General features: G+C 35.8%; 16 protein-coding genes and 11 long non-coding RNA genes across 84 annotated transcripts in view; 10 read left to right on the top strand and 17 right to left on the bottom strand.

Annotated features, from left to right (window-relative positions):
* csrnp1a (cysteine-serine-rich nuclear protein 1a) overlaps positions 1-8,553 on the bottom strand; it is a 14,251-nt gene extending 5,698 nt beyond the window's left edge. The window contains exons 1-3 of the mRNA XM_683666.9: positions 8,454-8,553; positions 4,695-4,881; positions 2,761-3,023 (exon numbers count right to left, since the gene is read on the bottom strand). Coding sequence (XP_688758.3) covers positions 2,761-3,023; positions 4,695-4,881; positions 8,454-8,498 — 495 coding nt within the window. The 5' untranslated portion in view covers positions 8,499-8,553. The remainder of the gene's footprint in view (positions 1-2,760; positions 3,024-4,694; positions 4,882-8,453) is intronic.
* Positions 8,554-11,376: 2,823 nt separating this feature from the next.
* On the bottom strand, positions 11,377-26,381 carry LOC110438028 (uncharacterized). 2 transcript variants are annotated; one of them, XR_012391875.1, is made up of 5 exons: positions 26,283-26,381; positions 25,872-26,135; positions 25,435-25,510; positions 23,737-23,834; positions 21,183-21,295 (listed from the first exon to the last, which is right to left on the bottom strand). It is a non-coding gene; the product is annotated as an uncharacterized lncRNA (long non-coding RNA). The 2 variants fall into 2 exon arrangements; XR_002455919.3 differs by lacking the exons at positions 21,183-21,295; positions 26,283-26,381 and adding an exon at positions 11,377-11,517 and having other exon boundaries at positions 25,872-26,011.
* xirp1 (xin actin binding repeat containing 1) lies at positions 21,237-49,391 on the top strand. 6 transcript variants are annotated; one of them, XM_073916477.1, is made up of 9 exons: positions 21,237-21,289; positions 25,891-25,994; positions 26,091-26,145; positions 26,235-26,522; positions 29,077-29,164; positions 38,998-39,158; positions 39,337-39,393; positions 42,258-46,709; positions 47,143-49,391. In XM_073916477.1, exons 2-9 carry the CDS (start codon positions 25,891-25,893, stop codon positions 47,143-47,145), a joined length of 5,208 nt encoding a protein of 1,735 aa, XP_073772578.1. In that variant the 5' UTR covers positions 21,237-21,289; the 3' UTR covers positions 47,146-49,391. The 6 variants fall into 6 exon arrangements, with proteins under 6 accessions (XP_073772578.1, XP_021335738.1, XP_073772585.1 ...); XM_021480063.3 differs by having other exon boundaries at positions 42,258-49,391; XM_073916484.1 differs by lacking the exons at positions 21,237-21,289; positions 25,891-25,994; positions 26,091-26,145; positions 26,235-26,522; positions 29,077-29,164 and adding an exon at positions 30,661-30,770.
* A 4,761-nt stretch (positions 49,392-54,152) lies between these two features.
* Positions 54,153-68,354, bottom strand: slc22a13a (solute carrier family 22 member 13a). Of its 3 annotated transcripts, none has more exons than XR_011006568.2 (10): positions 67,939-68,354; positions 67,141-67,244; positions 65,254-65,408; positions 64,747-64,915; positions 63,139-63,259; positions 62,252-62,346; positions 61,964-62,178; positions 59,480-59,588; positions 59,187-59,389; positions 54,153-54,383 (listed from the first exon to the last, which is right to left on the bottom strand). XR_011006568.2 is itself a non-coding variant. In XM_021467236.3 (10 exons), exons 1-10 carry the CDS (start codon positions 68,311-68,313, stop codon positions 54,320-54,322), a joined length of 1,614 nt encoding a protein of 537 aa, XP_021322911.1. In that variant the 5' UTR covers positions 68,314-68,329; the 3' UTR covers positions 54,153-54,319. The 3 variants fall into 3 exon arrangements, 1 of the variants encoding a protein (XP_021322911.1); XR_012391857.1 differs by having other exon boundaries at positions 59,187-59,393; positions 61,964-62,161; positions 67,939-68,329; XM_021467236.3 differs by having other exon boundaries at positions 59,187-59,393; positions 67,939-68,329.
* Positions 68,355-78,170: 9,816 nt separating this feature from the next.
* oxsr1a (oxidative stress responsive kinase 1a) lies at positions 78,171-97,832 on the bottom strand. The gene is given in 18 exon segments (NM_001098747.1): positions 78,171-78,271; positions 81,181-81,245; positions 81,387-81,455; positions 81,586-81,638; positions 82,654-82,724; positions 82,838-82,939; positions 83,013-83,051; positions 84,730-84,852; positions 84,939-85,004; positions 85,541-85,589; positions 85,687-85,820; positions 87,471-87,572; positions 87,675-87,784; positions 91,904-91,959; positions 92,042-92,183; positions 92,308-92,416; positions 96,462-96,574; positions 97,615-97,832. Coding segments are annotated over 18 exon segments (1,548 nt in total). The 5' UTR covers positions 97,685-97,832; the 3' UTR covers positions 78,171-78,196.
* Positions 97,833-118,066: 20,234 nt separating this feature from the next.
* On the bottom strand, positions 118,067-122,289 carry LOC141378118 (uncharacterized). The gene is made up of 3 exons (XR_012391851.1): positions 122,118-122,289; positions 118,490-119,614; positions 118,067-118,142 (listed from the first exon to the last, which is right to left on the bottom strand). It is a non-coding gene; the product is annotated as an uncharacterized lncRNA (long non-coding RNA).
* A 15-nt stretch (positions 122,290-122,304) lies between these two features.
* cdyl (chromodomain protein, Y-like) lies at positions 122,305-175,694 on the top strand. The gene is made up of 7 exons (XM_691787.10): positions 122,305-122,667; positions 155,075-155,843; positions 157,400-157,662; positions 158,480-158,652; positions 166,452-166,662; positions 169,747-169,890; positions 174,878-175,694. Exons 1-7 carry the CDS (start codon positions 122,641-122,643, stop codon positions 175,034-175,036), a joined length of 1,746 nt encoding a protein of 581 aa, XP_696879.5. The 5' UTR covers positions 122,305-122,640; the 3' UTR covers positions 175,037-175,694.
* LOC141378070 (uncharacterized) lies at positions 142,360-147,803 on the top strand. 3 transcript variants are annotated; one of them, XM_073925446.1, is made up of 4 exons: positions 142,360-143,989; positions 144,246-144,311; positions 144,521-144,863; positions 144,973-147,803. In XM_073925446.1, exons 1-4 carry the CDS (start codon positions 142,448-142,450, stop codon positions 145,038-145,040), a joined length of 2,019 nt encoding a protein of 672 aa, XP_073781547.1. In that variant the 5' UTR covers positions 142,360-142,447; the 3' UTR covers positions 145,041-147,803. The 3 variants fall into 3 exon arrangements, with proteins under 3 accessions (XP_073781547.1, XP_073781528.1, XP_073781537.1); XM_073925427.1 differs by having other exon boundaries at positions 144,521-147,803; XM_073925436.1 differs by having other exon boundaries at positions 142,360-144,863.
* rpp40 (ribonuclease P/MRP 40 subunit) lies at positions 167,957-186,401 on the bottom strand. 2 transcript variants are annotated; one of them, XM_073915533.1, is made up of 9 exons: positions 186,144-186,401; positions 185,907-186,051; positions 185,359-185,427; positions 182,974-183,069; positions 182,763-182,888; positions 182,477-182,675; positions 180,518-180,652; positions 179,439-179,545; positions 167,957-171,436 (listed from the first exon to the last, which is right to left on the bottom strand). In XM_073915533.1, exons 1-9 carry the CDS (start codon positions 186,258-186,260, stop codon positions 171,408-171,410), a joined length of 1,023 nt encoding a protein of 340 aa, XP_073771634.1. In that variant the 5' UTR covers positions 186,261-186,401; the 3' UTR covers positions 167,957-171,407.
* A 2,544-nt stretch (positions 186,402-188,945) lies between these two features.
* Positions 188,946-200,555, top strand: LOC100007785 (uncharacterized). Of its 3 annotated transcripts, XM_073925498.1 has the most exons (17): positions 189,814-190,621; positions 191,166-191,474; positions 192,144-192,371; positions 193,040-193,267; positions 194,574-194,831; positions 195,646-195,740; positions 195,857-195,904; positions 196,392-196,770; positions 196,914-197,084; positions 197,178-197,266; positions 197,494-197,527; positions 197,898-197,992; positions 198,453-198,500; positions 198,635-199,013; positions 199,185-199,361; positions 199,472-199,560; positions 199,706-200,555. In XM_073925498.1, exons 1-17 carry the CDS (start codon positions 190,504-190,506, stop codon positions 199,832-199,834), a joined length of 2,874 nt encoding a protein of 957 aa, XP_073781599.1. In that variant the 5' UTR covers positions 189,814-190,503; the 3' UTR covers positions 199,835-200,555. The 3 variants fall into 3 exon arrangements, with proteins under 3 accessions (XP_021322889.3, XP_073781613.1, XP_073781599.1); XM_021467214.3 differs by lacking the exon at positions 192,144-192,371 and having other exon boundaries at positions 188,946-190,621; XM_073925512.1 differs by lacking the exon at positions 193,040-193,267 and having other exon boundaries at positions 188,946-190,621.
* LOC110438026 (uncharacterized) lies at positions 190,928-253,938 on the bottom strand. Of its 8 annotated transcripts, XR_012391809.1 has the most exons (11): positions 253,668-253,938; positions 242,125-242,299; positions 238,557-238,703; positions 225,674-225,875; positions 224,296-224,466; positions 223,400-223,570; positions 222,422-222,653; positions 210,960-211,134; positions 194,603-194,804; positions 193,069-193,239; positions 190,928-192,343 (listed from the first exon to the last, which is right to left on the bottom strand). It is a non-coding gene; the product is annotated as an uncharacterized lncRNA (long non-coding RNA). The 8 variants fall into 8 exon arrangements; XR_012391793.1 differs by lacking the exons at positions 222,422-222,653; positions 223,400-223,570; positions 224,296-224,466; ... (2 more) ...; positions 242,125-242,299; positions 253,668-253,938 and adding exons at positions 207,387-207,533; positions 216,931-217,020; positions 217,297-217,399; positions 217,480-217,568; positions 218,220-218,446; XR_012391805.1 differs by lacking the exons at positions 222,422-222,653; positions 223,400-223,570; positions 224,296-224,466; ... (2 more) ...; positions 242,125-242,299; positions 253,668-253,938 and adding exons at positions 216,931-217,020; positions 217,297-217,399; positions 217,480-217,531; positions 217,662-218,446.
* LOC561147 (uncharacterized) lies at positions 220,486-231,645 on the top strand. Of its 2 annotated transcripts, XM_073925514.1 has the most exons (17): positions 220,486-222,123; positions 222,393-222,701; positions 223,371-223,598; positions 224,267-224,494; positions 225,645-225,902; positions 226,725-226,819; positions 226,936-226,983; positions 227,468-227,846; positions 227,990-228,160; positions 228,254-228,342; positions 228,570-228,603; positions 228,981-229,075; positions 229,534-229,581; positions 229,716-230,094; positions 230,266-230,442; positions 230,553-230,641; positions 230,787-231,645. In XM_073925514.1, exons 1-17 carry the CDS (start codon positions 222,012-222,014, stop codon positions 230,913-230,915), a joined length of 2,868 nt encoding a protein of 955 aa, XP_073781615.1. In that variant the 5' UTR covers positions 220,486-222,011; the 3' UTR covers positions 230,916-231,645. The 2 variants fall into 2 exon arrangements, with proteins under 2 accessions (XP_073781615.1, XP_068070025.2); XM_068213924.2 differs by lacking the exon at positions 223,371-223,598.
* LOC103910046 (uncharacterized) lies at positions 248,551-249,652 on the bottom strand. The gene is made up of 3 exons (XR_012391847.1): positions 249,461-249,652; positions 248,721-248,772; positions 248,551-248,640 (listed from the first exon to the last, which is right to left on the bottom strand). It is a non-coding gene; the product is annotated as an uncharacterized lncRNA (long non-coding RNA).
* On the top strand, positions 252,081-262,002 carry LOC100007781 (uncharacterized). 2 transcript variants are annotated; one of them, XM_068213031.2, is made up of 16 exons: positions 252,081-253,369; positions 253,639-253,947; positions 254,617-254,844; positions 255,996-256,253; positions 257,076-257,170; positions 257,287-257,334; positions 257,819-258,197; positions 258,341-258,511; positions 258,605-258,693; positions 258,921-258,954; positions 259,332-259,426; positions 259,893-259,940; positions 260,073-260,451; positions 260,623-260,799; positions 260,910-260,998; positions 261,144-262,002. In XM_068213031.2, exons 1-16 carry the CDS (start codon positions 253,258-253,260, stop codon positions 261,270-261,272), a joined length of 2,640 nt encoding a protein of 879 aa, XP_068069132.2. In that variant the 5' UTR covers positions 252,081-253,257; the 3' UTR covers positions 261,273-262,002. The 2 variants fall into 2 exon arrangements, with proteins under 2 accessions (XP_068069132.2, XP_073781617.1); XM_073925516.1 differs by lacking the exon at positions 254,617-254,844 and having other exon boundaries at positions 253,075-253,369.
* Positions 262,003-272,394: 10,392 nt separating this feature from the next.
* LOC110438027 (uncharacterized) lies at positions 272,395-313,010 on the bottom strand. Of its 5 annotated transcripts, XR_012391770.1 has the most exons (10): positions 312,810-313,010; positions 312,058-312,109; positions 311,875-311,977; positions 306,992-307,166; positions 306,064-306,210; positions 287,162-287,363; positions 285,785-285,955; positions 284,889-285,059; positions 283,911-284,142; positions 272,395-272,569 (listed from the first exon to the last, which is right to left on the bottom strand). It is a non-coding gene; the product is annotated as an uncharacterized lncRNA (long non-coding RNA). The 5 variants fall into 5 exon arrangements; XR_012391771.1 differs by lacking the exons at positions 272,395-272,569; positions 283,911-284,142; positions 284,889-285,059; positions 285,785-285,955; positions 287,162-287,363 and adding exons at positions 293,500-295,859; positions 305,591-305,654; positions 311,512-311,601 and having other exon boundaries at positions 312,058-312,146; XR_012391776.1 differs by lacking the exons at positions 272,395-272,569; positions 283,911-284,142; positions 284,889-285,059; ... (1 more) ...; positions 287,162-287,363; positions 306,064-306,210 and adding exons at positions 293,425-295,859; positions 311,512-311,601; positions 312,240-312,297 and having other exon boundaries at positions 312,058-312,146.
* On the top strand, positions 283,352-293,203 carry LOC141378086 (uncharacterized). The gene is made up of 17 exons (XM_073925515.1): positions 283,352-283,612; positions 283,882-284,190; positions 284,860-285,087; positions 285,756-285,983; positions 287,133-287,390; positions 288,214-288,308; positions 288,425-288,472; positions 288,960-289,338; positions 289,482-289,652; positions 289,746-289,834; positions 290,062-290,095; positions 290,473-290,567; positions 291,020-291,067; positions 291,202-291,580; positions 291,752-291,928; positions 292,039-292,127; positions 292,272-293,203. The coding sequence occupies exons 1-17, from the start codon at positions 283,501-283,503 to the stop codon at positions 292,398-292,400; spliced, it is 2,868 nt and encodes a 955-aa protein (XP_073781616.1). The 5' UTR covers positions 283,352-283,500; the 3' UTR covers positions 292,401-293,203.
* A 1,500-nt stretch (positions 313,011-314,510) lies between the features above and the next one.
* LOC137487817 (uncharacterized) lies at positions 314,511-316,503 on the bottom strand. Its single transcript, XR_011006561.2, has 3 exons — positions 316,430-316,503; positions 315,784-315,831; positions 314,511-314,898 (listed from the first exon to the last, which is right to left on the bottom strand). It is a non-coding gene; the product is annotated as an uncharacterized lncRNA (long non-coding RNA).
* Positions 316,504-319,097: 2,594 nt separating this feature from the next.
* Positions 319,098-397,683, top strand: LOC561283 (uncharacterized). 9 transcript variants are annotated; one of them, XM_073925459.1, is made up of 23 exons: positions 319,188-319,482; positions 319,752-320,060; positions 320,730-320,957; positions 321,626-321,853; positions 356,881-357,189; positions 357,859-358,086; positions 358,755-358,982; positions 388,752-389,060; positions 389,539-389,766; positions 390,435-390,662; positions 392,003-392,260; positions 393,084-393,178; positions 393,295-393,342; positions 393,818-394,196; positions 394,340-394,510; positions 394,604-394,692; positions 394,921-394,954; positions 395,332-395,426; positions 395,890-395,937; positions 396,072-396,450; positions 396,622-396,798; positions 396,909-396,997; positions 397,142-397,683. In XM_073925459.1, the coding sequence occupies exons 1-23, from the start codon at positions 319,371-319,373 to the stop codon at positions 397,268-397,270; spliced, it is 4,398 nt and encodes a 1,465-aa protein (XP_073781560.1). In that variant the 5' UTR covers positions 319,188-319,370; the 3' UTR covers positions 397,271-397,683. The 9 variants fall into 9 exon arrangements, with proteins under 9 accessions (XP_068070021.2, XP_073781560.1, XP_073781574.1 ...); XM_068213920.2 differs by lacking the exons at positions 356,881-357,189; positions 357,859-358,086; positions 358,755-358,982; ... (14 more) ...; positions 396,909-396,997; positions 397,142-397,683 and adding exons at positions 323,004-323,261; positions 324,083-324,177; positions 324,294-324,341; ... (8 more) ...; positions 327,904-327,992; positions 328,138-329,179 and having other exon boundaries at positions 319,098-319,482; XM_073925462.1 differs by lacking the exons at positions 319,188-319,482; positions 319,752-320,060; positions 320,730-320,957; ... (15 more) ...; positions 396,909-396,997; positions 397,142-397,683 and adding exons at positions 355,708-356,023; positions 360,323-360,580; positions 361,404-361,498; ... (9 more) ...; positions 365,213-365,301; positions 365,448-366,306.
* On the bottom strand, positions 320,449-323,234 carry LOC141375057 (uncharacterized). The gene is made up of 3 exons (XR_011006563.2): positions 323,033-323,234; positions 321,655-321,825; positions 320,449-320,929 (listed from the first exon to the last, which is right to left on the bottom strand). It is a non-coding gene; the product is annotated as an uncharacterized lncRNA (long non-coding RNA).
* On the bottom strand, positions 334,086-349,070 carry LOC141378115 (uncharacterized). Of its 5 annotated transcripts, XR_012391842.1 has the most exons (8): positions 348,870-349,070; positions 348,305-348,362; positions 348,128-348,211; positions 347,945-348,047; positions 339,338-339,512; positions 338,410-338,556; positions 337,932-337,995; positions 334,086-334,337 (listed from the first exon to the last, which is right to left on the bottom strand). It is a non-coding gene; the product is annotated as an uncharacterized lncRNA (long non-coding RNA). The 5 variants fall into 5 exon arrangements; XR_012391839.1 differs by lacking the exon at positions 348,305-348,362; XR_012391844.1 differs by lacking the exon at positions 348,305-348,362 and having other exon boundaries at positions 348,128-348,179.
* LOC137487467 (uncharacterized) lies at positions 349,973-352,708 on the bottom strand. Its single transcript, XR_012391781.1, has 6 exons — positions 352,649-352,708; positions 352,225-352,331; positions 351,131-351,257; positions 350,872-350,965; positions 350,529-350,571; positions 349,973-350,431 (listed from the first exon to the last, which is right to left on the bottom strand). It is a non-coding gene; the product is annotated as an uncharacterized lncRNA (long non-coding RNA).
* On the bottom strand, positions 356,453-384,157 carry LOC103910049 (uncharacterized). Of its 15 annotated transcripts, XR_012391744.1 has the most exons (12): positions 383,965-384,157; positions 383,224-383,275; positions 383,041-383,143; positions 382,678-382,767; positions 377,825-377,999; positions 376,897-377,043; positions 376,420-376,483; positions 372,774-372,835; positions 360,352-360,553; positions 358,784-358,954; positions 357,888-358,058; positions 356,453-357,141 (listed from the first exon to the last, which is right to left on the bottom strand). It is a non-coding gene; the product is annotated as an uncharacterized lncRNA (long non-coding RNA). The 15 variants fall into 15 exon arrangements; XR_012391746.1 differs by lacking the exon at positions 376,420-376,483 and having other exon boundaries at positions 383,711-384,157; XR_012391760.1 differs by lacking the exons at positions 372,774-372,835; positions 376,420-376,483 and having other exon boundaries at positions 356,453-357,180; positions 383,224-383,313.
* On the bottom strand, positions 388,329-394,057 carry LOC141378114 (uncharacterized). 2 transcript variants are annotated; one of them, XR_012391832.1, is made up of 4 exons: positions 392,032-394,057; positions 390,464-390,634; positions 389,568-389,738; positions 388,329-389,012 (listed from the first exon to the last, which is right to left on the bottom strand). It is a non-coding gene; the product is annotated as an uncharacterized lncRNA (long non-coding RNA). The 2 variants fall into 2 exon arrangements; XR_012391835.1 differs by having other exon boundaries at positions 388,329-389,051; positions 392,032-393,169.
* A 10,605-nt stretch (positions 397,684-408,288) lies between the features above and the next one.
* On the top strand, positions 408,289-419,631 carry ivns1abpb (influenza virus NS1A binding protein b). 2 transcript variants are annotated; one of them, XM_073912660.1, is made up of 16 exons: positions 408,289-408,385; positions 410,028-410,212; positions 411,254-411,374; positions 411,755-411,927; positions 412,024-412,099; positions 413,131-413,304; positions 413,391-413,516; positions 413,866-413,936; positions 414,291-414,398; positions 414,667-414,784; positions 415,223-415,447; positions 416,163-416,284; positions 416,361-416,487; positions 417,966-418,097; positions 418,377-418,550; positions 418,653-419,631. In XM_073912660.1, the coding sequence occupies exons 8-16, from the start codon at positions 413,934-413,936 to the stop codon at positions 418,907-418,909; spliced, it is 1,266 nt and encodes a 421-aa protein (XP_073768761.1). In that variant the 5' UTR covers positions 408,289-408,385; positions 410,028-410,212; positions 411,254-411,374; positions 411,755-411,927; positions 412,024-412,099; positions 413,131-413,304; positions 413,391-413,516; positions 413,866-413,933; the 3' UTR covers positions 418,910-419,631.
* A 17,572-nt stretch (positions 419,632-437,203) lies between these two features.
* Positions 437,204-447,693, bottom strand: rnf2 (ring finger protein 2). The gene is made up of 7 exons (NM_131213.2): positions 447,649-447,693; positions 446,731-446,837; positions 443,440-443,600; positions 441,481-441,696; positions 440,923-441,195; positions 440,621-440,792; positions 437,204-438,248 (listed from the first exon to the last, which is right to left on the bottom strand). The coding sequence occupies exons 2-7, from the start codon at positions 446,821-446,823 to the stop codon at positions 438,147-438,149; spliced, it is 1,017 nt and encodes a 338-aa protein (NP_571288.2). The 5' UTR covers positions 446,824-446,837; positions 447,649-447,693; the 3' UTR covers positions 437,204-438,146.
* A 2,279-nt stretch (positions 447,694-449,972) lies between these two features.
* On the top strand, positions 449,973-503,408 carry niban1b (niban apoptosis regulator 1b). Of its 3 annotated transcripts, XM_684820.9 has the most exons (14): positions 449,973-450,138; positions 474,110-474,240; positions 476,369-476,497; positions 476,580-476,694; positions 479,431-479,595; positions 486,774-486,889; positions 490,533-490,637; positions 492,352-492,514; positions 495,409-495,596; positions 498,244-498,390; positions 498,699-498,809; positions 498,910-499,017; positions 500,300-500,411; positions 502,065-503,408. In XM_684820.9, exons 1-14 carry the CDS (start codon positions 450,084-450,086, stop codon positions 502,871-502,873), a joined length of 2,454 nt encoding a protein of 817 aa, XP_689912.4. In that variant the 5' UTR covers positions 449,973-450,083; the 3' UTR covers positions 502,874-503,408. The 3 variants fall into 3 exon arrangements, 1 of the variants encoding a protein (XP_689912.4); XR_012391643.1 differs by lacking the exons at positions 498,244-498,390; positions 498,699-498,809; positions 498,910-499,017; positions 500,300-500,411; positions 502,065-503,408 and adding an exon at positions 496,121-496,420 and having other exon boundaries at positions 495,409-495,931; XR_012391646.1 differs by lacking the exons at positions 498,244-498,390; positions 498,699-498,809; positions 498,910-499,017; positions 500,300-500,411; positions 502,065-503,408 and adding an exon at positions 496,135-496,420 and having other exon boundaries at positions 495,409-495,940.
* Positions 503,409-505,637: 2,229 nt separating this feature from the next.
* On the bottom strand, positions 505,638-576,269 carry kifap3b (kinesin-associated protein 3b). Of its 2 annotated transcripts, NM_001144045.1 has the most exons (20): positions 576,092-576,269; positions 572,708-572,839; positions 572,472-572,623; positions 571,760-571,821; positions 570,451-570,592; positions 567,629-567,728; positions 566,230-566,354; positions 560,661-560,759; positions 560,387-560,565; positions 557,609-557,771; positions 553,543-553,643; positions 545,281-545,389; positions 544,992-545,104; positions 544,084-544,249; positions 542,767-542,892; positions 535,831-535,929; positions 532,886-532,971; positions 524,324-524,489; positions 520,945-521,026; positions 505,638-507,021 (listed from the first exon to the last, which is right to left on the bottom strand). In NM_001144045.1, exons 1-20 carry the CDS (start codon positions 576,121-576,123, stop codon positions 506,937-506,939), a joined length of 2,319 nt encoding a protein of 772 aa, NP_001137517.1. In that variant the 5' UTR covers positions 576,124-576,269; the 3' UTR covers positions 505,638-506,936. The 2 variants fall into 2 exon arrangements, 1 of the variants encoding a protein (NP_001137517.1); XR_012388071.1 differs by lacking the exons at positions 505,638-507,021; positions 520,945-521,026; positions 524,324-524,489; ... (5 more) ...; positions 545,281-545,389; positions 553,543-553,643 and adding an exon at positions 554,699-556,742 and having other exon boundaries at positions 556,937-557,771; positions 576,092-576,236.
* Between the last annotated feature and the right edge of the window lie 447 nt (positions 576,270-576,716).

The raw sequence follows: 576,716 nt of genomic DNA, 5'->3' as shown, positions 1-576,716 counted from the left end.
ACATTTACACTTGCCCAAATGAACCGCACCAAGTGGGAAAATGAACTCTATTGCGATTCAACCAAACTAAATTAGGCAAGTATGAAAACACTTTAAGACCAAATTCTGCCATATAGATATTCAATACCATACTAAATCTATCTTAGAGTTGTCATGACAAAAATCTGAACAATGTCTTTAGCAGGGGCGTTGCTAGGGTCGAAAGGGATAAGGGGCTTAGCCCCAAAGACCACCCCCCCCCTCAAAAAAAAAAACCCCCAAAAAAACCCACTTTCATAAGTTGATCTACTCTAATCTTAATAATAGGATTAGAGATGGTTTAATGATAAATAAATGCTTTTTTGAGTTAACAGTCTATAACAATAAATTGTGAAGCTTTGTGACTTGTAACACCAAAAAGGAAAAAAAAATGATAAATTACCCACTTCTTATTTACTATTCTGTTATGAGCCATGTCATGCCCTTTGAGCCTCCTATCTCCTCTCCTGATTTGTAGTTTCTGTTTGTTTTTTGAAAATAAAAATTTCTGCATGTCTTCAAATCTGAAAATATAATTTATTTTATAGACCAAGTTGTTATCCAATGTGATACAAAGCTACACACATGTTTATTTGGAAAGAGTGATTAACTGAGGTGTAGTGTTGTCAAGATACTGGAATTTCTAAATTCGATACCTCGCAAAATATTGATATTCAATGGGCTTTTTTTTTTAATGGAACAAAAATAGTACAAAAAAATAAAGATTTAAATGCTAGAAATGTGTTTACTTCAAATTTCTTTAGAGGGAGATTTTTAGTTTTCCTCAAAATAGGTTGATGTGGGCATTGTAGCACTATGAATGCATGTAATGCCTGTTTCATTCACACTTGAGCAGAAATTCCATATATGCCTCACAAAAGTTGCAGAATATTCCAGGAAAACCCTAATAATATGGATGAAGGAATCCAGCTATTGCTGGAGTTGAATGAAAATAAGATCTGAATAAACATAAAAAAGGCTTAAACTGATCATTTACATGACTGTGACAATAAATGTAGATGAAGTCAGAATTATTTGCCCCCCTTTTAATTTTTTTTTCTATTTTAAATATTTTCAAAATGATGTTTAACAGAGCAAGGACATTTTCACAGTATGTCTGATAATAATTTTTCTTCTGGAGAAAGTCTTATTTGTTTTATTTAGGCTAGAATAAAAGCAGTTTTACATTTTTTAAAAACCATTTAAGGGTCAAAATAATTAGCCCCTTTAAGCTAATTTTTTTCCAATAATCAGCATAAACTATCGTTATACAATGACTTGCCAAATTACCCTAACCTGCCTTTAAATGTCACTTTAAGCTGTATAGAAGTTTCTTTAAAAATGTCTAGTCAAGTATTACTTACTGTCATCATGGCAAAGAGAAAATAAATCAGTTATTAGAGATGAGCTAATAAAACTATTATGTTTAGAAATGTGTTAAAAAAATAAACAGGGGGCTCCGGGGGCATTAGGTATTTTCATAAGAAAGTTGATTTATAATCCGCTGCTAACTGACATAGCATGCTACTGTAGAATATAGCCATAAAATAATATGCTAGATACATGAACTCACTATGATTTAACTATTACAGAAACAGATGTGACTGGCTATATCATATCTAGATAAAGATGTCTGGATTATATATATATATATATATATATATATATATATATATATATATATATATATATATATATATATATATATATATATTTATATATATATATATATATATCATATCTAGAAAGCAAGTACAATTTACATTTTTCTGACTAATTCGCATGTATTTACATTAATGTGCAGCACGTTTTATTGATTACCTACAGTTATGTTATTTCACCAAAACTACACACATGTTCTGCTGTAAAAACAAGCTTCATCTGTAACTTAGCTAGAACTATTCAGTTTTGCGAAACAGTTGTATTATTACCTCATCAGCTTCAGCTGCTCAAAATAATGAATGATGTGCAGTGGCGGAATATTTTTAAACCATGTGACAACAGAGCCACTCCCACCTGCCAGTAGAAACAGGTACTGCTGAATAGATTACTTTTTAAATACCCGACACAAACGCTGCTTTAGGTAGAATACGCGTGATATACACGTGTTAATTGTCAGAACTTTGATAACAAAATAAATGTTATACAACCTATTTTTATTTAAGTGCAACATATTCCAAAAGATCAGGGGCTTTTGACAATACATCAGGGGCTTAAGCCCCCAAAGCCCCCCCCCTCGCAACGCCCCTGGTCTTTAGCCCGGGACATAACAAGCTAAAGAAGTAGAAGTGACGAAAACTGACTGTGCATTCGCCTGTATCCGCTGTACAAAAATGCTGCATGTGAACACACCAAACAGATGACAGTCTACCGAAACAAGAATGTTTGCTCAGTACCAGCATGAGATAATGTAACTCTCCATACACACAGGTGACAGTATCTGTAGTCATTCCACAAAGGGAAATTGGAACTAGTGCTGCACACATAAAAACCATAATCAAAGCAGCATTAACATACCATTTTTCCAGTACTTCTCACTCATCACAGAGGGATTCACTGGAGCAAATATATCTAATAGTCCGCTAATCCATTATGTTTGTCAATTAACTTTTGTTTGCTTGTTTGTATTTGTTTTTGTTTTTGCACACTGATTCCTATTTGAACAGCAGAGTGCTCTCTTTCTACATGGTGAATTAGATGGGTGGGCTCACTGATATGTCAAGTGGAAAATTAGCAACTCACCTTCTGTCTCAAAGCCTCCAGCTTCTCCTCTTGGTGTCTCTCACGCACTCTCACTAGTCTCAAGCGCTGTTGTTCCTCTGCGTGCTCTGGCAGGGTGAACTGCTGACGAGCAGTGTGCCATCTAACCATGCCCAGTGTGCAGCCACCATGACTGGGCACACTGCTGTAACCTTGACAGCGCTGAAAAAGGAACACTGTAACCGAACCAAACCGAACACTGCCTTTGGATTGACTGCCTTTCGTCTTCTTCAGGATGGATGAAACTGAAAGTAAAAATATGTGTAAAATAACTTTTTAGCTCATTTAAAGGTTCATGATTTTGTTGATTAGTCTATGAGAATACAACTACAATACAGAATATTTCACATGCCAACTTTTACTGTATTGGAAATATGTGCAGCAGTACATTTTCCGCATTAACAGACTGACCTGCATTGAATGGCACAATTCAGTTTAACTGCTTATATTGCTAGTTTAAAGGTGAGCCAAACCAGCAAACAGGCATGTATTGTTCTGTCTCTACATTCTAGATATATTGGCACGACTACAACCAATGTTCCTGAGGCACATATTTTCTTTGGTGAGATGGACTGCTTTTGGTCTGGCCTTTGTAACACTTCAGACTGTTTACAGCACAAATAGCTACAGTATTTTCCGCAATGCAAGTCACATTTTGTCATTTGAAATGTGCTGCAACTAATATTCCAAAATACTTTATGCAGTTGACAAAACAGCACAACATGCCAAAAATATGGATTAAGATATAGCACATTTCACAAGTTTTACGGCTTTTTAAAAATTATTTTACGTTAAATAAACACATTTAGGCTTGGAATTAATAATAAATGTTGTTTACACTGTATACTTGTTTTTTTATTCCTTTAGAGTAATGAATATTAAAATATGAATGATTTATAGTAGAGTGATGGGAATTGAAATAACATTTTAAAGTATTTGCAATTTCATTCATTTTCTTTTCAGTTTAGGTCCTTTATCAATCTGTGGTCAACACAGCGGAATGAACCGCCAACCTATCCAGCTTATATTTTACGCAACGGATGCCCTTCTAGCCGCAAACCAACACTGGAAAACACCCATACACACTCATTCACACTATGGCCAATTTAGCTTATTCAATTCAACTATAGCGCATATCTTTGGACTGTATGGGAAACCGGAGCACCCGGTAAATCTTGGACATCCAATGCAACTTTATTTCTAATAAATATGATATCTTAAACTTAAGAAGATAAAAAGTCTCCTTGTCAATATTTATTGTAGCTGTAACTTTTGCAGTTGCCACTAGAGGGCAGCTGAATTAGATGCGTCCCTGAACTCAACACTAGTGAGCCCTAATGCAATGTTAACAAAAACAGTAACTTTCTTCAACAAAGCAGCATTCAGAGAAGTCTTAATCTAGGTGTCTGTTTTATTTGCAATTCCATTTTCATTCTCTGGATGTGGACAATGGCTTGAGATTGGACATTAGATGTATATGAAGACCAGCGACCTGCAGTAAATCAGCTTTATTTGCAGCACTTGCAGATTCCACTGTGAATCAACAATGATACTGTGATCCAGGCATGTCCACGCACACACACAGACTACATAATCTCATAGTACAACCTGGAGGAGGAAAACCCTTACACAACACACCCTTTCCTGGTCAGAACTGTGTAATTGATTCTATATTGATAACTGTTGTCCTCGCATTGAGCTTTGTGGGTTTAAGATGACTCAGGAGCATGACTGTGCACAATGTCTCATGATTAAGTTACAACTGTCCGTTCCTCTTCTTATCTACTAAGCTGCACAATAACACTGTGGTCAGATAACATGGCACCTCCTTGTGTGTGTTTAAGCATTCGGAGATGACAACTGTTGGTTTGAAGGATTTGAAAAATACATCAATGCAATTATCATGAGTGACTTACTTGGCATGTGATGGTTCGAAGAGAAAGAGCCAATAGGTCCGGGGTCCATGCTGTCACTTTGTGGACTGTCTTCATCAGAGTCCCATTCAGAGTGTGAAGACGGGGACGAGGAAGAGTAAACCGCATCTTCATCTGGAAAACCATATTTTCTCTTTAAACCCCCACGCTGCGATGTAGTCATTGTGATCTGCCAAATAGTAAAGCATAAGATTAGATAAGCGTCAATCGATTTAAAATAAATTACATTTATTGTACATGAGTCAATGGAAAATGTTCACGATAACAACAAGGATCTACCAGATATATTTATCTTAGGTATATTTTTAAAATTGTAGTTTTAAAAACAAAATGTTTAAAATTGTGAGCGAATTCTTAAAAGCATACATTATTCGCTCTGTTATTTTAATAAAATTATATTCAAGTTATTAAAATTATATTCAACTTATCCTAAAATCAACATATTTAATAAAAAACAGTTGTGACATATGCGGCACAGTGGCTAAGTGGTTAGAACTGTCGCCTCACAGCAAGAAGATTGCTGGTTCGATCCCCGGCTGGGTCAGTTGGCATTTCTGTGTGGAGTTTGCATGTTCTCCCCATGTTGGTGTGGGTTTCCTCCAGGTGCTCTGGTTTCCCCCACAGTCCAAAGACATGTGGTACAGGTAAACTGGTTGTAGTGTATTAGTGTGAATGAGTGTGTATGGATGTTCCTTGTACTGGGTTGCAGCTAGTAGGGCATCCGCTGTGTAAAACATATGCTGGATAAGTTGGTGGTTGTTTCCACTGCGGTGAACCTGGATGAATAAAGGGACTAAGCCGAAGGAAAATTATTGAATGAATGAAAATGTGCAAATGCTAAATATAAAGATGCGAGTATACAATTATATATATATATATATATATATATATATATATATATATATATATATATATATATATATTTATTTATTTTATTATTTTTTTTTTTTCAAATATCAAATTGATTAATATTTCTGATTGCATCACAAGACTCAGCACACAATAGGTTTTTCAGATTTTAATAATCAATACATTATTTTAAGAATAAAAAAATATTAAAGGTCATACCAAAGCACTAAAAAAAAAAGTGTTGTTGTTTTTTTGGTGAACTATTCCTCATTATGAAAGGAGGTGTATGCATAAATATTTGTATGAATATCTTATTAATGATAAATCATCATAAAAAGAGTTTTTACGGGTCACATTTTGGCTGTATATCATGTCTGAAAATAAAATTTGTAACCATTAGCACACAAATCCCAAGCAGCTGCAACTGGACACCTCTCTCTTGTTCAGGCCGGTACCAAAGATTCACATCTTCACACTAAACGAAAGCTTGTTTAGCAGGTTTCCCAGGAAAAAGAAAAAAAAAACTTGACTTGAACTACAACATCCCAAGGACAGTTTCTCCGGGAAACGATCAGAGCTACTAATCATATCATGCAAATCGTATGCAAACACACAAGTGTGCATTATGCAAGCAATAATACGTCTAAAGGGAATCAATGCTTCCTTCTATCTCCCGCTAGAGTCGTTAACATTCCTCAGATGTTTGGAGTTCTTCAAGAACAGAATGTTAAGACATTCAGCTCAGCTTAACATCCTAAACGGGCCAAACTTCATGACCACAATGTGTAACACGATACTTGTTTTTATTGCAGAATCCCACAAAATGCACATATCATTGCCAAGCTCCATTTCAAAGCTTATGAAAGCACTTACAAGTACACACTTTGTGAAAAAAAAGAAAACAAAAGAGGAAACCAAAACGCAACTTCTACTCAAGTTTTTCTGCTTGAGTGGGTGTGCAAAGGGAAAAAAGCACATGCTTACAAATGCGCACAAAGCGCTCTGTGTACCTCAAATGACAGAACAACACTACCTCACACCGCAGGATGGAGCAAACTGCATCACAGATCACCTGGTTCTTGTTCACAGTGTAACCAGTCAAGCCCAACCCACACAAATGGCTCAAATGCCAAGAACACTATGTGCCCCTGTGTGTTGTGGACTCTCTCTAACACCCCTTTTCACACAGGTCTGGCTTTCTTTGAAAAGTTTTATGTAAACACACAAACTGTACTCCCAGATGCCACAAAGTCAACTATATAAAAGCTTATAGATGTGTGAAATGAACAGAACTTTGTGTTGCACTTAATTATAGAAGTCCGTGTAAGACATTCATATTTAACTGTTGCATTGAAATTGATGCCTGTGAAGAAATGGAGCATCAACTGGTGTGGTATGGTGATAAGGGATTTTACTGCTTTCTCTAGCTGCAACAAAGTGATAACAATCTTTTAAAACAGTGTTGGAATGATTACTAGAACTTTTGGGCACAATAATAGACAAACTTAAAGCAATGCAGATTTCAATGAAAACTGAGCAGAATCAGTGATTTCTTCTTTTCCGTTTGGCCAGGCTACAATTGTGCAAATGAAGGTGTGAGTGTTAGAATGTCTCTCTACTTGTAAACAGAAGGAGGAGGAGGTGAAGTCTGCAGACTGTGAAAGGGAAATGCAGACAGCTGTCAGGTGGAAAAATAGGTTATCACTTTGGCCTACAGCATATGCAAACAGTCACACTTTTTCTCACCTTCACCACAAAGCAAACTAAAATATATTGTTGATATTTGCAAATAGAGCAAATACAATTTGGACAGTTTATGATTAATCTTAAGAAGTGCAGTTTTGAATGATAATGATAGATTATTAAGCGGTTATTATCAATCTGGTTTAGAAGAAATGAAAAAGTACCCTTCTGCATCCTTGTCTCAAAGATATAGATCACCCAACAATGTGTTCATTTACATACCCTGTGTCTGTCCAAGATCAAAGATGTTTTCATTTCAGTAAAATATTAAATAAGATTGCAGAGACCGACTGTTCTAATAAGACTTTGTAGTCTTCAGGAGCTGGATGTTCATTTTGTTTAGCCTGTATGCTTTCTACACTCAAAAAAAAAATAAAAAAAAATAAAAAATAAAAATTTGTCATTTAAACTGCTTATTTAAATTGAGCTGAAACAACACAGTTCTTGATATTTCATTGGGACAACTTAATTTTTTATGTTCAGTCCACATAAATTTGTTAAAAGTGCTAAGTTCACTAAATTTGTGGTTGTGTTCCACCCTGCATTTTTTACAGTGTATTACACAGTTTAATTGTGGTTTATTCCACAGTTTTAGCTAACATTTTAATTTTCTAATGCAGAATAAAAGCCAATTACATTTTGGATGTTCTGAAATTGAGCAAATTAACCACAATTTTTCTTATCTGGGGTCATCTTTTACGTCATGACATGCAGGTGCTTATATTTCCTGTCAAGCCAAGCATTATTCTTCGTTTATAACCCTTACTTTTGTTCAGTTACACGGCTTACAAGCATCTAATTGCAATCGTGTGTTCAATTCATAATGATTGAACATAACTGTTCCGTTTCGTGCTGAAACCTTTAAAGTTACAGCAGAGCAGCTGTCTGCAACTATCGTTATAAACCTAACTATTCTGCCGTGCACGGGCACTTTAATTCTGCAGCTGGAGAACTTCTGTAGCACTTTCTCGCGGTCACGCTTCATGTATTCAGGAACGTAAGTGACCACACCAACAAACTATGTACAGCAACAATTCGTGGTCAAACAGCTGAACACTTGTACTACTGAGATCGCCTTTGGAAGCGTATGGTAAAAAATAACGCGCTGCGAGTGAGACCTACACCACAAGAACAAAAACAAACACTCACCCAGCAATTGTGTATCTGTATTTCATGAGTGGAAGAGACCACCATAGGACGCTTGAAAACTTAAGACTCTTTCTAGTCGTCGATGCACGTAGAGTACAGTGAGATCAGCTGTTGTTGAGTTGTGCTCGTCAGTGGAAAGCTCCCCCCACACCGCCTGACGTACACAGTAATATGAGGACAAAAACAGCAGTCATGACGCTCAGCGCGTGCACAAACTCACTGACGGTCACAGAACATTCACAGAGGAGCTGGCAAAACAAAACAAATTTGACAGTGACGAAAAACTGCACTGAATGACGCCAGACACTAGATGTACTGGATGTCCTTGTGTGGAATAGTGTGATACACTCATATGATTCATCCTATGATGCTGCTGCCACGACAAGATTTTGTGAGACATCAATTCTGCAATATGAAATTGTTTATGATGCCCACGTCTGCTTTATTTCCCCCAGTGAGCACTTTAAAGTTGAGGAAGGCCATTTTCATATTCTGTAGGTTTGTCTTTTTTATAAACAGCAGTGTGCAGAAGTCTGGAGTGGGTATTTGCACAATATTGAATTTTAATGATGAGTTTAGTTTACAATCATAGCAAGGAGGGGGGGGGGGAAAGCACATGTAGTTCGGCAGTTTTTTCCACAAGAAATTATTGGCAAAAAGGCAAATCAAAGGATATAGGTTTTATTTTACTCAGCAAAAAGCTCACATCCCAAAAATAGGCTTTACACAGACTACAGTTCGTATCATTTATTAATATTTCATTATTTGTCTTGCACTTTATTAACTAAATATTTCAGTGTTGTCACAATTTAAACTATTAAAATGCAAAGCACACACAAAGGTTTCCTCCAAGCACAACTATGCAAGTCACAGAAAAATATCCATCAACATAGCACCATCTGAATAACAGTTATAGGTATACATTCCTACTGTTTGGGTCAGTTCGTACAATATCATAAAGATTTTTCTAATCAATGGTTCCCTGACGCCATATTATCTATAATATAATAAAGTATGGCATATGCGCGGTGGCGCAGTGGGTAACGATTTTGCCTCACAGCAAAAAGTACGCTGGTTCGAGCTTCAGCTAAGTCAGTAGGCATTTCTGTGTGGAGTTTGCATGTCCTCCCCGTGTTCGCGTGGGTTTCCTCCAGGAGCTCCAGTGTCCCCCGCAGTCCAAAGACATGCAGTATAGGTGAATTTCAGTAAGCTAAATTGTCCATAGTGTATAAGTGTGAATGAGAGTGTTTCCCAGTGATGGGTTGCAGCTGTAAGGGCATCCGTTGCATAAAACATTGGCTGGATATGCTAGCAGTTCATTCCACATATGAATGACATATGCAGACATAAAATATTTGTCGTCACATGTTTTACTGCAGCCACTTTTCAAGAACAACACATTATAAAGATTTATGATTAAACATGACAATTTAAAATTACATTTGAATTAGTATTTTTTACTGCACTGTGGTCTTAATAAATAGTAGTAATAATAATAATAATAATAATAATAATAATAATAATAATAATAATATTCTGGTCTTAATGTTAATAATATTGTGGCCCTAAATATAGTGTTTTATTATGTCATCAAATGAATCGTCCTTGAAATTTGCCTGACAAAATGATATTTGTTATACATTTGTTAACTATTAGTACACTAAATTACATCTTGGTGGGTGTCTTCTGTAAATTATATAGTTAAAACAAATCAGAGTCTTTTTGTTTTACTCAGATATATATATATATCAATTAGAATTATTAGCCCCTCTGAATTTTTTTCCCCCAATTTCTGTTCAACAGAGAAGATTTTTTTCTTATTCTTTTTTTCTTTTTTTAATTTTCTAAACACAATAGTTTTCATAACTCATTTCTAATAACTGATTTATTTATCTTTGCCATGATGACAGTAAATATTATTTTACTAGATATTTTTCAAGACACTTCTATACAGCTTAAAGTGACATTTAAAGGCTTAACTAGGTTAATTAGGTTAACTAGGCAGGTTAGAATAATTAGGCAAGTTATTGTACAATGATGGTTTGTTCTGTAGACTATCGGAAAAAATATAGCTTAAAGGGGCTAATAACTTTGTACGAAAAAGGGTGTTTAAATTTTTTGAAACTGCTTTTATTTTAGCCTAAATAAAACAAATAAGACTTTCTCCAGAAGAAAAAATATTATCAGACATTCTGTCAAAATTTCCTTGCTCTGTTAAGCATCTTTTGGGAAATATTTAAAAAAGAAAAAAAATCAAAGGAAGGCTAATAATTTTGACTTCAACCGTATCAATCAGCACATTCTAATGTATGGGGGGAAAAAATCTGTATCACTTTTATTGTTAAGATGCTTGAAAATACTTTGAACACAATTTGAAACATACTAATAAATGGATTTTTTTACAGAATGTAAACTTTTTTTTTTTCAAAACAAAAACAAATCCAACTTAAGCCACAAATCAAGACAACAGTCAACATATAAAATCTATTAACCAGTTTTAAATATATATATAACAACTTGCCTCAACCTAGAATTTATTTTTTAAATCCTCATATAAAACATACAGCAGCTTTAGTGAAAACACACATTTCTTTACTTTTGAAAACCTTACAGTCATTCAGATACATCTTTTGTGACATAGTGTCTTTTCTACATTCTACTTAATGCTTTCTCCAAGTGCATTTAATGGACCTCGTTCATTTTCTTTCTAATTAAGCCTCTTCCAGCTTGTGCTGGTGAAGAAAAGAAAAGCAGTGACAGGGGTCAGACAAAAGGCAGAGGAGAAAACATAACTGCGGCTCTAGCCTCTAAGCCAATCACTGAAGAAACACTGCCTGGAAACCAGAAACCTCTCCATGGCAATGACACTGAGAAACATCCATCACGGGAGACCAGCCGGGCATCATGAGGCAGATGGTAACATCTCTGTGCCTTTCTTCCACTCTCCTCCTCACACACACATACATACATACATACACAAACACACACTTAACACTGACTGTATCACCTCAATGATTTCCCATCTGCTTGGTAATGAAACCACATTTCACCTATCCTTCAGCGCCTGTGGTGAGACAGACGTACAATAGAAGCACAGATAGACACTTAAAAAGCAGGTTAAAACATGTCAACAATACACTGGGGAATGAGCTTTCAAACATAAAACACCTCCATATGCTCAGGGGTTCAATATTTTGTGTGAAGTGTTTTGAGATTTAGCAAAAAACACTTTGAAGACATTGACCACGAATGAAGGCAGGTTTTGCACAGTGTATCTCATTTAATAATTAAATGCACAGACTAAAATTTGTAGTACGCGGAGTCTTATGATAAGATTTGGCAACAGAGGGGGAGTTCCAAGTGCAGCTTCTATTCAAAGAGAGTGGTCAGCGGGCAGGGGTCAAAACAAGTGCAAAACAGTATCATAAGAGGTAATCCAATAGTTAGACAAACACAAGGGCAGGCAGCAAACAATCACAGAGACAGTCCAAGAAACAAAAAGAAGAAACACTGGCAAAGTCCACAACGGAAATGCACAATACAATATCCCACCATGAAGATGAGTGAATGTGGTGCTTAACTCATGTGTATATTCTGTAATGGTGACCTGCAGCTGTGTGAGAGAGTCCAGGTTGGTATTGTTGTCTAAATTATTAAGTTTAAATTATTAAATTATTATTATTACTAAGTTAATCAAAATTCCTGTAAAAAAAATAATAAAAATCAGATATTGCTTTTGAATTGTGGTTCACCAGAAGCATTTATACAACATTGAAGGGCACCAACATTTGTGTCCACGTCTGTAAATCTCCTAGTCCCTGCTTGAATCAGTCTGAGGCAGACAGATAGGAAGCACAAGTGAGAAAGGGAAATGACACCGACATATCTAATAGCTCATAGTTGATCATTAGCTACCTTTTTGCAATTTCTAGCATATTTATGAGTTGGTTCATCAACATTGGCTCCTGGTAAAGTGTATGTTGTTGTCCCCAAGATTACAAATCTGAATGAAGGCTCTGGCAAATGTCAGAGTTATTGAATGAGTTATTGTAACAACTAATGTTTAAGGAAAGCACATTTATTTCTATGATCAAAACTGACTGGAACTTTCTGTGAATGAAATGATTTTATTGCACACCTTCCAGCCAATCAGAATCAAGAATTTTAACAAACCATGGAATAACGATCCATAATGGCTATTTATTCAACCAAAAGGGCAGGGGTACTGTTCATTAAAACTATGCTTTAATTAGGCTGTTCAGTCGATTTCGTGTTAAACAGTCATTTATTCATATAATTGCATTTCACTTCAATCATACACTGTTAAAAAAAAATCTGGTTGCCTTCAATTTTTAAGCTGAATTAAAATTAACCTTATGAGTCCATTGAACTTATATTATGTTAAACTGACTGAAAACAGCTTGAGTAACTTATAAAATTAAGTTAGAACATGATTAACTTAGATTAATAAGTTACAATGTCCTAAAACATACTGTCATGACTGATCAAATACTTTTTTTACAGTGTAGCATCAACTAATTATATGCTCTATAATGCACTATGTATTTTTTTAATTGTTGTCAATTGACAGTATATTATACAACAGAAATACAATAGTATAGTTGATGCTCGATAAAATGCCCTTTATTTTGCAATAGTTAGATGACTACAAACTATAAACTTGCAAACCAAAATCTAAAATTAAACCATGTAATATTGTACATTTTAATATGCAATTTATTTTGCAGTATTGGTCAGCTGACTGTACATTAAACTATAAAAACCATGTATTACTGAGCATCAAACAGTAATAGTAGAATTGACATCAGTCTCCACAATGAGGCTGACACCACCAACATCTGTCTGACTTCAAAAACTAACATTATGGCAGCAGACTTGCAATTACAGACACATGCACCAATAGAGATTAGTTTACTAATAGAAATTAGGTTAGGTTTACTCATTAAAAGCATTGCATGCAGCTTGCATGAGCAAGTCTGCAGCCAGAACAATGTCATGTTGATGTCACAATATGACATCATGCTGACATCAGAAGCTAATCACAAACCAATGTCAGGGGGACATCAAAAAGCAACAACAGGTGACATCTTTTTTTTATTATTATTAGTATTATTATTGAACAGTAAATTATTACAGCATAATGAAACATTATGAACTATAGAAGGAAAATAGATAATGCCAGGGGGATAAAACTGTTTAAAAAATACAATAAGTTAAACAAGAAATAAACATAAAGTAAAGCTTAAAATAAAATACAATATTAAGAGTGTAAGTGATTTAAAATGAAGTACTGTTGTTACAGGGGAATTTTAAATAGGGCATGACAAGATAATGTTTTCCTAGCCTAGTGTTTCCTGAACGGTAAAGTGTTTCAAAGTATTGTTTCAATTTTTTTAAGAATACCTTAAAGGGGTGGTCCACTACGATATCATATTTTAAACTTTAGTTGATGTGTAATGTAGCTGTGTGAACATAAAGAACATCTTTGAATGTAAAAACTTCTAAGTTCAATGCAAAGGGAGACCTTGGTTTTTACAGAGTTAGCTTAGCCAAGCCTACAATGAACAAATTTTGGGGACTACAAAAAATACTTCCGCCCAATGTGAAATCACAAAGGTTCGTTTACTGCGCATACAAACTGCGCAGCTAAGTGCCGTGGCCAGAGGCGCTGTAAAGTTATAGCAGAGATGGAGCTAAAAATGCGTCCAAACAGTGCTGTTTCCACAGAGCTTCGTCTGTTTCTGTATTTGGGTTTCCAAAGGACACAACACAAAGACAGAAGTGCTTACAGTTCAATATTAATTATGTTCCAGAGAATTATAAAATAGATAGCAAATACATAGCTTTAGGTGTTTTTATTTGTTAAAATTGATCATGACATGCACAGTGTCTAGCGTTAACGTTATGCTGTAGCAATGATGTAAACAATGGCAAATGCTGCTTTGCAGGCAAACGATTTAGCTACAAATTCATATTTATCAGTCAAACTGCTATAAAAACACACAAACACACACACTCCACCAGCACGTTCATGTCTCTTATGTGTGTGCGCGACTTTGCATTGATTGTCTTCAGGCAGCATTTCCATGCGTTTCCCATTTCAGATAATGAAGTCGTAAAAGATATGTGGATAATTCATATTAATTACACCTGCATATTCCGGATAAATGTGAAAGCTGTCGTTTATCGCATAGAGTTAAAAAAAAAACAGCTTAGCTCACCTGACTTGTGGTAGCAGCAGAAAAATAAATAAAGGCTCACACAGGTCACATCCCACAACTTGTGCTTTATTCTTCTGTCACTATACATTACAGGAAATAACTTAATCCGAGCATCAGAGAAAAAAATAATAAACTCCCGTGCACATGTGCTTGTTACAAAAAGTTCACACATTCACTCACTCACTCACTCACATAGACGCACACACAATGGCAAACACTCTTAAAGGAGCCGCACCCCATTTTCACTCGTTACACATACTTGTCAGATTTTATTTTAGTGAGCAGGCAGGAGGTTGATTGAGGTTTACACAGGAGAAAAGCGCGGCTTTTTCATGGAGCCGTTCCGTGAATAGCAAGGGCGGTCCTTTCAGAGGAACTAGGAAATATATCAGTCGTTTTCCTGTTAGCTGAGTAGCTGTGTATAATCAAAGTGAGATATATGAAAAAATATCGTGATTTTCCTTCATGTGAAACATGAGCACACATTGCTTTGCATCTTATAAACATAACCAAGCCTTAAAATTACATTCTGGACCACCCCTTTAAAAAGTGATTTATTATTGGAGAATTTGCACTTATGGATGTGATATTTAGCAAGTAAAAGTAAAAGATTTATGAAGTAGAACGCTTTCTCTGAACTATTGTCTGTATCTATAAAGCCAAATAACACATTTTTCTAAAACAAAGAAAATTTTTAATATACAAACTCAATCACAAATTTGCAAAAGTTACTCCAAAATATTCTGGTGTAGGAACAGTACCAAAAAAAAAAAATGTACAGTTGTTTCATCTTGTAAATTGCTGAAAGCGCACATTGTGTCATTTTAAATCTTTTAAAAAAGCTACTCACTGAGTAGGATCTGTAAATGAATTTAAAGGACACTTCTCTGACTTTGTTCACAAAAAGGTAGGGTCACATGATCTGACATCAGAAAGCAATGTCTGTGTGACATCATAAATCAACATCAGATTGAAGTGATGTCAAAATGGCATCAGAAACTAACTTCAAGTTGTTGCCAAAAACCAACCTCAGTTTGACGTCAGAACCCAACATTTAATTTTATTATAGCCAGAATATATTTTTTATGAGATGTAGACTTACTTCAGTCACTTGCTTCTAAAAAAACTATAATTAATTTAATTTGTCATCATCATCATTGGAATCTTTTCACAACCATCTGTCACTAACTTATTTTTCTCCCATTTTTTTAAATTGTTAACAGATGCTGCTTTTTTTGTTGTTGTATTTTTTCAACACACAAGTGAATCTCTCACTGAGCCAATGGGCTGTTGTGTAATCTCAATAACCTAAATTCCCCCATATTCGTTCTCAGGTTGCTGCCACTAGCACTTGTGGCCCAGTTTCTGTCAAGAAGTGGCCTACATACGACAAACTTAACAAAGCTGTCGGCACAAAACACTCTGGCCTGATTTTTCACCCTCCACTGAATTCAGTCCAGCAAAGTCATGTCCCAACTCCGTTTTGGACTTGTTAACAAATAATTCAGCGTGTGTTTCTGAGTAGCACATTTCCATAGCTATTATTTGTTTATGACTTGAGGGGATGGAGAGTTAAAGAGCTCTAATCAAATGACTGATAAATACAGGTGGGATCGAGATGCAGGTTTTAATGCATGATAATGCATGCAAATCTAAGATGCAAAGTTGATGGCAGTGCCTTTGTGTTTGGACATTTCAACAGCAGCAATTTAACTTGTGCATGTCTGTCTATATGAATAGACAAGCTGAGCTCTTCAGGACTCTTTGTTTGCACTTTTCTGTGTGTTGCAATGACACACCAGGTGTGTCCTATTCACTCTGCAGCTCTACACGATACGAAAAGATTATGTAGAGCAAGCTGACATTGGATTGTGGTTGGTTGTTTTCTTTATAAAAAACCAAATAAGCCCAAAATAAAATAAAAAAAACAGGTGCATAAAAAACAGTTACTCTGTAATACCAAAATTGCTCTTTACTGGGGTGATCCTATAACTATAAAACTATAAAAATAAAAAAAACATAAAATAAATATATAAAATATATAAAGTGAATATAAAAAAAAAATTAAATTTTTAATTTTAGTTAAATATGGCCCAATTTCTGCGACATGGTGGCTCTGTGGTTAGCATGATCGCCTCACAGCAAGACTGCTGGTTCAGGCCTCGGCTGGGTCAGTTGGCATTTCTGTGTGGAGTTTGCATGTTCTTTCTATGTTAGCTTGAGTTTCCACCGGGGTGCTCTGGTTTCCCCCACAGTCATGTGGGGTGAATTGGGTAAGTTAATTCAGTAAGTTAAATTGGCCGTAGTGTATGTATGTGAATAAGCGTGTATGGGTGTTTTCCAGTACTGGGTTGCAGCTGGAAGGGCATCCGCTATGTAAAACATATGGTAGATAAGTTGGCGATTATTCTGCTTTGTCGACCCTTGATTAATAAAGGGACTAAGCTGAAAAGAAAATGAATGAATGAATGAATGATTAAATATGTCTCAATTTCATTTAATTAGAATTTTAATTTCAATAAACTTGACAAAGGAATGTACCAAAACTTCTAAAACTAATAGAAGACTGAAATAGAAAAATCAAAAATAATATAAATTAATTAAAACTAATAAAACACATTGGTATATAAGTGAAATGTAAATTTCACTGCACTGTAAACACATTTTTCTGCTTCAGGAATGTATTGTGCTAAACATTCTTTTGGGTTTCTTCTGTGTATAACTATAGCTGTCTATAAAAAGTTTGCAGTAGTGCTACAATCTGGTTTGCAAGTACAGTACACACTTCTCACTTCAGATCAGTTCACAGAGTTCTTTGTAGACACTTTGTACACTGACACTGTAAACAGATAAGACACAAAAAATAGTGTTTTAAGGTAAGTTTGCCTTTACCAACTAATAGGGAATTGGGCATGTTAAAACTGAAAGTCCATAATAAATACAATAAGACAAGACAGCTAGCTATAAAAAGACAAGACAGCTAGCTAGCTAGCAAGCTAGCTAGCAAGCTAGATAGATAGATAGATAGATAGATAGATAGATAGATAGATAGATAGATAGATAGATAGATAGATAGATAGATAGATAGATAGATAGATAGATAGATAGATAGATAGATAGATAGATAGATAGATAGATACCTATTCAAGTGCTTTATTCGAGTTTTAATAATTAATTTACTGTACTGCAAGAGTCTTGAAAGCACCAAATATAGCACATATTGCCGTTAGCTGTTTCATATTATCTTCTCCCACATCAATGATGAATGCAGCACATAAAATCACTCATGCTGACGCGGCTTTGACGTCAGCATGGGAACAGTGAGCATCAGAAGAGAAAGGATGGCTAAAAATGGCTGAATGACCACTGTAGAGTCTACAAGTAAATGATTAAATGTAGATCAGAAATTGTAGAAATGAGTTTTTGAAAATAAAACAAATAAAAGATTTGATAGAAAGAGGATAGAAAGAGCCAAAATAGGCTAGATAAATGTGCACACAGAGAATGTTGCTATTTCTAAAGAATAAAAACACAATTTTTAATAGTTTTTTAGAGTATATAGTACATTTTGCTCAATGGTACTCTTTCATGCTTCGACAGTGATTAATGTCTGATTTCATTATTTACATGGCTGACAATGTTATTTAGACACAGACAGACGGACAGACAGACAGACAAACAGACAGACAGGCAGGCAAGCAGACAGACAGACAGACAGACAGACAGACAGACAGGCAGGCAGGCAGGCAGGCAGACAAACAGTATATCAATTTCCTTGTTACACAATATATTTTTAATTCAGTAATAAACTTTTGGTAATGACATCGCCATCTAGTGGAGAAATGAACGACACTGTATAAGTGTGCCTTGTTCTCTAAAATGTAAAAGATTTATTTTATTGGATGACAACAATTTTATATCTGTCACCGTTAAAGCATTAAACCCCATGCATTAATCTTCACTAAATCTCATAAAGCATTAGACTAAGGAGAATTGTGCCGTAATGTTTTGTTTTTGGATTTTAGGAGTCTCAAGATTATTATACCTCACATTAGGGTATATATACAAACAGTGCTAGATTGCACAGAATCTAGATTAAATGATTATATGTCTCTATGATTATCAGATTCCTAAAATGTTTATATCTATATTGTTTTCAAATGATCATAAACAGACTAATTTTCATGGATTACATGATTACAGATAAATATACTGTAGTGGCAGTAAATAATTTATAATTCTAAGTTTATGTGTACATTTTCATTTCTAAAAAAATTCAGTTGATCTTTTAATATTCACAATATACAAAGGTCAGGTAAATAAATTTGTGATCCATACCTCTGAAATAGAAGACAGAAACACTTCATACCATTAAATATACAGATTATTTATTTGTTTGTTTGTTTGGAACAACTCCAGTATACTTTGGAAGTGTTTTTATTCTAATGGGTTATATGCACAGCTATTTTTTTTTCAGTCAATGATGAACTTCCGATGAAAACTTTATGTGACTATTTTTATATTCATAAGGTTCCTTTTACAGCATCGATGTTGTAATGTAATTCAAATATAATCAGTTAAATAGACTTAAGCATCCTTCTGGTTGTTAAAGCGTAAAAAGAGACTAAAGACTGTTCAAACGCAGGCACCGTCATTAGCAGCAGGCTCATGCAGAAATATTGTTGAAAATACTGGGGTAAAATAAATTTCTATTTTAATATTTTAAAGACATGGCATGGAAAAATATAATTTAATGCAGTGCTTCTTGCTTGGTCTGATACCCACTTTTTATCATATCTCAGCCAGAAAGTGAAGATCGCTGTTTATTAAAGAAATCAAATGCGGATTTTGTATTGGATGTCAATTAACCGGAAGCCCTGGGGCAGGCTGACTGAGAATAAAAGTCTGTGTGCATATACTCTATTAAATGTTTTTATGTAATTTTTATGTAATTTTAATGTAATTATTAGATTTTAACTCATAACCCTCCGCTTGTTCATTCACCCCAGTTTATCTGATGTAACTTTATGATGTTGATCCAGAAAGGAAATAATTTATTTTATTTTTATAATAATTAAATTTAAATCATGTCATGAAAATTCACCTCAAAAGTAATCTAAAGTTAATCCAAAATAATCCAGATTTCACTGACTACAATTTCATTATGTCATTTGTAATCAGTAACTGACTTCAATTTGTAGGACATTCATTTATTCATTCATTCATTTACTCACTCACTCACCCATCCATTCATAGTAAATAAATACTATGAACAGTCAAAAATAAAATAATTTTTCCTCCTGTGTAATTGTGATTGTTCTTTTTGAATTATTTGCCAAGTGATGTTTAAAGCAAATAAGATTTAAACAATTTAAAGCAATTTAAAGCATTTTAGCATTTTTCTAGTAAAGGCTTTCTTCTCTGACTTAATGATTTTTTCAAGATTCTATGGTATTCAAAGGCTTAACTAAATTAATTAAGTTAACTTAGGTAAGATACTGTTGGCTAATTATGCAGTCAATCAACAACAGTGGTTTGTTCTGTAGCTGTACAAAAAGCATAATTTCTTAAGGGGATAATAATATTGACAATAGTGTTTTTAGCATTTTTATTTATTATTATTATTTATTAATTCATTCATTCATTTATTCATTCATTTTCTTTTCGGCTTAGTTCCTTCAATAATCTGGGGTTGCGCCACAGCGGAAAGAACCTCCAACTTATCAAGAATTAGTTTTTACGCAGCGGATGCACTTCCATGCAGCTGCAAGCCATCACTGGAAAACATCCATACACACTCATTCACTATGGACAATTTAGCTTACCCAATTCACCTATAGCAGCATGTCTTTGGACTGTGGGGGAAACCGGAGCACCCGGAGGAAACCCACGCCAACACAAGGAGAACATTCAAACTCCACTCAGAAATGAAAACTGACCAAGGCTTGACCCAACAACCTTCTACCCACTGTGTCACCGCGTCACCCCATTATTATTATTATTATTATTATTATTATTATTATTATTATTATTATTATTATTATTATTATTATTATTATTATTATTAGTATTATTATTATTATTACTACTACAGCCAAACTAAAAGAAATAAAACTTTCTCCAAAAGAAATATTGTGACAAATGTCCTTGCTCTTTTAAAGATCACAGGAGATAAATATTCACAAGAGTGCAATTTTTTTTGTCTTCAACTGTAAGTGTAATAATAATAACAACAACATTGCTTGCCAAACATTCCTCAAGTGTTTTATCTTGACTAAGTTAATTAAGAAACTTAAATATGAATAAATTGGAAGGGGAAAAGTTGTTATACAATAACCATTTGCTTTTTCCTGAATGCACTACTGAGCAGAACACATCAGTATCACTAGTATCATCACTATTGTAATTGTAATGATCACCACTTCCCTTTTTATGTTCAACTCTTGTCTTGATCTGAGTTTTCCGGACACCTGAGGTCAGGCTGTAAATGAGGGACTTTGCTCTGCGTGACAGGACTGTCCCGTGAGAGATGCTTTGCTTCACACTGCACAGCGGGACAGAAGGACATGAGGAGCACAAGACCCACAGCTTAAGGTAACTCTAGATAAAGAAGAATACAGGTGACAGATGGTCAGTTTGTTTTTATTAAGCAATAGCACACATGCATGCTAAGACTAAGGCTCAGATTTCACCTTCTGATGATTTAGTCTTACAAATTGAACTGCTTTTATCAGCGTTTATGTGTAGTGATTCTGATTGATATTCTCTGCTATTTCATGTTCGCTTTTATTCGGTATACATGTATGTAATTATTTTAAAGATCTCCACTTTTATTCACATATTATGTAAAAAGTGCACATTACAGCAAAGCTTTCAATGAGTAATGCAGCAAAGCTTATGAATGATAAACATTAACTGAGTCAGATGAGAGAAGGGCTGACAGGCAGGTGAATCACATGATCAGAGTCATTTAAACACTGGTTTACTAGTGCTGTGTTGGACTGGCTAAACTATTATTTTCAGGTTTATGTATGTAGTTTATATGACGCTGCAGAAAAGTGTATTCAAACGGTCTGTTTGTATTCTTCTTTTAAGGTTAGAAATAGAAATAAATAAGTCTAATTTTTTATGCACTTCTTCCAAGTATATTCTCAGGAATATGCTTTTAATTATACTGCATACTTTTTTTTAAAAAGTCAAGTTTACATACAGTGAGATTATTAAGGACAACAGAGTGAATGTTTTGGAGTGGCCATCACAAAGCCCTGAACCCAATCTTATAGAAAATTTGTGGGCAGAGTTGAAAAAGCTTGTGCAAGCAAGACAACAAATCTGACTCAGTTACTAAATTCTGCCAGGAGGAATGGGGAAAAATTCCTTCAAACTATTGTGAGAAGCTTGTGGAAGGATACCCAAAACATTTGACCAAAGTTATTCAGTTTAAAATCAAAGCTAGAAAAAGTACCAAGGAAATGTATGTAAACTTTTGACTGTCTTGAAATTAATAAAAAATTCTTTAAAAATAAAATTATTCTGACATTTAGCAGATGTAAATCATTTAGTTAATCCTTACAGACCTAAATTAGTAAACGTTTAGTATGATTTACCATCAGACATTTAAAAAAAATGGTTATGTTCCTTTTTTAGGGTGTGTGTACACTACTGGTTTCAACTGTACGTCTCACTGTAAAAAAAAAAAAAAATGCAGGGTTCCACATTGTTCTAATACAAATTAAGTTAACTTAACAAATTTAAGTAGATTGAACACAAACAAATAAGCTGTCTCCAAAAAAATCTCAAGAATTCTGTTAAAACAAGCAGCAGAATTAATTTTTGAGTATTGAGTTGTACTTTATAATGAATATATACTTATATAATATTAAAATATGTAGTTTTCTATTTTGTCTGAGTAGCCTTTACTGTTTTTTTTTAATGTTTAAAGTGCTTTTTCTAAGAGTCAGTTAGTATTTCTGTGTGGAGTTTGCATGTTCTCTCCATTTTGGTGTGTTTCCTCTGGGTGCTCCGGTATAGGTGAATGGGGTATATGCACACAGACTTTTCATTTCATTTCATTTCATTTCAGTCAGCCAGCCCCAGGGCTTCCGGTTAATTGTCATACCACACAAAATCGCCAAGTTTCTTTAAAAAACAGTGATCTTCACTGCCTGTCTGAGATACGATATAAAATGGGTATCAAACCACACCAAGCCTTGAAAATATGGAAATTAATTTTACCCCAGTATTTTCAATGGAATTTCTGTGCTAAATTGCTGCTAATGACAGCTGCATTCAAACAGTCTTTTGTATTTTTTTACGCTTGAACAACTAAATGAATGCTTAAGTCTATTTAACTGATTGTATTGTAATTACATTACATCGATGCTGTAAAAGGAACCTTATAAAATTAAAAATAGTCACATAAAGCTTTCAGCGGAAGTTCAACATTGACTGAAAAACACTAGCTGTGAATATAACCCATTGAATAAACTTAATTGGCAGTACTGTATGTGTGGTAACAATGAATGTTTCCTAGTAGTGGGTTGCAGCTGGAAGGGCATCCTCTGTGTAAAACATATGCTGGACAAATTAGTGCTTCCTTCTGTTGTGGTGATCCCTGATTAATAAAGAGACTAAGCTGAAGGAAAATGAATCTCTCTTCTAAACACAGCAACACATCCACCTCATACAATTAGCCAAAGAGTTGTTAGATAAAATTAAAATTCTGCTTTTTCAAAACGCTGGATACTTTTTTATACCATTCCTTATTTTCTCAAAACACAGCAAATCCAATTTAAAATTGAATGTATATATCAGAATCAGAAATCAATGTGAAATCCTGTCTATACACTAAGAATTGGTGTAATATTGCAAAAAAAAAAAAAAAAACAACAACAAATCAACTCTGCATATAGTGCAATATTAGATTTCACTTATACACAAACAGTCCTTCAGGTAAAGGACACAATAAAGTACAGGGATCTTCAGAACTTGGCCACATTTTCGCTGTTTTTGCACCTTATATTGAAAGAAACACTTCACACCTGACACACCCCTCACAGTCTTCAGTCTCAGTCTCTGCAGCCTCCAATGCATCCAGGGTGGACATTTGATCATGTGGTGAATGATTATAGACTTTCACCTATCAAAGCAAAAAAATAATAATAAAATAAAATTCTCGATGGGATTGAGAAGAGTTGGAAGACATTTCTCAATTGTTAATAATTAAACTACTGTAAGTCTTATCTGCTGATGTTACAGAAACAACATAAATGTAGTGTACGTTCATTGTGTTTAAAGTTTGAAACATCAGCTTTTCTGTTCTGCCAAGCTGTGTTTAATAAAGATAAGAAAGATCCATGATTTTAGTATGGGAAACGTTTGTGTGAAAAAGACATTTGAGAAATTTAAAAATTTTCATGCCAAATTTTGACTGAATAATATGTAAAAACATGATTTGTGTGAATTATGGGAGTTGTCCTGGAGAAATAATAAAGAGTTATAGGAGATGAGTGGCTGGAGATGAGTGTGAAATACAAGAGACTCCTGGGAAAAACAGATCGTATGGTGAAAACAACATTCATTCATTCATTTATTTTCTTGTCGGCTTAGTCCCTTTATTAATCCGGGGTCGCCACAGCGGAATGAACTGCCAACTTATCCAGCAAGTTTCTTACACAGCGGATGCCCTTCCAGCCGCAACCCATCTCTGGGAAACATCCACACACATTTCACACACACACTCATACATTACGGACAATTTAGCCTACCCAATTCACCTGTACTACATGTCTTTGGACTGTGGAGGAAACCCACACGAAGGCAGGGAGAACATGTAAACTCCACACAGAAACACCAACTGAGCCGAGGTTCGAACCAGCGACCCAGCAACCTTCTTGCTGTGAGGCGACAGCACTACCTACTGCGCCACTGCCTCGGCGTGAAAACAACATGAGATGTGTTAATAGTATATGGTCACAGCATACAAATTTTGTGCTATCAGAGTTTAGAGTTTTGAAAATTGGACTATACTGTAAATTAGACCAAAGAATGTTAGCAACTGAAAAAAAAAACCTAAATACATTTTTTACACTGCCATCTTATAAACATGTTCAAGTAAGTTTAAGTCAAGTTCACTCTAAGGATCAATTCTATTTGACTGTTCCATGATCATGCTTGAAATGTTGAGATGATAGAGCTTTTAGAGCAAAAGTTTAGAGCACTTTCAAAGTTTATCTACTTTGGTTCCTTGTATGTTTGCATGTACAGTATTATGTGTTTTTATGTACAGCACTTTAGTACCCATTGTGGTTGGTTGAAAGTGCTCTAAAAATAAATTAGTCACACTTTACAATAAGGTTCATAAGTTGATGTTAATTAATGCATTTACTAACATGAACAAACAATGAACAATACATCTACTACTGTATTTGCTCATTTAAGTTAACTTTAGTTAATGAAAATACAGTTGTTCATTGTAAGTTCATGTTAACTCATGGTGCATTAACTAATGTTAACAAGCATGAACTTGGATGTTAATAATGCATAAGTAAATGTTCAATTATGATTAATAAATGCTGTGCATGTGTTGTTCATGATTAGTTCATGTTAGTAAATGCATTAACTAATAAACCTTACTGTAAAGTGTTACCAATAAATTGAGTTAAGTAGACAAAAGAATTGACAAGACATTAGACAGACAGGTAGACAAGCAATCAGACACAAAGATAGGAAATGCCCACCTGACGTGTGCGCTGGCTTTCAGTGCTGAGAATAGCAGGTTTGGAAAGCCTGCCCTGGCTCACTTTGGTCAAATTACTGATTAAACGAATTAAAATGAAATTAAAACACATCAGCACAATAAAAGATTTTTTAAGTAAAGAAAAAACAGTTTAAAGTAGACAACTGTTGTACTTATGGTTATAATAAGTGCAGATAAGAATAAGACAATATTCAAAACTAAATTCTATTTAACAGAACAGTTTGTGTTCTGGCATTTTGTTTTGGTCACTGAAGCATGCTTCATTACGCTTTTTTTAAAGGCACTTTATTTCATCTCAAGTGTTATTAGTTTTTCTTGTTTATTTTTTAGATAAATAAATGTGTTAAAGTTAAGATACAAATTATGGCAAACAAAAAACATACAGACAGAAAGACATGCATGGATGGTTTTACTTACCGATGTGTTTTCTATGTAGATGAGCTTCACCTTGAGAAGAAGTCAGTCCCTCAAGAGTCTCTCTGCGGGTCACAGTTCGTGGATTTGGGACAGAAAAACACCTGTTTCTCAGCTTGTCCAAAGGTGAACATGACCTCCACCATTATCCACAAGTTTGCATATACAGCACTGCCTCTCATCCATTGAGTTTTATGTCCTTAAACAAACTGTTTTCCCTAGGTATGAAAGCTGTGTGGATCTCACCGATGCTGGCAGAGAAGACTCCTGGTCCAAGGTAAAACACATTATCTGATCAAGTATTAGGTGGAACAGCAACACTCTCAGTCAACTTTTGTTTACACTGAGTATTTCTGAATCTCACAGCCATCAGGCCTGAGAAGATCAAACCATGAAGAGAGTAAAGTGGAAAACCTCTGGAGAAGATACGAGTCCCTCAGTGGGGCCAACGCCGCTTTATCAAGGAGCATCTCGATGGACATGCTGCCGCCGCCAGACCTGATGAGCACAAACACAGCAACGGGCATGTTTGAGTCAAAGAGCAGCCCTCGTCCCCAGCTCGCAGCGCAGACCAAAAACAGCTCCATGTGGAGGGAGAAGAGCTATTCTGGTGCCACTGCGGTCACCAGCACCAGTAAGCACAAGGCTCATCAGGTGTGTGTAACCGTCACGTCATGGTTTATTTTGGAGGACAGGCATGACTCAGGATTAGAGCATGTGTGTTTTTTTTACTGATGTAGTCACTGAATTATGTGTTGAGCGTTACTTTAAATACTGATGAATCATCCTGAGATGAGGCAGAAAATGGATGTTGAATGTCAAACAACAAATATAGTATGAGAATTAAGTCAAGAGCAACTATTAAAACCTATTAATGTTTACAATTATATAATGTATTATATTAATAATTCAATTATATATAGAAATTAGATAAATACTAGAAGTTTTTTGGCATATAGCTGAAAAATGTTAAACCATAAAAAAATTGAATGAAGTTATAGCAGAGTAAAAATGGAAAATATATTAAAAATAAGTGTACAGCATGTATGTAATATATAAAAAGAACAAAATTTTATGAAAATAAAAAGCCACTTGCTAAAATTCGGACTAATACATGAAATTAAATTGTAGAATCAAAATCAGTTTTATTGCCTAATTGCTAACACACACAAGGAATTTGTTATTTGTTTTGTCTACAGAAGCTTACAGTGTACACAAAGTGACAAGTAACAAAAAAATAAATAAAAAATACAACAAACAATAAACAGAGGAGCAATTAGTCAAAAAGCTCTGGATGTTGAATTGTATGTAAACATACAAGTTATAAGGTGCTGTGTACAAACGTGTATGAGAAAGTATTGGATTGTATATTGTGAACAGATTCTAATTCAAATTATGAATATGATTAAAAAAATTGTATTTAAAAAATAAAATAATACTGTTGTTAAAGATTTTTTTTATATGCCAAAATCATTTTTATAAGCAGTTAAAGCAATCTGAGAATAACTAGCTTTTAATGTTAAAAACGTATTAATTTTATTTTTTGTAATCATGCTTGATAAAAACAGTCTGCAGATATACATTTGATTGACATTCTCCTTTTTACATATCATCAAAGGGAGATCTCTACCTCATTAGCAAAGGGTGTTAGGGTTGTTTTTGAATCTGCCGCTATGCTGACACATAAGTATGTGTAGCTCCGCCCTCTTTTTAGAACAGCACAGTCTCATTTGAATTTAAAGCGACAGTCGCCAATACTGCACAAATTGTAATAAACCCTAAAAGGGGCGGGTTCAAAGAGTTCCAGAATATTTTTGTGTGGTATTTGAAGCTGAAACTTCACATACACACTCATCAGAGACTTTTTACATGCAAAGAGGGGCATAATAGGTTTTCTTTAACAATATCAATGTTATTGTGAAACAGCTCCTTTAATATAAATTTACAAAATTTAAATGTAAAAATTACAAAAATAGTTACAAATAATGCCTTAGTTATTATCATGTAATAAAATAATGGCTAACACTCAAGTTTAAGTAACAATTCCCAGTATTGAATACTGCCTTATTATTTGCCTATTATTAAGATTGCTGTCTTGTAAACATAATCTGTTTATTAGTACTTATAAAGCAGGGGTTCCCAAACTTTTCAGCCCCTAAATCCTAAAATAACAATGTCATTGACCCACATTTTGCTCTAAGGCGGTTATACTGTATATTTAAAAACATTGCACACAAAACTATAGGCCTATATAAACATGAGCATATTAAAAACACAAGCAACAGTCTAATAACCATATTATTTTTAATAGTCATTTATTAATTTAATATTAACATGAAATATCTTATTTTTAATGTATTAGAGTGCGATAAAGGTTGTCAGAAATTTTAACCTAGCCCAGTAAAATCAATCTATTGCCGCTGACGCTATTTCTGTGTGGTTAATCTAAACACACCAGGGGTCGCAATCCAATGGAAAAATATTTTGAAAGGCTGATGGATTTTTAATTGTATATGGTGTTATTTATGTAATGTAACTATTAACTAACTTCCGTTGGTTATGATTAAAATATGGTAATTCTAATAGTTTAATAAAACTATTCTATTCTATTCTACATATAATCATAATCCCACAATCCTAAACAATAAATAAAACCAACTACTACCTTACTACCTATTAATATGTAGCAAATTAGGAGTTTATTGAGCTTAGTTAATGGGTTTTAATAGCAAAAACCTTAAAATTCGACCAAATAAGAATATTAATAACAATTAATGATGTTTTGTTTAAAATTAATGATGTTAAACATTGTTAAAGGTCTAAACTGAATAATATTAATTATAATATTTATGAAAAAGCACAGCAATATAGAATTTTACATAAATAAAATAAACACAGGGCAACACTGTGGCGCAGTGGGTAGCTTGCTTCACAGCAAGAAGGTCGCTGGTTCAAGCCCTGGCTGCGTCAGTTGGCATTTCTGTGTGGAGTTTGAATGTTCTCTCCGTGTTCGCATGGGTTTCCTTCGGGTGCTCCATATTCCTCCATAAAAACAATACCTTAAAATTGTTAATAATATTAATAGTAGTAGTAATAAAAACTATAGTCATTTAATTTATATTACAGTACATCCTAAAAATATATATTTTTGAGATAATATTAAATGATTTAATATAATATTCAATAATATTATTCCCTTGTTAAACAGGAAAAATCCTCAGAGCCAATAAAGAGGAGGACAGTCAGTGGGGTTTCTGGATACATCAGCAGATGCAGATCCTCCACTGAACTCAATGGTAAAATGATAAAAACATGTCATTATTTTTATAACCAGTGCAAATGTGTGAGCAAAATGTCAGCTGTGATGTCAGTCAGTAACTGTAAGGTCAAAGGTCATCTGAGACAAAGCTTTGGTATCTCAAGTCCTCCAGCAGCATCTGTCTGTGTTAAAAATATTCCTCAGATAATCCTTACCGAATAGTTTTAACACACAAAATCCTGTCTGCGAACAGTGAGTCCCGTTTCACAAGTTTTCAGTGAGGGTTAAGTGCAGGACTAAATGTTGAGACTGTAAGTATGTGAGCAATGCATACATGAGACATGACAGACTGCATACACTGACTGCTATTACGACATTATTGAGCTCACATTCTTTGCCACTTCAGATTACGAAAGACAAACAGATATGAAGAGATAAATGTATTAGACTGAATCCACATCTTTTCTTACAAAAAAAACTCTGTGTTTCCAGCAATGCACTGTATAAAAAATCTGTAGTTTTACGATTTATTTCCGGCAGCTGGGTTGCGGGAAAAAATAACGGCCGTTAAATTACAGAAATATACCATAAAATAACAGTAATATAGTAACATTTAAATTTCTGATGAATTTCTGTAATTTAACGGCTGTTATTTTACTTTTTTTCCGGCACCCCAGCTGCCAGAAATAAACTGTAAAACTACAGATTTTTTTTTTTACAGTGTGCTTAAGTGATCTATTATATATTTCTCAGTTAACCCATTTTGGAAAAAAAAAATCATAAGATATCATAAGAATGTTAATAATAAACACATACAAATATAAATGTTAATTAATTCATATAAAACTCAAAATGTGAAAGCCACTTGTGTACAGTAAATGTATTTTATTCTTTCTTTTCTTACAAAAAAGTGTACACTCTAAAAATGTGGGGCTGTTTTAACCCAAACACTCAGTCAAACATAAACAAACCCAACAGTTAGGTTAAAAATGTCTTTAAACCTTTAAAAAATATATATTGAATTGTTAAAATGGGGTGTGGACTATCCCTATAAATACTATAAACAAATAGTTTACACAGGTTCTGTTTCAACATTTCAGGGGTATTAATACTCACAAGTACGTCAGTCATTATTTTGAGCTGTATTATTAACCTCAATAAACCTCATCAGACGTCACTGCACATTACGTTCTTAATAGCAGTGCTCAGTTTTAGGCTTTTAATATAAAGAGTTAAAAATAAAGATCCCACATGACACTCGTTATAATCAATCAACAAAAAATCCAACAAAAATCATCCCGGTAATTTACACTTCAGTACATTTTAAACTTCTGACCGCTTTAGGAAGTAAATGTGGGTTAATTAGTGAATTGTGGGTGACGTGCTGAAGGGGTTTCCTGAATCCCAGTCACTTCCAGAAGCGCTCATTGACTCAGGCCAGTCAAAAAATACCGCCCATACTGCTTCCAAAATAGCAGGCTGGCCTCATCCCTGCTCCGCTGTGATAAAAATCAGCTGTCACCCATTAGAGAGGGACAGAGTGAGACTGGACTACCAGCACAGACAGACCAGCACCAGCAGACGCACATCAGACTGAGGCTGCACAGACAGAAAGAGCTGCTGTCAAACCAGACATTCACTTTGTGAGTAAAGCGGTGTGGACTGAAAAGCTGCCAGTTAATGAAAGAAACTAAAACATTGTATTGTGAGCATGGGTTTGAATTAATGTGATACTACATAAATTAACTTATTGTAATTCAAACTTTGTTGTTGAATTTAAAATAGTTTTTCTAATTATCTCAACTTACACCAGTCAAACTAACTAAATATGTTAAGTTAAAATCTGTATATCTAAAAAAGTGTGTATGGTTTATGTAGCTAGTAATAGTAGCATAAAACATTTGTTGTCATAACTTTTTGGCATATTATTATACATACAGTGTACTAGAACATAGTGGTTGCTTTGTTGCTTATTTTTTAATCTATTTTTTTTTTGTGCACATTTTCCTTTAAATTTACAGACATTACCTTTAAAATGATATTAAATTACAATATAATGCAATGCATAATTAAAAAGATGTGAGCAAAGCGACTAAAAAAAGGTCATGATGAAAAATTCCTTCATATAGCATTACATTGAATTGTATTTTTACAGTCAGTGCTGTAATATTGTAAAAATTTATTACAATATAAAACATTAATTGTTGTTAACATTTTAAAGTAATGTTCCATTAATTATTATTAGTTAATCTATTTAATAACATGAACTAAGTTTAAAGAATCCTGTACAGCATTTATTAATCAGAGTTCAAGATTTACTAAAGCATTATTCAAATCCAATGCTTGTTAGTTTAATGCACTGTGAGTTAACATTAACTAACAATAAAATATCATTATATTCAATAAATGTTTTGTTCATTGTTTGTCCATGTTAGTAAATACATTAACAAACTTTAGCTAATGGAATAGTATTATTAAGTGTTACTTACTAGTTATTCCAGTTATGTCAAAGCTGCATTTTCCACATCATTCTCTGTTAGATAATCATTCTAACAGAGACATTTCTTATTATTTGTCATGTTGAATTCTATATTTTAATAATTCTTTTAAACAGGTCCAAAACAACAGCATGTAATTTTAAAAGATTTGAAGATCAATTCAGTGAATTCTTTCTTAATAAAAAGTATTGATTTCTTCAAAAACTACAAACAGTCCCAACCCCAAAGCTTTTGAATAGAAGTTTATATAACATCTGAAATCGCCTTGTTTAATGTGCAGTGACTGATATCGTGACAGGCTATCAGCTAAACATGGTTTTGTCAATACGACCCTATTTTAAGCAGCAGTTTTAAGTTGTTGTGGTTTTAACCAGACCTTTGAGTGCTCGCAGGAAACTAAGGCAGGCAGCTGAAGAGAATAAATACCAAGCGCATATCACAATAATTTGGACAGCTGTCAGCAGGACAAAAGCACTCGCATTCTGGGACGCTAATAGCTGTGACCTCCATTCCTGCTCCTGAATGGCATGAATGAGGGCCCGTCTCTGTGAAAGTCCATTCAGCCGATCGACTTTGAAATACACATCTGAGCTATATCTTGAAAAGGATCACAGATATAAATTAAGATTTGAATAATCTGAAATTGATGATTCTGTGAAGAAACTTTAACATTCATACAGTTGAAGTCAGAATTATTAGCCCCTCTGAATCATAAGCCCCCCTGTTTATTTGTTTTCCTAATTTCTGTTTGACGGACAGAAGATTTTTTCAACACATTTCTAAACATAATAGTTTTAATTACTCATTTCTAATAGCTGATTTATTTTATGTTTGGCATGATGACAGTAAATAATATTTGACTAGAAATTTTTCAAGACATTTCTATACAGCTTAAAGTGAAATTTAAAGGCTTAACTAGGTTAATTAGGTTAACTAGGCAGGTTAGGGTAATTAGGCACGCCATTATATAACGATGGTTTGTTTTATAGACTATCGAAAAAAATATATATTGCTTAAAGGAGCTAATAAATTTGACCTTAAAATGCTTTTTAAAAAAAGTAAAAACTGCTTTAATTCTAGCTAAAATAAAACAAATAAGACTTTCTCCAGAAGAAAAAAAAGTATTATCAGACACTGTAAAATTTTCCTTACTCTGTTAAACATAATTTGGGAAATATTTTTAAAAAAGAAGAAAAAAAATCAAAGGGGCAACTTCAACTGTACACTTTAAAAAATTATGTTCGCTCTTTGCACATATTTTTTTATTAAAATTAGTTGAATCAACACAATTCTTGAGTTTTTGGAAGACAACTTAATTGTTTTACGTTCAATTTCCCTTAATTTAATTCCTTCATGTTGTTGCAACACAAATTAATTGTGTGGAACCCAGCATTTTTTTACAGTGCAGAATGTTTACAAAAGATCAAGAAACCCTGTTAACAAAGAGTGCTTTTTGCTTAAATGACTATGGAATTAAATATTGCTTTTGTAATTTTTACTTTTTTTGACTTGAAGGTTCTTAGCGGAACTTTTTTTACAGTACTATAAAAAGATTTATAAACTAAATTTATGCTGTTTTCACAGCCAAAGTGATCACAGGAAATACATTTAAAAGGACAAAAATACCCATAATGACCCACAGGGCTTAAAATAAAGGTTCGGTATTAGTTTTGATGGTTTACTGAAGAATAATTAACATACTGTAGAACCCTTTCATTCAATTAGAGTTTCTTTAAAGTTGAAAAAGATTATTTAGATCATTACGTTCTTAACTCTGTAAACAAATATTTTATGTAACACTTTACAATGAAAGACACGTAATGTATTTTCTAACATGAAAAAAAAGAAAAATTCATGTGAAGCATTTACCATAGTTCAACATTTACTAATGCATTATTAGAATTAAACACCGTGCTTGTTAAATGAGTTCATGCTAATGTTAAAAACATGTAAAGAAATGTATTGCTCATTGTTTGTTCATGTTAGTAAATACATGAATTAACATCAACTACATGTCCCATAGTGTTCTTTAAAAAACTAATCACTAAAAGGTTCTTTGAGGAACTAAAAACGGTTCTTTGATGCTACACTAAAAAAATCCTTTGCTGCTTGTTCAGACTACTTATTTAAAGTGAGCTGAAACAACACAATTCTTGAGATTTTTTGGGACAACTTAATTGTTTTATGTTCAATCCACTTGAATTTGAAAAAAAAAACAATCAAGTTAACTTAATCGATTTGTGGTGGGGCAACATGAAGGAAATGTGTGGAACCCAGTGTTTTTTAATGTATGAATTTTAAACCTTATGTTTTCATGTAAATACAAGTTTTAATGTTTCTGATTAAAATAAATCATTTGTTGTTTTAATAATTTGACAAGATGATATGCAAATCAGCGAGCACCAGTATTCATGCTTGTAAACAGCTTGATGAAATCTCTCTGTGCGGCACAGTAATGTCTAGTTGGACTTCAGCATTGTGTGGGCCTGTTATTCTGTGTGCTCATCCAGCTATGCAAACGTTTTAAGCCCAGACTCGTGAGTGGCGCCACCGCTGGGCCCGTGCCTTTGTCTCATGGGAGCTTACAGTGTGAAAAACAGAGGTATGCTGGAGTATAGTCATTAGTTACAGTTGACAGACCTGTGCTGCTCATACAACTGACCTCAGAGGAAAGCCTTCTGATGTGCTCAGGCCTACAGCAGCTCTGCTGGTATTTCATATACAAAGTCTGCTTTTGCCAAATCAAAGATTTGTTACATCACATTTCATCAATAGTTATATATTAGTCCACTTTTTCAGCTGTGATTTTTTTCCCCATCAATTTTAGTTACAGGGATTTTTGAAAAGTCTTTTTTTAAAACAACCATGTGAGTTGCAACATTACAAACTTAATTTTAAATAAACAAGATTATAAAAAAACAGATCAAATGATTTATGGTTAAAGACTGTATACTCAACTCAAGAGTTTTAATGAGGTAAAGAACTACAAAAATATATGCTAATTCACAGGTTACATATTTCTTGATTCATTGGTTTTTACTGTTTAAATAACATTATGAGACCTTTAATTCTGCTCTTTCAACTTTTCTTGTTAAACGTTCAACCATGCAGTCTAACAAAGTGACTTTTATTGACATTTTAGTAGTTACAAACAATATAATAATAATAGTAATAATAGTAATAATACATTTTATTTGTAACTCGCTTTTTTAAGACCCAAAGCGCTTTAAAAAAAGTAAAAACAACAAAGCACAGTAAAACTATGAAAAATGCAATAAAAAACACAGTAAGAATAAAAGAGCTATCACAAATTAAAAACAGTCCTTAAAAGATGAGTGCACATAACATATATTGTACATAATGCTGTATATAGAGAAATAAGTCCATAAAATGACAAAACAGTACTGGCAGTTTATTGCCAGGTTCTTGTATTATACGTTACAACACCAGTCCAGGCGATATTTCACTTCAAACTATTAAAAATAAAAGTCACCTTTTCAAACTTTTCAACATCAGAAGTTGTTGGAGTAAAGATGTTCCATGAATCCATTCAGAAGCATAAATAAATAAAAAAAACTCATAAATCACCAAATATGGAAAACGTATTTAACAGATTATTTCTGTGGCATGAAGCTATGGAAAGTAATTCCTGCCAATTTTAAAAAATATCAAATAAACATTGGAAATTAAAATAAAAACCAGATTAACAATGTCATCATAAAACACTGTTTGCAAATTATCTGCCAAAATTGAAAATAAATTGAAATGACTTTTTTACTGTGACAGCACATCGTCCCTGTCAAATTAATAAATAAAATAAAGCTGCTGATTTAACATTTCATTTTCACTGCATTTCCACGTCAAGACTATAAAATATTAAAATGAAAAGCCAAACTGAAAAATAAAATACAAACACAATTTTTACAAAGCTTTTTATTAATATTCATGCTATAATAGTAAATTGTAGTAAACCACACTAAACTGAGCTAAACTGAACTTAAACTCTAAACACTGAACTGACACTGTTTCTATTTACTATAATATTCTATGTGAAGCTGCTTAGACACAATCTACATTCAGTGTTTCCTCTAGGATGTTTTCCAGCATGCCTTTTATTTTTTACATAGATATACCAACTACCTGTGGCGTTATTTCAATGACAAATGTTGTGAGTGCAGCATTAAGTCGAGATCGCATTTATGTAATAGCCTACAGGCATGCGGATCTCTTTGCTTGCGCTCATATTCCCTCTGTTCGTGCACAAAACTTTTTGCGCGCCCCTTCAAAAATATGCTGCTCAAGCGCAGATCTTCTTGTGCGCTCTCAAATAAATGCTGCTGAAGTGTGATTTAGTGCATTTAAGTAACAAGTATGTCTTCAGCATTTATTAGATTTGCTAGGACTAATTATGAATGTCTCCAATAGACCTACAGAGCGGTATTAAGTAAAGTGAAACGGCTATACGTCATGTTTGCTGGCCTCACGCATCAGATACATTCATGGAAGAATGAATGTAGCGGAAACCATAACATTGTAAAAGCGTTACAAACATAAAGGTGAATTGAATTGAAAAAATGTACATATAAGTTTTCCTATTTTTGACACTTTTATTTCAGTTTTCATGTTCAACATCCACCTGTATGCAAAGCCTATGCTAATCAGGGGGAGGGGCATATTCAAGTGACGTCTAGTGTTTTTAAAGCTTGAGAAGCACGGTTTTAATGGATGGGACAGTGTGAGTTACTGATGTATATATTATAGAAGTAAAATGGCAAAACCTGTAAACCAGCTTTTACATGACGCAGCTGCTGCATTGGTACAACAAGAGGAACAGAAGGGACAATATGTTGTCACAGTGAAAATGAAAATGAAAAATAAGTCATTTCAATTCATTTTCAATTTTTGGCCATGTTTTATAATGAAACTGTTAACCTGGTTTTCATTTTAATTTCCAATGTTTATTTGATTTATTTGAAATTGGCAGAAATTACCTTTCATATGAAGCACTGTAGTAAAATTAATGCAAACAGATTGGTTCAACAAAATCATACACAGCCAATTAACAACTTCAGAGCTGTTTTAAAAGAATTAAAAATAATGTTAAAATGTTTTTCTATGGAGACAATTAATGGAGATTTTACTCGACCTGACGGACTTAAAAGCACACTGCCTATAGTATATGCTCAAAAACAATGGACTAATTCTTCTGTTTTCAGTGCTTATTTAACACAACTAATGCTGCATTTTTAGCATCCTTTGATTACATTTAAAATGTGTGATCATGCACATTTCTTTTTTGTTTATGATAATAGTTGAATTGGTCCAAATATAGAAATTCATATTAAAATGCCTTTCATTTATATTACTGTTAGACCTGTAAAAAATAAATAAATAATAATAATAATAATAATAATAATATATCTGCTATGTTTTAAAATTTCAAATAACTAAAAATATTATTTGAATCCCCAGGAATTAATTATGTAAAAAAGGTTAAGTAGAGGATTTACATATGTATTAAAATTAATTACAACTTTGAATGTAGGGTTAATTACAGATCAAACATTGTTGTGTTAATTCAGAAAATATAAGATTTACATCAGTTTCCAACAAGCAAAACTAAAACAGAAGATGCAAATAAGAGAAGTTTTTAATAGTATAATAAGAACGATTTAACCAAAAAGCAGATTTTAGCAGTGCAGCATTTTGAATCTGATCAAATTTGCTTCCTTGTCTTGACGTATCGTAAGCATTAAAAGATGACAATTCAAAAAAACAAAACCACTAATTATGCTAGCAAATGACTAAATGCTAAAAATGGCTAAGATCAGAATCCTGACTCAGGGAAGCTTTGTCACAGGGTGTTTTGTCTTCTGAGAATGAGAAACTCAAAACAGTGTCACAATTCAGCTGACATTGCCGTTTTTTTCTTTTTGACATGTTACAATGGCACAGGTCACAGATTTTCAATAGGTTTCATGATAAGAAATACAGTCAAATTGCATAAAAAAATCTTAGAGGTAAGTTGGCTAAAGTAACTTAAAAAATGCATCTATGTTTAATATTGCACAATCATAAGCATGCACGCAGCTGAAAGTTTCCATAGGTCCTTAAGGTTTAATAATAGCCCACAGATAAAAGCATGCAAACACCAGCTCCGGTCTATATTTACAGCACTATCAGAGACACTACATGGCCAAGGAATTGGGTCGGGTTACTCTTGTCTTATTAATAGTCTACTTCTAAACTATTACCCGACATAAAAATGTGCAAAAATCTGTGGGTTTGAATACATACATTTTAAGAAAAGTATTAAAGTATGCTTATAATGTGCTACATGTTTGTTTGTTTTTGCCACTAGTTTGTCACATTTACATTGCCTACAAATCTTCCAAAACTCAGTGCATGTGTTAACAGTGAAAAAAAAAAGATGTACAAACAGTTATAACCAAAATATTGCAAGTAAACTTCACTGACATTTACACAAAGGGAGCAAGTAACACTGAATTTTGTGAAATATTTCAATATATAATATTACTTTATTGTGAAACATACCTCAAGAATTAGTTTTAGGCATTAGGGATAACCTTAAAAAACATTATTTTAAAATATGTGAGCCTTTATAATCCTAAAATTAAAATGTTTGATGTGTAATAAAGAGATACACAAAAATTCTATCACCATTTGCTCATCCTCCACTTGTTCCATAGCTGTTTGACTTTCTTTCCTCCAGTGAACACAAAAGAAGTTACTTTAAAGAATGTTGGACGCCAGTACCATTGACTTCAATAGTGTTTTTTTCCTGCTAAAGATGCCAATGGGTACTGGTTTATTCATTCTTCAAAATCTCTTTTTTTGTGTCCAACAGAATAAATAAACTCGGTAACACTTTAGTTCAAGTCACAATTCATGTTTTTAACAGATAATTAGTAGTTAATAATCTAGTAGTGTTAGGTAATGGTTTGTTAATACTGTGAATTGTGACCTAAACTAAAGTGTTACCTGAAACTCAAACAGATTTGAAACCACATGAGGATAAGTGGTGAGTAAATTGAAAATTTAGGGTGAACTATCCCTTTAATGCATACAAAAGTTAAAGATAATTTACAAAATGCAGTTAACATATGTATGCAAGTTTAAAAATGAAGATCAAATTAAATAAAGATTACAAATAAAGGTCTTACATTTTATTTTCAAAAGCAAAACTCATTCATAACGAAACATGATTGATTATAATAACCAATAATCATTTAAACTAAGCCTTAATTGATCTGTTTAAATGAATCCAACAAGTGAATCACTGCGATTTATTTAGCTCAAGAATAATTAAAGATTTTTTTGTGCAACAACCTGTGTTTCCTGTGTGAATTAGATGACAAGAGACATCTCAAGAAAGACTGGAGAGAATCTGCCTCTTATCCAGAATACAAACAGAAGTACACATCTTCTCCCATCACCAGTGTGAAAGACAGATCTGCCCTTTACCTCTTAAAGGTCGCAGCTGCAGACTCTTCAGGATCCATCGAGCAGCAAGTGAGTGTTCATGCATCTGTTAAATCACTCACAGCACAGGCATCTGTAAGTTCAAGTGCTCAGACTGGATCACACACATCCATGCAATGCTGTGAAGTCTGACACATGCTCATTTTACAGTACAAACCTGTCATTGGCTAATATTTCCCTCAGTCAAATAATTATGCATCTTCCACAGGGCAGTGTGGTCCACGAGCGATTCAACTCAAGTGGAACGACAAAAAAAGGAAGCAAGGTATGTCAACTTTAAAAGTTGAAATCATAATGTGACTCTGTTTTGTGGCTAATGACTAATACGGTGATGTATTACTAAAAAGACTCACATGTGATTCTTTTGGTTTTTAAAATTAAAGAATATAAAAACAAAGGAGCATTAGGCAATGCTTTTTAATTATATTTTTATACAAACAGGGAACGCTCTCGAAAACAAAGAGCCCACATATGTATAATAAACAATATTCCATGATTTTAGGCCTTAAATATTGGGAAAGAACAATACAAACAAATAATTCAATCAAAAGCTGTAATTATATGTACAGTTGAAGTCAGAATTATTAGCCCACCTTTGATTTTTTCTTTCTTTTTTAAACATTTTCCTAAAGATGTTTAACAGAGTGAGGACATTTTCACAGAAATTTTGACAAAATTAATGTCAAAATTATTAACCCCTTCAAGCTATATATTTTTTTCTAAAGTCTACAGAACAAACCATCATTATATAATACCTTGCATAACTACCCCAAACTGCCTAGTTAATCTAGTTAAGCCTTTAAATGTCACTATAAGCTGTCTTGAAAAATATCTAGTCAAATATTATTTACTGTCATCATGGCAAATATAAAACAAATCAGTTATTAGAAATGAGTTATTAAAACTATTATGATTAGAAATGTGTTGAAGAAATCTTCTTTCTTTTAAACAGAAAATGGGGAAACAATAAACAGGGGGCTAATAATTCAGGGGGGGGGCTAATAATTCTGACTTCAACTGTATATTCACAGTATCTACTAATTGCAAATCTAAAAAACTGATAACAACTTTGAAGTAGTCTTAATCTTTTCCAGAGCTGTATGTTAATAAGTGTTGTGCTATAGTGACTGAAAAATAGTAACTAGTTACAGTTAAGAGTTACTTCATTCAAAAAGTAACTCAATTATTTTGTAGATTACCTACAATAAAAAGTAATGCATTACTGTTAAAAGTCATTTTTGAGTTACTTTTCCAGAACATTTTTAATGCTCCGAATAATGCCCTTATAACGTCACTTCAACGCTGCATGGAGAACATACTGTTGATCAACTTCACAGTTTTAATTAATGTGCATTCTCACAACTAAAACACAAAACATATTTTTAAAAATAAGTTATTTTTAAAAATCTATTTAAGTTCAGCAGCACAAAAATAAAAATATTTCAAGGTAATAAACCAGCTGAATAATATATTCAGAAACAAGAAAAAAGCAAAAACTAAAGCTGCTTCAGCATCAAAAAAAAAGTTGATGTATTTAACCCTAAACATGTTCCTTCACAACTTGAGTGTGAAAACTAGCAACAATATACAACAAACACAAAACCTTGATGAAATAAACACATTAATGTAATCTGAATTATCATTCAGATTCAATTTAATGAAACTCAGCACCAAAAAAACCTGCTATAGACAACAATACATTTTATGCTATTTGAACAAAACAAAAACATAACAGCTGTGTCAACTAAACTAATCAATTTTGTTATACAGATAAAACATGTGTGCTTATTTTTTTGAAACAACAAGCCTAGTAGTATAATAGCCTCTTGGTCTTCCTCGCTCACATCTCCCTCTCTTTCTCTCTCTCGTGCACTCAATCTCTCGGCTTTCGCTTGACTTTTGTCCAGTCTACCGCCTCATACACAAGGGGGTAGCATTCACTATTCCCACAATGCGTTGCAGCTGAAAACAGGAAGATGTAGGCTAGACTGCAGCCAAAATTAATGAACTTACCATGTAACAGACAAACTCATCCTGTTGTAACAATAACAGATACTATATTTAAAAAGTAATGCTATACATTAATAATACAGTATTAGTTACCAGTAGCTTGTATTGCCCAACACTGGTTAATAAACAATAATATAAAAAGTCATAGTAACAGTGATGTTGTGTTATTACAAAGGATCCTTTATAACTAACAGGATTTGTGATTTGGTGAGAGTGAATTGGTTCATTTAAGTGGTAAATCACAATATCCGCCACAGTATTAAAGCCGAAACATTATTTTTAGTTTCTCAACATCCTCCTATTTCTATCAACCTAACAATTTCAAGTACTGTTATGATAATGCTGCAGTAAGTTGCCCTGGTTTTGTTTCATCTATGTACATACCCTTTGAAACCACTTTTTATAGTGTACATGCATTCCAATTTTGTAATTGTATTTAAAGATGCTGTATTTAATTGGAATGTACTAGAGCACAAGATACCATGACAAGCAAGCAGATTCTACTCAAGCTAAATAACCTATATTCATATACAGGCTTTTGGTCAAAACTTTAATAAATAGTTCTATATTAGAGACAATGTGTGCAATTTATTGTCAGTTTTGCTCATTCCTGTTGGTGTCATTAGTCTGGCAACATACCGCACCTTAAGCATTTGTGGTTGCACTGTAAACTTAAACCCTAAGAATAACTAAACCTTACCATAAATCCATTATCTAACCCCCACCCATAACTTTGCCTTTCCTCTTAAATCTAACAACAGTTTAAACTTGTTAGCACTAAATGTGTATTTTACGGAATAATGTAGCTACACATTACATATTCTTGTAGTTATAGAACAAATCAAATATTGTCCTGTTCTGTCAAGCTCCAAAAATATCTGCAAATGTGAAGCTTTTGTTGTGGTGAATGAATCTTTGAACTAATGAAGCTGAAAATCATCATAAATGAAGTCAAACCTGAATAGGTGTGCAGTGAACTAACTCAACTATCCCCAGCTAAACACGGAAAAAGGTAAAGTATTTCAGCTTAATCATACTAACATTTTAACAATGTTTCAATTTATTAAATCATTGCATTGTGGAGAGTAACGTGAGCCTTCATACTTCTTTGCCCCCAAGATGGCAGAAGTAGCCAAACAGAAAAAAGCTACAGAAGCAGTCTGTGGAGATGAGGATTTCCCTCCACCTCCACCTCCTCTTCCAAGACCTCAGGTTCTGGAGTCACTTCAAAAAGATCTAAGCCAGAACTTCCTCCCCGTACCACCTCCAAAAGAAACCTTCTCAGAGATCTACCAACAACGACAAAAAAGTGAACTGAAGCGCCTTTTTAAACACATCCACCCTGAACTGAAGATGACTGTTGATGACGTTGTAGATGACGAACTAATTGATGCAATAAATCCTCAAGCAGCAGATGCAGCATATCAGGGAGAAGTCCAATCCATGCGGTGGATCTTTGAGAACTGGACTCTTGATAATATTGGAGACCCACATGAAACTAAAAAACTACTCTGTGAGGAAAATCCTCAAGGTGGGGATGTGAAGGGCAAATCCTCTTTGTTTGAGCATTCAACATTCGACAGTCAGCATGCAGCAGGTGCCGAGAGAGCAGGTGTAGTCAGAGGAGATGTTCGCACAGCCACCTGGTTGTTTGAAACACAGCCTCTAGATTCAATCAGCAAGTCAAAGATAGAGGATGAGGAAATTGTGGAGGTCGTCTTGAAGGAACCTGTTCAGAAGGGTGATGTGACCGGCGCACGTCGTCTGTTTGAAACCAAACCACTGGATTCTTTAGGTCGCTGCTGCTCTGTCGAAGACCAACATTTCCTAACATTAAAATCAGAACTCCAAGAGAACAAAGGAGATGTGAAGAAAACAGTCAAACTTTTTCAAGCAGATCCCTGTTGTGCGCTTAGGGATAGCAATGGTAAAATCCATGAAATCAAATCAATCTGCAGAGAAGAAATCATGAGCAGTGACTTTAAAACTGCACGTTGGCTTTTTGAAACTCAACCCTTAGATCACATTAATGAAGGAGCTCATGTTCAGATAATTCGAGGGATATCTCTTGAAGAAGCTCAGAGAGGCGGTGTTGATAAGAAAAAGTGGATGTTTGAGACGCAGCCGCTTGATGCAATTCACGAAGGTGTTGTGGAAGAGCAAAAGTTTCAAGGAACAGCAGTGGAGGGTTTCTCTGGAGCAGCAGATGTTCATAACAAACTACAGCTGTTTGAAAACCAGCCCCTGTCATCCCTTAAAGGAGATTCTGAGGGTGACGTTTTAGAGAAGGAGGCAATTGTTGGAGGAAATGTTGGATCCACCCTATGGCTTTTTGAGACTCAGCCCATGGACACTCTGAAAGATAGCTACGAGGTGGGACGTCTCCAGAAGGTTATGGTATCAAGTGATGAAAAAGGAGAAGTTCAAGACAAAAGGATGCAGTTTGAGAAGTCCACTGCTGGTAAAACAGCAGGTGACAGTGGAAACAAAGTTCAAAATGATGAGAAAGGAGATGTGAAAACTTTCAAAAGCCTTTTTGAGACATTACCTCTTAATGTTTCCGAGAAAGCACAAAGTCAAATTCATGACATTACATCTGGGGATGTCAAAGGCCACTGCTCACTGTTCGAAACAACACCACTGTATGCGATTAAAGACTGTGCTGGAAAATTCCACGAAGTTACCACTGTCAGTAGAGAAGAATGCATTAAAGGCAATGTACAGAATTACAAATGGATGTTTGAGACGAGACCCTTAGACCAATTTGAAGAAGGTAGCGGAAAAGTAGAACTCATCAAGGGCATTACAAGGCAAGAAGACATGACAGATGACACGAGGACAGCCAAATGGATGTTTGAAACACAGCCTTTGGATTGCATGAGTTTAAATAGTAGGACAGATGTAGACTCGACACAGAAAGAATTTAAAAAGAGTAATGTGAAAACATGCAAATGGCTGTTTGAGACAAAACCAATGGACATGTTGTATGAAAAATCAGAAGGGAAGCAGGATGTAGAACCAGTACCGAAAGCTGATGTGAAGTCACACACTTGGCTTTTTGAAACACAACCACTGGATAACATTAAAGACAAGGAGAACCTTGGTTTGAAACTGTGCAGCACTGTGCAGGAAGACGTAAAGAGTGATGTGAATGTGAAGACAGTGAAACACCTGTTTGAAACTGAGCCTTTAGACAGAATCACAGATCAAGCCGATTCTGGCCAAAACGTAAGGTGTGTCAGCCAGGTGGATATGCAGTCTGGAGATGTTTCACGTGTCAAGGAAATCTTTGAATCTAAATCGCTAGGAACTGAGTCTTCCAAATGGTCTGAGGAGCAGAAAAATGAAATTCAGTCAGGATCTGTCCACAAATTCACTTGGTTATTTGAGAATCAGCCTATTGGTGACATTAACGAGAAAGAGGAGAGAATAGTGTCATGCGATGTTGAGGCTGGGGATGTTGGAGGCAAGAAGTTTATTTTTGAAACCCTCTCTCTGGATAAGATTAAAGACAAAGATGAACTACTTGAGCATCCGTCAATGATTATAGAGAAGCCTTTGAGCAGTAGTGTTAATGTGAAATCCAACACAATGCTTTTTGAATCCCAGCCATTGTATGCTATAAGAGACAAGGATGGGCAGTTTCATGAAGTTACCACTGTAATGAAGGAGGAAGTCATGAGAGGAGATGTCAGGGGTGCAAGATGGATGTTTGAAACCAAGCCACTGGATACTATTCAAGCAGACAAGGAAATCTACGTCATCCGTGCAGTTACGCAGGAGGACGTGCACAAAGGAGATGTGAAATCTGCGCGATGGAAGTTTGAGACTCAGCCTCTTGACTCATTTACACCTCACGAAGGGCCCTCTGTGCGTGTTGTTGAAGATATAGGCAATGAAAAGTGTGTGCAACAAAGCAGGCAGCTTTTTGAGACAGAGCAAGCATCCCAAAAGAAGTTTGTGCGAATGGTGAGCGTTACAGATGTTCAACAAGGTGATGTACGTACCTCAACCTGGCTTTTTGAGAATCAGCCTATTGATACTCTAAAAGGTGAACCAGATGAGCAGAACAACTTGACAGCTGTACATAGAGAAGATAACACTAAGGGAGATGTGAAACGCTGCACTTGGTTGTTTGAATCACAGTCCTTAGATAAAATAAAGGACAATAAGCCAACTGAAGAGTTGGTTTCATCAAGGGAAGAAATTCCCAAAGCTGATGTCAAAAGTACAACCTGGTTATTTGAGACCACACCACTTGACAAAATCACTGTTGAAAGTGTGACAGACATACTATACAGACTTTGTCATAATTCCTTCATTCATTCCAGCGGAATCATCATCCAAGCAAATGATTACAAGTATGTAAACATGGCAAAATATCAGATTATGAAGGATGAGGGGCCCAAAGTCCTAAAGGAAGAAGTTGTTGAAGGAAACATCAGGAACCTAATGTTGCAGTTACTGTTCAAACCCAATATTAAACCTATGGTTGTCCTCCTTAAAGAAGACGAACAAGGCAAGATGCACAGTACAGTACTTGAAATCCCATTTCAACAGCCAGGATCTGCAACCAACCCTGAGGCGGAATGCAAGACCCAAGAAGCAGTTAAAATTATTGAGAACTTGCTGGTTCAACAAAAGGAAATCAAGACAGGTTTGGTCATGCAAGAATCTGAAGGTGGGCAGCCAGAAATGACAGTATATTCCCTTCACTGTGAAAGCAGCTTAACTGAGTCGCAAACCATCACGCGAGGAGACGTCAAGTCCACCATTGGCAACCTCCTTGCCACAGTCCACAGCCAGCAGACTAAGCAGTCTTGCAGAATGGAAGAAATCGAGAGGGGGAATGTTAATTTGTATAAAAGCTGCATTGAAAAAGGCGACCTTAAGAGTCTACAGCGAGAACTTTCTGAAGAAGATTTGGTCACGTCTTGTAGAGACCAAATCGAAATTGTTCAAGGTGATGTAAAGGAAGCGATGCGACACCTAAGTCAACAAAGAGAACAAGTTGAAAGAACAATCTTGGATGTTGTACCAGGAGATGTGAAAAATGTCAAAAAGGTTTTCTCTGATGTCTGCACAGACCTGAGCATTGGAAACTGTGTGCCAAGAGAGGAGATAGTCCGAGGTGACATTTTGTCAGCCAAACAGCAACTTGGTGAGGCAGTTAAACAGCAAGTCATGGTCCAGAAGGAGGAAATTGTTTCTGGAGACATTAAGGCAACACTTGAATCCTTGGAGCGAGCTAAACAACAAAGCATGCAGGTGGAGCGTGAAGTCATAAAACCAGGCACCATTTATGATCTGAATGTAGAGGCAGAAGAAATGTGCTCAGAAGAAAATGAAAGTAAATTAGTTAAAGAGGAAATCATTCCTGGGGATATTAAGGCTGCCAAAAGATCCCTTGAGAGGGCAAAGAATCAAAGCATGAAGGTAGAACGAGAACCAATCACACCTGGAAAGCTATATAACCTGAATGAAACATCTCAGTGCCAAAGCAGCACAACAGTGGAGCAGTCTACAACATCCACCTACAGTAACCACCGGATTACTACAACATTTCGAAAGGTTAGTGACATAGAAAAGGATCAGGAATCCATAAAAAGATTGTGTTGTCTGAATGAAGTGGGAGGGGGAGGAAAAAATATATATATTAACACAGAAGATGCCTTAAGAATGGTAGATATTTCAGAGTCAGTACCAGATGTTGTTAAAGGTGATGTAAAGGCTACTATTCAATCTTTAAGAAGTGCTTCAACAGAGCAGAGAAGTGTAGACAGAGAAGAGATTGTTAGAGGTAATATGCAAGAGACACTCCAGTGTCTCAAAAAGTCTAGCATTAATATTTCTAGAGGAGATTACAAAGCAGCAATGTTATATAAACAATCTGGACAGCCTTACACTCAAAGCAAAATTACAAATGACTCAGGGACTAAAGATTGCAAGCAGAGTTTTGATCATATTCCTTCATCTCACACTCAATTGTCTTCTTCGGTTTCAGTGACCAGAAGTGAGCATCCAACCAGCCTGGCACTGAATTCAGAATCTGTTAGCTCCAACGCAGACAATTCAAAGAACTCTAGTGCTTTTACAGGAAAAGATGAACACCCACCACCCATCCTTCCGAAAACTGGTCATCAGGTTAAAGATCAGAAACCAGTAATTCCACCAAAGCCACTGCACATCACTACTAGCTCCCCACCACTATTTACAGAAACATCAAATATGTGTCCAAACTCAACTGTGAGCATTAATGATACACAACAGACTCCAGCAATACCTCTGAAAGTGACTCCCAGCAATAAAATGTTTACACATGAAACAGAAATTGCAAAAACTTCAAACAAAATTAAAGACAAGGAATCCAAAATTCATGAACAAGTTCAAAGGACAAACTTAACTGATCCTACGGATTTTCAGAGGATGCAGTACACTGAACAATGGGTCCAGAATTCCCACATGCAAATTACAGACACTCCATCAGTCAATAAAACAGATTCTTTTAAAAATGGTTCCTTTCCTGGTGATTCAATTGGAATGGAGAAAAATGTGGTTCAGAGAATAAATGCTGCAGAAGAGATCAGGATGTGTTATTCAAAGGATAATGATGAACTAAACAAGGGTTTTAAGGCTGTACTTCAGAATTTTGGAGAAAAGAAGACAACTACAGACACAGGCTCACCTTTCCCGAAGAAAATTAAAGTTGTGCAAAAAGAAAACATTCAGGAACAGGCTAAAACCTCCAATAAAGATGAGTTACACTTCACCAGCAGAGACACCTCTTCAACACCTAACAAACATGAAGTTCCTTCAATTCACAATAATTCTGAGAACAAGGTAGTTTTGAGAGAAAAGAAAGCAAAGAGGGAGACAGAAGATGAGCGCCGACAGAGGCTCTCCATCCACAGAGATGAGATAATGAGGGGCAACGTAAAAGCAGCCATGGAGATCTTTGAAAATCTTATGAGACGAGAAGAACTGAAGGTCATTTTGTCAAAGGTTCAAGAAATAGAGGGGGAGACTTTTGAGGTGGATGTCAGATCTCTCAAGACTTTATTTGAAAATGTGCCTGCTTGGATTACCAATCCAAAAGAAAATACCAAACGCAGACATCGTCCGAGAGTTGCCAAAGAGACGGAGGGCTTAAGAGATGATCTAGAGAGCATATCTTCAGTTGAGGCTGCATTTGAGGACCTAGAAAAAGCAAGTATGGACATTGTCAATTTGAAAGAACAGACATTAGCTAAACTCTTAGACATTGAGGAGGCCATAAAAAAGGCTCTGTACTCTGTCTCAAATTTAAAATCTGAAGCAGACATTGCAGGGTTGTCAGGCCTGTTTAGTGAATCACTGAGTCCTGACAATGTCTCTCCAAGTACTAAAAACATAAGAAAAATTAGCATTGTATCCAGCAAAACAAAGCCTGCTCAATCCAATCAGATGCAGAGTGCTGATAACAGGGCTCTGTATAAAGAAGTGCCACATGTACCTCAAGTTCAAGTGAGCAAGCAATCCTCAAACGTTCCCTCCTCACCTTCGTTTATTTCCATTCATTCTGCCGCAAGAAAACCAGCAGAGTCACCAACTGATAAACCTAAAACAAATGCAGACCAATCTAATGCAGGGAGCAGCTCTTCCCAGAATAGCTCAGCCAGCCACATTTGTAGTCCTCCAAGTCCAAGAAGGAAAGTCAGTGTTCTTGAAGTACAGCGAGTTCCTGAGGTCCCAAGTGGAATCTTTGGCACTAAAACTGTGAGTGAGAAATATGAGGAGACCGACTGCTTTGGGAATACTTACTATTCCTCCAAAAGATCTACATTTGTTACCAGGCAGTCCGAGACTGAATTGTCTTCCTCATATGATGTAGTCACCAGCCCTAGGAGGTCTGAAGGAATGACTTCACCTGTCTTGCAAAGATCTGGCCAGAGCTTCTCCTCAAATTCTCTAAGTAAAGGCAAAGACAGAAAAGTGTTTGTTACTTTTGGTCATCCCAACACTGAAAAGCATTAAGCTGGCAGCATTGTTTTTGTAACTTTTTTTGGATGATGTCTTGTTTATTTCCATATTTTTATTTAAATCAATATATGAATTATTGATCTTAATTTTAATGTGTGTACAATTGAAATGTTATCATGATGCCTTCATTAGGTGCATGTTTTTGTACTGTTGCATTTGTGTTAATGTTAAATATTTATGTTTGTTTCAAAAAACTGTATATTATCTAAAATAAAATAAAAACTTACAAAGCAGTATTTGGCATAATATTTTTTTTGTCAGACATTATATATTGTATCTTTAAAACAGCATGTTAAAACAATTCCGTAGCTATAGAAGATTCTTCATGTTGTCTTCATATTCCATGTATGTTTACATTGTCATCATAGTTCCTGTCACCTGCTAAAGAGATGTGCTCTGCCTGCCTGATGCCAGTTTACCCAATGGAGAAAATGGTGGCAGATAAGCTAATCCTACATATGAACTGTTTCTGCTGCAAATACTGTAATAAAAAGCTAAGGTGAGAGAGGTTGCAATCATCTATTTTAGATTCGAAAATAAATTTTCAAGATATTATAATACAAATCAGTAATGAAAACACTGGACGATTTTACCACACCTGTAAATCAAACCATGCTGAAAAAAAGGTTGTTGGGTTTCAATGGTTCCTAATTAAAATTAATCAACTTTTAGCAGTAATTTATTTTTATTATTTTTTTTAATAGTGATTTTGGACAAATTGAATTTGGATTTAATGGTTTAACCAGCCACCAATAGAAGGTAACAAATTACCAGAAAGAAACCTGCAGGCACCAATATCCCATTAAAACCATTACAAATTCTATGAGGTTTTGTTTTTTTCAGCAAGCTAATGACAACATAAATTAAATTGTGTTAAATTATATGATCAACTGCAACCAATAAAATCAAATAATTAATATTGACTATGAAATTGATTTGATTTGAATAAAAAATAAGAATCATTCACACTTGATTCCCTGGAATTTTAAAATATCAATACATACTTTAACATTGAATCCTCACTAGTATACTATTATCCATTACAGCATTCACAATTGCTCTGCTCTGTATGGAGAATTCTACTGCTCATCACATTACCAGCAGCTGTTTAAAAAAAAGGGCAACTATGATGAGGGCTTCGGCCACAGACAACACAAAGACCGCTGGCTTGTTAAAACAGAGGAGCCTGAACTAACTAACAAGTCCAGCTCAGCACGGAAAGTACAGCCTCCATGTGTTGATGGAGTTTTACCTTCACACCAGAGACACAGAGATGATAAATTCAGCAGTAAAGAAAACAACACCAAGCTTAGAATCAGCTGGCCACCAGAAAACAAGAAGACCAGACACAGCCCTATTTCGCAAAGTTCTTCATCAGTCTCAAAACGGACAACAGATTGGTCGAATCATGGTTTTTCTTCTGCACAAAACTCCAGAAATGCTCTTGAAAAGAAAAGGTTTAATTCTAGGCTGGATGAGGTGGATAAATCAGTTCAGATGTCAACTCGGGTTTATGAGAAGACTGATAAAATGAAAGGAGTCAAAACACTTCATAAAGAGCCTGTTTATACAAAACCAGCACATAAGGCTGCAAATATATCCGGAGTGCAAAATAAAGTTTCAAAAGAAGAGACAGTATCAAGAAGACATGATTCTTTGAAAGGACACGGATTGGCTGAAGATAGAAGTCTTAATAACCCAACAAAAATAAAGAAGGCTGTTCGGTTTGCCTCAACAGATGAGAAAAACAACACAGAGTTCAGTACAGAAGAAGCTAAAAAGTCTACTGAGGTTGTTGTTGAACCTGTCATTGTAACAACAATGTTTAATTCAGAAACAGAAATGGAAGAATCACCTGAAGAATCTTTAATAGACACAATGCAAGATTTACACAGCAGTGATTCTGTCAAACATCCTAAATCCACAGATGGACAAATTCAAGATCCTTTTCTTCAGGCTGCAGAAATGCAGGGAAGTGTCGTGTCTGTGTCTGATGACGCACATTTCAGTGAGATGAAAACAATCCCAAATCCTAATGAACTGCAGGTAAATGATTTGACAGAATTTGAATCAAGTGATGAATCATGTGCACAGGTTTCAGAAATTAAGGACAAGGTTGTTATTGAGACTAATGCCAACGTAGAATCTGCCAATAATGTAGAATCCTTAGAGATTCGACATGAATCTAAAAACCTTGATTTGTTTAATATGCCTCCAAAACCTGATGATAAAAGCAACAAAAAGGTTGCTGACAAAAAGGCCACGGATAAAGGAAATAAAGGATCTTGGTCTAAAGGTAAAAGCCCTCTTTCCAAACTCTTCCCAGTTGGTTCAAGTAAGAAAGAGAACAAAAGTGAGGCAAAAACAGAAAGTAAAAGAGCAGATGTCAAACCAAGAAATCTACTGAGCAGACTATTCTCAGCCACTGAAGCGGAGTCAGAAATTAAAAAAGCACCAGAAACCAAAACATGTGAGAAGGAGCCAAAGAAAATTGGAGGGAAAGACAATGGAAGGTCAGGATTAGAAGACCACATTTCTGTTTCTCTAGTTGAAACCACCTCGCAAAGTACACCTGAGGAATCTATAAAACCTACACAAAATGTATTAAATGATGCTCCTGAAGAATTGAATCCAATTGAGAGCTGCGAAAATCCAATTTTACTGCCTAAAGGAAGCTCTGCTGAAGAGACCGCATCATCATTCAACCTTGGTCTGACTGAACAGCTCGAGCCTGCTTCTGGTGTTCTTGGAGAGATTAATCCCTCACAGGAGAACATTCATCTAGATATTTTCTCTCAAGATAACTCTCCAACAGTTCTCCAGGAGAACCTCAACTCTTCATTGCCTAAAAATGAAGAGCAACCTGGTTTTCTTGATACACCAGATCCATTTACATCTCAAGCTACAGGCCCTAAAACAGATATCATGGCTTTTGCAGATTCAGACCCACTTGATTTTACAAACACCGGCACATTTGCAGACATAGTGAATGTTGAAACACCACCAGTTGATAAAGGGAGCTCTTTTAATCAAGCAGACCCATTTGAAGGTCAAGATGAAGATTTAACACTACAACCTTCTGAGAATGAAAATACCCTAGATATATTTGGTGCATCAGAGCCTAAATCTGAGGTAAACTCTTATGATTTTACAAACACAATGACTGAAGGCAGTAAAAAGGAACCCACTGATGATCCATTTGGTATAAACAGTGCACCAGCGCAAGCAATGGACATTTTTGGTGGAGAAAACATGCTTACAGTCTCAGATCAAACGTCGGCAAGTGATATCTTTGATATAATGACAAACAGCGAGAGTCAAAGTCAAAGCCCTTTTGAGGGAGCTACAGATGCTCAACAGGCACCCAGTGGACTTTTTGACTTGATAACTTCTGAAGGTGACCCATCAACACTTTCAGCATCTTCAAATGCCCTCGAACAGAAAAGCTCCGACCCCGGTGAGGAAAATCTCAATCAAAGTGAGGTTGCTAATGTTTTTGATAGTAAAAACAACCTGTCAGCATCAACTAAGCTTGATCAAAATCTTTCTGACCTAGGAGTAATCCAGTCGTCTCAACTGGAGGCTTTTGATTTCTTTAGCTCTGATCCAGATTCATCCACAGCCATGTTCAGTGTCGATCCATTCTCTAATGATGTCTTCACAAATGTTACCGACGCTGCAAGCACAAATGCATTCAGTGTGGAAACTGTTCAAAAAGCTGTGAACCCTTTTGATGATTTCACTGGGATTGAGGGTGTAGAGACAAAATCGAGCAGCTTGTTTCCAGATGACATATTCTCATCCATTCCTGCCTCGTCTCCAGAAGCAGCACAGGATCAAACAAACACTGCACTGCCACAAAAGCCTGAAAATGACTGGATGTCTGACTTTTTGGGGTAATGAGAAATACTGAAAACTTTCGGTTAAATTACAGGAATATTGATTCGCCTTTGTTCTACAATTCTGTGCAATTTACACATTTTATCACTGTCATTTGATTCATTAATCAATGTATATTCCAAGTTAAAGTATATATCTATAAATATCCATCTATACATTTTTTTAGATATGATTATCTAAGCTTTATTTTTCATTACTTCACAATTTTATATAAAATTCTGATTATACAAAAGATGTTCAGTTAAATCAGACTATATTTGACCCTGGAAAATAAAACCAATCTTATGTTATACGATGGCCTGACTTAAGGTACATTTTTGGAAATAGACAAAAATACATTGTATGGGTCAAAATGATATGATTTTTATTTCATGTCAAACATCATTAGAATAAAAAGTTAAGATCCTGTTTCATAAAGACATTTTGAAAAATTGCTACTGTAAATATATCACAGCTAAATTTTTAATTTGTACGGTGCATTGCTAAGCACTTCATTTAGACAACTCTAAAGGTGATTTTGTCAATATTTTCATTATTCTGAAACCTCAAATTTCAGATTTCAAATTGTTGTATCTCGAGCAAACTTTGTCCTGTCACAAAGTACGAACAAAGTGTAGGTTTATTTTTTTTAACCTGTTTTAGGTTTATGTTTATTGCTTTCATATGATGTATAAATCTTACTTTCCAAAAATTGACACTAATGACTGGTTTGGCGTTTCAGTGTCACATCAAACTAATCAAGCTTTTTATGACTAATGTGACTAGTTTTGAAAAAAAAAAATACAGATTTATCTAGATTCACCTTATAATCTACACTCAAAAATATATATTTGCTTATTGATAATGCTTATTTAAAAAAACTGAATCAACACAATTCTTGAGATTTCATTGGGACAACTTAATTTTTTTATGTTCAATCCACATAAATTTGTTAACAGTATTAACTTAATAGATTTGTGTTGGGACAACATAAATGAATTGTGTGGAACCCTGCATTTTTTTACAGCGTATGTCATTTAAATAATCATGTTAATGAAGATGCAAGAAGAAATACAAAGACAACCATGTTTATAAAAGACTAATTGTGGGTCATAATAAAGAAAACAATAATTTACATCATGTTTATTGCATATTATTTTACATATTAACAAAACACAGAATCTACTAATGTTACATGTGTTGATGAATGCAAACAAACAGCAGCACACTTCACTTTAAAGTCTTTTATGGAATGAAATACTGACAATTTTTTCGAGAAGACATTATAACTTGGTTACTTTGGTGTCTTCGCAGTCTCTTGTTGCAGGACTAGTTAGTTTCGGTTTCCTGTGGCAAAATAGAGGAGATAATGTGTTATTTTAACTTGGTAAAAAATATCAAAATGTTTGCTTTTTGAAATGGTTAACAAAAGGCATCAAGAATGATATTAGTGCACAAGATAAAGCTGAATGAAAACAGTGGTCTGGAACATTTTTTTCAACAAAGAGCCATTTTTTTATCAAATGTATTTTTTTTAAAGAGCCATCGAGGGTTTGTGTATATAACAAAACCTTTATTTATTTATTAACAAAACCTTTATTTATGATCATGCACAACTCAAAAATAAACAAAAATGATGCATCACAATGTATGAAGCAAGGACAATTTATATTTTTTTCTTTTTGCCATCACCACTCATGAATGTTGCTTGAATTTACATGCGTGAGGTTACCATAGAAAGGAACTGTAAGTTGCTTGCCCTTTACTGGTGTCGCAATTCAAGTTTAACTACATCGTCACATATGTGCATTGGTTGAAAAGTCCTTTTATTGTAAACTGAGTTCTTATTCATTTTACTGTAGAAAATACAATATAAAAGGGAATTTTAATGGTATTTTCAATAGGAAACTAATTTCTAGTCACGGTTATCATTTTTTAAATATTGTTGAAGAGAGACAAATGGAGAGCCACATATTTTTGATCAAAGTGGTATAGGTTCCCTACCTCTGCTCTCAATAATACACATGCGCATGTTGTCACTATTCACACAAAACAAGTTTTGCAGTTTAGACAGACATAATGATGAAATTTTTTTTATTTTGTTTCCTGTCCCTATAATGCTGTTGTCGTGTAAATGAACAGCCAAAGTGCATAAAAAGTTTTATTATTTTAAGTCCCTATATTAAATGTGTTTCTTTACATGATGTTCCTGTTTTACTGTTATATTTGGGTTTAATCTTTTATTTTTAGAACTTCATTTTATTGTTATGGTCTTTAATGTGAGTAGGCCTTTAAAGGTGCAGTAGGTGATTGTCTTTAGAAACATATTTTTTGCTGTGCTGGTTGAAAGTCTCTTCACATTCCAATAGTAATGATTAAAGTAAATGATCTAAATGTATTTATATGTATTTCTAAATTCTGGATAAGGCATAAAACTAAAAAATGTTCATGCAATTGAATATTGTCGGGCCAACAAATAGCTCAATTACGACAGATATCTCAACAATTACGACAGATATCTTGTCTGTCAACAAATTTAAATTTGAATTCCTGCGCAGTCTCGTGAAGCATATGGATCTACTGTTGACAGAGAGATGTCATCAGGCAAACTCGGAATCAACCTGAACTTCTGTCTGCAAGACTATTGTGGTCTTGTATGCATGAAAAGAAAGATTGTTTCTAAAAGGGCTTCTGCAAAAAAAAAAAAAAACAGAATCAAAACTTCTCTAAACCCTAAATCAATATCGGAATTACTTTTGCACGCTGGAGGGCAAAGATATTATTCAGTTCAAAACAACGATCTGACACCACGGTTAAAGTATTTTTTTAGACAGGTATGATCTTTCATTCATTCATTCATTCATTCATTCATTTTCTTTTCGGCTCAGTCCCTTTATTAATCTGGGGTCGCCACAGCAGAATGAACTGCCAACTTATCCAGCATGTTTTTATGCAGCGGGTGCCTTTCCAGCTGCAACTCATCTCTGGGAAACATACACACACACTCATACACTACGGACAATTTAGCCTACCCAATTTAACTGTACCGCATGTCTTTGGACGGTGGGGGAAAACAGAGCACCCGCAAACGCAGGGAGAACATGCAATCTCCACACAGAAACGCCAAACTGATCCAACCAAAACTCGAACCAGTGACCTTCTTGCTGTGAGGCAACAGCACTACCTACTGCGCCACTGCGTCATCCCAACAGGTATGTTTTAAAACTATTTTAGCCATGCAAAGCCGATGTAGAATGTGTTTTTGTTTATAAATGGGTTTATATGCATGGAAGTGTTGTTCAGCCACTGAAAACCTCCGGCAAAAGATTGGTTATTTTTTCAGTTCATTGAGTACCTTTTACAGCATCAATAATTCATTCATTCATTAATTTTCTTGTAGGCTTAGTCCCTTTATTAATCCAGGGTCGCCACAGCAGAACGAACCGCCAACTTATCCAGCAAGTTTTTACGCAGCGGATGCCCTTCCAGCCGCAACCCATCTCTGGGAAACATCCACACACACATTCACACACACACTCATACACTATGGACAATTTAGCCTACCCAATTCACCTGTACCGCATGTCTTTGGACTGTGGGGGAAACTGGAGCAACCGGAGGAAACCCACGCAAATGCATGGAGAACATGCAAACTCCACACAGAAACGCCAACTGAGCCGAGGCTCAAACCAGCAACCAAGCGACCTTCTTGCTGTGAGGCGAACGTGCTACCCACTCTGCCACTGCGTCGCCAGCATCAATAATATAGTCAGTTAAATAGACCTGAGCATTCGTTTAGTTGTTCAGTGAAAAATGAGCGAATGTACGGGGATCAGCGAGCACAAATGAAAATGAAAAGTCACTTGTTGTCTTGGTAACGTAAACATAAGTGTGATGTAAAAAGATGACAGGATATTTCTGTTTTTAGCGCTTCTTTTTTCTGATTTAATCTGTATTTAGCTTAATAACAAAACGTTAGTAAATGTGCTCTTCCACCTAACCCGCTTTACTGAGGTGAAGTTTAATTTATATTCACACATTTGTTCCTTTTTGAAGAGTGACAACCTGTGACACAGTTTTGAGGAAATATAATTCCTGCACCTGCTGGCCTGTCAACAACTACACTTGATAAAGTGCGTGTCTCCATAGAGTTTTCTAACTGGTGAATGACATGATCTAGTGTTATATCTAATCAGTGCGCGTTCGTGTGTTCATGACTTAAGGAGGCATGGCTTTGGACGGCAGGGGAGGATCGTAAATTTTCTAAGTTATTATGCTAATGCTAGCATTCTGGCAGATCATCTGCTGCACCTTTAACATAAAACTTATTCGAAAACGACTTAAACCCTAAAAGAATGACAAAAATCACTTTAAAGGAACACTGGATTAGCCCATTAGAATCTCATGCAAAAAAAAAAAAAAGTTTACATGATTGTCCTGTAAAAATCTTGACTGACTTCTGTACTTACATTGTTTACTTAGGCAGACAGAAAATCAAGAGTTGCTATTTTCTAGGTTGATATGGCTAAGAACTATTCTCTCATTTTGGCGTAATAATCAAGAAACTTTGCTGCCATACCATGGCTGGAACAGGTGCAATGATATTACACAGCACTGTTACCTAGTTACCTATCTGGGGACTAATCAAGGCAGGTAATGGTCTAATCTGATTCATTGATTTATGCTAAGCCAAGCTAAAAGTGAATGGACCCTTTTTACATGACTGTTATGATGCGTTTAAAAGTCATCATAACCATAAATCCTTGAAAGTTTACAATATTAAAATAAAAAATAAAAAATAAAAAAACGTATGGGCATATTTATACATTTATGAATGTATTATATCATCTTTTCATCAAATTATAAAAAACTAATTACGGAATATGTGAGGTGTTTGTAATGCAGCGTCTATGGGAATGAAAGTAAATCTGATGGTATTTTCTCCTCTGGCTGCGGTCATCAGTCTCACAGTGTTTTTATTTTTTTTTCTGAAAGTCTTGATAACACCATAATGGAGTTTCACTTTTATTATTTTAGCAAATATTGTAAAAATATATATATATATTTGTTATACTCTCTGACTCACTGCGCTCTAAGTTTACTCAACTTTAGCCCCTTTCACACATACACACCTTCCTGTCAATTTTCTGGAAAGGTCTGTGTGTGTAAACAGGCCCTTTTAAAAAAAAAACTGGTAAATTCGTTCTGGCAATTTTCCAGAAAGAGAAGTTGTACGGTAATTTGCCGGAATGCTGTGCTGTGTGAATGCAGAAGGAAGATTGCGTTCATGCTTAGAACACGCTGACATGACATGTCTACTACAGTCAATCAGAACATTCAGACGAATTCACAGCCGCGCTGTTTATGAAAATAAAAGAATTGGAATATTTTCCAGACACATTTAGCTGCTAGATGGTAGTCAGATAACGTTTCAATGTTCCTTCTTAATGCCAACTTTAAAAAAGTTATAAAATTCAAGCTCTGCTTTAGTCTTATGAACGTGAAGTGAAGGAGTGCTCAGGTGAGCACCAGCACACACACACATATTATGCACACCTCAACATGTGAAAGTGTTTTCACCAAAGTTTTTCACAATACATATCCTTCCACAGAATTTGTAATAAAATGTGGAAACATTTAGCTGCGGCTTGCGCTTCTGCCTTTGGATGTTTCTGGGGCAAAGCAGCTGCATAAATCCTAAAGCTTTAAATAAATGTAAAACCATCAACAAAAGCCTGACTCCTTCTATGTTCACAAATACAAGCACAGCCGTTTAGAGCTCATTTCTGGTTAACGATTTGCCGGAATGTTTGAGATGGATGTGTGAACGGTCTTTTTCGGAAAAATCCAGAACGTCCTTGCCTGTGTGAACAGTGCTTCTTTAAATTTACAAGTAAAGTTGTTTCGGTAATTAACCAGATATTTATCAGTATGACTGTGTGAAAGGCGCTTATGATGACATCCGTTACTGAGAAACTTGTAAACGTGAAAAGGGTTAAAACTGTTAAAACTCAACTGTTTAACTCTAGAGGACCTGTAAAATGAGGTTTCCCAAAAAGTGGAGTGTTCCTGTAATCTGAAATGTAATGTATTGAATACTGAATGTAATGTATTGTACTGAAATGTATTCAGTAAAATCAGCAGATGTACCTCTTTCCCTCTGCCTCCTCAGTGGAAGCAGGCAGTTCAGTGCGTCTGGTCTCAGGCAGCAGGAAGGCCGTTACCCCACTTGCTAATGCCAGGCTGGAGATCACCACCATTGGGATAGAGAAGTGGAAAATTTCCAACATGTTCACCACAGGAGACAGCATACTCCCGGCTCGTGCAGCGGTGGAGCCCAAACCTGTGGCTGTCTGACTGGAAACCAGCAAGAGGATTAATACAGTACTGTTGTACTGTATAATTAATTTTAAAAAGTAGAAGAAACACACATCAATGCCTACCGAATAGATGTGGGGAACAGTTCTTGAAAATAAACGTTGCAAACACTCCCTGCTGCATTCATGAGGAACCTTCCACATGTGGCAAGAACAGCGATGGCGATGGAGCTGTCTTAAAAAGAGCATCACATGGTTAAATGATGATAGGTTGTGTTTCATTCACATTTTCCTGCACATGACGACTGCATTTCAAATTATGGGCCCACATGAAAAATGCAATAGTAATTTAATAAATACTATTTTAATAATTTAATAAAAACTATAATGTTTTGAACTATACTTTAATAAAGTGTATAATATTTTTATTGTTAAGTTAAATATATTAACTGTTGTAAACTGATAAAACTGTAATAAATACTGCAGTATACTTGAATTTTTACTGCCATAAACTGTGGTGTAGTATAATATACCAAACTGTTGTAGAAAACTTAGTACAGTATGGGGGGATTTGTTTATATAGTTGTTGTATTATCATACACTACCTGACAAAAATCTTGTCTCCTATCTAAGTTTTAGGAACAACAAATAATAACTTGACTTTTAGCTGATCATTTGGTATCAGAAGTGGCTTATATGAAAGGCAAAGACCTCTAGATTACGCTTACTTGACCAAAATAAAATTTTATTATGCCTTGATTTTTAATTATTTAATTAGGACAGTAAGTTCTGACTTTGCTTAAACAAAAGTCTTGTTACTTAACAATGTGATAGTAGTGTACAGTAATAATGTACAGTATAGAATATAAAGTCATGGTGCAGTGGAAAAATAACTAATATTGTGTATGACTCACATGAGCAAGGAGGACTACATCCATACATCTCTGCAATGACTCAAATAACTTATTAATAAAGTCATCTGGAATGGTAAAGAAAGCATTCTTGCAGGACTCCCAGATTTCATCAAAATTCTTTGGATTTATCTTCAATGCCTCCTCCATCTTTCCCCGACATGCTCAATATTGTTCATATCTGGTGACTAGGATGGCCAATCCTGGAGCACACCTTGACCTTCTTTGCTTTCAGGAACTGTGATGTGGAGGCTGAAGTATGAGAAGAAGCACTATCCTGCTGAAGAATTTGCTTTCTCCTGTGGTTTGTAATGTAAAGAGCAGCACAAATGTCTTGATACCTCAGTCTGTTGATGTTGCCATCCACTCTGCAGATATCTTGCATGCCCCTATATTGAATGTAACCCCAAACCATGATTTTTTCTCACCAAACTTGATTGATATCTGTGAGAATCTTGGGTCCATGTGAGTTCCAATAGGTCTTCTGCAGTACTTGTGATGACTGGGGTGCAGTTCAACAGATGACTCATCAGAAAAATTCATTTATCCTTCTGCCACATTTCCAACTAATCAATTAGAAGTCAAGTTATTATTTTTTGATCTCACAACTGGTTTCAACAACAGACTTTTGTCAGGTAGTGTATAGCTACTGTATACCACAACAGATCAGTTAATGTCCTTTTCTATAGAATGGTTCAAAATCACTTCATTATTTACTATAATCTACTATGGTATTTTTCATGTGGGGGTTGTTCTTCTGGTTTGGGAAATTTCCATTTCAAATCTGTTTTAATGGGATTAAACTACTTATCATTTATTATATAAAGAAATTATGAGAATTATGTGTAGCTTTGAGTTTTATTTTTATCAGTCATGAGAAATAATGTAACAAATAAGAAATAGTAAATATGTAACAAATCTTCAACAAATGTTTAACAGTGTATCAGTAGATATGCAACAAATCCTCAACATTTATTTAACTTTTGATAAGTTACGTGCTACCAAATTAGGTTGTGGTGTATTACAGTGTATTAGAAGATACATGCAGACAATGAACAAAAAATCTTGGTAAATGTACTGAAAACTTGTTGAAGATTTGTTACATATCTTCTAATACACTGTAATACACTACAACCTAATTTGGTAGCACGTAACTTATCAAAAGTTTAATAAATGTTGAGGATTTGTTGCATATCTACTGATACATTGTTGAACATTTGTTGAAGATTTATTACACATTTATTACATATTTACTGATACATTGTTGAACATTTAGAACCTTAATGCTGAAGATTTGTTGCCTATCTACTGATACTTTGTTGAACATCTGTTGAAGATTTGTTACATATTTACTGATACATTGTTGTCCATCTAGAACCTATATTGATAACACAACTTACCAAAAGTTTAATAAATGTTTACATGTTGTAGACATTGTAATGATTGCCTAGAAACATTTAAAAGACAATCCACATATACTACCCAGATGAGAGTAAACAGATAAGAACTTGAAAAGTAACTTATGATCAACAGACTATCTAAAGGGGGACCATCAAAATAAAGTGTTACCGAATAGTTTTTATAAACACTTCCCCAATTGTTTACAGTTTAACAGAGGTTTCTCCTATAACTGACGCAAAGCATCATGGGACATTGGAAAAAATATGGATAGGGTGTCAGAATAAGGAAATGCTTTTACTTTGAGGAACTGCTACAGTCAGGAGACAGAGACATCCTCCCAACACGAGAGAGACGATCAGAGACGGCTTCCTCCCAACCACCTCCAGAGACCACATGCATAGGAAGTGGACGGGGATCTCAGACAAGCCAAATATCAGCTGAGTAAGAAATATATCAAGTCCAAACTTCCCCACGTTCAGAGACAGGCTGTAGTAAGCTAAATTTAAAGCACACCTGAGGATTGACAACACATTCATGTTCAAAAATAACAAATTATTTGAAATGAATTGTTTTATAGTTCGCTTACCATGCAAAGGTAATGGCTAGAAAATATTTCCTCAGCACACGGGAACCAAAGAGAATTTTAATACCTCCTTTTTCAACAGGCTTTTCTTTTAGGACCTAGGACATCACAAAAAAAATGTTATTTAGGACACATGTAATAAATAAATGTGTATATTTATGTAGTGACTAAGCTGACCCAAATTTGACCCTATTTCACCAAAGTTAATACGATGTAAAAAATATTTATCAGGCAAAAATATTAAAACTTTACATGAATACTTCACATCAAACAGTGTCTAATGTGTTTTCTGGGAAAGCTAATGGCATTTAGGAGAAATTTCAGGAACAGAAACCCAAATGTATTGTAACTGCATAGTCTTCACTGCATAATAAACCTGTGTTATGGTTTAACCTATTAGTGTTAAACTTGTGCACATTAAAATCTTACAGAAAAAAAAAATACTCTTCAAATTTGGAAAACTTCCAATAAAAATAATTTCAAATAAGATTGAACTACAAATAATTTATCTTAAAGGGGAAAACTGAGTGAGAATTATGTTTAGCTTTGAAATATAATACGTTTAAATTTGATATTTTTATTTGACACTAGTATCACATGCATGGAATTCCCACTAAATTATTCTGGCCAGTAAAAAGTGGCTAGTAACTTTGCAAACCATTAGCTACAGTGGCTGATGAACAAACAAATAAATGTCTGTTAAACCAAATAAGTGTGTGTGTGTTTTTTTTTTTTTTTTTTTTCAGTATTGTCATTTAATCCATTTCTGTTTACCACAGAGCTTCTTTCACTCAGTAATTTCAAAACCCAGCAGGGTATTAACTTTCATAAACCTAACAATCTATAGACCCACAACATAAAGGTTGGTTTAAAAAAAAACATGTCTTAACCTCCTCCACTAATGATTCAGGAACTGCACGTTTGTTGACCGCCGCTGCCTTCTGAATAAGTTTTTTCGCATCTTTAGTTCGTCCACGGTCAAGAAGCCATCTGGCAGACTCTGGTAGAAACCTGTATTGGTGTGCATATCAAATCATGTAACTCATAAAAGACAGAAAAGTAGGAACATCAATCCTAGAATTTTAAGAGCTGATTAACAAATTTAATATACCCCCAATACTCTATTTATATATTTTAAAATAAGGGCAAGCACATAAGACACCATGGGGTATGGATCTTCATACCCATCTGATTGTGAAATGAATATATAATGCTGTCTCCTATCTCTACTGTTGTCTTTCTAATATTAATATACTTTCTCAAAAGAAAGACTATGGTTATCTGATCTGTCTCTATCCTAAGCAACTATCGATTGGGAAGCTGTGTGGGATAATACATTACACACTTCCACAAACCCTTGTTTTTTCACTTTAAAACTATTCACAGGACATATTTAACTACACGTTTACAGCATATCAAAGGTTTATCTCCACATCCTTATTGTAAGTTTTATGAACCACAGCGTCCATACCTTTTTACATATGATGTGGGAATATACGAAGATGCAAAAACTTTGGGATTTTGTGCTGGACTTTTTATTTAAAGTTACAAAAATTTGTTTCCCAAAAGATCTTATATTGTTACTATTGAATGATAACTCTCAATTTCCCTTAAATGCAGAGAATCTGTAAATTTTGGTTAGCTGCTTCAACTGCTACAAAGAAATTGTTGTTACAGAGGTGGAAACCCCCTTATGATCTCTCAGTTAAGCACTGGTTGCATTCAATATGTATCTGGAACAGTCATCAGCACGGATCAACCATGCTAAACTGGACATTCTGACAGTGTAGAAAATTTATATATGTGACGTCAAAAAAATCTTGGACACTTAGCCCTCATCTGATGCTATAAATGTCAAGTAATTTATCTAATAGGTTGGTCTAAACGACAGTTATTCTGACATTCTGTGATATTCTGTGCATATAACAGGGTGTGGGGAATTGTGGATATACAGTTGAAGTCAGAATTTTTAGCCCCCCTTTGATTTTTTTTTTCTTTTTTAAATATTTCCTAAATGATGATAAACAGATCAATGAAATTTTCACAGTATGTCTGATAATATTTTTTCTTCTGGTGAAAGTCTAATTTGTTTTATTTCGGCTAGAATAAAAGCAGTTTTGATTTTTTTTACAAACATTTTAGGGACAAAATTATTAGCCCCTTTAAGCAATTTTTTTTCGATAGTCTACAGAACAAACCATCTTGATACAATAACTTGCCTAATAACTCCAACCCGCCTAGTTAACCTAATTAACCTTGTTAAGCCTTTAAATGTCACTTGAAGCTGTATAGAAGTGTCTTGAAAAAAATCTAGTAAAATATTATTTACTGTCATCATGGCAAAGACAAAAATAAATCAGTTATTAGTTTTCTATCTGATTGTGAAAATTGTACATTTTCATTTTTGGAAATAAAAACTAAATTCACTAATGAGTTCAATCGTAAAATGACAACGTTAAATGAACACATGTATAACAACAAAACATTGTCAAACATACCATATGTAGATGACCACAATTCCAATCGGACCAGCCATTATGAACTGGTCCAACCTCCAGTCCCTGACAAAATACACAACAGCAAGAAACATGACCTGTCCTAAAGCGGCCAGGACCTGACTGAGACATGCTGCATATGATCTCTGGGCGACTCCAATCCACTCGGAGGCTGCAGAGAAAATGAATGACAAAACCATAACAATAATAAAAAAAACAAAGCCATTCTGTGTGTTTTAATTTCTTATTACACTGCTGTCTTGTGCTTGATTTTGATTGGTTTGTCAGGACATTAAGTATGTTATTCTCAGGTTTATTTGAACCCTCAGATTACAGATTTCAAAAACCCTTAACAAATCATGCATCAATGGAAAGCTTATTTATTTAGCTTTATTAGATTATATTAAAAATTGACACTGATAACTGTTTCTGTGGAATTATATTTCATATTTTACAGTAATTAAGCCAATGTGAATAATAAATTTTAAAAAAGCTTTTTTTGCGTCATACCAAGGATAATACTGTTGATCCGAAATCCTCCAAGACCAACACCATTAATGAACTGGGACACGAGGTACACGTAAAAGTTCGGAGAGAGACCAGTCACCACTGTGAATATGAGCATCAGCACCATAGGAATCTGTGTGGCTCGTTTACGGCCAAACCTTTAGTTCATAGAAGAGAAGGGGGGAAATCATTTCACTGAAAGAGACTCTTGATTTTCTTTATATATATATATATATATATATATATATATATATATATATATATATATATATATATATATATATATATATATATATATATATATATATATATATATATGCATCAAATACATTGTTTGGTATATATATTACAATCTTGACTATTATTTAAAATAAATAAAATTAAATAAATAGTACATGTGTTTGTTACTTTTAAAGGAAAGTAATATAAAAGTATGTGTTATGATATTTTGCTCTTTTTAAGATTAAAATAGGCTTAATACACTGCAAACAGAAAACCAAAAATATTCTTCCTATTTACTCACCCTCAAGCAGTTATGAGATTCTTTGTTCTGTTTAACACAGAGAAGATAATTTAAAGAAAGCTGAAAACCTAAAATCCCTTTCATCCAGTAGAAAAAAACAAATACCGTGGATGTCAGTAGCTACAGGTTTTTAGTGTGTCTAGAAAGAAACTAAAACGGCTTAGGAGGATAAGTAAATTATAATTTAATTTTCAGCTTTGAGTAAACTAACCCTTAATTTATTAAATACTTAGTTATAATATGCTATAAAATAAAGTTATTAAAGTCTGTGATTGGATATTTATCATCATGATTAATAATGATGTGTAGCTTTTTATTCCCAACTAAATATTTCAGAGACGATGTATCCTATGTTCATATTCCAGGATGACAATGCAAAAATGTATCAGGGTCAAACTGTGAGAGAAAGCTTCAATTTCAAGTGACCAGGATCATCAGGGTCAGATAGTGGACTTTCTCTAATTATTAATACTTGATTTACACCAAAATGAACGCAACTTGATGGAATATATTATAGTTACATATGAAAAATATGATCAAAAATATCAATTACAGTATATAAATAATTCACTGCATAAAACCTATATTAAAATAAAAATTTGTGAAACTGTAAATGTGTCTTGATCTCATTTTACAACACAGAAGTCAATGGCAGAGAGGAGAATATATGACTTTAAACTGAAAAAATCTGGGTAACACTTATACAGTGTACTCGGTTACATGAACTTACTATAGTTAAATAACTGTACATTTAACATAGTTACAAGCAACTAACCTTAAACCAAACCTGATATTTTTTATAGTCCCATGTTCCAAATGTAAATACTTGTCACAGTAATTAACTGGGTAATAGCGTAATATAAAGCCTGAACATACCCAAAAACCTAAAGGGACAGAACAGAAAAATATTAATTCTGATAACTAACAATTTACTCACACTCAAATTATGTGCATTTCTTTTTTCTGCTGAAGATATTTTGAGTAATATGAGTAATCCAAGCAGTTTCAGGCCCCCACTGACTTCTATTGATTTTATTATTCAATATCTCTTGGTTATAAAAGTCAGCTCGCACAAGAAAATCGAACCATTTTGCCTAGTGCTTATTGGCTAATTCAAACAAAAACATAAGATTTTTAAAAGGAGACTTGCCCACAAACCCCATCGCTAAACAGCCATTGGGTGATGTGCAAATCTTGTTAAGATGTACTAAAGAGATTGTATAAATTCATACAAATTGGCTATTAAATCTGTACAAACTTCAGTGAGATTGCATTGATTATACATTACGACAACTTGAGGGTGGGTAAATGATGACAGAGTCAGTTTTTTTAAAAAGTTATCATCTGTACATATCTAAAACACTTACGATTCCGAAAAGGGCCCAAAAAGTATAGCTCCAACCAGCACTCCAGCGAAGAAAACGGTTTGAGCGCCCCGAAATATATTAACATTTTCACAAACAAGGTCAAACTGCAAAACACCGCAAAACATCAGGATTATTGTTGTTTTCCCAAATGTAAACATCAATATTATTGTCTAAATCAGTTCATGGTGAGGTAATTTGTACATTGTGGTAGTTTAAAGGTACACATTTTTTTTTGGGGGGGGGGGGGGGGGGGGGGAGAATATGCTCCTTTTACAAGTCCTCTAATCTTAAACAGTTTAGTTTTCCCATTTTTGAATCTATTCAGCCAGTCTCTGGGTCTGGCAGAAGCCATTTTAGCTTAGCTTAGCACAAATCATTGAACTGGATTAGACCATTAGCATCTCGCTCAAAAAATATTTTTTATACTTAACGCTCTTCTGTAGCTTCATCGTGTACTAAAATAAAAACTTTTTCATGCTAAGCTAAAAGTACCCCCACCAAACCCGGTGATTGGCTGAATGGATTCAAAAATGGCAAACTCAACTGTTTAGTTCTAAAATTAGCCTATTTCCAAATAATAATAATAATAATAATAATAAGAAGAAGAAGAAGAAGAAGAAGAAGAAGAAGAAGAAGAAGAATTGGACTGTTCCTTCAAATTCATTGTGGTACATATGTAGGTGACTACATTCCGGCCTGAAATGATTCGTACCCCATAGGTATGAAATTAATAATTACGGGCTTGACTGTATGTTTTTCATGATGGCTATTTCGCAGCATTGTTAGGACTGTACTTACATCAGTGACAATGGTTGCCTCATAAATAGTATCATTATGCACCCATCCATCAGTACAAGTGGTGGTTTGATTCAGCCCATATTCCTGTATAGCAGACAGATTCCAATCCACCGGCTTGTACATCTGACAGGGATTAAAAGAGCCATCCGAGAGCCTGGGCAGAGTCAGGTTGAGCTGCTCTTCTTTCGTCAGATTGGGATCAGCCTTAAGGATCCAGTCAGTGTTGCAGTGATGGTTGGTGTCTGCATGGTTGAACACAAGGCTGGATAACTGAAAAGGCAATATAAGGTTTGGAAAGCACAAGGCAAACAACAGAAGCTTCTGAAAGAGTCCAAAATCTCCAATAGCTTCTAAAATCTCCCCAAAATTGGCCATGATGGTCCAGCTAAGCAACAACCGAAGCAAACTTGAGTAGTTATACTAGAAAACAAGGTAAATGTTTAATGATTAACTGCACAATCATGTGAATATGTACCAGAATGTCATATATACGGAGAACAATGGTCATATTGTCAATGGGTCTGCATTCAAAGACGATTAGATAAAGATAACACAGATAAAGGTCAGACAGACGTATAAACAGACCCACACATAAATACACACACCAGGTCATTTTAATAGGTTGTAGGTTCAACTCCTCACTAACCCAAGTATCTGATCAGTCAATTACATTTGCGCACATAGATGTAGACAAGATGAACTGCTGAAGATCAAATCGAGTGTCAGAATGTGGAAGAAAGATGATTTAAGTCTCAATGAACCTGACATCGATGGTGTTGAACAGGCTGGTATGAGTATTGCAGAAACTGCTTCTCACAACACATCCAACATTGAAGCAGATGAGCTACAGCAGCAGCAGAAGAGCACACCGCTAGAAGATTGAAAAGAGGCTTTCCAGTCTTGATCTCTGCATTTGGATGGTAGCCTCAGAATTTGGGTAAAGGAGCATGAAAGCATGGATACTTTTTTTCCTACATCAGTTATTCAGGCTGCTGGTAATGATTTGTGTGTGTGTGTGTGTGTGTTCGGGGGGGGGGGGGGGGGGGGGTATTGTTGCTAAACGTTGATTGTTTTATGAGCATTCAGAGTCCCAGATTTCAGCAGGACAGTCATTGAGTTCAGATCATCTCAAACTGAGAAAAGCTTCTTGAACATAACAGCCTACACACAATAACAATCTCAATCTGAGCAATTTTTGGAACAGGAGATGTACATGAATCATGGATGTGCATTAGAAAAATCTGCAGCAACTGTGTGATATTATTACTGACACCATTATGTCAGTGTGGATCAAAATGTCTGAGGAATAATTCCTGCATTTGTTGAAACTATGCCACAACGATTTAAAGAAATAGTTTAGCCAAAAATTACAATTCTGTCATCGTTTGCTAATCCTTGTTCCAAACCTGTGGCTAAAAACAAGCTTCTGTAAAAAAAAATAATTTTTGTGCAAAACCGAAATATCGCATAAAAGATTTGCAAATAATGCAGTTTGCATCAAATTAGGCAAAGAGAACACAATCTTCACTTCCTGATAAACTGTCAGCGAATATCAAAAAGAAAAAATGGAATTTGCTGTGGTGAAATTTCCAAAATTCGCATAAAAATAGGTGGATAGAAACAGTCAATGACTGATACTTTCCATCATTCTCCAGTATGACTTGCTTTCTGTTCAACAGAAGAAACTCAAACAGGTTTGAAATAAGTTTAGGATGAGTAATTGATAAAAGAAGAAAGGAACTGATGAAGCAAATGCTTTTTTTTTTCAAATGCCCAGCATTTTTGGGGTATGCTAAAGGTGCAGTATGCAAGTTTGACAAGCTTGATGTAATAACATCATCTGATTAATATTTAATTATCCATGTGAGCTAAATTACATAAAATTAGTAGTAAACGGTTTGTTTAATATGAAACGAAATAACTTTATACCTTATTGTGGGCTGCTTGGCCCATTGGTTTGTCAAGAGGAATTTATTTAGTTTTACAGTTACTTAGTTAATTGATAATTTTTTAATCTGTGTAAAGAATAACTGGATGTTTACAAAAGCATTTTGGTATTGGTAAAGGCGTCTGCAACTTTAATGAAGCATCAAATCACCGTCATATTAACTGTCAAAACATGTTTATGACTGCATAAATGTATTATTGCTTTTATAAAAAAAAGTCACATATTGTGCATGTCTATTATCATAAACAAATTGTACTAAAGCGATCTAAAAAGTTCATATCAATACGTTTTCTCTTTGCACTACCAGGTGGCAGTCTTTGTACATTCATTTCGGGGGTGCAGATTGCATAACTTTTATTAATATATATATAACTTTATTTTATTAACAACTATAACTTCTATATAACTTCGAGCTACCAGAACTGTTGCTATGACAACAACTCTCGGATCAGTTTTGAAGAATGAAACAATCCTGGATCGTGTCAAATCGTCAATAACCAAATCAAGCTAACTGAGTAATTCACGTACGAAGAACGGACTCCAGATTAATGACCAACCGGAGCGAGTCCAACGGCCGAGCATAAAGGCTGATTTTAAGGGCACCTTTGGTGAAAAATCTACTTTTCAAGCTGTTTGGACAGACATATGTGTAGATATAGTGTACAGGCACACCCAGTCATTTTTTCAATTTAACAACATAAAAACAGTGGACCAATTGGAGTGGTTTTTCGACCGACCGCAACTTGACGTAGGAGTGCGGTCCCCCGCCCACCGAACTGATTGACAGCTGCAAATGAACACATATCAGTGATTCAGCATCTACATTTAATAATGTTAAAGAGGTTTAATATGTATTAATTAGATTATAAAGCTTTACATTTCGTGAGTGAGTGCATATTCTGTGCTTCTGAGTAGCTGTATTTAAATTTATGTCGTGTTTAGTCTGGTGCAAACACCCAAACTACTTATCACGGCAAATTTAGTCACGAAGCGTATTGTTTGGACACATAACAATGTAATCTGCTCACCTAATGTTTAGAGTCATAATATTTAGATTACTTGCTAATTAAAAACCTCATGTGGAATGCTGAATCTGCGTCTCATTTCGGAATCTGCTACTGTCCACCAGAGGTTGCATTTCAGTCCCGGATGCATGCTTTGAGAGCCTTTCTGAATAAATGAACCAAGGCAACTCAAGGTGCTGAAATATGATTGACAAAAGTGGCATTGAGCGGGTTAAAAGAACCAAAACATAGACAAACGTTGCAGCACACAACAGACATTTTCAAAATATGATATCTGACTTCAGTTTTGTTTTTCAGATAAACAGGAATGTTCACTTGGCATGTTTTTGAAGAATCTGCAAGCATAATATGTTCTTTTCATGCTTTGGAAGAGTCAAAAACATACATACAGCAGCTTAAAATTTACAGAACTTATGACAGAAATTCCATTTTTGAGTGAACTATCCCTTTAACACAACTCTGAAGGTAAAAAAAAGGGACCAAACCGGTACTATAGTAAATCGCATGTGGTAAATAACTTCACCAAAGAAATGTTTTCACTATAAAAACATTTTTGGTGTTTTTATATTCCATTCCATTAATGATAATGTTGATACCACTGATGACAATAAAGAACAATTATTTCAAGAGTGTATAACATATGAGCAGCATGGTGGGTAGCACAATCGCCTCACAACAAGATGGTCGCTGGTTCAAACCCCAGCTGGGTCAATTGGCATTTCTGTGTGGAGTATGCATATTCTTCCCGTGTTTGTGTGGTAGAGGTGAATTGGGTAAGCCAAATTATCCGTATATAAGTGTTTAAATGAGTGTGTATGGATGGTTCCAAGTGATGTGTTACAGCTGGAAGTGCATCCGCTGAGTTAAAAAATTAGGCTTGATAAGTTGGCGGTTCATTCTGCGGTGGCAACCCCAAATGAATAAAGTGACTAAACCGAAAAAAAACGAATGAATGGTAAAGACAACAAGACATCAATGTGAAGGCTACAAGTTATAGTCAACATTTTATCCTATACAGTAAAAATAACTACATTCACATTTTGAGGAAAACAGAGTAGCCTAGACATTCCAGCATCTGCAAGCAACTGTGCAACTCATTCATTTTCTTTTGGTTTAGTGCCTTTATTAATCTGGGGTCACCACAGCGGAATGAACCACCACCTTTTCCAACTTATGTTTTGTGCTGTGGATGCCCTGTCAGCCACATCCCAATACTGGGAAACATTCACATACTATGGCCAATTTAGTTCATCCAATTCACCTAGTGCAGGTCTTTGGACACTGGGGAACATCGGAGCACCCAGAAGAAAAATCAACCCCAACACACAAGAAGAACATGCAAACTCCACACAGAAATGCCAACTGGCCCAGCCGGGACTGGAACCAGTTACTTTCTTGCTGTGAGGTGACAATTCAAACCACTGAGCCACCGTGCCACCAACTGTGCATCTATGTCAGCTTATTCTACCAAACCTACAGCCTGCTAATGTTCTACTAATAATCATTGTCTCACTTTAAATGGTTGCATTTTATAAAGAGTAACTGGATTCTAACTAGATGTCAATGTTTTTAAAGTGGAAATTTCTGTCATATTTTTCTGTCTGTGTCTGTGTGTGTGTGTGTGTGTGTGTGTGTTGCATCCCTTTTAAATTTAGAATGATTTTCAAAAATATCTTTACTGTTACTTAATGGTTACAGTTTTCATCTCATATTATACTTTGTAGTTATAATTACATACGAAAAATTCCACAAACAACACTATTTTATTTATGCACAAACGTCAAGATCATTCTTTAAAGATCATGAAACTTGAACCGCTCTTGATCTAGAGTATAAAAACTAATAAAAAAAGTGCTGACAAAAAGTGTAATGTGTAACTCAACAATATAATAACAGAGCAATAAACTGGAGAGGTGCCACAAAGGGCTGTTAGGGATGATCAAGCACTTTAACATCATTATATAATTCAATGACACGCTTGCAGGGGAAATTTCATCGTTTCATTCTTTATTGATTATTATTAAAAATAATTGGGTACACATGCACTGAAAATCCCAAGAAGTGAAATACTATACAGTGTTCTACCATTGTCCTTCACAAATCCCATACTGAGTGCGACAGTAATACCTTCGTTGCTGTTCAATCCTTGCAGTTCATTAAAATAAAAAGACACGCATAAAAAAAACAAAAAAACTTTGAATTGAAAACCCAAAGATATTCCACAAGAATGGAGACAATCGCTCTATGAAAGATCTGCATACATGTGCTTGTGTGAAAATACAGCAGTCCTTCAGTCTGCAGACAGAACAGAAGGGTGGAATGATCTTATACAACTCACTTCAACACTATGGACGCTTGTTCCACCTGGGAATAAAAAAAAGTATCTCTCAATTAGATTGAGTTCTCAATTCTCCTTAATTCTGAGCTCAAGAAGTCAGAAGTGCAAGATATAAATGCAGAATTCTGAGGAAAAGGAACTTAAACCTTTCTGTTCTTTATTTTCCTTAAAATACTGCATTTACATCTCGCAGTTTACGTTTTGGAATTTGAACTTCCTCAGAACTGGAATGTTACATCTTGAAATTGCAAGTTTACAGGCTAGCAATTGTCTCAACTTATTAATACTCTGAATTTAAGAACAGTTTAACAAAAAAACTTGCAATTCTGACATAAAAGTCAAAATTGCAAAGCAAACTCATAAGTCTGAGGGGGTAAAAAAAGACAAAATTGCGAGAAATGGACAAAGAATTCTGAGGAAAAACTTCAAATTACAAAAAAATAATCCTAATAGCGAGATTTCTATGGGAAAAATTTTTGAATTTTTAACTTGCATCTGCAATTTAGTTTCTATTTTATTTCCCATAGGTTGGGACTTTATTGTAGTTCTGGTTTTATCCTTAGAATTCCCCTCTAATCTCAGGGGGAAAAAGTGCAGGATCATAAAAATAAGTTAACTAAATAATGACGATGAAAATATAATAATAAACTAAACTGCTTTCGGAAAAGTCTCAAATTTGCACATCAATAGTGTTTCCCAGAAACCCAGAATTTTATTTTCAGAACTGACTCAATGTTTTTTTTTATTCCAATACTGAATCAAGCTTCCATGCAACACAGAAACATCACCAGAGATAAACATGTAACAAGTTGTGATGCATCAATCTGAAGGTCTCACACAAATAAGGAATGAAGAATATTCTTTATGAAGATTTTCTGTTGAAGTACTTCCAATGATTTCCAGTAGAGGGTCAACCACTTACACAGAAGTGAAAAAAATACTTTCATATCACCAAGGTGAGAAGGAGAATGACAAGTGTTTTACAAGACATATTTGAAGACGTTTTTTGAGAATCTGGGGTCTTTTTGATGGTTAAAGAAATCTAATTCTTGTGTTTAGGCTTTGCCTTTATAGTCCACTTAAGGTATCTTAAGGGGGAAAAATCATAGTAACAATAGCAAGGTGGCATGCCACTGATATGAGCCCATTTAAGCATAAAAAAACACATAAAACAACCAACCACTTCAACAATGTCAAGAAAACGAAGACAGCAAGGCAGAAACTGAAATGTTTGAAAATAATAGCCCTCCACTGTTGACCAAGAAATAAGTACATAAAAAACTACTTTCAAGTCATGCTAATGTAATATTTTATGGGATACATTTTTAGTAATGACACCCTTTGCGGCAAGTGTTGCGTTTGACTTTTTTTTTTTTTTTTTGACTGAACAGAGAAACCAACAAACAAAAAGACGTAAGACAAAACCACCACGTCCACTCCATAGAAAGGCCAACTGTGAACCGTATGTATACTGTTTATATTCTATATAAACGACACCAACTCGATTATTTACAGAACTTTTTTTACTCATGTTTACTCGTTGAAGTATTTGTTGATGCCCGACCCACATTCATTGTTGAATTTACACAAAGTATATCTAAAATAAAGTAATCCAACAGTCATTTGCACATACACACAAGTGACAGCGCGTGAATCACTGTGTCTACAATTTATCGGTTTTAAAAACAATTTCAAATTAACAGTTGGTTGGAAGCCGAGGAGATAAAAATAACTGTAAAAAATGTTTAAAATTAAGTGAGATGGAGTGTATGCTTTGTATGATAAAGACGACAATATAGTAAAAGTCCAGCAAAACGGTTAAAAAAAAAAAATCAGTTCCTGCCAAGACAACTGGCAATATAATCACGCTATTTAATTTTGATGGAATAAAATACCAGTTGCATGTGAACACATTTTCTTCTGATATATACATGGAATCTGACATAAGTCTACAGCTGAGACAAATGATATTAAGCAAGACGAATGTGTGATGGACTTCATATATTACAAAAACAGAACTTCAATTTCAAAGGATCCTATTACCAAGATCATTGGACACCGAATAGGTCCTTAAATCACTTTTCCTGTATTTCTTGCTGGTCAGTGAGTCATTTCACTGGTCTTCACCTCATTATCAGCACTTGCAAGGTCAGCAAACTGTATTGTATCATATAAATCTACACATTTCAGCAGTTTAGCTCTTCGAATGCATGTAATTACAGGTGTAGAGTGTTTTGGTTTCATTGAAATTTCCAGATTGAGAAATGTATAAATTAGGCTGTGCCTAAAAAATAAAAATAAAAAAAAGAGGTCAATATTACTACTATACCAGTTTGTGACTGTAAATGAGCTAAAACATGGGGAAGAAGTTAGAAAAATTTAGACACACACTTAAACACAACCGAAATAATCAGATGCTCTATTTTTTAGGCTCAAATGTCGCTAAATCAAATCAAGATGGAATATCTCAGAAAATTAAGTTTAGATGCGTCTCATTTTCAAAAATGGGTCATATGAAGACATTCATTTAGGACCAATTTAGAGCCATAATTTAAAATATTACACTTAATAGAGTGCAATAGTTGGATTACAGAATAATTAACTAACCCTAAAAAGATTTGTTTATATAAAAAAAAAGTGCTAAATGTTTGAAGACAGACCGATGTTGTTAATCGATTGTATACATCACAGGTCTCAAACTCGATTCTTTAAGGGCTGCAACTCTGAAAAATTTGCTACAACCCTACACTCAAAAAATGATTTTTTTGCTACTTGCTCAAATCACTTGTTTAAACTGAGCTGAATCACCACAATTATAGCGTTCTACTGGGAATACTTAATTGTTTTAAGTCTAATCTACTAAAATTTATAAAAACAATGAAACTAACTTAATCGATTTGTGCTAAGACAACATGAAGAAATTGTGTAGAACCCAGCATTTTTTTAAAGTGCAGTCTGATCTGTTAATGGTCATTTTTGACTGGCCAATGTCTGGTTTAGGGCAGCCAGTGATTTTATAGACCCATTTTAACCAGCTACAAGCCCAGTTTCTTCCATTTTCTAAAAAGGATAAACAGCAAACACTTTTGATCCTAATCAAAGTGTTCAAGACTACTATGTAGAATATTAAGCTATATAAACTAAGCAGAGCTGAGGCCCTCTAGGAATTGAGTTTGAGACCATTGGTATACCTCAAACCAACTTATTTCTAAACAAACTATATTACCCATACTTATGTGCACAACATTCCACCAATCAGAGCAAGTCAAAAGATGGCTTTAGCTCCGCCCACTTCCAAAAAGCAATCTCCTTACACTCCAAAAATATGTATATGCACATTTTGCAATAAAATATAAAGGTTGTTTCTACAGATACAACCAACAACTTTATATGGATGGATTTATATTTACCTGCCAAATTTAATTTGTGCTATTTGTGCTTCATATAACAATATTTTTGTTTTGTTTTTTTCTTATTAATGCTGTTAAGTAGTCTTGTAACTTTGTCAGACTTTCAAATGCTCTTCAAATAATTCAAAGTTTGTAATATTGCTGTGATTCGTCCTAATAACTGGTTTGTTTGGTTCATAACTTATGACACGTTAAGACCATTTAAAAAAACTATGGGTTTTAATAGATTTGAAATTAAAGTGGTAAAACAGCTAAAATTCAACAGGAACTAATGCACTCTATAGCAGAATATAGAGAAAATGAATACTGAGAAATTTAACTGCCAAATCTGAGAATATGCAATCCCTCGCATACCAAGATCTGTAACGGGTTTGCTAGATAACATTCAAAATAATGCAAAAAATAAATAAATCCTCTATGACCACTTAATAATTGTAAAATGTAATGCTTCTGGTTAACAAACCATTCTCATGCTGGTCTGAAGACTGAAATATTTCATATTGAAACTACTTAACCAAGATCAATTTATTTGACCAGTGGTAAAGCTAACCTTTTGCTACCTCGCAAGCACTGGTAAATCCTTCAAATAAATGGTAAATCTATTTCTTGAACTATCCAAACAGCTGCCGCTACACATAATAGAATGCATGTAAATAAAACGAATGCTCAGTCCAAAGTTGCATATAACCATCTGTTTTCCAACATATTGAATTAAAACGCACGATTTCCAGAGAATTTCAGTCGTTTTCCTAAAGAACAGCATATATATCTTTAAGAAGAAAGATGTATTGGATAAATTAAATAAAATCGTTTCTTCTCCCACCTTCTGTTTTCACGAACAGTCCAATCGACAAAATGAACCGAGAGCAAAATGATCAGCATTTCTTACGTCAAAACATCATTCATGCAGTCTGGCATTAGCCCATGCAAAATGATGGGAATGTAATCCCGATAGTGAGAGAGCAGCCCAAATGTGTAACTGTGAGGTGCGTGTGACATGGCTCCTGTGTTTAATGTGGAAAACCATACGGTGTTGATGACAGCGCACATTGCAGAACAGTGCAGTGAACAGCTGACTTTATAGGCTGCCGACGACATGCACCCTTAAACGCTATTGAATGGCAATCCTGCCCTCCAGCCTCCACTGAGGTAACACAGCTGAAAACACACACAGTCGGTCACTCATTCATTTTCACAGCTACCATCTACCTACAGTTGTAAATTCAGTAGTAGTTCTATCGAAAGTAAGGCATTCTTTTGACATCTACCAGTATTAAGAGTTGGTTCAGATTGTGCAAATGTTTAAAGCAACAGAAAACGAAACATACATGAATACTGTAAACATCTGAGGTGCGCTCCTATGAAGAACTCGAATGCAGTCCTATTCAACATTTGTTAATCCTATGTGGTGTCAGGTTCCTTCTGTCTCTTTGGCAGTAGTGGTTTCTTTAGGCCAATGAAAGCATTTACAATGCACTGGTGTGCAAACAAGTCTGGGTTTTTTTCTTTTCTTTACGTTTGCTGGTAATACTAGGTTTTAACTTATACTCAGCTGAGCAAATCCCATGAGTTTAACATCGTCTGGAATTTCAGAGCTGTCCACTCCTGATGCCTGAAGGGAAGAAAGATAAATATGACGCCAATATGAAACACCTCGGTTATGAAAAAAATGGGATTGTATTCACAAAACATCTTAAAGCAAGTAGCTCCAAACTTGCAGATTTAGGAGAAAATCTTTTTAAAAATGGTTGTGAGAGTGCTAAATTATGCTGTAAAATTACTTACAAAGTGCTAAAACTAGCTTCTAAATCAGTGAAACATTATATACCAAGACCAAACCACAAACTATCCTAAAATGGCTGTTTCTGTTGTTTGGAAAGAAAACATTTAATGGGTCATGAAACACCAAAACACATTTTTTGAGTGGTTGACAATCATATACGTGTCACACGCTGCTAAAAACACTATTAGGACACATATAAATTGCACAAAAAAGTGAAAATTGGTTGTTTTAGCCTCATTTCAAGCTAATTTTTGAAGCTGCATGGTGTTGATTAGATCCTTGCGTGTATTCCAGCTTGAAGAGTGTCTGTACCTGCGAGTGCATCATGACGAGTGTGCAGCATTAATTCATGAGAAAGACTTGGTTCAAACCAATCAGCGTGCTCTATTGTGTATGAGATGCAACTTCAGTAATATGCGTGATAGCTTCGAAGACTGTTTTTACCCGTTACAGTGTTCAGACGGCAGAGAGACGCCACGTTGTGTTGCCAAAACAAGTGGAAAAACAAGAATTTGGAGACACAGGTCGTCAGTGTTGCTTTTATAAATGTGCTTTAATGAAGGTTTTGTTTTCATTTGCCGCTATGAGAGCACAGCTAGACTCTTGTGTGTACTACAGTGCACGCGACACACGACAAATACGTTTACACAAAACATTTTTTACCCAAGAACTTTTCGCATCTGGTAATGATGAAATCCAGATTTGCCGCTTGGCTTCTTTTAAAAAAGATGTGTTTCCCTTTCGTGTTGATTGTCATGTCTCTACGGATTTGGTGAGTAAGCGATCAGTGGTCTTTGTTTGTTTATTCAGAGGCAAAGTTAGTTTGTATCGTCAGCAGTACTCTTTTAGTTTCTAAAGACAATACCTTAGTCAAAATGATTTAGTTACTAAGTTTACAGTACGTTAATATCACTTCAATATTATAGACTGAAAGATCCACTGTAAAGATCCACCACTTCTCTCCAAGTGTAAACATGTAAACACTATAATAAAACTACCACCATCGTGTAGAATTTTCACTGCATTTTGTGACAGGATAGTCTATACACGCACAGCTAAAACCAACAATTTTCACTGATAAGATGCCAAATCAAAGAGTTAAGTTTTAAAAACAGACAGGGATGAAACAGATCTAATACAGAGAGGCAGAGCATTCCACAACCCAGGACCAGCTACTGCAAAGGCACGGTCACCTCTGCATTTCAGCCTTGACTTAGGGATGCATAACAGTCTCTGGTTAGACGACCGACGAGACCGACCAGGCTGATGCTCAATTAACATTTCTGACAGATAAGAATGTGCCAGGCCATTTAGAGATTTATAAACCAAGAGAAGCATTTTAAAAGTAACGAGGCAGCCAGTGCAGTGAGCGTAAAATTGAGGTAATGTGGTCATGTTTTTTGGTACCTGTTAAAAGCCTTGCAGCAGCATTTTGAACTAATAGTAACCGGGATAAGTTTTTCTGACTAATCCCAAAGTATAATGGGTAACACTTTACAATAAGGTTCATTAGTTAATGCATTTACTAACATGAAGTAATCATGAACAACACATGTACAGCATTTATTAATCATAATTGAACATTTACTAATGCATAATTAACATCCAAGTTCATGCTTGTTAACATTAGTTAATGCACCATGAGTTAACATGAACTAACAATGAACAACTGTATTTTCATTAACTAACGCTAACTAACATGAACAAATACAGTAGTAAATGTAATGTTCATTGTTTGTTCATCTTAGTAAACGCATTAATTAACATTAACTAATGAACCTTATTGTAAAGTGTGACCGTATAATGGGTTAAAATAGTTCAATCTAGTGGTAATAAAAGCATGGTTTATTTATTTTTTTTCTGGATAAAATAGATTTGACTTTTTAAAAGTCGAAGCTGAAAGAAGCAGGATTTGACCACTGCATTTATCTGTTTGTCAAAGCTCAAGCTACCATCTAGAACACCCAGATTTTTTACCCAGGACTTCATAGAAAATTTTTTCTAGATTACCTATCGACGTTCTGGAAGAGTTTGACGGGCCGAACAAAATAATTTCACACAAAACATCTCCTACCTCTGAAAGTTCTCCTAAATAGCTTTCAATGATTCCTATATGGTCAGACTTGCTAATTAATTCTATTTATATATATATATATATATATATATATATATATATATATATATATATATATATATATATATATATATATAAAAGAAATCAAATTGTCAAAAAAATTTTTTGTAAAATATGTTTTTAAATGCCAAGATTTCTTTTTAAAACCATTTTAAAATATTTTTTAAAGCATTAAAAAAAAAAAAAAAACATTTGCTCAATCAATAGAAAAAAAACATACACTGGAAAAAAACAATTCATACCACTGGAAGAAATTTTTTTTTTTGATGTGTAAAACATTGAAAGCAAGGAACACAGTTTCTCTTAATTTTGTATGTTTGGTCATTGTTTGTACTGTTCTCATTTGTTGATGGATTAAATGTTAATGAGGTCTGTGTGTTCTTATGTTCTGCAAAACTGTTCCACAAAGGACAAACCTACCCTTACTTTTGCCTTAAATCTTCTATTGATTAGAAAAGTTAGTCTCAGCAGCTTTGTGAATTGACTTTAAGAGAAAACTATCAGATAAAAACATTTAAAGCTATTAAAGGTGAACTTTCAGAGGTAGGAGAAGATGTTTTGTAAAAAACAATCCCAGGTCACCAACTTTAACCAACAAACTTACCAGCTTGAAAGTGACATTTTTGTGAGTTTGTGGATCATCAACAATTTTCTGTAAGTTGGCTGCAACTAAAGAAATGGTTTAGAGTTAATAACACTTTTGTATTTTAGTATGAAGCAGCAATTTCATTTTAAACTCAAACTACTTTATATTTAAAAGTATATATGCATTGGTATCTTAACTGGTAAATTTAATTAGCCCAAACTTACCAATGACTAGATCTCTCCCATCCACCAGTCCAGCAGACACAAGCTCCTGAGACACTCCATCTGCTGTGTCTAGATGGAGAGAGAGTAACCAAAAGAACAATTTATATCAAAAACAAAGTTTCAAAATTGTTCAATCTGTCTGAAATGAAGTCTTTAGGAAGAAGCACAGACAGTCAGACAGTACGTAAAATGCACAAACCTCTCCCTGGCATGAACTCAAATCTGATATCGTTCAGCTCTTTCTTTGTATTCCTATTAAAAAACAAAAATTCGAGATATCAGCAGTGATCTTTGAATTTTTTTATTTCCTATTTTTTTATTTATTTCCATTTTAGTCATTTTATTACTTCAATATATCAGTAAGGAGCCATAGCAGGTATGTGATCAGCCGAGGACAAAAAAGGTGGAAGACGAGACTTTAATACATCTTATAATTTGTATTTTATACAGTATTTAAATTAATAAGGAAAAAAAAAACATACACATCACAAATAACCTGCCTTTTTTTACAGCGATAAACTGAAATATGTGTTGCCATAATGAGTATCTTAACCACTAAATACTGAAATATCAAGGTTTTTTTGCATCTGAAATGTGCTGTATTTTATTTTAATCAATGCAACTATTATAAGAAAATAACATTTCTCCATTTTTTCATAAATATCTAAAATAGAGAATTAATTGTGATTAATTATTCACAATTCTGAATTGACAGCTAGTTAATTACATTTATTTTTAAAAGCTCCATTTGAATGAATGATTTTATACTACACAAAGGCTGTTTCTTGGCTAAATTAGCTTTTCTAATCTCTTGAATGGATCAATTGTTGAAAAAAATATTTATAAATGTCATCTGACAAACTGTCAAAATAAATCAGCTAAAATAAAAAGAAATCTCGGAAAAATCTCAAATTTTTGCATGATTACATCTAGATTCTGGGTCAACACGTGCTTCCATCGCTTGTTTTTTGGCCTAGAGATTGAATAGCATTACTAAAAATGTGAAACAGGCTAATCCTTTATAACAGCAATACAAGTAAGCATTAATGACCAAAAATATCATCAACGGCGTGAAGAGTTTAAAAAGCAAGCCATCAAGCAAGCAAAACGTGCACAAATAAGAGAGGAACAAGTATCTGTAAAGCACATTTCAATATCACTTTAAATACGGTTAGATTTGAGGCTCATAATTAATGCAGTTGAAACCTAATCACTCCGATTGCTTTACACTTCTGTGCCCATTCGAAAAGTTCTAAAATGCCAATACCTCAATCTAAGGACCAGGCTAATAGGGATTTTAGCTGAGTCCTGCCCCGTCGTAGTTGGTCCAGCAACAGCCTGTAGAAACAAATTTAAAGATCTAAAAAGTCCATTTATGAACTAGTTGTACTTGTTCGGTCATTCTCTGCTGACAGTGTTGCCCCTCAAATGACTGAAATGTAGATTCTGACCTGAGAGGCTGATATCGTGGCCGTGTCATCTGCAGCGTGTGGCACTTCAGGCTGACCTACAGCTGCTGGCTGCAGGAAACCAGACGATTCAGCTGGAAAAACCTGCAAAGAAGCAGAAGTTAGATTTTCTACCACATATTTTTGTGGGAAGTATGAAGAAGAAGTGAACTCTTACCTCCGCATTCGGCACCGCCTCCTCCTTTACTCTTGGTGACTAGGAATAGATCATTCAAACAATTAAAAAATTATTCATCCAAATCCATAAAACAGAATTTAGGTAACAATAACCATGTTTTCATCCAAAGACGCCAATTAAGAGTTTACGCAAAAGTGGAAAATTGCATAAAACATTAGCGAATAAAGCTCCATTTCCATGCTATAAGTCAACAACAAAATCATCCCGTCCTGATAAACTGGTAGCAAACATTAAAAAGAAAAGGGAGAATTGATGGATAGGTTTATAACTTTTCTCATGTAATAAATAACTAGCAACTCAGAAGAAGACGAATGAGTGTCCTTTAGAGGCATGGGAAGCTTTTCAGGAGCACAACAGTCTAAGAAAAATCTGGGGGTAATAATACAGAAGCAGTTTGATGAGACTGGCCGAGGCATTTTGGGATGACCAAAACATTTCAGGTGTTTCAAAATGTTGTTGGCCCACTAGTTTATCCATGAACATCATTTTTGTTATCACATGATCTCAATCCAAAAATCACATGACTTTGATTTAAGGCTAGCATATATTCAGTAAATTTTCCATCTTTATACACTTTTATCCAAAGCGACTTACACCCATGAACACACACTTGAAGCAGTGGGTTGCCCAAGGAGCAGTTGGAAGAAATCACCTAAAGCCTGGTTAATACTCAATGCATTTGCTAGTTTGCTTGAGTGTGTGCGGCGAATGTGACATCATCGCAAAGTTTGGGGAGGTTCGCTTTGGGTGCGCGTGACATGATTTCGGCCAACGGAGCGCCGCAACTGATTTGAGTTTAATATGACACTTTGAAGATATTTTGTCTGAAACAGTACGCCTGTACAGACATCTTTATGATCCATGATCATAGAGATAACCAGATGACCAATAATTCTTGGCTAGAAATTGCAACAGCCATGGGAAAGGAGGAAAGTTTTTGTTAAAAAGGTTTGGAAAAACCTGAGGGATACGTTTGTTAAAAGCAAAAGAGGCTATGACAAAAGTGGAAACCCAGGTACAGTATGTTTATGAATTGTAATAGGTAGAACTGTCCGAGATAAGAACAAAAGAAAGTGATGCATCAAAATTTGATTATAAAAAATCTTGAATGTTTATAAAAATGCTTATAATCATTAAAATAAATTATAAAAACAATATAAATAATTAGTTTAAAAATACTGAATGATATTAATGATTTGACGTAGTTCCGGAAACTTCCTACTTAGTTTATTCGTCTGATTTTACAGTCAGTATCTTTTGACCGCCCAGTGTACTTTTAAAAAATATCACAATGGCAAACACGGCAAGTATAAAAGCCTCGTCCATTTTGCTAGGTCAGCAGAGGTGCGCGATGCAGCACTAGGCGAAAGTATAAATCCAGCTTAAGCAATGCTACTGAAGTGGACATTTATTCAATCTTCCCACCCACAATCCCTGCTGGTGCTGGAACTCGAACCTGGAACTTTGGATCCCAAGTCAAACTCTCTTACCATTAGGCCATGGCTGCTCCATCATAATTTATGCAAAATCTTTCTTATTGTATAAAAAGTTTACCTTTATCAGTTGTGCTTTTTATGTTAATAATGCACATTTTCAAAACTCATGCACATCTTGCATCTTTTAAATGTGATATTCCAAAATGCGCAGATAAATGGGGTGGATGAAAACATAAGTAGTGTGGAAGTCAAGTTTCTACCCGTAAAGCAGCCACTGCTGCCTTTCCTTCCTCACTCTCCACATCCAGCTCATCATCACTCCATTCCCACTCTCCGTCCTCAGTCTTGTGGAGCCGACCGCTGGAGCCCGGGACCCTCCGCACCTTTTAAACAGAAAAATAAAACAGCATGAAGCACAGCTAATGCAATTCCTCAGTCAGACATAATATCAAGTAAATCTGTCACACACCTTCCTTGATCTCTCTCCTATTGTAGGTGCCCTCTCCAGCAGTTTTTCTTTCAAGTAATCAGTGTTCTGTAAAGTATTTATGACAATTTCAATTTTCAATTCATGGCTAGCCAGTGCACAACCAAATAATTGCATATTTATAAACAGAGAATGTGCCTAATCAATACAGACTACTTTGCATATTCTATACTTTGGGAAAAAAAAACACAAACCTAAGGTCATGTCATTCTAAAAAACGAAATATGAGAATTAGGAGAGACAGCATCCTCTGTGGGCCGTAATGCATCAATGCAGTCCCCTACAAGACTCTGTTTACAGCCACTAAGCCCATAGGAAAGACAGTCTGCTGAGGCAGCACAGCATTTGTTACAAAATGGCCTGTATCCCATGAGCAGGAAATGGCCTTTGGAAACACTAATCTGCAGTATTTGTAACAGTAAACCAAGCATACTGGACCAGTGATCTGGCAGCATTTAGGCGACAACAAATGCTGCCAAACTAAATAAAAATAGTCTCGCTAGAAGCAGCAATCAGTTTGCAGCAATATAATCTTAAATATGGGAATATCTGTCATTTTACAACTTGAGGATACAGCCTCTCACCTTGGCTTTTGTGAAGAACTTGTGTTTCAAGAGTTCAGCAGCTGTAGGCCTGTTAAAAATTAGTAGTATCAATAAGACAATATTGTTTTTATATTTTGAAGTGAAGATTTGACTCTTAACAGAACTTCAGGAAATAAATGCACTACCGTTTTTCTGGATCCTTCTGGAGGCACAAAGAGATCATCTTCCGGAAAGATTTACCATACTTTTTAACCATCTCTTTGTCTGTAACTCCAGTCTCTAAACACGGAGGGTCATTCTGCAGGGTTAACATGAGAACCTACATCCAAAAAAGACCAGAAAATGAAGACAATGAAGTAAATTAAATAAAACCAGAACTGTGGAAAAACTATCACCAGTTATTGTTGACAAAGTTTAAAAGTTAACTTAGAAGTCAGAAATACCCTGGTTCTCAGATTTAGAACAGAGTTTCTATTTTTTAAAGCCTAAAAATAAGCAATGATTAAAAGCTAATAGAAAAACCACACCACAAGCACATAACTTCAAATGTTACCACAATTGTCTTTCATATTTATATACATTTTTTTTAACTTAAAATATATTCAAAACATTAAAGAATTATGGGTTTATTCAGCTATGATAATTTTACAGAATTATTTAACTTAATATAAAAATAAACTATATTATACATTTTTCTTCTTATCCATTTATTTTCATCTATGAAACACATCACATTTTTGTATTTATAAAATACATTTGATTTTATTTAATTATTCAAGTTTTCTAGTATTCGATGTGGACATAACAGGACAATTTTCGCTAAACAAATAAGAAAGATTTAATACCAAAAATGTAAAATATTGGAAAATATAGTTTTTACACCATTTTAAAGTAATTGGGCTATTTAATTGTTTTTAAATAAAATAAACGCATAAGGCTTATGCTGAATAAAACAGGCAATTGCATTGTTTAATGCCTAAAAATTATGATAGTCAGAGACATAACTGGCATATTTAGCTTCAATTGAGCCAATTTATATCTTACACATTTTAATTAATATGAATTAATACCTTTTACAGGATTGCTACAGGTTTCATCAAGTCTTTTTAGACCTCTTTAACACCATTATGAATTAAATTACAGCCATAAACGAGCCTAATGCAAAGGATTTTTTCTAATGGCCTATTTAAAACATTTAAAAAATTAAACCATTTTGGTAAAGGTTTACCATGGTTTGGAAAAGTCAGGGTTTTAAAACCGCCACAACCGTTTCTATGATATATGTAAGCTTTTTAAAATATTTTACATGTTTTTGTTTTACAACTATTTTATTTAGTTTTTTTAGGGCAACAGTATCTCCAGCTGAAAAGGGCCATAGACATCAAAAAGCTACTGTTCCAAAATATTTTAAATGTTTCCTAAAATAAAATATATTGTGTTCAATTGGGGAAAATGCTGTTCTTTTTTTAGACATTTAAAAACAACATATTTTAGAGCAGTAATTACAACACCACAATATTTTTTTATCAAAGGTTATCATACCATCAGAAACGTATATCGGCCATGCCTAATTGGTGATAAATAAACTAAAACAATGCATAAATAAACTGGTAAAACTTTAATTGGGATGAAACATTAGTAATTGGATGAATGTTGATCCGTTTGGGTAGCTTTACATGGACATAAGAAAATTAAAAAGCTTTTAAAACAATTTAAGACCACAATATTTAAGTGATTTAAGGCCTAAAATTTTGCTTTTCAAATTTAAGACATTTTAAGACTCTGCAGATACCCTGTTTTACCAACACAAGTGCTATAAAAAACATGATTTTAACTGATCTCCATCTTTGTTTTAGGTATTTATTAAAAACCTACCGACAAAAGAACTGAAAAGTGAAAAAAAGCAGTTTCATGTTTAGTCAATTGACTCAACTGACTGACTCTCTGTTAATTGAACACAAACGCTCACCTTCATCGGAGGATATTTGTGATATGGAGCAGCTCCGGTTGCCAGCTCAATCGCCGTAATCCCAAAGCTCCATAAATCAGCTTTGAAATCATAACCCCTAACCTGCAAGTAAACAAACATTATAGCGTCTCATAACAAAGGTGTTCCGTTTCCAAATTATATGCTGCAACAGATAAAATAAGGAAAGAGTAGGACAACACAAACCTGCTCCATGACCTCAGGAGCCATCCAGCATGGAGTTCCTACAAATGTCTTCCTCACTTTGTTTCGAGTCATGTCTCCACCAGTCGCTAAAAAGGCACTAACACCAAAGTCTTCAGGAGGAAAAGAAAACAAATTTAGCAATCGCCTGAGCCATGGTCCTTGCAAGTTGTGTGAAACATAAGACAGATAATACACATTATATGCAACAGTTTTCCTTCTAAAAGAACGTTTTATGGCTTATTGACAACTAGAAGCTTGTAGATTAAAGGCAAAGATTAAATATTGTGAATTTTAAAATTATTTACTGCATTTAACTACACTGAACTGAACTTCAACTCTGAAAACTGGACTGACACAGTTTGAATTTACTAGATCTTCTATGTTGAGCTGCTTTGACACAATTTAGATTGTGAAAATGCTATAGAAATAAACATGAATTGAATTTATTTAGTTTTTTTCTGTTAAAGCATGAAATGAGCTTAAAGCAGGGGTGTCCAAACTCGGTCCTGGAGGGCCAGTGTCCTGCAGTTTAGTTACCATCCTAATCAGACACACCTAAACCAGCTAATCAAGCTCTTTCTAGGTATACTTGAAACTTTCAGGAAGGTGTGTTGAAGGAAGTTGGAGATAAACTATGCAGGACACCGGCCCTCCAGGACTGACTTTGGACATCCCTGGCTTAAAGCATACAGGTACAAAGAACAATAGCATTTGTTGCTTTAACAAAGACTAATTAAATCACATTTTGACAGTAAAGACTGCAAAGTGCCATTTCAAATAAATTTTTTTAATATTTGTCCGACTGCCATTAAAAATTACTAGACAAATATAAAATACTTTTTTCCACTAATTTTTATGTTTTTCCCCACTAAAAATCTAGTTAACGCTCAATATAATAATTTATTTAGATGCACCACACTACAAATTCATCGCAAACATTCTGAAATAGTGAATTCTTCAGAAAGAGAGTTATTCAATCCATGTGGTTAAAATAGATTTCATAATGCAATGTATATTGATGAAAAATATTGAAATGTCAATTTTTCCAATATCGAAGGAATATTTTTATTCTTGCATATGTTTTAATATAAAAAGACTTTGCTGATGTTTTAGTGTTTCTGTATTTTTACAAAAAGAATATTAGGGTGCTTTCACACCTAGACTTTTGTTTCGGAAGCTGTCTCGTTTGCCCAGTTAGCGCGGTTTGTTTGGCATATGTGAATCTATCAATCGCGCTCTGAACCGCGCCAAAACAATCGCTTTGAGATCGCTTGAATGAGGTGGTCTCGGCTCGATTGAAACGAACTCTGGAGCGGATCAGTTGTAGTGAAAAAGCGATACGATCCGAGCCCGGTTATATCACAGTGTATTATGGATATGTAATTGGCATACGGCTATATGAAAGAGAGTTATGAGTAGGGCGGGAGGTCATTCCAGACATCCCAAGTCTCCCGGAGGTTTGTGAGTCTCCTGCAAATGCACAAAGACTCCCGGATGCCTGCAAACGAGTGATAATTTCCCCGGAAATTGCGCATCTCCCTCCCGGTCCACAAATACATCACGCACCCTTCTAACCCCTCCCCACCGCAGCCGTCCTTGCTCGTTGCGCGCACCCTGTAAACACCAACAAACCACTACCACCGGGACTCTGCATAATAAACCGTGAAACTGATCAATGTGAGGAGAGTTTACTCGCACGTGACTTGTTTTAGCTCTTTTGGCCCGTTTAGAAACTTTGCCGTGTGAAAGCGGACCGCACCAAGAACAAAGAGCCACAATGTAACAATTTTAAATCCCTGTCTCAGGCCCCGTTTACACTAGTGCGTTTGTTTTAAAACGGCGTTTTAGAATGAAAACGATCCGCGTCCACACTTGCGTTTTACCTAGCGTTTCTGAACTGCTCTCCATCCACACCAAAACGCTGAAAACGCACATCACGTGACCACACACACACTCTTTGGCAAGCGCTGCAGCCCATCTACCCAGATGAGAGCTCTGCTAGTCGGACTTCATCAAGCATCTGCCGCTGGATCTAATCTCACTATATTTATTAAACGTGATATTTCATTCATCTTGTTGTCTTTATCTAACGACATATTCCCTGACTTTGGTCATTGGAATCTATTACTCGTTCTCAGGTAACGTGTTTTGGCTGAGCGTAAAGATAAGTAAACGATTAATGTAAGCACGTGTATATTGACTGATCGCTTGCCTTTATTTCCTATAATGTTTAAACTTATTGTATGTTATACTTTTATAATGGCTATTATCGATTATTAAAACTGATATTCAACAAAAGATAGGGGATGTTTCGTATTTTCACTAAAATTGAAAGGAAACAGTTGTTATAGGCTCCGTTTTGTTATAAATGTCCACACAGTGAAGATGACGCTCATATATGCAGCACGACGCCTCAACATTTCTGCTGTCTGTTTAGTTGTTAATATTAAAATGAAAATAGGCAGTTCCTTATATCATGTTTACCTTTTATTTGTTGAGAAAGTGAAACAACGTAGCCAGGGTGATGTGAATGAAGTTATAAAGTACACTGTTCCCTTTGAAGATTTACCCGTGTGTTCGGTATAGTCTGTTTTCCATATTAAACTGAGAAGAAGAGCCTTGATCAAACTTGCGAAGTCTGAACTTACACGGAGAAGATGCGGGACTGAACTGTTTGTAGGCTACTTAATATTGAGGAAAAGCCCCAATCAGAGAGGCGAATGTCAGCAGCCCCGCCTCCGTTTTCAGATGTCTCCGTTTTCCATCATCCACACTGAGACGGAGCAGCAGCTTTTCAGAATGAAAACGGCCTCTCCAGCGTTTTTGGGGCTCGAGAACTCCGGCGTAGTGTGGACGGATGGCGTAACCGTAGCAAAACTTATGCGTTTTCAAACTAAAACGCATTAGTGTAAACGGGGCCTCAGAACAACTGAATCAATTCACAGGTGTGAAAGCACTCTTAAAGGGAAAAGGTGTGGAAGGGGGTTTGTTAAATGTTGAATTGTAAAATGAGGTAAATGGCATTAAGAACAAAAAGCAATAAAAGAAAGTTACGCATCAAACAAAAGAAGAAATAATAATTTACTCGTTTGATTTTATTATGCTAAATAGATGTTTTAATTTCTTCCTTTTTTTTTTACTTCCATTGCATTTTTACTGTGTGTAATTTGCATCTTTCCTTTTTAGAATCAATAACAAGTAAAAAATAAAGAATAATACTGTGTTTATTTAATTGATTTGTTTTTTTTTATGAAAGTGATTGTAGTTGTTGATTTGCATTTCATAAAACATTAAATAAAGGGTTTTAAAAAAAAAGGAAAAAATTGACAAATTGCCACCTACATCTAAAATTACAGTGTTAAATTACAGTGTAATACAAAATTAAGTGTGAGCAAACTAAAGGCTGGATCACACTGTGCGATTGTTTTATATAATCCCGAACAACTGTAGCATGTTAGACGAACATGGCTCCCAAGAGCCGAACATGGCTCCCAAGTCACACTGTAAGGTCTCAGCTGTCACAATGTCAGACTGAACGACAATGAAGATGCACCAAACAAGGAAAAAAAACTCCACCCTTCATCATTATCCCACATTTCGAAATGATTCCTTGCAGCAGACATAAACAATCTATAGCGGCAATTTTGCACAAAGCGTGTCTTAATAATACAACCAGGAAAAAAAAAAACGTTTCGACATTTCCCCGCAGATTGATTCTTGAATTGACGCTCATCGTAGCTGTTGTAATACTGCAGGAAAGTGCCAGAATTTAATCAGAGAAAAATTCTGATCGCAACGGGCAATAAGCAGCCGTCTGTGAACATGTCAAACCCACGATCAGAGACCACAGATTTTAGCCTAGGTTTTCAGGAATCTTTTAAGATTTCCCAAATTTGTCCCAAATGACAAAATCGTGGCTGAAATCTCAGTGTGAGCAGGGCTTACCTGAAATTATTTAAGAATTATTTTAATAGTATTATTAAAAATGTAAGTGTAAAAACTGACATACACAAGCACAACTTATAAATTTCTTTCTCCTCCTAACAATGAAATTAATTAATTTTAATGATTTTTTTTTCCGGAAAATAAAATACACTCAAATAAGAACATTTATTACTTCTTTATAAAAAATTTAATAATTCCCTATATCTAAACCCTGCCATTAAGCCACGCAACTGTCAAGAACACAGCCTGCAAAAAAAAAAAATGCATTGACAGTGAAACTCTACCTGCAATCTGAACAGAGCCGTCCTCTCCTAAAAGAATATTTCCAGCCTTCACATCCCTACACAGAGACAAGGACAAATCCATGTAATGCTCAATGACTCAACAGAAAATAAAACACACAAACTTAAACATTCAGCTACCTGTGAATCTGGCCATTTTTGTGCAGATATTCGAGACCTTCGAGCACCTCTCTTAGTATGGTGGCAATGCTGGGCTCGTCCATCACGCCCGATTTATGCTCTCCTTTGGAAATGATGTACTTAATAAAATCAAGCACTGAGCCTGAAAACAGACATGAGCGGAAAAATAATGCATTATGCAGTAGTTTACTTTTTAAAAAGACATATTATTAGTTTTATGGTTGTTATTATTTATTCAGCACATGCATTAAGACAAACTAACTGACCGCCACTGAGCAACTTCATGACCAGCCAAAGCTCATCCTTGACCACAAAGGACGTGTAATAAGACACAATATTTGGGTGATGGCACTGGCTCATTGCCTGGATCTCTTTCTAAAAAGAAAAAAGACAGAAAAAATAATTAAAGGGAGGAAAGATGATGTTAGGAAGCACAACGCATGAAACGTTTAAACCTAAAGGCTGGATTATGAAAGCCAATAATGGGAAGTAATTACATAACGACAAACAAAAGATCCCATTCAGATCATCCCTGACTGCTCTACCGCAACCTTCTGGGGGTAAAATTACTTCAAGATGTGACCATTGATGAGTTTTATCCTACAGAATCCAAAGAGGGGAAAAAAGACCACAGGTATTTGCTGAACATATATACTGAAAGAGATAGTTCATATAAAAATTGCCAATTTTACCCACCAAATGATGCAAAGAATGCAAAAAATGTCGACAGCTGATGCTCAAAAAGATCATGTTTTCAGCAGTAGCATGTCAACAATTTCATATTGTTGCTTAAAAGGGTTGTTTACTACGACATCATATTTTAAACTTTAATTCATGCGTGATGTAGCTGTGTGAACACAAACATCTCTGAATGCAAGTTCAATGCAAAGGAAGACATTGGATTTTACAGAGTTAGCTTAGCAGAGCCTACAGCGAACAAAGTTTGGGGACAACAAAAATATACATCCAGGCTAGCAAGATCACAAACGATTTAGCTTGTGCACATTCACCATACACATACACCCCTACATACTTGCATACACCCCTACTTACCTGTTTCTATATTTGGGCTTCCAAAGGACACGACACAAAGACATAAGTGCTTACAATTTAATTTTAATTTTGTTCCAGAGAATTATAAATAATATATAGCTAGTATTTGACAAAGGACAGCTTTCAGAATCCCTCAGTTTAGAGCAGAATTGGGCTAAAAACTCCTTAAAGAAGGAGCAGCTCCAGCCATAACAGAAGAAGCTATGGATTGTGAGCCTCAACCTGTAAATATTTTTATTTGTTAAAATAAATTTAGCTACCATATTTATCCATCAAACCCCTGTAAAGACCCACAGTCTTCACCAGCGCTTTCCGTGCGTTTTACATCTTAATAATAAACTTGCAAAAGATATGTGAACGTTTAATGTTACTTACATATGCTTATACCGAATATATGTGAAAGACACTTGTTAGATTCTATTTTAAAGAGCAGACGAGAAGTTTAGCTAAGTACTTTTCATTTTCTGTCTGATTCAGGCTTAAACTGCTGTGGCTAACAGCTACTCTTACTGACAGTTGTTACACAGCGCAAAAGCACATGCTTGTAAGGGCGCACACGTTGCTTAGCATCTTATAAACACAACCAAGCCTTAAAAGTACACTCTGGACCACCCAAAATTATACATACACATATACATTAGAGCTGCACAATTAATCGAAAAAAGATCACAATCTTGATTCGACCCCCTAAACGTGTTTAATCCAGCATTTCTACGTTTCTGCCAATCATATTTTCAAGTTCAAAAGAGAAGCAAAGGCGGCTGCACAAGTCTTTTCATTGTTTCACATCCTTTGCTCAGTGACATGTACACCTCCAAAGGATGTTAAAAGAGTCACATACTGTATTTATAAAGTACAATTGACCTTAAAATGTCATTTTTGTCTTCATATAATGCTGTTTCACGGCCGGGAAATCACACGTGACGTGAGCTGTTGACCGTGAGCTGTTACCACAGAGAGGTGGCCGTGCGCGTTCCCTACTTAATGACAGAAGTGCGCGTCTACTTTAGTGAACAGAACCTGCATAGGCTGTGAGTAACAGGTAATAAAGTTGAAAATAATAGTCATTTTGTGGCACAGAGTGATCATTTGAGAGCCGCGTGCGATGTATGAACAGCACTTAGCACTGAAAATGAAACCGAAAGCATGCACATCATTTGAATAATCATAATGCATTTTAGAATTATGATTGCGACAAGCATTTGATGTTTTTTTCTTTCATAGGGGACACACAGTTGTGCATAAAATAAATGTTTAGTGTCTGTATAACTACTCTAGCCTATATAATGTTGATTTTACTAGTGAATAAAATGGTCTAATAATGTTGTCAATGACAGATTGCAAGCATATATCTCAAACATAATTCAACATCAGAATTATTATAAGTAGAATAGAATTATTTATAAAAAACCAGTAGACATACACATAATATTGCTGTTGTTTTACCATGTTTGAGAAAAAAAACAATAATTGCTGACTCATTTTAACCTTTATTTTACATCTACAGAATCGTGAGAAAATCGTGATCTTTATTTTAAGCAAAAAAAAATTTATCAATCCTGATTCTCATTTTAGCCTGAATATATAAAATCGGATAAAAAGCAGTAAACAGGAGAGACTAATGTGCACATTTTGACAAAGCAAATGGACATGGTCTCATGTAAACACTCCAATAAGAATTTAATAGTTATGATAAAATAAGTGCACACGTTAATGTGTTATTTTTACCATGCTTTGATAAAATTTTGTGCATTTGGAAAGATGATAAAAATGGAGAGTATTTAGACAAGGCATTTAATGTAACCGGCTATGCATTCAATTTACATACAATTGCATGTAAATCTTGCGGTCGAACCAGTGCAACCTCTAAAAAAATTTGTTGCACCAACAAAAACATTATGACAAAATGCAACTATTTGACTGCAGTCAGGAGGCCTGCTATTATAGTCAATGGTTACCGGTTACCAGAATTCTTTGAAGTATCTTACTTTGTGCTTAAAATGATTAAAAACCTTGAAAATTTGGAATTTGAGTAAATGCGGAGTAGTTTTTCTACTTCTACGTAAACTAGCCCTTTTACTACAAGCATATAACAAAATAAACTGACGTTAACTAATTCTACATTATTTAAACACAGATTTAGCTGTATAAGTGGAACTGCAGTTAGCTAATGTTGTCTCATAGGACAGTTTAATCACAAACCCGAAAAGTCTTTCCTTGAGTCTGTGCCAGTTTAATCCTCTGCTGATTGACAGACATGTGGCTGCCTTGCACATGACCCGAATTACATCATGACCCTGCCGTTTGACGAAAAGATCATTAACTGAGGTGAACTGGACAGACCCAGAATCAGACATGCAGTGCTTAACTTCATTTCTGAAACTGAAATGTTGTCAGCTAGTCTGTAGTGCTTACAGACAACTTAAAATAGCTGTGGTTGCTTTGTTAAGTTCACCTCAACCTCTGCAGTTTTCACGAATGCCTGCAGAATGTGATCAATTACTGAAATCCGAAGGGATTCAACCAATCTGTTTTTGTCAAAAGAACATTTACATAATGTACAGTACACGTTCTAGGGAGTCAGGGGAATTTTAATTAGTAAATGAATATAATGTATGACAACATTTTCTTCAATTTTAAGATAACAATATTGTCATTTACAACTTTTAAAAAATAGCAAAAAGATGCCATGTTTTCAGACACATTTACATAAATAAATTAAAAATAAATCTTTTTTTCTCTTTTTTACTTAAGGAGAGTTTGGACGGGTGGAATAACCCTGATTTTCAATCACAAAAAATTAAAACATCTGTTTTTTTCAGACTTACTTAAAGGTAATATCTGAGTGTGTTTTATTGAATTACAATCATTTTTACCATGATTTATTTTAAGAATCATGGCAAGAATATGTACACAGCAGTATCCTTCTCTCATTTAAAACATCCTTTGTTAAAAAAGTATGTAAAAAGAGCCAGACAACTAAATTAATCTTCATTAATATCCAGTTTAAGCAAGCAGGTCTCCATTCTAATTATAATAGAGGTAAAGTTGGTTTTATATCCGGAGTATATATTATAAAGTATAAAGTATATAAAGTATTATATATAAGCAAATTTTAAACAGGCAAACATATTAGCAGCAAATGACTATCAAAGCACAACATTGTTCACAGTGATTTAGATAGTGTTGATGTTGTTCAGAAGTCATACTTGCATGCTAATTCCGATCGAATATTCAAAGTAACATGGTAAACAATATAGAGACCTTTAAATGAACGAATGTGCAAATATAAAACCAACTTTACCTCTATCTAATTTAATACCTTCAGGTGGTGTATCTTATGTTATAAACAGTTAGTAGACATTACCAGGAGCTCATCCATGCTGGTCTGGCATTTCTCAAGATTGATGCGTTTAATGGCCACCTTCTCCTTCCTGGGTTTGCAATACGCTGCCTGGACCACAGCTGTGGCTCCACTCCCTAGAAAAGTGCAGAAGGATAAAAAAATATATATGTTTTAAAAGAAAAACTGTACATGTGTGCATGTATGACTATAACAATGGATATAAAAAAATAATAGGAAGAAAACATATGGTGTTGCAGAGGACCATGCTGTCCATCATGCTGTAAGTGTTCTGTATCACTGAGAGATAACGTTAATTACATTTCTTAACATTAAGATTGAAGAGAATGTTTATTTTTTGTTGTAGTTACAGTTCCAATGACATTGTCTTGTCATTTTTTTGTTAAAAAGTATTGCATTTATAATTTGATTTACATTTGTTTAGTTTTTTTTATTTTTTAGAATCAAGCAGAACAGTTATTATTTATGATAAGCTAAATGAAAAACAACACATCTCTGAGGCAACTAGTTCGCATAAACTAAGCTGTAAGAACCATGATGCCTATATGAAAGCTATTTAATGCAATGCAGTTGTCAACATAGCTGTAATCAAGATGGCTGGTTTACAAACTGACTTATAGCTCAATATACATTTAGTGCAGGTTATTCTGGTCAAATCATACACTTCCTTTATGTTTCTCTTTCTTTCAACCCAGTGACAACTTCCTTTGACAACGGGAGTTGAAAGACCAACACAAATATTCCAGGACACAGCAAACAGCTCTCATTTCAAGTTAAGCAGTCAGAGTTCTAATTATACACCAAACTTTTATCCAAATAACAGCCTGTTTAGCGTTACATTAACGATTCATGAAGCAACATCGTCTTTTTATCAGCAGTAACAATACCGTACGTGTCATATACAGCAGGCTAAAATCGCCAAATTGAGCAGTAAATCAGCCATTGACCGCAAGAATTACACTCTGCTGGCATGTCGTCAGGCTAGTTAGCATGGCTAACATATCTGAACATCTTCCAGGCGCGATGACTCAATCACTGATGGAGATCTGAACGAACACAGATCATCAGGGCCACACCGATATAAACACCTCCGCATTACTCTCCGTTTTCTGTCACTCGTGTGATTGAGATGCTGATGTGTGGTGGATTAGCTCACCGATCACCTCCTGTAGCTCATAGTCATCCTTGTCGATGGACCAAGGTTGAGAGCTCGGGTCCTCGGACATGACTGCGGTCAGATCACGACAGCCGGACGCCCCACTGCACGCTTACACGGCGGCGAGCGCTGGAAAACGACCGATCTGTATTTATACTCGATTTACTTGTGCTGATCTCACCGACCGCTCTCAGTCCCAACAGCCAAACTTTGCCAACAGGGATGGTGACCCCGCCTTGGGCGGAAAACGTTCTTCCTCGTGTCAAAAAATCTTGGAGGCGACCAAAATTATGCCACGTCACGCCACCTACCGGTAGTCTCAGTCCAGAACTGAGGAAAAATGATTCCTCCTCAGCCACTTTGTCTACACTAGAGAAAACAAAAAGTTAACTAACGTTAGTTAAGTTAGTGTAATTAGACAAGTCATTGTATAACAATGACAACTGAAAAGTGTAAAGCTCTGTAAAGACAACTGAAAAAAATATTGCTTGATGGGGATAATAATATTAACCTTAAAATGTTTTTTTAAGCTGCTTTTATTCATTTATTTATTTTCCTTTAGCTTAGTCCCTTTATTCATGAGGGGTCACCACAGCGGAATGAACCGCCAACTTAGCATATGTTTGACACAGAGAACGCCCCTCCAGCTGCAACCCAGTACTGGGAAAAAATTTTAAGACAATACAAAGATCAAATATTTTCCTAGCTTATATTTTACTGATTTTTGAATATCTGTAAATATTATTTTACACATTTTGTCGTTGTTTGTAGGCTATGTCTACGGTGGCTGAGAGAGAGCTTAACATGCTTCAATTTGAGAAAACGCATGCAATTACAAATACGGCAGTAAGGAAAGATTTGTATTTTTTTGACAGCACACGTGCTGCAATCTGCACAAAGCAAATACTTTTTTAAAAAAACGGGCTGCATTTTCTCACATCACAAACAAATAGTAAATAAAATGCTTTTGAACCATAATAAAGTGTATCGTGCTGTATTGTTAGCATTTACAACATTTTATTAAATAGAACACTTTAGTATACAGATAACTGATCAATTGTAACACTGTAGTTTACGTTTTTCACTGCAGTAAACTGTGATGTGTTGTATTATAACATACCCTGTAGTTGTACACTACAGTATTTTCTTTATTTGTTTGTATTATTTTAGTTGTTTTAGGGGTGACACGGTTTCGGCGGTATGATAACCTTGTTTAAAAACATCATGTTTTCACAGTATTATGATTGCTGCTTTAAATATATTATTTGTAAATGTCTGGGTAAAAAAAAAAAAAAACTTTTCACCCATTGAACACAATATATTTCATTTTGAGAAACGTCTAATATATTTTGGAGCAGTAAACATGTCAGGCTAAATCGTTGACTTTATCCATCTTCATAGTTTCAAAAACACAGATTACTTTACCATTTAAAATGGCATCTTTGGAGATCATGTAGATATTGTTGTCCTAAAAAAAAAAAACTCTTACATATACCTTAGGAACGGTACAACAGAAAATCTTGGCAGTTTCAAAATCTTGACCTTTCCAAACCGCAAAAAGGTCACTGGTTCGAGTCCCGGCTGGGTCAGCTGACTCTGTGTAGAGTTTGCATGTTCAGCCGTGTTCGCATGGAGTCCAAAGGTCCCCGAAGTCCAAAGTCTAAATTGGCCATAGTGTATCAGTGAGTGTGTATGGGTGTTTCCCATTATTGGGTTGCAGCTGGAAGGGTATCCTCAGTGTTAAACATATGCTGCATAAGTTGGCGATTTATTCGGCTGTGGTGACCCCTCATGAATTTACTATATTATGTTTACTACACTCTCAGAAATAAAGGTGCAGGAGCTGTCACTGGGGTGGTACCTTTTAAAAAGGTACACATTTGTACTTTAATGGTTCATATTTGTACCTCAAAATTATTTTTTAGTACCTAAAAATTTTAAAAGGAACGCTTTGTATTTTTTTATATACTAATATGTACCCTTGATGTATTAATATGCACCTTTTTTGTACAAATTTGTTCCTTTTCAAAAGGTTATTTCTTAGAGTGCATTTAGTAAAAAAAAATCAATATTTACTTTAAATTACTATTCTATACTGTTTTACTTTACATAAATCATGAGTTTAATTTGAGATAAAGTTCAGTATATTACATTAGTTAGTTATAGATATTATATTAGTATATGCTTTTATAGGCGAGGCAGTGGCACAGTAGGTAGTGTTGTTGCCTCACAGCAAGAAGGTCGCTAGGTCGCTGGTTCGAACCTCGGGTCAGTTGGCGTTTCTGTGTGGAGTTTGCATGTTCTCCCTGCCTTCGCGTGGGTTTCCTCTGGGTGCTCCGGTTTCCGCCACAGTCCAAAGACATGCGGTACAGGTGAATTGGGTAGGCTAAATTGTCTGTAGTGTATGAGTGTGTGTGTGTGGATGTTTCCCAGAGATGGGTTGCGGCTGGAAGGGCATCCGCTGTGTAAAAACTTGCTGGATAAGTTGGTGGTTCATTCCGCTTTGGTGACCCCAGATTAATAAAGTGACTAAGCTGACAAGAAAATGAATGAATGAATAAATGTGAATAAATGCTTATATGTTATAAGATTATTGGAAGGGTCAGGGGTCTCATGTATTAACGTGGCGTACGCACAAAAACTTTGCGTACGTCAGGTTTCAAGCTCAGAATCGCACACGTTTGGATTTACTAACGATGAACTGAACGTGGGAATGTGCGCAGCTCACGCCAGCTTTATGGCTGGCTTACGCACATTTTTTTGTGCGTGTCTGTTTTATTTCCGTTGGCGACTACTAGAGGCAGTTGTGTTAAATTGCACTCTACAAAACTCTACATTGCCTTGCAATGGCAGCTGTATGAGACGGGTTCATCTAGCAGGTATATAAGGTTTCCATACCATACAGTTGACCAGCCAAACATTAAAGCGCAATTTGCAGCTGTCGCCGGTTTCCCCAATGTAATGGGAGCGATTTACTGCACACACATTGGTATAAAGACACTATCTGAAGATTAATTTGCATGCGTGAATCAGAACCATTTCCATTCAATAAATGTGCAAATAAAATATGATGCACAAAATTATTAATGATTCCTACTTGTCTTCCTCATGATAAATAGTTGGCAAAATCTGATATGTAGCGGGGGGGGGAAAAAGATGAATGAGTTCATCAGACGCTGGATTCGAACGGAGTTCATGAACGTGTCAAAACATTCTGACATGCGTTTTATGAGCTGCGCCACTCAGACTGTTAAGGGTACTACAACATTTTACACCTATAAAGCACACTATTTCTTTTGTAATTCACTCAGTGCGATGTTCAGACCCAACTGTGTTAACCGCATCAGCTAAACTCTCCCACTCTATTTTTTTTTTCTTTTGTTGTTAATTCCGGAGGACAAACTTGCAAATAACACAGTTTTTCTCCGGTCTACCTCCGAAAGCAGCACCTCCAATTCACATTCTGTTCAAAGTTTCTCTTTTTGCTTGCTTTTGCCATTGCTTTTTCGTTTGGTTTTGCCAAAGTAGAGTCATTAGCATATTCATACGGGGAAGGAGGCAGGGAGGGGTTTTGCGCTCGTGCATGTTGCGCTCAGTTTCACGTTCATTCGGATGTACAAAGAATATGCGTGAGACTCGGTGTACGCAGCGTTTCATACATCTGAATTTTTTTCTGCGTACGCACATTTACAGATTGTGCGTAAGCAATGTTTTAGTATGATTTCCACGCAAGTCTTCGTACATGAGGCCCCAGATGTTTGGTCTGTTAGTCCAAAAGTAATTTCTACCAATTCTGTTATCTCAGTCAATTCTGTTGTGTAAAGTGTAAACTTTAAGAACATTCATTCATTTATTCATTTTCCTTTGGCTATTTCAGGGGTCACCACAGTGGAATGAAATGCCATCTATTCCAGCACATGTTTTACACAGCAGAACTCCTTCCAGTCTCAACAGAGTATTGAGAAACATCCATACACTCACATTCACACACACACACACACACACACACACACACACACACACACACACACACACACACACACACACACACACACACACACACACACACACACACACACACACACACACACACACAAAAATACACACACTATGTGTGCCAATTTAGCTACCCAATTCAGCTATAGTGCATGTCTTTGAACTGTAAGGGAAACCAGAGCACCAGGAGGAAACCCACACGAACAAGGGGAGAACATGCAAACACCACACAGAAATGCCAACTGGTCCAGTCTGTATTTGAACCAAAGAGCTTTTTTCTGTGAGGCAACAGTGCTAACCACTCAGCCACATGCCACCCCCTTTATGAACAATTATGAAAAAAACTGTTTAAATCATAAAAGCTTCATTGATTTTTTTATTCCTGAAGTGGATTATTCTGTGAAGATGCAGTTGCTTTGTTATGCACTTTGAAATGTCACATTAGTTTCAAGTGTTGGTATATGTCAGTGCTCAGTTTTTTTCTGCTATGATTTATTGTTATTTCTACACATTTACTAATCTCATCTTAATATATACATATTATCTTAAGTTTCTAAAATGCTAAATTTTTCTCCAATTGTTAAATTACCGGGCGACACAGTGGCGCAGTAGGTACTGTTGTTGCCTCACAGCAAGAAGGTCGCTGGGTCACTGGTTCGAACCTCGGCTCAGTTGGCGTTTCTCTGTGGAGTTTGCATGTTCTCCTTGCGTTAAAGTGGGTTTCCTCCGGTTTCCCCCGGTTTCCCCCACAGTCCAAAGACATGCAGTATAGGCGAATTGGGTAGGCTAAATTGTCCATAGAGTGTGTGTGTGTGGGTGTTTCCCAGATATGAGTTGCAGCTGGAAGGGCATCCGCTGCGTAAAACGTGCTGGATAAGTTGGCGGGTAATTCCGCTGTGGCGAACCAGGATTAATAAAGGGACTAAACCGACGAGAAAATGAATGTTAAATTACCCACACAACTGGACAGTATTTTAGCTATGAATAGAATCTACATTTAATTTGTAAAACATGCCCACAATGCCATGGGCAGTGAACTCTGCTAACCTATTTGGACTGAAACACAATTACACTGCCATCCAATAGACATTCAAATATTGAAATTACTTAATCAACAATATAATTTATTTTAATTAATTTAAACCATCTACATGTGATTGTGTACATTCTGATGTTTTATATCAGCTGATCTCATGGCAGCAACTCAATGCATTTATGTAGATGTGGCAAAGAAGTTAAAACATAGAAGAATAAAACATATTAACAATGAGTTACTTTAACCATGCATGGTTGTTAATGCCAGACACACTGTAAAAAATATCTGTTAATGAACAGTTTCAGTATTTTGTGATTTCCGTATTAACTATGGCTGTGAATTGCAGTATAGAATCTTGATCTCTACTCTGTCAAATTTTGATGTTGAAAGTTTCGGTCACATTTTATTTTGATGGTCCATTTGTTGAATTTAAATTACATTGCATCTACATGCCATTGACCACCCCCCACTGACCATCAACAGCTTGTGAACAGAGTCGGCACCTAAATACCAATACCGTGTCACTCTCCAAGAAGGAATAAAAACGTCTATACCAGGGGTGACCAACCCTGTTCCTGGAGAATTCAGCTCCAACTCTGATCAAACACACCTGAACCAACTAATTAAGACCTGAAGCAGTACTTAATAAATACAGACAGGTGTGTTTGGTCAGCTTTGGTCAGAAATGCAACTGAAATCTGCAGGAAGGTAGCTCTTCAGGAACAGGGTTGGTGACCCCTGGTCTATACTTTCGCCATTGGCTGAAAATGGCAAGTCTTCCTCCACCCATCCCAGACTGATCTCATGAGGAAACTTAAGTATTTTACATTTTGTCAGTTTAGTGGCTAATTCGTACGAATTCTTACGAGTTCAGTTGTACAAAAATGTACGATTTTAAAAAAGAGACCTGACACCTAACCCCACCCCTAACCCCAACCGTCATTGGGTGATGAGCAAATCGTAAATAGTACGAATTAGATCGTATGAATTCATATGACTTTGCCACTAAATCAAAAAGTTACAAATTCTGCAGGGGAACCATTGAGAGTGTGATGACCAGCTGCATCACTGTCTTGTATGGTAACTGTAGTTCTGCTGACCACAAAACCCTCCAGCGAACAGTGAACACAGATGAGAAGACCATCTGTGCCCCTCTCCCCTCCATTCAGGACCCTTTCCTTTCACTGTGTTCCAGCAAAGCTATCAGTATTGCGAAAGACTTCCATCCCTTCCACAGTTTCTTCCAGCTTTTGATATCAGGAAGAATGTTGAGTATTCCAATCATCTTACCCCCCGCTGAAATCTTATACACAAATCCAGGTCTCAAAACCAGTAACTCCTCTCCTCCCTACCACACCACAAAGAAACCTCAAAGCATTATGCAATTCTGAGTGTGCTACAGGTGAGTGGGCATGACAAACCACATGTAGAAAACACACTCTTTTATCTAACTATGCACCAGACACTTATTTACAATCACTCCATGCAGTATCTGTAGAAAATCAAGGGAGTGGGCTTAACAAACCACCAGTAGAAACGTTCTTCTCTCTATATGCACCGAACACTTTTCTTAAACTCCATCTTAAAAGGACTCAATATTATGAACAATGCTAACTTATGAATGTACCAAACATTTTCCCCGTACTGTGTAAAACAAATGCTGGAATAGTTGGCAGTTCATTACACTGTGGCAACCTATGATAAATAAGGGACTAAGCTGAAGGAAAATAATGAACACATTCTCTCATTGACTGTGTGATTCATTGTGACCAATTTTAATTCAGCAATTAATTTTTTTAAAGCTAATTTATTTTTTTTTAATTAAAAAAAGTAACTTAAATATCACTACTTAATTTTTACAAGTAATAGGTTACTTTACTCATTACTTAGAAAAGTTATATTATTATGTAACTAGCACTCCTATCACTCCTAAATTCGTAATTTTACCACCTACCATTTGATCCAATAGCAGTTGATGTCAGTTGATGTAAAACTCTTTAAATTAATCTGAAATCTGCTTATTTTCACTGTATATTCCAGTTGTTTGACTAGATTTTGGTTGGTAGCTTATTCATTCATTCATTTTCCTTCTACTAAGTCCTTTTATTTAATAGAGGATGCCATAGCGGAATAAACCGCCAACTTATCCAGCATATGTTTTACGCAGCGGATTCCCTTTCAGCTGCAACCCAGTACTGCGAAACACCCATACTCTTAAATTCACACACACACTACGGCCAATTAAGTTTATTCAATTGACCTGTACCGCATGTCTATGGACTGACCAGAGGACCTCAAGGAAGCAAAGAACATACAATAGGGAGAACATGCAAACTCCACACAGAAATGCCAACTGACCCAGATGGGACTTGAATCTGCAACCTTCTTGCAGTGAAGTGACGGTGCTAACCACTGCACCACCGTGCCTCCCTTGGTTTGCAGTTTCTTTAGTTTATTTATTCATTCATGTTTACTTTATCCACCGTGTGTCATCCTTTAATGAACTGTTGTATGAGGTCAGCTATTGTTGTGAATCATTCATTCATTCTCTTTTCAGCTTAGTCCCTTTATTAATCAGGGGTCGCCACAGCGGAATGAACCACCAACTTATCCAGCATATGTTTTACGCAGCGGATGCCCTTCCAGCCGCAACCTAACACTAGGAAACACCCATACACAATCTTTCACACACACATACACTATGGCCGATTTAGTATATTCAATTCACATATACCACATTGGACATGTGGGGGAAACCGGAGCACCTAGCACAGGTGTCAAACTCAGTTCCAAAAGGGCCGCCGCTCTGCAAAGTTTAGTTCCAACCCTAATTAAACACAAACCAAAATTGAGTTTGACACCCCTGACCTAGAGGAAACCCACGCAAACAATGGAAGAACATGCAAACTCCACACAAAAAATGTCAACTGACCCAGCTGGAGCTCCAACAAGTGACCTTCTTGCTGTGAGGCAATCTTGCTACCCACTGCGTCACCATGACACCTGTTGTGAATCAAATTGCTCTTTTGGGACAATAAAAATATTCAACCCAATCTAATCCAGAGCAGGGTTGAAAACCTTTGACCTTGAAGCGTCACACTAAACAGTAAAATGAAAGTTCAAACACATCATGAAAGTTCTGTTATAAATTCCACACACCCTTCACCTGTCTCAAGCCTGTGTCTTTCTTTCTTCCGTTAAATACAAAATGATATATTTTGAAGCGGGAAACCTGTAACCATAGACTTCCATAGTATTTAATTTTCTTATATCAAAGTAATTAAACCAATTCCTGATGTCCTGAATAAATGTGTTAAACACAAAGTATTTAACAGCATCCTCATGCTACTATTAGCAGCAAAGTGCTTCATAGTGCAAACTTCCTTGAAATGTTTGCAGAGTTTGACACTTTGGCTGCGCTAAATTGAAATGTAAAACAGGAAGTAGGTTTTACAACATTTGGCTGTTTCAAAACTCTCACAAAGAAAAAGTAAAAAAGCTCCACTGGGACAAACCCTTTCAAAAGCTATTATTATTTGTACTTTTGTACACAATTCAGGTACTATTAGGTACCTTTAGGTTACTAAAGGGTATTATTTACATGTTTCTCTCACTGTCTATCAACTGTGCATGTGTTTCTTCTAAAAATATCAACAATTAAACACTATACATTACTGACACATGTTCTCCCTGCGTTCGCGTGGGTTTCCTCCGGGTGCTCCGGTTTCCCCCACAGTCCAAAGACATGTGGTACAGGTGAATTGGGTAGGCTAAATTGTCTGTAGTGTATGAGTTTGTGTGTGTGAATGTGTGTGTGTGTGGATGTTTCCCAGAGATGGGTTGCAGCAGGAAGGGCATCCGCTGCGTAAAAAACTTGCTGGATAAGTTGGCGGTTCATTCCGCTGTGGCGACCCCAGATTAATAAAGGGACTAAGCCGACAAGAAAATGAATGAATGAATGAATGAATATTACTGACATGGACCAACATTAATCTAATCTAAATCAACAATCTAAAACAAACACTGACACAAGAACCGATAAAAGAACAATGACAGATATGACACCCAGAAGAGAGAACAATGATAAATATCCTGTCCTGCCTATAGACTCTACATTACAAAGTATAACTTTATAAATCAACATAATTGTTTAAACAATCTAAATATAAAAATTTGTAAGAATTTAAAATGGGGCAGCACGGTGGCGCAGTGGATAGCACAATCGCCTCACAGCAAGAAGGTCGCTGGTTCGAGCTCCAGCTGGGTCAGTTGACATTTCTGTGTGGAGTTTGCATGTTCTCCTCGTGTTCGTTTGGGTTTCCTACGGTTTCCCCCACAAGTCCAAAAAACATGTGGTATACAGTAGGTGAATTGGGTAAGCTAAATTGTCTGTAGTGTGAATGAGTGTGTGAATGAGTGTGTATGGGTGTTTCCCAGTTAAGGGTTGCATCTGGAATGGCATCCCTGCGTAAAACATATGCTGGATAATATGAAATGCATCATAAAATGCGTCACTACCCTCTTGTGAATTTTTATATTGTTTTAGTTATAAACAAACTGAATTGTATGTTGTAGCAGTGGTCTAATTTTATCTTTTGGACAAATATTTCTATTTGTATTTTGTAGCACTCATGCTCATTATTGGTGAACAATTATTTAACACTGTTTTGCATTTATGGCTGATTATTGGAAATATAACACTGTTCAAAAAATTTTAATGTTGTAGATTTTATCTAAATTTCCACAACATTTATGTGCAGTTTATTAAATATTATAAGCTCAAGATAATACTGAAATTCTACAGTAAAATTACAGTGAAAATGTACTTTTGAATTACAAAAAAAATTCAGTAATTTAACATTTGGTATTTTACAGTACATTTCTGTAATTTAATCGCCATTATATTTTAAGGGTTTTTCACAGCACACTAGCTCCAGAAAATAAACCCCGTAAAATAACAGACTTTTTTTTACAGTGCACATGAGAAAATACCATAGTACCCTTTAGGATTTACTGTAATAAAATGTACTAAATTGTAGCATCTTATTGCAGTATAGTATTAGCTATAATGAACTGATAAACTGTAGTAAATTCCTTAGTATACTACAGTAAACTAATGGACTGTAGAATATTGCATCATTATAATGTTTAGTTTATTAGAGTGTTTGCACATTTTTTACTGTATATGCCATACTAATGAATTCTAATGAACTGGCACAATATTTTAAAAGAGTTGTTGGTCACACTTTAAAATAAGGTTCATTAGTTAATGTTAAGTAATGCATTTACTAACATGAACAAACCATGAACAATACATTTACTACAGTATTTATTCATTCAATTCAATTCAGTTCAGCTTTATTTGTATAGCGCTTTTACAATGTAGATTGTGTCAAAGCAGCTTCACATAAATGGTCATAGTAACTGGATCAGGGTAGTTCAGTTTTTAGTGTTTAAGTTCAGTTCAGTTTAGCTCAGTTCAGTGTGGTTTGAAGTCATTACTGAGAGTCCAAACACTGAAGAGCAAATTCATCGATGAGTAGCTTTTCAGATCCTGAACCATGCAAGCCAGTGGCGACAGCGGAGAGGGAAAAAAAACTTCACCAATAGGAGAGTGAAAAATTTATATATATTTATATATATATTTATATACAGTATATATATGCAGTATATATACACACACACACACACACACATATATTAATTTATTAATATTTATAAACATTAGTTAATGAAAATACAGTTGTTCATTGTTAGTTCATGTTAACTCATGGTGCATTAACTAATGTTAAAAAGCATGGACATGAATGTTAATAATGCATTAGTAAATGTTCAATTATGATTAATAAATGCTGTACATGTGTTGTTCATGATTAGTTCATGTTAGTAAATGCATTAACTAATGAACCTTATTGTAAAGTGTTACCGAGTTGTTATATGGAAAACATAGTTGCTATAGACTGTTTTTTTCAGTATGCATTATAATGTGATAAAAGGATTTACAACCATTAATCTTTTTAGTTAACACTCAAATGTGGTTGGCAGTCTTTGATTGCCTTCAAAACGAAATGTCAAATACACCATAACATGCTTTAAATCCTGAAAACCAAGAAAAAGATGCCATCACTCATACATAACTGTATGTTATATAACTGTAGACAGCGTAATAGTAATAAATGTTGTAAATTTGTTTATTTTTATGGTAGTTACTTTAACCGGGGTGCCACAGTGGGTAGCACACACAAGAAGGTCACGGGTTTTAGCCCCAGCTAGGTTAGTTGGCATTTCTGTGTGGAGTTTGTATGTTCTCCCCGTGTTCGGGTGGGTTTCTTCCGGGTGCTCCGGTTTCCCCCACTGTTCAAAGACATGCGCTATGGGTGAATTGGGTAAGCTAAATTGTCCGTAGTGTATGATCCGGTCCACCCGGTTGGGAATTGAGAGCTGAGCTAACGACCCATCTTTTGAAAAATTTGATGAAACACCAACATGGTGCGACTAAATATCAGCTTTGATATAAACGGAGTAAGTTGCTTTAACCAGTGACCACAACCGATTACCACATTAGTGCAATTTACCTTTATATAGTTTCAAAAACCCTACAGTGTTTACAACAAAGAATTTACATAAATATTGTAAATTCAAAAACTGAATGCATTGGCTTCCCATCACTTCACAAATGAATACTAACTTTAGAATCAGCGTTACTGTGTCAGAGTTGTTCAGCAGGCCGTCCATATTGCTTAGCTGCACTCTCAAGCAAGTCATGCCACATTAACAATGATGAACACTAATCATAGATCAACCACACCCTGTCTATGGCCTGCTTATTGAAATGCCACAGAGGTGAAACACAGGACCGCACATACAGTTTTGGAAATTACTGATGGTCTGATGACTCAAGTAGACCACTGTTAAGCATTTCTTATTAGAAATCATCAGAGTGAAAGATAGGACATTCCACATTGGTGTCCATGTCAGTTTACACTAATTTACAGAAGAGACTTGCAAATAAAAAAATATATATAATGAGAAAAAGTCTACTTTAAAGGGGACCTATTATGCCTTTTCTTACAAGGTCTGGAGTGTGTACTTGAAGTTTCAGCTCAAAATACCCCACAAAAAAAGGTTTTATAACTCTTTGAAACAGGCCCTTTTAGGCTTTGATACTAATTGTGCCATTTTGGTAACTGTCGCTTTAAATTTAAATGAGATTGTGCTCTTTTCAAAAGAGGGCAAGGCTACAAATGCCTTTGTGTCAGAAAGTGGCAAATTCAAAAACAAAACTAATGTCCTATGCTAATGAGAGATCATCACTAATGGGCGAGGCTTTCCCCCTCTGATGACATGTACAAACAGAGAATGTCAGTCAAAGTGTTTCTGCAGTGTGATTACAAAAACTTGAATGGATACATTTTTTCCCATTAGAAGCTGGTTGTATACACACTATTGCCACTCAACTGTTTTTATGCCCTTTAAAAGTGATAAGGCACACTGTATATAAAAGGCATATTTTGCATAGTAGGTCCCCTTTAATGTTTCAAATAACTTTTTTGAACATAAAATGTCAAAATAAGGAAGAAACACACGTTCAGTGGAATGGTCTGAAGTTTTTTTTTTTACTATAACTCTCTTATATAAACTAATAAGTTTTCAAAAATGACTACTGAAGACACAATTATTAGTCCTGTGAAAATGTTATTCTTTGTTAAATATTATTAAGTGATAAATGATGTTTAACAGAGCAAGAACTTTTTCACAGTACTTCATATTATGTTTCATCTGGAGAAAGTCTTATTTGTTTTAGTTTGGTAGGAATATTTTTTTTTAAATATTTAAACTGCTACAGTCAGTATTACTCACTGTAAAAAAAAAAAAGTAAACCTGTTGTAACTTGGTACTGTTGATTCAACTTATTTTTACAATTATGCAGTCATCTAATTGCTTTTTACAGTGTACCCCACAATTTTCTCCCATAATGACAAACTGTTGTCCAATGACTTGCCTAATTAACCTAAATTGCGTTAAAAATTACGATTATTTAAGGAAATCTCTACCAAAAAACCCATCAGGATACCATCATTTTTGTTGGCAAACAGAGAGTGTGCAAGTAAGCAGTCATTTTTTGCATAAAGTAACAATATAATAATGGAGAAGTATCAGAAAATATAAATGAAATGCTTATTATTTTTTTTTTACATCTGCTACTGCTGTCATTTACTCAGAATGATTACAATTAATTATTAGTTATAGTTGAATATTAGACTAATATTAAAAGCATTGCAATACTAATTTTCTCTTCCTTGTTTCAGCATAACAAATTATTGTCATTCAGCAAATAGATATATTTGTGCAAAAGTGAAACAACATACTTATTCTGACAAGTAGATATTAAACAAATATAATAATAGCATCAAAATGTGGTACCAGGAATTAACACACCATGTTAGCCTCACCTGCTGCCTTCTTCCCAGTAAGGGAATCGATGCAAGTCGACTTTACCCGGCTCACCAAGGAGGAACAAGTTAACTGCCTGGTGGAAAATCCTGTCTATAATGTTGAAACTTTGGTCACTTCATTCCCTAAAACTAGTAAAACTAGTATTCAGCCCCACTTCTTCATTGTTCTATGTCAACTCAGGTTCATATGGGAATTTCATCTCTCAAGAATGTCTAGGTAAACTTGACTCATCAAGGACAAACAAGAATATGACTCTCTGTCCAAATGATTCAACCATGATGATCAGCAACTTGGACGCAGGTAGGTAAAGTTCTGTGCTCCTGTCATGACTTTGAGAGTTGATTTGTTCCACCAACAAAATATTCAGTTTCTGGCACTGTAGAATTTCAACATCAGTATTATCCTGGAACGCCCCTGGCTGTCACAACATGCTCCTGAGTTTCGATGGACACCGTGACATTATTTGCTGGAACATGAATTACAGTCTTACCCATAACTTACCCATCCACTCTCATTATCTGTTTCAGGACCTTCCAAGCTCATCAAAAGTCTAGAGACACAGGAACAGTTTGATATTCACCAGGAATACAGGGTATTCCAGGATGTATTCAGTGAGCAGGCAGCCACCAAACTCCCACCTTATAAGTACCGTCTACTTGGGACCAAACAACCTAAACGACCTAGTTTACCCTTTGTCTATTCTTGAACGCAAGGCCATGGAGGCATATTAGTAGGAAGCACTACAACAAGGATTATCTTCCTCAACAACTAATCTGAGCTTCTTCTTTGTGGGCAAGAAGGTTGAGGTCTTTGGCCATGCATCGATTAAACTGTATTAACCTCGCAAATTTTTCAGCTTCCTTATCCACTTCCTCTGGTTCTAACAGCTTTGGGAAAAACTCAGAGGGGCTTGCAATTTTTTTCCAAGCTAAACCTGCGGACTGCGTACAACCTCATTTGCATAAATATGAAAGGAAGAAGTAGTGACTTTTCATCTCCCCAGCCTTTTTCCAAACCTTCATGAATAAGATGTTGTGGAAGTTCATTAACCACTTTGTCATTGGTTACATTGATGAGATACTGATATACTCTTTACTATCAAGGTTGATGCTTCCACCACCGAGATAAGGGTCGTGCCATCTCAGCAGACCAGTGATCCCTGCCCTTACTTCTCCAGTAAACCGTCTATGGTGGAACAGAACTTTGACATTGGTGATCAAGAACTTCTGGCCATCAAATTAGCTCTGGAAGAGTGACTGCATTGGAGTGCGCTAACATCCTTTCATGGTTATTAACAATTATAAGACCCTGCAGTACCTGCTCAAAGCCAAGCATCTGATTTCTTGGCACATCTGATTGGCATTGTTCTTCATCTATTTCAACTACCTAATTTTTTACTACCATGGTTGTTTGACTGGCAAAAATGTCCTGTCAAGAATTCACTCTTCAGACAATCTCTCCTGTTCCACCATGTATTCTGCAAATATGGTCTCTCTGAGGAAATCATGACCGGGTCGCCAGTTCACCTCTCATGTCTGAAAAGCATTGTTCAAATGCCATGGAGTGTCTGTTAATCTGCCTTCTGGTTATCACCTGCAGACAAATGGCCAGACAGAGCAGGTGATCCAAGAACTTGGATGGTACCTCTGTTCATACTGCCAAGAGGACCAGGACAGCTGGAACCGTTTCCTCCCGTGGGCCTAGTATGAACGAAACTCCTCCTGCCAAGATACCCCTGGCCTAACACATTGCAACTATTCTCCTAAACATTGCATCAGAATAACTATTATTTGTTATCAATAAACCTAATACATATTTTTTTGTTGCTGTGTAATTTATTTGTTAAACCATGTCAGGCAGATGAATCAGTTTATAAAAGAAACACACCATCAAGCTGTGGTTTACAGTGGTTACAAAATATAAAAATTGGTTGGTGTTTTGCCTATACAACACTCAATAACTATAGGTTTACAGTCAAAATTAGCTTCTCTATTGGAGGTTTAGTATGTCGGTATCCAACCATTCAAATCCATCTTATTTTAGTGTTGTGAAAACAATGCTTTATATAAAGCATATTTAGTACTATAGTGAAGTATTGTTCTGGTTCTTTCAAGGATTTAGTAAAATATTGTTAATTCATATCTGATATATTTTAGAAAAAAAATTTACTTCAACTAAGTGAAAAATCTGACAACTCACTTTATTCATTGTAATAACACTGTCCTGCAAGATCAAATAAGACAAAGAACACAATACAATTAGTAAACATTTCATTCAAATCCCAAACATTTCTAAATCTGTAACACACTCGTTACCCCTTAAAACGAAGAGACCCAAGGAGTGTTATTAAAATCCATTTATAGTGTTTTACCATATCACCAGACTGTCCCTCAAGGACAGAACATTCTGAGGCATATCTTGTACAAGATAGAGGGTTCCCACTCTAAGTACTCCAACTATATAAATCCCTGACTAAAACGTTGAAGGACTTATATGACTTATATTACTTATAATGAACAGAAAACAGGCTGCTGTTGTGCTTTGCATCATTTTAAAATGTTTTTTTATAGCTTGAATAGCATTTTGCAGGACTTGTGCAATAGCATATTGTGAATAGCATTTTGCAGGACTTGTAGTCAATGAAAAATTCACTTCAGATCTAAAAAATATATAAAATAAGCTACTGTTTGCATGGCTGTGAAGTGTTCCCTCTCAAAGATTTAATAGATTGACAGAAGTTTTACAAAGTTTTTTTTAAACTTTTCTGTCATCTACTTTTAACACCTCTTTGAAGTGGTCAGTTTGAAGCCAAAGTTCCTAAAATTGATATTATCCTGACATGTTAGCCTTAATTAAAGGATACAGCCTGGTGGCTGCATTTGACTAAGTGATTTCCAGCTGATGAGCATGAAAGTAATAAAATCGAGCTGGAAAAAAAAATAGCCATAACAACAGGCGTGAAACAGAGACAGATACACTTTGATAAATGGAAGCCAAAATTGAATGCTACAAACAAAAATTTCAATATTCTATTACTGAAAAAAAAAATCCCTGACTTTCAATGTTTAGAAAAATAGTAATAACTAGATATTCCACAGATTTCATGACCTGTGGGAACCCTAAAGATATTAAAATACATGCATTTGTACATATACTAAGATTCAATTCATTTATTAAAGTTTTACAATTCAGTAATTAATTCTTCCTCATAAATATTTAACAAATAAGAATGGTACCTCGACTTCTGAATCTGAATAAAAACGGCTAATCTAATCCATACGTTATTATAAAAAAAATGACGCATGAAAGTAAGAAATTTTTATTGTTGATAATTATTTCACAGAACAAGCAAAAGATGTCACACTACAGAGAAGAGATAAAAGCCATTCTGGTTATGACTAGGACTCCCATTCTAGGACTTTTAACTCCCATAATTTCAAAACAAACAAGACTCACACTGTAAAAATATGTTAATTTATGATGGACCCTTTTCTTAAGACTGTTATAATGCGTCATCATGTTCATATTAACAGTCATCATATTCTTCAATCCTTGAAAGTTTTTAATATTTAGATTTTTTAAAAACATAAGAAGCATTTATATGCATTTGTGAATGTATTATCTTTGCGTCAAATTACAAAAACAAATTACCACTTATATGCGAAGCGTTTTTAATGCAGCGTCTATAGGCCTGAGAGTAAATCTGTAATTATTCACTCCTCTGGCTACAGTTATCAGTCTCACACAATTTTCTTCCTATTTTAAAAGTGTTGTTAACACCATCATGGAGTTTTTCTTTTATTATTTCAGCAAATAGGGTTGTACAAAATATTTGTTGTACTCTCCCAGTCACTGCGCTCTAAGTTTACCTAACCGTGACGCCTTCCTCTACTGAGTAAAGGGTCTATTGTCTTTACGTACATAAAATAATACTATTTCTAGATAATTCTAAAGTTGCCATGGTAACACAACAACTGCAGTAAGTTTACTACAACTAGACGATGTATTATATAGTACAACACACCAAAGTTTATTGTAGTAAAAAGTATACTACTGTCACAGTCACTAATTTGAGGGCACTCTACACATCACACCTGCCATTGAACTGAACTACATACAGCATCATGCCGTGCTGTCACACACCACATCTCTTGATACACACACAGCTGAAGCTCGTCATGACTAATTACATGAACTACTATAGTAAGTTTATCAACTAAGTATGGTTATCAAGATTAAGATTGGGACACACTGGGTTAAAAGCAACACTTGCATTGATAAGTCTACATGAAGACGGGAAATGCGATGTATGTGGAGTAACTGAAAATGTGAATCATGTACTTTTTATATGTAGCAAATATAACAAACATTGTGATATGTTATTTAGTCAGTGTGGGGAATACAAAATAATATATAAAACTATTTTAGGAAAAGGTATAATGGATTAGCAAGTATATAGAGTGTTTATTAGGTATATAGAAGATTCAGGTTTAGGTTCTAGATTATAATATTTATAAATGAGAGTATTGTCAATCATGGACATAAAGACCCTATATGTTAGAGGAGTTGAATACGCAGTGCTGACATGAATATGTTTTCTGAATGTCAAGATTAAAGAATCTAAAATGAAGAATCTGAAAAAAAGTTTTTTTTTTTTTCTGTGTCCCTTTCCCTCTCTCGCTTCTCGTTTCTTTCTCCTGGCCTTTTCCAATATTCATCACTCGAGTTACATCCAGTACAGTAGGTGGCAATAATGCTTTTAATTAGTTAGTCACCGTAAAACAAGAGGAACATCTTTGCTGAGTCTTGTTATCCTGTAGTGAGCATTACAAAGTGTTTTCCTGTATAGTCTAGTCGTGTTCTGACCATTTTTGTTTTGTTTATGTTTGTTTTGTCACCTGCTCTGATCTTTCAACTGTTAAGCCGCAATCACACTAGAGTTTAACCATGCAATATTCTCGTCTCATTTCATATTCTCTTGCGAAAGTCGCATGGCGCTGTAAATAGGAGCGGGATTAAACATGATGATTAGACATTAAAAAAGTGATTAATTGCTCCATATTTTAAATTTCTATACAGAGATGTCATGTTTTGATCTTTGATTGGTCTTACGCAATTAGGTAATGTGATTTCGCAGGTCAGAGTTTATCAAGCTTGAACTTTCAAAGGCAGCAAATGCGAAACTCGTTACACAAGCTTGCATTGCATGCGTATGAATGGAAGTCTATGGGGCGAAAAGAGCAGCGTGACCGAGGCTTTACACCGACTGCTCTCTTTGTATTATCTACATGCAACGGTCTGACCTTGTTTGAACCTTACCAGCCATGCCACTCTAAATAAAGCTGTATTTGGATCAAATCTTTGTTCTACCCAAATCATTACAACTAGAGTATTTTTTAACAGTTTATCAGTTTACTACATTCATTCATTTTCTTTTCAGCTTAGTCCCTTTATTAATCTATGGTCGCCACAGCGGAATGAACCGCCAACTTATCCAGCAAGTTTTTTTTACACAGCGGATGCCCTTCCAGCTGCAACCCATCTCTGGAAAACATCCACACACACACTACGGACAATTTAGCCAATCCAATTTACCTGTACCGCATGTCTTTGGACTGTGGGGGAAACCGGAGCATCCAGAGGAAACCCACGCGAACGCAAGGAGAACATGCAAACTCCACACAGAAACGCCAACTGAGCCAAGGCTCGAATCAGCGACCTTCTTGCTGTGAGGCAACAACACTACCTACTGCGCCACTGCTTTGCCCGGTTCACTACAGTTAATACTAATAAAATATAAATTTCTATATAGTGTAACACTGTACCATAGTACGGTTCAAAAACACTATAAATGACACTAGATTTTTTCTCATCTGTAGTTTTCCATTCATTTACCAATGTTCTGAAAACATTTAATGTTAACTGAAATTGTAACTGTGTGTGTGTGTGCGTGTGTGTGTGCAAAATTGTAGAAAACAGACGGCTCATTATCTGTTTTATACTGTCATTTAATGTTTTAAGAAACATATCAGGACTCACCTGTTTACCGTTGCTTTTAAATAAGATTTTTTTGGTCAATTTCATCATTTAATTTTATTGTTTATATTTCATTGTCTTATTGTGGTGTTTTTACTGTTTTTGTATTTTTCTGCTTTGTTACCGTTTGCCTTGTAGTGCTTTGGTTCTGAGAAAAGCGCGCTATAATTAAAATTGATAACTATTGTTATTACTTACAAGACAAACACAGAATCCATGGCACTAGAATTGTAAATAAAAGCTAAATTGTAAACTTCTATCATTCATTTTCTTGTCGGCTTTGTCCCTTTATTAATCCGGGGTCGCCTCAGCGGAATGAACCACTAACTTATCCAGCAAGTTTTTTTTACGCAGCGGATGCCCTTCCAGCCACAACCCATCTCTGGGAAACATCCACACACACACTCATACACTACGAACAATTTAGCCAACCCAATTTACCTGTACCGCAAGTCTTTGGACTTTGGGGGAAACCGGAGCACCCGGAGGAAACCCACGCAAACGCATGCATGCAAACTCCACACACTCCACAGAAACGCCAACAAGGCTCGAACCAGCGACCCAGCGACCTTCTTGCTGTGAGGCGACAGCACTACCTACTGCACCACTGCTTTGCCTCAAATTGTAAACTTTACATTATCAAAGGTTGTTGGGGGCAGAGATCAATGTCCAATAATGCAATTTAAAGCGGAAATGCAGAGAAAACACCCACAAAACACAAATATGAAAATTTATTTATTAACCAAATTTTTATTATTTACAGTTCAATCCTATTTGAGGAATCACGACAGAAATAACGTTATCTATTAAATGCATGTTCTTCATCTGAACCACTTCAGCACCAGCACACATTAGTAAAGATTGTGTAATATGCAAGGGGACTATTAAGAAGTTGCTGTGACATTTCTGCTCTGCTCTTTCACCTACTTCCTTCTTCTGTTCTGGCATCTGCTGAGCTATCACTGGAATATACCACTTATTTTTTCGCCATTAACTCCCACATCTTTAAAGAAACATAAGAATAACAGGTTTGTGAACGTATGCGCAGAAGTAAGCAGTAGTTAACACTTGAAGTGAATCAAAAAGAATGAAAAAGAAAGTTTTCAAAAACTACAGAACAACACCCATTCTTGTCTTGGGAAAATTTTTAAAGACTCTTTGATCCACTTTTAATGTTGGTTAATATTCCTTTTTTTTCATAGTCAAGTCAATTTGTAGTGAAGTTCATTCATAAACTAATTTCGAGAGGATCACGTGCTTATGATTGACACGGCTGGCCCCGAGTCAAGCTAATGTACGAACCACCAATCAGACTACTCCTAACCAAGTATAAATAACCAAACACCTTACCTTTAGTCATCTTCGTCTTGAAGAATCCCCTCTTCCACCCCTTCGCCTCCTCCTTTGTCTACAGAGCAGCACGGCGGCCCAGTGGCTAGCACTGCAGCCTCACAGCAAAATGCCTCCGCTTCGGGCATCTACCCAAACGGTCAGCATTTTCGTGTGGAGTTCATGTTCTCCCCGTGCTTGCGTGGGTTTTCCCCGGGTCCTCCGGTTTCCTCCCACACTCCCAAAAACATGACACTTAAGTAAATTGACTAATCCAAATTAGCACCAAATTTGATTCAATTCTGTCAGCAACGCATCACCTTAGCAATCCTCACGCAGCAGGAGGGAGGGGGGTTCTCGAGATCTACCCGAGCTCAAACTCCCCTCTCGCCCTGCAACGGGAGGGAGCCCCGGGCTCGAGGCTCTCATGAGCTCAGGGCTCTCTCCCGGGACAGCATGCCAAACTAGCTTATTACCAATCATCAGCTAAGTGTGAACTCTTGAAAGCACATTTAAAAACACTGCCAATACCAAACACTACCAACACTGTACCGAAGTACTGTAGCAGACCTATAATAAGATTGTAATGTAGTGTAATGTGTGTATTTATATAGCGCAATTATTGTGTATGGCCATACACTCAAAGTGCTTCACAATATTGAGGGGGAAGGGTCTCACCACACCAGTGTGCAGCATCCACTTGAATGATGTGACGGCAGCCACAGGACTACAGCACCAGTTATAGGTAGAGTGGAGAGACAGTGATAGAGTCAATTCAGTAGATGAGAATGACTGGGAGGCCATGATGGGTTAGGGCCAATGGAGGGACTGTGGCCAGGACACCGGGTTAGACCCCAACTCTTTATGGGAAGTGGCATGGGATTTTTTTATTACCACAGGGACCTTGATTTACTGTTTCTTCCGAAAGATGGCGCTCACTGATAGTATGGTGTCCCCTTCACTTTTACTTCGGTATTTGGACTCGCACAGACCACAGATTGAGCACCCCCTGCTGGCCTCACTAACTTCACTTCCAACAGCTACCTAGTTTTCCCATGTGATCTCACATCCAGGTACTGTCCAGGCTCAGCCCTCTTTAGCTTCAGTGAGTAACCAGTCTTGGGCTGCAGGGTGATATGACTGTGGCTGAAAAGAGAAGAAACTTAATCTAAGTGTAAAACTACATAATTTTCCATTTTTCTTTGAAAGAACTCAACATGTCTGTTAAAGTAACTATTAGGCTAGCAATCTTCATGTGTTCATTTCTTTCAGTCTGATTCATCATACCATGTGCTTGTGTAAATCCTGCTATCATATAAAGACTTTGATGTTCATCTGATTAAACTGTTTGCTTTTTATGTTAACTTGTTTTCTGGTTATCAACTGTGACAATTATCCATCAGATATCTCTTCTTAATAAGCTGTTTCACCGCAAAACAAAGATTTTCTTTGAATTAACTCTCCCTCTGGGCATCCAAGATGTAGGTGACTTAATTTTTCAGTTGAAAATGAAAGATTTTTATTGACCCCGTGAGCCTTGTTGCTTGACAAAATGCACGTCAACAGCTACAAGCAAATAAAAAATAAACAAATAAAAACAGAGAAATCTAAATCAATCTGTTGCTCATGATAAAAAAAACTTGTGATCAGAAAAATAATAATAATCTAAAAAAATAACCAGAAACTGAACATTCTTAAAACATTATTGTCTTAGGGAAGATTAAGCACATTTTAATACATAGTCGTATGTCTGGCAAGTGTCCTGTAGGCTCGCCTAGGAAGCGTGTCTTGGAGGAGTTTACAAGAGTTAGGGCTGTTTATGGCCATCCGAATCTCTAATTACAGACACAAAAGCTTGCTTTGACAATTTTTAATTCCTATTCAGTTACTCAACTCAGTTTTGCGTAACCTACCCTTTAGTAATAATAAAATAAGTTTACTTCACCCTTAAAAAAGCTTCCAGAACCTGAACTTGATCAAAACTATTACTTTTATTTCAAAATTTTTAAGGCTCTTATATTCTAATCTTAAATCATACTGGGTTGCTTTGCTGAAATTGTTGAGTGTAGCCCAGTCCAAACTAGAAATGTTTTCATGATGTTGCATGATGCACTGACCGCAACCAATGTAAACCTATAAAGGTCAGCTCTCATTTAAGTATGTTCCCATGGGCTGTGTCTCCTACTGTGATTCTATCGTAGAACCATTACCACAATTGGTCTCTTCTTGCTATGATCAACTTAGCTTTTAGCTGAGAAATGCAACCAGGGACTGTTTGCAGAGTGCCATAAAAGTGCCATTGCAAGTGTCTTCATTCTTTCATTCATTCATACAATTTCCTTTAGCTTAATCCTTTTATTCATCAGGGGTCGCCACAGCCAAATGAACCACCAACTAATCCAGCATATTTTTACACAACGGATGCCCTTTCAGCTGCAACCCAGTACTGGGAAACATCCATACACACTCATTCACACACATACACTACGGCCAATTAAGTTTATTCAATTCCCCTATAACACATGTTTTTGGACTGTGGAGAAAACCGGAGGAAACCCATGCGAACACAGGGAGAACGTGCAACCTCCACACAGAAATGCCAACTGACCCTGCCAAGACTCGAACCAGTGCTAACCACTGAGCCACCATGTCACCCCCTATCAGTAGGTCTTGACTTTTTTTATGAAATAAATAAACACATTTGTTTGTTCACCAAAAACAAAAATAACTCACCAGTTACTTACCCTCAAGTGGTTCCAATTTTCTAGAACTTTCTTCTGTTGAACACTAAAGAAGACATGTAGAAGAAAGCCAAACCAGCAACTCTTGACGTCCATAGGAAAAACAAATACTAAGGAAGTCAATGGTTACAGGTTTCCAACATCCTTCAAAATATCTCCTTTTTTGTTCAACAGATGAAGAAAAGACAAAGAACAAGTGAAGGGTGAGTAATTTATGACAGTATTTTCATTTTTGGGTGATCTAGCTCTTTAAATTAAGCTGTGTTTCAATAAAAATAATAAAAATTTAAATAATTACTGATTAACTAACAATTTCCACCAATGGTTATTTGCAAGAAGTCATTTTATAAGATGAATAATGAAGTCATACTTGACATCATCTAAAGTACAACAATTTAACATCTCGGTTTTGTTTATTTTTATTAAAAATAAGTGGAAAAATAATATTAAGGGAAAAAAAACAGATTTTGTACTGCTTTTCATTTTTGGGTCAACTATTCCTATAAATTGTGTTTATAAAGTAAACACAATTAAAATGTAATTATGGTTCAACAATTTCAACTATCAATTTATAAGCTGGGTAACACAGTTGTGCTAATCAACTTTGCCTTGCTTATTCCAAAAAACAATGCATTATGTTTAGGGTTTACATCAGATATTTTGAAGCTTTCAACGTTTAACTTGACATCTAAATTACAATTAATTAACATCTTGGTTTTGTTTATTTTTATTAAAAATACGAGCAGAAAATAAAATATATTATAGGATATTTATGGTGAAAATAAAAAGAACTGATTTTCTACCTCTGTGCTTGTAAAAGTAGCAGATTGTGAGAAACCTTCACACCACATGGAGAACAGCATTCATTGAAATGTTTTGGTCTGAGTCAAGTCATGGGCTAAACTCACCTGACAAAGAACGCCGTAATATTGTTTGAACTATTACCGGTTTACGTCGATTACGTTAAGAACCTATCGTTAAACTTAAAATCAACACGGAGAAAGATTTGCAAAACGCAGATGACCGTCGTCCACGACTCTATCTCAAGGGTTGCAGGCAGTGCAAACTCATCTCGACTCTAATCTGCGTTCGATTGAGACTTCCTGTGTGGCAGAACTGAGAGCAGGCGAGCGCGTAATCAGCACTGCCTACAGACTAGTTCGCGGTAACACTCTCCAAAATTGACGCCTGGACCGACAAAAGTGCTCGTTTGGACTTCGTCGGGAATGAAACGCTTCATTCTAGCTATAATGTTGTTGGATAGACGCTGAGTGCGAGAATTACACAGCAAAGCGATCCTCGGTGCGGGTCAAGCACATCTCAACCCGACCAACTGAAAAAGGAGGAGAGGCCAAAAAAGACAACTGCAACTGGAGGAAAAAAGTGTCTACAATCTTCACGGATTGCCACAACGTCGAAGATTATCGTGACATGATGGCCACGGAGGAACTGTATGAGGTAAACGTCGGCGATTTTACCGTTTGCGTCCGTTTAGACGCAGTTAATCGATTATTTGTGTGTAGTTGCACATATACGACGCGTCCCAAGGCTCGTGCGGACTAGTCTTAACAACTGACTTACCCGTTCTAGTACTAGTTAAAACTACACCGGCAGGGTTCCGTGCTAGCAAAACAAACTAGTAATGTTAGCTTGGGGAAGTGTGGAGTGTGTAGTTGTTAGTTTGTGGAGTTTAGTGTGGAGAGATGCTGGTGGAGGCAGTGGATGAGGCGGGGGAGGGAAGGAAGGGCACTTTGGAGAGTGATATTTAATCAAGCTAGTTGCTAACCATGAGGTCTGTGGGGTGTCTGATGGACACAACAGGACAGCTGAGAGTCAACCGGGTGCTGTACGTTGTGTTCGGCTCTGCGAGAACTTTGTTTTGTCTTCTTTCAAGCAGTATCCCCGGATTTAGCTTCGTTTTGCGAGGTTTCAACCTGTCTGCCTGAGCTAGTCATCAAGGGGTGTTGTGGGTAGTGTTGTTTTGATATGGTCGCCTTTGGTTGCTTTCTTTTTAAGTTTTGGGACTGATTAGTTGGAGTAAATCAACTGAGCATGGCGTATCACTGAGCATAAAGTCAATCCATTGTCACTTGTTGACTTATTTGGTGGATTGACATTGAATTTTGGTCGTTTTGTGGTTATTTAGATGTTAGCAGAGTTATGCAGTGTGAATGTTGTAGTAGAAGTAGTTCACTACTGTAATCATGAGTCTTCTGAATTTTGTCAACCCATTGTATTGTGTGAATTGGTCTGGTGAATGTTTAGCTGATTGTTTGACTAAATTCTTCAGTTTGATCAAAGGCTTCACGAAGGTGTGAGGAAGATATAGTAGAATGTGATGAAGAAAACATGTATATCAAAACATGTTTGACAAGTTTTTAATGACCTGTATAAATATAATCACTTTTTCTAACACCTTGGCGATACAGTCAGTTTAGCTGACTAAGCCACAATTCTTAGTCATCAGGATCCATTGCCATGTTTTGTTTGAATAACTGCTTTTTGTTAAGGGTTTGGGTCCGTGTAGAAAAATGCGTTTTCACCCCAAATGACTACTACCGTAACTTAAATTCAAAGGGGATTGAGCTGGATTTTATTTGATAGATATCCATTCTGCCCACTCTTCTGTTTTATCTTCTTTCAAAATGATGAGTAACAAGGACGTTTTTCTTTTACCAAGCTATATTACCAACAAGATGAGAAAAATCTAAATGAAAATGGCTTTTTTTAAAGCCTCTCTATTAAGTGAATGTTCTAGGTTAATCAAAAGTGTGTATATAAAGTATGGCTGTGCGATTAATCAAAATAGAATTGCCATCGTAGTTTGAAACATTGCATTTAGCTAATCGCAAGAGGTTGCGATATGAAATGTGTATTTTTTAAATTCGTCTCTACCCAGAGCAAATGCATGACTGTCGTCTGTGTGTGACAGTCTTACTAGCCAATTGAGTGAGCACACTTTCGTTCTACCCAATCAGAATTGTGCAACCAAACTATGCAGAACGCCTATAATAAAAACAAACAAACAGGAAAGCGCAGACGTGTAGGATGATGGCATCTGTTGCTTCAGAAGAATTAACAGATATATTAATATTTAAAAAAAACTGCACGTTGGTAATATGGGAAAATATGGGGGGTGTTTGGGTCAATTATGCTGAAAAATAGTTTGTGACAGAACTTCACTCAAAAGTCTATATTCTTTCTGTCATTAATTACTAACACTCCCATCATTTCAACCTTCAGAAAACAAATTTATTTTATAATATGGAGAAGGAATAAATTATGAAAATTGTGAAATCAAAGAAGATCTGAAGAGCGAGGAGGGATCCGGGGGTGAGAATGGTGTGCGACTTATTTGAGGACTGGGAGGGAAACGCGTGATTTCCGGGTGTTGGGAGATTATCACTTGTTTGCGGGCATTATAAGTCCCGCAAATGCATAGAGACTCCGGAACTTTCAGGAGGCTTGGGAAGTCTGAATAGCACGTTTAACAACTATAGTGAGACGCGATCCAGCGCTACATCCTTTATAAACTCTCTGACGTGCACTGCTCTCTGCCTGGAGCGCATTACTGTGTGTGTGTGTGTGTGGTCACGTGATGTGCGTTTTCAGCGGACGGAGGGCTGTTCAGAAATCCTAGGTAAAACGGTGTGGATGTGAATCATTTTCGTTCTAAAATGCCATTTTAACACTAAGACGTACTATTGTAAACAGAGCCTGAGTGTGTATTTTTCACAAGCGGGTTTGCGACGGGAGCAGGGTGATGGATCGCGATGCCGGCTCAGCATCGTGTTGTCTATTTGCCATCGGCGATGGACGATGGCATCGTCTATCGGCCCAACCCTACTGGATATTTGAAGTGTTTGCCTATTTAACACGTATATTTTTGAAACAAACCCTAAAAATAGCTTGGTTCACCTCTCTCATTCAGCATGAATCCAAAATTTTCCCAGATTGGCGATGTAACATTTGGTTCTCCAACGAGGTTTATGGCTGAACTTGAACTTGCTGAATCGTGCCTAATGTTATATTCTAACAGAAATGTAATACTTGGCAACATAACGCAAATTTGTGTTTTAGAGTGCGTGATGTCACATACTACCGGTGACATGAACAACCATAAGAAAAATCATCACAAAGGCACCAGGAGATAACATAATTCACGATCTCGCTAACATCACAGTGCCTTTTAATGCAGTTACTAAAGAGGGATTTAAAAATCCCATCCAAATGCTGGATAGGAGATATACACTTCTGTCTCACACATTTTTGCAGTACCACAACAGTACGCTGAATGTTGTGATATTTTGTTTAGCGTCTGTGATAATTATTTTGTTTTTAGACAACATAAGCTACAGTACGGCTCTTATCAGCCATGTTTGTTTGCTGAGTGCTCTGTATTTTTATAATTCTGATTTTCTTTGTTACTATCTCCCTAATTTAAGTTGAACTCAAGGCCACTTTATTTGTTCTTACTGTTTGCTCTAGAGGAAAAAAAATATGTTTAATTTCTGAATATTTAAAGACAAATTTGAATGAATGTTGGAGTAAGTTCATATCTTTTCAGTTCCTTTATAACAAACACTCACTGCAATTTAACAACAGATAAGAAACAGATACAGAGTTATGAGGTGAATCTTAATTACAAAATTAAATCACAAATCGAACCAAAAAATGCAATATCTGTCAAAAAGTTTTTTTTTTATATTTGTCCCCAAATCGCACAGCCGTAATATATTGCATAAAGGTTCTGGAAGTAAATGTCTTAATTTTCTCTTATAGCAATGTTAATCTTTCTTGACCAATCTGACAGTATTTTGGGAAATGTTAATGTTAAAAAGTGTCTAATTTGGTGGGATTTCACCTTTTTTAATTTTGGGGTGGGATTTCACAATTTTAAAGAGTTAAAATACACAATTGGCCATAATTTGATGCATATTAGAACTTTGTTGCTAAATTCGAACTACATATATGTAAATATTTTGTAATGTACAAATAAATATATGATAGCCTGTTTAATATCTAATGACACTGTGTCAAGAGTCTTGATGCGTCAATATTTCCTTGTTTGATTATTCCATCAGTATTTAAAATTCCTAATCCTAATGGAGATAATGAAAAGGCCAGAACATAAACATCATCTGAAGCATCTTGATTACCACTAAAAGTTACTTTAAGTTCCTCTTGAGTTTGAAGACTTTGCCTTTTTGCTGCAATCTATAAGAACATGCATGTTTCTCAAAGACTGTTTGATGATGAATTATTTATGTTGTTCAATAAAACGTAAATTAGATGGGATTTTGAAACTTGAACATAAATTTTGTGGTGTTCTGAGTTGCTATTATAATGAAAGCATTATCTGATGAACACATTAATGACAAATCACAAACATGTTCACTGTGCTGCTAAAGGGAACAAGAGGAACAGGAACGAGAGCTTACAGAGTTCATTTACAACATGAATTACTGTCTGGTGAATAAGATATGCTGAATTAGAACACATGAATCTGTAAACACTTATTCCCAACTCTTCGAAACTTGTTTTTCAATCACAAAGTTCTGCAGTAAGACATTAAATATGCACTTCGTTTCAAGTTTGTAATATGCGTTCTCAGTAGCAGGCCATGCACTTATCTAAATAAATATAAAATCTTTATTTTGGGTACTTTTTAAACTGATGCAATACACTATAAAGCTGGGAGAATATAGAAATGTGAATGTATAATGGCTGAAACAATGTTGGGCTCAGGATGATGAAGGACATTAAGGCCCCGTCTACACTAGTGTTGTAGAATGAAAACGATCCGCGTCCACATTCGCGTTTTACCCAGCGTTTCTGAACTGCTCTCCGTCCACACCAAAACGCTGAAAACGCACATCACGTGACCACACACACACTCTCGGGCAAGCGCTCCAGCATTTCTACCCAGATGAGAGCTCTGCCTGTCGGACTGCTCATCAAGCATCTCCCGCTGGATCTGATCTCGCTATATTTGCTAAACGTGATATTTCATTCATGTTGTTGTCTTTATCTAACGACATAGGCCATTTCCCTGACTTTGGTCATTGGAATCTATTAAGTTACTTGTTCACGGGTAACATGTTTTGGTTAAGCGCAAAGATAAGTTAATGATTAATCCAGGTACATTGACTGATCGCTTGCCTTTATTTCCTACAATGTATAAACTTATTGTATGTTATACTTTTATAATTATCGATTATTAAAACTGATATTCAGCAAAAGAGAGGGTGCGTTTCGTATTTTCACTGAAATTGAAAGGAGGCAGTTGTTATCGGCTCCGTTTTGTTATAAATATCCACACAGTGAAGATGACGCTCATAAATGCAGCACAACGCCTCAACATTTCTGCTGTCTGTTAAGTTGCTAATATTAAAATGAAAATAGGCAGTTCCTTAAATCATGTTTACATTTTATTGTTGAGAAAGTGAAACAACGTAGCCAAGGTGATGTGAATGAAGTTATAAAGTACACTGTTCCCTTTAAAGATTTACCCGTGTCCTCGGTATGTTTTCCATATCAAACTGAAAAGGGGGAGACTGCAGCCTTGATCAAACTTGCGAAGTCTGAACTTACAAGAAGAGGATGCCAGACTGAACTGTGTGTGGGCTACTTAATATTGAGGAAAAGCCCCAATCAGATAGGCGAACGTTTGCAGCCCCGCCTCCGTTTTCAGATGTCTCCGTCTTTCCCCATCCACACTGAGACGGAGCAGCAACGTTTTAGAATGAAAACGGCCTCTCCAGCGTTTTCAAAAAGCTCCGTTTTCGGCGCTCGAGAACTCCGGCGTAGTGTGGACGGATGGCGTAACCGTAGCAAAACTTATGCGTTTTCAAACTAAAACGCACTAGTGTAAACGGGGCCTAAGAGTGAAAGCCCTGCAGCAGTTTCTGTCATTACGCTGAATTTCTTAAGGCAGCTTGTATCTTTGGGGAATAGGACTCTTAGCTGTGACAGCGCTCCATAGTGTCACATTTTTACATCTAATACTATTACAAATGGTAATAGCCCCCAGTGTAAAGTCATATTGTAGCATGCTAAAAACGGGGACACTGTAAAAAAATTATGTAAATGTTTTGGGTTAGTTCACCTTAAAATGAAAGTTCTGTTATCAATTACTCACCTTTATGTCGTTCCGATTAGAGCTGTGAACCTACACTGGTCTCACGGTTCGGTTCGGTTACGATTATCATGCCATCGATTCGGTTTAATACGATATTTCGGTGCATCACGGTGCATTGACGATGCTTTCCGTATACAGTTTTATATTTTCTTCACAGCAACAGTTCTTGTATTAAAATGTATGAATATATTTATATATTATTTGTAATACAATTTTGTCATTTATTACAAACAGTCAGATATATAAACTGTAACTTTAAACAAAACGAGCATTTAACAAATAATATAAACAAATATAAATACCCAGCTTAATGTCTGATCCTTGTCTAGTTCTCTTACACCTCTTTGATTGGTCACACCCTCAACAAAAACAGTCGCGATTGGCTCTTGCACGCTGCGCTCATCAGATGAGTGACACTGATAAGCGGCAGGCGGCAGCGGCGGTCTCACAGTTGATGTATGATAGATACAGTGGATAAAACTGCAGACACGCGCTCGTTTCTTTATCCAGAAGTAACGCTGTATAACACTGACCATGCCAGCAGGTCAAATGGGCCACTGTGTGTGTGTGTGTGTGTGTGTGTGTGTGTGTGTGCGTGTGTGTGTGTGTGTGTGTGTGTGTGTGTGTGTGTGAGAGAGAGAAAGAGAGAGAGCGAGAGAAAGAGAGAGAGAAAGAAATGGAGTAGGCTACTTTCATTCTCTTGATCTCAGTGAAATAGGGACTATTGTTGTATATGTCAGTGAAAGACTGATCCAGCAAACACACACAGTGAAATTGTGCAGTTTATGAGTTTTGAGTAGTTAGAGCGTTGTAAATACTCGCGATCGCCTCCCTCGCGACAGAGCGCATATGAGTTAAATGACGTCAGTAATAACCGGTTATGATTATTACTGAGCCGATACTGAATTGTCCGTGTCTGCATCGCAGTGCACCGAAGAAACTATTAATTTTGACACCCCTAGTTCCAATACTCTGAGACCTTTGTTCATCTTCAGAAGGCAAATTAGGATATTTTAGGATATAAAAATCATTGAGTTGTCAATATCCATTGACGGTAATATTCAAATTCTAATCAAAACATTGTCAAAACATTCCATGTAACTTCAGTGATTCAACTGTAAACATAAGAAGCTCCAAGAACAATTTTTTGTGCCAAGAAAATTACTTACCACCATTTCACTGGACCAAATGGTGAAGGTTGCACATATAGATGGTGTGAGGGAAAACAGTTCATCTCTCTCCATTGAAAATGGATAGCTGGAACCCAGAGTTCAACTGAAAATTGTGCTATTTTTCAGCAAAAATGACACCCCTGCCAGATTAAGTGTCCTTTCCTTGAAATGGCTACCTGATTGTATAATCCAAATCAAGATTCCTTCAAATAATAACCCTATCACACAATAATCCAACTAGTGAATGAGTTGAGGCATAATCCGATAGTAGGGGTGTAACGATACACTCAGCTCACGATACGATGTGTATCACGATATAATGTTCACGATTCGATATGTATCACGATATTTGGAATAAAAATTGAAAATTAAACTGAAATGCAAATTTTACCAAGTAAACTATTTTTTATGAATTCCTTTGTTTCAACTTGTTAAACTGAACCTTCTTTAAGAAAATAAATTAAACAGGCCTGTCTCTGGAAAATAAAACAATGTAAAAACTTCTTTAAAAATATTATTGAAATGAAAGGGACAAAATTAAGGAACAATTTAAGTAAAGGTGCAAAAAAAAGCTTTCTATTCAATTGAATTTAACAGTAAGAGCTTAAGGCTTCGCTTGGTCACTTGCGTTTTTTGTGTGTGCAAAAAAAATCCACATTTCCAGGTAATCAGCAGTTCTATAAGATAATCCTGAACTGATGTGTATCTGTCTGAGAGGTTTTTATGGATGGCTGTCTTCATGTTGGGCATGATGAGTGACAGGGTGGCCGTCTTTTCATTACACAGGACAGTCGTGGCTCTTTTCAGCAGTTTAGGGAGGTTTACTATTTCTTCGGCGTCGCTGATGTCGGCGCTATCAAGTGTATCATGTTGACGTGCGTTTTTGTGTACCTCTGTACTCAAAAGGGTTAATGCTCGTCGTAATCATAACTCTAAAATGCGATATGATTGTTTAAACAATGTGAACGTTTTCGGTTTCATTTCCACTGCTAAGTGCTGTTCATACTTCCCACGCGGCTCCTGAAAGATCACTCTGTTCCACAAACTGAATGTTGTTTACTACTTTATTAGTCACAACCTGCAGGTTCTGTTCACTGAAGCAGACGCGCGTATGGCAAGCCATTTTAGCATTTGAACCTTTGTTCTGACTATCCATAAATATATTTAATTTATATTTAATTAAATTCATTTAGAGATATCTCTAATTACAATTGTGACTAGTCAAAACTCATTTTGAGATATCTGCAAATATTTTTCAATGGAAGTCAATGGAGGAATATGACTAGTCATAATATATTTGCAGATATCTCCTATCTGATTTCGTACTAGTACAATTGTAATTGCAGATATCTCTAATTGTCATTCTGACTAGTCGAATTATAATTATGACTAGTCAAAATATAATTAGAGATATCTCTAAATATATTTATGGATAGTCAGAACAAAGGTTTAAATGCTAAAACGGCTTGCCATAAGCGGGCGTCTATCAGTCTGCCCTCTGTAGTGACAGCTCACGGTCAGCTCACGTCATGTGTGATTTTGCGGCCGCCAATACATCATTATATGAAGACAGAATGATATTTTAGGGTGAATTGTACCTTAAAAATACAGTATGTGACTCTTTTAACAGCATTAGAAGGTATCCATTTCGCTGTGCAAAGTATGTAAATCACTGTGAAGACTTTATAACTTAGGATGTTTGACCCAGTATGCGTGTCAAAAAGCGGACGAGTCTAAAGCAATGACTGTACAACCGAAATGTTGCCAGACGACTCATCTTGGTCTGCTAACATTACTGCTGCTGCAATCTGAACTCACGTGCGGCAGCAGGTGGAACGTAGCTCACGTGCAAACAGCTCAACTAATAAGAGAAAACGGACGTCGTATCGTAATGAAATCGTTATGACGCCACGATGCATATTGTGACATTTTTGCATCTCAATAAATCGTACAACGATAAATCGTTACACCCCTATCCAATAGAGAAGCATTTTTTTGGCAGTACTCTTGACTTCTTGCGTGACCATCACCAATCAAACTAAATTTCAGGTTTGTGTGACAATGTGGTTACCAACACTAAACCAACCGGTAACTTAATACAATATATTTGTGTTCTGCCTGTTAAATCCTATATATGTTTTTAGGACCCTTCCAAAAAACACAATTACATCACATTGCAATATAATGTCATATAAATTCAGGGAATCACCTTCTCCACATTTTAGACAGCTGCCTGTCAAGTAGGTTAAACAAACAACACCATAAAATAATGTGCAAGAACGCATGCACATTTTCTTAATACAGCAATTAAACCAAAAGACTGGTTGACACAGGTGTCAAAATCAGTTCCAGGAGGGACTTAGCTCTGCAGTTTAGTACCTACCCTAATTAAACACACCTGATTTAACTAATTAGGTTTTTTATGCTTGTTTGAACTACAGGTAAGTGTGTTGAAACAGGATTGACACTAAACTGTGAACTGCAGCCCTCCAGGAACTAAGTTTCCCACCCCTGCTCGCCAGCTATCTTTGAAACGTCTCCCGGGCAGTTTGCTCAGGCATTCTATCCGAATGGGGAAACATCAAATTCTCCAAAACAGTTTGCCAAGCTTACGATTACATAACAAATTTGAATCACAAATGAAGCAAAACTGTCTCATGAGTTTGGTTTCTGAATGTCCGAATGAAAAAAAAATCTGCAATTTTTTTTTCAGGTTGTCGAAAGCTAACGCACATGCACACTCGAAAGGAATGAGATCATGGCACCAACCTCATTTATGGCCATGTTACACATCATCATCCTCTGGATAATGCTTTGTCAGATCTCGCTGGTCTTCTGAAGTATTTCACAACTTAGTCTTGATGGTGAATCTCCAAAAATGACAGCGACTATTTGTTTACAAGTTTGTGGGTGTTTAAGTAGTTGCTGTCATGTAATGTACGTTTGACTGGACGGACTGTACCTCGCATTTGTTTTCCAAGTGTTTTTTTTTTTTTTTTTTTTTTTTTTATAGGTTCACAAAACCCTTGAGTACTTTTTTTGAGATTTTAACATATTTGTGTGTATTGAGTATCAGTATAGACAATAGCCCCTTTCACACAGTGATACCGGTAAATATCCGGAAAATTTCCGGAACGACTTTACCGGTATATTCAAAAAAGCGCTGTTCACACAGGCGAGGACGTTACGGAAATTTTCCGGAAAAGAGCATTCACACATCCATTCCAAAATACCGGTAAATTCTGACATCATTCACCACAAATGAGCTTTAAACGGCTGCGCTTGTATTTGTAAACATTTGACTAAATTACAAACTCTGTGGATGATCAATATTGTGAACAACTTTCTCAGGATCACTTTCACATGTCGAGATGTTCATAATATGTGCGTGTGCAGGCGCTCACAGACTGTTTCACAGGCACACGAACGTAAACAAACAGCGGCTTATCATAAGCATCTCATTGATGATTATTTACACAGTTGGCATTAAGAAGAACATATAAACGTGACCTGACTATCTTCTAGCAGCTAAATGTGTCTGGAAAAATATTTTATTTTATTCTCACAAACCGCGCGGACGTAAATGCGTCTGACTGTTGTGATTGGCTTAAGCAGACGTTTCACGTCAGCAAGTTCTAGACGTGCACACGCTTATTACGGCAATCTTCCATCTGCATTCACACAGCGCAGCATTCCGGCAAATTGCCGGTAATGTTACAACTTCTCTTTCCGGAAAATAGCCAGAACGAATTTACCGGTATTTTCAAAAAGGACCTGTTCACACATACAACCTTTCCGGAAAATTGCCGGCAATTTTCCGGAAAGGTCTGTATGTGTGAAAGGGGCTAATGTTAGCACCTGTCAGCTTTAATTGTGGGAAACTGGAGCTTTTGTCAGCTAATTTCAGCTTCCGGGTTTAAAATCATTTTTGGGGCGTGATCAAAATCGGCGAAGTTGCGCAAAACTGCAAGTGCAAAGATGACGCGTCAGTTTCTCATTATTATTCATAGGGGAGTTTTCTTATCCTATGAGAAGAGCCTGCTTCTTAATTATTAATTATGGCTGCATGTGCTTTCCGAAGGTAAGGCAGTGCCAAGACGGCACACAGTATTTAGCTGTTCATGAAGGGTCTTATGTGTTTGTTTCCATGATCCACAAGGTTTGTTGCATGTTTTTCCCTGCGATGCTGTCAGGGCCGATACAGCAAAACTGTTTGTGTGCAGCAAGCATTTTTTGTTGGGAAAGCTGTACAAGAATTGGAGAAAGGCGGACATTGTCTTTTATCAGGAGTTGGTTCACATTTAGACACATCACGTTGCTGCTGTGTTTGCCTAAATCCTCTATATTACCAACAGGGCTAAAGGTTAAAATAGACAGGGCAAGAGAGTTGGTGCACTGAGTATGCATTCAGACCCGGGGATTGAGGTTGAAGATTGAGATTGAAGTCCTCATTTATACTGTTTATATGAACACAATAATTTCACACTTGGTTTAATTCCCTGGACCAAACCCAAGTTCGATTGTCCCCTCTTGCCACTTTCTCGACTGGTTTCTGTCCTTCTGAACTCCCGTACGCTTGCGTCATCAAGCTGCTGTTGTGTGCACAGTTATTGCTAGGTGATGGACAGCCACGAAGGCCAAAGTGGAAAGACTTTCGCACATCACGCCATGGTCATTCAGCTTTTACTGAATCTTTTGATTTAGCTAACATACAGAGAGCCATTAGCGTATATTTGCTGCAAAAATATTTAAAATGTTTAGAACATAATGGGATGTCTGCTGAAGTTGTTTTTGAAGGAGACAATCAGACATTATCTCTTTGTTTGCACTGGGTCAGTCCCGCTTGTCACTTGGATAACTTTAGGTGATACACAGACATACACACACGACTAAACATTATGAAAACTTAAGTTTGTTGTACAGTTAGTGGTTCACTTCTGTTGTTTGGTACGATTGCATTCATATCAGAAGTGAACCATACCCTAGACCACCTCTTTCAGGCAGACTCCGGTATGGTTTGTGGGTGCGCACCCAAGTTCAGAAGATATAGTTCACCCTAGCTAAACATACCAAACTCTGACGTCAAACGAACCAAGTTTGGACCAAAAGTGCCAGTGTGAAAGCACCCTCAGAGAGCTTCCTGAATTAATCTAAAATGTCTTAATTTCTTTTTCAAAAATGAATGAAGATCAAGTGCATGCCAGACCATTTTCCTTAAATCAGGGTTGTCAAACTCAATTCCTGGAGGGCCGCTGCCCTGCACAGTTTAGTTCCATCCCTGCTCCAACACACTTACCTGTATGTTTCAAACAAGCCTGAAGGACTTAATTAGTTTGATCAGGTGTGTTTAATTAGGGTTGGAACTAAACTGTGCAGGGCTGTGGCCCTCCAGGAATTGAGTTTGACATCCCTGCCTTAAATCATCCACAGTTTTCTGTATGTTTTTATAAAGCAAAATATATTTTTCATTTAAGATCAGTTAATCCTTTTTGGCATTTAAAACTGAATGATTTTTCCTGAGATTGGATATTAAGAACACGTTTGATCAACCTGAATTATTCATGACATTCAGTAAGTAGTTGAGTTAAGATGTTTCTAAGTCTTCAAGCCAAATTTTTTTGTTTATTGTCTATTCTCATGAGTATTTGCTGTTTAGATGCTGTGTTTGTGTTTATATTATACATTGTTTATCTAAAACTGCAGTTCACTACAGTTGAAATTCCTGTAAAGTGCTTTAAAATGTGCATTTTTTTATTCAATGTCTGACATAATCTCAACTGAAATACAAACAAAGGGTGGGACATAAAGTAGCTCCTCCTCCTTTGGAAAAACAACCAATAGCAGCTTGTTTTTATCACAGCTCTGCCAGTAAGAGTGGTTGAGCTCAAGCATCCAATGAAAAGCAAATGAGGAGGTGCAGATAGGAGACACTGCTTGCTGCAGAGTTACTTGAACTCCAATGAGGGGAGCTTGAGCTTCAACTCCTCCTCTTATAAGCTGTTTTAATGTGTACATCCACCCCTAACCTCAAACCCCAGTGACATCACTTGTAGAAGAAATGCAAGGAAGGAGGAGCTGGAGCTCAAGCTCCCCCTTGCTGGAGCTCAGCCTTGCCCGAGTGGCTCTGCAGTGAGTACTACTTGTCTGATAGTAGAGAGCATTTAATTGGTCAAGATACCATGTGCAGCGATTTTTGATTACCTTAATCTAACTTAATCTAACATTCAAAAAGCACTTCACGTAATTATATTATTGTCTTATTCAGATTAAGGCAAATAACTATTAACAATGTCCATGTAAACGTAGTCAGTAGTCTTCAAAGTAAGTGAAAGATCCAGACTGGTATCCCGCTGATTTGATTCAGTAGGGCACTTTTTTGTCAGACGACTCGCCGGTTTGACTTTCATTTATTCATCATCATTATTTCTAAAAAGCACCCGGTCCATATACATTTTTTTAGAACGCATTTATTCTACAGATGCCTGATAGTTAGCTGTGGAGCTAATGTTAATCATCATATTTCCTTTATTGAACGTATAAAAATCGTAAACATAATTTACTCGAGTGCATGCCTCAATGTCTCACGTCCCCCTTAATAGATGTTGGGGCCCCCCTGGTGGAGCACCGCACAGTTTGAAAATCCCTGCTCTAGCCTAATGTTGAATATAATGCAAGAGGGAATCTAATATTAACAAGTGTTTTATTTTACCATTAAAAAAAATGGTTTAATAATGTTGTCAATGGCAGATTGCAAGCATATGTCTCAAGCATAATAATCCAACTTTAGAATTATCAATATCTGATGTCATCACTTTGAAATGTGAATTAATAACCAGGACAAATATAAAGTCTGTTCAAGTCCACCGTTTCATGTTCCAGGCCTACACATAGACCTGATATTATGATGGTTGTTTTACCATATATTTGAGAATGAACAATATTAATCGCGTCCTCCTGTTAACCTTTATTTCACATCTACAGAATCGTGAGAAAATCATGAGAAAATCGTGATCTTGATCTTAAGCAAAAAAAAAAATGTAATTCTCATCTCATTGTAGCCAGAATCGTGCAGCTCTATTTCCTCCTAATATTAACAACGGCGTGCTCTATCCGCGTGATTGGTTTCGGGCCGAAGTGTGTCCAGCCAAGCTCCTCTGTCCGGGTGATGTCACGTAATTTGTGACAAACGCGGGAAGGTGATTCTCTTCACATGTAGCGAAACCATAGAGCGAAAGAGACGGCAAAATAGGAAAATGTAAGTTTGCCTACTGGTTGGAAAAAAAAGACTTTAAAGAATGGCTGAAGCCTGCTGCTGAAAACAACCCTGCAATTTATTCTTTTTAAGCTTTGTTTCCTCAAAGCTTATCTAAGTTCTGTTGCCTGGTTGAGCTCCATTCATTTATTTACCTTTAACTGTAAAAATTGTTTATTAAGTTAAAGGTTTGATACTGATTAGCACTTAAAGTGGCGATTGGGTCTTAAAATATCGAAATTACCTTTTGGATTCCTGCATATCCCCTGTTCATTCATTCATTTTCTTTTTGGCCTAGTCCCTTTATCCAACAGCGGAATGTACTCAGTTTTACGCAGTGCATGCCCTTCCAGCCGCAACCTAACACTGGAAAACACCAATACACACTCATTCACACATATACACTATGGCCAGTTTAGGCCCCACTTACACTAATGCGTTTTAGTTTGAAAATGCATAAGTTTTGCTACAGGTACGCCATCCGTCCACACAACGCTGGAGTTTTCGAGCGCCGAAAACAGCATTTTGGAAACGCTGGAGAGGCCGTTTTCATTCTAAAACGCTGCCGCTCCGTCTCAGTGTGGATAAAGGAAAACGGAGACATCTGAAAACGGAGGCGGGGCTGCCTAGATTCGCTAGCTGATTGGGGCTTTTGTGTCATTGCGTATCCTTCCCTTATTCGTCAAATCCCTATCACATGACTATAGCACACGGCTTTAACGCTACCAAAGACAACAGACAAGCCTTCACTGTAATTAACAACATGGACACAGAAATGGGAGCGTTGTTTGCACTATTTTCTGTTTTAGGCGCCATTGTGCAGTTCGCTAGAACTAGCTAAATATTCGCTAAAACACGCATTCCCAGAGTGCGCGAATGGTCACGTGATATACGTTTTTGGTGGCGTAGTGTGGGCGGAGATATGTTCAGAAACGCTAGGTAAAACGCTAGCGTGGACGCGGATCATTTTTGATTTAAAACGCTGTTTTCAAACTAAAACGCACAAGTGTAAACGGGGTTTACTTCGTTTATTCAATTCCCCTATAGTGCATGTCTTTGGGGGTGGGGGAAACCAGAACACCCCACACAGAAATGCCAACTGACCCAGCCGGGGCTCGAACCAGCGATCTTCTTACTGTGAGGCGATCGTGTTACCCACTGCGCCGCTGAAACAAATACATAATGTAGTAAAATTAGCAAGTAGAAAATGTATTTTAAATAGTTGTAACACTTGCCTTTTTTTTTTTTTGCCTATTTTTTTCTTTAAAAAATGCATGGCAAAGAATGTGAAAACACTTTTTTCGCCGCATTTAATAACGTTAATTCTATATATATTTATTTTTCCAAGAAACAGTCATACACATATTAGGGTTGGACGATGTTGACCAATTTGGCATCAAACGATGTCTATTATGAAACATCGTCATGGACGATGGCATCGTTGTCATAGGCGGAGTTGAATTAATTATTTATGAATAATTAATTAATTCAATATGAATTAATTATTTGTAGCCTTTCAACTACCTGACCCGCATGGTCTTAAACCCGCTCATAAAATTGTTGTTGCGCAGCCTGTTTTCAATACAAAATGTTCTCGGCTACATGCAAAGAGTAGGGGACATCCACGCAAAATGCATCTTTGCACCTAAAAACATGAAATGCGGCACTCAGGGATAGTTTAAAACTTTGTCATACCAGCCTACTAAAGTAAACAAAAGCCCACAATGATTGCTCTGCCTTCAAGCTATTCTGTTTGGCGCACTGCTCTGGAACTGAGAGACAGCAGCACTGCATGTAAAAGTCAAAAAACATAACTTGGAGTGAGTCATGACTGAAATCTCTCCCAACATTAATATTTTACAGCCATCCAGGTAACGAACATTATCATTATCAACAACAAATCTCTTTCAATTCTCTTCGACATCCACCTTTCTTTCCCATGTATTAAGCCTGAATTATCAGGGTTCAAAATTAACAGTTTTGCTTTGTAGCAGCTAATATTATTGTTGCTGACCTATACATTTTATTAATCATTTAAAAAATGTAGCAGTAATCCCTCCTCCCACCTAATGAAGAAAAAGTACAATAAGTAATTTGTAAAATGTAAAATTGGTGCAGTTAAACCCAAAAATCACAATGTAGCAGGCGCTCCCAAGCCAAACATCAACAGTGCGTATAACCTTATTTCACTATATTTAATTTTAAGATAATGTGGTCACTTTACACAACAAAATAACAAACAACTAAGAAGGGAGATGACAATGGATGCTTTGTAGCATAGATGACTATGGATGTTTAAAGGGAAAGAAAGTTGCTTTCTACAACATCGTTGCATCTTCAAATTCTCAAGTTGTCATCTACTTACCATTTATAGAAAAAAAAATAAAGTTGAAATAGAAAGTAAGTAGCATCTTACAAATGCTAAAAAGATGGGAGTCATGGCCATCTGTCAAGTGCATGTTTACAAAGAAAAAAACTAGGCAAAGTAGTGCATTGGAGTAGAAAAGCACAAATGGAGGGGAAGGGGAAGGGCTAAAGGCTGATTTATACTTCTGCGTCAAACGCCGGCGTATGCTACGGCGCTGACGCATAGCCCTTCGCCGTGGCCGTGGCCGTCACTGACGTGCACCTCTCAAAAAATGTAACTACATGTCGCAACGACGCGTAGCGTAAGCTCTGTGATTGGTCAGCTTGGTATCGCTGACGAGGCTGTGGAGTCCCGTGAAAGAGCTCCGGATGGAAAGTTTTGTTTTGTGTTTACCTCATAGTTAAAGTTGTTGCACGTCCGCCGGTTCCTGCCTCAAAATGAGCGAGTTTGAGCCACTTGTACATCCCGGAAGTGTTCAGGAAAAGCAAAAAAGCAGCGAAAAAACTCGACACAGAGGAACATTTACACCTCACTGCCAACTAGCGTTTCGGAAGTGTTAATGCAGATCGACAGAGACAGCGCGCAGAAGTATAAATGCACAGCCACGCGCGTTGCATGCGCCGTGGGTTACGCCGGTCACCTGACACAGAAGTATAAATTAGGCTTAAGGGGTAGAATTGGCATTAGGTCTAAATGTGTTACTATAAAATCTGTAGAAAAAGTTAGAATTAAAAACCCTGATAATTCGGGCTTAATACATGGAATAGAAAGGTGGATGTCGAAGAGAATTGAAAGTGATTTGTTGTTAATCATGATAATGTTTGTTACCTGGATGGCTGTCAAATATTAATGTTGGGAGAGATTTCAGTCATGACTCACTCCTGTGCACTCTCGATGAATGAGAACTATAAATGAGCATTGATTCAATATGTTAAATTGTTCTCTGATATCTGCACAGTGTGCTGCTCAGAAAAGTGAAAATATTTCCACAGAAACTGTTTATAACCACAATGGTTTGTTTAGTACAATCTTAGATAAACTAAAAATGAGAAAAATATAATTGTTGTATACACACGAGAATACTTTGTGCCCATCAAGTGCCACCTGGGCGGTGCATATTAATGATCTCATGCGAATCCCATCTGAATCGGTATTTTGTTCTGACTGGACTTTTTTAAAGGATTTTACACTCAAATGATTTACATAAGAAAGAGGAAACTGTGGTGTTATGGGATTATTTTTATTTTATTTTCATGTTCTGAACTATTATTATTCAGCTATGCAAACAATATCCAGATTTTTTTTCTATGGCACCTTTAAATGCATACACACATTTAATTAAGAACTGATAACATGAACCATAAAACACTAATATATATATATATATATATATATACATTGTTGTGCAAAAAAATGTCACTTATCAAGTCAGAGGGCAAAAGTCATGTGCTTCATGATTACTTATGGTCTTTCAGTGCATGTGACTGCCTGCCTGAGCATTGTCAACAGTTGAAGACAGCATGAAATTTGATGGGCTCATAATTCCCTGTGCAGAAGAGACCCTGAACCTAACTCTATGCTAAAAGTTTACTTCTACTTTTTTAATGCTAAAATGACAGCTGCTAGTTGATATGGCAAGTTGATACAGTCAACAGAAGGTCTAAAGCAGACAAAAAAATCTGTTAGATGTGATTAGGATAGTTTTTAAGCAAGACTAAAAAACTGAACAAGCAGGGATAGAGAAGGATTTTTCTTTCTTTTTTTCAACAAAAGGGAGTGTTTGGGTGTTTACAACAACATTTAACCCACCTTAAAGATAGAAAAGACTTAATATTCCAGAGAAAAACGGTTACAGGTTTGGAATGAAATAAAGAATTCAGCTTTTATTTATGGGATAAACACAACCCTAAAGGTCCCGTGAAGTGCTTTGAAATGTGCATTTTTATTTGATGCTTGACATAATCTCAACTGAAGCACGTGAGAGGGTGGGATATAGTGTAGCTATGCCTCCCCTTTTTAAAAAAACACCCAGTAGCATTTTGTTTTATCACTGCTCTGCTATGAGAATGGTTGATCTGCAAAATGAAAAGTCTCTTGCAGGGGGCAGGGCTTTTCAAATACTGGAAAGCATTTAATTGGTTATGATTTAATGAGCAACTATAGTATGGGTTGTCGCAAATAAAATCATTGATCCATTTAGGTGGAAGTAACAAACCACAAACTTTACATGTTTATACCAGTTTTATATGCTTTAAACCTAAATTGTGTCACTGTTTCGGAGCACACTTGCTTATGGATATCTTAAAAACGAACAATACTAATACTAACATTGTTACGACCCTGTCTTCTCTTTCCTACCTTTCGGTGGCCTCGCGATGTGACGTCACCGTTAATTAGTTAATTTATGGGTGGAGAAAGTATATATTTGAATTTTTTGTGAAGAACGGCACTTCCTCTGGTGGACCGTTATTCCACAGAGAGGTCATTTTGCTCCAACTCTTTTGTGTTGCCGTCTTATGTTTTGTTTTGTATTAGTTGAGAGAATTTCACCTGCTTTCTTATTTATTTCAAATCCCTAGACAGTTTGTTATACTTTATTATTCCCTTTAATAAATGTTTTTTTCATTATATATCTTTTTGTGTGTCTGATCCTTTTTATGGTACGGTCGGGAGCGAGCTGGCCGTAACATAAATTGGGTGGCTCGTCCGGCATTCCTTTATGCGGGTGAGTAGTTTTTTTGGATTGGCTATTCACCTTTATATACTAGAAACTCCGGTTAGAAAGAGTGTATCCAGCTGGGTTGTGAATACAATCCTTCCATCGGTGCACTGTTTGTTGTTTTGTTTATTATTTTGCCTTTCTCATTTTTGGAGGTTATCCTAGGTGGAGATTTTAATCTCTGTCGGGGGTACGCTTTCGGACTTTTGGTCTAAAGACCGATTGTCACTGAGCTCAGCGTTTAATGCCGCCCCGAGCCTGGTACACCTCTGAAGACTAGATAGGAATTAGTTAGTTTTCTTCTTAGATAGGAGCTGGAGTTTCTCTGAGTATAAAGGTGAATATATTCTGTTACTGACGGCGTTTGTGATTCGTGCGCTTCTCTCTTCCTCGCATACCTACGTGTCCGACTTGTGGTAAGTCTTTGAAGTTTTTGTGAATGGGTAGATGCGTAACGTTCAGTTGTAGTTCATTCCGAAGCAGTGGCTTATGGGAATTGTAGTTTTTGTACAGAGGGCAGTTTCCGGGTGAGTACGGGAGTGTTTGTTTGTTTATTTGTGTTGTATTCGTGAATGCTAATACAAAAATGTCTTCAGTACTCGATGATTTTTTTGCTTGTCCCTCGGAAGCTTTAATTGAGCGTTGTACAAAGGAAGAATTGATACAAATTGCCGAGCGTTTTAGCATCGATCTCACTACACATGATAAGAAAAAAAAGGACACCCTTATGGCAACTTTGAAACGATCTCTGGTTGAAAGGGGAGTTTTAGAGGTAAGAACTGCTGTTCTTTGTGAATCTTCAGTGTTTTCTTCCTGTGATATTGATGTGGAAAGTGAGTTAAAATTCCCAGAGATGTCAATACAAGAGAAAAAGCTGTATTTAGATGCAGAAAAGCTCCGTGCTGATCGCGAGGGTCGCGCTATGAAAGAGAGAGAAACAGAACGGGAATTTGAAGCTAGGAAACTAGAACAACAGTTGTCTGTACGAAAATTGGAGCTTGAGTTAGAGAGGGAACGGGAAGAGAGAGCGTTTCAGTTAAAGAAGTTGGAGTTGGAATTAGCAGCAAAACGAGCGGAAACACCGCGAGCTGACGTGCATCCGGTGCCAGAACAGTCGTCTACATTAGTGTTTGATGTTCATCGTAACATGAGATTAGTTCCGCCATTTTCTGAAAAAGAGGTAGAAAAATATTTTGATCATTTTGAGCGTGTTGCTTTATCGCTGAAATGGCCAAAACAGTTTTGGACTTTGTTGTTGCAGTGTGTTTTCACAGGAAAAGCTCAAGATATTTATTCTGCTCTCACCCTGGAACAAAGTGGTGAGTATGAAACTGTGAAAACTGCTGTATTGCATGCATATGAACTGGTCCCTGAGGCATATCGTCAAAAATTTAGAAATTTAATCAAAACTGAAAATTGTACATTTGTTGAATTTGCAAGGGAAAAAGAGAGTCTATTTGAGCGATGGTGCACTTCAATGAAAGTTGAAACTAAAGAGCAGTTAAGAGAATTGTTACTTCTAGAGGAGTTTAAACACTGTGTTCCTTCTGCTGTAGCTACTTATTTAAATGAACACAAAGTGAGTAAACTTGCAGATGCTGCCATTATGGCTGATGAATTTGTTTTAACTCATCAGGGCACATTTAGTTCAGCCAGTTTTCGAAGTGACATGAATAAGTTTAGGTCTTGTCAAGTTAAACAAAAGCCTGCTGTGGTTGGACAAAATATAAGGGCACCTGTTGTTGGTAATATTGGAAAAACCACTGTTTCAAGAGACCTCATCTGTTTCTATTGCAAAAAGTCTGGCCATAAAATTTCTGAATGCCCTGTTCTGAAAAAGAAAGAGAAATTTTCAAAACCTGTTTCTCTTGTCGCCCCATCGACTGTAGATGACACTTTCATAGAAAGTGCTGGTCATTTATCTCATTCCTGTGGTGCATTGTTTGACCAAAAGGTGAATGATTTTGTTGATTATACACCCTTTATCACTGAAGGAGCTGTGTCTTTATTAGGTTCTGAGGAAATGGTCCCTGTGCGTATCCTCCGAGACACTGGATCAGCACAGTCATTTCTTTTGGAAGGAGTGTTGCCTTTAAGTTCTGAAACTGCTACTGGAACTTGTGTATTGGTAAGAGGTTTTGAAATGGGATTTGTTGACGTGCCATTACACCGAATTCATCTTTCCTCAACCATAATCTCTGGTGATGTTGTAGTTGGTGTTCGATCTGCACTTCCAGTTCCTGGAATTACATTTATTTTAGGAAATGATTTAGCTGGGGGAAATGTTTGGGGAGAGAGTAAGGTGACTGCTTTGCCCATAGTGATATCTGCACCTAGTAAATCTGATGTTGAAAAGAGTAACATCTTCTCTAATTTGTTTCCAGCCTGTGCAGTCACCCGATCGATGGCAAAACAACTGCCTGAAAACCAAGCTACAGATGTTTCACTTGGTAACACTTTCTTTTCCACTGTTGATTCGGGTGAATTTACATGTGATCTGCCAGAGAGTCCGGAAAAAGACAAAAATATCTGCTCTTCACTATCCCCTGATCTGGAGGAACTTACAAATTCACCCCAAAGTCTAGACTCTGATGCCACTGAGGTCTTACATACTGCTTCTTCTGATGTTGATAAGTATCCTTTAACTTCTCTGTTGCAGGTTCCCAGAGAGGAACTAATTCATGCACAGCAGCTTGATGACACATTGAAAACCGTAGTCTCCCAAGCAGGGTCTAATATGGGTGATCTTTCTTCTTATTTCTTTGAAGATGGTCTACTTTGTCGGAGAGTAGCCATGTTTGATGATAATTTAAAGTCTAGAACCCAGATTGTAGTCCCTCTTGCTTTTAGGGAATCTGTGATGCAGTTAGCCCATCAAGGACTCGCTGGTCATACAGGCGTTCGGAAAACCTATGATCGTATTATGCGACAGTTTTACTGGCCTGGAGTAAAACGAGATGTGGCTAGATTTATACGTTCCTGTCACACATGTCAACTTACTGGTAAGCCAAACCAAAAAGTGCCAACCGCTCCATTACAGCCTATTCCTGTGACATCTAACCCTTTTGACCATTTGATTATTGATTGTGTTGGTCCTTTACCTCGTTCCAGGGCTGGTCATCACTATCTCCTTACCATTATGTGCCAGACTACCCGTTATCCTGCGGCTTACCCACTGAGATCTATAACTACGAAGTCCATTCTGAAGGCCCTTACTAATTTTATGTCTATATTTGGTATCCCCAAAGTGATTCAATCAGACCAAGGTTCTAACTTCATGTCCAAACAGTTCGCAAAAGCCCTCCGTCAACTTCGAGTTAAACACAATATTTCTAGTGCATATCATCCACAGAGCCAGGGAGCGCTTGAAAGATTTCATCAAACCCTGAAGTCTCTTTTAAGGTCATATTGTGTGGAGCTCGATGGTGATTGGGAAGAAGGCCTGCCATGGTTGCTATTAGCTATACGTGAGGTAACCCAAGAAAGTATTGGCTTTAGCCCAAATGAATTAGTTTTTGGACATGAAATACGAGGGCCCACTACTGTTTTGGCTGATGTGTGGCATTCATCTAAACCTCCAGACAACCTTATAGATTATGTAAGTGGTTTTCGTCGTAGACTTTATGAGATGCAAGCTGTTGCTAAAAAGAAATTGGGTAAGTCACAAAAGAAAATGCAGCAACACTTTGACAAGAAGGCCAAATTTCGGAGTTTTCAGACAGGTGATCAGGTTTTAGCATTGTTGTCTCTTCCTACTAATCCATTCCAAGCGAAATTCACTGGACCTTACAGTGTAGCTAAACGTCTTTCAGACAATAATTATTTGTTGAATACTCCTGAACGTCGGAAGAAAGTTCAGGTTTGTCATATTAATTTGTTGAAACCTTTTGTTGCTCCTGTTTGTTCTGCCTCTGTCAGTGTGGCGCCCCTATGTGATCATTCTGGTTTAGAACATCTCTCTGTGTTCCCTTCTCTGTCTTGCAGTATGGGTGAGGACTTATCTGAGAAAAATGAGGATGGGAGTCTTCTGTCCCAAGGGAAAATAGATGGACGCCTTAACAACTCTCAGATTCTTTCTGATTTGTCTGGCCATCTGTTTTATTTGACGGAAGATGAGAGAAATGACATCATTGAATTAGTGATGTCATTTCCTTCACTTTTTTTGGATGTCCCTGGTCGCACTACTGTCATTGAACATGACATTGATGTAGGAAATTCTTGTCCTATCAAACAAAATGCTTATAGGGTCAATCCAATAAAACGAGAGCTTTTAAAAAGAGAGGTGAACTACCTACTTGCTCATAATTTGGCTGAACCAAGTTTTAGTTCCTGGAGTTCCCCTTGTGTATTGGTGAACAAACCTGATGGTTCATATCGGTTTTGCACCGATTATAGAAGATTAAATTCTTTTACCAAACCAGACTGTTTTCCCTTGCCTCGAATAGATGACTGTGTAGATCATGTTGGCTCTGCCAAATATGTAAGTAAGTTTGATCTACTTAAGGGCTATTGGCAAGTACCTTTAACTGCTCGGGCAAGAGAATTATCTGCTTTCGTTACCCCAGACTCTTTCCTTCAATACACTGTGATGCCTTTTGGGGTCCGTAATGCCCCCGCAACATTCCAACGATTGGTTAATCGTGTATTGCATGGAATGTCTGGATGCGAGGCTTATCTTGACGATGTCGTTTTGTATAGTTCTACCTGGTCTGAACATCTTGATCAAATCAAAGACCTATTTTCACGTTTGGCAGAGGCTAATTTAACAATCAATCTTGCGAAGTCCGAATTTGGAAAAGCCACAGTCACCTATTTGGGTAAAATAGTGGGAAACGGGTACGTTAAACCAATTGGAGCAAAAGTTGAAGCCATTTGTAATTTTCCAACTCCCAGTAATCGGCGTGAGTTACGACGATTTCTTGGGATGATTGGTTACTACCGGAGTTTTTGTAATAACTTTGCTAGTATCGTTTCACCTTTGACTGATTTATTGAGTCCAAAAATTGAGTACCAGTGGTCGGAGACATGTCAACAAGCCTTTGAAAATTGTAAGGCCTTGTTAGCTAGTTCCCCAGTTTTGACAGCTCCCAACTTTGAGAAGTCATTTCGTCTCGCAGTTGATGCTAGTGGTTGTGGTGCAGGCGCGGTTCTTTTGCAAGAGGATTTAAATCAAGTAGAACACCCTGTAAGCTACTTTTCAAAAAAGTTTAATCGTCATCAACAGGTTTATTCCACCATTGAAAAGGAAGCCCTTGCTCTTGTTCTGGCTGTACAACATTTTGAGGTTTATTTAGGGTCGATCGCCGCACCGATTGTTGTTTATACTAATCATAACCCCTTGGTTTTTTTAAATCGGATGAAAAACCGAAACCAACGAATCATGCGATGGAGTCTAATTTTACAGCCTTTCCATCTTGAAATTAAGCATGTGCGCGGGAAAGATAATGTGATCGCGGATACACTCTCTAGAGTATAGCTATTCATATTGCATGTTTCACTCTTGTTGTTCTTTTGCACTTCTAGGGCCCAGAGGTGTTGGAAGAGGAGGAAGAGTGAGCTGTTTTATGAAAGGATGTATTTCTGTTATTGTTTGCTAATTTTTTTTTCTTTTTGATTCTTTGCAGAATCTTTTTGAGGAGGGAGGTGTTACGACCCTGTCTTCTCTTTCCTACCTTTCGGTGGCCTCGCTATGTGACGTCACCGTTAATTAGTTAATTTATGGGTGGAGAAAGTATATATTTGAATTTTTTGTGAAGAACGGCACTTCCTCTGGTGGACCGTTATTCCACAGAGAGGTCATTTTGCTCCAACTCTTTTGTGTTGCCGTCTTATGTTTTGTTTTGTATTAGTTGAGAGAATTTCACCTGCTTTCTTATTTATTTCAAATCCCTAGACAGTTTGTTATACTTTATTATTCCCTTTAATAAATGTTTTTTTCATTATATATCTTTTTGTGTGTCTGATCCTTTTTATGGTACGGTCGGGAGCGAGCTGGCCGTAACAACATCTAAAAAACTTTATTTTAATTGTATAGGACTTTTAACAAGTACTGCTAGTACTGTTTTTACTACTGTACTGTTATATTTAGACTTAATTGTGCTTGGTAGCCTCGCACAATGAACTGATTCTGTGATAAAAGTGCCTTATTTCTTAGTTTGAAAGCAGGTGTTTGTGTGCTTTATTTAGATTGGCCACAGTGCTGTAAGACCAGACCAGGCCAGCTGAGATTTGCATGCAAAGGAACCTAAAGCAGCTGAAACTTTCATTGTAGTGTCATTGAGTTTGATTGAGGAATAAGACACAGAATTTTTTTTGTAAACTTCACAAAGGATCTTGTTATGGTGACATTTACAGTCCGATTATTATCATGACACCACGGTATCATTAATATTGCAGACCAGTGCAATTACAGTAGTAGAATCAGCAACTTCACAGGCAGAATGGACTGTATTAGGATAAGACAGCAGACTTAAAAATGACAATGCAGTCATTGCAGTGTTTTCCCTAGGTTTACCTTTGGTGACGGGGATGTTTTGCAGGAAATATTGCTAATTTCCAGAGAACTAAAATGATTTAAGTTTTTTCAGATTATTGGAATATATAGAGCAATAAATAATATGGATATGTGTTCTGCTCTGTAATAGTTGTATGGGTTATTTTCACAAAACCATTAAAACAACATGGTACTTAAGATTTTAAATATAAAACTAAGTAATTTGTTAATAAAAAAAACTATAATAAAGACAGCGCTGTTCTCTACAAAGCAAAATGTGTAATTTCAACATAATTCAGGGCTCAAGAATAAGGACTGCCCTATGGCCCAGGGCCAGTGCGAAAGACTGTTGGGACAGTAGACATGATCATTACTGGTCCGATCTTGACAGTGCTGCCTTGTCACTTAAGTTTAATTTGCCTGCGACTATTTTTCAATTGCATGCATTTTAAGTTTGTTATTTTTAACCTTCTCTGTGATGTTGTAAACACCGTATTGCGTTTCGGTTTCTCTTATCTGATTTGATGTTTTGAGCATGCTATTTTTTTCCCCATAACCTGGTAACAACCAGTACCGTGAAGTGACGGCAACATCAAATTATAAACGAAAATGTCTCTTTCTTATATCTTAGAAGCAGGACATGTTCATGGGAACAACACAATGAACTAAATAAATTGATGTTTTGCAGTTTGGCAAGTCAGCCACCTTTACTCTTTCCATACTGCTCTTTGTTTGCATAACACTTTGAATTTTGCACATATTTATTAACATTTTAAAATATTTAAATCTAGATTCTCTGACATTTTTTTGAAACATTATTTAATATATGTAACTAAAAATAGCTATTAACTTCTCTTTTGTTTTGTTATTTGGTGAGGCCAGTGAAAATTCTGCCAGGGCAAGTAAAAATCCGAATCAAGTGTTAAACCCTGTAATTGATTTATTTTTAATCTTTTTTCTGAATTTTCTACTGAAATTCTCATTACCAAAACGTGTCCATGTGTGTTATGTTGTAATTTAAACAAATTAGAAAAGTTTTAGAATAAAAACAAATGAATTGTTCTAATAGATTATATTACATGACAGAACAAACAGCTTACAGAATATTCATGTAAAATGACAATGAGAAAAAAATAATAAATTATATGTCCGTGACGGATGTTCTCACCCTCCGCAACCATTTTAAAGTGCTGTTTAAACCAGGGGCGTTGCTAGGGTCGAAAGGGATAAGGGGCTTAGCCCCAAAGACCCCCCCCCCCAACCCCCCCCACCCCACCCACACACACACACACACAAAAAAAATCCAGTTTCATAAGTTGATCTACTCTAATTTTAATAATAGGATTAGAGATGGTTTAATGATAAATAAATGGTTTTTGAGTTGACAGTCTATAACAATAAATTGTGAAGCTTTGTGACTTGTAACACCAAGAAGGGAAAAAAATGATTAATTACCCACTTCTTATTTACTATTCTGTTATGAGCCATATCATGCCCCTTGAGCCTCCTATCTCCTCTTCTGATTTGTAGTTTCTGTTTTGTTTTTTGAAAATAAAAATTTCAGCATGTCTTCAAATCTGAAAATATGATTTATTTTATAGACCAAGTTGTTATCCAATGTGATACAAAGCTACACACATGTTTGATTATGAGTGATTAACTGAGGTGTAGTGTTGTCAAGATACTGGAATTTCTAAATTCGATACCTTGCAAAATATTGATATTCAATGGGCTTTTTTTTTAAAAAAACAATTGTATCAAAAATAGTACAAAAAATAAAGATTTAAATGCTAGAAATGTGTTTACTTCAAATTTCTTTAGAGAGAGATTTTTAGTTTTCCTCAAAATAGGTTGATGTGGGCATTGCAGCACTTTGAATGCATGTAATGCCTGCTTAATTTCTTGAGCAGAAATTCCATATTTGCCTCACAAAAGTTGTAGAATATTCCAGGAAAACCCAAATATTATGGATGAAGGAATCCAGCTATTGCTGGAGTTGAATGAAAATAAGATCTGAATAAACATAAAAAAGGCTTAAACTGATCGTTTACACGACTGTGAAAATAAATGTAGATGAAGTCAGAATTATTTGCCCCCCTTTTAATTTTTTTTCCTATTTTAAATATTTTCAAAATGATGTTTAACAGAGCAAGGACATTTTCACAGTATGTCTGATAATATTTTTTCTTCTGGAGAAAGTCTTATTTGTTTTATTTAGGCTAGAATAAAAGCAGTTCTAATTTTTTTTAAAACCATTTAAGGGTCAAAATAATTAGCCCCTTTAAGCTATATTTTTTTCCGATAGGCAGCATAAAAAACTATCGTTATACAGTGACTTGCCAAATTACCCTAACCTGCCTTTAAATGTCACTTTAAGCTGTATAGGAGTTTCTTTAAAAATGTCTAGTCAAGTACTTACTGTCATCATGGCAAAGAGAAAATAAATCAGTTATTAGAGATGAGCTATTAAAACTATGTTTAGAAATGTGTTAAAAAAATAAACAGGGGGGCCCGGGGGCATTAGGTATTTTCATAAGAAAGTCGATTTATAATCCGCTGCTAACTGACATAGCATGTTACTGTAGAATATAGCCATAAAATAATATGCTAGATACATGAACTCACTGTGATTTAACTATTACAGAAACAGATGTGACTGGCTATATCATATCTAGATAAAGATCTCTATATATATATATATATATATATATATATATATCATATCTAGAAAGCAAGCACAATTTACCTTTTTCTGACTAATTTGCATGTATTTACATTAATGTGCAGCACATTTTATTGATTACCAACAGTTTTGTTATTTCACCAAAACTACACACATTTTCTGCTGTAAAAACAAATATTAAGCTTCATCTGTAACTTAGCTAGAACTATTCAGTTTTGTGAAACAGTTGTATTATTACCTCATCAGCTTCAGCTGCTCAAAAGAATGAATGATGTGCAGTGGCGGAATATTTTTAAACCATGTGACAACAGAGCCACTCCCACCTGCCAGTAGAAACAGGTACTGCTGAATAGATTACTTTTTAAATACCCGACACAAATGCTGCTTTAGGTAGAATACGCGTGATATACACGTGTTAATTGTCAGAACTTTAATAACAAAATGAATGTTATACAACCTATTTTTATTTAAGTGCAACATATTCCAAAAGATCAGGGGCTTTTGACAATACATCAGGGGCTTAAGCCCCAAAGTCCCCCCCTCGCAACGCCCCTGGTTTAAACACACATAAAGAGTTTAAATAAAGTTTAATTTTGTAAAAAGGAGCACATGGGCCAGTTGTTTGCCAAGAAAGCAGATCTTTTATATTTCTCCAGTTTAATGTAAAATGTTCTCCTGTCAAAATGGTTACACAACTTTTTGATTATCATTACCGAAACAGGTAGTTTTCTCTATTTACATAATTGTTAGATTTGCAAATTTTTATGTCAAAATTTTTTTTTAAAGTCTTAATTTTATCCACTGAGAATTTTTTTTCAAATCATCGTAGCTTCCCTATTATTTGCAAAACATATTGAGGCACCTCGTTCTCCGCAACTCTTTTCTCATATACCGCAACCATTTAGAGACAATGGCAGTAGAGAAAACATCTGTTTCGGGAATGAGAATTTATGAAAATTGCATGCTAGATTCAAATAACTCTTTATTTTGAATTTAATGTTAGTTTAAAAATGTGCTAACTGTTTATATTTTGCTTTGATTTGTTTTATTTTAGACAGTCAGCTAGTAAAAAAAGAAAATCTTTAGCAAAAGCTAGGTTGGGAAAAAATTGTACAGCAACCCAGAACTACTTACAAAAGAAAGGAAAGAGAGAGACACACACACTTTGTTTCAATTATTTGCAAAAACTAAATTTAAGTGAAACATTTTTTTAAAAATTCATGTTTGAATTTTTTTTTCAAAAACTAAGTTTTTGTGAGAATTACCCATATCATTATGGAAAAGAATTATTTTGCATTAGCTCACCAAATATCTATACATGTAAAACTGTGCTGCTTTTTATTCTGAATTCTCACAGTAAATCAGATGAGCTTTCATAATAAGTATGATGTATCAAATAGTGTAAAATAATAAACAGAATATAATGAATCAGAACACTTTCTGTCATGTTTAGTTTATATTAAAAGAAACAAATGTTTGAAAATAAATACTAAAAGTCATCCGTAGGCCGGTCACAATATTTAGATTTTGTTGCGGGATATATTGCACCAAAATCTACAAATCCAGCAATATTATTGTGGTTTTTAAACTATTTTATTCAACTCCTTTTATAATGTCTGCATGACAATTTACTAGCCTAGTAATGCAAGAACACTCTTTCAAAGGAACATCAACATCTTTACCTTGTGGATCATTGTGTGGCTGCACATCTTTGGGTCAGTGACAGTGATAAACCTGGGCTTAGAGGTGGATATAATCTTGTAGGAAGGCCAGATGTCCTGTTTAGTTTCTCCCACCTAATCAAAGTTAAAGCTTGTAGAACATTAATAACCATTCAGTTACTATTTGTTATCAATTAATTAGCCAAAATATTCTCATTTCGCTAAGGCTCATGCTGCGGAGTGAGGCAAAATTCTAAATCAGGTTTCAGACAACATATGTGATTAGTTCTTCTTGCGCCTAAATGTTGAATACACACAGTTGTCAAAATATTAATTGTGTAGGCACCCTGACAAAACCCAGGAAATACAGTCAGTGGGAAAGCATAGGATAAACAGGGGATTAAACTGCTTTTATTTGATTCAACAGGTTTTAATAAGCACAAGACCACGACAGCATATATATGGTTCTATGGACCATATATGGTTTATCTGAGTTCTTATTATAATTTTCCTATTTATAAAGTATGCAGTTATGCAATGTCTTTGCCGCTGCTAATTAGAATGTTATTATGAAATATGTTGCATCCTTGATTCTGTTTCAGAAGATGCATCATTATACAGGACTAAATTTAAACTCTCGACTGAAGCTATGAAGTGAGTTTTTAGTCAAAACGTTATTATATTTGTTATTTGCATTTAGCAACATTCACTACGAAGGGCCGAAGTTCACTGAGAAACCACACAAACAGCTGTCAGTATTGCACAATGATTGTGTGATTTCTCTATCGCATGCAATATTTTGTGTAGCTTGGTAGAAAACTATTAAGCAGTAGTATAAACTATAAACGCTGTTACAGCTGAACACACATGCTAGATACTCACAGGTTATTACAGAATCGGTTTTACAGATAAATGCGCATGACAGTCGCATGTGATTTATCATAGTCTACTTTAGGGTTGTCATGATACTGGAATTCGGTACCAGTCGATACTGGAATTTTAAAAACATCCAATTCCTGAGAACATTTGAGCTCGTTCTTAAGCACCGCTGATTTGCCATCGTGTTTATGTGCTCAACATAAATGACTGATTCGCCAAGAAGGTCATAAGTTCACCAAACTCACTGCTGTTTACTGATTATAACCACAGATACAGGGAAACTGTAGCATTTTAAAGGCATCAGCGGATCACTCATATGTCAGGTTATAAACAAACCAGCTGATCGACGCTGATCAACTGTTGGTATGACGTGACAATTGGTACCAATTGGTACCGAATTCCAGTATCACGACAACCCTAGTCTACAGACCTCTTTCAACATGCAACAAAGGCATTAGATTACTCACTGCTAAAGTTTTACTTTGTTTTTTTACCCAGACATTTAAAAAGAATATATTTTAAACCAGTGAGCACAATACTGTGATATTGTGAAACCATGATATTTTTATCCAAGGTTATTATACTGTCAGAATCTTATACCTGCCCATGCCTAGCTGAAACCGTGCGCGAGGGACTTTTTACTCAAAACACACTTCATAATATCAGTCAAGTGTTTAAAATAGATCCTTATGTAAGACAATTTAGTTGTGTTGTTATTAGTTATGGTGAATCTGTGAAAGCAGTTAAATCTTCTGTTTATTCAGCAACCGCTACAGGGAGTTCCTTGATTTCTTCATGTGTATTTTAGGCATGGGACGATAACAGTGTTCAAGGTATACCGCGGTTTGGAAAAGTTAAGGTTTAAAAACCATCTAAATTTTCTGCTATACCGTTCCTAAGGTATGAGTACGATTTTTTTATTTACATTTTTTTATTTGTTTTTTAGGACAACAGTATCTCAAGCAGAACATTTCTCCAAAGTTGCCGTTTTTTAAAAAATTGTGTTTTTGAAACAAATGAAGACAGCTGAAGTCTATAATTCATTAAAATTATTTAGCCTGACATGTCTACTGCTCCACGTTATTTTAAGTGTTTCTCAAATGAAAATATATTGTGTACAAAAGGGGGAAAAGGTTTTGTTTTTTTCCAGACATTTAAAAAAATATATATCTTAGAGCAGTGATCTTTACACCATGATATCGTGAAACTGTGATATTTTTATCCAAGGTTATCATACCATCAGAATCTTATACCAGCCCATGCCTAGTGTGTTTGGAGTTTCCATGAGAGCACCCTCTGGCCTTCAGAGGAGCTTTACTACAGATCACACTGTGCATCTGAAAAGATGTACATGCTAATTTTAGCTTTTGTCAATAACTTTCCACAATCGTAGCTTTCCTTGCGAGTCCTTTAGCATTCATCTTTGTATCCTGCCAGTACTTTAATATTTCATATACACTTCACTAAACCGCACTTCCTCTGCCTGCCTTTCTGTAGGTGGAAAGAATAATAGGCAAACGCAAGAACAAAAAGGGAAAGACTGAGTACTTGGTCCGCTGGCGAGGCTACAGCTTTGAGGGAGACACCTGGGAGCCGGAGGGTCACCTGTCCAGTTGCATCGAGTTCATCCATGAGTTTAATCGACAACACAGCGAAAAGCAGAAAGATGGAACTTTGCTCCGATCCACACGCAGCTCCCCAAGCACAGCCAACACTAGCATCAATGCTCGCAAGCAGATCAGCAGACCTCAACACCCTTCAGCAAATTCCAACACAGCCAAAACCTCTACGCCAACCCCAAACACACACCCCACAAAACGACCTCAGCCAGCACAGAATTCATCCAATGACAGCGACTCGCCACAGCAGAAGAGAGGACGTTCGGCTGGCACGAGCAGCATCATGGGTACAGTCACTGAGACGGCCCCCACAGCAGCGCCAGCTGCTGCACCCACTGTGAGTGCCCTGCGCCGCAGTATGGACCTGTCGAAATCTGGCATCAAAATCCTGGTGCCAAAGAGCCCAATGAACAGCCGCGCTGACACTGAGGAGTCTCCCAGTGAAGCGGCTCATAGTCTGGAGCAGGGCAGCCAAGAGCCAGATGCTGTTCCTCCTGAAGTGGCCTTGCTGGAGAAACCTGCTGGAGCCATGCGGGTGCCAGGAGAAGAGCGAGCCCGAATGGGCACAAGGCCCAGAACGCAAACGGCACTTCCACCACCACAGATACCCATTACGCCAGCTGCCGTCCGCACATTGAATGGGAAAGGTAAAGACATCTTGACTGGGAATATGACTTTCTCATGAGGGTTTTTTACTTCCAGGTTTGCAATCACCGCTAAATTAGTTTGTTCCAGTCAGTTACGTATAATTTAATGGATTATGTGTTTCCAGCAATGGAATGACACAATAAACACTAATAAACAAGCTCTTGATAAATAAAAGCAAATGTGTTTTAGCAGAGCATCATGCACTTTCTGGAGTGTTTATCAGCTGTACACTTGGTTATCCTAAATATGATGATACGAGTACTCCATCAAAACCAATCAAAATTTTGTTAAATGTTTGGATCTTTGTATAACAAAAAGGAATGCTCACATCCATGACGTTTGGTACTTTTTTATATTTAATATCAAACTAAACTAAAATACAGTAATACTGAACTTTATCGTCAGTCTTGCATCTGAGTTTTTTTCTTGCATAATAGCATGATAAATGCTCTCTACAAAGGGACAAGGACTGATACAAAAAAATCATTGTACACAGACCTTATTCAGCTCCAAGACTTTTTAATTTCTCTTTAATAAAACATGATACTCTACTCGACCATTAGACTTTAATGGTATAAATTCATGATTCAACACATGATGTAGGTTTGAAATGATGTTCTATGCCAGCCTTGTGGTCCTTGTAATATGAACGGTCATATAATTTCCTACTGTATTTGAACATATTTTAATCTGGTTCATAAACTACAGACTCCTATACCATACAGAATTACGATACTGCAGAACACTTATAAGTACAGACATAAAAAAAGTTCAAGTATCTGTTTAGATCCTCCAAAAGATTTAAGACTACACCAAAAATAGACACTGTAATTATGTTACACTGTCAGCATACTGTTTAACTGGTAATAATGTTAAACTAATATTTCATTTCAGGTCATAAAAATATTAGCATGTATTTGTTAATGATTGTGTATCCATGATGAACACTCATTTAAATAAATTAATAATAATAATATGTTTCTTATGCTCATCAAGACTGTTTTTATTTTATCAGAAAATCTTAAATTAGGAACAGTAAAGTTGAATTTCCAGCCAAAAATATTATTGAAATGTTTTGTAAAATTCTAAAGATATTTAGTTTTTATTTATAAATCAAACTGACCACAGGCTTTTGACTAATAGATTATAGATTCAGAAATATTAAAGTGATAAAATGACATTTAGAAATAATAAAAATTGGCAATAGCCTAGTGGTTAAGTGCGCCGACATTCAGCACCATGTTGCTCGTGGTGACCCAAGTTTGATTCCCGGCTTGATTCCAGTACTATACCGATCCTTTCCCTCTCTGATCCCAATGCTTTCCTGTCTGTCCTCCACTGTCCTATCCCAAGAAAAGGTGAAAAAAAATGTAATTTGTCTAAATACGTTTAAAGGGTGAAATTGTCTTTAGTATCATTTGTCTATTTATATATGATATATGATATGATATAATATCATGATTATATATGATATTATAACTGTACAATTTCTATAGATTATCACAATATTATACATAATTATTTGACTCATACTTTTTTTGCTGCTTTTTCCTAGGAGTGACTACTCTAATGGAGGCCTCGTCTGCCAATGGAACCGCCATCACACAAAGTGCTGCAGCAGGAGTGATGAGCAGCTCAGGACTGACAGGCAAAAGACGTTTTGAGGAACGGGCGAATTTTGACAAGCGCCTGCGTTTCAGTGTTCGACAAACTGAGAGTGCTTACCGCTACAGGGACATAGTTGTTAAAAAACAGGACGGCTTTACACACATTCTGTTTTCTACAAAGACCTCTGAGAACAACTCGCTGAATCCTGACGTAAGTCTAAATGTATAACACAATATGCCAAAGTTGCATGTGGATTCCGTTTTTTAGTTCAGAATGCGCCTAAATAATAGTTCTATTTTAAGTGTCCTGATATTTGACTCATTGCTTTTTATAATCTCATACCTCAACCTCAGAATTAGGGCTGGGTGTCATGATGATAAATAAAAAGTAAAAATAAAATCTGACGCCATAAAGAAAATGTGTTATCCTATTTATACACTGTAAACCCCAACAGTCAACTTTAACAAATGAAATGAGTGTAGTTTACTCAAAATTGACAGAAAGTTTTTTTACTCATTTGAACTTCAGTGTTGAAGGTAATAAGTTCATTACATACCTCATTACTTCAACCTTAATGGAGTAAATTCACAGTACTCGTATAGATTATTTTTTTTTTTCACTCAAATGGTTTGTAGCAATAGGTTTTCTTAAACGGTTTGAGTTGCCTTAACTTTTTGGGTTTTACAGTACGCAGTTGGTTTGAGTTCTCTTCATTTATTGGGCTTTACTGTGCTCAAATTGCTTCGTTTACTCAAATGGATTAAGTTCACAGAACCCATTAGGATTAGTTTTTGACTTAAATGGTTTGAGTTACCTTAACTTTTTAGGTTTTACCGTGTAAATTTTTAAATGAATTGAAAGTTTGTTAGCATATAGCCATTCTGCGTGTACATCTATCATAGGTGCATACATATTTTTCCTATATATGAAGTTGCTTATACTGTGAATGATTTTGATTCTACCTTGATTTGATCTGTCAACTTTACTCTTTTCAGGTAACTTTACTTTACAACTTTACTCATTTCAGGTAATGAAGGAGGTTCAGAGTGCCATGGCCACAGCAGCAGCTGATGATAGTAAACTTGTTCTACTGAGCGGTGTGGGAAGCGTCTTTTGCTTTGGCCTTGACTTCATCTACTTTATTAGGCGGCTCACTGATGATAGGAAAAAAGAAAGCATCAAAATGGCGGAGACAATCAGGTAAATAAAATATGAGAACATACATTTACTGGGCCCTTCATTAGGTGCGCCTTGCTAGTATCAGGCTGGAACTACTTTTGCTTTTAGAAGTTGCTTAATTCTTTATGGCATAGGTTTGAGAAGGTGCTGAAACTTTCTTTAGAAATTCAAATCCATATTGACATAATAGAATCAAATCTTTTTTTACCACATCATAAAGATGCTTTATTGATTGAGATCAGATTACCATTGGATTACAGTGAACTTTAAAAATACTGTAGGGAAATGCCAACATGCACATACAATCTGAAAATATGCATGAAAAAATGTCCATTCATACAACTGAACGGGAAACCTTCTTAGCAAAAATTTGCATAAATTACCATGGAAATACAGTCAGCCAATAAATTCCAGTAAGTACATGAAACATGAAAGTCATATTGGTTATTATTTTATTTTTTCCCTCGCCACTGCTTTGGGGAATGTCAAATATATGGCTGAGCAAGCCTGTTTTAATCAGATGGAAGACAATGTGTCTACATGTTTATCTCATGCATTGTCACAGGTGCAAAAAACGATCAGTGCATAAACAGTTTGTTTGTGTTGTAAAGTCCAGCCAGTTAGTCCAATGATGGTGTCTACTGGTAGACGAAGGTTCACTGCATGTTCGGTCTTTCCAGTGCACTTTAAATTTATTGTTGATTTACTTTAAACTTAACACATATCTGACTCTAATTTTAGTATGAGGTGGTTTAGAATATTGATATATTTATCCTCGTTTTACCTGACTCCATACATTTATAAGATTATTTTGTTTCTTTTAATATTACTTTAGATTGTGATTTAATATTCTCTTTGATTCATTATTGTACATTATTCTCGTTCATTTGGTTTCCCATAACATCCTGAGACTTGTACAGGCTGAGTATACAATCTCTTAAACACAAGCACAAGTCAGTCTTGGTCATTAAACAGAGATGATTATCCGCTATTCTAAAAAGGCAGAACCCTACTTACTCAGATTATGGTATTATTGTGCGATCCCCATAGATCTGCTATCTACTAAAACAAAACTAATTAATCATACCATAATCATTACTATAAAATCAAGCAGACCAATTTACTATTAGTAACTTTGAATAATCACCATATGATTTAAATAGTATTATAAGTTTAGAGATGAAGGCCTAGCCACATTTAGATTGGTTTAAACAGTACTTTGTTGTTCTAAATAGAAAACCCATTATTGGCCTTTTACAGTCTAAGTATACTTGAATAATGCTAATAGCCGCGTTTTCACTATCGTGCCTAAAATGAGCGAGCCAAGGCCAGTCGTGTTTCCACTGTCACTTCCGGGGCCTAATCGAGGCAAAGCAGGGCTTTCTCGGGGCCAGCTGCTGACCTTTTTCGGCCCACCGAATACCTTGGGCCAAAGAGGGCTAGTTGGGGCTCTGGGGCGGAGTGAAAGGAGAGGCGGACTCTAGTTTTCTGATCGCGTACGAGTACATGCGCCAAACAAATAAACAAATAAATAAATGAGGGAAAGAAAGCATCTTTCCTTATAGACTAGGGTCTTTTTACGTATGATCGCCCTTATGTTTCTCTATTAAATATAAGGCTGTTGCATAAAATAATAAAGTTTTCATTTATAAGTGACTTTGCTGCATCCTACTTGATGTTTCAACAACGCATAATAATTTTTACACCATATTAAAGACACAGCTGACAGTAAAGTTTTTCGAGAGTTTTTGTCAAGTTTAAAAGGTGTGTTTGTGCGCGTTTAGATGCCTATATGTATGTGCGAGACCGAGCAAAAAAGCGCAGCTCTGTTGATGCTGCCAGCAGCTTCTGTTTTTATTTATTTTAGAGATAATACACATTATGAATACAACAGAAATACATAAAAATTTACAAATTTCGTGTCCACTTTTGTAGACTCAAAACAATAGTGTCATATCTTGATAAAATAGCCTAAGATATATAGAAATAATTTAAATAATTACAAATGTCGGATATAATAAAATCACATAAAATAAATAAACTAATATAAAACAAATAAAAGCTAGCTATAATTTAGGTAATTTACTTATTTAGGTATAAACAATACATAAATCAAACCATTTAAAAGCCATATTAAACTTTCATTTTACGAAGGCCTATCTGAAAAAAAAGATTTTAGATATTTTCTAAAAACAATAAACACCGGAGAAGGTTTCACATATTATTTATAAAGTATTTGGATATGATGATATTATGAGTGAAAGCAGAAACTAAGCGACCTTTTTTTCTGTCACGCAGTCCTGCAGCGCTGCTTTACAAATGCATTGGGGAAAAACTGCAAATACAAAATGTGTTCTGTGTCCTCAAACAAGTGTTTATGTTTTATATGACGTGGTAAAATTCATAAATGAAATTTGACCTTTATTAAGCTGCTGAGCGCAACGAAATATAGGCTATATTTTATAACTTGCTCTTATGTCCTGAAACACTTAACACTTTCCTTTACTCTAAAATCACAGAATAATATGCAACATCTTTAAATAAAGTGGAATCACCTATTAAGTGTCATATAGCCTATTGGAAAAAAATGTATATGTTTCAGGTCTCTCGGAGCATTTGGGCTAATTGTTTGACAGTGTCTATCTAAACGAGGATGTTATAAAAATACATTTTCTACCGCGTTATTAACAGAGAATTTCTATGGTTTTATATTATGGATGGGTGCGTTCACTGCGCTGGGTCCCTCCGTTTGTGGCGAGACCACTCGATACACGATGCCAACAGTCGGTCGGCGAGTAAATGAATATGATTAATGAGAACACACAGGCCTGTGCATATAGACATATAACGTAATGCTGTACAGTAACGTGTCATTTGTTTGTTTCGGTACTTTATTTGTATGGTCTAGTGATGATGTGATGGTGTGCTTTATCTGCCTGATTCCCGCTGAAGTGGGCGGGTTGTGTGATGTTTGATTCGAGGGAAGTTCTGGGGGCGGGGTTTGCGTGACGCGATGCGACATGATTTACTGCTCAACCTCCCGGGCGATTGGCCTGGCCCAGCTCGATATAAGCCCTGGCTCGCACTGGCCCGACAGTGGAAATGCGGCTAATGTGTTAGACTGAACTCTAAGAACATTGTATAGCACACCACGCTGCTCCGTCTATAATGTTTTAGTCCGTTACTCACCTGTACCGGGGCTTGTGGTGTTATGGACTTAACGTAATTTACTAAAGATAGTTACAGAAACTCTGTTTGAATAACTCAAAATTTCAGCCTATGGGCTGATCTGATTGCAGAATCGCCCCGAACATTTAGAAACTTTCCTTATGTAGTAAATCCAAGAATCGCCTCGAGGAAAGGGCTGTGTTGAATAACAAAAGGCATTTGCATATAGTGGAAGAGTTTCTGTCTATAGGAAAGGCACACCCTTCACAGTGGTTCAACAGATACATTAAGTTTTATATCTACTGTTTTGATTGTCTAATTCTGAGGGAATGAGACCATTGTACCATTCGCACCAAGATATTTTTATGATATCAAACATGATAGATAAAGTCACTTGAATTGATATAGAACATTCATACTTTATTTTATACACCTCACTGTGAGAGTACAGTATGTAGAGAGGGTGAGTGAACAGGGGGGGTTGCAGGGATGCTTCAAATGTGAATGAAGGAGAGGAGCTGGTTTTCCCTCATTCCCACCTGGTGGGTTGTGGAGCCAATTGTCTCTGTCTGTGTTTTCAGCTCATATTTGAATCGTCAAAGACATCCAAATATTTGTGGAATCTCAAATCTTACAGTGTAAAGTGAAAGTGTGACGGAGTACACTGTCATTGTAGCCTTCATTTAAGTCAGGGGTCTCAAACTCAATTTACCTGGGGGCCGCAGGAGGCAAAGTCTGGGTGAGGCTGGGCCGCATAAAGGCTGATTTATACTTCTGCGTCAAACACCGGCGTAGGCTACGGCGCTGTCGCATAGCCCTTCGCCGTGGCCATCGCCGTCACTGACGTGCACCTCTCAAAAATTGTAACTAAACGTCGCAACAACGCGTAGCGCAAGCTCTGTGATTGGTCGGCTTGGTAGCGCTGACGAGTCTGGGCGGGACCGAAAGCCGCGCGAAAGGCGTGAGCGATTGTTTACAAGTGTGGAGTCCTGTGAAGGAGCTCCGGATGGAAAGTTTTGTTTTGTGTTTACCTCATGGTTAAAGTTGTTGCACGTCCGCCGGTTCCTGCCTCAAAATGAGCGAGTTTGAGTCACTTGTACATCCAGGAAGTGATCAGAATAGCAAAACAGAAGCGAAGAAACTCGACACAGAGGAACATTTACACCTCACTGCCCACTAGCGTTTCGGAAGTGTTAATGCAGACCAACGGAGACAGCGTGCAGAAGTATAAATGCACAGCCACGCACGTTGCCTGCGCCGTGAGTTGCGCCGGTCACTTGACGCAGAAGTATAAACCAGGCTTAAGGGATTTCACAAAAAAAAAGTCCTCAAATGTCATTATTAACAGTTTTAATTATTTGTTCTGACCATGAAGTCTCCTGAATATTAATAGAACATTGAGTGAAGATTATAAACAGTTCTTCTGAACATGGCATCTTTTGCCTACTCCTTGCTGCCAGAGACTTGACAGCGCTTCTTCTCACAAATCTGAACCACATTTGGCTTTAGAGCGATATAAATTAAAAAATTTTTTTGTAAGAGCTGGGGGGTGGGGGGGGGGGGGTGATTGGTGCAGATCTGCAGAGTGGATGCGCGCGTACTGATCAGCTGTGTTGTCGCGCGCGTACTCAAGAGCGGGGTTGTCGCGTGCCTACTGAAGGGCGGGACCGAAGGTGTGCCGCATCGCGGGGGCACTTTTGATCATTTTGGAAGGGCACTTTCTATCCAAGACTAAAAAGGGCATGTGCACTGCACAGGTTGAGCCCTATGTGTGCACGTGCCTGCCCTCACCTAAAAAAAGGCGTATATATGTATAAATAAAACACCCCCAACCCACTCCAGTCCCATCAGTCTGTACCAGTCTGTATCTACTTATAATATATATAAGATGCGGGCTGTAGTTAGGTAGGTGGCAGGCTGCAGATAGGTAGCTGTGGCAGAAGTGGCAGGCAGGGGCGGGAACAGCTTACCTTGGTTCTGGCTGGCGCGAGTTCCCTCCTAACACTTCCCGCCCGTTACAGCGTCTAACAAAGGGGCGGGGTGCATGGTGACGTCACCGGCATCCCCGCCCCTTTGTTTACACGGCGGGCGGGGAATGCCAGTGACCGCTGTGTACGGATAGAATCAGCGGAGCGGCGAGCGCTCTCTCTCCCCGCTTCGCTGATTCTGTCAGTGTACAGCGGTCGGCAGGGGCCACAAAATATTGCACTGAGGGCCGCAAATGGCCCGCGGGCCACAAGTTTGAGACCCCTGATTTAAGTGATCTCAGCACTGTAATCTACTTCAGCAAAAACTTGCTGGTCTGTCAAAATGAATTTGCCGAGCCTGTTGTCATCTGACAGGAGTGTCATCTGTGTGCACTCATTTTCTGCTGCTGTAGCTCATCTGCTTCAAGGTTCAGTGTGTTTTGCGTTCAAAGATGCTCATCTACAGACCTCACTTGTAATAAGCGATGATTTGAGTTGATGTCACTTTACAATCAGTTCAAACCAGTCTGGTCATTCTCCTTTGACCTCTGCAAGGCAAATTAACCCTTAAGCATAACATCTGTTATTTGGATATTTTCTGACAATTATTTGCAATCTTTAAAGATGGTTGTTCAAACCCGGACCAGCCCGTCTGACTCCATTGATCCAGGCACATACCAAGTTGCTTAAAGTCAGTGTGACATCAAAATTTACTATGTTTATTTAGCTTGAACACTTTGTCATTATTTAGGTGAACAGTTAATCTGTGCAAATTACTGTGATCAATCAAAGTCTGACCATCTGCTTCTGGTTTGTGGTTATAATTCTTCTCTGCTGATGTCAGTTTGACTGCTTCAGCCACAGTATTCTTAACCATACCCCTCTTACCGTTAGTTTGCTATGAGGGAATGATGTGCAGAAACATAGCCCCACCCCAAATCAATAGTCTTTTTCAGTTGGGATGTACATCAACATACTGAAATAAAAGTCTCAGCAATAGGGTTGGGCATCTAAGCTATAATGCCGATCCGATACGCATCTCGATACAAAGAATACGATCCGATATATTAGCGATACATTTATGACATATTGCGATGCAACACGATACGATTCACACCCATATCACGATACGATGCGATATTTCAGCACTTAACTAATTAGATCAAGTTTATGAGATGATGTGAAAGAGGATGCTGTGCCATTGAATGAGTTTGATTATTTATTAACCAAGCAAAACCAAGACTTTTTTACAAACTGGCTCTTCTCTCAGAGCCAGAGTGTCAGTTTACAGTAGAGGGCCATTTTAGAACATATAGCACATATTATTTAAGTATTTTCAAGATAAACAGAATGTATAAGTGCAATATATATATATATATATATATATATATATATATATATATACATACATATATATATATATATATATATATATATATATATATATATATATTTGCACTCTTTCAACATAAATAAATTTAGCATTGCACAACAAGAATTGTGATTTAACTTTTCAACTATGAAAACAAGTTTTACAAAGATATATTTTGCCACTGATTATTCAAAACTTAAGGTCGTGAACTAGCAGTGTTATGCTGCTTTGAAACATCACTGTCACTGTAAACAACAGGCTAATAAAAATATAACAAACCAGCAATTTTCTTGCTGTGAGGTGGTCAAACTACCCACTGTGCCACCGTGACACCCAATTATTTTTATCATTATTATTATTAATATTAATATAATTAAATAAAAATTAACAGGAGGAGGTGTTTAAAACCTTCGTTCTCCGTGACACTAGGCTGAATATCTGTGCAGATGAACAATGCAATAGCATTCGTTATTGGCGTAGAGCGAGCAGAACTGTTGCGCATGGAAAAAAAAACTTTCAATGCTTTTCTCACCACTTTTGGAGCTGGTTGAAGCAGTGCGAAAGCCGGGGATGCAGAAACACTAGAAGATGCTTTCACAACAACACCGAGGCGCCGCTTCAAGTGAGATATCAGATTAGTCGTACTGCCCGCGTATTTTACAGATGCGCGGCACATTTTGCAAATTGCATCTGTCCTGTCATGTCGTCCATCCTTAAATCCATAATGTTGCCATACTTTAGATTTAAAACTCAGTGGGGAATAAAATGTTTGTTTTGCTTCTCGCACTTTCTGAGGGCGCTCCACTAGCTTCATCCGCACACCTGATACACTGAGTTGTAGTGTGTGCACATCCGCAAATCCGTTGCTAAGGCTTACTTTATGTAGGTCGATTAAATTATGCGCCAAAACAGGTTGACAACACTTGTTAATAAATAAAAAATACATTCTATATTGAAAATATAAGCTGTATCTCGGAAAAATCGATGCATCTCGCAAAAACTGATGCATCTCGATTTGCTTCCAAAATTTCATTCATCCTCTGCTGCTCAACCGATGCACTCGCATCGTGCACGCGCATGACCGCGTATCGATACATATCGGTTAATCTTCCCATCCCTACTCAGCAACTTCCAGGTCATGCAGACTTTAAATCACATTTCTTTCTCATTCTAATGCTCAGTTTGAACTTCAGCAGAGATTGATCATGCCTAAATGCATCAATCATGTGATGGGTTGATTAGAAGTGTACTAAATATGTGTCTTTTGATCATATTTCAGTGAGAGAATTCAGTGTATTTTCTGTTATCTTCAGAACTTTCGTCAACACATTCATCCAGTTCAAGAAGCCCATCATTGCTGCTGTGAATGGGCCTGCCATTGGTCTTGGAGCATCTATCTTGCCCCTGTGCGACGTGATCTGGGCCAATGAGAAAGCTTGGTTTCAGACTCCTTATACAACCTTTGGCCAAACCCCAGATGCCTGCTCGTCTGTTACATTCCCTCTCATCATGGGAGTTGCATCGGTCAGTACATTTAAGTTTTTTTTTTTGTTTTTTTTTACACTTGAATATTTAACTTATTTGAATTGAGCACATCATGTATAGTATTTATTGTTTGTCGTATGCATTCATTCATTAATTTATTATCAAGCCTTAATCTGATACTAGCTAGAGATATAATTTATATGATATGTTGATCTCTTGGCCTTACTCTGATGTAATAGGTATTTATTTGCCATGTAAAATACATGGGGGAAAATTTGACCACTTTGTAATTGAAAAGTTTAGAAGGCCCAGTGAAAGGTTAAAGGCTGATTTATACTTCTGCATCAAGCGCACGCATATGTTCCTGCGCAGCCTTCATGCGGTCGCATAGCCCTCACTGTGGCTGATGCTGACATCACTTCTCAAAAAATGTAACTACTCGACGCGTGATTGACTCTGTGATTGGTCGACTTGGTAGCTGTGACCAGTGTGGGCAGAACCGAGAGCAGCGTGAATCCATTGGAGCGAGTGTTTACAAGTGTCAAGTCCCATAAAGTAGCTCTAGATGGAAACTGTTTTGTGTTTATCTTATGATTAAAGTTGTTGCACATCCACTGGTTCCTGCCTCTGAATGTGCGAGCTTTAGGTACTTATACATTAAGGTAGCGTTCAGAAAAAACAAAACACCAGCAAAGAAACACGACGCAGAGGAACATATAAATCTACTGCCAGCTACTGTTTTGAAAGGGTTATTGCAGAGCAGAAGTTAATGCAGAAGTATAAATCAGCCTTAATAAAGCTACATTCGGTCCAATAACTAGGGCCAGATGGAATCTGCGGTCGTCTTTTGCCATTCCTGTGGAGAATTTTGGTAAAAATATGTGGATTTCTGCGGAACTATTTTGGGAGTATCATAACTAAAACCTTAATATGTAAATTGAAAATGATATATTTTTAACTTTTATTTAATGTTTAAAATGCAAATCCAATTAGATTCACTTTATTTGGTAAATAAAGCAAGTCTCTCATATAATATCTCTAAAAGACAGAAAATATTACTGTACAAACTGCATTATACATATATCAGATGAACATTTTCACATTAGTCTATAATATTACTGTAATTAATTTAAAAACTGAATAAATATAGATTTACACACATTTACTCAAGTAAATAAACAGAGTTAATAATTGGCTAAAAATCTGCAGAAAATCTGTGGAATTCTGCGTGCGCAGATTCCATGTAGGCTTACCAATAACCCTTTTCAATCTCAAGAATTAATAAAACCTTTCATTCTGACCAGTTGTCATTTTCTAAAAAGTAAAACCGCTCCAATGATAATTTTCCATTTATTCATATTCAAACACATACCTAATCAAGCACAAGAAACAGATTTTTTCTATAGTTATAATATAAAATGTCAATGTCAATTTTATTTATAAAGCACTATTAACACAACCAGAGGTTAACCAATGTGCTGCACAATACAAATCCCAAAGAGAAAGATCTATAATTATAGTTTAAAAAAAACAATTCTTACTGGTAAAATGCTTAATCAAGAGAAAAGTTTGAACCTAGATTTAACAACAGACAGAGGATCGAGATCTAATACAGAGGGGCAGAGCATTCCCCAATCTAGGACCCGGTCACCTCTGCATTTCAACCTTGACTTCGGGAAACATAATAATTTCTGATTTGATGACCAAAGAAACTGACCAGGGGTGCAATACAAACATAGTTCGTTGATTTGCTGTTTCCCAAATCCATCGTTTCAACAAACATTCCCAAACTGCATAGCAAACTTGTATGCTTGCCACCACACCTCTGGAGCTGTAGTTAGAAACAGTTTCTGGCTGTGTTCTATTCCCAGTTATCCCCCCTATGCGCTACTCATTTAGAACATTCCTACATTTAAATTGGAAATGATTAAAAAAACATTAAAGTCATCACTCTTAGGTGTAATTTGCTTTCTAACTATTTTTACAGTTCAGTTTTAGCGATCGTCATATTGACAATTTGACTCTTCATAGTACAATTTTAAAACAGTTATGCCATTTTGAATACAGCCGTGGCTCATGATGAAAGCTATTTGTGATCTATTATTTAAAAGTGGAATTTAAGCAACGTCTCCAAAGCTTGTGAAAACAAAAATATATATCACACTTTAATGATTTAATTTATAGCAGGTTATTTATTAAGAAATCTATCTGTATATGACACAGACCTGTTGGTAAGAACATTTCTGCAGTGGTTTAAATGTGTCAAATTGAAAAGTAAACTTTTCAAATTAAAAATTTTTTATAAATAAACAATATCCTACTTCATAATAATAATAATCATTATCATTATTATTTAGTAGGATTGTTTTCCAACAGCCATTACCGTTAAAATTGTTTAAAATTGAACCATTAAAATTCCATATATTTTAATTAATATGGAAAACAAGTGCATATTTTTACCAAAACTAATATTGGATTTTTTTTATTTTTTTTATGTGTGTGCCTGTAAAACAACATAATTTGCACAAAAAATATGGGGGTTTTCTCTAAAGAAGTAGTTAGTTTTGGGAAACACTCGTCACCATATTGTTCTTTTCCCAAACGATACATCATCTTATGATAGTTCAGCCGTGAGTTACATCATTGTTTGGGAAACGCACCCCAGGCTAATGTTTGGTCAACAGATCTGACATAAGTAGGTCCAAAGCCATTTAATGATTTGAAAACCAAGAGAAGAATTGTAAAAGTAACACAATAGTGCAGAACACGCAAGACTGGTGGGATGTGGTTATGCTTTTTGGTACTGGTTAAAAGCCCTGCAGCAGCATTTTGAATTAACTGTAAAGGAGTTGTCTGACTAATCCCAAAATATAGCGAGTTACAGTAGTCCAATCTAGAGTTAATAAAAGCATGAGTTATATCAAAATGTTTCTAGATAGAATAGGTTTAACTGCTGTTAGGAGTCGATTAAAAATAATTTTTACACCCAATATTGCAAAATGTTTCTAGGATTTGCAGATAACTCTGACTTACAATAACTTTTAGGAAGATGTTTATGCAACACATATACAATGCTTCTTGGTAAATGATGTGATTGGCTCTTCTTTGATTCTTTTCTCACAGGCTAATGAAATGCTATTGAGTGGGAGGAAGTTGACTGCTCAGGAAGCTTGTGCCAAAGGACTCGTTTCCCAGGTTCTGTGGCCCGGGACTTTCACACAAGAAGTCATGGTTCGCATTAAGGAGCTAGTATCTTGTAACTCAGTTGTAAGTCATCTTTTTATTTGTTTTTGTTTTTTCCAGTCACGTTTTCTCGAAGCATACATCCACACATTGCCTTTACATGCTTTAATAACGTCTCATTTTAGATCATACGCATCTGAGCCACAAACTCTTTCTCAAGTCAACTAGAACTCCTTATTTTCTTTAATGTTTTGGGGTATTTTAAGGGGTTGTTCACTCAAAAATGAAAATTTTCATTTACTAATTACTCCAAACCAATTTGAGTTTCTTGTCTTGAACACTAAAGAAGATATTCTGACCAATGTTGAAAAGAACTACCATCGACTTCCATGGTAACTTTTTGTTTTTTACTTTTGCCAACATTTTTCAGAATATCTCATCTTGTGTTCAACAGAAAAAAATAACTTAATACATGTTTACAATAACTTGAGTGTGAGTAAATGGTGAGGATATTTACATTTTGGGTGAATTGCCCGTTTTAGACCTTTTAAGATTATGAATCATTATTACATCAGTTGCGATAATACCCAAAGTATACTTAAGTTATTTTATTTTATGTGTGTGTTAGGAACATACTCAAGTAAAACACACAGCATGCTGTGATTTTACTAAGATTCACCTTTTCTCAGAGTGTTTTAGATGCTGTTTGCACCTGAATTTTGCACTGTCCATTTAATCAGATTGACCAAATCTACAGTATATTAATACCGGATGTTGATGGTAAAACCCCATTTGCTACTGTACACAGGCACACGACAACATTCAAACTCAAAAAGGTTCATGCTTGTGCAGTGTCTTCACGTTTTGCCATCTTTAGTAGTTTAAAATTCTTATTTTTTGGATAAACAAATGAATGAACAAATGATTAAAAGCAGCAGGAATAGGTTGAGAGGATCCATCTTGACTTGAGAGGATCATACAGTGTCACAAAAGGGAGTTTATCCCTCACATTTCTGCAAATATGTGTTAATATCTTTTTATAGAACAACACTGCAGAAATGACAAAATGAGAAGTCGTCAGTGTAAAATTTGTATAGCAGTGTAAATCTATTGTCCCCTCAAAAGAACCAAACATACTGCCGATAATAGCTGAACTCCGGGCAACAAAAGTAAGTACACCCCTAAATGAAAATGTACAAACGAAGCACAATTATTCATTTTTCTTCCCCCTGTCATGTGACTCATTCGTGTTACACTGTCTCAGGTGTCACCAGATAGCAAGTGAGTTACATTTGGTGTAAAAGTTCCTCCACTCTCTCCACCTGGCCACAGAAAGTTCAACATGACAAACAGCTCTCAGAAGACTTTACATAAAGATGGCCTAGGCTATGAAAAGATAGTACATGTTAGAATTCACAGTTTCAGACTGTCGGCTGTGACATACTGAAGCAGAGCATGATCCACTCCCTCTGGAAACTGGGCCACATAGCAGTGTTCCATCATGATTCTGACCCCAAACAAACCTCCAAGATGACCACCGGCTTCCTAAAGAGGCTGAGTGAGGGTAAAGGTGATGGACTGGCCAAGCATGTCTCCAGACCTTAACCCCATAGAACACCTCTGGAGCATCCTGAATAGGAAGGTAGAGGAGCACAAGGTGTCAAATGTCCATTACCTCCGTGATGTTGTGGTCAACTCATTGTGTAAGAGAATTAAAGCCATGCTGGATAATGATGGTGGCCACATAAAATATTGACATTTGACATATCCACCTAGGGGTATCCTTTCTTTTGTTGTCAGGGGTTCAGCTATTATTTGCTGTATTGTTAGTTATTTTGAAGTAAACAATATATTTACACTGCTATACAAACTTTACACTGACGACTTTTCATTGTGTCAAAGTCATTTCTGCAGTTTTGTTCAATGAAAAGATAGAAATACATATTAGCAGAAATATGAGAGGTGAACTCACTTTTGTGACATACTGTATATGAGCCTTTACGTTTCCTGCTTATACATTTTTTAATAATAATTTTACATGACAAGCAATGTGACAAATGAATTACTTGAGTCAAATTTGCTATTATCAAATCAAAGTCTACTTTTGACTTTAAAAAAAAAATGAAGATTTGATTTTCAATCACTCTTCTGTATGTCATTCAAATCCCCCGACACCTTCATTCTTCTTCAGAACAAAAATGAAGATATTTTAGATTCACCCCACAAGCTTTCTGACCCTCCATAGACTGCAACGGTCGTAAAACGTTCAAAATCCAGAAAATTCAGCAAAAAACGTCAAAATATTCAATGTGACTTCAGTGGTAAGTCACTGTAATCATATGAAGCTCCAAGAACAATTTTGTGCAGCAAAAAATTTTTTTAAATGACTTTATTCTACAGTGTTTTCTTGTCCTTGTCAGGTCGATATGGTGAGTGTTTACTATGTGCAGTATGATATAGTGCCATTAGTGTCATCAGTGCAACAAGCAGGCATCACATTGCTTGTAGTAATTGCTTACTGTGACCTGACCCGGTTGAAGAGGGAACATAGACTAACAATGTTGTTTTAAACCATTTCCTTGGCACAAAATTCGTTTTCTTTGGGCTTTGTGGGATTATAGTGGAACAACTGAAATCACATGGAATGTTTCATTAGGGCTGCTCTTGATTATGGGAAAAATCATAATCACAATTATTTTAGTCATAATTGTAATCACGATTATTCAAAACGATTGTCAGTTGAAGTCAAATTTATTAGCCCTCCTGAGAAATTTGTTTTTATAAATATATCAAATGATGTATAACAGATTCAGGAATTTTAACAGTATTTCCTTTTTAAAAAAAATTTTTTTGGAGAGTCTTATTTGTTTTATTTTGGCTAAAATAAAAGTAGGTTTAAATATTTTGAAACCTATTTTAAGGTCAATATTATTAGCCCCTTAAGCAATATATTGTTTGATTGTCTGCAAAATAAGCTGCTGTTATACAATGACTTGCCTAATTACCCTTTGAATCGCACTACAATGCTTGTATTTTGAAAAATATCTAGTAAAATATTATTTACTGTCAACATGGCAAAAAAAAATGTAAATCAGTTATTAGAAATGAGTTATTAAAACTATTATGGTCAGAAATGTGTTGAAAAAAATCTTTCCATTAAACAGAAATTGGGGAAAAAGGTTGCTAATATTCAGGAGGGCTAATAATTCTGACTTCAACTGTATATATATATATATATATATATACAGTTATTTTCCACCCTGCAAAGGAAAGAGGAAATAATACAATAATACAATAGAATAAAAATATGAAACAAACTGTGCTTTAAGCATCTTCATTGTAAGAAAAACACTTTAGCAACAAAAGTCCTTCAGTCAAGAGCAGTGTGGGATTTTCTCCTTTTGTTGTTTGATTAATGATAAAAACAGGCGGCAGCAGGAATATTGCGCGCTGTCACTTTAATGGTTTCTCTTTCACGTGTCTTTTGATTCTCAACTTGTTTCTTTATTACACAAATGAGGGTTAATATGAATAATCACTAAACACCGCATTTTGACACCTAATTGTCCATTAAAGCGCTCGTGTTAAGATGACTTTAGATGTGAGCGCTCTGCTCGTCTCAGTGTGCGAATGAGACCGAATGTGTGTGCAGAATAGGTGTGTCAAAAATAATCGTTTTTTCAGTGCACTGCGATGCAGACGCGGACAATTCGGTATCGGTTCAGTAATAATCGTAACCGGTTTTTACTGACGTCATTTACCTCATATGCGCTCTGTCGCGAGCCAGGCGATCGCGAGTATTTATATCGCTTTAACTACTTAAAACTCATAAACTGTCCTCAATTTCATTGTGTGTGTTTGCTGGATCAGTCTTTCACTGACATATACAACAAAAGCCCCTAATTCACTGAGATCGAGAGAATGAAAGTAGACTACTCCATTTCTCTCTCTCTAGCGCGCGCACGCGCTCTGTCTCTCTCTCTCTCTTTCTCACACACATATACAGTGGCCCATTTGACCTGCTGGCGTGGCTTCTCTTCTCGGCTGTTTTACAGCGTTACTTTTGCATCCAGAAACGAGCGCGTGTCTGCAGTTTTCTCCACCGTGTCTATCATACATCAGCTGTGAGATCGCCGCTGCCGCCTGCCGTTTATCAGTGTCACTCATCTGTGAAGAACGCAGCGCGCAAGAGCCAATCGCAACCGTTTTTTTTTTTTTTTTGAGGGTGTGACCAATCAAAGGGGTGTAAGAGAACTAGACAAGGATCAGAAATTGAGCTGGATATTTATATTTGTTTATATTATTTGCTAAATGCTCGTGTTGTTTAAAGTTACAGTTTATATATCTGACTGTTTGTAATAAATGACAAAATTGTATTACAAATAGTATATAAATATAAATATAAATATATTCATACATTTTAATACAAGAAATACTGCTGTGAAGAAAATATAAAACTGTGTATGGAAAGCACCGTCAATACACCGTGATGCACCGAAATATCGAATTGAACCGAATCGATGGCATGATAATCGAAACCGAACCGAACCGTGAGACTAGTGTAGGTTCACACCTCTAGTGCAGAAGCATGCGGTCTCGTTCGTACTTTTAAGAGCAACAAATGTGTACAACTGGAAAGAGGGCGGTATATGATGCAATAATCGTTTATCTCGAATAATGGTTTTTCATAATCGTTAGAAGCCAAAAGCGAGATCGGATTTTTCGATTAACTGCACAGCCCTATGTTTTAATAATGTTTTTGGTTCTTTTTCTGGACAACCCTTGCTGTCTATGGAGGCAAAGAGAGCTCTCAGATTTTATCTAAAATATCTTCATTTGTGTTCAGAATACAGCTGCAGGTCTCAGGGGATTGGATTGAGTAGAGTAATTTATAACAGAATTATAGTTTTTGGGTGAACCATTTTTTTTTTTTATCAGTGCACTTCTATACAAATTCACAATGCATCCACATCCATAAGTCATGTGCCTTCTTTTTTTGTTTTCCTTTTCTTCTTTATTTTGTCCTCCTCATCTTATGTTGTTCATGCTGATGCCACCGGAAACACTAAAGGTTCTGCGCGAGTCCAAAGCACTGGTGAGGAACATAAACCGAGCAGCTCTGGAGCAGGCCAACGAGAGAGAGTGTGAAGCCCTCAAGAGGGTGTGGGGTTCCTCTCAGGGCATGGACTCCATCCTCAAATATCTACAGAAGAAAATTGATGAATTCTAACTCCTACAGGTCTCAAATCTTCCATCCTCAAGTGCCTAATGCTAAATAAACAAGGTTTGTCCATGGCTACTTCTTTTCAGTAGGATTTCCTAAACAGGAAGACTAACCAGATGCACTTCTCCGTCATCCAGGATTGTTTGTTTTCACCGAGCATCTCATTCTGCTACACTTGATTATGACCTTGATGCAAAGTTTGAGATAAGTCTTGCACATCATCGCAGAAAGACTATTTCTGTCATCCTCTGTTGTAACAGGACTGAAGTGGCAAGTGTCTTTGAGTTGTTTTGACAGCCCTCTATGCAGAATAATTGAGAAGGCAGTGTCATTTAAAAAGCCGATGCATGAGACTTGAATGAGTTCAGATTAGTGATTGGTCTCTGTGTGGTTATTGCTAAATGAACAGGTTGGCATTAGAATCGGGTTGGTAACTTTTTTTGTAGGTACTTTTATGGCATGAAATAGAAGTCGTCTTGAGCCTTGAATATTCAGGTAAATCTTGCAGACCTTCACAGCCCTTTGTACTCATTTATATGAGTAGACACATTTATCAAGAAATGTAAATGAAAATGTCACCAGTTCTTGGGGATTTAACATGATCTTAAAGATATAAGATAGAAAACCCAAAAATAAAGTGTTTAAAGGAGAGTTTACCCAGAAATGAAAATCATCATTTTCTCATCCTATCCGGTTTAGGAGTTTCTTCCGTTGATAATGTTGGAAAAAGCTATTGACTTTCATTGAGTATTGTTTTGTTCACACTATGGATGTCAATGGCTGCTTTTATCCAACATTCTTCAGATTATCTTCTGTGTTAAACAGAAGAAAGAATTTTATTGAAGTTTAGAAACACTTGATTGGGAGTAAAAGGTGAGGAAATGTTCTTTTTAGGGTGAATTACCCCTTCAGTTTACTCTGAGAACATCCAAGATGTAGGTGATTTTTATCTTCAGTAGAACTTTTTTGACGTTTTTATCAAACCTGTGGTGCTTGGTGATTTTTATAAAATGTGAATCAGTGGCTACTGCCATTTTGAAAGTCAAAAACTGGTTGGCTGAAATAAATGAAGGTCTTACAAAGTGAAATGATCCATGAGTGCAGGGGTCACCAATCTCGTTCCTGGAGGTCCGGTGCCCTGCCAGGTTTAGCTCCAAATTACCTCAACACACCTGCCTGAGTGTTTCAAATATACCTAGCAAGACCTTGATTGGCTTGTTCAGGTGTGTTTGATTAGGGTTGGAGCTAACATCTGCAGGACACCGGACCTCCAAGAACAAGTTTGGTGATCCCTGCATTAGTGTTAGAAAGTGAACAGTATTTACTGCATTATTACTTTTAAACCACATCCATCTGCAAATAGTCCTGAACGCATCCTCAAATTTCCTGTCACGATGATATACGTGTAGACACAAACTTATTAGCTGTTTTCAACAGAGAGGGAGGGCACTTATGTTGTATTGTTGATTCAAATATTTGTATTTATTCTGTTTCACAGTTTGCTAAAGTTTGATACACGCCATTAATTGTCATGAACTCATGACCCAGATTGTTCTGAACACACTCAAAAACATTTGCAGAGTCTGTGGATTAAAGTAACACTCCACTTTATTTGAAAATAGGCTGATTTTACAAGTCCCATCAACTTAGAATCTTACCATTTTTGAATCCATTAAGCCAATCTCTGGGTCTTGTAGGAGTAGTTTTAGCTTAGCTTAGCATAATTTATTGCACCGTATTAGACCATTAGCATCTTGCTCAAAAAATGACCCTATTTAAAGCTTTACTGTACTAAGACAAACGGAAAATGAAATGTTGATATTTTCTTGGTAAATATGGTTCGGAACTATGCTCAGGGTACAGCAGCAAAGTTCCCTGATTAGTATGCAGGAATGAGAGTATAGTTCCTAGACATATCGGCCTAGAAAATGAAAACTTTCAGTTCTCTTTCCATTATTAGTACACAATGTCAAGCTTAAATAGGAAAATTATACTTATATATATATATAATTTTTTTGAAAATCTACCGCAATGCTAATCTTTCTAATTTAATTATATGATTTATGCTTAGCTAAAACTGCTCCTGCGAGACAGACAGAGATTGGCTAAATGGATTCAGAAATAATCAAATTCAACAGTTCAACTCTAGGTGACTTAAAATTAGCTCATTTGTAAAAAAAAATGTGGAGTGTTTCTTTGAGGGTGATGCTGTAAATAATGTTCTGTGTTTGTACAGACTGATCAGTTTTGTAATGTATGTAATTTTTGTTTTGTTGTTTTGTTTTGCTTTACTCTGCTGCATTTCATGAGTTACCAGAAACCACAGTTCCAGCTAAAAATCTTCCTTATTGTTCTACTGAATTAAATGCCACCTCCATCTTAAGTAAATGAACAGGAGAATTTTTGGGGTGAACTATTCTTTTAAACCAGTGGTTCTCAATTGCGGGCTTCAGGCTCTCCTCCCCTCCCTGGCCAATGTGTATGAGGGCACACCTGATTCAGCTCATCAGCTTTTAACAGAGAGATCCATGAAATGATCCTTGTGTGTCAAATGAGAGAGACATACTAAATGTGCAGGTCGGGGGGGCCTAAGGACCGGAATTGAGCTACACTAAGGACAAAAGCACATACTTTTTATGACTGTGTAATAATGATTGTCAAGACAAAAATCAACACTCAAGTAAATGTGGACGAGGCCTTGGCTTAGTAGGAATGAACAGTTATTTGTATCAAAGTTAACTTTTGTACTTTTTCCCTGCTTAATTTTAAACGTTTTTTTTTCAGCTTTGTTAGTTTGTATGTTCATACAAACTGTTTGCTTTTGAGTAACATTATTATACCACCAAATAATTTTGATGTACATGTTTGTTGACAAATATTTCTAATTTAATAACTTATGAAATTGAAGGAGGAAGTTCCTCATGAGTCAATAAAGGATGCTGGCATTTTAAATCTGCATCCTTACGTTGTTATTTTTCTTCTTCTGGTTCAAACTGACTGGACTGCTGTATTATCAGAAAGAGCCCTGGAGGTTAAACGACCATCTCTAAGGGAAGATCAACTAAAATCTTCCACAAACGCCTGTAGTTACTAGCTAGTGTGCACTGTTAGTCAGTGGAATACAATGTTTTAGAATGTGAGGGAATGGAGTAGGTTTAGGAAAATGGCTTACACAAAACTATTGAACGTGACAAATTCCTGCAGGAATATTAAAGCCCTACCTCTCAACATTATTTTCAGCTATGAAGTGTGTGGTTTGAACCCCATCCCTTTTTAAAATCGCTCTGGTGCAGATACACTATTGCTCTGTCCTGTTCCAAAATAACTGCTCTAAATAATCTACAGAAACTCAAAATTGAAGTCAGTAATCAGTCCCAGCAGTGTAAATGATATATGTTATTAATTCTGTTCAGTATTTATTGACTATAGATTGAATTTGCTGTAGTAGTTTCTATAACACGGAATAACAGGTGGTCGTGTGTGTTTTTTCCCTCTTTCCAAATGGTTTTGTAAAATGACTTTTTGTTTTGTTTATGGAATGATATTTATGATTGTGCAAATAGATTTGTTTTCATTTGTATTTCTTTGAATGCTTCAGTTGTTTTAAAAGACATTTTTTTGCAAAACAATGTGACAGGTCATGTTTGATTATGAAGTGGATTGCGACATTAATGATGTCTTCTCTGTTTTAACTTGTGTGTATAATGTAAACTCTGCTTCGCTGGCTTATAACTGATGTCAGTGAAGCTGGTTTGATCTGTGAGGATTAACCTAGACTGTCTGTTAACAACCCAGAAAAAAAGTTCCAATTTACTCAAGCTTTGCAATAATATCTTAAATTCGTTAAACATTTTTGGTGTGTGTGTGTGTGTGTGCGCGCGAGCTCGGCCCTCTCTCTTTCTCTTATGGATGTCTTGGCATATTTGCATTGTGTAGTGTAATGTTAAACATGGCTATATCAGAGGAAATATTGCTTTATTCCAGTCACTTCACTGACAAATAAAAACAAAAAAAGTCTCATTATGGTTTTCTGACTTTCAGCATAGCTGTACACGTCATCTGCCTTTAATTTCAAACGCTGGTCAAAACTAGATTTTGTTATAAATATAAGGGCAATGCGTATTTCCTATAGTTGATATGTTAAATGTTATAAATTGTACAATCTGTAAATTTTTTTAGGTTTCTGAACATGTAACAGCTGTGAAAATGACTGGTCTAAATAAATTGATATACTATTTTATTTTACTTTGGTCCTCTTAAATGAATTTTAATAAAATAACTTTTATATTGTACAATTGAACACAAAGCCCATCGTTTCAAGGTGGACAGGCATCTTGAGCACCGGTGGCCATGTGTAGCCAGTAGTCCTGATTCTTGAAACAAACAAAATTGTAGAAGTTTTCACCACCTTTGAGGAAGCCGTGCTCTGAGGTTCCCCACGACACAGGACTGTCCATAAACCCATGCACTGTGAGGGAAAGCCATGGTGTGAACTTCGGTTCATCGAAATACTTCCTGAAAGACACGTTAGAGAAATAGACAACTTGTAAGTTTCAGATGTCCTCCTCGCTTTTTACAGCACAAGCATCCTCTTGAGAAAATAACTTAAGCATATGTGTACTTATACATATTTCACCACAAACTGAATGTGAATGTATTAATTTATATTAATATTGCATGAAATGTAACACTTTAAATCTGCTATTTTATAATATGCTGTTATCATACAGACTGTATCATTACTTCTAAAACACAAGTCGCAGTTTAAGAATTATTATTATTATTTTAAAGATGCCTCCACCATTTTTCCATCAAATAAAACAGTTGTCATTCCAATTCGCTACTGTAAACAAACTGAGTTCTTCTGATTGGTACACTGAGCCTGGTAAGGGCTTGAATGGGAAACCACTTGGGAAAACTAGGTTTCTGTTGGAAGTGGTGATAGTGAGGCCAGCAGGAGGTGCTCATCCTGCGGTCTGTGTGGGTCCTTATGTCCCAGTATAGTGAAGGGCATATTCACAGCAGTGTACTAGAAGCATAAACATTTTTCTGTTGCATTTTTAAAATGTCTTGCATACAATAGCAACCAAAATATGCTGTTATGCACATCAGGCATGCAGTGGGTGATGATTTCACTCTGTAAACCAGGGGTGCCCAAACTCATTCCGGGAGGGCCAGTGTCCTGCATAGTTTGGTGTCAACCCCAATTAAACACACCTTTTCTAGGTATACTTGAAATTTCCAGGCAGGTATGTTCAAGCTAAACTATGCAGGACACCGGCCCTCCTGGACCAAGTTTGGGCACCCCAAGTTTGGTTTACACCCCTGCTGTAAACAATATGCTTTCGCCACTTCGCCACTTTGGAAGAGAGAAAAAAAAACCTTTAGAACCCACTTAAAATAAAAAAGTTAGCATTTTCAGGCCTTCAAAACACTGGTTGTGTAAATAAAAGGCTGGTTGTGATACAGAAGTGATGGTGTGCTTACCTGAGCTCCTGCAGCAGCACAAACACATTCTCAGGTGAGATGAAGCCAGTGACGCTGCACACCACAGCCTGACTGATGGAGCTCTGAGGCTCGGGACACACATATGTAGACAGGAAACTGTCAGCTGCATTTTCACTGAAAACACATAAAATTCACTTAAGAGATGCACAGACACACTACGAAATGGCAGTTTGTGAAATACCATGTTTCCAAATCACATATTTTTGTGCACATCAAAACGCACTGGATAAAATCTTCATATATAAATCTTCACAATATATTGTGATATGACAACAATTTCACCCAAATCATTTGGAAATATATCGTTATGAACTGTTCATTACACTACAAACTAAAATGTAACTGGAATAAAGATTACTAACAGCATTCAGGTGCAGAAATTAAATAAATGAAACTGGAGAGTCTTCACCGTATAAAGCGGCTTTATCTTTTTTACAGCTACAAATGTTCTCTTTTCATGTGCTTGAATACTTTACGCTGACTCGGTATGCGAACAGTAAGAAAAGGTTTCCACAGGTCAGGGAATTTTAAAAAATGTCTATTCCAGACATTGAAAATCAGTGAATGCGAGCAGGGGGGCTTGAGCAGCTTGCAATTCTCTTTTCCTATGGATTTATACATTAAGACACCATTAAGGTCAAAATTATTAGGCCCTTTAAGCTTTTTTTTTTTTTTTGATAGTCTACAGAACAAACAACCGCTACACAATAACTTGCCTAATTACCCTAACCTGCCTAGTTAACCTAATTGACCTAGTTAAGCCTTTAAATGTCACTTTAAGCTGTATAGAAGTGTCTTGAAAAATATCTAGTCAAATATTTTTTACTGTCATCATGGCAAAGATAAAACAAATCCGGTATTAAAAAAATAAATAGTTATTAAAACTAATGTTTAGAAATGTGGTGAAAAAAATCTTCTCTCCGTTAAACAGAAATTGGGAAAAAAAATAAACATGGCTCATAATTCAGGGGGGCTAATCATTCTGACTTTAACTATATTTATATATATATATATATATATATATATATATATATATATAGTTATATAACCAGGCCCGGATTGGCTAATCGGGAGGACTGGGAGAATTCCCGGTGGGCCGGTCAGTTTGTTGGCTGCGAGGGCCGGTGTTCCTAGCTCCAGAATCTGTTGCTATCAGCAGTCACACTTTTTAAAAATAATTTATTTATTTACTTGACCACAGCCTTCTTATTCATTATTTTACCGCAGCTCTGCTCTTTTAATCTTTTTATCTTTTTAGCCTGCAGGTTAATGTTGATATACCTAGATAAGTCACCATTCAGTGTACAGCTGTTGTGGTACAGTGGTTAATACCACCAACCCGGGTTCGGACCTCGTCTGGGGGATAATTTTTTTTTTTCCATTTTTATTGATAAGACATATAATACTGTAAGGGTTGTTGAACATTTGAAGTTCTAAAACAGCTGTTTTCTCAAAAAAAGACTTGATAGTGTAATTAGAAACTGAATTGAAAATGACCTTATTTTAATATAGTCAGTGGTGAACAGAGGTGGGCCGGTCTAAGGCTTGAAACTCCAGGGCTGAAAAAGAGTCCCACTCCAGCCCTGTATATAACCCATATAATCTATGGAAGCCAATGGCTGTTTTTTCCAACATGCTTCAGTATATCTTCCACCATGTTCAGCAGAAGAGGAAAAAACTAAAGTGGATCAAGTGGAGGATGGAGGAGTAAGTGATGGCAGAATTTTCACTTTGGGGTCAACTATCAATTGAATAAGATGATATTCCATTTTTTCCTGTTAAAATTTACAAATTTGATTGGAAACAAAGCAACATCTGACTTGAAGTTGAAAATAAGATTTCAACAAACAATAGAAGACAATTATACAAGAACTCATCATGACACGATGACTGGTTTCTGTGCATTTAGTCTTTAAAATTATTTCTAAGCTCACTCACCAATTAATATCCAGATTAACTGCTCCAAGCCACTCCAAGAAACGATGTGGGTCACATGACAGCGTCTTTCCTTGTATATCCGATGGGTAAAGTGTGGGACACTGAATATTTTTCAGGATGTGCTGGCTGAAAACAGGCTTGTGCTCCTTGTATGTGTAACGGGACAGCAGCGCATGAAGAACTTCGTCTTCATCAGAACCTGATAAGGTTTAGAATACAAACAGCAAACGCAAATGAAAAATCCATCACAAAAGCCAGTGATGGTAATAATGCATTCCCTACAAACCTGTGTTGTACTTGGTGAAAAGAAAGTCATATTTGAGTGGAAGTCTGTCTTTTAAAGATGACAGAACCCGCTGGTATCGTTTGGTGCCTGGAGCCAAGCTTTTATCCGTGAGGTCAAGAGTCACAACTACAAAAATAAAGACATTGAAGAATTGTAATACTGTTTAATGAATAGTAGTTCATTTCATGCTGCTCAGAGTAAAGAAATTTACCAAATCTCAGAGCCTTTCTGTGATTATACTGGGATGGTCGGCCCTCCAAGCCAAGTTGCTCGTACGTGTCTTTATTTAAAGACAAAATGAACTGACCTGGGGGGAGAAATGTGGCAAATCAACATGGATACTAAAAACTTTATAATATGGAATTATTAATAACATTTTCAAATCATTAAACCAAATAGGGTTAATGCAGATGGACTTTTAATTTTTTTGTAACCCAGCTCAATTGATTTCCGTAGAACAGTATGGTGTTACAAAATCACCGCATTTAAGGTGTTATCTTTAAAAATCTTTACTGCCTGACTGAAATACGATATAAAGTGGGTCTTAGACTGTACAAGAAGCACTGCATTCAATTCCATTGTCCTGTGCCATGACTTTAAAATAAGAACATTTCTTTTACCACAGTATTTTCAATGGTGTTTCTGTGTTCATGACCTGTGCTCTGTGCATTTTCCACTTGAACAACTAAATGAATACTTAAGTCTATTTAACTGATTATATTTTAATTACATTACAACATAATGCTGTAAAAGGTACTGTATGAAATTTAAAACAGTCACATATAGCCTTCACTAGGCATTTATTGGGGGTTAAAAAACACTAGCTGTGCATATTCACCTTATTTTTCGTGTACAAGGGGGTGCCGTCTTTTTGGCTCGAAACTTCGGGCCTCAATCACTTCCATTGACTTTAAACAACATTCTGCTGCTTAATGTTGAACACTGATATTGTCTTATTATATTATTCTGCTTTGTCAGCATAGTCATGAACACACTTGTTTGTAGAGCATGTAGTTTGACTGTTTTTTGTCATTTATTATTCGTAGTAATTTCTACCATTGGCAACTGAATCGGATGTTCTAAAACAATCCCAAAAACGAGCACACTTCTGCATTGAGGAATAAGGTCAATAAACCATTATTTTTTTTTTTTTTATAAAAAAAAAACAATGAATTATTTTAGGGATTATGTATATTCAGCCTGTTGATTTACATTGTTGATTTTTTTGTTGAATACCAGCAATATATGGTACTGTAAAGTTACAGTTCACCCAAAAATGACAATTTCTACCATTGGCAACTGAATCGGAAGTTCTAAAACAATCCCAAAAACAAGCACACTTCTGCATTGAGGAATAAGGTCAATACATCATTAATATATTTATTTGTTTAAATAAAAAAACAATTACTTATTTTAGGGAATATGTATGTTTTTGGCCTGTTGATTTTGCACAATACCAGCAATATATGGTACTGTTAAGTTACAGTTCACCCTAAAATGACAATTCTGTTTTCTCTTGTCATCATTCAGCTTTCACTTGTTCCAAACCCGTTTCAGTTTATTTCTTCTACTGAACATGAATAAAGATATTATAAACAATGTTGACGACTTGTAATCATTGCCTTCTAGCGCATTTATTTCTCCTATCACTGGCTACCAGTTTCAGGCATTTAAAAAAAAAGTTTTTCTTTTGTCTTCAACAAATGCAAAGTTTGAAACCACTTGACAGTGTTTAATTGATAAGTAATGCATTTCAATTTCAATATAATCAATAAAAAGTGACATAAAGTGGAAAAAGATGCTCAGATAAGAATAAAAAATCTCAGAATGCCACAAATAAGCAAAAGCGTGTATTATAGAGTTGTTTATTAATAATAAACGCAGTGCTTGGATTACAGAACATCACTGGCTTATATATATATATATATATATATATATATATATATATATATATATATATATATATATATATATATATATATATATAGTTGATGTCAGAATTATTCAACCCCTGTTTATTTTTTTCCCCGTTTTTTTCCCAACACATTTCTAAACACAATAGTTTTAATAACTGATCTCTAATAACTGATTTTTTTTATCTTTGCCATGATGAAAGTAAGTAATATTTGACTAGATATTTTTCACGACACTTCTATACATCTTTAAGTGACATCTAAAGGCTTAACTAGGTTAATTAGGTTAACTAGGTAGGTTAGGGTAATTAGGCAAGTTATTGTATAACGGAGGTTTGTTCGAAAAAAAATATAGCCTAAAAACTGTTACAGAAATTGATATTGTTGTACTCAACATTTTTCGTTTGTTCTGTTTGAAAGATTTTATTTATTCTTTTCATGCAGATGAGTGCAGATTTTACATTTTTATTTTATTATCTTTAACTTCTTAAAACTATTTCTTTCCATTAAATTATAAAGATAAAATATTATGTTGTCTGAATGTCATCTTGTTGTCATATTATTGGTTTTCTTTGCAAGACAAATTTAAAGTCATTTAAAGTACTGAATGAATTAACCTGATTAACTCAGTTCAATAAAATAAAGCAGCTTTGTTAGAATCACAGCACAAGTGCATGTCTTACCACTGGAAAGAAGTGCAATGGAATTATCTTCATCAATTTTGGTGTTGTAAGAGAGTGCATAGAAATGTCCTGTGTAAAAATAAATGAATAAATAAAAATCAGTAACAGATTCTTACATTCACATAAACACTTTAGCTAAAAATAAGAAATAATTCTTTTTCAGCATTGTTAACTTTAATGTTAGTAAACATAAAATAGCTACCTTTTGTTTTTGCTCATGTTAGTTCACAAGCTTACAAGTCACAACTGTTTAAGACTGTTTAGTCCAGCTGCCATCATCTTATTGCTCACAATCTCACTTGCAAGACTTTTAGTCTTGTTGTTTGTGATTGTTGTACAATGCATGCAATGTTTCTATATGTTGTGTTCTATATACAGTATGTGACTAATGTGTGTATTATTATTCTAATTATTAGTATTAGTGTGAACAAACAGCTCTGGATTAATACACATTGAAACAATCTGAAATGAACCAATGCTGTATACGTCTTTAGCTCGTGTTATGTAGCGTATTACACAAAAACGTTAGCAATGGACATTTCTTGAACCTTTCTTCACGAGCGACTCCAGAAATGTTTCTTCCAGCAGTTCATATACAGGCAGGTCCCGCACTAAATAATAAGGGCTGAAGCTGCTGAAGGCACTGCTGATGTTAGCAGGCAGGATCCCGCATTCAGGAATCAGCACTGAGGTCTGCGGGAAACGCATTCCCTTAGTAAACCATCACGGTCAATGTTTACAATCAAAGTCGCTATGCTGAGCACATGTCTCGTGTTGAAACTTGCCTTGTAGTTAAAGCTGTGCTTCGACACGTGGATGTCATGCCGAGACTTTTCATTCAAGAAGTTTGATTTCTCGCACACCAGCAGGTTTCTCGGGCACTTTTCCAGCTCTGGCGACATTTTAATATCTGTACAAAATACTTACATTGTTGTTACATCAAGCAGCGAAATAAAGAAACGAGTTTATTACACTAAACTGCATCGGCGCGCCTGTTTAATGTTTCAAAATAGTGGCAACTTCGCCTGTCGCAAAGGTTTGACGTCAGTTCCTGCTGTCAGCAGAACTCGAGCAGCAGTTCGCGAGTCTTTGAAAACGATAAAATAATATAACTGATAAAATATTATTTAATTTTATTTGGAAAAAATTGTATCCATTATATAAAAAAATCGGTAATTATGAATAGCTTTGAGAATGGGGGTCTTAATATGCTGGATTTTTGTACATTTAATAATACTATCAAAATTAAATGGGGAAAATTTTTCTCAAAAATCCAACCTCAATCTGGAATTTTATTCCAAATTACATATTTTCTAAATTTGGAGGGCTTAATTTCTTATTACTCTGTAACTATAATGTTGAGAAAATACCAGCTAAATTATCTCAATTTCATAAACAATTTCTTCTTGCCTGGTCACTATTATACAAGCACAACTTTTCTCCTCACAAATATTTTATTTGGAACAACCTAAAGATTGTATATAAAAACAAATCTCTTTTCTTTCAGCGCTGGTTTGAAGCAAATATTCTGCTTGTTAGTCAATTATTTAACTCAAATGGCCATTTATTAAATTATAACGAATTTCTTAATCGATTCAATATACCCATCCCCCCTAAAGAATTTGCTGTGGTATTTGATGCTATACCATCTGGTGTTATTAGATTATTCCAAGGCATCCCCTATCCTTCTGTTTTACCTCTTTTAGACCCTTCTACTACAATGATTGGAAAATGTTGTTTCTCTGCAACTTCTTCAAACAAAACAATACGTTTTTTATAATGGAACTGTATCAGTTCCAAATGTTACTTTTTATTGGAATTCTTTTGTTTCGGATATTGATTGGAGAAAAATATGGCTCACCCCAAATAACTACTTAATTACAAATAAGATAAAAGAAGTTTCATTCAGAATTATTCACCGTACATACCCAGTCAATACTCTTTTAGTACGATATAAAAAAGATCTTAATATTAATTGTTCATTTTGTGGGCAGCACCCTGAGTCCCTGGTTCACTTATTTTGGCAATGCAATTACACTAGGTTGCTTTGGAAAGACTTCTCACTTTTTATAATTGAGAATGTTGATGAGGAATTTTCCTTGCTGTGGGAGAATGTTTTATTTGGTTTTGTTGATTATGGAACGGGGACTTTACATAAAAAGAAAAAATATTTTCTTAATCTTCTTGTCTTATTAACAAAATTTTATATCCATAAATGTAAATTTTCAAACCAAAAACCTTTTTTTTATATTTTGCTTACTGAAATGCAGTATTACTTTGAAACAGTGTCTAACTCTTTTACAAAAAAGGCTTTAAAAACAACTGAAATTTGTAAATTATATAATCTTTTTCTTTAACTTGTAATGTATTTACCCCTCCTGTTTTTTTTTTTGTTATCTGTTGTTGTTTCTTATTCCAAAATTGTTGCTCTTTTTGTCTCTTCGATTTCTTGTTAACATACTGTGATTATATTCTCATTTTCGTATATTAATAAAAAAAGAGTCTTTGAAAACGACCTTTACTTCATAATCAACAGTTGATAGGTGTTTTATCCTTTTATATTTGTTACCATTATTTATTAGAAATAGACTAGACGTTGTTAGTTATTTTCCCCCATTCCTTTTTATTATATTTTAACATGTACATACTCATTTCAATGTACCAGATATAACATAAATCAACAAGCAAACAAATGAACAAACAAAACAAAATGCCTCTCAGTGTTTTACATCAGAATACAATATCACCTCTTTTACTAATCTAATAAAAACATTTCCAACTCCACCACCCTTTAACAACAAAATAAAAGGTCCCAAACTAAAAAAATATATGTGTATTTATTTCTTAATATAGATTTTTTTTTCATTGACATGTTATCATCTCTTTCAGTCAACGGCCTATATTTGATGCACACATATTTGTCCAGTTTAAGGAAATAAGCCGTTTTGCTTGCAGAATACATATATTGCGCCATCAAGTGTAAACAGATCCACGTGCAGAAAAATGTGCTCCCCCTGACATGTGCGCACAATCACTCAGCATGTCGTCATCGTGTTTCTGCGCTATAGGCAATGATTGACAGGACGTCTTCTAGGTTAACAGTAACATATGAGGCTTTAAAAGACTTGTTATTATTATCATCCTTTATGTTTATAGTAGTTTTAGTATTATAAGCGATGAATTTCAGTAGCTATATTATTTCGTCATACTGTCCATCCGTTTATAGGCTGAGATAAATATAAATTATCAAACAATTATTCTTAAAACAGTGTATTTAATCAAAATGAATAGCAAATATTTCAAAAGACAGCTAATAGAATTAAGATTAACCTTATAACAATATAACTAATAATAATATTGATTTAATTTCATTTATTCAATAACCAATATGCCGATTATGTAAGAGGCCTTGGCTATCTATTTTTAAATTTCAATTTTGCTTATTGGTCAGCATCACCGAAGTGTTTGTAAATGATGACGTTGCTTTGACGCAACTCATGCGCTCGTAGTATTTGTCCAGCATCTTTCTTACGCAAAGTCTACAGGTCCAGTTTTGTTATATTTGAAAGGCTTTCTGTTCCTCATTTACAGCAGCCTCATTCAATATGATGAACGCTAATGAGGAAACTCAACCTTCAAACGAGACCGAGGCTCTGCCTGAACCAAAACACGCGTCAAAATATGATCAGGTGTCACGCTTTTCACCTGAAACTGTACAAATGGACAGACAAAGAGCCAAATCTCTGCCTGCAGATCTGTATCAGGACGAATCTTCCTCACACAATCGAAAGAGAGTGCAGTTTGCGGACATGATGGGGCTGAACCTGGAAAACGTCAGACACTTTTCTGACGATGCCTATGAAACATCTGCACTTCGGAATCCTCCATCAATACAAGAGCTTCAGCAGCGAGTAACGTTACTTCCGCTTTTTAAATTTCCCGTGAGTTTGTCTGAGTTTGACTTGAAGTCTCGCCGTCTTGGAGTCGCGCTGGAGAGTGTCTCAATAACCGCTTCTGAAGTGAAGGGTGTGATTAGAGTTACACAGAGATACGCAGGAAGAATGGAAGTTGGAGTCAGGTTTACTTCAAATAACTGGCTGACCTATGCGGATATACAGGCTTCACTGAAAATGAATGAAGAAGAGCTGCCCTGGGATCAGTTCGACTTTACTTTGAAAGCGCCGCTCAGTTCTGTGCAAGACTCGTCGATGAATTTCGCAGTTTATTGTCGGACTGATCACGGAGAATACTGGGACAATAATGATGGACAGAACTACAGCTTGAGGATTCAGACTACCTGACTATTTACATCCTTTAATGTTCCTTCAATAAAGTCTACTTGACTTTTTAATTACGTGGTGATTTGTTTAAGCAGGGATAAACGCTTTTTACTCTCTAGACTCCTAAAATTAATATTTAAATGTTACAAAATGGGGTTTTCTTTTTGGTACCATAGAAGAATCATTTTGAGTTCAAAAACGTTTTATTTTTATGGAAAACATAAAAATTTTAATAAGCATAATTATAATAACATTAACGTTAGCAAGTATAATGTAAAATGTAATGATGCGTTATTACATGTCGAAATATGATTAGCCTAAATGCTGTACAAGTGTTGTTCGTTATTAGTTAATCTTCGTAAATATACTAAGGTCTTCAACAACAAAAAAAATCAGATTATAAACATTGTCAGCTTTCCCCCCGTTTTTTAAAAATAAGTTTAGGCCATTTGCAGAATGGCAGAAATAAAATGTTTCCAGACCGGTCTTTGTAAATATACAGCATATATGAGATATATTATTATTATTATTATATAAAACGGTTTCATTAATTCTTTATGTGAATACAAAAACAAAGACTTGAAGTGACTCCTGAAAGATCCACTAAAATTATTGTCTTTTATTTTGTATTAAATTTTTAATGAATTTTTAAACGGGTCAATCACGTTTCGGCTGGGTGTTATTGGAATTTAGAATGTCATTTGATGTTCTAAAACACGTTCTAAAGATGACGTTCTGCTGAACAGGCGCCATTACACACAATTCACTGTAGTGTGAACACATACGAAGACTTTCTTCGTCTTTACTGACAGTTAATTGTTCGTAGATTTGTGCTTTTCAAATTGGTAACTATTTACTCTTTAAAATGTTTACATTACTCGGAGTAATTGCGTTAGTCCTGCGGGGAAGGACAGAAAACAAACCCCACTCAGATCGAGAAGAACCCGTGGAGAAGAACTCTCCACCCACGATGACCAGAGATGGTAAATTATGTAGAGATGTTGTAAGAACACCAAAGTCTGCATATAGGGCCCTAAACTCAATGTCGTTGAAGTTTTTTATTAATAATGTTTTAAACTATATTTATTTAGTTTTATTAATCAGTTTTATGAAGTCTGTAACATACAGTTGATTTAGTATATTTCTTCAGCTATTCTCCATATTTCCTACCCAGCACTTCAAGTTAAATAAATAAATGAACTCAACATCCTACAGTTTACTACATACAGTAGCATACAAGTTCATACTGTCATGCATTTACACAAAACTGAAATTCATTCCTTTAAGCTGAATTTAAGGTGATGTTTTATTTATGATGAAATGACATGGCAACTTAATTATTTACTAATAGGAGCTGTCAAAACACAAGAAGCATGACAAACACATCCATGCATGTTGAATCCACAAAACTACACCTCACATAGTCACTTCATAATTGTTATCATTCAATAATATGGCTAAATGATATTTGATTTATAAAATGTGAACAAAACAATCCTTAGTTATTACATATTATTTCTCTTTTAGGTCGAGAAATTGATGATAGGACTGAACACCTGTCATCGGAGGAACTAAGCACCAGTGGTTGTCCAGTCCATGTTGACGACCACAGTGATGTCCTCCATTCTCCCATCACTGCACCGACCCTCCAAACTCCAGACCATGCTGCAGCTCAAAGTGTTGACGACGTCCCTACAGCCTGTGCCATGTCCGACTGTAGTGAGGATGATGTCCTTCAAGCTGCAGTGCCTTTGCTAGCTGACTTGTGTGCACGTGTTCTTCAGGACACTGAGCCACAGTCATGCCAGCAGCAGGATATGGAGAAAACTGTGACTGGTCAGTTTGTTCACTTCCACATTGAGTAATTCAATGAACATGCACAGATTAGACGGCAGTTTAACAGCAGTGTAATAATAAGTTTATGAGAAAAATGGCAAAACCTAAAAGTGCTTCTCTGTTTTGTCAATTGTGAATAATAACAGATTAAAACATTTGAATAAATGCCAGCCTGATTAAAATAATTAAAGAACTGGAAACACTTTACTTTAATGTTTGATTAGTTAATGTCATTTAATGTATTTGCTAACTAGAATTAAGAATGAAAATATCTTGAACAGCATTTGCTGTGAACAATGACAAATACTTACATTTCTTACCCATATTCAAAAAAGAGCAAGACAAACAGTTAGAAAAGACAATCAGCTAAAAGTGATTGTACAAAATTAAGGAGCACTCTGAATATTTATTGATTTCCTTCATTGACAGAGATGTGTTTGTCAGTGCAATATTTCAGTATTCAGAACACGACTGAGCATTTACATCCAGCAGTGTCACTTTTTCAGTGTAAGTTTGTTTGACTGCGTTTTACATTTATAATGGTGGGCTGCGAGACCCCAAGTAGTCACTTCAAAATGTACAGCTTGCATTAATATGGCAAATTAATCTTACAATTATCAAATGTGAATAAAACAATCCTTAGTTATAACATATTATTTCTCTTTTTAGGTCGAGAAATTGATGATTGGACTCAATACCTCTCATCGGAGGAACCAAGCACCAGTGGCTGTCCAGTCCATGTTGACGACCACAGTGTTGTCCTCTATTCTCCCGACTGCAGTGAGGATGATGTCCTTCAAGCTGCAGTGCCTTTGCTAGCTAACTTGTGTGCACGTGTTCTTCGGGACACTGAGCCACAGTCATGCCAGCTACAGAATTTGGAGAAAACAGTGATCGGTCAGTTTGCTAATTCACCATTAAGTAATTCAATGAACATGCACAGATTAGACGGCAGTTTACCAGCAGTGTAATAATAAGTTTGTGAGAAAAATGGCAAAATCTAGAAGTGCTTTTCTGTTATGTCAATTGCGAATAATAACAAATTAAAACATTTGAATAAATGCCAGCCTGATTAAAATAATTAAAGAACTGGAAACACTTTACTTTAATGTTTGATTAGTTAATGTTATTTAATGTATTTGCTAACTAGAATTAAGAATGAAAATATCTTGAACAGCATTTGCTGTGAACAATGACAAATACTTACATTTCTTACCCATATTCAAAAAAGAGCAAGACAAACAGTTAGAAAAGACAATCAGCTAAAAATGATTGTACAAAATTAAGGAGCACTCTGAATATTTATTGATTTCCTTCATTGACAGAGATGTGTTTGTCAGTGCAATGTTTCAGTATTCAGAACACGACTGAGCATTTACATCCAGCAGTGTCACTTTTTCAGTGTATGTTTGTTTGACTGCGTTTTTCATTTATAATGGTGGGCTGCGAGACCCCAAGTAGTCACTTCAAAATGTACAGCTTGCAATAATATGGCAAATTAATCTTACAATTATCAAATGTGAATAAAACAATCCTTAGTTATTTCATATTATTTCTCTTTTTAGGTCGAGAAATTGATGATTGGACTCAATACCTCTCATCGGAGGAACCAAGCACCAGTGGCTGTCCAGTCCATGTTGACGACCACAGTGTTGTCCTCTATTCTCCCGACTGTAGTGAGGATGATGTCCTTCAAGTTGCAGTGCCTTTGCTAGCTAACTTGTGTGCACGTGTTCTTCGGGACACTGAGCCACAGTCATGCCAGCTACAGAATTTGGAGAAAACAGTGATCGGTCAGTTTGCTAATTCACCATTAAGTAATTCAATGAACATGCACAGATTAGACGGCAATTTAATATTAGTGTATCAATAAATGGTTTGATTCATTTACGCTTCAGTTAGGGAGAAATGTTTAAAATAGCTTCTTTTTCATGATTATTATTTTATTTAGGAAAATCAAACATTTAAAACTGATTTAATAAATGCCTGCTTAGTTTCAAAATTGGGAACACTTCACAATAATGTTCCAATAGTTCATGTTAGTTAATGTATTTATGAAATAAGAATTAAAAATACTTGCACAGCATCAACATTTACTAATGTATTAATAAAATCTAAGGTTATTTATTTAAAGAGATAGTCCACCAAAATTATAATCTTCTATCATTTATTCACTCTTGACTTGTTCCAAACCATGTTTTGCTGTTTTGTTGAACAGAAAAGAAGATATATTGAAGAATGTTGAAAGCCTGTAACCATTGACATCCATAGTAGAAAAAAAATACTATTAAAGTCAATGGTTACAGGTTTCAACATTCTCTGAAGCATCTTCTTTTCTGTTAAAAAAAACAAACAATAAAAAACTCTGAATTGTTTGGAATAAATCAAGGGTCAGTAAATGATGACGGAATTTACTACTGTATTTTCTGTACTACTGTACTACTATAGTTAAAGTATTATTATTAGCCCCTCTGAATTATTAACCCCTCTGATTATTTGTTTTCCCAATTTCTGTTTATTAAAGAGCAGATTTTTTTCAACACATTTCTAAACATAAAAGTTTTAATAACTAATTTCTAATAACTGATTTATTTTATCTTTGCTATCTTTGCTAACTTCTATACAGCTTAAAGTTACATTTGAAGGCTTAACTAGGTTAATTAGGTTAACTAGGCAGGTAAGTTAGGGTAATTAACAAAGTTATTGTATAACGATGGTTTGTTCTGTGGACTATCGGAAAAAAAAGTAGCTTAAAAGGGCTAATAATTTTGTCCTTAAAATGGTGTTTAAAAAATTAAAAACTGCTTTTATTGTAGCCAAAATAAAACAAATAAGACTTTCTCTAGAAGAAAAAATATTATCAGACATACTGTGAAAATTTCCTTGCTCTGTTAAACATAATTTGGGAAATATTTAAAAAAGAAAAAAAATCAAAGGGGGGCTAATAATTCTGACTTCAGAATTCTGACATTTTGGGGCTACAACACCCCAAATACTCACTTCAAAATGTACAGCACACTTTAACATGGCTAATTAACATTTCATTAAAAAAAGTTAAATAAAACAATCCTTAGTTATTACATATTTTTCTCTTTTTAGGTCGAGATATTGATGATAGGACTGAATACCTGTTATCGGAGGAACTAGGCACCAGTGGTTGTCCAGTCCGTGTTGACGACCACAGTGATGTCCTCCAATCTCCCAGCACTGAACTGACCCTCCAAACTCCAGACCATGCTGCAGCTCAAAGTGTTGACGACGTCCCTACAGCCTGTGCCACGTCCGACTGTAGTGAGGATGATGTCCTTCAAGCTGCAGTGCCATCAGTTCCTCAGGAGAAGGAGAAAACAATTTTCGGTAAGTTTGCTACCTTGACACTCATTCAGTGAACATTTACAGGTTTACTTCAGTTTAGTTGGGTGTAAGGATAAATAGTTCTGTTCAATTTTATTACAGTTTGAAATAAAAAAACAAGCAAAACTTAAAAAATGCTTGTGATTTTTGTTTACCGTTTATTACTATTAAAAAAGTAAAAGTTAGAGGACTAATAACGTGACAAAAGGTGAATTCTACATAAATCAATATACAAATAAATTAAAATATATATTAGGATTTTTCAGTCATTAAAAAAAATGGACAATAATTATTAAACCTTTGCTGCATGAATAAAAATAAAAATAAAAACTCTGCCAAATGTTATCTGACAGAAGAAAACACCAGTAACATTTACGTTTCTAATGAAACATTTTTCACCTTTATTCAGAAAATGCTGAATTCTGGAACACTGTGAATATTTGGGAAGTTGTTGGACTCACTCTTGTTCATTCATGCACACAGATGTGTTTGTCAGTGCAGTGTTGCAGCAGAGCACTACTGAGCATTTACATCCAGCAGTGTCACTTTTCCCCTCAAATGTCTTTTTGTCCATATTTTGTGCACACTGACTGAACTTAAAGTCCTGTACTGAAATGGTTAGGTGCGAATAGTTAGACCCCTACAGTTTAGTGGGCTGTGCTTCAGACTGACTTCAATATACAGATTGTTTAAATGTTGTTGATAACTAATATTCAGCTAATTTGTCTTTAGAAAATAAAAAGTAGCTCTTAATTGTATTTAGTAGTAGTAAGTGCTGTCACATTTTATTCCCTCATCTCTGATTTCTCTTTAACAGTCATCAATTCACGCCAATATGAAGTTGGTGATGAGCTCGGTGAAGGAGGTTTTGGAACCGTCTATGCAGCGACTCGTTTGGATGATGGACTTCAGGTATGGATCTGAACAGCAATATTAATCTAGCCAATCATTTTTGTCCTGTTATTCTGGTCTCACCATTGCCTTTGCTCATAATTCTAACACATCCACTCTTTTGTTTTGTTGATCAGGTTGCAGTGAAATACTGCTCGATGTTCGACACAACGTTCATCCGCATTGTAAGAAAACTGTGCTCTCTGTTTCTCCTCTGTTCCACAATTTTACATTTCAAACACGTCATGCTAACATTAAAGGATGAGTTCACCCATAAATAAAGTTATGTTATTAATTACTTTCCCTCATGTCAGTCCAACCCCCCCCCGAGACCTTTATTCATCTTCAGAACACAAGTTTAAATATTTTTGATTAAATCCTAGAGATCAACTCTACATACAAAGCTCCAAGAACACTTTTAAGACTAAAAAACAAAGGTTTTGGTTCCTTTTCTGGACTTTGAGCATCTCATTGCTATTGATGAAGGATGAGGGATTTGTGTTGCTAAGATGAAAGAAGCTGTCAGAGTATTGAAACAGCATGACGGTTTTTAATAACTTAATTGGGTGAATTAATTCTTTAATCACAGACAGCAAATAATATTTTAGTAGACAATCGACAGATTTCAATTCTTTTACCACTGATTCATCATAAAAACCTTCTTTCTTCTAGGATGGTTTTGCTCAACCACTTCCAATAGAAATTGCTCTTCAAACCCTTGTGAATCAAGGCCCAAGGGTTCCTGAAATTATTGAGCTTCTGGACTGGAAGGTGGAACGTGACTTCTACTGCATGGTCCTGGAACGGCCCATACCCTGTCAGCCCTTGAACAATTTCATAGAAAGCTATGTTGGGTCCATTGATGAAGATGACATACGGTTCATCATGAAACAGGTCGTATTCGCAGCTCAAACTTGCTGTCAAAGAAAAGTGTTACACCGAGATATCAAGCTGGAGAACCTTCTGATCAACCCGAACACCCTTGAGGTCAAATTGATTGACTTCGGGTGCGGGGATATCCTCGAAGATGAGGCTTACACAGACTATTCTGGTACGTATAATCCCTTTAAACTGTGGTGATGACTTGAGCTCTCATGAAGTAATTCACTGTTGTGAATCAAGAGAATTCTTGCTTAGTAATGAATATTCAATTAAACATGCCTTGTTAACTGAAACAAAATCTCTTTCCTCCAGGCACAGCGGAGTATCGTCCTCCTGAGTTTCTGGAGACTGGCAAATACCACGGAGAACCAGCGACAGTGTGGTCTCTCGGAATAGTCTTGTTTGTAATGCTTTTCTGGAAGTTTCCAACAAGACGAGAACTGAATACGATCATGAATAAAGACATAGAAGGCCTGTCAGAAGGTGAGATCTTCCTTTCAGCACAGAACAGTTGTAATTTGAATTACTAAAAAATAAATTTCAAGGTGATCATGTCTCTCTCTTCTTTCTGCACAGAATGCTGCGATTTTATGCGCTGTTGTCTCAAGATAGACCCCAGAGAGCGGATTAAACTGGAGCGACTCAACCGCCACAGCTGGATTAAGGTAAATACATGTTAATGAGTTTAATATTTTTGATTTGATAAGTTAGTAGACAATACGCATTAGATTTACAGTTTTATGTAAAGCTGTATAGTCAGTCCTAATACACTATTTTATATTCATTCTTCATGTTCTTTTATGTCCACTTTCTTTACTTTAGGCATGTTGCCTATATTTGTTTTATGCAGGTTGTGTGATGACACTAAATATGATTTCTGTTTCTGTTTCAGACCAACGAAGAGAAGAAGAGCAGCGAAATAATGGGTCAGTTTGGTAGTTAACCCAGCACACGCATGCACACACACACACTTTTATGGCAATGTCTTTATTAATGTCAATATTTAATCTTGTTTTATGTGTTTTGTTTAATAATAGATGATAAATAGCACAACGGTTTTTCCACATTCAACAAGATTTCATTGTTCATTTGTTTATGTGTGTGCGTTGAATATGTATATTTTACATGAAGCATAACTATTTCTATAACTACTACAGTTCATTTAAACTGTCCTGTTTTGTGTTAATTTAAGTACAAATACTGAGTGCGTATATGAATCAGACAATAGTCTTGGATTAAATAAACTCTCTACTGATTGACATTTTATATCAACATCTTTGATTTTTCTTTTGACAGTCATCAACTCATCCTCTTATGAACTTGGCGTTCTGCTGGGTAAAGGAGGCTTTGGACTTGTTCAAGCTGCAACCCGACTAGAGGATGGCCTTCAGGTATCGTCAATTTTCATCAGTTAATATCTAGATCACCACTTTAAATCAGAGTATCAGATAAGAAATAATAGATAGATATGTGATTCTTATTTTTGGGATAAATTAAACTGCTTCTTTGTTAAACTGTTCAGTGTTAATGACTGAAAATCAGCCTGATCTCAAGAGAAACTGAACTATTTTAGCTTTTGTCATTTAGTGGCTAATTGGTATGAATTTATGAGTTCATTCATATGAAAAATGTGATTTTTAAAAGGATGCGTGGCACCAAACTCCAGCCCTAAACCCAAATGTCAAACTGGATAAGCAAATTACAAGAATGAGATTGTACAAATTCATACGAATCAGCCACTAAATCAAAAAGTGACAAATTGCCATGAGATAGCATTGGACAAATGTGAACTCTGAACACAATAATTGTGTATAATTCTATAACACATGCTTTCTTTGTTCTGTTGAGCAGGTGGCAATTAAAACTGCCTACAACGAGAACGTCAAGTTCATCGACATTGTAAGTATGCTGTGCTCTTCAACTTTCATTCACTGTTTCACTTTAAGTATCTATAAATCACTAGACAAACTGTAATTGTCATCATGTTTTACATAATATCCATCCAATAATCATAACAAATATATTTTTTCCAGGACGGCTATCCGGAATCACTTCCAATGGAGGTTGCTCTTTTAGTTCTTGCAAACCAAGAGCCCGCAATACAGGAAATAATTAAGCTTTTGGACTGGCGCGTGGATGAGGACGAATACATCATGGTCCTAGAGCGGCCTATGCCCTCTGAAGAGCTGCTCTCCTTTCTCCTGCGCCAAGAGTCGATCATCGATGAGGATGGGGCACGGTTGATCATGTGGCAGGTAATATTTGCAGCTCAAACGTGCTGCAGACGCAAAGTCTTTCATCGCGATATCAAGATGGAGAACATCCTGATCAACCCGGACACCCTCGAAATCAAATTGATCGACTTTGGATGCGGGGAAATCCTCACCGATGCTCCTTACACAAGTTTTGCTGGTATGTATGATCTCTTAAACTGTGAAGTGAGTCTCAAACTGTAGTGATGAGTTCACAATAGACTCTGCGCGAGTCAAGCTCTCACATAGCATCATAGAATGGAGTCCACTAATCGATTAATACTGTCGATCTGGTGACTAATGACTAATGGTTAAAACCTCTCTCATTCAGGCACAGATGACTATGTCCCACCTGAGTATCGGATAACTGGCGAGTACCACGGTAAAACAACGACAGTGTGGTCTCTTGGGCTACTCCTTTATGTGATGATGTGTGGAGATTTTCCAAATCGACACGACCTGCAAATGATCAGACGTAACATCTGGACCAAAGATCACTTGACAAAAGGTAAAATCTCTATTTGGGTCAAGGAAAGAGGTCAATCTGAATAGTACAAACTATTATTTATTAATTAAGTTGTGGAGTAAATCTGAGCTCTCTCTCTTCTTTCTGCACAGAATGCTGTGATTTGATCCGCTGCTGTCTCCAGATCGAGCCAGAGCAGCGAATTGAACTTGAGAAACTGAGTCTCCATGACTGGTTTACGGTATTATTTACATTCTGAACATTCATTAATATTTGCACTCTTTTTTTATCTTCCTAAATTTTCATAATTGTTTAAAAATCTTTTTTAGATGTTCTTTGGTTAATAATGCATTAAATAGCAGACCTCAATTTTGTTTTTGTTTCAGCCTGAAGACGTGGAAAGACCTGCACCCGAGAACCGCATCGTCCATCAGCAGTCAGAGGATCCCCCATTTTTTAATATTCCCTTCTTTTTACTTGTTAGTTTTTTCTTTAGATATTATTGTATATTTTAGTATGACTGATGATAGTAGTTAAAAAAAACATAAACACTAAAAAAAGGAAGTTGTAGCCAGCCATGACAGCAACCCTGTGCCACCTCAAGACCAGAAATCTTCAAGACCCCAGACTGATTCATCCGACTGATTCATCAGCTGTTATGGCATCCCCATTTTTTATTGTATTTTTTATTAATTTATTTTATCAATAAATATTTTGTTATTTTGTGGAAATACGAATAGTAGTTGTGCAATAAAAAATAAAAACATTGTTCGGCGACCATGTAAGCAACCCAGTGTCGAATGAAGAAATGCTTTGTGAAACACACCATAGTGATGTGCAGAGCTCTCAAACACTGCAAGACGAATGGACAATATGCACATCAACCATGTACATGGTACATGCTGAACTGTACATACAAATTACCTACATTTTTAAAATATAAAGTGAACAGGAAGTGTTTGTGGAACAACAGTGTTGCAACGGAACATAAAAGATCTTTGCCAGGGAACGCAAAACTATTGCGAGGGAAAACAAAACCCTGGGAGGTAACGCAAAAACTAAAAATAGATATTTTCCTCCCACTGAGTTTTTTTTTCCCACCATTATGTCCCTTCTGGGTCTCAGTAAAATAGAAGGTACCAAACTGTATGTTTAATGTTCACTGTAATGTGATGTTTACTGTTGTATTGTATGTACATTTTCTTTTTGTTCAATAAAAAATATTGCACTCAGAAATGGCATCTCCATTTTTTTCATTTCACTTCTTTTTTTACTACTTTCGTCTTGAACTTTACCAAATTACTAATGACAGTAATGCTATAAAATAAATAAAATAATAAAAGGAAAAAAAGTTGTACGATGGCCATAATAGTAACCCAGTGCTAAGTTAAATTCATCATTGTTTTAAATGTATAGATTATATGAATTATTTTATTGTATATATTATTTAGAAATAATATATTAAATTAAAGCATATATTAGTGGTGCCCGGCATTTACCCACCAGTCAACCTCAAACAATTCACCCAACAAGTTTCTTTTAATTCACCCAACTTTTAATTTAAATGTTGCTTTATCGCCTGGGTAAAATCAACATCAATATCATGCTCAATAATTGACGTTATATCAGAAATGTCACTGAACAACATTGGAAAACTTCTCACTAATCCAATGACGTCAGTTTTCTTGGTAGCTGGCTCATCAAAGTTGTGAGCATCTTAGAATTGTTTAACCTACCCTCAACTGTATGTCGCTGTTACGTAAAGAGGCATAACCTGTTGGTGGTACGGAAGGAACATTTTGCCAGTGATTATGTTCTCACGACTTTAATAAATAAAAAATAAATAAATAAATAAATACACCTTACGGTAAGAATGTAATAAAGGAAAAACTTGCTCTTAATTATTGTTCATAATCTGATTCGTAGATGCAAAAAACCTGCACTGCGCCAACAATATAGGTGCAAGTTACTGACTTAGACCAGTAATATACTTTTTATAACTATAATATTAGGCTATGCACACTTTCGACTTACTGACTTTATTAAGGAAGGTTAGCAACAACACTGTTTATTTACGCAGACACGGATCGTGGCTTCAGTGCCAAACGAGTGGTTTAAATTATATTTTATTCTCCTTATTTCTTTCTGTTTTATTCTAAATAACATAAATGTTTAAAGTTTTAGGAAAATATGTCAAACTATGCCTACACCAGCAAGCTAACCCACTTTTTATATAACAGGTAAATAAATCATAACCGAGTCATCATGCTTCATTATCACACCAATATCAGCGTTAGGAAAAAGGTAAATGTTACAATTTAATGTCATCTAAAAAAATAGTAGCTAAATGTGTTACTTGGTTACATTTTAAGGCATTGGTGTAGCAAAACAGAGATGTCCGGAGTGCCTGTTTTGTCTTGGAGGTTTGTTTTGTTTAGGTTGTCCACGTGTATTTATTATGGTCACATGTTATGACGGTACTCAGCTGTTTTGATTCAGCTCAGCTCGCCAGTTGAAGTTTATTATCGTGTCCTATCGGGGCAACGCTTCTATGTTTCCTTCTCATTTCGTTGCGTTTGCTCATGTGTGTCTGTCTGTGCTCAAGACTGTGTGCAGGTCCTTCTCAGTATCTTTATTATCACGTGACAAGAGAACTCTCTACCCTACATTATCATGCAGGATACCTGCAGCGCAAGTGAGAGGTTGATCTGTGGCATCCACTTACTTACTACCACTATAAACTTGACCTCGCAGGCCGATCATCTTTAAACTCAAGTCATTTTTTGAGTGTCCCAACTTGAGACAGCTGCTGCATAATGGGATGTTTCTTTACACAACTGTAAAAGTGCGCTTTAGAAATGTCAAAATGAAAGCAAATATTTTTAAGGGTTCTGCGTTTTATCAATTTTATAGCTTAGTTTTAATAATATTGATGAAAATGATATAATGATATGATATTATAATATTAACTATAGTGTAGACTATTGTAGGACTGTGCAGTGTCCAACTAAACATTTTTTTAGGTTACTCCTAATATTTATCCTAACTGAAAAACTAAAGTGAAAATGACTAGCGGTTGTGTCACTGCTAAAATTAATTTAACAGCAAACTTCTTCTGTGTTTTTCTCTTTAGAGCTCAAGAGAGTTGTATTTAAAGAATTAGTTAATCAAAACATGTAATGAATTAGGCGGCTGGACCTTAATGCCATCCATTAGTCCAGCCTCCGCCGCCACGTGTGCACTTTATAGGCTATAAACGGTGCACCTAAACTGACGCGGAAAACCAGCTCTCTGGACTATTGCTTTAATTTCACATTTTACATAATTTACTGCTTTTTCATATAAAAAAATTATAATAAAAGATTAGTAATTAATAACAGAATGAATTTTCAGTTTTGAGTAAACAAAACCACTGCAACTGCAACACCGGTGGTCTTCCCACTGCAGTAATAAAAATTTTCACTGTCACAGGGTTCTTGCACCATTTTTAAAAGTAAAATTTAATGCTTTTTAAGACATTTTTAAGGCCTCAACAAATATAATTTAAGACCCAAAAATTATATAATTTCTTTGGAATAGGCTACTCATTTTAATGTTTTCGTTAAATAAATCAAGCCTCGTCACATTATGGATAACCCGCAGTATCTGCCTTTTGGGTGTCTGGTGGTAAAATGAGACTCTGAGGGGGCGTCTGAACTAGAGCTGTTATCAGGCTATGAAAGGTAGGCCCGATAGAGCCCGAACCCGACAAGTACATTTTGATTGACAGCTTTTAAAAAGCCCGAACCCGTTTATAGCCCGACATTATCCAAATGTGCACATGCACAGCTCTTTTGTCTTTTTTCATGAATGATTTGTTTATATGCGTTAACATTATCCATAACATAGGCTACAGGCCAAGTTGGAACAAAAAAATTAAAAAATAAGCCCCCTGTAACATCTTAACATCTCAACACTCTAAATAGGCCTGGGTAAATACACTTAACGTTTGAATTGGCCAACACACCAATAAAAATAAGTCTTTCTTAGCAAATAAATTAAAATAAATGATAAATGATGACAGATATTTGGCAATAACGAAATTAAGATAAAGGCTCAGTGGGATTTTTTTTGCCACTTCTCTTCACAGTAAGGCGATGGTGAAGCTGAATAATGTAATGCTCAAAAGAATAATGCCAGCATTAGCCTGTATACTCTGCATACATTATGATTTCATTAATATTTAGTTATAATTTGAAATTCTTTACTTATCAAGATTAGGTTATGCGTTTTGTGGGGGAACATTATTGAATCCACTGTAAATGGCTTTAGCGCAGTCCTGCGCTCACTGAGCAGCACTGAACACCTTTTCTCTGCTGCTGCTACTGGCCAGAATACACTACTGATCTGGCTAATTTGTTTTGGGTAGGATTGTTTGTTCATCTTCCACCAGTCAAGAACATTCATTTCATTTTCCATGACAGCAGTTTCAATGTAGCGAGTGTCCTTGTCATGTCCTGTCAGCTCGCTGGACACTGCTCCCAGGTGCTCTACCGTAAAACGCAGTGTACGAGCGACCGCCAAAATACCTTTATATACCAGCGGCTAGAATGACTGTTCGAATAAAACAGGCGGCTGACCTGACCGCTGACATAATTCGCTCTTTTTGACATCTCTGTCATCATTTGATTCACCTTTGCAGGGATGGATTTCAATGTTGTAACAAACAATTTTATTACTATTTTATTACTTCCTCGCGCTAATCGAAATGCATCACATGACTGTTCATTTACTGCGCAAGCCCAAGCCCGGCACAACCCCGTCTAAAATGATAGAAAAAAAGTCTAATAAATCACGGAGACTGTCATTTCTCTCCTGATTCACATACTGAATTAATCAACTATTAGATGTTTTACGGTGGACCACTGTGCTTCCCTATCGTCATTAAGCAGACCAGCTGAAAATTTAATACCTACAGCCACTTTACGGTAAAATTTAAGACAATTTAAGACCTTAATTTCCCGGATTTTAATTTAAGACATTTTAAGACTTTTTAAGGACCCGCGGGAACCCTGTGTCACAGCCCTATATAAACATGTACGAAACTGTGAAAAATATTCAGGAACAGTGGTGCTTTTTGAATCAGAGAGTCACTTCTCTTTCAATACAGCTAAAGGACAGCAAAAAGTGTGCCCAAAAAAGTTCTACCCCAGTGAGTCTTGTATCACCTCTCGTGAAGCGAAAAGCAACCACAGAATTTCTTCCTCTCTCAAGCTCAAAAGAGTATGTGAGAACTTATAGACCTTATCTGTCTGATGAAACCTCTCTAAAGCACCTTGACTCTCTGGATAATAAGCAGTGGAGATGTTATGTTTAATGGCGAGTCGTTTAAGCTCTTGAGAAAACGTTTGAGATGTAAAATTTGTTCCATGATCACTCTGAACCAAAGACCGTGAAAAACTTAACCAGTGTTTTGGTGATTGCTCTAGCAGTTACAAAATGTAAAGGATTGGCCTCAGGAAAATGTGTAGTTGCGCATATAATCGTAAACAGGTAATTATTGCCAGATTTTGAATGTGGAAGAGGTCCTACACAGTCGAATGAAATATGCTCAAATGCCTCAGAAACCATCGGAATTAGATAAAAGTGGTGCAAGTTGATTTTTTTGGTTGGGTTTGAATGTGAAGTTTTATATAGATCAAATCGGCTATTTAATACAAAAGGCTATTGCCAAAATGAAACTCTTATTAGAAAAACAATAAACACATATGCCAAGAGCAACATTGTGTTAGATGTCAGCAAATACAAATGTGACACTGTTGATGATCACTTTAGTGATGATTAGACCTGAAGCTACGCTTCGCTTTACTGAACAAAAACATGGAAAACTTCACCGCAGTCACGTGCAGGTGGCGAGTCCTCCATCCACCTCCAGTCTGAAAGGAGCCTAATGCATCCTTGTTTCTTCCGTGCCGTGCGTAGATAAATATAATTTCATTTGCTTTCATCCATGTATATTATATCCATTTTGCTGCAGTTTTGCAGGCCGCGGATAATGGAAAGAACCTGAAGTCACAATCAAATCCTGTCCTGCGCTGCACTGTTGCATTGAGTCTTGTTTGAAATAATTTTGGTCTCAGCACCTATTCAGCTGTAAGAGCAGTGTACATGAAAAACTAGAAGTACAAACAGTATTCGTCTTGTAACATTTGAAGTAAGATAGTTACAAACTTACAAGAGATTTTACCACGTGAAATCAACATTCATTCATTTTCTTTTCGGCTTAGTTCCTTTATTAATCTGGGATCGCCACAGCGGAATGAACCAACAACTTATCCAGCACGTTTTTACGCAGCGGATGCCCTTCCAGCCGCAACACATCACTGGGAAACATCCACAAACACTCAAACACTACGAACAATTCTGCCTACCCAATTAATCAACAATTAGGCAACAGCACTACCTACTGCGCCACTGCTTCGCCTGAAATCAACATGCAGTCTGTTAATGATTGACCCTTACTTCGATGGTACAGGGCATGGCCCCGCCCTTCATGGCAACTGTTTATTGGAAGATGGACCAAACCAGGTCACTTAAAAGCACCCTGCAACAAGAAAACATTACTTTTTGCATTAGCTGGCTCACGCTCGCTGTTGCTCTTTGCTTCCTCTCGCCTGTCCAGACACTGCGCCGCCATGCGATTGGGTCATCACAAACTTTCAATGCAAACCTCTTAAGTTTCCGGAATGCCGAAACCACACGAACTTCTGCAAATCGACTCTCAGCAGTCCGTCAACTAGATAACCTAGGACGACAGCCACTCACAAGCAAAGGAATCCCAAAGACGTCACCGAAGCGAGTCACCGCGCCCTGAGGCCAGCCTGGCAAGGGAAACTCGACTTCCGCAAATGCACAAGTAACAAACAAACGCTGTCTCTTGCTGATCTGGTTCAGATTGATCTTAAGCAGTTAAAGATAAGCCAAAACCCTGCTCTTGTGGTTTCTCAGGTCTGATTTTTAAGATCTAGTAAGAAGTACTAGAATTCATTTGTGGCAGCTGTCAAATTATTTTGCATCCTCTGAACTGCCTTTGTGTGTATGTGTGAATGTGTGTGTGTGCGTTTGTTTGTTGTTTGCTTATTACGTAGTTAGTTTCATGTATCAAAGTGTAGCTCAATAAATCTTTGTTCTCATTTTGTAAGAACTGTGTTCGTGTTTATGGACTTCTAAGTCATATCCTCGAGCTGTAGATTTTGTTTCCTTGCTAAAAGTTAACCCAATACTGTGTTATGTTATTATTGTTGAAAAAGGAAATAATATAAACGAGATTGGTAAGATACAATGTCTTCTATTTGCTGGACAAATGGTAGATAAAGTGTGAATCTTTTGATCTGATTGAATCCGATTCATTGAAATGAGCTAAGAAATGACTTTAAATGCTAAAATCATGAACACCATGCACAGACTCATTTACTAGATCAGCAGCAAGTGGCTCTGAAGCGTAATAACTACAAAAACAAGAAAGGCAAAAAAAGTTGCAGGTCCACAACCTACCCAACAACTAGTATAAATAGGGCAAATACTTGCTTAGGATGCAAGAAGTCACTCACACAAAAGCAAATCCAGATGAATCACGAAAAGAACGGTGTGGCCACTTCTTTCCACACTAAACAGCTGAAAAACATAATCAAACAATTTAGGAATAGTCCTCAATTATGTTACAGCCACAGTCATAACACAAATAAAGGTAAACCAAAAGGGATCAGTCTAGGGGTATTTATTAAAATAAGAAATTTATAACAAAGTATGGAAGGAATCAAAATAAAACTAAGGCTGATCACAAATAAAAGAACAACTCAAAGAAAGTAATCAAAAACTGTTGAGGGCAACAAAATAGCAAAAATAAATAATCAAATACATGGACATGTAACAATGACCAATATGATCAGTCTGGATTGGTCAAGAGACCCGAAAGTCAGCAGACTTTACTAAGTTACCATATGCAAAAAACAATTAATTACTGTACATGGGCTACCATCTCTCTCATGACTTCGATCTTACTACTTTGAAAAATAGAGAATTGTCTACCTTTGACTCCTCTGGGCAAACAAAGTGCCACTTCAAGCCATTGAACAAGAAGTGCAGTCAGGCTGGATACAGAAATCCAACTTGACTTCAGAGATTCCCCAGCAGCTGTGGACGCACTTCCCCAAATGCTGCACAGACGTGAGCTATCTTTGAGGTCAGGTCAGAAAAAGAAGAATCAGACATGTCTTTTTTTTAATCATAGTGACATTGCCACATCGCCCTGTACTGTGGCCACAGTATTAGAAAAAATTAGGTTTTACAGCTTGCAGCTCACATGTAATTGTTGACAGATCGTCAGCCAGTACAGTTTGCAACTCGGGGCACAGAATCCCTGCAATATCATTGCATAGAGAAGATAAAAGTTCAGCTTTAAGAGCTGTGTTGTCGACTGGGAGCTCCATATGCACCTCTGAGCTATCAGGGCTGAGGCAAAGCGAGCCCATCAGAAAGTACAGGCTGCTGATGAGACTATGATGGATTAGCAGCTTTACTGGGTTTGTTCTTAATAATTCAACATAAAAACAAGTTAGTTTTTATGGACATTAAGTAAACAACGCTTGTAGGCTTGTTGGAGGGAACAAAAAAGGCTAAAGACTGAAATATTGATATGCACGCTGCAGGAGAAACTGAAAACGCGACTTACATCTTAGCTCCTCAAACCAGAAGTCTTAAAACAGTTAGGAGTTTCAGTATCAGGAGACAGATTAGCTCATCCCCTTTAAAAGAACAGCCAATAGTGTTTTGTTTTCTCATAGCTCTGCCAGTGAGAGTGGTTGAGCTCAAGCACATCAAATGAAAAACAAATGTGAAGCGTCTTAAAGGGGGCGGGGTATGTCAGATTCTAGGAAGCATTGATTGGTCAGGATTTGAAGAGAAACTGTAGTATGAGCTGACGTGAAACAAATCGTTGATCCATTGTGTCAAGTGAAAAGCTTTATATGTTTATATAAGTTTTATATTTTCTCAAGGCAAATTGTCATTGTTTTGGAGCACACAAGATAAAAGATATACTTAAAACTAACAGACTGAAACTAACATCTAAAAATGTTTTATTTTAATTTCATGGAACCTTTAAGTTCGTAATTCCATGATTCGACCACTCCAAGAGATTAGAAACCAAAACAGTCTTATAATTACTATAAGTAAACACATTTAGAATAAAGATATGTGAGGAAAAATCTTTACGGACTTATAATTCTAGCCGTATTTGGTGTACCCAATAATACATCAGCAGTTTTGATTCAAGAGGATGGGCATACAGAATACATCTCTATTGAAGATCCTCTTTGCCTGAAGCCATTCCCTAACAACACCTTCATCAGTACATAAACAAGAGGGGAGGGGAGAGAGGGGGTCAGGTAGAGATAAGGAAAAAAAAAATAAATCTAATATTAAATCTAATTTTAAATAAATAAATCAATTGGAAAAAAGTATAATGTAAACAATTAAAATAAAATAATCATAATTCGGTCTTTATATACTTCATTACTTTCCCTTTTGTTCTATTTGTTCCCCTTTCCTGTCCCTATCAATGTTATTTATTCATTTTATTATTATTATTATATATAATATTTGTTTTCTATTTATTATTATTATTATTATGCATAAATTATTATTATTATTATTATTTATATACCAGTACCTCTCCTGACCAACAACAGATAAAAGAATAAATAAAAGAAAAAAAAAAAAGAAAGAAAGAAAGAGAAGAGGAGGAAAAAAAAGAGAGAGGGAAAAAAAGGAAAGAAAAAAATCTACTTACATGTACTAAATTCACAGGGTAAAGTGTAACGTAGGCATGGCAGTCTGGGCACTGCACTGGACTGATCCATGCCACACGTTACACTTTTTTTAATGCATCACAAAGCAACTGACAAACACTTTATACCTCAATGCCCATCACACAACTACAACCTCCTCAATTTATTGTTACAGCTGTTGTTATTTTTATTATTATCATTATTATTAGTATTATTACCAGCATGAGTATATTATAGTTATCAAATTACAGTAATAATCTATCATACATATCTTTAATATTATTCTTCCATGTGGAATTGTATAATTCATAATTAGCATTGATATAGTGTTTTCTTTTTTATTTATTCAGTTTTTATTATTATTTTATTTTATTTTTTATTTTTTGGCTTATTCTCGTTGCTTTGTTTGCTGAACTTTATTTTTCTTCTCTCTTATTGTTTCTTTTTTTTTCTTCTACTCCTCCCCTTCCTTTTCTGTTTTTATTTTATTTTATTTATTTATTTTTATTATAAGTATTTTATTAATTTTTGTTTATTATCATTAGTTTATTTTCTCTTTTCCTCTATCTCCCCTTCAAACTTAATACTTACTACTATTATTATTTGTTATTATTATTATTTATTATTATTATTACTTGTCCTCTCCCTGATTTCCCATCCTCCCCTCTCCTCGACACCTTTGTCATAAATGGTATTACTTTTATTTTTTGAAATCATTATTATTATTATTATTATTACTGTTCTGACTTGTCCTGTTATCTTTCCATTATCATTATTACAAGTATTTATACCATTATCATTATTAAGGTTGCAGTTGTTGTAGTTGTAGCGGTAGTAGTTGTAGTAGTAGTAGTAGTAGTTGTAGTTGAAGTAGTAGACAGAGTAATAGTATCGATTGTTATTGAGTAATTGTTACGGAGATTTTTGAAGTAGTAGTTCATGTAAGTAGTAGCAGAAGTAGTAATGGTGTGGTAGTTACAGTAGTAGTAGTAGTCGTTGTTGGTGTAGTAATATCAGTAGTAGATGTTGTTGATGTAGATGTAGTAGAAGTGATTGTAGTAGTAGTAGTAGTAGTGGTAATAGTTGTAGTAGTAGTAGTAGTAGTAGTAGTAGTAGTAGTAGCAGTAGACGTTGTTGTATTGGTTGTAGCAAACGCTATAGTAGTATCAGTAGTGGTAGTCGTTGTAGTAGTATCAGTATTAGTAGACATTGTAGTAGTAGTAGTCGTGGTTGTGGCTGTAGTAGAAGCAGTAGTAGTTGTAATATAAGTAACTTTTTGTAGTAGTAGTTTGTGTAGCACTTGTGATTTATTATTATTGTTGTCAGTTATTACTGTTGTCCTTTCTTTCTTTTTACTCTAATTTTTACTATCATACATTAATAAGCATTGTTGTTACTCCCTACCTCTGACTGGTTTCTTTCTATATGTTTTATCTATATCTGTGACACTTGCTTCATTTATTGACTGTTATTGTTCCTTATGTATGTACTCTGACCTGTCCACCAAGTTACCTTTACATGCATACACACACTCACACACACACACTCACGCACATACCAGTACATGACTATATTGTTGTTGTTTTTGTTTTGTTTTTGTTTCGTTGCTTTGTATTTGTTATTTGTTGACGTTTTCTTGTATTCGTATGATTTTTGCATATTCTAATAAAAAAAAAAAAAAAGAGGATGGGCATGCTGATATCTCTAGGGAGTATTTGAGATCTTTATGACTACTGGAGACTCTTTCAGACAGAGTTGAGGAGGCAGTATGAGATGCTGGACACCTGAGAGAGAATACAAGTGTACATCTTACCAAACCAACCGGAGATAGGCTCTTTTGAGGAAGAGAGGACAATGATCTCTGTAGGACACCTTACTCTTTATCTTTTCATGGAGGGTCGATGTAGGACAAAGTTTTTCAGCATTTCATCTTCTTCAGCGTTCCTATAGTGCAGAGGTAAAGACTCCAGATTCCTCCAGAGTGGAAACTGAAAAATAAAATATACTGTATTACTGCTTTTCTTGTACTATTGTGCTATTTTGCATTCTGGGTCTCTTGCAGCTAAAAGAATGTATACAATTGTTAATGTTGCTAATCTATGTACATAACTGGAAAAAAGTTTAGAGTCTTTAATGTTATTGGTAGATGTCTCTTCTGCCCACATCATTACAGTAAAACAGAAAAGAAATAATAAGTTAATAACTGCTTTCTGCTTCAAAGCTGTACTTCTAACATCATGGCATAAGTCCTGTTCAATGTCACATGATCCTCCAGAAATCACTCTTAATAAGCTGAACATAGTTTTGTTAATTATTACCATATATTAATTAATTTAATCCATTTTAATTAATTGTATTATTTTTATTTTCATGTTTCTTTTATTCTTGTTCATGTAAAGAACTTTGAATTACCATTGTGTATGAAATGTGCTGTATAAATAAACTTGCCTTGTCTACCCGTTTAAGCCAAAAGAGATGTTTTTTCGGGATGCTATTAAAATGTTTTTAAAATCAATAAAATTCCTAAAACTCATTGGCCAAATTATATACTGTATTTGCTTTTATTTTATAACAATTGCATGATTTTTTTCTATTAATACGCTGTTGTCGTTGACACACACAAGGCGCTTTATTTTTTACTTATTTTGGTATTGTTTATAAATGCCTCTTCAAAGTTTTTTTTAAACTAAAATAAATTTAACAAAATCTCATTTTAAACCATTATGTTATTTGTGCAGACCATTTCAGACAAAACTGGCTAATTAGAAGGCAACGCTAAGCTACACTGTAAGCTGTTTGCCTCTCTTGCCACTGTTACCACATCACAATACAGAACATTACCCTTTTTAGATATTGTCTTTAAAAGGTAAAGTGTAAAGAAAATACTGCACAACCAGATAATTATTAACTCTTAAGATTACATTTAGCTCTGCGGAGTGGAAAAAAATCCTCAGATCTCATTAGTAACTCATTGAAAGGTAGATTTTTACCAAAAGGTGAGCTGTCTGCATTGATTTTATTAATGAAACTGACACAAACCAACAGGTACACCAAACTTCAAAATGTTACTATACAACAGACTATTAATCAGCAAAGCTGTTTTTATAAATGACAAACAAAAATTATATTTCTTTGTTGTCATATCCACTTTTTTACTGATTTGTTAAAGGGGTGGTCCAGAATGTAATTTTAAGGCTTGGTTGTGTTTATAAGATGCAAAGCAATGTGTGCTTATGTTTCACTTGAAGGAAATCGCGTTATTTTTTCATATATCTCACTTTGATTATACACAGCTACTCAGCTAACATGAAAACGACTGATATATTTCCTAGTTCCTCTGAAAGGCCCGCCCTCAAGTGACTCTGATTGGTCATCGTCATAATGTGCTGCGATTTGCGGATCGGCTCCACATCACGCCCGTACAAGCACACGCTTTTCTGCTGTGTAAACCTCCATCAACCTCCTCCCTGCTCACTAAAATAAAACCTGACAAGTCTCTGTAACAAGTGAAAATGGGGTGCGGCTCCTTTAAGAGCGTTTGGCATTGTGTGTGCGTGAATGTGTGAACTTTCTGCAACAAGCGCATGTGCACTGGAGTTTTTTTTCTTTTTCTCTGATGCTCGGATTAAGTTATTTTCTGTAATATATCGTGAAAGAAGAATAAAGCACAAGATGTGGGATGCGACCTGTGTGAGCCTTGATTTATTTCTTAGCTGCTACCACGAGTTATTTGAGCTACCCTGTCTTTTTTTAACTCAACATGTTACACAACGTCTTTCACATGTATCCAGAATATGTAGGTGTAAGTCACATGAATCATCCACATATCTTTTGCGACTACATTATCTGAGATGTGAAAAGCTGCCTAAAGACAATCAATGCAGTCGCACACATACATAGACACGAACGTGCTGGTGAAGTGTGTGTGTGTTTACAGCAGTTTGGCTGATAAATATGAAATTGTAGCTGAATTGTCTGCGGTGCAAAGCAGCATTTCCCATTGTTTACATCGTTGCTACAGCTTACCGTTAATGCTAGACACTGTACATGTCATGATCAATTTTAACAAATAAAAACACTTATAGGTTGAAGTTCACAGCTTCTGCTTTGAGGAGATTATAACCGAATCCAGCACTTAACTAGGAGAGATTCTGGAGCTGTTTTGTCAAATCATGCTTGCTATGTATTTTATAATTCTCTGGAACATAATTAATATTGAACTGTAAGCACTTCTGTCTTTGTGTCATGTCCTTTGGAAACCCAAATACAGAAACAGACGAAGCTCTGTGGAAACAGCACTGTTTGGATGCATTTTTATCTATATATATGAGCTATATCACACGAGTAGCAGGAGCAGATATTCCTACTGGCCTTTATGCGTTTGTCCCAAGTGCTGTCGACTACACACATGCCAGTCAATGACAATGAGTAGGCAAAAGAAAAAGAAAAACACACTCAAACATCTGTCGCAAAATAAAATGTTACATTATTAAAATAAAAGAATGATACAGCGATAGAGCGACCATCACACACTTCTCAGAGCTCCCCAGAACTGAACTGAACTCCCATACCTGCGTGCTTACATCTCAAAGGTAAAACTACCACAAAAGAAGTCCTCTTATAGGGGACATTTATACACAAGGCATATCAAACATTAAATGACTGTTACAATATCACAATAATTAACCTCGAAAAAAGCAGCGCAATCACTACCAGACTGCTGTTGTGTTTGCGATAAGGAAGAACGAGGCTGAATCCAACCTAATTCACAACTTCTTATTGATTCTATCCGGTCCACCTTAAAAACTGCAACACTTCCGGTTTTCAGCTTTGCACTCAAGAAAACTCACAACAGTTTTAATCGAAGCAAGGGCTTATTATGTGGCCCTGGTGCTCTCTTGTGGATAGACAACCGTCTTTGTCTACTACACTATGGCAGGCTGATGGCTGCCAACGAGCTCTCTCAGAAATTGTGAATAATTTAAAATAGGCACTATTCTTACAAATAAACTGCATAGTTGCAATCTAAACAACTACATTCTTTACTAATAAAGCCTCAAAAGTACATTTTGTTGTGATGTTACTGGCAAAATATTGCACGGCCAATCAGATTCAAGAACCAGACAGAACTGCTGTATAAACATAATAATAAATAAAAGATATATATATATATATATATATATATATATATATATATATATATATATATATATATATATATATATATAAATTCTTTATATAAATATATATATATATATATATATATATATATATATATATATATATATATATATATAAAGAATTTTAAATAATGTATTTTAAAATGTTTGACTAATATGGTAAGGTTGTATACTAAACTAGCAGTATTACACTGTATTGTTTCAACGGGTAAGCCATTTAAGTTCTGAATGAGCCAAATAGGCTCAACGCATCTGTTTACTGTAGCACAAATCACTTTCTACATTCAATTATTTTTTCCCATGTATTAAATAAATAAAATATGTACAGGCTATTTTACTAATTTTACTATCATAATAAGTCATAATTGGAAAAAATATGATACAACACAAGATGTCTGACTGATCTCACTCTGATATGCAGTTAAATAAGAACATTCACTGAGTGGTTCTGTCATTAGCTATGTTTCCATCCACCTATTTATATGCACATTTTGCATATGCGCATAAAAAATGGTTGATAGAAACGCCAAGATGTGCATAAATTTTGAAAATGCGCATAAAAAACCTATGCGCATAACTGAGTAGGATAAACTTTTTATTCAATAAGAAAAGATGCGCATAAACTACGATGGAAACACTTTTACCGCACAAACTCCAGCATAAGAGATCATGTGTTGATAAATAAAATGTGTGTGAATGGATAAACCAGCAGGCTGAGCACATTATAAAACATCTGAAATGTTGTTTTGGTCATTCTTAAACGCCTTACCGTTTCAGTATTAGTGTTATTTTATTTTTAATGACCTCCCGAATCAAGAGTGTCTGTGCTCTGCGCCTGACACCTTTAAACGCCACCGCGCGTTTACTACATGTCAGGATTGCCTTCTGAGGTACAGTAATTTATTAGATGAAGAAAAGATTGATGCTGCTTCTCCTACTGAAGCAAATTTTGTTTTTACTGTTTATATTTGGTGCCAGTTAATCAAGAAGTGACGATTTTGTTCGCTTTGACTCATTAGATGTTAACGCAGCTTTATTCGCACGTTTTTCATGCAATAATCCAGTTTTGTGCATAAAGTTCATTCACATACTTTGGATGGAAACAAAGCTACTGTGTTTAATCCTGTGCAAGTCAACACCACAGTCTACCTGAGTATTGCTGCAGACCAAGAGCCTCATGTACGAAGACTTGCGTGGAAATCTTACTAAAACATTGCGTACGCACAAAGCTGTAAATGTGCGTACGCAGAAAAAAATTCAGATGTATGAAACACTGCGTACGCCAAATCTCACGCATATTCTTTTGTACATCTGAATGAACGTGAAACTGAGCGCAACATGCACGAGCACAAAACCCCTCCCTGCCTCCTCCCCCATATGAATATGCTAATGACTATGCTAATGGCAAAACCCAACAAAAAAGCAATGTCAAAAGCAAGCAAAAAGAGAAACTTTGAACAGAATGTGAATTGGAGGTGCTCCTTTCGGAGGTAGACCGAAGAAAAGCGGTGTTATTTGCAAGTTTGTTCTCCGGAATTAACAACAAAAGAAAAAAATAGAGTGGGAGAGTTTAGCTGATGCGGTTAACACAGTTGGGTTTGAACATCGCACTGAGTACATTAAAAAAAAGAAATAGTGTGGTTTATATCTGTAAAATGTTGCAGGACGTTTAACAGTCTCAGTGGCGCTACTCGTAAGACGCTTGTGATCATGAATTGATACGTTCGAGCATGATCTCGGCTCGAATCCAGCGTCTGATGAACTCTTTCTTGTTTTTTCCCCCGCTACATATCAGATTTTGCCAACTATTTATCACGAGAAAGACAAGTAGGAATCATCAATAAGTTCATATCAATAAGCATCATATTTTATTTGCACATTTATTGAATGGAAATGTTTCTGATTCACGCATGCAAATTCATCTTCAGAAAGTGTCTTTATAGCAATGTGCGTGCGGTAGATCGCTCAGATTACATTGGGAAAACAGGCGACTGCTGCAAATTGTGCTTTAATGTTTAGCTGGTCAAATGTATGGTATGGAAACCTTATATACCTGCTGAACCCGTCTCATACAGCTGCCATTGCAAGGCTCAGACACTTTGTAGAGAGCAATTTAACACAACTGCCTCTAGGAGTCGCCAATGGAAATAAAACAGACACGCACAAAAAATGTGCGTACGCCTGCCAGAAAGCTGCGCACATTCCCACGTTCAGTTCATTGTTAATAAATCCAAACGTGAGCGATTCTGAGCGTGAAACCTGGCGTACGCAAAGTTTTTGTGCGTACGCAGCGTTGATACATGAGGCCCCAAGTCTATCCCTTTATGACTACAGTGTACCCATCTTCTGATGGCTTTTTCCGGAAGAATAACGCACCAATGTCATAAAGCGAGAATCATCTCAGACTGGTTTCTTGATCATGACAATGAGTTCACTGTACTCAAATGGCCTCTACAGTTACCAGACCTCAATCCAATAGTGTACCTTTGGGATGTGATGGAACAGGAGATTTGCATCATGGATGTGTAGCTGACAAATCTGTGGCAACTGCGTGATGCTATCAAGTCAATTTAGAGCAAAATCTCTGAAGAATATTTCCAGTACCTTGTTTAATCTATGCCACAAAGGATTCAGGCAGTCCGGAAGGCAAAAGGGGGTCCAATCAGGTACTAGTAAGGGTCCGTGTGCGTATACCTAATAAAACAGCCAGTGAGTGTACTATACAACTGACTTTTACTTAACTTCAGTGATTTAATTCAGTGATGAGTAATGAGGACACAAAGCACTACAGTTGTATTTCTCTATTACTAAACACAGAGACTCATCAGCTCTATGAACTAAACTTAGCGTGTTTGTAAAATAAGACATGCAGAATGTACATAGCTGTGAATCTCAGGACCAGGAATGAAAAACACTGTCCTAAAGGTATTCACTCAGCTATCAGTAATCCAGTTCAACTCTGTAGATTACCTGACTCTTAGTGCTGCCCGTACGGCTGGATACTGCTCACAAAAAATTCAATAAAGACAAAGGAAGTCCCAGCATTTCATCACATCCAGGACAACAGAGAGGCCTGAAAGATATATATTGGATTTATAAAAAGTTTTAATTAATTTAACTTTGTCTAAATTACACTAAAATAAGGAGACTCACCAGTCGCCATAAAGCAAACTTTCGTGATGGCCAATCGCTTGATCCTGTATCACTTGGTTTGGATAAATGGTTGTATAAATGGTATGGTACTAAAACAATTATGCATAAATACTGAGAACAGCACCACTGTTTATATCAAAATTTCAGCTCTAAACAAGTTAGAAAGCAACTAAGTAACTTACCAGTTCTCCACATAAAATTTAAAGCATGAGTGATTTACTGAATCACTGACACCTCTGGCTAAATGACAAGCAACACCACAAAAGAGAAAGAGCTTTAAAACTATTGGTTAATTTACGATTTGTTAGAACTAATGTTACTGATTGTGATGTGTTTGTGAATGAAACCAGAGTATGAAGGTGAAAACAGGTAACGCGCTAATAATAGCATTTAACATGAAGAAACAGGTAGCTGAGTTAATGTTTTTAATTTGACAAAGTCTGCCAAAATTACCTTTACTGTGTTCAGCGGTCAACATTAAATTACCTCCAAGCTATTATCTTCTGTATAATGTAATTAATATCTTAATCTGTGTCGCATAACGTCCAGTAACTAACGATACATAAACATAATGTGAAAAGCGCCAGAGAACAAGCGAAATTCACCACGTTTTCAAGCATCAAAATCTGTACTGTCGTTTCAGTAAAGCTATTAAAAGTGATTATTTTGCTGTTTGTCGTGTTAGGCGACACGTTAAACTGTAAATACAGAATCATGTCAAGATTTTTAAGTTAATGTACCTCAAACTGCTTCAGGGAGTTTTGTGCAACAGAACATTTATTTTTAAAATTACTTACAAAAATACAAAACTGTTAACTAGTGACACTTTACGTTACACGGCCATAATTGAGAAATAAATGTCGATTTAGTAAGTGTTTACGTTATCTCTTGCTCCCATAAGTTTTTCCCTGTCCTCTTGTTTGGTTAAAAATGACGCCGCTGCGCATGCGCACTTGCGCAGATCTCCAACAGTCAGCCTCGAATGCGTTTATTAATATTTTTAAAGGAAAAATAAACATCACATCAAGATGACACAAAAAATCATTATTACATGTGGCTTTTGTTCATTTTTAAATGAAAATAAAGTTATTCATCGTTGTTGTTATTATTAATATAATGTATTAATTTTAACAAAATTAACATTTTGGATTAATAACGCATTATTAAAAGTTGAAGTATGATTATTAAATGCTGTACAAGTGTTGTTTATTATTAGTTAATGTTAATAAATATACTAAGGTTATATTATTATAGCTGTCTTTAAAAAAACAGATATAGTCATTGTCACTTTTCTGCCTTACAAAAGCAAAAGACCTTAACTCACTAGAGTGTTGAATTGAGAAAAATGACTTCAAAGATTTTTTTGTTGCCCATACAAATTAGTAAAAGACAGGACATTGGAAAATGTTTAAGTAATGACATTTATCTACATGAAAAAAACCCTTAAGCTCAAACTTGACCTTTAACCCTTATTTTAAAGTTACTGTCCTCTGCCTTTGTAAAAGGGACTTTGATTGTATCCATAAATGTATACATGTATATATCTATGGATTGTATCAAAGAGCATAGATCCTTGAAATTGTGTTGTTCCCACAATTTCTCACCACATAAATGCATCTTATGGAACAACTCTGATATTAGAATTAGAAATAAATGTATTTTTCTATCCACGTGATTTAACAAAAATATAATTGGTATTCTCTCAATTTTTGATAAGTCTGACAACTTCTTGTCTTATGAACAATTTATGTCCAATAATAATTTTCCATTACCTTTTAAAGAATTTAATGCTGTGCAAAAAGCAATTTCTGTAGCCCTAATTCAACATATAAAATCTCATTTAATGTTTAATGAAAATGTTATTAAAGAACCAGAGCTGATCTAAAATGGAGTTAGTATATTTGACAAAAAATGTAATAATAAATATATTCAACAAATCTTTCAAATTAAAAAGTATAATGTTCCTAAGAGCAAATTTTACTGCATCCTTCATTGACCTAATAGACTGGAAAAAAGCCTGGCTATTACCTCATAAGTGCTGCATTCCCAATAAAACAAAAGAGGGTCATTTTAAAATTCTTTATAAAATATATCCAGTGAATAGTACTTTGGCAAAGTTTTTGGAAATTGATATAGTTCAAGCACAGTTTGTAAAAATGAAGACGAAACGCTGATTGACATATTTTTTCATTGTGAAAACACAAAAAGCTTTTGTTATAGCTTATATCTTCATATAGGTAAATACATTGCTTCTTCCAGACACTTACAACTTCAAGATATTATTTGTTACTATGAAGGTAAAACTGATATATCAGAGAACTACATTATTAACTTTTTTATTTTGTATGCAAAATATTTTATTCACAAACAAAAGTTCTCCAATTCGCAGCCTTCTTTTCACATTTTTTAATTGAAATGGATCTTTTTATTAAATCTCTTAGACTAATTATTAACAAGAAAAGTGATAGATTCTTGGATTATTAAGATAAATATTTTGGAAATATCACGGATACGTAAGTCCTTGCTTCCTCTTGCTGTATCTGTGTTTTGTATGTATCTTTGTTTAATTGTTTTATTTTTTTATTATTTTTTTTCTCTCTTTGGTTTCTCTTTTAATAAATTTTTTATATGTTTATATTATTTATCCTGATCTGTTATTATCATTGTTTTGTGTAAAATTGGATTTTGTATGTTTGTTATTGAAGTCAATAAAAAAAAAAAAAATTAATTAATTAATAATAATAAATAAATAAATAAATAAATAAATAAATCAAAGAGCTTAGATCCACCAAGAGGTGACACTCTGTTGCTACGTCGGCCATTTGGAAAATAAAATTCCAATAGAACAACAGCACGGATGACTTGTTAGACAGAGTGAATCAAAATATTGAGTTAAATATGAGTTAATATATGATATATTCATACACCCCCATTGAAAGCAACATTTGAAACAATATCTCAATAAAAAGAAAAACAATTTCCAAAATGCAGACAAGACTACGTTTAAACAGACTTTAATTGTAAGCAAAAAGTGAGCAGTCGTGCCAAGGCAAAAAGCAGTAACGTCCACATGACCAATATTACAGCCATATTTAATGCTATCATGTGCTTTGGCTGCATTTGCAAATAACTTCCAAAATATAATACATAATATATAATTAGTTAGTGTAGTTTGAAATTAATTGTTTACAGTATTGGAATTTTTGTGTTTGTACATTGTAATACTTGCACTGCATTGTTAAACTACATTTGCATTGATTTAGACTTAATTTTTAACTAAGTCATGACCTAGTTATCTGTATATCAGCGGTTCCTAAACTTTTTCAGAGTTGGATACTTCTTCCTTTTGCATTCTCTCTTGTACTTCTACTGCAGTCACTTTTCCCATTAGGTGCAATATTTGCAATTTAGATTTTTTGAAAATCCATTGAATTATTTACCTTTATGGATTTTTTTAAATAAATAATTTCTCAAATAAAAATATTAATAAGAAAAATATGCAAGTCTAGTAAAATTAGGTTTTCCATGTAACAACTAAAACCGCCAGTAGGTGGCAGTAAGACACTGTCTTAAGACATTTGTTCAGTAACAAAGCAACGGTTGTGTTTATGAATAGGTCAATGAATCGACTCTCTCACGATTCAAAAACGATTTAGAAACGACTAGACCGATGATGTGAACGCCAGCAGGTTGAAATGATGATCATAATTGTGGATTAAACATCTCTGTCCACATTAATTGCAGTGGATTTTATTGGGTTACAAGAAAAGGTAGGAAATGGTTTTAACTGCAAACTGTTCTGATTTCATGCTGAATGCTAACACTGTCAGGGCATTCAGTCAACTAACCTTGTGCTAATAGTCAATATACTGTAGTCCCCGACTGCACTGAGTGAAAAATACAAATTATGAGGCAAAGTGGATTCAGTGGACAAAATAATTTAAGGCCATACTGCAAAAATGAGTAACTTACACCCTAATGATGGTTTTAACAAAACGTTACTAACGTTACAGATAAACCTCAACCACATTAGTGAGTTTAAAAAAAGAGTTTTTAGAGCAAAATAATTGTTTTGATTAAAATAAATTGTTTTCTTAAACGGTTAAAAACTTGCCGATTATTTATAAATTTATCATGTGAATACAAAAAGAAGACTCGAAAAAATGCATGACAAATTTGAATATGCTGAGCGATTTTATTGAAGCTCTCCATCAACACCCCCCCCCCCCCCTCCACACACACACACACACACACACACACGCACACGAAAAAAGCCACTAAATGATTGACTATTACTTTGTATTAAATTTTTTTATGAAGTTTTAAACGGGACAATCACGTTGCAGCTTGGTTTTATTGGAATTTAGAATGTCACGTTTCATCAAGTTCTAAAGATGACGTTCTGCTGAACAGGCGCCATTACTCACAATCCACTGTAGTGTGAAGATATACGAAGACTTTCTTCGTCTTTACTGACAGTTATTTGTTCGTAGATTTGTGCTTTTCAAATTGTTAACTATTTACTCTTTAAAATGTTTACATTACTCGGAGTAATTGCTTTAGTCCTGCGGGGAAGGACAGAAAACAAACCCCATCGAGAAGAACCCGTGGAGAAAAACTCTCCACCCACGATGACCAGTGATGGTAAACCATATACCGATGCTATAAGAACACCAAAGTCTGCATATAGGGCCCTACACTCGCTATCGTGGAAGTTTTTTATTATTAATTTTAAAACTTTATTTGTTAAGTTTTGTTAATCAGTTTTATAAAGTCTGTAACATACAGTCAATGTGTATCTAAAGTCGATTTAGTATATTTCTTCAGTTATTCTCTATATTTCCAAACTAGCACGTCAAGTTTCTGGACAAACTTTAAACATACTTAATTTTTACATATTATTTATCTTTTAGGTCGAGATATTGATGATAGGACTGAACACCTGTCATCGGAGGAACCAAGCACCAGTGGTTGTCCAGTCCATGTTGACGACCACAGTGATGTCCTTCATTCTCCCATCACTGCACCGACCCTCCAAACTCCAGACCATGCTGCAGCTCAAAGTGTTGACGACGTCCCTACAGCCTGTGCCACGTCCGACTGTAGTGAGGATGATGTCCTTCAAGCTGCAGTGCCTTTGCTAGCTGACTTGTGTGCACGTGTTCTTCAGGACACTGAGCCACAGTCATGCCAGCAGCAGGATATGGAGAAAACTGTGACTGGTCAGTTTGTTCACTTCCACATTGAGTAATTCAATGAACATGCACAGATTAGACGGCAGTTTAACAGCAGTGTAATAATAAGTTTGTGAGAAAAATGGCAAAACCTAGAAGTGCTTTTCTGTTTTGTCAAGTGTGAATAATAACAGATTAAAACATTTGAATAAATGCCAGCCTGATTAAAATAATTAAAGAACTGGAAACACTTTACTTTAATGTTTGATTAGTTAATGTCATTTAATGTATTTGCTAACTAGAATTAAGAATGAAAATATCATGAACAGCATTTGCTGTGAACAATGACAAATACTTACATTTCTTACCCATATTCAAAAAAGAGCAAGACAAACAGTTAGAAAAGACAATCAGCTAAAAGTGATTGTACAAAATTAAGGAGCACTCTGAATATTTATTGATTTCCTTCATTGACAGAGATGTGTTTGTCAGTGCAATGTTTCAGTATTCAGAACACGACTGAGCATTTACATCCAGCAGTGTCACTTTTTCAGTGTATGTTTGTTTGACTGCGTTTTACATTTATAATGGTGGGCTGCAAGACCCCAAGTAATCACTTCAAAATGTACAGCTTGCAATAATATGGCAAATTAATCTTACAATTATCAAATGTGAATAAAACAATCCTTAGGTATTACATATTATTTCTCTTTTTAGGTCGAGAAATTGATGATTGGACTGAATACCTGTCATCGGAGGAACCAAGCACCAGTGGCTGTCCAGTCCTTGTTGACGACCACAGTGTTGTCCTCTATTCTCCCGACTGCAGTGAGGATGATGTCCTTCAAGCTGCAGTGCCTTTGCTAGCTAACTTGTGTGCACGTGTTCTTCGGGACACTGAGCCACAGTCATGCCAGCTACAGAATTTGGAGAAAACAGTGATCGGTCAGTTTGCTAATTCACCATTAAGTAATTCAATGAACATGCACAGATTAGACGGCAGTTTACCAGCAGTGTAATAATAAGTTTGTGAGAAAAATGGCAAAACTTAAAAGTGCTTTTCTGTTTTGTCAATTGCGAATAATAACAAATTAAAACATTTGAATAAATGCCAGCCTGATTAAAATAATTAAAGAACTGGAAACACTTTACTTTAATGTTTGATTAGTTGATGTTATTTAATGTATTTGCTAACTAGAATTAAGAATGAAAATATCTTGAACAGCATTTGCTGTGAACAATGACAAATACTTACATTTCTTACCCATATTCAAAAAAGAGCAAGACAAACAGTTAGAAAAGACAATCACCTAAAAATGATTGTACAAAATTAAGGAGCACTCTGAATATTTATTGATTTCCTTCATTGACAGAGATGTGTTTGTCAGTGCAATGTTTCAGTATTCAGAACACGACTGAGCATTTACATCCAGCAGTGTCACTTTTTCAGTGTATGTTTGTTTGACTGCGTTTTACATTTATAATGGTGGGCTGCGAGACCCCAAGTAGTCACTTCAAAATGTACAGCTTGCAATAATATGGCAAATTAATCTTACAATTATCAAATGTGAATAAAACAATCCTTAGTTATTACATATTATTTCTCTTTTTAGGTCGAGAAATTGATGATTGGACTCAATACCTGTCATCGGAGGAACCAAGCACCAGTGGCTGTCCAGTCCATGTTGACGACCAGAGTGTTGTCCTCTATTCTCCCGACTGTAGTGAGGATGATGTCCTTCAAGTTGCAGTGCCTTTGCTAGCTAACTTGTGTGCACGTGTTCTTCGGGACACTGAGCCACAGTCATGCCAGCTACAGAATTTGGAGAAAACAGTGATCGGTCAGTTTGCTAATTCACCATTAAGTAATTCAATGAACATGCACAGATTAGACGGCAATTTAATATTAGTGTATCAATAAATGGTTTGATTCATTTACGCTTCAGTTAGGGAGAAATGTTTAAAATAGCTTCTTTTTTATGATTATTATTTTATTTAAGAAAATTAAACATTTAAAACTGATTTAATAAATGCCTGCTTAGTTTCAAAATTGGGAACACTTCACAATAATGTTCCAATAGTTCATGTTAGTTAATGTATTTATGAAATAAGAATGAAAAATACTTGCACAGCATCAACATTTACTAATGTATTATTAAAATCTAAGGTTATTTATTTAAAGAGATAGTTCACCAAAATTATAATCTTCTATCATTTATTCACTCTTGACTTGTTCCAAACCATGTTTTGCTGTTTTGTTGAACAGAAAAGAAGATATATTGAAGAATGTTGAAAGCCTGTAACCATTGACATCCATAGTAGAAAAAAAAATACTATTAAAGTCAATGGTTACAGGTTTCAACATTCTCTGAAGCATCTTCTTTTCTGTTAAAAAAAACAAACAATAAAAAACTCTGAATTGTTTGGAATAAATCAAGGGTCAGTAAATGATGACGGAATTTACTACTGTATTTTCTGTACTACTGTACTACTATAGTTAAAGTATTATTATTAGCCCCTCTGAATTATTAGCCCCTCTGATTATTTGTTTTCCCAATTTCTGTTTAATAAAGAACAGATTTTTTTCAACACATTTCTAAACATAAAAGTTTGTTCTGTAGACTATCGAAAAAAAAGTAGCTTAAAAGGGCTAATAATTTTGTCCTTAAAATGGTGTTTAAAAATTTTAAAACTGCTTTTATTGTAGCCAAAATAAAACAAATAAGACTTTCTCTAGAAGAAAAAAATATTATCAGACATACTGTGAAAATTTCCTTGCTCTGTTAAACATAATTTGGGAAATATTTAAAAAAGAAAAAAAATCAAAGGGGGGCTAATAATTCCCACTTCAGAATTCTGACATTTTGGGGCTACAACACCCCAAATAGTCACTTCAAAATGTACAGCACACTTTAACATGGCTAATTAACATTTCATTAAAAAAAGTTAAATAAAACAATCCTTAGTTATTACATATTTTTCTCTTTTTAGGTCGAGATATTGATGATAGGACTGAATACCTGCTATCGGAGGAACTAAGCACCAGTGGTTGTCCAGTCCGTGTTGACGACCACAGTGATGTCCTCCAATCTCCCAGCACTGAACTGACCCTCCAAACTCCAGACCATGCTGCAGCTCAAAGTGTTGACGACGTCCCTACAGCCTGTGCCACGTCCGACTGTAGTGAGGATGATGTCCTTCAAGCTGCAGTGCCATCAGTTCCTCAGGAGAAGGAGAAAACAATTTTCGGTAAGTTTGCTACCTTGACACTCATTCAGTAATTCAGTGAACATTTACAGGTTTACTTCAGTTTAGTAGGGTGTAAGGATAAATAGTTCTGTTCAATTTTATTACAGTTTGAAATAAAAAAACAAGCAAAACTTAAAAAATGCTTGTGATTTTTGTTTACCGTTTATTACTATTAAAAAAGTAAAAGTTAGAGGACTAATAACGTGACAAAAGGTGAATTCTACATAAATCAATATACAAATAAATTAGAATATATATTAGGATTTTTCAGTCATTAAAAATAATGGACAATAATTATTAAACCTTTGCTGCATGAATAAAAATAAAACTAAAAACTCTGCCAAATGTTATCTGACAGAAGAAAACACCAGTAACATTTACGTTTCTAATGAAACATTTTTCACCTGTATTCAGAAAATGCTGAATTCTGGAACACTGTGAATATTTGTGAAGTTGTTGTACTCACTCTTGTTCATTCATGCACACAGATGTGTTTGTCAGTGCAGTGTTGCAGCAGAGCACTACTGAGCATTTACATCCAGCAGTGTCACTTTTCCCCTCAAATGTCTTTTTGTCCATATTTTGTACACACTGACTGAACTTAAAGTCCTGTACTGAAATGATTAGGTGCGAATAGTTAGACCCCTACAGTTTAGTGGGCTGTGCTTCAGACTGACTTCAATATACAGATTGTTTAAATGTTGTTGATAACTAATATTCAGCTAATTTGTCTTTAGAAAATAAAAAGTAGCTCTTAATTGGATTTAGTAGTAGTAAGTGCTGTCACATTTTATTCCCTCATCTCTGATTTCTCTTTAACAGTCATCAATTCACGCCAATATGAAGTTGGTGATGAGCTCGGTGAAGGAGGTTTTGGAACCGTCTATGCAGCGACTCGTTTGGATGATGGACTTCAGGTATGAATCTGAACAGCAATATTAATCTAGCCAATCATTTTTGTCCTGTTATTCTGGTCTCATCATTGCCTTTGCTCATAATTCTAACACATCCACTCTTTTGTTTTGTTGATCAGGTTGCAGTGAAATACTGCTCGATGTTCGACACAACGTTCATCCGCATTGTAAGAAAACTGTGCTCTCTGTTTCTCCTCTGTTCCACAATTTTACATTTCAAACACGTCATGCTAACATTAAAGGATGAGTTCACCCATAAATAAAGTTATGTTATTATTTACTTTCCCTCATGTTATTCCAACCCCCCGAGACCTTTATTCATCTTCAGAACACAAGTTTAAATATTTTTGATTAAACCCTAGAGATCAACTCTACATAAAAAGCTCCAAGAACACTTTTAAGACTAAAAAACAAAGGTTTTGGTTCCTTTTCTGGACTTTGAGCATCTCATTGCTATTGATGAAGGATGAGGGATTTGTGTTGCTAAGATGAAAGAAGCTGTCAGAGTATTGAAACAACATGACGGTTTTTAATAACATAATTGGGTGAATTAATTCTTTAATCACAGACAGCAAATAATATTTTAGTAGACAATCGACTGATTTCAATTCTTTTACCACTGATTCATCATAAAAACCTTCTTTCTTCTAGGATGGTTTTGCTCAACCACTTCCAATAGAAATTGTTCTTCAAACCCTTGTGAATCAAGGCCCAAGGGTTCCTGAAATTATTGAGCTTCTGGACTGGAAGGTGGAACGTGACTTCTACTGCATGGTCCTGGAACGGCCCATACCCTGTCAGCCCTTGAACGATTTCATAGAAAGCTATGTTGGGCCCATTGATGAAGATGACATACGGTTCATCATGAAACAGGTCGTATTCGCAGCTCAAACTTGCTGCCAAAGAAAAGTGTTACACCGAGATATCAAGCTGGAGAACCTTCTGATCAACCCGGACACCCTTGAGGTCAAATTGATTGACTTCGGGTGCGGGGATATCCTCGAAGATGAGGCTTACACAGACTATTCTGGTACGTATAATCCCTTTAAACTGTGGTCATGACTTGAGCTCTCATGAAGTAATTCACTGTTGTGAATCAAGAGAATTCTTGCTTAGTAATGAATATTCAATTAAACATGCCTTGTTAACTGAAACAAAATCTCTTTCCTCCAGGCACAGCGGAGTATCGTCCTCCTGAGTTTCTGGAGACTGGCAAATACCACGGAGAACCAGCGACAGTGTGGTCTCTCGGAATAGTCTTGTTTGTAATGCTTTTCTGGAAGTTTCCAACAAGACGAGAACTGAATACGATCATGAATAAAGACATAGAAGGCCTGTCAGAAGGTGAGATCTTCATTTCAGCACAGAACAGTTGTAATTTGAATTACCAAAAAATAAATTTCAAGGTGATCATGTCTCTCTCTTCTTTCTGCACAGAATGCTGCGATTTTATGCGCTGTTGTCTCAAGATAGACCCCAGAGAGCGGATTAAACTGGAGCGACTCAACCGCCACAGCTGGATTAAGGTAAATACATGTTAATGAGTTTAATATTTTTGATTTGATAAGTTAGTAGACAATACGCATTAGATTTACAGTTTTATGTAAAGCTGTATAGTCAGTCCTAATACACTATTTTATATTCATTCTTCATGTTCTTTTATGTCCACTTTCTTTACTTTAGGCATGTTGCCTATATTTGTTTTATGCAGGTTGTGTGATGACACTAAGTATGATTTCTGTTTCTGTTTCAGACCAACGAAGAGAAGAAGAGCAGTGAAATAATGGGTCAGTTTGGTAGTTAACCCAGCACACGCATGCACACACACACTTTTATGGCAATGTCTTTATTAATGTCAATATTTAATCAGCACTCAAATGTTTTATGTGTTTTGTTTAATAATAGATGATAAATAGCACAACGGTTTTTCCACATTAGACAAGATTTCATTGTTCATTTGTTTATGTGTCTGTGTTGAATATGTATATTTTACATGAAGCATAAATATTTCTATAACTACTACAGTTCATTTAAACTGTCCTGTTTTGTGTGAATTTAGGTACAAATATTGAGTGCGTATATGAATCAGACAATAGTCTTGGATTAAATAAACTCTCTACTGATTGACATTTTATATCAACATCTTTGATTTTTCTTTTGACAGTCATCAACTCATCCTCTTATGAACTTGGCGTTCTGCTGGGTAAAGGAGGCTTTGGACTTGTTCAAGCTGCAACCCGACTAGAGGATGGCCTTCAGGTATCGTCAATTTTCATCAGTTAATATCTAGATCACCACTTTAAATCAGAGTATCAGATAAGAAATAATAGATAGATATGTGATTCTTATTTTTGGGATAAATTAAACTGCTACTTTGTTAAACTGTTCAGTGTTAATGACTGAAAATCAGCCTGATCTCAAGAGAAAACTGAACTATTTTAGCTTTTGTCACTTAGTGGCTAATTGGTATGAATTTATGAGTTCATTCGTATGAAAATGATTTTTAAAATGATGCGTGGCACCAAACTCCAGCCCTAAACCCAAATGTCAAACTGGATAAGCAAATTACAAGAATGAGATTGTACAAATTCATACGAATCAGCCACTAAATCAAAAAGTGACAAATTGCCATGAGATAGCATTGGACAAATGTGAACTCTGAACACAATAATTGTGTATAATTCTATAACACATGCTTTCTTTGTTCTGTTGAGCAGGTGGCAATTAAAACTGCCTACACCGAGAACGTCAAGTTCATCGACATTGTAAGTATGCTGTGCTCTTCAACTCTCATTCACTGTTTCACTTTAAGTATCTATAAATCACTAGACAAACTGTAATTGTCATCATGTTTTACACAATATCCATCCAATCATCATAACAAATATATTTCTTCCAGGACGGCTATCCAGAATCACTTCCAATGGAGGTTGCTCTTTTAGTTCTTGCAAACCAAGAGCCCGCAATACAGGAAATAATTAAGCTTTTGGACTGGCGCGTGGATGAGGACGAATACATCATGGTCCTAGAGCGGCCCATGCCCTCTGAAGAGCTGCTCTCCTTTCTCCTGCGCCAAGAGTCGATCATCGATGAGGATGGGGCACGGTTGATCATGTGGCAGGTAATATTTGCAGCTCAAACGTGCTGCAGACGCAAAGTCTTTCATCGCGATATCAAGATGGAGAACATCCTGATCAACCCGGACACCCTCGAAATCAAATTGATCGACTTTGGATGCGGGGAAATCCTCACCGATGCTCCTTACACAAGTTTTGCTGGTATGTATGATCCCTTAAACTGTGAAGTGAGTCTCAAACTGTAGTGATGAGTTCACAATAGACTCTGCGCGAGTCAAGCTCTCACATAGCATCATAGAATGGAGTCCACTAATCGATTAATACTGTCGATCTGGTGACTAATGACTAATGGTTAAAACCTCTCTCATTCAGGCACAGATGACTATGTCCCACCTGAGTATCGGATAACTGGCGAGTACCACGGTAAAACAACGACAGTGTGGTCTCTTGGGCTACTCCTTTATGTGATGATGTGTGGAGATTTTCCAAATCGACACGACCTGCAAATGATCAGACGTAACATCTGGACCAAAGATCACTTGACAAAAGGTAAAATCTCTATTTGGGTCAAGGAAAGAGGTCAATCTGAATAATACAAACTATTATTTATTAATTAAGTTGTGCAGTAAATCTGAGCTCTCTCTCTTCTTTCTGCACAGAATGCTGTGATTTGATCCGCTGCTGTCTCCAGATCGAGCCAGAGCAGCGAATTGAACTTGAGAAACTGAGTCTCCATGACTGGTTTACGGTATTATTTACATTCTGAACATTCTTTAATATTTGCACCTTTTTTTTATCTTCCTAAATTTTCATAATTGTTTAAAAATCTTTTTTAGATGTTCTTTGGTTAATAATGCATTAAATAGCAGACCTCAATTTTGTTTTTGTTTCAGCCTGAAGACGTGGAAAGACCTGCACCCGAGAACCGCATCGTCCATCAGCAGTCAGAGGATCCCTCATTTTTTAATATTCCCTTCTTTTTACTTGTTAGTTTTTTCTTTAGACATTATTGTATATTTTAGTATGACTGATGATAGTAGTTAAAAAAAACATAAACACTAAAAAAAGGAAGTTGTAGCCAGCCATGACAGCATCCCTGTGCCACCTCAAGACCAGAAATCTTCAAGACCCCAGACTCAGGGACCGACTGATTCATCAGCTGTTACGGCATCCCCATTTTTTATTGTATTTTTTATTAATTTATTTTATCAATAAATATTTTGTTATTTTGTGGAAATACTAATAGTAGTTGTGCAATAAAAAATAAAAACATTGTTCGGCGACCATGTAAGCAACCCAGTGCCGAATGAAGAAATGCTATGTGAAACACACCATAGTGATGTGCAGAGCTCTCAACCACTGCAAGACGAATGCACAATATGCACATCAACCATGTACATGGTACATGCTGAACTGTACATACAAATTACCGACATTTTTTAAATATAAAGTGAACAGGAAGTGTTTGTGGAACAACAGTGTTGCAACGGAACATAAAAGATCTTTGCCAGGGAACGCAAAACTATTGCGAGGGAAAACAAAACCCTGGGAGGTAACGCAAAAACTTAAAAATAGATATTTACCTCATTTTCCTCCCACTGAGTTTTTTTTTCCCACCATCATGTCCCTTTTGGGTCTCAGTAAAATAGAAGGTACCAAACTGTATGTTTAATGTTCACTGTAATGTGATGTTTACTGTTGTATTGTATGTACATTTTCTTTTTGTTCAATAAAAAATATTGCACTCAGAAATGGCATCTCCATTTTTTTCATTTCACTTCATTTTTTACTACTTTAGTCTTAAACTTTACAAAATTACTAATGACAGTAATGCTATAAAAATAAATAAAATAATAAAAGGAAAAAAAGTTGTACGATGGCCATAATAGTAACCCAGTGCTAAGTTAAATTCATCATTGTTTTAAATGTATACATTATATGAATTATTTTATTGTATATATTATTTAGAAATAATATATTAAATTAAAGCATATATTAGTGGTGCACGGCATTTACCCACCAGTCAACCTCAAACAATTTACCCAACAAGTTTCTTTTAATTCACCCAACTTTTAATTTAAATGTTGCTTTATCGCCTGGGTAAAATCAACATCAATATCATGCTCAATAATTGACGTTATATCAGAAATGTCACTGAACAACATTGGAAAACTTCTCACTAATCCAATGACGTCAGTTTTCTTGGTAGCTGGCTCATCAAAGTTGTGAGCATCTTAGAATTGTTTAACCTACCCTCAAGTGTATGTCGCTGTTACGTAAAGAGGCATAACCTGTTGGTGGTACGGAAGGAACATTTTGCCAGTGATTATGTTCTCACCCCTTTAATAAATAAAAAAAATAAAAATAAATAAATACACCTTACGGTAAGAATGTAATAAAGGAAAAACTTGCTCTTAATTATTGTTCATAATCTGATTCGTACATGCAATAAAACTGCACTGCGCCAACAATTTAGATGCAAGTTACTGACTTAGACCAGTAATATACTTTTTATAACTATAATATTAGGCTATGCACACTTTCGCTATTACTGACTTTATTAATGAAGGTTAGCAACAACACCGTTTATTTACGCAGACACGGATCGTGGCTTTAGTGCCAAAGGAGTGGTTTAAATTATATTTTATTCTCCTTATTTCTTTCTGTTTTATTCTAAATAACATAAATGTTTAAAGTTTTAGGAAAATATGTCAAACTATGCCTACACCAGCAAGCAAACCCACTTTTTATATAACAGGTAAATAAATCATAACCGAGTCATCACGCTTCATTATCACACCAATATCAGCGTTAGGAAAAAGGTAAATGTTACAATTTAATGTCATCTAAAAAATAGTAGCTAAATGTGTTACTTAGTTACATTTTAAGGCATTGGTGTAGCAAAACAGAGATGTCCGGAGTGCCTGTTTTGTCTTGGAGGTTTGTTTTGTTTAGGTTGTCCACGTGTATTTATTATGGTCACATGTTATGACGGTACTCAGCTGTTTTGATTCAGCTCAGCTCGCCAGTTGAAGTTTATTATCGTGTCCTATCGGGGCAACGCTTCTATGTTTCCTTCTCATTTCGTTGCGTTTGCTCATGTGTGTCTGTCTGTGCTCAAGACTGTGTGCAGGTCCTTCTCAGTATCTTTATTATCACGTGACAAGAGAACTCTCTACCCTACATTATCATGCAGGATACCTGCAGCGCAAGTGAGAGGTTGATCTGTGGCATCCACTTACTTACTACCACTATAAACTTGACCTCGCAGGCCGATCATCTTTAAACTCAAGTCATTTTTTTAAGTGTTCCAACTTGAGACAGCTGCTGCATAATGGGATGTTTCTTTACACAACTGTAAAAGTGCGCTTTAGAAATGTCAAAATGAAAGCAAATATTTTTAAGGGTTCTGCGTTTTATCAATTTTATAGCTTAGTTTTAATAATATTGATGAAAATGATATAATGATATGATATTATAATATTAACTATAGTGTAGACTATTGTAGGACTGTGCAGTGTCCAACTAAACATTTTTTTAGGTTACTCCTAATATTTATCCTAACTGAAAAACTAAAGTGAAAATGACTAGCGGTTGTGTCACTGCTAAAATTAATTTAACAGCAAACTTCTTCTGTGTTTTTCTCTTTAGAGCTCAAGAGAGTTGTATTTAAAGAATTAGTTAATCAAAACATGTAATGAATTAGGCGGCTGGACCTTAATGCCATCCATTAGTCCAGCCTCCGCCGCCACGTGTGCACTTTATAGGCTATAAACGGTGCACCTAAACTGACGCGGAAAACCAGCTCTCTGGACTATTGCTTTAATTTCACATTTTACATAATTTACTGCTTTTTCATATAAAAAAATTATAATAAAAGATTAGTAATTAATAACAGAATGAATTTTCAGTTTTGAGTAAACAAAACCACTGCAACTGCAACACCGGGGGTCTTCCCACTGCAGTAATAAAAATTTTCACTGTCACAGGGTTCTTGCACCATTTTTAAAAGTAAAATTTAATGCTTTTTAAGACATTTTTAAGGCCTCAACAAATATAATTTAAGACCCAAAAATTATATAATTTCTTTGGAATAGGCTACTCATTTTAATGTTTTCGTTAAATAAATCAAGCCTCGTCACATTATGGATAACCCGCAGTATCTGCCTTTTGGGTGTCTGGTGGTAAAATGAGACTCTGAGGGGGCGTCTGAACTAGAGCTGTTATCAGGCTATGAAAGGTAGGCCCGATAGAGCCCGAACCCGACAAGTACATTTTGATTGACAGCTTTTAAAAAGCCCGAACCCGTTTATAGCCCGACATTATCCAAATGTGCACATGCACAGCTCTTTTGTCTTTTTTCATGAATGATTTGTTTATATGCGTTAACATTATCCATAACATAGGCTACAGGCCAAGTTGGAACAAAAAAATTAAAAAATAAGCCCCCTGTAACATCTTAACATCTCAACACTCTAAAGAGGCCTGGGTAAATATACTTAACGTTTGAATTGGCCAACACACCAATAAAAATAAGTCTTTCTTAGCAAATAAATTAAAATAAATGATAAATGATGACAGATATTTGGCAATAACGAAATTAAGATAAAGGCTCAGTGGGATTTGTTTTGCCACTTCTCTTCACAGTAAGGCGATGGTGAAGCTGAATAATGTAATGCTCAAAAGAATAATGCCAGCATTAGCCTGTATACTCTGCATACATTATGATTTCATTAATATTTAGTTATAATTTGAAATTCTTTACTTATCAAGATTAGGTTATGCGTTTTGTGGGGGAACATTATTGAATCCACTGTAAATGGCTTTAGCGCAGTCCTGCGCTCACTGAGCAGCACTGAACACCTTTTCTCTGCTGCTGCTACTGGCCAGAATACACTACTGATCTGGCTAATTTGTTTTGGGTAGGATTGTTTGTTCATCTTCCACCAGTCAAGAACATTCATTTCATTTTCCATGACAGCGGTTTCAATGTAGCGAGTGTCCTTGTCATGTCCTGTCAGCTCGCTGGACACTGCTCCCAGGTGCTCTACCGTAAAACGCAGTGTACGAGCGACCGCCAAAATACCTTTATATACCAGCGGCTAGAATGACTGTTCGAATAAAACAGGCGGCTGACCTGACCGCTGACATAATTCGCTCTTTTTGACATCTCTGTCATCATTTGATTCACCTTTGCAGGGATGGATTTCAATGTTGTAACAAACAATTTTATTACTATTTTATTACTTCCTCGCGCTAATCGAAATGCATCACATGACTGTTCATTTACTGCGCAAGCCCAAGCCCGGCACAACCCCGTCTAAAATGATAGAAAAAAAGTCTAATAAATCACGGAGACTGTCATTTCTCTCCTGATTCACATACTGAATTAATCAACTATTAGATGTTTTACGGTGGACCACTGTGCTTCCCTATCGTCATTAAGCAGACCAGCTGAAAATTTAATACCTACAGCCACTTTACGGTAAAATTTAAGACAATTTAAGACCTTAATTTCCCGGATTTTAATTTAAGACATTTTAAGACTTTTTAAGGACCCGCGGGAACCCTGTGTCACAGCCCTATATAAACATGTACGAAACTGTGAAAAATATTCAGGAACAGTGGTGCTTTTTGAATCAGAGAGTCACTTCTCTTTCAATACAGCTAAAGGACAGCAAAAAGTGTGCCCAAAAAAGTTCTACCCCAGTGAGTCTTGTATCACCTCTCGTGAAGCGAAAAGCAACCACAGAATTTCTTCCTCTCTCAAGCTCAAAAGAGTATGTGAGAACTTATAGACCTTATCTGTCTGATGAAACCTCTCTAAAGCACCTTGACTCTCTGGATAATAAGCAGTGGAGATGTTATGTTTAATGGCGAGTCGTTTAAGCTCTTGAGAAAACGTTTGAGATGTAAAATTTGTTCCATGATCACTCTGAACCAAAGACCGTGAAAAACTTAACCAGTGTTTTGGTGATTGCTCTAGCAGTTACAAAATGTAAAGGATTGGCCTCAGGAAAATGTGTAGTTGCGCATATAATCGTAAACAGGTAATTATTGCCAGATTTTGAATGTGGAAGAGGTCCTACACAGTCGAATGAAATATGCTCAAATGCCTCAGAAACCATCGGAATTAGATAAAAGTGGTGCAAGTTGATTTTTTTGGTTGGGTTTGAATGTGAAGTTTTATATAGATCAAATCGGCTATTTAATACAAAAGGCTATTGCCAAAATGAAACTCTTATTAGAAAAACAATAAACACATATGCCAAGAGCAACATTGTGTTAGATGTCAGCAAATACAAATGTGACACTTTTGATGATCACTTTAGTGATGATTAGACCTGAAGCTACGCTTCGCTTTACTGAACAAAAACATGGAAAACTTCACCGCAGTCACGTGCAGGTGGCGAGTCCTCCATCCACCTCCAGTCTGAAAGGAGCCTAATGCATCCTTGTTTCTTCCGTGCCGTGCGTAGATAAATATAATTTCATTTGCTTTCATCCATGTATATTATATCCATTTTGCTGCAGTTTTGCAGGCCGCGGATAATGGAAAGAACCTGAAGTCACAATCAAATCCTGTCCTGCGCTGCACTGTTGCATTGAGTCTTGTTTGAAATAATTTTGGTCTCAGCACCTATTCAGCTGTAAGAGCAGTGTACATGAAAAACTAGAAGTACAAACAGTATTCGTCTTGTAACATTTGAAGTAAGATAGTTACAAACTTACAAGAGATTTTACCACGTGAAATCAACATTCATTCATTTTCTTTTCGGCTTAGTTCCTTTATTAATCTGGGATCGCCACAGCGGAATGAACCAACAACTTATCCAGCACGTTTTTACGCAGCGGATGCCCTTCCAGCCGCAACACATCACTGGGAAACATCCACAAACACTCAAACACTACGAACAATTCTGCCTACCCAATTAATCAACAATTAGGCAACAGCACTACCTACTGCGCCACTGCTTCGCCTGAAATCAACATGCAGTCTGTTAATGATTGACCCTTACTTCGATGGTACAGGGCATGGCCCCGCCCTTCATGGCAACTGTTTATTGGAAGATGGACCAAACCAGGTCACTTAAAAGCACCCTGCAACAAGAAAACATTACTTTTTGCATTAGCTGGCTCACGCTCGCTGTTGCTCTTTGCTTCCTCTCGCCTGTCCAGACACTGCGCCGCCATGCGATTGGGTCATCACAAACTTTCAATGCAAACCTCTTAAGTTTCCGGAATGCCGAAACCACACGAACTTCTGCAAATCGACTCTCAGTAGTCCGTCAACTAGATAACCTAGGACGACAGCCACTCACAAGCAAAGGAATCCCAAAGACGTCACCGAAGCGAGTCACCGCGCCCTGAGGCCAGCCTGGCAAGGGAAACTCGACTTCCGCAAATGCACAAGTAACAAACAAACGCTGTCTCTTGCTGATCTGGTGCAGATTGATCTTAAGCAGTTAAAGATAAGCCAAAACCCTGCTCTTGTGGTTTCTCAGGTCTGATTTTTAAGATCTAGTAAGAAGTACTAGAATTCATTTGTGGCAGCTGTCAACTTATTTTGCATCCTCTGAACTGCCTTTGTGTGTATGTGTGAATGTGTGTGTGTGCGTTTGTTTGTTGTTTGCTTATTACGTAGTTAGTTTCATGTATCAAAGTGTAGCTCAATAAATCTTTGTTCTCATTTTGTAAGAACTGTGTTCGTGTTTATGCACTTCTAAGTCATATCCTCGAGCTGTAGATTTTGTTTCCTTGCTAAAAGTTAACCCAATACTGTGTTATGTTATTATTGTTGAAAAAGGAAATAATATAAACGAGATTGGTAAGATACAATGTCTTCTATTTGCTGGACAAATGGTAGATAAAGTGTGAATCTTTTGATCTGATTGAATCCGATTCATTGAAATAAGCTAAGAAATCCCTGATCGATCTTTTAATGTAGGTTGATCCCCTACAATAGTGAAAACGTTGTTGATAGTGATGTTAGGGGCTCGAGACGACTTTAAATGCTAAAATCATGAACACCATACACAGACTCAATTACTAGATCAGCAGCAAGTGGCTCTGAAGCGTAATAACTACAAAAACAAGAAAGGCAAACAAGTTGCAGGTCCACAACCTACCCAACAACTAGTATAAATAGGGCAAATACTTGCTTAGGATGCAAGAAGTCACTCACACAAAAGCAAATCCAGATGAATCACGAAAAGAACGGTGTGGCCACTTCTTTCCACACTAAACAGCTGAAAAACATAATCAAACAATTTAGGAATAGTCCTCAATTATGTTACAGCCACAGTCATAACACAAATAAAGGTAAACCAAAAGGGATCAGTCTAGGGGTATTTATTAAAATAAGAAATTTATAACAAAGTATGGAAGGAATCAAAATAAAACTAAGGCTGATCACAAATAAAAGAACAACTCAAAGAAAGTAATCAAAAACTGTTGAGGGCAACAAAATAGCAAAAATAAATAATCAAATACATGGACATGTAACAATGACCAATATGATCAGTCTGGATTGGTCAAGAGACCCGAAAGTCAGCAGACTTTACTAAGTTACCATATGCAAAAAACAATTAATTACTGTACATGGGCTACCATCTCTCTCATGACTTCGATCTTACTACTTTGAAAAATAGAGAATTGTCTACCTTTGACTCCTCTGGGCAAACAAAGTGCCACTTCAAGCCATTGAACAAGAAGTGCAGTCAGGCTGGATACAGAAATCCAACTTGACTTCAGAGATTCCCCAGCAGCTGTGGACGCACTTCCCCAAATGCTGCACAGACGTGAGCTATCTTTGAGGTCAGGTCAGAAAAAGAAGAATCAGACATGTCTTTTTTTTAATCATAGTGACATTGCCACATCGCCCTGTACTGTGGCCACAGTATTAGAAAAAATTAGGTTTTACAGCTTGCAGCTCACATGTAATTGTTGACAGATCGTCAGCCAGTACAGTTTGCAACTCGGGGCACAGAATCCCTGCAATATCACTGCATAGAGAAGATAAAAGTTCAGCTTTAAGAGCTGTGTTGTCGACTGGGAGCTCCATATGCACCTCTGAGCTATCAGGGCTGAGGCAAAGCGAGCCCATCAGAAAGTACAGGCTGCTGATGAGACTATGATGGATTAGCAGCTTTACTGGGTTTGTTCTTAATAATTCAACATAAAAACAAGTTAGTTTTTATGGACATTAAGTAAACAACGCTTGTAGGCTTGTTGGAGGGAACAAAAAAGGCTAAAGACTGAAATATTGATATGCACGCTGCAGGAGAAACTGAAAACGCGACTTACATCTTAGCTCCTCAAACCAGAAATCTTAAAACAGTTAGGAGTTTCAGTATCAGGAGACAGATTAGCTCATCCCCTTTAAAAGAACAGCCAATAGTGTTTTGTTTTCTCATAGCTCTGCCAGTGAGAGTGGTTGAGCTCAAGCACATCAAATGAAAAACAAATGTGAAGCGTCTTAAAGGGGGCGGGGTATGTCAGATTCTAGGAAGCATTGATTGGTCAGGATTTGAAGAGAAACTGTAGTATGAGCTGACGTGAAACAAATCGTTGATCCATTGTGTCAAGTGAAAAGCTTTATATGTTTATATAAGTTTTATATTTTCTCAAGGCAAATTGTCATTGTTTTGGAGCACACAAGATAAAAGATATACTTAAAACTAACAGACTGAAACTAACATCTAAAAATGTTTTATTTTAATTTCATGGAACCTTTAAGTTCGTAATTCCATGATTCGACCACTCCAAGAGATTAGAAACCAAAACAGTCTTATAATTACTATAAGTAAACACATTTAGAATAAAGATATGTGAGGAAAAATCTTTACGGACTTATAATTCTAGCCGTATTTGGTGTACCCAATAATACATCAGCAGTTTTGATTCAAGAGGATGGGCATACAGAATACATCTCTATTGAAGATCCTCTTTGCCTGAAGCCATTCCCTAACAACACCTTCATCAGTACATAAACAAGAGGGGAGGGGAGAGAGGGGGTCAGGTAGAGATAAGGAAAAAAAAAAAAATCTAATATTAAATCTAATTTTAAATAAATAAATCAATTGGAAAAAAAGTATAATGTAAACAATTAAAATAAAATAATCATAATTCGGTCTTTATATACTTCATTACTTTCCCTTTTGTTCTATTTGTTCCCCTTTCCTGTCCCTATCAATGTTATTTATTCATTTTATTATTATTATTATATATAATATTTGTTTTCTATTTATTATTATTATTATTATGCATAAATTATTATTATTATTATTATTTATATACCAGTACCTCTCCTGACCAACAACAGATAAAAGAATAAATAAAAGAAAAAAAAAAAAGAAAGAAAGAAAGAGAAGAGGAGGAAAAAAAAGAGAGAGGGAAAAAAAGGAAAGAAAAAAATCTACTTACATGTACTAAATTCACAGGGTAAAGTGTAACGTAGGCATGGCAGTCTGGGCACTGCACTGGACTGATCCATGCCACACGTTACACTTTTTTTAATGCATCACAAAGCAACTGACAAACACTTTATACCTCAATGCCCATCACACAACTACAACCTCCTCAATTTATTGTTACAGCTGTTGTTATTTTTATTATTATCATTATTATTAGTATTATTACCAGCATGAGTATATTATAGTTATCAAATTACAGTAATAATCTATCATACATATCTTTAATATTATTCTTCCATGTGGAATTGTATAATTCATAATTAGCATTGATATAGTGTTTTCTTTTTTATTTATTCAGTTTTTATTATTATTTTATTTTATTTTTTATTTTTTTTGGCTTATTCTCGTTGCTTTGTTTGCTGAACTTTATTTTTCTTCTCTCTTATTGTTTCTTTTTTTTCTTCTACTCCTCCCCTTCCTTTTCTGTTTTTATTTTATTTTATTTATTTATTTTTATTATAAGTATTTTATAAATTTTTGTTTATTATCATTAGTTTATTTTCTCTTTTCCTCTATCTCCCCTTCAAACTTAATACTTACTACTATTATTATTTGTTATTATTATTATTTATTATTATTATTACTTGTCCTCTCCCTGATTTCCCATCCTCCCCTCTCCTCGACACCTTTGTCATAAATGGTATTACTTTTATTTTTTGAAATCATTATTATTATTATTATTATTACTGTTCTGACTTGTCCTGTTATCTTTCCATTATCATTATTACAAGTATTTATACCATTATCATTATTAAGGTTGCAGTTGTTGTAGTTGTAGCGGTAGTAGTTGTAGTAGTAGTAGTAGTAGTTGTAGTTGAAGTAGTAGACAGAGTAATAGTATCGATTGTAATTGAGTAATTGTTACGGAGATTTTTGAAGTAGTAGTTCATGTAAGTAGTAGCAGAAGTAGTAATGGTGTGGTAGTTACAGTAGTAGTAGTAGTCGTTGTTGGTGTAGTAATATCAGTAGTAGATGTTGTTGATGTAGATGTAGTAGAAGTGATTGTAGTAGTAGTAGTAGTAGTGGTAATAGTTGTAGTAGTAGTAGTAGTAGTAGTAGTAGTAGCAGTAGACGTTGTTGTATTGGTTGTAGCAAACGCTATAGTAGTATCAGTAGTGGTAGTCGTTGTAGTAGTATCAGTATTAGTAGACATTGTAGTAGTAGTAGTCGTGGTTGTGGCTGTAGTAGAAGCAGTAGTAGTTGTAATATAAGTAACTTTTTGTAGTAGTAGTTTGTGTAGCACTTGTGATTTATTATTATTGTTGTCAGTTATTACTGTTGTCCTTTCTTTCTTTTTACTCTAATTTTTACTATCATACATTAATAAGCATTGTTGTTACTCCCTACCTCTGACTGGTTTCTTTCTATATGTTTTATCTATATCTGTGACACTTGCTTCATTTATTGACTGTTATTGTTCCTTATGTATGTACTCTGACCTGTCCACCAAGTTACCTTTACATGCATACACACACTCACACACACACACTCACGCACATACCAGTACATGACTATATTGTTGTTGTTTTTGTTTTGTTTTTGTTTCGTTGCTTTGTATTTGTTATTTGTTGACGTTTTCTTGTATTCGTATGATTTTTGCATATTCTAATAAAAAAAAAAAAAAAGAGGATGGGCATGCTGATATCTCTAGGGAGTATTTGAGATCTTTATGACTACTGGAGACTCTTTCAGACAGAGTTGAGGAGGCAGTATGAGATGCTGGACACCTGAGAGAGAATACAAGTGTACATCTTACCAAACCAACCGGAGATAGGCTCTTTTGAGGAAGAGAGGACAATGATCTCTGTAGGACACCTTACTCTTTATCTTTTCATGGAGGGTCGATGTAGGACAAAGTTTTTCAGCATTTCATCTTCTTCAGCGTTCCTATAGTGCAGAGGTAAAGACTCCAGATTCCTCCAGAGTGGAAACTGAAAAATAAAATATACTGTATTACTGCTTTTCTTGTACTATTGTGCTATTTTGCATTCTGGGTCTCTTGCAGCTAAAAGAATGTATACAATTGTTAATGTTGCTAATCTATGTACATAACTGGAAAAAAGTTTAGAGTCTTTAATGTTATTGGTAGATGTCTCTTCTGCCCACATCATTACAGTAAAACAGAAAAGAAATAATAAGTTAATAACTGCTTTCTGCTTCAAAGCTGTACTTCTAACATCATGGCATAAGTCCTGTTCAATGTCACATGATCCTCCAGAAATCACTCTTAATAAGCTGAACATAGTTTTGTTAATTATTACCATATATTAATTAATTTAATCCATTTTAATTAATTGTATTATTTTTATTTTCATGTTTCTTTTATTCTTGTTCATGTAAAGAACTTTGAATTACCATTGTGTATGAAATGTGCTGTATAAATAAACTTGCCTTGTCTACCCGTTTAAGCCAAAAGAGATGTTTTTTCGGGATGCTATTAAAATGTTTTTAAAATCAATAAAATTCCTAAAACTCATTGGCCAAATTATATACTGTATTTGCTTTTATTTTATAACAATTGCATGATTTTTTTCTATTAATACGCTGTTGTCGTTGACACACACAAGGCGCTTTATTTTTTACTTATTTTGGTATTGTTTATAAATGCCTCTTCAAAGTTTTTTTTAAACTAAAATAAATTTAACAAAATCTCATTTTAAACCATTATGTTATTTGTGCAGACCATTTCAGACAAAACTGGCTAATTAGAAGGCAACGCTAAGCTACACTGTAAGCTGTTTGCCTCTCTTGCCACTGTTACCACATCACAATACAGAACATTACCCTTTTTAGATATTGTCTTTAAAAGGTAAAGTGTAAAGAAAATACTGCACAACCAGATAATTATTAACTCTTAAGATTACATTTAGCTCTGCGGAGTGGAAAAAAATCCTCAGATCTCATTAGTAACTCATTGAAAGGTAGATTTTTACCAAAAGGTGAGCTGTCTGCATTGATTTTATTAATGAAACTGACACAAACCAACAGGTACACCAAACTTCAAAATGTTACTATACAACAGACTATTAATCAGCAAAGCTGTTTTTATAAATGACAAACAAAAATTATATTTCTTTGTTGTCATATCCACTTTTTTACTGATTTGTTAAAGGGGTGGTCCAGAATGTAATTTTAAGGCTTGGTTGTGTTTATAAGATGCAAAGCAATGTGTGCTTATGTTTCACTTGAAGGAAATCGCGTTATTTTTTCATATATCTCACTTTGATTATACACAGCTACTCAGCTAACATGAAAACGACTGATATATTTCCTAGTTCCTCTGAAAGGCCCGCCCTCAAGTGACTCTGATTGGTCATCGTCATAATGTGCTGCGATTTGCGGATCGGCTCCACATCACGCCCGTACAAGCACACGCTTTTCTGCTGTGTAAACCTCCATCAACCTCCTCCCTGCTCACTAAAATAAAACCTGACAAGTCTCTGTAACAAGTGAAAATGGGGTGCGGCTCCTTTAAGAGCGTTTGGCATTGTGTGTGCGTGAATGTGTGAACTTTCTGCAACAAGCGCATGTGCACTGGAGTTTTTTTTCTTTTTCTCTGATGCTCGGATTAAGTTATTTTCTGTAATATATCGTGAAAGAAGAATAAAGCACAAGATGTGGGATGCGACCTGTGTGAGCCTTGATTTATTTCTTAGCTGCTACCACGAGTTATTTGAGCTACCCTGTCTTTTTTTAACTCAACATGTTACACAACGTCTTTCACATGTATCCAGAATATTTTGTTGTAAGTCACATGAATCATCCACATATCTTTTGCGACTACATTATCTGAGATGTGAAAAGCTGCCTAAAGACAATCAATGCAGTCGCACACATACATAGACACGAACGTGCTGGTGAAGTGTGTGTGTGTTTACAGCAGTTTGGCTGATAAATATGAAATTGTAGCTGAATTGTCTGCGGTGCAAAGCAGCATTTCCCATTGTTTACATCGTTGCTACAGCTTACCGTTAATGCTAGACACTGTACATGTCATGATCAATTTTAACAAATAAAAACACTTATAGGTTGAAGTTCACAGCTTCTGCTTTGAGGAGATTATAACCGAATCCAGCACTTAACTAGGAGAGATTCTGGAGCTGTTTTGTCAAATCATGCTTGCTATGTATTTTATAATTCTCTGGAACATAATTAATATTGAACTGTAAGCACTTCTGTCTTTGTGTCATGTCCTTTGGAAACCCAAATACAGAAACAGACGAAGCTCTGTGGAAACAGCACTGTTTGGATGCATTTTTATCTATATATATGAGCTATATCACACGAGTAGCAGGAGCAGATATTCCTACTGGCCTTTATGCGTTTGTCCCAAGTGCTGTCGACTACACACATGCCAGTCAATGACAATGAGTAGGCAAAAGAAAAAGAAAAACACACTCAAACATCTGTCGCAAAATAAAATGTTACATTATTAAAATAAAAGAATGATACAGCGGTAGAGCGACCATCACACACTTCTCAGAGCTCCCCAGAACTGAACTGAACTCCCATACCTGCGTGCTTACATCTCAAAGGTAAAACTACCACAAAAGAAGTCCTCTTATAGGGGACATTTATACACAAGGCATATCAAACATTAAATGACTGTTACAATATCACAATAATTAACCTTGAAAAAAGCAGCGCAATCACTACCAGACTGCTGTTGTGTTTGCGATAAGGAAGAACGAGGCTGAATCCAACCTAATTCACAACTTCTTATTGATTCTATCCGGTCCACCTTAAAAACTGCAACACTTCCGGTTTTCAGCTTTGCACTCAAGAAAACTCACAACAGTTTTAATCGAAGCAAGGGCTTATTATGTGGCCCTGGTGCTCTCTTGTGGATAGACAACCGTCTTTGTCTACTACACTATGGCAGGCTGATGGCTGCCAACGAGCTCTCTCAGAAATTGTGAATAATTTAAAATAGGCACTATTCTTACAAATAAACTGCATAGTTGCAATCTAAACAACTACATTCTTTACTAATAAAGCCTCAAAAGTACATTTTGTTGTGATGTTACTGGCAAAATATTGCACGGCCAATCAGATTCAAGAACCAGACAGAACTGCTGTATAAATATAATAATAAATAAAAGATATATATATATATATATATATATATATATATATATATATATATATATATATATATATATATATATATATATATATATATATAAATTCTTTATATAAATATATATATATATATATATATATATATATATATATATATATATATATATATATATATATATATATATATATATATATATATATATACATATATATATATATATAAAGAATTTTAAATAATGTATTTTAAAATGTTTGACTAATATGGTAAGGTTGTATACTAAACTAGCAGTATTACACTGTATTGTTTCAACGGGTAAGCCATTTAAGTTCTGAATGAGCCAAATAGGCTCAACGCATCTGTTTACTGTAGCACAAATCACTTTCTACATTCAATTATTTTTTCCCATGTATTAAATAAATAAAATATGTACAGGCTATTTTACTAATTTTACTATCATAATAAGTCATAATTGGAAAAAATATGATACAACACAAGATGTCTGACTGATCTCACTCTGATATGCAGTTAAATAAGAACATTCACTGAGTGGTTCTGTCATTAGCTATGATTCCATCCACCTATTTATATGCACATTTTGCATATGCGCATAAAAAATGGTTGATAGAAACGCCAAGATGTGCATAAATTTTGAAAATGCGCATAAAAAACCTATGCGCATAACTGAGTAGGATAAACTTTTTATTCAATAAGAAAAGATGCGCATAAACTACGATGGAAACACTTTTACCGCACAAACTCCAGCATAAGAGATCATGTGTTGATAAATAAAATGTGTGTGAATGGATAAACCAGCAGGCTGAGCACATTATAAAACATCTGAAATGTTGTTTTGGTCATTCTTAAACGCCTTACCGTTTCAGTATTAGTGTTATTTTATTTTTAATGACCTCCCGAATCAAGAGTGTCTGTGCTCTGCGCCTGACACCTTTAAACGCCACCGCGCGTTTACTACATGTCAGGATTGCCTTCTGAGGTACAGTAATTTATTAGATGAAGAAAAGATTGATGCTGCTTCTCCTACTGAAGCAAATTTTGTTTTTACTGTTTATATTTGGTGCCAGTTAATCAAGAAGTGACGATTTTGTTCGCTTTGACTCATTAGATGGAAACGCAGCTTTATTCGCACGTTTTTCATGCAATAATCCAGTTTTGTGCATAAAGTTCATTCACATACTTTGGATGGAAACAAAGCTACTGTGTTTATTCCTGTGCAAGTCAACACCACAGTCTACCTGAATATTGCTGCAGACCAAGAGCCTCATGTACGAAGACTTGCGTGGAAATCTTACCAAAACATTGCGTACGCACAAAGCTGTAAATGTGCGTACGCAGAAAAAAATTCAGATGTATGAAACACTGCGTACGCCAAATCTCACGCATATTCTTTTGTACATCTGAATGAACGTGAAACTGAGCGCAACATGCACGAGCACAAAACCCCTCCCTGCCTCCTCCCCCGTATGAATATGCTAATGACTATGCTAATGGCAAAACCCAACAAAAAAGCAATGTCAAAAGCAAGCAAAAAGAGAAACTTTGAACAGAATGTGAATTGGAGGTGCTCCTTTCGGAGGTAGACCGGAGAAAAGCGGTGTTATTTGCAAGTTTGTTCTCCGGAATTAACAACAAAAGAAAAAAATAGAGTGGGAGAGTTTAGCTGATGCGGTTAACACAGTTGGGTTTGAACATCGCACTGAGTACATTAAAAAAAAAGAAATAGTGTGGTTTATATCTGTAAAATGTTGCAGGACGTTTAACAGTCTCAGTGGCGCTACTCGTAAGACGCTTGTGATCATGAATTGATACGTTCGAGCATGATCTCGGCTCGAATCCAGCGTCTGATGAACTCTTTCTTGTTTTTTCCCCCGCTACATATCAGATTTTGCCAACTATTTATCACGAGAAAGACAAGTAGGAATCATCAATAAGTTCATATCAATAAGCATCATATTTTATTTGCACATTTATTGAATGGAAATGTTTCTGATTCACGCATGCAAATTCATCTTCAGATAGTGTCTTTATAGCAATGTGCGTGCGGTAGATCGCTCAGATTACATTGGGAAAACAGGCGACTGCTGCAAATTGTGCTTTAATGTTTAGCTGGTCAAATGTATGGTATGGAAACCTTATATACCTGCTGAACCCGTCTCATACAGCTGCCATTGCAAGGCTCAGACACTTTGTAGAGAGCAATTTAACACAACTGCCTCTAGGAGTCGCCAATGGAAATAAAACAGACACGCACAAAAAATGTGCGTACGCCTGCCAGAAAGCTGCCGTGAAGCTGCGCACATTCCCACGTTCAGTTCATTGTTAATAAATCCAAACGTGAGCGATTCTGAGCGTGAAACCTGGCGTACGCAAAGTTTTTGTGCGTACGCAGCGTTGATACATGAGGCCCCAAGTCTATCCCTTTATGACTACAGTGTACCCATCTTCTGATGGCTTTTTCCGGAAGAATAACGCACCAATGTCATAAAGCGAGAATCATCTCAGACTGGTTTCTTGATCATGACAATGAGTTCACTGTACTCAAATGGCCTCTACAGTTACCAGACCTCAATCCAATAGTGTACCTTTGGGATGTGATGGAACAGGAGATTTGCATCATGGATGTGTAGCTGACAAATCTGTGGCAACTGCGTGATGCTATCAAGTCAATTTAGAGCAAAATCTCTGAAGAATATTTCCAGTACCTTGTTTAATCTATGCCACAAAGGATTAAGGCAGTCCGGAAGGCAAAAGGGGGTCCAATCAGGTACTAGTAAGGGTCCGTGTGCGTATACCTAATAAAACAGCCAGTGAGTGTACTATACAACTGACTTTTACTTAACTTCAGTGATTTAATTCAGTGATGAGTAATGAGGACACAAAGCACTACAGTTGTATTTCTCTATTACTAAACACAGAGACTCATCAGCTCTATGAACTAAACTTAGCGTGTTTGTAAAATAAGACATGCAGAATGTACATAGCTGTGAATCTCAGGACCAGGAATGAAAAACACTGTCCTAAAGGTATTCACTCAGCTATCAGTAATCCAGTTCAACTCTATAGATAACCTGACTCTTAGTGCTGCCCGTACGGCTGGATACTGCTCACAAAAAATTCAATAAAGACAAAGGAAGTCCCAGCATTTCATCACATCCAGGACAACAGAGAGGCCTGAAAGATATATATTGGATTTATAAAAAGTTTTAATTAATTTAACTTTGTCTAAATTACACTAAAATAAGGAGACTCACCAGTCGCCATAAAGCAAACTTTCGTGATGGCCAATCGCTTGATCCTGTATCACTTGGTTTGGATAAATGGTTGTATAAATGGTATGGTACTAAAAAAATTATGCATAAATACTGAGAACAGCACCACTGTTTATATCAAAATTTCAGCTCTAAACAAGTTAGAAAGCAACTAAGTAACTTACCAGTTCTCCACATAAAATTTAAAGCATGAGTGATTTACTGAATCACTGACACCTCTGGCTAAATGACAAGCAACACCACAAAAGAGAAAGAGCTTTAAAACTATTGGTTAATTTACGATTTGTTAGAACTAATGTTACTGATTGTGATGTGTTTGTGAATGAAACCAGAGTATGAAGGTGAAAACAGGTAACGCGCTAATAATAGCATTTAACATGAAGAAACAGGTAGCTGAGTTAATGTTTTTAATTTGACAAAGTCTGCCAAAATTACCTTTACTGTGTTCAGCGGTCAACATTAAATTACCTCCAAGCTATTATCTTCTGTATAATGTAATTAATATCTTAATCTGTGTCGCATAACGTCCAGTAACTAACGATACATAAACATAATGTGAAAAGCGCCAGAGAACAAGCGAAATTCACCACGTTTTCAAGCATCAAAATCTGTACTGTCGTTTCAGTAAAGCTATTAAAAGTGATTATTTTGCTGTTTGTCGTGTTAGGCGACACGTTAAACTGTAAATACAGAATCATGTCAAGATTTTTAAGTTAATGTACCTCAAACTGCTTCAGGGAGTTTTGTGCAACAGAACATTTATTTTTAAAATTACTTACAAAAATACAAAACTGTTAACTAGTGACACTTTACGTTACACGGCCATAATTGAGAAATAAATGTCGATTTAGTAAGAGTTTACGTTATCTCTTGCTCCCATAAGTTCTTCCCTGTCCTCTTTGTAGATTACTGTTAAAAATGACGCCGCTGCGCATGCGCACTTGCGCAGATCTCCAACAGTCAGCCTCGAATGCGTTTATTAATATTTTTAAAGGAAAAATAAACATCACATCAAGATGACACAAAAAATCATTATTACATGTGGCTTTTGTTCATTTTTAAATGAAAATAAAGTTATTCATCGTTGTTGTTATTATTAATATAATGTATTAATTTTAACAAAATTAACATTTTGGATTAATAACGCATTATTAAAAGTTGAAGTATGATTATTAAATGCTGTACAAGTGTTGTTTATTATTAGTTAATGTTAATAAATATACTAAGGTTATATTATTATAGCTGTCTTCAAAAAAACAGATATAGTCATTGTCACTTTTCTGCCTTACAAAAGCAAAAGACCTTAACTCACTAGAGTGTTGAATTGAGAAAAATGACTTCAAAGATTTTTTTGTTGCCCATACAAATTAGTAAAAGACAGGACATTGGAAAATGTTTAAGTAATGACATTTATCTACATGAAAAAAACCCTTAAGCTCAAACTTGACCTTTAACCCTTATTTTAAAGTTACTGTCCTCTGCCTTTGTAAAAGGGACTTTGATTGTATCCATAAATGTATACATGTATATATCTATGGATTGTATCAAAGAGCATAGATCCTGGAAATTGTGTTGTTCCCACAATTTCTCACCACATAAATGCATCTTATGGAACAACTCTGATATTAGAATTAGAAATAAATGTATTTTTCTATCCACGTGATTTAACAAAAATATAATTGGTATTCTCTCAATTTTTGATAAGTCTGACAACTTCTTGTCTTATGAACAATTTATGTCCAATAATAATTTTCCATTACCTTTTAAAGAATTTAATGCTGTGCAAAAAGCAATTTCTGTAGCCCTAATTCAACATATAAAATCTCATTTAATGTTTAATGAAAATGTTATTAAAGAACCAGAGCTGATCTAAAATGGAGTTAGTATATTTGACAAAAAATGTAATAATAAATATATTCAACAAATCTTTCAAATTAAAAAGTATAATGTTCCTAAGAGCAAATTTTACTGCATCCTTCATTGACCTAATAGACTGGAAAAAAGCCTGGCTATTACCTCATAAGTGCTGCATTCCCAATAAAACAAAAGAGGGTCATTTTAAAATTCTTTATAAAATATATCCAGTGAATAGTACTTTGGCAAAGTTTTTGGAAATTGATATAGTTCAAGCACAGTTTGTAAAAATGAAGACGAAACGCCGATTGACATATTTTTTCATTGTGAAAACACAAAAAGCTTTTGTTATAGCTTATATCTTCATATAGGTAAATACATTGCTTCTTCCAGACACTTACAACTTCAAGATATTATTTGTTACTATGAAGGTAAAACTGATATATCAGAGAACTACATTATTAACTTTTTTATTTTGTATGCAAAATATTTTATTCACAAACAAAAGTTCTCCAATTCGCAGCCTTCTTTTCACATTTTTTAATTGAAATGGATCTTTTTATTAAATCTCTTAGACTAATTATTAACAAGAAAAGTGATAGATTCTTGGATTATTAAGATAAATATTTTGGAAATATCACGGATACGTAAGTCCTTGCTTCCTCTTGCTGTATCTGTGTTTTGTATGTATCTTTGTTTAATTGTTTTATTTTTTTATTATTTTTTTTCTCTCTTTGGTTTCTCTTTTAATAAATTTTTTATATGTTTATATTATTTATCCTGATCTGTTATTATCATTGTTTTGTGTAAAATTGGATTTTGTATGTTTGTTATTGAAGTCAATAAAAAAAATAATAAATTAATTAATTAATAATAATAAATAAATAAATAAATAAATCAAAGAGCTTAGATCCACCAAGAGGTGACACTCTGTTGCTAGGTCGGCCATTTGGAAAATAAAATTCCAATAGAACAACAGCACGGATGACTTGTTAGACAGAGTGAATCAAAATATTGAGTTAAATATGAGTTAATATATGATATATTCATACACCCCCATTGAAAGCAACATTTGAAACAATATCTCAATAAAAAGAAAAACAATTTCCAAAATGCAGACAAGACTACGTTTAAACAGACTTTAATTGTAAGCAAAAAGTGAGCAGTCGTGCCAAGGCAAAAAGCAGTAACGTCCACATGACCAATATTACAGCCATATTTAATGCTATCATGTGCTTTGGCTGCATTTGCAAATAACTTCCAAAATATAATACATAATATATAATTAGTTAGTGTAGTTTGAAATTAATTGTTTACAGTATTGGAATATTTGAGTTTGTGCATTGTAATACTTGCACTGCATTGTTAAACTACATTTGCATTGATTTAGACTTAATTTTTAACTAAGTCATGACCTAGTTATATGTATATCAGCGGTTACCAGACTGTATATCAGCGGTTCCTAAACTTTTTCAGAGTTGGATACTTCTTCCTTTTGCATTCTCTCTTGTACTTCTACTGCAGTCACTTTTCCCATTGGGTGCAATATTTGCAATTTAGATTTTTTGAAAATCCATTGAATTATTTACCTTTATGGATTTTTTTAAATAAATAATTTCTCAAATAAAAATATTAATAAGAAAAATATGCAAGTCTAGTAAAATTAGGTTTTCCATGTAACAACTAAAACCGCCAGTAGGTGGCAGTAAGACACTGTCTTAAGACATTTGTTCAGTAACAAAGCAACGGTTGTGTTTATGAATAGGTCAATGAATCGACTCTCTCACGATTCAAAAACGATTTAGAAACGACTAGACCGATGATGTGAACGCCAGCAGGTTGAAATGATGATCATAATTGTGGATTAAACATCTCTGTCCACATTAATTGCAGTGGATTTTATTGGGTTACAAGAAAAGGTAGGAAATGGTTTTAACTGCAAACTGTTCTGATTCATGCTGAATGCTAACACTGTCAGGGCATTCAGTCAACTAACCTTGTGCTAATAGTCAATATACTGTAGTCCCCGACTGCACTGAGTGAAAAATACAAATTATGAGGCAAAGTGGATTCAGTGGACAAAATAATTTAAGGCCATACTGCAAAAATGAGTAACTTACACCCTAATGATGGTTTTAACAAAACGTTACTAACGTTACAGATAAACCTCAACCACATTAGTGAGTTTAAAAAAAGAGTTTTTAGAGCAAAATAATTGTTTTGATTAAAATAAATTGTTTTCTTAAACGGTTAAAAACTTGCCTATTATTTATAAATTTATCATGTGAATACAAAAAGAAGACTCGAAAAAATGCATGACAAATTTGAATATGCTGAGCGATTTTATTGAAGCTCTCCATCAACACCCCCCCCCCCCCCTCCACACACACACACGCACACGAAAAAAGCCACTAAATGATTGACTATTACTTTGTATTAAATTTTTTATGAAGTTTTAAACGGGACAATCACGTTGCAGCTTGGTTTTATTGGAATTTAGAATGTCACGTTTCATCAAGTTCTAAAGATGACGTTCTGCTGAACAGGCGCCATTACTCACAATCCACTGTAGTGTGAAGATATACGAAGACTTTCTTCGTCTTTACTGACAGTTATTTGTTCGTAGATTTGTGCTTTTCAAATTGTTAACTATTTACTCTTTAAAATGTTTACATTACTCGGAGTAATTGCTTTAGTCCTGCGGGGAAGGACAGAAAACAAACCCCATCGAGAAGAACCCGTGGAGAAAAACTCTCCACCCACGATGACCAGTGATGGTAAACCATATACCGATGCTATAAGAACACCAAAGTCTGCATATAGGGCCCTACACTCGCTATCGTGGAAGTTTTTTATTATTAATTTTAAAACTTTATTTGTTAAGTTTTGTTAATCAGTTTTATAAAGTCTGTAACATACAGTCAATGTGTATCTAAAGTCGATTTAGTATATTTCTTCAGTTATTCTCCATATTTCCAAACTAGCACGTCAAGTTTCTGGACAAACTTTAAACATACTTAATTTTTACATATTATTTCTCTTTTAGGTCGAGATATTGATGATAGGACTGAACACCTGTCATCGGAGGAACCAAGCACCAGTGGTTGTCCAGTCCATGTTGACGACCACAGTGATGTCCTTCATTCTCCCATCACTGCACCGACCCTCCAAACTCCAGACCATGCTGCAGCTCAAAGTGTTGACGACGTCCCTACAGCCTGTGCCACGTCCGACTGTAGTGAGGATGATGTCCTTCAAGCTGCAGTGCCTTTGCTAGCTGACTTGTGTGCACGTGTTCTTCAGGACACTGAGCCACAGTCATGCCAGCAGCAGGATATGGAGAAAACTGTAACTGGTCAGTTTGTTCACTTCCACATTGAGTAATTCAATAAACATGCACAGATTAGACGGCAGTTTAACAGCAGTGTAATAATAAGTTTATGAGAAAAATGGCAAAACCTAAAAGTGCTTCTCTGTTTTGTCAATTGTGAATAATAACAGATTAAAACATTTGAATAAATGCCAGCCTGATTAAAATAATTAAAGAACTGGAAACACTTTACTTTAATGTTTGATTAGTTAATGTCATTTAATGTATTTGCTAACTATAATTAAGAATGAAAATATCTTGAACAGCATTTGCTGTGAACAATGACAAATACTTACATTTCTTACCCATATTCAAAAAAGAGCAAGACAAACAGTTAGAAAAGACAATCAGCTAAAAATGATTGTACAAAATTAAGGAGCACGCTGAATATTTATTGATTTCCTTTATTGACAGAGATGTGTTTGTCAGTGCAATATTTCAGTATTCAGAACACGACTGAGCATTTACATCCAGCAGTGTCACTTTTTCAGTGTATGTTTGTTTGACTGCGTTTTACATTTATAATGGTGGGCTGCAAGACCCCAAGTAATCACTTCAAAATGTACAGCTTGCAATAATATGGCAAATTAATCTTACAATTATCAAATGTGAATAAAACAATCCTTAGGTATTACATATTATTTCTCTTTTTAGGTCGAGAAATTGATGATTGGACTGAATACCTGTCATTGGAGGAACCAAGCACCAGTGGCTGTCCAGTCCATGTTGACGACCACAGTGTTGTCCTCTATTCTCCCGACTGCAGTGAGGATGATGTCCTTCAAGCTGCAGTGCCTTTGCTAGCTAACTTGTGTGCACGTGTTCTTCGGGACACTGAGCCACAGTCATGCCAGCTACAGAATTTGGAGAAAACAGTGATCGGTCAGTTTGCTAATTCACCATTAAGTAATTCAATGAACATGCACAGATTAGACGGCAATTTAATATTAGTGTATCAATAAATGGTTTGATTAATTTACGCTTCAGTTAGGGAGAAATGTTTAAAATAGCTTCTTTTTTATGATTATTATTTTATTTAAGAAAATTAAACATTTAAAACTGATTTAATAAATGCCTGCTTAGTTTCAAAATTGGGAACACTTCACAATAATGTTCCAATAGTTCATGTTAGTTAATGTATTTATGAAATAAGAATTAAAAATACTTGCACAGCATCAACATTTACTTATGTATTATTAAAATCTAAGGTTGTTTATTTAAAGAGATGGTCCACCAAAATTATAATCTTCTATCATTTATTCACTCTTGACTTGTTCCAAACCATGTTTTGCTGTTTTGTTGAACAGAAAAGAAGATATATTGAAGAATGTTGAAAGCCTGTAACCATTGACATCCATAGTAGAAAAAAAAAATACTATTAAAGTCAATGGTTACAGGTTTCAACATTCTCTGAAGCATCTTCTTTTCTGTTAAAAAAAACAAACAATAAAAAACTCTGAATTGTTTGGAATAAATCAAGGGTCAGTAAATGATGACGGAATTTACTACTGTATTTTCTGTACTACTGTACTACTATAGTTAAAGTATTATTATTAGCCCCTCTGAATTATTAACCCCTCTGATTATTTGTTTTCCCAATTTCTGTTTAATAAAGAACAGATTTTTTTCAACACATTTCTAAACATAAGAGTTTGTTCTGTAGACTATCGAAAAAAAAGTAGCTTAAAAGGGCTAATAATTTTGTCCTTAAAATGGTGTTTAAAAAATTTAAAACTGCTTTTATTGTAGCCAAAATAAAACAAATAAGACTTTCTCTAGAAGAAAAAAATATTATCAGACATACTGTGAAAATTTCCTTGCTCTGTTAAACATAATTTGGGAAATATTTAAAAAAGAAAAAAAATCAAAGGGGGGCTAATAATTCCCACTTCAGAATTCTGACATTTTGGGGCTACAACACCCCAAATAGTCACTTCAAAATGTACAGCACACTTTAACATGGCTAATTAACATTTCATTAAAAAAAGTTAAATAAAACAATCCTTAGTTATTACATATTTTTCTCTTTTTAGGTCGAGATATTGATGATAGGACTGAATACCTGCTATCGGAGGAACTAAGCACCAGTGGTTGTCCAGTCCGTGTTGACGACCACAGTGATGTCCTCCAATCTCCCAGCACTGAACTGACCCTCCAAACTCCAGACCATGCTGCAGCTCAAAGTGTTGACGACGTCCCTACAGCCTGTGCCACGTCCGACTGTAGTGAGGATGATGTCCTTCAAGCTGCAGTGCCATCAGTTCCTCAGGAGAAGGAGAAAACAATTTTCGGTAAGTTTGCTACCTTGACACTCATTCAGTAATTCAGTGAACATTTACAGGTTTACTTCAGTTTAGTAGGGTGTAAGGATAAATAGTTCTGTTCAATTTTATTACAGTTTGAAATAAAAAAACAAGCAAAACTTAAAAAATGCTTGTGATTTTTGTTTACCGTTTATTACTATTAAAAAAGTAAAAGTTAGAGGACTAATAACGTGACAAAAGGTGAATTCTACATAAATCAATATACAAATAAATTAGAATATATATTAGGATTTTTCAGTCATTAAAAATAATGGACAATAATTATTAAACCTTTGCTGCATGAATAAAAATAAAACTAAAAACTCTGCCAAATGTTATCTGACAGAAGAAAACACCAGTAACATTTACGTTTCTAATGAAACATTTTTCACCTGTATTCAGAAAATGCTGAATTCTGGAACACTGTGAATATTTGTGAAGTTGTTGTACTCACTCTTGTTCATTCATGCACACAGATGTGTTTGTCAGTGCAGTGTTGCAGCAGAGCACTACTGAGCATTTACATCCAGCAGTGTCACTTTTCCCCTCAAATGTCTTTTTGTCCATATTTTGTACACACTGACTGAACTTAAAGTCCTGTACTGAAATGGTTAGGTGCGAATAGTTAGACCCCTACAGTTTAGTGGGCTGTGCTTCAGACTGACTTCAATATACAGATTGTTTAAATGTTGTTGATAACTAATATTCAGCTAATTTGTCTTTAGAAAATAAAAAGTAGCTCTTAATTGGATTTAGTAGTAGTAAGTGCTGTCACATTTTATTCCCTCATCTCTGATTTCTCTTTAACAGTCATCAATTCACGCCAATATGAAGTTGGTGATGAGCTCGGTGAAGGAGGTTTTGGAACCGTCTATGCAGCGACTCGTTTGGATGATGGACTTCAGGTATGGATCTGAACAGCAATATTAATCTAGCCAATCATTTTTGTCCTGTTATTCTGGTCTCACCATTGCCTTTGCTCATAATTCTAACACATCCACTCTTTTGTTTTGTTGATCAGGTTGCAGTGAAATACTGCTCGATGTTCGACACAACGTTCATCCGCATTGTAAGAAAACTGTGCTCTCTGTTTCTCCTCTGTTCCACAATTTTACATTTCAAACACGTCATGCTAACATTAAAGGATGAGTTCACCCATAAATAAAGTTATGTTATTATTTACTTTCCCTCATGTTATTCCAACCCCCCGAGACCTTTATTCATCTTCAGAACACAAGTTTAAATATTTTTGATTAAATCCTAGAGATCAACTCTACATAAAAAGCTCCAAGAACACTTTTAAGACTAAAAAACAAAGGTTTTGGTTCCTTTTCTGGACTTTGAGCATCTCATTGCTATTGATGAAGGATGAGGGATTTGTGTTGCTAAGATGAAAGAAGCTGTCAGAGTATTGAAACAACATGACGGTTTTTAATAACATAATTGGGTGAATTAATTCTTTAATCACAGACAGCAAATGATATTTTAGTAGACAATCGACAGATTTCAATTCTTTTACCACTGATTCATGATAAAAACCTTCTTTCTTCTAGGATGGTTTTGCTCAACCACTTCCAATAGAAATTGTTCTTCAAACCCTTGTGAATCAAGGCCCAAGGGTTCCTGAAATTATTGAGCTTCTGGACTGGAAGGTGGAACGTGACTTCTACTGCATGGTCCTGGAACGGCCCATACCCTGTCAGCCCTTGAACAACTTCATAGAAAGCTATGTTGGGCCCATTGATGAAGATGACATACGGTTCATCATGAAACAGGTCGTATTCGCAGCTCAAACTTGCTGCCAAAGAAAAGTGTTACACCGAGATATCAAGCTGGAGAACCTTCTGATCAACCCGGACACCCTTGAGGTCAAATTGATTGACTTCGGGTGCGGGGATATCCTCGAAGATGAGGCTTACACAGACTATTCTGGTACGTATAATCCCTTTAAACTGTGGTCATGACTTGAGCTCTCATGAAGTAATTCACTGTTGTGAATCAAGAGAATTCTTGCTTAGTAATGAATATTCAATTAAACATGCCTTGTTAACTGAAACAAAATCTCTTTCCTCCAGGCACAGCGGAGTATCGTCCTCCTGAGTTTCTGGAGACTGGCAAATACCACGGAGAACCAGCGACAGTGTGGTCTCTCGGAATAGTCTTGTTTGTAATGCTTTTCTGGAAGTTTCCAACAAGACGAGAACTGAATACGATCATGAATAAAGACATAGAAGGCCTGTCAGAAGGTGAGATCTTCATTTCAGCACAGAACAGTTGTAATTTGAATTACCAAAAAATAAATTTCAAGGTGATCATGTCTCTCTCTTCTTTCTGCACAGAATGCTGCGATTTTATGCGCTGTTGTCTCAAGATAGACCCCAGAGAGCGGATTAAACTGGAGCGACTCAACCGCCACAGCTGGATTAAGGTAAATACATGTTAATGAGTTTAATATTTTTGATTTGATAAGTTAGTAGACAATACGCATTAGATTTACAGTTTTATGTAAAGCTGTATAGTCAGTCCTAATACACTATTTTATATTCATTCTTCATGTTCTTTTATGTCCACTTTCTTTACTTTAGGCATGTTGCCTATATTTGTTTTATGCAGGTTGTGTGATGACACTAAGTATGATTTCTGTTTCTGTTTCAGACCAACGAAGAGAAGAAGAGCAGCGAAATAATGGGTCAGTTTGGTAGTTAACCCAGCACACGCATGCACACACACACTTTTATGGCAATGTCTTTATTAATGTCAATATTTAATCAGCACTCAAATGTTTTATGTGTTTTGTTTAATAATAGATGATAAATAGCACAACGGTTTTTCCACATTAGACAAGATTTCATTGTTCATTTGTTTATGTGTGTGCGTTGAATATGTATATTTTACATGAAGCATAAATATTTCTATAACTACTACAGTTCATTTAAACTGTCCTGTTTTGTGTGAATTTAGGTACAAATATTGAGTGCGTATATGAATCAGACAATAGTCTTGGATTAAATAAACTCTCTACTGATTGACATTTTATATCAACATCTTTGATTTTTCTTTTGACAGTCATCAACTCATCCTCTTATGAACTTGGCGTTCTGCTGGGTAAAGGAGGCTTTGGACTTGTTCAAGCTGCAACCCGACTAGAGGATGGCCTTCAGGTATCGTCAATTTTCATCAGTTAATATCTAGATCACCACTTTAAATCAGAGTATCAGATAAAAAAATAATAGATAGATATGTGATTCTTATTTTTGGGATAAATTAAACTGCTACTTTGTTAAACTGTTCAGTGTTAATGACTGAAAATCAGCCTGATCTCAAGAGAAAACTGAACTATTTTAGCTTTTGTCACTTAGTGGCTAATTGGTATGAAGTTCATGGTTATGAGTTCATTCGTATGAAAATGATTTTTAAAATGATGCGTGGCACCAAACTCCAGCCCTAAACCCAAATGTCAAACTGGATAAGCAAATTACAAGAATGAGATTGTACAAATTCATACGAATCAGCCACTAAATCAAAAAGTGACAAATTGCCATGAGATAGCATTGGACAAATGTGAACTCTGAACACAATAATTGTGTATAATTCTATAACACATGCTTTCTTTGTTCTGTTGAGCAGGTGGCAATTAAAACTGCCTACACCGAGAACGTCAAGTTCATCGACATTGTAAGTATGCTGTGCTCTTCAACTCTCATTCACTGTTACTTTAAGTATCTATAAATCACTAGACAAACTGTAATTGTCATCATGTTTTACACAATATCCATCCAATCATCATAACAAATATATTTCTTCCAGGACGGCTATCCAGAATCACTTCCAATGGAGGTTGCTCTTTTAGTTCTTGCAAACCAAGAGCCCGCAATACAGGAAATAATTAAGCTTTTGGACTGGCGCGTGGATGAGGACGAATACATCATGGTCCTAGAGCGGCCCATGCCCTCTGAAGAGCTGCTCTCCTTTCTCCTGCGCCAAGAGTCGATCATCGATGAGGATGGGGCACGGTTGATCATGTGGCAGGTAATATTTGCAGCTCAAACGTGCTGCAGACGCAAAGTCTTTCATCGCGATATCAAGATGGAGAACATCCTGATCAACCCGGACACCCTCGAAATCAAATTGATCGACTTTGGATGCGGGGAAATCCTCACCGATGCTCCTTACACAAGTTTTGCTGGTATGTATGATCCCTTAAACTGTGAAGTGAGTCTCAAACTGTAGTGATGAGTTCACAATAGACTCTGCGCGAGTCAAGCTCTCACATAGCATCATAGAATGGAGTCCACTAATCGATTAATACTGTCGATCTGGTGACTAATGACTAATGGTTAAAACCTCTCTCATTCAGGCACAGATGACTATGTCCCACCTGAGTATCGGATAACTGGCGAGTACCACGGTAAAACAACGACAGTGTGGTCTCTTGGGCTACTCCTTTATGTGATGATGTGTGGAGATTTTCCAAATCGACACGACCTGCAAATGATCAGACGTAACATCTGGACCAAAGATCACTTGACAAAAGGTAAAATCTCTATTTGGGTCAAGGAAAGAGGTCAATCTGAATAATACAAACTATTATTTATTAATTAAGTTGTGGAGTAAATCTGAGCTCTCTCTCTTCTTTCTGCACAGAATGCTGTGATTTGATCCGCTGCTGTCTCCAGATCGAGCCAGAGCAGCGAATTGAACTTGAGAAACTGAGTCTCCATGACTGGTTTACGGTATTATTTACATTCTGAACATTCTTTAATATTTGCACCTTTTTTTTATCTTCCTAAATTTTCATAATTGTTTAAAAATCTTTTTTAGATGTTCTTTGGTTAATAATGCATTAAATAGCAGACCTCAATTTTGTTTTTGTTTCAGCCTGAAGACGTGGAAAGACCTGCACCCGAGAACCGCATCGTCCATCAGCAGTCAGAGGATCCCTCATTTTTTAATATTCCCTTCTTTTTACTTGTTAGTTTTTTCTTTAGACATTATTGTATATTTTAGTATGACTGATGATAGTAGTTAAAAAAAACATAAACACTAAAAAAAGGAAGTTGTAGCCAGCCATGACAGCATCCCTGTGCCACCTCAAGACCAGAAATCTTCAAGACCCCAGACTCAGGGACCGACTGATTCATCAGCTGTTACGGCATCCCCATTTTTTATTGTATTTTTTATTAATTTATTTTATCAATAAATATTTTGTTATTTTGTGGAAATACTAATAGTAGTTGTGCAATAAAAAATAAAAACATTGTTCGGCGACCATGTAAGCAACCCAGTGCCGAATGAAGAAATGCTATGTGAAACACACCATAGTGATGTGCAGAGCTCTCAACCACTGCAAGACGAATGCACAATATGCACATCAACCATGTACATGGTACATGCTGAACTGTACATACAAATTACCGACATTTTTTAAATATAAAGTGAAAAGAAAGTGTTTGTGGAACAACAGTGTTGCAACGGAACATAAAAGATCTTTGCCAGGGAACGCAAAACTATTGCGAGGGAAAACAAAACCCTGGGAGGTAACGCAAAAACTTAAAAATAGATATTTACCTTATTTTCCTCCCACTGAGTTTTTTTTTCCCACCATCATGTCCCTTTTGGGTCTCAGTAAAATAGAAGGTACCAAACTGTATGTTTAATGTTCACTGTAATGTGATGTTTACTGTTGTATTGTATGTACATTTTCTTTTTGTTCAATAAAAAATATTGCACTCAGAAATGGCATCTCCATTTTTTTCATTTCACTTCTTTTTTTACTACTTTCGTCTTGAACTTTACCAAATTACTAATGACAGTAATGCTATAAAAATAAATAAAATAATAAAAGGAAAAAAAGTTGTACGATGGCCATAATAGTAACCCAGTGCTAAGTTAAATTCATCATTGTTTTAAATGTATACATTATATGAATTATTTTATTGTATATATTATTTAGAAATAATATATTAAATTAAAGCATATATTAGTGGTGCACGGCATTTACCCACCAGTCAACCTCAAACAATTTACCCAACAAGTTTCTTTTAATTCACCCAACTTTTAATTTAAATGTTGCTTTATCGCCTGGGTAAAATCAACATCAATATCATGCTCAATAATTGACGTTATATCAGAAATGTCACTGAACAACATTGGAAAACTTCTCACTAATCCAATGACGTCAGTTTTCTTGGTAGCTGGCTCATCAAAGTTGTGAGCATCTTAGAATTGTTTAACCTACCCTCAAGTGTATGTCGCTGTTACGTAAAGAGGCATAACCTGTTGGTGGTACGGAAGGAACATTTTGCCAGTGATTATGTTCTCACCCCTTTAATAAATAAAAAAAATAAAAATAAATAAATACACCTTACGGTAAGAATGTAATAAAGGAAAAACTTGCTCTTAATTATTGTTCATAATCTGATTCGTACATGCAATAAAACTGCACTGCGCCAACAATTTAGATGCAAGTTACTGACTTAGACCAGTAATATACTTTTTATAACTATAATATTAGGCTATGCACACTTTCGCTATTACTGACTTTATTAATGAAGGTTAGCAACAACACCGTTTATTTACGCAGACACGGATCGTGGCTTTAGTGCCAAAGGAGTGGTTTAAATTATATTTTATTCTCCTTATTTCTTTCTGTTTTATTCTAAATAACATAAATGTTTAAAGTTTTAGGAAAATATGTCAAACTATGCCTACACCAGCAAGCAAACCCACTTTTTATATAACAGGTAAATAAATCATAACCGAGTCATCACGCTTCATTATCACACCAATATCAGCGTTAGGAAAAAGGTAAATGTTACAATTTAATGTCATCTAAAAAATAGTAGCTAAATGTGTTACTTAGTTACATTTTAAGGCATTGGTGTAGCAAAACAGAGATGTCCGGAGTGCCTGTTTTGTCTTGGAGGTTTGTTTTGTTTAGGTTGTCCACGTGTATTTATTATGGTCACATGTTATGACGGTACTCAGCTGTTTTGATTCAGCTCAGCTCGCCAGTTGAAGTTTATTATCGTGTCCTATTGGGGCAACGCTTCTATGTTTCCTTCTCATTTCGTTGCGTTTGCTCATGTGTGTCTGTCTGTGCTCAAGACTGTGTGCAGGTCCTTCTCAGTATCTTTATTATCACGTGACAAGAGAACTCTCTACCCTACATTATCATGCAGGATACCTGCAGCGCAAGTGAGAGGTTGATCTTTGGCATCCACTTACTTACTACCACTATAAACTTGACCTCGCAGGCCGATCATCTTTAAACTCAAGTCATTTTTTGAGTGTCCCAACTTGAGACAGCTGCTGCATAATGGGATGTTTCTTTACACAACTGTAAAAGTGCGCTTTAGAAATGTCAAAATGAAAGCAAATATTTTTAAGGGTTCTGCGTTTTATCAATTTTATAGCTTAGTTTTAATAATATTGATGAAAATGATATAATGATATGATATTATAATATTAACTATAGTGTAGACTATTGTAGGACTGTGCAGTGTCCAACTAAACATTTTTTTAGGTTACTCCTAATATTTATCCTAACTGAAAAACTAAAGTGAAAATGACTAGCGGTTGTGTCACTGCTAAAATTAATTTAACAGCAAACTTCTTCTGTGTTTTTCTCTTTAGAGCTCAAGAGAGTTGTATTTAAAGAATTAGTTAATCAAAACATGTAATGAATTAGGCGGCTGGACCTTAATGCCATCCATTAGTCCAGCCTCCGCCGCCACGTGTGCACTTTATAGGCTATAAACGGTGCACCTAAACTGACGCGGAAAACCAGCTCTCTGGACTATTGCTTTAATTTCACATTTTACATAATTTACTGCTTTTTCATATAAAAAAATTATAATAAAAGATTAGTAATTAATAACAGAATGAATTTTCAGTTTTGAGTAAACAAAACCACTGCAACTGCAACACCGGTGGTCTTCCCACTGCAGTAATAAAAATTTTCACTGTCACAGGGTTCTTGCACCATTTTTAAAAGTAAAATTTAATGCTTTTTAAGACATTTTTAAGGCCTCAACAAATATAATTTAAGACCCAAAAATTATATAATTTCTTTGGAATAGGCTACTCATTTTAATGTTTTCGTTAAATAAATCAAGCCTCGTCACATTATGGATAACCCGCAGTATCTGCCTTTTGGGTGTCTGGTGGTAAAATGAGACTCTGAGGGGGCGTCTGAACTAGAGCTGTTATCAGGCTATGAAAGGTAGGCCCGATAGAGCCCGAACCCGACAAGTACATTTTGATTGACAGCTTTTAAAAAGCCCGAACCCGTTTATAGCCCGACATTATCCAAATGTGCACATGCACAGCTCTTTTGTCTTTTTTCATGAATGATTTGTTTATATGCGTTAACATTATCCATAACATAGGCTACAGGCCAAGTTGGAACAAAAAAATTAAAAAATAAGCCCCCTGTAACATCTTAACATCTCAACACTCTAAATAGGCCTGGGTAAATATACTTAACGTTTGAATTGGCCAACACACCAATAAAAATAAGTCTTTCTTAGCAAATAAATTAAAATAAATGATAAATGATGACAGATATTTGGCAATAACGAAATTAAGATAAAGGCTCAGTGGGATTTGTTTTGCCACTTCTCTTCACAGTAAGGCGATGGTGAAGCTGAATAATGTAATGCTCAAAAGAATAATGCCAGCATTAGCCTGTATACTCTGCATACATTATGATTTCATTAATATTTAGTTATAATTTGAAATTCTTTACTTATCAAGATTAGGTTATGCGTTTTGTGGGGGAACATTATTGAATCCACTGTAAATGGCTTTAGCGCAGTCCTGCGCTCACTGAGCAGCACTGAACACCTTTTCTCTGCTGCTGCTACTGGCCAGAATACACTACTGATCTGGCTAATTTGTTTTGGGTAGGATTGTTTGTTCATCTTCCACCAGTCAAGAACATTCATTTCATTTTCCATGACAGCGGTTTCAATGTAGCGAGTGTCCTTGTCATGTCCTGTCAGCTCGCTGGACACTGCTCCCAGGTGCTCTACCGTAAAACGCAGTGTACGAGCGACCGCCAAAATACCTTTATATACCAGCGGCTAGAATGACTGTTCGAATAAAACAGGCGGCTGACCTGACCGCTGACATAATTCGCTCTTTTTGACATCTCTGTCATCATTTGATTCACCTTTGCAGGGATGGATTTCAATGTTGTAACAAACAATTTTATTACTATTTTATTACTTCCTCGCGCTAATCGAAATGCATCACATGACTGTTAATTTACTGCGCAAGCCCAAGCCCGGCACAACCCCGTCTAAAATGATAGAAAAAAAGTCTAATAAATCACGGAGACTGTCATTTCTCTCCTGATTCACATACTGAATTAATCAACTATTAGATGTTTTACGGTGGACCACTGTGCTTCCCTATCGTCATTAAGCAGACCAGCTGAAAATTTAATACCTACAGCCACTTTACGGTAAAATTTAAGACAATTTAAGACCTTAATTTCCCGGATTTTAATTTAAGACATTTTAAGACTTTTTAAGGACCCGCGGGAACCCTGTGTCACAGCCCTATATAAACATGTACGAAACTGTGAAAAATATTCAGGAACAGTGGTGCTTTTTGAATCAGAGAGTCACTTCTCTTTCAATACAGCTAAAGGACAGCAAAAAGTGTGCCCAAAAAAGTTCTACCCCAGTGAGTCTTGTATCACCTCTCGTGAAGCGAAAAGCAACCACAGAATTTCTTCCTCTCTCAAGCTCAAAAGAGTATGTGAGAACTTATAGACCTTATCTGTCTGATGAAACCTCTCTAAAGCACCTTGACTCTCTGGATAATAAGCAGTGGAGATGTTATGTTTAATGGCGAGTCGTTTAAGCTCTTGAGAAAACGTTTGAGATGTAAAATTTGTTCCATGATCACTCTGAACCAAAGACCGTGAAAAACTTAACCAGTGTTTTGGTGATTGCTCTAGCAGTTACAAAATGTAAAGGATTGGCCTCAGGAAAATGTGTAGTTGCGCATATAATCGTAAACAGGTAATTATTGCCAGATTTTGAATGTGGAAGAGGTCCTACACAGTCGAATGAAATATGCTCAAATGCCTCAGAAACCATCGGAATTAGATAAAAGTGGTGCAAGTTGATTTTTTTGGTTGGGTTTGAATGTGAAGTTTTATATAGATCAAATCGGCTATTTAATACAAAAGGCTATTGCCAAAATGAAACTCTTATTAGAAAAACAATAAACACATATGCCAAGAGCAACATTGTGTTAGATGTCAGCAAATACAAATGTGACACTTTTGATGATCACTTTAGTGATGATTAGACCTGAAGCTACGCTTCGCTTTACTGAACAAAAACATGGAAAACTTCACCGCAGTCACGTGCAGGTGGCGAGTCCTCCATCCACCTCCAGTCTGAAAGGAGCCTAATGCATCCTTGTTTCTTCCGTGCCGTGCGTAGATAAATATAATTTCATTTGCTTTCATCCATGTATATTATATCCATTTTGCTGCAGTTTTGCAGGCCGCGGATAATGGAAAGAACCTGAAGTCACAATCAAATCCTGTCCTGCGCTGCACTGTTGCATTGAGTCTTGTTTGAAATAATTTTGGTCTCAGCACCTATTCAGCTGTAAGAGCAGTGTACATGAAAAACTAGAAGTACAAACAGTATTCGTCTTGTAACATTTGAAGTAAGATAGTTACAAACTTACAAGAGATTTTACCACGTGAAATCAACATTCATTCATTTTCTTTTCGGCTTAGTTCCTTTATTAATCTGGGATCGCCACAGCGGAATGAACCAACAACTTATCCAGCACGTTTTTACGCAGCGGATGCCCTTCCAGCCGCAACACATCACTGGGAAACATCCACAAACACTCAAACACTACGAACAATTCTGCCTACCCAATTAATCAACAATTAGGCAACAGCACTACCTACTGCGCCACTGCTTCGCCTGAAATCAACATGCAGTCTGTTAATGATTGACCCTTACTTCGATGGTACAGGGCATGGCCCCGCCCTTCATGGCAACTGTTTATTGGAAGATGGACCAAACCAGGTCACTTAAAAGCACCCTGCAACAAGAAAACATTACTTTTTGCATTAGCTGGCTCACGCTCGCTGTTGCTCTTTGCTTCCTCTCGCCTGTCCAGACACTGCGCCGCCATGCGATTGGGTCATCACAAACTTTCAATGCAAACCTCTTAAGTTTCCGGAATGCCGAAACCACACGAACTTCTGCAAATCGACTCTCAGTAGTCCGTCAACTAGATAACCTAGGACGACAGCCACTCACAAGCAAAGGAATCCCAAAGACGTCACCGAAGCGAGTCACCGCGCCCTGAGGCCAGCCTGGCAAGGGAAACTCGACTTCCGCAAATGCACAAGTAACAAACAAACGCTGTCTCTTGCTGATCTGGTGCAGATTGATCTTAAGCAGTTAAAGATAAGCCAAAACCCTGCTCTTGTGGTTTCTCAGGTCTGATTTTTAAGATCTAGTAAGAAGTACTAGAATTCATTTGTGGCAGCTGTCAACTTATTTTGCATCCTCTGAACTGCCTTTGTGTGTATGTGTGAATGTGTGTGTGTGCGTTTGTTTGTTGTTTGCTTATTACGTAGTTAGTTTCATGTATCAAAGTGTAGCTCAATAAATCTTTGTTCTCATTTTGTAAGAACTGTGTTCGTGTTTATGCACTTCTAAGTCATATCCTCGAGCTGTAGATTTTGTTTCCTTGCTAAAAGTTAACCCAATACTGTGTTATGTTATTATTGTTGAAAAAGGAAATAATATAAACGAGATTGGTAAGATACAATGTCTTCTATTTGCTGGACAAATGGTAGATAAAGTGTGAATCTTTTGATCTGATTGAATCCGATTCATTGAAATGAGCTAAGAAATGACTTTAAATGCTAAAATCATGAACACCATGCACAGACTCATTTACTAGATCAGCAGCAAGTGGCTCTGAAGCGTAATAACTACAAAAACAAGAAAGGCAAAAAAAGTTGCAGGTCCACAACCTACCCAACAACTAGTATAAATAGGGCAAATACTTGCTTAGGATGCAAGAAGTCACTCACACAAAAGCAAATCCAGATGAATCACGAAAAGAACGGTGTGGCCACTTCTTTCCACACTAAACAGCTGAAACATAATCAAACAATTTAGGAATAGTCCTCAATTATGTTACAGCCACAGTCATAACACAAATAAAGGTAAACCAAAAGGGATCAGTCTAGGGGTATTTATTAAAATAAGAAATTTATAACAAAGTATGGAAGGAATCAAAATAAAACTAAGGCTGATCACAAATAAAAGAACAACTCAAAGAAAGTAATCAAAAACTGTTGAGGGCAACAAAATAGCAAAAATAAATAATCAAATACATGGACATGTAACAATGACCAATATGATCAGTCTGGATTGTTCAAGAGACCCGAAAGTCAGCAGACTTTACTAAGTTACCATATGCAAAAAACAATTAATTACTGTACATGGGCTACCATCTCTCTCATGACTTCGATCTTACTACTTTGAAAAATAGAGAATTGTCTACCTTTGACTCCTCTGGGCAAACAAAGTGCCACTTCAAGCCATTGAACAAGAAGTGCAGTCAGGCTGGATACAGAAATCCAACTTGACTTCAGAGATTCCCCAGCAGCTGTGGACGCACTTCCCCAAATGCTGCACAGACGTGAGCTATCTTTGAGGTCAGGTCAGAAAAAGAAGAATCAGACATGTATTTTTTTTAATCATAGTGACATTGCCACATCGCCCTGTACTGTGGCCACAGTATTAGAAAAAATTAGGTTTTACAGCTTGCAGCTCACATGTAATTGTTGACAGATCGTCAGCCAGTACAGTTTGCAACTCGGGGCACAGAATCCCTGCAATATCATTGCATAGAGAAGATAAAAGTTCAGCTTTAAGAGCTGTGTTGTCGACTGGGAGCTCCATATGCACCTCTGAGCTATCAGGGCTGAGGCAAAGCGAGCCCATCAGAAAGTACAGGCTGCTGATGAGACTATGATGGATTAGCAGCTTTACTGGGTTTGTTCTTAATAATTCAACATAAAAACAAGTTAGTTTTTATGGACATTAAGTAAACAACGCTTGTAGGCTTGTTGGAGGGAACAAAAAAGGCTAAAGACTGAAATATTGATATGCACGCTGCAGGAGAAACTGAAAACGCGACTTACATCTTAGCTCCTCAAACCAGAAGTCTTAAAACAGTTAGGAGTTTCAGTATCAGGAGACAGATTAGCTCATCCCCTTTAAAAGAACAGCCAATAGTGTTTTGTTTTCTCATAGCTCTGCCAGTGAGAGTGGTTGAGCTCAAGCACATCAAATGAAAAACAAATGTGAAGCGTCTTAAAGGGGGCGGGGTATGTCAGATTCTAGGAAGCATTGATTGGTCAGGATTTGAAGAGAAACTGTAGTATGAGCTGACGTGAAACAAATCGTTGATCCATTGTGTCAAGTGAAAAGCTTTATATGTTTATATAAGTTTTATATTTTCTCAAGGCAAATTGTCATTGTTTTGGAGCACACAAGATAAAAGATATACTTAAAACTAACAGACTGAAACTAACATCTAAAAATGTTTTATTTTAATTTCATGGAACCTTTAAGTTCGTAATTCCATGATTCGACCACTCCAAGAGATTAGAAACCAAAACAGTCTTATAATTACTATAAGTAAACACATTTAGAATAAAGATATGTGAGGAAAAATCTTTACGGACTTATAATTCTAGCCGTATTTGGTGTACCCAATAATACATCAGCAGTTTTGATTCAAGAGGATGGGCATACAGAATACATCTCTATTGAAGATCCTCTTTGCCTGAAGCCATTCCCTAACAACACCTTCATCAGTACATAAACAAGAGGGGAGGGGAGAGAGGGGGTCAGGTAGAGATAAGGAAAAAAAAAAAAATCTAATATTAAATCTAATTTTAAATAAATAAATCAATTGGAAAAAAGTATAATGTAAACAATTAAAATAAAATAATCATAATTCGGTCTTTATATACTTCATTACTTTCCCTTTTGTTCTATTTGTTCCCCTTTCCTGTCCCTATCAATGTTATTTATTCATTTTATTATTATTATTATATATAATATTTGTTTTCTATTTATTATTATTATTATTATGCATAAATTATTATTATTATTATTATTTATATACCAGTACCTCTCCTGACCAACAACAGATAAAAGAATAAATAAAAGAAAAAAAAAAAAGAAAGAAAGAAAGAGAAGAGGAGGAAAAAAAAGAGAGAGGGAAAAAAAGGAAAGAAAAAAATCTACTTACATGTACTAAATTCACAGGGTAAAGTGTAACGTAGGCATGGCAGTCTGGGCACTGCACTGGACTGATCCATGCCACACGTTACACTTTTTTTAATGCATCACAAAGCAACTGACAAACACTTTATACCTCAATGCCCATCACACAACTACAACCTCCTCAATTTATTGTTACAGCTGTTGTTATTTTTATTATTATCATTATTATTAGTATTATTACCAGCATGAGTATATTATAGTTATCAAATTACAGTAATAATCTATCATACATATCTTTAATATTATTCTTCCATGTGGAATTGTATAATTCATAATTAGCATTGATATAGTGTTTTCTTTTTTATTTATTCAGTTTTTATTATCATTTTATTTTATTTTTTATTTTTTTTGGCTTATTCTCGTTGCTTTGTTTGCTGAACTTTATTTTTCTTCTCTCTTATTGTTTCTTTTTTTTTTCTACTCCTCCCCTTCCTTTTCTGTTTTTATTTTATTTTATTTATTTATTTTTATTATAAGTATTTTATTAATTTTTGTTTATTATCATTAGTTTATTTTCTCTTTTCCTCTATCTCCCCTTCAAACTTAATACTTACTACTATTATTATTTGTTATTATTATTATTTATTATTATTATTACTTGTCCTCTCCCTGATTTCCCATCCTCCCCTCTCCTCGACACCTTTGTCATAAATGGTATTACTTTTATTTTTTGAAATCATTATTATTATTATTATTATTACTGTTCTGACTTGTCCTGTTATCTTTCCATTATCATTATTACAAGTATTTATACCATTATCATTATTAAGGTTGCAGTTGTTGTAGTTGTAGCGGTAGTAGTTGTAGTAGTAGTAGTAGTAGTTGTAGTTGAAGTAGTAGACAGAGTAATAGTATCGATTGTAATTGAGTAATTGTTACGGAGATTTTTGAAGTAGTAGTTCATGTAAGTAGTAGCAGAAGTAGTAATGGTGTGGTAGTTACAGTAGTAGTAGTAGTCGTTGTTGGTGTAGTAATATCAGTAGTAGATGTTGTTGATGTAGATGTAGTAGAAGTGATTGTAGTAGTAGTAGTAGTAGTGGTAATAGTTGTAGTAGTAGTAGTAGTAGTAGTAGTAGTAGTAGTAGTAGCAGTAGACGTTGTTGTATTGGTTGTAGCAAACGCTATAGTAGTATCAGTAGTGGTAGTCGTTGTAGTAGTATCAGTATTAGTAGACATTGTAGTAGTAGTAGTCGTGGTTGTGGCTGTAGTAGAAGCAGTAGTAGTTGTAATATAAGTAACTTTTTGTAGTAGTAGTTTGTGTAGCACTTGTGATTTATTATTATTGTTGTCAGTTATTACTGTTGTCCTTTCTTTCTTTTTACTCTAATTTTTACTATCATACATTAATAAGCATTGTTGTTACTCCCTACCTCTGACTGGTTTCTTTCTATATGTTTTATCTATATCTGTGACACTTGCTTCATTTATTGACTGTTATTGTTCCTTATGTATGTACTCTGACCTGTCCACCAAGTTACCTTTACATGCATACACACACTCACGCACATACCAGTACATGACTATATTGTTGTTGTTTTTGTTTTGTTTTTGTTTCGTTGCTTTGTATTTGTTATTTGTTGACGTTTTCTTGTATTCGTATGATTTTTGCATATTCTAATAAAAAAAAAAAAAAAAGAGGATGGGCATGCTGATATCTCTAGGGAGTATTTGAGATCTTTATGACTACTGGAGACTCTTTCAGACAGAGTTGAGGAGGCAGTATGAGATGCTGGACACCTGAGAGAGAATACAAGTGTACATCTTACCAAACCAACCGGAGATAGGCTCTTTTGAGGAAGAGAGGACAATGATCTCTGTAGGACACCTTACTCTTTATCTTTTCATGGAGGGTCGATGTAGGACAAAGTTTTTCAGCATTTCATCTTCTTCAGCGTTCCTATAGTGCAGAGGTAAAGACTCCAGATTCCTCCAGAGTGGAAACTGAAAAATAAAATATACTGTATTACTGCTTTTCTTGTACTATTGTGCTATTTTGCATTCTGGGTCTCTTGCAGCTAAAAGAATGTATACAATTGTTAATGTTGCTAATCTATGTACATAACTGGAAAAAAGTTTAGAGTCTTTAATGTTATTGGTAGATGTCTCTTCTGCCCACATCATTACAGTAAAACAGAAAAGAAATAATAAGTTAATAACTGCTTTCTGCTTCAAAGCTGTACTTCTAACATCATGGCATAAGTCCTGTTCAATGTCACATGATCCTCCAGAAATCACTCTTAATAACCTGAACATAGTTTTGTTAATTATTACCATATATTAATTAATTTAATCCATTTTAATTAATTGTATTATTTTTATTTTCATGTTTCTTTTATTCTTGTTCATGTAAAGAACTTTGAATTACCATTGTGTATGAAATGTGCTGTATAAATAAACTTGCCTTGTCTACCCGTTTAAGCCAAAAGAGATGTTTTTTCGGGATGCTATTAAAATGTTTTTAAAATCAATAAAATTCCTAAAACTCATTGGCCAAATTATATACTGTATTTGCTTTTATTTTATAACAATTGCATGATTTTTTTCTATTAATACGCTGTTGTCGTTGACACACACAAGGCGCTTTATTTTTTACTTATTTTGGTATTGTTTATAAATGCCTCTTCAAAGTTTTTTTTAAACTAAAATAAATTTAACAAAATCTCATTTTAAACCATTATGTTATTTGTGCAGACCATTTCAGACAAAACTGGCTAATTAGAAGGCAACGCTAAGCTACACTGTAAGCTGTTTGCCTCTCTTGCCACTGTTACCACATCACAATACAGAACATTACCCTTTTTAGATATTGTCCTTAAAAGGTAAAGTGTAAAAAAAATACTGCACAACCAGATAATTATTAACTCTTAAGATTACATTTAGCTCTGCGGAGTGGAAAAAAATCCTCAGATCTCATTAGTAACTCATTGAAAGGTAGATTTTTACCAAAAGGTGAGCTGTCTGCATTGATTTTATTAATGAAACTGACACAAACCAACAGGTACACCAAACTTCAAAATGTTACTATACAACAGACTATTAATCAGCAAAGCTGTTTTTATAAATGACAAACAAAAATTATATTTCTTTGTTGTCATATCCACTTTTTTACTGATTTGTTAAAGGGGTGGTCCAGAATGTAATTTTAAGGCTTGGTTGTGTTTATAAGATGCAAAGCAATGTGTGCTTATGTTTCACTTGAAGGAAATCGCGTTATTTTTTCATATATCTCACTTTGATTATACACAGCTACTCAGCTAACATGAAAACGACTGATATATTTCCTAGTTCCTCTGAAAGGCCCGCCCTCAAGTGACTCTGATTGGTCATCGTCATAATGTGCTGCGATTTGCGGATCGGCTCCACATCACGCCCGTACAAGCACACGCTTTTCTGCTGTGTAAACCTCCATCAACCTCCTCCCTGCTCACTAAAATAAAACCTGACAAGTCTCTGTAACAAGTGAAAATGGGGTGCGGCTCCTTTAAGAGCGTTTGGCATTGTGTGTGCGTGAATGTGTGAACTTTCTGCAACAAGCGCATGTGCACTGGAGTTTTTTTTCTTTTTCTCTGATGCTCGGATTAAGTTATTTTCTGTAATATATCGTGAAAGAAGAATAAAGCACAAGATGTGGGATGCGACCTGTGTGAGCCTTGATTTATTTCTTAGCTGCTACCACGAGTTATTTGAGCTACCCTGTCTTTTTTTAACTCAACATGTTACACAACGTCTTTCACATGTATCCAGAATATTTTGTTGTAAGTCACATGAATCATCCACATATCTTTTGCGACTACATTATCTGAGATGTGAAAAGCTGCCTAAAGACAATCAATGCAGTCGCACACATACATAGACACGAACGTGCTGGTGAAGTGTGTGTGTGTTTACAGCAGTTTGGCTGATAAATATGAAATTGTAGCTGAATTGTCTGCGGTGCAAAGCAGCATTTCCCATTGTTTACATCGTTGCTACAGCTTACCGTTAATGCTAGACACTGTACATGTCATGATCAATTTTAACAAATAAAAACACTTATAGGTTGAAGTTCACAGCTTCTGCTTTGAGGAGATTATAACCGAATCCAGCACTTAACTAGGAGAGATTCTGGAGCTGTTTTGTCAAATCATGCTTGCTATGTATTTTATAATTCTCTGGAACATAATTAATATTGAACTGTAAGCACTTCTGTCTTTGTGTCATGTCCTTTGGAAACCCAAATACAGAAACAGACGAAGCTCTGTGGAAACAGCACTGTTTGGATGCATTTTTATCTATATATATGAGCTATATCACACGAGTAGCAGGAGCAGATATTCCTACTGGCCTTTATGCGTTTGTCCCAAGTGCTGTCGACTACACACATGCCAGTCAATGACAATGAGTAGGCAAAAGAAAAAGAAAAACACACTCAAACATCTGTCGCAAAATAAAATGTTACATTATTAAAATAAAAGAATGATACAGCGGTAGAGCGACCATCACACACTTCTCAGAGCTCCCCAGAACTGAACTGAACTCCCATACCTGCGTGCTTACATCTCAAAGGTAAAACTACCACAAAAGAAGTCCTCTTATAGGGGACATTTATACACAAGGCATATCAAACATTAAATGACTGTTACAATATCACAATAATTAACCTTGAAAAAAGCAGCGCAATCACTACCAGACTGCTGTTGTGTTTGCGATAAGGAAGAACGAGGCTGAATCCAACCTAATTCACAACTTCTTATTGATTCTATCCGGTCCACCTTAAAAACTGCAACACTTCCGGTTTTCAGCTTTGCACTCAAGAAAACTCACAACAGTTTTAATCTAAGCAAGGGCTTATTATGTGGCCCTGGTGCCCTCTTGTGGATAGACAACCGTCTTTGTCTACTACACTATGGCAGGCTGATGGCTGCCAACGAGCTCTCTCAGAAATTGTGAATAATTTAAAATAGGCACTATTCTTACAAATAAACTGCATAGTTGCAATCTAAACAACTACATTCTTTACTAATAAAGCCTCAAAAGTACATTTTGTTGTGATGTTACTGGCAAAATATTGCACGGCCAATCAGATTCAAGAACCAGACAGAACTGCTGTATAAATATAATAATAAATAAAAGATATATATATATATATATATATATATATATATATATATATATATATATATATATATATATATATATATATAAATTCTTTATATATATATATATATATATATATATATATATATATATATATATATATATATATATATATATATATATATATATATATATATACATATATATATATATATAAAGAATTTTAAATAATGTATTTTAAAATGTTTGACTAATATGGTAAGGTTGTATACTAAACTAGCAGTATTACACTGTATTGTTTCAACGGGTAAGCCATTTAAGTTCTGAATGAGCCAAATAGGCTCAACGCATCTGTTTACTGTAGCACAAATCACTTTCTACATTCAATTATTTTTTCCCATGTATTAAATAAATAAAATATGTACAGGCTATTTTACTAATTTTACTATCATAATAAGTCATAATTGGAAAAAATATGATACAACACAAGATGTCTGACTGATCTCACTCTGATATGCAGTTAAATAAGAACATTCACTGAGTGGTTCTGTCATTAGCTATGATTCCATCCACCTATTTATATGCACATTTTGCATATGCGCATAAAAAATGGTTGATAGAAACGCCAAGATGTGCATAAATTTTGAAAATGCGCATAAAAAACCTATGCGCATAACTGAGTAGGATAAACTTTTTATTCAATAAGAAAAGATGCGCATAAACTACGATGGAAACACTTTTACCGCACAAACTCCAGCATAAGAGATCATGTGTTGATAAATAAAATGTGTGTGAATGGATAAACCAGCAGGCTGAGCACATTATAAAACATCTGAAATGTTGTTTTGGTCATTCTTAAACGCCTTACCGTTTCAGTATTAGTGTTCTTTTATTTTTAATGACCTCCCGAATCAAGAGTGTCTGTGCTCTGCGCCTGACACCTTTAAACGCCACCGCGCGTTTACTACATGTCAGGATTGCCTTCTGAGGTACAGTAATTTATTAGATGAAGAAAAGATTGATGCTGCTTCTCCTACTGAAGCAAATTTTGTTTTTACTGTTTATATTTGGTGCCAGTTAATCAAGAAGTGACGATTTTGTTCGCTTTGACTCATTAGATGGAAACGCAGCTTTATTCGCACGTTTTTCATGCAATAATCCAGTTTTGTGCATAAAGTTCATTCACATACTTTGGATGGAAACAAAGCTACTGTGTTTAATCCTGTGCAAGTCAACACCACAGTCTACCTGAGTACTGCTGCAGACCAAGAGCCTCATGTACGAAGACTTGCGTGGAAATCTTACCAAAACATTGCGTACGCACAAAGCTGTAAATGTGCGTACGCAGAAAAAAATTCAGATGTATGAAACACTGCGTACGCCAAATCTCACGCATATTCTTTTGTACATCTGAATGAACGTGAAACTGAGCGCAACATGCACGAGCACAAAACCCCTCCCTGCCTCCTCCCCCGTATGAATATGCTAATGACTATGCTAATGGAAAAACCCAACAAAAAAGCAATGTCAAAAGCAAGCAAAAAGAGAAACTTTGAACAGAATGTGAATTGGAGGTGCTCCTTTCGGAGGTAGACCGGAGAAAAGCGGTGTTATTTGCAAGTTTGTTCTCCGGAATTAACAACAAAAGAAAAAAATAGAGTGGGAGAGTTTAGCTGATGCGGTTAACACAGTTGGGTTTGAACATCGCACTGAGTACATTAAAAAAAAGAAATAGTGTGGTTTATATCTGTAAAATGTTGCAGGACGTTTAACAGTCTCAGTGGCGCTACTCGTAAGACGCTTGTGATCATGAATTGATACGTTCGAGCATGATCTCGGCTCGAATCCAGCGTCTGATGAACTCTTTCTTGTTTTTTCCCCCGCTACATATCAGATTTTGCCAACTATTTATCACGAGAAAGACAAGTAGGAATCATCAATAAGTTCATATCAATAAGCATCATATTTTATTTGCACATTTATTGAATGGAAATGTTTCTGATTCACGCATGCAAATTCATCTTCAGATAGTGTCTTTATAGCAATGTGCGTGCGGTAGATCGCTCAGATTACATTGGGAAAACAGGCGACTGCTGCAAATTGTGCTTTAATGTTTAGCTGGTCAAATGTATGGTATGGAAACCTTATATACCTGCTGAACCCGTCTCATACAGCTGCCATTGCAAGGCTCAGACACTTTGTAGAGAGCAATTTAACACAACTGCCTCTAGGAGTCGCCAATGGAAATAAAACAGACACGCACAAAAAATGTGCGTACGCCTGCCAGAAAGCTGCCGTGAAGCTGCGCACATTCCCACGTTCAGTTCATTGTTAATAAATCCAAACGTGAGCGATTCTGAGCGTGAAACCTGGCGTACGCAAAGTTTTTGTGCGTACGCAGCGTTGATACATGAGGCCCCAAGTCTATCCCTTTATGACTACAGTGTACCCATCTTCTGATGGCTTTTTCCGGAAGAATAACGCACCAATGTCATAAAGCGAGAATCATCTCAGACTGGTTTCTTGATCATGACAATGAGTTCACTGTACTCAAATGGCCTCTACAGTTACCAGACCTCAATCCAATAGTGTACCTTTGGGATGTGATGGAACAGGAGATTTGCATCATGGATGTGTAGCTGACAAATCTGTGGCAACTGCGTGATGCTATCAAGTCAATTTAGAGCAAAATCTCTGAAGAATATTTCCAGTACCTTGTTTAATCTATGCCACAAAGGATTAAGGCAGTCCGGAAGGCAAAAGGGGGTCCAATCAGGTACTAGTAAGGGTCCGTGTGCGTATACCTAATAAAACAGCCAGTGAGTGTACTATACAACTGACTTTTACTTAACTTCAGTGATTTAATTCAGTGATGAGTAATGAGGACACAAAGCACTACAGTTGTATTTCTCTATTACTAAACACAGAGACTCATCAGCTCTATGAACTAAACTTAGCGTGTTTGTAAAATAAGACATGCAGAATGTACATAGCTGTGAATCTCAGGACCAGGAATGAAAAACACTGTCCTAAAGGTATTCACTCAGCTATCAGTAATCCAGTTCAACTCTGTAGATTACCTGACTCTTAGTGCTGCCCGTACGGCTGGATACTGCTCACAAAAAATTCAATAAAGACAAAGGAAGTCCCAGCATTTCATCACATCCAGGACAACAGAGAGGCCTGAAAGATATATATTGGATTTATAAAAAGTTTTAATTAATTTAACTTTGTCTAAATTACACTAAAATAAGGAGACTCACCAGTCGCCATAAAGCAAACTTTCGTGATGGCCAATCGCTTGATCCTGTATCACTTGGTTTGGATAAATGGTTGTATAAATGGTATGGTACTAAAAAAATTATGCATAAATACTGAGAACAGCACCACTGTTTATATCAAAATTTCAGCTCTAAACAAGTTAGAAAGCAACTAAGTAACTTACCAGTTCTCCACATAAAATTTAAAGCATGAGTGATTTACTGAATCACTGACACCTCTGGCTAAATGACAAGCAACACCACAAAAGAGAAAGAGCTTTAAAACTATTGGTTAATTTACGATTTGTTAGAACTAATGTTACTGATTGTGATGTGTTTGTGAATGAAACCAGAGTATGAAGGTGAAAACAGGTAACGCGCTAATAATAGCATTTAACATGAAGAAACAGGTAGCTGAGTTAATGTTTTTAATTTGACAAAGTCTGCCAAAATTACCTTTACTGTGTTCAGCGGTCAACATTAAATTACCTCCAAGCTATTATCTTCTGTATAATGTAATTAATATCTTAATCTGTGTCGCATAACGTCCAGTAACTAACGATACATAAACATAATGTGAAAAGCGCCAGAGAACAAGCGAAATTCACCACGTTTTCAAGCATCAAAATCTGTACTGTCGTTTCAGTAAAGCTATTAAAAGTGATTATTTTGCTGTTTGTCGTGTTAGGCGACACGTTAAACTGTAAATACAGAATCATGTCAAGATTTTTAAGTTAATGTACCTCAAACTGCTTCAGGGAGTTTTGTGCAACAGAACATTTATTTTTAAAATTACTTACAAAAATACAAAACTGTTAACTAGTGACACTTTACGTTACACGGCCATAATTGAGAAATAAATGTCGATTTAGTAAGTGTTTACGTTATCTCTTGCTCCCATAAGTTTTTCCCTGTCCTCTTGTTTGGTTAAAAATGACGCCGCTGCGCATGCGCACTTGCGCAGATCTCCAACAGTCAGCCTCGAATGCGTTTATTAATATTTTTAAAGGAAAAATAAACATCACATCAAGATGACACAAAAAATCATTATTACATGTGGCTTTTGTTCATTTTTAAATGAAAATAAAGTTATTCATCGTTGTTGTTATTATTAATATAATGTATTAATTTTAACAAAATTAACATTTTGGATTAATAACGCATTATTAAAAGTTGAAGTATGATTATTAAATGCTGTACAAGTGTTGTTTATTATTAGTTAATGTTAATAAATATACTAAGGTTATATTATTATAGCTGTCTTTAAAAAAACAGATATAGTCATTGTCACTTTTCTGCCTTACAAAAGCAAAAGACCTTAACTCACTAGAGTGTTGAATTGAGAAAAATGACTTCAAAGATTTTTTTGTTGCCCATACAAATTAGTAAAAGACAGGACATTGGAAAATGTTTAAGTAATGACATTTATCTACATGAAAAAAACCCTTAAGCTCAAACTTGACCTTTAACCCTTATTTTAAAGTTACTGTCCTCTGCCTTTGTAAAAGGGACTTTGATTGTATCCATAAATGTATACATGTATATATCTATGGATTGTATCAAAGAGCATAGATCCTGGAAATTGTGTTGTTCCCACAATTTCTCACCACATAAATGCATCTTATGGAACAACTCTGATATTAGAATTAGAAATAAATGTATTTTTCTATCCACGTGATTTAACAAAAATATAATTGGTATTCTCTCAATTTTTGATAAGTCTGACAACTTCTTGTCTTATGAACAATTTATGTCCAATAATAATTTTCCATTACCTTTTAAAGAATTTAATGCTGTGCAAAAAGCAATTTCTGTAGCCCTAATTCAACATATAAAATCTCATTTAATGTTTAATGAAAATGTTATTAAAGAACCAGAGCTGATCTAAAATGGAGTTAGTATATTTGACAAAAAATGTAATAATAAATATATTCAACAAATCTTTCAAATTAAAAAGTATAATGTTCCTAAGAGCAAATTTTACTGCATCCTTCATTGACCTAATAGACTGGAAAAAAGCCTGGCTATTACCTCATAAGTGCTGCATTCCCAATAAAACAAAAGAGGGTCATTTTAAAATTCTTTATAAAATATATCCAGTGAATAGTACTTTGGCAAAGTTTTTGGAAATTGATATAGTTCAAGCACAGTTTGTAAAAATGAAGACGAAACGCTGATTGACATATTTTTTCATTGTGAAAACACAAAAAGCTTTTGTTATAGCTTATATCTTCATATAGGTAAATACATTGCTTCTTCCAGACACTTACAACTTCAAGATATTATTTGTTACTATGAAGGTAAAACTGATATATCAGAGAACTACATTATTAACTTTTTTATTTTGTATGCAAAATATTTTATTCACAAACAAAAGTTCTCCAATTCGCAGCCTTCTTTTCACATTTTTTAATTGAAATGGATCTTTTTATTAAATCTCTTAGACTAATTATTAACAAGAAAAGTGATAGATTCTTGGATTATTAAGATAAATATTTTGGAAATATCACGGATACGTAAGTCCTTGCTTCCTCTTGCTGTATCTGTGTTTTGTATGTATCTTTGTTTAATTGTTTTATTTTTTTATTATTTTTTTCTCTCTTTGGTTTCTCTTTTAATAATTTTTTTATATGTTTATATTATTTATCCTGATCTGTTATTATCATTGTTTTGTGTAAAATTGGATTTTGTATGTTTGTTATTGAAGTCAATAAAAAAAAAAAATTAATTAATTAATAATAATAAATAAATAAATAAATAAATAAATCAAAGAGCTTAGATCCACCAAGAGGTGACACTCTGTTGCTACGTCGGCCATTTGGAAAATAAAATTCCAATAGAACAACAGCACGGATGACTTGTTAGACAGAGTGAATCAAAATATTGAGTTAAATATGAGTTAATATATGATATATTCATACACCCCCATTGAAAGCAACATTTGAAACAATATCTCAATAAAAAGAAAAACAATTTCCAAAATGCAGACAAGACTACGTTTAAACAGACTTTAATTGTAAGCAAAAAGTGAGCAGTCGTGCCAAGGCAAAAAGCAGTAACGTCCACATGACCAATATTACAGCCATATTTAATGCTATCATGTGCTTTGGCTGCATTTGCAAATAACTTCCAAAATATAATATATAATATATAATTAGTTAGTGTAGTTTGAAATTAATTGTTTACAGTATTGGAATTTTTGTGTTTGTACATTGTAATACTTGCACTGCATTGTTAAACTACATTTGCATTGATTTAGACTTAATTTTTAACTAAGTCATGACCTAGTTATCTGTATATCAGCGGTTCCTAAACTTTTTCAGAGTTGGATACTTCTTCCTTTTGCATTCTCTCTTGTACTTCTACTGCAGTCACTTTTCCCATTAGGTGCAATATTTGCAATTTAGATTTTTTGAAAATCCATTGAATTATTTACCTTTATGGATTTTTTTAAATAAATAATTTCTCAAATAAAAATATTAATAAGAAAAATATGCAAGTCTAGTAAAATTAGGTTTTCCATGTAACAACTAAAACCGCCAGTAGGTGGCAGTAAGACACTGTCTTAAGACATTTGTTCAGTAACAAAGCAACGGTTGTGTTTATGAATAGGTCAATGAATCGACTCTCTCACGATTCAAAAACGATTTAGAAACGACTAGACCGATGATGTGAACGCCAGCAGGTTGAAATGATGATCATAATTGTGGATTAAACATCTCTGTCCACATTAATTGCAGTGGATTTTATTGGGTTACAAGAAAAGGTAGGAAATGGTTTTAACTGCAAACTGTTCTGATTTCATGCTGAATGCTAACACTGTCAGGGCATTCAGTCAACTAACCTTGTGCTAATAGTCAATATACTGTAGTCCCCGACTGCACTGAGTGAAAAATACAAATTATGAGGCAAAGTGGATTCAGTGGACAAAATAATTTAAGGCCATACTGCAAAAATGAGTAACTTACACCCTAATGATGGTTTTAACAAAACGTTACTAACGTTACAGATAAACCTCAACCACATTAGTGAGTTTAAAAAAAGAGTTTTTAGAGCAAAATAATTGTTTTGATTAAAATAAATTGTTTTCTTAAACGGTTAAAAACTTGCCGATTATTTATAAATTTATCATGTGAATACAAAAAGAAGACTCGAAAAAATGCATGACAAATTTGAATATGCTGAGCGATTTTATTGAAGCTCTCCATCAACACCCCCCCCCCTCCACACACACACACACACACACACACACACACACACACACGCACACGAAAAAAGCCACTAAATGATTGACTATTACTTTGTATTAAATTTTTTTATGAAGTTTTAAACGGGACAATCACGTTTCAGCTTGGTTTTATTGGAATTTAGAATGTCACGTTTCATCAAGTTCTAAAGATGACGTTCTGCTGAACAGGCGCCATTACTCACAATCCACTGTAGTGTGAAGATATACGAAGACTTTCTTCGTCTTTACTGACAGTTATTTGTTCGTAGATTTGTGCTTTTCAAATTGTTAACTATTTACTCTTTAAAATGTTTACATTACTCGGAGTAATTGCTTTAGTCCTGCGGGGAAGGACAGAAAACAAACCCCATCGAGAAGAACCCGTGGAGAAAAACTCTCCACCCACGATGACCAGTGATGGTAAACCATATACCGATGCTATAAGAACACCAAAGTCTGCATATAGGGCCCTACACTCGCTATCGTGGAAGTTTTTTATTATTAATTTTAAAACTTTATTTGTTAAGTTTTGTTAATCAGTTTTATAAAGTCTGTAACATACAGTCAATGTGTATCTAAAGTCGATTTAGTATATTTCTTCAGTTATTCTCTATATTTCCAAACTAGCACGTCAAGTTTCTGGACAAACTTTAAACATACTTAATTTTTACATATTATTTCTCTTTTAGGTCGAGATATTGATGATAGGACTGTACACCTGTCATCGGAGGAACCAAGCACCAGTGGTTGTCCAGTCCATGTTGACGACCACAGTGATGTCCTTCATTCTCCCATCACTGCACCGACCCTCCAAACTCCAGACCATGCTGCAGCTCAAAGTGTTGACGACGTCCCTACAGCCTGTGCCACGTCCGACTGTAGTGAGGATGATGTCCTTCAAGCTGCAGTGCCTTTGCTAGCTGACTTGTGTGCACGTGTTCTTCAGGACACTGAGCCACAGTCATGCCAGCAGCAGGATATGGAGAAAACTGTGACTGGTCAGTTTGTTCACTTCCACATTGAGTAATTCAATGAACATGCACAGATTAGACGGCAGTTTAACAGCAGTGTAATAATAAGTTTGTGAGAAAAATGGCAAAACCTAGAAGTGCTTTTCTGTTTTGTCAAGTGTGAATAATAACAGATTAAAACATTTGAATAAATGCCAGCCTGATTAAAATAATTAAAGAACTGGAAACACTTTACTTTAATGTTTGATTAGTTAATGTCATTTAATGTATTTGCTAACTAGAATTAAGAATGAAAATATCATGAACAGCATTTGCTGTGAACAATGACAAATACTTACATTTCTTACCCATATTCAAAAAAGAGCAAGACAAACAGTTAGAAAAGACAATCAGCTAAAAGTGATTGTACAAAATTAAGGAGCACTCTGAATATTTATTGATTTCCTTCATTGACAGAGATGTGTTTGTCAGTGCAATATTTCAGTATTCAGAACACGACTGAGCATTTACATCCAGCAGTGTCACTTTTTCAGTGTATGTTTGTTTGACTGCGTTTTACATTTATAATGGTGGGCTGCAAGACCCCAAGTAGTCACTTCAAAATGTACAGCTTGCAATAATATGGCAAATTAATCTTACAATTATCAAATGTGAATAAAACAATCCTTAGGTATTACATATTATTTCTCTTTTTAGGTCGAGAAATTGATGATTGGACTGAATACCTGTCATCGGAGGAACCAAGCACCAGTGGCTGTCCAGTCCATGTTGACGACCACAGTGTTGTCCTCTATTCTCCCGACTGCAGTGAGGATGATGTCCTTCAAGCTGCAGTGCCTTTGCTAGCTAACTTGTGTGCACGTGTTCTTCGGGACACTGAGCCACAGTCATGCCAGCTACAGAATTTGGAGAAAACAGTGATCGGTCAGTTTGCTAATTCACCATTAAGTAATTCAATGAACATGCACAGATTAGACGGCAGTTTACCAGCAGTGTAATAATAAGTTTGTGAGAAAAATGGCAAAACTTAAAAGTGCTTTTCTGTTTTGTCAATTGCGAATAATAACAAATTAAAACATTTGAATAAATGCCAGCCTGATTAAAATAATTAAAGAACTGGAAACACTTTACTTTAATGTTTGATTAGTTGATGTTATTTAATGTATTTGCTAACTAGAATTAAGAATGAAAATATCTTGAACAGCATTTGCTGTGAACAATGACAAATACTTACATTTCTTACCCATATTCAAAAAAGAGCAAGACAAACAGTTAGAAAAGACAATCACCTAAAAATGATTGTACAAAATTAAGGAGCACTCTGAATATTTATTGATTTCCTTCATTGACAGAGATGTGTTTGTCAGTGCAATGTTTCAGTATTCAGAACACGACTGAGCATTTACATCCAGCAGTGTCACTTTTTCAGTGTATGTTTGTTTGACTGCGTTTTACATTTATAATGGTGGGCTGCGAGACCCCAAGTAGTCACTTCAAAATGTACAGCTTGCAATAATATGGCAAATTAATCTTACAATTATCAAATGTGAATAAAACAATCCTTAGTTATTACATATTATTTCTCTTTTTAGGTCGAGAAATTGATGATTGGACTCAATACCTGTCATCGGAGGAACCAAGCACCAGTGGCTGTCCAGTCCATGTTGACGACCAGAGTGTTGTCCTCTATTCTCCCGACTGTAGTGAGGATGATGTCCTTCAAGTTGCAGTGCCTTTGCTAGCTAACTTGTGTGCACGTGTTCTTCGGGACACTGAGCCACAGTCATGCCAGCTACAGAATTTGGAGAAAACAGTGATCGGTCAGTTTGCTAATTCACCATTAAGTAATTCAATGAACATGCACAGATTAGACGGCAATTTAATATTAGTGTATCAATAAATGGTTTGATTCATTTACGCTTCAGTTAGGGAGAAATGTTTAAAATAGCTTCTTTTTTATGATTATTATTTTATTTAAGAAAATTAAACATTTAAAACTGATTTAATAAATGCCTGCTTAGTTTCAAAATTGGGAACACTTCACAATAATGTTCCAATAGTTCATGTTAGTTAATGTATTTATGAAATAAGAATGAAAAATACTTGCACAGCATCAACATTTACTAATGTATTATTAAAATCTAAGGTTATTTATTTAAAGAGATAGTTCACCAAAATTATAATCTTCTATCATTTATTCACTCTTGACTTGTTCCAAACCATGTTTTGCTGTTTTGTTGAACAGAAAAGAAGATATATTGAAGAATGTTGAAAGCCTGTAACCATTGACATCCATAGTAGAAAAAAAAATACTATTAAAGTCAATGGTTACAGGTTTCAACATTCTCTGAAGCATCTTCTTTTCTGTTAAAAAAAACAAACAATAAAAAACTCTGAATTGTTTGGAATAAATCAAGGGTCAGTAAATGATGACGGAATTTACTACTGTATTTTCTGTACTACTGTACTACTATAGTTAAAGTATTATTATTAGCCCCTCTGAATTATTAGCCCCTCTGATTATTTGTTTTCCCAATTTCTGTTTAATAAAGAACAGATTTTTTTCAACACATTTCTAAACATAAAAGTTTGTTCTGTAGACTATCGAAAAAAAAGTAGCTTAAAAGGGCTAATAATTTTGTCCTTAAAATGGTGTTTAAAAAATTTAAAACTGCTTTTATTGTAGCCAAAATAAAACAAATAAGACTTTCTCTAGAAGAAAAAATATTATCAGACATACTGTGAAAATTTCCTTGCTCTGTTAAACATAATTTGGGAAATATTTAAAAAAGAAAAAAAATCAAAGGGGGGCTAATAATTCTGACTTCAGAATTCTGACATTTTGGGGCTACAACACCCCAAATACTCACTTCAAAATGTACAGCACACTTTAACATGGCTAATTAACATTTCATTAAAAAAAGTTAAATAAAACAATCCTTAGTTATTACATATTTTTCTCTTTTTAGGTCGAGATATTGATGATAGGACTGAATACCTGTTATCGGAGGAACTAAGCACCAGTGGTTGTCCAGTCCGTGTTGACGACCACAGTGATGTCCTCCAATCTCCCAGCACTGAACTGACCCTCCAAACTCCAGACCATGCTGCAGCTCAAAGTGTTGACGACGTCCCTACAGCCTGTGCCAGGTCCGACTGTAGTGAGGATGATGTCCTTCAAGCTGCAGTGCCATCAGTTCCTCAGGAGAAGGAGAAAACAATTTTCGGTAAGTTTGCTACCTTGACACTCATTCAGTAATTCAGTGAACATTTACAGGTTTACTTCAATTTAGTAGGGTGTAAGGATAAATATTTCTGTTCAATTTTATTACAGTTTGAAATAAAAAAACAAGCAAAACTTAAAAAATGCTTGTTAATTTTTTTTTACCATTTATTACTATTACAAACATAAAAGTTAGAGGACTAATAATGTGACAAAAAGTGAATTCTACATATATCAATATACAAATAAATTAGAATATATATTAGGATTTTTCAGTCATTAAAAAAAAAATGGACAAAAATTATTAAACCTTTGCTGCATGAATAAAAATAAAACTAAAAACTCTGCCAAATGTTATCTGACAGAAGAAAACACCAGTAACATTTACGTTTCTAATGAAACATTTTTCACCTTTATTCAGAAAATGCTGAATTCTGGAACACTGTGAATATTTGGGAAGTTGTTGTACTCACTCTTGTTCATTCATGCACAGATGTGTTTGTCAGTGCAGTGTTGCAGAAGAGCACTACTGAGCATTTACATCCAGCAGTGTCACTTTTCCCCTCAAATGTCTTTTTGTCCATATTTTATACACACTGACTGAACTCAAAATCCCGTACCGAAATGGTTAGGTGCGAATAGTTAGACCCCTACAGTTTAGTGGGCTGTGCTTCAGACTGACTTCAATATACAGATTGTTTAAATGTTGTTGATAACTAATATTCAGCTAATTTGTCTTTAGAAAATAAAAAGAAGCTCTTAATTGGATTTAGTAGTAGTAAGTGCTGTCACATTTTATTCCCTCATCTCTGATTTCTCTTTAACAGTCATCAATTCACGCCAATATGAAGTTGGTGATGAGCTCGGTGAAGGAGGTTTTGGAACCGTCTATGCAGCGACTCGTTTGGATGATGGACTTCAGGTATGAATCTGAACAGCAATATTAATCTAGCCAATCATTTTTGTCCTGTTATTCTGGTCTCACCATTGCCTTTGCTCATAATTCTAACACATCCACTCTTTTGTTTTGTTGATCAGGTTGCAGTGAAATACTGCTCGATGTTCGACACAACGTTCATCCGCATTGTAAGAAAACTGTGCTCTCTGTTTCTCCTCTGTTCCACAATTTTACATTTCAAACACGTCATGCTAACATTAAAGGATGAGTTCACCCATAAATAAAGTTATGTTATTAATTACTTTCCCTCATGTCAGTCCAACCCCCCCCCGAGACCTTTATTCATCTTCAGAACACAAGTTTAAATATTTTTGATTAAATCCTAGAGATCAACTCTACATACAAAGCTCCAAGAACACTTTTAAGACTAAAAAACAAAGGTTTTGGTTCCTTTTCTGGACTTTGAGCATCTCATTGCTATTGATGAAGGATGAGGGATTTGTGTTGCTAAGATGAAAGAAGCTGTCAGAGTATTGAAACAGCATGACGGTTTTTAATAACATAATTGGGTGAATTAATTCTTTAATCACAGACAGCAAATGATATTTTAGTAGACAATCATCTGATTTCAATTCTTTTACCACTGATTCATCATAAAAACCTTCTTTCTTCTAGGATGGTTTTGCTCAACCACTTCCAATAGAAATTGTTCTTCAAACCCTTGTGAATCAAGGCCCAAGGGTTCCTGAAATTATTGAGCTTCTGGACTGGAAGGTGGAACGTGACTTCTACTGCATGGTCCTGGAACGGCCCATACCCTGTCAGCCCTTGAACAACTTCATAGAAAGCTATGTTGGGCCCATTGATGAAGATGACATACGGTTCATCATGAAACAGGTCGTATTCGCAGCTCAAACTTGCTGCCAAAGAAAAGTGTTACACCGAGATATCAAGCTGGAGAACCTTCTGATCAACCCGGACACCCTTGAGGTCAAATTGATTGACTTCGGGTGCGGGGATATCCTCGAAGATGAGGCTTACACAGACTATTCTGGTATGTATAATCCCTTTAAACTGTGGTCATGACTTGAGCTCTCATGAAGTAATTCACTGTTGTGAATCAAGAGAATTCTTGCTTAGTAATGAATATTCAATTAAACATGCCTTGTTAACTGAAACAAAATCTCTTTCCTCCAGGCACAGCGGAGTATCGTCCTCCTGAGTTTCTGGAGACTGGCAAATACCACGGAGAACCAGCGACAGTGTGGTCTCTCGGAATAGTCTTGTTTGTAATGCTTTTCTGGAAGTTTCCAACAAGACGAGAACTGAATACGATCATGAATAAAGACATAGAAGGCCTGTCAGAAGGTGAGATCTTCCTTTCAGCACAGAACAGTTGTAATTTAAATTACTAAAAAATAAATTTCAAGTTGATCATGTCTCTCTCTTCTTTCTGCACAGAATGCTGCGATTTTATGCGCTGTTGTCTCAAGATAGACCCCAGAGAGCGGATTAAACTGGAGCGACTCAACCGCCACAGCTGGATTAAGGTAAATACATGTTAATGAGTTTAATATTTTTGATTTGATAAGTTAGTAGACAATACGCATTAGATTTACAGTTTTATGTAAAGCTGTATAGTCAGTCCTAATACACTATTTTATATTCATTCTTCATGTTCTTTAATGTCCACTTTCTTTACTTTAGGCATGTTGCCTATATTTGTTTTATGCAGGTTGTGTGATGACACTAAATATGATTTCTGTTTCTGTTTCAGACCAACGAAGAGAAGAAGAGCAGCGAAATAATGGGTCAGTTTGGTAGTTAACCCAGCACACGCATGCACACACACACTTTTATGGCAATGTCTTTATTAATGTCAATATTTAATCAGCACTCAAATGTTTTATGTGTTTTGTTTAATAATAGATGATAAATAGCACAACGGTTTTTCCACATTCAACAAGATTTCATTGTTCATTTGTTTATGTGTGTGCGTTGAATATGTATATTTTACATGAAGCATAAATATTTCTATAACTACTACAGTTCATTTAAACTGTCCTGTTTTGTGTTAATTTAAGTACAAATATTGAGTGCGTATATGAATCAGACAATAGTCTTGGATTAAATAAACTCTCTACTGATTGACATTTTATATCAACATCTTTGATTTTTCTTTTGACAGTCATCAACTCATCCTCTTATGAACTTGGCGTTCTGCTGGGTAAAGGAGGCTTTGGACTTGTTCAAGCTGCAACCCGACTAGAGGATGGCCTTCAGGTATCATCAATTATTATCTTTATCACCGCTTTATATCAGAGTATCAGATAAAAAAATAATAGATAGATATGTGATTCTTATTTTTGGGATAAATTAAACTGCTACTTTGTTAAACTGTTCAGTGTTAATGACTGAAAATCAGCCTGATCTCAAGAGAAAACTGAACTATTTTAGCTTTTGTCATTTAGTGGCTAATTGGTATGAATTTATGAGTTCATTCATATGAAAAATGTGATTTTTAAAAGGATGCGTGGCACCAAACTCCAGCCCTAAACCCAAATGTCAACCTGGATAAGCAAATTACAAGAATGAGATTGTACAAATTCATACGAATCAGCCACTAAATCAAAAAGTGACAAATTGCCATGAGATAGCATTGGACAAATGTGAACTCTGAACACAATAATTGTGTATAATTCTATAACACATGCTTTCTTTGTTCTGTTGAGCAGGTGGCAATTAAAACTGCCTACACCGAGAACGTCAAGTTCATCGACATTGTAAGTATGCTGTGCTCTTCAACTCTCATTCACTGTTTCACTTTAAGTATCTATAAATCACTAGACAAACTGTAATTGTCATCATGTTTTACACAATATCCATCCAATCATCATAACAAATATATTTCTTCCAGGACGGCTATCCGGAATCACTTCCAATGGAGGTTGCTCTTTTAGTTCTTGCAAACCAAGAGCCCGCAATACAGGAAATAATTAAGCTTTTGGACTGGCGCGTGGATGAGGACGAATACATCATGGTCCTAGAGCGGCCTATGCCCTCTGAAGAGCTGCTCTCCTTTCTCCTGCGCCAAGAGTCGATCATCGATGAGGATGGGGCACGGTTGATCATGTGGCAGGTAATATTTGCAGCTCAAACGTGCTGCAGACGCAAAGTCTTTCATCGCGATATCAAGATGGAGAACATCCTGATCAACCCGGACACCCTCGAAATCAAACTGATCGACTTTGGATGCGGGGAAATCCTCACCGATGCTCCTTACACAAGTTTTGCTGGTATGTATGATCCCTTAAACTGGGAATTGAGTCTCAAACTGTAGTGATGAGTTCACAATAGACTCTGAGTGAGTCAAGCTCTCACATAGCATCATAGAATGGAGTCCACTAATCGATTAATACTGTCGATCTGGTGACTAATGACTAATGGTTAAAACCTCTCTCATTCAGGCACAGATGACTATGTCCCACCTGAGTATCGGATAACTGGCGAGTACCACGGTAAAACAACGACAGTGTGGTCTCTTGGGCTACTCCTTTATGTGATGATGTGTGGAGATTTTCCAAATCGACACGACCTGCAAATGATCAGACGTAACATCTGGACCAAAGATCACTTGACAAAAGGTAAAATCTCTATTTGGGTCAAGGAAAGAGGTCAATCTGAATAATACAAACTATTATTTATTAATTAAGTTGTGGAGTAAATCTGAGCTCTCTCTCTTCTTTCTGCACAGAATGCTGTGATTTGATCCGCTGCTGTCTCCAGATCGAGCCAGAGCAGCGAATTGAACTTGAGAAACTGAGTCTCCATGACTGGTTTACGGTATTATTTACATTCTGAACATTCTTTAATATTTGCACTCTTTTTTATCTTCCTAAATTTTCATAATTGTTTAAAAATCTTTTTTAGATGTTCTTTGGTTAATAATGCATTAAATAGCAGACCTCAATTTTGTTTTTGTTTCAGCCTGAAGACCTGGAAAGACCTGCACCCGAGAACCGCATCGTCCATCAGCAGTCAGAGGATCCCTCATTTTTTAATATTCCCTTCTTTTTACTTGTTAGTTTTTTCTTTAGATATTATTGTATATTTTAGTATGACTGATGATAGTAGTTTTAAAAAAAACATAAACACTTAAAAAAGGAAGTTGTAGCCAGCCATGACAGCAACCCTGTGCCACCTCAAGACCAGAAATCTTCAAGACCCCAGACTCAGGGACCGACTGATTCATCAGCTGTTACGGCATCCCCATATTTTTATTGTATTTTTTATTAATTTATTTTATCAATAAATATTTTGTTATTTTCTGGAAATACTAATGGTAGTTGTGCAATAAAAAATTTTAAAAAATGTTCGGCGACCATGTAAGCAACCCAGTGCCGAATGAAGAAATGCTATGTGAAAGCACCATAGTGATGTGCAGAGCTCTCAACCACTGCAAGACGAATGCACAATATGCACATCAACCATGTACATGGTACATGCTGAACTGTACATACAAATTACCGACATTTTTTAAATATAAAGTGAACAGGAAGTGTTTGTGGAACAACAGTGTTGCGACAGAACATAAAAGATCTTTGCCAGGGAACGCAAAACTATTGCGAGGGAAAACAAAACCCTGGGAGGTAAAAACTTAAAAATAGATATTTTCCTCCCACTGAGTTTTTTTTCCCACCATCATGTCCCTTCTGGGTCTCAGTAAAATAGAAGGTACCAAACTGTATGTTTAATGTTCACTGTAATGTGATGTTTACTGTTGTATTGTATGTACATTTTCTTTTTGTTCAATAAAAAATATTGCACTCAGAAATGGCATCTCCATTTTTTCATTTCACTTCTTTTTTTTACTACTTTAGTCTTAAACTTTACAAAATTACTAATGACAGTAATGCTATAAAAATAAATAAAATAATAAAAGGAAAAAAAGTTGTACGATGGCCATAATAGTAACCCAGTGCTAAGTTAAATTCGTCATTGTTTTAAATGTATACATTATATTAATTATTTTATTGTATATATTATTTAGAAATATTATATTAAATAAAAGCATATATTAGTGGTGCACGGCATTTACCCACCAGTCAACCTCAAACAATTTACCCAACAAGTTTCTTTTAATTCACCCAACTTTTAATTTCAGCATTAGTACAGTCCGCTAAATCAATAAGCTGACAATAAGACCTTGAAAATAGTGCCTTTTCAAAAATTTTATTCAGAAGAAAATTCTCCCTTACCAACTTCCGTGATAGGCAGAGAAAATATAGAAATAAAGAAACAGCTTTGGTTTGAAAATAACAGAAAAGATGTGAAGGTGGCAGTTCTAATTCAGAAGAAAACATTGCATTGGTGCAGAATATACAATCCTTAAACAAACCTCTGAAACATAGTAAACCTACAGTATCTCTTGCCACACCATAAAGCATGGTCAGTGACTGATAGAGGAAACAAGTAATTCATGGATAGTGGCATTAATGAAGAGGCGGATTTAGCTTAAAACGGGACCTAAATTGAGACCAAATCCTAAGGGTTGATAAGACAATTACATTATCTGTAAACTTGGAGCCATTAATAGGTAAAGCGGCAGTAAGTAAGGCCTGTAAAGGAGTGGGAAGACATGATTTTGCGTCTAATTTGCATCTGGGAGCATAAGATGAGTTAAACCAAAACATAATCTTATGAATGTTAGCTGACCAGAAGTAAAACTTAAACTTGGGTAGAGATAACCCCACACAGTTTACAATTTTCAAGTACAAGTTTAAGAATACAAGGTACTTTACCATACCACAGAAAGGGTGTAACAATTTGGTCAATAGACTTAAAAAAGCTATTTGGCAAAAACAACGGAATACGCTAAAATAAAAATAATAATTTAGGGAGAATATTCATTTTGACTGTGTTAATTCTTCCAATTAAGGAAGAAATGAAGATTGTGCCACCTTTGGGGGTCAGATTTAGATTGAGCCAAAAAAGGAGAATAATTAGTGGAGAAGAGAGATGAAAGAGATCTGGTTTTAAACATCTTGGGATAAATGTTACCAGATTTACACAGCCTAAATGAAACATTAGAGTCTTTAAGTTGCAATGCCAAAGAATTAAAAGGGTAACTCTCACTCTTCTGAAAATTAATTTTACAACCAGAACATGAGCAAATTTTGTTAAGAAAGGAAATGATAGAAGAAATGGCAGTGATCGGGTTACAGACATAATACCAAAAGTCATCGGCATAAAGTGATAATTCAGTTGCAATATCAGAACGGGAGATTCCTTCAAATGAAACAGATGAACGTCAGGCAATTGACAGTGGCTCAACAGCCAGGGCAAATATTAGAGAGGAGAGTGGGCATCCCTGCTGTGTACCCCGGCCTAATTTAAAGTATTGTGAATGCATACCATCTGTGGGTATGCTGGCCTGGGGTGAGCATATAAGAGATGAATCCATAAAATAAAATTATTCACAAGCCCAATTTTTTTAAATACAACAAAGAGATATGACCATTCATCTAAAAGATGCTTTTTCAGCATCAAGAGCAATTACAACCTCAGTGACAACAGAGAAATGGTAGGAATATATATATATAAAAGAGTAGGAACATTAAAGAACACATGTCTCCTATACATAAAACCTTTTTGCAATTCAGATATACATATGGAAGTATCTTTTCAACATGAATAGCCAACATTTTAGCATCAGCATTTATTAATGAAAAGGGCCTATAGGAGTTACAAGAGGTGGGATCTTTTTCCTTTTTTAAAAGTAATACTATGAAAGCTTGAGTCATCGTTTAAGACAAGAAGCCACGTTTTAATGACACTACAAAAATAGTTATAAACGCATAGAATTTAGGAAGGTGAGTGGGTTATGGTCACAATCTACAACAATCGGATGACAGTTTGACAAATAACTCTCGAAATGTTGAATAGCAAGAACCATTGCTAAAGCCTCTTTTTCAATAGCAGAATACATCCGTGGTGCAGATGTAAACCTCTTTCAAAAGTAACAAACTGTGTATTCCACTTTATCAGCAACCCTTTGCTGCAGAACAGCTCCTGCATCGCTTGCATCCACCGCTAGACTAAATGGCTTCAAATGAACAGAGACAGCCAACACTGGAGCTGAAATCAGTAAGGATTTAATATTCTCAAATGCATACTGGCATGCATCGGACCACTCAAACTCAATCGTCAGACTTAGGTGGTCAGTTAAAAGAGAAACAACCATGACAAATTTCATACAAAACGAATGGTAGTTACCTACCTTACCTAAAAAACAACATATTTGCTTACGAGGAAAAATCACAAATAACCATAACCTTAGCAGCAAATGGGCACACTTCACCACCACCAGTTACTTTACCCAAATAGACAAGAGCGGCTTTACCAAATTCACATTTGCCAAGTTCAAAGTAAGCTTAGCCTCTGCCAGTTAAATTATGTGTTCCAGCCATGTGGAGCTGTATAAAACCACATCATCCAAGTATGCTTCGGGATTGGGAACACCAGCCAACACTGTGAAAAGATCTTGGAGCATTTTTCATCCTGAACGCCATCACCCTATAATTAAGAGAAAAGCATCAGGGGTGACAACATTTCACCGACAATTTAGATGCAAGTTACTGACTTAGACCAGTAATATACTTTTTATAGCTATAATAATAGGCTATGCACACTTTCGCTATTACTGACTTTATTAATAAAGGTTAGCAACAACACTGTTTATTTACGCAGACACGGATCGTGGCTTCAGTGCCAAACGAGTGGTTTAAATTATATTTTATTCTCCTTATTTCTTTCTGTTTTTTTCTAAATAACATAAATGTTTAAAGTTTTAGGAAAATATGTCAAACTATGCCTACACCAGCAAGCAAACCCACTTTTTATATAACAGGTAAATAAATCATAACCGAGTCATCATGCTTCATTTTCACACCAATATCAGCGTTAGGAAAAAGGTAAATGTTACAATTTAATGTCATCTAAAAAAATAGTAGCTAAATGTGTTACTTAGTTACATTTTAAGGCATTGGTGTAGCAAAACAGAGATGTCCAGAGTGCCTGTTTTGTCTTGTAGGTTTGTTTTGTTTAGGTTGTCCACGTGTATTTATTATGGTCACATGTTATGACGGTACTCAGCTGTTTTGATTCAGCTCAGCGCGCCAGTTGAAGTTTATTATCGTGTCCTATCTGGGCAACGCTTCTATGTTTCCTTATGTTATGTCATTTTTTTAAGTGTTCCAACTTGAGACAGCTGCTGCATAATGGGATGTTTCTTTACACAACTGTAAAAGTGCGCTTTAGAGATGTCAAAATGAAAGCAAATATTTTTAAGGGTTCTGCGTTTTATCAATTTTATAGCTTAGTTTTAATAATATTGATGAAAATGATATAATGATATGATATGAAATGATATTATAATATTAACTATAGTGTAGACTATTGTAGGACTGTGCAGTGTCTAACTAAAATTTGTTTTAGGTTACTCCTAATATTTATCCTAACTGAAAAACTAAAGTGAAAGTGACTGTCAGTTGTGTCACTGCTAAAATTAATTTAACAGAAAACTTTTTCTGAGTTTTTCCCTTAGGAGCTCAAGAGAGTTGTATTTAAAGAATTAGTTAGCCAAAACATGTAATGAATTAGGCGGCTGGACCTTCGCTAGTCCAGCCTCCGCCGCCACGTGTACACTTTAAAGGCTATAAACGGTGCACCTGAACTGACGCGGAAAACCAGCTCTCTGGACTATTGCTTTAATTTCACATTTTTCATACATTATTGTATTTTCATATTAAAAAATGTTATAATAAAAGATTAGTCAAGTCAAGTCAACTTTATTGTCAATCAAACCATGCAACAGTACATTACACAGCAGACTGAAATTGCGTTTCTCCCATACTCCAATGTGCAATTTAAAAAACAAAAATATGACACACACTAGACATAAACTAAACATTTAACTAATATAGTACAAGATGAATTAAATAATAGACACTAATAAACTGTGAACAGTTACCATATATCCTATTGTTCCAGAATATGACCAAGTTGAGGTATTTATTGTAGTGCAATTAGGTGCAGTATGGCAAAAGTGCAAAGTAGCAGCTTAGAGGTAAGTGTATTTTGTAAACATGTTACACGTGCAAGGAATATTAATATAAAAACATTGAGTTTGCTTTTCTCACAGTTCCACAGATTTTTGTGTGTGTGGGCTGTGGATTGTGATTTTATAATCCAGTTTTCATGAGTGAGTTGAGCAGTCTAATAGCTTGAGCAAAAAAGCTATTTATGAGTCTAGTAGACTTGCAACGCATACTGCTGTAGCGTTTCCCAGATGGTAGGAGAGTGAACAGTTTATGTGTGGGATGGGTGAAGTCTTTGATGATGTTTGTAGCTCTTTTGTAGCAACGGAGCGGGTATATGTCCTGAATGGATGGTAGGGCTGATCCGATTATCTTCTCAGCTGACCTCACCACCCTCTGTAGAGCTGTCCGGTCAGCAGCAGAGCAGCTACCATACCAGACTGAGAGACTGCTGGTGAGAATACTCTCAATGGCACCTTTGTAGAAGGTAGTGAGTGCCGGTGGAGGGAGGTTAGCTCTTTTCATCCTGCGCAGGAAGTGGAGGCGTTGGTGAGCTTTCTTGACCAGAGAGGTGGTGTTGGTAGACCAAGACAGGTCATTGGTAATATGCACCCCCAGGAACTTGGTGCTTTTCACTGACTCTACCACACTGCCATAGATGGTGAGGGGGGGGTGTGACCTGTGATTCCTCCTGAAGTCCACAGTTATTTCCTTTGTTTTATTTACATTGAGATGTAGGTTATTAGTGTCACACCAGTTGATGAGTTGATGTACCTCATCTCTGTAGGCCGAGTCGTCGTCGTTGCTGATGAGGCCCACAACTGTCGTGTCATCTGCAAATTTGATGATGTGATTTGAGTTGTATCAGTCATGAGTCATCAGTGTGAACAGCAGAGGACTTAACACACATCCTTGAGGGACCCCAGTGTTCATGATGATGGTCTGTGAGGAGTTTTCACCGACTCTTACTGTCTGTGGTCTGTTGGTGAGAAAATCTAATAACCAGTTGCACAGTGGGGTGCTGATGCCTACAGCTCTGAGTTTTCCCACCAGGTGTTGTGGTATGACTGTGTTAAAGGCAGAGCTGAAGTCAATGAACAGCATCCGCACACAGCTGTTTTTGTTTTCCAGATGAGCCAGGCTGAGGTGAAGTGCTGTTGCTATGGCATCATCAGTGGAACGCTTGGAACGATAAGCAAACTGGAAAGGGTCAAATGTGGCAGGTAGGCTAGATGTTATGTGAGCCTTAACCAGCCTTTCAAAGCACTTCATTATGATGGACGTAAGTGCTATAGGCCGGTAGTCGTTCAGTGTTGTGACTGGTGATTTCTTAGGTAGCGGGATGATAGTAGTAGCTTTGAAGCTTTCTGGTATAATGGCTTTACTCAGAGAAATGTTAAAAATATCTGTGAGAACATCTGTAAGTGAGTTTGCACAGTCTCTAAGCACACGCCCAGGTATATTATCAGGACCAGCAGCCTTCCAGGGGTTGACCTTTTGAAGGGTCCTCCTCACATCAGCAGGGTCAAGTTGAAGTATTACATCGTCCACACAGTGTGGAGCTTTTGTTGGAATGATGTTGTTGTTTTCCTCAAAACGGCTGAAGAATGAATTGAGTGAGTTTAAGAAGACTGTGCTGTCCTCACACGGTGGAGGTATAGGCCTGTAGTCTGTTACTGACTGGATGCCTTGCCAGAGGCGTCTGGGGTCATTTATGTCAGTAAAGTGTGACTGGATTTTTCGTCCATAGGCACGCTTTGCTACTCTCAGGCCCCGGTTCAAGTTGGCCCTGGCAATTCTGAGGGCCTCTTTGTCTCCGGACTTGAAAGCTACATTCCGTGCTTTTAGAAGCTCACAAACCTCCCTGGTGAACCATGGTTTATTGTTTTCCCTTGTGGTAATGTGTTTTATGACGGTCACATCTTCTATGCATTTGGATATATATCCTGTCACAGATTCAGTGTATTCCGTTATATTAACAAGCTGGTTGGAAGTGGCAGCCTCCCTGAAAACAGCCCAATCTGTGCAGTCAAAACAGTCTTGGAGGGCTGAAGTGGCCCCCTCTGGCCAGGTTCGGATCTGCTTCACAGAAGCTTTGTTTCTCAATAACAGTGGCCTGTAAGATGGCATAAGTATAACAGAAAGATGGTCCGAGTTACCCAGATGGGGGTGGGGAACAGCTCTGTAGGCCTGTTTGATGTTTGAGTAGACCTGGTCCAGAATGTTCTCTCCCCTGGTTGCAAAGTCCACATATTTATAAAAGTGTGGGAGTACTGTCTTTAGTTTGGCCTGATTAAAATCGCCAGCGATTATACAGGCATAGTCCGGGTTTGAGTCCTGCATCGAGCTCACAGATTGATACAATGTAGTAAGTGCGTCTTTTGTATTCGCACTGGGCGGTATATACACGGCTGTAATAGTCACGGCTGAGAATTCTCTTGGCAAGTATACTGGACGACATTTAACTGTTAAAAATTCTATGTCTTCAGAACAGTGACTTCGGAGAACTTTAGCATTTGTGCACCAGTTGTTATTGATGTAGATTGCCACTCCACCACCTCGTAGCTTACCAGTGAGTGCGTGACTCCTGTCCGCTCTGAATGTTGTTAGTCCGTCCACCTGAATAGCGTTATCTGGAACGCTGTGGTTAAGCCATGTCTCGGTGAGGACGATGGCGCTGCAATCTTTCACCTTCTTTTGTGTATTTAGATCCAATCTGAGATAGTCCATTTTGTTTTCCAGCGAGCGAACGTTGGAAAGCAGAATCGCAGGAAGTGCAGGTCTGTATGGTTTAGCTTTTAGCCTTGCGCTAATACCCGCTCGACTCTCTCGCTTGCTAGGTCTAGCACACCGCTTGCGACGAGTGCTACGTCCCTCCCACCGCTTACGTCGCCTCGAGCATCGGCCAGTATCGGGAGGGGAGACCACTGCTTTGCAGGCCTCTGGGTCTTGCAGTCGTAGGATACCTAGCTCGTCGAGAATTTTGTGATCCAAAGCAAACATAATTCCAGAGAAATCGTTTGAAAAGTTCGTGTTTCGTAGACCAAGCAGTAGGTCTCTGTTGTAGACTTTTCTCGTACATGACTGAGACGATTCAGACGACACATTTAACATAAAACGCACATCGTTACACGGAGCCGGAGTAGCCGCTGCCGTACCGGGCGCCGCCATCTTTGTCTCTAATAATTAATTAATAATTAGTAATTAATGACAGAATGAATTTTCAGTTTTGAGTAAACAAAACCACTGCAACTGCAACACCGGCGGTCTTCCCACTGCAGTTATAAAAATTTTCACTGTCACAGCCCTGTATAAACATGTACGAAACTGTGAAAAATATTCAGGAACAGTGGTGCTTTTTGAATCAGAGAGTCACTTGTCTTTCAATACAGCTAAAGGACAGCAAAAAGTGTGCCCAAAAAGTTCTCCCCCAGTGATTCTTGTATCACCTCTCGTGAAGCGAAAAGCAACCACAGAATTTCTTCCTCTTTCAAGCTCAAAAGAGTATGTGAGAATTTATAGACCTTATCTGTCTGATGAAACCTCTCTAAAGCACCTTGACTCTCTGGATGATAAGCAGTGGAGATGTTATGTTTAATGGCGAGTCGTTTAAGCTCTTGAGAAAACGTTTGAGATGTAAAATTTGTTCCATGATCACTCTGAACCAAAGACCGTGAAAAACTTAACCAGTGTTTTGGTGATCGCTCTAGCAGTTACAAAATGTAAAGGATTGGCCTCAGGAAAATGTGTAGTTGCGCACATAATCGTAAACAGGTACTTATTGCCAGATTTTGAATGTGGAAGAGGTCCTACACACTCGAATGAAATATGTTCAAATGCCTCAGAAACCATCGGAATTAGATAAAAGTGGTGCAAGTTGAATTTTTTGGTTGGGTTTCCCAACCACTTGACAAATGTGTCAAGTCTTACAAAATTGTGAGACCTCCTGTTTTAAATCAGGCCAATTTAACTTTCGCAAAATTCAGTCGTACATGTTTAAAACACCTAAATGGATCAGCTGCACTGTTGTGTGCAAAGTCTAAAATCATGTCTTGATAAACTACTGGAATTATGATTTGGTTTAGTTAGTACATTCCAGTTTTCAGTAGGACTTGAGGAAACCCACTTTCTCATTAGAATTCTCCAGCTCTAGTCAAGCCAATTCAAAAAGTAAGGCAAGAGTAGAATTAGATTTTTGATCATCAGTTAACATCTTGGGACACAAAGACAAGTCAGTTGGGATGTAATCGGTACAAATATGTGACAATTTAAACCGATTGAAATGTTGAATGAAACGCGATACATGTTTTGAGCAGAGGGGGCGCTGTGTTTACAGGCATAATTCTTGCTTTACCTGCAAATAAGAGGGTCAATTGACCACCTATGTACACCCTGCTCTCTGGTTTAGGAAAAGCTTACCTCTCCACACTAGCCATCTCAGTTTTTATCAGCAGGGGACACTGTAAAAGTGCAAAGATCTCAGCTTATGCCAGAAAACATAAATATGCTAATATTTCTTTTTAAAAATGTAAAATCCCAGCACAGTCACAGTTTTAGTTTGTTTATATTAATGAGCCTTCTTTAGTTTGTATTCCTTTATTTATTTATTTTTTTGGAATCTGAAAATACATTATATTTTGCAAAACTGTGAAGCATTTCAGAAAAAAATTAAAGGGCTCTTTACCTTAAATTTGTTTCAAAAAATTTTGTTAAAAATCATGACTAAATCGTGAATCGTATCGAATCGTGAGTCAGGTGAATCATTACTTCTCTATAAGTCAGCACAGCCTATAGCATCCTTCTTAGTACTGAATCAGATCTGCCTTTTCCTGTAGAGGGACAAAGAACAAATCAATGGTGTTAGGATTCGCAACAAATCAACAAAACACCAACGATCACGTCACCACTCACTAATTCAGACTGTAGATTGATTTTAAGCAACAGAACATTAGCAACTCCCATCTCAAGTGCACTCACTAAAACTGCACTACCAATGCCACATTGTCTGGTCACTGAACTGGCTCGAGGGCCTATACCATCAGGATAACAGAGCACTAATTGATTTTGACTATTTTGACCAATACTTTGGCCACAGATGTTCGGGTACCCGTCACCCAACTTGGTAAATGATTTAATCAGCTAACCATGGGGCCTTACAGGATTTTCAGCGGGAACCACCTCACGAGACTTTAGAATGACTCCCTGGTCTTGCGTTAGTCATATGGGACATCCTGGCAAGAGACAAAGAGATCTCTGGAAATTAATGTATACGAATGAAAGACAATCTCTCGTGTATCGACGATAGGGAAAGAATTGCCAAGAGCTGAAACCTATGACGATTTTACAGACGATATTTAGCTCGTTTCGCATTAATGTAGAACTATTACATGTTTTAATTACATTATTAAATAAAATGAATAGTATTTTTATTTTTAATCATCAACAATAATAATAAATGAACTACAAATAATTTGACAGCTTCAGCTGTTCACATCAACATCACTTGACCGACACTTTCCGCTCTGTTTCTCTCTCACCTCTCATAGCAAATAAGTTTGCAACTTTTGTTGCATAAAAATAATAGGCTAAATAACAAAACTGTTTAAATTTTTAAATAAAATTGAATTAACAAACAAGTTAAATAAAACGATAAAAAAACAACTGAAAATGAAAGAACTAAGAGCTGAAACCAGCTTAAATGTTCTGCAATAAAATGTGTTGCGGTAATTTAATAAACAATCGTTTGTAATTTAGGACTCCTTTGTGACAGTACTACCGGAAGATTCTCTTTTTACAAAAAAAGTTATTTATCTTTTATATCCGGTATTAATAGCCTATTTAAGTTTTAAGGTGGCCTATAATCTATTTTCAGTGCATGCATTGACTGCTCCTTCAAATATACGAAATACACATGAGATATTGTTTTGTGTTTAATTCGATGGTATGATAAACATGGACATGCGCATTCTTCAGAAAATAACCTATTTATTTAATTTAAAAATATGTTAGAGCTATACTTATTTATAGGCTATTAAAATAGGCTATATTTTATTTATTTATTTAAACTAGACTATATTATATTCAATTACAATCTATATTTTACCATTCGTTTAGGCTTTAACAAATTATTGAACAGATTATTAATAACTTATCAAAGAATATTTTACTGAGCTCAGTGAAAAGTTTTGTATAGATCAAATCGGCTATTTAATACAAAAGGCTATTGCCAAAATGAAACTCTTATTAGAAAAACAATAAACACATATGCCAAGAGCAACATTGTGTTAGATGTCAGCAAATACAAATGTGACACTGTTGATGATCACTTTAGTGATGATTAGACCTGAAGCTACGATTCGCTTTACTGAACAAAAACATGGAAAACTCGTGCAGGTGGCGAGTCCTCCATCCACCTCCAGTCTGAAAGGACCCTAATGCATCCTTGTTTCTTCCGTGCCGTGCGTAGATAAATATAATTTCATTTGCTTTCATCCATGTATATTATATCCATTTTGCTGCAGTTTTGCAGGCCGCGGATAATGGAAAGAACCTGAAGTCACAATCAAATCCTGTCCTGCGCTGCACTGTTGCATTGAGTCTTGTTTGAAATCATTTTGGTCTCAGCACCTATTCAGCTGTAAGAGCGGTGTACATGAAAAACTAGAAGTACAAACAGTATTTGTCTTGTAACATTTGAAGTAAGATAGTTACAAGCTTACAAGAGATTTTACCACGTGAAATCAACATTCGTTCATTCATTTATTCATTCATTTTCTTTTCGGCTTAGTTCCTTTATTAATCTGGGGTCGCCACAGCGGAATGAACCAACAACTTATCCAGCACGTTTTTACACAGCGGATGCCCTTCCAGCCGCAACCCATCACTGGGAAACATCCACAAACACTCATACACTACGAACAATTCTGCCTACCCAATTAATCAACAATTAAGCAACAGCACTACCCACTGCGCCTCTGCTTCGCCTGAAATCAACATGCAGTCTGTTAATGATTGACCCTTACTTCGATGGTACAGGGCATGGCCCCGCCCTTCATGGCAACTGTTTATTGGAAGATGGACCAAACCAGGTCACTTAAAAGCATCCTGCAACATGAAAACATTACTTTTTGCATTAGCTGGCTCACGCTCGCTGTTGCTCTTTGCTTCCTCTCGCCTGTCCAGACACTGCGCCGCCATGCGATTGGGTCATCACAAACTTTCAATGCAAACCTCTTAAGTTTCCGGAATGCCGAAACCACACGAACTTCTGCAAATCGACTCTCAGCAGTCCGTCAACTAGATAACCTAGGACGACAGCCACTCACAAGCAAAGGAATCCCAAAGACGTCACCGAAGCGAGTCACCGCGCAATCAGGAGCACTGTGCTTCCCTGAGGCCAGCCCGGCAAGGGAAACTCGACTTCCGCAAATGCACAAGTAACAAACAAACGCTGTCTCTTGCTGATCTGGTGCAGATTGATCTTAAGCAGTTAAAGATAAGCCAAAACCCTGCTCTTGTGGTTTCTCAGGTCTGATTTTTAAGATCTAGTAAGAAGTACTAGAATTCATTTGTGGCAGCTGTCAACTTATTTTGCATCCTCTGAACTGCCTTTGTGTGTATGTGTGAATGTGTGTGTGTGCGTTTGTTTGTTGTTTGCTTATTACGTAGTTAGTTTCATGTATCAAAGTGTAGCTCAATAAATCTTTGTTCTCATTTTGTAAGAACTGTGTTCGTGTTTATGCACTTCTAAGTCATATCCTCGAGCTGTAGATTTTGTTTCCTTGCTAAAAGTTAACCCAATACTGTGTTATGTTATTATTGTTGAAAAAGGAAATAATATAAACGAGATCGGTAAGATACAATGTCTTCTATTTGCTGGACAAATGGTAGATAAAGTGTGAATCTTTTGATCTGATTGAATCCGATTCATTGAAATGAGCTAAGAAATCCCTGATCGATCTTTTAATGTAGGTTGATCCCCTACAATAGTGAAAACGTTGTTGATAGTGATGTTAGGGGCTCGAGACGACTTTAAATGCTAAAATCATGAACACCATACACAGACTCAGTTACTAGATCAGCAGCAAGTGGCTCTGAAGCGTAATAACTACAAAAACAAGAAAGGCAAAAAAGTTGCAGGTCCACAACCTACCCAACAACTAGTATAAATAGGGCAAATACTTGCTTAGGATGCAAGAAGTCACTCACACAAAAGCAAATCCAGATAAATCACGAAATAAACGGTGTGGCCACTTCTTTCCACACTAAACAGCTGAAAAACATAATCAAACAATTTAGGAATAGTCCTCAATTATGTTACAGCCACAGTCATAACACAAATAAGGGTAAACCAAAAGGGATCAGTCCAGGGTTATTTATTAAAATAAGAAATTTATAACAAAGTATGGAAGGAATCAAAATAAAACTAAGGCTGATCACAAATAAAAGAACAACTCAAAGAAAGTAATCAAAAACTGTTGAGGGCAACAAAATAGCAAAAATAAAAAATCAAATACATGGACATGTAACAATGACCAATATGATCAGTCTGGATTGGTCAAGAGACCCGAAAGTCAGCAGACTTTACTAAGTTACCATATGCAAAAAACAATTAATTACATGGGCTACCATCTCTCTCATGACTTCGATCTTACTACTTTGAAAAATAGAAAATTGTCTACCTTTGACTGCTCTGGGCAAACAAAGTGCCACTTTAAGCCATTGAACAAGAAGTGCAGTCAGGCTGGATACAGAAATCCAACTTGACTTCAGAGATTCCCCAGCAGCTGTGGACGCACTTCCCCAAATGCTGCACAGACGTGAGCTACCTTTGAGGTCAGGTCAGAAAAAGAAGAATCAGACATGTCTTTTTTTTTAATCATAGTGACATTGCCACATCGCCCTGTACTGTGGCCACAGTATTAGAAAAAATTAGTTTTTACAGCTTGCAGCTCACATGTAATTGTTGACAGATCGTCAGCCAGTACAGTTTGCAACTCGGGGCACAGAATCCCTGCAATATCATTGCATAGAGAAGATAAAAGTTCAGCTTTAAGAGCTGTGTTGTCGACTGGGAGCTCCATATGCACCTCTGGGCTATCAGGGCTGAGGCAAAGCGAGCCCATCAGAAAGTACAGGCTGCTGATGAGACTATGATGGATTAGCAGCTTTACTGGGTTTGTTCTTAATATTTCAACATATAAACAAGTGAGTTTTTATGGACATTAAGTAAACAACGCTTGTAGGCTTGTTGGAGGGAACAAAAAAGGCTAAAGACTGAAATATTGATATGCATGCTGCAGGAGAAACTGAAAACGCGACTTACATCTTAGCTCCTCAAACCAGAAGTCTTAAATAGTCTTATAATTACTATAAGTAAACACATTTAGACTAAAGATATGTGAGGAAAAATCTTTACGGACTTATAATTCTAGCCGTATTTGGTGTACCCAATAATACATCAGCAGTTTTGGTTCAAGAGGATGGGCATGCTGATATCTCAAGGGAGTATTTGAGATCTTTATGACTACTGGAGACTCTTTCAGACAGAGTTGAGGAGGCAGTATGAGATGCTGGACACCTGAGAGAGAATACAAGTGTACATCTTACCAAACCAACCGGAGATAGGCTCTTTTGAGGAAGAGAGGACAATGATCTCTGTAGGACACCTTACTCTTTATCTTTTCATGGAGGATCGATGTAGGACAAAGTTTTTCAGCATTTCATCTTCTTCAGCGTTCCTATAGTGCAGAGGTAAAGACTCCAGATTCCTCCAGAGTGGAAACTGAAAAATAAAATATACTGTATTACTGCTTTTCTTGTACTATTGTGCTATTTTGCATTCTGGGTCTCTTGCAGCTAAAAGAATGTATACAATTGTTAATGTTGCTAATCTATGTACATAACTGGAAAAAAGTTTAGTCTTTAATGTTATTGGTAGACTTCTCTTCTGCCCACATCATTACAGTAAAACAGAAAATAAATAATAATAAATAATAAGTAAATAATTGCTTTCTGCTTCAAAGCTGTACTTCTAACATCATGGCATAAGTCCTGTTCAATGTCACATGATCCTCCAGAAATCACTCTTAATAACCTGAACATAGTTTTGTTAATTATTACCATATATTAATTAATTTAATCCATTTTAATTAATTGTATTATTTTTATTTTCATGTTTCTTTTATTCTTGTTCATGTAAAGAACTTTGAATTACCATTGTGTATGAAATGTGCTGTATAAATAAACTTGCCTTGTCTACCCGTTTAAGCCAAAAGAGATGTTTTTCGGGATGCTATTAAAATGTTTTTAAAATCAATAAAATTCCTAAAACTCATTGGCCAAATTATATACTGTATTTGCTTTTATTTTATAACAATTGCATGATTTTTTTCTATTAATACGCTGTTGTCGTTGACACACACAAGGCACTTTATTTTTTACTTATTTTGGTATTGTTTATAAATGCCTCTTCAAAGTTTTTTTTAAACTAAAATAAATTTAACAAAATCTCATTTTAAACGATTATGTTATTTGTGCAGACCATTTCAGACAAAACTGGCTAATTAGAAGGCAACGCTAAGCTACACTGTAAGCTATTTGCCTCTCTTGCCACTGTTACCACATCACAATACAGAACATTACCCTTTTTAGATATTGTCTTTAAAAGGTAAAGTGTAAAGAAAATACTGCACAACCAGATAATTATTAACTCTTAAGATTACATTTAGCTCTGCGGAGTGGAAAAAAATCCTCAGATCTCATTAGTAACTCATTGAAAGGTAGATTTTTACCAAAAGGTGAGCTGTCTGCATTGATTTTATTAATGACACTGACACAAACCAACAGGTACACCAAACTTCAAAATGTTACTATACAACAGACTATTAATCAGCACAGCTGTTTTTATAAATGACAAACAAAAATTATATTTCTTTGTTGTCATATCCACTTTTTTACTGATTTGTTAAAGGGGTGGTCCAGAATGTAATTTTAAGGCTTGGTTGTGTTTATAAGATGCAAAGCAATGTGTGCTCATGTTTCACTTGAAGGAAATCGCGTTATTTTTTCATATATCTCACTTTGATTATACACAGCTACTCAGCTAACATGAAAACGACTGATATATTTCCTAGTTCCTCTGAAAGGCCCGCCCTCAAGTGACTCTGATTGGTCATCGTCATAATGTGCTGCGATTTGCGGATCGGCTCCACATCACGCCCGTACAAGCACACGCTTTTCTGCTGTGTAAACCTCAATCAACCTCCTCCCTGCTCACTAAAATAAAACCTGACAAGTCTCTGTAACAAGTGAAAATGGGGTGCGGCTCCTTTAAGAGCGTTTGGCATTGTGTGTGCGTGAATGTGTGAACTTTCTGCAACAAGCGCATGTGCACTGGAGTTTTTTTTCTTTTTCTCTGATGCTCGGATTAAGTTATTTTCTGTAATATATCGTGAAAGAAGAATAAAGCACAAGATGTGGGATGCGACCTGTGTGAGCCTTGATTTATTTCTTAGCTGCTACCACGAGTTATTTGAGCTACCCTGTCTTTTTTTAACTCAACATGTTACACAACGTCTTTCACATGTATCCAGAATATGTAGGTGTAAGTCACATGAATCATCCACATATCTTTTGCGACTACATTATCTGAGATGTGAAAAGCTGCCTAAAGACAATCAATGCAGTCGCACACATACATAGACACGAACGTGCTGGTGAAGTGTGTGTGTGTTTACAGCAGTTTGGCTGATAAATATGAAATTGTAGCTAAATTGTCTGCGGTGCAAAGCAGCATTTCCCATTGTTTACATCGTTGCTACAGCTTACCGTTAATGCTAGACACTGTACATGTCATGATCAATTTTAACAAATAAAAACACTTACAGGTTGAAGTTCACAGCTTCTGCTTTGAGGAGATTTTAACCGAATCCAGCACTTAACTAGGAGAGATTCTGGAGCTGTTTTGTCAAATCATGCTTGCTATGTATTTTATAATTCTCTGGAACATAATTAATATTGAACTGTAAGCACTTCTGTCTTTGTGTCATGTCCTTTGGAAACCCAAATACAGAAACAGACGAAGCTCTGTGGAAACAGCACTGTTTGGACGCATTTTTATCTATATATATGAGCTATATCACACGAGTAGCAGGAGCAGATATTCCTACTGGCCTTTATGCGTTTGTCCCAAGTGCTGTCGACTACACACATGCCAGTCAATGACAATGAGTAGGCAAAAGAAAAAGAAAAACACACTCAAACATCTGTCGCAAAATAAAATGTTACATTATTAAAATAAAAGAATGATACAGCAGTAGAGCGACCATCACACACTTCTCAGAGCTCCCCAGAACTGAACTGAACTCCCATAATTGCGTGCTTACATCTTAAAAAGGTAAAACTACCACAAAAGAAGTCCTCTTATAGGGGACATTTATACACAAGGCATATCAAACATTAAATGACTGTTACAATATCACAATAATTAACCTTGAAAAAAGCAGCGCAATCACTACCAGACGGCTGTTGTGTTTGCGATAAGGAAGAACGAGGCTGAATCAGCCTAATTCACAACTTCTTATTGATTCTATCCAGTCCACCTTAAAAACTGCAACACTTCCGGTTTTCAGCTTTGCACTCAAGAAAACTCACAACAGTTTTAATCTAAGCAAGGGCTTATTATGTGGCCCTGGTGCCCTCTTGTGGATAGACAACCGTCTTTGTCTACTACACTATGGCAGGCTGATGGCTGCCAACGAGTTCTCTCAGAAATTGTGAATAATTTAAAATAGGCACTATTCTTACAAATAAACTGCATAGTTGCAATCTAAACAACTACATTCTTTACTAATAAAGCCTCAAAAGTACATTTTGTTGTGATGTTACTGGCAAAATATTGCACGGCCAATCAGATTCAAGAACCAGACAGAACTGCTGTATAAATATAATAATAAATAAAAGATTTCCCATGTATTAAATAAATAAAATATGTACAGGCTATTTTACTAATTTTACTATTATAATAAGTCATAATTGGAAAAAATATGATACAACACAAGATGTCTGACTGATCTCACTCTGATATGCAGTTAAATAAGAACATTCACTGAGTGGTTCTGTCATTAGCTATGATTCCATCCACCTATTTATATGCACATTTTGCATATGCGCATAAAAAATGGTTGATAGAAACGCCAAGATGTGCATAAATTTTGAAAATGCGCATAAAAAACCTATGCGCATAACTGAGTAGGATAAACTTTTTATTCAATAAGAAAAGATGCGCAAAAACTACGATGGAAACACTTTTACCGCACAAACTCCAGGATAAGAGATCATGTGTTGATAAATAAAATGTGTGTGAATGGATAAACCAGCAGGCTGAGCACATTATAAAACATCTGAAATGTTTTGGTCATTCTTAAACGCCTTACCGTTTCAGTATTAGTGTTATTATATTATTAATGACCTCCCGAATCAAGAGCGCCTGTGCTCTGCATCTGACACCTTCAAACGCCACCGCGTGTTCACTACATGTCAGGATTGCCTTCTGAGGTACAGTAATTTATTAGATGAAGAAAAGATTGATGCTGCTTCTCCTACTGAAGCAAATTTTGTTTTTATTGTTTATATTTGGTGCCAGTTAATCAAGAAGTGACGATTTTGTTCGCTTTGACTTATTAGATGGAAACGCAGCTTTATTCGCACGTTTTTCATGCAATAATCCAGTTTTGTGCATAAAGTTCATTCACATACTTTGGATGGAAACAAAGCTACTGTGTTTAATCCTGTGCAAGTCAACACCACAGTCTACCTGAGTATTGCTGCAGACCAAGTCTATCCCTTTATGACTACAGTGTACCCATCTTCTGATGGCTTTTTCCGGAAGAATAACGCACCAATGTCATAAAGCGAGAATCATCTCAGACTGGTTTCTTGAACATGACAATGAGTTCACTGTACTCAAATGGCCTCTACAGTTACCAGACCTCAATCCAATAGTGCACCTTTGGGATGTGATGGAACAGGAAATTTGCATCATGGATGTGTAGCTGACAAATCTGTGGCAACTGCGTGATGCTATCATGTCAATTTGGAGCAAAATCTCTGAAGAATATTTCCAGTACCTTGTTTAATCTATGCCACAAAGGATTAAGGCAGTCCGGAAGGCAAAAGGGGGTCCAATCAGGTACTAGTAAGGGTCCGTGTGCGTATACCTAATAAAACAGCCAGTGAGTGTACTATACAACTGACTTTTACTTAACTTCAGTGATTTAATTCAGTGATGAGTAATGAGGACACAAAGCACAGTTGTATTTCTCTATTACTAAACACAGAGACTCATCAGCTCTATGAACTAAACTTAGCGTGTTTGTAAAATAAGACATGCAGAATGTACATAGCTGTGAATCTCAGGACCAGGAATGAAAAACACTGTCCTAAAGGTATTCACTCAGCTATCAGTAATCCAGTTCAACTCTGTAGATTACCTGACTCTTAGTGCTGCCCGTACGGCTGGATACTGCTCACAAAAAATTCAATAAAGACAAAGGAAGTCCCAGCATTTCATCACATCCAGGACAACAGAGAGGCCTGAAAGATATATATTGGATTTATAAAAAGTTTTAATTAATTTAACTTTGTCTAAATTACACTAAAATAAGGAGACTCACCAGTCGCCATAAAGCAAACTTTCGTGATGGCCAATCGCTTGATCCTGTATCACTTGGTTTGGATAAATGGTTGTATAAATGGTATGGTACTAAAAAAATTATGCATAAATACTGAGAACAGCACCACTGTTTATATCAAAATTTCAGCTCTAAACAAGTTAGAAAGCAACTAAGTAACTTACCAGTTCTCCACATAAAATTTAAAGCATGAGTGATTTACTGAATCACTGACACCTCTGGCTAAATGACAAGCAACACCACAAAAGAGAAAGAGCTTTAAAACTATTGGTTAATTTACGATTTGTTAGAACTAACGTTACTGATTGTGATGTGTTTGTGAATGAAACCAGAGTATGAAGGTGAAAACAGGTAACGCGCTAATAATAGCATTTAACATGAAGAAACAGGTAGCTGAGTTAATGTTTTTAATTTGACAAAGTCTGCCAAAATTACCTTTACTGTGTTCAGCGGTCAACATTAAATTACCTCCAAGCAATTATCTTCTGTATAATGTAATTAAGTTAATATCTTAATCTGTGTCGCATAACGTCCAGTAACTAACGATACATAAACATAATGTGAAAAGCGCCAGAGAACAAGCGAAATTCACCACGTTTTCAAGCATCAAAATCTGTACTGTCGTTTCAGTAAAGCTATTAAAAGTGATTATTTTGCTGTTTGTCGTGTTAGGCGACACGTTAAACTGTAAATACAGAATCATGTCAAGATTTTTAAGTTAATGTTCAAGTTACCTCAAACTGCTTCAGGGAGTTTTGTGCAAAAGAACATTTATTTTTAAAATTACTTACAAAATTACAAAACTGTTAACTAGTGACACTTTACGTTACACGGCCATAATTGAGAAATAAATGTCGATTTAGTAAGAGTTTACGTTATCTCTTGCTCCCATAAGTTCTTCCCTGTCCTCTTGTTTGGTTAAAAACGACGCCGCTGCGCATGCGCACTTGCGCAGATCTCCAACAGTCAGCCTCGAATGCGTTTATTAATATTTTTAAAGGAAAAATAAACATCACATCAAGATGACACAAAAAATCATTATTACATGTGGCTTTTGTTCATCGTTGTTGTTATTATTAATATAGTGTATTAATTTTAACAAAATTAACATTTTGGATTAATAACGCATTATTAAAAGTTGAAGTATGATTATAAATGCTGTACAAGTGTTGTTTATTATTAGTTAATTTTAATAAATATACTAAGGTTATATTATTATAGCTGTCTTCAAAAGATCAGATATAGACATTGTCACTTTTCTGCCTTACAAAAGCAAAAGACCTTTACTCACAACACTTCGAGTGTTGAATTGAGAAAAATGACTTCAAAGATTTTTTTGTTGCCCATACAAATTAGTAAAAGACAGGACATTGGAAAATGTTTAAGTAATGACATTTATCTACATGAAAAAACCCTTAAGCTCAAACTTGACCTTTAACCCCTATTTTGAAGTTGCTGTCCTCTGCCTTTGTAAAAGGGACTTTGATTGTATCCATAAATGTATACATGTATATATCTATGGATTGTATCAAAGAGCATAGATCCTGGAAATTGTGTTGTTCCCACAATTTCTCACCACATAAATGCATCTTATGGAACAACTCTGACATTAGAATTAGAAATAAATGTATTTTTCTATCCACGTGATTTAACAAAAATATAATTGGTATTCTCTCACTTTTTGATAAGTCTGGCAACTTCTTGTCTTATGAACAATTTATGTCCAATAATAATTTTCCATTACCTTTTAAAGAATTTAATGCTGTGCAAAAAGCAATTTCTGTAGCCCTAATTCAACTTATAAAATCTCATTTAATGTTTAATGAAAATGTTATTAAAGAACCAGAGCTGATCTAAAATGGAGTTAGTATATTTGACAAAAAATGTAATAATAAATATATTCAACAAATCTTTCAAATTAAAAAGTATAATGTTCCTAAGAGCAAATTTTACTGCATCCTTCATTGACCTACACTGTAAAAAATGTTACTTAGATCTAACTTATAAAAAGTGAGGCAAGTGGTTGCATCGGACGTTTTAGGTTGATTCAACTTCCAGCCTTTTTTAAGTATTTTAAACACTAAAACATTGCTTAAAACAAATGCAATAAAATTAAGTTGAGCCAACTAATATTTCTAAAATTACTCAAATCAGATAAACTTACTTTTTTTGTTAAACTTAACTTACTTATACATTGCTATATGTTGACTGTACTCATTTTAATTAAGTATTATGAACTTAATGATCTAAATAAAATTAACCATGCATATGTCATTTAAAACTAATTTAATTGACTTCTGGCTGTAACCTCAGAAAATAAATCTTCGTTTCTATATTGTAAGCACAATATACACTAGTAAAAACAGATAAACAGACTTTCCTGTCAATAACAATTAAATAAGAATGGGAAGATGGATTAAAGACCATAACATGTATTCAATATCAATCGATGTTCCTTTTAATAGTGACTACAAAATAGGCCATTAATGTGGCTACACATACACAATACATAAATAAAAACATTAATAATACCAGATCCTATTGAGAAATCATCCAAGGCAACTCAGTGAGGAGATTTGCATATTTTGATGAAGATTTAGGATGCATAATGTCCAGTCCCACAAAGAGTCTCTAATATATCTCAAATGTATACAGTTTTGATGGATACTTGAAGTCGAGGACATCGGTAAGTCCAAACAGGAGCCATCATGCATTTGACAGGTTTGGCAAACCTCTGACAGTCCTATGATAATCCAAACTGTGTTGGGCTGATGGCAAATTTTTCCCGTGGGCAGCCGCATGCACCTCTGATTCCTCACAACTCTATTGGTAGAGACAAAAAGAAACAGGAGTTCAGGTGGTTGCTACCAAACAACATTAAATAGCTAAATACTGAATAGGAAATAACTACAAGTGAAGTTACAAAAGTCCAGTGAGAATGATGCATGGATGAAACACCTTAGTTTATCAGTTAAAAATTACCTTAGTTAAAATTACCTAACTTCTATTTAAAAAATAAAAAAGGTTATAGAGGTTGTGTAATTACATTATTCCATGTGTTTTTAGTTATCAAATTTTAAAGAAAACTGTGATTTTACTCAGTGTAACAGTGCATGTCATTGTGTTTTCCTGTCAATCAAAGAATTGTTAAAATTTAGGTATTACATTTTTTGTTTATTTTGGCAACTTATAAAGCATAAGAATGTGTATTTAATTTAGATATTAAAACTGTTTGAAAATGGCTATATGAAAATTATAGAATACAAGTTCTATAATTTAAATGTCATCTTCATTTTGCACCAAACTTTGCACGTCATAATACAAATTTTATTAAATAAATAAATAAATACATTGCCATTTTACACATTACATTAAGGTTTACATTAAATTTTTGCTAAAGCTACATTTAATTGACTTTTTCTTCAAATTTAATGTCACTGGCAAATGACAGTTCAGTGATTCAGTGTTATCAGTTAGCTTTATTGAAAGACTGACAGATAATAAGAAACTGCATTAGGATATTTTTATACTGTTTTTACTGTTGCACACATAATATCTGTGTAAAAAAAAACAGTAAAAAATTACTGTTGCACTTCAGATATCAAATGTAAGTTAATTCTATGGAGCCCACTATTGTTTGCAATTTTACCAATGTTTTACTAGCCTGCAAATAATTATAGCTGTAGTTGTATCTAATGTTTTTCTTACCTGGATGTGAAGTTTGAAGATCCACAGGTAACAAAATCACTTTGGTATCTAAAGACCAAGAACATGCATTTTAGAATGAGGTGCATACAGTTTAAATGGTTCTGTAAACATCAGTAGTAAATGTAATTTAAGTTAAAATAAATTGTAAATCTGTAATTTATTCACTATGCAGCATTAAAAAACTTATGGACTAAATCTCTAAAACACAAACTTTAAGTTATACTTTCTCTTACGTTAAACACACACTACTTAACTGTTGCATACGTTTCTGAATTTAATATCCATCCTTAATGTGCTGCTATAACTTAGGTGAGCTAACTTTAGCTAAGTTAGCGCTAGCAAACTGAACCCCCACACCCCGACCGCCCACCAGTGACCTTGTTAATCGGTTCTGCAACGTTAGTTATACCTACTAAGTGTTTTAAAACTACTTTCACTATTTTTTCTCAATAATATCACTTTTAATCATTAGCATAAACTAGCGTTGGTTAGCGTTAGCCAACTTAGCTTTCCATGTGAGAGCAGTCTAACTGTTAACATACCTGAGGCTACAGTACAATTTACAAAGCTAAAACCTCACCTGCCTAGCAAAGACAGCAGTTTTGCATGACTTTACAATTATCATTCGGCTAAATTTGCAACTTACCGTGTTAATCAGATCCGCTGCTGGGAGCAGTTAATGTCGACCATTGCAGAAGCTGCGTCTGCCTGCTAAATCCCGGGCAATGAAAAAGGAGTCACGCAAAACTATAAAAATCACGTTTTATGAACACCTGCCCACATCGACAGCTGCTCTAATAAATTGTCTGTGTCAACTCACTTTTATAACATTTATTCTACACAATAACCACGTAAAAAAATCTACTCAAATAAATTGCATTAGTTTTATTCAAAATATACAGTTATATAAAAACTGATATATTTTAAGTAAAGAGGAAGCAAATTTAATTTTTTTGGTATAAAACAAATAAAATTAACTAGATTGCAATTATTTAAAGTAGATAGAACCAACTTTGTGAGTGTAGCACTTTTTACAGTGTAATAGACTGGAAAAAAGCCTGGCTATTACCTCATAAGTGCTGCATTCCCAATAAAACAAAAGAGGGTCATTTTAAAATTCTTTATAAAATATATCCAGTGAATAGTACTTTGGCAAAGTTTTTGGAGATTTATAGTTCATGCATATTTTGTAAAAGTGAAGACGAAACGCTGATTGACATATTTTTTCATTGTGAAAACACAAAAAGCTTTTGTAAAAGCTTATATCTCCATATGGTTAAATACATTGCTTCTTCCAGACACTTACAACTTCAAGATATTATTTGTTACTATGAAGGTAAAACTGATATATCAGAGAACTACATTATTAACTTTTTTATTTTGTATGCAAAATATTTTATTCACAAACAAAAATTCTCCAATTCGCAGCCTTCTTTTCACATTTTTTAATTGAAATGGATCTTTTTATTAAATCTCTTAGACTAATTATTAACAAGAAAAGTGGTAGATTCTTGGATTATTAAGATAAATATTTTGGAAATATCACGGATACGTGAGTCCTTGCTTCCTCTTGCTGTATCTGTGTTTTGTATGTATCTTTGTTTAATTGTTTTATTTTTTTATTATTTTTTCTCTCTCTTTGGTTTCTCTTTTAATAAATTTTTTATATGTTTATATTATTTATCCTGATCTGTTATTATCATTGTTTTGTGTAAAATTGGATTTTGTATGTTTGTTATTGAAGTCAATAAAAAAAATAATAAATTAATTAATTAATAATAATAAATAAATAAATAAATAAATCAAAGAGCTTAGATCCACCAAGAGGTGACACTCTGTTGCTACGTCGGCCATTTGGAAAATGAAATTCCAATAGAACAACAGCACGGATGACTTGTTAGACAGAGTGAATCAAAATATTGAGTTAAATATGAGTTAATATATGATATATTCATACACCCCCATTGAAAGCAACATTTGAAACAATATCTCAATAAAAAGAAAAACAATTTCCAAAATGCAGACAAGACTACGTTTAAAGGGACTTTAATTGTAAGCAAAAAGTGAGCAGTCGTGCCAAGGCAAAAAGCAGTAACGTCCACATGACCAATATTACAGCCATATTTAATGCTATCATGTGCTTTGGCTGCATTTGCAAATAACTTCCAAAATATAATACATAATATATAATTAGTTAGTGTAGTTTGAAATTAATTGTTTACAGTATTGGAATATTTGAGTTTGTGCATTGTAATACTTGCACTGCATTGTTAAACTACATTTGCATTGATTTAGACTTAATTTTTAACTAAGTCATGACCTAGTTATCTGTATATCAGCGGTTACCAGACTGTATATTAGCGGTTCCTAAACTTTTTCAGAGTTGGATACTTCTTCCTTTTGCATTCTCTCTTGTACTTCTACTGCAGTCACTTTTCCCATTAGGTGCAATATTTGCAATTTAGATTTTTTGAAAATCCATTGAATTATTTACCTTTATGGATTTTTTTAAATAAATAATTTCTCAAATAAAAATATTAATAAGAAAAATATGCAAGTCTAGTAAAATTAGGTTTTCCATGTAACAACTAAAACCGCCAGTAGGTGGCAGTAAGACACTGTCTTAAGACATTTGTTCAGTAACAAAGCAACGGTTGTGTTTATGAATAGGTCAATGAATCGACTCTCTCACGATTCAAAAACGATTTAGAAACGACTAGACCGATGATGTGAACGCCAGCAGGTTGAAATGATGATCATAATTGTGGATTAAACATCTCTGTCCACATTAATTGCAGTGGATTTTATTGGGTTACAAGAAAAGGTAGGAAATGGTTTTAACTGCAAACTGTTCTGATTCATGCTGAATGCTAACACTGTCAGGGCATTCAGTCAACTAACCTTGTGCTAATAGTCAATATACTGTAGTCCCCGACTGCACTGAGTGAAAAATACAAATTATGAGGCAAAGTGGATTCAGTGGACAAAATAATTTAAGGCCATACTGCAAAAATGAGTAACTTACACCCTAATGATGGTTTTAACAAAACGTTACTAACGTTACAGATAAACCTCAACCACATTAGTGAGTTTAAAAAAAGAGTTTTTAGAGCAAAATAATTGTTTTGATTAAAATAAATTGTTTTCTTAAACGGTTAAAAACTTGCCTATTATTTATAAATTTATCATGTGAATACAAAAAGAAGACTCGAAAAAATGCATGACAAATTTGAATATTTGATTTTATTGAAGCTCTCCATCAACACCCCCAAACCCCCCCCCCCCCCCCTCCACACACACACACACACACACACACGCACACGAAAAAAGCCACTAAATGATTGACTATTACTTTGTATTAAATTTTTTATGAAGTTTTAAACGGGACAATCACGTTGCAGCTTGGTTTTATTGGAATTTAGAATGTCACGTTTCATCAAGTTCTAAAGATGACGTTCTGCTGAACAGGCGCCATTACTCACAATCCACTGTAGTGTGAAGATATACGAAGACTTTCTTCGTCTTTACTGACAGTTATTTGTTCGTAGATTTGTGCTTTTCAAATTGTTAACTATTTACTCTTTAAAATGTTTACATTACTCGGAGTAATTGCTTTAGTCCTGCGGGGAAGGACAGAAAACAAACCCCATCGAGAAGAACCCGTGGAGAAAAACTCTCCACCCACGATGACCAGTGATGGTAAACCATATACCGATGCTATAAGAACACCAAAGTCTGCATATAGGGCCCTACACTCGCTATCGTGGAAGTTTTTTATTATTAATTTTAAAACTTTATTTGTTAAGTTTTGTTAATCAGTTTTATAAAGTCTGTAACATACAGTCAATGTGTATCTAAAGTCGATTTAGTATATTTCTTCAGTTATTCTCCATATTTCCAAACTAGCACGTCAAGTTTCTGGACAAACTTTAAACATACTTAATTTTTACATATTATTTCTCTTTTAGGTCGAGATATTGATGATAGGACTGAACACCTGTCATCGGAGGAACCAAGCACCAGTGGTTGTCCAGTCCATGTTGACGACCACAGTGATGTCCTCCATTCTCCCATCACTGCACCGACCCTCCAAACTCCAGACCATTCTGCAGCTCAAAGTGTTGACGACGTCCCTACAGCCTGTGCCACGTCCGACTGTAGTGAGGATGATGTCCTTCAAGCTGCAGTGCCTTTGCTAGCTGACTTGTGTGCACGTGTTCTTCAGGACACTGAGCCACAGTCATGCCAGCAGCAGGATATGGAGAAAACTGTGACTGGTCAGTTTGTTCACTTCCACATTGAGTAATTCAATGAACATGCACAGATTAGACGGCAGTTTAACAGCAGTGTAATAATAAGTTTGTGAGAAAAATGGCAAAACCTAGAAGTGCTTTTCTGTTTTGTCAAGTGTGAATAATAACAGATTAAAACATTTGAATAAATGCCAGCCTGATTAAAATAATTAAAGAACTGGAAACACTTTACTTTAATGTTTGATTAGTTAATGTCATTTAATGTATTTGCTAACTAGAATTAAGAATGAAAATATCTTGAACAGCATTTGCTGTGAACAATGACAAATACTTACATTTCTTACCCATATTCAAAAAAGAGCAAGACAAACAGTTAGAAAAGACAATCAGCTAAAAGTGATTGTACAAAATTAAGGAGCACTCTGAATATTTATTGATTTCCTTCATTGACAGAGATGTGTTTGTCAGTGCAATGTTTCAGTATTCAGAACACGACTGAGCATTTACATCCAGCAGTGTCACTTTTTCAGTGTATGTTTGTTTGACTGCGTTTTACATTTATAATGGTGGGCTGCAAGACCCCAAGTAATCACTTCAAAATGTACAGCTTGCAATAATATGGCAAATTAATCTTACAATTATCAAATGTGAATAAAACAATCCTTAGTTATTACATATTATTTCTCTTTTTAGGTCGAGAAATTGATGATTGGACTGAATACCTGTCATTGGAGGAACCAAGCACCAGTGGCTGTCCAGTCCATGTTGACGACCACAGTGTTGTCCTCTATTCTCCCGACTGCAGTGACGATGATGTCCTTCAAGCTGCAGTGCCTTTGCTAGCTAACTTGTGTGCACGTGTTCTTCGGGACACTGAGCCACAGTCATGCCAGCTACAGAATTTGGAGAAAACAGTGATCGGTCAGTTTGCTAATTCACCATTAAGTAATTCAATGAACATGCACAGATTAGACGGCAGTTTAACAGCAGTGTAATAATAAGTTTGTGAGAAAAATGGCAAAACTTAAAAGTGCTTTTCTGTTTTGTCAATTGCGAATAATAACAAATTAAAACATTTGAATAAATGCCAGCCTGATTAAAATAATTAAAGAACTGGAAACACTTTACTTTAATGTTTGATTAGTTAATGTTATTTAATGTATTTGCTAACTAGAATTAAGAATGAAAATATCTTGAACAGCATTTGCTGTGAACAATGACAAATACTTACATTTCTTACCCATATTCAAAAAAGAGCAAGACAAACAGTTAGAAAAGACAATCAGCTAAAAATGATTGTACAAAATTAAGGAGCACTCTGAATATTTATTGATTTCCTTCATTGACAGAGATGTGTTTGTCAGTGCAATGTTTCAGTATTCAGAACACGACTGAGCATTTACATCCAGCAGTGTCACTTTTTCAGTGTATGTTTGTTTGACTGCGTTTTACATTTATAATGGTGGGCTGCGAGACCCCAAGTAGTCACTTCAAAATGTACAGCTTGCAATAATATGGCAAATTAATCTTACAATTATCAAATGTGAATAAAACAATCCTTAGTTATTACATATTATTTCTCTTTTTAGGTCGAGAAATTGATGATTGGACTCAATACCTGTCATCGGAGGAACCAAGCACCAGTGGCTGTCCAGTCCATGTTGACGACCACAGTGTTGTCCTCTATTCTCCCGACTGTAGTGAGGATGATGTCCTTCAAGTTGCAGTGCCTTTGCTAGCTAACTTGTGTGCACATGTTCTTCGGGACACTGAGCCACAGTCATGCCAGCTACAGAATTTGGAGAAAACAGTGATCGGTCAGTTTGCTAATTCACCATTAAGTAATTCAATGAACATGCACAGATTAGACGGCAATTTAATATTAGTGTATCAATAATTGGTTTGATTAATTTATGCTTCAGTTAGGGAGAAATGTTTAAAATAGCTTCTTTTTTATGATTATTATTTTATTTAAGAAAATTAAACATTTAAAACTGATTTAATAAATGCCTGCTTAGTTTCAAAATTGGGAACACTTCACAATAATGTTCCAATAGTTCATGTTAGTTAATTTATTTATGAAATAAGAATTAAAAATACTTGCACAGCATCAACATTTACTAATGTATTAATAAAATCTAAGGTTATTTATTTAAAGAGATGGTCCACCAAAATTATAATCTTCTATCATTTATTCACTCTTGACTTGTTCCAAACCATGTTTTGCTGTTTTGTTGAACAGAAAAGAAGATATATTGAAGAATGTTGAAAGCCTGTAACCATTGACATCCATAGTAGAAAAAAAAAATACTATTAAAGTCAATGGTTACAGGTTTCAACATTCTCTGAAGCATCTTCTTTTCTGTTAAAAAAAACAAACAATAAAAAACTCTGAATTGTTTGGAATAAATCAAGGGTCAGTAAATGATGACGGAATTTACTACTGTATTTTCTGTACTACTGTACTACTATAGTTAAAGTATTATTATTAGCCCCTCTGAATTATTAGCCCCTCTGATTATTTGTTTTCCCAATTTCTGTTTAATAAAGAACAGATTTTTTTCAACACATTTCTAAACATAAAAGTTTGTTCTGTGGACTATCGAAAAAAAAGTAGCTTAAAAGGGCTAATAATTTTGTCCTTAAAATGGTGTTTAAAAAATTTAAAACTGCTTTTATTGTAGCCAAAATAAAACAAATAAGACTTTCTCTAGAAGAAAAAATATTATCAGACATACTGTGAAAATTTCCTTGCTCTGTTAAACATAATTTGGGAAATATTTAAAAAAGAAAAAAAATCAAAGGGGGGCTAATAATTCTGACTTCAGAATTCTGACATTTTGGGGCTACAACACCCCAAATACTCACTTCAAAATGTACAGCACACTTTAACATGGCTAATTAACATTTCATTAAAAAAAGTTAAATAAAACAATCCTTAGTTATTACATATTTTTCTCTTTTTAGGTCGAGATATTGATGATAGGACTGAATACCTGTTATCGGAGGAACTAAGCACCAGTGGTTGTCCAGTCCGTGTTGACGACCACAGTGATGTCCTCCAATCTCCCAGCACTGAACTGACCCTCCAAACTCCAGACCATGCTGCAGCTCAAAGTGTTGACGACGTCCCTACAGCCTGTGCCACGTCCGACTGTAGTGAGGATGATGTCCTTCAAGCTGCAGTGCCATCAGTTCCTCAGGAGAAGGAGAAAACAATTTTCGGTAAGTTTGCTACCTTGACACTCATTCAGTAATTCAGTGAACATTTACAGGTTTACTTCAATTTAGTAGGGTGTAAGGATAAACATTTCTGTTCAATTTTATTACAGTTTGAAATAAAAAAACAAGCAAAACTTAAAAAATGCTTGTTAATTTTTTTTTACCATTTATTACTATTACAAACATAAAAGTTAGAGGACTAATAATGTGACAAAAAGTGAATTCTACATATATCAATATACAAATAAATTAGAATATATATTAGGATTTTTCAGTCATTAAAAAAAATGGACAAAAATTATTAAACCTTTGCTGCATGAATAAAAATAAAACTAAAAACTCTGCCAAATGTTATCTGACAGAAGAAAACACCAGTAACATTTACGTTTATAATGAAACATTTTTCACCTTTATTCAGAAAATGCTGAATTCTGGAACACTGTGAATATTTGGGAAGTTGTTGTACTCACTCTTGTTCATTCATGCACAGATGTGTTTGTCAGTGCAGTGTTGCAGAAGAGCACTACTGAGCATTTACATCCAGCAGTGTCACTTTTCCCCTCAAATGTCTTTTTGTCCATATTTTATACACACTGACTGAACTCAAAATCCCGTACCGAAATGGTTAGGTGCGAATAGTTAGACCCCTACAGTTTAGTGGGCTGTGCTTCAGACTGACTTCAATATACAGATTGTTTAAATGTTGTTGATAACTAATATTCAGCTAATTTGTCTTTAGAAAATAAAAAGAAGCTCTTAATTGGATTTAGTAGTAGTAAGTGCTGTCACATTTTATTCCCTCATCTCTGATTTCTCTTTAACAGTCATCAATTCACGCCAATATGAAGTTGGTGATGAGCTCGGTGAAGGAGGTTTTGGAACCGTCTATGCAGCGACTCGTTTGGATGATGGACTTCAGGTATGGATCTGAACAGCAATATTAATCTAGCCAATCATTTTTGTCCTGTTATTCTGGTCTCACCATTGCCTTTGCTCATAATTCTAACACATCCACTCTTTTGTTTTGTTGATCAGGTTGCAGTGAAATACTGCTCGATGTTCGACACAACGTTCATCCGCATTGTAAGAAAACTGTGCTCTCTGTTTCTCCTCTGTTCCACAATTTTACATTTCAAACACGTCATGCTAACATTAAAGGATGAGTTCACCCATAAATAAAGTTATGTTATTAATTACTTTCCCTCATGTCATTCCAACCCTCTGAGACCTTTGTTCATCTTCAGAACACAAGTTTAAATATTTTTGATTAAATCCTAGAGATCAACTCTACATAAAAAGCTCCAAGAACACTTTTAAGACTAAAAAACAAAGGTTTTGGTTCCTTTTCTGGACTTTGAGCATCTCATTGCTATTGATGAAGGATGAGGGATTTGTGTTGCTAAGATGAAAGAAGCTGTCAGAGTATTGAAACAACATGACGGTTTTTAATAACATAATTGGGTGAATTAATTCTTTAATCACAGACAGCAAATAGTATTTTAGTAGACAATCGACTGATTTCAATTCTTTTACCACTGATTCATCATAAAAACCTTCTTTCTTCTAGGATGGTTTTGCTCAACCACTTCCAATAGAAATTGTGCTTCAAACCCTTGTGAATCAAGGCCCAAGGGTTCCTGAAATTATTGAGCTTCTGGACTGGAAGGTGGAACGTGACTTCTACTGCATGGTCCTGGAACGGCCCATACCCTGTCAGCCCTTGAACAATTTCATAGAAAGCTATGTTGGGTCCATTGATGAAGATGACATACGGTTCATCATGAAACAGGTCGTATTCGCAGCTCAAACTTGCTGCCAAAGAAAAGTGTTACACCGAGATATCAAGCTGGAGAACCTTCTGATCAACCCGAACACCCTTGAGGTCAAATTGATTGACTTCGGGTGCGGGGATATCCTCGAAGATGAGGCTTACACAGACTATTCTGGTACGTATAATCCCTTTAAACTGTGGTCATGACTTGAGCTCTCAAGAAGTAATTCACTGTTGTGAATCAACAGAATTCTTGCTTAGTAATGAATATTCAATTAAACATGCCTTGTTCACTGAAACAAAATCTCTTTCCTCCAGGCACAGCGGAGTATCGTCCTCCTGAGTTTCTGGAGACTGGCAAATACCACGGAGAACCAGCGACAGTGTGGTCTCTCGGAATAGTCTTGTTTGTAATGCTTTTCTGGAAGTTTCCAACAAGACGAGAACTGAATACGATCATGAATAAAGACATAGAAGGCCTGTCAGAAGGTGAGATCTTCATTTCAGCACAGAACAGTTGTAATTTGAATTACCAAAAAATAAATTTCAAGGTGATCATGTCTCTCTCTTCTTTCTGCACAGAATGCTGCGATTTTATGCGCTGTTGTCTCAAGATAGACCCCAGAGAGCGGATTAAACTGGAGCGACTCAACCGCCACAGCTGGATTAAGGTAAATACATGTTAATGAGTTTAATATTTTTGATTTGATAAGTTAGTAGACAATACGCATTAGATTTACAGTTTTATGTAAAGTTGTATATTCAGTCCTAATACACTATTTTATATTCATTCTTCATGTTCTTTAATGTCCACTTTCTTTACTTTAGGCATGTTGCCTATATTTGTTTTATGCAGGTTGTGTGATGACACTAAATATGATTTCTGTTTCTGTTTCAGACCAACGAAGAGAAGAAGAGCAGCGAAATAATGGGTCAGTTTGGTAGTTAACCCAGCACACGCATGCACACACACACTTTTATGGCAATGTCTTTATTAATGTCAATATTTAATCAGCACTCAAATGTTTTATGTGTTTTGTTTAATAATAGATGATAAATAGCACAACGGTTTTTCCACATTAGACAAGATTTCATTGTTCATTTGTTTATGTGTGTGCGTTGAATATGTATATTTTACATGAAGCATAAATATTTCTATAACTACTACTGTTCATTTAAACTGTCCTGTTTTGTGTGAATTTAGGTACAAATACTGAGTGCGTATATGAATCAGACAATAGTCTTGGATTAAATAAACTCTCTACTGATTGACATTTTATATCAACATCTTTGATTTTTCTTTTGACAGTCATCAACTCATCCTCTTATGAACTTGGCGTTCTGCTGGGTAAAGGAGGCTTTGGACTTGTTCAAGCTGCAACCCGACTAGAGGATGGCCTTCAGGTATCGTCAATTTTCATCAATTATTATCTTTATCACCGCTTTAAATCAGAGTATCAGATAAAAAAATAATAGATAGATATATGATTCTTATTTTTGGGATAAATTAAACTGCTTCTTTGTTAAACTGTTCAGTGTTAATGACTGAAAATCAGCCTGATCTCAAGAGAAAACTGAACTATTTTACCTTTTGTCTAATTGGTATGAATTTATGAGTTCATTCGTATGAAAATGTATGATTTTTAAAAGGATGCGTGGCACCAAACTCCAGCCCTAAACCAAAATGTCAACCTGGATAAGCAAATCACAAGAATGAGATTGTACAAATTCAGACGAATCAGCCACTAAATCAAAAAGTGACAAATTGCCATGAGATAGCATTGGACAAATGTGAACTCTGAACACAATAATTGTGTATAATTCTATAACACATGCTTTCTTTGTTCTGTTGAGCAGGTGGCAATTAAAACTGCCTACACCGAGAACGTCAAGTTCATCGACATTGTAAGTATGCTGTGCTCTTCAACTCTCATTCACTGTTACTTTAAGTATCTATAAATCACTAGACAAACTGTAATTGTCATCATGTTTTACACAATATCCATCCAATCATCATAACAAATATATTTCTTCCAGGACGGCTATCCGGAATCCCTTCCAATGGAGGTTGCTCTTTTAGTTCTTGCAAACCAAGAGCCCGCAATACAGGAAATAATTAAGCTTTTGGACTGGCGCGTGGATGAGGACGAATACATCATGGTCCTAGAGCGGCCCATGCCCTCTGAAGAGCTGCTCTCCTTTCTCCTGCGCCAAGAGTCGATCATCGATGAGGATGGGGCACGGTTGATCATGTGGCAGGTAATATTTGCAGCTCAAACGTGCTGCAGACGCAAAGTCTTTCATCGAGATATCAAGATGGAGAACATCCTGATCAACCCGGACACCCTCGAAATCAAATTGATCGACTTTGGATGCGGGGAAATCCTCACCGATGCTCCTTACACAAGTTTTGCTGGTATGTATGATCCCTTAAACTGTGAAGTGAGTCTCAAACTGTAGTGATGAGTTCACAATAGACTCTGAGTGAGTCAAGCTCTCACATAGCATCATAGAATGGAGTCCACTAATCGATTAATACTGTCGATCTGGTGACTAATGACTAATGGTTAAAACCTCTCTCATTCAGGCACAGATGACTATGTCCCACCTGAGTATCGGATAACTGGCGAGTACCACGGTAAAACAACGACAGTGTGGTCTCTTGGGCTACTCCTTTATGTGATGATGTGTGGAGATTTTCCAAATCGACACGACCTGCAAATGATCAGACGTAACATCTGGACCAAAGATCACTTGACAAAAGGTAAAATCTCTATTTGGGTCAAGGAAAGAGGTCAATCTGAATAATACAAACTATTATTTATTAATTAAGTTGTGGAGTAAATCTGAGCTCTCTCTCTTCTTTCTGCACAGAATGCTGTGATTTGATCCGCTGCTGTCTCCAGATCGAGCCAGAGCAGCGAATTGAACTTGAGAAACTGAGTCTCCATGACTGGTTTAGGGTATTATTTACATTCTGAACATTCTTTAATATTTGCACCTTTTTTTTATCTTCCTAAATTTTCATAATTGTTTAAAAATCTTTTTTAGATATTCTTTGGTTAATAATGCATTAAATAGCAGACCTCAATTTTGTTTTTGTTTCAGCCTGAAGACGTGGAAAGACCTGCACCCGAGAACCGCATCGTCCATCAGCAGTCAGAGGATCCCTCATTTTTTAATATTCCCTTCTTTTTACTTGTTAGTTTTTTCTTTAGATATTATTGTATATTTTAGTATGACTGATGATAGTAGTTAAAAAAAACATAAACACTAAAAAAAGGAAGTTGTAGCCAGCCATGACAGCAACCCTGTGCCACCTCAAGACCAGAAATCTTCAAGACCCCAGACTCAGGGACCGACTGATTCATCAGCTGTTACGGCATCCCCATTTTTTATTGTATTTTTTATTAATTTATTTTATCAATAAATATTTTGTTATTTTGTGGAAATACTAATAGTAGTTGTGCAATAAAAAATAAAAACATTGTTCGGCGACCATGTAAGCAACCCAGTGCCGAATGAAGAAATGCTATGTGAAACACACCATAGTGATGTGCAGAGCTCTCAACCACTGCAAGACGAATGCACAATATGCACATCAACCATGTACATGGTACATGCTGAACTGTACATACAAATTACCGACATTTTTTAAATATAAAGTGAACAGGAAGTGTTTGTGGAACAACAGTGTTGCGACGGAACATAAAAGATCTTTGCCAGGGAACGCAAAACTATTGCGAGGGAAAACAAAACCCTGGGAGGTAACGCAAAAACTTAAAAATAGATATTTACCTCATTTTCCTCCCACTGAGTTTTTTTTCCCCACCATCATGTCCCTTCTGGGTCTCAGTAAAATAGAAGGTACCAAACTGTATGTTTAATGTTCACTGTAATGTGATGTTTACTGTTGTATTGTATGTACATTTTCTTTTTGTTCAATAAAAAATATTGCACTCAGAAATGGCATCTCCATTTTTTTCATTTCACTTCATTTTTTACTACTTTAGTCTTAAACTTTACAAAATTACTAATGACAGTAATGCTATAAAAATAAAATAATAAAAGGAAAAAAAGTTGTACGATGGCCATAATAGTAACCCAGTGCTAAGTTAAATTCATCATTGTTTTAAATGTATACATTATATGAATTATTTTATTGTATATATTATTTAGAAATAATATATTAAATTAAAGCATATATTAGTGGTGCACGGCATTTACCCACCAGTCAACCTCAAACAATTTACCCAACAAGTTTCTTTTAATTCACCCAACTTTTAATTTAAATGTTGCTTTATCGCCTGGGTAAAATCAACATCAATATCATGCTCAATAATTGACGTTATATCAGAAATGTCACTGAACAACATTGGAAAACTTCTCACTAATCCAATGACGTCAGTTTTCTTGGTAGCTGGCTCATCAAAGTTGTGAGCATCTTAGAATTGTTTAACCTACCCTCAACTGTATGTCGCTGTTACGTAAAGAGGCATAACCTGTTGGTGGTACGGAAGGAACATTTTGCCAGTGATTATGTTCTCACCCCTTTAATAAATAAAAAATAAATAAATAAATAAATACACCTTACGGTAAGAATGTAATAAAGGAAAAACTTGCTCTTAATTATTGTTCATAATCTGATTCGTACATGCAATAAACCTGCACTGCACCGACAATATAGGTGCAAGTTACTGACTTAGACCAGTAATATACTTTTTATAGCTATAATAATAGGCTATGCACACTTTCGCTATTACTGACTTTATTAATGAAGGTTAGCAACAACACCGTTTATTTACGCAGACACGGATCGTGGCTTTAGTGCCAAAGGAGTGGTTTAAATTATGTTTTATTCTCCTTATTTCTTTCTGTTTTTTTCTAAATAACATAAATGTTTAAAGTTTTAGGAAAATATGTCAAACTATGCCTACACCAGCAAGCTAACCCACTTTTTATATAACAGGTAAATAAATCATAACCGAGTCATCACGCTTCATTATCACACCAATATCAGCGTTAGGAAAAAGGTAAATGTTACAATTTAATGTCATCTAAAAAATAGTAGCTAAATGTGTTACTTAGTTACATTTTAAGGCATTGGTGTAGCAAAACAGAGATGTCCGGAGTGCCTGTTTTGTCTTGGAGGTTTGTTTTGTTTAGGTTGTCCACGTGTATTTATTATGGTCACATGTTATGACGGTACTCAGCTGTTTTGATTCAGCTCAGCTCGCCAGTTGAAGTTTATTATTGTGTCCTATCTGGGCAACGCTTCTATGTTTCCTTCTCATTTCGTTGCGTTTGCTCATGTGTGTCTGTCTGTGCTCAAGACTGTGTGCAGGTCCTTCTCAGTATCTTTATTATCACGTGACAAGAGAACTCTCTACCCTACATTATCATGCAGGATACCTGCAGCGCAAGTGAGAGGTTGATCTGTGGCATCCACTTACTTACTACCACTATAAACTTGACCTCGCAGGCCGATCATCTTTAAACTCAAGTCATTTTTTTAAGTGTTCCAACTTGAGACTGCTGCTGCATAATGGGATGTTTCTTTACACAACTGTAAAAGTGCGCTTTAGAAATGTCAAAATGAAAGCAAATATTTTTAAGGGTTCTGCGTTTTATCAATTTTATAGCTTAGTTTTAATAATATTGATGAAAATGATATAATGATATGATATTATAATATTAACTATAGTGTAGACTATTGTAGGACTGTGCAGTGTCCAACTAAACATTTTTTTAGGTTACTCCTAATATTTATCCTAACTGAAAAACTAAAGTGAAAATGACTAGCGGTTGTGTCACTGCTAAAATTAATTTAACAGCAAACTTCTTCTGTGTTTTTCTCTTTAGAGCTCAAGAGAGTTGTATTTAAAGAATTAGTTAACCAAAACATGTAATGAATTAGGCGGCTGGACCTTCATGCCATCCACTAGTCCAGCCTCCGCCGCCACGTGTACACTTTATAGGCTATAAACGGTGCACCTAAACTGACGCGGAAAACCAGCTCTCTGGACTATTGCTTTAATTTCACATTTTACATAATTTACTGCTTTTTCATATAAAAAAATTATAATAAAAGATTAGTAATTAATAACAGAATGAATTTTCAGTTTTGAGTAAACAAAACCACTGCAACTGCAACACCGGTGGTCTTCCCACTGCATTAATAAAAATTTTCACTGTCACAGGGTTCTTGCACCATTTTTAAAAGTAAAATTTAATGCTTTTTAAGACATTTTTAAGGCCTCAACAAATATAATTTAAGACCCAAAAATTATATAATTTCTTTGGAATAGGCTACTCATTTTAATGTTTTCGTTAAATAAATCAAGCCTCGTCACATTATGGATAACCCGCAGTATCTGCCTTTTGGGTGTCTGGTGGTAAAATGAGACTCTGAGGGGGCGTCTGAACTAGAGCTGTTATCAGGCTATGAAAGGTAGGCCCGATAGAGCCCGAACCCGACAAGTACATTTTGATTGACAGCTTTTAAAAAGCCCGAACCCGTTTATAGCCCGACATTATCCAAATGTGCACATGCACAGCTCTTTTGTCTTTTTTCATGAATGAGTTGTTTATATGCATTAACATTATCCATAACATAGGCTACAGGCCAAGTTGGAACAAAAAAATAAAAAAATAAGCCCCCTGTAACATCTTAACATCTCAACACTCTAAATAGGCCTGGGTACATACACTTAACGTTTGAATTGGCCAACACACCAATAAAAATAAGTCTTTCTTAGCAAATAAATTAAAATAAATGATAAATGATGACAGATATTTGGCAATAACGAAATTAAGATAAAGGCTCAGTGGGATTTGTTTTGCCACTTCTCTTCACAGTAAGGCGATGGTGAAGCTGAATAATGTAATGCTCAAAAGAATAATGCCAGCATTAGCCTGTATACTCTGCATACATTATGATTTCATTAATATTTAGTTATAATTTGAAATTCTTTACTTATAAAGATTAGGTTATGCGTTTTGTGGGGGAACATTATTGAATCCACTGTAAATGGCTTTAGCGCAGTCCTGCGCTCACTGAGCAGCACTGAACACCTTTTCTCTGCTGCTGCTACTGGCCAGAATACACTACTGATCTGGCTAATTTGTTTTGGGTAGGATTGTTTGTTCATCTTCCACCAGTCAAGAACATTCATTTCATTTTCCATGACAGCGGTTTCAATGTAGCGAGTGTCCTCGTCATGTCCTGTCAGCTCGCTGGACACTGCTCCCAGGTGCTCTACCGTAAAACGCAGTGTACGAGCGACCGCCAAAATACCTTTATATACCAGCTGCTAGAATGACTGTTCGAATAAAACAGGCGGCTGACCTGACCGCTGACATAATTCGCTCTTTTTGACATCTCTGTCATCATTTGATTCACCTTTGCAGGGATGGATTTCAATGTTGTAACAAACAATTTTATTACTATTTTATTACTTCCTCGCGCTAATCGAAATGCATCACATGACTGTTCATTTACTGCGCAAGCCCAAGCCCGGCACAACCCCGTCTAAAATGATAGAAAAAAAGTCTAATAAATCACGGAGACTGTCATTTCTCTCCTTATTCACATACTGAATTAATCAACTATTAGATGTTTTACGGTGGACCACTGTGCTTCCCTATCGTCATTAAGCAGACCAGCTGAAAATTTAATACCTACAGCCACTTTACGGTAAAATTTAAGACAATTTAAGACCTTAATTTCCCAGATTTTAATTTAAGACATTTTAAGACTTTTTAAGGACCCGCTGGAACCCTGTGTCACAGCCCTATATAAACATGTACGAAACTGTGAAAAATATTCAGGAACAGTGGTGCTTTTTGAATCAGAGAGTCACTTGTCTTTCAATACAGCTAAAGGACAGCAAAAAGTGTGCCCAAAAAAGTTCTCCCCCAGTGAGTCTTGTATCACCTCTCGTGAAGCGAAAAGCAACCACAGAATTTCTTCCTCTCTCAAGCTCAAAAGAGTATGTGAGAATTTATAGACCTTATCTGTCTGATGAAACCTCTCTAAAGCACCTTGACTCTCTGGATGATAAGCAGTGGAGATGTTATGTTTAATGGCGAGTCGTTTAAGCTCTTGAGAAAACGTTTGAGATGTAAAATTTGTTCCATGATCACTCTGAACCAAAGACCGTGAAAAACTTAACCAGTGTTTTGGTGATTGCTCTAGCAGTTAAAAAATGTAAAGGATTGGCCTTAGGAAAATGTGTAGTTGCGCATATAATCGTAAACAGGTAATTATTGCCAGATTTTGAATGTGGAAGAGGTCCTACACAGTCGAATGAAATATGCTCAAATGCTTTAGAAACCATCGGAATTAGATAAAAGTGGTGCAAGTTGAATTTTTTGGTTGGGTTTCCCAACCACTTGACAAATGTGTCAAGTCTTACAAAATTGTGAGACCTCCTGTTTTAAATCAGGCCAATTTAACTTTCGCAAAATTCAGTCGTACATGTTTAAAACACCTAAATGATCAGCTGCACTGTTGTGTGCAAAGTCTAAAATCATGTCTTAATAAACTACTGGAATTACGATTTGGTTTAGTACATTCCAGTTTTCAGTAGGACTTGAGGAAACCCACTTTCTCATTAGAATTCTTCAGCTCTAGTCAAGCCAATTCAAAAAGTAAGGCAAGAGTAGAATTAGATTTTTGATCATCAGTTAACATCTTGGGACACAAAGACAAGTCAGTTGGGATGTAATCGGTACAAATATGTGACAATTTAAACCCATTGAAATGTTGAATGAAACGCGATACATGTTTTGAGCAGAGGGGGCGCTGTGTTTACAGGCATAATTCTTGCTTTACCTGCAAATAAGAGGGTCAATTGACCACCTATGTACACCCTGCTCTCTGGTTTAGGAAAAGCTTACCTCTCCACACTAGCCATCTCAGTTTTTATCAGCAGGGGACACTGTAAAAGTGCAAAGATCTCAGCTTATGCCAGAAAACATAAATATGCTGATATCTCTTTTTAAAAATGTAAAATCCCAGCACAGTCACAGTTTTAGTTTGTTTATATTATTGAGCCTTCTTTAGTTTGTATTCCTTTATTTTATTTTTTTGGAATCTGAAAATACATTATATTTTGCAAAATTGTGAAGCATTTCAGAAAAAAATTAAAGGGCTCTTTACCTTAAATTTGTTTCAAAAAATTTTGTTAAAAATCATGACTAAATCGTGAATCGTATCGAATCGTGAGTCAGGTGAATCATTACTTCTCTATAAGTCAGCACAGCCTATAGCATCCTTCTTAGTACTGAATCAGATCTGCCTTTTCCTGTAGAGGGACAAAGAACAAATCAATGGTGTTAGGATTCGCAACAAAGCTGTCACAAAAAATCTACGTTATGAGAAATCTCAGCAGATTTATTCATGGAAAGAGTAACCGCGCACACAGTGAAAACAGTGCACAGTCATCAGTACCAGCGACAAGTGGTAAAAACAAATTTAGGTGACTTGTTAAAAAATCACTCCGTACACTACCTTCTGCCAAATCCTTGCCTAGAGTGAATGTTACATCAGCAATATGAAGAGAAGAATGAACACCAACGATCACGTCACCACTCACTAATTCAGACTGTAGATTGATTTTAAGCAACAGAACATTAGCAACTCCCATCTCAAGTGTACTCACTAAAACTGCACTACCAATGCCACATTGTCTGGTCACTGAACTGGCTCGAGGGCCTATACCATCAGGATAACAGAGCACTAATTGATTTTGACTATTTTGACCAATACTTTGGCCACAGATGTTCGGGTACCCGTCATCCAACTTGGTAAATGATTTAATCAGCTAACCATGGGGCTTTACAGGATTTTCAGCGGGAACCACCTCACGAGACTTTAGAATGACTCCCTGGTCTTGCGTTAGTCATATGGGACATCCTGGCAAGAAACAAAGAGATCTCTGGAAATTAATGGATACGAATGAAAGACAATCTCTCGTGTATCGACGATAGGGAAAGAATTGCCAAGAGCTGAAACCTATGACGATTTTACAGACGATATTTAGCTCGTTTCGCATTAATGTAGAACTATTACATGTTTTAATTACATTATTAAATAAAATGAATAGTATTTTTATTTTTAATCATCATCATTAATAATAAATGAACTACAAATAATTTGACAGCTTCAGCTGTTCACATCAACATCACTTGACCGACACTTTCCGCTCTGTTTCTCTCTCACCTCTCATAGCAAATAAGTTTGCAACTTTTGTTGCATAAAAATAATAGGCTAAATAACAAAACTGTTAAAATTTTTAAATAAAATTGAATTAACAAACAAGTTAAATAAAACGATAAAAAAACAACTGAAAATGAAAGAACTAAGAGCTGAAACCAGCTTAAATGTTCTGCAATAAAATGTGTTGCGGTAATTTAATAAACAATCGTTTGTAATTTAGGACTCCTTTGTAACAGTACTACCGGAAGATTCTCTTTTTACAAAAAAAGTTATTTATCTTTTATATCCGGTATTAATAGCCTATTTAAGTTTTAAGGTGGCCTATAACCTATTTTCAGTGCATGCATTGACTGCTCCTTCAAATATACGAAATACACACGAGATATTGTTTTGTGTTTAATTCGATGGTATGATAAACATGGACATGCGCATTCTTCAGAAAATAACCTATTTATTTAATTTAAAAATATGTTAGAGCTATACTTATTTATAGGCTATTAAAATAGGCTATATTTTATTTATTTATTTAAACTAGACTATATTATAGTCAATTACAATCTATATTTTACCATTTGTTTTGCCTTTAACGAATTATTGAACAGATTATTAATAACTTATCAAAGAATATTTTACTGAGCTCAGTGAAAAGTTTTGTATAGATCAAATCGGCTATTTAATACAAAAGGCTATTGCCAAAATGAAACTCTTATTAAAAAAAAACAATAAACACATATGCCAAGAGCAACATTGTGTTAGATGTCAGCAAATACAAATGTGACACTGTTGATGATCACTTTAGTGATGATTAGACCTGAAGCTACGATTCGCTTTACTGAACAAAAACATGGAAAACTCGTGCAGGTGGCGAGTCCTCCATCCGCCTCCAGTCTGAAAGGACCCTAATGCATCCTTGTTTCTTCCGTGCCGTGCGTAGATAAATATAATTTCATTTGCTTTCATCCATGTATATTATATCCATTTTGCTGCAGTTTTGCAGGCCGCGGATAATGGAAAGAACCTGAAGTCACAATCAAATCCTGTCCTGCGCTGCACTGTTGCATTGAGTCTTGTTTAAAATCATTTTAGTCTCAGCACCTATTCAGCTGTAAGAGCGGTGTACATGAAAAACTAGAAGTACAAACGGTATTTGTCTTGTAACATTTGAAGTAAGATAGTTACAAGCTTACAAGAGATTTTACCACGTGAAATCAACATTCATTCATTCATTCATTTATTCATTCATTTTCTTTTCGGCTTAGTTCCTTTATTAATCTGGGGTCGCCACAGCGGAATGAACCAACAACTTATCCAGCACGTTTTTACGCAGCGGATGCCCTTCCAGCCGCAACACATCACTGGGAAACATCCACAAACACTCAAACACTACGAACAATTCTGCCTACCCAATTAATCAACAATTAGGCAACAGCACTACCTACTGTGCCACTGCTTCGCCTGAAATCAACATGCAGTCTGTTAATGATTGACCCTTACTTCGATGGTACAGGGCATGGCCCCGCCCTTCATGGCAACTGTTTATTGGAAGATGGACCAAACCAGGTCACTTAAAAGCACCCTGCAACAAGAAAACATTACTTTTTGCATTAGCTGGCTCACGCTCGCTGTTGCTCTTTGCTTCCTCTCGCCTGTCCAGACACTGCGCCGCCATGCGATTGGGTCATCACAAACTTTCAATGCAAACCTCTTAAGTTTCCGGAATGCCGAAACCACACGAACTTCTGCAAATCGACTCTCAGTAGTCCGTCAACTAGATAACCTAGGACGACAGCCACTCACAAGCAAAGGAATCCCAAAGACGTCACCGAAGCGAGTCACCGCGCAATCAGGAGCACTGTGCTTCCCTGAGGCCAGCCTGGCAAGGGAAACTCGACTTCCGCAAATGCACAAGTAACAAACAAACGCTGTCTCTTGCTGATCTGGTGCAGAATGATCTTAAGCAGTTAAAGATAAGCCAAAACCCTGCTCTTGTGGTTTCTCAGGTCTGATTTTTAAGATCTAGTAAGAAGTACTAGAATTCATTTGTGGCAGCTGTCAACTTATTTTGCATCCTCTGAACTGCCTTTGTGTGTATGTGTGAATGTGTGTGTGTGCGTTTGTTTGTTGTTTGCTTATTACGTAGTTAGTTTCATGTATCAAAGTGTAGCTCAATAAATCTTTGTTCTCATTTTGTAAGAACTGTGTTCGTGTTTATGCACTTCTAAGTCATATCCTCGAGCTGTAGATTTTGTTTCCTTGCTAAAAGTTAACCCAATACTGTGTTATGTTATTATTGTTGAAAAAGGAAATAATATAAACGAGATCGGTAAGATACAATGTCTTCTATTTGCTGGACAAATGGTAGATAAAGTGTGAATCTTTTGATCTGATTGAATCCGATTCATTGAAATAAGCTAAGAAATCCCTGATCGATCTTTTAATGTAGGTTGATCCCCTACAATAGTGAAAACGTTGTTGATAGTGATGTTAGGGGCTCGAGACGACTTTAAATGCTAAAATCATGAACACCATACACAGACTCAATTACTAGATCAGCAGCAAGTGGCTCTGAAGCGTAATAACTACAAAAACAAGAAAGGCAAACAAGTTGCAGGTCCACAACCTACCCAACAACTAGTATAAATAGGGCAAATACTTGCTTAGGATGCAAGAAGTCACTCACACAAAAGCAAATCCAGATGAATCACGAAAAGAACGGTGTGGCCACTTCTTTCCACACTAAACAGCTGAAAAACATAATCAAACAATTTAGGAATAGTCCTCAATTATGTTACAGCCACAGTCATAACACAAATAAAGGTAAACCAAAAGGGATCAGTCCAGGGGTATTTATTAAAATAAGAAATTTATAACAAAGTATGGAAGGAATCAAAATAAAACTAAGGCTGATCACAAATAAAAGAACAACTCAAAGAAAGTAATCAAAAACTGTTGAGGGCAACAAAATAGCAAAAATAAAAAATCAAATACATGGACATGTAACAATGACCAATATGATCAGTCTGGATTGGTCAAGAGACCCGAAAGTCAGCAGACTTTACTAAGTTACCATATGCAAAAAACAATTAATTACTGTACATGGGCTACCATCTCTCTCATGACTTCGATCTTACTACTTTGAAAAATAGAGAATTGTCTACCTTTGACTCCTCTGGGCAAACAAATTGCCACTTCAAGCCATTGAACAAGAAGTGCAGTCAGGCTGGATACAGAAATCCAACTTGACTTCAGAGATTCCCCAGCAGCTGTGGACGCACTTCCCCAAATGCTGCACAGACGTGAGCTACCTTTGAGGTCAGGTCAGAAAAAGAAGAATCAGACATGTCTTTTTTTTTAATCATAGTGACATTGCCACATCGCCCTGTACTGTGGCCACAGTATTAGAAAAAATTAGTTTTTACAGCTTGCAGCTCACATGTAATTGTTGACAGATCGTCAGCCAGTACAGTTTGCAACTCGGGGCACAGAATCCTTGCAATATCATTGCATAGAGAAGATAAAAGTTCAGCTTTAAGAGCTGTGTTGTCGACTGGGAGCTCAATATGCACCTCTGGGCTATCAGGGCTGAGGCAAAGCGAGCCCATCAGAAAGTACAGGCTGCTGATGAGACTATGATGGATTAGCAGCTTTACTGGGTTTGTTCTTAATATTTCAACATATAAACAAGTTAGTTTTTATGGACATTAAGTAAACAACGCTTGTAGGCTTGTTGGAGGGAACAAAAAAGGCTAAAGACTGAAATATTGATATGCACGCTGCAGGAGAAACTGAAAACGCGACTTACATCTTAGCTCCTCAAACCAGAAGTCTTAAATAGTCTTATAATTACTATAAGTAAACACATTTAGACTAAAGATATGTGAGGAAAAATCTTTACAGACTTATAATTCTAGTCGTATTTGGTGTACCCAATAATACATCAGCAGTTTTGGTTCAAGAGGATGGGCATGCTGATATCTCTAGGGAGTATTTAAGATCTTTATGACTACTGGAGACTCTTTCAGACAGAGTTGAGGAGGCAGTATGAGATGCTGGACACCTGAGAGAGAATACAAGTGTACATCTTACCAAACCAACCGGAGATAGGCTCTTTTGAGGAAGAGAGGACAATGATCTCTGTAGGACACCTTACTCTTTATCTTTTCATGGAGGATCGATGTAGGACAAAGTTTTTCAGAATTTCATCTTCTTCAGCGTTCCTATAGTGCAGAGGTAAAGACTCCAGATTCCTCCAGAGTGGAAACTGAAAAATAAAATATACTGTATTACTGCTTTTCTTGTACTATTGTGCTATTTTGCATTCTGGGTCTCTTGCAGCTAAAAGAATGTATACAATTGTTAATGTTGCTAATCTATGTACATAACTGGAAAAAAGTTTAGTCTTTAATGTTATTGGTAGACGTCTCTTCTGCCCACATCATTACAGTAAAACAGAAAAGAAATAATAAGTTAATAACTGCTTTCTGCTTCAAAGCTGTACTTCTAACATCATGGCATAAGTCCTGTTCAATGTCACATGATCCTCCAGAAATCACTCTTAATAACCTGAACATAGTTTTGTTAATTATTACCATATATTAATTAATTTAATCCATTTTAATTAATTGTATTATTTTTATTTTCATGTTTCTTTTATTCTTGTTCATGTAAAGAACTTTGAATTACCATTGTGTATGAAATGTGCTGTATAAATAAACTTGCCTTGTCTACCCGTTTAAGCCAAAAGAGATGTTTTTTCGGGATGCTATTAAAATGTTTTTAAAATCAATAAAATTCCTAAAACTCATTGGCCAAATTATATACTGTATTTGCTTTTATTTTATAACAATTGCATGATTTTTTTCTATTAATACGCTGTTGTCGTTGACACACACAAGGCACTTTATTTTTTACTTATTTTGGTATTGTTTATAAATGCCTCTTCAAAGTTTTTTTTAAACTAAAATAAATTTAACAAAATCTCATTTTAAACCATTATGTTATTTGTGCAGACCATTTCAGACAAAACTGGCTAATTAGAAGGCAACGCTAAGCTACACTGTAAGCTGTTTGCCTCTCTTGCCACTGTTACCACATCACAATACAGAACATTACCCTTTTTAGATATTGTCCTTAAAAGGTAAAGTGTAAAAAAAATACTGCACAACCAGATAATTATTAACTCTTAAGATTACATTTAGCTCTGCGGAGTGGAAAAAAATCCTCAGATCTCATTAGTAACTCATTGAAAGGTAGATTTTTACCAAAAGGTGAGCTGTCTGCATTGATTTTATTAATGACACTGACACAAACCAACAGGTACACCAAACTTCTAAATGTTACTATACAACAGACTATTAATCAGCACAGCTGTGTTTATAAATGACAAACAAAAATTATATTTCTTTGTCGTCGTATCCACTTTTTTACTGATTTGTTAAAGGGGTGGTCCAGAATGTAATTTTAAGGCTTGGTTGTGTTTATAAGATGCAAAGCAATGTGTGCTCATGTTTCACTTGAAGGAAATCGCGTTATTTTTTCATATATCTCACTTTGATTATACACAGCTACTCAGCTAACATGAAAACGACTGATATATTTCCTAGTTCCTCTGAAAGGCCCGCCCTCAAGTGACTCTGATTGGTCATCGTCATAATGTGCTGCGATTTGCGGATCGGCTCCACATCACGCCCGTACAAGCACACGCTTTTCTGCTGTGTAAACCTCCATCAACCTCCTCCCTGCTCACTAAAATAAAACCTGACAAGTCTCTGTAACAAGTGAAAATGGGGTGCGGCTCCTTTAAGAGCGTTTGGCATTGTGTGTGCGTGAATGTGTAAACTTTCTGCAACAAGCGCATGTGCACTGGAGTTTTTTTTTCTTTTTCTCTGATGCTCGGATTAAGTTATTTTCTGTAATATATCGTGAAAGAAGAATAAAGCACAAGATGTGGGATGCGACCTGTGTGAGCCTTGATTTATTTCTTAGCTGCTACCACGAGTTATTTGAGCTACCCTGTCTTTTTTTTAACTCAACATGTTACACAACGTCTTTCACATGTATCCAGAATATGTAGGTGTAGGTGTAAGTCACATGAATCATCCACATACCTTTTACGACTACATTATCTGAGATGTGAAAAGCTGCCTAAAGACAATCAAAGCAGTCGCACACATACATAGACACGAACGTGCTGGTGAAGTGTGTGTGTGTTTACAGCAGTTTGGCTGATAAATATGAAATTGTAGCTAAATTGTCTTGCGGTGCAAAGCAGCATTTCCCATTGTTTACATCGTTGCTACAGCTTACCGTTAATGCTAGACACTGTACATGTCATGATCAATTTTAACAAATAAAAACACTTATAGGTTGAAGTTCACAGCTTCTGCTTTGAGGAGATTTTAACCGAATCCAGCACTTAACTAGGAGAGATTCTGGAGCTGTATTGTCAAATCATGCTTGCTATGTATTTTATAATTCTCTGGAACATAATTAATATTGAACTGTAAGCACTTCTGTCTTTGTGTCATGTCCTTTGGAAACACAAATACAGAAACAGACGAAGCTCTGTGGAAAAAGCACTGTTTGGACGCATTTTTATCTATATATATGAGCTATATCACACGAGTAGCAGGAGCAGATATTCCTACTGGCCTTTATGCGTTTGTCCCAAGTGCTGTCGACTACACACATGCCAGTCAATGACAATGAGTAGGCAAAAGAAAAAGAAAAACACACTCAAACATCTGTCGCAAAATAAAATGTTACATTATTAAAATAAAAGAATGATACAGCAGTAGAGCGACCATCACACACTTCTCAGAGCTCCCCAGAACTGAACTGAACTCCCATTGTCAGGGTTGGTGATGGGAAATGGGGAAAAAGGAGCGAGGACTCAAATGCAGGGAAATGGGATTTTATTAAATAATAAAAATAAAATAAAATGCAAAATAAACTACCCCGAGGGGGAAAACATTAACAAAACAAATACATACACATACAAACAGGACTGGGCAGACTGGCAAGGATGAGGACTGGAAACACAACAGGACTAGACTTCAAACGACGAAATGTGATGACGAACTGACACAGGACAGCAAAAGTGAGGGGTATATAAACTGTAGAAAATTAACACACAAACAGGTGAACACAATTAACTAATAATGGGTTAACAAGGAGGGTGGGACAAGACAATAGACGGGAGAGCGCATGACACAGAGAGACAATACAAGCCATGCGCTCACATAACACAACAAGAACATGCAGCCAATGAGAGAACTCATTAACCGCATGTTCATGACAACAAACACAACACTGAAGCACACGACAAAAGCACGTGACCACAATGTAAACACCGAGCCACGTGCTTTGACAAGAGACGCAAGACACGAGCACACGATAGATAAACACCTTACCGTGCGCTCACACTTAAGCAACGCACATACTTCATCTCAGCGCCAACCAAAACTGAAACCAACTAGACGGAGGCGCCGAGAATAAAGCAGCGCGCTGCTGACAGAACAAACACAAACACTAGTACAAGAGCGCGCGCGTCTGAGGGACGCAGAGCGTGCGCGGCCACATCAAGTGGCAGCGCGCACACTCTGCGTACACCCACGACGGCGCGCGCGCGCACACAGAGAAAGAAACAGGACCAGACATGGAGTAGTGTCAGAGCTCTGCCACCAAAACAAGAATATACAAGACCAAAGTGGCAGAACCCTGACACTAGCCCCCCCCAAAAGGGACGCCACCTGGCGTCCCTAAAGGGAACATCCAACAAGGTACAAGACAGACAAGAAACACTACAAGACAACATCAACAGACACAAGACAGGGAGGTGAACAGGCAAGACGACATGAAGGGGGGGAGGGAGGGAAGCCAAGCCAGACCCAAAACGACAAACAAGGGAGGGATGGGAGGGCAAGACAAGGGAGGATCAGTCCAGGGTGGGACCGGAGGAACTGTCCAGGGTGGGTCCAGCGGGTCGGGAGCCCTAGCAGGGAACCAGGGTGGAGCCGGAGGGTCCGTCCAGGGTGGAGGAAAGGAACACCAGGGAGGAGCAGGAGGGACGACCCAGGGAGGGTCTATGAGGGGAAACAAGACCAGAGGTCTGTGGGGGGCCGGCAGGGCAAGGAGCCGGGCTGGGACCGGCAGGGCTAGACGTCTGGTTGGGGCCGGCAGGGCAAGGAGCCGGGCTGGGGCCGGCAGGGCAAGACGTCTGGTTGGGGCCGGCAGGGCAAGGAGCAGGGCTGGGGCCGGCAGGACTAGACGTCTGGTAGGTGCCGGCAGGGAAAGGAGCCGGGCTGGGGCCGGCAGGGAAAGACGTCTGGGTGGTGCCGGCAGGGCAAGGAGCCGAGCTGGGGCCGGCAGGGCAAGACGTCTGGTTGGGGCCGGCAGGGCAAGGAGCAGGGCTGGGGCCGGCAGGGCTAGACGTCTGGTAGGTGCCGGCAGGGAAAGGAGCCGGGCTGGGGCCGGCAGGGCTAGACGTCTGGGTGGTGCCGGCAGGGAAAGACGTCTGGGTGGTGCCGGCAGGGCAAGGAGCCGGGCTGGGGCCGGCTGGGCAAGACGTCTGGGTGGTGCCGGCAGGGCAAGGGGCCGGGCTGGGGCCGGCTGGGCAAGACGTCTGGGTGGTGCCGGCAGGGCAAGAAGCCGGACTGGGACCGGCACTGAGCGGCGCTCAGGGGCTGGAGCCGACACTGGAGGGCGCTCAGGGGCTGGAGCCGACACTGGAGGGCGCTCAGGGGCTGGAGCCGACACTGGAGGGCGCTCAGGGGCTGGAGCCGACACTGGAGGGCGCTCAGGGGCTGGAGCCGACACTGGAGGGCGCTCAGGGGCTGGAGCCGACACTGGAGGGCGCTCAGGGGCTGGAGCCGACACTGGAGGGCGCTCAGGGGCTGGAGCCGACACTGGAAGGCGCTCAGGGGCTGGAGCCGACACTGGAGGGCGCTCAGGGGCTGGAGCAACCCTCGCAGAAGAGGCCTTTCTCTTCCGCCTCCGCTTTTGGGTGCGGGTTAACCCTTGGGGGCTGGACATGGACCAGGAGATGGTGCTGGTGGTGGTGGTGAGAGGGGTCCATTCCCCCTCCAGGATCTCCCTCTCCATCCTCAGACAGGAATAGTCCACCACCTCCCAAAACGTCCATGTCCTGATATCACCCAGCTCCTCCCAATCGAATGGCTCATCCAATCCAGCCAGAAAGATGTGGATGAGGGTGGTCTCACTGAACCCAAGCCCCCGGACTGCCTCAAGAAGATCTTCGGCGTAGATGCCAAAGGGGCGATGGTTCTGCCTGTGAGACAGTCCTCTGGCTGGGGGTTGGTCGATGGGTCCTTCTTGCTGGGAGCAAGCTGGGCGCAGAAATAGTCCCATTTCCGCTGAGTCCTCTTTTTGGTCAGTGCGTACTGTCAGGGTTGGTGATGGGAAATGGGGAAAAAGGAGCGAGGACTCAAATGCAGGGAAATGGGATTTTATTAAATAATAAAAATAAAATAAAATGCAAAATAAACTACCCCGAGGGGGAAAACATTAACAAAACAAATACATACACATACAAACAGGACTGGGCAGACTGGCAAGGATGAGGACTGGAAACACAACAGGACTAGACTTCAAACGACGAAATGTGATGACGAACTGACACAGGACAGCAAAAGTGAGGGGTATATAAACTGTAGAAAATTAACACACAAACAGGTGAACACAATTAACTAATAATGGGTTAACAAGGAGGGTGGGACAAGACAATAGACGGGAGAGCGCATGACACAGAGAGACAATACAAGCCATGCGCTCACATAACACAACAAGAACATGCAGCCAATGAGAGAACTCATTAACCGCATGTTCATGACAACAAACACAACACTGAAGCACACGACAAAAGCACGTGACCACAATGTAAACACCGAGCCACGTGCTTTGACAAGAGACGCAAGACACGAGCACACGATAGATAAACACCTTACCGTGCGCTCACACTTAAGCAACGCACATACTTCATCTCAGCGCCAACCAAAACTGAAACCAACTAGACGGAGGCGCCGAGAATAAAGCAGCGCGCTGCTGACAGAACAAACACAAACACTAGTACAAGAGCGCGCGCGTCTGAGGGACGCAGAGCGTGCGCGGCCACATCAAGTGGCAGCGCGCACACTCTGCGTACACCCACGACGGCGCGCGCGCGCACACAGAGAAAGAAACAGGACCAGACATGGAGTAGTGTCAGAGCTCTGCCACCAAAACAAGAATTTACAAGACCAAAGTGGCAGAACCGACACCCATACTTGCGTGCTTACATCTCAAAGGTACAACTACCACAAAAGAAGTCCTCTTATAGGGGACATTTATACACAAGGCATATTAAACATTAAATGACTGTTACAATATCACAATAATTAACCTTGAAAAAAGCAGCGCAATCACTACCAGACTGCTGTTGTGTTTGCGATAAGGAAGAACGAGGCTGAATCAGCCTAATTCACAACTTCTTATTGATTCTATCCAGTCCACCTTAAAAACTGCAACACTTCCGGTTTTCAGCTTTGCACTCAAGAAAACTCACAACAGTTTTAATCGAAGCAAGGGCTTATTATGTGGCCCTGGTGCCCTCTTGTGGATAGACAACCGTCTTTGTCTACTACACTATGGCAGGCTGATGGCTGCCAACGAGCTCTCTCAGAAATTGTGAATAATTTAAAATAGGCACTATTCTTACAAATAAACTGCATAGTTGCAATCTAAACAACTACATTCTTTACTAATAAAGCCTCAAAAGTACATTTTGTTGTGATGTTACTGGCAAAATATTGCACGGCCAATCAGATTCAAGAACCAGACAGAACTGCTGTATAAATATAATAATAAATAATATATATATATATATATATATATATATATATATATATATATATATATATATATATATATATATATATATATATATATATATATATATATAAAATTCTTTATATATATATATATATATAAAGAATTTTAAATAATGTATTTTAAAATGTTTGACTAATATGGTAGGGTGGTATACTAAACTAACAGTATTACACTGTATTGTTTCAACGGGTAAGCCATTTAAGTTCTGAATGAGCCAAATAGGCTCAACGCATCTGTTTACTGTAGCACAAATCACTTTCTATATTCAATTATTTTTTCCCATGTATTAAATAAATAAAATATGTACAGGCTATTTTACTAATTTTACTATCATAATAAGTCATAATTGGAAAAAATATGATACAACACAAGATGTCTGACTGATCTCACTCTGATATGCAGTTAAATAAGAACATTCACTGAGTGGTTCTGTCATTAGCTATGATTCCATCCACCTATTTATATGCACATTTTGCATATGCGCATAAAAAATGGTTGATAGAAACGCCAAGATGTGCATAAATTTTGAAAATGGGCATAAAAAACCTATGCGCATAACTGAGTGGGATAAACTTTTTATTCAATAAGAAAAGATGCGCAAAAACTACGATGGAAACACTTTTACCGCACAAACTCCAGCATAAGAGATCATGTGTTGATAAATAAAATGTGTGTGAATGGATAAACCTGCAGGCTGAGCACATTATAAAACATCTGAAATGTTGTTTTGGTCATTCTTAAACGCCTTACCGTTTCAGTATTAGTGTTATTATATTATTAATGACCTCCCGAATTAAGAGCGTCTGTGCTCTGCATCTGACACCTTCAAACGCCACCGCGCGTTCACTACATGTCAGGATTGCCTTCTGAAGTACAGTAATTTATTAGATGAAGAAAAAATTGATGCTGCTTCTCCTACTGAAGCAAATTTTGTTTTTACTGTTTATATTTGGTGCCAGTTAATCAAGAAGTGACGATTTTGTTCGCTTTGACTCATTAGATGGAAACGCAGCTTTATTCGCACGTTTTTCATGCAATAATCCAGTTTTGTGCATAAAGTTCATTCACATACTTTGGATGGAAACAAAGCTACTGTGTTTAATCCTGTGCAAGTCAACACCACAGTCTACCTGAGTATTGCTGCAGACCAAGTCTATCCCTTTATGACTACAGTGTACCCATCTTCTGATGGCTTTTTCCGGAAGAATAACGCACCAATGTCATAAAGCGAGAATCATCTCAGACTGGTTTCTTGAACATGACAATGAGTTCACTGTACTCAAATGGCCTGTACAGTTACCAGACCTCAATCCAATAGTGCACCTTTGGGATGTGATGGAACAGGAGATTTGCATCATGGATGTGTAGCTGACAAATCTGTGGCAACTGCGTGATGCTATCAAGTCAATTTAGAGCAAAATCTCTGAAGAATATTTCCAGTACCTTGTTTAATCTATGCCACAAAGGATTAAGGCAGTCCGAAAGGCAAAAGGGGGTCCAATCAGGTACTAGTAAGGGTCCGTGTGCGTATACCTAATAAAACAGCCAGTGAGTGTACTATACAACTGACTTTTACTTAACTTCAGTGATTTAATTCAGTGATGAGTAATGAGGACACAAAGCACAGTTGTATTTCTCTATTACTAAACACAGAGACTCATCAGCTCTATGAACTAAACTTAGCATGTTTGTAAAATAAGACATGCAGAATGTACATAGCTGTGAATCTCAGGACCAGGAATGAAAAACACTGTCCTAAAGGTATTCACTCAGCTATCAGTAATCAAGTTCAACTCTGTAGATTACCTGACTCTTAGTGCTGCCCGTACGGCTGGATACTGCTCACAAATCATTCAATAAAGACAAAGGAAGTCCCAGCATTTCATCACATCCAGGACAACAGAGAGGCCTGAAAGATATATATTGGATTTATAAAAAGTTTTAATTAATTTAGCTTTGCCTAAATTAAACTAAAATAAGGAGACTCACCAGTCGCCATAAAGCAAACTTTCGTGATGGCCAATCGCTTGATCCTGTATCACTTGGTTTGGATAAATGGTTGTATAAATGGTACTAAAAAAATGATGCATAAATACTGAGAACAGCACCACTGTTTATATCAAAATTTCAGCTCTAAACAAGTTAGAAAGCAACTAAGTAACTTACCAGTTCTCCACATAAAATTAAAAGCATGAGTGATTTACTGAATCACTGACACCTCTGGCTAAATGACAAGCAACACCACAAAAGAGAACGAGCTTTAAAACTATTGGTTAATTTACGATTTGTTAGAACTAACGTTAAAGATTGTGATGTGTTTGTGAATGAAACCAGAGTATGAAGGTGAAAACAGGTAACGCACTAATAATAGCATTTAACATGAAGAAACAGGTAGCTGAGTTAATGTTTTTAATTTGACAAAGTCTGCCAAAATTACCTTTACTGTGTTCAGCGGTCAACATTAACTTACCTCCAAGCTAGTATCTTCTGTATAATGTAATTAATATCTTAATCTGTGTCGCATAACGTCCAGTAACTAACGATACATAAACATAATGTGAAAAGCGCGAGAGAACAAGCGAAATTCACCACGTTTTCAAGCATCAAAATCTGTACTGTCGTTTCAGTAAAGCTATTAAAAGTGATTATTTTGCTGTTTGTCGTGTTAGGCGACACGTTAAACTGTAAATACAGAATCATGTCAAGATTTTTAAGTTAATGTTCAAGTTACCTCAAACTGCTTCAGGGAGTTTTGTGCAACAGAACATTTATTTCTAAAATTACTTACAAAAATACAAAACTGTTAACTAGTGACACTTTACGTTACACGGCCATAATTGAGAAATAAATGTCGATTTAGTAAGAGTTTACGTTATCTCTTGCTCCCATAAGTTCTTCCCTGTCCTCTTGTTTGGTTAAAAACGACGCCGCTGCGCATGCGCACTTGCGCAGATCTCCAACAGTCAGCCTCGAATGCGTTTATTAATATTTTTAAAGGAAAAATAAACATCACATCAAGATGACACAAAAAATCATTATTACATGTGGCTTTTGTTCATCGTTGTTGTTATTATTAATATAGTGTATTAATTTTAACAAAATTAACATTTTGGATTAATAACGCATTATTAAAAGTTGAAGTATGATTATAAATGCTGTACAAGTGTTGTTTATTATTAGTTAATGTTAATAAATATACTAAGGTTATATTATTATAGCTGTCTTCAAAAAATCAGATATAGACATTGTCACTTTTCTGCCTTACAAAAGCAAAAGACCTTAACTCACTAGAGTGTTGAATTGAGAAAAATGACTTTTTGTTGCCCATACAAATTAGTAAAAGACAGGACATTGGAAAATGTTTAAGTAATGACATTTATCTACATGAAAAAACCCTTAAGCTCAAACTTGACCTTTAACCCCTATTTTGAAGTTGCTGTCCTCTGCCTTTGTAAAAGGGACTTTGATTGTATCCATAAATGTACACAGCAAAATATGGGGACCCAAAACAACTCTATGGGTGTTAATTTCAACACTTTGAAAGTGTCTCATGGGGTCCACTCAAAACTGAGTTAAATCAACACTTTCAAAAGGGTTGGCATATTGACACCGAAGTAAGGGTTAATTTTAACTCTGGGCAGAGTTAAAAAAATGTAACTATATTTAACACCGCCTGGTGTAATATATTGTTATTTTATTCAACTCTCTTGAGTGTAAATATGGTAAAAAGGTCAAATAGACTGTAAATTACAAAAGAAAAAAACATTTTATTTGAAAACATTCACCACTTTAACAATTCATTCAGTTTTTAAAATGCAACAATGTCAAATATGCTTTAAATGTTTTATTAGTACAGACAGTATATCAACAAAATATGTAGGACCAGTGCTCAAAAAAGCTGTTTCAGTCCTTTGGTCCAAACTTGATGTTTCATCAGAGCAATTTGAAAGTTCAATATAGCGTCACTCATAGTTTTCTTTTGAATGCATAGTTTTCTTCTGAAATTACATTTTAAACAACTTGGCGTGCAAATCTTTCACTGCTGGTGTTTCCTTGGTCCTCCATATCAAACACAGCAGTTTAAATGAAGGTATAAATGCTGTAAACTTGTGTGAAAACAAACTGGAGCTAGGAAATCTCATCAAGCATGTCCTGTGAATGAGGCGCTTCCCAGCCACAGGATGACCTTTTTATCCATGACAATGTAGCAGCTGCTGATCGCTCGTCTGGTGGTTCCTGATGCACGGATATAGGGTGATGCTCATCTAAGAACTCTTCAAGACTCCAGCATGGCTAAGAAAAATGTTTGAAAACAAATTGCAATCAAATTCTATGATATATTTAAAAGAACATTTAAAGTAAACAAAACATTCAAGAAATCTAAACTCACCTTTTGAAAATCTTCATGATGATCCACAACTTGACTCTCCCAGCTGGTTGAGGTGACAGGATATGGAAAAGTAGAAAAAACACATACATCACTGTTGGATCTCCAAAAACAATTAGGTTAACCACTATGACTAGAACTGGAAAAACAGGCAGCTGTCTGTCCAGAATCCTGAATTTAACACAACACTTGGAGCAAAATGTAGAGGAGCTTAAAATCTTTTATATCATTTAGGGATGCTGACTTCCCCAAAATATTGGCCACAGTGTAAAAAATATTCATAAACTTCATAAACAACAGTTTTCTGTAAGCGTGTGCATGCGTGTGTGTGTGCGTGTTTCTTTACCAGATTCAACTTGTTAGGCCCTTTCAGGTCCAGTATTGACGCCACCTTTCCTGGAGTCTAGCAGATGTTTCAGGTCCAAATATAATCTAAAATACTAGGATAAGCAGAAGAGGAAAAGTGCAAAGCAAAGAGCAAAACATTATTTAAGTAACAGTTTACCCACAATACAAAACTTATCACCTTCATGTCATTTGTTATTCTTTAATGCTCTAATACCCTCTCAGCTTTTAAAACAAATACAGAACTTTATCAAACATACCTTCATTATTATCTCCACATATGACCAAGAAGGTGTGCTTGGTCATTTCACCAACTCTGGAAATAAACCATCCGTCTCTAATCAGCCACCATCACAGGGTCTTGTGTTATTGTATAGAGAACTGTGGCTGTTAAAAAACAACAAAAAATTAGTATCTAACACATATGCATAACTTTCAGATAAAAAAGAGAGATGAACATCACAAAGTATGCCTCACACTTTTTCAGATATCTTTTAATTCAGATGTTGATTATTGATAATAAATCTAAAAATCAAACCTGTATCATCATTAGGCTGCTCAAATATGAATCAGTTGATTAATTTTACAGACAGGTGGCTTTTTACAACGCACTAAATTGTCTTTAATAAAAAGGAAATGTTGTGTACAGTACATGCTAAGTTTAGCCTATAGTTTTAAGCACAATATCATACGGGAGAAAAAGCTTGACTAAGATGTTCCTGACTACATAAATAGCCTAACTTACTAACGTCAGACATCCCGAGTTGGGAAAAGTCATTTTCGGAGGATACAGAGTTGCTTTGCGGGAGGTAGCGGGAGAGATGAGTACCTGAAGAGCAATGGGAAGAGTTGAACGCGACGTACCTGAAGAGCGGTGGGGGTGACTTGCGCGCGACGTAGTTACCTGAAGAGCTGGGAGGGATGCGGTGGAGAGGGGTGTGCAAAGTATTTAATGACCGGGCGGGAGACGCGCGATTTCCGGGAGATTATCATTCATTTGCAGGCATCTACTTGGGCATCTGGGAGTCTCTGTGCATTTGCGGGATAACGTTAACGTTAGTCCCACAACTTCCGGGAGTCTTCTGTAACGTTAAATGTCTGAGAAAGTGCAAACGCGGTCATTTAAAGACATTAATGTTAGCATTCCGACTTTAATGGTTGTCAACACTTAATATAATTCAAGCGTACGTTATCACGCGAGTCTATGAACTAACGGTATATGGACGGCCACGAATGAACCAGTTTAAAAGGGCCGCGGTGTATAAAATAACCAAATTAACGTACACGAATAACAAACAATCATATGTTTTAGTCAGGAAGCCTTTTACAAGTACGCATATGTTCATTTACTCACCAGATATGTTTTAGAAACTCTCCTGAGCTTATGGAAACCGTCCTGTGTTGCCGTTAGCATCCGGGCAGAATAGGCTAGGCTGCTCCGGGGATTCCCTCACTAGTTTGCTTCGAATTAAAGGAGAAGTGTCGATTTTATTTTACAGATGGGTACCGAACAAAATGGCATTAAACGTGACAGAAATGTGTTGAACATGTACATTTGATGTTTTTATGCACTATGTATGCGTGAGCATTTATAAAAACATTCTTAAAAAGAAGTCAATAGTAATGCAGTTAAGCTAGATACACAAACGACCATGAATGAACCGCAAAAGTTTAAAACTGTCACTCCATTCTAAAGTTATTAACTTAACAATATGTTTACAACTGTATTTCCTTAAAGAAAGTCAGTAAAATACCAACATTTAGGTAGTTTGACTCACCAGTTGCTGTTCTAAACCTCAGATGGAAAATGGCGTCTGGAAAATTCTTCAGTGACTGGGGCTGCATGAATTCCCGGATGTTGGAAATAACACCACCAAGTGTTGAAAAGATAACTCCTTGATTTCGCACTGAATAAAATCAATTCTAACTCTTATTATATTCATTTATCAAAATCTAACTCTTTAACGTCAACACTTTAGTCTGAAATGCTTCAACACCGAGAATTTAACTCTGATGAATTTGGTGTGTATACATGTATATATCTATGGATTGTATCAAAGAGCATAGATCCTGGAAATTGTGTTGTTCCCACAATTTCTCACCACATAAATGCATCTTATGGAACAACTCTGATATTAGAATTAGAAATAAATGTATTTTTCTATCCACGTGATTTAACAAAAATATAATTGGTATTCTCTCAATTTTTGATAAGTCTGGCAACTTCTTGTCTTATGAACAATTTATGTCCAATGATAATTTTCCATTACCTTTTAAAGAATTTAATGCTGTGCAAAAAGCAATTTCTTTAGCCCTAATTCAACTTATAAAATCTCATTTAATGTTTAATGAAAATGTTATTAAAGAGCCAGAGCTGATCTTAAGTGGAGTTAGTATATTTGACAAAAAATGTAATAATAAATATATTCAACAAATCTTTCAAATTAAAAAGTATAATGTTCCTAAGAGCAAATTTTACTGCATCCTTCATTGACCTAATAGACTGGAAAAAAGCCTGGCTTATTACCTCATAAGTGCTGCATTCCCAATAAAACAAAAGAGGGTCATTTTAAAATTCTTTATAAAATATATCCAGTGAATAGTACTTTGGCAAAGTTTTTGGAGATTTATAGTTCATGCATATTTTGTAAAAGTGAAGACGAAACGCTGATTGACATATTTTTTCATTGTGAAAACACAAAAAGCTTTTGTAAAAGCTTATATCTCCATATGGTTAAATACATTGCTTCTTCCAGACACTTACAACTTCAAGATAGTATTTGTTACTATAAAGGTAAAACTGATATATCAGAGAACTACATTATTAACTTTTTTATTTTGTATGGAAAATATTTTATTCACAAACAAAAATTCTCCAATTCTTTTCACATTTTTTAATTGAAATAGATCTTTTTATTAAATCTCTTAGACTAATTATTAACAAGAAAAGTGATAGATTCTTGGATTATTAAGATAAATATTTTGGAAATATCACGGATACGTGAGTCCTTGCTTCCTCTTGCTGTATCTGTGTTTTGTATGTATCTTTGTTTAATTGTTTTATTTTTTTATTATTTTTTCTCTCTCTTTGGTTTCTCTTTTAATAAATTTTTTATATGTTTATATTATTTATCCTGATCTGTTATTATCATTGTTTTGTGTAAAATTGGATTTTGTATGTTTGTTATTGAAGTCAATAAAAAAAAATAATAAATAAATAAATTAATAATAATAAATAAATAAATAAATAAATAAATAAATAAATAAATCAAAGAGCATAGATCCACCAAGAGGTGACACTCTGTTGCTAGGTCAGCCATTTGGAAAATAAAATTCCAATAGAACAACAGCATGGATGACTTGTTAGACAGAATGAATCAAAATATTGAGTTAAATATGAGTTAATATATGATATATTCATACACCCCCATTGAAAGCAACATTTGAAACAATATCTCAATAAAAAGAAAAACAATTTCCAAAATGCAGACAAGACTACGTTTAAAGGGACTTTAATTGTAAGCAAAAAGTGAGCAGTCGTGCCAAGGCAAAAAGCAGTAACGTCCACATGACCAATATTACAGCCATATTTATTGCTATCATGTGCTTTGGCTGTATTTGCAAATAACTTCCAAAATATAATACATAATATATAATTAGTTAGTGTAGTTTGAAATTAATTGTTTACAGTATTGGAATATTTGAGTTTGTGCATTGTAATACTTGCACTGCATTGTTAAACTACATTTGCATTGATTTAGACTTAATTTTTAACTAAGTCATGACCTAGTTATCTGTATATCAGCGGTTACCAGACTGTATATCAGCGGTTCCTAAACTTTTTCAGTGTTGGATACTTCTTCCTTTTGCATTCTCTCTTGTACTTCTACTGCAGTCACTTTTCCCATTAGGTGCAATATTTGCAATTTAGATTTTTTGAAAATCCATTGAATTATTTACCTTTATGGATTTTTTTAAATAAATAATTTCTCAAATAAAAATATTAATAAGAAAAATATGCAAGTCTAGTAAAATTAGGTTTTCCATGTAACAACTAAAACCGCCAATAGGTGGCAGTAAGACACTGTCTTAAGACATTTGTTCAGTAACAAAGCAACGGTTGTGTTTATGAATAGGTCAATGAATCGACTCTCTCACGATTCAAAAACGATTTAGAAACGACTAGACCGATGATGTGAAAGCCAGCAGGTTGAAATGATGATCATAATTGTGGATTAAACATCTCTGTCCACATTAATTGCAGTGGATTTTATTGGGTTACAAGAAAAGGTAGGAAATGGTTTTAACTGCAAACTGTTCTGATTCATGCTGAATGCTAACACTGTCAGGGCATTCAGTCAACTAACCTTGTGCTAATAGTCAATATACTGTAGTCCCCGACTGCACTGAGTGAAAAATACAAATTATGAGGCAAAGTGGATTCAGTGGACAAAATAATTTAAGGCCATACTGCAAAAATGAGTACACCCTAATGATGGTTTTAACAAAACGCTACTACAGATAAACCTCAACCACATTAGTGAGTTTAAAAAAGAGTTTTTAGAGCAAAATAATTGTTTTGATTAAAATAAATTGTTTTCTTAAACGGTTAAAAACTTGCCTATTATTTATAAATTTATCATGTGAATACAAAAAGAAGACTCGAAAAAATGCATGACAAATTTGAATATGCTGAGCGATTTTATTGAAGCTCTCCATCAACACCCCCCCCCCCTCCAGACACACACACACACACACACACACGCACACGAAAAAAGCCACTAAATGATTGACTATTACTTTGTATTAAATTTTTTATGAAGTTTTAAACGGGACAATCACGTTGCAGCTTGGTTTTATTGGAATTTAGAATGTCACGTTTCATCAAGTTCTAAAGATGACGTTTTGCTGAACAGGCGCCATTACTCACAATCCACTGTAGTGTGAAGATATACGAAGACTTTCTTCGTCTTTACTGACAGTTATTTGTTCGTAGATTTGTGCTTTTTAAATTGGTAACTATTTACTCTTTAAAATGTTTACATTACTCGGAGTAATTGCTTTAGTCCTGCGGGGAAGGACAGAAAACAAACCCCACTCAGATCGAGAAGAACCCGTGGAGAAAAACTCTCCACCCACGATGACCAGTGATGGTAAACCTCATACCGATGCTATAAGAACACCAAAGTCTGCATATAGGGCCCTACACTCGCTTTCGTGGAAGTTTTTTATTATTAATTTTAAAACTTTATTTGTTAAGTTTTGTTAATCAGTTTTATAAAGTCTGTAACATACAGTCAATGTGTATCTAAAGTCGATTTAGTATATTTCTTCAGTTATTCTCCATATTTCCAAACTAGCACGTCAAGTTTCTGGACAAACTTTAAACATTTAGATCAAGTTTGCCTGTATACAATGTTTTTATTATTATTATTATTATTTTTTTTTAGCTCAGGACAGTTTTCATCACAACTCATGTGCAGGAGATCTTTTGGTTTTATGCCTCATATATATGAAATGAATGAGCAGTATCTAATTTAATCAGCTTCAATCTGTATAGTAGTAAAGAGGCTGAATAAGCTGCTTTGAGAATTTCAATTCTGATTTAATAAATATACCAAAGTGAAAATCTGTAATGCAGTACAGTATAATAGATATTGTATTACAAAATTCAGAAATGAACTCAACATCCTACCGTTTACTACATACAGTAGCATACAAGTTCATACTGTCATGCATTTACACAAAACTGAAATTCATTCCTTTAAGCTGAATTTAAGGTGATGTTTTATTTATGATGAAATGACATGGCAACTTAATTATTTACTAATAGGAGCTGTCAAAACACAAGAAGCATGACAAACACATCCATGCATGTTAAATTTACAAAACTAAACCTCACATAGTCACTTCATAATTGTTATCATTCAATAATAAGGCTAAATGATATTTCATTTATAAAATGTGAACAAAACAATCCTTAGTTATTACATATTATTTCTCTTTTTAGGTCGAGATATTGGTGATAGGACTGAACACCTGTCATTGGAGGAACTAAGCACCAGTGGTTGTCCAGTCCATGTTGACGACCACAGTGATGTCCTCCAATCTCCCATCACTGCACCGACCCTCCAAACTCCAGACCATGCTGCAGCTCAAAGTGTTGACGACGTCCCTACAGCCTGTGCCACGTCCGACTGTAGTGAGGATGATGTCCTTCAAGCTGCAGTGCCTTTGCTAGCTGACTTGTGTGCACGTGTTCTTCAGGACACTGAGCCACAGTCATGCCAGCAGCAGGATATGGAGAAAACTGTGACTGGTCAGTTTGTTCACTTCCACATTGAGTAATTCAATGAACATGCACAGATTAGACGGCAGTTTAACAGCAGTGTAATAATAAGTTTGTGAGAAAAATGGCAAAACCTAAAAGTGCTTCTCTGTTTTGTCAATTGTGAATAATAACAGATTAAAACATTTGAATAAATGCCAGCCTGATTAAAATAATTAAAGAACTGGAAACACTTTACTTTAATGTTTGATTAGTTAATGTCATTTAATGTATTTGCTAACTAGAATTAAGAATGAAAATATCTTGAACAGCATTTGCTGTGAACAATGACAAATACTTACATTTCTTACCCATATTCAAAAAAGAGCAAGACAAACAGTTAGAAAAGACAATCAGCTAAAAATGATTGTACAAAATTAAGGAGCACTCTGAATATTTATTGATTTCCTTCATTGACAGAGATGTGTTTGTCAGTGCAATGTTTCAGTATTCAGAACACGACTGAGCATTTACATCCAGCAGTGTCACTTTTTCAGTGTATGTTTGTTTGACTGCGTTTTACATTTATAATGGTGGGCTGCGAGACCCCAAGTAGTCACTTCAAAATGTACAGCTTGCAATAATATGGCAAATTAATCTTACAATTATCAAATGTGAATAAAACAATCCTTAGTTATTACATATTATTTCTCTTTTTAGGTCGAGAAATTGATGATTGGACTGAATACCTGTCATCGGAGGAACCAAGCACCAGTGGCTGTCCAGTCCATGTTGACGACCACAGTGTTGTCCTCTATTCTCCCGACTGCAGTGAGGATGATGTCCTTCAAGCTGCAGTGCCTTTGCTAGCTAACTTGTGTGCACGTGTTCTTCGGGACACTGAGCCACAGTCATGCCAGCTACAGAATTTGGAGAAAACAGTGATCGGTCAGTTTGCTAATTCACCATTAAGTAATTCAATGAACATGCACAGATTAGACGGCAGTTTAACAGCAGTGTAATAATAAGTTTGTGAGAAAAATGGCAAAACTTAGAAGTGCTTTTCTGTTATGTCAATTGCGAATGATAACAAATTAAAACATTTGAATAAATGCCAGCCTGATTAAAATAATTAAAGAACTGGAAACACTTTACTTTAATGTTTGATTAGTTGATGTTATTTAATGTATTTGCTAACTAGAATTAAGAATGAAAATATCTTGAACAGCATTTGCTGTGAACAATGACAAATACTTACATTTCTTACCCATATTCAAAAAAGAGCAAGACAAACAGTTAGAAAAGACAATCAGCTAAAAATGATTGTACAAAATTAAGGAGCACTCTGAATATTTATTGATTTCCTTCATTGACAGAGATGTGTTTGTCAGTGCAATATTTCAGTATTCAGAACACGACTGAGCATTTACATCCAGCAGTGTCACTTTTTCAGTGTATGTTTGTTTGACTGGGTTTTACATTTATAATGGTGGGCTGCGAGACCCCAAGTAGTCACTTCAAAATGTACAGCTTGCATTAATATGGCTAATTAATCTTACAATTATCAAATGTGAATAAAACAATCCTTAGTTATTACATATTATTTCTCTTTTTAGGTCGAGAAATTGATGATTGGACTGAATACCTGTCATTGGAGGAACCAAGCACCAGTGGCTGTCCAGTCCATGTTGACGACCACAGTGTTGTCCTCTATTCTCCCGACTGTAGTGAGGATGATGTCCTTCAAGCTGCAGTGCCTTTGCTAGCTAACTTGTGTGCACGTGTTCTTCGGGACACTGAGCCACAGTCATGCCAGCTACAGAATTTGGAGAAAACAGTGATCGGTCAGTTTGCTAATTCACCATTAAGTAATTCAATGAACATGCACAGATTAGACGGCAATTTAATATTAGTGTATCAATAAATGGTTTGATTCATTTACGCTTCAGTTAGGGAGAAATGTTTAAAATAGCTTCTTTTTTATTATTATTATTTTATTTAGGAAAATCAAACATTTAAAACTGATTTAATAAATGCCTGCTTAGTTTCAAAATTGGAAACACTTCACAATAATGTTCCAATAGTTCATGTTAGTTAATGTATTTATGAAATAAGAATTAAAAATACTTGCACAGCATCAACATTTACTAATGTATTATTAAAATCTAAGGTTATTTATTTAAAGAGATGGTCCACCAAAATTATAATCTTCTATCATTTATTCACTCTTGACTTGTTCCAAACCATGTTTTGCTGTTTTGTTGAACAGAAAAGAAGATATATTGAAGAATGTTGAAAGCCTGTAACCATTGACATCCATAGTAGAAAAAAAAATACTATTAAAGTCAATGGTTACAGGTTTCAACATTCTCTGAAGCATCTTCTTTTCTGTTAAAAAATCAAACAATAAAAAACTCTGAATTGTTTGGAATAAATCAAGGGTCAGTAAATGATGACGGAATTTACGGCTGTATTTTCTGTACTACTGTACTACTATAGTTAAAGTAAGAATTATTAGCCCCTCTGAATTATTAACCCCTCTGATTACTTGTTTTCCCAATTTCTGCTTAACAAAGAGCAGATTTTTTTCAACACATTTCTAAACATAAAAGTTTTAATAACTAATTTCTAATAACTGATTTATTTTATCTTTGCCATGATGACAGTAAATAATATTTAACTAGATATTTTTCAAGATACTTCTATACAGCTTAAAGTTACATTTGAAGGCTTAACTAGGTTAATTAGGTTTACTAGGCAGGTAGGTTAGGGTAGTTAACCAAGTTATTGTATAACGATGGTTTGTTCTGTGGACTATCGAAAAAACAAAGAAGCTTAAAGGGGCTAATAATTTTGTCCCTAAAATGGTGATCAAAAAATTAAAAACTGCTTTTATTCTAGCCAAAATAAAACAAATAAGACTTTCTCTAGAAGAAAAAATATTATCAGACATACTGTGAAAATTTCCTTGCTCTGTTAAACATAATTTGGGAAATATTTAAAAAAGAAAAAAAATCAAAGGGGGGCTAATAATTCTGACTTCAGAATTCTGACATTTTGGGGCTACAACACCCCAAATAGTCACTTCAAAATGTACAGCACACTTTAACATGGCTAATTAACATTTCATTAAAAAAAGTTAAATAAAACAATCCTTAGTTATTACATATTTTTCTCTTTTTAGGTCGAGATATTGATGATAGGACTGAATACCTGTTATCGGAGGAACTAAGCACCAGTGGTTGTCCAGTCCATGTTGACGACCACAGTGATGTCCTCCAATCTCCCAGCACTGAACTGACCCTCCAAACTCCAGACCATGCTGCAGCTCAAAGTGTTGACGACGTCCCTACAGCCTGTGCCACGTCCGACTGTAGTGAGGATGATGTCCTTCAAGCTGCAGTGCCATCAGTTCCTCAGGAGAAGGAGAAAATAATTTTCGGTAAGTTTGCTACCTTGACACTCATTCAGTAATTCAGTGAACATTTACAGGTTTACTTCAGTTTAGTAGGGTGTAAGGATAAATAGTTCTGTTCAATTTTATTACAGTTTGAAATAAAAAAAACAAGCAAAACTTAAAAAATGCTTGTGATTTTTGTTTACCGTTTATTACTATTAAAAAAGTAAAAGTTAGAGGACTAATAACGTGACAAAAGGTGAATTCTACATAAATCAATATACAAATAAATTAGAATATATATTAGGATTTTTCAGTCATTAAAAAAAATGGACAATAATTATTAAACCTTTGCTGCATGAATAAAAATAAAACTAAAAACTCTGCCAAATGTTATCTGACAGAAGAAAACACCAGTAACATTTACGTTTCTAATGAAACATTTTTCACCTGTATTCAGAAAATGCTGAATTCTGGAACACTGTGAATATTTGGGAAGTTGTTGTACTCACTCTTGTTCATTCATGCACACAGATGTGTTTGTCAGTGCAGTGTTGCAGAAGAGCACTACTGAGCATTTACATCCAGCAGTGTCACTTTTCCCCTCAAATGTCTTTTTGTCCATATTTTGTACACACTGACTGAACTTAAAATCCCGTACCGAAATGGTTAGGTGCGAATAGTTAGACCCCTACAGTTTAGTGGGCTGTGCTTCAGACTGACTTCAATATACAGATTGTTTAAATGTTGTTGATAACTAATATTCAGCTAATTTGTCTTTAGAAAATAAAAAGTAGCTCTTAATTGGATTTAGTAGTAGTAAGTGCTGTCACATTTTATTCCCTCATCTCTGATTTCTCTTTAACAGTCATCAATTCACGCCAATATGAAGTTGGTGATGAGCTCGGTGAAGGAGGTTTTGGAACCGTCTATGCAGCGACTCGTTTGGATGATGGACTTCAGGTATGGATCTGAACAGCAATATTAATCTAGCCAATCATTTTTGTCCTGTTATTCTGGTCTCACCATTGCCTTTGCTCATAATTCTAACACATCCACTCTTTTGTTTTGTTGATCAGGTTGCAGTGAAATACTGCTCGATGTTCGACACAACGTTCATCCGCATTGTAAGAAAACTCTGTTTCTCCTCTGTTCCACAATTTTACATTTCAAACACGTCATGCTAACATTAAAGGATGAGTTCACCCATAAATAAAGTTATGTTATTAATTACTTTCCCTCATGTCATTCCAACCCCCCGAGACCTTCATTCATCTTCAGAACACAAGTTTAAATATTTTAGATTAAATCCTAGATCATCTCTACATACAAAGCTTCAAGAACACTTTTAAGACTAAAAAACAAAGGTTTTGGTTCCTTTTCTGGACTTTGAGCATCTCATTGCTATTGATGAAGGATGAGGGATTTGTGTTGCTAAGATGAAAGAAGCTGTCAGAGTATTGAAACAACATGACGGTTTTTAATAACATAATTGGGTGAATTAATTCTTTAATCACAGACAGCAAATGATATTTTAGTAGACAATCGACTGATTTCAATTCTTTTACCACTGATTCATCATAAAAACCTTCTTTCTTCTAGGATGGTTTTGCTCAACCACTTCCAATAGAAATTGTGCTTCAAACCCTTGTGAATCAAGGCCCAAGGGTTCCTGAAATTATTGAGCTTCTGGACTGGAAGGTGGAACGTGACTTCTACTGCATGGTCCTGGAACGGCCCATACCCTGTCAGCCCTTGAACAACTTCATAGAAAGCTATGTTGGGCCCATTGATGAAGATGACATACGGTTCATCATGAAACAGGTCGTATTCGCAGCTCAAGCTTGCTGCCAAAGAAAAGTGTTACACCGAGATATCAAGCTGGAGAACCTTCTGATCAACCCGGACACCCTTGAGGTCAAATTGATTGACTTCGGGTGCGGGGATATCCTCGAAGATGAGGCTTACACAGACTATTCTGGTACGTATAATCCCTTTAAACTGTGGTCATGACTTGAGCTCTCATGAAGTAATTCACTGTTGTGAATCAACAGAATTCTTGCTTAGTAATGAATATTCAATTAAACATGCCTTGTTAACTGAAACAAAATCTCTTTCCTCCAGGCACAGCGGAGTATCGTCCTCCTGAGTTTCTGGAGACTGGCAAATACCACGGAGAACCAGCGACAGTGTGGTCTCTCGGAATAGTCTTGTTTGTAATGCTTTTCTGGAAGTTTCCAACAAGACGAGAACTGAATACGATCATGAATAAAGACATAGAAGGCCTGTCAGAAGGTGAGATCTTCATTTCAGCACAGAACAGTTGTAATTTGAATTACCAAAAAATCAATTTCAAGGTGATCATGTCTCTCTCTTCTTTCTGCACAGAATGCTGCGATTTTATGCGCTGTTGTCTCAAGATAGACCCCAGAGAGCGGATTAAACTGGAGCGACTCAACCGCCACAGCTGGATTAAGGTAAATACATGTTAATGAGTTTAATATTTTTGATTTGATAAGTTAGTAGACAATACGCATTAGATTTACAGTTTTATGTAAAGCTGTATAGTCAGTCCTAATACACTATTTTATATTCATTCTTCATGTTCTTTAATGTCCACTTTCTTTACTTTAGGCATGTTGCCTATATTTGTTTTATGCAGGTTGTGTGATGACACTAAATATGATTTCTGTTTCTGTTTCAGACCAACGAAGAGAAGAAGAGCAGCGAAATAATGGGTCAGTTTGGTAGTTAACCCAGCACACGCATGCACACACACACTTTTATGGCAATGTCTTTATTAATGTCAATATTTAATCAGCACTCAAATGTTTTATGTGTTTTGTTTAATAATAGATGATAAATAGCACAACGGTTTTTCCACATTAGACAAGATTTCATTGTTCATTTGTTTATGTGTGTGTGTTGAATATGTATATTTTACATGAAGCATAAATATTTCTATAACTACTACAGTTCATTTAAACTGTCTTGTTTTGTGTGAATTTAAGTACAAATATTGAGTGCGTATATGAATCAGACAATAGTCTTGGATTAAATAAACTCTCTACTGATTGACATTTTATATCAACATCTTTGATTTTTCTTTTGACAGTCATCAACTCATCCTCTTATGAACTTGGCATTCTGCTGGGTAAAGGAGGCTTTGGACTTGTTCAAGCTGCAACCCGACTAGAGGATGGCCTTCAGGTATCGTCAATTTTCATCAATTATTATCTTTATCACCGCTTTAAATCAGAGTATAAAAAAATAATAGATAGATATATGATTCTTATTTTTGGGATAAATTAAACTGCTTCTTTGTTAAACTGTTCAGTGTTAATGACTGAAAATCAGCCTGATCTCAAGAGAAAACTGAACTATTTTACCTTTTGTCTAATTGGTATGAATTTATGAGTTCATTCGTATGAAAATGTATGATTTTTAAAAGGATGTGTGGCACCAAACTCCAGCCCTAAACCAAAATGTCAACCTGGATAAGCAAATCACAAGAATGAGATTGTACAAATTCATACGAATCAGCCACTAAATCAAAAAGTGACAAATTGCCATGAGATAGCATTGGACAAATGTGAACTCTGAACACAATAATTGTGTATAATTCTATAACACATGCTTTCTTTGTTCTGTTGAGCAGGTGGCAATTAAAACTGCCTACACCGAGAACGTCAAGTTCATCGACATTGTAAGTATGCTGTGCTCTTCAACTCTCATTCACTGTTTCACTTTAAGTATCTATAAATCAATAGACAAACTGTAATTGTCATCATGTTTTACACAATATCCATCCAATCATCATAACAAATATATTTCTTCCAGCACGGCTACTCGGAATCCCTTCCAATGGAGGTTGCTCTTTTAGTTCTTGCAAACCAAGAGCCCGCAATACAGGAAATAATTAAGCTTTTGGACTGGCGCGTGGATGAGGACGAATACATCATGGTCCTAGAGCGGCCCATGCCCTCTGAAGAGCTGCTCTCCTTTCTCCTGCGCCAAGAGTCGATCATCGATGAGGATGGGGCACGGTTGATCATGTGGCAGGTAATATTTGCAGCTCAAACGTGCTGCAGACGCAAAGTCTTTCATCGCGATATCAAGATGGAGAACATCCTGATCAACCCGGACACCCTCGAAATCAAATTGATCGACTTTGGATGCGGGGAAATCCTCACCGATGCTCCTTACACAAGTTTTGCTGGTATGTATGATCCCTTAAACTGTGAAGTGAGTCTCAAACTGTAGTGATGAGTTCACAATAGACTCTGAGTGAGTCAAGCTCTCACATAGCATCATAGAATGGAGTCCACTAATCGATTAATACTGTCGATCTGGTGACTAATGACTAATGGTTAAAACCTCTCTCATTCAGGCACAGATGACTATGTCCCACCTGAGTATCGGATAACTGGCGAGTACCACGGTAAAACAACGACAGTGTGGTCTCTTGGGCTACTCCTTTATGTGATGATGTGTGGAGATTTTCCAAATCGACACGACCTGCAAATGATCAGACGTAACATCTGGACCAAAGATCACTTGACAAAAGGTAAAATCTCTATTTGGGTCAAGGAAAGAGGTCAATCTGAATAATACAAACTATTATTTATTAATTAAGTTGTGCAGTAAATCTGAGCTCTCTCTCTTCTTTCTGCACAGAATGCTGTGATTTGATCCGCTGCTGTCTCCAGATCGAGCCAGAGCAGCGAATTGAACTTGAGAAACTGAGTCTCCATGACTGGTTTAGGGTATTATTTACATTCTGAACATTCTTTAATATTTGCACCTTTTTTTTTATCTTCCTAAATTTTCATAATTGTTTAAAAATCTTTTTTAGATATTCTTTGGTTAATAATGCATTAAATAGCAGACCTCAATTTTGTTTTTGTTTCAGCCTGAAGACGTGGAAAGACCTGCACCCGAGAACCGCATCGTCCATCAGCAGTCAGAGGATCCCTCATTTTTTAATATTCCCTTCTTTTTACTTGTTAGTTTTTTCTTTAGACATTATTGTATATTTTAGTATGACTGATGATAGTAGTTAAAAAAAACATAAACACTAAAAAAAGGAAGTTGTAGCCAGCCATGACAGCAACCCTGTGCCACCTCAAGACCAGAAATCTTCAAGACCCCAGACTCAGGGACCGACTGATTCATCAGCTGTTACGGCATCCCCATTTTCTATTGTATTTTTTATTAATTTATTTTATCAATAAATATTTTGTTATTTTGTGGAAATACTAATAGTAGTTGTGCAATAAAAAATAAAAACATTGTTCGGCGACCATGTAAGCAACCCAGTGCCGAATGAAGAAATGCTATGTGAAACACACCATAGTGATGTGCAGAGCTCTCAACCACTGCAAGACGAATGCACAATATGCACATCAACCATGTACATGGTACATGCTGAACTGTACATACAAATTACCGACATTTTTTAAATATAAAGTGAACAGGAAGTGTTTGTGGAACAACAGTGTTGCAACGGAACATAAAAGATCTTTGCCAGGGAACGCAAAACTATTGCGAGGGAAAACAAAACCCTGGGAGGTAACGCAAAAACTTAAAAATAGATATTTACCTCATTTTCCTCCCACTGAGTTTTTTTTTCCCACCATCATGTCCCTTCTGGGTCTCAGTAAAATAGAAGGTACCAAACTGTATGTTTAATGTTCACTGTAATGTGATGTTTACTGTTGTATTGTATGTACATTTTCTTTTTGTTCAATAAAAAATATTGCACTCAGAAATGGCATCTCCATTTTTTTCATTTCACTTCATTTTTTACTACTTTAGTCTTAAACTTTACAAAATTACTAATGACAGTAATGCTATAAAAATAAATAAAATAATAAAAGGAAAAAAAGTTGTACGATGGCCATAATAGTAACCCAGTGCTAAGTTAAATTCATCATTGTTTTAAATGTATACATTATATGAATTATTTTATTGTATATATTATTTAGAAATAATATATTAAATTAAAGCATATATTAGTGGTGCACGGCATTTACCCACCAGTCAACCTCAAACAATTTACCCAACAAGTTTCTTTTAATTCACCCAACTTTTAATTTCAGCATTAGTACAGTCCGCTAAATCAATAAGCTGACAATAAGACCTTGAAAATAGTGCCTTTTCAAAAATTTTATTCAGAAGAAAATTCTCCCTTACCAACTTCGATGGTAGGCAGAGAAAATATAGAAATAAAGAAACAGCTTTGGTTTGAAAATAACAGAAAAGATGTGAAGGTGGCAGATCTAATTCAGAAGAAAACATTGCATTGGTGCAGAATATACAATCCTTAAACAAATCTCTGAAATATAGTAAACCTACAGTATCTCTTGCCACACCATAAAGCATGGTCAGTGACTGATAGAGGAAACAAGTAATTCATGGATAGTGGCATTAATGAAGAGGCGGATTTAGCTTAAAACGGGACCTAAATTGAGACCAAATCCTAAGTGTTGATAAGACAATTACATTATCTGTAAACTTGGAGCCATTAATAGGTAAAGCGGCAGTAAGTAAGGCCTGTAAAGGAGTGGGAAGACATGATTTTGCCTCTAATTTGCATCTGGAAGCATTAGATGAGTTAAACCAAAACATAATCTTATGAATGTTAGCTGACCAGAAGTAAAACTTAAAGTTGGGTAGAGATAACCCCACACAGTTTACAATTTTCACGTAATAGTTTAAGAATACTAAGAATACTTTACCATGCCACAGAAAGGGTGTAACAATTTGGTCAATAGACTTAAAAAAGCTATTTGGCAAAAACAACGGAATACGCTAAAATAAAAATATTAATTTAGGGAGAATATTCATTTTGACTGTGTTAATTCTTCCAATTAAGGAAGAAATGAAGATTGTGCCACCTTTGGGGGTCAGATTTAGATTGAGCCAAAAAAGGAGAATAATTAGTGGAGAAGAGAGATGAAAGAGATCTGGTTTTAAACATCTTGGGATAAATGTTATACCAGATTTACACAGCCTAAATGAAACATTAGAGTCTTTAAGTTGCAATGCCAAAGAATTAAAAGGGTAACTCTCACTCTTCTGAAAATTAATTTTACAACCAGAACATGAGCAAATTTTGTTAAGAAAGGAAATGATAGAAGAAATGGCAGTGATCGGGTTACAGACATAATACCAAAAGTCATCGGCATAAAGTGATAATTCAGTTGCAATATCAGAACGGGAGATTCCTTCAAATGAAACAGATGAACGTCAGGCAATTGACAGTGGCTCAACAGCCAGGGCAAATATTAGAGAGGAGAGTGGGCATCCCTGCTGTGTACCCCGGCTTAATTTAAAGTATTGTGAATGCATACCATCTGTGGGTATGCTGGCCTGGGGTGAGCATATAAGAGATGAATCCATAAAATAAAATTATTCACAAGCCCAATTTTTTTAAATACAGCAAAGAGATAAGACCATTCATCTAAAAGATGCTTTTTCAGCATCAAGAGCAATTACAACCTCAGTGACAACAGAGAAATGGTAGGAATATATATATATAAAAGAGTATGAACATTAAAGAACACATGTCTCCTATACATAAAACCTTTTTGCAATTCAGATATACATATGGAAGTATCTTTACAACATGAATAGCCAACATTTTAGCATCAGCATTTATTAATGAAAAGGGCCTATAGGAGTTACAAGAGGTGGGATCTTTTTCCTTTTTTAAAAGTAATACTATGAAAGCTTGAGTCATCGTTTAAGACAAGAAGCCACGTTTTAATGACACTACAAAAATAGTTATAAACGCATAGAATTTAGGAAGGTGAGTGGGTTATGGTCACAATCTACAACAATCGGATGACAGTTTGACAAATAACTCTCGAAATGTTGAATAGCAAGAACCATTGCTAAAGCCTCTTTTTCAATAGCAGAATACATCCGTGGTGCAGATGTAAACCTCTTTCAAAAGTAACAAACTGTGTATTCCACTTTATCAGCAACCCTTTGCTGCAGAACAGCTCCTGCATCGCTTGCATCCACCGCTAGACTAAATGGCTTCAAATGAACAGAGACAGCCAACACTGGAGCTGAAATCAGTAAGGATTTAATATTCTCAAATGCATACTGGCATGCATCGGACCACTCAAACTCAATCGTCAGACTTAGGTGGTCAGTTAAAAGAGAAACAACCATGACAAATTTCATACAAAACGAATGGTAGTTACCTACCTTACCTAAAAAACAACATATTTGCTTATGAGGAAAAATCACAAAAAACCCATAACCTTAGCAGCAAGTGGGCACATTTCACCACCACCAGTTACTTTACCCAAATAGACAAGAGCGGCTTTACCAAATTCCCATTTGGCCAAGTTCAAAGTAAGCTTAGCCTCTGCCAGTTAAATTATGTGTTCCAGCCATGTGGAGCTGTATAAAACCACATCATCCAAGTACGCTTCGGGATTGGGAACACCAGCCAACACTGTGAAAAGATCTTGGAGCATTTTTCATCCTGAACGCCATCACCCTATAATTAAGAGAAAAGCATCAGGGGTGATAAATGCTGATATTTCTTTTGCACGTTCAGTTAACGCCACCCACCAGTATCTCTTAAACAGGTCGACTTTTGAAACGTACACAGAACCTACACAATCCACACAATCATCTATTCTTGGCAAAGGATAGAAGTCATTATTGTTCCAGCATTTACCAGTCGATAATCTGTGCAAAATCTAAATGTGCCATGAGATTTTTCTACCAGCAAGCACGGCAAACTCCACAGACTGTTAATGGACTCAGCGATGTGATTTCCCAACATCTAATCAACTTCCTTTTGTAAAAATGACCATTTAAGTGGATTAACACAATATAAATGTTGCTTTATCGCCTGGGTAAAATCAACATCAATATCATGCTCAATAATTGACATTATATCAGAAATGTCACTGAACAACATTGGAAAACTTCTCACTAATCCAATGACGTCAGTTTTCTTGGTAGCTGGCTCGTCAAAGTTGTGAGCATCTTAGAATTGCTTAACCTACCCTCAACTGTATGTCGCTGTTACGTAAAGAGGCATAACCTGTTGGTGGTACGGAAGGAACATTTTGCCAGTAATAATGTCCTCACCTCTTTAATTAATAAAAAAAACAAATAAATAAATAAAACACCTTACGGTAAGAATGTAATAAAGGAAAAACTTGCTCTTAATTATTGTTCATAATCTGATTCGTACATGCAATAAACCTGCACTGCACCGACAATTTAGATGCAAGTTACTGACTTAGACCAGTAATATACTTTTTATAGCTATAATAATAGGCTATGCACACTTTCGCTATTACTGACTTTATTAATGAAGGTTAGCAACAACACTGTTTATTTACGCAGACACGGATCGTGGCTTCAGTGCCAAACGAGTGGTTTAAATTATATTTTATTCTCCTTATTTCTTTCTGTTTTTTTCTAAATAACATAAATGTTTAAAGTTTTAGGAAAATATGTCAAACTATGCCTACACCAGCAAGCAAACCCACTTTTTATATAACAGGTAAATAAATCATAACCGAGTCATCATGCTTCATTTTCACACCAATATCAGCGTTAGGAAAAAGGTAAATGTTACAATTTAATGTCATCTAAAAAATAGTAGCTAAATGTGTTACTTAGTTACATTTTAAGGCATTGGTGTAGCAAAACAGAGATGTCCGGAGTGCCTGTTTTGTCTTGTAGGTTTGTTTTGTTTAGGTTGTCCACGTGTATTTATTATGGTCACATGTTATGACGGTACTCAGCTGTTTTGATTCAGCTCAGCTCGCCAGTTGAAGTTTATTATCGTGTCCTATCGGGGCAACGCTTCTATGTTTCCTTCTCATTTCGTTGCGTTTGCTCATGTGTGTCTGTCTGTGCTCAAGACTGTGTGCAGGTCCTTCTCAATATCTTTATTATCACGTGACAAGAGAACTCTCTACCCTACATTATCATGCAGGATACCTGCAGCGCAAGTGAGAGGTTGATCTGTGGCATCCACTTACTTACTACCACTATAAACTTGACCTCACAGGCCGATCATCTTTAAACTCAAGTCATTTTTTTAAGTGTTCCAACTTGAGACTGCTGCTGCATAATGGGATGTTTCTTTACACAACTGTAAAAGTGCGCTTTAGAGATGTCAAAATGAAAGCAAATATTTTTAAGGGTTCTGCGTTTTATCAATTTTATAGCTTAGTTTTAATATTATTGATGAAAATGATATAATGATATGATATGAAATGATATTATAATATTAACTATAGTGTAGACTATTGTAGGACTGTGCAGTGTCTAACTAAACATTTTTTTAGGTTACTCCTAATATTTATCCTAACTGAAAAACTAAAGTGAAAGTGACTGTCAGTTGTGTCACTGCTAAAATTAATTTAACAGAAAACTTTTTCTGAGTTTTTCCCTTTAAAGCTCAAGAGAGTTGTATTTAAAGAATTAGTTAACCAAAACATGTAATGAATTAGGCGGCTGGACCTTCATGCCATCTACTAGTCCAGCCTCCGCCGCCACGTGTACACTTTAAAGGCTATAAACGGTGCACCTGAACTTACACGGAAAACCAGCTCTCTGGACTATTGCTTTAATTTCACATTTTTCATACTTTATTGTATTTTCATATTAAAAAATGTTATAATAAAAGATTAGTAATTAATGACAGAATGAATTTTCAGTTTTGAGTAAACAAAACCACTGCAACTGCAACACCAGCGGTCTTCCCACTGCAGTTATAAAAATTTTCACTGTCACAGCCCTGTATAAACATGTACGAAACTGTGAAAAATATTCAGGAACAGTGGTGCTTTTTAAATCAGAGAGTCACTTGTCTTTCAATACAGCTAAAGGACAGCAAAAAGTGTGCCCAAAAAAGTTCTCCCCCAGTGATTCTTGTATCACCTCTCGTGAAGCGAAAAGCAACCACAGAATTTCTTCCTCTCTCAAGCTCAAAAGAGTATGTGAGAATTTATAGACCTTATCTGTCTGATGAAACCTCTCTAAAGCACCTTGACTCTCTGGATGATAAGCAGTGGAGATGTTATGTTTAATGGCGAGTCGTTTAAGCTCTTGAGAAAACGTTTGAGATGTAAAATTTGTTCCATGATCACTCTGAACCAAAGACCGTGAAAAACTTAACCAGTGTTTTGGTGATTGCTCTAGCAGTTAAAAAATGTAAAGGATTGGCCTCAGGAAAATGTGTAGTTGCGCACATAATCGTAAACAGGTACTTATTGCAGATTTTGAATGTGGAAGAGGTCCTACACACTCAAATGAAATATGTTCAAATGCCTCAGAAACCATCGGAATTAGATAAAAGTGGTGCAAGTTGAAGTTTTTGGTTGGGTTTCCCAACCACTTGACAAATGTGTCAAGTCTTACAAAATTGTGAGACCTCCTGTTTTAAATCAGGCCAATTTAACTTTCGCAAAATTCAGTCGTACATGTTTAAAACACCTAAATGATCAGCTGCACTGTTGTGTGCAAAGTCTAAAATCATGTCTTAATAAACTACTGGAATTACGATTTGGTTTAGTACATTCCAGTTTTCAGTAGGACTTGAGGAAACCCACTTTCTCATTAGAATTCTTCAGCTCTAGTCAAGCCAATTCAAAAAGTAAGGCAAGAGTAGAATTAGATTTTTGATCATCAGTTAACATCTTGGGACACAAAGACAAGTCAGTTGGGATGTAATCGGTACAAATATGTGACAATTTAAACCCATTGAAATGTTGAATGAAACGCGATACATGTTTTGAGCAGAGGGGGCGCTGTGTTTACAGGCATAATTCTTGCTTTACCTGCAAATAAGAGGGTCAATTGACCACCTATGTACACCCTGCTCTCTGGTTTAGGAAAAGCTTACCTCTCCACACTAGCCATCTCAGTTTTTATCAGCAGGGGACACTGTAAAAGTGCAAAGATCTCAGCTTATGCCAGAAAACATAAATATGCTGATATCTCTTTTTAAAAATGTAAAATCCCAGCACAGTCACAGTTTTAGTTTGTTTATATTATTGAGCCTTCTTTAGTTTGTATTCCTTTATTTTATTTTTTTGGAATCTGAAAATACATTATATTTTGCAAAATTGTGAAGCATTTCAGAAAAAAATTAAAGGACTCTTTACCTTAAATTTGTTTCAAAAAATTTTGTTAAAAATCATGACTAAATCGTGAATCGTATCGAATCGTGAGTCAGGTGAATCATTACTTCTCTATAAGTCAGCACAGCCTATAGCATCCTTCTTAGTACTGAATCAGATCTGCCTTTTCCTGTAGAGGGACAAAGAACAAATCAATGGTGTTAGGATTCGCAACAAATCTGTCACAAAAAATCTACGTTATCAGAAATCTCAGCAGATTTATTTATGGAAAGAGTAACCGCGCACACAGTGAAAACAGTGCACAGTCATCAGTACCAGCGACAAGTGGTAAAAACAAATTTAGGTGACTTGTTAAAAAATCACTCCGTACACTACCTTCTGCCAAATCCTTGCCTAGAGTGAATGTTACATCAGCAATATGAAGAGAAGAATGAACACCAACGATCACGTCACCACTCACTAATTCAGACTGTAGATTGATTTTAAGCAACAGAACATTAGCAATTCCCATCTCAAGTGCACTCACTAAAACTGCACTACCAATGCCACATTGTCTGGTCACTGAACTGGCTCGAGGGCCTATACCATCAGGATAACAGAGCACTAATTGATTTTGACTATTTTGACCAATACTTTGGCCACAGATGTTCGGGTACCCGTCACCCAACTTGGTAAATGATTTAATCAGCTAACCATGGGGCCTTACAGGATTTTCAGCGGGAACCACCTCACGAGACTTTAGAATGACTCCCTGGTCTTGCGTTAGTCATATGGGACATCCTGCTAGGAGACAAAGAGATCTCTGGAAATTAATGTATACGAATGAAAGACAATCTCTCGTGTATCGACGATAGGGAAAGAATTGCCAAGAGCTGAAACCTATGACGATTTTACAGACGATATTTAGCTCGTTTCGCATTAATGTAGAACTATTACATGTTTTAATTACATTATTAAATAAAATGAATAGTATTTTTATTTTTAATCATCAACATTAATAATAAATGAACTACAAATAATTTGACAGCTTCAGCTGTTCACATCAACATCACTTGACCGACACTTTCCGCTCTCTTGCGCTCTGTTTCTCTCTCACCTCTCATAGCAAATAAGTTTGCAACTTTTGTTGCATAAAAATAATAAGCTAAATAACAAAACTGTTTAAATTTTTAAATAAAATTGAATTAACAAACAAGTTAAATAAAACGATAAAAAAACAACTGAAAATGAAAGAACTAAGAGCTGAAACCAGCTTAAATGTTCTGCAATAAAATGTGTTGCGGTAATTTAATAAACAATCGTTTGTAATTTAGGACTCCTTTGTGACAGTACTACCGGAAGATTCTCTTTTTACAAAAAAAGTTATTTATCTTTTATATCCGGTATTAATAGCCTATTTAAGTTTTAAGGTGGCCTACACCTATTTTCAGTGCATGCATTGACTGCTCCTTCAAATATACGAAATACACATGAGATATTGTTTTGTGTTTAATTCGATGGTATGATAAACATGGACATGCGCATTCTTCAGAAAAAACCCTATTTATTTAATTTAAAAATATGTTAGAGCTATACTTATTTATAGGCTATTAAAATAGGCTATATTTTATTTATTTATTTAAACTAGCCTATATTATAGTCAATTACAATCTATATTTTACCATTCGTTTTGCCTTTAACGAATTATTGAACAGATTATTAATAACTTATCAAAGAATATTTTACTGAGCTCAGTGAAAAGTTTTGTATAGATCAAATATGCTATTTAATACAAAAGGCTATTGCCAAAATGAAACTCTTATTTAAAAAAAAACAATAAACACATATGCCAAGAGCAACATTGTGTTAGATGTCAGCAAATACAAATGTGACACTGTTGATGATCACTTTAGTGATGATTAGACCTGAAGCTACGATTCGCTTTACTGAACAAAAACATGGAAAACTCGTGCAGGTGGCGAGTCCTCCATCCGCCTCCAGTCTGAAAGGACCCTAATGCATCCTTGTTTCTTCCGTGCCGTGCGTAGATAAATATAATTTCATTTGCTTTCATCCATGTATATTATATCCATTTTGCTGCAGTTTTGCAGGCCGCGGATAATGGAAAGAACCTGAAGTCACAATCAAATCCTGTCCTGCGCTGCACTGTTGCATTGAGTCTTGTTTGAAATAATTTTGGTCTCAGCACCTATTCAGCTGTAAGAGCGGTGTACATGAAAAACTAGAAGTACAAACAGTATTTGTCTTGTAACATTTGAAGTAAGATAGTTACAAGCTTACAAGAGATTTTACCACGTGAAATCAACATTCATTCATTCATTCATTTATTCATTCATTTTCTTTTCGGCTTAGTTCCTTTATTAATCTGGGGTCGCCACAGCGGAATGAACCAACAACTTATCCAGCACGTTTTTACGCAGCGGATGCCCTTCCAGCCGCAACACATCACTGGGAAACATCCACAAACACTCAAACACTACGAACAATTCTGCCTACCCAATTAATCAACAATTAGGCAACAGCACTACCTACTGTGCCACTGCTTCGCCTGAAATCAACATGCAGTCTGTTAATGATTGACCCTTACTTCGATGGTACAGGGCATGGCCCCGCCCTTCATGGCAACTGTTTATTGGAAGATGGACCAAACCAGGTCACTTAAAAGCACCCTGCAACAAGAAAACATTACTTTTTGCATTAGCTGGCTCACGCTCGCTGTTGCTCTTTGCTTCCTCTCGCCTGTCCAGACACTGCGCCGCCATGCGATTGGGTCATCACAAACTTTCAATGCAAACCTCTTAAGTTTCCGGAATGCCGAAACCACACGAACTTCTGCAAATCGACTCTCAGTAGTCCGTCAACTAGATAACCTAGGACGACAGCCACTCACAAGCAAAGGAATCCCAAAGACGTCACCGAAGCGAGTCACCGCGCCCTGAGGCCAGCCTGGCAAGGGAAACTCGACTTCCGCAAATGCACAAGTAACAAACAAACGCTGTCTCTTGCTGATCTGGTGCAGATTGATCTTAAGCAGTTAAAGATAAGCCAAAACCCTGCTCTTGTGGTTTCTCAGGTCTGATTTTTAAGATCTAGTAAGAAGTACTAGAATTCATTTGTGGCAGCTGTCAACTTATTTTGCATCCTCTGAACTGCCTTTGTGTGTATGTGTGAATGTGTGTGTGTGCGTTTGTTTGTTGTTTGCTTATTACGTAGTTAGTTTCATGTATCAAAGTGTAGCTCAATAAATCTTTGTTCTCATTTTGTAAGAACTGTGTTCGTGTTTATGCACTTCTAAGTCATATCCTCGAGCTGTAGATTTTGTTTCCTTGCTAAAAGTTAACCCAATACTGTGTTATGTTATTATTGTTGAAAAAGGAAATAATATAAACGAGATTGGTAAGATACAATGTCTTCTATTTGCTGGACAAATGGTAGATAAAGTGTGAATCTTTTGATCTGATTGAATCCGATTCATTGAAATAAGCTAAGAAATCCCTGATCGATCTTTTAATGTAGGTTGATCCCCTACAATAGTGAAAACGTTGTTGATAGTGATGTTAGGGGCTCGAGACGACTTTAAATGCTAAAATCATGAACACCATACACAGACTCAATTACTAGATCAGCAGCAAGTGGCTCTGAAGCGTAATAACTACAAAAACAAGAAAGGCAAACAAGTTGCAGGTCCACAACCTACCCAACAACTAGTATAAATAGGGCAAATACTTGCTTAGGATGCAAGAAGTCACTCACACAAAAGCAAATCCAGATGAATCACGAAAAGAACGGTGTGGCCACTTCTTTCCACACTAAACAGCTGAAACATAATCAAACAATTTAGAAATAGTCCTCAATTATGTTACAGCCACAGTCATAACACAAATAAAGGTAAACCAAAAGGGATCAGTCTATGGTTATTTATTAAAATAAGAAATTTATAACAAAGTATGGAAGGAATCAAAATAAAACTAAGGCTGATCACAAATAAAAGAACAACTCAAAGAAAGTAATCAAAAACTGTTGAGGGCAACAAAATAGCAAAAATAAAAAATCAAATACATGGACATGTAACAATGACCAATATGATCAGTCTGGATTGGTCAAGAGACCCGAAAGTCAGCAGACTTTACTAAGTTACCATATGCAAAAAACAATTAATTACTGTACATGGGCTACCATCTCTCTCATGACTTCGATCTTACTACTTTAAAAAAAAAGAGAATTGTCTACCTTTGACTCCTCTGGGCAAACAAATTGCCACTTCAAGCCATTGAACAAGAAGTGCAGTCAGGCTGGATACAGAAATCCAACTTGACTTCAGAGATTCCCCAGCAGCTGTGGACGCACTTCCCCAAATGCTGCACAGACGTGAGCTACCTTTGAGGTCAGGTCAGAAAAAGAAGAATCAGACATGTCTTTTTTTTTAATCATAGTGACATTGCCACATCGCCCTGTACTGTGGCCACAGTATTAGAAAAAATTAGTTTTTACAGCTTGCAGCTCACATGTAATTGTTGACAGATCGTCAGCCAGTACAGTTTGCAACTCGGGGCACAGAATCCTTGCAATATCATTGCATAGAGAAGATAAAAGTTCAGCTTTAAGAGCTGTGTTGTCGACTGGGAGCTCAATATGCACCTCTGGGCTATCAGGGCTGAGGCAAAGCGAGCCCATCAGAAAGTACAGGCTGCTGATGAGACTATGATGGATTAGCAGCTTTACTGGGTTTGTTCTTAATATTTCAACATATAAACAAGTTAGTTTTTATGGACATTAAGTAAACAACGCTTGTAGGCTTGTTGGAGGGAACAAAAAAGGCTAAAGACTGAAATATTGATATGCACGCTGCAGGAGAAACTGAAAACGCGACTTACATCTTAGCTCCTCAAACCAGAAGTCTTAAATAGTCTTATAATTACTATAAGTAAACACATTTAGACTAAAGATATGTGAGGAAAAATCTTTACGGACTTATAATTCTAGCCGTATTTGGTGTACCCAATAATACATCAGCAGTTTTGGTTCAAGAGGATGGGCATGCTGATATCTCTAGGGAGTATTTGAGATCTTTATGACTACTGGAGACTCTTTCAGACAGAGTTGAGGAGGCAGTATGAGATGCTGGACACCTGAGAGAGAATACAAGTATACATCTTACCAAACCAACCGGAGATAGGCTCTTTTGAGGAAGAGAGGACAATGATCTCTGTAGGACACCTTACTCTTTATCTTTTCATGGAGGATCGATGTAGGACAAAGTTTTTCAGAATTTCATCTTCTTCAGCGTTCCTATAGTGCAGAGGTAAAGACTCCAGATTCCTCCAGAGTGGAAACTGAAAAATAAAATATACTGTATTACTGCTTTTCTTGTACTATTGTGCTATTTTGCATTCTGGGTCTCTTGCAGCTAAAAGAATGTATACAATTGTTAATGTTGCTAATCTATGTACATAACTGGAAAAAAGTTTAGTCTTTAATGTTATTGGTAGATGTCTCTTCTGCCCACATCATTACAGTAAAACAGAAAAGAAATAATAAGTTAATAACTGCTTTCTGCTTCAAAGCTGTACTTCTAACATCATGGCATAAGTCCTGTTCAATGTCACATGATCCTCCAGAAATCACTCTTAATAAGCTGAACATAGTTTTGTTAATTATTACCATATATTAATTAATTTAATCCATTTTAATTAATTGTATTATTTTTATTTTCATGTTTCTTTTATTCTTGTTCATGTAAAGAACTTTGAATTACCATTGTGTATGAAATGTGCTGTATAAATAAACTTGCCTTGTCTACCCGTTTAAGCTAAAAGAGATGTTTTTTCGGGATGCTATTAAAATGTTTTTAAAATCAATAAAATTCCTAAAACTCATTGGCCAAATTATATACTGTATTTGCTTTTATTTTATAACAATTGCATGATTTTTTTCTATTAATACGCTGTTGTCGTTGACACACACAAGGCACTTTATTTTTTACTTATTTTGGTATTGTTTATAAATGCCTCTTCAAAGTTTTTTTTAAACTAAAATAAATTTAACAAAATCTCATTTTAAACCATTATGTTATTTGTGCAGACCATTTCAGACAAAACTGGCTAATTAGAAGGCAACGCTAAGCTACACTGTAAGCTGTTTGCCTCTCTTGCCACTGTTACCACATCACAATACAGAACATTACCCTTTTTAGATATTGTCTTTAAAAGGTAAAGTGTAAAAAAAATACTGCACAACCAGATAATTATTAACTCTTAAGATTACATTTAGCTCTGCGGAGTGGAAAAAAATCCTCAGATCTCATTAGTAACTCATTGAAAGGTAGATTTTTACCAAAAGGTGAGCTGTCTGCATTGATTTTATTAATGACACTGACACAAACCAACAGGTACACCAAACTTCAAAATGTTACTATACAACAGACTATTAATCAGCACAGCTGTGTTTATAAATGACAAACAAAAATTATATTTCTTTGTCGTCGTATCCACTTTTTTACTGATTTGTTAAAGGGGTGGTCCAGAATGTAATTTTAAGGCTTGGTTGTGTTTATAAGATGCAAAGCAATGTGTGCTCATGTTTCACTTGAAGGAAATCGCGTTATTTTTTCATATATCTCACTTTGATTATACACAGCTACTCAGCTAACATAAAAACGACTGATATATTTCCTAGTTCCTCTGAAAGGCCCGCCCTCAAGTGACTCTGATTGGTCATCGTCATAATGTGCTGCGATTTGCGGATCGGCTCCACATCACGCCCGTACAAGCACACGCTTTTCTGCTGTGTAAACCTCAATCAACCTCCTCCCTGCTCACTAAAATAAAACCTGACAAGTCTCTGTAACAAGTGAAAATGGGGTGCGGCTCCTTTAAGAGCGTTTGGCATTGTGTGTGCGTGAATGTGTGAACTTTCTGCAACAAGCGCATGTGCACTGGAGTTTTTTTTCTTTTTCTCTGATGCTCGGATTAAGTTATTTTCTGTAATATATCGTGAAAGAAGAATAAAGCACAAGATGTGGGATGCGACCTGTGTGAGCCTTGATTTATTTCTTAGCTGCTACCACGAGTTATTTGAGCTACCCTGTCTTTTTTTTAACTCAACATGTTACACAACGTCTTTCACATGTATCCAGAATATGTAGGTGTAAGTCACATGAATCATCCACATATCTTTTACGACTACATTATCTGAGATGTGAGAAGCTGCCTAAAGACAATCAATGCAGTCGCACACATACATAGACACGAACGTGCTGGTGAAGTGTGTGTGTGTTTACAGCAGTTTGGCTGATAAATATGAAATTGTAGCTAAATTGTCTGCGGTGCAAAGCAGCATTTCCCATTGTTTACATCGTTGCTACAGCTTACCGTTAATGCTAGACACTGTACATGTCATGATCAATTTTAACAAATAAAAACACTTATAGGTTGAAGTTCACAGCTTCTGCTTTGAGGAGATTTTAACCGAATCCAGCACTTAACTAGGAGAGATTCTGGAGCTGTATTGTCAAATAATGCTTGCTATGTATTTTATAATTCTCTGGAACATAATTAATATTGAACTGTAAGCACTTCTGTCTTTGTGTCATGTCCTTTGGAAACCCAAATACAGAAACAGACGAAGCTCTGTGGAAAAAGCACTGTTTGGACGCATTTTTATCTATATATATGAGCTATATCACACGAGTAGCAGGAGCAGATATTCCTACTGGCCTTTATGCGTTTGTCCCAAGTGCTGTCGACTACACACATGCCAGTCAATGACAATGAGTAGGCAAAAGAAAAAGAAAAACACACTCAAACATCTGTCGCAAAATAAAATGTTACATTATTAAAATAAAAGAATGATACAGCAGTAGAGCGACCATCACACACTTCTCAGAGCTCCCCAGAACTGAACTGAACTCCCATACTTGCGTGCTTACATCTCAAAGGTAAAACTACCACAAAAGAAGTCCTCTTATAGGGGACATTTATACACAAGGCATATCAAACATTAAATGACTGTTACAATATCACAATAATTAACCTTGAAAAAAGCAGCGCAATCACTACCAGACTGCTGTTGTGTTTGCGATAAGGAAGAACGAGGCTGAATCAGCCTAATTCACAACTTCTTATTGATTCTATCCAGTCCACCTTAAAAACTGCAACACTTCCGATTTTCAGCTTTGCACTCAAGAAAACTCACAACAGTTTTAATCGAAGCAAGGGCTTATTATGTGGCCCTGGTGCTCTCTTGTGGATAGACAACCGTCTTTGTCTACTACACTATGGCAGGCTGATGGCTGCCAACGAGCTCTCTCAGAAATTGTGAATAATTTAAAATAGGCACTATTCTTACAAATAAACTGCATAGTTGCAATCTAAACAACTACATTCTTTACTAATAAAGCCTCAAAAGTACATTTTGTTGTGATGTTACTGGCAAAATATTGCACGGCCAATCAGATTCAAGAACCAGACAGAACTGCTGTATAAATATAATAATAAATAATATATATATATATATATATATATATATATATATATATATATATATATATATATATATATATATATATATATATATATAAAATTCTTTATATATATATATATATATATATATATATATATATATATATATATATATATATATATATATATATATATATATATATATAAAGAATTTTAAATAATGTATTTTAAAATGTTTGACTAATATGGTAGGGTTGTATACTAAACTAACAGTATTACACTGTATTGTTTCAACGGGTAAGCCATTTAAGTTCTGAATGAGCCAAATAGGCTCAACGCATCTGTTTACTGTAGCACAAATCACTTTCTATATTCAATTATTTTTTCCCATGTATTAAATAAATAAAATATGTACAGGCTATTTTACTAATTTTACTATCATAATAAGTCATAATTGGAAAAAATATGATACAACACAAGATGTCTGACTGATCTCACTCTGATATGCAGTTAAAATAAGAACATTCACTGAGTGGTTCTGTCATTAGCTATGATTCCATCCACCTATTTATATGCACATTTTGCATATGCGCATAAAAAATGGTTGATAGAAACGCCAAGATGTGCATAAATTTTGAAAATGGGCATAAAAAACCTATGCGCATAACTGAGTGGGATAAACTTTTTATTCAATAAGAAAAGATGCGCAAAAACTACGATGGAAACACTTTTACCGCACAAACTCCAGCATAAGAGATCATGTGTTGATAAATAAAATGTGTGTGAATGGATAAACCTGCAGGCTGAGCACATTATAAAACATCTGAAATGTTGTTTTGGTCATTCTTAAACGCCTTACCGTTTCAGTATTAGTGTTATTATATTATTAATGACCTCCCGAATCAAGAGCGCCTGTGCTCTGCGCCTGACACCTTCAAACGCCACCGCGCGTTCACTACATGTCAGGATTGCCTTCTGAGGTACAGTAATTTATTAGATGAAGAAAAAATTGATGCTGCTTCTCCTACTGAAGCAAATTTTGTTTTTACTGTTTATATTTGGTGCCAGTTAATCAAGAAGTGACGATTTTGTTCGCTTTGACTCATTAGATGGAAACGCAGCTTTATTCGCACGTTTTTCATGCAATAATCCAGTTTTGTGCATAAAGTTCATTCACATACTTTGGATGGAAACAAAGCTACTGTGTTTAATCCTGTGCAAGTCAACACCACAGTCTACCTGAGTATTGCTGCAGACCAAGTCTATCCCTTTATGACTACAGTGTACCCATCTTCTGATGGCTTTTTCCGGAAGAATAACGCATCAATGTCATAAAGCGAGAATCATCTCAGACTGGTTTCTTGAACATGACAATGAGTTCACTGTACTCAAATGGCCTCTACAGTTACCAGACCTCAATCCAACAGTGCACCTTTGGGATGTGATGGAACAGGAGATTTGCATCATGGATGTGTAGCTGACAAATCTGTGGCAACTGCGTGATGCTATCAAGTCAATTTAGAGCAAAATCTCTGAAGAATATTTCCAGTACCTTGTTTAATCTATGCCACAAAGGATTAAGGCAGTCCGAAAGGCAAAAGGGGGTCCAATCAGGTACTAGTAAGGGTCCGTGTGCGTATACCTAATAAAACAGCCAGTGAGTGTACTATACAACTGACTTTTACTTAACTTCAGTGATTTAATTCAGTGATGAGTAATGAGGACACAAAGCACAGTTGTATTTCTCTATTACTAAACACAGAGACTCATCAGCTCTATGAACTAAACTTAGCGTGTTTGTAAAATAAGACATGCAGAATGTACATAGCTGTGAATCTCAGGACCAGGAATGAAAAACACTGTCCTAAAGGTATTCACTCAGCTATCAGTAATCAAGTTCAACTCTGTAGATTACCTGACTCTTAGTGCTGCCCGTACGGCTGGATACTGCTCACAAATCATTCAATAAAGACAAAGGAAGTCCCAGCATTTCATCACATCCAGGACAACAGAGAGGCCTGAAAGATATATATTGGATTTATAAAAAGTTTTAATTAATTTAGCTTTGCCTAAATTAAACTAAAATAAGGAGACTCACCAGTCGCCATAAAGCAAACTTTTGTGATGGCCAATCGCTTGATCCTGTATCACTTGAGTTTGGATAAATGGTTGTATAAATGGTATGGTACTAAAAAAATGATGCATAAATACTGAGAACAGCACCACTGTTTATATCAAAATTTCAGCTCTAAACAAGTTAGAAAGCAACTAAGTAACTTACCAGTTCTCCACATAAAATTAAAAGCATGAGTGATTTACTGAATCACTGACACCTCTGGCTAAATGACAAGCAACACCACAAAAGAGAACGAGCTTTAAAACTATTGGTTAATTTACGATTTGTTAGAACTAACGTTAAAGATTGTGATGTGTTTGTGAATGAAACCAGAGTATAAAGGTGAAAACAGGTAACGCACTAATAATAGCATTTAACATGAAGAATCAGGTAGCTGAGTCAATGTTTTTAATTTGACAAAGTCTGCCAAAATTACCTTTACTGTGTTCAGCGGTCAACATTAACTTACCTCCAAGCTATTATCTTCTGTATAATGTAATTAATATCTTAATCTGTGTCGCATAACGTCCAGTAACTAACGATACATAAACATAATGTGAAAAGCGCCAGAGAACAAGCGAAATTCACCACGTTTTCAAGCATCAAAATCTGTACTGTCGTTTCAGTAAAGCTATTAAAAGTGATTATTTTGCTGTTTGTCGTGTTAGGCGACACGTTAAGCTGTAAATACAGAATCATGTCAAGATTTTTAAGTTAATGTACCTCAAACTGCTTCAGGGAGTTTTGTGCATTTTAACCTAACTTACAGAACATTTATTTCTAAAATTACTTACAAAAATACAAAACTGTTAACTAGTGACACTTTACGTTACACGGCCATAATTGAGAAATAAATGTCGATTTAGTAAGAGTTTACGTTATCTCTTGCTCCCATAAGTTCTTCCCTGTCCTCTTTGGAGATTACTGTTAAAAATGACGCCGCTGCGCATGCGCACTTGCGCAGATCTCCAACAGTCAGCCTCGAATGCGTTTATTAATATTTTTAAAGGAAAAATAAACATCACATCAAGATGACACAAAAAATCATTATTACATGTGGCTTTTGTTCATTTTTAAATGAAAATAAAGTTATTCATCGTTGTTGTCATTATTAATATAGTGTATTAATTTTAACAAAATTAACATTTTGGATTAATAACGCATTATTAAAAGTTGAAGTATGATTATTAAATGCTGTACAAGTGTTGTTTATTATTAGTTAATGTTAATAAATATACTAAGGTTATATTATTATAGCTGTCTTCAAAAGATCAGATATAGACATTGTCACTTTTCTGCCTTACAAAAGCAAAAGACCTTTACTCACAACACTTCGAGTGTTGAATTGAGAAAAATGACTTCAAAGATTTTTTTGTTGCCCATACAAATTAGTAAAAGACAGGACATTGGAAAATGTTTAAGTAATGACATTTATCTACATGAAAAAACCCTTAAGCTCAAACTTGACCTTTAACCCCTATTTTGAAGTTGCTGTCCTCTGCCTTTGTAAAAGGGACTTTGATTGTATCCATAAATGTATACATGTATATATCTATGGATTGTATCAAAGAGCATAGATCCTGGAAATTGTGTTGTTCCCACAATTTCTCACCACATAAATGCATCTTATGGAACAACTCTGACATTAGAATTAGAAATAAATGTATTTTTCTATCCACGTGATTTAACAAAAATATAATTGGTATTCTCTCAATTTTTGATAAGTCTGACAACTTCTTGTCTTATGAACAATTTATGTCCAATGATAATTTTCCATTACCTTTTAAAGAATTTAATGCTGTGCAAAAAGCAATTTCTTTAGCCCTAATTCAACTTATAAAATCTCATTTAATGTTTAATGAAAATGTTATTAAAGAACCAGAGTTGATCTTAAATGGAGTTAGTATATTTGACAAAAAATGTAATAATAAATATATTCAACAAATCTTTCAAATTAAAAAGTATAATGTTCCTAAGAGCAAATTTTACTGCATCCTTCATTGACCTAATAGACTGGAAAAAAGCCTGGCTATTACCTCATAAGTGCTGCATTCCCAATAAAACAAAAGAGGGTCATTTTAAAATTCTTTATAAAATATATCCAGTGAATAGTACTTTGGCAAAGTTTTTGGAGATTTATAGTTCATGCATATTTTGTAAAAGTGAAGACGAAACGCTGATTGACATATTTTTTCATTGTGAAAACACAAAAAGCTTTTGTTATAGCTTATATCTTCATATAGGTAAATACATTGCTTCTTCCAGACACTTACAACTTCAAGATAGTATTTGTTACTATAAAGGTAAAACTGATATATCAGAGAACTACATTATTAACTTTTTTATTTTGTATGGAAAATATTTTATTCACAAACAAAAGTTCTCCAATTCGCAGCCTTCTTTTCACATTTTTTAATTGAAATGGATCTTTTTATTAAATCTCTTAGACTAATTATTAACAAGAAAAGTGATAGATTCTTGGATTATTAAGATAAATATTTTGGAAATATCACGGATACGTGAGTCCTTGCTTCCTCTTGCTGTATCTGTGTTTTGTATGTATCTTTGTTTAATTGTTTTATTTTTTTATTATTTTTTTTCTCTCTTTGGTTTCTCTTTTAATAAATTTTTTATATGTTTATATTATTTATCCTGATCTGTTATTATCATTGTTTTGTGTAAAATTGGATTTTGTATGTTTGTTATTGAAGTCAATAAAAAAAAAAAAAAAATTTAATTAATTAATAATAATAAATAAATAAATAAATAAATCAAAGAGCATAGATCCACCAAGAGGTGACACTCTGTTGCTAGGTCGGCCATTTGGAAAATGAAATTCCAATAGAACAACAGCATGGATGACTTGTTAGACAGAATGAATCAAAATATTGAGTTAAATATGAGTTAATATATGATATATTCATACACCCCCATTGAAAGCAACATTTGAAACAATATCTCAATAAAAAGAAAAACAATTTCCAAAATGCAGACAAGACTACGTTTAAAGGGACTTTAATTGTAAGCAAAAAGTGAGCAGTCGTGCCAAGGCAAAAAGCAGTAACGTCCACATGACCAATATTACAGCCATATTTATTGCTATCATGTGCTTTGGCTGCATTTGCAAATAACTTCCAAAATATAATACATAATATATAATTAGTTAGTGTAGTTTGAAATTAATTGTTTACAGTATTGGAATATTTGAGTTTGTGCATTGTAATACTTGCACTGCATTGTTAAACTACATTTGCATTGATTTAGACTTAATTTTTAACTAAGTCATGACCTAGTTATCTGTATATCAGCGGTTACCAGACTGTATATCAGCGGTTCCTAAACTTTTTCAGTGTTGGATACTTCTTCCTTTTGCATTCTCTCTTGTACTTCTACTGCAGTCACTTTTCCCATTAGGTGCAATATTTGCAATTTAGATTTTTTGAAAATCCATTGAATTATTTACCTTCATGGATTTTTTAAATAAATAATTTCTCAAATAAAAATATTAATAAGAAAAATATGCAAGTCTAGTAAAATTAGGTTTTCCATGTAACAACTAAAACCGCCAATAGGTGGCAGTAAGACACAGTCTTAAGACATTTGTTCAGTAACAAAGCAACGGTTGTGTTTATGAATAGGTCAATGAATCGACTCTCTCACGATTCAAAAACGATTTAGAAACGACTAGACCGATGATGTGAACGCCAGCAGGTTGAAATGATGATCATAATTGTGGATTAAACATCTCTGTCCACATTAATTGCAGTGGATTTTATTGGGTTACAAGAAAAGGTAGGAAATGGTTTTAACTGCAAACTGTTCTGATTCATGCTGAATGCTAACACTGTCAGGGCATTCAGTCAACTAACCTTGTGCTAATAGTCAATATACTGTAGTCCCCGACTGCACTGAGTGAAAAATACAAATTATGAGGCAAAGTGGATTCAGTGGACAAAATAATTTAAGGCCATACTGCAAAAATGAGTACACCCTAATGATAGTTTTAACAAAACGCTACTACAGATAAACCTCAACCACATTAGTGAGTTTAAAAAAGAGTTTTTAGAGCAAAATAATTGTTTTGATTAAAATAAATTGTTTTCTTAAACGGTTAAAAACTTGCCTATTATTTATAAATTTATCATGTGAATACAAAAAGAAGACTCGAAAAAATGCATGACAAATTTGAATATGCTGAGCGATTTTATTGAAGCTCTCCATCAACACCCCCCCCCCCTCCAGACACACACACACACACACACACGCACACGAAAAAAGCCACTAAATGATTGACTATTACTTTGTATTAAATTTTTTATGAAGTTTTAAACGGGACAATCACGTTGCAGCTTGGTTTTATTGGAATTTAGAATGTCACGTTTCATCAAGTTCTAAAGATGACGTTTTGCTGAACAGGCGCCATTACTCACAATCCACTGTAGTGTGAAGATATACGAAGACTTTCTTCGTCTTTACTGACAGTTATTTGTTCGTAGATTTGTGCTTTTTAAATTGGTAACTATTTACTCTTTAAAATGTTTACATTACTCGGAGTAATTGCTTTAGTCCTGCGGGGAAGGACAGAAAACAAACCCCACTCAGATCGAGAAGAACCCGTGGAGAAAAACTCTCCACCCACGATGACCAGTGATGGTAAACCTCATACCGATGCTATAAGAACACCAAAGTCTGCATATAGGGCCCTACACTCGCTTTCGTGGAAGTTTTTTATTATTAATTTTAAAACTTTATTTGTTAAGTTTTGTTAATCAGTTTTATAAAGTCTGTAACATACAGTCAATGTGTATCTAAAGTCGATTTAGTATATTTCTTCAGTTATTCTCCATATTTCCAAACTAGCACGTCAAGTTTCTGGACAAACTTTAAACATTTAGATCAAGTTTGCCTGTATACAATGTTTTTATTATTATTATTATTATTATTTTTTAGCTCAGGACAGTTTTCATCACAACTCATGTGCAGGAGATCTTTTGGTTTTATGCCTCATATATATGAAATGAATGAGCAGTATCTAATTTAATCAGCTTCAATCTGTATAGTAGTAAAGAGGCTGAATAAGCTGCTTTGAGAATTTCAATTCTGATTTAATAAATATACCAAAGTGAAAATCTGTAATGCAGTACAGTATAATAGATATTGTATTACAAAATTCAGAAATGAACTCAACATCCTACCGTTTACTACATACAGTAGCATACAAGTTCATACTGTCATGCATTTACACAAAACTGAAATTCATTCCTTTAAGCTGAATTTAAGGTGATGTTTTATTTATGATGAAATGACATGGCAACTTAATTATTTACTAATAGGAGCTGTCAAAACACAAGAAGCATGACAAACACATCCATGCATGTTAAATTTACAAAACTAAACCTCACATAGTCACTTCATAATTGTTATCATTCAATAATAAGGCTAAATGATATTTCATTTATAAAATGTGAACAAAACAATCCTTAGTTATTACATATTATTTCTCTTTTTAGGTCGAGATATTGGTGATAGGACTGAACACCTGTCATTGGAGGAACTAAGCACCAGTGGTTGTCCAGTCCATGTTGACGACCACAGTGATGTCCTTCATTCTCCCATCACTGCACCGACCCTCCAAACTCCAGACCATGCTGCAGCTCAAAGTGTTGACGACGTCCCTACAGCCTGTGCCACGTCCGACTGTAGTGAGGATGATGTCCTTCAAGCTGCAGTGCCTTTGCTAGCTGACTTGTGTGCACGTGTTCTTCAGGACACTGAGCCACAGTCATGCCAGCAGCAGGATATGGAGAAAACTGTGACTGGTCAGTTTGTTCACTTCCACATTGAGTAATTCAATGAACATGCACAGATTAGACGGCAGTTTAACAGCAGTGTAATAATAAGTTTATGAGAAAAATGGCAAAACCTAAAAGTGCTTCTCTGTTTTGTCAATTGTGAATAATAACAGATTAAAACATTTGAATAAATGCCAGCCTGATTAAAATAATTAAAGAACTGGAAACACTTTACTTTAATGTTTGATTAGTTAATGTTATTTAATGTATTTGCTAACTAGAATTAAGAATGAAAATATCTTGAACAGCATTTGCTGTGAACAATGACAAATACTTACATTTCTTACCCATATTCAAAAAAGAGCAAGACAAACAGTTAGAAAAGACAATCAGCTAAAAAGTCACTTCAAAATGTACAGCTTGCATTATTATGGCTAATTAATCTCACAATTATTAAATGTGAATAAAACAATCCTTAGTTATTACATATTATTTCTCTTTTTAGGTCGAGAAATTGATGATTGGACTGAATACCTGTCATCGGAGGAACCAAGCACCAGTGGCTGTCCAGTCCATGTTGACGACCACAGTGTTGTCCTCTATTCTCCCGACTGCAGTGAGGATGATGTCCTTCAAGCTGCAGTGCCTTTGCTAGCTAACTTGTGTGCACGTGTTCTTCGGGACACTGAGCCACAGTCATGCCAGCTACAGAATTTGGAGAAAACAGTGATCGGTCAGTTTGCTAATTCACCATTAAGTAATTCAATGAACATGCACAGATTAGACGGCAGTTTACCAGCAGTGTAATAATAAGTTTGTGAGAAAAATGGCAAAACTTAGAAGTGCTTTTCTGTTATGTCAATTGCGAATAATAACAAATTAAAACATTTGAATAAATGCCAGCCTGATTAAAATAATTAAAGAACTGGAAACACTTTACTTTAATGTTTGATTAGTTGATGTTATTTAATGTATTTGCTAACTAGAATTAAGAATGAAAAAATCATGAACAGCATTTGCTGTGAACAATGACAAATACTTACATTTCTTACCCATATTCAAAAAAGAGCAAGACAAACAGTTAGAAAAGACAATCAGCTAAAAATGATTGTACAAAATTAAGGAGCACTCTGAATATTTATTGATTTCCTTCATTGACAGAGATGTGTTTGTCAGTGCAATGTTTCAGTATTCAGAACACGACTGAGCATTTACATCCAGCAGTGTCACTTTTTCAGTGTATGTTTGTTTGACTGGGTTTTACATTTATAATGGTGGGCTGCGAGACCCCAAGTAGTCACTTCAAAATGTACAGCTTGCATTAATATGGCTAATTAATCTTACAATTATCAAATGTGAATAAAACAATCCTTAGTTATTACATATTATTTCTCTTTTTAGGTCGAGAAATTGATGATTGGACTGAATACCTGTCATTGGAGGAACCAAGCACCAGTGGCTGTCCAGTCCATGTTGACGACCACAGTGTTGTCCTCTATTCTCCCGACTGCAGTGAGGATGATGTCCTTCAAGCTGCAGTGCCTTTGCTAGCTAACTTGTGTGCACGTGTTCTTCGGGACACTGAGCCACAGTCATGCCAGCTACAGAATTTGGAGAAAACAGTGATCGGTCAGTTTGCTAATTCACCATTAAGTAATTCAATGAACATGCACAGATTAGACGGCAATTTAATATTAGTGTATCAATAAATGGTTTGATTAATTTACGCTTCAGTTAGGGAGAAATGTTTAAAATAGCTTATTTTTTATGATTATTATTTTATTTAAGAAAATTAAACATTTAAAACTGATTTAATAAATGCCTGCTTAGTTTCAAAATTGGGAACACTTCACAATAATGTTCCAATAGTTCATGTTAGTTAATGTATTTATGAAATAAGAATTAAAAATACTTGCACAGCATCAACATTTACTAATGTATTAATAAAATCTAAGGTTATTTATTTAAAGAGATGGTCCACCAAAATTATAATCTTCTATCATTTATTCACTCTTGACTTGTTCCAAACCATGTTTTGCTGTTTTGTTGAACAGAAAAGAAGATATATTGAAGAATGTTGAAAGCCTGTAACCATTGACATCCATAGTAGAAAAAAAATACTATTAAAGTCAATGGTTACAGGTTTCAACATTCTCTGAAGCATCTTCTTTTCTGTTAAAAAAAACAAACAATAAAAAACTCTGAATTGTTTGGAATAAATCAAGGGTCAGTAAATGATGACGGAATTTACTACTGTATTTTCTGTACTACTGTACTACTATAGTTGAAGTAAGAATTATTAGCCCCTCTGAATTATTAGCCCCTCTGATTATTTGTTTTCCCAATTTCTGTTTAATAAAGAACAGATTTTTTTCAACACATTTCTAAACATAAAAGTTTTAATAACTAATTTCTAATAACTGATTTATTTTATCTTTGCCATGATGACAGTAAATAATATTTAACTAGATATTTTTCAAGACACTTCTATACAGCTTAAAGTTACATTTGAAGGCTTAACTAGGTTAATTAGGTTAACTAGGCAGGTAAGTTAGGGTAATTAACAAAGTTATTGTATAACGATGGTTTGTTCTGTGGACTATCGGGGGAAAAAAGTAGCTTAAAAGGGCTAATAATTTTGTCCTTAAAATGGTGTTTAAAAAATTAAAAACTGCTTTTATTGTAGCCAAAATAAAACAAATAAGACTTTCTCTAGAAGAAAAAATATTATCAGACATACTGTGAAAATTTCCTTGCTCTGTTAAACATAATTTGGGAAATATTTAAAAAAGAAAAAAAATCAAAGGGGGGCTAATAATTCTGACTTCAGAATTCTGACATTTTGGGGCTACAACACCCCAAATAGTCACTTCAAAATGTACAGCACACTTTAACATGGCTAATTAACATTTCATTAAAAAAAGTTAAATAAAACAATCCTTAGTTATTACATATTTTTCTCTTTTTAGGTCGAGATATTGATAATAGGACTGAATACCTGTTATCGGAGGAACTAGGCACCAGTGGTTGTCCAGTCCGTGTTGACGACCACAGTGATGTCCTCCAATCTCCCAGCACTGAACTGACCCTCCAAACTCCAGACCATGCTGCAGCTCAAAGTGTTGACGACGTCCCTACAGCCTGTGCCACGTCCGACTGTAGTGAGGATGATGTCCTTCAAGCTGCAGTGCCATCAGTTCCTCAGGAGAAGGAGAAAACAATTTTTGGTAAGTTTGCTACCTTGACACTCATTCAGTAATTCAGTGAACATTTACAGGTTTACTTCAGTTTAGTTGGGTGTAAGGATAAATAGTTCTGTTCAATTTTATTACAGTTTGAAATAAAAAAAACAAGCAAAACTTAAAAAATGCTTGTGATTTTTGTTTACCGTTTATTACTATTAAAAAAGTAAAAGTTAGAGGACTAATAACGTGACAAAAGGTGAATTCTACATAAATCAATATACAAATAAATTAGAATATATATTAGGATTTTTCAGTCATTAAAAAAAATGGACAATAATTATTAAACCTTTGCTGCATGAATAAAAATAAAAATAAAAACTCTGCCAAATGTTATCTGACAGAAGAAAACATCAGTAACATTTACGTTTATAATGAAACATTTTTCACCTTTATTCAGAAAATGCTGAATTCTGGAACACTGTGAATATTTGGGAAGTTGTTGTACTCACTCTTGTTCATTCATGCACACAGATGTGTTTGTCAGTGCAGTGTTGCAGAAGAGCACTACTGAGCATTTACATCCAGCAGTGTCACTTTTCCCCTCAAATGTCTTTTTGTCCATATTTTGTACACACTGACTGAACTTAAAGTCCTGTACTGAAATGATTAGGTGCGAATAGTTAGACCCCTACAGTTTAGTGGGCTGTGCTTCAGACTGACTTCAATATACAGATTGTTTAAATGTTGTTGATAACTAATATTCAGCTAATTTGTCTTTAGAAAATAAAAAGTAGCTCTTAATTGGATTTAGTAGTAGTAAGTGCTGTCACATTTTATTCCCTCATCTCTGATTTCTCTTTAACAGTCATCAATTCACGCCAATATGAAGTTGGTGATGAGCTCGGTGAAGGAGGTTTTGGAACCGTCTATGCAGCGACTCGTTTGGATGATGGACTTCAGGTATGGATCTGAACAGCAATATTAATCTAGCCAATCATTTTTGTCCTGTTATTCTGGTCTCACCATTGCCTTTGCTCATAATTCTAACACATCCACTCTTTTGTTTTGTTGATCAGGTTGCAGTGAAATACTGCTCGATGTTCGACACAACGTTCATCCGCATTGTAAGAAAACTCTGTTTCTCCTCTGTTCCACAATTTTACATTTCAAACACGTCATGCTAACATTAAAGGATGAGTTCACCCATAAATAAAGTTATGTTATTAATTACTTTCCCTCATGTCAGTCCAACCCCCCGAGACCTTTATTCATCTTCAGAACACAAGTTTAAATATTTTTGATTAAATCCTAGATCAACTCTACATACAAAGCTTCAAGAACACTTTTAAGACTAAAAAACAAAGGTTTTGGTTCCTTTTCTGGACTTTGAGCATCTCATTGCTATTGATGAAGGATGAGGGATTTGTGTTGCTAAGATGAAAGAAGCTCTCAGAGTATTGAAACAACATGACGGTTTTTAATAACATAATTGGGTGAATTAATTTTTTAATCACAGACAGCAAATGATATTTTAGTAGACAATCATCTGTTTTCAATTCTTTTACCACTGATTCATCATAAAAACCTTCTTTCTTCTAGGATGGTTTTGCTCAACCACTTCCAATAGAAATTGTTCTTCAAACCCTTGTGAATCAAGGCCCAAGGGTTCCTGAAATTATTGAGCTTCTGGACTGGAAGGTGGAACGTGACTTCTACTGCATGGTCCTGGAACGGCCCATACCCTGTCAGCCCTTGAACAACTTCATAGAAAGCTATGTTGGGCCCATTGATGAAGATGACATACGGTTCATCATGAAACAGGTTGTATTCGCAGCTCAAGCTTGCTGCCAAAGAAAAGTGTTACACCGAGATATCAAGCTGGAGAACCTTCTGATCAACCCGGACACCCTTGAGGTCAAATTGATTGACTTCGGGTGCGGGGATATCCTCGAAGATGAGGCTTACACAGACTATTCTGGTACGTATAATCCCTTTAAACTGTGGTGATGACTTGAGCTCTCATGAAGTAATTCACTGTTGTGAATCAACAGAATTCTTGCTTAGTAATGAATATTCAATTAAACATGCCTTGTTAACTGAAACAAAATCTCTTTCCTCCAGGCACAGCGGAGTATCGTCCTCCTGAGTTTCTGGAGACTGGCAAATACCACGGAGAACCAGCGACAGTGTGGTCTCTCGGAATAGTCTTGTTTGTAATGCTTTTCTGGAAGTTTCCAACAAGACGAGAACTGAATACGATCATGAATAAAGACATAGAAGGCCTGTCAGAAGGTGAGATCTTCATTTCAGCACAGAACAGTTGTAATTTGAATTACCAAAAAATCAATTTCAAGGTGATCATGTCTCTCTCTTCTTTCTGCACAGAATGCTGCGATTTTATGCGCTGTTGTCTCAAGATAGACCCCAGAGAGCGGATTAAACTGGAGCGACTCAACCGCCACAGCTGGATTAAGGTAAATACATGTTAATAAATTTGAGTATTTTTGATTTGATAAGTTAGTAGACAATACGCATTAGATTTACAGTTTTATGTAAAGTTGTATATTCAGTCGTAATACACTATTTTATATTCATTCTTCATGTTCTTTTATGTCCACTTTCTTTACTTTAGGCATGTTGCCTATATTTGTTTTATGCAGGTTGTGTGATGACACTAAATATGATTTCTGTTTCTGTTTCAGACCAACGAAGAGAAGAAGAGCAGCGAAATAATGGGTCAGTTTGCTAGTTAACCCAGCACACGCATGCACACACACACTTTTATGGCAATGTCTTTATTAATGTCAATATTTAATCAGCACTCAAATGTTTTATGTGTTTTGTTTAATAATAGATGATAAATAGCACAACGGTTTTTCCACATTAGACAAGATTTCATTGTTCATTTGTTTATGTGTGTGTGTTGAATATGTATATTTTACATGAAGCATAAATATTTCTATAACTACTACAGTTCATTTAAACTGTCCTGTTTTGTGTGAATTTAAGTACAAATATTGAGTGCGTATATGAATCAGACAATAGTCTTGGATTAAATAAACTCTCTACTGATTGACATTTTATATCAACATCTTTGATTTTTCTTTTGACAGTCATCAACTCATCCTCTTATGAACTTGGCGTTCTGCTGGGTAAAGGAGGCTTTGGACTTGTTCAAGCTGCAACCCGACTAGAGGATGGCCTTCAGGTATCATCAATTTTCATCAATTATTATCTTTATCACCGCTTTAAATCAGAGTATCAGATAAAAAAATAATAGATAGATATATGATTCTTATTTTTGGGCTAAATTAAACTGCTACTTTGTTAAACTGTTCAGTGTTAATGACTGAAAATCAGCCTGATCTCAAGAGAAACTGAACTATTTTACCTTTTGTCATTTAGTGGCTAATTGGTATGAATTTATGAGTTCATTCGTGTGAAAATGTATGATTTTTAAAAGGATGCGTGGCACCAAACTCCAGCCCTAAACCAAAATGTCAACCTGGATAAGCAAATCACAAGAATGAGATTGTACAAATTCATACGAATCAGCCACTAAATTAAAAATGTGACAAATTGCCATGAGATAGCATTGGACAAATGTGAACTCTGAACACAATAATTGTGTATAATTCTATAACACATGCTTTCTTTGTTCTGTTGAGCAGGTGGCAATTAAAACTGCCTACACCGAGAACGTCAAGTTCATCGACATTGTAAGTATGCTGTGCTCTTCAACTCTCATTCACTGTTTCACTTTAAGTATCTATAAATCACTAGACAAACTGTAATTGTCATCATGTTTTACACAATATCCATCCAATCATCATAACAAATATATTTCTTCCAGGACGGCTATCCGGAATCACTTCCAATGGAGGTTGCTCTTTTAGTTCTTGCAAACCAAGAGCCCGCAATACAGGAAATAATTAAGCTTTTGGACTGGCGCGTGGATGAGGACGAGTACATCATGGTCCTAGAGCGGCCCATGCCCTCTGAAGAGCTGCTCTCCTTTCTCCTGCGCCAAGAGTCGATCATCGATGAGGATGGGGCACGGTTGATCATGTGGCAGGTAATATTTGCAGCTCAAACGTGCTGCAGACGCAAAGTCTTTCATCGCGATATCAAGATGGAGAACATCCTGATCAACCCGGACACCCTCGAAATCAAATTGATCGACTTTGGATGCGGGGAAATCCTCACCGATGCTCCTTACACAAGTTTTGCTGGTATGTATGATCCCTTAAACTGTGAAGTGAGTCTCAAACTGTAGTGATGAACTCACAATAGACTCTGAGCGAGTCAAGCTCTCACATAGCATCATAGAATGGAGTCCACTAATCGATTAATACTGTCGATCTGGTGACTAATGACTAATGGTTAAAACCTCTCTCATTCAGGCACAGATGACTATGTCCCACCTGAGTATCGGATAACTGGCGAGTACCACGGTAAAACAACGACAGTGTGGTCTCTTGGGCTACTCCTTTATGTGATGATGTGTGGAGATTTTCCAAATCGACACGACCTGCAAATGATCAGACGTAACATCTGGACCAAAGATCACTTGACAAAAGGTAAAATCTCTATTTGGGTCAAGGAAAGAGGTCAATCTGAATAATACAAACTATTATTTATTAATTAGGTTGTGGAGTAAATATGAGCTCTCTCTCTTCTTTCTGCACAGAATGCTGTGATTTGATCCGCTGCTGTCTCCAGATCGAGCCAGAGCAGCGAATTGAACTTGAGAAACTGAGTCTCCATGACTGGTTTAGGGTATTATTTACATTCTGAACATTCTTTAATATTTGCACTCTTTTTTATCTTCCTAAATTTTCATAATTGTTTAAAAATCTTTTTTAGATGTTCTTTGGTTAATAATGCATTAAATAGCAGACCTCAATTTTGTTTTTGTTTCAGCCTGAAGACCTGGAAAGACCTGCACCCGAGAACCGCATCGTCCATCAGCAGTCAGAGGATCCCTCATTTTTTAATATTCCCTTCTTTTTACTTGTTAGTTTATTCTTTAGATATTATTGTATATTTTAGTATGACTGATGATAGTAGTTTAAAAAAACATAAACACAAAAAAATGGAAGTTGTAGCCAGCCATGACAGCAACCCTGTGCCACCTCAAGACCAGAAATCTTCAAGACCCCAGGGTGTAAGAGTTGAATAGACATGATGATCCATCAGCTGTCTTGGCATCCCCTATTGTTTTATTGTATTTTTTTATAATGTTCTTTTTTCATTATATATTTTATTTTATTTACACTACTGACAGCAGTGCAAGTTTTTTCATCATCACTGTTTTGTTTTTGTTAAGATGGTTTTGTTAAATTATTTTGTATAAGGAAACTGTATGTTTATTGTTCACTGTAGTGTAATGTTTACTGTTCTATTGTATGTAAAAATAATTGTTCAATAAAAAAAATTGTATTGAGGAATAGCATTCCCATTTCTTTCATTGTCACTCTTTTTTTACTACTTTCCCCTTATATATAATATTACTACTAATGACATCTTGCCCTGCTTTCTAAATCTCCTAAAATGTCCAGGATTTGTATTATGCTTCTAAAGTTGATGTTAATTGCATATGTTTTTGCATTACCTTTTAATTTACACCTACTTTAGCTTGGCATTGCAAATGACAGTGCGTGCACAGCTGCAAGAGTGAGATAAACATTACATAATTCAATCTTTAATAAATTACATTTTATTAAAAGAAACATTACTATATACTTCACAAAATGACATCTAAAACTGGCTGCAGAATATTTGTACACTGTTAGTAATGGTAAATCAACTCATTTGCCTTATTTTGTAAATATCAGTGTAGCCACTAATGTGCTTTGGTTAAGTCACATGACATGCTGTGTTTTTCTGTAGCGTGATTTCTAACAGACTGGTGTTTATTGTGAGTAGTTGCTAAATGCAAATGTAAACGTCAATAAGGATCAAATTATGTCAGATCCTCAAAAAAATATAAAACTTCACCGCCAGTATGTCATGATGACTTATTCACAACTCACACTTCAAGTTAAGAAAAAAGAAAAACAGTCAAATATTTTTCCAAAGATTTATCATAATGTGTGCGGTAGAGGGTTAAATTATCACATTTAAAACAAGAGAAGCAGATCGGTTTGACTATACCAAATATCTCAAGCTCGCGTTGCTAAAACATTTGCCGTCGGTATGAAGAGGAATGATCTGCCCTCTATGCTGCAGGTTTGAGAGACGGCAGCTGTGTGGCACTGTGCCACCTTGAGTGCTCTAAGGCGTGGAAGGGACCAATAGAATCTGGATGCAGCCTTCCCCTACTGAAAAAACAGCTTAAACCAGCCTAGACTGGTTGGCTGGTTTTAGCTGGTCAACCAGGCTGGTTTTAGCTGGTCAACCAGGCTGGTTTTAGAGGGGTTTTGGTCGTTTCCAGCCTGGTCTTATAGCTGGTCAGGCTGGGAGATGACCAGCTAAAACCAGCTTGACCAGCCTAGCCAGGCTGGGAGCCCAGCCAAAACCAGCTATGTCCAGCTTAAACCAGGCTGGTCAAGCTGGTTTTAGCTTGTCATTTTCCAGCCTGACCAGCTATAAGACCAGGCTGGAAATGGCTGGAAACCGGCCTGGAAATTGAAAAAAAAAAAACTCTAAAACCAGCCTGGTCGACCAGCTAAAATCAGCCAACCAGCCTAGGCTGGTTTAAGCTTGGTTTTTCAGCAGGGTTATGATGCAAGCTGATCAAAGAGAACGATGGCATCCCCCGCAGCTAGTCACGAGTCACTGACACAGGAGTCTTTAAAAATCTTCAGTAACACCTAAAAACATTCGCTAGTTGCTTTTTTGAAAATTTGGCACTAAGGGGAGTCAATAGTTAATAGGTTTGCAACAGTGGCTGGCAGTGTATTTGATTGAAGCACTGAATTCCCCAGGGCCCTAAGTGGTTGCTTACCTCGCTTATTGGTTTAGTGCGCCCCTGCCTATAGCTATAAGCTTAAGAATTGTAATTGAGTGTTTACTTCACGAATCCAACTGCTGAATGATGTCTGTGATGCCTACTGTTCCCCCATCCTGTTATTTTTATTGAATAGGCTGTTCTATTATCTGTTTCTATTCTGTTGTTAAAAAAAAAATAGGTCACAAATAAGGCCACTGAAAACTCTTATTTTACTCGAGAACCCTTAATTACTTCCTATTAAGATTTTTAAAATAACTTGCCAAAATCTTGTGCAAGCACAACTTGTGATCATTGCCTCTATATGATGACTTCATTTAAATCACAGGTGTCAAACAGTTTTAAAAGCATGTGGTATAGGTGAATTGAAGAAACTAAAATGGCAATAAAGAATCAATGTGTGTTTGAATGACAGTGTATGGGTGTTTCCCAGTGCTGGGTTGGGGCTGGAAGGGCAACTGCTGCATAAAAAAATATGACAGAGCAATTGGCGGTTCATTCTGCTGCGGTGACCCATTATAACTAATAAAAACGGTGTTGAAACCAGCAAGACCAGCATTGAGACCAGCAGTAAACACTGAGACCAACATTGAAGCCGGCATTGAAACCAGCATTGGAGCCAGCAAGACTACCAGCAATGAGGCTAGCATTGAGGCCAGCATTGAGACCAGCATTGAAGCCGGGATTGACGCCAGCATTGAAGCCAGCATTGGGACCAGCATTGAAGCCAGCATTAAATTCAGCATTGAGACCAACATTGAGGCCAGTATTTAGACCAGCATTGAAGCCAGTATGACGACCAGCATTAAGACCAACAATGAGCCTAGCATTGAGGTCAGCATGGGGAGGTCTCCACACCACCACCAGTGTGCAGAATCCACTTGGATGATGTGACGGCAGCCACAGGATAACGGCGCCAGTGCGCTAACCACACACCAGCTATAGGTGGATTTGAGAGACAGTGATAGAGCCAATTTGATACATGCACTCCTACACTAAATAGAAATGCTTCTTTAAATGTGCAGTATGTAGGACTGACACCAAGTGGTTAAACAAGGTATTGCACTGCAAATTCAATATCGAGCCTACACTGTGCCTAAGTGCAACGACATGCAATAAAAAAAATTTTTTGCTTAAAAGGAGATTAATTGATTATTCTTTTATTTATCCGCAATAGCAACACCCCAAATTTCTATTTTAGAAACCGTTTCTTTTTCTGCGACGTTGCAGCTGAACAACAGCATACCTCAGGTACTGATCATGTGCTTTATTGAGTGTAAAATGCTACCAATGCAAGTTGAGTATCATTTTACCGGACATTTATTGCCATACACGATTTCTACATAAATACATTATGACTAATTTAACTAAAAACAATTTATAGATTACTTAATATGAAATGTTCATTTGTTGCTCATGCAGTAATCATTAATAAAGTTATTCATTATTTATACATTCCCAGCGTTATTTAATGCATATTAGTTTGTATTGTAAAGTGTGGTGATTGTTTCTTTAAACTACCAGACTGACCAGACATGCATGGTTTTAAATTCAGAGTACTGTTAACACAGTCTGTGAGAATTAACTAAAATGGTATTATTCTTGTCTTTGTGAAGTGAGACTGTCAGGCATCTTTAAAATTTGCCAGTAAGTCTGAATCCATCAATATTGTAAGAAGGCCACAGAGACATTCAGAAGAAAAACATATTAGTGAACATTGACACCCTGGATGTGACTGATAGTTCCAATAATATTGGCAGGTGTAACACAGTGTTACAGATTTTCCAGTGTTCTGAAATGTTTTGTTTTTAATTAAACACACATGAACCAGCTAATGCCTATGTGCTACAGCTAACCATGTGTTAATTATTGCTGCACTCACCTCTCTGACGATAGGGCTACACTCACCCCTCTGACGATAGGGCTGAACTTTCAACACTAGGCTTTTTCGTTCTCTCATTTTTCTTCCTCTTTGTTTCTTTATTTATTTTTGCTATAAGCACATGAAAAGCTACACACTGTACATGACATTGGAGTAAATGGTGCTACATTCAGGTCTGCTCATGGACACAAGGGGACGCTCTTTCTCTTTTCGACAATAAAGTTTGCTTCTAGGCTCCAGTCTAGCCCTATTTATAGTCCATGCTCATTTCATAGATGTGCAAATGTGGGTCACAAGTTCAAAGATGAATGATAATGTAAGTAGAGTGAGCATCCACTGGAAATATTGATAATGAAGTTAAAGATTTACTAGATTTGTGAATCATCTGTCTTATCCCAGGTCACTGATCTGAAGAAATATATATGAAATGTATCAACAACAAAGTGTACTGTTTGTTTAGATTTGTAAGAAACCAGTCCTTCCAAAAACATGTTGACGGAAAAGATCTTAAATATGCCATTTGTGATACGTCTTATATAAGTCTGAGAAGCAGAGCAGGAGTGGGTGGATAACTATGAATTAAATATACAGTCTTACACAATACTACCACATGCACTTCTGTTTGCATTAAATGCAATTCAGTAAATCAAAACTAATAACAAAAATGATTAAAACTTTTCAGTATTGAAAAAGAATAGAAACATTTATTTATTATTATTTTACAATTATTAAATTATTATTATTATTATTACAATTAATTATTAATCACAAATAGTTAAATATTGCATGTATAACTAACAGAAAGGATGGACTGATGATATAGAAATATCCTGGAAAAATGCCAGTTTCACTTTTTTCGTTGTAAAGAACAATGGCATAATTTTACCATACTTCGACAGCATAATCATGTATATAAAAAAGAAAATCAAACACAGAAAGTCTAAAAATCCTTTTGTATGAGGAACTACTTTCTTCCACTGTTTATGCAGCTGAGGTCAGAACACCAAAGAACGTTGCTACTTCACACACATCACTTAAGAGCTTGTATTTGTATGATTCACTAGCATAATATCTAAAGCTCACAATTTAAGATTATAAGGCTGAACGGCATGAAATGCCAACAGTTTAGACACATTTCCCAGTATTTCTCTGTTGCAATCAAGATATAACAAACAACCCTGAAAAAGACAAAGCAAACACTGCCAGATTACTATGGTATAAATACAGCACTACACCATACAAAAGAGAGAAATTGACTTAGAATGTGACTTACCTGTTTAATAATGATTTGATCAGCTAAAGTTTAAAATTATGCATAATTTTTCTCTTCTATGAGCTTCTTATGCGATCTCTGTCACCACCTTGTGGCAGAGCGTCAATCATCTTTGCTCTGCTCCTGCATAGTTGCAATCTAAACAACTACATTCTCGCCTAAAAAGCCTCAAGTGTACATTATGTTGTCCAACAGCTGCAATATTTGTCAAATGTTAGTGAGTTTATTGATCTGCTGTCACTCTATGAGGGCAGAGTAATATAGAAGGAGGAGGCTGTACTAGTTCTGATATTGCAGAATATCGCATCAGATTCGAGAACTTGAAAATAAGTACAAAAACAACCTTGCATTACATTTTCAAAATGGCACATCAGGTTTATTTCACATCTTTAAGCGTACACCTTGCAGTGATTTCAGTTTTTACCCTAAATTATAAACTGAAATTAATAAATACAAATGTTTTATATTGAAATGAATACCGGAATATCACTGCCCGCATTTGCACGCTTATACAACAACCTTTACTGATTTGTGGATCATAACTAGGGCCACACGGAATCTGCGCACACAGAATTCTGCCGATTTTCCGCAGTTTATTTACTTTTATTTACTTGAGTAAATGTGAGTAAATTTACATTTATTCTGTTTTTAAATTAATTACAGTGATATTATTGACTAATATGAAAATTTTCATCTGATTTATGTACAATGCAGTGTGTACACTAATATTTTCTGTCTTTTAGTAGATATATTACATAAGAGACTTGCTTTGTTTACCAAATAAATTTAATCTAATTGGATTTGCATTTTAAACATTAAATAAAAGTTAAAAAGATATTATTTTTTGTTTTATTTAAGGTTTTAGTTATGATACTCCCAAAATAATTCAGCAGAAATCTGCAGATTTTTAGCAAAATTCTTAGCAAAATTAGCAAAAACGTTTGCAGATTTCATCTGGCCCTAGTCATAATCCAGTGGATATGGCAACACGTCAAGAGCAGTCCCACAGTCTGTAAACCAGCCAAGGATCAACAAAACATGATTGAAGCAGTAGGCCTATTAACAGGATATTTCTAAGATATCAGAGTTGTGTCTCAGTTTAACAAATGGAACTTCACTATTTTTGCACAAAATATAGAACGGACTACAGAGATTGAATACAGCATTTTTAATATCTTTAATATTGGCTGGCCGCTTGCTGCAGCTTGGAAGTTTGGATGATATGCCTGAAGCATTAATTTCATAACACATCGTTTACCTTTATTTAGTGTGGTGGTGGAGTGGGTAGCACTGTCACCTCACAGTAAGAAGGTCACTGGTTCGAACCTCAGCTGGGTCAGTTGCCGTTTCTGTCTGGAGTTTGCGTGGGTTTCCTCCAGGTGTTCCGGTTTACCCAAGAAGTCCAAAGACATGCTATGTAGGTGAATTGGGGAAGCTAAATTGTCCATAGTCTGTGTGTGTATGAATGTTTCCTATGATGGGTTTCAGCAGGAAGGGCATTCGCTGCATAAAACACATGCTGGATAAAGCATTCCGCTGTGGTGACCCCTGATTAATAAAGGGACTAAGCCGAAAAGAAAATGAATGATTTTTGTCAAATAAATACAATCTTAACATGTTTATCTAGTGCCATTAAAGTTCGTTTAGAATAAACAAGACATATTCAAATTTATTGTGTTGTTGTGTTGTTTCTCAGTGCAACAAATCACATAGAACAATGTATCTTCATCTTCATTTATTATTGTTGCCAGATCTTTTTTGAAAATAAAAAGAAAAAAAGAAAAAGCCCATAGGAAACTTAAACAGGAACACTTTATTATAGATATAAACATACCAAAATATTATCATCTGCTTAAATACTTTGTTAACTCCAAAAGCAGGATTGCTTACTGAGAAAATTAGAAAAATTGGAGGACATGGCGCTTGAAAAAAATGAAAAAGATAAAAGAACAGAAGCCACACAAACACAACGAAGGTAGAACACATTGAAAGACATTAAAAAATGTATAGAAAGGCTAGATGTCAATAAGACAATTCATGGGTCATCTGTCAGAAGCAGCTTTTATAGACCATTGTGTTGAATAAGTTAATGGGCATTGTTTTTTAAATAGTAATGTTAAGTGTATGTGTTGCAGTCATGGAAACATAAGTGCATTGCATCGACACACTATTATACTACTTCAGTTATTTACTATGGCTTGTACGGCTGTAACCAAAGCATTTCTTGTTCCTTGCTTTCAAAGTGTAAGGGACATGGTAGAGTCGGCCCATAATTATTCCAAAATGAAGCTAAAATAGCCTATATGAAGGGAGCCTATAATAAACAAAGAATGCTTTTTTCATCTGAAACCCATTTTTTCTTGTTGGTCTGAAAATACATTTATTGGCTTCTATTTTGTTTTTGTTTAATGTACAAATTATACAAATATAATAAATAAGAAAACCAAAAGTATTACTGATACTTATTAATTAAATGCAATTTAATTAGTTACTATTCAATTAGATACTTATTAACAAAAATAAAACTGGTAGTTATTAATTAAATACAATTTAATTTATTGCTATTTTATTAGATACTAAATTACTGATACGTATCGCCCTACAGTTGAAGTCGGAATTATTAGCCCCCTGAATGATTAGCCCTGTTTATTTATTCCCTTATTTCTGTTTAACAGAGAGGTTTTTTTCAACAATTTTTAAAAACATAATAGTTTTAATAACTCATTTCTAATAACTGATATATTTTATATTTGTCATGATGACAGTAAATATTTGACTAGATATTTTTCAAAACACTTTTATACAGCTTAAAGTGACATTTAAAGGCTTAACTAGGTTAATTAGGTTAACTAGGCAGGTTAGGGTAATTAGGCAAGTTATTGTATAACGATGGTTTGTTCTGTAGACTAACGTAAAGAAATATAGATTTAATGGGCTAATAATTTTGACCTTAAAATGGACTATAAAAAATTAAAAACTGGTTTTATTTTATTCATTAATTCTCTAGTCAGCTTAGTACCTTTATTAATCCATGATTGCCACAGCGGAATGAACTGCCAACCCATCTAGCAAGTTTTCATGCAGTGGATGCTCTTTCAGCCGCAACCCATCTCTGGGAAACATCCACACACACACTACGGACAACTCCACCCAATTCACCTGTGCCGCATGTCTTTGGACTGTGGGGGAAACCGGAGCACCTGGAGGAAACCCACACAAACGCAGGGAGAACATGCAAACTCCACACAGCCGAGGCTTGAACCAGCGACCCAGCGACCTTCTTGCTGTGAGGCGACAGCATTTCCTACTGCGCCACTGCTTCGCCCTACTAATTTTATTCTAGCTGAAATAAAACAAATAAGACTTCTCCAGAAGAAAAAATATTTTCAGACATACTGTGAAAATTTCCTTGCTCTGTTAGACATCATTTGGGAAATATTTAAAGAAGATTCGAAAATTCAAAGGGGGGCTAATAATTCTGACTTCAACTTTATATATATAATTGAAAAGAAATAAATTTGTTGCAATACATTTTGCATAAAATAAATATTTAAATTATCCAATAAACAATCATTTAAAAATGTATAACCATATACAAAAATATTTGACAAAAACATTATGAAAAAATAAATGGAATTAACTGGTTATGAGAGTATTAACGCATATTTATATGAAAACAAAGAGCATTTTTCTCTGCCTTTATTATACTCTGACATATAAGCGATAAACAATAATATGCAAAAAAAAAGTTAAAATAAATAAACAAGAGGTATCACTCAAAGATGAAGTATTACTTTGTTCCTTGACACAAGTTTTTATTCTCGATCACAATGTCATGTACAAGCCTAACACAAACACTGAAAACTCAAATGAAAGCATTCATCAGATTAATGGTGTATGTGCAGACTGATCCAGTGATGTGGGCTTTTAAAAGGCCTGCCTATGGCTTATGGGAATGACTGAAGTATGTTGTCAGCTGAGTGTCTTATGTAACCTGTGCTCAGCTGAATGTGTTTAGGGAGATCCACATAGGGCAGGAGGAGGCTTGTCTGTCTGTTTTGTTTCCCTTTATGAATAAGTGGCTGGAAACCGAGGGGATGCTTCACTTCTGCATATGAAGAGGCGCTTGCATAATCCAAATCTCCACTGAGGAAATGGAAGCAAATGTAAAATGACATCACAGAGCAAACACAAATGTAAAAGTATAAATAAAAAAATTAAAATGGTGGACTGCTAGGTCTGAATAATTACTAATCAGAGGCTAAATGCCTTAATAAATTAACATATATTTTGTTATTTCTGTTTAAAATAAACAAATAACCCATTAACAAATTGCATATTTTTTATTATCATTTTTGTCTTTTATTTGTTTATTGATTGTCTGATTGGTTGATTAGTTCATTGATTGATTTGTCTGTTTGTTTAATTAGGAGATATTTATTAAAACAACATTAAAAATATATTTAAGAAAGATGAATGACACTACACTATCATGTACCCTTTTATTTATTTATTTTTACACTTAAATGATATGAATAACAACATCATAAACCAAAATTATTTAATACGATAGATAGAGGCGACGCAGTGGCGCAGTAGGTAGTGCTGTCGCTTCACAGCAAGAAGGTTGCTGGTTCGAGCCTCAGCTGAGTCAGTTAGTGTTTCTGTGTGGAGTTTGCATGTTCTCCCTGCGTTTGCTGGGTTTCCTCCGGGTGCTCCTGTTTCCCCCACAGTCCAAAGACATGTGGTACAGGTGAATTGGGTAGGCTAAATTGTCCGTAGTTTATGTGCGTAAATGAGTGTGTGTGTATGTTTCCCAGAGATTTGTAGCGGCTGGAAGGGCATCCGCTGCGTAAAAAATTGCTGGATAAGTTAGCGGTTCATTCTGCTGTGGCGACCCCGGATTAATAAAGGGACTAACTAGGCCAAAAAGAAAATGAATAGATAGATAGATAGATAGATAGATAGATAGATAGATAGATAGATAGATAGATAGATAGATAGATAGATAGATAGATAGATAGATAGATAGATAGATAGATAGATACTTTGTTTTTTCTTTTATTTTAGGTTCAGCGGATATGAATGACACACTTGAACTGTATGTTAGAATTTATTACATATATATATATATATATATATATATATATATATATATATATTTATTTTAAGAGACATGAGTCATGACTTACAACAATCATTATCCCATTTAAGTATTTTTATTTAGATGAAAATATACAAATGACACAACAACATTAACATAAAGCTCATCTATCTATTTAATTTTAGATTTGTTAAAAATATATGACATCCCTATCATGGACACTCCTTATTTTTTTAGTTTAGGTTCAATGGAAATGAGTGACACAATTACCACAAATCCACAAATCATCTTTTTATTTTAGATAAACAATAGGCTATGTGAATGGCACATCACAAACACCATTTATTTTGTTTATTTAATTAGATTTAAAATAGGCTACATCGACAACACTATCGTAAACCCAATGTATATATTAGTTTTATTTATTTATTTTAAGACAAGAATGACACAACAGCACTGTTATCAGATAACCACGCATTCCTTCCTGCTCCAGAAATGTAACACCTAAAATATTTATACAGACAGTGTCAGGACACATCAGTTCTGGCTGAATGAACTGCACTGTGTTCTGCTTGCTGGAGGGCAAGAACTGGCCCAGTGTGATTAAAGTGAATAATGGTTTAGTGAAACACGGCCAATCACGCGCACTGCACATCCACACAGCACGTCTCTCTTTATGAACATCCAGATACAACACAGCTCATCTTCAAATAATGTCTGACTCCAAAGTGTCACATAATAACATCAGCCAAGTTAACTAGAGATGGCCGAGCCCTAGGATCGAGCCCCATATTTTGCTCCTCCCACAGTCGTCATCAGTGACGCAGCATAGTTAAGCGCGCGCTCTTCGGTGTTGTTTGGTACATCTCGTAAACGGCGCGTCTTTGGACTGATAAAAACAACTTTTTCCTACAGCAGAAATTATGTTCGTCATCTTTAACAGACAAAGGGAGTCGGTAAGACGTTGTATTTATTTAGTGTTTAAAATCAAAAGGGTTTTTGTTGATTAAATTTGTGTTAAAGACGTGAGGTGACTAGAAAAATCTGGTTTGTTTTGAGGCACGTTTGGGTGGTACGCGTGTTTGATAGAAGGCCACGTTTAAATCTCCGTTTGTTGTATTTATTTTGAGGTTTGTGCTACGGTTTGAATTGAACGTTAACGTTAGGTATATCAGTGAAATACGTAGTAACGTTATCATTCATGGTGATTATAAGGGGTTGTTTGGTTTATAATCGAGTATTTATATCTCTTTTTTGTTTTCACTGCACAATAAGCTGTTTTAAACCACGTTATGTCGAATTATGTCGTAAGCTTAACTAACGCGAGTTTACTTATCGTTTCCTCATTTCATTTGTAACGTTAAGTTAGACTGCGAGCTTTTGACCTATCATTAAGATGGCACATAACGCCTGAAGCAGCCGAGCTAACTAAAATCTAGTTTTCTTTCAGTTCGACACAAAAGTGAAGTCATTACGTTTTTAACTTTATGGTGGATGTCGAATAAACGGTAAAAGTTTTGTCTCGGATCGAAATACCTCTGCTACAATTGACTCTTTTAATTTCATAACTAAATATGTAATATATCTTCATAAGCAACGTTAACGTGATCTTGCTTCATCTTATGACCCGCATCCCTACTACAGACCTGTTATGAAGTGTTTATGAAGCGAAAGTTTTGAACATAAGGTTGATGCGTCACGTGTGTTTGTTTCAGCGGGTCTGGTTTAATCTGGAAACTGCAGTTCCTCCTCGCGCTCCGGGTCTCGCGCCTTCAACAAACACCAAACCCGGAAATATTAGAGCTAACTTATTGAAAGTTCAACAACTGCGTCTTTTATGTACATTATAAATTGTAGAAGATAGATTCTAATGTAAACATCTGGTATACTTAAATATGACCCAGCACCACGAAACGGCTGATGTGTTTTTTTCTCTGAAATGTGTACATTTTGTTCACTATACCTGAGCAAAGCTTAATAAATAAGCTTAACATTCACGCATGGCTTGTTAGGACTGGTCTATATTTAGCCGATATATACAAATGCAATTCTGACGGTTCCAAAAAGGAGAAAATAACTAGTTTTTAGAGATTCTCTTTCAAATGTGTCCAAATTAAGTTCTTAGCAATGCATGTTACTGAACAAATTAAGTTTAGCTTCATTTATGGTAGAAAATTTACAAAGCGTCTTCATGAAAGAAGCTCTTTCAAGGTTCTACACTTTAGAGACCCAAGAAATTGCAGGTTGATTTTAATGGGATTTTCATTTTGTAGCGTACAATTTTTTCTAGGCATGTACAAATGCATTTTTTATGATTTGGTAATTAAATTTTTCAGTAAACTGGTTAAAGTGTGCATGGACCCTGGCTGTTACAATTGAACAATGTTTTGTAAAAGAAGTTCAGTTTGTTAAAATGCAATAAAGATAGTAATGTTATATAAAATGTCCACTTTATTTTAGATTTTTCAAAATCAAACGTATACCTGTGTTAGTTTTTGTTGAGTGTAGCACGATCTTTCAGAAATCATTCTAGTATTTCTTAATAGCTGTTTTTGACTTGTCATGGTTGATTTCAGTGTTTTTTTTTTTCTTTTTCAGGCCATCATGCATAATCAAGGTGGTAGAACTTGTTTTCTTTAACCTGCTGAGTGGTATCAGACACACTGGTCGCAAGACCTGTGAAGTTTGAGTTGGTGCTACTGCATCTTCTAGAAACGCCTGCATCTTGTACCCTGCGGTGAAAGATCTACTAAAGTGCCTTTTGGCAATACCGTTCTTGTTTGGTAGGTCTGTTTCTTCAGCAGAACTGCATGTGATAGGAATCTGTAGGCCTTTCTGCAGAATTTCAGAGTTTGTCACTTCTACTTTCTCTTCTTTGAGTGGAAATCCCACAGGTTCTTCTACTGTATAGCTTATCCCCTTAGCTAAAGATTTAAATGTAGTACTTTCAACTCACTTTTTATAGATGTATTAATTAAGGGTGATAATGATATTCAAACCCATCCAAAAATTAGCAATACGCCCCCTACGGTTTGAACAGTGATCCTCTCTTAAAAACCAATGTCTTTCTCCCATCCCCCCGCCCCCTCACTGAGCCCCTGCACCACTATCTACTACCCCCACCACCACATGACAGAGAGCAAGTCTTTATTGTTAGTCATTGCTTAACAGAAATGTTTCAATGTATTTTATCTTGTTAATAAATGCATGCAGCGCAGGATTGCTTAAACACAAAACTGGATGTTTAATGAAGAACTGGAAGTTCGAAAGAGAACTCGTCACAAGCAGATTTGTTAGTATAGTTGGTAACTCAGTGATTCTCTTTAGCCATAGCAGTGGTGGAGAAAAACTCCACTCATCATTTGAAGAGTGCGTTTCATCTTTGCTGGTATTTGCTGGTCTTATGTTTGGAAAGGCCATCTTGGTTCATATTTACATGGATAGTAAAAGTGAAAAAGACAGCAGCTATTTATACCGCTAATAATCATAGTAAAGAAAGATGAAGAAATAGTGTATTTCAGTAAGAACATGAACCCTAAATTGAACATTCCAAATTAACCAGTTACCAAATTTACGTTGTCTTTGACTATTCTGCTTTGGAGATTAAATTTGTTTACCCAGATCAGCTTATTGCATTAATCAGGAACATGTACAGTTAGTGTATGAAGCTAAAGTTTGTTTAATTATTCATTACTGTTAATAATTTATTATTATTATTATTAATTATAGAAATTATTCACAAATTCATGTGATCAAAAAATAGCAATTATAAGTAAAGCAGCAGTTCTCATATTTCTTTGTTTGCCTCTGTCATGACTTGATAGATCCAACAAAATGACTCCCAACGGATATCTAATATTTGAAGATGAGAGCTTCCTGGATTCTACTGTGGCCAAGATGAATGCCTTGCGAAAAAGTGGCCAGTTTTGTGATGTCAGGCTGCTGGTGAGACCACCTTTGTTTAAACACCGTAAACATGCCAATCTATAAACCCATTCTGTACTAGTTTTCACATGCTGTGTTTTTGTTGTAATACAGAGTAAGATTATATTGTGAAATGTTAATAATAGTTTAAGTTGAATGTTAAAATGTAGTTTTGTTTCAATGATCAAACTTTCAAACTTCAATGATCTTTCAGAAATAATCTAATTTCTTGCTCAATACACGATTGCCAATTTTGAAAACAGTTTTTTTTTCATGATTATTTAATGAAAAGTTCTATAAAAAAAGTATTTAATGAAACGAATTGTGCCTATAAACATTACATCAGTGTAATGCATCCGTGCTGTATTAAAAATAATTAACTCAATCTCTTTCCTCTGCAGGTCTGTGGACATGAGCTGATGGCTCATAAGGCTGTGTTGGCCTGCTGCAGCCCTTACCTGTTTGAAATCTTCAATGCTGACACCGAGCCACAGGGTGGAGTTTCGCTGGTTAAATTCGATGACCTCAACCCTGATGCTGTGGAGGTCTTGCTCAACTATGCCTACACAGCCCAGTACATGCATTTTTATTCCATTTAAATTATACATTACATGATGATCTTGTCAAGAACAAGCATGTTTTATAAGTTCCCATATTATTCTGTTGACAGATTGAAGGCTGATAAAAGTCTGGTCAGTGATGTGTATTCTGCTGCAAAGAAGCTCAAATTGGAAAGAGTTAAACAGGTGTGTAAAGACATTTATATGCTCCCATGTATGCATGCACATCCACAGTTCCTAAGGATGGTACAATACACAAAATTGTCAGTTCAGTTTATATCTTGGTTCTGTGGTCACGGTTTTGTTTGATTTGTTTTACATTGTTTAAAAAATTGTCTTTCCACATTTAAATGTCATTACGGAATGTCATACATCAGCTTAAATTACTTTATTATTGTTACTATTATTCTTTTTATTATCATCTACCATTTACAGTAATAAAAGTTATTTTCAAGCTCTTGTTTTCTAATTTCAGTTTTGAAGCTATAATTTAGTATTTTCTTGTTGATTAATTGTAATGACCACAGCGCAGTTATTTGCTACCATCATTTTAAATTAAATTATTTTAGGATTGTGTACTTTTACTTTAGGCTCACTAAAAACTTTACTGACTGTTAAATGTGGATATTCTGATATGCATTCCGCCAGTATTTTGCAACAAAACATTCAACATGTTGAATTAAAATAAACTATTCTATGCTGAGAGGGAGAAGTGCATAAGTGTTGTTTCTGCTGCGTTTAGCGCTGGAATCTTAAAACTGATATAATCTGAGGCCTATAAATTAGCAGCAGAAACTAAAATAGACAGTGTAAACTCTGAAGTAATGAACTTCAACCATGATGGGACAAAAGTTTGTGATTTCAGGTCCAACAACACCAATGTCATGTTAATAAATAGCCAAACTGCAAGATTTATATAAATATTTGAAAACTCTAGCTGAATGAACCATGTTTATCCCAGATAATTTGGCTTAACACCAAAATAACAATAGTCTGGTTTTAAAAGAGTATTTGTGAATCGTTTTCATCACTTGTATGCATATAACTGCTCTCTGGGTCAAACGCACATCTGTCTGTCTGTGTGCTGTAGTTGTACTTGTCAAAGTTTTAATAAACATGGATGAAAAGTGAATCATCATTTAAGCAATAAGATTGCAATTGTTTGGTGATTAATGGCACCACTCCAAATAGTTCTCTGATCTTCTGAATTTTTGTAGATTTGTGGAGAATACCTGTTATCCAAAATGGACTCCCAAAGTGCCATATCATACCGCAACTTTGCTAGTAGCATGGCTGATGGGCGGCTTCTGGGCAAGATCGACGGCTATATCCAGGACCATCTTCATGAGATTTCAGAGCAGGATGACTTTCTTAAACTTCCACGTCTGAAAGTATGTAAAATAATGATTTTCTATAAATACAGTTGATTCAATAAAACATTTCTGCTCTTTATAATGCCATATATTACTCCCTGTAGCTGGAGGTTATGCTGGAGGACAACCTGAACTTGCCAGGTAATGGCAAACTGTACTCAAAGGTGATAAGCTGGGTGCAGCGCAGCCTTTGGAAGAATGGAGATCCTTTGGAGAAACTGATGGAAGAGGTCAGTATTACAGATTTGTCTTTTCCCTTTTCTTTCACTTGCTCAAGTCTCCTGAATTCCTGTTCAAAGTTTGAGCTCCCCCTTTCCCCTGTCCTCAGAGTTTTGCCCTTAACCTTGTAAATTTTGCAGTACGCGCTCCTCAAAATACTGAAAACTGATCTGTTTTCCAGGTGAGCCCAGTGAACATTCAGAAGCGTTGAGTCTGTTTTTCCCCCTGTTCTCTTTTCCCTCACTGCATTGACTTGAATTGTCACGTAACTCAATTTTCTCCACAGTGGGACTGTTATGAAGTTATTAACTTGATTCTAATGGCTGCTCCTCCCCATTGATCTCCCTGTCTCTTCTGTAGGTTTTAGTAATGCACATCAACAGCAGATTTGTCCAGCCCTGAAGAAGAACGCAAGATCCCAGCCATCAATGGTAATGCTAAGTCAACCTGCCAAACGCCATGAGCTCCCATCTGTGCAGTGTTCCAGAGAGCATTGCAGCTTTTTTTTCCAATCCCACTGTGCAGCGATCATTTGTTTAGATGGCTCTTTGACCCAAAGCAGACTTGCTTTATATTAGGAATGATCTCTTTCCAGCGGTTTCCACAATTACCGTGACCGTAGATATGTGTAAGGTCAAAGCTTCCTCAAGGTCCAGCCAGCTCACAGTTTTAAAGGACATCCCTCATAGCAGCTGACTCCCCTGCTTCAAGGACCAAGGCAGAACATTGCTTTGTTCTTGTTATGGAAACACCCACATGGGTCTTGTTGGTGTTTGTTGTTGCAGGTGCAAACGCTGTACTACTCAGCTGATCACAAATTGCATGATGGGAGTTTGCTTGAGGGGCAGGCAGAGGTCTGCAGCACTGAGGATGACCACATCCAGTTTGTGCAGGTACATGACTGGTTTACAGTCTTTCCCTTACAGGGTGCTGCGTTCTCTGTTGTAAAATAGCATGGCTGCCATTTGAATAGGCTTTAGGTGGTTTGCACTATAAAGAAGATGGCCAGCTGGGTTTGCACTGTGAAAGACCTTTTTAAATGGTGCTGTTGGCACTGGATGGAATTGGTTTAGTCTTTGGCCCCGGGGTCTGTTTGCATGCAGTAGAGGTGTAGGGGGTGAAGTTTGGGCAGGTTTAGAGCCACCTGGTTTGGTTTTGCAGAAGAAGCCGCCTCGAGAGAGGGACGAAATGGGCTCTGGTGCATCTGGCAGCATCTCTCCCTCCAACAGCCAGTTCAACAAGCATGAATGGAAGTACATTGCTTCAGAGAAGACCACCAGTAAGTGTGAATTGCTTATAGATTTTGTTTCTTAAGCTTGTGAATGCCAGGAAATTCCATAGCTATTTATACAGGGTTCCTCAGGTCATGTTTTCCTGTATCAGGATATTAAAGTTTTATAAATATGACTATAACAGTCATAATTCTGCAGTGGATTTTAAGTAATGTGACTGCTAAACCTTGTAATCTAATTTAGATATCAGTTAATTACCATTGCTGATGAAGAAGATTAATAATAATAATAATAATTGCATGTTTTTTTTTTTTGTTTTTTTTTCAAACTGCTAATTTGTAGTTGCATATTTGACCAGATTTTTAAAATGCTTAACATTTTCCATGCCAAGGAAAACTTTTTAGTTTTGGTACAATCATTTTCATCTTAACGTAAAAGGAGTTCATTTCTTGCAGTTCTTTTCAAAACTGGGTGCCTTTTTCCAGGCAATTCATACCTGTGTCTGGCTGTTCTGAGAGGTCTACTGTGTGTGATCTCCCTGCACGGCCGCACCAGTCCTCATAATTCTCCGTCTGCTACACCCTGTGTGCTGAAGAGCCCAAACTTTGAGGCTCAACTGGAAGATCTGCAGGAGAAACTGTTGAAACCTATGCATTATGCCCGTTCTGGACTGGGAACCGCTGAACTGGACTGCAAGCTTATTGCTGCAGGTATGCATGACCAGAAATTGGTAAAATTGTCCTTAAAGGGAGAGTTCAACCAAAAATTTTTAAAATATACTTGATGTAAACATGCCACCATCAAGTGGTCATAAACCTTAAGGAACTACAAAAGAAGATATTTTGGAAATGGGTAACCATTAGGTTTGATACAATACTCTTTATTTATTTTTTTAATAAAAGAAAAATGCAAACAGGTTTGGAACAAGTAGAGGGCGAGTAATTTATAAATATAGATGTCTTTTTGAGAGTACATATCATGTAACTGTAAGATTGATGGCTGTACTATCCACCTTACTCACTGTAGCTTTGTATGACTTTTGTATGTTTAGTATTAATATGAATTTTTTGTGATGCCGCTTTAGAATAATAATTATTGTGAAAAGCACTATTCAAATAAACTGGAATCTAAATTCATTAAATGGTGACCACATTTGACTTCTTTTTTTTGTTTGAACTATCCCATTAAATAAAAATGGTGGCATAAATTTATTTGTAGTTAGGAGTTTTCCCCTTGAGCATAGTTTAGAACATGCAAAGATGCCATTGTGTGCTTTGTTATGCCATTCATGCAAATGTGACTAATTGTTGATAGTGGTGAAACTAGAGGAGATGCAAAATGAAATGACCTCAAATTATCAGTAATGTCATGGATGAAAACAGGAGTTGGGTTTTTGTATATCTAATACATGCATAATCTGTCCAGGAGGTTACAACAGAGAAGAGTGCTTGAGAACTGTGGAGTGTTATGACCCAAAGAAGGACTGCTGGACTTTCATTGCTCCGATGCGCACTCCACGTGCTCGCTTCCAGATGGCTGTGCTAATGGTAAAGATGCTGTTTCCAGTCCAAAATAAACTTTGCTGCATCTCTCATTAGAGCTAAATGAATATTTTTCTCTCAGGGGGAGGTGTATGTGATGGGTGGCTCCAATGGTCACTCAGATGAGCTGAGCTGTGGAGAAATGTATAACCCCAGAGCTGATGAGTGGATTCAAGTCCCTGAGCTCCGCACCAATCGCTGCAATGCAGGTATGAATCCCTTCCTGCTGGAATTTTTATTTGTTTGTTTTAAAGCAAAGTTTGATTTAATTTCTGACTTTTGGAGAGCCTTTTATTATAATTGTTTAACATTTGCTACTGCTGTATTTTTAAATGACTTTGTCTAAGAAATTTGGTTTTCTGATCCAAAACACAAATTAGTCTCTTTGGAATTGATAAACAGAAGATGGCACTCTAGGCTAGTTTTGTATTGTATGCTCAATGCTCATGAAATAGAGTTATTGTGCATTGGATTCTTGTGCGTGGCCCAATGTTTTTGCACCTTGGCATTTAAAGCCACAAACTGTTTACATTGAAAACCTAACTTTGAATCAATTTCACAGATCTCTTTGCTTAAATGTTCTGTTCAGGCCAGTCTGCATAGATGAGGGTTAATTTTGCTTAGTTAAAATAACAACACTTTTTGGAATGTAATGTAATCCATCTGGTAATGCAGCTATAATAAAAGTGTCAATACAGACAATGCAAATGAATTTTTTTATTGGGCATGATTAAAACTTCTGTAAGCTGGTTGAACAGAAGTGTTTATGTAGTGTCCACTTTCATATCGGAGTGATATAAACCCAACAAATTTTTTATTATTATATTTATTGTTGTTGTTGTCATTATTATTGTAGTTTCCAGTAAAAATTAAATCTAAACCTCAGGGATTGACGCCCAACTGAACTTAACTGCTATAATCACCACAGCCGTGATTAACGTGTGTGTGTGTGTGTGTGTGTGTTGCAAATGGCAATTGTGTGTGACTCATCATTTCAGAAAGGCTTGAATAAACTTCACCACAAATGTATTAGCTTTATTTTTGACCAAGCTGTTTTTCAGCTTTATCCGAGTCTGTCACTGACTGCTATTTATCTGATGTAACTCATGATAAGAAGCAGACACATGTCAGAGCGGTGGGCAGGGAGAAGCAGCTCATTTGGATTTAAAGCCATGGGCTACAAAAAATGACTACAGTGTATTTAGACACCAAAATGGGCAAAATAGAGAGGCTATAATAATCTAATAGGTATATATATGGCTGAAATTTTTGACACGTTCACAGGCTACTGACAAATAGCCTGCCATGGAGAAACTGGTAGCTAGACAACAGAGTGGCAATGTAGCCCAGGGAAACATAGTGTGCAAATGGAGATCTAGGTAGTGTAGTATGTGAAAGGAATTAGAAGCAAGCAGAGTGGGTTTTTTTGTGTAGCATACGGTGCCATCTGCTGGTTAAAAACTAAGCTCAGAGTATGACAATGCATTCGTAAAATCTCAGAATAAATGCAGAAATTATCTCAATTTTTATTTCTGCTGCAGCAGTAATAGATGTTGCTAATGTAATTGCTAGCTAATATATTGAGACTGGATCGTGTCTGACGGATGACATTATATAATAGTTGGGAAATGCAGAACAGGAGGTGTTTCCTATTTGTTGGGTAATCCTTTATCATGTTTCTTCTCAGGTGTGTGTTCTTTACAAAACAAGCTCTTCGTAGTTGGAGGATCTGATCCCTGTGGACAGAAGGGCTTGAAGAATTGTGACTCCTTTGACCCTGTGACAAAAATGTGGACCAGCTGTGCACCCCTCAACATCAGTATGTCAGCTCCCCTTTTGTTGTTTTTATATATATATAAATACATACACACACGTGTGTGTGTGTGTGTGTGTGTGTGTGTGTGTGTGTGTGTGTATATATGTATGTGTGTGTGTGTGTGTGTGTGTGTGTGTGTATGTATATATATATATATATATATATATATATATATATATATATATATATATATATATATATATATATATATATATATATAWTTTTTTTTTTTTTTTATTATTATTAAACCATGACTGTTTACTGTTTCTTACCCATATTTAGAGAGACACCAGGCAGCAGTGTGCGAGCTGAGTGGGTACATGTATGTGATTGGTGGTGCTGAGTCCTGGAACTGCTTGAACTCAGTGGAACGCTACAACCCAGAAAACAACACTTGGACCTTGGTGGCCTCCATGAATGTGGCTCGTCGTGGAGCTGGTGTGGCTGTCTATGAAGGTAAAATAGTTTTTTTTTTGCAGGTCTTGCATGTAGGAAAGTAGTGATGTAAGCCTGTCAAATTCAGGGCTTTCCCTTTAAGCCATTTCCAACTGCTTTCAGGAAAGCTCTTTGTGGTTGGAGGATTTGATGGCTCTCACGCTCTGCGCTGTGTGGAGGTTTATGATCCAGCCACGAACGAGTGGAGGATGCTGGGAAGCATGACATCAGCACGGAGTAATGCAGGTTTGGCGGTGTTGAACAACGTGTTGTGTGCTGTCGGGGGATTTGATGGCAATGAGTTCCTTAACTCAATGGAGGTGTATAATCTAGAGAAGAACGAGTGGAGCCCATTTATAGAGGCGTTGGGTAAAAACTGAATGGTGCCAGGATCTGGTCTTTCCTTAAACAGAAGAACAGCAGTCACATTATGAGTCAGTCTTAGAACTGTGGACACGGAACTCAAAGATGCTCATAGCGTTGCCCAAAGCAACATGAAGCCTTTGCATATTGCATAATTACCATGTATATAGATTTTTCTTTCTCTCTCTCTCTTTTATTTGTTATTTCTCTGTGAAAGCCAGTACTTGAATAGATGTTTGGAGATGGTAAGCTTATTGACATGAACAAGTAGATTGTCACAGTCTAAACTGTGGCTAAAATTCATGACTTTCTGCATTTGCTGCTTGATGTCAGCTCACTCATGATGACCAATTTAATGCCTTGCTTATTGAAGATGAGATTAATATCTGTATAGTTAAGTCTTAGATCATGAAATACTTAAGGCTCTTTTTAAGTCATAATGCTTCAATGGGATTGTAATTTTTTTGCATTTTTATAGCATTTTTATACAACTTTATGTAAGTCTGATATGTAATCTTGACAAGCATTCTTTTCAGTCAAATCAAATCTGTGCTACAGGCTTGTTTTTACATTTTTATCTAGGTCTGCTTTATGCTAAAGACGCCAGCGATGATGATGCCACTTTTAACATCGAATAATGTCTCCTCATTCAAGACTTTCTTAAACCCGATATGTTTTTTTTTTTTTCTTATTTTGGTTCAAAAAAGGTGAAGAATTTAATAAACTATTGTGACTTTGAGTGGATTGACTAAACTTTTTTTTAATCATTCCTGAAAGTGCCATTTTCCCTTGCTTTTAAGCAATTTCATTGGTTTGATTGCATAGGGAAAGAATTTCTTAGTCAAATGTGTGAAGCTGAATTTGGTATCATAATGTCACAATCATTTGGATTCAGATTACATGCTGTATTAAAAGGATTAAGCATTACTGTTGGTAGTAGAGAGAGCCGTGACAGTGAAATTAGTGTAAAACATTTACTTGCCAGTTCAATCTTGACAGGTCTGTTTTAATGGCCCATTCATTAAAATTGAGTGCTGTGTTAGTTGGTCAATCTGGGAATTTCCTTGGTCAATCTGGGAATTTCCTATCATATATATATATATATATATATATATATATATATATATATATATATATATATATATATATATATATATATATATATATATATATACACACACACAATATATTTTAATGAGATTATTATGGTACAAATAACAAAATACTTTGATCTTAAATAACAAAGAAAACTTTCAGGCTTCATATAAATTTGAACTGATATTTCTCTTCCTTTTAAAAAGCTTCAACCCCCCGGTCATATTGAATACCTCAGTACAACACTGCTTTGGTAAAAGTGCAGAGCCACAGGATGAGGTGACTCATAAAAACCACACAGTATTACCATAGCACAGTACTGCTTTTTAGTCAGCCCATAGTTAAAAAGCCCATTTCCCCCTGTTTTATTAATGTAACCTGTATTTTTTAATCCGAAGTTACAATGTGTGTTCGAAATAACAAAAAGCAAATATAACGGCATGCTAAATCCTTTTAATGCCATTTAGTTTTGCCTGAGAAGGAGATTATATAAGAGCATTGCCATTTTTCATACTTGTGGTCTCTTATGTAAGACGGGCAGTGCTTGTGAGCACAGGTTTAAAAAAAAAAAAAAAAAACGGCACAACAGTGAAAAACTTTGCATTTGCTGATACTATTTTGGGGCTCAATTAGGATCCTGGCAAGTAGCCTAAATACAGGTGTGTCATAAAAAGGATGTGACGTGGTTTTTTTAAGCCCACAAAATCAGACTCTAGAAGAGGTGGGATGTTATTGATTTACTTCCGATCTCTTTAACAGGCTTTGAAGGCATTTTCAGTTCATGCTGTTCCAGTCTAAACCACATTTTATTTTTTTTGTAGATAACACGTTTAAAAAAAGCCTAAAGTATTAACTAAAGTTCGCAAAGAGTCCCTTTCAGTTAATGTTTTTTTTTACTTATGCTGCATTGAACATCGCATACCTCTTTAAGAATGTCACAGAATTTGACATGAATTTCTGAACGATAGCTCTTGTGTAGCACTGTACATGATCAAATTGTGGTAAGAACTGGCATCTGTGAATGTTACATTGCAAAAAGATTATTTAAATGTACAGTCTACATGTTCTGTCAATGAATTATGCATTTTATTACTTTCTCTAGTCCAGCATATGTGGTGCTCATGTTTTCAGCATCTGCTGTCTCGCTCTGTTAAGACATGAACATATAATCTTTGTTTCGAGAGCTCCTCTGAGAATCACTTCATGAGCACTTTACCATTTTGAAAAACTATTTAGTATATGGACCCTCGCTTTCTTGAAAAGCCACCAAATTCTCTTGGCAACCTTTCCGGACAATGGCCACCATGGGAAATGCATTCAAGTGAATCAGATATTGCCTCTCAGGTAGATCATTCAAGGGTGTCTTGGAGAGGTGAATTATCTGAGCTGTAAAATCTTGCTACTGGGCTGCCCTACGGCTCTGTTCTAGGACTGCTTTTCTATCCATCACATCATTTGTCATTCAGAAAAATGGCTTTTCCTAGCATACTTTTTCCTACCATAACTACTATGGTACAATTCTACTTCTCATTTCAGCAGGACGACCCAATGAGTGCTTCACAAATATCGGCAAGTCAGACAGATATCACTGGCTGAAGGAAGGACCGTCACCTTCCAGTCGACCTTTCCAAAACTGAACTGCTGATAAACCTGGACTCCCCAACACTCGTCCACAACTTCACCATACAGCTGGGCACCTCAACCATAACTCACTTGCTGCATCCCAATTTGCATTTTTTCTTCACAAAAATAAATGCATCCTTTTAAACACACATTTTACTGGACTGTCCAGCTTTTAATGATTCCATAAGACTTTTTTTTTTTTTAGTGAAGTTTATGTATAAACAAATTTCGAGAGGATCACGTGCTTATGATTGCTAGCAGCTGACCCGCATTATCTAATTCACTACGATCCAATCAGATGACTCCTAAACTACTATAAATACCCTGGGGTTTATTCCATTGCTATCTTCGTTTTGAAGAGTCCCCCCTTCCTCCCCTACTCCTCCTTCTTAGACGGGTGACACGGTGGCCCAGTGCCTAGCACTGTCGCCTCACAGCAAGAATGTCTTTGGTTCCTGGCTTTACCAAAACTAGCAGACATTTCAGTGTGGAGTTTGCACTTCTCCCCGTGCTCACGTGGGTTTCCCCCGGGTTCCCCGGTTTCCTCCCACTGCCTAAAAAACATGCAATTAAGTCAATTGAACAATCCAAATTGTCAACATAGACACGCTTCTAGTTAGTAATTAATTTTAAGAGCATTCACTTGCTACAGCAGGGGAGTTCTCGAGATCTACCTGAGCTCAAACTCCCCTCCCGCCTTGCAACGGGAGGGAGCCCTGGGCTCGAGGATCTCATGAGCTCAGGGCTCTCTCCCGGGACAGCATGCCAAACAAGCTTTTATAATTAATCATCAGCTAAATGTGAACTCTTGAAATGAAATGAACAATCTTAGGGACATTTTTAGCAAAGTGATACTAGAAATAGTTTTTTTTTAAATTATGTATTAACACTAAAAATCCTATTTAACTTGTGTATTCATTTGTTTGTTGTTCTTAACTGTTTATTTATTATTGAAATGTTCTTGCCATGAAAATAACCTTGGTTGCTGACATGGCAGTAAATAAAAAAATACATTACAGTACATCCTTTTAGGGAAATAGTATAAGTATGTAATTTGGGAACTTTCAGGATTGTCAGGAACCGAGGAGTGTTTCTTGACCAGAATTTACTTGCCACTTTGCTGCAATCAGGCAGATTTGCTCTACATAACATCAAGTAGATCTGACTTTTTCTATCTAATCATGTTGCTCAACTACCGGCTCTTGTCATGTCCATGTTGGACTGTTGTAATGCTCTCTTTGCTGGCCTCTGCAGCTAATCCAGAACGCAGCAACAAGAGTATTCTTCAAGGAACCAAAAGGCTGCATTACACCTCTATTTATGTCTACACTGGTTGCCAGTCGCCACTCAAAAAATTCTAGTGCTTGGTCATTTTCCTACAAAACAACCACTTGCTATGAACCCCTTTATCCTAATCCTTGACTTCAGACTTTGAATGCTGTGTTGTGGTTTCATCCCATAGAGGCACAAATCGAGGATTCTCACCTTTTAAAGTCACATTCTGTTGTAATGACCTGCCTAACTCAAGACTCTGGTCATTTTTAAGAAAGGTCTGAAGATGCCTTTATATATCACTGCTCTTTGGTGACCTGCCTTAAGTGCTTCCATTATCCTCATTTGTACCTCATATTGGATACGTCTCTGCTAAATGACTAAATATAAATCCCATCAAAAAAGGCACAGGCAATGTGGTTACTCTAATCATTTGTCATTAAGTCATTTGGACAGGACACTTGCACATAAATGCAAATGCATTGACCGTAACTATCCTTGGAGCCATGACTATGCAGATCCACCCACAAGCAGAGCTATTTGAGGACAGACTTGTGTTGTTACCAATAACTACATTTGCTAGGAAATCAGAGAAACTACCTACATCACTGGCAGCCCTGATTTACGAAAGCATTGGCTTACATTTCCAGAGTTCTCCTGAAATGTGAGTGAATGATTAGATAATTCACTTACGTTTTAATGAATAATGCAGTGAGCAAGTTTAATATTAAGACGTTTACATGCCCACACTGCCAGAACTTGAACAACAGGCTAGGAGGGGAGAGAAAAAGGACGAGGCATTGTAATTTTGGTATCACCCATGTGCAACTCTTGTTTATATATTTGACACAGAATGTGTTCACGTAAACATGCACATACTGGAAGCATTGACTATTAATGAGTCTTGTTGTTGTCACAATCTTGTGGATGAACCACATGCCCTTATGCTATTTCGGATGTCGGCAAAGATCAAAGTACACACTAAATTTAGTTGTTTTTAAAAGATGTAATGCCTGAAAAAGGTTTTCACCAATTAGTCTTCTGGCACAAGCCTTATTTCTGTTTTTAATGTGTAAAATGTGATCCTATGGTCTTCATTGGCTGTCTGCAATAGTCATTGGCTCTGAACTAGAAACAATGCAGCAGACTCCAAGTCGTCCTCTGAATTTTTTTAATTGGGCAGGATTTCTGGAAGACATGTCATGTTCCTCAATGATCAAAGCTGTCTAAACAATTAGGTAAGATCTCATGCTTATATTAAAGGCAATTAATGATTTCGATTAGGTTAAAACTGTATTCTTAAAAGTAGTTTTGCTCTTTGCATCTCAATATTTCACAATGCTCGTCAGTTACGACAGGTTAGATCTTCTAGTCCCCCCATTGAATCAGTCAAAGGCAGACAGAGAGGGAGCATGTCCACAAGAGGTTGAACCAAATCGGCCCCTAAGTAAAGTGATCAACACTAGAACCACTTTCAAAATAATATCTAAATAAGCAATTATAGTCAATCTCTTAATGAGTAATTCAGTAGGTCATGTAGCACGGCTCACAGTCCCAGAAGAGGATTTATTGCTCTGTGTGGTCTCAGTTCAGATGAATCCTCTTTGCTCGACAGTATATCCATATCCCATGGGCAAAAAAGTCCTTCTGGGACTCGTTACTAAGTGTGCAGACTGTCCAGAGAGCAGAAGAAAAGAACATTTGCTCTAATGGACACTCGTTTTAGTATTTAAAACGACACAATAGGGTAATTATAAATGCACAGCTAGTGTTTCTTCCCATATCCATAAACTTCTGCTGAACAGTTAATGTGACTTTTTTTTTTCAATTTTATACGGTTCCTTTTACAGTATCGATGTTGTAATGTAATTAATGTAATCAGTTAAATAGACTTCAGAGTTCATTTAGTTGAAGCGTAAACTGAGATAAAAAAAAACGTTTACATGCATGCACCCGTCAGGATCAGTAGGTGTGCGCAGAAACTCCATTGAAAATACTGCAGTATAATAAATGTTCATATTTCAAAGACATAGTGTGGAAAAATGTAAGTTAATGCAGTGCTGCTTGTACATTCTGAAACCTACTTTATATCAGATATCAATCAGGCAGTGAAGATTGTTGATTTTGTAAGAAAACAGACCTTAAAGACACTGATTTTGGAACTGCATACATTTCATTGGAAATGCTTGACCCAGATTACTGACACATTAAAAGTCATTTTGCTTATACCTTTTTTTCAGTTCTGCTTAATTTAACATAATTGAGACTATTTTTAGTTTAATGACTTCCAATTTTAAAACAGGATACTTAATATAATATACAATCATTCATAATGTGTTGAAGACTCTTCAAAAATTATATATTTTTTTATGACGCTTGATTTAAACTAACATTTAATTATATACATGCATGATATTGACATTATAGTAAATATAGATTTATTTATTTATCTATTTTTAACTAATTAACTTTTTAAAAAATGTAATGTAATTGATAATACTTTTAATTTTTTACTTTCGATTACAATTTTTCACTTTCTCTAATCCATAACAATAATCAGATTGTTTCATTTGCAGTGGTTTTAATCACATCAAATGCTTAAAAAAATAGGCTACTTATTTTTGAACACTTTCACATTAATCTGGACCACAAATTGCTTATATTCTAGTCATTGTTTGCTGACACCTATAATGCTTAATTTATTAACCCGAGTTAATGATCTTAAAAAGCTATGAAAACTACTTGTAAAGTATCAACATATCTTCTGTAACAGTGTTTCTCATTGTTGATGTTAATTCAATTTATGCACAGTATGCCGCAATAGAGTGCACATATTCACATCAAAGGCATGTTTGATGATGCTGTGAAATTATGGGAGTTATTGTCTTCATTACGTCATTTGGGACCCCTGCAGAAATCATGTTCATGCACGAGCTAAATTATTCAACCCTTATTATCAAGCTTCCAAAGTGGCATGAGAAGAGCTGACGCAACTGCTTATAAGAAATGAGTGTGATATGGAATAAAAGCAGCAGAGCTTTTATTATGCTAGAGTCCACACTAAATACAACTTAGGATTCAATAGGGTATATGCAGAAGGACTTTTGATTTTGCAGTAACCTGGGTCAAGCACTTCCATTGAACTGTATGCAGTTACAAAATTGTTTGTTTTCTTTAAAAATCGAAGATCTGCTAGGCCTGACTCATATGATATAAAATGGGTCTCAGATTGTACAAGAAGCACTGAATTATATTAAAATGTCCCAACCCATGTCTTTAAAATATGATTTATGACTTTATTTTACTTCAGTATTTTCAATGGAGTTCATGCGCTTGCCTGCTGATCCTGACGGGTGCGTCCGTGTAAATCGCCTTATATCTCCTTTTAAGATTGAACAACTAAATTAGGCTGAATTTATTTAACTGATTGTATTTTAATTACATTAAAACATTGATACTGTATAAAACTGAAAAAAGGCACATAATCTGTTTACCGGAAGGTTATTGGCATGGAAAGAAACACTAGTTGTGCATACACCCTATTATAATGGTGCTCCTGTGCAGTCTAATTAAACACACAACATATAAATACATTAACATATAAAACCTGAGGGAAATTGAGGGTGTATTAACATGGCCACACAGGATGCAGTCCGTGTCACTTGTTAAAATTCCTTATATCTGAATTTAAACGTTCCTCAAAACATTTGGGATAATTTAAGTTCACAGAGTCAGCAAAATATACACGTTTTCTAGTGGTTTTAGGATATTTAAAAAAAAAATACTTCGATATTGTACATTTATCTTTACTAATGATTTTATTGTAACATGTTACCTATTTTACTTATATTCTAAAATGAAAATGTTTGAAACATCTTTACTTTTGTTTACTAGATGAAGATTATTTATAAAGCAAATAATTTTATTAAGAAAATTATTAATTATTAAGACGAGTTATTTGTGTCGTTATAATCGTTTTTGCAGCATAATAAAATTATGATACTGTACATCATGAAACACTATCTCAATTTCAGTCAAACTTTAAACACTTTAATGATTTCCATGAATATGAAGTTAACAGGTTAATAACATGATAAAAAGAGCCTACTTAGGCACATCATGAAAATATGCCGCATTTTTATCAGTACACCGTGAATCACATCCCCACTTCAAGATAAGCTCACTGACTTTTTGTACGTGTAGTTCATGGTCTGCTTGCGAAGTGGCTCGAGGCTCTCACAGAACCTTTAGTGAACACAGCGTTCCTCTGTGGATTTCCTCCCATTTAGGAAGTCAAACAACAACTTGTAGCAACAGCACACCAACAATTGTCCCAAATGCCCTAATAATGGCACAGTGCCCAGACTGGAGTATCTGTTACCCAATAAACAAAGGAAGAAAGTGTTGAAAGTGAGCATTCACACCCAGTGCACCAATCACAACACAGCACAGTTTGTACTATTATCTGAGTGGCTGACGAGATTGTAATTCTGAACAGAGTGGCACTTGAACGTGAACAACAGTATGTGCTGAACAACAACATTCACACTTTACAAACTAAACTGTCATGACAGGAAGATGATGAAATAGTTGAAGATGCAGACAAGGTAGCAAATTAAGGTTACTTTGTTTATAAACAGAGAAACGTTTATCATTTGTTGTGTTTGTATAAACTGAAAAGGTGAAGTTGAGAGAAAAACATTATGGCTGTTATGAGGTCTTTTTTTAACTAACCTATTTATTGTTTTTTTTTGCAATGACATATGAAACTCAAATTTCAGAAAACAAAACTGCAAATGGCCTATTTAGTTGTATTATAAACTCACTGGCCACTTTATTAGGTACACCTTACTAGTACTGGGTTGGACCCCATTTTGCCTTCAGAACTGCCTTAATCCTTTGTGGCATAGATTCAATAAGGTACTGGAAATATTCCTCAGAGATTTTGGTCTGTATTGACATGATAGCAACAAGCAGTTGCTGCAGATTTGTCGGCTGCACATCCATGATATGAATCTCCCGTTCCACCACATCCCAAAGGTGCTCCATTGGATTGAGCTCTGGTGACTGTGGAGGCCATTTTAGTACAGTAAACTCATTGTCATGTTCAAGAAACCAGTTTGAGAGGATTCTCGCTTTATGACAAGACCCATTATCTTGCTGGTAGTATCCATCAGAAGATGGGTACATTGTGATCATAAAGGGATGGACACCGTCAGCAACAATACTCAGGTAGGCTGTGGCATTGACGCAATGCTCAATTGGTACTAATGGGCCCAAAATGTGTCAAGAAAATATCCCCAAACCATTACACCACCACCACCAGCCTGAGCCATTGATACTAGGTAGGATGAATCCATGCTTTCATGTTGTTGACGACAAATTCTGCGCCTACCATCCGAATGTCGCAGCAGAAATCAAGACTCATCAGACCAGGCAACATTTTTATAGTCATCTATTCTCCATATTTAGCGAGCCTGTGCGAATTGTAGCCTCAGTTTCCTGTTCTTAGCTGACAGGGCCCTAAAATCCCCTTTCCTCCCCTTTCTGTTACTTGGTTTGAACTGCAGCAGATAGTCTTGAGCATGTCTACATGCCTAAATGCATTGACTTGCTGCCATGTGATTGGCTGATTATACATTTGCGTTCAGTAGTTGGACAGGTGGCTGGTGAGTGTATAGTAGTTCATTAATATAAAATATAAAACATTTCATGCCATTCCAAATATGTGTATTAAGCAACCACTTTTTTTGTTTTTACAGTTTATCATTATGAATTTAAGATACTTTTTAGTTGTTCTGAAAACAAATCAGGACAGCTCGATGGCTTAGTGGTTAGCACAGTCACCTCACAGCAAGAAGGTTGCTGGTTTGAGTTCTGGCTGGGCCAGTTGGCATTTCTGTGTGGAGTTTGCATGTTCTCCAATGTGTTTGTGTATGTTTCCTCTGGGTGCTCCGGTTTCCCCTACAAGTCCACATGCAATATATGATGAATTACATAAACTAAATTGGCTGAAGTGTAAGAGAGTTTATGGGTGTTTTCCAGTTTGGGTTGCCACTGAAAGGGCATCTGCTGTGTAAAAGAAATGCTGGAATAGTTGGTGGTTCATTCTGCTGTGGCGACCTCTGATAAAACAGAGACTAAGCCAAAGGAAAATCAGTCAAACGTAAGATAATTTCTGGCCATGCCAGCATCACCTACTTGTTTTCTTTTACTTTGCTTATCAGCTTAAAAAATGCAGGATAAAGGATGACGAAATGTATTAAGCTCCACCTGAAGAGGCATAAGGTGTTTAACTGTATCTTTTGTTCATTTATCATGTTTATTGTAAAATTTCCCATGTGTTTTTAACGACAAACACATGTAGACTACTGAGTATAAGCAGTTAACAAATGTTAAAGCATTGTGTATCATCACTCATCTCTTACTGCAAAAGAACAGCAATACACTTTCTCTGCTTTTCTGCAGAGGCTGATATTAATTCCTGTCATCAGTGTTTTCATTTACATTATAGCTTCAAAAAATACGCCAATACATCTCTACCTGTCTCTTTTGTCATGATTAATTGTCATGATAATTAAGCCTATATTTATATGCACAATACATTTATACGTTCATTCATTCCTTTTCTTTCAGCTTAGTCTCTATTTCAGAGGTCGCCACACAGCAGAATGAACCACCAACTATTCCAGCATGTTTTCCGCAGCGGATGCTTTTCCAGCCACAACTCAGTACTGGGAAACACCCATACACACACATTCATACATTAGGGACAATTTAGCTTATTCAATTCACCTGTACACCATGTATTTGGACTGTGGGGCAAACCGGAGCACACGGAGGAAACCCACGCAAACTCCACACAGAAATGCCAACTGATCGAGTCGGGACTTGAACCAGCGACCTTTTTGCTGGGAGGCAACAGTGCTAACCACTGAGCTAACGTGCCGTCCTGCACAATACAACTCAGGAGTAAAATATAGTTAACTCTTACGGTTAAAATATAACCGTACATAAAAACTGCACCACTTCTTAAAACATTTGACAAGGCATCAACTCAAGTTTCAATCAAGTTTGTTAAAATATTTTTAGACAAATGAAATGTAATTATTTAGCATGTTTTTCTATTCTATATTTACTTGTTTATTAATAAATCATGCTGTGTGTGTGAGAATAAGAAAGAGCAGGCACAGAGAACTGCGTCACAGCAGAGCTCATTAATAATCACAACCCATCCTAATATGGTAAAATGAGCTTTCCTTCGAGGGGGTAATAAATGAGCATGTAAAGCAATCTATAGACTTTTTTTGAACTTTACCTGAGCCATATACCTACTATGTGGATACCATTGAACATTTAATATAATTCATATTTAGCTTATTAAGCTTTACATTTTCAGATGGTTTCCTTTTTTCTAATGTGGCCCAATGACTTGCCTAGTTAAATGAATTTACCCAGATAAGCCTTTACATGTATTGATATGTCATCATGGCAAAGAAAAAAAGAAATGAGTTATTAAAACTGTTGTTAAAATCTGTCGTTATCTGCCCTTTTATTCTGTAACTGTTACTGCTACTTCTTTTCCTGTGGATGCTGGTGGAACATTGTCTTCTCCAGCTATTGCCAAAAAGCAGAAGTACACAACAATGCACTAAACTGAATGGCATTGCACTACGATCAGTGCTCACTGGAATATAAAGGAGCAGACAAAACTGTTATTTATACTTCTTAAACAAGAGAAATGTTCTGACCTCACTAGCCTAAAGAACTGTAACCAAGAGGGGTTCGGGTGGTTCGAAAGAACTACCCCCCTCTGACAAAGGTCCAGAATTTGCCATTTGTCCAGAATTTTTGCCACTATATTCTTATTTGACTTATTTTGACTACTATATCATCATAAATTTTGGAAATAACCCATCGAAGCTTTTAAGAAAATGCACAATAAGACATAAGCGAAGTCAATTTTTACCATTGTACTTGTTAAAAAAACATTTTACAAGTAGTCTAACTTTTATTTTAAATCTTGAACCTTATTCTTGAGAGAGAGAAAAAAAGACTAATGAAAAGGTCAGAAGCACCAAAAGCAGCCTATTAAAGTTAATTTTAATACTAATTGTGCTGTGTATAAAAATCCAAAATCAAACAAAAACTTTTCAGGGGTAGCTTAAATAATGTGTTGGTGCTCTTTGTGTTAGGGATTCATCAGAATAAACATCAAAATCAGTCCAAGGCACTCAAAAAATGTGGAAAAAATAATAAAAAGCCTTTATTGACATGGCTGTTCTTTACAACTGCAGCTACATCAGGCTACCCTGATGAAGTGAAGTGTTATCAAAACATGTAGATGCAGTTTTAAGAAATAGCCATGTCAACAAAGGCTTTTCAATATTTTTTCCACATTTTTCGAGTGCCTGGCTTAGACTGATTTTTGCTGTTTATACTAATTAGGCTGTTGTTGTTAGATGAGGCTAGAATAAAGTTTTTTTTAAATGTTTATTATAAATCTTTAGGTAATATTTTGGTACATCAAAAATGGAGGATACAAGCTAATCCAGCTAAAAATAGTGCTTAAAATGCCACTTATTGAAGTATTTAAACACTAATTATATAGAAAAGGAGGTGAATAACTGCAAAAAAGTCCACATTTTGAGAAAAAAAAACCCACTCTTTTCACCAGGCTGGCTACAGGCCTGTGGATTGAATGAATCAGCTCTACATTTGGTCAGTGTATAGAGGCTTTAATCACAGACAGTGAATGTGGGTCCTGTTTTGTCAAAGGATGAATCTTTGATTGTTCAGTGCAGTGCATGTGGAAACAGCTGGAGACTATTCTCATTCAGCCCTCAGAGCAATTGAAATAAGGTCTCAAGTTGTGACTGCCAGGAGATATTTGCATAATATTGCCATCTGCCAACCACTGAGGCAGCGTTAAACTACGAGTGTTAGTGATGTAATGGTGACAGTGATTATTGACCCGCTTAAAAGCTCAGAACAGTTTAAAACATCATCCAAATATTAATAGAGTTTTTAATCTCGTGTTACATCTCAGACAAACTAACAACAAGCAGAAGCCAACTAATCTATCCAAAAAGTACTACTATATATTAAATCAATCCTTAGTTATCGATAACTTTACAATGATATTTAACAATAATATCTATTTATTAGAAGTTTATTTATCATAACACATTTATTATATAATATTAATCTATTATTGTTATTTTTAACATTTAAAAATTGCTAGATCGAATGTGTCATGTTTGATTCTGTTGAATCAGCAGGGTTTATATATCTGACAATTGCGTATGAACACCATTATGCTCCACTATACCCCCTTATGAATGAACATGCCTCAAAAATATTCCTTTTGGACCATTTCAGAGGTTGAAAAGAATTTGTGATAAAGAAAAAGATTTTGAAATGAAATGACAAGATATGATTCACAGATTTAAACAATGTAGCTATAAAAACAGAGTAATCTATACATCTTATAATAAAGCAAAAGATAGCAACTGCTAATAAAAAGACCTAAATCGAATCAGTATTTTGTCACACAATACAGTGCAGAGGCAAATCAAATCAAGAGAATTGTAAAAAGTAATTGGAATATTTTGATGAGTGATCCCCATCTCAGGGAAGTTTTACCCGTGTCCCTCTCCATTGTATTTCGAAAAGCTTCAACTATTTAAGATAAACTTGTGAGAAGCCATCTTTCCACTAAGAAGACTAATACTTGGTTAGGTTAAACAACAGGAAACTACACATGTGGTAATTGCAATCATTGTGATAACATATTTAAGACAAACATATTTAGAGATCCATCATCAGGCCGTGAATTTAAGATCAATTAATTTATTACAATACTCCAGTCGATAAACAACCAATGTAGAGTCCGTGCGGATGTTTTTATATAGGAATGACTAAGAGAAAATTAAAGTTGAGATTTGGAGCAAAAAAATGTGAAACGTACCTGTTATTTACAATAGCCTTTGGCCCTACATTATAGAAATCAACGTCACAGCAATCCCAGTTCATTAAAAACAGTTGGTATTAAACATATTTATAATTCTACAAGAGGAGACAGGATAAAAACATTAAAACAGAGAGACTTTTTGGATCTATACATTAAAAGCAACCAGATTTCCAGGTTTAAATGGCATATTAGATTGTTCTTTTTTTGTAAAACTGTTTTTCTATAGATGTTTTACAGATTATTATAATATATTGTTGAATATGTATATGTGTGTGTGCATTCTTTGTGTACATGTTTATATATGTGGATGTGTATATATCCTCCTGAAAACCAAATAATTTTTTTTTGTGATTTCCTACATCCTTTGGGTTAAACAAATCTACAATTTAGAGTTTTTACATTTTGTTTTTATTTTTAATTTTACAGCATGTCCAATGTAGTGTACCACAGGACCATTTTAGTTCAAACGACCGCCACTCAGGCAACAAAACTGTACAGGATATGGCTGTAAAGGGATATTAATCCCATATTAATGTTACAAAAATAAAGCAAAAGCCATTTTTTCCCTTTTGTATTGAAATTCCTAGAACAGGTTACTCTAAAAGAGAGCCGAACTTAAAAAAAAAGTAAAAAGAAGTGACGTTAATCTAAAACAAATTGAACATAAAAGCGATTTAGAACTGATTGTCATTTTCTAATTGTCTCTAATTCTCTAATTGTCTGATTGTCAGACTCTAAATCAGAGTCTCCCTCAACTATCTTATTAAGAATCCTCTCTGTTTCAGTTCTGCCCCCTTCAACATGCAGTCATTAAGTACATTAAGATGGTCCTGGTGTCTACTATAGTGGACATTAAAAAAAGGATATTTTGAAACACAAACAAGTTAACAGCTTTAAAAGCTAAATGTATTGTTCCTGACACTTTATTAAACAAATATATGTCATAATAATAGTGAAAAAACATATTATAAAAACGAAATTTTTCATGCCTCTACCCTTCCCATAAAATGTGCTTTTTTGTATGTCGGCCATTTAGGATGCAGTGTAAGAAGTGGTTCCTAGCATTCCAGCAAATCAAATGACATATCACTAGAAAGTTCAGGATGCCCTCTGAACAGTACAGCAGGACTTGACAGAGTAGCCCAAAAAAATTCAAAGAAAATTCAATGTCCACTACTGAGGACACAAGTCAAAGTCAATGGGCGGGGTCTCAGGAGGATATATGTATGTGCACATGTATATATACGTGTATATATGTATGTACATGCCATGTTTAAGCATATTTATCTGTACATATTTGCTTATTAGTTTTATACACACACACAACCACACACACATACATACACACATACATACATACATACATACATACATACAGACAGACAGACAGACAGACAAGATAGAAAGATAGAAAGATAGATAGATAGATAGATAGATAGATAGATAGATAGATAGATAGATAGATAGATAGATAGATATTTAAAGATTACCATAACTTTCTTTTCATGGCGACTTAATGAGGGACTTTGTTGAGAGATGATCAACAGTTAAAACGTCAGCCCGACAGGTTCACCGGGATGGTTTTTGATCTGTGAAAATGCCAGAGCATTTAGGTTATCCTGTCAGGGGCTTTTACAAATGCATAGCCCTTCTTTGATGTGGGAGGCTCCAGCTCTCTGTTCTTTCAAAGCAGTGGGGTGTAAGCAGCCCCTGTCATGACCCCGACCTCATGGAGATTAAGACCACCCTAAGAGCACTAGTGAAAACACATTTGTGCCTCTCCGCTCTGTGAAGAGAACATCCTTGTCAGAGGGGCTGAATTGAATCCCAGTTGTAAAGGTTTGTGCAGAACTGGAGGGTTTACCTTGGTGTGGTGACCCGGATGGGAGTGAGTTGTAGGTGGGTAAGAATAAAGGAAGACCATCAAGTAAGAGCTGTTTGGATAAACCTCGCTCCCCCTGGCCTCAAAGCTTGTTTTAGTGATGTACACCAGAAGCTGTGCTCTTTGGCATTCTTGTAATTGCATCCACCTCCCATTTTTTGAGGTGCAGAGATTCAATCCCAGTTGGAGAGGTGCGAGTAGAACTTGAAGGTTTATAACAGGGTGCACTCACACTAAGCTATCTGAACCATGCCCAGGCACATTTCCTAGGTGGTTTCTGCTCTGAATCGGGCCCAGGCGCGGTTAAGTTAAGCTTTGGCGCAGTACGCTTGTAGTGTGAGTTTAGTTGATCAAAAATGAAACCCCCTCTGCACCTTCAGCAAATCTCCTAATACGTGCAGCACAAAGACTTTTATGATAATTTATGAGCATCAAAAGTGTTGGATCTGATCTGCAAAAATATTTGACTGCGTGTCACTGCATCCCAAACGACTAAAAATAATACAAAATGATAGAACTAAAGCATAGTGTGCTGTGCCTAGTGAGAGCGCTTTCTCTTTCGCTTAACCAGTTAAACTCTGCTGCTATTTTGGGATTTACACCTGGATTTTGCCAACCCAAATTTTAAAGCTTCCCAAATCCACATGCAGAGGTGTAAATGCAAAAATTTGTTATCATTTAAAAAAAAAAACTTTGAATTTTCATAAAACACTATTGAAAGTGTTTAAAATAACTGTATATGGTGCCTGTGTTATAATAAACACCTAAAAAAAGAGCCACTTTTTGTATTTTTTTTATAAACTCAAATTTGAAAGTGTACCTTTAAATTCTGTGTGGTCTAGCATGCTGTAATTAATTTTGGTGGTTCCTGCACATGTCTGTAATCATAGAAAAAAAAGAAAAATGTCTCTTCTATAATTTATGCAAAAGTTATTGTATAGCACCTCTCATCAGTTAGAATACAAACCACAGGGATTGATCATTGTTTACATATTTCACTATTCTTTAGTTTGATCAAACATAAATCACTGTGTTTGGATCACGTCAGATATATAAAAGGATTACTTATGCACATCACCTCAAAAACAGGAGAAATGGTTCTAAAGCGCACAGCATAAGGTAAGAGATGACAGCTGTCTGTGCTATCTGGGGCTGCTTATTGATCACAAATGTATTGTTTTCACTTCTGCGGCATGGAAACACAGCGATTCATTTGACAACTGTTTTGACAACTGTTGAACAATTGTGCTTCGGCATGGTTCAAGGCAACCGTGCAAAGTGTGAGTACACCATCAGTGTAGTGACCTGGTTGCAAGTAAGGGTTATGTGGTTGAGTAACTGAGGTCAGCCAGTAAAGAGGTAAACCTCAGAGGTGCACTAGCTAGCAAATGATGTTAGAATTTCAGTCAACGTACATAAGTTCCATGTTAGGGGTGTTGAATTGAAACCTCACAGAGCGAGACATGAAGAAACAGGGTTACATTGGTTAATGACCCGGATGGGAGTGAGGTTTAGGTGGTTGAGTGTGACTGAGGTGAGCTAGTAAAGAGGTAAACTTACTCCTGACCTTAAGAGCTGACAGTTTGTGTAAATGTGCAATTTTGAATCTTTTAATGTCATATTTTTTTTTGGTCAAATATGTGGTTGTAATAGTTAGTCTTTACCAAACCTGTCTTTTTGTTGGTCATTAAACCTTTATTCTGCCTCTAAAGTCTGTCTGAAAGGAGTTTTATGAGGGGCATTTGTGCATAAGCACGGTCTGCAAGGTCATTCCCTGGGCAGTGAGGCAACAATATTAGCCATCTTTACTTTCAGCTGCAACCTTCCTCTTCAGATATACAAGCGACTTGGTAAATATGTATAATGCTACAAGAGAACATAATATGAAGCAACTATATATATATATATATATATATATATATATATATATATATATATATATATATATATACATACATACATATACATATATATATATATATATATATATATATATATATATATATATATATATATATATATATATATATGAAATTAAAAAATTTCTGCTATCATTATCACTCACCTAATCGGTCACTAATAAGCATTACATTAAACACTGCTACAAATTGTTGTTTTAAGCATATTTGTTCATTAAAATCCATGTATAATGCTTGATTTAAGATTAGCGTTTATGTTTAAATAGTGTTCATTTTCTATGAAACTTATCATCAGTTTATCATATTGTCCAGAATTGATTTTGCTTTACTCAAATAACATCAGTGAGGGACACATGATCATGCTTATCAAACACACCTGCAAATATTTTCCACTTTTAGTCATTTGCATCATGGCAAATAACCTAGTATTATCATCCCGTTTCTAGCAGTTCAAAAACGTAAATAAACTGAATCAGCAGCTCCATCTACTGGGGATGTGTTGTCGCTACTCCACTGAGATTTTGAAAATCCTAACCCAATGACTGACTGCAGCATTTGCATACATTTTTTATTTATTTTTCAAACAAAGAACGTCTTATACATTTTTTCCAAACCACAACATGAACTCAAATGAATGTCGAGGATGTCAAACTAAAAACACTTAATGCTCTAAAAGGTTTTCCATGTCTTTAGATGAAGCATCTAAGAAAAATGCAACTATCAAAAACTGAGTCCAAATATACAACTGCCAACTGTGTGTGTTTATGAAACGGTACTATAATATCTGTAGCAGTGGTGTTAATATACATGTTCCAGGTAGTTTTCTATAAAGTGATAGTAGTATGTACAATCCCCGAAACATCTGATGACCAACACAGTACTGCGGACAAGTGACATGACGCTGTCATGTGACCCAAGCCAACGCAATGTACTGGTACACAGTGTCAAGATGCAGTCAGATTTGTGAACAAATGTTGCTGCTACAGGAATGGTGTTGTCAGAAAATGCACTTGAAATCTCTCAAATCATTGGTCAAGTCGGATTATAATGGACAGCGCCATTGGCTACAAAAGCCACTTTCTGACAGAGTCTTACATGAAGCACTCGAGAGGACTTTCCCATGATGATACGGTTGCAATTGGAGACTAATATTTTGGCTTGTTGAAGGCAACGTCACAGTCCTCTTGATGCAAAAAGGACTTCACATGTAATAACGATTGTGTCAACTTAAAGAGGGGGGATGAATCCAAAACTTCAATGTCCCTCCAACCCCGATGAAGGACCCTAGTCTCATTCCCATACAAAAAGCCATACAAAAAACAAAACCAAATCAAAGCAGCACAGTTATTGAGGGATCCAGAGACTAGTAAACTCCAGATGAGGAGAAACAGCGAGAAAAATACAGAAAGGAACAGGGAGAGAGAGAAGAGAGGAGAGGATGAACCTTCAATCTGTCCTGGGTCAATTAAGACCCTTGTGTCTCACAGGGCTCATTTGTGTTCCTTCGTTGGGGCGAAGTACAACTCCATGGGCTTGTTGACCTTCCAGTACTTTTCGCTCACCAGCTCCAGGGAGAAAGAGCCATTCAGGACCTGAGAGAGGAAAACATACTGTCATGTCATGTCATGCTGAGGAAAATCATGCACGACAATAGGGTTCTATAGGATGCTACAATTTAGTTTTGATGTGAAGGTACTCTCTTGTATTAACAGGTAAACTTGTGTTTTAGTAAGTCCAGATGCATTACCGTTTCCTCCTGGTACTAATTAAGGTGAGCATTCTTGTCATCAGTCATGTTGAGATTTCATCAAGACACTTCTCTTATTTTGAAATGCTCTTTATCGTAATTATGGGAGCACAAACACATACAAAGGATGACGATGACTTGAAGTTATGATCTGTGTTTTTATAAAACACAATCATGTGTTTGGTCCATGATTCGCTCAGAAGACATAGTTGGAGTTCTTACACTGAAAACAATCTGATCTGATCTGATGTGAATTTGACTTTGACTGGAAGAAGTTTAAAATAGACAAGCTTTATACCTCATTCACACCTTTATTTATTAAGTATCATGTTCTTGGACTGATAAATGCATCTTTATGGAAACTCGGCATAAAGATGCAATTTAAAAACAGCAAACTTTCATATGCCATCACGTCTATTGTCAATAGCATGGAGATTTATAAAGCACAACTCAGGTTACTTTTATACAGAGCAGTTTTAAGTTGGTCAACATGATAAATATGCATAATTAATTTGGACAATTTTGCAACCATCATGTGAACCTCCACCTCAGACACATTGCCATTTAAAACGACAATAAAAAAAGGAAAAGATAATTTTGCCAAGTAATGGAAAATGCAGTGGTGAAAAATAGGGATGCTGCTAATAATCGATTCACCATTAACCGAAAGGGTGCGCTTTTAACCACTTAATGGTAATTGACTGCATAATGTGCAACAGAGAATTGTTAACTCGCGGGAAGTTAACACGTGCAACCACACATCTGCATATCCCCACAGACATATTTTCCCTAAGAGGCAAACTAAAAGAAGAATATTACTGGTCACAGATTGACACAGATGAGTTGAACCAGCGCTGATGCTGATTCCCTCCATCCTGGATATGCGTCATGAATGCTTCTGTTTATTTGTGCAATTGGAGAAAGAAGCCGCAAAACAAAACTTTCTGATATGTGCGCTGCTTTGGAAACAAGCCGGCCATAAGTCGGAGCGTCAGGATTTTCTCTCCATCAGAGCGTGCTCTGGCACCGCTCATAAACACAACAAATAGGCTAAAGTTGTAATGATTTATTGTATAACCAACAAACCAACCTTTTTCCATTTGGAAAAAAATACAGTTATTATTTCTTTTAAAATATCTATTTTTAAAAAAAGCCTCTACTGTTGATTTTCACCAAACTGAGGCTTTAATTTGATAGTTTATAAAATATGTATGCAAATTAATGCAATTTTTATAAGTAAACAACTAAATTTTTATATGTTAAAGTAGCTTATACTTTACAAAAAGTCAACATATGAGCCTTGTCATTGTCTTTCATCACGCGGAGCTCAGGCACATGAACCGTGAGTGAGAGAGGAAATAAAAGCACACATGCTCCAAGGCAAAACCCGACACTCAAGACATAATCTTTAAAATAATGACTTTTTGATTAAAAATGTTGACAGAGGTTTGTGATATAAGAAATGCAGTGGAGCATTAATTAAATTAATATTTTCTGGAGCGATTGATTTGAGGTAGTCGGCTATTTTTATTTGACAGAAGAAAAAAAAACACGATGAGAAAAATAAACAACCTATGCTATCTCTTAAAAAAGGATTCGGTCAGTGTTTAATTTTGTAATCAAAATTTGTCATTTAAGTGAAAAATATCTAGGGCAGGCCTATTTATTTAACTTCTTTTATTTAGTTTATTCGGTTTTCCTATGCTGTTGGAAACACTGCCGGTGTGGAGATGTTCTGTTGTTATGTTCTGTTTTTAATCTGTTGGCATGTTAAAATAAAGTATTTTATAATGCAATATTTAATGTGTCAGACACAAAATATATAATAACTTCAGTAATAATTTAATATTTATTGTTAATAAACCAATTAATGGTTAATATTCAGTTAACAGAGGCAGATGTCAGTTGGCAAACTTAAGCGAAATGAGCCTCCCTATTGGAGCAGTATAAGGAAAAATTGCCATTCCGTAACGGCAATCACAACTATAAAATGATACTTTAAATGCTTCACAGAGTTATTCTTTGGAGACTTTGGAAACTTATAGAAAACTGACATGATTGTGCTGTAGTTTAATCAATACTTTGGCCTCCAAGTTACTGAAAATCTGAGCAGCAGCGTAAGATATTAAACATTTCCTATTTTATAATATTTGTCAAAATAATCCAAATATAGACCATACTGAGGTACAATAATAGCTGAATTAGCAGCACACTTACTGTGAACTGGTTGCTTGCTGTAGGGATGTAGATTGTGTACTGTTTTTCACTGGCGGCCTCTACATTGATGGGGCTTGCCTCTCCATTCTTGCGCATTTCCTCCAGAGCCAATCTGACAGCCAAGTATTTGGAAAGGTGGTCCACTGTGGCGTTCCCTGAAGTCTTGATGTACCTGGTATAAATTGCACATTTGTATTTACACTAAATAACAAAATCAACCAAACAAACTACAGCTAAAGCAGCAATAAATGAGTTAGGGAAAAATAGTATGTTGGTGATGTGAGCACACAGTTATGGTCCACCTTGTCTGAGCGGCGTCTTCTTTCTCCATCAGCGTTGGGTGAGGACGAAACACGAGCTCAATCTCGCTGACTCCATCCAGCGCAATGTCTCCTCCTCCATTCTCAGTGGCATTGTCCATGTCCAGTCCAGAGTCATCTGAGGTTTTGGTTCGTTTGATGCTGGGTCCAGCCTCTTGGTTACTGTGCACTGATGCATTGCTGCAATGTGAACTGTCCCCATTGTCCTCTGCCCCGCTGCCGTTTTCAATTTGATGCTTCTTCCCCCGCTGCAGTCTACAGTGCCCCGGTGGAGAATTGGTGTAAACCCAGGAACAAAACAGGATGAAGAAATAAAAAAATAAGTGCAAAATTCACATTTTACACTTAAAAGAAAGCTGCCTCAGAGCAGTCAGTAAACTGTTAAAAGATGATTATACATTAATAAGAAGCTATTTTTATCATGTTAACAGTAAACAAGAGGATTTGTAACAAAGCCGCAAACTAAAAAAAATTACCTACATTTTTGATTCTACAAATATAAATTGGTTGTGACAAAATGGCTCATATTAAACAGCAAACCTGTTCATGGCCTGGATTTTTAGGCCTTCTTCGATACTGTGGCTGAGCGCCTGCTGGTTGTTGTGTTTGCTGATGCGGGCCAGCACTCTCTCCTGGTGGGCTTCGTATTCGTCTCTGCTGGGGTAGATCTTACTGATCAGAGCGTCAAAGTTAGGGTCTGGACGAAGAGAGCGCTTAGACACCAGCTTCTTTCTGCATGTTGGACACTCCTTATTCCTGAAAGAACACAGGAGATATGACAATTAGGCAATGAAAATACAAATAAACAGCCTAAAATAGACATGAAACAGAAATGGTTCCCTATTGTAAAGTGTATCCGTATCACCTCAAATGTGAAAATGAAGGATGGGATTATATTTTTAGTAATAGGAACTGGATAAATCTTTCTTTTTTTGTCCATTTATTTAGTTGTGATAAGGAATAGTTTTATTTAGTTACTGGTCAAAACCCTCTACTAGCTTCTTTTGACAGACATTTATGCTATAAGGCTGTGTACAAGACAACATTTTCAGGAAATAAAATATTTTTGTTGTATGATATATTGTCACAGAAATAATTGCAATAAGCGATATTATCATCATTTTATGCAACTGTAATTATATAAGGATTATATAACAGTATGGTAGTCCTGTTCTAAACTTCTAAAAACACACACTAGTGTTTATTACAGTATCTGGGCTCATGGTGTCCAGGACATAAATATTTCAAAAATTCAGATAAGACTCACCATCTGCCCTCATAAGAGTAGGATAAATATTTCTCCATAATAATAAAGTATTTGCTTTTATTTCTTAAGTAATTTTCCTTATTATATTGTCTTTCTCTAATTCTTTTATATACAATGCTGTTGGCATGTCTCTGGGATGTCATGCAGTCGTAGTTTGAAATGTGCTTCAAAAATAAAATTGCCTTCCCTACTATGGATACCATTTTTTGCTTGCTTACTTTGAAACTCACTTGTCTTTTTTGGATGAAATATTAAATGAACATAAATCTAATTAACCTCAGCACTAATAGCCTTGTGGTTAGTGTGCCAACATATACAGTAGAACAGCGTTGCAGCATCCAGAGTTTGAATCACAGCTCGTGGACCTTACCCAAACCCATCCCCCTCTACAGCTTCACTTCCTGTCATAATTCTTTTTGTACAATAAAGGCAAAATGCCAAGAATAAATCTTAAAAATAAACAAATAAATAAACACATGTCTTAAACCTTTACCTACCCCACCAAGAAAAAATGGATTGCATTTACTAACTCCTTATGTTGCTGAATGCATTTTCACACATCCCGAAATTTCTAAAATATCAGCCTCCACCAAATGATTAAGATGGATGTTTATTGTATATATATTTTTTTAAGTTTGCCATAAAATTTTTCAGATTCTCAATTCACGTTTACTTGTTTTTTTTTGTTTAACAATAAAACCAAAATCAAGTGTAGAAGTGCAACAGGATTGTTTGTTTGATTTTTTTTTTGTAAACCAACAATACTGTGTGCGTAAACCATTATTTAAAATGGTCATTCTTTAAATGACTTTAACAGTCATCATTTAAAACAGTAAAAACATGGTCAACCATTTCGTATAGTGGCAGTCAAATAGTTAAAGTGTGAAAAATGCAGGTATTATTGTCCCACTCTCACACCACTGTACATGTAATCAGAGCGATAATATTGTGAGAGGTACCATTTTAGTTTTTACTTAAGATAATGAGGACACTTATTTTTCAAAATCACAAGTAAAAAATAGCCATTTGCAATTATTTTTAGGGGTTTTAACCTTAATTTTAAAGGACAGAATAGTGGAGCTGAGAGAGAGGAAGGATTGTCAAATGACCTCAAGCCGGAAATTGAACTTCGTACTAACCAGTAGGCTATTGCCATAATTGATATCATTTTGCACCACAAACAAAATATACTGTATAAAATAAATCTGAGATGATTAATAACTCAAACAAACCCTGATCTGAGAGCAGTGATGATGCAGTCGGCACAGAAACGGTGCAGGCATTCCTTGGTGGTCATAGTGTTCTTCAGCATGTCCAGGCAGATGGGACACATAAGCTCACTGTGCAGGCTGCGTGGGGACACTGCAATCTCCAGACCATCCGTGATGGCCTCCTATAGGAGCACAAAGGCACAAAAACTGTAAAGCTAAGTAGTAAGCAAGTAAACAATGAGTCATGAAGTGATTTACAACAAAATTGTAAAATGAGGTCTAAAGGACAAAGCACATTTAAGAGTTAAAAGAAAAAAAAACTACTAAAACAAAACAATTAAGGCATAGGCAAGTTTGAACCAGTGAGTTTTCAGCTGCTCTTTGAAAGTGTCCACAGATCTCCATTTCAGTGGAAGAGGATTCCACACTTTGGGAGCAACTACCTCAAAAGCCATTTCCTTTTGTCTTTAATCTAGAACGAGGAACAATTACTTGACAAACAAAAACTAGTTTTGAGGATCTCAGATTCCTACTAGAGTTGGAAGGTTTCAACACCTCTTGTACGTATACAGCTTGATCGTGCCCTAGAAACCATTGCAAGAATTTAAAAGTGAATTCTCGATTTGACAGGGAGTCAGTGCAAGTACGCTGTGAATGATTAATCAATGTTTAGTTATTTGTTTATTATTTATTTGTTGCCATATCAGCAACTTATGGCTATTTCATGTCAAAATGAATATACATAAAATATTACATGATAAAAACAAATTCTTATTATAATAAAAAGTTACTTAGAAAAATATATAAAATAGAAGTAAATAAAATTCACACAAAAATATATAAAGCTAAATATTAAAGTTAATTTTTTGATAAATAATTTAAGACTCTACCTTTTTAAATAATATTCATCAAAAAGTACTCTCCTTATAATGGTAAATTGGTATTCAAACTTCCATATTTCAACATAATAAGAGCAGCTTGGCAGTATCAATGATCAGTTAATTGTTGATAATACAACACATATAAAACATATCTCAAAACAGTGTCTCCTGACAAGGTTTCATTAAAGGCATTTTACAAGAGCAAATGAGGCAACTGTGGACAATTAACAGACAAACCGTGTTCTGTACACTGCTCTTCCGTGCACTCAAACGACCACTCCTCCCTCATTGAAAGTCAGGTAAGCATGTTTGTGTGATCATTCAATGGGTGAATACTTATTGCACAATTAAAATTTTGATTGATGTCTTTTGGACCAGTACTTTTTCAGAAAAGAGGGGAAAAGTACCACCTTCGCATGTGTATAAAAGATGATGGGTATTAACAGTGTTCCGTACACGATTAAAATAGTGTCCGCACAAGGCGCATAACTTCAGTTCACTGGCAAAAACGGTCATTGTTTGAAGTCTTATTAAAAACTTATGTCAGAATATACTATTATTGCGTTTAACTTCAACTTAATGTTATATTTAATATATTTTTTTATGAAAGTTTACAATGAAAGAACCTTACAATCATTTAGCAGGGCTCGAAATTGCGACCATTTTGGTCGCATATGCGCCCGAAAATTAATCTATGCGACCTCATAATATATTTGGGCGCATTAGGGCGACTGCTAATAATGGTTGTAGTGCGACCTGTTTTGATTTTTTGTAAAAACGTGCTGAATCGCTCTTCCCTGCCGCTATATTGGTTCATATTAGCTGTCATTCACTCAAGGTATTCCGCTGTCAGATGACAGGGAAGGAGCTTTTATGACCACGGGAAATGCAAACGGCAGAAGAGTAAAAACTTAAAGCACACAGGTTTGCAAACCCCACCTAAAATTGAGGTGCAGATGAGAGCGATCATGACACGTCACGTGGTGAATAATGATCCGCCAGCTGAGATCAATCGAGTACGCGCTTCATGGAGAAGGCGCCCGAATCTCCATGCGTTGCATTCACTGCGTGTTCAGCGCAAATGTCCGCTAAAAGTCAAATCTAATACTGTACATTTCATCGCCAAAGAAGCTCGCCTTTACTAAGTTTACACTGAAACTGCGTCTCATAACAAACAGCGGTATTCCGCCGGTGGTCACCGCAAGAATCTTGCGCTGCCTGCTCATAAATTGGGTCGGCTGACTCGCCAGCTTTTCCACTAACACAGAAAAATGAAGATCATCTCAGACCTTTAAATTGACACAAACTGAAACCAAATCTTTTAAAGAGTGATAGAAGTGAGACTTTACTTTCTTTCTTTTGTCTATCTTTTTTGAGGTGTATATTATTTTTATTTTTTATTTATTTACTGATGACTGCTTTGCAGCTTTCATCATTGAATTGAATGATTTATTATAATCTTTTGTTTGTTTTGTAGCAGAAATATTATTTATTAAATTGACATGCATAAAACAGCAGTACAAAATAAATATTTCTTACTGCAATGCTTCATTTTTGTTTGATGCAAACTATACAATTATTTTTCATAGAGTAACAGACTTTTTATAGCAGATTACCTACATTCATGCACATTCAAGGCAGTATCATAATGAGAAATGTAATTCATTTTTACTATTATTGTCATTTTCATCATCATTAATATTCTATAATTATTAGACAATCATTTTGGAATTATTGCACACAAATATCAATGTCTTCGCAGCATTAGTTAGATAGTTGTTTCTGGTTTTTGTCAGTCCTATTGATGTTGTTTTAAAATACAATAAATCCCTTAAAAAGCAATTTGCAGCGGTGCTCCATCATTTTTGGTGGGTGCTCCTAAATTTTTTCTGGTGCTCCTAAATTTATTTTGGTGCTCCTAAATATTTAAAGTTGGGAGCACCGGTGCTACCAAGTAAAAAAGTTAATTTCGAGCCCTGTTTAAGTTTTAGATCATGCTTATTTTTACACAGCATGACAATTTTAAAGCATTTATTCAACAAAAGATCATTTATTTAACAATTAGTGATAGCATGATATTCATTAAACTAACACTGTAATACTGTGTAATGCATAAATTCAATTCAAATGCATATTTTTCTTGCCCTAAATGTCTCCCCTCCTAAGCGAAACTCACACCTTAAGCTTGCCCACAGTTAATTATCAAGCACATTAGGTGGACGAAGGAAACATACTGATTTTTTTCGGAAACATTTGGTAGGAGAGTCTTTGTTATGATCGTGAATGAACGAGTGAGATGCAAAGATTACTCAGATATATACCTTGTCTATGAACCGCAAGTATTGGTGTTAAAAGGTCATCTGTACGGAACGTCGCTGTGTATGGACTATGGTTAGTCTACTTTATACAATAGTAGTTTTTTTAACGTTACCTGTGGAGTTCTCTGTAATTCATATAGACTGAGCTCCCAGGTCTTGCTGAGGGGTTGAACCCCATTTGTCTGGACCGTCTGTGTCATCTTCATACACCACGTCTTTTCTGTAAAAAATAACAGTAGAGAAGAGTATTGACAGAAGGTCAAAATACCAAATTCTGCCACAAGTGCTACATGTACAGACAGAAACAAGACAAACGACAAATTAAAGTTTATGTATTTGTGATGATTTTTTTTCTATCCAGGACTTAAAGACTTTGTAACCACGATTTTTCAAATATATTCTTAATCAGGACAAGGACAAAAGAGTTTTACGGTGATTATCTTTGACAACTGACATCTGAGGGATGATCCTCTCTGTTGACGCTGGTTAACGTTAACGTACAACTAAAACTGGCACGTTGTCCAGAAATCCCTAAGCATGTTTACCTCAGTCATCAGCATTGAGTGTTTTTTTATATTATCATACTAATCATAATGTAATAAATCATTTAACGTTATCTGTCTAACCAAGTAGACAGTGAGCTAGCAGGCTAAAATTAGCTCCTGGATGCACTTATAACTCTTTGTGTCACTGAATGCACGAAGCATCTGCCTGCACATACAAAGTGTCTTTTGACGTACTGTGCCTGCTTTCCAGCAACATATAGATATCAAGTACTCCAAAATGAAATACGCGGAAGAGAAAATAAATACGGCGGTAATGTTTATCGCCTGCGCTGTCATGAAAACGTAAAGCTAACGGCTAACTCTCACGGCTAATCCAGATGCTGTTTTTACAGGCTCTATTAATCACCTCGGAGATCAATGTCGGCGAGATTGTGACATTTAAACCATTTCGTGCTAATTAAGCCGTTAACGTCGACAAGCAATAAGCATATATTTTAGTAAAAACGCAGCTGTTTACATACTTACATCTCAATGTTGTGAACACTCTCTCTCCTGCCAGCGCGTTCTGGTGAGCTCAATATGGCGGATTTAGTCGGTCCAAAGGAACTCTGGGAAATGTGGTATTTTCAGCAATAGAGTCAGTCTTGGAATCATTCGCTTTGCTAATGTCAAAAATGGTTTATTTGTGGCTCATTGATGACTAAATCCAAACTGTTTTTAGAGGCGTTTAGGAAAGACCACAGTCCGATACATTAAAGGAGACTAATGACAAACCACAGCCTTGACCACAGTCCTAAAATGAGATTGTTTTTATATGAGGGAAAAAAACATAGAGGCCAATTTGTCCCACATGAAATAATAAAGAAAATTCATGCCTATATTAAAGTCAGAATTATCTGCTGAAAATGCAATGACAATTGCATTGGATATTGAGTGGATATTGTAAAGTTTTAAAGAAAACTGTCTGTGATAGTCCCTTATGATTTTGATATGATATGCTTTTAATAGGTGAGTTGTTTGAGTTGGTGGATGCTGGATGTATTTGTAGTTCAACCCAGTACAACATTTCAGCTCAGAGCAAGATATTAAAACTGAAACCCTGCATGCAGAATTCTGTAATAATAATAATAATAATAATAAACATCACATAACACAGAGCAGAATTGCCAAATATCCACTAATATCAAGCATACAATAATGTGATCATAATGGTGTCTAAGGGTATTCCTTTTGAAAATGAACCTTCATTATAGTAAGTGTTCTATGATATTTTTGGCATGTTTATTATCATTTATATAACCTTGCTTTTATGTCAAATACCATGGTTAATGGTTATGTACCAGAACCATGCAATTTCTAGTTCCATGGCTTAACTACAAAAGCCACAAATAGTAAAACCATGACTAAATTTCGTAAAGACTGGAAATTAGTTTGCCTTCTATTGGTAACAGGTTAAAACCACTAAATACTAATAAATTTTATATGTGCCAGCCAAAACATCTAAGAAACCATTCCCCCTTTTTTTAGACAAAAATGTTTTAATGGTTGAAAACTGAGGGTGTGCAGCAGCAGCCTATGTTTTTGCACAGGAAACCATCAAACTGTCTGTGATGTTTCAATTTATTTAGTTTTCTTTTGGACATTACAGTGGATTACAGTGGATTACAGTAGAATTAACCGCCAACTTATACAGCATATGTTTTACACAGTGGATGCCCTTCCAGGTGCAACCCAGTACTGGGAAACACCCATACACTCTCATTCACACACATACGGTCAATTTAGTTTATTTAATTCACCTACAGCACAGGTGTATGGATGGACTGAGGGGGAAACAGGAGCACCCGGAGGAAACCCATGCCAACACGGGGAGAACATGCAAACTCCACACAGAAACGCCAACTGCAACCGGGACTCGAACCAGCGACCTGCTGTGAGGCTGTGTGCCTTGTCTGTGATGCTTTTTCAGCAAGGACGACATAATTATAATGATGAGATACAAAGTTATAATTAGGATAAAATATATTAGATAAATGATACCAATGAGACAACATGAAATAACTCACAAAGTTTGTTCAAGGTTTGAATTAAACTATGAAAGTGAATCTTGGGAGTCAGAGTTATCCCCATTAAAATTAAAAGTGGAAGTTAAATAGTTTCTTATAATTTACATTTTTGTTTGTCATATTATGATTTGCTAGCATTTTATGTGGCAAAAATAAATGTTTTATGATTCTGTGGAAAGTCAATGCGAGTAAAACCAAGTGCAAACACGTGCCTCTAGAGGGGAGTAGAGTTACTGTATAACATAGCCTACATCTTTTGGGTAACACATCATTTTTTAATTGGCAAACTTAACTTCTTTTTTTTTTTTAAGTAAATAAGCAACAGGGTTTCTAACGTTACACAAATTATAGGCTGTATTTAAATCCTTGCGTGTTACACATAGGAAGCATGGTGCACATTTTGCTCTTTGCCTACTGTTTATCTTTTGTTCAACAGGACGCGCCCTCACCGTTTGTCTATCATTTTGTAGGCTACTGTCAGCAGTTCATGTAGGTGCAGAATACGATTTAAACTAATAAACTACGATATAAGTTCTAGTCTATTCCAAAACTATTAGAATTAAACCAATTTTGTCAAAATAAATTTTTTTAAATACCTTTTAAAAATAGTCTCATTAAAGAAGTGTAAACCTGCATTAACAACATTTTTGAGCACATTAAAACGCAAACAAACCAAACTAACCCCAAAACAGCGCTGTGTAAAACTGCAGTTCGGATGTTGACAGAGCGGAGAGGATAGGCGGGCGGGCGCTGCAGTTTGAGGAAGTTTGAGATGCTTGAGTCAGTTTGTTAGCGCTCGTCATTATCTGCCAGTCAAAATAGCCGCTGTGCTTCACATCACAATCGGACTAACGGAAAAATTCACTCGGGACAGATCAGGACAAACGCGGCACAATGGGAGCATCCTCATCCAGTCTGTTGGACGAGAGCAAAATAAACTACATACGAGGTAAACGGATTTCTCTATCTGCTATACGAGTTGCAGCTGACTTAGCTATTTATATTTTTGAGATTAATAATCATTACTGAAAGGGACTTTACTTCTCATTTATGCGTTACTATTTTCTTCCTCATATTTACTGCATTTATGTTGTAAATTCAAATTAAGCGTCTTATCACTAAATAATCCTTATCTGTAAGTATTGCTGCAACTGAATTTTCAAGAATAACCTACTTTTGTTAAACACTAAAGGCCGACAACCAAGGTGCTGTAGTGCAGGAAATATCACTAGTTTATGTTAAAGTTTCATGCAAAATGCACACCCACCCAAATCTACCACACGCCCACCACACCTTTAACTCCACCTATCAGCAGTTATCCCACAGATTAGTCATAATAACCCATTTCACATACTTCATTGTTTTGTGAAAATTAATTACATAGATTGCTGGTAAAATTGGCACTCACAAAAAGTGAAAGTGAACATCAGCATACTTGTGATTTGACCCAACACTCTACAAAAGGCTGGGTTATTTTAACTCAAATTGGGTAAAATATGGACTCATTTTGACCCAGTACAAACTCAAAGTATGTCTTAGTTATTAATTTTTATGTGTTTTTTCCAAGAATGCAGTTTGTTTCTTAAGTTAAATCAATGCAAGCATCTTTGTTTGCCCCATTGTTTAGTGAAGGCTGAATTGAGCTCAAAGACTATAGCTGAGAACCAGTGATTAACACTGTATAATTACATTTTATAATAACATGCAGTATTAATGGATGTAAACTACACTGTTGACCTCCCTTATACCTATTCATACCATCAGATCAGTCCCGAAACAATTTCATAAAATGTTTAGGACGTAGCTAAGATGCACAAAATAAACTGGAACGTAACTTATAATGTGTGCATGTAGGACCCACCCAAAGACTCACCCCTCACTGACAAAGGTCCAGAATTTGTGTCATACATGATGAGCTCATTTGTCCTATTTTGACTGCTACGCCATAAATTGTGCAAATAATCCATAGAAAAAGGCTTTAATACCAAGCAGAATCCTGTGTTGGCTACGGAAAGTTGAATGTGCTGGTCATTATTTTCAAATTAATGATATTTAAATGACAATAGGCTACAGTTTCTTATTTAAAACTTAAACAGATTCCTATGTTTTACTATTGATATATGATGTAATTGATGTATAAATAAGGTATATGATGTAAATGATAATTGATGTAAATCTCTAGGAAATGTTTTTGGTTCATCATTATGATGACCGTCCAGCAAGCTAATCCAGCAAAAAATAATGCTTTAAAAGGCAGTAAAATGTGTCACGTAGGCGCAGTGGTTAGCACGATCACCTCACAGATAGAAGGTTGCTGGTTTGAGCCCCGGCTGGGTCAATTAGTATTTTTGTGTGGAGTTTGCATGTTCTCCCCATGTTTGCGTGGGTTTTCCTCCAGGGTGCTCCAAGGAGTCCAAAGTCATTTGCTATAGGTGAATAGGGTGAGCAAAATGGGCTGTAGTGTATGTGTGTGAATGCAATAGTGTAAGGGTGTTTCCCAGTGATGGGTTGCAATTGGAAAGGCATCTGCTGTGTAAAACAGATGCTGGATAAGTTGGCGGTTCATTCCACTGTGGCGACCCTAGATAAGTAAAGGAACCAAGCCGAAAAGAATACAACTAAATGAATGAAAGTCACTAAAATGCAGTATTTAAACCTCATAATTTAAAAAAAAATGAGGCGAATAACTGCAAAAAGGTTCACTTTTTTAAAAAAAAGTATCACCCTTTTCACCAGGCTGGCTAGCAGCCTGTATATAAAGTGTTATCACAATTTCTTCCCCCTTACAAAGATATGTGGTTAAATGTAAAATCAGCTGCAGTAGCACTAATCTAATATTCCAACTAAAGTTAGTTGACAGTTTCGACTACTTACATATTAAACAGAATGTCTAAAAGGGATCACCAAAATAAAGTGTACTCCTAATTAATCCTGAATGTGCGGTACAGTATAAAATGCAAACATGCATAACCTAATCATACCATGAAGCCTGTTACCCTGGTAGCAGCAAAAGTATGCAATAATTGCATTGCACATAGAAGTTGATTTTCTCCTCACAAGTAAATAAGACACAAATTATAAAGCAGAGCTATTGTGTATAACACAAAGAGATGAATAATGTGAAGTGTTACCACAATTTCCTTTTTTCTCCTCCAAAAATCTGTAGATTCTGTTTCGCATTTCATTGCATATTTGCAGCACTCTCAGAATCAGTGATATACTGCCTTTGTGAATGCAGTGAAGTCAGTGCGTATGTGATTCGACTGGAATGTCACACATTCTGAGCGCATATACTGCAGAGAATGGGTTTCCTTCCCCTGATGGGGAGCACAGCTGTTCCTGCATAATGGGGATTGTTTTGCCCTTATTTCATCTGGCCAGCAGTGAGCAGGAAGTATTGAACCAGAGTGGAAATTCATTCCAACATTCACTTCTCTTTATTGTTCAGTCTTCTCAACTAAATATTTATTGTCATTTCTTTGCCTCCTTGAAGTAACCTTAAGGCTAGACTTTAGACTTTAAAAAGTCTGCTTTACTTATATGGGAAAAGTATTTATTGAATTTCACATGCAGTAGTGACAACTGCACACCTAACACAGCTAGGCAAATAAATTATAGCCTAAAATATTTAATGATCAAAGTAAAAAGACACACTAATTGTTGACACTGTGACATCACATTTGTGTGGTTCATCTGGTAAACTATTAGCAGAATGAGTCTGGGTTTAAACTGAAACAGAAAGAGCTTCATTCTTGGAGTGAATACTGCCCTTGTGCTCCAAAAACTCAAGTTATTTGCCACGTCCTCTTGGCTGTTTTTTTTAATTTTTTTGGCCCTGGCATGTATTTGCTCACTGCTATCCAATGTATACACACACAGGTTAAATGAGGACTCTGATCACTCCAGGGTTTGTGCTGTTGTTAGAAAGCTATGTGTTTGATTACATTTGTTTTCCTCCCATAACAGTTAATTACGAGCCATTAAACAGTCATCACGCAATCTTAAAACATACAGAATAGGCATAAAGCTGTATATGCAGTTTGACGCAACAGATGGTAAAAATCAAAACAGCACCAGCATGTAAAAGCTGGACAGAATTATGATGCTCGATTCACCACCCCCTCCTCCGCTAAACTCCTAAATGATGTCATGGGGTTTTTTGGCATCAACTTGGATTGATTTAGCTGAGAAGGGCCTGGTGGGCTAAAATGGTGCTTAAAAATGAAATGCAACAATATATGAGATTGTAATGTAAAAATAAATAAGGCACACAGAAATCACTAGCACAGCCTGAATTATGCACTTCAGTCTAACGTAAAATATGTTGCATCCTATGTTTCGTTGCATGTTTCAGATGACAAATCCACTAGAGGGCACTGTGTATAGTTTTGTAAATCTAAAATATGCAATTTTTTTGGCAATGGTTTCCAAAGTAGGGGTCATGGGACAATGACTCAAACAAACTCAAACAAATTTTTTTAAACTATTAAAATGACCATACTTTTCCCAGAGATGGGTTGCTGCTGGAAGGGCATCCGCTGTGTAAAAACGTGCTGGATAAGTTGGCGGTTCATTCCGCTGTGGTGACCCCGAATTAATAAAGGGATTAAGCCGGAAAAAAAATGAATGAATAAATGAATGACCATATTTTATCCATAACCCACAGAAGATAAAAATAGCAGTTAATAGTTACATAAAAAACAACAACATGCAAATGAAAAGCCATCAGCCTTTAGCTTATTTTTTGTTAAAGGATCTATGTGCTTACGTTAGATGAATAACACAGCAATAGCGTCAGCTGCAGCAGATTGATTTTATAGCACCAGGTCAAACTTTCTGACACCTTTATGGCAATCAAATGCATTAAAAATAAATACAGGCCACAACTGAACATTGAGAAAGAGAGTGGCTCTAAAATTAAACCAAGAATAGACTTTTGCTGAAAACATTGTGCCCACCAGTCTCATTAAGTGAGGTTAATATAAATTTAAACAAATTATTAAATGACTTAAAAATTATATGGGTGTAACGATGGCGCAGTGGGTAGCACAATCGCCTCACAGCAAGAAGGTTGCTGGTTCAAGAAATGCCAACTGACCCAGCTGGGCTCGAACCAGCGACCTTCTTGCTGTGAGGCGATCATGTTACCCATTGCACCACTGTTAAGCCTTCACTGGGGATGTATATAGGTTTATTAATTTAGTTTATGCACTATTTTTATGGTCCCGTTTGGACAAGCTGATCCTGTAAGTAGCTTTTAATCCACATATTAACCAGCCAATGGTTTGCTTTGGGTTATAAGAAGTAGTAGGTCTCTAATCACAGGGTCGCAACCTTGAAAGAATTGCTACTAGTTCTGGGAAAAATGTCTATAGGTCTATATCTCTATAGGTTTGTGTCATTTATTGGTCACTTGAACATTTTTGTCAACAAAGTAAAAAAACAAAAACTAAATGGAAAAATTGACAACCAAAACAACAATGGCAAACTGCAGGACTGTCAAATCAAATCAAATCAAATGACTTTTATTGTCACATCATCAGTCTGTAAAATAACACACAAAATGTTTATTTTCAATTGAATTTAATTCAATTCATGTTTATTTCTACACCGCTTTTACAATGTAGATTGTGTCAAAGCAGCTTAACATAGAAGTTGTAGTAAATTCAGTTCAGTTTTCAGAGCTGAAGTTCAGTTCAGTTTAGTTCAGTTCTGTTCAGTTCAGCGTGGTTTAAATTTCACTGCTGTCCAAACACTGAACAGCAAATCCGGCGATGCGAAGCTCCACAAGTCCCGTACAAGCAAGCTAGTGGCGACTGTGGCGAGTAACAAACTTCACCAATTGATGAAATGAAGGAAAAAATACATTTTCTATGTCATGTTTCTTTACCATCTGCATCTACAAGGGCATAATCATGACATGTACAGCCAATCACTGCATAATCTGTAATATGAAATAAGACTAATTTATAATGACCTTCAGAATGCAATAATACTGCTAACATTCAGTTGGACTGCAGTTTGTGTTTAGTTTAGTTAGTATATTTTGATAATCTTGCTACAAAATTAATTTGCAAATGAGTCTGACTATGTAAGCAGAAGATTATTAATCCACAAATGTTATGACACACATTGATGGCACTACTTCAAGCATATTTAGTGTTCAAATGGTCTCAGTATGTGCCCCCTAAGGTATAATGGCACCTTGCTGAGGTGTCTTGTTCAACTTGGGCAAATTCCCCTGAAAGTAATCAAATGGCACAGTCATTCCCTGTTCTTTAGCCGCTCATTTTCCAGCTCTGACATTAAAAAATAATTGTGGAAATCTGGATCCACTTTTCTGATGTCGTTGTTGGAGTGCTGAATAAAGCATGCCGTTCTGAATTTTAACTGAGCTTCACATCATATATTCTTTCCCACTTTACTCCATGCTTGCAGTGGGGCTCTAGGGGAAACGGTCATGGTTGTTCACGCTGTCCTTTACTCAGCATGTGGGAGGAAGATGTGTAGTGATTTCCATGACCGACACGCTCACTTATCGCCCTTTCCATATGGTGAAATTTAACCCTTTTCAGCATTTCCCATTTAATTACAAAAGTGTCCAAACAGCTTGAAGACATGCAGATTGCCTGAACACATTCCTATCGCACACTGCAGGATGTTTCTCGCAAATTAAGTACAGAAACTGTCAAGATTTGTTTAACTTGAGGGAAATAAATAGATTTAAACCAATAAACATGCAATTTTATTTATATTTAGTTAGAAAATGTCAGCTTGTGCTGTGAAAACTTGCCTCTCTGTCTGTTTGGTTATGTGGTTGCTAATAGTCTTTGAGTAATTGTGAATTTGTGAGAGTTTTGCGGTGGTGGCTGAAGTCTTCTATATGGTTCTAAGGTGTTCTGGGTGCTTTCTGGGGTGTTGAAATGTGGTTGGCATTGAATGTTTTTTTTTTCAATTATTGCCATGCTGTTACCAAGGGCATTTAAAGGGGGCCTATTATGCAAAATTCACTTTTATAAGGGGTTTAAACACAGTTGTGTGGCAACAGTGCGTAAATATAGCCAGCCTATAATAACAAAGTTTATAAAAAATTTTATGATCACACTTCATTAAAGCAGTCTGCAGAAACACTTTGATTGACTTTGTATGTCTCTTCAGAGGGGGAAGCTAACTCTCTGCAACTCTCACATGGTCGCCCACTGAAGCTAAGCAAGGATGGGAGACCACATGGCAAAGCTAGGTTGCTGCCGGAAGTGTTGTTAGTAAGGCCAGCAGGGGGCACCCAACCTGTGTTCTGTGTGGATCCTAATGCCCCAGTATAGTGACGGGGAATCTATACTGTTCACTGAGCGCCGTCTTTCGGATGAGACATTAAACCGAGGTCCCGACTCTCTGTGGCCGTTAAAAATCCCAGGATGTCCTTTGAAAAGAGTAGGTGTTTAACCCCTGCATCCGGTGATATAGTTTTCAACATTCCTGCTGAAGATAGTGCAGGAGGAATTTTAAATGTTCTGTTTTAGGATGTGTTATAGCACATAGATTGATTAACATCATTGCGTCACCAATGTAATTTCAGGTGTTTAATTTTTACTTTTTTGACTTTATCTGTAGTTGGGCAGTTTCACTTTTATTCAGCAACATATTATTTATGCCCCTGTGACAAACTGAGGTATTGGATGAGAATATGAAGGAATGACTAATGGAATTTAATAGCTCACAACAAATGGAAAGAAAAAACCTCTGCATTTTGTGACGTAGGTGTCCGTGGTCCTTTAAGGTAATCAAAATTGGCTGTTTACATGGTAGACTCTTAATCACAGTATTGTCCTAATCATATTAAAATTGGAGTATTGGTGTCCATGTAAACATACTCAGTGAGATGCCAGATGATGTGGCAACTTCGCAAGCTGTCAAAGACAGTGCATTCCTCTGCCTCTAAGTTGGTTCCATGTGCCCTCAAATGTTTCATTAAGTTTGACGTGTTTCCCCCCCTTACACGCAACTTTTGTAAAGCTTCTGCTTTACGTTGCTGTGTCAGAATCCTTGCTTGTAAAATTTAGACAGCTTTTAGATTAGAATATGGCGTTATTTCACTAACAAATGTCGTGAGCGCAGTATTAAAAGTTGAGAGCGCATTCATGTAATACGAGCTAGCGGATCTCTTTGCTCGATCGCCAGTTTCCTTTGTTTGCGGTCAAAACTTCTCGCGTGCACTTAAATATATGCTGTTCGCACACAAAACTTCTTGCGTGCACTTAATTATGCTGTTCGCACACAAAACTTCGTGCGTGCACTCAAAACGTAGGCAGCTTTTGTGCAAATTATCTGTTCTCGCTCTGTCAGATGATGCGGACTCACAATTTGTGTCGTGTGCTTCCTCTTCCTTACAAGCTTTTACTCTCCTGTAAAATTTGCAGTGGTGGAAAGAGTACTGAAAAATCATACTCAAGTATAAGTACAATTACTTGCCTAAAAATGTAGTGTAAGTATAGTAAAAGTATCTGTTGTAAATATTACTCAAAGTATGAGTAAAAAGTAGCCCTTTCAAAAGTACTCAAGAGTAATGAGTAGTGAGTATTACGTTTTTAAAAGCTGATGTGTTTACATGTAATTTGTGCATGTGTGTGTAAACGTAACATTCAGTAGTGCATCGAGTAATTGCCCTCTAGGCACACAACGTCATAAGACATTAACATTAGGTTAGATTTAAGTTGTGATGTCAGGTGACCAAAAATCAATGACTAGCCAGCGTCTAAGGACGTTATTTGTTCAATAACAACATCGTATGATGTGGATATTTGGTTGACTTTAGGTTGTTAGAAAGTGACCAAAATCCAATGTCAAGCCAACATCTTAAACCAATATCATTTTGGCATCAAATCTGACACTTCCGTGATTTTGAAAATGAAACGTCCCCATGACACTGAGGTACAACTTCATTCTGACATAATGTTGACATCTTGTGCCTGCTGGGTGTTTAAGGCCATTTCGATCATCATACATTAAACATCCTTCATCTTCTTATCAGTGACTTGCATCTTAACAGGCTCTGGGTCAATGAATGTAAAGAATTTGGACATTGTGTACGCTTTTAATGCTTCCAAACAGTTTGCTACAATTAATAAGCGAACATGTTTTGAGGTAGGGTTGGTTATCGTTTGGGATTATTTCAATACCGGTGCTAAATCGATACTTTTAAAACAGTACCAGTGCCAAAACGGTGCCTGAACCGATACTTTTAAGCCACAAAATTATTTGACAAAAAAAAAATATTTTAATCATTATAATTAAACAATATAAATATATATTTATAATAAGCTTAAAGTAAACATCAAATCATATATCATATATTTGAATTGCATTAATATATTTCTTTTGATCAACCCTATTTTGAGGTAGTTCATGTGTGATTTGATGGGACAGGAATCACAGAACTGATTTTTCTAATCCCCATAGACAAGAGAAAAATAAAGTAGTGACTGCAGGTTGAAGGAAAGTAGTGGAGTAAAAGTATTGATACAGCTCTAAAAATGTACTTAAGGGAAAGTAAAAGTACACATTTTTAAGACTACTTACTAAATTACAATTCCTGAGAAATACTACTCAATTACAGTCATTTGAGTATTCGTAATGAGTTACTTTACATCACTGAAAATTGGTTATCCCAAGAATGTTGATATTGTTTTATCGGTACACTATTTTTAACAATACACGAAAAACTAAAAGGTTAAGGTAAATTCTATAACAAATACTAGTGTTTTTTATCTTTAAGTATATTGCCTATGTTTTAGGCTAGTATTATTTACAACTCCTTGTTAATGAATGCTTCAGCATTTTGTAGTATTAGGAATAGTGAACGGATAATATGAAATACAAAGTGCTGTGTTACCATAGCAACTATAGTATTATCACAACAGATTAAATAAAGTACTTTACTGTAGTACTGTTCAAAACACTGCGCATGCCAATAGACATGTTCAGGGGCCCTGTGGAACAGCTTTTCCTCAAAATGAAGAGGATGACAAGGAAAATGCCCTCCAAAATCTCATCAATGTAGAAGACAACAGAGACTAGTTCACTTTATTTTAGTTGCCATGAGAAAATGGGATTTATAGTGACATTTATTTGAAATGTGAATAGCACAGTAGGCTATAATACCTTATCAAGTTTTTTCCTATTTCCTATCACAGTTACATTTCTGCTTGTGTTAGTTATATTTTTGTTTAAATGTATTTTATTTGACTAGTATGGTGCACCTTTTGGATGTCTAATAAATGTTTTTAAAGTAAAATATATTCTTTACAATCAACGTCTATTCTCTGTGTCTTTAAATGTTTGAAACCTAAAATATCCATCATATAACATACAGTCATTTTTTGGCACTATGTTTTGTTTAAATATTTATAATGGTATTTATATTATATTATGTTATATATTTATATTATTACAAAATATTGTACTAATATAAATCACATCAAAAAGAACGAAAGGAAGAGGAAACAGAAGGCACAAATTGTGAGTCTGCATTGCGCGCGAGCAGCGGATATTTGAGAGCGTGCAAGAAGTTTTGCGCATGAGCAGCATATATTTGAGTGCGCGCAAGAAGTTTTGTGTGCGAGCAGCTTATAATTGACAGCTCGCAAGCTTTTTTTTGTCAACGAACAGAGGAAATCGGCGTGCAAGCAAAGAGATCAGCTCGCTTGTATTATGAATGCTCTAAAGTTCTAAAGTATGGCTAAATTTTACAAGCAAGGATTCTGACACAGCAACGTAAAGCAGAAGCTTTACAAAAGTTGCGTGTAAGGGGTGGAACCACGTCAAACTTAATGAAACATATTAGAACTCTAAGCAAATTTGATGAACGCGATTATGCATGTTGGTGAATCTAAAGGGAGTTGCTCACCGGATGCGGTTAAAATACGGGAGACTCCCAGGAAAACGAGAGTGTTGCCAGGTATGGCTCACACATACACTCTGCACTCTGACTACTTCAGGGTTGTTGATAAGCTGTGGTGGGCATTTCACTCTCTTTAATTGGTTGCTCTAGGTGATTGCTGTTTTGTGTGTGCTTCATAATGAGTATCACACATTTTTTGTTGTTCTTGGTGTTGTTCTAGTGTTCTAAGTGGTTAAATTGTTCGTTTTATTCTTTTAAAGAGTGGTTTTGCAGGGTCTTCTTGGTATTTGCTATGTGGTTGTTAAGGTGTTCTAGGCAGTTTAAATTACTGGCGGTGTTCTTAAAATGTTCTCAGTGTTTTCTAGTTTGTTACTTCAGTAATTCTTCTAGGTGGTTGCTAAGTTGTTTTAAGTCTTTTAGTTGTTTTATTGGTCAGTGAATGTTAATTTGGTTGTTCCAGGGTATTCCAGGGTGTTCTAACGATGCTCTGGGTGTTTTCTAGAGTGTTGGAATAGTCTTTGGAATAGTCTTAGATGGTTGCTTTTGGGTGTCAGTGTTTGATAAAGCAGTATAGTTGATGGTTAAGGTGTTCTGGGTGGTTGCCAGGATCTTTGTGTGTTATGGTTGTTTGCTATTTTGCTTCTAATAGTTGTTAAGATATTGTTAAAATTTTAAATTGTTAAGATGTTATTAAGGTGTTTTAAGTGCTCTATGGTTGGTGTTTGTTAAAGTAGTTAGGTGGTTTTAAAGTGCTCTGGTTGCTGTCATGTAATAGCTGTTGTTGGGATGTTCTGGTATTTGGGTGTTTGCGAGGACATTGAAAAATGATTTTCTTGGAAGTTCTCCTAAGTTTTAGGAGAGATATATTTTGTAGAGGTTTGCTAGATGGGTACAAAGGCGTAATACGTGGTTGTTAGGGTGTTGTGAATGGTTGTTTAAGTGGGAGGGGGCTTTTAACTGATTTGGTACTTAGAAGTCAAAATAGTATGTATAATTTTTTTCTTTTTAAATGTAAATCTGAAAATATTTATTATTATGCAACAGGTAAAAATCATAAGTTCAGCCTTTAGAAAAATAGCAAACCTTTCAACAAGCCACACAATTGTTTTACAGCCCAAACAACATTGGTGAAGGGGTTTTAAAAAACGTGTCTCTGGGTGTGCATCTGCTGTTGGGAGGAGTGTCAGTTCGTGAATCAGTTTGATTCTTATGGCATGGGAGGAATTAGAGCTTCATTCTGGGACCACATCCCAAACCTTCAGAGGAGAACAGCTCAAGACTGAGAGGCAGGCCCACACCCTCTCAGATTCATTCCACACACACTGACATACGCACTAAACAAAACTGATACTTGTGTCACTCTGTAACACCTCATTCTGAACTGACAGCATGTTTACTATCTCTATCTCAGCCTCTCAACACCTCAGTGCTTGGACCTGGGGGAGTTCACACAATTTCCATGTGGGTAACTGATTTGTCTGACTTTTTGTTTTAGAGGCATGAACTTCACATCTTTAAATCAGGTATTATTTAAGATGATCCACCAAGTGTCTTGAGCACTCGTAGAACAATATGAGTATGTCTAAATCAGCTCCCTAGCTCGTGAATCAGTAAGCTGTGTAAAGAAATTCAGGCACTGCTAAGAAAGTAAGGACCTTGGTTCACTACACATTGAGGCATGTCCTCATTGTAAAAAATCTAAACTGGAATTTAAGAATAACAGTAGAACTAATATTTGTCACATCAATTCTATAAAAAAAAATTAAGTCCATTGTAGACAAATTTGATTTGATAGATTAATTAGCTATATTGCAAGAATTTCCTAGATTGTCCTATATCTATGATCTATATCCTAGATTGTTCTATATCTATACCCAAGTGAACCAGAAGCTGCTGTGTTTTACTTCAGTACGTTGATGTACTTCCAACTGAAACAGAATATTGAGTAGGGGGTGGGGCTTTATATTTGCACATTATTCCCTCATAGCAAACTAATGCTAATAGGGCCGTGGTTAAGAAAATTGTCAATAGAGAAGGACTGCCACTCCAAAGCAGACGCAAATGGTCAGTCTTTGATTAAAGATTACTTAAACAAATTTTTTTTTCTGTGGATTAACCAAATTAATTGTTCAAAGAATAATAATGTGCCCTACAAAAGAGCTGATTGAGATGCACCATATGTGATTGTCAGATCAGATAACCTTCTGTTCTTCTTCAATTTAGATTTTAATAAATTAAACTTTGTATATGCAGATATTTACACAGAATTACACTCTAGCCTCAGATTTCAGTCTCAGTTTGTCTTCCTGAGTGAAGTGCTCATTAAATTATTAAAGACCGAAACAGACTCTTTATAAACCCACACTGACAGAATAATGTAATTCTTCCAAAAACGGCTATCATTTGGTGAACCATATGCTATTTTTCAGTTTGGACCGGAGTGACAATGGGGAGAGGGAGAAAGAGATGGCTTCTGTCTGATAAGTTAGTTTATGGAGCTCTTTCTCTCTCTCTCATTGGGCGTTTCAGACTACAGATCTCTTTTGCAGGCCAAGAGGTGATGGGAAAAGCGGACTCTTCTCAGTTGGTCATCCAAACCACTGGCCTTATAAGACTGATGCTATTAAAAATCAAATAAGAGTTAGAGAAGTGACGTTGCCATTAAAACATTGTAAAGTGGAGTAAAACAAGAGCAATAAAGTGTTATTAGTCGACTGTATAAAATTATATTGTAGGTTGAGTCGCATACTCAGTCATAAAAGTGTGCATTTAAGGCAGTACACTTTCAATATTCACCTGCAACTTGTTTTGTTTTGTGTGTGTGTGATTTGATTTGGCATAAACTTTGAGATGGCTGTGAGTTCAAGTGTGAATACATTTAAGAATCCAAAAACCTTTTTCCAGTATTGAGATAAACAACACAGGCTCATTCTGAAAACGTAACCATGTCTATATATATATATATATATATATATATATATATATATATATATATATATATATATATATATATATATATATATATATATATATAAAACAAACAATAGAAGGTGGGATGACACCGTTCCTTTTTGTGCTTACCAGCTGGCTGCTTACCTCCGCGTGGACGGCTTTTTTGCTGTTACCAGTTTGTCCAATGGTTCATTGCGTATATCTGAGGATTTCAGATGCAGTGCAGAGTTGACCATGATGACAGGGTTTGAGGAAAATGAACAAGTAAAAAACAGAGTGAGAATGTGATAAAATCTAAAAACGTAAAAATTAGGGGGATTTTCTTTTTCTGAATTGCTTTTTAAAACACTGTCGGTTGGGTTTTGGGAACAGGGTGGGTGCTGGTTGATGTGTGCTTTTTAAAATACTATTGGTTGGTTTTAGAAAAGGGGGAGGGTGGGGAAATCGGTCGGCTGGTCAGTCAGTCAGTCAGTCAACATGCAGCTTCTGGTGGATTTACGCGAAAAAAGCAGGTGCGAATGGCACTCGCAAGAGAAATTTAGGATCTGAAAAAAGTATGCACAGCAGCTTCTGGCAGATTCACAAAATCAAAAACGGCCAAAACGTACCTCTTTCGACGAATTTCACTCTCTCCAAAAACATATGAGGTACGTAATCAGAATGAGCCTTGGTTGGAAATAAAGGGATTGTTTGTGTGTTAGAGGTTCTTCATGGAACCATATACACTATAAAAAATCTGTAGCGTCTATAAAAAAAATTGCAGTTGTGGTTACCAAAATTAAAAATAAGGTAGAAAATATCAAAGAAATGTCAACAATTTACTGTAAACTACCATATTCAACGGGTGTCACAATGGCGCAGTGGGTAGCACGATTGCCTCACAGCAAGAAGTTAACTGGTTCGATCCCGGCTGGGTCAGTTGTGGGCCACACATTTCTGTGTGGAGTTTGCATGTTCTCCCTGTGTTTGTGTGGGTTTCCTCCGGGTGCTCCGGTTTCCTCCACAATGTAAAGACATGCGGTACCGGTGATTCGAATAAGTTTAATTGGCTCTAGTGTATGAGTGTGAATGCAAGAGTGTATGGGCGTTTTCTATTGTTGGGTTGCGGCTGGAAGGGCATGCACTACATGAAACATATACTGGATAAGTTGATGGTTCATTCCACTGTGGTGACCCCTGAGTAATAAAGGGGCTAAGCCAAAAAGAAAAAGAATGAATTAACTGCCATATTTATACATTCATAGTTGTTCGTTCATTCAATCATTTTCTTTTGGGCTTAGTCCCACAGCATGGTCGCCACAGCGGAATGAACCATCAACTTATTCAGCATATGTTTTACACAGTGGATTCCCTTCCAGCTGCAACCCATTATGGGAAACATCCGTACACACTAACTTACACACATACAATGAATGAATGAATTCATATATTAGGTAACTTATTGTTAAGCATTTATACAGTTTATTACCGTTGAAATTATTGAGATTTTTTACAGTGTAGGTCAACAAAAAAACTTTACTTTAAAGGCTGCTACACCTACAACATTTTATGTATCTAATATTATATATTCAACTTGCAGAGAAAACACTGTGGTTACACGGCACTGAGAAAGCAGCAGTTCAGTGCAGCCTTATAGGTTGCTTATAAATTCTGCATCTATCTGTCATTTTTATCTGTTGGTTGTTCCGCTACATAAATGTCATGTATTGGCAGCATTTCAGGCTGTCAGCTATGTAATGTAGGTCGATGTGAAATATGTCCAAAATGGAAAAAAAGACCTTTTTCCATTCCCACCATGACATCTGTAGATACACGTCATGAGAATCACACTATTATTTCCATTTTCAGATTCAAACTGTGGTTTAAAGGACTGGCCCCTCCTGCAGTGTAACATTTGTACTGAACCTTTTCACAGCTGCGTCGGAAGTTAGCAGCGCTTAGTGTTTGCAGGAAATGACTTCACTTCACAAATAACACATACGTAGAGAGACGCTTCTACATGGTTTGCGACTTTGTTAGTAAAGAATTGTGCAATCAAAAGCATGTAAATGATTTCTCACTAGGCTTTTGGTGATGAGGTTTTGAATTTGATGTGTTGTTTGATAGTGAATTTATTGCGAGGGAGGGTTGTTATTTTGCCTTGCTTTCTGCCTGCTCTTTCCTGCATCAAAACTCACAAGAACAGACATATGTGGGGTAAAGGGTAAGGGGCAAATAAAACAATAAAACTAAAGTCCCAGGCTCCGTCCTCTGTCAGGATATCGGTGATCAGGGGAGAAACTGGAGCCTGGGCTATTTAAAAGCCTGTTTGTGTGTGTGTGTGTGTGTGTGTGTGTGTGTGTGTGTGGAGATGAAAGGATGTTTGAGAGCAGAGTTATAGTACAGATGTTATAGCAAAGCCAATCTGCTGTCTGCAAAACAGTTGAGAAAACACACATTTCCCAGATCCAGATCTGTGTAACTCATCACTGCACACACAATACATTTCACATTCTGACCATCTGCCTTCTTTATCTGTTGTGTGACTATTTATTTTGGCTTCAAGTTGTGTAAAATTGAGGTTCAGTTACTTTATTTGGAAAGAAATTAAAAATTTTATTTAATGAAGATGCGTCATTTTAGTTTTGAAATATCATGAAAATTAATTATTTCACCAAAAGGGTTATTGAGGGTTAGCGCAATATATATATATATATATATATATATATATATATATATATATATATATATATTTTTTTTTTTAAAGGGACAGTTCACCCAAAAAGGAAATTCTTTCATCATTTACCCACCTTTTTTTTGTTTAAAACCTTTATGAATTTCTTTCTTTTGTTGAAACATTGTGTAAAATATTAGTATTAAACATCATGTTTTGTGTTGTGAAAAAAATGCATGAAAAAACATGCCTGAAAGCCTTTGTTTTATGCAAAATGTTCTAAATAACAATATTTATATATGTTTATTATTTATACAGAATAAAACAAAAATATTACTTATTTTATAATTATTAAAATTATAAAATTATTAAATACAGTTGAAGTCAGAATTATTATCCCCCCTTCAAATTTTTTAAAAAAATATTTCCTAAATGATGTTTAACAAAGCAAAGAAATTTTCACAGTATGTCTGATAATATTTTTTCTTCTGGTGAAAGTCTTATTTGTTTTGTTTCTGCTAGAATTAAATCATTTTTAAATTCTTTAAAAGCCATTTTAAGGTCAAAATTATTAGCCCCTCTCTTTATTTTTTCGATAGTCTACAGAGCAAACCATCCTTATACAATAACATGCCTAATTACCATAACCTGCCTAGTTAAACTACCTAACCTAGTTAAGCCTTTAAATATCACTTTAAGCTGTAGAAGTGTCTTGAAAAATATCTAGTCAAATATTATTTACTGTCATCATGGCAAAGATAAAATAAATCAGTTATTAGAGATGAGTTATTAAAACTAGTATGTGTAGAAATGTGCTGAAACAAATCTTCTCTCTGTTAAACAGAAATTAGGAAAAAAATAAACAGGGGGGCAAATAATTCAGGGTGCTAATAAATCTCACTTCAACTGTATGCATATATTGGGTGGTCTATCATGATTCAGCTTTTTCTCTCGATTTCCTTATGGGCTTAGGATTTATCAGCATCAATACATCCTGCAATTACACAGACCTATAATGGACCCAATTATATTTAATTCTACCAATTACCAAGAAAGGCTCATTGCCAAACAGAGATTCCACCATCACTGCTAGCTGTTTGAAATCTCAGTCGGCCAGCCGTCAGATAAAAGGATGCCGAGCACAAATATAAACACTGAGTGTATTCAAAAGGCTGCAGAGGTTCATGTTTTCTATAAGGACTTCCTGGGATGAGTAGTTGATACGCCCTCATTTGGATGAACTTCTGCCCTCTTGTATGTCTTCATGTCCAATGCGATCTCACAACAATTTGTAACTTTTTGATTATCGGCTATAATCTCGTATGAATTGGCCACTAAACTGAAAAAATGTAAAATAGTTACGTTTCCTGGTGAGATAGGGCTGTCATGTCCTGCACCTCTGTGAAATATAAACTGAGATGGACAGTGTGGTGCAATATCTAAATGCAAAAATAGCTCTGCTGTTGTGGGAAATATATTTTCTGAGCATGACAGTAAATTTTGCACAACAGTTAACACAAATGTGTGTGTGTATGTGTGATAATGGTTCGGGAGACAATGTGTTGTGTGTTTCATGGTTTCTAATTCTATTAGACAGTAAAATTTGCTGAGTTGTGCAGGGTTCACAACGGTCCTGCCCATAAAACTAGTGTTTGTGCGTGTTCGTGTGTGTGTGGTGTGTGTTTGTGGTGTGTGTTCTCACAGGAAACCACTATCTCATCTCTCTGCCCTCCTCAGAGCTGCTTTCTGTTCTCTAACTCTGTTAATTCAATTTCGCCCAAGTCCGTCTCATTTTATTTGAACAGCACATTTAAAAACAACTTTACCCAAAAGGCCTTGAAATCTAATGGTATAATAACAAGGTAAACTCCCTTAAGAGGGTGAAAAAATAAACAAGGAGAAAAGTAATGTGCCTAGAAATAAGGATATTTCACTGATAAGCAGCACTTTTAGTTTTTATATTATTTTTGCCTATTGATTATGTTGAAATAAGTTAATATAAGGCAATATATTGTGTTTAAGTTTTTAGAAATGTTGGAAAAGTGCTTTCCTTCTTCTCACTTTCCTTCTTCCGTTTCTAGCATCAGGCTCCTTGTGGTGAAGTGTACTAATGAATAATATATTTGAATAAGTTTGATTAGTGGGTGGTAAGAATAAAAAGCAGGGTTTGATTACTGTTTTATATAATTGTTCCTTTTTGATCCAATATTTCACTCTGTTTTACATGTGAATTCAAAAACTTCTGTTTTTGATGTAAATAATATACCTAAAATGTATTTCCCTACGTACAGTTTATAGTTACTGTATATGTAAAAAACAAACACAGTTTGTCAAACTCTTTAAAACCACAGTTAATCTGACGATTAAAATTTAAAACAGAACAACAAAGCACTATATTGCTTAAATATTCCTTATGTGCAACATTTAATATTTTTTAAAGTCACATTAGAGATTTGCGTGTGGAACAGAGAAACTTGAATCAGGCCATGTTGAAGTTCAAGCAAAGGAGATTAGTGATGGCAACTTGTTTACCTTGTCAAGATATTATTCTGGCATACATATTTTAGTTTAATATTTTCTATAATACCATGAACTTTTCCTTGGTCTGTTAAACATCACTTTGGAAATCATTGAAAATAATTTTGATTCAGATTAGGACTGCTTGATATATCGTTTCAGCATTGATATTGCAATGTGTAATCATTCGCAATAGTCTCATCGCAGGATATGCAAATGTTGACTTTTTAAAATAATTGATTATTTGCATGTGTTTTTGAGAGCCTGTGATTGTATAATGATTTTAAAACCATTCAGGAATAGGAAATTGTACCATTTGTAACTTTTAGAATGATTAGCAGTTTTATTGAATTATGTTTCTTTTTATTATTCAATTACTGTACCTGGAGGTTCACTCCGCTGAGGCGACCCCTGATTAAAGAAAGTCAAGGTAAAATTTATTGTCTCCTGTAGGAGACATTTGTTTTACAATCTGCTGTACATAGACACCAAGACAACATGTAACATACAAACACAGTAAAATCTAATCCTAAAATACCTCCTAATATAAATACAATTCCATAAAATCAATAATTTAAAAAAATGGTATAAAAATAAAATACAATGTGCCCCCACTGCTCTCTGTTATGCCAACCAGTATAACATTAATAATCTTAATCTTGGGCCGTCCTTCCCTACTTGCTCATTGATCAATTTAATTGAAAAAGGAACAAAAGAATGTTTATATCTATTCTTGTACTTGCATAACGGGACCCTGTATCTTCTGCCAGAATTCATCAGCTCATACGGTTTAGAAGGGACAACTAAACCGAAAAGAAAATGTATGAATGATTACTGTACCTAAATACTATTAGACTTGCAAAATGATAAAACTCTTTATTTCATTTATTTCAATTTCTTTATAATATTTATAGATTGCTTAATAAATTGTATAGAGATGCACCTCTATCGCAGAATCATCCCAATTAAACATGATAAATTTTTTCCAAATAGAGATATCAAGTCATCTGGTGAAAATTTATTTTGTTGTAATATATATATATATATATGTAAAATCACATTTTTATATTATTCCCAATATCGTGCAGCCCTACTTCAAAAATATTTTTTAACAACAAAATTTTTTCCCAATCTGTTCCCAAAATGAATGAATGAACAATGACAAACTGTATATAATAATAATAATAATTAATATTATGATTATTATTATTATTATGATTATTATTATTTGTTATTATAAATTGCCATGAAACTAAATTTTCTAACACTTATTTTTATATGCAGTGGTGGAAAGAGTACCATTACTTCCCTAAAAATGTAGTGCAAGTAAAGTAAAAGTATCTGTTGTAAATATTACTCAAAGTATGAGTAAAAAATAGACCTTTCTAAAGTACTCTAAAGCAGTGAGTAGTGAGTATTGCGCTATTAAAAGCTGATGCATTGGCGTAATTTGTGGATGTGTGTGTAAACGTACCACTCTGTAGTGCATTTAGTTATTGCCTAGCAGGCACACAACATCATAAGGCGTTAATATTAGGTTAGATTTAGGTTTCTGACATCAGGTGACCAAAGTTTTATGTCTAACCATCGTAAAAGGACAATATTATTTTGATGTTAAATAATGACGTCAAATGACGTTGATATTTGGTTGATTTTAGGTTGTGTTGGAAAGTGACCAAAATCCAATGTTGCGCCAACTTCCTAAACCAACGACATATTGACATCAAATACTGACGTTTATTCATCACGGACCAAAATCAAAAATTATTCATTGCAACCAAAATCCAACTCTGCGGGCACACAACTTCAAGGTGTAACATCATTAGACGTTGATTTTTAGTTAGTTTTAGGTTGGACATTGAGGTTGGTCTGACGTCAACCTGTTTTTCATTTCCAAACAAAATGCAACATCCCCATGATGTTAAGGTACAACGTTATTCGACTTCATGTTGACGCCTTGTGCCTGCTGGGTGTTTAAGGCCATTTCGGTCATCAAACAGTAAACATCCGTCATCTTCTCATCAGTGACATGCATCTAAACAGTCTCCGGGCCAATGCGTGTAAAGATTTTGGACGTCTTCTTGAACACTTTTAATGCTTCCAAACAGTTTGCTACAATTATACATCACACGTCTTGAGGAAGTTCATTATGTAGCGATTTTCTTTCTATGTGTGATCTGATAGTACAGGAATCACAGGACTGATTTTTTTAATCCGAAAAAATAAAGTAGTGACTGCAGGTTGAAGGAAAGTAGTGGAGTAAAAGTACTGGTACAGCACTAAAAATGAACTCAAGGGAAAGTTAAAGTACGCAATTTAAAGCTACTTAGTAAATTACAATTCCTGAGAAAAACTACTCTAATTAATGACATTACAGTCATTTGAGTATTTGTAATTAGTTACTTTACACCACTGTTTAATTGTAATATTGTAAAGGCACTTTTTTGTGCATAATTTTTAATGCGAGTGCTCTCATAGTCTGTAATCAAATACCTTAATCTTCCCTCCCCTCTCAAGATGGCTTTCCACATCCTCCCATGGGCTATGGTGTGAGAAAGGGGCTATTGGGGGTCTGTCTTGTGGTCAGTCTTTCTTACCAAAGTCAGTTGTTTAAAATACAATAAAAAGGTGTAATTCCTCATTTATGTTGTTATTCAGTAAAAGATCCCTCATATGAGGATGTTGGTCAGATTTTTTCATTTACTTGCATGGATTAATTGTTCACCTAAAGTATAACAGTCTGCACTATCAAAATTAACTTTTGATTTCACAAAGACCTTAATGTTGGTGTTGTTTTAGATGGAAGGCTGTTTTAAACATCTCCATCAGATACTCAGAAACATCGTAGTGATTTTAGGTGCACCACAAGTCAACAGTATTCAGTCGGTTTCAAATTGTATCAGACACTGTTTTGCAAAGCAGTGGTAATGGTTAATATAGCGTGTCTAATGTTTACTGTAAATGACATATTAGGCAGATGCTGCCAATGCTCTGACTCCATTCAGACAATCAGAACTCTATACTATTTACTCCTTGGCAGAAAAAAAATATTTCCAAGTAAAATCAAAGCATATTTTCCCTTAAGACTTTGGAAATTGGGATCCAAGCCCGAGAGCTGTTGCAAATAATGTTTTGAATTTTGGTTGCACAGTGGAATAATGCTGAAAAGACTCAGGCCTGCTCTTTATGCTGTGCTATTTTGGCAGAGCAGTGAAGTGGCAAAGAGGGCTCAGCTTTCTGGACTGACTCACTGTCTATCAGATCCTTCAAAGAGAGAAACAATAGGTGCACTATCCCACTAATCTCTGATTAAACATGACAAGTGTATATTAGGATATAATGTTCCATCAGTTAATGTTAACGTGTTTACTAACACGAACCAAAAATGAATAAAACATTTGTTACATTATTAAATCATCTTTGGTAACTCTGTATTAACTAATGTTGCTGAAATTACATTAGAAAATATTAAAATTAAAATTAACTTCAGTGTTGCCAACTATTTCCAAAAAAAGTAGCTAAAGCCTGCACAAAAAGTAGCTAAATGTTGCAGATGATGTCACACACTAATTTGCATATCAGTGACGTCATCAAGTAGTGTCTGACAAGCGTAAGCTCATCATGTCTCTATTCTCTCATGTCCCGTTTATTACATTTTATTAAAACATTACATCCAGATGCACAATAAATAGGTTTTTATTAACATATTACTTTGTGTGATGATGTCATTGTGTAATCGCAACTCAAAACTACATCTTTATGTCGTATACAAAATAGTTATTGTTTTCTCAAATTGATCAGCCATCTCAGCAAAAACATTATTTAAAATATGTCCATTTAGATTTGTTTGAAAAATAGAGTTGACTATTTGTAAAAGTAATACAAACATTTTTTAATAAGATTTTTTTATTTTGAAATATAACACTGATAATGAACAGATACATTCCTTTAAACAATCACAGCTTGTGTACTTACTCTTTTTAACTTGTGAAATTAACACATTTGTAACAGTGACTATTGGAATTTATTGCTACCCAAATAACCAACAATTATACATATTAACAAAAATCAGTAAATTGACAGTTATGAAAAACAATCTGAGCTAGCAATTTAACTTGAATGTGATATGTGTGTGTTGAGTGAAGCCTGCAACCACTGCTCTTTTGAGTCACCTTTAAGAAAAATAGCTAAAAGTAGGCAAATTAATGTTAAAAATTGCTAAATTTGTTGCTAGGTGCCTTTTGAAAAAAAAAAAAGGTTGCAAGGGTTCTAGGGTAGTATGAAAAGGTGCTAAATTTAGCAACAAAATTGCTAAGTTGGGAACACTGATTAACTTTGATTAATAAACACTGGTTATACTTAATTAATGTTAGTAAATACAATACCATCACTAACCGTTGGAAACTTATTGTTAAGTGTGACCGTGATATATGTCATTATTGTAAAGTAGGATTTGTTACTTTGTGGTGTAAATCTTTGTTCATGTTGCCCAACTATAGTGACCCTGGTCCACAAAACCAGTATTATGTTTCATAGGTATTTTTATGGCAAAAGGCAATAGTACATTCAATGGGTAAAAATAGCAGATTTTAAAATATGAATAATTTCAGGCTTGACTGTATAGGTAAGATCATGTTCTATTATACTATTTTGTACATTTCTTACTTTAAATATTTTAAGACTCAATTTCTGATTAGTAATGTGCATTGCTAGCACTTCATATAGACCTCTTTATAGCATATTTTCTTCGTTTTTTTAGCCCTCATATTCCAGGTTTTTAAAATAGCTGTATCTCAAGCAAATACTAACAAAGTATACATAAATGTAAGGCATTTTTGTTAACGCAATTTCATAAAATTGACACTTATGAATGGTTTTGTGGTCCAGGGTCACATATGGCCAATATTTACAGGTCTGACAGGTTTTAGCTGAATTTTGAATAATAAACTAGTAAGCTACACTTACATTTTTGTATATAAAGGTGTCACTCTCAGGCCCGTGCAGAGACTGTCCAAAGCGTGTGTACTCAAGAGCGGTGTTGTCGCGCACCTACTGAAGGGCGGTAGGAGGGAGGGGGGCTGTGTCGCGGGGGTACTTTTGATCATTTTGGAAGGGCACTTTCTATCCAAGACTAAAAAGGGCATGTGCACTGCACAGGTTGAGCCCTATGTGTACGTGCCTGGTCACTCTCATATCCTTTGCTTTATTTCCTAATATATAAGGGGTGAGAAGGAACAGCAAAAGGAACTGCCAATTACTCTGGCATATGTTTTATGTGTATTCATAATGCCACAATCAGTAATATAGAATTCTATTCATAATAAATGAAAAGATAATACACTTTGGGTGGTTCCTGATGGGTATTTTCAGACCTGTAATAACTTTCACTATTATACATTAAAAGAATTAGTGGTATACATTGCATAGATTGCATTATTATATTTCAAACACTTGATTTTAGGGTGATGGAATTTCTTATTGGAAAGCATGTTACAGACAGTCAAGATGAATGGGAATATCATTCATAATACTGTATAAGCTAGTGTGTATATACTCAGCAAAATATTTCTCCATTTAACTTTTCCCGGTTAACTAACTGAATGTGTAAATGCAACATGTAACCTGACATGTAGCTTATGAGACATTTCATTAACTTTGTTCTGTGGTTGAAATCCTAATTTATTGATTTTTTTGAGAATTAATTCCACAGTAGAACAAAGAACATGTTAAGAAATGTTCTGTACTATTTAAAGGACACTTTCTTAACTTTTTGCTTCATTTATATCACCTCGATCAGTATAATGCTCCTTTATGATATAAAGTACAATACAAATGCACCTTCAATACAAATAAGTGCACTTCTTATTCACAAAAAGGTGTTCATTTTTCCTGTGTGTGCAGGTCGAACAGAGGCTGAGCTGAAGAACTTCAGTCCTCATTACAGAAGACAAAGCTGTGTCGCCTTCTTTTGCCATCTAAAGGATGAGGTGGAGCAGCACAGAGCAGCACAGTCCCAGCTTCTTAAACAAAAGGTAAAACTTATTATAAATTTATAATGATAGCATTAAAGGATATCTATTTAACCCTTTTTTAAGATTCAATATAAGTCTCTTGTGTCTCCAGAATGTGTCTGTAAAGTTTCAGCTCAAAATACCCATCAGATTATCCATTATACCTTTTTAAAGGGTCATGACACCCCCCACTTTCGGTTCAAGTCTACCTCAGAATTTTTTCAAAAGATGCATCATAATGGGCGTGGAGCTCCGCGATCAGAGGCAGGAGGGGGCGTGGCCAGCAGGGGAGAAAGAGGGGAGCGAACAACTGTTGTTAGTTAGCTCACAAAATGAGACACAAACCGTGAGGAGACGGATAATTTTATACTTTACAAAGTTAAAATGCAAATCAATAAACAGTAATTTAATGCCCTGCTACATTACATATTCGTAATTTCATATAGAGATAACTACAATTTATATCATTATAAAGATAATCGTGTTCATATAAACACTATAAATGAGGACTTTACCCTCAATCTCCGGGTCTGAATCATAGATGTGAATGCAGACTCAGTGCAGCAGATCTCTTGACCTGTCTATTTTAACCATTAGCCCTGTTGGTAATATAGAGGATTTAGGCAAACATAGCAGCACGGCGATGTGTCTAAATGTGAACGAACTCCTGATAAAAGACAACGTCCGCCATTCTCCAATTCTCGTACTGCTTTCCCGACAAAAAGGCTTGATGGACACAAACAGTTTTGCTGAATCGGCCCTGACAGCATTGCATTGAAAAACATGCAACAAACCCTGTGGATCATGGAAACAAACACATACGAGCCTTCATGAACAGCTAAATACTGTGTGCCATTGGTCCGTGTCTTACAGCTTGGGCTTGGCATTGGCAGGTCTGCCTTGCCTTTGGAAAGCACGTGCTCTCATGGATAATTAATAAGCAGGCTCCTCCGCTATGAATAATAATGAGAAACTGACGCGTCATCTTTGTACTTGCAGTTTTGCGCTACCTCGCCGGTTTTGATCCCGCCCCAAAAATTATTTTAAACCTGGAAGCTGATATTAGCTGACAAAAGCTCAAAAATATCCAGTTTTTTCCCACATTTAAAGCTGACAGGTGCTAACATTGTCTTAACTGATGCTCAATTCACACAAATCTGTTATATGCTCAAAAAAAGTACTCGAGGGTTTCGTGAACCTTTAAATTAGAAAAATTTGAGCTGTTAGGACATTGTAGCTGTTTTTGTTGCCTGTGCCTTTAATGCAAATGAGCTGGTTCTCCTCGCCAACTGTTCCCACAAGCGTGTCAGATATCTGTTTGTATTTATCTGGTGTGTGGCCTTCACATAGATAAACAACACAGTGACAGACAAGAATGAAGCAAATTTCCCATACTACAGTAAAAACTTTTCCAACGGCTATTTGATATTTTTGTTGTGAAGATAATTCAAGCCTTTCTGCAATGACAAGTCACACACAATTCGTTATAAAGTTTGAGCAATTGCATCCACATGCACGCTTTGCACTGTTTTTGCACAGAAAATGTGACAGGATACACATTAATATACACTGCTATATGGACTTTTGTTATGTTAATGTGCAAATAAACCTGATTTTACGTCCACAAACTAAAATTGAGGCGTCTTCTTTTATAATTGTACTGACACTATGCAGCTATGGTAATGAATTTCTTTATGAATTTTTAAAAATTTTCTTTAATGTCTTTATTACAAACATGCACTGTGTTAAAAACTTTTAAACTTGTAAAACTCATTCTTGAGGTGCAAATTATCACAGATAGCTAAACAGATCTTCTAATCCCTGCTTTGCGCACGTCCTGTCTTGTGGATCTGATTATAAGCATTACATATTATGTGGTGGGCCTCAAAATGGAAGAGATTTGGATCTTATTTAAGATATAAGGAATAGGAATATAAGAGACTTATTGTGTTTATATCACCCCAATATGACAGTGAACATACTATACCTACACTTAGTTCTGTCCAAACAGCTTACAAAAGATGATATTTTGCCTAGGTGCCCTTTAACAAATGTGGTCAATGTATTGCACTCTTACAATATCAGTATTATCTGATTCATGATATTGCAGTTTTTATTCTCACTGATATGAGACATATATTCACTTCAGGTACCTCCGGAGGCCTCAGAGGTCCTGTACAAGGACAGCATGCTTTACTTTGATGACAACAGAAAGTGGAGAGAGAGATTGGTTGTTGTCCGTGCTGACTACAGTCTGGAGCTTCACGATAGTCAGGAGGTATTTAAATGTTATCTTTGATCATGCTACTTTTTTGACTGACTGGACAGCCTTATGATTCTGTAATTTCTTATTCATCCAGTCTTATACAAAGGGAACCCCAGCACGCCACAAACTCTTGCCAACAGGGGGCGCTGTGTTGACGTCAGAGGAAAAATACACTGCTGTTGTGGACAAGGACTTTCCTGATCCTAATGGTGAGTGCATCTCAGTTGGTTACTCTTTTTGTAAAGAAAGTCGACAAGGTTTGAGAGAGTGATGGGAAGTTGGAATCATTTTACTGACTCTTGAGACAAATCTTTTTACGAGTCATTTCGTTCAATTTGCCAAAAATCATTAAAATGTTGCTTCCAAACATATCTACAACTAGAACAAACGTTGATCACAATGCAAACAAGTCATAACCAAAATGCTTTAAGAGAAAAAATTCAATCATTGTTTACCCGGGTCTTATGTTTACAGTATGATTAGCTGATCTCAGCTCACCTTTTCTTACAAGAGTTGTTTATTGACGAGACACAGCAGTCCGATGTAAGCTTAACCGATGCACACAGTCTGAGCCGAAAGGACCCATGATAAGTTTATCTTTCAAGCCTTTATGTTTTTTAGTCATTTGTTAATCATGTGACAGCATATAAAGAGATGACTCACACCTGAGGACATGAGAAATGAATGTATCAAATCTTTTTCCCACTCTAAGTTTATAGGATTGACTTATGTCTTTCATGTGATGAACAAACTACTCAAACCCTCGGACTCAGGAGATGAATATATCGAATTTTCCAGTACTGGGCTGGCTGCATATGATTGGCTTACAGTATGTCTTTTACATGATGAACCAATGACTCAAACTCAATAGAAGACTCAAAAAAAGGATCTAATCTTCTACCCCACCTGGACATTATGCATATGCACGTGTTAGAGCGCATGAATCACTCCCTGAGAGGATTCATTGTTCTTCAGTTACATTAAAGATTCGTTCAAAATAAACTAATCAGTCAAGAACGATCCATCTCTATAGTTTGAGATGATAATGCTTGTCCATACATATGGAGCAAGCTGTAAACCTAGCCAGCTTGTTAGTCATCCATCTTATTTTTTCCAATATTAACATTTATATGGTGTGTAATGTAGCTGTGAATTTGAAAGTTTTAATGTTCAAAATGCACAAGTTATTGTCTCCTCAAATAAAAAATAAATTCTGAACTGTGAAAATGAGTCTGCAGAAGTGACTAATCAAAATTTTACTGATTGGCCGCTGTGTTCATAAACTCAAAACAAAAGGCTTCATTGGTTATTGTTACTCATCTACACTGTGTACAAGTGCTGAAGATTTATAAAGCCTCTGGAGCTATAGTTCAGATGTGGTCATGGTGGTTTTAATTTGCAGCAGTCATTTTAGTCATAGTCAATACTATGAAAGGCAGGAGTAGAGGTAGAATTTTGCTATAGTTCTAGTCAGTTCAGCTCCACCAGACACAACCTAGTAAGTCAATGGCGACAGCGTTAAGCGTTCATTCATTCATTTTCTTTTTGGCTTAGTCCCTTTGTTAATCAGGGGCCACCACAGCGGAATGAACCGCCAACACACACACACACATCGTTCACACACAAACTCATACACTAGTGTCAATTTTAGCATACCCATTCCACCTCTAACGCATGTCTTTGGACTTATGGTGGAAACCGGAGCACCCGGACGAAACCCACATGCAAACTCCACAGAGAAATGCCTACTGACCCAGCCAAGGCTCGAACCAGCGACCTTCTTGCTGTGAGGGGAACACGTCACCACAAAAACTACATTAAATCAAAAAAATTAAATGAAGGAAAAAAACCTTGTGAGGAACCAGGCTCTAGTGGGGGAGCATTTCTTCGGTGGCTAAAAGGAAAAGAAACAAATGTGCAGTCTAGACAATGATATACAACATTTGTGGACTTTGTCGACTGAGTTCCATCATGGTAAAGGTGCAGATCAAAGTACTTCCCAGGAAAATGTGTTCAGGCTGGCCAAAGAGAACTAAGTAGAGCCAAAGACCTGTTACTGAGGTCTTCGCTGAGAGTATGTCTTGTTGGCTTGACTCATTGATGTCCTCTCTGACCATGTGGGGCTGTGTTTTTTTCAATATCTTTATTATTTACACATCTGCAATTTACAGAATCAAATCAATGCACATGTAAACATTATTTTTCTAGCCACCCTTCAACCATACCCCACCCTTAGACTTTAAACCGCTAGACTTTATTGCAAGGCATTGTGCTACAACATTCAACATATATATGAGAAAACAAGTAAATAAATACAAAAAATAAACAAATACAAAAATGTAAAAAAATATAATAATAATAATAATACAGAAAGGAAGGAAATGTAAATGTGAATTGTGTTGAGGTCGAACTCTGAGCACAACAAGCATCTACTCCAGATATGGACTGAATCCAAGATTACGTGAATCGCTGGAGCAGAGAGAAATAGTGTTTTGGTAAGGGTTTTAAGCAGAGTAGACTTTTTTCTACAGAAGAGATTTGGAAACAGGCAATCTTAGACATATGTGTTCGAGAATTGTTGGGAAATTAGGTGATGTTAAATGTAGGATTAATCAAATCTTGTTAGAGAGATCTAAAATAAAATTAGAAACTTTTAAAATAGCATTTCACTTCAATGTAAGCTACTAAAATAATTCTTCCAATCACACTGGAGAGAAAGAATGTGTTTGTTAATCTGCCATTCGTGGGTCTTGTATGCACAATACTAACCAAAACAGGAAATAGTAAAATAGTACATACTTTTTCAACATAGCATGCTTTAGTACACACTTACTATAATCCTGCTTACTATTTTGCATGGATTATGCACTTTGGGATGCAGGAAATTTCTAGTTGCCCATCCTGACCTCTCTTCTTGCTGCAATTATTGTTTGTGTGTTAATCAGGTTGTAAAGAAGAGGCATCAGTAGCTATGGTGGTCGTTCCTGGTCCACTTCCAGTCTACCTAAGGCTGCCGTATAGACGAGACTCATACTTCTGTTTCCACCAGGAGGAGAAGCGTGCACGATTCGTCTCAATCCTCAATGACTGTATTCGCCACCACAACCAAGGTATCAGCCCTAATCTCAGATTGTCTTTTTTATGCAGTCAGATTAATTACTTTTAGATTATATCGTGAACGCATGTTTATTATGCATAATACGGTTAGTCGTTCAAGAAAATGCAGCTAATCATCTCTGCTGATAATGTCTGAAAGTTTGGCTGTGACAGATTCTCCAGTTTAGATGTTTAGGTTCAATGTGAAGCAATATAGAGCCCGCCCTCTTCTGAAAGGGGAGTCGGGTGGTGCAGCTCATTTGCCTCATTTTAAGGTATACACATAGAAAACACACTTGTGTTTTTGCTCACACACATAAAATTGACATTTAGAGATGCTATAATAAATACTCTGGGGGGTATTTTGAGGTGAAACATTTTGAGAATACCATAGACTCACATACCTAACATATTGTCAAAGTTCAGGTCATATGACACCTTTGATTCTTACAGAATTTCAGTTTACAGATTTAGAAAGTATTGTTATTATTAGTTATTATTATTAGTGTTGTTATTAGTTTTGAGTAATATTCTCTATTCCCTTTCAAAACTAGCTCACTATATGACAGTAGAGGGGCTGAAGAGAAGCCAATTCCGACTGCGTGTGGCAGCGTCTGCACTTTCCCCAGTTTACTACTGTTTTTGTGCTGTGGTCATGGTGATACACTAATAATAAACAAACTGCAAAGCGTCTTTCCTGCTTAGTTGCCGTTTAGTGGTTACACGACCTCTTCAGAAAGTGAAACTGTTTGCAATAAACTAAAATAGTTTTTTTTTCACACCTTCATCTTTTACTTGCCGTACTCTGTCAGAAAATTCACCAACAACACAGAGGCCAATTAAACTGTTACAAATGCACTTCTTTTTTAGATTTTTGCAAATCTGAGTTTAAAAGTCACAATTGAGATAAAAAAGAGAAATATCTTCTGCAATAAGATATTAGGATAAAAGAGAAATATCTTCTGCAATAAGATATTAGGATAAAAGAGAAATATCTTCTGCAATAAGTAGCTGAGTTTGAGTTTTCTTTCATGCTTTTTTCGTGTTTGCAGAGCTAATAGGAGAGGTGGAGGCATCGCTGCCCTGTTTAAAAATGTCTATGAGTGTAAACAAGTGTCATTTGGTGACTATTTGTCCTTTGAATATCTGAGTATAGCACTTACTGATCATTATCTACAGACCTCCAAAATATTCTCCAGCTTTTATTGATGATTTTACAGAGCTGTTATCAATAGTAACCTCTGAATTTGATTATTTTAGTATTGCTGTGGATTTTAATATTCATATAGATAATCCAGAAATCAATGCTGTAAAAAAACTGATGACTGTTTTTAACACTTTTGATCTGACTCAGCATGTTCAAGGACCCACACACAATCGTGGACACACTCTTGATCTACTTATAACTAAGGGTTTACACATTTCATCGACTGTTGTTAAGGATGTGGCACTATCTGATCATTTCTGTATCTTCTTTGATATATTGATCACTCCAGCTATTAAAGACAGATCTGTCTCTGTCAGAAAGAGATGCATAAATGAGAACACTAGTGAGCAGTTTATGAAGGCCATATCGCTAGCACCAAGTATATCTGTTGACTCTCTCCTTGATTTGTTTAACTCTAAAATTAAGATTATAGATGACGTCGCTCCTGTTAAAGTCAAGAAGATGACTGGCAGGCAAAAGGGATCCTGGAAAAGGTCACCGAGAGTACAAATGATGAAAAGACAGTGCAGAAAAGCTGAGCGTATGTGGAGAAAGACGAAACTAGTAGTCCATTATAATATCTATAAAGACTAAACACTGCTAGGCAGACTTTCTTTTCAAGCCTTATAAACAACAACTTAAACAATGCTCGCACACTCTTTGCAACGATAGAGAGACTCACAACCCCCCCCAGTCGGATTCCAAGTGAACTACTCTCTGAAAGCAAATGTAATGAGTTTGCTCATTTCTTTACTGATAAGGTCAATAGTATCAGAAAGGCAATCAGCTCATCCAATCAGCCAAGTTGTGTCGATATCAAACAAGCTCAACCACAACTTAAGAAATCAGACATTATGTCTGATTTCATGGCAATTAACTGCAAAATCTTAGAAGAAATTGTGCAAGTTATGAAAACATCAACCTGCAGTCTTGACACGCTCCCCACATCATTCTTCAAAACGGTGTTTACCTGTTTAGAAATGGATCTTCTAAAAGTGGTAAATGCTTCACTTCTCTCAGGGATTTTTCCAAACTCACTTAAAACTGCAATTGTTAAACCCCTCTTGAAGAAGAGCAACCTGGATAACTGGCCCTATTGAGCAATTACAGGCCAATCTCAAATCTCCCTTTCATTGGCAAAATCATTGAAAAAGTTGTTTTTAACCAGGTTAACAAGTTCTTAAACTTCAAGGGGTGTTTAGACAATTTTCAATCTGGGTTTAGAGCACATCACAGTGCAGAAAGCGCCCTTATAAAGATAATCAATGATATACGCCTAAATACAGATCTAGGCAAGCTAACAGTGCTGGTATTGCTCGATCTCAGTGCTGCATTTGACACTGTCGATCACAGCATACTTCTGGATAGGCTGGAAAACTGGGTTGGGCTGTCTGGCACGGTCCTCAACTGGTTTAGATCTTACCTTGAAGGTAGAGGTTACCATGTCAGTATAGGTGACCATAGGTCGAGGTGGACACCCATGACATGTGGAGTCCCACAAGGTTCGATTCTGGCACCTCTCCTGTTCAACCTTTACATGCTCCCTCTGAGCCAAATAATGAGAAAGAATCAAATCTCCTACCACAGCTATGCTGATGACACTCAGATCTACCTAGCCTTACTGCCTAATGACTACAGCCCCATTGACACCCTCTGCCAATGCATTGATGAAATTTACAATTGGATGTGCCAAAACTTTCTTCAGTTAAACAAAGAGAAAACAGAAATTATTGGGAACAGAAATGAGGTTCTCAAGGTAAATGCGTACCTTGTTACTAAAGGTCAAACAACTAAAAATAAGGTCAAGAATCTTGGTGTGACTCTGGAGTCAGATCTGAGTTTCAATAGTCATCTCAAAGCAGTCAGTAAATCAGCATACTATCATCTCAAAAACATAGCAAGAATCAGATGCTTTGTTTCCAGTGAAGATTTAGAGAAACTTGTTCATGCTTTTATCAGCAGCAGGGTGGATTATTGTAACGGCCTCCTCACTGGCCTTCCTAAAAAGACAGTCAGACAGTTGCAGCTCATCCAGAACGCTGCAGCCAGAATTCTGACCAGAACCAGAAAATCAGAGCACATCACACCTGTCCTCAGGTCTCTACACTGGCTCCCAGGTACATTCAGAATAGATTTTAAAGTATTATTACTGGTCTATAAATCACTAAATGGCCTAGGACCTCAATACATTACAGATATGCTCACTGAATACAAACCCAACAGATCACTCAGATCATTAGGATCATATAAACTTAAAGTTCCAAGAGTTCAGTCAAAGCAGGGTGAATCAGCTTTCAGCCACTATGCCCCCCGCTGCTGGAATCAGCTTCCAGAAATGATCAGATGTGCTCCAACATTAGGCACATTCAAATCAAGACTGAAAACACATCTGTTTAGCTGTGCCTTTACTGAATGAGCACTGTGCTACGTCCGACAGATTGCACTATTATGTTTTTCTCTTCTTCTTCATTCTTTTATATCACATTTTACCTGTTTTTATGTTTTTTAATCAGTTTTATTATTTTTTTACATTTTTTTTTACTTGTTTCTTTTATTCTTGTTTATGTAAAGCACTTTGAATTGCCACTGTGTATGAAATGTGCTATATAAATAAACTTGCCTTGCCTTGCCTTTTTTGAGATATGCATCATAGTGTAAATGACTTCATTAAATTCTAAATCTTTTTCATTCGTTCATTTTCTTTTTGGCTTAGTCCCTTCATTAATCTGGGGTCGCCACAGCGTACCACCAACTTATCCAGCATAGGACATCCTTCTAGCTGCAATTCATCACTGGAAAACACCCGTACACTCTCATTTACACACATACACTATAGCCAATTTAGCCTACCCAATTTACCTGTACCACATGTCTTTGGACTGTGGGGGAAACCTGAGCACCTGGAGGAAACTCACATGAATACAGGGAGAACATGCAAACTCCACAAAGAAATGCCAACTGACCTTCTTGCTGTGAGGTGACAGCACTACCCACTGTGTCACCGCGCCGCCTCCTAAATCTTTATCATTAAAAATATAAATTTTTAATTAAGGAAAAATGTAACATCCCAGGCTAGCAGCTCATAATGTGAAGTAGTTTGTTTACATTTAAGTTAGCCGTACAAAAATAAGTTTATTTAAAGTTCTGAAGCAGATTTAAGTAAACCAGAAGTAAAATGAGTAATTTGTCTGTACACACAAGTTGTGACATAAATGAGACATGATGAAATCAATAAACCACAGCCAATCAAAAGAGTGTGTGAGTGGAGCCTCCCTCAGAGTTCTCAAATATTAGATAATTTAAGCATTATCATCACACGCTGAGTTACTGAAACAGTCATTATGGTGTACTCATACACTTGTTTATTCACATAAGATCATACTTTTAGGGCGCTATCATACACCTAGCGCAATAAGAAGCAAGACATGTATGGTGAAATTAGTTGCTATTTTCAGACCAGCGCAACCCTAATTGTCATGTTTTGCACAATGTTGTTTAAATAGCAAATTCATTTGCACCACTTTGAGGACACATATGTGTGCGGGTCTAAAATAGAGGTGTGTTAAGACACATTGTTGGCGCGTTGCTATTTTGAGGAACTAAAATTGACTGCACAGCGCAGATTGTGTCAGTTATGCACCTATGCAGGTCCAAAATGCTTAAACATTGCCTAATACACACAGGATGTGCAGCAATACACAAATATATTTATATATGAAAAAAATTAAAGGATTAACCACTACCTCCATGCCTTCTTCACCTCCAGGTGTTTTTCAGTTTATTCATGACAATTTGCATAATGTTATTATTAGTATTATTTATATTATATGCATATTTATATTTGTTTTAATAAAAACAAGTTTAGATTTGTTCACCTGTTGGGTTTGGGAGACGTATGTATCACAATGTGAGGCATGGATAAGACTCAGTTGTTTGACCACACTTCTTTAATATTTTGCTTATTTATATAATTGCTGTAAATTCGAACTGAATTTAAAAAATAGTTTTGAAGCAAATCTTTGCACTTAAACAAAATGAAATATGTAGGCTAATGGATGACTTCAGTGGAGTGCGTACAACATTGTTTCCTTATCCAAGAAAGTAAAGGAGTAAAGAGTAAAAGTAAAGTAAAGAGAAAGTAAAAAGGCAGAATATAGGCTTGTTCTTTATCCTTGTGCTGCAGATGCGCTGTTTAACTGTTTTCTCACTAGTGAAGCATTCAGTTTTTTCATTTACAAAGTCCGCCATGTAAATAGCAAATGCACCATGGTGCAATGCAACTGACTCTTAAAGGGAATGTGAGATGAGACTTTAATTGGTTCACTGCACGTTATGCCCAAAACACACTCATAACTCATTAAGAGAATTAACATAACCCTGTTAAACCATGCGCAGACTGTATTTTTCTGTCCTTAAAATAACAAAGGTGTATTCAGACACGTCCTTAATACTTTTGCACCATGCGCTTTAAACATTGTGCATAGATCCTTAAAATAGAGCCCTTATTGTTAATGCTTCCTCTATTTCTTTTTTATTTTTAAATTGCAGATGAGTAAAATGCTGTTCAAACTCAAACATTAGAAACTTTTTTTTTTCAAACAAAGCACACAATCTTTATTTAATTGCAGCATTACAAAGTATTCTAGTCAATGGACTATCTGTGTACTGTGTACTTTAGTATTACTGCCAGCATCATGGCCCACTTTTTATAGTATTATACCTTTCATTTGAACCCTTTATTGGGTGAAAAAGAACCATATATGCTAACCTCATTGACACTAATTACAGTATAACAGTTTTTTTTTAAGCAAACATGCTTGAGTTTATTATTTAATACAGTGCTTGGAGAAACAGTGTGAGGCATCAGTTTACATATCTGTGGACAGCATCAAATGAAACATTAATTATTTCATCATCTAACATTATCTAACTTAAAGCGACAGTTACCTAAAAATGAAAATGATTTTATTATTAACTAATTTTTGCCCATTTCCAAACAAGCTTGAGTTTTTTGTCCTGTTAAACACAAAAGAAGATACCCCAAAATTCAAATAAAAGTTCAAAAGTCGTATAATAACCCCCATTAACACTCCAGGAATTTTCCAATGAGTATTTCAACGTGCTCTATAAAGGGTTATAAAGGCCTATAAAGAATTAACAGTAGTATTATGCTTAATTTTTAGGTATACTTTCTTTACTAACTAGCTATATACACTTATGCTAACTATTGCATATTTTATACTGACTACATATTTATTTCATTTAAACTACAGTTTTATGTACATTCTCACCTAAAATTTTTATTATTTTAAGTCCATCTCAGTAAAGGAAAATACTTTTATAAGTAATGCAATAAGTGGACAGCACAGCTATCAATTTAATCTACAGCTATATGATATAATGTTCTTTTTTTAAAAGGTGATATCTTTTCTATTTCTGTTTACTCATATAGAGAATTTGCTCTACAGACAGCAAAAACGTGTTTTTGACACCAGTTCACTCAATTGAGTAAGACTCATTAAAAGGAATATGATTTCCTAATGCTTCTTGTGTTTATAATAGTTATACAAGTTATATTATATATATTATATGTTTATATTAGTTAGTATATTAGTACATCATGCCACTTCTCTATAGTGCATTATAGTGTTCAAAATGTAAAATAAATGTAGCAAATGTAGCAATGTTGCAGTTTTTATCCTATTTAAAGTGGCCAATTCACGGAAAAGATTTTTTAAAGACATTGTTACGCCATGAAAGCACAGTCATGCATGTGGTGTGGCAATGTTTAGTTAGTTACGTTCAACCCTTTGTGACAACTGTTTATTATTTCCTTTTTTTCATATTATTTCATCACTCTTACTAGTCTTTTCCCTTCTTTCTTAAACCAGAAAAGAGAAGTTTCTAACAACTTCTCACATGATTGAGTATTACGCAATCCTTTCATTTACCAGAGCTCTTCTCCTCTGTCTGTTGTGTGTGCAGATTTTGTGAAGAGTACGGCACATGAGGTGCAGGCTTTCCTGAAGGCCATTCACTTCTACAGGCAGGAGAAGGGCCACTATGAATCATGGGATATGCTGGTGGGCACTGACACCCAGGTGGGCCTCTTGATCTCCAAATTACTCACAAGCATCTTTACAATGAGTGTCTGGGAAAACTAGTGTCTGCTTCATTTGAATGAATGAGACGAGTCATGCTTCTGTCATGTTCTAGTGACCACAGAGGTGAACAAATGCTCTGTGACATCATAGTGTGGTCATCAGACTGAATTGAGTGGATTTAGGAGCGTCATGCTGTTAACATTTCATTTGTGGCTCATTGAACTGTCAGTTCATGCTTGACTGAAAGTATTTAATGCATGTTTATGTTTTACGAGGACTGATTTTGTACATATATTTAGTGTAAATGTTTTAGAGGAGATGTATTTGTCATTTCCACGTGCTCCAGGAAAACATTTACATTTATTTTATAGACAATGATTATATTTAAAGGGATAGTTCACCCAAAAACAAAAATTCTGTCATCAGTTTTTACTCATGCACCATTTGGATGGTAAACATAAGAATGTTCCAGGAATGGATGCAGTGTCTGTTTCCCCCCCAACATTCTTCACAGTATCTTGTTTTGTGTTCAACCAAAGAAAGAAATTCATTGAAGTTTAGAGTTTAGAACCACTTGAGTGTGAGGAAACTGAGTATGAACTATCCATTTAATCATTTATTTATTATATATCTTAAATATTTTTAATGCTAGAATCTACAAAAGCATTAAAGGGACATAATGACTTTTGCATCCCCGTATCCCATTTTCTATTTAAACAAAGGTTGTTTACCTGAAAAGCTTAAGCATTTTTATTTAGATGATTGCAACACAAATAAGCATCCCATATGCTTTGTGAGAATCCAAACGCAATGATTTTATACAATATATATTTTTAAAGGGGTGGTCCATTACGATATCATATTTTAAACTTTAGTTGATGTGTAATGTAGACGTGTAAACATAAACAACATCTCTGAATGCAGACGCTCAAAGTTCAATGCAAAGAGAGACATTGGCTTTTACAGAGTTTTACATTAAAGTCTACAGTGAACTAAGTTTGGGCGCTACATACACAGCGCAGTAAAGGGGCGTGGCCAGAGGTGCTGTAATGTTATAGCAGAGAAAGCTAAAATGCCGTCCAAACGCTGCTATTTCCACAGAGCTTCTTCTGTTTCTGTATTAGGACTTCCAAAGGACACGGCACAAAAAGAAGAAGTGCTTATAATTTATCAAACACTATAAGGTATCATGTATGTTTGTATCACAGATGTGAGAGCATGAGCAAACCTGTGACCCTGAGCAAAAGCTAAAAGTAAAAACAGCTTTTGCAAACATAAAAATGATCGATATGTTGTTCCTCATACCAGAATTCTTCCTGCTCTTGGTGCAATGAATTCTTGAGAGGGTCTTTCACAGGATGTCCTGTAGCCACTCAAGGAAACACCTCTGCCTTCCTCCAACCATTGTTAAGCCCAATTTTCAACCCTAATTTGGAGAACAAGGTGTTGTTGTGTTAGAAAACTGAAAACAGAGGGGTATAGAAGGCTATAGCACACAATAAACAATGCCAAATTATTATTACTCTGTGATCAAACTTCACTATTCAAAAGTTTGGGGTTTAGAATTTCTGTTTAGATTTTCAGTTTTGAACAACTGTACAAAAGCACGCACATCCCTCTTAACTGGGTGCTCAGTCAAAAAACGCAAAAGGTGCAAATTAATTTTTCATTAAAGGCGGCAACGCCAAAGCTCCAAAGATATAAATTTACATATAATATAAAAATATAAATGTACACACTTTGTGTCAGCTTTTTTAATTTAATAAATTTTTATTTTTGGGGCTTTGGTGTTGCCGCCTTTAATATAATATAATATAATATAATATAATATAATATAGGTGGGCAACACAGTGGCGCAGTAGGTAGTGCTGTCAGCTAGCGTTTCTGCGTGGGTTTCCTTTGTGTGCTCCGGTTTCCCCCACAGTCCAAAGACATGCTGTGTAGGTGAATTGGGTAGGCTAAATTGTCTGTAGTGTATGAGTGTGAATGAGTGTGTATGGATGTTTCCCAGAGCTGGGTTGCAGCTGGATAAGTTGCTGGTTTATTCCACTGTGGCAACCCTGGATTAATAAAGGGACTAAGCCGAAAAGAAAATGAATAAATGAATGAATGATATAGGCGACACGGTGGCTCAGTAATCAGCATTGTTGCCTCATAGCAAAAAGGTCGCTGATCCCGTCTGGGCTAATTGGCATTTCTTTGGAGAAGACATGTGGGACAGGTGAATTAAGGAAACTAAATTGGCCGTAGTGTATGATTGTAGAACATATAACATATGCTGGACAAGCTGGCAGTTCATTCCGCTGTGGCAACCCTTCAAAAATAAAGGAACTAAGCTGAAGAAAAATGAATGAATGAATGAATTACTAAAAATTCATTAAAAACTTAAACATTAAAAAATTCAACTAAAACTTTCTCAGTTTTTTCTGTTATCTATTTACCATTATGTCAACTTTGAATGTATTTATCTACTTATCTTATGAACAATGAAACAGTTATTATACAAAGAGCTTGAGAACAAAACTATCAACATACAGTTTTTATGTAATTATGCTTCAAGCATATTTAGTGACTGTAACCCTTTTATTACTCTATATTCACAATGACTCAACCACCACATCTCTGAATTGCAGACTGAATCACCTCCTTCACATTATTCCACCGCTTTTATATTGCTTTGCCTTGTTTTTACATTTCTAAAACATTGTAAGCAAGACAGAGGTATTTTCTAGACAAATAAAAATATTATACTGTTTTCAGAAAAATAGCTATTTTTGCAACTTTAAATTAGCAAAATAATCTGTTTATGGGCTTAACAAATTTAACTGAATACAAGATTATTTTGTTTCTTTTAAGAATAATTTTTAATTTAGAAAAAATCAAAACAACTTAAAAACCTAATTGGTTTTTGGACAACTTTTTATTTATCTAGAACAAAGATGCCCGAACTAGGGCCTGTGGGCAAAATTGGCCCATGATTACCTTTGATTTGGCCCATCATCCCATTTGAGAAGAAAGTAAAAATAAGGGGGGTCAGGGGTGAGGAGATAGCGTTTATTAGAGATTGTGTTTTCTAACTTTGCTTGTTTGTTTTATTGTTGAGCTACAAAAAAGCAAGCTTGAATTAAATCTTTCAATTAAATGCTGCAAATAGATCAGATTCATTTAAATGTGCATTGAATTCCATTCTTTGTGTTATAAAAGGAATTGTTTGTTTTCATTGTAATAAGTTAATTATAAAATGTGCAAATTTACAATGCAATAATTAACTTAATATGATTACAGTAATGATTTCTTTATTTTTAAATATTATTTAAAAAACTAGCAAATTACCCATGGCAACTTTGTAATACAGTTTGCTTTATTTATCTTCGGCCCACAGCCCTCAATTATGTTTAGTGTCTGGCCCTTCATAAGACAAACTTTGGGCACCCCGATCTAGAGAATGCTTCTTGGTTTAAGGATTAGATATTTGAACAAGAAACAAGACAAAAACTCTAAGTAAGAAAAGCAAATGTAATTTTTATAGACGTGTGTTTTTCCTCCATGTGTCACTGTGGAGTCTTAGTTCGTGTATCATCACGGCTCTAATTCTGCCATTACTGGCCACAGCAGTGACTCTCTCACTGTTTTTCTGCAGGTGCTGGCCAATCTGGTGCTGGAGGATCTTCTGCCGTCCCTGCAGACGGAGCTCTTGCCCAAGCTGAAGGGGAAGAAGCCGGAGAGGAAGAGGGTTTGGTTTGCGGTAAGTGAGATCAGCCTCTCCTTGCCTCTATTCTTAGAGCATTTACAAAGCATGTGTTCAGTGTCGCAGTCAGACGACACTCGGCTGCTGCTTTTTTGAGCAGTCCACCTTTTCCCACAGCATGCTTTCCTTTGCAGGACACTTTGCATGAATTATGGGAGTAACTTCCTTTAAACTGTAAACAAACAGTGAAGTGCTTCATTTAAAAATGTGGGTTTAATGAGGGTCATTATTCTCCCAGTTCATCCATTGAAAGTGGTGAGGAAATTTATTAGAATTAACAAATGAGTTTGGGCAGACCATGAATAGCACCAAAAACTGAAGATGAATCTTTCTGTAGCAGTAAATACTGAATGTGACTTGATGTAAAAACAGGGGTGGGCGATGTGACCAAAATTCGATTTCATTTTATTTAATAGTGCCGATTATTTAAGAAGATAGTTATTCTAGAAAATCTTCTCTGTTCATGTGTTTTGAAGAAGAGTTCACTTACAGGATCTCAGAGTCAGATTTGAGATTTCTATTCCCCATATTAGTGTTTTCTTATTTTCTTCTTGGAAATTTCTCATTGGGCAGGCACTAGGACCCAGTGGGAGACAGCAAAAGAATACATTTAACATATATTAAATTACGCTCTGTATGATTGGTGTCACAGTCAATGTTAAAATGACAAATGAAATGTTACTTTTCTTAAAGATAAAAATAAAGCTCGAAGCCAAACACACCTCTCACAAAGGTATTATTAGCATGCATATAAACTATTTTTTCTCCCACACTTTTTATTACAATTTTTTTGAGACTTATTAAATATAAGTTTCCCAAACTTAAAGTGCAACCAATAATTTGGAAGCATGTAGAAAAACTGGCGCCGGCAGCCATTCAGCTGTACGCCCTGTGTGTAACTACCATGAGAGGGCACGAATTACTGCAGCTTTTTTTTTTCTATTTTTACATCATTTAAATTGATTATTCAACAGTATACACGACGATATATTGACAAAGCAAGAAAGAATGAGAATAAATAAGGATGTGCGGTTGTGTGTTTTAAAGTGTGTTTGTATTTGCAGAGTGGGATATGGGTAGGCCCACACGGAATCTGCGCGCGCATAATTCTGCAGATTTTCCACAGATTTTCCGCAGATTTCTGCAGATTTTTAGCCCGTTATTAGTTCTGTTTATTTACTTGAGTAAATGTGTAAATCTGATTTTATTCAGTTTTTATTCAGTAATTTATTACTTTTTATTTAATATATTAAGGTTTTAGTTATGATACTCCACTGGATACTCCAAAAATAATACCAAAGTTCTCCGCAGAAATGGCAAAAAACGTCCGCAGATTCCGTCTGGCCCTGGATATGGGTAAAGAAATCTATTGGCTTTGGTTTTCTGTCAGTTTTTCCGCGCATTAAAAATTGTTTAAAACAAGGTTCAACATGAGTAAACGCTCTTTAAAACAGTCAAACTTAATTAAGGCATTTGCCTAATGGCCTAAAATTAATGAGACAAATATTGGAAAAAATGGTAAAAAAAAAAAAAACTATTGTTTTTCTGGCCTCCACATCATCCAAAATAATACACATTTTACACAATTAGATATAACTCTCTTCGGCTGTCTGTCTCAGCTGACTTGGCATACAGACAAAGACGGCTCTGTGTCCGTGATGGAGTGGGTTTATTGTGCCCATTTTTAGGATGTGATTGTGTTTTCTGTTAGACGGTGGAGGCGACCTATGAGCTCGTGCATGAACAACTCAGAGAAGGATTAGAGAGCTTGAAAACAGAGTGCATAAATGCCAGCAAACAGCAGGAGGCGCTCATCCGTTCAGACATGGACCAAATCATCAACTCACAAACGTTTGTGGAAACAAAACTGCAAGGTATGGATATATTAAAGTAGATCTATACAGGAATTAAGTTCTGTGTATAATGTTTTAGTTCCTTCTGTCTTTATTAGGTCTGTGGTTTAAAGGATTGGGTTGTAAATCAATACTTTTCTTGTGCAAGGGTGCATTAAATTGATCAGAAGTGACTTTAAAGACAGTTATGATGTTTATATTTAGAGTTCTTATTCTGATAAATGCTGTTCTTATTAAACTTTTTATTTGTTAGAGATTTCTGGAAATTTGTGAAAATATTAAGCATCAAAACCTGTTTTCAGGAATGAAGAAATAAAGTAAATAGCGCTCTCTTTTTATGTTCTGGTGACTGAATGCTTACAGGGTGCGTTTCCGAAAAAATGGCAAGTTCCTTCATTACAAACATAGTTCCTTGATTTGGTGTTTCCCAAATCCATCGTTCCAATGAACATTCGCAAACTGCATCGCAAACTTGTACACTTGCAATTACACCTCTAGAGCTGTTAGAAACATAGTTCCTGGCTGTGTTCTATTCCCCGTTATCCCCCTATGCCCAATTCATTTAGAACATTCTAACATTTAACTTGGAATAATAAAAAAAGCTTTAAAGTTATCTTTCTTGGATGTAATTTGCTTTCAAACTATTTTTACAGTTCCATTTTATCAATTTTCATGTTTACAAGTGCGCCCCCTTCGCAGTCCACTTTGAAAACATTGATATCATTTTGAACACAGTCATGGCTCATGATGAAAGCTATAGGTGACCCATTATTTAAAAGCGGAAAGCTTCCAAAGCTTGTGAAAACATAATAGAATACGTTGATGCTTTTAGTTTATAGTTATTTATTATGAAATGTATCTGTATATGACATGGGCCTGTTGGTAATGTAGAACATTTCTATAGAGGTTTGAATGTGTCAAATTGTAAAAGTAGACTTTTCAAAAAATAAATAAATAAATGAATAAACAATATCCTACTTAATAATAATAATAATAATAATAATAATAATAATAATAATACATTAGCTTTTGTAATTTTATGTTTTAGAATAGAATATGTAATGTTCTCAATTATATTTATAAAGGAAACAGGCCCTATATGTGCCCTTTACATATATTTCAATTAATATGGAAAGTGAGTGCATGTTTTTACCAAATCTAATATTGGATTTTATTTTAAATGCGTGTGCATGTAAAACAATATAGTTTGCACAAAGAAATGATGGGATTCTTCTCTAAAGAAGTTACCACCCTGTTTAGAGCATCATTATGGGCGTTTTACGTTATGACTAACGTGGTTCAAATGATGGATCTGCAACAGAGAAACTACGGTTTTTGGGAAACACTGGTCACAATATCATTCTTTTCCCAAATGATACATTGTACTATGATAGTTCAGCCGCGAGTTACGTGGTTGTTTGGTAAACGCACCCCAAATTCGTTCAAAACACAGATTCATCAGAAATCAAACACACAACAGTTCAGTTTCAGCTTTATACATACTATATTCATTGGCTAAATTGACCAAAAGAGATTTGTTGTGTCAAAAGCATAACACAATAATAACTCAATTTTTATTAAAATCTTGTATAAAGTGGGTATCATATTTGTATTTGTGTTTTCTTGTGTTAAAAATTTCGTATATGATAAAATTCGATAAAATATTAAGGTCATAGAACTGTTTTCCACAGGCTCCACCATGTAGTAAGTTGTGGGCTTGCTTGTTCATCCCTAATAAACTGAATTAAATGCAAGACTGAGGTGACTGTTAAATGCATTACAAAAACAAATTTAACGTTGCTTTTCATAATTAATTAACACATTAAATTTCAGCACTAATAACACAAATGTAATTACCCTCTATTTTAAATGTTAGATGGAATCGTTTTTATTAACATTGATTCATTTTACAGAATCATTTTTTTTCCTCTTTATATCAACACTGATTTGTCAGTCTTTAATTGAGAGTACTTGTTCCCTTGAATGATATAGAAAATGTACAGTAAACTGAATCCATTATTAATGTAAAATAATGCACGATGCCGGGTCGCACGGTGGCTCAGTGTTTAGCACTGTCGCATCACAGCAAGAAGGTCGCTGGTTGGAGTCCTGGCTGGACCATTTGGCATTTCTGTGTGGAGTTTGCATGTTCTCCCTGTGTTTGCGCAGGTGGTCTGGGTTCCTCCCCAGTCCAAAGACATGAGTGCTATAGGTGAACTGAATAAACTAAATTGGCCGTAGTCAGGGGTGCCACTGATTGGCGCGGGCCCTTGATAATATCTCTGGGGGCCCCCTAAATGTATGGGCCCTTAGAATCGTCCAAACCGCCCCCCAAATTACAGAGTTGACAATAACAGAGCTGATATTTTCCACCATTTTGTGCTTTAGCTCAAGAGGCTAACCTCAACCTCAACAGAATTAAATGCATTTCATCATATTATTGTGTTTTTTATGAGAGAATTCACATGAATAACACGATCACAGAGTTGGCCAATAATGAATCTGCTAAGGATAAATCTTAAACATTTTCTTTAACAAAATGTACAAAATATACAAGTAACTTTATAGTTGACTTCAACCAAAATTCTAACATTTATGACCGTTAGATTACTAATTTAAATATGTATTACATGAGTTTCCTCCGAATGCTACGGTTTCCGCCAAACACATGCACTATAGGTAAATTGAATAAACTAAACCGTCCCTAGTGTATGTGTCTGAATGTGAGTGTCTATGGTTGTTTCCCAGTACTGGGTTGCGGTTAGAAGAGCATCCGCTGTGTGAAACATATGCTGGAATAGTTGGCGGTTAATTCCGCTGTGGCAAAGTCTGAAAAAGAGACTAAGCCGAAGAATAGTGAATGAATAGTGAGAGTCTACAGTCTTCAGCTCCACTGTCTTTCTGTTTGTGTTCAGCTTTAGTCTCAGATCCTGCCATGAAGTACTGCTCAGAGAGCGTGTCCCCGTACCTGACCTCCATCCTGGAGGAGCTGATGGGTCCTGTGAGCGCAGGCTTCCAGGCTGTCAGGCAGCTGCTGGAGGATGAGCTCACTCGTATCTGCAAGGACTTCCCTCAGGGGGGCGTCACGGAGGAGCTTCAGACGGTGAGACAATGCAGAACATGTAGAAATGTGTGGCATTCTGGCACTGAATATTTATCTGCAGAATTCAACATGTCATGGTCAAGGTTACATTGCACTGCTTGAAGTGATTCAGGTCCGTTTTTTTTTTTTAACGATGGCCGAGAGAGCTTAATACACTGAAATATAAGAAAACACATGCAATTACAAAAAAACAGCAGCAGAAAAGATCTTTACTGGTTTGACAGCAAACGTGTTGCAAATCCTCACAACGCAAACAGAAGAAAATGCGCTGCAAGTTCTCACAACACAAACAAATTAGGAAAACATGCTGCAGTTTTTCACAACACATGCAAATAGCATGAAACATGGAAATGTTTCAGGGGGACCCAAAAACTTGACCGACCCTGCTATTTAGGTTTTAGTTTTTTAGGCTAATAATATACAAAAGACAAGAGACTCATGTAATCAGTATTTTAAATAAACAAAAAACTCATCTTTCAAAAATCACCTACAACTTCACTGAGCTGTAATCACGGCACAATAAGGGTCCCCTTGAAACATTTCCATTGACATTTCATTTCAATTGACATTTAAAGGTTAACTAGGCAGGTTAGGGTAATTAGACAAGTTATTGCATAGCGATGGTTTGTTCTGTAGACTATCGAAAAACATATAGCTTAAAGAGGGTAATAATTTTGACATTAAAATGGGTTGAAAACAAACTAACAAAAAAAACTGCTTTTATTCTAGCCAAAATAAAACAAATAATGTTAAAAAGAAAAAAATATTATTAGACAGACTGTGAAAATTTCTTTGCTCTGTTAAACATCATTTGAGAAATATTTAAAAAAGGAAAAAAAATCAAAGAGGGGGCTAATAATTCTGACTTCAACTTTATGTGATTAGTTCCCTTGACTCAATTTATTCTCCTACCACTGGTTCCAAACCTGAGTTGTTCTCTTCTTTTGAATAAAAGAGTGTATTTTGAAGACTGTTGGAAACTGGTTGCCACAGTACCGTTGCTAGGCATAGGTGAACCAGCTGCAGGGGGGCCAATGAGCATCTCCCCACCTGCCATTGGAGAAGAATGAGATTGTTTTTAATCTCCCTGGTGATAATGGCCACTGTTCACAGGGGTAAATTTCAATTAACATTGGTGGGGGTGCAACGTGAAACGATAAACATGAAGGAGACACAAATATAGAGTTCACTCCAAGCCAAATGTCAACTTTCACTGATGCTGAGTCTCCATGACCTATAGTGAACAGAAAAATAGGCAGCTGCTGCTGAGTAGCCCCTTCAGAATTTTATGATGCTGCATTCAATTATATTAAGTAAAATAATATTTGTGTCACCAGTGTAATACCTGCACTTCTCCTTAGGTGTGTGACCCACTTTAGATCTGTCATGTGACATGACCACAATTTGCATTCACATTTGCAAAAGATTGTAAAGCTGTAAATGGAAGCATGTTTTTATATATACAGTTGAAGACAAAATGATTCGCCCTCCTGTGAATTTTATTTGTATTTTTTTTTATATTTCCCAAATGATGTTCAACAGAGCAAGGAATTTTTCACAGTATTTCCTATAATATTTTTTCTTTTTGAGAAAGTATTATTTGTTTTATTTTGGCTTTAATAACAGCAGTTTAAAAATGTTTAAGGTCAATATTATTAGCCCTCTTAAGCAATATTTTATTTGATTATCAAATAAAACAAACCATCTTTGTACAATGACTTGCCTAATAACCCTAGCCTGCTTAATCAATCTAGTTAAGCCTTTAAACATCACTTTAAGCTGAATACTAGTATCTTGAAAAATATCTGGTCAAATATTCTTTACTGTCATCATGACAAAGATAAAATTATTCAGTCATTAGAAATTAATTATTAAAACTATTATGTTTAGAAATAGGCGAGGCAGTGGCGCAGTAGGTAGTGCTGTCGCCTCACAGCAAGAAGGTCGCTGGTTCGAGCCTCGGCTCAGTTGGCATTTCTGTGTGGAGTTTGCATGTTCTCTCTGCGTTTGCGTGGGTTTCCTCCGGGTGATCTTCCCCCACAGTCCAAAGACATGCGGTACAGGTGAATTGGGAAGGCTAAACTGTCTGTAGTGTATGAGTGTGTGTGTGAATGTGTGTGTGTGCATGTTTCCCAGAGATGGGCTGCGGCTGGAAGGGCATCCAATGTGTAAAAACTTGCTGGATAAGTTGGCGGTTCATGCTGTGGCGACCCCGGATTAATAAAGGGACTAAGCCAATGAGAAAATAAATGAATGAATGTTTAGAAATGTGTTGAAAAAAATCTTCTCACCGTTAAACAGATATCAGGGGAAAATATACAGGGGGGCTAATAATTCAGAAGGACTAATAATTCTGACTTCAGCTGTATGTATATTGAACCACTTCTGAATGAGAGCCAATTTCTGGTTCCCAAACCCAATGACCTGGACATCTGAGAATCCTAAGAGACAGAAAAGTGCGTACTTATCTGCTGACTTCAACTTTTCCTGGCCAGGGCTATTAAACAGCACTTGAAGCAAATCAGGTCAGTTTATCCTCAGAGAGCAGAGTGCTGGACAGCAGTGATTAGATCATGTTGGAATAAGGATCATCTGATCTTAGAAACTCGCTCTCGGGTTCTCATGAGTCATTCTTGTCCGTGTGAAGGCTCTGCAGCAGGTGGGTCGTGACCGGATGGAGGACTGTTACCAGCATGTGAACGTCCTGAAGGAGCAGCTCCAGGAACTGCGCAACCGCTTCAAGTTCTCCAACTCGTCTCGAGTGGTTCACTGCACACAGGGTCAGATGCAGCAGGTGGGTGTGTTTCGTGCTCTTGACTGGGCGTTGGTTAAACTTGGTGGGGCTTTTAGATGTTTTATGTTCATGTAATGAAACTGGCGCTCTGACTCAATTGTAATCACATAAATCTTTTCTAGAGCTCAGTAGAGGAAAAAAAACGACTACTGGAATTAGTTGTGTCACAGACTGCTCCACCAAAAATGAAGTCAGCGGAGAGCATTGCTTCATTTTGTCATGATCTTTGGTTCCCCCTACAGGTCAAGGGAGTTGAAATGAACTGAAGCATGTCTGTTGATTTTTTTTTCACCCCTCAAACTGTTTAGTTGATGGAGAATGCTGTGTACACGTTTGAGCTGCTGCTCCAGTCTGCTTTAAAGGATAAACCTGACAAACAGGCATCGGTTATGGAGAAAGCCAAGCTCCGCGTCCTGAAGGTTGGCCTCAGAATATATTCACCAGCAATTGAACATGATCTTAATAATAAAATAATTCTAATAAATAAAATATTGTCATGAATCTCTTTATTCTCATCAGCAATTTGACTATGACAGCAGCACAGTGAGGAAGAAGATTTTCCAGGAGGCTCTTGTTGACATCACTCTGCCAGCCATCAAGAGGAGTCTGGCCCCTGCCTGCAAAACTGTACGTTCAATTTATCTCTTAAAGATATTCCCCTGAACACTTAGACAATACACCCTCTTACTTAAATGAACACTCCAGTTTTTTAAGAAAAGGCTCATTAACTACTCCATCTTCCAAGTCTGGCAGGAGCACTTTTATTTTAGCTTAGCATAGAATAATCAAATCAGATTAGACCAGAGATGCCAAACTATAGGGCCCGTGGGTCAAAGTTGGCCCATGGTAACCTTTGATTTGGCCCACCATCCCATCTGAGAAGAAAGGGAGAATGATAGGGATGGTTAAGAGATTTGTTGTTTAAAATTTGATGTAACCTTTTATTTGTTCGTTTTATAGTTAAGCTACAAAGAAAGCTTACTGAAATTAGATGTTTTAAATAGTTTTAATGAATCACATTTAGTTCAAAATGTGCATATGGGCATCCGTTGGATAGAGGACAACGAAGAGACTTGGTGAATAAAAAAAGGCAAAGGCAGATTCTGCTCGAATAGTGTTTTCCACATTGAACATTACTGTAATAAATGTGATTGTTTTTAATGCATTTTATTGCAAGTTATAATTAAAAAAAATATTCTGCATTAGGTAATATGATTCAAAGTAATGTTTTCTATTTATTTATAAATATTATAAAATCAATTAGGAAATTACCCATACAATGTAAAATAGTTTGGTATATTTATCTTCAGCCCACAGCTCTCAATAATATTTGTTTTTTGGCCCTTCATACGAAAAAGTTTGGGCACCCCTGAATTAGACCATTAGCATCTTGCACAAAAATGAAATGGAGATAAAAAATTTTTAGATAATGGTCCTATTTAAAGCTTGACTGTTTTAAAGTGTACTAAGACCCATGAAAAATAAAAAGCTGCTCTTTTCTAGGTTGATATGGCTAGGAACTATATTCTCATTTCAGTGTAATAATAAAGAAAGTTTGCTGGTGTACCATGGATGATGATGTTTTGCAGGACCTGAAAATAGTCCCCAGCTAGGTAACTTTCAATGTGACCACCTGCTTGCACAGGGATTGTGTGCCAGTCACACTGTGTAATATTATTGCATTTTTAGACACATATATGATGGTTATAAAACACTACAGTATTTACTTTATATTACTATATTATATATTTTTATTTGTGTATGACATGATTTTGTTCCTGTGAACTCATTTAGTAATTAATTTAGAATTAATCAGCCTTAACACAATGTTCGATTAACAGCTCAAATAAAGGGTTGCTACAGATTATTAGTAATACGTTTGTCTAAATAGTATTTTTCTCTCTGACAGGAGCTGCAGAATTTCGAACAGTTTGTCTTTGCTGATTACACAAACTTTGTTCAAGTGGAGAACATCTATGAGAACATACTGCTCAACCTCTTAAACAATGAAGTTAACAAAGGTAAAGTATTGAAGCCATTTGCAGGGTTCATATGGGTGCTGGCATTCAGTAAAAGTGCTAGAATTGTAATCTAGTGTTTTCAAGACTCGGAAAATGCATTGATTTAGGATAAAGTGCTTGAAACAGCTTAAAAGTGTAATTGTGTTGCTTTCATAATTGACATGAATAAATAGTTAATGAATTATTTAAATTAAAGGGAAAAACTTTTTGCTTTTGCATAAAATGAAAACTCTGAAGTCTACACATTGAGATTACCACTTCATCAGTGAAAAATGCATGAAATTAAATAAAATATAAATTCAATTGAAACGAAGACGACACATTTAAGATGTGAGTAAATTATATTAAATGATTGTAATATAATAGAGGGTAAATGATTGTAATTCATTTATTTTCTTTTCGGCTTAGTCCCTTTATTAATCAGGGGTCACCACAGTGGAATGAACCGCCAACTTATCCAGCATATGTTTTACGAAGTGGATGCCCTTCCAGCTGCAACCCATCTCTGGGAAACATCCATACCCTTATTCACACACATACACTACAGACAATTTAGCCTACCCAATTCACCTGTACCGCATGTCTTTGGACTGTGGGGAAAACCGGAGCACCCGGAGAAAACCCACACAAACGCAGGGAGAACATGCAAATTCCACACAGAAACACCAACAGACCCAGTCGAGGCTCTAACCAGTGACCTTCTTGCTGTGAGGCGACAGCACTACCTACTGCGCCACCTGATTGTAATTCAATGTTGGGGAAATATCCCATCAACATTTTCGCTCAGAACACTTATACTACTATAATACTGTACCAGATATAATCTGATATGTGATAAAGTGTCGATAGCAGGGAAAATAAGTATTGAACATGCCACCAGTTTTCTCAGAAAACATATTTCTAAAGGTGCTGTTGATATGAAATTTTCACTAGCTGTTAGTAACAACCAAAATAATACCTACGTACACAGAAAACAAAACTAATTAATTTACAAATTAAGTTATGCATAATAAATTTTAATAAAGTTAAAAAGTATTGAACACATGAAGAAAGTGGGTTGTAAAAAGTCATGGAAAGCCCAGACAGCAGCTGGATACTCTCTGTAGTTATACAGCAGCCCTGCTCCTCGCCAGTGTAAATAAACATTAGCTGCCTCAGTCAAAACACCTACATTACCATATGATGAAGATAAAACCAGTGTCGACATTTCAGCAAGACAATGATCTCGATTACAGCAATGAAAACTCAACTGCTTTCAGAAAAGAAAACAAAGCTACAAGAATGGCCCAGCCAATCACATGATCTGAATCCAATATAATATAAGAACTAAAGATGAGATTTTATAGAAGAGACCCACAGAAACGTCAAGAATTTTAGACTTGGAGGAAAAAAAACAGCTGTGCAGTTAACAAAAAAACCCTAAAATATTTCAATAGATCAGTCATTTCTCCTCATCATGTCACTCCATTGCTATTACACATTTTTCAGATTTTTTTTTTATTGTTTAAGTTTTAAAAAAGTCTGGGTCAATTTTTATGTCAACAGCTACTTTAGAAAAATATTTACCTCGACAAATCATGCCAATACTTATTTTACCTGCCGTATTTATGTAAATATGTAACATCTATCAATATGTCTACTTTGTGTTTACAGTGGTAAAGGAAGCAGCCAGTCTGAAGAAGAACAACCTGTTTGCTGACAGCACTGACCTGCAGTGTGTAAGTCAAAGCAGTCTGGCGGACAGCCGGACGCCGCCGCTCTCTGCTCCATCAAGCCCACCACCAGTGCAGGCCTCGGTGACCCCCTCTCGACAGCCAGAGCTTATGATCCACCAAATCTCCCAGCAGACCACAGTCATTCCAGTGCTGAAGATCACACCTGAAACACCTCAAGCAGATCTCCCGCCAACATTACTCAACAGTTCATCATCTCTCATTCCAGAAGTTTCCTCAAGCGAACCTGCAAATGTCTCACCAGCTGAGGAGTCGTCATCTTCTCAACCCGAGTCGACTTCATCTAAAGTAAAGGATGAAGATGGATCTGTTAGCTCAGACCGAGCGGTTTATCTTAATTCTACAAACACAGAAAGTCCTGTTCCTTTCGTTGATGCATCTGAAAATGGAAATGTAGAGGAAGAGGCAAGTTCTTCACAGTCTGAAACCAAATGTGTCCAACCTGATGGACCCGTTGAAGAAACTGTGGAGAAGATTGTGAGTGTTGAAGCAGCGCCTTCTAGCGAGGAGGACGGAAATGACACACAAGTCAGTCCTGTTTCTCCCCTTGACTGTGATGTTCCAGTAGGCGGCGCTGTTGCTTTAGCAGCAGATGTGGTGGAGAAGTGCAGCGTTTCAGCAGATCCAGAAGAGGAAAGCGCTGACGGTGTGCAGAGCATCAGAGATCTTATCATGGAGGTCATCGAGGTGGAGGAGACGGTGAGACCCTGTGCCGAAAACCTGCCTTAACCATGCTTGGATGAGAAGATTCTAGAAAACCATCCAGCTCTGCTAACTAATGCAACTACAGTGTTATTTTTTACATTTCATTATCATTGACATTTTATATACTTTGACCTGCATAGCAAACAAGTGCCTGTGTAAACAGAATTCACTCTCTTTTTTAATATTATCTTGCATCATATTAACAACAATTAACAATAATAGAAATAAATTAAAGCTATATATATATATGGGTCAAAGATGGGACATTTCAATCCGGTGTCTCCATCAAATTAAATCGACAAATGTACATAGAAAGAATGTTAAATTCATGTATTTAATGCTTTAAAAAAAGACTGAAATAATCAACATTCATCGTAACGGATACATGAATGGAAAAATTAGTCAACACTTATTCTGACCTGTACTTTTAAAAATGTATAAAAGATAATACTAAATTGTATTATAATTAAAATGACTACGACTGACAAGGGGTAAATCATAGTAGTTTGATAGATAATGCAATGTTTGAATGAATAAAATAAAAAAAAGTACTTTAGTGTTATACTTTGATCATTAATTTGTTAATGTTAATCTCAATATACAGTGAATGATATTTTAGTCAATGTCCTTGTAAATCTTGGCAAAATTATAAATTTTTCGCTCGCAAACACTTTTTTCTTTTGTTTGGCTCCAATAAAAAAAAAGGAAGGAAGGAAAATATATATATATATATATATTTTTTTTTTTTTTTTTGAATGAAATGTTAATGGTCTTATCCAATTCAATGATTTATGCTAAGCTAAAAGTCTTGACTTCCATAGTATGGGGGGAAAATACTAAGGACAACACACACACACACACACACACACACACACACACACACACACACACACACACACACACACACACACACACACACACACACACACACACACACACACACACACACACACACACACACACACACACACACACACACACACACACACACACACACACACACAAAAACACACACACGCAAAAAAGTTTGGGGTCAGGAGGATTTTTAAATGTTTTAAAATAAGCTTCTGCTCACCAAAGCTGCATTTATTTAATCAAAAATACAGTATAAATGGTAAAATTGTAAAATGTTATTGCACTATTAAATAACTCTTTAAAAGTAGTTTATCATTTAATTTAATAATTTATTCCAGTGATTTTAAAGAGGAATTTTCAGCTTCATTACTCCAGTCTTCAGTCACATGATCCTTCAGAAATCACTCTAACAATTATGTTTTTTTTAAATTATAATAATAATAATAATTATTATTATTAATGGTAATAGTAATGAAAACAATAATGACTGGAGTAATAATGTCATTTGAAATTACATACAATAAGAAAGTAGTTATTCAAAATTGTAATAAATATTTAACAATTAAAAAAATATGTTCAATAAACGTCACCTTGTTGAACAGAATCCTTTTAATTTCATTTCCCTAAACTTTTCATCTGTAGCGTGTGTATACACACACACACACACACACACACACACACACACACACACACACACACACACACACACACACACACACACACACACGTATATACATATGTACATACACACACACACACACATTTTTTTTTGAGCTGCTAAGGTCACTTTATACTAAGGGTATTTTTTTTGATTGGCTAATGACTTGCCTAATTAATCGAACTTGCCTAATAAATCTAGTTAAGTCTTTAAATGGCACCTTAGACTGAATACAAGTATCTTCCAAAAATAAGTAGTAAAATATTATGTTCTGTTATTATGGCTAAGACAAACTTTTATAAATTACTAAAACAATTTTTTTAAGTTTAAAAATGCAGGAAAAATGATTAAACTTGATTAAACAGCACTTGGGAATTTAAGTTTCACTGGAGGGCTAATAACATTGTACAGAATTTTTAGCCCCCTGAATTATTAGCTCCCCCTGTTTATTTTTTCCCCAATGCCTGTTTCTCTCAATGTCTGAAAGATTTTTTCAACTTAATAACTCATTTATTTTATCTTTGCCATGATGACAGTAAATCATTTTTGACTAGATATTTTTAAGACACTTCCATACAGCTTAAAGTGACATTTAAAGGCTTAACTAGGGAAATTAGGCAAGTGATTGTATAATGATGGTATGTTCTGTAGACTATCTGAAAAAATACAGCTTAAAGGAGATAATAATATTGACCTTAAAATGGTTTAAAAATTAAAAACTGTTTTTATTCTAGCCTAAATAACACAAATAAGACTTTCTCCAGAGGAAAAAATATTATCAGACATAATGTGAAAATGTCCTTTCTCTGTTAAACATCATTTGGGAAAAAGAAAAAAGCATTTAAAGGGGGCTAATAATTCTGACTTCAACTGTATATACAGTGCATATCCTTTTGATGATTGACCCACATATATGGCTGTTTATTTTCTTCTGTCTTTCTTATAATGGTTAATACTTCATTTTAAAGTAGGAACATTTTAGTTACACTGTTTAAATGAAATGACAAGAACTAGAAACTCTACATTTGAATATGGTACACAAATGTTTTTTAGTGGACTGACTAATTTATTAAAGCGTTGCGCTGGCCTGTACAGTCAACTCCTTCCTTACAGTAAATAGCAGGAGATTATGCTGATCACTAAACCATTATTTTGTACCTTGCTGTAGATTTTCTGAAAACGAGACAGTATTTTTGTACATATGATTTCCTCAAGAAGACCAGAAGAGTCTGTTCAATAAACTTTTTTTTTTCACAAAACAGAAACGCCGCATCAGTGCATGGTCTTTATTTCTTCCATTTGCAGTAAAGGACAGTCGATTCACATTAGTCTGTTAAACTCACAGGATCATTCTAGCAGCAAAGGCCGAGATGTCAGGAGGCACGATTTGGGTCTGGAATCACAGAGCGATCGAATCCTGAATTCATTGTCATAACTTAAAACAGCATTACAGTACTGTAAAATAAGACGGACGCGTGCTACATCTCAAGTAAAAACAATGACATAAAAAACAACAACCAGAGGCAACATTTAGCACCTTATTATAGGATTATACAACTAGAGGAGTTTCACAGCAATGAATCCTGCACATTGTTAGGTAGTTCATTCATAAATATGTCAGAGATGTATTATGTGCTATTCGACAAACACACTAAGTATTTCTGCTAAATATTATTTGAATAGTGCAAGGTATTATTTTCCATAGAGTGAGTAATGCTACGTTTTCATGAAGCTGTTGATATAAATGTATGTATGAGGTTATTACATATAGTTTATAATTTGCAAAAGATCAATTAACAGCATTTTGGATGACTAATATTTAGTGATTATGAAGATTTGAACAAATCTATTCCAGTTCAGTGAATATAGTGTTAAAGTGAACTTCCTGAAATATAAAAACAAATTAACATAAAATGTTAAGCAAAACATAAATAAATGAAGACTATTCTGAAGGTCAGATGTAACTGTAATCATATTTAGCTCAGATACTTTCATTCAACTTTACCCTGTATGTGTCGCTCAGATCTAAGACTACAGCACTATATCTGAACTTTCATAAATAATATCAACACCTTACAACTAAGTATTGATTTTATTCATGAACGATCAGATAAACAGATCTATACATTCATATTTAAATGTACTTAGACCACCAATCTGCTTAATAATATACATTAAAATTATTAAAGAATTAGTTCACCCACCAATAACCCCAGAAAATATGATCATCATGTCATCATTTACTCATTTTCCACTCGTCCCAAACCTGTTTGTTTTCCTTTGACTGGTGAACACAAAAAGAAGATATTCATTTAGAAAACTACAGAGTTGTTAGCCATTGACTTCCGTAGTATTTATTTCTACTATGGATATCAGTAGCATTTTTTAAAACATTCTTTAGAATATCTTCTTTCGTGTTCAACAGAAAAAAGTCCCTATAGATCATCTCTTAATAGCATCACTAAGCATTTTCCTGGTGTCTCTTTGAATCTAAGGGTTTGTTGAATGAACTGGTTGGTTTGAAGTATTTGAGTGTTGCTGTAGTGAACATGTAGATGGTGTTACGGAGCAGCTTTATCTGGTAGAGCCGTAGCCATGGAAGAAGGGCTCGTCCGGACGAAAGCCATAGGCTGTGGCAGGACGTCCATCTGATCCGTTACTGAGGAAAGAGAAGGAAGAAAGTGAGCATTGTTTCTGATGAACGTTACCTTTGTGAGTCACTAGATGGCCTGCTTCCATACAGATTATGGTGAAAGACGGTAACACATGCTTCAAGATCAGACACATTATATTAGATTTAATTGAGAGCCAATGTTGTGTTTATTTCTCTAAATATGGTATAAATGGGAATGGGGCAAAGAGATTTTAGTATTAAATAAAAACTGATGTTATATGCATTAAATATGTTAAATGCAAGCAAAATGTTTAAATACGTTTTGTGAAAGAAATGTCAAAGTATTGGTGAAATGATGCTCTATTGTGATTCAGTGTGACAGGTAGAAACATGCTTGTTCTGATCGACATATTAAAATACATAAAGTGATCATGCTTTAGTTTTTAAACTACTGTAACACTGAAGGACATTTTAGCTGGCATCTGTTAAATGATGGTAAACATGTACAATAGTCTTTTTTGGTGAGAAAAAAATTATACTTTTAAAAATGAATAAAATAAGAGACGACTGGAAAATTAGATTTACAATTCATAGTTATGTTGGTTTTATACAATTCAAAGGTTGACATTTAAAGAGCAAAAATTACAAGTGCCCTGTTTATAGACATTTCGTCACCTTGGAATTATAAGGATCTGTCTGCGTTCTGAATGATTTTGAGATGTTGAGCTTCAAAGTTTTGCATTCAATATAGCAAACAATATGTGTGTGACAATTTACTTTCATACATTAACATGACAGAGACCCTAAGTGTTCTCTAAATGTAAATTATCAAAGTTCTCTTACATTTGCAAATTGGAGTAAATAAACCATGGTAAATGCTTCTAATTCTGAAAAGTCATTTTCCACTTGCAGTTATAAGGTTCTATCTGGCAGATCATTCATTGAAGCACTACTTTTCAAGAAATACAATTTGGTGTTGTAACAAGGTCAACAACACCAAATCAACGATGTTGATGCTTAAGAAAGTTACATTTTTGCTTTCTGTAAAATTTATTTCATGTTTAAGGTTTAAGATTTTTTCTAGTTCAAATGAATCATACAAGGCATTGCTAAGTATTTTGTCCAGTGCAGATTAAATTATTCTGTTCATATGTATTAAATTGTATGCTTTATATGAATTATTGAATTATATGTATTGGATTATTTGCCCCATGAATTAAATTATGTATTTGTCCTTCAAGTTTCTTCTTCAACAATGTAAAATATAAGATTTCATCTCAATGTCAAAAAATGCTTCTAAATCATCACATTTACACACCTTTTCAGTTTCAGGTTTCTTCTTAATTTTGTGTGGTGCAGCATTATTCAGTTGACTCTGATTTTGTGTGATTTTGTTTTACCCACAGTCAATGGAGCAATCCAGCGAAACGACAAAGAAAGCTGATCCTGACTGGTCCTCGTGCGTGCATTAAAAGTGCTGATTGGCTCACAGAAAGAACCTTATAGAGCCAAGCAAGAGTTCGACTTTGTAGATAAACTTTTTGTTTTTTTTTTAAATAAAAAGTTTTAAAATGTAAACAACTTATAAAAAAATGTCATGTAATGTAAATAGGTTGTCATTTAATAAGAAAATGTGAACAACTCAATTTTGACAAAAATGTCAGATAGAACCTTATAATTCTAAGGTGACGATTTGTATGAATTTTTAGTCAACATGACAAATAGTTTATTTCAGAAACAATAGTAATCAGTATTAGTATCTAAACAATCGTCATATTCTGGGGAAAAAGGCCCCAAACAATATTAATAATTTGAAAAAAAGTTTTAGCACATTTTGCACTTGATGCCACAGATTTGGGTGTTTAAATTATTGTTCTTAAAACAAAAACAATACTATGCTTAATATATAATATACTATACTTATACTGTAATTGTTTGTGGTCTAAGCATGCTGAATACTTCCAAAAAAGGATATTTACCCTAATAATTCATTCATTTTCCTTCAGCTTAGTCCCTTTTTTATCAGGGGTCAACACACAGGAATGAACCACCAACTATTCCGGCATATGTTTTACAACTCTAATAACTTTAATTTGGAAGTTAAATTTAAAGTCCACACACTGACCTTAGTCTATAAAAAAAGCAATAATGATATAAAGATTTACAATAACAGAGAAACAGTAAGACCAAATCAATACACTGACTAGACAGTGTCAACGACACACTAAATAACAATAAACAATCATAGATATTAAAAGGAAAACCCATTATACAGTGCATATATTTCTTGATTATACAATTATGATTATGATTTTTTCTGTCTGTTCACTGCATTTTTTTTGTGATAATAAGAGTATAAATCTCATCTATAAAAACCAAACTCAAATAAGTAAATAAGAAAACATGACTTTCATCCAATGTTCAGACTTTTGTGCTAGAAATGTATGTAAATGTGTGCATTTTATGAAATTATGCCTTATTTGAATAATTCAACATAACATTTTAGAAAACTTGTAAAACAAAAACTGTTTTAAGTTCTCTTCAATGGATTTAATCCTGTTAACATTTACTCTTCCTTCACTCTTTCAAAACCATTTGTTGTTTTCTGTTGAACATAAAAGATATTCAGAAGGGTTTTGGGAACCAGCAGATATAGCCCTTTTTAGTATTTTTTCCTGCTACTAAGGACGTCAAGTTTTTAGCTTAGCTTAGTCGGAATCATTGAAATGGATTAGAGCTTTGGCATCTCAATTGAAAAAAATAATTTTGATAATTTTCCTATTTAAAGCTTGACTTTTCTGTCATTACATTATCAGGGTATATGCAGGAATCCTAAAGATAATTTCAATACCTGTTTGAGACTTTTTAAAGACCTTCTCAGAATATTTTAAGACCTCATCACCACCTCCAAGTTCTAATCAGTATCAAATCAGTATCTAACCTTTAACCTAATAAAGAGTGACATGACATTGGAGTCAAACACTTTGGACAACGTTTGAACAAACTTTAAGACCTCACAAAAATGTGATCAATACTTTTTAATAGCTTTTAAGGGCCTTAATTTTCTCATAATTAATTTGTCAACTTTTAATACTTTAAGACCCCGCGGACACCCTGACTATGTACTAAGATCAACAACAAAATAAAAACTTGCTATTTTCTATGTCAGTATTGCTAAGGGAATATACACTCATTCTGAGGTAATAATCATAGTAAATTGCTACCGTACTATGACTGTGGTGTCTTTGTGTTGCTGCTGCAGCCATAATATGCCAAAGTTCCTTGATCTACAGTATATTTTATTTAGGGGACTTGAGCCTATTTCCAAAAAAGTGGAGTGTTTCTTCAAAATCAAGCAACCAAGATGTAATATTCAAGTGTGCAGAAGAATTTAAAACAATAAAGGTGCTACATACTCCTGTCTTTCTCGCACCTCAACAAGCCATTTACTGTCAGGAAAGTGTTGCGGTTCTAGAAACAAATTGGCTGTTGGCTGAGTCTAAACCAGCAGACTCGAGCCTCTAAATTATGAGCTGTTTGCTTTGCCCCTCTGTGCCCACATTACATTGTGTTGTTTTTAGCCTCGTATGACCTCTAGTAATCAAACCCAGTGAGCTTCTCTTTGCACCCGACTCACACACACATGCACGCACTGCTGTCTAAAATATGTCTTTTTCCTATTGGTCTGCCAGATCTGTCAGGCTACATTTGAGCAGCGGGTAAGAAGGATTCATTCCACCTGTAGGTGCTCTTAACGACTGTTTTTTTGACTACAGCGCCTTCATTTTACCACCACAGTTGGCCTTCGCCTAAAAGTGAGTTCTTTAGCTAGAAATACAAGCTTCCAGAGAACAAGATAATCAAGTGCAGAAGGAGAGCCGCTTTTATTGCATTGAGAATTTATAGCTGCGAGTTATCGGAGTTCACTTCGTGCTTCAGCTTGGTATCATCACGTCATTAATTATGGAAGGATATTAACGCCTGAAATGACACTATGAACTAGGCCTGATAAGAAAGGGAGTTCAGGGATTGAAAATTCTTACATCATTTGCCCACCCTTGTGTCAATCAAAGGCTTTCATACATCACCACAAACAGAAAAGAACAAGAAACCCAAACATTTCTTTGACCTGTTATCGCTGACATTGTTTTTTTGGAAATATGAACATTTTACAAGTCTCCTAAAGTAAAACAGTTGAGTTTTGCTATTTCTGTATTCATTCAGCTGATCTCCGGGTCTGGCGGGATCACTTTTAGCTTAGCTTAGCATAAATCATTAAATCGGATTAGACCATTAGCATCTCACTCAAAATTAAAATAACCTTTAGTTAACCAGGTAAGTCAATTGAGAACCAGTTCTCATTTACAATGTTGACATGGCCAAGAGGCAACATAAAGAGCAGATACAAAGCAGCAGAAACACAATACAATGACAATTTCAGATATAGATAATAACACGTGGAAAAAAACAAGGAAAAAAAAACAAACACGGTGTACTGTTAACTTGACTCTTACTGTTAGCTGAAAGTGTAAAGCTTTAAGGTCTGCTGCAGATGATTCCAAGCATCTGAAAACAAGAGTGGCCAAATAAAGTGGGAACTTTGGGTATGCCAAGGTTAATAAAACTACAAGAGCACAGAATGTTAAGAATGGCTGTAAATATAGTGGAGTTTTCCCAAAAAAAGATAAGTTTTGATAATTTCCTATTTAAAGTTGAACTTTGTAGTTACATTATGTACTAAGAGAGACAGAAAATAAAAAGTTCTTTGATTGTTACAAGATGTATTCTTATAATAATAATAATAATAATCTGTTCCATTTACATAGCGCTTTTCTGAACACTGTACTATGAAGCCAGATCAGTCTCAAAAATAACACATTTACAAAATAAAATTCATGAATTTCTTTTTCGGCCTAGTCCCTTTATTAATCAGGGGTCACCACAGTAGAATGAACCACCAACTTATCCAGCATATGTTTTACGCAGAAGATGCCCTTCCAGCTGCAACCCATCTCTGGGAAACATCCACACACACTCATTCACACACATACATACACTACGGACAATTTAGCCTGCTCAATTCACCTGTACCACATGCCTTTGGACTGTGGGGGAAACAAATTTAAATAAAAAATTAATCAAAAATTAATCAAATTTGTAAATTCAATTCACAATTCATAAATTCAAAACACATTCACAAATACACCCAGTTCATTTGGAAAAATATTTATGGATTTTACTTGTGAATTCTATTCTGAATTTACAGATTTGATTTAAAATTATTATTTGAAATGAAGTAAATGTCAATTGTGCTGTGCAGGAATGAGTTTTATGTTTGCAAATGTATTATTTTTGAAACTGATCTGGCTCCATACTCAACGTGCTTTACACATTTGTGACCCTGGACCACAACACCAGCCTCATGTTGAATTTTTTCGCAATAACCAAATATACATAGTATCGGTCAAAATGATTGATTTTTCATTTCAACCAAAAGCAAAGCTCATGCTCCATGAAGACACTTTTTTAGATATCCAACTGTATATCAAAACCTACTTTTTGATTAGTGATATCAAAGTCCCTTTAACACAAGTCATTTAACCCTGCCGACATCTTTGAAACGCCTCTCGAGCAGTATACTCTGCATTCTGTCTAATGAGAAAACATCAAATTCTCCAAAACTGTTTGTCATGCTTATGATTACATCACATATTTGGTACCACCAATAAAATTAAGCAGCCACTACCTCATGAGTTTCATTTCTAAAAACTAGAATCATAGAAAATCAGCAATTTTTTTTAGGTTTTTAGGTTTATGTTTGTTTGTTTTAGAAAACAACGAGATCACGACACCAACCTCATTTATAGCAGTGTTACACATCATCATCTTCTGAATAATGCTTTGTCAGATTGCACTGCTCTTCAGAAGTAATTCACAACTAGGTCTTGATGATGAATCTCCTTTAGAAATGAAAACGACTCTTTGTTTGCAAGTTTGTGAGTGTTTAAGTAGTTGCTGTCATGTGATGTGAGTGTACCTCATGATTGCTACAGATTACAACACCAAAAAAACTTTTGTTTTCAAGTATAGTTGGTTCAAGTACAGATGTGAAGCTTTATGTGGATGTATCTGTGAAGCAAGTATACGCTGAGATTCCAGTGTGTAAAAGCACACGTCTGATCCGAGCTTCTGCCCCTGACAATTGTCAGACTGTAGTAATGGATGATTGGCTCCTGTACTAGTAGGCGGGCCTTCAATTGCCATATTGAGCGTTACACTTTTTCTTTTTCAAAACTATATGAGTGACATGTCTTGTGTATTTTATAGTCTTTGGTAATATGCATTGCTAGGAACTTTAATTGGAACCCTCGAATTGCAGATTTTCAAATAGTGGTATCTTGCCCAAATATTGTCCTGTCTTAAACACCCAAACATTAATCTTGCTTGTTTATTTAAGTTCCAAACATCAAAGCTCATTTGTACATTTTTTTTAGATGATGTTTACATCTGAATTTAAAAAAACAATCTGCTCTTATGACAAAATTGGTTTTGTGGCCCAGGCTTTGGGGGGAATCGACTCAATAATAAACCAAGATTAACTACTTAAAATGTGCAAAAGCTCAAAACATTTAAGGTTGTTAAGATTGAACAGTTTCAATGGAGGAACTCACACATTTTTAAAAAAAAATCTGTGCTCTGAAGATGTGCCTGGACCTAAGTGATGGTGAGTTAATATAACAGAATTATAGTTTTAGGGTGAACGAATAGTTTTAATGTGATTATCTTTGACCATTTATATCGGCCTCCTGATTCACATTCCTGTCCAATTATGAGTCGGCTGTCACCTCATCCTGCACAGGGCTTCAAAACAGGGCAATAAAAGCCGAGCAGGGGTGCGATTGACAGCTCATGGGGAGCCCGGTCACCTCTAATGCTCTGGAGAAGGAAACGGCCAAAGGTGCCCGTAAAAAAGGCCCTTTTAACCAGACATTGTTTCATAGCTCAGAAGAGTGTGTTTGCACAGGAAACGGCTCTCCACTCCTTTAAAAAAAGAACTTTTTTCCCCCTAAGTTGCTCTTTGATCTCTCAGTCCTGTCACTACTCGAGTTACACATTCTACCTTGTGCTGTGTCAAATCAACAACACCCCCTCCTCCCACTTTCCTTTGCCTGATTGCGTCTCCATGGCCCTGTTTTCTATTTTCCTCCTGCGTTTAAAGCATTTTCCCCAAGGCTTTAGGGACACGCAGTGCCACACGGCTTGAATAAAGGCAGATTTGTCAGTCTGATGCGTGCACACAAAAGACACGCACACCAAACTGTGTTTTTACTCCTCGCAGCCATCAGTGGAGCATCTGCAGACAGTGTGTAAAGTTGACCACTCTGGGTTGGATTCAGTACATCATCTGTCTTCATTCTCAAACTCTAGTGGTGGGAATTAACAGTGATCTGCTGATTGTTATGTGGGTAACAGTGTGTTTAGTTTTAAAAACTGTCATATGTTGACCTTTTATGGCTTTTAAAGGAACACTCTGCCTTAACAGACTCATTTTACTCATTTATATCCTTTGGAGTTAAACACACTGTTAAAAATATCCATAAATTAGCAGTTTTTAGTATTTTGTGATTTATGTTTTATTAACTTTTATTTTAACCTTATTAATTTATGCATTTGAATTTAATTATGGGATCTTAATCTTTCTTCCAACAACTTTTAACCTTGATAAGTTTGAAAAAGTGACTTTTATGAACATTTTTAAAGTGATATACTGTATTGTCTAAGTTAGTGTTGTTTATTAAAGTACAAATACTTTATAACAAATTAGCAGTACATTCTCTATTATTTTGAAGGCTTATTTCTCTATATATTTACATTATAATATTTCAAACTTCTAAAATGTCAATAAAAGTCACTTTGTAAAACTGCAACTTTGAATTTTCAATATCAAATGTCAACAGAGCTGAGATCAAGATCCCAAAATGCAATTCATAATCGTAAATAAACAGAAAACACAAAAATACGGAAACTGGTAATTCACAGATATTTTTACAGCGCAGTTGAGTTTTTTAATTCATTCAGCTGATCTCCGGGTCTGGCAGGAGCACTGTTAGCTTAGCTTAGCATAAATCATTGAATTGGATTAGACCATTAGCATTTCGCTCAAAAAAAAAAAAAAGGGTCTTTAGATATTTTCCTATTTAAAGCTCAACTATTCTGTTTTTACATTGTGTACTAAGACGAACAGAAAATTAAAAGTTGTTATTCTCTAGGCAGATATGGCTATGAACTATATTCTTATTCTGGCGAAAAAATCAGGGAACTTTACTGCAATGGTATTATGTAAGGTTGTTATCTAGCTGGTCAATATTTTCAGGTTTTCAACCCAATTCACCTGTAATGCATGTCTTTGGACTTGTGGGGAAAACCGGAGCATCGGAGGAAACCCACACAAACACGGGGAGAACATGCAAACTCCTCACAGAAATGCAAATTGACCCAGTCGAGGCTCAAACCAATGACCTTCTTGTTGTCAGGCGAATGTGCTACCCACAGTGCCACTGTGTCACACAACAATAATAATAATAGTAGAAGATCGCTTGTTCGAGCCTCGGCTGGGTCAGTTGGCATTTCTGTGTGGAGTTGAAAAATGAATGGATGAATAATTTTAGTATTATTTATTAAAATAATCATTTTATTAAGTACATATTTGCAATTATTTTGCCTATACATGCTGGCAAAGATGAGTTTTCATCATTATAGCTCTAATTTTTAATTCTGCATGATCCGTCATAAATCTTTCTAATATGATAATTTTCTGTGAAAAATTTAATTACCATTAAAATGTATTATTATCCATGTTGAAAACAGTTGTCTTGCTTATTATTTTCTTGGGAACTGTGTTAACTTTTACATGACTCTTAGCTATGATACCATCAATTTAATAAATCCATGACAATTTGCCACCTTGGAATAATAAGGTTCTTTAAAACAATTAAGTTGTCCCCCCAAACACTTAAGAACTGTGTTGTTTCAGCTCATTTTAAAGAATTCGTTCAAACAAAGAGTAAATGTCATTTAAATGTGATTAACTTAATAAAAAATATCAGATAGAATCTGTAAAAGTGTGAAATTCATTTAATGTGTTTTAAAACAATCTTAAGTTTTAACCGCCATGTCACAATAGCTGAACTGTGCTGCTTAGTATACATCCGTTTAAACAAAAAACATAAACTAACATTATAAAATTTGATTAGATCAAGCAAAACCCCTGCACATGAATCATGACGGACCACTTGAGCTAATCAAATACCAGTCTCCGCTTGGTCCTGAAGCCAAACCACTCCAAAAGCCTTGCGTTCACACACCTCGTTTCACAAGCGTCTAAAGTAAAGACTGAGACTCTATTTGATTATTATGGTAACCTCTGTCACTCAGAGCTGCTCGCTCAAATTAAACCATTCATCCCACGTTGCCCACCTCCCACCACCCCAACCCTCAGTGTATATTTGACATGTATCGTTTTACAAAGAGCCGCTGGATAGCCGCCTCCTCCATCTGGATCCCCGTCTCTATCCTCACCCACATGACAGCCCTTCGGCACTCAACGCCTAGCCGTCCGTCTGCAAAAGTGCCCAAATCCACACCCAGCCAAAACAAACAGGCTGACGAGCAGCGCATTCTCCATACAAAGCTCAGAGCGCATTATAAACATCTCCAGGAAAAGCCTTCGCATCGGGTATGCACTTATTAGGGCTTAGTTTAGACTACAAAGGTAAGTATGCAGAATCAGAGCTGCATATCAAACACAAGTGATGAAGCCATTTCCTGATGGATCAGAGGTGAGGTGAAACGTTCTTCATCTCTACGCATATGTGTGTGTTTTTTGAGGAATGAGGACAATATATTTGGCTGTACAGGACTTGAAAGGCATGTTTATTTTTGGGCCAAAAGTGTGGAGAAAGAAAGCATCAGACAGACATAGTAGAACTAATTATTATATCCTCCAAATGATAAGAAATAACATGAAAAGATTGAAAAAACAAACAAACAAAAAAAAAATTTTCACCTTCTCTTTAAACATTACCATTGAACTTTAGAGAATTTCAACAAAATAAAGACAATCAACAACAATAGCATCTCCATGTCATTCAAACCTGCATCTCGGTTTTTCTCTGAGCAATGCAAATTATCTTTAAAATTTGAGACCGCAGCTTTGTCATTTTATAAAATGTTATAGTTCCTACTCAAAGTTGGTTACGTATAACCTTAAAAAAGTAACTAATTACTAATTACAACATTAAAATTGTATTTAAATAACTTTTTCTAATGGCTTTATATGAACAGTAACTTAACTACTCAATACTACTCACTGACGTTGTGAGCGAGATAAAGCTGCTGTGATGAGCGCGAGTGCTTAAAAGCTCTCGTTTCCTTGCGCACAACAACCGTGCCTGGAAACACAACTGTTGGGATCATTTCCCTTTGAAATAGATTGGAAAAAAGTAGTGCTGCCTTTAAGAGATCTCCAGTTTTTTTTGTATGCAGCAGCGGTTGCCGCTTTCGCTTTTACCATTCTTTGAACAGATTATTATTGTGCCTAAGGATAACCGTTTGCAGGTGATCATGTTGTCATTATTGCATATAGAATGCTTCTTTTACTTGGAGTTATTTTTGTTAATAAGGTTTAATTATCATCCTTTATAAAAACATTGCTTTAATAAGAGATTAACTGTTCATTTATCTATATTTACCTGATGATCTGTGACCTTTAGTCTGGACAAACTGCTGTTTATAGTTTTAGATACACGAGAATAAAAATTCCATGTCAATTGTTTTTTAAAGAACATTTTGTTGAATAAAAAGTGCATGCATACAGCTATATTTAGATTATTTTAACAAATTGATGTCAAGAAAATAATTTGTTTGGTGCGGCCAGAGAAAAAAAAAGGTAAATCCTTAGTGTTGAGCCCTAAAAAGTCATGTGAAATAATAAAAAAAAAGTTAGAGGCATGTGGACATAACAAAAATTTTAATCAAGTAATTTTAGCATGACAAAGTCAAATATATGCATATAAAATATATTTTCCCAACAACAAAATTGTAGCTAGTGAAAATGGCAATTGGCTAGTAACTTTGAAAAACTACTAGCCACAGTGGCTGGTGATGAAAAAAGTTAATGTCAAGCCCTGATTACACAATAGTTCATATATACATCATATTTTGTCAATATTTTTTACCCAATTCATCGTTTCTTAGTCGTGTGCAATCGTCTTTATAAATGCAACCTCCTTTATTATGAATTATTCTGATAAATATATTTGTACAACAACAAAAACAATTCACTCTGCTTCTCTGAACTGATTTATACAGGACTGTTTAAAATATTTACAGCAAGTATATTTTAAAAAATTACCTTAAAATGAAAAGTATCCGTTATTTTATCATTATTTTTAAATACATTCCTTTTCCTTCGGCTTAGTCTCTATTTCAGAGGTCACCACAGTGGAATGAACTGGCAACTTTTCCAGCATATGTTTTACACAGCGGATGCACTTCCAGCTGCAACCCTGTATTGGGAAACATCCACACACACACATATACTCTACACTGCAGCCAATTTATTTTTTATTCAATTCACCTACAGCGCATGTCTTTGGACTGTGGGGAAACCAGAACAAGCGGAGGAAACCCACACCAATACAAGGAGAACATTCAAACTCCACACAGAAAGGCCAACTGGCCCAGCCGGGAATCAATTGAGCAACCTTCTTGCTGTGAGGCGATAGCACTAACCACTGAACCACTGTGCCGCCCCATTATTTTTTCAGTGGATAAGTAATTTAATTACAGTGACTAGTTACTCTGTCACTAATAACACCCAACACTGTTCCCCAACATATACAGTTAATTTCAGAATTATTAGCTCCCCTTTGAGTTTTTTTTTTTTTCTTTTAAACATTTCTAAATATTAAATATTATATATTATTTTTAAATATTTCACAATTTATGTTTAACAAAGGAAGGGAATTTTCACAGTATGTGTGACAATATTTTTTCTACTGGACAATATTTTTTCTACTTATTTGTTTTATTTCGGCTAGAATAAAAACTGTTTTTAATAATAAATAAAAAAAATTTGGGGTTAAAATTATTAGCCCCTTAAAGCTATATTTTTTGATAGTCTACAGAACAAACCATTGTTATACAATAACTTGGCTAATTACCCTAACCTGCCTAGTTAACCTAATTAACCCAGTTAAGCCTTTAAATGTCACTTTAAGCTGTATATGAGTATATATAATGTATATATAATTGTATGTATATATAAGTGTCTTGAAAAATATCTAGTCAAATATTATTGGCTGTCTTCATGGCATAGATTAAATATAGCAGTTATTTGAAATGAGTTATTAAAACTATTATGATTAAAAATGTGTTAAAAAATGTTCTCCGTTAAACAGAACTTGGGGAAAAAATAATAGCTAATAATAATAATAATAATTCTGACTTCAACTGTAATACTGTTGAAGTCAACATTGCATAAAAACAGCAAAAAATAAAGTGTTTCAAGACATACTGGTTCCAACTAGTATGAATGAAACCAGGAAAATTTCCTTAGGTAAAATCTTACTTCTCTGGGCAACAGTTTGCAGTTCCTCTAACTACCTAGTGAACTGGGAAACCTCCTAGTGGTCTCCAACGCAAACTGCTTATCAAAGTAAAAATTAATATTTTTCCAAGGAAACAGTGTGTTTAGAACAACAGGAGGACGAGCAATTATTACATATTTCTGGGTGAACTTTGCTTTTAAGACTTCAGTATGTAAGTACCATATGTACTGTAATTGCCTGAATAACCTCCATCCACATCCAGTACATAAAAACCCACTTAACATTTATTAATGTGTTATAGGAGTTATTTTAGGGGGTTTTGTTATACTTTCATTATATTACCCTAACAGACCCTGGTGAAGTCTTAAAAGCTGAAACATGGTGATAGACTTACATTGATAATGTTATTTCTTTTATCATAAGAGCTGCTAGACTCCTTTTCATTGCTTCTTAATTACATTTTCAACCCTAATGGTGCACCTATTTTACTTCAGTGATATTAACTTTATAATAATTATGGTTGTTCATTCTTAAACAACTAGTTCTGATTCTATTGACTATCAGTTATTGATTATCAAGTTGTAATATCCATTGTCAGAACTGCATTTATCACTAATGTTTACTGGGGTACTGTGGTATTTCACTTTCTCTCGGGTTTCTTTCAAAAAAAAAAAAATCTAAATTTCTGTTTTAAAAATGAACAAAGATCTCAGGGTGAGTATTTATGAACACAAATTTCATTTTTGGATGAATTAATCCTCATATTTTCAAAAAAAAAAATAATAATAACAGCATGCAGATATACTTGTGTTAGTGTACGATAATATCCATAGAACTGTAGAACTGGATTTATCACTAATGTTTTACTGGGGCACAGTTGTATTTTACTGGGGGCTCCTGTCCAAGAGAAAAAAGTCTAGAAATACCCTGCTGGCAAGTGAAAACTGAATATTAATTAGCCAAATGCTAACAACAGACATTATTCAACCACCTAAAAAGTAATTACAAATGCTTTTTAATCAGGCTTCAACTAAATTTTTGTAGTTATACAAAGTTTAAATGAATATATTTATAACATTATTATTATATTACAGATGTGAGTTGAGATGACTAGAACAAAAAAGTTAATTTGATTTAAGTAAAAAAGAATTGGGTAGCAGACTTTTTTTTTTTTTTACAATGTAAAAAAGAGAGCTTTTTTAGCCAAAACATTTTTTCCAATCCTTTATATTTACTAGTATACATATATCATTTATATACATTTTACTTGAATACTAATATAATTGATTAATACACTGAAAAGGCAAGTCATTTTACACACAGTATAAGCTGATGAGAGGAACAGATGCTCACTCACCAGGCGTTGAAGTCTCCATTCTGAGGGTGAAACTGGCTGTAGAAGTCTGGACTGATGCCTGGCTCCGGATTCATCATACCATCTGCACATACACACACACAATAAACAGAGCAAACAAACACATGAGACAGAGACCCAGCAGAGCCACTTCCACCAGCAGTTCTCCTCATTCGTCTTCCTGACAACCTCTCGCCACGATAAGCCTTTGATGACATCAACTCGCCGGACGATCACACCAGAACACAGCATCACAATTCTCATGGAAAATACAAATGTAGGGTTTCAACTTTCCATGTCTGTCAAGTTGCAGCATAAGATGTCAATCAAGTTATATCAGCAGACAAGAAAACGTTTTTTTGGAGTCTCAATCATATTCTTCAAAAGAGTATCTGGTCTCTAACAGATTTTCCAGAAAACAAATGGATCGTTTTATCACTTTTATTCCAAAGCGACCCATGTAGTGCATTTCAGGTCATGCAGTAAAAACATGCAAAGTGAGCACAAATTTGGATTTGTACAGCTCATTTCTAACAAAGCTTTAATATCCCTCAAATTCACAAAGCTTTTAATAACATAAAATATTTAGTCTTTTTACTACATTTTTACTACATCTTTTTTGTTAATAAAAGTCACTGTCATTGTTCAACAATGTTTGTGAAGTTTTATCGCTGTCTTGTTGAGAGCTAAAATAAAGGTTTTTAATCCTTGCAAACATTTATGGCTACTGGAAGCTTAATAAGGATTTTTTATAATTAAATGAGGAATTAAAGACATTCATTCATCATTGGAGGACAAATTAAGATATTTTAGATCACATGTGTCAAACTCAGTTCCTGGAGGACTGCAGCTCTGAACAGTTTACTTCCAACCCTAATTAAACACACTGATCAAACTAATTGAGTGCTTTAAGCTTGTTTGAAGCCTACAGGTAAAGTCGTGGTCACACTGGACTTTTCTACACATAGACTTCCATTCATACACATGCAAATGTGACAGACTGGAAACGCAAGCTTGTGCGACAAGTTTCGCAATTCGCTGCGTTGCAAAGTTCAAGCTTGGTGAACCATGACCTGCGAAATCGAATCAAGTGACTGTGTGAGACCAATAATAGGTCAAACATGACCTCTCTTTACAGAAATGTAAAATATGGAGCAATGGCTCGCTTTTTTTAATGTCTAAGAAACTTGTTTAATTCAGCCCCTTTTCACAGCGCTGTACAACAGAATTTTGAGTGCTCAAATTCTAGTGTGAGCGCAGCATAAAGGCTGATTTATACTTCTGCGTCAAACGCCGGCGTATGCTATGGCGCTGACGCATAGCCCTTCGCCTTCGCTGATGTGCACCTCTCAAAAAATGTAACTACACGTAGCGTAAGCTCTGTGATTGGTCGGATTGGTAGCGCTGACGAGTCTGGGTGGGACCGAGAGCCGCGTGAATGGTGTGAGCCTGACGGAGCGATTGTTTACAAGCGTGGAGTCCCATGAAGGAGCTCCGGATGGTAAGTTTTGTTTTGTGTTTACCTCATAGTTAAAGTTGTTGCACGTCAGCCGGTTCCTGCCTCAAAATGAGCGAGTTTGAGCCACTTGTACATCCCGGAAGTGTTTAGGAAAAGCAAAACAACAGCAAAGAAACTCGACACAGAGGAACATTTACACCTCACTGCCAACTAGCATTTCGGAAGTGTTAATGCAGACCAACAGAGACAGCGTGCAGAAGTATAAATGCACAGCTACGCGCGTTGCATGCGCCGTGGGTTACGCCGGTCACTTGACGCAGAAGTATAAATCAGGCTTTAGTGTGTTGAAGCAAGGGTGGAACTAAACTCTGCAGGGCTGCGGCTCTTCAGGAATTGAGTTTGACACCCCTGTTTTAGAGGAATTCTGAGAGCTCTCTCATCTTCCATAGACTGCTATGGTCCCGAGATGTTCAAAGTTCGCAAAAGACACCAAAAACAAAACTCCACATGGGATTTCATTGGTTTAACTGTAATCATACCAAACTTCATGAATCATTTTATTGGCCAAAAACTATAAAAAGTAGTTTGTTTGTCAATGTGTCCCGCATCACATCAGGGTTGACATTTACTACGGCCAATATGATGCTTGTGTGTTCGTTGCTCTCTCTAATGACAGTCAGAGTTGGGTTTAGCATTCCACAGTTACACATTACTTTATTCTAACTACATTTTTGGGAAACAATGTAACGAATTACATTTTAAATTTGCGTAATTTGATAACAGTTGATTAAGTTTACTATAAAAATATAATTTTTAGAAGAAAAAATGCTTCTTTTTAAAAATGTTTTCCACTGCCACGTCAGTTAATAAGCATGCGCTTTTAAATTGCTGGAGAACGCGAGCTGAAATGGTTGCCGACGAGAGTGATTGCTTCATCAATTGGAAATACAAACATTGCTTTGATTTCATTGAGCATAAAAACTAAAATATTGCTGTGAAATGCAGTATTTGTCTTGTCTTAAAGAATTTTCGACTGATTTTAACTCGACCAGTAATTTGTTCAAGCACTTGAATAGAAAGCCTTTTACGGCAACACTCGTCGCCAAGGAGGACACTTTTGCCCAAAAACACTGCGGTCCAACTCAGCCAAAACAGACTAAATTGAATTTTTGTGCATGATTACAGGGCCGTTCACATATTGCATCTTTTGCACGCATAAGTTTGTTATTTCCAAGAGAGGTGTGCGGCTTGTGCACACATATTCGGAGCGCATATTGCACACATTCGCATTTTCCAGGTGCACTAGTTGAAAACCGTGAGTCACGTGACAAGAACTGACTGATCAGCTTCATACTTTGTATGAAATATACACATTTCACACATATACACACATCTCTTTGAGTCTTTTGAATATGTCAAGCTGCTGTGATCAACTCATTGAAATGTTTTTAGGTGAATATTAATATACTGAAAGAGCCGCAGCTTGTTTATTTCTATATATTTCCGCTCTTGTTTTATTTTTATAGGTATATTTCATATGTTTTAAAAGTTACTTTCAAGTAAAGTAGTTAGTAATCTGATTACTTTTTTACATGAAGTGATTAGTAATGTAATCAGATTACAATATTTCAGTAATAATCAGTCATTTGTAATCTATTAATATTTTTGGTAAGTAACTTGCCCAACACTAGTGACAATACAACATCAATGTTACAATGTTTTGGGTTCCTTTTCAGGACATCTCTGGATCATTGGTATCTATAAAGGGTCAAAGATCTCTCAGATTTCTTTTAAAATATCTAAATTTGTGTTTTGAACATGAACGAAGATCTTAAGGGATTGGAATGACATGAGGGTGAGTATTTATGAACACAATTTTAAATATTCCCCCAAAAACCAGCATGCATGTGTGTGCTTTCTAACCAGTGCTGTAGAAGAGATCGGGCTGTTCGAGAGCCTCCGGGTCATCTCCATACATGTAGGGCTCGCCGTCCTCCATCTGTCTGCTCTCCACCATCTCCAACCACTGCGAGTTATGCCAGCGAAACTTCTCGCTTTGGATCTTCTTCCCCCATTCCTCATCGTACTCCTTTACAGAACACACACAAACATGTATATTTATTCGCCTCCCTAACCCAAATCATACCACACAGCTGTGCAAATTCATACATTTTAAAGCTGTCAAAACATCGCTGGCACTCCGAATCTCAGCGCCAACTCCCCGCAACAGAATATCTGAGGGTCTCATACGCTGTCACGCCTGGCAATCTACCATCCACCGTTACCGACTTCAAACTCCGTCCGGACCCTGCACGGCAGATATATTTCATGCCACAATGAGGGCTTCTGTCTGAGCAGGGTTTTCCCTCTAGGCTGATGGTGCCATAGAGAAACAGATCTCTGTTTTAATCCGGTGTGGTCAGTGATTAAAGGCGCAGTGCCCACAGACAGGGTGGAGTGCCACACACAACACACACATCGCCCACAGACTTTCTGCCAAACCTGCACATTTGATGAGACAGGGAATCAGTTGACTTTGTGTTATTTGAATCAGTTGCAAATGCATTTCACTCTGTCTGCATCAGTCTGCCGTCATCTTAATAGAGCACTTCCAATCAAAGAGAGAGAGAGACGCTTGAGTACATAATTGGTCCTCAGTTATTAACGGTCCCATGAAATCTAAATAACTTTTTTTTTTAGATGTTAGTAATGTGGTAATGTGCACATCAATAGTATATACAAAGAAAGAGTATTAAATAAGGCTATCATGACTGTCAATGATGAAAGACATCCTTTATCAAACACCTTCCAATTGTTACCATCAGGTCATCAATATTGTGTTCCCAGGTGTGTAAAAAATAGGAAAAAAATATCATTTATACCTCAAGCGATTAAGTTTTTGAATTCCTCCTCTTTCAGTTGATGGCTAGTAGACTGAATATTTATTTAAAGTAGGGTTTCCATGTTTTAAATGATTTATTTATATACATGCAGTGATGTCAGAATTATTTGCCCCGTTTGTTTTTTTTCCCCAATTTCTGTTTAATGAAGAGAAGATATTTTTCAGCAAATTTCTAATTAAAATAGTTTTAATAACTCATCTCTAATAACTGATTTATTTTAGCTTTGTCATGATGACAGTAAATAATATTTGACTAGAGATTTTTCAAGACACTTCTATACAGCTTAAAGTGACATTTAAAGGCTTAACTAGGTTAATTAGGGTAACTAGGCAAGTTAAGGTAATTAGGCAAGTTATTGTATAACGATGGTTTGATCTGTAGTCTATCAAAAAATATATATAGCTTAAAGGGGCTAATAATTTTGATCTTAAAATGGTGTTTAAAAAATTTAAAACGGTTTTTATTCTAGTTGAATTAAAACAAATAAGACTTTCTCCAAAAGGAAAAAATATTATCAGACATACTGTGAACATTTACTTGCTCTGTTAAAAATCATCTGGAAAATATTTTAAAAGGTAGGGGGGCTAAAAATTCTCACTTTAACTATATATATATATGCCAAATGTGAAATGTCAGAAGTCTCTATGAGTGTATGCTGCAAATGAAATTTCCCTACGGAGACAAAGTTAACTAAGTATGAATAATCTATTCTTGAGGATGTCTAAAGGTTAGTATGCTCCAAAACAATGACAAAATAAGATATAAACCTGATGTAAACAATTCCGCCAACATGGATCTACGATTTTTTTGACATCACATCAAACTTCAAACTTCAACTTCTCATCAAACGCTCTCTTCAAGATGCTTTTTCATTTGCTTTTCATTTGACGCACTTGATCTCAACCAGTGGTGTAAAGTAACTAATTACAAATACTCAAATGACTCAAATGACCCTCCTTGCAGGACATCTATTTTAAACGCTGTAAAAATAGAGCTGTTAAAATCTGTAAGGACTTAAACCATCCTGACAATTATCTATTCACTTTGCTTCCATCTAGAAAACGTTTCCGTAGCTTGATGGCAAAAACTGAGAGACTTAGGAGGAGTTTCTTTCCCCAGGCCATCAGGCTGCTAAATTCAGGCTGCTAAATTCTAACCCGGTGTTACACATTACTTGATTTTTTCGTATTTATCACTGTAGTAGTCATATTTATAAGTACCTCATATTGCTGCTATTCTTATTACCTTGTATAATTTTTTGCACATCTTTTTTTGCACAATTTTTTTTTTTTTCCCCTTATTATTTATCTATCTCTGGAGCGGACCTGACCTACATTTCACTGCTGGTCATACTTTGTATAACTATGTATGTGACAAATAATAAAACTTGACTTGACTTGACTTAACTAACTGAGTAGTTTTTCTCAGGAATTGTAATTTACTAAGTAGTTTTATATATATGTACTTTTGCTTTCCCTTGAGTATACTTTTAGTGCAGTATTGGTACTTTTACATCACTACTTTCCTTCAACCTGCAGTCACTACTTTATTATTTCTTGTCTATGGTGATTAGAAAAATCAGTCCTGTGATTTCTGTCCAATCAGATCACACATAGAAGGTAAATCCCATCATAATGAACTACCTCAAGACATGTGTGCTTTATAATTGCAGAAAACTGTTTGGGAGCATTAAAAGTGTCCAAGAAGATGTCCAAAATCTGTACACGCATTGACCCAGAAAAATGGCCTTAAACACTCAGCAGGCACAAGATGTCAATATGACATCAGACTGACATAGTACCCCAACATCACGGACGTTGCAATTTTTTTTGGTAATAAAAAATCAGGTTGACATCAGAACTCAACATCAAGCCAACGTCAATGTCCAACGTCTAACCTAAAACCAACCAAATATCAACGTCTGATTATGTTACAGCTTGAAGTTGTCACTATGACGTCTATCAGACATTGGATTTTGATTGCCATACCTAAAGAATAAATGTCAGTATTTGATGTAAATATGACGTTGGTGTAAGATGTTGGCTCGACATTGGATTTTAGTCACTTTCCAACACAACCTAAAATCAACCAAATATTAACGTTATTTGACGTCATTATTGGACATCAAAATAGTGTTGTCCTTAGACGTTGGCTATACATTGAATTTTGGTCACCTGACATCACAACCTAAAACTAACCTAATATTAACGTCTTATGGGCTATATCGCCTGCTGGGCAATAACTAAATGCACTACAGAATGTTATGGTTACACATATCTACAAATTACATGTAAATACATCAGCTTTTTACAGTGTAATACCCACTACTCCTGAGTAATTTAGAAAGGTCTTTTTACTCATACTTTGAGTAATATTTACAACAGATACTTTTACTCTACTTGCACTAAATTTTTAGGCAAGTAATGGTATTTTTACTTAAGTATGCTTTTTCAGTACTCTTTCCACAACTGATCTCAACCTCTTTCACTGGCAGAACTGTGAATAAAACTAAACACCATTGGCTGCTTTTTAAATAAAGGAGTATATGTCTGGCCCTGTTGTCATGTTTCAGTTGTGAATAAGTCAAACTTTAATAAAAAAAAAGCATATTTCAAAGCACTTTACGGAACTTTTAAAGTTCACATTATATTTACAAAGTTTTTTTTGTGCATATCGTAAGTGTTAATGTGAAAAATTAATCCATGCAAGTTATTCCACTGAAATAAATTATGTATTAAAAAAGTAAAAATTTTTAACAATCTAAAATATAACAGTACATAATATAAAAATATCATATCTGATTATGTCAGCTTGATGGATTGGCTGAAATTCACTTTCCACACCGCCAACCATTTGTTTGCTGCAAGGGAAAGATGAAATGAGGGGTGCATAAACAGTTGGTAAAACATCATCATATTCAATTCAAGCCAGTTCATCTTAATTCTTATAGAGCTTTTATAATATTGATAGTAAGAAAACGTTTTAGTAAGAAAGAAGTTCTTTCATACTGAAATAAATGTGGGTAGCAACTTTCAGTTCAAATGGTATTGAGAAAGTTTGTGAGAAAAACTTTTAGGTCACTTAACATATACATTATTATTATTATTATTTTTTTTTTTACAGTTTTGAATTGGCAAGAATTAGAATGGAGTGAACTTCAGTTGAATATACTGTAATGCTGTCAAATATGTTGCATTATAGAATCAAAACGGTCAATAAACAGTGTTTTATGTTAATATAAACAAAAAAGCTATGAAAAGCTATGTTCATTTGCCATAATAATTGCCCTTTAGCTGAGTGTGAAAGTCTCTTCAGCTAGAAAAGGATGCTCAGCTTGGCACACGCTGCACTTTTATTATAAGTAAGTAGCGCCAGCTGTGCATGCTGACTCTGCCAACTCACTGGCATTTCATTGGCCTGTTTATATACTCTTTCAGATGATTGGATTCTGATGAAATCCCCATAGTGGAAGTTTCCACATAGCATAGAATTCTCCTCCTGAAGGGGAACCCAACATTCTTCTTCTGTTGAACACCATATATGATCTTCTGAAAAATGTTGGCAACTAGACAGCAGCCACTGGACACTGAAATACTTGCAATATTGAAGAGCTCCTATTATGGTTTTTAAAATGAGCTTCCATGCAGTGTATAACACATCTCTAAGTGAATGAAAACATTGAGCTGAGGTTTAAATCTGAAAGTGCACAGTGTTTAAAACAATTGATTCTTTAGCGAAATAGTTGACTCAGAGTCGAATAAACGTATTGAGTTGGGTTTGGATCTTTTGATTGATTGCATCAACGATGACACGGTACATCACCAAATAATTTAAAGAGTCACTAAAATTATTGCCTTGTTTTGTGAAGTTTGCAAAATATGTGTTTAATTGTGTGTTTTAAGTTGTAATGGCCCCGAGCGGCTTGTAATCACATATCTATTATAGATCAATACTTGTACTGTATCTCTCAGGTTAAATCTGTATGGGGCTGTTCACATATCGCGTCCAAAATCAGCTTTTTCCTTTATCGATTTAAATGCATTCCGGAACTGGCGATCCTCTGCTGTTTGTTGCTATAGTCACCAGCTTTTTCTCACACGCGTGTCACGGTCAAGTTTTAAAATAGTTCAACTTTTGCCACAGTGTGGATTAATACTTTATGTGTCGTTGTTATTTCTTGGGGTTAGGGTTAAGAGTAGAGTAATATGCTGGTGTTTAACTGCATTGCTTTAGTGCATTCCTGCACTGGGCTCTCACATACTTTGTGCTACTTCATACTGTAGCCGTGGTGGGCATTTCTTTCTGTCTCGAGCTGAACACAGTCAACCAATCACAACAGACTGGATTATCGGTCCAATTCAGCCCAATTCTAGCATTGCGCTAAGGAGGGGTTTGGGAACAAATGATTCGCTGAACAAATAATATGGGAGTCTTTGTGATAATTAGGTAATAAGAAATGCACATTATCAGACAATGAAAGTGTTTTTTGACCTTGCACGCATGTCAGCATGTTGTTGGAGACCTCCAAAATATATAAATAATAATATATAATATAAACTTTTTTAAAAAATGTCAACAAAGATGCTTTGTAAAACTGTAAAGTTAAAGTTTCACAATCAAATTTGTAGAAGTAGAGATCAAAATACTATAATGCAATATGAAAGCCTAAATAAAACAAAACTAAACAAAAATACATCTATGAATCAAAAACTACTATACGAACAATGTCTATTAATACATGCGACTTCATTAATCAACAAATATTTGTGGTTTTCTAAATAATATTTTGTAGCTACACTAAATTGAGAAGAAAATTAATTGGTTTATGGCAAACAGAAACATTATAAAGTGTAAACGAGGTCTTGGTTGGCATTGGTTTGATTAGCGCTGCAGTATTAGCTCTGTACGGCGGAGGCACAGCAGGGGCCGCTGGAGCTCAGAGCTCAAGACCAACTCTCTGTCCTGGGTCTAAAGGCCCACAGAGGCGTCCTGCCGCCGCCTGCTCCGCTGAATGAAAATACGGATTAATCAGGCGCGGCCCCCCTGTGGCAGAACCTGAGTAAATAAGCCCTGTTTCTCTTTTCTCTGCTCTGTCCATTCATCATGTGGACAGCAGTACAGTTCTGCGCGGGAGCCCGGGGCCAGAGTACCAGAGAGAGCACACACTCACACAGACCTGCACCCAACATTACAGAACCTTTTTTTCCTGTCAGATATTTAAAGATATTCTGAAATGTTTGTCTTTGTCAATAAACAAAAACAATGAGCTGGATTCTTCAAAATGTCTGTTTTCTTGTAGCGCAGAAATACTCATGACTGATAATTATGATCAAAACAGAAAAAAGGGGCTATCCAAAAAACAATTATTAATTATTTTTTTTCATATTCAAAAGTCGAAAAGTGACAAAAGGTGTTATTAATTGAACATATACTACAGGCTGGCAAGAAACTAAGGAGATGTTTTGGGATTAAACTCAAAAGAATGCTGGTCCAATAGCAGCAAGATCCGATGCCAAATAATTTTATTTGTTATAATATAATTTCACTTTATAATAAAATTTCTATTCCACTATAGTATAAAGGAACTTATGATGAAAAATGACTTTTAATGATAAAGCCTGAAGAGCCAGCAGCTAATTTGATAGTACTATTTAACCTCTATATTTAACCTTTAAAATTATCATGGTTTGTCTCTTAGAAATGTACATTTAAAAGCTCGAGCTGAATTTGCACCAGGAGACACGGAATTGATTTAATTTAATTTAATCTGAAATGACATTTCAGTAACATAAACAGTAACATCTGTATAAAATGTTGAAAAGTAGCCTAACTGTGTGGTTTTTATCTTAGCCATTCACAGTAAACAGTAGTCTACAGACATTAAGTTTAAATAAGGCTTTTAATTTATTTATTTTTTTCACATAAAATGAACATTAACTGAATTATTTAATTTGTTTGGCTGTCAAAAAATATTATTTTCATTTAATGTTACTTAAAAATAAATAAATAAATAAATAAATAAATAAATAAATAAATAATCAAACTACAGACAATAAAAAAACAACTAATGATAGCAGACAGCAAAGCTACTACAAAAAATAAATAAAGAAATACATTTTATAAATAAAACTTTCAATAAAAACAGCATTATTTACTCAATGATACTCAAGGTTCCTGTTATCTTGTCAACATAATATTAAAATAATTTAATTTAGCTTACAATCGCACAGCACAATCACCATATTTTTAAAGTAGAACAGGTACAATTGTACCAATTATTTATTCAAGCATACTGATATAATGTTAAAGTCAATTTTCAAAACATTTTGAGTAATTGTGCTTGGAAAGTGTAAATATAAACATGATATTGTTATTGTATAGTTTTATAAAATAAAACTTAGATTTTGTGATAAACTGCAGTATGCCCTTTTTTCCCAAAGCTTAAAACTTTTTTAAGCATCTTACCGCTGTATTTACATTTGAATGAACATTTTTGGTACTTTTGCTATTTAATTTTATTAAAATTACTTTTATATCCACTATAATTTATCTTTTACCATTATTATATAGCTTTATTTGAACATTATTTCTTTTTTTACCCGCTTTTTTGCCAGAAGAAATTGTTTACTTAAACAAGACAACTAATTCAACAAACTCTAAACAGTAAACATGTTTAAGAAAATTAAGATATTCATAATTTACAAAGTCGCCTGTGAAAGTTCATTCATTCATTTTGCTTCAGTTTAGTCCCTTTATTCATCAGAGGTCGCCACAGCAGAATGAACCACCAACTTAACAATACAACATATGTTTTACGCAGCAGATGCCCTTCCAGCATATACACATTGGCTAGCTTAGTTTATTCAATTTACCTATAGTGCATGTGTTTGGACTGTGGGAAAAACTACACACAGAAATGCCAACTGACTCAGCCGGGTCTCAAACCAGCGACCTTCTTGTTGTGAGCCACCGTGCCACTTTACTTGTGAAAGTTATATTTAGTTATTTAGTAACCTTCAAACTTACTTTTTCCTTAAAAATCATACAATGAAACTTTATTTTACGAATATACCAAATACTAATGAATTCACCAAAACATTTTCTGTGAGTTACTTAATTTTAATGGTTTAATAAAACTGGTAATGTCATTAAAAGCAAATATTGGGCAAATGTCTCATTCAAACATCACTTTAGGCCACTACTCGAAAATAAAAACAAAAAAAGTGAAGTATCCTTCACAAAATACCTAATATAAGCGAATGTCTGAATGCTTGATAGTAGCATCAGCATCAACTTAGAAGTCAAAACTTTACATCTGCACTTTCTCTATCACCACAAGACACAAACCAGATCCCACACGCTGGCTTTCATGTGGCCGAGGCTAAACCAGCAGGCTAATAAAGTGAATGAAACACTTCCCGAACAAACCTGGCTCTCAGAGTTCACCAGCAATTACTGCTATCTAATGTCAGCGAGTGGCCATTAACTGCATTGATTTCATCCATACTGCAAACACACACGGGCAGCATTGAACAAAAACACTCCTTCACATCTGTGTGCGGTGGTTTGCGGATATACTTACAGCAATAATGTCCAGAGTGTTGTCACACACCTGCCGGATCTCCACATTTTTGTCGTGCATTAGGTCGATGAGGTAGGCTGGGGCTTCTTTTAGGTATGGTTAAGGAGTTTAATGATTCATTTCCATATGCAAATAATCACTAGGATCGAGTTCAATTGCCATAATTACACATTTTTGATCAGTAAAAAAAAAACATTTCACTTTATCATGCTATTGTTTTTTTTTTTAAATTATGCGTGGTGAGTGATGGCCAGTGAAGTCATTAATGTGCTATTAATAACTGCTACTGACAGTATTTGAGCACTACTGGTATTAATACAAATAGGCCCACACGGAATCTGCGCGTGCAGAATTCAGCAGATGTTCTGCAGATTTTTAGCCCATCATTAATTCTGTTTATTTCCCTGTGTAAATGTGTGTAAATCTGTATTTATTCAGTTTTTAAATTAATTACAGTAACATTATTGACTAATATAAAAATGTTCATCTGATTTATGTACAATGCAGTTTGTACAATAATATTTTCTGTCTTTTAGTAGATATATTATAAGAGAGACTTGCTTTGTTTACCAAAAAAAGTGAATCTAATTGGATTTGCATTTTAAACATTAAACAAAAGTTAAAAAGATATTGTTTTTTATTTCACATACTAAGGTTTTAGTTATGATACTCTATGAACTTGGATTTTTACGAAAATTCTCAGCAGAAATAGCAAAAATCATCTGCAGATTCCTTCTGGCCTTGCAAATGATTAATTCCTACTTTCATTAATAGACAGTACTGAGTATTATTATTCGAGTATAAACGAGTAACTAGAGTTTTTTTTTTTTTTTTTTTACAAATTCTAGCTTAATTAATACATTTAAAAACATTAAAACATATTTTTAATTATAAAATGAAAAAGATATATTTTATAAAAATTTTGTTGTTATTTTAACTGATTATTTAAATCATTTTGTTTAGTAATTCTATGAAAAATATATGTATAATTTACATTTTTCTTTTGTTTTAGTGTTTCCCTTGTTTTAAATTTAAACTCAAAGATTTTTCTTGGCAGTTAGCTGAAATAATTGTTAAAATGTTTATAAAATAATTATACTATTTCATATTTCTAAAGACACTTTCATTTTTTAGTAACATTTTTTTTAGTTTCATGGCTTTAGGTAACAATAATAACCATGGTATTTAGAAACACCATGGTTATTTCTAAATCCCATGGTTGATGGTATTTAGTGGTTGAATGCTAAATACCAGTGGTTGATGTTATTAAAAAAGGCACACGTGGAACCATTTTGGTTATTTTTGCCATACAAACTACATGTAATATCAAATTACTCAAATTAGCATAATAATTTAGTAATGAGAATGAGGGTGTGAACAGCTCAAATAGTTCACTGTAACAGTTTGTATAATATAAAAGATCTTTAATTACAGCAATTTTGACCCCCCAAAAAAACAACAACGGGTCTTGTGGTCTTGGCCAACAGTTCTTTTAAAACACCTGAGAATGGTCTGAATGTAGATATTCAGAGTATTAGGCAACGTTTACACTGATGCGTTTTAGTTTTAAAACGGCATTCCACGATCCACGCCCACGCTGGTGTTTTATCCAGCATTGCTGAAAAGATCCCCGCCCACACTACAACGCTGAAAACACACATCACGTGACCACACACACTTTCTGGCATGTGCTGCAGCGTATATGGACGTTTGAGCTCAAGGCAGTCAGCGGCTGCTTTAAGCACACCTACCCAGGTGAGAGCAGCGGACTGTTCATCAATAATCTACCCCTGGATCTCATCTCACTATTGTTGTTAAACATGATATTTAATTCATCTTGTCTATATCTAACGACATTTTCCCCAACTTTGGTTTTTTGAATTTATTACTTGTTCTCAGGTAAAGTGACTGACTGATTGACTGATTGCTTGCATTTATTTGCTATATTGTATAAACTTATTGTACGTTATACTTTTATAATGCCCATTATTGATTATTAAAATTATGATATTCAGCAAAAGACAGGGTGCGTTTCGTATTTTTTCACTGAAAATGAATGGAGGCAATTATGTTATAGGCACTATTTTTTATAAATATGCATACAGTGAAGATGTCAAATAAATATGTAGCTACGATGCCTTAACATTTTTGGTGTCTGTTAAGTTGTTAATATCAAAATGAAAATAGGCATTTACTCATACGATGTTTTCATTTAATTGTTAAGATAGTAAAACAACATAGCCAGGGTGATGTGAATGGGGTTATAAAGTAGCCTACACTGTTCTCTTTGAAGGTTTACCAGACGTGTCCTCTGGAGTTTGTTCTCCATATCAAACTTGCGAAGTCTGAACTTACAAGGAATGGACTCAAGACTTAACTTTGTGTACTTGATATTGAAAAAAAGCCCAATCATTCAGCAAATGTCTGCAGCCCCGCCTTCATTTTCAGATGTCTCCATTTTCCCCCATCCACGATAAGACGGAGCAGCAGTGTTTTAAAACCAAAACAGCCTCCTCAGCATTTTAAAAACGCATCATTTTCATGGCTCAAAATCTCCTGGTTAATATGGACAGAAGGTGTAATCATAGCAAAACTTATGCGTTTTAAAACTTAAACGTATTAGTGTAAACAGGGCCTTAATCTCACAGAGGAACAATGTAGATTTTGATTATTATAATTTGAATGTTTTTGCATGTTTTATTATTTTTTGCTGTTTCTTAATTAGTTAAATAATAAATATATAACAGCTGAAATATATGTGTACCTTCCACTGCACATTAGTCTGGGAATATGAGCATGTATTCTCATGTGGATCTGAACTATTGAAGACTGCATCAATGCACCAGTGAACACAGGCCAAACAGCTGTCAAACAATATTTACAAAACATCTGTGCTGAAAAAACATGAAAATGCATCCAAAATCAATCAACTGAAAGAAGGATACGAGTGTCCTTAATGATGACATCTCTGGTGGCCTGGTGGAAGACCATCTGGTAGAAGACGTAGATGATCTGACACACAAACTCATCGTCCTCCTGCTGGGCTGCAAACACAAACATATGAAGAACATCACTAAACCAACCATTTAACTTTCAACCATACACTGGACCAATTATGCGTACACAAAACATATTATTACATCACAAAACACACTATTGTTTCCTTATCATTAGAATATCAGTATTAAAACAAGCCATGTGTTCAAAAACACATGACAGATTTTCAATAAAAGTATAAAACGTCTCTTAAATGCACTAAATTGTCATCGACAATACCTTCACATTAAAAAATACAAAAAAAAAAAAAAACAAAAAACTGGGCCTTCATACTTTTGAGTAGGCTTGTTGTGCTTATTAAATTATTGTGTCAAACTGTATCAATTTAATCTAACGACAGTTGTTTTAGACAACCATGATTACTGTAATTCCTTTAAGAGCCACAAGGCACATATTATAATATTATGATAATTATAACAGTATTATAAATACAAAGGCAATGTTCCATATCCACATACTTTTAAATTTCACTTTCAAGTTCGAGAGTCTATGTTTGTAAATTTTATTTGTGTAGCTATTCACTAACAACTGTACTTTAAAAACTTTGAATACCAGTAATACCAGTACATCTGGAACTTGTGGGGAAAGTATATTAGGTCCCCATGAAGAAGTATATCGAATATGGAAAAATGATTGATTTTTTCTGAAAGGGGTTGAGTTTAGGGGTATGGTTGGGGTAGGGGGATGGAATACACAGTTTTTACAGTATACATATCATTATGTCTATGGGAAGTTCCCATAAAGCTGTATAAGTGTATGTGTGTGTATGTATGTTCTCTGTTACATAAGCAATATTTTTTTAGGCCAGTTTGCTGTGATTGTTTCTAGCACTTTGCAACAGAATAAATTACATTTGCTTTTTAAAGTGACAACAACAACAACAAAAAAAGAGTTGATCAATCTCAATAATCTGTAATTTTGTAATCTTTTTAATCAAGAAACATGACAAACCCCCTTTTTTCTTAATTAAAAAGATTACAAAATGACAGATTATTGAGATTAATCAACTCTTTTTTTTAAGTTGTCACTTAGTTTTTTAAAAAGCAAATGTAATTTAGTCTATTGCAAAATTAACATATTTCACATAGGGGGGAAATAACCCTACACACACTTGAAGTCATAATTATTAGCCCCTTTGAATTATTAGCCCCCTGTTTGTTTTCCCCCCAATTTCTGTTTAACGGAGAACAAATTTCTTTAACACATTTCTAAACATAATAGTTAATAACTAATTTCTATTTTTTCAAGACACTTCTATACAGCCTAAAGTGACATTTAAAGGCTTAACTAGGTTAATTAAGTTATCTTGGCAGGTTAGGGTAATTAGGCAAGTTATTGTATGATGATGATTTGTTCTGTAGACTATCGAAAAAAAACATAGTTTTAAAGGGCTAATAATTTAGTCCTTAAAATGGCATTCAGAAAATTAAAATTTGCCTTTTTTTTAGCTGAAATAAAACAAATAAGACTTCTTCCAGAAGAAAAAATATTATCAGACATTCAGACATACTAAGAAAATGTCCTTGCTCCGTTAAACATCATTTGGGAAACATTTAAAAAAGAAAAAACAATTAAAAGGGGGGCTAATAATTCTGACTTCAACTATATATATATATATATATATATATATATATATATATATATATATATATATATATATATATATATATATATATATATATATAATTTAGACTTTTTTATCATTTCATTTAGTTAATAAAAAATGGGGTTACTTGCTTTTTAATAGTTAACTAGTCACTTTCTAGTGTTAGAATGAGTTAACAAAAAATAAATAAGATTGTGCCAATTCTAAAGACATTGTCCCCAGGGAAACTCTGGTGCAGGCGTCATGAATATAAATGATTAAATTACAGTGGTTAATGGTTTAAATTGTGCCCTTTAGCATTTAAGCCAGCTATGGGTGTTATAAAAGGGAAAAAGTGCTCATTTTAATCTTGTTGAATTTACTAAATATTTTCTCTTTTAGAAATTATTCAAAAGTATTATGCAAATTTTTATAATAAAATGTAATAGATTTAACAGACAGCCATTTGAAAAAATCTAATTCATTTTATTAAATAAAGTGTACATATTAAATGTAAGGAATGAATGACCTTTTACAGTGTATGACTAGATATGTCACAAAAATCAATATATCGACTTATCGCACGACACATGGAAATGACCTCAATCATTTTTGGTGATGCGATATATATTGCCCATACATAAAACAATTCTAGCAACATTTAAGTTAATTGTGTAATGTCTCCCTATCACTATTGGATGTGTCAGTGTCAGTATGGTTAAAAGAACACTTTAGTATTTACTATAAATTACTATAGTATATTTTCATGTGGGTGTCTGACAACTGAAAATAGATATAGTAATAGCATCAGTTTTTCACTTTTTTGATAACATATGTTATTATTATTTATTTAGGAAATGCGCTTTCACATTCTGACACCAATCCCTAATTAAAAATACCTTTTATAATGGTATAAAATGGTCTCAAAATGACAATAATATCACTTATGGCAATATATTTTGGTGCAATATATCATACAACAAAAAATTCATATAGTGACAGGGCTACGTATTGTTACAGTTCACGTATGTTTAGTGTTTGTTTTCTGTTCAGCAGTGTTGCTCACTTGTGTCGGCCGGCCTGTTCATTTGTGTCTGTATAGTTTTGTCGATGTTGCTGTCATTGTTTAGTCTCTCTCGATTAGGTGATCTATTTATTAGGTAAGCTTGTGCAGCTCAATTTAGTATTTATTGAGAAGTTGAACGATCTTTATGAGAATTGGATTATCAACTAAGCTCTTGTTTTGCTAATGGCTAACAGTGTGTACTACTTTACGAGAAATCTAGTAATTTTGAGCAGCAGAGTATATTTCTGTAGTTGGTTTATGGAGGAGTTGCTACATCAGTAATTATGTTTTTGAAGTAGTTATGAAGTTTAGTTAAGTGTCGCGCTAAAGATTACGGTTTTGTTTCTGCATTTTTCTTTGGTTAGTTAGTTTAGTGGTTTGGGGTTTAGTTAGATCGTTTTGTTATATTTATTTCCTTGCTTTGGCAACACTTCTGTTTTTCGTTTAATTTGATTATTTAAAATGACATTCTAATTTCCTATATTCATTGTTTGACATGCTCTGTTTGTTTCACTTATCCAGCTGTTGTCTTCTCATTTTCATCCAGCATCATTAGGGACTCACTGAATTTTACGTCTCATTACTTATTACTCATAACCTAATAACTTAAACACGTAACAGTATGATTTTCACAGCTTTTGAAACCTTTTGTGGCCAACAGGGGGAAAAAAAATTGCATGAAGCTTTGGAACAACTTGAAGGGCAGAATTAATATTTTTGAGACAACTATCTTCTTAAGCAGAGATGCGATACAGCAGACCAACAAATATGAAAGCTTTAGCAAAGCTGCGCAGGCATTTCCTATCAGACGAAGCCCGTGTTCATTTGAGCCGACGTTCAAAACCTCCACTGGTGGATCATGTTTATGTATGAAGGTTCTCGTGAGAAGCCGCCATTTAGGCAGAGTATCAACTTTTTCCTCTGAAATGATACCGAAAGCTCCTATGGAGAAGTGTGCGGTTGATGCTGCCCCCCCTCCTAACCTTAATAAAAGCCTTTATTTCAATTTTGATCTGGCTCAGAATGATCTGGTCTCATGGGATGAAAATTCCTCCAGAAGAATGATAGCAAAAAAGCGTCTCCATGGGAGAAGAAACTGAATACGGCTACAGCAAGGAGCTGTGCAAGCTTTGCACAAGCTACAAATAACATCAGAGAGTACACGTCAACGCCTCTTCAGAGCCAACCAACTAGTACACGAACACAAGTGATGAAACCATGAGTGTAAATACAACAATACCCAAGCATCTATCAATGCACCATTGCCACACACTGCTTATCGTGAGGGAAACAAATGTCAGATTTGTTATTGCATTGTTGTGATCAAAGTTATAAAATATTGCATGGCATGTAGTGCGAAAACATTTCAGATGTTGTATGTCATGTAACTGAGACCATTGTGTCTTGAGAAGGATAACAAAAGGGTGGCCAATTCAGGATGTTTGTTTTCTTTTTCTCTGTGTGTTTTGGGACGGTTTTTAACTTAAGCTCAAAGTAGACTTTTATCCTTTTTTCCCATCGTGCATGTGAAAGTACAGCTTTTTTGAAAGTAAATCCATTTGATATTGGGCTTTAACACTATTGATTCACCACTGTGAAATACATTCACTAGCTCTATCCATATTTTATGAGTGATAAAAATGTCTTTATATTTATTTAAAATACAATTGTGGGAGTTCTTTAACTACCTTAGCTTGACTGCTCACAAAATTTTGACAAAGATTGTTTGTTTTTTAATTTACTGATTAGCAAATACATATTACGCTGGAAATGGTTAATTAGTAATCTGCTGCAGCCATTGATTGACTTTGTTTGAATTAAGATTTTAATTTAAATACGTTTACCAATCCTCTTTCTATTGCTATTTAATCTAATTTTAAATTTCTCATTTTGTCATTCAAATAAGGAAAATTACAATATAAAATTTTTCTATAATATTTAACATTTGCATTATGCAATAATTCAATGTATTGTCATAATGAACATGCGCAATAATGATATAGAATTTTTTTTCTTACTTACAATTTTTGTTTTGTTTCTAGTCCAGATTTCTACAGATATCTAGATATTTTTCAAAGCGAAGACCAGATTATTTTACTTACCTCACTGGCAGATCATTTTGCTTGCTTTAAAGAAAAATTCTTCATTTTGAAAACAAAATTTATTTTTTTTGATATTTGGACTAGAAACAAGACCATTTAAAGAAAAGCATTTTTAAAAATAATAATAATTAATAATAGTAATTCCTTACATTTATATAGCAATTTCTGAGGACTCAAAGCGCTATACACATTGGGGGGAATCTCCTCATCCACCATCAGTGTGCAGCATCCACCTGGATGACGCAACGGCAGCCATTTTGCGCCAGACCGCACACCAGCTGATTGGTGGAGAGGAGACTGCGTGATGAAGCCAATTATGATATTGGGTTGGTTAGGAGGCCATGATGGACAGAGGCCAGTGGGCAGAATCGGCTAGGATGCCAGGGTGAAACCCCTACTCTTTTAGAAGGACATCCTCGGATTTTGAATGGTCACAGAGAGTCAGGACCTGGGTTTAACGTCCCATCCGAAAGACAGAGCTCACCTTGCAGTAGAGTCCCCGTCACTATTGGGGCATTAGGACCCACACAGACCGAAGGTTGTGCGCCCCCTGCTGACCTCACTAACACCACTTAAAGCAGCAACCTAGCTTTCCCATGTGGTCTCTCATCCAGATACTGACCGGGCACAGCCCTGCTTAGCTTCAGTGGGCTCCCCAGAAATACATCAAATAGTGCTATCCTAACTACATTGTGAAACTGTATTCATATATCAACGTCAGATTTTTGCAGCCCTTGATGCTACCATTATTCCTTACTCATTATTCTATGCACAGTGTCCATCTAAAAGTTGTAACCCAAACTGCACATAATATCATATGCCCTTTTTTTTCTCGGGGTTTTCACCTTTATTTTTGATAGGACAGAGAGAATTGGCAGGAAAGCATGGGGTGCAGAAAGAGGGGAAGGATCGGCATAGGACCAGGAGGCGGAATCGAACCCGGGTCGCCACAAGCACCTGAGACGCACTAACCACTACACCACTGGCGCCGACACAATGTGCACTTTTACACTACACACTTATATATGCACTATGTACTGTCTGAGTTTGATGCCATCCCCCCCAAAAAAATACTAACCACAAATTCAAGCAATTTCCAAGACAGCATTTAACAGTTGCTAAATTAGTGAAATAAATCACCAAACTAATAAATAATACCTCAATTCAACTGCATTTAACATTGGTAGGGGAGGCGGTGTAATCTCTGTTAGATCATGTTGCTTGCACAATCCAAAATAAAGTAATCCAATCTCAGCACCTGATAGCTCCTCCACTTCTGCTCTGTTATCAAAGCTGTGACCATTGACTGTTCAACTATTAACACTTAATTTTATTGGTTGAATAAATATATCATCCAAGAATTAAAATGGCACATACTATTTATAGAATTGTCAGTGTGAATACACTACTTATACTATATATATTACAAAATGGTGTTGAACCAAGCATAAGCATGGAATTTGGGATGCACTTAATTTGTTTGCTCCCTTCAGAAATGACTCTCACTTAAAATGTCAAATAATCAAATGAAGTCCACTTCAGAGTCCACTAACAGTAAAAAAAAAAAAAAAACATTATTTGGCCTTTAGCTCACCACCTCCCAAGCCTCTAAAACATTACTTCTTTCCATGGCAAGGACGAGCCCTGCCATCAGGCATTTATTGAAATGAGCGCTCATATTGAGCAGATCCAGCAAATGTGATGCATGCCATGAGCCCGGCGCTTTCCTGTTCCTGAAGACACTGTCACTTCCCAGCACACAATATGACTAAGGCCTGTTTATTTATTCTAATTCATTTTAATTTAATATTAGTTTAGTCTAAATAAACTATTCATCAGATCCCATTAGGCAAGACAAAGCACGCCAAATTGAAATCTGGTACTTGAGAGGCTACAGACACGCAAAGCAGGAGGGTCAAACAAAAGCTGAAATCCAAACACTGTTGATCTTTTCCTCTGGAATTTGTTTTTACGGCTAGCGATAATGAAAAAGATTTGGAGATCAGTTTTGTTTTCTTTGAGCACTGGCTCTGTGATAATAAATGTATGTAAAGGCTGGCAGAGCTCTTACCGTTGAGTAGTTCAATAAGAGCAGGAATGATTCCGGATTTCGCCAGCATGACGGCACAGGAGTCGTCCATTGAAACCGTACCGATCATGATAACCACCTCCAGGATCATATCATCCTCTGCTGAGCCTGAAACACACAGAGAACAAAGGTCAAATACTGTGTGACATGATGAAAAAAGATGCGTTGTACTGCTTAAACAAGAAATGTCCTTTCACATGCTTCAGAAAGTCACACTTTAAAAAAAAATTAAAATTAAAAATGATCTCTATATCATTTTTTACAGACAACTAGACTCAGTTTACTCAAGTTTACTTAGGCTAAATGTTGTTTTATAGAGACATTCACTATATTTATTACATTTAGAGTCACTATATTATATATATATATATATATATATATATATATATATATATATATATATATATATACATATATATAAATATAAATACACACACACTTCCATTTTAGCTCCACTTTTTTCTACACTGAATATTGATTCTGAATGCTGTTAAATTTAAAGGGCACCTATGATGAAAATCATCTTTTGTTAGCTGTTTGGACAGAGCTGTGTGTAGGTATAGTAAGTCAACAGTCATATTGTGGTAATATCAACGCAATAGGTCTTTTTTTAATTTCCTGACGTTAAAATAGAATCCAAATCTCTCCCATTTAGAGGCCCACCACAATGTAACATAGGAGTGCGTTTTTCAACACCCGCTGAATTGATAAACAGCCACATATGAACATGTCTCTACAGTAACGCCTGTAATCATATCAAGACAGCACAGCATGTGCAAAAAGCAACCAGGATTAAAAGATCTGTTCAGCTCTCTGTGATCATCAGTTTGTAATAGACAGTAAAATCGCTACATAATTCATTACCGCAGCCACATAGTGTCAGTACAATTATAAAAGAAGACGATTCTATCTAATGTTTATTTTGTACATTAGCATAATGGGCGTCCAGTGGATACTAACGTGTATCATGTCACATTTGCCGTGCAAAAACAGTGCACAGCTAAACGTGTGTATGTGTGTGTGCATATTTTGTAAGGACAATGTGTGTGACTCATTATTCCAGAAAGGCTTGAATTAACTCCACAACAAATATTAAGTAAGGGAGAACTGCTTTCTTTTTGTCTGTCACTGCTGCTTTTGTGTGAGATGCAGCAGGAGAAGCTACACCTATTATTGAGCACCATTTGTCCCTTGAAACAGAGTTGAACCTTTCATAAAGAGCAGATTTCCCTAATAACCTTAACAATTGTATCTGTGCTGTCTTTTACATCAAACACATAAGGCTCATGTTAACTGTACCTGGTTTGAGGTGGTCTTTAAGGAAGGGCACCAGGTTGTATTCTTTCAGTAGAAGCTCCCAGTCCAGGTCAGGTATGGTGAGGTTTGCCATTGTGCCCAAACACTCAATAACAAACTCCTCATCCCCCTCTTTCTTGATCTGAGCTGCCAGATCACCCACATAGTCCTGAAGAGTACACAACACCAAATCATCATTAAAACAGTAAATTACAATTTTTTTTTTGCTGTCAATATACATATAACATATTTTGTAAATATTTTAAATAGCGCTGCACAACATTGAAAACATTTTTGGCATTGTAATACTTTGTAAAATTTTGTTTTTCTGCGATATATATTGCAATGTGAATACAGTTTCACCATGTGTTACAAGTAGATACAAAAATAATTGTGTAATAAATAGTGCTTTATTGTTTTCTGGGGGAGTACACAGTATTTAGTTAAAGAAATTGAATAATCAAATGTGAAATAACATGGTCTTCATTGTATAAAACCTTCCTTAAAGTTACAAATGTTACAATTTGTTTTGCCTAAATGCTTTAAACTTCTGAAATTCTCACAGTCACAGGCCTTAAAACAAATGATAAACTTTCACTCTTTCATGGTTAAACTGTGCAGTAACTCCACAAATCTCACATGTTCTAAACTTTGTTGCTAATCAATTATAATCCAGACTCAATGTTGAACATCCTGCGATGCGACTACTGAGAATGTACAAAATGTAATATTGATGCTGAAACTATATATTGCGCAGCCCTGATTTTACATTTGAATTGTATTCACGATCTCTTGTGTTCCACAGAATTAATAGTTTTTCATTTAAAAGTGAATGATAAAAGTCATTGTAATCACATGATTAATATGCTAATAAGTATTTTTTGTAGAATTGTCAGAAATAATGTACTTACAATGAACAGCTGTTTCAGAGGTCCATCGTGTTGTGAGATGTTCCTAATCATTTTCATTAGCAGTGGGTCCTTTAGTTTAAGTGCTCTTCTCATTAGCATTTTCAGTCCATTGCCTGCAAAACAAATCCACAAACATTCATGTTCAGCTGGAGACTGATCATACATTTGAACAGATGTCATGTATTATTCATTACAGAAGATCATCAGTGACAGTACAATAAAGCACACAGGTCAATGCTTCTAACAACTCAGTGTTAAGGTGAAAATGAGACACAGTCTCTTACTGTACCTTCACACATAATCTGAGAGTTGGTCTTGTTAGCAGCCAGGTTGATGCAGAAGGAGATGAGCTCAGTGTCGATTCTCTCTTCACCATGTTCAAACAGCATCTGCATGAGCTGCTCACAAACACACACACACAACACAGAATTTCTTTGTAAATTACTATAGTTAGTGTAAAAATATAAATACAAAGTCTTGTCATGAAGCTCTATTGGGTGCACAGACTGAGAAGTCATACGGTATGAAATCTACTTTCAACTACAGTACATGGCACTGTTTAAAACTGGTGTTGCCTCAAAAAACCAATGAGCTTACTCCTCAACATTTAAATATTTAATTGTCGAGTAAGCAACCTGCAGCATGTTTTTTTGGATGCCCTCCGCCCTCTCAGCTCCACCAGTCTATGTTTCATGTATGTTATTTTTGCAGCTGCAGTGTGTTATATTCTTCTATTACATGGCTACCAGGAATACTAATTTTCTGATTGGTCTGACACCACATTCAAAGATGTTATTCCGAGATAACAACTGCTAAATAATGCAGGCTCACCTGAGAACTTCAAATAAACCTTGACACCTCGCTATGGTGTGAATAATTCTTAGGTTCCAGCCAGTTTCGTTTTTGTCAGCTTTGCGTTTTTGACTGTTTGGTGCTATTTTGTGACTAAATAATGTGCTATTACATAAACTATTACAGTTAAGAACAATGTTTTGTGTCAATTTTTTATGTTTTGTGGCCAATATCTATGCATACGCAGAATAAAGTACATCCAGGTTAGTAGCCCTTCAGTCTTATATATCTGTGAATATACTGGCAGCAGTAAGTATTGGTACATGCTCTGCACTAATAATCAAAGCAGCAGCAGCAGCATAGCAGATCTATGCCACCAAGACCAAACACATAAACATTGTCAAATAGATATTCATTTCAATCCTCAATCTCTGAGGAAGTTGTCTTGTAAGAAAAATCAAAACCGAAAAAATGAAACACCAAAGGTAAAGCAGACCTAAACGGTATGGCAAAGAGCTGCCGCAAATAAAAGTAACACAAATGTGAGTTGACAAAAATAGAAATATTTTATACGATTATACAAACAGGAACATTAATATCAACTGACACCTGCATGATAGACCAGTACCAAAAAAAATCTTAGTAGTCTAAAACAGTTTGTCTTATCAGAACAGGTGGGGGAGGGGAGGGGGGGTCCAAAGCTTGACAACACAGTTTTATTGAAGCATGTTATAAAGCATTGTACACAATGGGATGTCGCTCAAGCTTATTGAAAACTTTTTTGACATTCAAGCAATTTTAATAGCAAAATCACTTCCTGACATTAGATAGCTCTTAACAAAAAAGCAGAAAAACCCCAGTACATAATGTGACGGTGTGCAACTTTAAACTTCTGACACTCACTTATTTCACTGAAGAGGTCACCCTTATGCTTTTTCCCTGTGCTTTTATTAGAGATGCAGTGGAAAATCATTTGAGAAATCCATTCTGCATTGATTCTGAGAGTTTAAAATGAGCTTCATCGTTATGTGAAGTAGAGATCTGCGCCGGACTAAATTTTGAATCCCGCTCCTGCCTGTACCCGCCAGGTTTTAGTCCGAACCTGATCGCTCCCGCTTATGTTCAGTATTCGTTGTCCTGCTGCCCGACCCGCTCCGTTTTCTACCCGCCATGCCCGTTCCTGCTAATGGGCGGATGGAGAACAAAACCGAAAATCACCCAGATATACAGAATATATACAGAGCACCACGCTGTCTCATTCACACATATACATACGCGTGCTCGCTCGCTCAGGAGTCGGAAGCGATATTGTTAGACCGCCCGCTCCCGTGCAAAAATATACCAGTTACTGACCTCTCCCGCATTTTATTCGGAAATTTATTACCGCACCAAAACAAATCTGGTCAGGTCCCGTGATTTTCACGATACAGTATGACGGACCGCAGACCTCTAATGTGAAGTTTATTTATAAAGTAATTTCGAGGGGATCACGAGCTTACGGCATTATTCAATGTATGATTCACCAATCAGACGATTACTGCCAGTTTAGGCAAGTTCTCTCCTTGCTCATAGGGGTTTCTCTCAGATTCCCAGTTTCCTCCCACCTTCCAAAAACGTGCAACATAAGCTAATTGACTAATCCAAATCAGGACCATAGACATGCTCCTAGTAAGTCGTTATCTCTTAAGAGCAATCACTATCTGTTCATTAGCTACTACAGCAGGGGAGATCTTAAGATCTACCTGAGCTCAAACTCCCTTCTCGCCTTGCTAACAGGAGGGAGCCCCGGGCTCGAGGGTCTTATGAGCTCAGGGCTCTCTCCCGAGACAGCTTGACAAACAAGCTTTATAATCAATCATCAGCCAAGAGTGAAATCTTGAATCTGTCATTGATTGAATATGAAATGCTTCAGCAGAGAGCTCAAATGCTGACAACAACAGGGACAGGGCTTTAGCAATTGTAAGTCATGTAAGTTGGCTTTTACGTTACGACACAGCTTACTATGAACACTCTTGTAATTCTGTTTTCAAACTTTATTAATGATTGTTTAGGTACAGGTGGTATTTGTAAAGAATCGGATGCAAGCAGAGTACAGATGTTTGTAAAGCATACAGTGAAATCTTCTGTTAAAACATAAGCTCAGAAATGATTCAAGAGAGAATTGCAATGCATTTTGATAATCTTTGAATTTCTCCTCAGCTCAAGTATTTATAGCTTAAACCTTTCCACTTCTGCTTAACCTTCTCCACTACAGCACACAAACACCTGTCCAAAAGATTGTGGGAAAAAGTTACAAGCTATCAAATTCTATTTGATCTGCAATACCTGTGTGCTCGGCTATATCGTTTTGTGCTTGAGTGCCACCAAATCATGTTTTACTGTAACTTCAGCAGCTCAAGGCAAGTGAACAACATTTAACATGGCGCATCAAATAAAAATTGGCTAAAATTTTTCGCCACAGCTCTAGTATTTAAAATATTTGCTTTACAATTTTAAGGCAGTGTTTTGCGCATAGGTGTGCACATATTCATTAGAGCCTTCATTTAATATAAACGTTGGAAATAATCATGCGCAATAATTAAAAAGAATTAAAGAAAAGAAATAAACGATGAAACAGACGGTTCCTGACAAGCAGAAGTATTAGTGTTGTCAGTGCTGGTGAAGGGATTATTATTTGTGTTTTTATTTAAGAGCCAGCAAGAGTTGAGACAATATCCCACTGTCCATTTCAATCAGATCAACACTGCGGCTGATAAAGGCCCAAAGAGACACGCTTGGCAGGACTGTTTTATGAAGATAACTAGCCAATGAATTACATGAGTGTGGGGGTGAACAATGGAAAGAGTAGATGAGAAAATAAATGAGTTGCTCCACTAGGCATAGTCATGTTGGGTGTTACACAGAAAGCTATGAATTGTTTTCCATTTGCTCTTTGCGTCTACCTTGAGATACTAATTCTGAGGAGAAGAGATTATGCCAGCACCAAAAAATGTCAGGTGTCCCCATGCCCTTGTGATTTGATGATGGCACCTATGAGGAGCTCATAATGTGCCAACACTAAGGCACAATGTGTTAATTCTATCATACACCCGGCGCAATAAGGCACAAGATATGTTTGGTGTGATTTGTTGCTATTTTCACCAGAGCAACCCTAATTTTCACGTTTTGCACCATGCTGTTTAAATATCAAGTCCATTGTCAGGACTTATGGATGTGCTGGTCTAAAATGAAGGTGTGTTAAGGCACATTGCTGGTGCATTGCTATTTTGAGGAACTAAAATAAACCATGCCGTTGACCAACTGAAAGCAGGTCCACAGTCCATCAGTTATGTGGCTATGTGGGTCTAAAGGCTTACACATTGCTTAATAAACACAGGATTTACAGCAATACACAAATATCTTTATATATATATATATAAAAAAATTATAATTTAAATGTTATAAAAATTACTATTTACTACATAAATATAAAAACCACAGCCTCCATGCCTTCTTCACCTCAGGGGGCTTTTTTCTGTTTGATCATGAAAATTTGCATTTGTATAATATTATTATTATTATCAGTATAATTTATCATATGCAAATTTATATTTGTTTTAGCAAGTTTAGATTTGTCCACTTGTCGGGTTTTGGAGACGTATGCATCACCATATGAAGCATAAGAATAGGACGGTGTGTTTGGATATAACTCAGTTTTTTACCACACTTCATTATTATTGATTATTTATTAGTTTGCTGGAAATTAGAACTGAAGTTAGAAATAGTTTTGAAACAAATCTTTGTGCTTTACAAATTAAATTAAATATGTAGGCTAATGGATGTCTTCAGTGGAGTGCAAACAACACAGTTTTTTAATCTACGAATGTAAAGAGTAAGGTAAAGAGAAGGTAAAGAGGCTGAATGGAGGAGGCTTGTTCTTTATCCTCACGCTGCAGATGACTTGTTTAATAGTTTTCTCGCGAATAAAGCGTTCAGTTTTTCCACTTACAAAGTCCGCCATGTAAATAGCAAATACACCATGGAGCGACGCAACTGACTCTTAAAGGGAATGGGAGATGAGACTCTGATTAGTTTAATGCATGTTATGCTCAAAACACAGCCATAACTCACTTAGAGAATAAGCTCAACCCTGTTAGACTATGCGCTGCGACGCAAACTGTATTTTTCCATCCTTAAAATAGCAAAAGTGGATTCGGACACACCCTTAATGCTTTTGCGCCATGCACTTTAGACTTTGCGCCTAGATCATTAAAATAGAGCCCATGATCAACTTTTAAAGGTTCAGTGAAATTAAAATATATTTTTTAAAGATGTTAAGTATGTTATGTCTTGATGATTTCTATAATCTAGTGTGCTTCAAAAGAGTGTTTTTTTTTCCCAAGAAGACAGATTTTTTGGACATCCGTTTTTTATCAAATCATCTGACCAATCAATTGCTCTCTAGTATCTGACATGCTCCGCCCCCTTCAAGACGATTCTTATTTGCTCTCCATTTGATGCTTGAGCTAAACCACTCTCACTGGCAAAGCTGTGATTAAAAAAATTAAACGCTATTGGCTGTTTTTATAAAGGGAAGGAGCTACTATATGTCCCTTCCTGTCTTCATGTGTCAATTGGGATGGTCAAACATCCCACCCAAAAAACAATGCACATTTCAAAGCACTTTACAGGACCTTTAAACTTAAAATTGTCCTTACATCGTAACCATGCACACAGAATGTAATATTGGCTTTAAAAAAGCTCATTTTGGTTTCAAAACCATCATTACCTGCATGTCTGTATCAATCTCAAAACTGCATTTCTGGAATGTGGACATTACATTGACACAATAACCACATTACTCTAATGAAGATTCGTGCTTTCTTTCTGTGAAGCTGCATTGATGTAATATGCATCATAGAAAGCGCTTTACAAATAAACTAGAATTGAATTGAGCAGACCAGTGCAGGCCTGTGAAGAGGCAGCAGTGAGCAATCAGGCCTCTCCCATATTGAGTATCACATAACCTGGTCCCAGGCCTCCAAATCACGCAGTCTAGACTCACTGGCACCTGCTTGCTCCTATTTACCAGCAATGGGAGGCCCCTGATTCGTACCCCTGAGTCATCAACCCCGTCTCTGAGCTCTCCATGGTTTCATAGCTCTGTATAACCCCTGCAAGCGTTTCCTCACACACACATACGCACACACACACGCGCACACGTGCGCACACACACACACACACACACACACCTCACAGCTTTGAGTAATTACTGCGAGACCTCTTTGTGGCAGAGGAATAGGTCCAATGCCGGGCCTCTGCTCACCAGTTCAAGACCTAGAGCTGGAGGATGTTTGATCTAAATCCTCACTTTCAAAAGACGGACCAGGATCACTGCCAACATAGACCTGAGGGACACCAGATTCACCACCGACACACACACATGCACGCATACAATTTTTTTTTTTGTAAACAAAGATAGCTACAATCAATGTAATGACAAACAAAAAACCAAAGTGTTTTATGATACAAAACCAAAAAATATAAATAAAAAATTTATGAAAGAAAAAGTTAAAGTAAACACACTGTAAAAAAATGCTGGGTTCAATAAAGGAATTAAGTTAATTTGTTAGTTCGCAAGAACTGTGTTGTTTCAGCTTATTTTAAATAAGCAGCAAAACAATTCTTTTGAGTGCATTAAACTAAAATGAACAAAGCATAGAATATGAAACAAAAAAAATCGTGGAAAGAAGTTTACTGTTTGTTTAAACTACTTTAAAAATTAGAAGAAAAAATATGATTCCTAATATTTTTGGGGATAACTTAATTGTTTAATGTTCAATCTACTTAAAGCATATAGGTGAACTTAGCTTTTTCCTGTTGTCCCAACTGAAATCGACTGTTTGGAACCCAGCATTATTTATAGTGAAAAGAAAGAAAGAAAGAAAGAAAGAAAGAAAGATAAAGAAAAAGAAAGAAAGAAAGAAAAAAGAAAAAAAGAAAGAAAGAAAAGAAAGAAAGAAAAGAAAGAAAGAAAAATAAAGAAAGAAAAAAGAAAAAAAGAAAGAAAGAAAAGAAAGAAAGAAAAAGAGAAAGAAAAAGAAAGAAAGAAAAAGAAAGAAAAAGAAAGAAAGAAAGAAAGAAAGAAAGAAAGAAAGAAAGAAAGAAAGAAAGAAAGAAAGAAAGAAAGAAAGAAAGAAAGAAAGAAAGAAAGAAAAAGCAAAGAGTACACCTCCCTAAAGAGTCCCACTGCTATTCTGACATCATGCCCTGATCGTCTCCAGGCGGATTGGTGGAGCGATTACACTGAGGAATTTTTATTTTTTAACAAGCATCTGGTAGGCATTTTCACCCAATTAGAGAAGACAAGCATTTTAAAGATGACAACTCGCTCGGGCACAAGTTGTTTCAGAGAAATTGTACCCAGGCAATTGCCGGTGACCCTGCTGAGGCCCCCTTCTATTAAATTAGCTCTGTTATTTCATTAACGCAATGTGAGAGAAAGACAGCACTACAATTAGCACACTTTACAACACATACGATACATGCATGACACACACCGCAGAACCAAAACCAGGTTTGGAATGGCATAACCTTGTAGTGTAGTACAGTAGGCATATACTTGAGAGAACACTAAATCTATACATCATTTTAGTTAGGAAAGACGATCAAGTATATACTGTGCTGCTGTAACCCATTTTAGACTTCTATTTAATTTCATATACAACCATTGCCTACACCACAAACACAATAAGCACTTTACAATCAATAAAACACATTTTGATCTGCCTCTTGTGTGACAAACTATGCGGACAATCACAGATTTGCACTATTATATTGACTGCGGTAAATGTAAACAGCCAATGATGAGTTTGATAATGAAAGTATTCAATAATGATTTGATTTATATCTCTCTATTTTTTTTCCTTTTGTTATTAATTCCGGAAGACAAACTTGCAAATAACACTCCACTGTTTTTCTCCAGTCTACCTTTGATTGGAGCACCTCCAGTTCACATTCTGTGAAGTTTCCAACCATTAGTTAGATAGTTGTTTGTCAATCCTAATTGATGTTGTTTTCGAATTCAATAAATCCCTTAAAATACAATTTGCAGCAGTGCTCATTCATTTTTGGTGGGTGCTACTAAGATTTTTCTGTTGCTCTTAAATATTTTAAATTGGAAGCACCGGTGCTACCAAATAAACAAGTTAATTTTGAGCCCTGCGAATTGTTCGATTTAAAGATGCAATGCAGCCATAAGTAGCTCTGGCGACATAATTCAAGATCTCCAGAAACCTATATAGGGCTACATTTTTAAAATGAGCTCATGTTGATCATTACCTTTGTATTGGGAAAGATGCTCAAAACCTAGTTCCTTTCAATGGACAATTCAACCAAAAATGAAAACATCAACGCAAACGGTTCTAAACATTTAGGAATTTCTTTCTTCTGTTGAATACAAGACAAGATATTCTAAAGAATGCTGGAAAAAAAAAACAGCCATTGATCGATTAGTAGAAACAAACAAACAATCAAACTAAAAATACTATGGAAGTTAATAGTTGCTGCTTTCCAGCATTTTTCAGTACATCTTCTTTTATGTTTAACAGAGGAAAGGAACTCAAACTAATTTGGAACGAGTAGAGTATGAATAAATAATGACAGAATTTTCATTGATGGGTGTACTGTCCCTTTAAGAAACAAACAACAGATGAATTGCTTATCAAAAGCCCTAATCTCAACATTCCCAAGAGTGAAGAAAAGAGAAAAGGTTGCTGACCTGAGGAATGCAGTCAGTGTACGCAAACATGGATTTGGATTTGTCATCCACACTGATGTGGTAAAGGATGCGCATCACTACAAGCTTGTGTGTGTCGTCACCTACAAAAAAAAAAAAAAAAAAACAGTAAGAAATCAATGTGCATGTACACTTTTAAAGCCATATCTAAATTGATCAGTCATGGTGGGTTAGATAATGTATTTACACTGGCTCGTGCCGAGAGCGAGTCATTTATCACAGCGACTGCAGATAAGAGCATGTGTGGTATGTGATTACAATCCAAACTCATTCCGCTAGGGAGAAAAAGAGCACTGATACACACACTCAAAAACAGTCTCATTAATAACACTTTGCGCTGTTCTGTTCTCTTCTTCTTCTTCTTTCCTAATACTGATCCTCCCTTGTGTGATAGGAAACACACTCAGATCAGTGGCGTAATCATTCATAATGAGTCTGAGCGCCGCAGTCGGGACCTGAGACACCCTAAAACACATTATCACATTGTGGATTAGAAACAGATGTAACTGCTGAGGATGTTGGAATGAAAAAAAATGTGAGGGAAAGCCGAGTAGGTAAAGAAAAGGAGAGAAGTGGTTTGCTTGGTTTATTTAATTAGCGACACAGGAGGGATGCTTCCAAAAAAAAAAAAAAAAAACCTCTATAAGAAAGAGACTTCACTGCAAGGTTATTATAGATTTGCATTTTTCAATGTTTTTAATTATTTTATTTCAGCATTACTTTTAATATTGCTGTGAATTTTAGTTTAGTTTTAATTAGTATTATTGTATAGCTAGTTTTTTTGTGTACGTTTCTAAGTTTAAACGAGGGCTGCACAATATATGGTTTCAGCATCGATATTGCAACGCGCATCTGCAATGGTCATATCGCAAGATATGCAGTGTTGAGTCTGAATTGTAGTTGTTCAGGAGCAACAGAATTGTATTTAATTACTGTATTTATACAGAATATACATGATTTATGCAAAAAAAAAAAAGGTATTTCTAACTTAGAATTTTTGTGTTGTATTCAGTCCAGATATCTACATTTCAAAGTGAAGACAAAATTATTCAACTTACCTCACTGGGAGATCATTGTGCTTGCTTTAAGGAATTTTGACTTATTTATTCTCAAGTTGAAAACAAAACAATTTTTTCTTACGAGTTTTTAGATATTTGGACCAAAAATGAAATGTGGTTATTTAATTTTGTTCCTGAATACGGTTAAGACTCCCCAGAAAACTGTCACATAGTGCTAATATAACTACCTTGTGAAACTGTATTCATATCTCAATATTTATTGCAGAAAAATAAATTATTGCAATTCAGATATTTTCAATATCGTGCTGCCATAGTTTGCACAGAAGATTTCTAGTGTCTAAGTTCAGGGTTGTTAGCATGGTGGCGCAGTGTGTCACATGCCTCAACTGACCAGAAATATTGTGCTTGATGCCTGATACTGCATTAAAAAAACTGTGTTATAAATGAAAAACAGACACATTTCAATGGTATGTAAATGTGGGTCTATTTGGTAAATGTATTTGGTTTTACTGGAATTGGGATATCTGATTGAAATGGACATAATTTAAGTTTATTCTGCAAGTGCATCCGCTTCTGCCAAAGCAGGTTTTTAGTTTCGCTGTAACTCTACATTTTGCAGCTTGAACAGAAAATCAGATGTATGTATATCGTATGTACGTACAGCAGATTTAAAGTCAAATATTCAGGCATTACTGACTTTCCAATTCAAAGATTTCAAAATGTTTAGACACATTCTATACATAAAATATGCACACACACATATGCACACAGAGGAAATAGCGTGTCTCCTAAATGTGGTTTGTCAAGCCCACTCACCAGCATAATTTTTTTTGGATTGCATATATACTCACTGGCCACTTTATTAGGTACACTTTACTAGTAAACTGCCTTACAACTGTCAACTTCAATGCTTTCCATTCATATTGAATGGGTGACGTCAAGCGTTGCCAAACTGCATTGTGGATCCGTTGGCGCTGCTTCAGAGGCGTTGCTTGCTGCAAAAGTTGGGACTTGCTCAACTTTTCAAGCACCAACAGAAGCATCAGTCAATCAGATCGCTGTATGCAAATACACCAGCTCAGACAGTATCCTATTGCTAACTAATAACACTGGCTGACGCTGCTATGACGATCGCATCAGCCCCAACTTCAGACACGCCTTCTGTCAATCGTTGAAGCTGAAGCCCTGTGTGAATGGGGCGTTAAACCATCGTGGCATAGATTCAACAAGGTACTGGAAATATTCCTTAAAGATTTTGGTCCATATTGACATGACAGCATCACACAGTTGCTGCAGATTTGTCAGATGCATATTCATGATGCGTTTCTCCTGTTCCACCACATCCCAAAGGTGCTCTATTGGATTGAGATCTGGTAACTGTGGAGGCCTTTTGAGTACAGTGAACTCATTGTCATGTTCAAGAAACTAGTCTGAGATGATTTTCGCTTTATGACACTTTATGCATTATCCTGCTGGAAGTAGCCATCAGAAGATAGGTACACTGTGGGCATAAAGGGATGAACAGGGTAAGCAACAATAGACTGTGGTGTCAATTGGTACTAATGGGCCCATAGTGTGCCAAGAAAATAACCACCACCATCAGCCTGAACCGTTGATACAAGGCAGGATGGATCCATGCTTTCATTTTGTTGACGCCAAAACTCTACCATCTGAATGTTGCAGCAGAAATCGAGATTGATCAAACCAGGCGATGTTTTTCCAATTTTTAATTGTTCAATTATGGTGAGCCTGTGTGAATTGTAGCCTCAGTTTCCTGTTCTTAGCTGACAGGAGTGACACTCGGTATGGTGTTCTGTTGCTGTAGCCCATCCACCTCAAGGTTTTTTTTAGAGATGCACACTTTTGTATACCTCGGTTGTAACAAGTGGTTATTTAAGTTACTGTTGCCTTTCTATAAGCTCGAAAAAGTCTGGACATTCTCCTCTGTCCTCTGGCATCAACAAGGCATTTGTCCCAATAGAACTGCCGCTCACTGGATATTTTCTCTTTTTCGGACCATTCTCTGTAAACACTAGAGATGGTTGTGCAAAAAACTACCAGTAGATCAGCCTGCCTGGCACCAACAACCATGCCACTTTCAAAGTCACTTAAAATTACCTTTCTTCCCCATTTTGATGCTTGGTTTGAACTGCAGCAAATCGTCTAGACCAGGGATGGGCAAACTCAGTCCTGGAGGGCCGGTGTCCGGCACAGTTTAGCTCTAACACTTATCAAACACACCTGAACATGCTAATCAGTGTCTTCAGGATCACTAGAAATCTATACGCAGGTGTGTTTGATTACAGTTGGAGCTAAACTGTGCAGGGCACCGGCCCTCCAGGACCGAGTTTGCCCACCCCTGGTCTAGACCATGTCTTCATGCCTAAATGCATAGAATTGCTGCCATGTGATTGGTTGATTTGAAATTTGCGTTAACCGGTGGCCTGTAAATGTATATAGGTTAATATATTTGGTAATTCTGACAATAATATAAGTAGAGTAACTAACTAATGGCCATTATTTACTAACAATTCAATGCTGGACCAGAGTCAGTGATTTAGCTTGGACTATGATTACCAAGCGTAAAGACACCATTCAAATGCTTTATCACAATGCAATTGTTTTGAGGTTTTTGTCCTCAAAATGCTTCAGTGTGTGGCACTAGTTTCTTACACATTAGATCCAAAGCCTTTTGTTATATTTTGATTAGATTTTTGATTTTTGTTGAAGGCTGTGTGATTTGAAACAAATGAAATAGTTTGATGTAGTGATATGGAACAGTAATGCGGTCAAGACCTGCCTGGAACTACTTTAGCTGTAGGAGTGGGCAATCTGAAAAAACTTTTTTTAGGAAAATCGTGATTCTATGTGATGTTGGTTTGACAGTGTGCATTTATCTAAAATTAATTGCACTTACTGGAATGTTCATCAGCCAATAAAAACCAAGTATTTAACAGCCCTGTGGTGTAATTATTATTACTTTTACAGAAATGACCAAATTTGGGGGTAATTTTAGAAACAATGGTTACCGAGCAGAGCCGTGAGTTTGGGCAGCAGTCCCACATGCACCATCTTAGTTCGCAGCCCCGTATCAAAGGAGAGGTTGTGGAGAAGCCGCAGAGTCACATTCATCAGGTCTTCATGTTCACATGGAACCAGATGAGCCAGTTTCTCCACGACGTCCATCTCAGCCTATCACACACACAAACAAACAAGTATATGTAAACCATTTTAAATTTAATGCTGAAAAAAACTACATCAAATTATTTCAACAATCTTTTTGGAAAAAAAATTATTTGGAGCAGTGAAAAAAGAATCATCTTCTTTTCTCAGTTGCTTCTACCAAAGCCAGACTTATGTCAACATGTGTTTTCATGTATGACCATGATGAAAGATTTTCAAAACCAAAAGTCCACTCCTTTTATCTACGACAGGGAACACAGGCATAAAAACAACTTCTGTCTTGATAAATGCTCATTTAAAGCCAGTGTGGATTGATTCCAGGTGGACTGAACGTGAAGTCATGTAGGATACGAAGGACAAGACTCTTCACAGCAATGACAGATACATCCCGATATACCGATATTTCCTTATTGAGGAGAAACGCTTACGTTTTTTTGCATTCCCAAAAATACTTCAAAGAGTTTAACCAAAGAAGAAACATTTCTCTTAATTTATTTGAACAATTTCTCTTCAAAAGATCTCAATGTATCATCAGGAGACACGGGTATTCATTTAATTTAGCTTGTGTATATTATTTTATCTTATTTTTTGTAAGTGCTAATAGCCTTTGGTATTTTCAAAGGATGGGAGCTTGGGTTTAAATTGATATAGAAAAAAACAACAACATCATTACTGTTAGGCCCAATCCCAATTTAATTTTTGTACTCCTATCCCTTCCCTTTACCCTTGGCCCTTCAAACAGAGTGTGAAGGGGAAGGGCTTCAAAACTTACCCATAAGAAATTGGACAGCAGATGTCATCATATGTCATCATGAGATCTAGCTTAATATGAGACTGATGATTGTGACTGCTGTAGTGATTGCAGTTGTTATTTTTTGGTATACATCTTCAGGACATCACTGAAGGCATATATTATGTTATCATAACGATCTAATGTGACAACAGGATTGTAACTATACTGTGCATTTACACAGTGGCCATATTCATTAATGTAAACGCAAGAAAACAACATTAACATTATAGTAGACACTGTAAAAAGCTCATTCACAGCCACTACACTTTCTGACAGGGTATTGAAGTGTCACAGAGTGTCAGAATGTTGTGGGACTGCTGTACAGTAGTAATGAATTATAGATAGCGAAATTTTGCAGTTTTTCATATATTAAAACATGTTTTTACTTTGTTGTAAAAATTTGTGATAATGACCAAAAAAATACTAATTTGTGGATCTCTCTACTTCTGGGTGCAGCTATGATGCCGTTGTGGCTGGTGTATTCTGAGAAATTTTCTTACCCCTTGGTTTTGACAAATCTCTTTTTCAAGAACTATCTAGCCTTTCCCTTAGCCCTACGCCTTCAAGCTAAAGAGAATTAGGACACCAATGAGGGGTAAGGGGAAAGACTAAGGGGTAGATTGGGATTGGGCCTTAATATCATCATGTTTACAACGTTAAATAGGGTAAAATGCACCACAAATAGGCATGGGCTGGTGTAAGATTCTGACGGTATGATAACCTTGGATAAAAATATCACAGTTTCACAGTATTGTGATTACTGCTGTAAAATATATTCTTTTTAAATGTCTTGGTAAAAAACAAAAACTTTTTCGACTTTTGAACACAATATATTTTATGTTTTGAAAGATTTTAAATATTTTGGAACAGTAAACATGTCAGGCTAAATAATGGAAATAAATCAGACTTCTGCTGTCAACATTAGTTTCAAAGCACAGATTTCTTTACAATTTAAAACTGCATCTTTGGATATCTTTTCTGCTAGAGATACTGTTGTCCTAAAAGTAAAAAAAAGAAAAAAAAGTAATTAAAAAATCTTTTTTTTTTTATTACAGAAAATGTTGGCGGTTTTAAAACCTTGACTTTTCCAAACCGCGGTATACCTTGAAAACGATTATCATCCTTTGCCTAACCACAAATCAACTAATTCAACCAATCAAAACAGAAAAGACTTTCTGAAAGAAAGTGTTTAACGGGGCCTGATATTTGATCAAACATTTATTAAAAAGAGCCAAAGCTACAATGCTACTTATAAGAAAAGTTTATTTAGACCTCTGATGAATATAAACTTACTAAACATGACCTCCAAAATAAAATTAACAACCTTTATAATGACATCAGGGCTCAAAAAATCCAGTAGCCAAATGTCCCGGGGTTGTTGTTTTTTTTAGTCGGGCTCCCAAAATCTATCTACATGCAATGTGATAATCCATCTATATAGATATTTAACTACTCAGTAACATATTAGAATGTCTTTATAGCTGCAAAAATAAACAATGAAACAATGTTCACTTAACATCATTTTTCAGTTATTTAAAAAAATAATTAAACAAAAACTTTTAAAAAGTTAAATATTACAATTTTGGTTTTTCAAAAAAAATAAATGTATAGTCTATACCAAATAGTGTTATATCTTTTTATTTATTAAATGTATGTTTTTTTTTTATTTAATAAATAATGTATTTTCTATTTGGGCTACTTTAATTTATGTTCGGGCTACCAAAAACTGAAGAGTGCCTGCCGGAAGTGCTGCCAGAAATTAGCAAGCCCTGAACATAATGGGGCACTTGTGGAAGACATTTGTGAAATAAAAACTTAAAAAAAGTCTCACCATATCATTCTTGTTCTCCAAGAAGATGCTGAGTTTTTTGAGGAAGGAGACCACCAGCACCAGCAGCTCCTCATTCTCCCGGTCTAAAGACTTGACTAGCAAGTGCACAATGTTCTTGTTCCTCATCTTGAGCTCGGTGCGAGTGTCCTCAGACAGGTTTAACAGCAAGTAGAACGCAACTAGAGGAGGAGGAAGAGGAGGAACACAAAAACCTGGCCTCATGGATGATGCTACAAAACAGAGTAAAACAAATCTAACAATTCATTTGCTATACCTCGCAGCAGCTGCTCCTGTTTGACCAGCAGGCTTTGGTATTTCTTGAAGGTTTTCTCATGCTCCTTCCTCAAACTATGGTTGTCGGGGTCTTCATCACGTGGGTGTGTTAAGGGTAGAACTGGGCAGTACATTGAGTTTTTTTTTTTTTAAACAATGAGGAATAAAATGAGGCAATGTTGTTTTTTTACCGACATACAACAGCTTGATTGGAGCACATTTGAAAAATAGTAGCGATGCTATGAGGATAAAGTGCTGCTATGAGGATAAAGTGCATGATCTAATTTGTCCTGGACAGGTTTTTATGATTTATATTAAGGTTTTTAAAATAACTTGTAAGAATAATAATAATAATAATAATTCGTTACATTTATATAGCGCTTTTCTGGGCACTCAAAGCGCTTTACACAATGGGGGGGGGGGGATCTCCTCATCCACCACCAGTGTGCAGCATCCACCTGGATGACGCGACGGCAGCCATTTTGCGCCAGACCGCACACCACACACCAGCTGATTGGTGGAGAGGAGACAGAGTGATGATATGCCAATCATGATATGGGGAGGGTTAGGAGGCCATGATGGACAGAGGCCAGTGGGCAGATTTGGCCAGGATGCCGGGGTTAAACCCCTACTCTTTTTCGAAGGACATCCTGGGATTTTTAACGACCACAGAGAGTCGGGACCTCGGTTTAACGTCTCATCCGAAAGACGGCGCTCACTGAGCAGTATAGAGTCCCCGTCACTATACTGGGGCATTAGGGCCCACACAGACCGCAGGTTGGGCGCCCCCTGCTGGCCTCACTAACACCACTTCCGGCAGCAACCTAGCTTTCCCAAGTGGTCTCCCATCCAGGTACTGACCGGGCGCAGCCCTGCTTAGCTTCAGTGGGCGACCATGTGAGAGTTGCAGAGAGCTAGCTGCCGACAGTTAAGAAACAGTTAACGTATCGTTTGAAGTGGTTTGTCTTGTCAGATGCTCTGGCAGATATTATACAGATATATTCTCCATCTGTAAATGATAGAAAATGTTTCAAATATATTTCTATTTTGCTGCAGGGGTGTATTCGATCCTTATGTGTATGTGTTTCCACTAAACTTAAGTGAACAAGCTGACATGCAGACCAAATGGGCAGGGTGCTATAACTTAGAGGCGAAAATGACTAAAACACACATATGCAAACATATTTGCTGTTGAACAATAAATGTCCCATATGTACAATTTAAAACCTACAATTAGGTTAATTTTTAATCGCAACAAAAGTTGCAGCTCATCCAGAACGCAGTGACCAGAATTCTTATAAGAACCAGGAAATCAGAGCACATCACACCTGTCCTCAGGTCTTTACACTGGCTCCCAGTTACATTCAGAATAGATTTTAAAGTATTATTACTTGTCTATAAACCACTAAATGGCCTAGGACCGTAATACATTACAGATATGCTCACTGAATAACAAACCAAATAGATCACTCAGATGTTTAGGATCATATATTCCAAGAGTTCAGTCAAAGCAGGGTGAATCGGCTTTCAGCAACTATGCCCATCGCTGCTGGAATCAGCTTCCAGAAAGGATCAGATGTGCTCCAACATTAGGCACATTCAAATCCAGACGGAAAACACATCTGTTTAGCTGTGCCTTTACTATGCTATGTCCGACAGATCACACTGTTATGTCTTTCTTTTCTTCTTCATTCAAGAGTTCACACTTAGCTGATGATTTATAAAAGCTTGTTTGGCATGCTGTCCCGGGAGAGACTTCCTCCCGTTGGCAGAGCAAGAGGGGAGCCTGAGCTCGGTGGATCTCAAAACTCCCCTGCTGCGGTAGCTAAGGGAACACAAGGGATTAGACAAAGCTTGGTTGTTATGTATGTTGAATGTTTTTGGATGGTGGGAGGAAACCGGAGAACCCGGGGAAAACCCACGCGGACACGGGGAGAACATACAAACTCCTCACAGAAACACCCACCGGTCCTGTGGAAACAGGGCTGGCAGTGTTCTTGCAGTGGGGCTCACAGTGCTAACCACTGGGCCGCCGTGCCGCCCAATCAGAGGTAAAGGAGGAGAATAGGGGAGGAGGGGGGTTTCTTCCAAACGAAGATAAAGTGAACTAAAAACTGTGGCTATTTATATTAGTTTGGACCTCATATGATTGGAAGAAAGTGATTAGCAAATGCAAGATCGTCTGTGATAAACCATAAGCACGTGATACTCTCGAAATTAGTTTATGAATAAACTTCACTTCTTTTATAACCTGTTTTTAACACATTTTAATCTCAATTATTTTTATTATTTATTTTTATTTTCTTTTACTTCTCTTTTATTTCTGTTAATGTAAAGCACTTTGAATTGACACTGTGTATGAAATGTGCTATATAGATAAACTTGCCTAAGTTACCTTGCCTTGCCTTATTTTTATGATAGCAGCCAGTTTAAATCGCTACTGTAATAAATTTAATTCCTGCTACAAAAAGCATACCTTATGGTTCTAGATTAGAATGGAAAATGTTGAATTTAACCCCTTTTTTCCCCATAACATGTTGCATAGTCTATATGGATTTACTCACGTCAATTTAAAAACAAATATAAAAATTATTTAATTAGACAAAAATGAACAGCATGTACAGGTTTATTTTCAGGATTATTAGCCCTCCTGTTAAATTTTTATTCTTTTATATTTTTTGCCCAAGTTCTGTTTAAAAAAAGACTGTAGAATTTACAAGACATGTCACTCGTATTGATTTGAATGGGTCAATATGGCAAATGAAGCCCAGCCTTCTAGTACAGGAGCGAATCAGTGATCGCTGTAGACTGACGATTCACCGGGGCAGGGGTTAAAACCAGACGTACATTTCTGCTGACTTTGTGTGATTTAAACGTTTAGAAATGAAACTAAAAGACAGTTATGTTTAATTTAATTGTTGATTCCTAATATGAAGTGTTATCAAAAGCTTGGCAATCAATTTTGGACAATTTGATATTTCCCTGTTCAAACAGAATGTCCGAGCATACTGCCCGAGAGGTGTTTCAAAGACGGCCGCAGAGTGAAATGACTTGCCTTAAAAAAATATATTGCTTAAGAAGGCTAAAAATATTGACCTTGAAATTAGTTTAATTTTAAAAATAAATTCATTATGAAGAAAACTCTATACAGTGTGCACACCCGAAAACATACATTTGATGACTTGTGGTTTAAATGAATTGAGTGCATTACTCCCATTCAACCTAATGTCTTTTTCCAATAGATTTTTAAAATTAGTTTTTACTGTTAATATTGTTTTCACCCCCCTCCCCCCGTTTTCTTTCTTCGGTTTATAGTTTTGATAGGGATGTTTGATAGGCAAAGGTATATGTTGTTTTGTGGCTGTCACGAAGAAATTTGTGCTTCCTCTTTGATCCCTGATTGGGGAATTTAAACTGGAAAAGCTGGAAAAGTGACACAAGTCTACTGATGCTATGAACTGTATCTCTCTGCAATAAAAACTAAATAAAAAAAAATTTAATGAAAAAAAATTGTAATAGAACAAATAAGACTTTTGCATAAGAAAACTTCCTTGCTCCACTAAATATCAATTGAAAGGCATTTGAAATAAAAAATTTCCCAGGAGGGCTAATCATTTTTATCTTACCTGTATATCAGCTGATTTGCTAAATATTGTAAACATTTCACAGCTAAATCAGCTAAAAACTAAAACTTATAATAATACTGAGATGTTATTACTACAGAACCCCAGAAAGGACGTAGTGGAGGAGAAAAAAATGGCTGGGTGAAAAAAAAATGGGTAAAAGAAAATATGGGTGGAAGGAAAATATATATTTAAGTTTTAGCGTTTTATCGCAAAGTTTTGCGTTCCCTCGCAAAAATGTTTTGTGTTCTCTTGCAAAACTGTTTCTCCACAAACACTTCCTGTTTACTTCTCTCATGTAAACCCTTGTTTTTGCCGAAATTCTCCCATATTTTACCATTCTATCCCACTTTCTTTACATTAAATCTGTGCGTCGATCGTCGCCTTTCATATGCAACCTCTGAACCAGTGAATGCATGTATAAGCGCTGACTGACAGACGCGCTCCGTACAATAAACTGATCCCAGATCAGCGTCTGTATGCGCCATTTAAAGTGACACCTCTGTTATCAAACAAGTGAGTAGCAAATGAATCTCATGTTTTGTTTTGTTTGATAACAGAGGTGTCTCTGTAAGAATGCACAGATCAATAATGAAAGCAGTCCATTACTTTAGAATCTGTTTGTGCTCATTTAAGAGAAAATTAGCTGTTTAAAATAAAACATGCAGGACGGAGATGTTTACATATTATTCAGTGTATTTGTCTGTTTAAACATACACCCACTCCTCTGTGCTCCTCTGTAAATGGTGTGTAGAGAAGCTGATCTGGGATCAGTTTATTGTACGGAGCGCGTCTGTCAGTCAGCACTTATACATGCATTCACTGGTTCAAAGGGTGCATATGAAAGGCGACGATCGACGCACAGTATTAATGTAAAGAAAGTGGGATAGAATGGTAAAATACAGGAGAATTTCGGCAAAAAACGGGAGGGTTTACATGAGAAAAATGAACAGGAAGTGTTTTTGGAGAAACAGTTTTGCGAGAGAACGCAAAACATCTTTGCGAGGGAACGCAAAACATCTTTGCGAGGGAACACAAAACATCTTCGCGAGATAACGCAAAACTTTGCGAGGGAACAAAACATTTTTGCGAGGAAATGCAAAACATTTTTGCGAGGGAATGCAAAACATTTTTGCGAGGGAACGCAAAACTTTGCGAGAGAACGCAAAAACTTAAAAATATATATTTTCCTCCCACCCATTTTTTTCTTTCACCCATTTTTTTTTTTCATCCAGCCAATTATTTTCTCCTCCACTACGTCCCTTCTGGGATTCCGTATATTACAGTATATCACCCAGTGCTAGAGAAGCATAATATTAGTTTAGAATAATTTACGTTCTTTTTAATTTAAGTTCACATCTCTTATTAATTTTGTCAAGAACAAAAAAAATAATTTATTTAATTCTGGTTTGCTTATTGTTCATATTGTATTTATTTATTTATTTTTTTGTTTGTTTGTTTATATTTTCTTTCGTTCGATTATATAATTTATTTATTTATTTATTTATTTATTTATTCATTCATTAATTTTCTTGTCTGCTTAGTCCCTTTATTAATCCGGGGTCGCCACAGCGGAATGAACCGCCAACTTATCCAGCAAGTTTTTACGCAGCGGATGCCCTTCCAGCCGCAACCCATCTCTGGGAAATTATTTATTTATTCATTCATTTATTCATTCATTCATTTTATTTAGATGATTTTGGTTAATGATACATTCATGTTTTCCAATTTGTTTCAGAACCAAGACCCATCTTTTCAGCAATAAAAATCTGCATGTTTGATTCAGATTTCAACATTCACACTTATTAAAAAAAAAAAAAAACAATTAACAGAACAATCGCACAAAAGTTTGCTTTAAATCAACCCAAACTTGCTTAGTCTGAACTATTTTTGTTAGCTTTTTTGCTAAAAATTTGCTAAAAAAAGAGAGATTGACAGAAAGGATATAAGCTTTGCTCTTCTTCTCCAACTCGTCCTGCCACAGGTCATATTTCTTCAGCTCATGTTCGATGACGTTCATACACAGCGCTCCGATCTTATAATGTGTAATGAGCCCATGGAATTGAGAAAAACTGCAGGAAAGACAAAGTCATGATGGCCTGTCCTCCTTCGACCTCTCCTGGCACATTCAGAGATACAATCTAGACGACGGCCAGTATGCAGAGTCTGACGTGCCAGATGAATTTCATACTCTAGTTCTGATTAGTGAATAAACAGAGCTGAAAGATCAGACCAAACAACTCATCATACATTTCAAATACATCCTTCAAACGTCAAAGTCATTCTCGCTCGCGGAAAGAAATTTCCACATTAGCCATCTGATGGTGAGGGCCAAGGAAAACCTTCAAATCAGAAGGCACACTTGCATTGCTCGAATAAATGCTGACAGCTATCTCAGAAAAGCAGTAACCTGATCTGCGGCCACTAAAGATGTTTTGAGAATGTACTGTATGACGGGTTTCTTTAAGGCTTATAAAAGAGAATGATTACAAGAAAGAAAAATGCTAAATAGAGAAATCGCACTACTGCTCTGAAATACAATATGCTGTGTAATTCTCTCACTTCAATAATGTTCAAAAGATTTTTTGTTTTGTTTTTAAAGAAGGCTTTTTTTTTACTGATCAGGGCTGCATTTATTTTTTATTTATTTAAAATAAAATACAACTGTGAATACAAATATTGTCATGAATAGTATAGTAATTTAAATAGTTCACACAAAAATGAAAATTCTGCCATGAATTATTTACAATTGACTTGTTCCAAAGCAGTTAGTTTTTTTTTGTTTTGTTGAACACAAATGAAGATATTTTGAAGAATGTTGGAAACCTATTGCCATTGACATCCATAGTAGGAAAAACATTTATAATGGAAGTCAATGGTTACAGGTTTGTTACGATGGCCAGAAATTTTAAAGGAAGTTTCTAGCTATCTTTAAATATCTTTCAGCAGAACAAAAAAAAAATCGTTTTGAGAGAACTATCCCTTTAAAATATAACTTTCCTGGCATTTATTTAAAATATATAAGAAAACTGAAATTTAAGCATGTTTACTTCAGTGTCACACAATCCTATCGTTCTAGTGTGTTTTGAATCAGCACATGTCTGTGAATTATTACTGCACAAAGTCCTCATAAACAATCAAAATATAGTTTGAAGTTGTTTTGTTGGTTGTAGAAATTATGTTTTAAAACTGTTGAATTTAGAGACATAACTTCTCAGAGAGTTCACAGTGCTGACAGTACTTTTAATCTGCATTCATCAGCAAGCTGCCCTGTTAAAGCACCACAAAAACAAAAAAAACAGCAAGGCTGTTGTCAAGAGCAATAAACTGTAAAGAAATTGTGTACCTTGAGAAGCAGAAAAATACATAGATGATGGTAGTTGCTAACTCCACACTGTGTTTCCAGTCCTCTCTCAGTACGCGAGCCAGAGCTCCAAGTGCAGTTTCTGAAATACATTTAATACATACTAATTACTGGTATACATTAAACCTATACACTTATAATACAACCATAATCTGTATACATTTTTGTATTCAAGGCCATTTTGTTTTACATAAGAATTGTCATGTTATTAAGCAGTCAAAAACACTCTTTAAAAGTTTACTTAACCGGCTATTACCTACAACACAACTCAGGATCAAAATGATTTACTCTAATGGGTTTATATTTGATAGCTCACTCACTCCTTATAAGTCTTTTTAAATTGTTTGTTAAAATATTTTTTGACAAACCAAATATTTTAATTTCAGTTCATCACACTGTGTGTGTGTGTGTGTGTGTGTGTGTGTGTGTGTGTGTGTGTGTGTGTGTGTGTGTGTTTGTGTGTGTGTTTGTGTGTGTGTCTGTACGTGTTTTTGTGACATATCAGGACAAAAATCTATATAATGACATGGGTATGACACAGGTATTGCAAAAAGGAGGTGAAATATGAGGACATTGGTGACATCCTCATTTCTCAAAATGCTTATGAATCCTACAGAATGAGTTTAATCAGAGAGTAAAGCTGCACACAGTCTCCTGATGGTTGGGTTTAGGGGTGGGGTGAGGGCAATATGATATACGGTTTGGACAGTATATAGAGTAGCTTACACACAGTTCAGTCTTGCATCATCTCCTTGTAAGTTCAGACTTCAAAAGTTTGATATGGAAAACATCAAAAACTCCTGAGGACACGTCGGGTAAATCTTCAAAGGGAAACGTGTACTCTATAACCTCATTCATATCACCCCGGCTATGTTGTTTCACTTTCTCAACAATAAAATGAAAACCTGAAATGAAGAACTGCCTATTTTTATTTTAATATTAACTAAACAGACACCAAAAATGTTGAGGCGTTGTGTAGCAGCATATTTATATAAGCGTCATTTTCACTGTATGCATATTTATAACAAAATGGTTCCTATAACTTAACTGCCTCCTTTCATTTTTTATTGAAAATACGATATATACCCTCTCTTTTGCTCAAAATAAGTTTAATTATTAATTATGACTATTATAAAAAGTAATAGATTTAAAAGTCCAAAGTCTGGGAATATGTGGTTAGATATAGACAACAAGATTAATTAAATATCACGTTAACAAATATAGTAAGATTAGCTCCCGCAGTAGATTCTTGATGAACAGTCTGACGCGCACAGCTCATATATGGGTAATGTGCTCAAAGCACGCTGCAATGCATGCCAGAGTGTGTGTGTGGTCACGTGATGTGCATTTACAGCGGTGTAGTATAGACTAAGAGCTGTTCAGAAACGCTGGGTAAAATGCTAGTGTGGACGCGGATCATTTTCATTCTAAAACACTGTTTTAAAACTAAAAGGTATTAGTGTAAACGGGGCCTGAGACCTGTGTCAGATAGCGACCATTCCAAACATGCATGGTCAATATAGAGCTTCTGATTTTTGGGGCATTTTGTGGAGTAGTAAATGAGCATATAAAACCATTTCTAAAGTTTTTTTTTTTTTTAAACTTAACTTAATTAGGGCACTTCCCTATTATTTAGATATCACAGAAAAAAAAACTTATCTTACTGAATCAATGCAGTACAGGGCACCTTTAACTAAAAATCATATTTTTGACACTGAATGAAACTCCATACAGCATATAACTGGCTTCAGAATATTTTGTATGAACTTTGTTAAAGTTCTCAGAAGACACAGTTTGTACTGTTTATTCACTTTTTAACAACTATACTTTTTTCTTTTTACATTTTTATACCACTTTCATAAATCACAATTTTAATATAACCTTATCCTATGATAAAAAGCTGAAATTTCAACATAATTTTTCACTGTCACAACCCATCAAAATCCACAAAATAAGGTTCAGCATTTATGTAATGTAAAGTCTCAATTATGTGTATGTGTGGTCAACTATTTATAGAAGTTACTATATTAATAGTATATATGTACTCTATAGTCAGAGGGTTAACCGTTGTAAAGCTCCATAATTCTTTTTCTTATACTGTATTTTTGTGCTTAATGCAATGCACAGATTATATTAGTGGTTTACTATTTATTTTTGCTAAAACTGTATTTGAATAAGAATTGTTAATAGCCGCTTCAAAAGAATAAACTGAACAAAATAAATTCCTCACAGGATTAAACCAACTCAATCCAATAGAACTTTAGATCTTTTAGCTTTATAGTTAGAGTGCTTTTTCTACAACTGATTCTACCGGTAAAAACAATCTGATATCCCTGATTGGAAAATATATAAAAGTTTCTTTTACCAACATTACAGTTAACTTCACGAAGTTTGTTATCTGTACCTAGATCCCATTCTTTTAACAAATTGTTGCTTTTAGATCCAAAGGAGTCTTTTTTGGGGGGTTTGTAAATAGTACGTCTTTTGCAGCAGTTTTTTTTCTTATACTATGCTGTTGTATACTTTTATTTATGTTTAACTAGTATGTAGTTCCGTAGTCCTGCAAGACAAGACAATTGATTCTATTATTTGTCCACACATGTAGCAAAATGACAAGCTCAATTCGACTTCACTTTTATGCTAAACTGACCTACATGTCTTCTAAGGAATGATTTTAGACTGTAACAGAAATAATAACCACTGAAAATATTGCTGTCGTGTGGCAGCTGGTGACTTTTCATGTTTATTAAGAATAATAACACTGTTGACAGTGAATGAAAAAGAAAAATGAGCAGCTGAAATACCGTTATGCAGGAGCTCCTCCAGGTTATCAGGGTTACGTGCCAAATGTAGGATGAGAGTTGAGCCTCTGATCTTCTCAGGGATGCTTTCATACAACAGCTCTATGTACTCTTCAATTTTATTAATATTTGCCTCCTCATCAATCTGGAAAGAAAAGGATCACGGAAATGTAAAACTTGACATTAAATAAAAGATTTACTTATGTGACATCTAATGCTTCAGGGAGTCAGTTTAAGTAAAATACTGTTACATAAAGTCTGCTTCTAAATTATGAATACATTTTATGAATTGTTCTATACTTGTATTTTTATGCAAAGATCTTTCTAAATTTTTAACATTTTAGATTTATGAAACATTTCTCATTATTTGAGCTGCAATAATGATTCAGTTACACTGAACTGCAACTTTTACCTTTGTTAAATGATATAAATAAAATAAAATAAAATGAAAGAAGAATCATAAGTTATAAGTCAGCTTCTGCCACAAACTTGGTAAAAGTAACAACGAGCAGAATTAATAATTTAAGTAAAACAGATGAATGCATAAGCAGTAGAGGTGTGCAAAATTGACTAAATATATATACATTCTTAATTTTTTTTATTGATAACATTAAGTAATATTTAGCTAAGTGAGTAAGAAATACATTTTAAAAAATGATACTACATTTGACACTAATTATTGCAAATCCCTATTTTGATGAGTGATTATTTTGTACAAAAAAGCTGCTTTATCTAAAAGCACTGTGAGTCTTCACGAATAGATCATTGAATTACTGGCTCATACGAGTCACTGACAAATATGAATTCAGGACAGAAACACTGCGGTGCTGCTTTAAAAAAACAAAAGGTCTGCAGTGGTGAAAAATATTCATAAGTAAAAAGAGACAAGTTTTGTGTCTAAACAAATGTCATATCATGTTTGTTGATATAATGTAGAGAATCAATATTAGATTTGCTGATATTATATTTTTGTTTAACTGACATTAACTAGATCATATACTTAAAAAATTATTTAAAAATAAAACAAGCAACGTCAACGTCATTGCTTTTGGCCTCTCAAGATTCAGAGCTTGTTTTTTCCCCTGTTTGTTTCTTGCAAAGTCAGTAATATACTGGATAATGTCAGCTCGCACATCATTAAAACAACACCTACAACGTTGTTATAGATGACAATATCACACACACCTAGCTAGCATTAAAAATGAGCAACATTTAACATGTATAATTAATCACATGTGGTAACGCTTTCTTTTGTTTGCCAGCCCTAATTACGCATGTCTTGAAATGTGTTTGAGTGGAAAATAAAGCATACTTCCATTCCTTCAAACAGCAGGAGTTCTCTGGGTTTCTGAGCTTTCTTCTCCTTCTTCTCCACTGAAGACAGACAACAGGAAACAACACAACATTTTCATTATTCAGTTGCGGTATACGGCCTAAAATTACATGAATAGAAACATTTACTTCAATAATAAGTGAGTTGCTCAAATAAAGGTACCTCCAAAAAGTATGATTTCAGTAACATTTACTATTAAACCCACCATCTGGCATTCCAAGATGTTTTTTTAAACATTAGTATTATTATATTAATATTATTTTATCTTTATTAAATTAAAGAAGATTTGAAACGATAGTCTTTGGTGATTCAGAAAATGTGAGTCACCTTAAATGTATATAGTAAAACATACTGTAAAACATAGCTCCTATTCTACATTATGAATTTAATCAAGCAAATGAGCATTATTACCTGTAATCTATAATTTTACACAGTGCAGCATTCAGGATAAACCAAAAATGAATGTTTTGCTTCTCAAGACCTCAGTGTGTCACCAGGAGCCACTGATACAAATTCTGTCACCTGTACATGTTTACTTTTACTTTCAGAATTTATGTCAACCTTAAAATCAGCTTAACATGTAATGTAATGTTCTACTATTAAATGACAAAACTTACTTATATCTTGCTTAGCCTAAAAATCAACAGTAAATTTTAATTTTGAGCAAAGAATCCTTTTAAAGAGGATTTACATTTAGTGCTGGGCTTCTTTCGGTTCTGTAAATACAGCAGCAGATGTTCCACCTCTTTCAGCTTAGATGGATGAATGAGTTTACACTCTTCCACCACCTTCTTGGCCAGGGCGGAAATATCAGTGCTGGCGTTCAGACTCCTCAGCCGGATGCTAAATAAAACAAAACAAAAGCCAAACAAATTGAATGAAGGGATGAATGGATGGTAAGAGAGTGTAAAGAGTCTAATTGCTTACATTTTCTGGCAGTCCTTCTTCTCCTCATGCCTTGCATTGCCCGTTTCCCCTAAAATAGATGCTTCCACTTCATAATACACAACTAGAGCCTTCTCTGTGGGGTGCACATCTATATCACCAATCCTACATCTCCTAATAGACACAGGAGAGATCAAGATTAGATGTGACAGTGTGGGTAGAATTAGACTGAATCAGTGTAGGCAAAAACACTGCTTTTTCATGTACTAGTCAGTTTTGAAAGTTCATATTAATCCAGGGTTGCCACAGTGGAATGAACCGGCAACTTACCAAGAAGTATATTACACAGCGGATGCCCTTCCAGCTGCAACCCATCACTGGGAAACATCCACACACACACGCTCATTCACACACATTATGTACAGTACACTACGGCCAATTTAGCTCACCCAATTCACCTGAACTACATGTCTTTGGGCTTGTGGGGGAAACCAGAGCACCTGGAGGAAACCCACACAAACACGGGGAGTACATGCAAACTCCTCACAGAAATGCCAACTGACCCTGCCGAGACTCAAACCAGCGACCTTCTTGCTGTGAGGGGAGAGGGCTACCTACTGTGCCACCGTGTTGCCCAATTCAATTCAATGCAATTACATTTATCTTTATCGTGCTTTTACAATGTGGATTGTGTCAAAGCAGCTTAACATGAAAGATCTTCAACCCCTGGCAAAAAGTACTGAATCACCACTCTTGGAAGATGTCAACAATCCTGTCTGTATGAAACACTTAAAAAAGAAAAATGAAAGAACTTTGTAGTCAATTACAATTGTTTTTACAGATCAAGCAGAGGAAACAAATATGGAATCACAAAAATCTGAGGAAAATGATATGGAATCATCATGCACTTTGCAGTTTTAAATCATACAACCTTATCTGATAACCACTGCTAACTAGTCTGCAGTTAAAAAAAAAGTGCTTGTCAGTTAAAACAAAGGAGAGGATTATCAAACTTCTGAAAGAAGGTTAATCTTTGGTGCCGTTCCAATAAAATGTACAATGACAACTGCCTGAAGAAAACATGCAAATGTCCTACATCATTAAGAATATGGGGAAGTATGTCAGGTAAAGGTATGGGAGAGATAGCAGTCATTACATCCTCTATAAATGCACAAGTTTATATTGAGATTTTGGGTACTTTTCTTATTCTATCAATTGAAAGGATGTTTGGTGATGATGACATATACGATAGATTACTATAATCTTCTGCGTTAAGCTGCTTTGACACAATCTACACTGTAAAAAAATGTTGGGTTCCACACAATCAATTTGTGTTGAGGCAACATGAAAGAATTAAGTTAGCTGAGTAGTTTAATACATATTTAAGTAGATTAAACATAAACAATTAAGCTGTCCCAAAAAAAGTCAAGAATTGTCTTGTTTTAGCTCATTTAAAACAAACAGTAAACTTAATTTTTGAGTGTACATTGTAAAAGTGCTATAGAAATAAAGAGGAATAATAACTGAATTCACATAATTTTTTAGAATGTTGTTTTCTTAATTTGTCATGACATCTGACTACTTTACTGGGAAAAAAAATGGTTTTAAATGAACATTATCATAGTGTCGCATACTTTGGGATTATGCTAGGTCTTTTTTTGGTGCCGTTAAAACCACATCAAACCTGCAGTTTTTTTTAATGAAATTTAAGTATATCACATTTTAAATTGCAAATCACAATTTTGATCAGATAAATCCAATTAGGGCAAAGCAGTGGCGCACTAGGTAGTGCTGTCGCCTCACAGCAAGAAGGTTGCTGGATCTCTGGTTTGAGCCTCGGCTCAGTTGGCGTTTCTGTGTGGAGTTTGCGTGTTCTCCCTGCATTCGCATAGGTTTCCTCCGGGTGCTCCGCTTTCCCCCACAGTCAAAGACATGCAGTACAGGTGAATTGGGTAGGCAAAATTTTCCGTAGTGTATGAGTGTGTGTGTGAATGTGTGTGTGGATGTTTCCCAAAGATGGGTTTAAGCTGATGGGCATCCGCTGTGTAAAAACTGGTTGGATAAGTTGGTGGTTCATTCTGCTGTGGTGACCCCGGATTATTAAAGGGACTAAGCCGACAAGAAAATGAATGAATGAATAAATCTCAATTAGATTTCTTCTCCAAATCGTGCAGCCCTACTTTTAAAGGCTATTTTCTCAAATGCATGGAACTCAAAATGTGTGTTTGTTCCCAAATCTCCTTTTAAGCAGCTCATTTTCTTACATTTTAGCTCATTATAAATAAGTAGTTTGAAAAAACAGCAAACAGAATTTTTTGAGTGTACATTGTAAAAGCGCTATAGAAATAAAAATATAATTGAATTCACATAAGGAAAGACAAAAAATGTCAATGGGATGGCCTGCAAATAGTCCAGACCTCAATTTAATTGAAAATCTGTGGTGGAAATTAAAGAAAATAGTCCATCACAAGCTCCAAACTGCAAAGCTGATCTGGCAACTGCAATAAGAAAAAGTTGGAGACAGACTGATGAAGAATACTTAATCCATGCCTCAGATAATTCAAGCTACAAAAAAAGTCAGAGATGGCGCAATAAAGTATTAGTGGTGCTTTTTATTTGGTGATTCCTTATCATTTTCATCAGATTTTTGTAATTCCATATTTGTTTTCTGACCTTGATCTGTAAAAACAGTTGTAATTGACTTTTTTTAAGTGTTGCATACAGCCAAAAGGTTAGATTGTTTAATGAAAATAGTTTTGTGGCATGTCTGTGTTTGGTTTGTTTTTCTACACAACTAAACATTTGAATGAACATCTATCAAGAGTGGCCATTCCATACTTTTTGCCAGGGGTTGTAGTAAATAGAAATTGTGTCAGTGCAGTTTTCAGATTGAAGTTCAGTTCAGTTCAGTTCAGTGTAGTGTGATTTTCACCGCTGAAAGTTCAAACACTGAAGAACAAATTCATCGATGTGCAGCTCCCCAAGTCCCAATTATAATTTGATCAATCATTTGTGTAAGCATTAGATGCTATTCTGCAGTGTCTTGCCTTAACTACAGGCTGTGTCTCAAACCCTTTAGAGAGCTGCTAAGCATAAACAGCATTTGTAAGATTACATCACATGTGCATCTGACTTGGGACGCGCCCAAAAATACTACAGTAACTGGCATCATAACGGGACGCTTTCTGTAGGCCACGCCCATCAGCAAGTGGAGCGGATGTATTTGACCCAGATTTATACACGACTATAGATATTATAATAAAATAATTCGATGGAAATTAAACCAGCAAGGGTTAGCACATATAATATGATACAAGCGTATTATCTGCAGTGTCTCTTTCTAAATAAACAGACATACTGACTCAACATAAAGGCTGTCATTCTGTGATGTTACGTTAATTCAAGCCGAATGCAGTCGCTGCTTACCGTTGTAAATACTGCGTCTCGTCCGGCTGCATTTTATCCCGGTCATGTGAAGGAGCGAGATATATTTTTGGCTGATCTTCAAATTGTTGTCATGAATAAGAATCAAAGCATCTCTCATCCGCTAGGCTCTCCCTGATCCGCGGTCACAGCTGACGGCTCGCGGACGCACAGAAGCCGGAGCTGCGCGCCGTCGCCACCTGCAGGCCCGGAGAAGGATGAGGAGGACGTTGACTGGATTAAAATAAAGGTTTGTTTATTTTTTTGATTTTGATTTTTTTACTTTACATTTTTTATTATAAGCTTTGAAACATTACATAAAGTAATAATACAAATTCAGTCATGAGCTATATCTAGGAACATACAGGAATTGCAAAAACACAATCAGAAATAATAATGAAGCAAAAACTTAACAGGTGGGAGGAAAAGAGATAAAAAAAAGAGTATTAAAAATGCTGTAAGAAAAAAAACATTCCAAAATTTAAGAGAAACATCACAGTTATAGAAAAGATGAGATAAGTCTTCCCTATGTATATTACAAATTGTGCAAGTATTATCAATATCCATAAATTTAGATAAAGTTACTTTGCAAGGATACATTTTGTAAAGTATTTTGAAGTGCACTTCT

The sequence above is a fragment of the Danio rerio genome, chromosome 2, assembly GCF_049306965.1.
Source record: "Danio rerio strain Tuebingen ecotype United States chromosome 2, GRCz12tu, whole genome shotgun sequence".
Lineage (NCBI taxonomy): Eukaryota > Metazoa > Chordata > Actinopteri > Cypriniformes > Danionidae > Danio > Danio rerio.
The sequence above is the reverse complement of the archived record's forward strand: the minus strand, read 5'-3'. Positions and strand labels throughout refer to the sequence as shown.

Excerpts from the sequence above, each read along its gene's own strand:
- xirp1 (XM_021480063.3), top strand. The coding sequence starts at position 25,891 with ATGAGCTTCACCTTGAGAAGAAGTCAGTCCCTCAAGAGTCTCTCTGCG. Across the intron at positions 39,159-39,336 it reads CAGGATCCATCGAGCAGCAA|GGCAGTGTGGTCCACGAGCG; the intron begins GTGAGTGTTCAT and ends CATCTTCCACAG. Across the intron at positions 39,394-42,257 it reads CGACAAAAAAAGGAAGCAAG|ATGGCAGAAGTAGCCAAACA; the intron begins GTATGTCAACTT and ends TTTGCCCCCAAG.
- slc22a13a (XM_021467236.3), bottom strand. The coding sequence starts at position 68,313 with ATGGCCAATTTTGGGGAGATTTTAGAAGCTATTGGAGATTTTGGACTC. Across the intron at positions 64,916-65,253 it reads GATCAACAGTATTATCCTTG|CCTCCGAGTGGATTGGAGTC; the intron begins GTATGACGCAAA and ends TTTTCTCTGCAG. Across the intron at positions 62,347-63,138 it reads CTGAATCATTAGTGGAGGAG|GTCCTAAAAGAAAAGCCTGT; the intron begins GTTAAGACATGT and ends GTGATGTCCTAG.
- cdyl (XM_691787.10), top strand. The coding sequence starts at position 122,641 with ATGATGGCCACGGAGGAACTGTATGAG. Across the intron at positions 122,668-155,074 it reads CCACGGAGGAACTGTATGAG|GTGGAAAGAATAATAGGCAA; the intron begins GTAAACGTCGGC and ends GCCTTTCTGTAG. Across the intron at positions 155,844-157,399 it reads CCGCACATTGAATGGGAAAG|GAGTGACTACTCTAATGGAG; the intron begins GTAAAGACATCT and ends GCTTTTTCCTAG.
- LOC141378070 (XM_073925427.1), top strand. The coding sequence starts at position 142,448 with ATGTCTTCAGTACTCGATGATTTTTTTGCTTGTCCCTCGGAAGCTTTA. Across the intron at positions 143,990-144,245 it reads CTACTGGAACTTGTGTATTG|CCTGTGCAGTCACCCGATCG; the intron begins GTAAGAGGTTTT and ends ATTTGTTTCCAG. Across the intron at positions 144,312-144,520 it reads AGCTACAGATGTTTCACTTG|GTTCCCAGAGAGGAACTAAT; the intron begins GTAACACTTTCT and ends TCTCTGTTGCAG.
- rpp40 (XM_073915533.1), bottom strand. The coding sequence starts at position 186,260 with ATGTCGCCAGAGCTGGAAAAGTGCCCGAGAAACCTGCTGGTGTGCGAG. Across the intron at positions 182,889-182,973 it reads CAGAAAGGCTCTGAGATTTG|TTGTGACTCTTGACCTCACG; the intron begins GTAAATTTCTTT and ends TTATTTTTGTAG. Across the intron at positions 179,546-180,517 it reads GTGCTGCTGCAGGAGCTCAG|GAAGTATTTCGATGAACCGA; the intron begins GTAAGCACACCA and ends CGTGTCTTTCAG.
- LOC100007785 (XM_073925498.1), top strand. The coding sequence starts at position 190,504 with ATGTTTACATTACTCGGAGTAATTGCGTTAGTCCTGCGGGGAAGGACA. Across the intron at positions 195,905-196,391 it reads ACACAACGTTCATCCGCATT|GATGGTTTTGCTCAACCACT; the intron begins GTAAGAAAACTG and ends TCTTTCTTCTAG. Across the intron at positions 197,085-197,177 it reads CATAGAAGGCCTGTCAGAAG|AATGCTGCGATTTTATGCGC; the intron begins GTGAGATCTTCC and ends CTTTCTGCACAG.
- LOC561147 (XM_073925514.1), top strand. The coding sequence starts at position 222,012 with ATGTTTACATTACTCGGAGTAATTGCTTTAGTCCTGCGGGGAAGGACA. Across the intron at positions 222,702-223,370 it reads TATGGAGAAAACTGTGACTG|GTCGAGAAATTGATGATTGG; the intron begins GTCAGTTTGTTC and ends TTCTCTTTTTAG. Across the intron at positions 229,076-229,533 it reads GACTAGAGGATGGCCTTCAG|GTGGCAATTAAAACTGCCTA; the intron begins GTATCGTCAATT and ends TCTGTTGAGCAG.
- LOC100007781 (XM_068213031.2), top strand. The coding sequence starts at position 253,258 with ATGTTTACATTACTCGGAGTAATTGCTTTAGTCCTGCGGGGAAGGACA. Across the intron at positions 254,845-255,995 it reads TTTGGAGAAAACAGTGATCG|GTCGAGATATTGATGATAGG; the intron begins GTCAGTTTGCTA and ends TTCTCTTTTTAG. Across the intron at positions 257,171-257,286 it reads GTTTGGATGATGGACTTCAG|GTTGCAGTGAAATACTGCTC; the intron begins GTATGGATCTGA and ends TTTGTTGATCAG.
- LOC141378086 (XM_073925515.1), top strand. The coding sequence starts at position 283,501 with ATGTTTACATTACTCGGAGTAATTGCTTTAGTCCTGCGGGGAAGGACA. Across the intron at positions 289,653-289,745 it reads CATAGAAGGCCTGTCAGAAG|AATGCTGCGATTTTATGCGC; the intron begins GTGAGATCTTCC and ends CTTTCTGCACAG. Across the intron at positions 289,835-290,061 it reads ACCGCCACAGCTGGATTAAG|ACCAACGAAGAGAAGAAGAG; the intron begins GTAAATACATGT and ends TTTCTGTTTCAG.
- LOC561283 (XM_073925459.1), top strand. The coding sequence starts at position 319,371 with ATGTTTACATTACTCGGAGTAATTGCTTTAGTCCTGCGGGGAAGGACA. Across the intron at positions 389,061-389,538 it reads TATGGAGAAAACTGTGACTG|GTCGAGAAATTGATGATTGG; the intron begins GTCAGTTTGTTC and ends TTCTCTTTTTAG. Across the intron at positions 396,799-396,908 it reads CAAAGATCACTTGACAAAAG|AATGCTGTGATTTGATCCGC; the intron begins GTAAAATCTCTA and ends CTTTCTGCACAG.
- ivns1abpb (XM_073912660.1), top strand. Across the intron at positions 414,785-415,222 it reads TGCTTCAGAGAAGACCACCA|GCAATTCATACCTGTGTCTG; the intron begins GTAAGTGTGAAT and ends GCCTTTTTCCAG. Across the intron at positions 415,448-416,162 it reads CTGCAAGCTTATTGCTGCAG|GAGGTTACAACAGAGAAGAG; the intron begins GTATGCATGACC and ends TAATCTGTCCAG.
- rnf2 (NM_131213.2), bottom strand. The coding sequence starts at position 446,823 with ATGAAGATGACACAGACGGTCCAGACAAATGGGGTTCAACCCCTCAGC. Across the intron at positions 440,793-440,922 it reads GAAGACGCCGCTCAGACAAG|GTACATCAAGACTTCAGGGA; the intron begins GTGGACCATAAC and ends AATTTATACCAG. Across the intron at positions 438,249-440,620 it reads CAGCAAGCAACCAGTTCACA|GTCCTGAATGGCTCTTTCTC; the intron begins GTAAGTGTGCTG and ends TTCCTCTCTCAG.
- niban1b (XM_684820.9), top strand. The coding sequence starts at position 450,084 with ATGGGAGCATCCTCATCCAGTCTGTTGGACGAGAGCAAAATAAACTAC. Across the intron at positions 498,391-498,698 it reads CACAGGGTCAGATGCAGCAG|TTGATGGAGAATGCTGTGTA; the intron begins GTGGGTGTGTTT and ends CAAACTGTTTAG. Across the intron at positions 500,412-502,064 it reads AAACAATGAAGTTAACAAAG|TGGTAAAGGAAGCAGCCAGT; the intron begins GTAAAGTATTGA and ends TTGTGTTTACAG.
- kifap3b (NM_001144045.1), bottom strand. The coding sequence starts at position 576,123 with ATGCAGCCGGACGAGACGCAGTATTTACAACG. Across the intron at positions 545,105-545,280 it reads CTCTCAGATTATGTGTGAAG|GCAATGGACTGAAAATGCTA; the intron begins GTACAGTAAGAG and ends TTTGTTTTGCAG. Across the intron at positions 521,027-524,323 it reads CGATCTCTTCTACAGCACTG|ATGGTATGATGAATCCGGAG; the intron begins GTTAGAAAGCAC and ends GTGTATGTGCAG.